Genomic DNA, 572,347 nt, shown 5'->3' with positions numbered 1-572,347 from the left:
ATCGGTTCGAACAGCTTGCGTTAATCAATATAATCGAGATCGACGCCACCTTTTGAAATACTTTCCTAGCGGTACGATCCCGATACCAGGAGCCTTGCCCGTGTGTCTACCCCTCGTTCTTCCCCTTTCACATTCTCTCTCTCTCTCTCTCTCTCTTTCTCTCTCATTCACAAACACATTCACGTGTACATCTATGTACACGTACGTCGTACACATGTAAGTCACGTCGGTAGCGGGTTATCGAACACGCGCTCTGACGTCACAAAGGTACATCGTTCGCATCGTCGAGCAAAGTAAATCATCCCGTTTCGTCACCCGCGCAGCCTGAATACGCTGTGGTGTGTTTCGATAATGAAGAAAAAAAAAGAATATAGCAGTTAACTTCTACGTTTTTCATGCGATGCACGTAAACGAACGAGCGTTGGACAGACGTCGAACTTGTGGGTCCGTCTTGCCCGGGCACGTTTTCCGGGAATTCCGTATGCGGTTTCTTTCGAACCGATCGAAAGGCCGTGTGTTATTATTCGAACGAGTCGTAAAGCATCCATATTTAGCTTTTATACACTCGATCCGTGTGTCCGTGTGTACGTGCACGTTTTTTCTTCCTGTATGAACGTCGGCGTACGTGAAACGCGTTAATCCTATCCTTGCAACGTTCCAACGTACTGGAATAAAGGGTCTATTTTGTCGGTCCCTTCGACTCCAGCCGAGTCGATAAGCGATGATGCATCGTGGATGAATCTAAAGCGATCGTGGTGTCCAATTAATACCAATCGTTCTATCGATTAAACGTTGTTTTCGTAAGAACGAGAATGCATATGGGAAACCTAGCAGACTTTGAAACGACCTTGCCTCACGATGGCCAGTTGATAATCGAACTCGAGGACGACTCGAAACAGGACAGAGCGTGGTTACCAGATGCGATTGCAACTCGAAGAAGTCAAGCCAAGGTCATCGTCACCTTAGTCTCAAGTAAAAACATTGGCATCGGGATTATGCGAGTCCGCGTAGCATTCTTCCCACGTGCGTGACATCAGAGTAAGGCCCCATGAGACGAAGCCCGTGATTTCCAGGATGTTTATCCCAAGGGAGGGAGCAGGACGCATGTTCCAAACATAAGGAAACGTGCGAGGAGAGAGTACAGGTTCGCTTTTCAGAGAGACTGTGGGATTGATACTCTATCGACCACATGGTTCCTTGCGTAACGTGATCAAAAGTACATAGATAAGAAGATAAAGAGGGAATCAAAACGAGAACACCAAATTGAAACAACCGAACACTTCTTGGATAAGATGAATGAAGTTTAGAAATTGGAGAACGTACCTTAATTCCATCGTCCTCTTCATCCTCTTCAGGATTGTAGGCTTCAGCGAAGATGCTCTTCCTTCTTATCGCGAATTTCCCGATCGGCGGCTCTGTAATAGACGAGGCGGATTGTGAACAGAAAATTTGAAAAAAACGACACAATTTCAGTTTTCGTAATCATCGATTGTTAAAAGTGTGTTAAAAAAATCGAAAATAAGATCGATATCGAATAGAAGAAGAAAGGCACGAGTTAAGCGGGAAGAATCGTACCGGTCTCCATTGACGTGCACATAGTACTAAAATTTTTGCGAAAGTCGCCAGGTATCAGTAAAGCGGTGAACCGGTCGGTTTTCAAATACGCACGCAGATATCGAGTTTCGAAATCGATAGAACCACCCTGCAAACACGCGCTCAAAGTGTCCGCGGGCAGGTACGTCGCACGATCACGGGAGGTGGATTCGACGCGATTGGAAGTCGCATCCCGAATGAAAATCACTGGCTTACCTTCATCGACGGACTCGTCCGGCGTAGAAGAGGCGGTCTGCGCAGGGTCTCGAATCAACTGAGTTTGACGACTTTCCCGAAGTTGCGTGAAAAAACCTATGGCATAGTCGATGATATCCACTGGTTGCTCCAACAGATAACTGATCGTGAACTCTAACAGAACGTCCCGTAACTCGTCCGGCACTGTAATCTTGCCCGCGTTACGTTGACAACTCATTTTTTTTCCTCTCTAACACCGAAGGATGTTCGTTACGGGCACACACTTAGAACCGATGTTACGCCGGCGATTGATGACCAGGCGGCAGGAAATCGCGCTAAGCTAATTCTATCGTCAGATCGCGAACGGTCGGGCGGCGAGATCGACGTGTCACTTGTCAGATGCCGAAATTCTCTTATCACGTACCGTAACAAGATCAGGAGAACGCAAGGCCCCACGCGTTCCGCCCACTTTCGCGTTGGCCAACCACACTATCAGCACAGCTCGTACGGCTATCCGGCTATCGTTGAACCGCTTTGCCCCGTCGACACCAACTCTCAACGATTTTTTTCTCTGACACTACATAAAGCTGCGCGGAACATATGACAGGCCAAATTGCGGGATGCGACTCAGTCGCAAAGATGGCGACTATTTCACGGCGCGGGTCTTCGCATCAGCAGACGGATCGCACGGGACATTTAACTGGGAAACAGCGGACAAATTGAGCATCATCGAACGGCTACAATTGTATAGATCGTAGACCGACGGTGAACTCCGATACGTACCGCGTACTGGATTTTCACCGCTTTCGGATATCACTTTCGCACCTACGGAAATCGTCCGGCCAATGAGACACCCTGATGTTTGACGTACCGTTCCGCACGACCCTCTCCTTATTGGCTGCCGAGAAATTTTAAATGTAACTCGGTTAACGCGTGTTGCGTATACGGTTTGACAAATAATTATTACAATTCCTTTTTCCTTAAGTCCGATTCTTATTCGCTGGAACGATGCCCCCTGCAGGCACATGCGTAAGTCATTTTCGACTGGATCGAGGTTGGCAGGCGTTTCTATGTCGAGACGAAGAATTTTTAGCTATGCCTCAAGTGAACCTCAACACGTGTTTCTTATTGAAAAATTTGGATAATGCCGAGTAACATAAAATGAATTACATTTCGTACGTTTAAAGGTCTGTCGTGCACTAATTGTACATGCATGTAAATAAGAAAGACATTTACTCTACTTTACCTGATGATATACACTTTTAGGGGTAGTTATCGTAGATACTTTAGTGGTAAACAAATATTTAAAACAGCCGTGTATAAAGGATGGCGGGGAAAGAGCAGTTCGATGAATTTCTGGGTGGATCCCAGAGATTACCAAATGATATTCACATTATGAAACTTGTTTCTGCGAGAGCTAGCGAAATTGCTGCAATGACGTATTCCATAGGTATGTTAAGCTATACAAACTACGTCGATGAATTAAAGTATTCTCACCTCGTTTACAAAACGAATGGTCAGTCACAAATTACTTGCTGTATTTGCAGAAAATCCTCAGAAAACGAAACTTGTGTTTCAAAAGTTGCCCGTGTACATGCGCAGACGCGTCATGTCCCATAATGTCAAGCGTTTACCGCGCAGATTGCAGGAGGCACATTTGAATCAAATGACCAAATCTGGGTTGCCGTCAAAAATTAAAAGGCCGTCGCGTAAATATCGCAGACGACCGCGTAATCTGTTAGCGGAGTACACTCGAAGGCAAAGAAGCAAAATTTGGTTAGAAACGCATATTTGGCACGCGAAACGTTTTCGCATGATCGAAAAATGGGGCTACAGAATCGCGAGCCACGCGAACGACAAATGCTTCAGAGCGAATTATCGTGCTGTCGCAAAGCACTGTTTGATGCAAGACATTTCGTACTATACTTGCGTCGAGATTAATGGTCCTGAGGAAATTCTGAGAGAAACATTAAAGAGCCATTGCAATCCATCCGAATTAACGTTTGCCGCGAAAATTTTTATAACAGGTACTCGCGAGGGGACCGTAATGTTTTTTAAAAGAAATGGCTATCCCAGATTTCCGATCGGACACGTACATTTTCTTTGGAGACCATGTCAGTCTAATTTAAGAACTATTTGGATCTGGGTGCATCCTTCTTTCCTTGATGATTTTGTAACAGAGATTATATCTAGTTTTGAATTTACATCAAACGAGACACATTCCACTTGTACAAATGGTCGACCCACAGAGTCCTGCTCATATATTAATGAAAAAGATTGCAAATTGAGCATCCATAAGAACAGCTTAAATCGGTTTCGCTTTTATGGACCGTTAACGATAAACGTTCTAACGAGTGCTTTTCATTTACCGAGTATCGACGAGAGATTTCATTCGAAATTGGATGTAACAAAATTTGATGATAGCCAAATGGATTGGGAAGAGGAAAATAAAAATCCAAATAAATCATGGCATGTTGAGTATTACAGTAATCAAGAAAATATCGAATCTTTGAAAATTCAGAAACAGCTATGGCAAGCTTTTAAAACGCTGCAATCACCTAGTCAGTTACCACCAAATATCGTTCTTGGCTTTACAGTCTTAGATCCAAGATTTTATTTGCCTAATAAAAGAACCAAGCCACAGAGGCAGTCGCAAATAATTGAGATAATGTCAATGCCCCCTGCAAATGCAAATTTGAGTCCAATTTGGGAACAGGAAATAAGAGAGAAAGTCAGTAGTATATGTGCAACAACAAGTGCAATTAATAAGCTAAGAAGTCAATGCTTGGTACCTGGTATAAACAATGATAAGTATTTTAATGAACAAGTTATGGCAAAGATACCTATACTATTGCTTCAAAAGTCAGGTGTTGGTACTACAGGTAACCATTAATAATAGTTCTATTATATTTATGAACATATTTAAGTTTAATAAAGACGTTTTTTCTAGGTTTAGATTCTGGGGTAGATATTATTCTACCATCCAACTGGGCCATGCCATTCTGGCTTGCTTGTATATTTCGTTGTGTAAGGGTTGGTGCACTCAGGGAATCGAAATCTATAGCATTTGAATATGGAAATATGCAATCACCGGATATTAATGATCCAGATACACCTGCTTATACAAGAGAAGCGTTAAGCATTAAATTAGAGTTAAAAGAGAAGTATTTCCGTTATCCGCCGAACAGACGCGTAAACTTCGTTAAGCTTGGAATTTCCAGTCCTTTCTTTTGTGAATGGAAACTTTTAATGAAGGAATGGGCGGATACGGAGGAATTTTTCGTGTTAAGGAATCGTAAATTATTACAATTACTGCACAAAAGTTTAACTCAAGAGACTACTATAATGCAAGATGCATTTAACAATAGGAATTGTTTAATTCGCGTTAAAGTATCCATTTTAAAAAAGGGATGTCCTAAACGTTTTGCAGTAATATGTATGCCAACTACAGAAGATATAAAAAAGTTTATGAACAATAAAAAGTGGTCAGGTCCGGTAGAAAAATTAAATATTGATCCAAATGAAACTGTTCGAAAAACGTCACGAAAAAATCACTTAACACTTTTAAAGCAGTTAAAAAGGCAAAGAGTACGACATAAGAAGGCAATAGCTAATAAATTAAGCAAGATATTAAGCAAAGGAGATCTTAAGGAGTTTCATAATTTTAACAATGAAAATAAATCCAAGAATTTATTAGAAATAAGCCGTGAAGCTGTATGTAAGCAGTCTCAAAAGATGTCACAATTATATCTTCCAAATTGTTCCAATGTGCGATACTTCTGTGATAGAGAAACTATGGGATATGTAACAATGGGTGATTTTTCTTTTACAGAGGCAAAAGGTATAGGTTTAGGATATATAACATTAAATTCATTGTTTGAATTAATTGCCAAAGAGCATACCTTTGTTCTTGTCAGAAATATTCAGACAAGACAGTATAGAATTGCACAATTAGAAGTAATAGTGTAGCAAATGAAATTAATTTTGTAGTAAAGTATTACGTAACATTTAATTTTTGATTACACTATGATTGAATATCATGCTATAGATATTCATTTTTTTTTTACAATTTGTATATCTATATTGCGCAATAAACATGTTTACGACGAAAAAATAAAGAATTCAAAAATTGATATCATAAGAACTTCAATTATAATGTCATGTAAGTACACATGAAGATAAGTGTGACTATATATATACATATCTCGTTTACTTCGATGAGTAGGCAGTTCAATCTGAAACAACATTGCGTGTTAAATCTAACCTTGTCGAATTACTAACTTGTACCTTTTATAAAAATTATTGAAATACATTCAACATGACACGAGTAGCTGTTGTAAGTACATTGTGCAATATACTTTACACAATATATTACTTAAATTATTCGTACAGTTGTATACGTTTATTTATATATATCTTACAAATCGAAAATATAGGTAACTGGTGGAAATAAGGGGATTGGATTTGCTATTGTAAAGGGACTTTGCAAACAATTTGATGGAGTCGTATACTTAACAGCCCGTGATGATACCCGCGGAATGAATGCTGTTAAACAACTTGAAGAACAAGGTTTGAAACCAAAGTTTCATCAACTAGATGTTACAGATGAAGCTAGCATTTCTACTTTCCATGACTATTTACAAAAGACATATGGAGGCCTCGATGTATTAGTTAACAATGCTGCCATTGCATTTAAGGTAACTGCAACTTAATTTCTGCATATGGATTCTCCTTTTTTGTAATTTGAAAACGATATATACATATTTTCTGTATTCATATAGACTGCTGCTACGGAACCATTTTCTCTACAAGCTGAAGAGACAATCAGAGTAAATTACTTTGGTTTGAGGAAGGTTTGCACAAAACTTTATCCACTATTGAAACCACATGCACGAGTAGTGCATTTGTCAAGTTCTGCTGGACGCTTATCATTGATCCCCAGCGAATCCTTGAAAAAGAGATTATCAGATTCAAGTCTTACAGAGGAACAATTAGATGATATTATGCGTGAATTTGTTAAGTATGTTAAATTATCGGATTTCATTAGATCATATTTTCTGTTTAATGGATAGATTATAAATTTAAATTAATTTTTTCAGCACTGCAAAAGCAAACACACATTTAGAGAATGGGTGGTCAAACTCTGCCTATGTTGCAAGTAAAGTAGGGGTGTCTGCATTAGCTAGAATTCATCAAAGGATGTTTGATTCAGATTCCAGACAAGATCTTGTAGTAAACTCTGTACATCCTGGCTATGTAGACACTGATATGACTAGTCACAAAGGTCCTCTGACACCTGACCAAGGAGCTGAAGCTCCTATTTTCTGTGCATTACTCCCAGAGAATACAGATATAAAGGGTAAATATATTTGGTATGACAAGTCATTGGTGGAATGGACAAAAGATGCATAAATATATAAGAAAGCAGTTTGATTTTTATAACACATATATTTTTGCACTAAATGAGTTATTATGAATATACTTTAAAAAAATAGTTGCTTTATAATGATTTATGCCAGGCATTCCTTTTCTATATGAAATATAATTCATAAAGAATGATTTCAGAGAATACTCTCTTAATTAGAAACTAACTTTTTAATGTTAAATGTAATCTCACTTTACATTCTTTCAAAGGTGCACAAATTCATAATCCATATGTTTATTGTATAGAATTTATATGTTGATTGTTGATTTCAATAATAAAAAATAGATCGGTGAAATTTTTTTACATCTAATAACATTATAAACTATCTAGCTTGAACAGCTGCCTCTTTCCGTGCAGCATCCTGCAACAACTGAGTATCCACTTCATCTCCTGGCAATTGTACATACCGTACCACTGATCCTCTTATGAAACAATTTTTTACAGACAACTAAAAAATAATGCATATTTATTCGTTGTTAAGATCCTTTTCTAAGAAGTTAACAAATGTTACAAACCATATGAGGATATTTGTCTGGATCGGTGACACTTATGTCGGTTAACTTAATATTCAGGTACTGATCTACCGAATGGAGCGTACCGCAGATGCTAAATATAAAAATGTTATTATTCGATTACTTTACTAAAGTACAAAAGGCATAATTTCATGTAATCAACTTACCTCAAGTCATTTTTTAATTCCACAACTACGTCCTTTCCAATTAAGGACTTGAAAAAGGAATAAAACAACTGCAAATAGTATTAAGAGGTGAAAACACATTACTTTGAAAATAAGAAGTATTAAGGTTAACCCGCCAAATAGAAAATGATAATCTTACCATTTTTTGGTATTAAAAGTATTTAGCTTTTTGTTCGTGTATCGTATTATTTTCTAGACATAGCGAAAAAACTAATTACAAGCTATAGATCATGTTCGACTTGATCGCCGGCAAGAAATCCTTGTTGTGACAAATTGTTTAGAAGTGTCACTCCGACCACGTTGTTAGCTTGGATTTGTTTCGCTGAACGTTAAGTGCGATATTATCTCTCTTGTCAACAATGATGATTCAAAAGCTGTTACACAAACTTGAGTAATCAAGTATCTTGCGTATTTGTTGATAATCTATCTAACAAAAGACAAAAGTCTAAGATAAGATTTAATAATTTTACATTGTATTAAATATTTCAATCATATCCTCCATTTCATTTGTTCGTGTCACTCTTACTGATTGGAGGTTTCTGTTGGGACGCAACCGTAACTGATCGTTCTATGTAGAGCAGTCTTGAAGGAATTCATCAATAAAGTTTTGTCAAAATATGTTTTAGCATACGTCAAAACTTGTGTTTCTTCGTACGATTTAAGTATATAAGTTCCTTTAGTTTGTTGCGATCAATTCGGGACGCGTTACTTATAGAGATAAAAGCATCGTTTTGCGGTTGGTAACAGAAGGGCGTTGACATTTAATCAAAAAGGCAAAACGTGAAGATGCGTCTGTGACATTAATTCGCCAGTAGCAACTCGGATCGGATTTGTTGTTACGGTTGATCTATTTTTTTTCTTCATGAACTGAACGTGAAAGATGTCAATTAATTTAACAAAAAATAAAGACGCTTTGGTGGCTGCCTGGCAGAGCGTAGTCGACGATAAATCGTCTACTAACTGGTAGGCTGCATCTCTTTCTTTTATGTTTAAATTTTATCGTCCCGGCTACGTATTGATATGTATTTAACAAAAAACCGTTGAATGATGAATTAAACCCTAAAAAGTCGGCAAAATAAATTGCTCTCATGTACTTAGTATTTCTTCTTTTTACCTTTATCGATCGTCATAAATAGTGCAAGGTATATAATTAGCGTTAACAGTGGTAAAATAAAATCGTTGGCATCATTCCACGTACGTAAAGCAGAGAATGAGTGTTATTTACGCAAAATGAAAATTGTATGATATTATAGAATTTTAATATTTACTGAAAAATACTGTTCTATGTTAATAAAAACAGAAAAAGAAAATAAAAACTAAAGACACAAAGAATATTTTCATCAAAATGTTGTTACTTATAGGGCCGTATTTGGATATGAGGGGCAAACTAACAACTTAAAAGTAGTTGGTACTGGTGATGGTGGTCTGGAAGAAATGATTGACCGTTTAGATAGTAGTCATATCATGTATGCCTTTTGTCGTGTAATTGACACTAAAACAAGTCTACCAAAATGTCTCTTAATAAATTGGGTAAGCGCTTATGCTTAAGATGGCAATGCTTGCAAAGTATATACAAAATAAACTGAATGGTATTTTAGCAAGGAGAAGGAGCGCCTATTGTTAGGAAGGGTACTTGTGCGAATCATATTAGGGATGTAGAAAAATTATTAAAAGGTGCTCATATAACAGTAACTGCTCGTAACGAGGATGACGTTGAAGTGGATTCAATTATGGAAAAGCTAGCGAGAGCAACAGCCTCGGCATACAAATTTAATGAGCCACGCGGTGAAAATGAGGGCAATACAGGCCCAGTGGGTACCACATATCGCAGGTGCATATTTTTATTACATTAATTGTAAGGCTATTATAAGGATCTCCAACTTAAAAATGATATACATTGTAGAGTAATTCCTGAACAAGAAATAAATGCAAGCGAACGTGATCAGTTTTGGCAGAAGGAAGAAATGGAAGAGAAAAAGCGATTGGAGCAAGAACGTATTAAAAGTGAGAAAGAAAGACAACGACTTGAAGAAGAAATAAGAGCAAGGGAGGAAAAGGAAGCATTGCTCAGAGAACAACAAGTAAATAGATTACGCGACGAGTAGATTTCCCGCTTAATATCCAAGTGCAAACATTGTTATCTAAATTTTTTTTAAACATTTGTAGGTCACTGCCAAGGAGAATTCAATAGCGCGACAAAAATTGGCGGAGCAACGGGCTGAGGCAGCGAACAATTTACGTAATCAGCTAGCTGCGAGTCAACACTATAACAACGACGTTGACGACGATCATAGATCGCGAAGCGAAGAACTGCGGCGTCAACGAAGCAAAGAAACGCAGCAGCTAATAGCTCAAAGAACGATAAATGCAAGAGCAGTCTTTGAACAAAATTCAGCAGCTGGTCAGATGAAGTCTTCTCCTGTGCAACAACAATATGTTCCGAAAAATAGTCATGTCGAGGCAGCTAAGAAAGCACTTGAGGAAAGTCAGCAGAAGGAAACCGTTCCCGATAAGGTTCAAGAAGAAGTGAAGGCGGAAGTGAATAAGACACATAATGTGGATATAGCCAGTAATGTCGCCACGAATTCAGCATCGAATGAAAACAAAGCTCAAGAACCGAACCCAGCGGAACCGGAAGAAGAACCGGAGCAATCGTCGGCAACGAAAGAAGTGATTACTGAAAATGAGTTATACAGTCAAATGGACGGACAGTACTTATACTTTGATCCAAATAATGAAGGGATGAAAGCAAGAGCCTTGTATGATTATCAAGCAGCTGATGATACCGAAATAACTTTTGATCCTGGAGATATTATTACGCATATAGACGCTATCGATGAGGGATGGTGGCAGGGTCTTGGTCCTGACGGTACTTATGGACTTTTTCCTGCTAATTATGTTGAAGTTATTGATTACAACACGACATGATAAGAAAGAAATACTTGGGCGAACAAAAGATCTCTTTTTTCCGATTAAAAGGAAACGACACTTGCTTTTATTGCATATAAAAAGTGATATTCAGTATTTTCATGATTCTGATGACTTTGCACTTTCCTTTCAATAACAGTTTAACAGTGTTTAGGTACAGCATATTCCGGAAGATGAAAGAAAAATAATACACATTTATAATAAGAAGGATAACCTATGTTTTTAGTATTAATGCACATCTAATAATGAAGGAATTCAATATTTCTGATAATAATCACGAGAAGAAGAAATACTGTTAATATTTTAGCGGACGATTAAACAATTTAATAGTCTTATAATGCCACTTCATATACAAATGGCGAAGTACGTCTTCCCATGTTCAACGTCACAAACTAAATAAATTAGCGGTAAACAAATATATCTTTTTATAACAGTCTACGTCGAAAATGAATGCGCTCATAGAAGTAGCGTATATTTAATAATTTAGCAGATACCCTTTAAATACATTTACAAAGTGTAATAACAACCTTTAGGAGTATGTTTAATTCTTTAAATAATAAATTAAATTTGTTATAGTATGTGGTTGATGCGGTGTTTTAACCTGGAAAATCTTCTACTGCAAATGGTTTTCGTCGTATGGAATAATACCTTTCGTTTTACAAACAATTTCTTTATTTTATACAGAGGAATCGACATCGTTTATTAAAAATTAATATGAAATGAGTTCTGTATTAAACGTATTTTACTATATGATATAGAAATTTTTACAGACAAGTAATTTTATTAAATTAAGGTAAATCACAATGTTGATCTTACACAAATGAAATAAGCGAAATCATCTGCGATAATTTTGGTTTTGAGAACCGCTTCCACTACCACCAGCATGGCTCAGAAATGCTAAATGACCTTTCGGACATTTGTTGGCGTAATGACCTTTAGTTCCGCATTTGTAACAAGTGACTTCTTCGAGTGGTTTTTGCGGCCCTCTTGGAGGAGGTCCGTTATGCATATTCATATGGTGCGTAGAGTGAGAATTCCCTTCTATCTCTTGTCTAACTTGTGCTTCGCGTACATCAGGTGGCATTTTATTGCAATAAATTGCTTTGTGACCACCTTCTCCACAGAAATGACAAGTGATCATTACTTTTTTCCCTTCTTTAGGTTGCATATCTTGTACTGCTGGTAATTCAAATCTTGGACTAGAAAATATTAAAGATTATAATATTACATGTATTCGTCTTGGAGAATATTGTTACACTATAATAGTTGTAGAAAACTTACTGCATAAATTTACAGTTTGGTCCTTCAGGGCAGAATCCAGCTAAGTATGCCATACATAAAACACGTCTTACATGCCGATGTCTACATAATGGTCCATGCCTACAAAATCCACGATCATACCAAGGACAATCTCTGACTTTGGTTTCTGGGTCAATATGCAGAAATGGGCATTCCTTATTGTGACAAGCATCTAATAATTGATAACTGATTTTAACACACCTGTACTGGAGAAACTTCATATCACAAAGAACAGGATATTAAAAAGATAAGAAAAGAATATTTTATAGTTAATCGTACACATTTTTTGAAAATGGTAATAATGGTACATTATTGCTTATTATATATACTTACTAAATCTAGAGTAAAAATAACATTCTGGCATTTTTGTCATATCATATTCGTGTAAAAATTCACATTGATCACCCTTTTTACAAAGGCCTCTCAACCAATGTTTACACACAATCGTACGATCTCCTCTTACATGTCTAAATGGACAAGAGGCTCCTTTAACGCACGTGCCTCTTGGATAAAATTGACAAACCGCAGCAGTGGATTCTAAATTAACAAATTTGCATCTCGGTGAGCATCTTTCATACGATACAATGTTTTTTATTCAAAGAATACAAAACAGCAGCGTTGATTAGTTTACAGGTTGATTCACTCATGCTTTTACATTTGTATAAGATAACCTAGTCAAAGTGATTATACAAAAACGATCACGTACTGTCCATCCCAGTGAAAGGTAAAGGAAGTGCTCCATACTGCTCGTCAAGAGCTACTTCAATATCAAATCGCATATTATCCACGTTCGCCACTATGCACTCCATTATTGTTTCAAATCTCTCAACAAAACACAAATTTATCCGCGCCTTTCGGATACACGACCATTAACTTCACTTGTAAAGAAGTTAGAATTTTTACGCTAGATTGTACACTTCTGAATACTGATGCATGTTTTTAGCGATACTTTCGTTAATTCATCATCGTAAAATTTTCGAAATTTACAATGTTTATTGATCGAAAAGAAAATTGTAAGAGCTTCGACCTTTTGTACACGGCATCATTCTCCACGTGTGTTGATAACATCGCGAGCGTTATTTCACATCGACGTCCTTAACCTATTCTGATCTATTGTTATCGACAGGGCACTCTCTGTAACAACATGCAGCGTCATCTGTTCGGAGGGAGCGTGCAAACAGTTCGCTGTTATCGCTGGTAGAGAACGTTCTCCCGCCATCAAGAACGAAATTGTAAAATTATTAAGGTACGTACTTTGTGTAATTTTTTGAATATTTTAATATAAACGATGGAGTTTATCTGTTTATTGTTTATTCGTCAATTTAACATTATATTAACCTGAATGTAGCTTTCTAAATTGAGAAAACATAAGGTAAAATCACAATATATTCGTAAATCGGTAGTATACAAGCACATTGCATTTGAAAATACTAAGTTTACGCTGTTTTTGTAGGACGTTCGGCATAACCTTTAGTGCGTGGGCGATTACCAAGAGGAAACGTTCGCCTACGCGATCTTCCATACATATCGAAAGACCACGGAGTGTTCCACCAGTGCGTTATAGGCTATCCTTTGGAGCGATCACGGTGATGAAGCTGAGGACGTTTCGTAAGAGTGATTTCGTACCACAACGAGTGGAACAGCTATTAATTAGGATAAATGTACAACCTAAGCATGTGATACGTATCAACGCAAGCATTGAGAAACTACAATACGACGCTTCACGAAACGAGACGTAAACAACTGTGAAAGGATAGGACGAAATGGGTACGGTTGGGTAAGTGAAGAACGTTGTTACGCTTTCTTATTAGTTCATTTTAGTTCAGTAGTCTGGCTGATCATTTTTTGAGTATTATTTTTTACTTCTGTACTCGCGTGCATGTTGAATCCTCTCTCTTTCCCATTGTAAGCGTTAATTCTGTTGTTGTACGCTCATTACGTCGAAAGATATAGGGGACAATGGAGTGTTGTACCGCGGAAGCTTGGAGCAAGGCAAATATATTTCCATCTGCACTCGCGCGCTCGCTTGTTCACCAAGCACGGAAGTTCTTCGTTGCCATTGTACAGGAAGTTGGTATCAAAGTCGGATGACTTTGGTAACTCGATGTCGAGGGTCGTCTTAAGAACGCCTGGGACACCTTCGGTACTCAGTATTTACTTTGCGATTTCGAAAGTAGCGACGAAAGAGTGGGAAGAGACTGGTAGTCGGTCCACTTAATAAAGCTCGGTGGAGATAGCGATTCGAGCATTCCGGGGTTACCCCGGCCACTTTATGGTAATTAAAATCTTACTGCGAGATAATTGTCCCGGATTACCGTAATGCTCGGACAGTTGAGCGCTTCACGCGAGAAAGAAAATTTATTCGGGGCTGCGATAAGGAAGATACGATCGCTCCTTTTTTATACGCTCCTCCACTGCTTCCAACCGTGTTTTATCAAGTTCCATTTTCCCTTGAATATTTACCATCCCTCTCGAGGATTTGCAGAATCGTGTTGTTCCGCGTTTTTCTGATTCTCACTCGGTCTATTTAGGGGAAGATTGTTCAAGCTGCCTCGCGAGAGCTTGTCCACAAAGTTTTATTCCGTCAGAACGGCTGTTGATCCTCGCGAAATATGTACGAATCGTTTGCCGAAGTTGTTTTATGTAAAATAGAAGAGTACGACAGTGCGGAGAACGCAGTCCACGGGTGATATTATTTTAGGAGCGTTTTTAATAATTCGAGAGCACCGATTAGCAAGTTCGAGAGCGGAGATCCGCGAAGGAATGGCTACGATTTAATTTCAGAAGCTGCTGGAAATAGCAGCCGCGCGCACAGAGAATATTAAATTACCGTGAGAATGGATTAAGCGCGAACCCCAGCGCGGTATGATGCATCAGCCATTACATCGTTCCGATTTAATTCATCGCTAAAATAAATTCCCTGAAATTTCTCAAGGTTTTTGCTAGAAAAATCCGAGATACCTCGAACAAATCGCGAGCCGCGTCTGGTTCCGATCCGGATGGACGAGAAGTTGGCTTAACGCTTCGAGTAAAATTCATAAACGGAATAAAAATAGCGGACTCACGAGACGGACCGCTCGACTACGATTATCCACTTCGTTAATGTACCTAATATGAAGGGAACACGAGATCCGCGGGGGATGCTAAACAAGATAATGGCGAAAATTTCGGTTTAACTCGGCTCGATGAGAATCGCTCACGCGCGAAACATCTGCGCCTCGTGTTTTGCCCGTTCCTCTTCAACCTGCGCGGCTGCACATACGTCTCGACCAAAGTGGTTTCATCGTGAACATTGTGTAGCGAAATCGTCTCGTTATCACGCGTTTCCCTCGTTTTAACGTGATTTATCGAGCGACAGATTTATCGTCGCGGCTGTTTGCTCGACGAAATGCCCGGGAACGTTTCGAGAATTTCGCGGGAACGTAAAGATCTCACGGTCAGAGGGGTGAATAGTTTCAGAGTACGAACCGTATTATATCTTCGTTGTCAGGGTTTTCCGACGGCCCTTCGTGCGTCGAGAAAAATTCCATCACCAATTCATCTCGAGTCGATTAATTGGTACGTGTACGTTTGCTCGTATTAATTATAATCGGCTTACGTTATCGCAGATTTTTTCGACAGCCTGCCGTAATCCTGCCTCTGTCCTCGAGTTTCTATCGCACTCTAAAGTCATTTTTCTTTTCGATTCTTTTTTCGATATATGTTCGAATCAAATTTTTCCAAAAACATTCATGACGACTCGATCGGTTTTCCCATCGTATCTCGATTCGTGTAAAAACTGTTCGACGTCGAAATTGAGATGGTGGGTTACCAGACTATCGGTGTTCCCACGAAACACTAATAATTCGCAACAAGCCACGCGGAAACTTTCCAAGCACTTCCCAAGCGGAATTTCGTCGGGTTCCTTGGACGTTGGCTAAGATTCCTCATATTCGAAGTTCCTGGAGTAGCATAGGTAATGCCAATGGAAACCCGTACCAGGCGACACGTGCGCTTTACGGATTATTGCGTATACGGGGTGGTCTCTTGGAAACATCGCGACGCGACGCTCCCATTAAAACGTTCAACTAGCCGTGAATAAAATTCGCGCCGCGAAACTTTCGTTCAATTTATTAATACGGGCCGGAAAGTGGGCCACGGAAGTTGGAATTTCGCGCGCCATACTATCGCGAGAGGGTCGGTTGAATTACGATCGAACTGGAGAAATTTAAGCGAGCCTGTCCGCGATACAGCTGTTCCATGATGAAGATCGAACTTCCTTTTTACTCGACGGAATTTCCAAGAATAGTGGAGAATTTTTGTGAATTTTCCTTTATAATCTTTGATACGACTACGCATTCTCTTCTCATACAAGTACGATGACGTCTGTTTGCTAATGCCTCGCTCAACGGCTGCATTCGTTCGGTGCATCGACGTACGCTAGTTGTGCATTCAGGTTTCAGCAAGATCCTGTTAAACGCGAACCATAATCCTCGAGCGAATAGACAGATATTTCAACCGAATATCGATTGCATCTGACGCACTTTGGTTCCTTTCACTCCTACGAATCGAGAACTTCAGCTGTTTGACTATTTCTAGTCGCGACGGGGGTTTGAAGAAGGATAGAGATGGAAGATCGAGAGAGGCTGGTTCAATTAACGCGGTTTCGTTTCATTTAATCGTCGGATAAAGTCTCCCGACTAATCCCCCTCCGAGAATGTCGCAGCCTGGCGGAGATAAAGGGAGAAAACCGCGTTCGTAGATTTTCCCGCAGAGGGACGATAATATCGATCTAATCCGGGCGGGTTACGGACTGGGGAGGAAAAAAGGTATCGCCGTGGCGCGGCGGGCCGAATCCGCGGAAGCAAAAAGTCTGAAAACCGAGTACGATTACTCGGCACGTGGCATAATGCCCGTGAATCGTAATGCGGCCATTAAGCGTGCAAAATGCTCCCGTTAACGTCGATATCGGCCCGGAACACGCTCCGCAGCGCTGTTCCAGTAAGCTGATTATACAAAATGTACGCGGTGGATCGAGCAACACGGCCCGGGTACTTTTCAGGAACACCGTTCGTTAGCCATCGTTGCCCAATTAATCGAGTTAATTGCGCAGAGTTTAGAGGTCGTTTTGCTCTTCAGTTTTTTCAACGAAGTGGTGTCATCGAACGTTTTCACTTGGCTCGAGATGCATTCAGACTGCAAGCGGATACCAGACCACGATAGGGGGTCGGTCACTGAATTTCTGAGACTCTGTTTCAGTACGAGAAAGCATTCCTGAGTTTCTCTTTTTTTAAAATGCGCAGAGGATTTTGCAGAAGGCGAATTCGAGAGTTTCTAACTTTCTCAGGGGACGGAAACCACTGAGAATGCTCTGCAGCCACTGTCATGAATCTTACATCAAGTTTAAAAATGCGCTTTGTACGAGATTCCTCTTTTCCACGATCTTTTCGAATCAGTCAAGGCGACGTAGCGAATTTTTAAGCCCCTTGCAACATTCCGCCGCGGACACGCGTGCATATATCTCAGCGTTCCATGGTGGCGCGCATGTAAGCACGGTTGCATCCACGTGGGCGCGCTTACATAGGGGTAAGGATACTGTGAACGAAGGTCGCACGTGTGCAAGGTGCAACATGGCGAGTCCGATTATACACGGCCACGTTACCATGATGCATAGCATTATGTTACTACCATAATGATGCATAATACGTAGATGATCGCGAGGACCCAGGAAAATCACGTTTAGCGAGGTTGTAAAGTATTTTTTAAAATTCAGACATTTTTTCTAGGTACCGCAGCTACTTTTTGTAGGTTTTTATTTCTGACATTTTTAAAATGTATGGTAACTATGCTCGAGGAATATTTGTAGAATTATAACCGGAAAACGTGTGTCTGTCGTTCGTTATGCGACTAGATACTGTGGTATCAGTAGTACTGGTCAATGATTTAGTCTTTTAGGGTAAATCTTTTATCGCGAATATCTTAATAGATACTTACGTTAGATGTATCGTGCCCTAATACTTATTTACTCAGTTTTTAATGCTCTTTAAATATCCATCAAGAAATATAGGGTGTTTTATTAAACTTCATAGTTTCGCAAGTGGCACACTTATGATGCTATTGATCGAACCCCGTCTCTTGTTAATCCATCGCGTCGAAACGTTCCATTTATTCTACGATCAATAACATTTCTCTCGCGAGCAATAATTTTAGGCCTCCCGCGACTGATATCATTTTGAGCCATTTAACCAGCCTCGAGTAGAGTTTCCATTGGCGTTTTCCACCGATTCCTCCCGCTGGCCAGGATTTTTTTGGTCAGCCGGATAAACGAAACGGGACTTCTGTTTAGCTGTTGCACATTTTTTTCCCCGGCTCGTTTCAGCCGGCGTCAGACGCGAAGTCGCGCGCATCGAGCCGCTCCAGTTACACGATACAGAATCCAGGAACACGAAACGAGTTCCTGTTGCAAGTGCTATCGCGGAGAGCTTGGTAAACACCGAAGCCGCGGGCATATTGCGCTGGTGCGCTCGTCCGCGAACGGTACACCTGCGGGCTGAACTCGCGTAGCTACGAGTTTTCGCGGTGAAATTCAGTTAAAATTGCAGGTTTCCCACGGTCCGCGTACGTGTGTGCGCGCGCCAGTATATTTCACAATGGAAAAGATATTTTAAAGAATCCCCTCCGGTAGGATTATTAAAAAAGCAGAAAAATCTCTATTTTCAAGCTTTATGGAATTTTCCAAACTACAGAGGGGAGATTTTAAATTGTTGACTTTAGAATACGAGGACTGGTTATTTGTTAATATTATTATTTAAGGATTCGAGAGATCGAGGCTCGTCGAAATTGGCCTCAGGATGTAACGAATGGGACGGTGTCTATCGAAAAAGAGGATTTCTGTTTTTTATTCGCAATCGGATAAAACGTATCGCTCGAATTATTCGTCGTTTACTCGGCTATGCAATTGTGTCTGGCGGGCACTATTTACTTTAATGCTCATAAGTCGGGAAATTTATCGCTGGCCATTAGCGCGGAAACGCGTATCCCACGATGGTAAATCAAGAAAGTAATTTGAAAAACGACGCGGTTGCAACAACTTTTTCCGTTCCGAGATAGTCGCAACGGGCCGAAGAAATCGAGTGCAATAGCAGACAGGGTGTTCTGCTTTCTTTCCAGATGAAATTAACCACCTTAATAATTAATTACCGTCAACTGTAATTGCGACAGCGATTCATTCTTTTGGATCCTCTGAAACTTGAAAAAGTTCGTTTCAATTCGTCTTCTTTAATTCTTCCTCAAACATTGTTCCATTGTTAAACAACTTTCTCTCCCCATTAACTTTATCCGGGAATATCGTTTTTCCATCGCTTATTCCAAGTTCCATTCTCCCCGAACAGTTACTTTTCCCCCGACCAACCAGATTGTTCATCACAATCGCTCATTTCGATGGCCCTTTTCCCTCCCCAAAGCATCCGGTGTCTCCGCAACTTAATCAGCAACCGGAATATTTCGAATAAATCGATCAAACCGAATCACCTTGTAGCCGGCGCGCCCCTGCAAGAATATAATTCCGAACAAGGGAACAACACGGGTAAAACAAGAAAATTCCGACCCACCCTTTCGACCGTGGCCGGTTCAACAACCCCGCGCGCGCTGCGAAGGGAGAAGTCGTTTTTCATGGTTGTCTGGCGACTTGAATTTTCAAACACCCCCTCTCCAGTGGAGAGTGCTCGCGGAGAGCATCCAGTTTGTTGGCACGTACCACTTAAAGAGATAAATTTCGCGGCAGTCGACGCCGTGAATCGGAAGAAAAAGACACCAGGGGAGACAGAGTGCGCGCGCGAGAAGAAGAGGGACGATGGACGATTTTTAAAATCCGTGGCACGTGCGACCCTTCGAGGTCCTTGGGATCCGTTTCGCAACGGACAATCGAGAAAAAGAAAGGATCGATCGAAACTCGCCTCCGCCGACAGACTATGTCCCACCCCCCCTGTAAGGACGTATGAAATCGCGATCAAGAAAGGAATCGAAGGGGTGTGTACTTTAAGATCCTCGCGAATAACTCGCTCTCTTGCCGTCAAGAAAATAGCGCGATCGATCTGACTCGGTTCTCGTTGCTGGGAATATTTATCAAGGGGTGGAATTTATTCAATCGGGAGAGTCGTTCCCCAGGGAAGAAATATCTGTTCGAGGGTAATTCAATGTAATTAAATCGTGGGATATCTAACGGACGCGGCTCAAGGAAGACAGGTTTAGCAAATTTTTCGGTTCCTCTCGGTACATCGACGGGGGTTAATACTTTATTTCTTGGCGAACGGATGGTGGGTTTAATTTTACGATTAAGGAACGAGATTTGCATGGGGAGATCGGCTGTCGAAGTCGGTTGAAAAATCTGCGAGGGTTTTGCTGGACTATTTGATACTTCTGGCACGTAGTCGTAGTTTTCAGGGATGTCTGGTCGTATATGGTCAGACAAATCGTATCCAGGGTAAGAGGTGGATTTGTCGAGTGCATCGGGGTAGGGACGAGCAGTGCAGTATCCGACAGGAATGAATACATTATACGTTTCTCTTGTTTTATACATACAGACTCGCGTTTTAGACTTTTAAATACCGGAAGGAATACATTATTCAATGCTGGACCCGTTAATAAGAGGAAAAAATCATATAGCGCGAGGGCGTTTTAAAAAAATGAAATTATTTATTCATATATACGACTAGGATATTTATTCGTAACAATTGGGTATCTTGAATATTTCCTGTTCGTTATGCGTTATATTTTCGCGAGATTTCAAATAACGAAAAGGTTGCCGCGATCCGCTGGTACGCCACGCGTGATTTACAATTGAGATGTCGCGCGAAAACTTTTTCCTTGACCAGCAGTCGAAAGTTATCCGTTGGAAAAGTCGTCAGATATTTCTATATCATACTCGACGTTCCAGTTTCACGTTCCTCGCCGCAGCTGAAATCACTTTGCCCTATAAACCGTCGCGTAAATTGAGCTCCGCGAATTTCTTTAACGCCGCGGCGATAAACAATATCACCGGATAACTTAATAGCGACTCGTCGTTCCCTGCTCCGCGTTTCGTTCTTACGTCCTCAATTATCCACTTAAAAGTAGTTTCACGACACTACAAACCGGTGAAGTTTCTCTGCTTCGCGATAATTGGAGCTTAATAACTTGAGCGCGGAACGCGAGCGAGCTCAGTCGACTTCCCGATATTTTTAAACGAGCTCTGCGACGCATCGATTTCAAATTATCTCCGTCTCGGAACAAGATTAATTCGCGTTGCGTGATCTCTCGTGTTATCGCGAACGAAAAAAAAGAGGAGAAGAGAAAGAAACAAATAGTCCGCCGGTTTTAAGCGAATAAAACGAAGTTTCGCCTTGAACTTGGGTTGATTAACGATCGGAGGACCGGTAGGAAAGGGCCAGGAGTTTGGCGTCTTCGCGGACGACACGCGAAAACGCGTTCCACGTCGAGAGGAGAGTCGCAATTATCGAGAGAGACTGGGACCAGATTAAAAAGTTTTCTGTTTTATTGAAATCGACTGGGGAGGAAAGTTAGAAGGTGTCCGCGTTCTTAAGCGATTCCCTTAAGGGACGGAGGTGAAACGAACGATTAGAATTCGTTGCTCGAGTTCTCGGGGATGCCAATGGATCGATGCGAGAAACGGAACGTCAGTTTCGGCACTTTCTCGTTAAGAATTCTCGTAATCACTTTGGAGATCTTCGCAGCGTTTCAAAGAGCGATAAGAATGTTCTGTTATCGACGAAACGCAATTTTTGCGAATAGCGAAGCGACGTTTGTACATGGAAAATCGCGTCGCGAGTAATGTCTCTTGTTAGCCAACGGTTCGAGGCTGTTTGGAGCTCAATTTCGTTACGAAGTCACGCGATTTCCGAAGGGAGAATCACCGCAATTACTGGACCAGGCTAGAGTGGATCTAAGTCTTCCGGGATCGTGTTCCATGGACCGGAAAATGACGTCGAAAGGGTAGAAAGATATATACGTATATCGATGCAGCTTTTTGCTCGAGCATGCTCTTAACGTTTTCGACCGAGGGAAAAAAGGGAGGAGACGCTGTTGGATGGATCCTCTGGATGTTTCTCTTTTTCGCTCGTTCGAATTGAACAGAGGCTACGGGGTAGCATCGAGGGTCTCCAAGTTGAGCCGCAAGAAATGTCCTGCGTCCTTTTCCGCTCTTCAACGGTCTGGCTTTGGGAACCGATGCGCTGATTCTCGTCCGCCAGCGCTGGTAAACAGCTCTAAAGAACAGCAATCGAGGACTTTTCTGTTCCGTGGCATCGTGGAAACACAGAATCCCCGCGATCGATAACAGGCGAGGTGGTCCCGTCCGCGAGGAATCGTATTAAAATATATTATAGGGAAATCTCTTGCTCTCAGCTCGAGACTGAGACACTTATTCATTTCAGAACGCTTGCATCGCGTAAAATTCTCTAAATCTACCGTAGAAAATAGTTGGACCGTGCCTTTCTGCAGCCGCTGCATTTAACTGGAGTCAAACGCGCGGTGTTATTTCTCTCGTGAAAAGAAGAGCACGGAATAAGACGGCGTGATGTTCTACAAGATAGATGCCTCGATGTCGCGAGCAATTATTGGAAACTGTCGGTTTCAAGCCGGCTTGAACATCCTCCAAGATATTAATATCGATTTCGTAACGAGGAGAGTATTGTGGACAAGTTCTGACACAAACACACCGCTCTCCTTATTAAGTTGACTCGTCTGGACTGTTAAATTATCGTAATCGCATGTGTCGCAGCTTTGACGCTAACTAAAGGCCCAAGTTCAGAATAACCTGTCGAATTTAGAAAATCAAAATTGAAGCAAACATTCCATCGATACAGAGAATCATAGAAGACATAATCTCATTACACGGTTCTCTTTGCTAGAACGATGCGATTGATTGGAGAGAATCGAAAGCAAAACGAACGGTATAAATTAGAATTTGATTGAAAACGCTTCGATCGGTTGGTAATTGACACAGTTCACTATCCGCTCAATTTTGTTGAATCAACCACGCTGATGGATCAAAGTAAACCGCGTAATTTCGCCTTAACAAGCGCCATTCAATTGTTCCGTCGAAATTCACGAGCTGTTATAGTAGATCGCTGTACGCGTATAACGAAACACGTAGGAACGCGTTAAGTAAATCGTAAAGACCGCGAAGATATCGAAAGGAATGAAATACGATCCGAATTAACCCGGTGGCACGAGGGGTTGACCTCGTACACCCCAGGAGAAATCGCCTTCGCGCGAATGGGATGATCCTCGGAGCCGTGGGCGGTTTCAGGGTGGCGTGTGCGAGTCTTTCGATTGTTTTCCGATATCACCATGAATCGACTTCGAATATCGAGCCTCTGGCCAAAGGGAAAAATAACAAACGGCCAATTAACGTAGCTTCGTACCAGCGCTCGTTTCCGTAGCGATGACACTGGGCGGCGCAGGAGATCCTCGATCTAAACCACCCCTCCGCGAGGTCGATAACGTTTTCCTAATTATCGGTCGAGTCGATTCCGCTCGCGTATCCACGAAATCGTCGGGGCATTTTCCATCGTAATCGAATTTCCATCTGGAACCCCTTTCGCTGTTTGACGAAATAACGCCGAGGCTCGACTTTTCGAACCCCGTTCGCTTCCTTCGCGACCCCCTCGTCAGAAGGGGAGACGGAAATGTGCTGTCGTTCCTTCGCGGCGTTTACATAAATTCCCGATCGCGAGCGCGGTATTTTAATACGAACGGTGATATAAAATCCAGAAATGATTCTCTCACGGCGAGGATCGTTCGAGCTGGTTCCGCGTATAAAAATTTCCTTGACGACGCTGAAACTCGAAGGGACACGGGAGCCACCGTGCCGGGAACGGGATGATGTATGCGGGCAAGGTATCCCCGCGAGTGTGTAGACATCGTAATTTCCGGGGCTCAGGAAGGATTCGGTCCTGTAATAACACGACCTTTCCGACCATCCACTGGCAACGTTCGCCGCAGCTTTATCATGCTCGATTTTCCACCACCGTTTGCGGTATCTTCGCCAGTAATAGATTACGCCTCCCGCTCTCGTCAATCCCCGTAGCTATTATTCATTTTAGAAACATTTTAATTACCTCGAGCCGCGGTGGAGCTGGCTGAGAGTTTGAGCCGTTCGTAATTGGACTTCGTTTACACGCGAGGGCAAACCGATCGGGGAAATAAGGAACCGATGATTGCATCTGATCAGTTCGATGTGGGGCCAAGAAGCCTCGTTGATGCCTCGAGATAGAAAAGCGAAGCGCAGGGAAATGCACGAGAAATTTATTGCAAGAGGAGGAGTGAATTTATGGAAAGAATTTCAAGCCAAACCTCCGGGAGTGGAAGTTTCCTCGACGAGCTGTACGGAGACCGTATCGTTCAGTTTTATGCTGTTAAGTTAACCTGACTGGTCCGTTGATCTCGTAAACGTCGGCGTATCCATTCGAATTTGCATTTCAAGTCTCGCAAGCTCTCCTTATCCCGGCCACCAGGCCGCAAACTTGATGAAATAAACCGGCGGCTCGGTTTTCCGCGTACCGCTTTCTCGCGTCTTCCAATTCGTTGTACACCGGGTGCCCGTTGCGAGTTTTCCCATCTTCACTGAGTCGACGGTACTTCATTTTTAATTCCCTGGAAATTGAATTTAAATCTCGATGCTCCGATCTACCGAGTCGTCGGCAAATAGAATAGGCTACAATGATCAGACAATTACGCTCTTTCCCTAGGACGGCACAGTACATCCATTAACCACTATTGTTTTGAGGATTTTTGTCAGGATTGTTTTAAATTACCGTGGTTTCTCGTGGACAATGTATTCATTAATGCTCGAAAGAATATCATAGTACTCGCGGAGCGAGATTGAATTGGAAATTGTCCCGTTCCTAACGACTAAGGGTATCAACTTTAAGGAAGGTCGAGACGTTATCGTAGCCCAGATTTTCCACCGTTCGGTTAAATTCTCTGACCGTACACGCGACTAAATTTATGATCGTTTCATTCGGAGTTATTGGTAGCCATCGCGTATCAAGCGGGTTCGATAAATTCACAGTATTATCGAGTTTCTAAATATCGAGAACAGGAAGGGTATTCAAACGGATCTTCTAACTGAATCGCTCCTTGTAACTGATGGCCACCTGTTGCGCAAAAATGTGCGTGTATTGTGCATTTGCATGGCTCCTTTGTCTCGTTTCCCACCCCTCTGACATCCGTCCTTTTTTCCTTTCTCTGGTGAGCAAAGCGCGAATTCGTCGAGTCGTTTTAGAAACTTCTGAGAGGGTCCGCTTCAAGCGGAGGATCGCGCACCCTTGAAAATTCCAGTCCAAGATGTTACCAGCCAACCGCGATACTGTCGCGCAATTCTTCATTGTTTCAGAAACCATATTTTTCCCTACCGATTCGTTAGCCCTGTTTACTCTGTAAATTCCTTTAATTACCCTCAGACGCTGTCCAAGGTAAACCGGTTCTCCTTTATCGCGGACTATAAATCATGTTCCCGGCAGTTTACGATCTCGCCTGGACGAGATCTTTGAAGCTTTCATAGCCGAGCTTCTTACAGTTAATACCGCCCAAGGTTTCCTGCTTTTGAGAGCGGGGCGCTTTTGAGAGACCGTTCTGACATTTTGCCAGCAGTGCAGCTTCATCGCTAGTCCCTGAACCACCGGGAGACACGCCAATACTTTTCCTCGTCGTCTTAATCATAATATCGTCGGAATAACGTGACGCGAAACGAGGAATAAATTTGATATTTCATTAAACGGAAGAGCACCTCTCGCGGGAAAGGAAATTTCGTATTTAGATAAATCTGAAGGATCGATCAGACGAACGATTCGTCGCGAAGGAAGCGAGGGTGCCCCTTGGACCCTTCCTCGAGGATCTCTGGCAATTTTTTTCGGTTGACTCGAAGGGATGGAAGACAAATATTGTGGATCGTTTCAGATATGCTTTCTGTACGATTGGCAGCTCCTTTCGCCGCGAGAAACAGGGTCCTGAGGCAAGAACTCGACGCGTTGTTACTCTCCACGGGGCTCGACGTTCGTAACACGCTCGAACGGCGACGTATATTGCCTCGTTCCACCGTTGCTCGAACGTATCGACCCCCGCGCGAGAAACGCGGAAATTTATAATTCCACAGGGATGCCATGTATCCAGACCCGCGCGACGTTTATTAAATCCTTTATCGAGAGAGTTATTCCCTTACCGCGACGATGTTCCAGCAAATTTTATTTAATATACCCGCGGACTGTACCGAGTATTTCTTACGCGACAGACGCGAAAGTCTCGTCGCGTTTAGAACGAAGTCGCGTCCCAGAGAACTTGCAGCGAATTTATTAATTTTCCGCGGGTGTTCGGCAGCGAGAGTTCCACCGGGTGGTACCTAATTGATTTCCGACGTATATCACGGATCAGAGAACTTTCCACTGACCACGGCCCTCCACGAGCAGCTGATCGAGCACGGTAGCGAATTAATGAATCGATCAACGGAACAGGAACTCGTTAAGCGATCACCGTGGCGAAACACTCACGCTTAATTAACTAACTTAATGGATCGACGTGAAATTATTATCCCGGCCGGAGCGCAAACAAACGGGAGAAGCTGACGTTCCCTGGTTATCGACCACGCGTGTCGCTGACTTTCGTTCCCTTTAAATTATTGCCCGCCAATTATACCCGCCTTGTCTCCCCTGCATCCCAGTTTTATTCACCCGCCGTCTTCGACGCCGCGACTAGATAACCCCGCAATTTGAATCGTCCGACGAGATCTAGAGATTCCTCGAACGTCGCAACACTCGCGTAAAAGTAGGTCGAGGCTGACGATCGCCTAATTGCTCGCGTGGTGGCCTCCGGTTCATCTTCGAGAGCACCGAAATTCAACAAGCATCCAACCCCCGGCTATTAGGATTCCGCCTCCAGCCTCGGCATAATTTGCTCCCGTCAATTTATCGTGCGGCTCGCGATGTGTATTAAACGTTAAGTCGAGGCTAAGTTTCGAACCGTATCGAGGAATCAAAGGAACGAACGGTCTCGGTAGTTGCCGGCGGAATTTCGGAGCCCACGATTCGTCGAGCGAAGGGGAGGAGCGAGAAGAATTGTCTCTGTTAATCTACCGATTTTTCGAGGACGACCGGACACAATGAGGGATTAAATTAAAAGAGGGGTGGGGAAGGTAGCCCAAGCTTGAATCTTTCTTCTCGCGATTTAAGCTGAAACGAGTCGCCGGGTATCGATCGATCGGCGCGGCGTTCCCTTTTTGATAGGTTTCTTCAATTTATAGCCATTCCGGGCACAAAAGCATCGTCGAATTATCTCCGCTGCTGGGAACAGCTAGCTCGATCCATATATCCGTTCCAGTTGCACCTATAGATAGACCCGGTTCCTGTTACTCCGATACGATCTCGCGAGAAGGATCCGTCGAGCGTACGAATCCGTCGATGAGCGCTTTCGTGTAACGGAAAGCTTCTCGATTCCTGCTCCGATGAATTTTTCTGCGAGCGTATTACCATCGATTCCGGGCGATCGATCTCTTAATTGTGCGTTGAAACGAGCCAAGCTCCGAGCTCGATCTCGTCGTAGATTTCCCACGTTCTCTATCGACGACGATTCGGGTTTAGTTGATCGGAAACGTTGCCTAATCCACTGGATTCTCGTCGAAAGTCGCAACCGCGAACGGTAACATGCTCGCGATTCATACCATTGACTCATCTTGAGTGATTCACCCGTTCAATTAGGATCATTCCTCTCTTAAGTGCTTGTGTTTGCATCTATCGCCGCTGGTATGCCACCCCTGTGCACGACAAATGGTTTATCTGTTCTGGTTGATCCGCTTCCGACGCTCCATTCTTCTCCCTCCGCAATCCATAATTCTGCCCCTGGCTGTCTCCCTTCTCGCGGTAACGGGCTACAGCTCGGAGCCAGGGCGCCATCCAGTCTAGCCAAATAAAAGTTCGGTGCCGTCGTCTGGTCTCGAGCGGACCCCGAATCCCGGTGGCGTCTGCCGCGGGAAGAGGATTCGGGATGGGCTGGCTTTGGAAAGGATACGCGAATTCATGACGCGAATATTTTATCCCCACCCTCTCCCTCGTAGTTATCGCTTGGATAGATGGGATTCTTGTGTCTTCATTGTCTTTGAGGCACTTGGCAATCTTGTTGCGATCGGTGGAAGTCTCGCTGAAGTTCGTTCGTTTCTATGGAATATTAAATATGAGAAGAGCTTCTTACTTGGCATCCTATTACCTCCATTATCAGTTTTACCTACGACGTCGATGTTGTTTATTATTAATATTGATGATTACACACTCACATAGGAAGAAGGAGCTTACAGACAGCAGAAGCTCGCCTGGTTCCCCTGCTCGTCCTAGTTTTCCGTTTAACTTTCATGGAAAGTTACGGGCCCTTCCGAGCCCTTCATTGGATTTCCATTTCAAGGATCATTTGCAGGATCCGTCAGCAAGAATTACTCCAGCTGATGCAGTCCTTCCTCCCGGTATTTGTTCTCGAACTCGTTTCTCGCGTCGTTTCGCGATACTCGTCGATTTCGTTGAAAGTCGCCGCTGTTATTGATCCGTTTCACTGAATTCAGCGTTAACAAGTTTTTCCACGCGTAACGGCTTGAAGTTTCACTAAGGAAACCTTATCGGTGTGCTCGGTTAACAATTAGAAAGCACCTCGAACGTCAGGATTCTCCTTCGTATCAGAGGGACATTTATTTCCCACTGGCCTCTGTAAATTACATCCAGAGGAGGACCGTTTGTCGCCGTCCCTTTAACCCCGCCTTTCGCTCCGCGCTCCCAGCTCGTTTATTTCAACATTTCGTCCCCGATTTTCGTCGCTCCGCGACTCTCCGGTTACTCCGTCCTCTCCATCCGCAGAAAGAGGAACTTATCTTCCGCGAGCAGAACGAAATCAACGGCGCGATCCTGAAATTCGTCGTGGCCCTCGATCGCGGCGGTTAAGGGGCGGTAATAAAGGGGGTCGCCGCGAGAAAACCCGGCAGAAAGGGAGGCGAGGATTCGCACGAAACTTCCCGGAGCGGCTGTGATTTACTTGGCCGCGATAAGCTTATCGATGGGCCATCTTATCGCGGGTCGAAACGGTGAGAAGCTCCTGGATCACGGCCGATTGATTTCACCGAGAGTTTCGTTAGATATACGTCCGCTTCTTGGGGGAAACGAAGTGCTAAGCAGATTACGATGCGAGATGTAATTAAGTTCCATTTTACTTCGATTACAGTTCAACTAGAGCGCGTTATAAAGCGCTCCATATCCTCTCCAATAAATAGTGAACCTTCGCGAGCAAAAATGGACCAGAGCACCCAACGAATATTCCTCCATCTTCTCTCTACGCTGTTATCTCTCGCGAAGAAACGATCGATCATCGAGAGGAACTCCTTCGATCCCGCTGAATCCTCGCGAAACCGAAACGACGGTATCGGAAGCGGCATTAGCCCGGTTCGGCCCTCGCGGTATCGTGATCGTGTCATTGTCTGCGGTCAGATCGGGCCGGCAGGAAGGAAAGAAACGGGCGAGCGGTGTGAGGTGGGAAAACGGGTGCGATAGGGGTGGACGAGGCGGTTGGGAAGGCGAAGTCTGGCAGGGGCGCAAACTCGTTTTGAGGAGAGGGCTAGCTCGGGTTGGCCAAGAGGGGGCGAAGACGGCAGGGGTTGGAAACGGCGCTCAGATGCGCCGCGGGTGGGGGTGTGTCGGGTTTGGCTTTCCGCGAGCGTGAAACTCAGTAGTACGCTACCACCCACGCACGTAGTACGCACGTTCGCTCCACGTGTGCTCCGCAAGGGGAACGATTCCCGATTCGACGCGAGCTTGCGAGGATCGGCTGGCGTCCGGATCGCCCTGGTGCCAGGGCGCGGACCGTTTCGAACGACGGAACCGTAATCGTCGCCAGGAGGTGGAAGGGAGTCCGGAGAGGTTCGTCGATCGTTTCAAGAGATGGCGAGGATCGTTGGTCGGGAGGAAGCGAGGGAAAGATCGTTGGTTAAGTCGGAGGAAGTCCTGTTTTGTAATTGAGGTGAGATCGTGAGGGGATCGGGTGGGATCCTGTTGGATGATCCCCGGCAGCGAGCAGCGTGGCCAGTTCTTCTTATCGAAGATCGAGAATATTTGCATTTCCATCGAGGAAACGGTGGATGTCGGGAAGTTTGGAGGAGGAACGCCTGGCACCAGGAGGACTCGGTCGAGCCGCGGAACAATAGGACGCTGGGGGTCCCTGTTCGATGAAGATCGAGCTTGCGCGCACCCGGAGGAATGGATCGAGATGTTGCCCGATTATTCAGCTGGTCGACGCGTCAACGTTCCTTACGCGGCGGAAATATAAAATGAAAATCTGCTCGACGGGACAAGAAGACTCCTCGAGTCGCGCGTTGACGACGCTGCCTCTGCGAACCGCAGCTGCGAATCCTGATCGCTGGCACATTTAAGGGCCCGTACTGGGGATCGAGAATCAGCCATCGTCTTTCGCAAACTCGTAAGTTTTTCATTTAGTTATTTGTCGAACGTTTGCATGTATTTACGTAGATATATGTCATTTCTGAAATACTTGTGCTACCTCGAACATATCCAAAAATATAGAAACGGGAAACATTTGTTTCCTGCGAGCTCGTCACGTATGAATGCCTGGAAAAATGGGGTAGTATTTTGCAGATTGATAGGTCAGAGTATTGGTAGCGTTTTCCAGGTATCGATTTTTCCTGACCAGGATCGTTGATAGCGGTGAAACCATTGATACTCAACAAGAATTAGCCCAATTTATTCGCGGATATTCGGGACCGGTTGAAAGAGGAGTATTGTGAAATTAACTCACTGTTAAATTGAATCATTCACTTTGTTCGTTCAAATAGCAATTTCGCATACAATGTTGGAGCGCTATAATTGTAGAGCAATTATCGTCTCGTACAGTATTCAAAGTCGCTCGGATCCTCGACAGCGGAATAATTGATCCGCAAATATGTTCTTTAAATTTTGGTTTTATTTTCACCTCGAATTCTGCACGATGCTCACCGCGCTTGAAATATTTCCCCTGAACGCGATTCATTGAGCAATTTTTGGCAAGCTCCAGATACGAAAAGTGTCGTTAACGTAACGGGCGTTGCTTAATGTACCGAGTTTAACGCGTCTGAAGCTATTCCGTACGTCGAAAAGGAGTCTGGCCGTTATTTTTTGCACGATCGAAAGTTATGGCAATGTCTTTCGACCCTTTTTCCATGCCGTCACCCACCGATTCGATTTCGCTACGCTTTTACCAGCTTCCAATTTACCTTCGCGGAGTTTAGCTGATAATTCTGATCGCGATGTCGAAACTGCATTTTCGTTTTCCACAGCTGGCTCTTATCTATTAAGCAAGAGCAACACGACTTCCCGCGCACCTCCAGTTAATCTCGTTATTGTGTTCGAAACACAGAGCCAACAAGCACAGACGCGTAATCTTTGGGTAACGAGCCAAACGTACGAACGTTCGCGTGTATATCCAGCCAGTTTCGTCGATTAATTAATTCGTTACCGCTGATATAGCGCGCTGAGATTACTCTATGATGCTGATTTCTGAGATCTGGTTTTCCGCGCGTCGGCCAAGGGGTAGAGCAGCAGAAAGAAGCCGTGTAATGAATTAATTACTTAAAATTTCCTTCAAAGAGAACCAAGAAAGTATGCTCCAGTAAAGAGAAATAAAAGACGTGTCCCATTTTTTTCTTCGTTGCAAAACATCTAACAAAACTCCATCCTCAAACAAAGGAGATAAAAGAGACAGCGAGAACTCGCGTAAACAACATGAATTATTTCTCAATTCCCCTGAAGAGACGCAAAAAAAGAGAGCAGCAGTCCGAAAGACTTCTCATTTTTCCTCCTCTGTAGAGAGTCTCAAAGAATTCTTGTCCTCGAGGAAAAGAGGATAAACGAGGGGCGCAAAAATTGGCACAAACAATGGAGAGTCGTCGATTTCCGTGGCGGCGAAGGAAACATTGTCAAAGGACGTCGCAACGCGCCCTGTCACCTTCGGTTTCTACCCGCGTGAAATTACGTAACCACCCCCGCGGTACGAATATCGGGGGCGTCACACTTTTCAGGAATGTAATCAAACGGAATGACGAGAACGTCAGAAGCAGGAGATAATATCCGAGGCGACGACGCGACGAGTCGACTCGCGCCGATTTTTCTTCCGCACGACGGTTCCATCGAGCTCGTCGATCACGCGGCCGAAAATTAAAAGGACGCGTGGCCCGAAGAACCGTGTGGATATTAGGATTTTCAATCCGCGGTAGTCGAAGAAAAATGAGTCTTGACGATAAATCTTCCTTAGATGGCCGAGCTTTATGACACGGCCGAGGGCGTGGAAGCGAGACGGGTTCTATCTTTCGTTTCTTTAACTCTGTTTTCCTTTAATCGAGTTACGACTCCGAGCTATCTCGAATCACGGTCCAGCTGACTGTAGCTCGCAACGAACCTCACCATCTGGCGAGCTTCTTTTAAGTAAGAAGTTGAAGTTAGGGAACACTGCTTGCGCGAGAACTCGATACTTTTTCACTGAAACTGGAAAGCCCGTCAGCGATAATTTGAGTTTCCAGGAATGAACACCACCCTGTGTTTCACGTGTGCCTACCCTCGCGTTACTTTTAACAGCGTTAAGAAAATCTGAGATTTCAAAAGATCTTCTCTTCGACTCTGCACAGCAGAAGCTATCAAATCCAGCCGAGTCGTTTGCTGTCTAAAAATTGTATCGTGGCTTCGATGCGGTCATCGCAGAGTCACCTTCGAGAATAGCTCGAGCAAACTCACGTTTCCTTTTCTATACTCGTTGAAAGGCCTAACTCTTCGCGTGAAAAGAAAGTGGTTTCCCATAATGGTCGAAGGGTCGGAGCAAGGCACGTTTAAAGTGACGACGAAAAAAAAAACCGTTTTTCTTTCGCGATGGTGGACTCTGAATACCGAGAGCAAAAAAAAAAAGGAACGTCGAACGCAGGTTGAAAGGTCGCGCGACAGTATGTGGGTTGCATTATAAAATGGTGAACGTAGATACGGGGAACGGATATTGCGGGCTATTTGAGGGATGTGTCCTTTTACGAGCTGGGTCAAATGTATCGGACGTCCTTTTTTTCCCCCTGCTCTCTGTCCTAGCTGTTCGAGTTGCCAACGCATTCGACAATATATCTCGGACACCTCTATCCTTTCTCCTCGAACGATCGGGATGGACTGCTCTTCGTTTCACGTTTCTCTGACGCGCTGAAATAAATCTATACTACTTGTTCGACTTCTACCACCGCGCCTCCCATCCTCGCGTGAAACGGCGTCGATTTTCTGCAGCCTAGCACTATTTTTTGAAGTTCTGATACCCGACAATTCGTGGCACCTCGACGGGGAGCGTTGGGACGAATTTGAAATTGATTTCTTAAAAAGTTCCGCGCGCCAGCGTCGTTAAGATTGTTCGACAGAGTTCGACGTGGGAAACTGGAAGCACGGGGATCGGTACGAACTTGGAATTCGTTTCCTCAGCGCAGGAGAATGACTTCTCTTCTTTTTTCTCCCATTTCGTGTCAGGCTACTTCTCAACTTTCTAGACGCTTGATGAAGGCGAGAACGAAGCTTCTCCCGCGGATCCGACACCTTTTCGAGTGATCGACGTCGTCAAGATGCTCGTGATTGCGATGGCAAAGAATCGAAAGAAGGATCTGTTCCTTTATTTTTATTTCGCGAGCCTTTTATACGATTTGAAGAAGACGGATTCTTTTGGACGAGAGTTTCTTCGAATTCAGTTGAAAGTAGTCGAAGAGAGGACAGACGCTCGAGCCTCGTCCAGGGGTTGAGACGCGCGTGGAACGACCGTGTAAAGGCGGATCGTCGTTAAGGCTCGGATTAAAGAAATATAGAGGATCGGTCGCGCGAAAGTTATGGCCCTCGCGGGTGGCTCGATCTCGTAAAATTTTTCCCCCGTCGTTTCTTGCAGCGCGACACCGTTAAGCTCGGCATCTACGAGCATGTAAGACAACGCCGTGCTATATTTTACGAGCAACAGAATCGATAGCGTCCGGGGAACTTAGCATCGAGGCTCTGTTTCCTTGGAGATTGAAACATTTTCAAATTACAATCTACGAGGCGTCGAGGAAATACCGTCCCTCTATAAATCTCCCCCCTCGCTACTTATTTCGCTGTCAGCCTCGCGTTCCTTAACGAACGCGCGCGTGAAATATCCGCCCCGCTTTAATTTCGCGTCAAAGAATGACCGACCGATCGGCGTGTCTTTGATTAACCGCTGGTTACAGATCTGGAAATTGAAATCGCGGGGCCGAGAGCGCCGACACAGAAACGTCAGAGCGCGAATTCACGAGGGCAGTAGGCACGAAATAAAAAACAAATAAGCCCCGGGAGGTGTCGTTTGTTTGCGCTCCTTTTCCCGCGGCCGATGCAAATTCCCGGCGATATTCGCGCGAAAATAGGCTGCCAGGAAGCGTACCCCGGTCCACGTGTCACGATGTCCACGCATGACCGATCAGCCTGGACCCGTGAAATAAATATGAAAAGTTGCAGCCTGATTTATGACCGTCGAACGGACCGCGTTGATTTATGATGCCGCGTCGGGGACGCGTCCGCTTTATTTTCTATCTGCAGTGACGGTGTCCTCCTCTTCGATGAAATCGTCAGTCACTAACCGTAACGGGGACAGCTTTCGTGACTCTTTCTCATCCGCGACTTTACGTTGCGCCTCGACAGACGCCTGTAATCGGGCAATTAAGTTGGCTCGAGTTTCGATCATTGTTCCGTTTAAAAGGTAGAAACGTACGAATCGATATGAACGTGGCTTCTCTCGGTAGCGATTCGTGGCAGGTAAATCTAGAGTTCGATCGTCTCATCCACGAGCAGGCAGTAATTCGAGGCGAGTAAACAGCGGTGATTGCTTCTTCCGAGAGCAAGTAGTAATACGGTTAATATCTCCGACATGAGGGGAACGAGGATCCACTTCAGTTCCCCTTGCTAGCTCCCCATCGGCGATGCTTCGAAGTTTATTTGCGCTACGAGCAGCACCCAACGTTCCGGACGGTGCTGTGCTAGCCATTGTCAAGAGCGTGGATCAAGCTTTTCGACGATGTCTCGTCGAATGGTAATTGGACTACTTGACATCGTCCAAGAGGGCGCGACACTGGCCGAGGCATCGATGGATACTTGTTTCCAAAGATAGTCTGATAAATCATTAACTCTTCTACTATTGTTAACCAGATCTCTTTCCTCAAACATTTCTTAATAACTAATTTACGTCTTACTCCACAAGACATCGCCGCCAATTAAGTCGAAAATTCGTCGGTCATCGATGGTTGAACGGGTCGATGCAGGATTTCACCGGGTCCCACGTTAATGGCATCCATTGTAGGAGCGTGCATATGGCCTTGGTTCTCTGCAAGGATTTGCAGGATCTGCCGCTACAACGGCGACGAGGCTCTGTGCACCTATCGCGAGGTTGGATTCTCGGGTCGGATTTGTGTTCGCGGCGGTCGGGAAAAGCCGAGTGAAAAAGGACGGGGTAGAATGGAGGCGAGCGATAAGATCGAGGTACCGTCGCTACGGCTAAGGGAATGCGTTCTATGTGCCTAATCGGATGTAAATCGCGGCTGCTGGCACGCCGTTAGTCGAACGCGGACGTCGATGCCCCGGATCGATACGGTCCGTTCGACGATATAAACGGGTAAACATGTCCGGGGAGAATGGGCTGGATAACGGAGGTACGCGAATTTACATGTAAATGCCTGGAACGTCTTGATCCGGCTGGAACATCCGCGCAATTTTCGTGAAAAATGTAGCCCGGCGAAACGCGAACTCGTTGGGTTAAATGGATCGACAAGTTTGCCCTCTTTCTTTCACGACGAATGGAAGATTATCTTCGCCGCTAGTATATTTCATTTCAACGGACTGGCTATCTCGCGTGGAAGCTGCGATATAATGTAAACTCGGAGGAATTTAATCTTCCGCTTAGAGGAGAGGTATCTTTGAAGAATTTAACGTAAGGAAAAGCAACGGGATGTTGCGAGGGCGGTCTCGCGTGTATTCCGCGGAACAAAGAGGTCCTGCGGAGGTCCGAGGAGGACGATCTATAAATTCGTAACGCTCCACGCTTTTCCATCGACCCGCGAATGCGTCGGTTACCCTCGACGAGCGTAGAACCGACACGACCTGACGAGTGTAACATCCGACAAACGAATTTTGCGCGCTAATGAGCGCGTAAATCTAGCCACGTGTCATTAATATCCATTTGAACAGTGATACGTATGCAACGCGAGGGTTACGACTCTGGTGGGGGTGTTCGACGGATAGCGAGGCAGGTTCGGGTCTAATTACGCGTGGAATGGATAATTGAAGTAGGTTAAAATGCACGTGCAGCCTGATCGATTATTTAAACGCCGGGGTAGCGCGTGGCTAGGAAGACACGGTAACAATCGAGTAGGACGTGTGGGCTTTAATATCGAAATTAAAGGATCCGAATACGTAGGGTCCGAGATTGCTCGCGGGAGTGACAGGCTTCTTGTTTATTCGTGTATTCCTTTTTTGCACGGTCTCTCGATTAAGATAATCGAATCGAGGGAACGACGTGTCGCGTCCGTCGTAACGTTCAACAGGTATTGCGTGCGCCTTTTGATTAATGATTTACGATCCTCGTGGCTCCGCTTCTCGGACGGGTCAGCGAGATGTGCTCTCCGTAATCGTGTCGCTCGTGCCATTATTTTTCAGATTACTTTATTGGTCAATGGTCACGTTGCTTAAAAACCTGTGCAGTCGTAACATCAGGTTCCACTGAATCGCGGACGATATCTCAGCTGCTCATTATTTCTGTACAACGTAGATAACGACGTCTCGTAAAAATCGCCCGAGCGGAGTGTCAAGCGTGGCGTCGAGATTAATCTCTCAAACGCAGGAAGTCTGGCCTGTCGACGTCGACGACAGGCAGGACCCGGTCGAGATGGGACGTGGAAGAAGAGAGTAAAAGCACCGTGGGGACGTCGAAGCCGTTCCCAACCCCTCGTTGTTTCGAGATTTCGCCGGCGAGATACGACAATTATCAGACAACGTGATTCGGGAACGTCTTTTGGGAGTCCGTGAACCCTCCGCGCGTGTCCCGCTAGCCGTCGCGTGCGTTCCTGCGGTTGGCATTTATTGGTCGCTTTGGCGGTACTTCCAACCCGCTCGATCGGGTATATTTCCCCACCGATTCCCGCCGATCCATTACACAAATGGACGAAATTACGTTTCGAAGTACAAAGCGCCCGTGAAATCGTACGACTACAAAGCGTTGACTCGAACGGTTTAAGAGGTAGAGAGGGTGCGATCGATACACGATCTCGAGGGAAGTACTTCTGCACGGATTTCAAGTAACGCCCGAGAGTCTAATGGACTCCGAGTTCTCGCTAGGCGATATAATTCGCATAATCTTCGCGCGATCTATCTTTGGATTCGACTAATTCGAGCGTTTAGCCGGGGCGCCAGCCGCTGGTTCGACTCTGAGTTTGTAATTCCAACGCGTCCAGGACTTTGTCCAGGAATTCTTCTGTCAATTAATCTACCCGCATTATTGATAAATTCCTTCGCTCTAATCCTGCCAATCAAAATGCCTGCCGCCCGCAAGATACCTCATCAAACAATAAACCAACTTTAATCCCATTAATTATGCACGCGTCTTTCTCGATAATTGATTTATAGTGTCAATAAATTCGTCGAACGAGCGCATCCAGCGAGACAACGGCTCTATCGAACACCGCAAATAGGCTGTCTTTACACGTATCTGGTTTTCCCCAATTTTTCTCGCGGTTTGGACTGTTTCGACGAGGAAACGCGAGGCAACCGGCGGATTCGATTAATTTGCAGCGGCGCGGTTACTCTGGGAACCGGCGAGCCATCATCGCGAGGCTGAATCGGGGCGGAATCGCGGGGCAGAATCGAGCCAGCCGTCCGTTCACGATCGACGATGGATTTCCCGTGGCATCGATGCTCCCCTTCGGCTGCTAAAGCAGTCCGATCGATCGATCGCCCCCGTAAACGCGATACGAAGTTTCGTCGGGAGCGCCTCTAATCCGGGGACCGGTTTCCCGCGGCGGGACACTGATAATCCAACTTCGACCGGTTGACAATCGCGCCGATGACACACGGCGTTCCTCGACGTTCGATGGAACGTAGCAGAGCCATCCGTTGCGTCAACACCGTCCGCGGATTTCCCGAAGCTGACGCGGAGGAATTAATGCCGGATCGCGCTTCGAACGAGAACAGACAGTTTTCCCCGGCCCTCGACGTTTTTATTTCGTCCACGTTCCACGCGTACGAGAGGGATCCTCGGTTGTAGACGAAGCTTAGCTGCGAATGTTATCGGGCCAGGCATTAACGAAAGATTTAATCCCTCGCGGCGCGTGACGGTATTGTAGTTCGTATCAATTATGGTCGCCGAGGATTTTTATAGCTTTTGGTAGCTTAACATTTTACGGAATTCACAGTGCCACGGTTTAATTAATGCCTAGAGGATTGTACGCTGTTCGACGAGCAGAATGCGGCGGATTATTCGCCGCGGACGTGCATCTCGACTGCTTGGCGAAGTAGTTATTAGCGAAGGTTTAATCTCTTAAGACGCGTAATGGAATCGAAGGTTCTTTCAAGCAGGTTTGTTGCTTCTTTCCTTTGAGAACGGTCAGCGGTAGGATTTAATTAAAAGTAGGGAACTGTAAACAGTTCGGTTAATTGATTGTATGAAGGTACATCGAGTCTGGATGTTAGCCGGTCTGATCAAAGTGTCTGACTCTACTAGCGCGGTTCTACTCGCACTGTCTCGTACAATGGATGACAATATGTGGCACAGAGTAAGCACAGCCACCGTCTCCTTACGGTCAACGGAATGTGCCGATTCGATTCAGCTGTGGCTACAAAGGACATCAAACGCGAGTTTCTTCTTTTCGAATCCGCGTCTAGGCTTAAGAAATTTGGGCGTATCGTTGCTTCCACGCGAGCTGTGGATCCAGGTCGTTGAATATTAAGTTCCCTTTATCATTGAAATTTCCAGGGCCACGGTAATTCGGTTTTTTTCATCTCTCATTGGCAATTTCTATCCGTGGTTCCAAGGAATTATTAGAATTCGATATTCCGAATGGTCCCGCGAAATTTACATTTCCCCACCGCGCAGGCCCTCGTCCAAGGAAGGTGTTACAGCGTAATCGAACTTGAATAACGATCACCATAATGCGGGGAACGGTAACGATCGATTTAATTTCATTTAACGTTTTACTTTTATAGCTCGACCGTGACAAGCTTTTATGGTTAAAGTTTTCAGTCACGCGTTACCCTGTTCCCAGTCATTGAGGCACTCGCGGGCTCTGAATCGGCGTTAATTACTCGTCAATGTAATTGACCCGTGAAACCGCGTGCCTCGACGCGACGTTGCATGCCGATGAGCTGCTTACGATGCTGATTAGCCTCATTGTGTCTACGCCGGATGCACCAAGAGGCAAAGTTTCGCCATCCGCATCCACGGAATTTCGAACGGCAGCCAACGATCGTGACGCGCCTGTCTGCCGTTGAAAATATCAAAGGAACCCGTGCGTGTCTCGCCTCGAAAATCGTTGTACACTTTCACGCGTACCAGAGAGACAGGCGTGGATGAATAATGGAAAGCGTCGAGCGAGCCAGGACTTTCCAAAAGTTCGTTCTTTAATCCGAGCAATTTTGTCGGCCATTTGTCTGGAATTCTGCCTCCTCTGCCTCGTGCAGATTTTCTTCGGAAGCTAATGAAACGACGTGTCAAGTTTGACGCCAGATAGAAGATGTATATTCCAGCTCGCGAAAGTATGGCGAACGATGCTCGCGAAATCATTGTCACCGTCGAAGAATCGATTATCAGACCTTATGTAGGTCAGGACGATTCTTATTCGATGAGGTACATGTGGGTCAGATTCGTCTTGCCCCAGAGGTTTACGATGCAGGCGGACGACGGGCTGTTTGGAGCAGCCGCTCGAGAAGCGAAAGATCTCCATCTGGGATTCCTGCTGCTCTCATCGTGATTCTTGTACCGATGCGCTTCTTTTTGAAAAAGGGAAAGCACGGAATCTCGAATGCACCAGCTTGCACGCGATCTATTCTAAAACTTTCTACTCTCGAACATTTTTTCGCCCACTTCATTAACGCACTAATGCTTAATAGCGGGAAGTTGCATTATTCTATAATTCCTTCCTCGAAATACCGTGGAAAAGTCGATTTACCAAGAATCCATGATGCCACTTTCGAAACGAATTAATTAGAAAATGAATAAATTCAAGTAGGACTTGAAATTCGAACGCGAAAGAATAGCGAGGCTGATTCGATGTTCGTTCTCGGCCACCAGCCGGAATGGAAAAATCGTGTATCCGTCTGGACAGCGTTGGACAAAAGGGGTACGCGAATATGGCGCGTATTTAAAACGGAAGTGTTCGAGAGAGGCGCGGAGTGCTTTTGTCGGGGCCGCGGGGGCGGATTCCGGCACATCGATCCCCCGGCTGCAGTCTGGTAAGGCCGACCCTCGTGGAAGGGTGCACACGCCGATGAGATAGCAGGAAATTGAATAGTGCTCTCGCCTGATAGTGAACCGAAGTGGCACTGTCACCATGCGCGAACCGTTCGTTTGCTCGAACAAGCTCCAACGATTCCGCGTATCGTTCGGCCCTTTTTCTTCCCGTTCGACGCCACGTGACAGACCTGTAACATTTTGTGCGACAGAACACGGATCGCTTTCGCAACGTCGCCTGTTATCCGCTGGAGATATTAACTTTATTCGCCTCCCTTTCAAATTGGAGACCTTTAGAGGGGAATAATCGCCGTACGAAAAGAGAGATACGTTCCTCGCGGGACGATTGAATATGCCACGCGTACAATTACGAGTTGCATGGCGCTGGTACTGATTGATGCAGGACATTCAGAGTCGCGCACAATACTCCAACTGCTCCAATAGTTCGTCCGTTGATACCAGAGATAATGCTGCATCATTTGTAATGGTTAGTGTGCATCATGCGTGCCGGTTACGTGAAAAGGAAAGAGATTCGAGGAAAAATATAATAGAATCGCTACGAGTGATGGTCGCGTGTATTCTTGGGATTCGATGGGGACAGTGGAATCAATTTAGTAGTCGAAAGTGGATAATAATCTCTGTGCAAGCGATCGGTAGTAGGTGTGCATGTAATGTAGCGTAATTGACCGATCCCGATGGGGCGCGTGTCCAATCGACGGTGTTGCTAGTTATATTTTATCGGTTGATTTCCGCGAGTGTCCGCGCTCGATCGATTCGCCAGGACTCGCGCTCAATTTCCGTTCGCGTTCTCGTTCACTGATATCGGATCTTTTCTCGTTGATTACAGCGCTTAAAATGTCCGGAACGGAGGCACATGGCGGCGATACGAGTCCCACGCGTCAACCCAGGTAATTAAAAAGTAATCCCTCTTGATTTAGTTGGTGTCGAGGACTCTTAGGAAGTCGATTCAACCGGCGATCTTTACCCTCTCCGTTTTTTCATCACTTCTCCGCGTCTAATAGGATAACTTCCGGAACTTTAATTGCTCTTAATCCGTTTGCTTCGCGTGTTAAGCTGTCACTCTTTTAAGCACGAAACCCCGTCTTTCCTTCACTTTTTAATTCAGAATTCAGTGCAAACGCGGCGGGATATTTAATTTCACCGTTTCCTCCCCTTTTATAACATTTCAGCCGTTAATTACGAAAACGAGTTCCAATGGGGAGGGAAAAAAGGAAACGTCGCGGCAGATAAATTTCAAGCCCATCATTCTTTTTTTTCTCGCGTCCAGCGTAAGCTCGGTTGCCAGAATTTCCTGAAAATATTAACGTTGCTAATAAAATTTTTACCTCTAAATACACTAATCACTTCGAACGATAAGCGTCCTCCTTACCAACGCGCTCGATACGTTTTCTGTATTTTGCGTTTCGAGACGGCCCCGTTACACTATCCTCGACCTCCGTCCTCGATATTAATTGAGGGTTTAATTAGCCGGGACTTAAGTCTCTGTAACTCCACCTCCATAGATGGATTTCGCATGGACGATATTTGCAAGGGAAACGTCTCGTTAAAAGGGTATTCGCTGCACCGATCTATCTAATTAGCCAATCTGATCGGTCAAAGGCGCGAGGCTATCGGGCGATTGATATCCTTGCACGAAACACGGACGCTCTCTGCCCTCGATAAAAGATTTTGCTCGTTCGTTCCGTCTTCGCGCGGTAATATTTTCTTGTACAATTTCAGACAGAGTAGAATCCACAGCGTCGGGTTACCGATTCGAACGTCCCTGCTTCCGGAGCCCCCGCCCGCCGGAAGTGCCGCCCCACCGCCAATACCGCGCCGCCATTCCGCCACACCTGCGGTAAGCGAAGCTTGAATTGTTTCTCTATTTCGATTGACACCAGATTTTCGCTCCATCGACGGCATTCCCGTTCGAGTGAAAAGTACGCGGATACCTTTGCCACGAATTTTGCATCGTAAATTGCTAGACTTTCTTTCGTATTTCTTTCCCCGTAGCTATTTCAATGGTTCTCCTAACTACCTAGAATTTTTGGAGCACCAGTTTCAGTGAACTGTGTCTAGCGATAGATAACTAGACTTTAAATTTAGTACATCATCGCTGCACGTTTACCGCACAGAACAGATCTCCTTTCACTCAACTACAAGCACACGCAGTACTTTTAACAAGCAGTAAACTAAATAGAACGATCGTATCGCCCCTAACATATCCTTTCTTCGAGTTACGCCGGTGTTTATAGTAAATCAAGCACTTTTTTCTCCGCACGGCCAAGAGGCAACAGTTAGCGGCCGCGGCAGCACGTCGTGGAATTAACAAAAGCAGAGCGAGAAGTGGCAGCGTAATCTCAGGCGGTCGGCTCTAAGCGGTCGCAGTAAATCGGGCTGAAGCAACGAGGAACGAACCGTTCTCTGGCGGGTCCTCGTGGAGAACTCGTTCGCTCGTTACTTGAACCGGTCCACGTAATTAACGGACAAACGAGGGTTTAATGGATCAAGCTTGAATTCATCGGTTCTTTCCGCAGAGAAATCTGACCGTGGGAACAATCGACACAGCACGCACACGCACACTCAACCATCCACACACAGCACACACGGACACACAGGGGCTGATGGTGGTAGCCTAGCCGCAAGTATCTTTGCCACAACCTTTTCAACTTTTCGTTACCGCTTCCGCGTTAGATTTTGTAGCAATAGAACAACGTCCGACTAAATTCGTCAGTCGTAAGAGATATTGTACGATACGTGAGCTTCTAGTTTTTATTCGTCGCTGAATGCATCGTCGAGGGTGTACCAGCTCGCTCGAGTAGAAGAAAGGGTGCACCGAGGGGAACTCTATCGAGGAACTTGTTGATCCTGCAGGTAGCTCCACCACCGATACCGCTGCGGCCGCCGGCGATCCCTAAACGGAGCAAAAACGAGAAACCGATCCCAATACCGCTCTCGATGCGGCAGGAGGGTCAGGCGAGCAGACGGAAAGCCAGCGACCCGACACCCCCGTCCTCCTCGGTGCTGTCCTCTTCCTGGACCCGCGACTCGACCAACGAGAAGCTAATCGACCTGGGCCCGTTCCGAAGCCAGACGGAGCTGGCGAACCAGGAGTATTCGTTGAGCTTCGCGAGGAAAGAGGGACGGGAAAGGGGCGAGGGGAGCAACGACTTCGTCGCGGACTTCGACAAGGCGAACTTCGAGGGGGGTTGCAAGATCAGCCAGAAGTCGAGCTTCGAGGAGCTGCAGAAGGCGTCGCGGGATTTAGAGAAGAGGCTTCACGAGAGGATTGTGAAGAGCGCCGAGTCGAAGTTCAAAGATCACCAAACAGCCAGGGATGGAAGACAGAGACAGGGGGCGAGCGTGCAGAATAATAGGTGAGCGAAGTTGATGCAATTTACGAGCGAGTGTAATAAAGTCAGCCTGGGAGTAGTTGGTTACATACGTTGGTTCGTTACACAACTTCGCGATCGCTGGGTTCAGGATAATTGAACCTTTGTACCGTAATAGATCGTGGAACCTGTGCTTTTTACGATCAGCTAGAATTAACTTTAACCTCGATGAACATTAGTTACACGGCGGATAGTCACAATTGAGGTCGTTTTCTTTGGGAGTTGTGTAGTTGGCTGGGTCGAACCACGCGGAAACTTTTGGCGCAACGAGATTCCCTTGGTTTCGCGTCGATTCACCCTAAGTTACATCACCGTACCGCCCCAAAGAAATCACGCTAGGAGACCTGGTCGCATGCGTGTAACAGCGTAGAAAAGGGGAGGCAGGTTCAGCGATGCCGCAATTAGCAACGCGAGCGTTCGAAGCGGAGAGGCGCGCGCGGTCGTGGGTACCAAGTATAGCGCAGAGTGTTTCCGGCACACGAATTATCGGCGAGACGCCACGGCCGATTACGCTCGCGTCGGGCCAAACGAAGCGTGAGCTGCGACTCTATCTCGACAGTTCGGGCAGACGTTTCGTCGGAACGGGTTGCCGTCCTCGTAACCGGCCTTAATTCTCCTCTCGCTCGCCACGTGCGATTTAGTGCACGGGAGGAACGATGAAAGCGTACCGCGTCCCGAGGGAACCCCGCCCGGTTCTTTACAATTGAGCGAGCCTCCACTGTTTTGTACATTTAGAGCTGGACGAGATAGATATTGTAGTTTGACGAGTGGAGTGGAAATATTTACTCCGCTGCTTTAGCATTAACCGCATTATCATTTATACCTCTCCTATTGCGTGGTTCGTATCAGGAAAATATTATTGTGCGATTTCTATTTCGATCCACAATGGATCGTTTTAGGGACAGTTATATCGCTATTGTAAAAATAAGGAGCGCGGAAAGCGACTTTTAGTATTTCGCGCAATGTTCAAGAGCTGGCGGAACGGAGCACAGTCGCGGTCGCCGCCTTAATTTAGAATTCTTTCCATTCTTCCTGCAACCGTTTAATAGAAATCCTATTTCAAGGGAACACCTACGCCGCTATTTCGTTATTACAAAGTTCGCCTTAGAACTTCTCGCGCCCCGTGTACTTGACGCGAAACAAAGGAGGTCGGTTGGTTAAAACGCCGCGGGGACATCAAAGGGGTTGGCGAAAGAAACATACATCACCGTCGTGGAATTTCGTAATTCCACACCCCGTAGACGTTCTTGGAGCACTTTTTTAATAAATCAAACGACGGAGAAAATTGCCAGGCTAATGGAATCGACGATATATACCCACCCCTTCTATTACGCGTTCCGTGACCGCCAACTTTTTCATCCCCTTTCGCTCACGAGACACTTGCTCGTCCGCTTGCTCGACAGGCTTCAATCGTCGAAGATGGGGAAGGAGGGCGACGCGGAGGGTTGCGAGGAAACTGCGGACGGGAAGTCTCGGGAGAAAATAACCCCGACCCAGAGGGAGGCCCTACAGGAGGACGAGACGAAGTTTGCCGCGCTGGTGAGATCGCGTCGCGAGGCGGAGAAGAGATGCAAGTTCGAGGAGCTCCAGGCTGCCTCGAAGAAGCTCGAGAGACGACTGCACGAGGAGGACGATCAGTTGAGAACGAGCAAGGAGAGGCCTGCGAGCAGGTACGTCTTTTAAGACTTTGATCATTCGTTCGTGGAAATCGCAAAATTGCACAGCGTTCCCAATCACTGTTCACCATTCGCGATACTTTCTACGTTCCATGAAAAATTCTTACTCGTCGCGTTTCACCGAATTTCTAGCTTTTGTACGGATGGCATAAAAATTTGTGTACCGATCGTTTTATTTCCTCGAAATTAGGTACGAGGAATTGCAGAGAGCGTCGCAAGACCTCGAGAGACGGTTGAATTCCGAGCAGAAACCCGGGGATGCGCCGCCGCGTGGAAAATACGAGATGGAGATGGACAGGGCGAGGAATATTTTGCAGCACAATCTCAGGAAAGAAAGGAACTGCGAGAAATTGGAGAAGTTACCGAAGGCGACGCAGACGAACCTTCCGCCGCCCCTTAGCGCGATCTCGCAGAGCTCTGTGCCGAAGCCTATGAGCGTGCGACAGGACAGCAACGTTTCGTCGGATAGTTTCAGTCAGACCAGCTCGCCTAGCTACACCAGCAAAACCATGGAAGCCCCGCTTTTACCCCATAAATACGGCAAAGTTCCAGGCAAGCGTTCAATTGGATAGTAATAATTGCAGCCGCGAACTATGGTCGGTGACGGACCGTGGTTTGTAAGCGATAGGCGATAGTACGCGTACCGGTTTTCTTCCACGCTTCGAATCGCTTAGTTTCTGTTATTACACGGATCTGCATAATTCTCCAATCAAAGGCGTCCACGTATATAGCCGCGCGTATCCGTTGTTCAGAAACTGTTATAACGAACAACCGTAGGGGAAAATATTTTTTTTAAACGTCGAGCAACACACTTCACCGTTGCATTCCTCTCTTCGTTTAAACATTTTCCAATATTTCGCCGATCGTTCCGTGTCAGCAAATTTTTCCTTAGCTACAGAATCAACGATTCAATTACAACGAGCAAAAACGAAACAATCTATCGCTCCCTTGAAAAATCGATCACAATTAATCATCCCCGTGCCGGCGTCATTCCACCCCCGCCGCTCGGCTGGCTGCATTCCATCGCACCGGCTCGTTTATTACAAAAGCGAGTCGTCGCGAGGCTTCTACGTGACTCGAATGCGCCCTCCCATTTACTGAATACTAACGCTCGCATTTTCCAACGCTCCCCGTCAACTTACGTAACGATATACCGATACATCCCGAGTGAATTCTCATAGTCGTATTACATTAGTTATTTCCTTTATCGATGCGGCCGTCGCACGAAGTATTTCTTATTATCATTCCCCGCTGCTCCGCGAGCTCCTAACTCGCCGCTGTACGCGCGCAATGCTGATGAGATTCCTGGGGAAATTTTCAGACAGAGCAATGGTGTCAGAGCCGGACAGCACGTCCGGTCGCACGATCACCAAGTCGACCAGCACCCCCGCCAGTCTGCAGACGATCGTCAGAGTTCACGGCGGCAACAACGGCTCCCTGCATCACAAGGTAAGCGGCTCGGCGACCTCCCTTATTTTCATCCGCGCCCTGAAACGGGCTAGCGTTACGTAACACCGGAAACGGGACGATTAATTCTTTCGCGCTCCCCGTTTATCGATTCCGTTCGTTTCCCACGCCGTTGTTACGTAACCTGGAAAGGACGGAGGCTCGTTTGAACGAACCAGAGGGCAGAGATATGCGCGGGAGTTAAGGGTCGTCAGAGCGTTTCTCGAGGCGATGCTCGAATTTTGCCGGGCAATCTCGGGCTGCGTAGCAAGCTCGTCGACACGTTGCGGATAGCTGGAAACGTTTGAAGTTGATTCGATTTAATTGGTCGCCCGGAAACTCGACCGCCTCACCGATTGGCCGAGATTTGGTTTAGATTGCCGGGATGTCAAAGGGGATAGAAGTTTCTTGTGTACGGCTCTCGTAGCGGAGCGAAACGAAAAGAACTACAGCTCTAACATAACGAATAGATATTAACGTTCGAAACAGACTATCCAGCAGTAATTCTACCTTGCAACGATCACGCACAATGTTTGCATAAAAATGCGGATCTGCGAACGTTACGATTCCCAAATCGCACGCTGTTGAACGATGCTAAATATTCCGGTACGCGATAGAATAAAAAGTATCTCGAAGTTGCGAAGCTGGGGGTGGATAAAATCAAATTGGGGGTGGGAAAATTCGCGGCGTGCAGAGCCGTACGATACTTTCGATAATCGCCGTGGTGGGCGAGGAGCAACGAAACAGGGCGGCTCGTTTGGTGGCCGGCATAAATATACACGCGGGATCGCCCGTTTCCATGGGGATGGATAACTCGCGTTATTTATTCCTTTTGTCCGGGATCGGTGAAACGGTCGTGTTACGTTCCCGTTTCGTAACGTTCTTCCCGCGCTCGTCGCGCGCTCGATAGGGATGGAAATACATCGGGAGCCCGTATCGCGAGCCCCGGAGCGATATCATTTAGTATCGAACCGCACGGCGCGTTATTAACGCCGAAAATAGAACGCCGCGCGATAATAAACGCGGAACAGCCGGGGCAGGTGCGAGTCGATACAACGTTTATGAAACGGCGCGCCGTCCCTTTTCGACCGCCGCGTTGCGTTCTTTCTCCGTTCGCCGTTCGTTCTGGTGATCACGGCCATTCAGATCCGACTGTTTCCGGCCAATTTTCTTAATCATCCGACGTATCGATAGCGATGTTACGAAACGTTGAAAGGTTAGAGGTGAATGAGTGACGTCTGACCAGCCGCGGCTTCAACTTTCCGCTCCCTGCTGTTCGTTGTCGCTGATCGAGGAGAATGCAGAAACAATGTTCGCGATCGGATGCTTCAACTTTTCATACTTTCGAAACGAGCAGGGATTGAAATGAACCCCTACTCGTCGACGATTAACTTTCATCCCTTTCCCTTTCGACCGTTCAAACTTTCCTCAATTTCCACCCCTAAAACCGCTCTTCCCGCGTGAATTGCCGGGAACAAAAAAAACTTTCGAATACCGCGCGAAGAAGTGCTCGCGGTAATTATCTCCGCGTTCATGGGTTGCTTTTTCCGCGAGCGGGACTGGAAATTGTATGTAAACGGAGGCGGGGGTGAAGCCTAACAGCGGCAGGAAATTTAGCGAGTGGTTTCTCGCGAGGGGAGAGACGGTAATTTGTCCTTTGGTAGCGCGATACGACCGCGAGGAAATTATAATCGATATTGGCTGGCAGAGGGACGAGAAACGGTGACCAACGCGTAGTCAGGGTGCGTTGACTGCTCAAACAGGGGATCTGTTGCGAGCTGCCGCGCGCCGACAGTCATCGGGCACTAATATTTGCCTCAATTCGTGCTCCCGTTATACTGTCGGAGAGTTATATGAACGATGAGGTTGCTCTCTTTCTCTTTGATCGAATCTGTCAAAGCTGTTCCCTTCCCTTTTCCAACGCAAATGTTTATTCGAGCATAGAAAAATAACAGAAAAACGAACAACTAGTTTAAGCGCGGATTAAAATCAGTTTGATGATTGCTTGCAGATCATCAGAGACATGACCAGCAGTCACTACGTGACCACCGGAAGGCTTCGATTCAGGTTCGTGCAGGTGCTCTTCAATGCTGTCGCGCTGTTAATCATCGCTGGAGGCCTCGCTATCTACTTCAAGTGTAAGTAGACACAACGTACGCTCTGCTACTCGCGGCAGACATCGCGTGTCCATTTATCTATAACGTATACAGCTTCACACGGTTTGGTAGTGATGTATCGTCAAGAGTAGGTGTCAGGGAAACGTTATTACGCGATCGTCGGTGACAAACGTAAATGTTGGTGACGTTAGGCTGGTGTAATGCACGAGCACGTAGCACGAGAAGCTTTGTGGTAGCGGAAGATCAATAGAGCTCCCGGATTCCGCGTGCTACTTGCTTTCAAACATCAACACAGATTTCGGCTGCAACTTTGTTCGACGCCACCCTCACCCGCGATCGACGCACAGTCGGCTGTTTCTTCGAATCGACGATTATGTTCACGATAATCGGCAATAATTCTTAATTGGATAGAGTGGCGCATACGCCTCTTTCTCATAAGAAAGGGGATGAAGGCACAATTGGACGTAAAATTCAGTTAATTTAAAGCGGAGAGTTCGTTTCTCTTTCTCGCGGGAAATGTCGCTGGAGGAAATTGCACGTTCCTCTTGGGTTTCTGAAAGGGTGTCGCGTAATGCGTCACGTGTACCGGGGCGCAATGACAAAGTGCGCTCGAGCGTATGAAAACCGTGTCGTACAATACTTTTCTTGCAGTGTCCATTAGACGTGCATTGGTCAAAGGGACCTGGATGAAATATCGTAGTAATTTTCGCTGTCCTAAGAGCGCCCAGAATGCTGTACACTACAGTCATCTATACGTATCTAGGAGATACCGATCGTATCTCTTCACTGATAATTGTATCGTAACATTTTGTAAATCTTTTTTATCTTCGTATACAGCGAATCCAGAGACAGTTATACGATTGGAGAACAAAACGATCTATACAAACATGGTGGCGTTCACGGAACGGTCGATCGAGGAGAAGAATCCGGCGCCTGGTGTGTGTCTACCCATAATAGCGTCGTTCTGTCAATACCACAAGGTAAGCCTTCCACGTTCGACTGTCGTTCACGTGCCGTGCGTGATTTCCTCGGTAATAATTCCCGATAACCTCCCGCGAGGAATCCGTCCCACGGGATTCCCGGGTCTCGTCCAATCGAATTAAAACAATGCCCGTCGCGCGTGTCGTCCGACAGCTAGTTCGCGTTTCGGATATTTACCCTCCGGCTTTTATTTTTATTCTGCAAATATTTGAACATCCACTTCGGTATGGAACGAGTCTCTCTGGTTTGATTTTCATTCCATTCAACCGGATGTTCTCCGAGATATCAATATTAACTCTTTTACATCACGCGCGGAGTGATCCGGTTCACGGTCTGAGAACATTGCCAGGCCAAATCGATGGATCGATTCGCGTCGGCTCTGAAACGGAAATGTTACTGTTTAAAATAGACTTTTAAATGTTCATTTGCTGTAACAGCCAACATTTGCTATTTAATTCTGCTGGAATCGTATTATTTTAGTACAATCATTTTAACCAGGATATTCTAAAAAAAAAAAGTAACACGGCGGACATAAAATAAATACTCTGTCGAGAGTTACTAGCAGAGCAGGATGTTAAGTATCCATTTAAATAATTCAATTAAAAGGACCTCATCTAGTCTCTAAATTTACTCAGTCCGTTGAAAAAGCTCCATAGCGAGGAGGAGCGAGGGGTAATTATTTCCCCCGCGAGTTACGACGCGCGAAGGGCAGCGGAACGTCGAGTCATGGACGTTCTAATTAAAAGGGAGTAAGCTAGACGCGTTTACGTGTGCCATTTTGCTGTCGATCCCACCGTAGGTCCCGTATAATTTCACCGTCTTCCCGAATTACTTCGGCCATTATGGACAGCACGACGCCCAGCAGGACCTCGAGCTCTACGGGTCCGTGATCGACGTCAGGTGCTACGAATTGGCCGCCCTCTTTTTGTGCAGCGTTTTTCTGCCAAAATGTGGCTCCCATGGCCACCCGGTGCAACCCTGCCGCAGCCTCTGTTTCCGTGAGTAATTCAATCGTAGCTGTTTCTCGAGGCGAACTCGAGGCCTTCTCGAGGAGAACTGTCTGACCAATGACGGACACGTTCTACTTGATTCTCTACTGATTGGTAGACAGTTTCACGAGAAATCTCGATCTATTCTCAGAAACCAAAAGGCGATGCGGATTCTTCCTGGACGTGTTCGGTTTGACTCTGCCCGACTATTTAGAATGCAATTTATTCCCCGAGATTTCGAACCCAGACAAGTGCGTGGGTCACCAAGAAGTGCTGGAAGCAGCTCGTAGAGCGGAGAAACCGGGTAAGTCGTACCACTATATCCTTTGCTTTACCTCGACTACGCACGAGTAAGGACGCATCCCATTCAGGACCAATCTATTTTCGTATTCTCCGAGCTTTCCACCGTTCTCGCCAGTATTTTTCAAAGTTCATCGAGGTTCTCGAGCTGTAAAATTGCGCGTCATCGAAAAACTCGACGGCTGGATAACAAAATAGCGAAGGAGGCGGTTCGGGACTCGAGCAGACTCTCATTGTTCGTTGGTCGCGGGTTGTTCGTCATTTTTGGCAGCCATTTATTCGGCTCCTTCGGCGGGGATAAGCCCGGAGGATAAAGTCCCGAGCATTTGATAAAGAGGTGGATAATCGTGGGATTAAAATAATCTCGTCAGGACAGCCGGACGACGGGAATATACGCTTAGATAAAACTCTTGAAAGACGCGAACGTTCCCCTCTCCCGAGCGCTCCATAAAACCCTCCCTCGGTTCGAATTAAGAAAGCTCTGCGCTCGCGATCTGCAAACTTCGCAGAAATTAAGCACGTTCAAAATGGTAGAGTTTGTTCTCCGCACCTTTATATTCATTCGTTCGTTTAACGTCTCCAAACATTGTTCGATCACGCTTCTTACATATTCAGTAGTCAGTATCAATGCTTAATGCCATCTTTCGATGCAGCGAATGCTGCTCGGCAAGAATCAACAAACCTATTTCGCGCAATTAAAAAAATCCACGACAATTCCGTTGCGTGAAATAGCAGAAGAATCTCGAAAGCGTTAAATGCAGAACAATAAATCGATCGCTATAAACACTCGGAGCGACAAAACCGTGCATCCTCCAACCTCATCCGCCGACGCTTCGTCGTTACGGGGGACAATGAGGATCGGAAATATTTACGCGACTTCGTCGCTCGTCTTTTGTTTAAGCGATTCCCGGTGCGAAACGAGATCGCGGCGTGCGAGACTAATTGTCGGCTAACCCGGTGAACCTATGCGGCTCATTGTTCGCGTGCTCGTCTCGCGCGCGCGACTCTTTTGTCCGCTGCGAAATGGCGTCCCATTGTTGACCATTATCCCCGCAGCAGGAAGTCGCGTTCACCAGGCGATCCTCTCGATCCAATCCCGTTTTCTTAATCGCCCCGTTTAATTGCGCTCTCTGTGATTCTTAGCCACGTGTCCCGAGAGGCGAGCGGTGCATCCTGCCCGACCCGGGACCCAGTGAAATTACGTGCCACTGGTCAGACGTAATTCGATTCGACCGACGGGTTTCGTCCACCGTCGTTCCGCGTGGTATCGTTTCGACAAAAGGGGCGATTGAATTATGTGTCTTTTCAGAAGACACCGTGTGTTTTTTTTAAGCTTTTTTAGGGGGTAGAAGGAAAGCTGGAGCTGTTTAATTAGGGGCTAATGGTTTAAATTGGAGGGTAATTGGGTTTAGCAAACTAGCGTTGTGTTCTGCGAGGGTGGAGAGTTGCAAATTAAATATAGAGCGTTTGAAGACGCTAATATGAGTATAGAGAGGGGTATTTCTTTAGTCTCTGGAACAGCGAGCTATAAAAATAGGTGTAATAATAGAGGAGAGATATATCTTTCGTTCCCTTGCGGTTTTCCAATAAATTTTATTATCTACAAACCGCGAAGGGGCAATATCTCCCTTTCATAATCCACGAGATCCCTCTCTCAGCGAGGCTCGAACAAACGAGAGAACGACTCGGTACCGGGTGCCTTTCGGTTCAGTGGTAGAAGTTGATTTTGGTCGGGCGCCCGGACCGACAGCCGGGAGATTAAACGATCGCCGCTCTAGGGTACACGGCGCAATTACCGAATCGCGGCTGGGTCGAGCGAAAGAGCCAGGAAAGTTTCTGATTATCGATCGCCGGTGGTTTTCGGTCGTGGGCGCGATCGATTCATTTGCGTTCGCGGTTAATTAAGATTAAATTGCGCTCTGATTACAGGGGGTCACTCGATTCGTCGAGCGATTTGCTCCTCGTGTTCTTGACGCCTCGAAACCGTCCCTTCGAAGACGACTCTCTCGAACGTCCCCCTCGGCTCCGCGCTGTTTATCCCCGGCTGAAAATCTCCGGGAAATTCAGAGACCATTTCGAGCGGTTCTCTTTAACGAGAACTTGTCAATCGACGGGTTTTTGTCCCTTAACGATCGCTTCAACGGGACCGTTCGCTTTTCGAGCGGGACTTAACAAGCTTTCCTTCATAAAAGTCACCGTTAGTACGGTTTTGTATTTCAGATCGTCATGGAATTCCGATTTTCAGGAGCTTCGATCCGTTGGGAAGGGAGGAGGGCTGTAAACTGTAGAGACGAGCCTTGTCACCGATTTTATATTCGAAAATGGACCGCGCGTATTAATATCCGATTGATATCGGCGTGTATCAGTTACGAGGCGGGTTCGCATGCATGCACGCGACTGCTAATGGAGTTTTAATTGCAAAATCTATATTATACGATCGCGCAACTGGCGATCCTCGATACACGCCTCGCTTTATGCAGTTCGCTTTCCAGAGTGTATATCTTACGCGGACGTCACGTGAGACTTGGGGCGAACAAGCATTTATCAAAAACCCGTGAACGCGACAACTTTTTCGATTTGAAAGGGGGAACTGCGACGTTTAAACGGCGCCGAGGAGATTTATCGTCGCGTTAAAGCGAACTGATAAATAAATTTTAGTACCCAAACGGGAATTTTGATATCAATTTCCATGGAACCGCAGCTTCCTCTGTGTACAGAATTAATTCTAATTTAAATTTAAGTTATTGCCCACATTCTAGGCAATGGTTTACGGGTTTCTCTATATTTAATTTGGTAACATCAGTAGAATTTAATAACACACAACCCATTTAAACTACAATTAACTTTACTAACTCCCGGTGCTACCTCTCTGCGTCTCGCGCGTACCCAGAATTCAAGACCCGCAATGCCTCGCAATACCGCAGCTTCAGAACGAACAGCTTCGATATCAGAAGCCACTCGTTCTCATCGACGTGCATATTCCTATCCTCTTCGTTCGTTTCCATCCGCTTCAACCCAAAAGAGTAACCGATTTTTTTTGGCGAACGCGTCGCGCAGTGTGCACCAGCGGGTTCCAATGCGATGGGACCAGATGCATCCCCGTCGACTGGCGATGCGACGGCCATTTGGATTGCGAGGACCACAGCGACGAGACCGAATGCGGCGAGTGCACCGCCTCGTCCTCGACCTCCTCGCCAGCCGTCCCTGCCTTCCACTCGAAGATCGTGAAGAAGCCGATCCTCGCGAAGAACACCATACTGAAATGGCCGTTGCACTGCGGCGAGAGGAGATGCATGTCGCAGAGCCACATCTGCGACGGGGTGATGGACTGTCCGTGGGGCCAGGACGAACGATATTGCCGTGAGTGGAGCAATTTAGTCGTAGATTAGTATTAGAGGGTTAGACGGGACCATTAAGGGGCGAGAGGATTAGCGAGAACGAAGAATTGTGGAGTTAAACGCGGAGAGAAGGGATTATGGTATTACTGTTTAATGGTTTTGGATGGACTAATGAGAAGCGATTCGGTTGATTCCGTTCTCTAACCATTTTTTTCTGGATGTCGCCGACAGTGAAGCTGAGTCAGAGTAACGGGGACGTGGGTGAAGGGAGACTGGAGGTGTACCATCCGGAGATGGGCAAATTCATGCCGGCTTGCATCCCCTACTGGGATCAAAATTCCGCGGAGACCATCTGCTCTATGCTTGGATACACGTAAGAGCGTTTTTCGTGGATGTTTGTGACTTTATCGCAACGAGGAACAGAGTCTGTGAGAGAATTCTGTCCTCAGGGTGGCGAACTCGTCCAAGTTGACGGACCAAGACGCGAACGTCACTCAAAGGGAGCCTGGGAGTAAGAAAACGAACCTCTTAAAGGAATTTCAAGAATGCATCACGGATCAAGAACCTTATCCCACGGCTGAGCTCACGTGTTCCGAGTATGGTGAGTTATGGTCAATGATCTTTCGCATTTTATAATTTCTCTACAATTTTACTGTTAATCGTTGATCGCGCGTAGCTTGCGGTCGAAGGAAGGCGGTTTATGGGAACTCGAAAGTGAGAACGAGGATTGTAGGCGGTGTGGAGTCAGCTCCTGGTGATTGGCCGTTTCTGGCAGCCATTCTCGGTGGTCCTGAACAGATTTTCTACTGTGCAGGTGTCTTGATCGCTGATCAGTGGGTTCTGACTGCGTCTCACTGTGTGGGAAAGTAAGTTGCAAGTGTTTTCATTAAAAGAATCAATTAGTTGGTTGTTCGTGTTATTAAATATTGTCACAATTTTGTGCCTTCAGTCACAGCGACGTAACCGGATGGACGATTCAGCTTGGAATCACCAGAAGACACTCTCACACTTTCCTTGGTAAGAAGCTGAAGATAAAAAGAGTGGTGCCCCATCCGAATTACAATTTAGGCGTCGCGCACGACAACGACGTGGCTCTTTTCCAGGTAGATGCAAGTTAAATAATAATTCTTTCATTTTTAATTAAATTATTTTTCTCAAAATTCATTTCTCTGTTTACTTTCAGCTCGAGAGACGAGTCCAATTTCACGAGCACTTAAGACCAGTCTGTCTGCCAAAGGCTAACATGCATCTCATACCAGGGACACTGTGCACGGTGATTGGCTGGGGCAAGAAGAACGACACCGACTGTAAGTATCTAACAGCACGAATTTTTAATTATGCCCCATCGAAAACGAGGTAAACGTGATTTATTTCTGCAGCATCTGAATACGAACCGGCCGTGAACGAAGTCCAGGTTCCGGTTTTGAACAGAGAGGTCTGCAATCTGTGGCTAGCGTACAAAGAGCTGAACGTGACGGATGGAATGATATGTGCTGGATACTCGGATGGGGGAAAAGATGCGTGTCAAGTAAGTTCAGCGGAGTCTAAGAGAGAGGTTCGAGAATATTTATTTCTTCAATATTCGATTAAATATCTTTGTCTCTTTTGTTTTTATCGACAGGGCGATTCAGGTGGTCCTCTTCTGTGTCAAGACGAGGAAGACAAAGAGAAATGGTACGTAGGAGGCATAGTTAGCTGGGGTATAAAGTGCGCCCACCCAAAGTTACCAGGTGTATACGCTTACGTGCCAAAGTACGTGACCTGGATCCGCAACGAGATGGCCAAGTATTCCGACTAGGTAGGGGATGATCGGAGAATATATAAGAATCAGTGGAGATGGTATCCAGGTATTAAATGAAGACAATAATTCGAACGACAATAAGTCTAGTTTGGGTGAGGGTAGAAACTTAACCACGAGATGGTCGCAAAGAGCGTTAGCAACTATCGTAGCCGTTTTCGTTGATCAAATAGCTTAAGGGAATTCTACTTTGTTACCAGGAGAAAGAGTAATCGTATTCACTTGATGCCAAGTTCCCTTTTGAATAGCGCATTTTGAAACGTTGTACACCGACACTTTAGAGAGTACCTTTCTCTATAAAGACAATATATCGATCTCAATTAAGACGGACGCCTAGAGGTCTCCGTATTCCGCTTAGCCAGCGGCAGCCCACGCGAAACTTTCTCCTTTCAACGAGCATTTTAACTTCTCGCAGCGACGATCAATCTTTGACGACGATAATCGAGGCCAGGCGCCCGCTTCCGCGCGAAGCACTTTCGGATAACCGGGGCCGAACCGCGTCTCCGATTCTGAACTCCACCCCTATAATTTACGAGATAAGGAACTTAGGTAAGGACGCGACAAATAAAGGTGAAATAAACGGAAACATATTACGGAGGGGGGAAGCTCTGGCCGGCAGTTTCTAAAACGTTCAACGTTTGCTTCTGCTCTGGAGAATCCAACTAAGATAATCGATGTTAGCTACGAGCGAGGCGACACGGTCAAAATTTCGCATCAGATGCGATGAAATAGTGGTAATAAAAAAAAAATGGAAAAATGATAAAAAACAAAAAAAAAATACAATTTTCTATCACCGCCGGTTTTTTGAGGAGCCGCGTACGTGCCACCAAGTGGTCGATAATCAGTTTCAATGGGTGTGCGTTTCCTGTTCGTCGATATTAGACGCCTCTAAGTGTCCCTGATCAACTAAGGGTCTGGGAATTTTGACAATAAAGATAAACGAATGAACGATTACTTCTTGAAGAAAATTAAAAGGCAGACAGCGTCGAGGTGAATTCTTTTTCCTTTCGAAAAATGCTACGGATACTTTTGTACGAGTTTTACAAACGCACACTCAGTTTAAATAGATGAGATGTTGCGCACACACCGCATCAGATGCGTTTGTGCATTTATAATAAACGTTTCAGATAATCGTAAGGGTTCGTAGAGTATTATATGGTTAATCTAAGATACATGTTTGTTAACGTAAGTATGTAAACTAGAGTATATACGTGTCATAGCGTTGCGTGTATTAACTGCATACCGTATAATGCGAAGCAGGTTTATAACTATAGACGGAGAAACATATATAAATACGTATGCGAAGATAGAGTACGTCAGTGTTAGGATCGGAGCTGAGATTCTCTCGAATATTTAATGCTCGTCGATCATTTTCAAATCAATCTTTACGTACAATAATTCCAATGAAATCATAGTAACCATTAAATAATCTTTTTGATATTTGTGTTCGATTACAAAATTCGTTCTCCAGCACTTCTATTTTAATTACAGAATGTTTATTTTTCCAACGTTTACGATATTTAATAATTAATTCTCTCAGCTCCCCGTTTAAAGCTTAACAAATATACGTATTAACATGCTAATCCTCGAAGCTCCTGCTTCGAATGCGGTTTATTCAGAATAGAGGTATTCGAAGCACGAGAGAAAATGTATTAAAAAATGAAAAAAAAAAGAGAGAAACCACCGAGCGTAACTCGGTGTACCGCTTGTAGTATATTATTAGCGCACTGATTAGCTTAGATGTTAGAGTAACAAATGTTGACTGAATTCTAGGGACAATACTCTGCACCAGCACTTTTTTGATCCGCACCCAGACGAGATAAAGAGAACAAAGTGAACATAGTTTTTAAAACGAGTATACTTTGTACTTGATATGTATATTGTTTATGAGGGGGACAAAAAAAATACTAGGAGCCTTACTAATTGACTTAGACTTTTTCTAAGCGATAAGAATAGCGGTATTGTTGGTCAGGACAATAATCGACCTCGTTTTTCGTCGTTTCGTTATCGTTCCTTGTCTTTTTTTCTCTTACGCGACATAGAATTTCGTACGAAACGATTTCTGATAGAAAAATCTCAGTTGAACCAGGGATAAATTATGCTTCCTCTTCTTCTGCCCGTTGCAAACCGTTTCCGGAAGTCCGACCGCGAAGACATCCGAGTAAATCAATCGTCAATCGTTGTAACCATCAGCAGCATCGAGCAAATCCTGATTTAAGTTGAACGAAAAGTTCATCGAAAGTGTTAGGATCTATTTCATCCCCGTGGTTCGAGGCTCGTCCTCGCTTCCCGAAGACACTCAAACGGTTGTTTCTCGAAACGAAAATGCTCACTCTTCATCCCCGTGGCGCGTTAGTGGATAAAAGTCTTCCTTAGTATCCAGACAACAGGTAGTCGTAAGCGAGGAATAATGTAAAATTAATAAATAACCGACAATACTGTGTGAGCAGACAATAAATAATGTTAGGAAATGTTCCAAGACGGACAATAAAACTAGCTCGTAAGCGTTAGGCTAATCTAATCTAGGCGGTTAAGGCGAGCTGTATGCATGTGATCGTTGAATAGTCCTCTCGCGTACCGTATTTCAACGCTACAGTTGTCGCGTAGGATAATTATTTAATTAACGGTGGATTACGAGCGCGATGATCAGTCGGATAGAATTATTTCGTAGCTTCGTCGATTCTCGTAGATGTCGTTTAAAGAAAAAAATCACTTCTCCGTTCTTCTCTGTGTTCCTAAGTTTTTTTTTTTGTATCCAAGCCTTTGAATTCGTTTCCTTTAAACATCTACGGGTGTGATTACGCGTGAGAGAACAAACAGCTAGACGATGGAATGAAAAATGAAATCGGACAATCAGGAATGTCAGGACGTTCTTTCGACGAGGATGCCCTTCTGAATCGAGCGCTAATTTCGCGCGGGCTACACGACCAGCTTTGAACAGAGAAACTCGTGTGATGTAGGCTTGAAAATTGTAGCTTCCGGGTGTTTCATTTTCTACCGTTGCCTACGTTCGACCCGCACCTTGAGAAACAATAGAAACTCGACTGGAAACATTTGTGATCAGGCACCGTCAGGCGAACGATAATTCATAACGACTATGCGTAGAATAAATCTGTAACCAGGTGTCGTTTAAGAGAACCCGTAAATCTATTTTACAGGACACGATCGGTTCAGTTGGCGACTCGTTGCCAAAGGGATCGCGTGTTTCATTCGCGCGACGGATTTTTATATATTTTTTTATCGACGAGGGTGTAGAACGGTGCTAAGGGAGCGATGGATGATCGAGAGAGTGAGAAATTATATAGAAACGCGTAGATCGCGAGGGAGTCCTTGTTTCACTGGATGGTTTTAGTGGTTTTTTACGCGACGAGTCAATAATCGTAGTCAATTTAGGAGTAGACGTATCGTAGACTCGACGGCTGTAAAGTTTGTACTTGTTTAAGTACCGTGAAACCTCGAGTAAACCGTATCCCCTTCTTCGACGATCCGTCGTTTGTTCCTTGTGCGGAGATCTTAAAAAAAAGAAGCAACATATTCGCGTCCGTAGAGTCTCTTCAGTTTCTCTTTCGCACTTCTTTCCGAGTACAATTTCCCAACCGTACGATTCCACTCGAGGTTGCCACGAACCGCTGCGCACAAAACACTGTTGTGTCCCTAAGGAAGAAGGTACTCTGTCTGTGGTCTTCGACAGACATCACGAAACTGGTGTAACTACTCCTGTGAAGTCAATGTTAATTAGCGAGAAATAATCCTATAGTAATTACCATGTAAAGTTACAAGAAAAAAAAAAGAACTACCCCTAACGATGATAAAATTAGCCTGTAAGCTGTCTAAGCAGAATAGTATACACACGCAACTAACCGTACGTAAAAGTATATTTGTATTCGAGCCCCGAACGATTGGTTCGAGGGGATTACAAAACGATAAGAGAATCTAGTTTAAATAAGAACGAGGCGTGGTTGATCGCGAAACGACGAGGAGGAACGGTTAATATAATATCTGAGAGGTTTATGTGTAAGAAAACGTTGCCAGAGCACCTATACAATCGTCACTTGAGCTTGAAGATTGATATACGCCACTGTATAATTACTTGTCGAGTTCGACGATCGGCTGAACCCGAGTCGATGACACATTACACGTCAATTCGAAGCTTCAACGGGGGGACGAAGCGGAATAGGGGTATTTTATCGAGGCAGAGGACGCAGTCGAAGGGTAGCGGAGTAGATTAATATATTTCTAAGACTCTACTCGGGTTTAGTGGGTCGGATATTAGAAGAAACGTCTGCTCTGCGTTCTTTCTTGGTAGGGAGATCAAATTATCGAACATTAACTCTTAAAAATAATTTGTCAAACTGTTTGTAAGCTCCATTAGATAATTTCTACCACGAGACAGTATCGATTCGATGACAACTAAAGCGTGAGCCTCTTATGGTTCTATTTTAAACGCTGTTTCTTTGAAACTTAATTAAAAGTTCCAACGTTGATCAGCAAATCGTCGAAATTCTGTCCCTACCTCGAAAGATCGCGAGAGCAGTCGTCGAAACTTCCTCCAAGGTGTTCCAAAGGGAAACCAGTGTTCCCGTTGGAACGCCTCGCGGCTAGAAAAGTAAACGTAAGTAAATTAAATGTGACACACGCCTAATTAGTCGCGTGCTAACGACGCATTTATACGCTACGTGTTTCGCCCCGCGTTCTGTTCGATCGGGTTGATAGAACGGCTGACAGCGACGAGGCGAGAACAATCGTAGTCGAGGTAATTAACCGAGGGTAGAAACATTTTTATTTAGAGTTAGCTGTCCGTAGTTAAAATCGAACGATGGCGAAAATGAAGAGGGAAACACGAATAGAACGCGGGGACGTTTAAATGTGATTGCTTGTTGTGCCCGGCACAAATCCTAATCGTACAATCAGTGGTCGATATACTATCTACATATATAATTAATAAAAAAAAAAACAAATATATATATATATATATTAAAAGAAGGGAAGAGAAAAAGAGAAAAATGGAATCGCTAATGTTTGATCAATTAAAAATAGGAAACGTGGCCAGAGGGATGCTCCATTTGGCTCGTTCACACGATTAATTATAATTAACGATATAAGCGATGTTTGTATGTTGTATATGTTACACGTAGATGTATTTACATACAATACAGATATATATATATATACACAGACACGTATATTTATAACGTACGCATGTACGTGCATAGATTACGTTGGCTCTAAAAACGTAGGTAAACGTTCCACACGTTCTGTGTCGCTGTGATTGGTACATATAGACTTTTAGGCCGGTGTCGTGCCGTTAGATATCTAATTAGAATTAACGATGAACGGGGACAGTCATTGCTATCGATCGCTCGAATCGCCTGATCACTCTAGGATTATTACGCGTACGCTTCTGCGCTTCGATAGCGAAATAACGTTCAACCGTATCCTTCGAGGAGGACCGCTCCACTTGGCTCGACGAATCTGTTTCGCGATCTTTTCCACTCCGATCGAGCACGTTCGACGCTTCGTGATCGTCGTTTCGATCGACGAACGATCGCGTGCGGATCGTCGAGGGATCTTCGCGAACGTTTCACCGATCGCCATCGACTTCCATTCGCATTCTCAGCGGGGTTAGGCATTGTCTCGGAGAGAAAGAGAGAGCGTGGCTGTTGTTCGAGCAAAATCGGCAGCGAGTCGGAAGGTAACGCAGTAGATTCGATGCTTGCACTGCCTTTCATCGTTAAAAATGACTGTCCGCCCTTTCACGCGTGGAAAAAAGAAGGGATCGAGGGGTTGCGAACGTGATTGTCGCGTGTACAACCGTGTATATCGCTTCGTCGAGCTGTTGCAGGAGTAAACGATGAAACGGAGGGATGAAGATGAAAATTTGTATAAGTATGGCATGTATCTTATGTATAGCGGTAGAGATCTACGCGGAGGAAAATAACGCGAAACGAACTCTTGCTGGCCAAGAGTTGTAGCGTGTTGATTAGCATTTAGAGATGTCTGAAATATACGAAGACGCATCTACCTGCAACTTTGTCGCGTTTTAACCGCGAGAAACGAACGAGAAGCGTTGAATAAGGGTTGGCTGCGAAGGAGAGCGGGGAAGATGTGGGAGATTTATGGTGTCGGGATTTCTGCGCGATAGATCGTTTGTAACAGAAGCTGATTGGTCTTCATTTTGTAGAGTTCTCACTTTAGAAACGATCGAAGAACACTTCCGTTTGAAATGAAATAATCGCGATTGTTATTTGAGAATTTAAAGGTTCGAAGGGAAGATTCATTTTACAGCCACTTCGCATCGTGTCTGATTAATTCTTATTTTCATACACGCGTAACACAACCCCTGTAATAGAATCCCATGGAGTTAAGAAGCGTAGAAGATTCGTTGGAGAAGCGCAACGATAAAGAAATATATTTTTGCAGATTGATTGCTAGGGGAAATCGATAAATCGCAAAGTACAAAAGTGTGTCGAGCGTGTGGCAATAAAAATCGGGAATTTCCACGAGACATATCCGGACATATCGCGTATAGAAACAGAAGATAGAGAGATAGAGAGATAGAGAGAGAGAGAACGAGAGTGTGAAAACGAGATAGATCGGATCCTTTGGATTATTGTAGCTTATTCCGGATGCTGATTCGCAATCTGCAAGAATAGATTTTGCTACGAGTTCGTGAGTATCAATTGGGCCGGTACAAAGAATTATATTTAACAAACGTGAAGAATAATTATTAAAAACTAAGAGAGATAAGAAAATAAAGATGTATGTGTTGTGAGAGGATATTATTATATGCAAGCAAAAACTATATATATGATGAATATTGATATATGATATATTTATGGAAAATACGTGTTGAAAAATAAATTATGTATTAACAACACTTTGTTAATATCCCTTCTCCGGCTCCATTACCACTTTCCTCTGGCTCTTATTCAGTGTTTTATAGATTTCCTGATTCATATGGCAGTTTCTACTATTGGCAGTGCAGTTCCGGTACCAAATGGGTTCTCAAGACTTATATTTTTTAGTAATTAACTTGTAAATGTATTACTATTACTTGTACATTATTAATGAGTTACAATAAACGCTCTGTAACTGTTAATTAAGTGTTTGATCATTCGATGACCAGTCTGGCAATCCTAGAAAGACCAATCCTGATCCTTAAACGAGAGAAATCTCGTAAAACATAGCCCTGCACATGTTAAACTAGTTCTAAGTTCGAAATTTGCTGGAGTTCTTGGGAAATGACGTCACTTCCGGTAACAGGCAAAATTCCTGAAATTCTCTATGACGTCATTTCCAAGAAGTGGCACTTTCGGATACCTCCTCGTATGTCATGTTCTCCTGATACAAAGTCGGATTTTCAAGATTTTCGATCGAAAAGTTGGGAATTCTACCATATGATGACGTCATAGAAAATATCGGCGATTCCTGGAATTCTCTATGACGTCATTTCCAAGAAGTGGCACTTTCGGATACCTCCTCGTATGTCATGTTCTCCTGATACAAAGTCGGATTTTCAAGATTTTCGATCGAAAAGTTGGGAATTCTACCATATGATGACGTCATAGAAAATATCGGCGATTCCTGGAATTCTCGATGACGTCATTTCCAAGAAGTGGCACTATTCGGATACCTCCTATGACGTCATGTTCTCCTGATACATTGCCGATTTTTCGACCAAAATCTTGAAAATCCGACTTTGTATCAGGAGAACATAAGTAGTGAGGAGGTATACGCGCCACTTCCAGGAAAATGACGTCACTTCCAAGAATCCCCGAAATTCCTGGAATTCTCGATGACGTCATTTCCAAGAAGTGGCACTATTCGGATACCTCCTCATATGTTATGTTCTCCTGATACAAAGTCGGATTTTCAAGATTTCGTTCGAAAAATCGGCAATGTATCAGGAGAACATGACGTCATAGGAGGTATCCGAATAGTGCCACTTCTTGGAAATGACGTCATCGAGAATTCCAGGAATTTCGGGGATTCTTGGAAGTGACGTCATTTTCCTGGAAGTGGCGCGTATACCTCCTCACTACTTATGTTCTCCTGATACATTGCCGATTTTTCGAACGAAATCTTGAAAATCCGACTTTGTATCAGGAGAACATAACATATGAGGAGGTATCCGAATAGTGCCACTTCTTGGAAATGACGTCATCGAGAATTCCAGGAATTTCGGCGATTCTTGGAAGTGACGTCATTTTCCTAGAAGTGGCGCGCATACCTCCTATGACGTCATGTTCTCCTGATACAAAGTCGGATTTTCAAGATTTTGGTCGAAAAATCGGCAATGTATCAGGAGAACATGACGTCATAGGAGGTATCCGAATAGTGCCATTTCCAGGAAAATGACGTCATCGAGAATTCCAGGAATTTCGGCGATTCCTGGAAGTGACGTCAGATTCTTGGAATTTTATTTTCGCAGTTATCTTACTCTAATTTATGAAAGTGATAGGAAAATAGGACCGGAGAGGGCTAGAGTTAAGGGATAAATCATCTAACACATTGTTTCTTTTATAAATAATCAATTTATTTTGTTAAAGTAATAGAATATACAATAAACTATAATAAAACTAAGGAAATATACAATAAACTATAATAGAACTATTTAAATATACAATAAATTACAATGAAACTTAAGTTTTATATAATATAAATAGTTATAATATAACAGTTCTTCTACCTATCGATGTAATTAAATAATCTAAGGTATATCTACATAAAAAATATAACAATTACCCTAAAAATAATAATACCGATACAAAATTAATATATATTACATATCTATTCTCTTCTTGATTTCGTTTTCGCTTCTATTTCCTTCTCTCTACTTCTCTCTCTCACCTTAATTACAGAATTCTAGAGTATTGCTGATTAAATGAAGAAATTCCTTAATTTTCATTGAATAGAAAGAGTGAGATAAATTATATCTCCCGCTTTAGAGGTAAGAGAGAGAAAGATATATTATAAAGCTATAAGAAAGAGTGAGGCAGATGGTATCGACCCTACTCAGGGACCCCTGGCGCCATCTCTATGAAAAGTGCTCAAACTGTTCGCTCAGCATTATCGACAGCGAAGTGAACTACTAAAGAACTACTATCGCCATCTCTGTAAAGAATAGTGAAACTACTGGCCGAACAGTTTCAGCGCTTCTCAAAGAGATGGCGCTAGTAGTTCTTTAGTAGTTTACTTCGCTGTCGATAACGCTGTGCGACCAGTTTGAGCGATCTTCGAAGAGATTGGGCCACTGGTAATTAAATAAAAAAATTTAATCATACAAAAGGAACAATCATCTTAATCAACTTAGTAATCTTCATAATTTAACGTTCTTAAACTCGTTGCATTAATATATAAAAAGTACGAAAGGAATTCTATGCTTTACATTCAGTTACTCGTCGATAACAGTGCATAGTAGTTATTTTCAATTAAAAATAAATGTATCCTAGAAATTTAATCGCAGCAGTCGTTTCAGCATCTCTCAAGTCGATCTCCTTTCACACGATCCTTCTAAGTCCGCAAGATCCTTCTCGATCCCGCGAGCAGATCTCGATTCAAGGGACTCGTAGCAAAGCGTATCAGCGTCGCACTGTATCGGTGTAATCCGCGAGAAAAGGGCGCAGGGATACGTGCAGCGTGTCATTCTTCGAGGGAACGGTATCACTCAGAAATTCGACGACGATGATCGCACACCGTGTCGCTCCTCGCATCCGACGGTGACACGGTGTTACTGGTCCAGGATCCTGGTGTACGAAGGGTTCCTTTGATCGTGCGGCAGCGTGGTGTCCTCCTGGATAATGGCCCGGGAATCCAGAGCGAGCGATGCGCGAGATAGGATTTGCTACGATTTGAAATCTATCCGCGTGAAATCCGTGCTCCTGAAACAGCCAAGCGGAAGTGAGCACAGGGACAAGATAATTTCCTTTTTTTTACATTCAAGATCGTTGTTTCAAAAATCATTACCTTGCGAGTCTTCTACTGCGTTTCGATCTTATATGAAATATGGAATTAGTCAGCAATTCTGAGCGGACAATTAATCACGCTACGAGTAAAAAAATTCTATGTACAAGCAGAGTACTTAGAGAGTGTAACGAAGAAACGAAAATCGAGAAGAGGCATAAGTAAGTTCTCTGTAAAAGTAAAACTGGCGAGGAGGAGGAACGGAATCGAGCAGTGGGAGGACGAAGAGGAGAGTCGAAAGGAACGATCGCTTCCCTCGAAGCGAGAATCGGTGGTTGATTTACCGCGCTGTCCAAAGGCGCCACGGAAAACGCGTCTAAACCGCGGAGAAATAAATGTTCCTTAAGTAGCGTGCCAATAAATAACGGTTTATTAACGTACTAATGCCTCGCGTGAAATTAACGGGAGTGGTGGCCGCGTGGTGGCCGAGGGGGTGGCCCCGCGAACTTCCAGTCTTAAATGAACGCAGCCGCACGCTGCGGCTCTAATTAAAACAAACACGATTAGAAGTTTCGCCTCGAATTTATAATCGCCTCCGCTGCGACAGCGCCGTGCTTCCGCCCCTTCAACCCCTTCGACGCTGCGTTACTCTTTTAACGAGTTTTTGCCAGGACAAATCTTCTCGTTCCGAACGATCTCGAAGAAAGAACGTTCTCCAAAGACAATTAGCGAAGTCTTCTTAATGATCTTTAGTCTTTTCTGCCGTGAAATTTCCATTTTCCATTACAATTTCCATCGTAGTTAACCATATTGTACATAGCCAACCATTTATCCGCTTCATCCATTTGGTTCTTCCAAAATTGGTTCCTCCGTGAACTCCTGCGACTCTTTGCAGTGGACGCATTTAAAGGACTTCGAATTTTCGCAAGGATATTTCAGAGGAATCCATTGCTTCCTCGTTCTCGTTCGGTTGCATAAAAAACGAGGCGTACTTTATGGGGAGCTAGCGCGAGAAATACAGACGTTAGAAGCAATGAAACCGCGGTTGCATTATCCTTTACCCGATAGGGAACGCGGACGGTAATTGACTCGTCGCGGCGTTTATCGCGTGCGGATAAATATCCGGTTTAATTGGCGGGCCTACGCGGCAGGAGTTTTCTACCCCCCTTCCGGGCCACTGCGAGAGTTCGCTTTTAATTGATCGCTCGTACGAGTCAGTTTACGCGTGTGTACTTCGTTAAGCTGATTTTTATCATCACGATCGGTACACTTTTCGTTCTGCAACCCCGCTGCCTCCGTTTTCACGCAGCAGTTTCTGGCTACGATGCATAGGACGAGCCTCGATCGGCCGCCTCGAGGAATTAGAATACTTCGAGAAGGTCTAACGAAGGGGGGACGCGAACCAGATATCAGCGAGGCTGCTACCGGGATCAGAGACGATCCAACCGATTGTGTCGATGTTTAGACGCCCGCTGGGTGATCCGTCTAATCCGGATTGAAACTCGCGCGCACGGAGGGTGCCCCCGGTCGGTGCACCTCCGTGCATCCGCGCGCGTATCTTCCCCCTCGATCGCGTGTCCCGACGAATCTCGAACGAGCCCTCGATGCGAATACCCTCGCGAGATGTCCAATTGAAAATTACTCCAACGGTTAACAAGAATAATTAAAGCGCGGTAATTATAAAACTCTCGGTTCCTTTTCAAACGCGAATACGTGGAGACAAAAAAAAAAAGGGAGCAGCAGCAGCAGCAGTTTTCGTTTAAGCGACGAGCATAGAAATCGTACAAAGTAATTTTAATTCGCGAATAAATCGCGACGAGGCCGGCCCCGCGGCCTCTTCTCTCGTCCCACGGCATTTCGTTACGTTCGCGTGATAAAGGCGGCTGCGTTTTAATTACAAACTTATTGCCGCGAAACGAACTCGCCCCTGGGTGCGCGCCAGCGGGACAGCCGCTGCCAGCAAACGGTAACACGGTTTATTAATTTATCGTCGGAAAGGAGAGGGGCAGCGCCTTTTTTAATCATTCGTTAATTAAAAATCGGCCGCTCGCGGACCGGCTCCCAGGCTACGCGGGGACTCGAGCCGTCTCTTTCGCCTCTTTTCCCGTTCCTCGCCCCTCTGCCAGAGGCGGCCTATTCCCCCGCTTCCGGCCACTTCGTTTCGCACCACGCGAGTTCCGCTAATCGGGTTAACAGCCTCTTCTCCAGGGATAAACCGAATTAAGGTGTCGAAGGCTCGAGCGTCTGCTGCCTCGCCTTCCCAGCGTTCTGATAACGATCTCGTAGGTTCGAAAGGGTGGGTGGCTGCTAAGAGGAGGATAATACCAGCCGAGAGAAGTATTAGAGGCGTGGAAGAATGTGCCACGGGATCTAATTTGCGTCGAAGATCTGTTTAACCCTTGCGATTCGAGCACAGGATATAGACAGCGTTCGTAGACTTGAGATGATTCATTTGACGATCAATTTTACTCCATTGGTGTAGCAAAGCTTTCTATTTCAGTGAGATATACCTGTTTAGCATTCTGTGCTAAAGTTTAAACAGTAACTCGAGACTCAAGTAATTTCTCAGTACTTTCCAATTTCAGGGAGAATTGAATCAACCCCTGGTCATCTACTAGCCACAGCCTCTAACCTTATCGATCATTAATCGTATGATCGTCATCGACAACGTCCTCGACAATATCCAATTAGTCCCACGAACGTTTTTCTAACCCCGATGGGGAAGGGTTGTGCAAAGGCGACGCGGTTAGATAGCATCGAGCCGTCAATTAGCCGACGGGACCGCGGTCGTTGCGATTCGATTTCACTTTAATACGGTTAATTATATCGACCTCGAGTGCTCGACGAGCAATGCGTTTTCGTCACAATACGGCTAATTCCGGGGATCGAGATAAGCCAGTTATCGCAGCTCGGGGGTACACTCGATTACCGGCCGATTGACGATGGATCCCGCGTCCTGCGTTCGAACGGGGGATGATTTCGCCTGCGGAACGAGGGGCTACGAAGAAGGCCCGCATCGCGCCGCAATTTAACGAGAGAGTACTGTCTGTTTTGGAAACAGAATTACGAGAAGCTGGTTATGAATTATTCATTGTTTCGTTCTTTTCACCGATGGCAATAACAACGCTGCACCTAGTCGATGCGAGAGGGTGGGAAAGGGTTTCGAGTGTGCCACAGGTGGCGCGGTGCTTGCGCGAGTTGCAACCACGATCGATAAAAACGCTGCAGAGGAGATGATCGCGGAGTACGCGATACTGGGAATTCGAGGAGGAGGAGTAATTTACGAAACGGGACGAGAGAACTCGAGAGCCACGATCGATTCCCTCGAGGAGCAATCACGGACGCGGCGGAGAAGGAAATCTTGGTGGAAATGACGGGACGATCAGACGTCTGTCGAGTTAACGAGTTTGTTTTGCATGGCTGAGGAGCCTCGCCGTGGGACCGGCGGTTTCCTCGGGCTCGACTGATTGCCGTGAGAAGCGTGGGTCCTCCGCGTGGTGGAAAAACAATGGGGGCTAACGAGGCGAAACGGCGTCCACCAGTTTCGCCGCGCGGCACGGTCGAGCGGAACGCGAGGCGGAAAATTGCCACGGCGAGAGGAATCACGGTGATTCCACGGTGAAGCCGCGGGGCGGGGACTTTGGTTAACTAGCCGAGGAAATCGCGGACGCCTGTTCCCGGTTGGTTGCGTCATCGTTGGGCTTGAGGGATCGCCTGCGAGGCTACCGTCATTCGCGATGAATCGAGCGGGATTGCTTCTCGTTTCGTCATCCATTGGCGACGTTAAATGTCCTTGGAGAATCTTCGAACTTGCATCTTTATCCAAGTCGCAACTGGAATTTTGTTCGTCGATATGTGAGACACGCGAGCACGATTTCGATCGACAACAGTTTCGATTCGAGAGCAAGAAATCTTGTTCAGCGATCGTTACGAAAATGGTACCGATAGTATAATCGATAGAAAGAAACGACACGATGGTAGATGATTAAAGTGAGATCTCCACTTGGAACGGTTCCAATTTCGAGTTAACAGATCCGACTCGAGGAGGGCAGAAGCGATAAATTAAGAGCATATCGATGCACGGTTAGCGAAGGCAGAGGGTAGCCGTAAAAACAAACGTGTAATTTACCAGTGGCTAACCCGGTTTACCCGGGGCCAACCTCCGTAACTATAATACCTCTCGGAGGGTAATGGGTCGAGAACGAAGGAGCCCCCGAGGATTATGATGGGTTATACTTTGGTAGGCGGAGAGGACTCCCGTTTAAGCAGTAATTAAGCCTCGCCACGCCCTCGGTCACGCTTCTCCTCTGACCCGCGAAACTGGCCCAGGAGCCTCCTTCGACCCGTAAATTATCAGGAACGGACCGAAACTGCGACTCGTGGATACCATTGATAATCATCTTCTCGTTCTGTCTACGAACCACTGTTTAAGTTAACTCGCAGACAAGTTTAGACAATTTCTCTCGACCAATCGTCTCGTCTGAAACCAGCAGAAATTGCAAGGCACCCTCAAGATACTCTCGAGAGGCGAACGATTCCTCGAAACCGTATCGTCGATAACAAATTTATAATTCATTCGGCGCGCAGACCAACAAATTACACGCGTCAACACACGGTGAGCGCCGCGTAGACCTTCGAGGCGAGGAGAGACGAGGAGGAAGTTGGAGCATCGGGTGCGGCGGGGGTGGCCGAGGGTGGTTCGATCGTATAAATCTCACGTATTCGGCGGCGTGGCACGCCGTGACGGCCTCTAACGATATATTCTGATATAATTAAAACAATAAATAAGATGGCGTCCCACCGCGAGCACCGGGGGTCGAACTCTAGCTCGCGTTTCCTCTCTGCCTCCCACCAGCGATCCTCCATCTCTCTCTCTCTCTCTCTATCTATCCATCGTTCTTTCGCCCGCTTCGTTCCGGGAATCTCGCTCGTGCTTTCCAGAAATTACTTTTACCGTCCCTCAACCCTGTTACGGACGAGAATTGGAGCATGTTGGGATCCACGGAGACGAACGGAACCCGTTGGTAGCCGCGGGGTTCGGTTACGGTTCGTCGAGTCGATGCGAGATGGGTTTAGCGTTCCTGGTGTAACGGGGAAGTTGTTTCGCGGTGGATTCGCGTCGATTTTCTTACCACGTTTCTCTCGATTTCCCTCCAGTTTCGTGAATGATTTTACCATTGATCTTTCGCGTCTATGATTGAAGATTGGATTAAATATTGCGAAGATCCCGTACACAGTATTTTGGTACGCGCGCAATGGATAACGTTAAGAAGCACCCCCCATACAGGGATAAGAGAAAGAAACGAAAGCAGGCAAAACGAACGCGGATGTGTACGCTACAGAACTCGTGTAGGAGCAACACGGAGCCGCGCGTTCATTGAGCGTTCAACCCCTTCAGAGAGCGGCTGGTCCTTTTTTTCCATCCACCCGGCTCCCATTATTTTTCCAGGAGAACCAGGCGGCGTCTGGGCGCGCGTCCGATGGTATGTCTGGCATTTCTGCCGGCCATCGTCCGCCGCGGCGAAACAGTTGTCCCTTCACCAGGCTCCTTTCTCCTCCGCGCCATACTGGAACCGTCCACTCCTCGAGATTTCCATCCACGAAATTTTCCGGTTTAATAACAGCACCGATTTCAGGCGAGGATTCAAGGCGAGGGGGAGGAAGAATCGATAAATTCGTAGCGGGCCGTGATTGGAGGAGGACTGGACGATACTTTGTCCGTTCGGTACACGCGACCATGGAGATTCCTATCTCGCCTTGATAAATTGCTGTCCCTACACGGACACCCCTTTCCCTCCTCGCGTTTGGTAGTTCTCTTGATCCGAGAGTTCCCTCGTGCACGGCGCCCTCGAGCACCCGGTTTCACCTTAATATTAATTTGCCCCTCCATTGTCCACTTTTATTACTCACATATCTTACCCGGTTTCTTCCTTTTTCTGGCTTCGTTCGGGCCACCTCTCGCAACCCGCTCGCTTCTTCGATCGTTCTCCCTCGCCTCGGACCTTCCTTCCCTTTTGCCGTGAAATCTCGCGTTTCGTACGACGAACACGAGTCACGATACAAATTTTATTCGGTTTAAAAAACGTAACTGCAAACACTCCATAATAATTTCGATCAAAGTTGTTCCAGGAAATCGTTTACTTCGTTGATTTTCTAAAGACCTGCGATCTTCCCATTTTCCTCCATCTAGCAACTCGTTCTCCACCCTCGTCGCACAACAATACTCCCACAAAGTATTCCCAAAATCATTTTCGATTTCTTCGCTTACCGCAGGCGTGTCCAGCACGCCTGACAGTCGCGACGAAAGGGTTAATTACGCGAAGCCGCGATGACTTTACGAAATCGATCGCTTTTACGAGTCCCACGAGATGTCCCGCGTGAAAGGGAACGCCGTTCCGTCCAAGATTTGTCCGTTTCGTAGGCCGTTTCGCGGGCGTGGCCACGAAACTCGAGGGAACGCCGTCGCGGACGTTCGTTATACTCGAGAGACTCTCGGCTCGCAAATTGCGTCGATTGTTCGTGGACGGAAAAATTTGTCATCGAGCCTGTTCTTGGCGTGGGCGTGGCCGACCCGTGGTCTTCCTCCTTCGCCGTTTCCCTCGTTTTGCATCCCGATGAAAAATAGCGACTCACCCGGGGATTCAGCAACAGGTAGCCCGACTGTCGATGCTTCTCTCCTCCGAGCCTATGAATCCGCTGATTTATGGGATCAGAAGGACGCAGAATTCCCTTTTGGCCTCTTCATTTTTCAGGCTGGACTTCGAGAAACCCTCGAGTTTTATAATTAATCGTGCAGCCATCGATCTCAGGCGGACGCGGAATCAGATAATCTTTGAATTAATCTCGAAACGTTGGAACGGACAAAGGAGATTCCACGAATCCACCCTTTTAAGCGTATTAACCACCGTGCATCTAATATCGTGCATTCTCCGACTCGCGCGTAGCTTATTAAGCGCGAGGACGCCTTAATGAACCGCGCGCTCGCGCGAGATCCGGACGGAAGCGGGTAAAAAGCGTGGCTGGAAGGTCCGTTGGATCTCTTTGAACCGCGTGCGTCGCCGACAAAAGCTAATACGCAATTATTAGGCGACCCATTCGTCTGTTTTGCGCCCTGTAAGCCGGCGAACGGCACAAAGGGACAGGGAAACCGTGGATAGGGGATGGAGAGGGGTTGAGTTCCGCGGCAGAGGTGTCCCATGGTGTGTGTCCTCGAAGGGTTTTCAGCGGGCCAGGGACCACGCCTTGACAAGTATATCGTGGAATTTAATATACCCGGCTCCGGTGCAACGGAAGGCATACGCTGACAAAAGCTGCCGATCGATTCTTGCCTCGCATGCAGAGGCGAGGGGGCAAATGTTGACGTATCCCTGTTTTGACCACCGAACCGTAGAATCTGTGGAACGTCACGAATCCAGCAGTGGAATTTCTAATAGAATTTCCAGTTTACGTTACGTCCTATCGTGCTTCACCCTCGATCGTCGCTGTCCGTTTTATTGCGATTAATGTTATATCCCTAAAACAGCCGCGTGACATTTAAATTTTTAATGTCCGCCCATTATCATACCGTTCGAACTACACTGTACAATTGTAAACAGTGTTTCTCAGCAGGGAATTCTTCTAACTCCTTGGTTCTCTAGTTATTTTGACAAATTTGTATTATAATACGCGTACAGGAAAGACACTCGACGCTCGACTTCACAATACCCTCGAATTCGCAGCTTGACGAAACCGTGAACGGCGAAGTCAATCGAGCAACTCGCGCGAGAGGCATAATAAAAGAGGGCTACCGAAGAACTAAATACTCGAGGGCAGAGGGGTGAGAGCACGTGCGCAGAAGTACGTTGGAGAGCCGAAAACAGTCGTTGAGATCTCGAAGAGCGGCGAAGAAATTCCCTCGAACCGATGGAAAGAAAAGAAGGAAGAAGGAACCGATGCGACGAGCTGCTCTCCAACGAGAACGCTCTCGTTCTTCCAACAGTGGGTCGCGACAGAGGGGCGTACCATCCCCGCGTGACTCCGTGGAAGTCGCGCGGTGCCCCCGTTTCGCGGCCCTTAAAAGCCCTCTCACGATTGTTCCTCGTGACGGAACAAAGACGACAGGCACCTGCTGCCGGCGTCGTATTACTCCCTGTTCCCCGTGGCGGGCCGAAAAGTCGAACACCTGAGAAACGCGCGTTCGCTGGGGGCCATTGTCGCGCGCCACGGGCACTGCCTGAGAACGGAAGTGCAAATTATAGGGCACGCCGCGCGCGGGCTACATTTTTCTCACGATCGGATCGCGGCGACCAGCGGCGAGCGCCGTACCCTGCGATTCTTCCTCGCGATCCAGAGACGGAGGACGGTGGAACCGGAGAAACGCGTGCCCGCCGTTGAATAGAACCACGGACGATCGTTAGCGTCGACGACGGTTGACGCGGAGGACCGTTGGAGAACGCGGGGATCCCATTTAGCCGCTAGACGATTCGTTGGACGCGAGTGAACGGAGTCAAAGGATCATTGGGGAGGCTTTTCATTCGAGACGCGACGCTGAAAGCGTTTTATGCTACGTTACGTGTCAATTAAGTCTAAGTAGGTACATGTATTCCTCTGCAGCGATTTTTTATGTAAGATTCTTCCGGTTTGATGAACTTGCAACGCGGTTCAGCGAGTTTCTTATGAGAAGCACGACGGAAGACAGTTTTGAATCGACTGGGATTTGGATTTTAGATGAACGTCAGGAGTTACAGGCTTTTCACCTGCAAATGCCGATTTGACAAGCAGTCCCACAGTTTCCGGGATACCGTTCGACTTTCGATAGGACTGTCAGAAGGAACAATTATCCGAATTGGAGTATTTACCCGGGGAGGGTGATTCAAACAAAGAACGCTTCGTTTCTTCGAGTTCCATTGTCCTAGATCCTGCCAGAGCAATCTCTATTGAAACTCGCCAATGCAGCTGCTCCTTGCGAGCTCCTCTCCCCCTCGACGCCGCCTTTTCGATCATGCTCTAATGACCGTGCTCTGATTGGCAATATTTGCGCTCGATAATCCTCGACACTTTTATTCTACATCTTCGAATCATCGATACTGCGAAGAAACGTCTAGAGCAAATATTCCAAAGAACTTCGTCTCTACTCTAACTAATCGAATCATAAGATCGTTTAAAACGTTCGTTGGTATTCAGAAAATTAGAGAAGGATGAGAAGAAAAGTCGTGACGATGGTTTTCAAAGCGAGGAAAATGACGAGAGGAGGAAAGTGGACAGAACGGAGACAGAGGCGACGATGCTGAAGGATAATCAATGAGAGTGGACGATAATGTCCGGCCGGCTAAGATGGCGTTGAGACAAGAAAACTACTCGGTGTAACGACCGTTAAAGAGGAAAAAAGGAAGCGACTCGGAGCAGCCGGGCTTCCGATTGGCTGGCGCAACGCTGGGCGGGAACTCGACAATCGACTTTTACAGTCTCTTGCTCTTTCACCCGTGGCCCGAGGATCACTGCAACGATCGGCTAACTGGATCTCCCGTTCCAGAGAGATTCCGCGTCAACGGGGACCTTGACACTTTTTACCACATTGCTCGCGACGCTCCGTTGACATCCGACAACGAATTCAAGCTTCAGGATCATCGAGAAGACCAACAGATCGACATAACATAGATTCTTACGTTCAATTTCTACTTTTTCAAATACCATTCGAAGTACCTCCGATCTCAGCAAACAAGAAGAGGTCTCAAAAGTTCCGCCAAATAAAAACCATCTCTATCCACACTTTACAGTATCAAAAGTCCATCTATAGTCCTGCAGAAACATTCGAAGCGATAATTTCTACTTCACCGCTGGTCCACCCTGCGTTCCACGCGAATTCGCTACAAAAAAGATGAAAAAGACCCGGAAAGACTCTGAACAGGGTGCGCAACAAAGTTGAGCGAAACACTCTCGCCACGACAAGCGCTGTCAACGCGTACGAGAACGTCCCCGAAGGGGCCGCGTCATCCGACGAGGACCGATTCGACGGTCCACATTCGGCGTCTTTGATACCCGCGGCTGGCCGGGGGTGGCCAGGACGGATCGATCGTTGGCTCGCGTGTGCGCGATCATTGCGTGATTGCGGGTACCGACAATGACAACACGCGCCACGGGAGGCGTGACTGGCCACGGCGAGGACGCGGCCGCCTCCCTTTAATGCGGACCCGCCGACAGGCCCAGAATGAAACGAAACGGGACGTACGCGAGGCGACGCGACGCTGGAAACGCTCGCGCGTTGACAGAGCGTTGCGTAACGGGTCGTTGGCATCGTTACGCGTCCTGGATCCGAGATGGATCGATAATGGGACGGGGTGGAATTTTTGGTTCTCACCTTGAGAGGTCGAAAGGTCTTTCGATGAAGAGCGGAGGTGCGAAGGTCGTTCTGGGATGAATTCAGGGGTTGAACGCGTCGATTTTAGAGGAGGCTGAAACTCTTCGATCGTGGCGAACGTTAAGAGCCAGGATTTTATCCCAGCATCCCGCTAATCGCGGCGATATTAGCGAGAGATTTACAACGCTAGCCCCCTTTTGCGCTACATCCGCAAAAAGCAGCGCAGAATTTACGGCCGGCTTTATTGCCACCCAGCCGCGTTTCTTCGTCGAGAGACGAGAGGCGTTCGTGTGGGAGGACAGGGAGCAAACCTGTAAATTACCATCGATCCTGGAGCAACTACCTCTCCTACGACGGTAACGTACGACGTGATAAATAAAAAATTGCCAGGCGTAGAGCTGATAAACAATATTTCCCAGCGAACACCCCTTCGTTTCCTCTTTTCACGAGGGATAAGGTAGAAGAACGCAATCTACAACGGCAGAATCGTGGCACGATACTACTTCCATCGTTCGATTGGGCGGCGCGTTTGTGGTGCTCATTAGCCGGCGGGGACCGGCCCAATACACACGCGAAACATTCCTACGCGGCGGTGACGGGGTGAAAAAAGGACCAGTCGCGGGTGGAAGGAGCGTATCAATTGTATCGGCGCATTGTTGCTCGCCGGACGAGCAGATGAGTTTCGCTCGAAGATGCTTTTAGTCATCGTGGTCCCGGTCGGCCGTGGTCGGGGCCACGAAATGGGCCGAGGTCCCTGATCGATTCCTCGGCTAGAGACGCCCGTTGCACCAGCCTCGAGGATCGTTCCCCCTTTCGAGCGGCACCGCTCATCGATCGATTCGATAGAAAAATGCATCACGGTTTAATGGATGGGAACGTGATGGGGGAGAAATCGTTTCTGTGGCCACGTAACAGTTCGAGAAACCTGGTGAAATGAAATAGGAAGAAAGGACAGGATCGACACGATTGTTCGTCTAGATTTCTCGATTTCAAACTTTGAAGTTGCATTGAAACGCGAGGGAAATGAAGGACGACGAAGCGCAAGGTACGATCAGAGTTGACTACTCTGACTGGTAAGGGACGAAGGGGTTGAAATTCGCGCGATTTGCGTGACCTTTTAGCTAGCAGGGATCTTCGAAAGGTTTCGCACAAGCGTTGAACGCCCGAAGAAAGCTGGTGCACGTTCGTCGTGGCACGAGAGCGAGTGTCAGCGTTGTCGACGGAGCTTTCCTCGAGGCTGTGCACGCGCTGGCCCGCGCGTGCAGCACGCGCGCGTCGTAGAGTGCCAAGCACTCGGAAGGAAACATCTGGCCTCGATGCTCGAGCCGGAGTCGAGTGGAACTCGAGGCGAAGTGGCACTCGACGCGGCCGAGCCGTCGAAATATAAAGCGTTTCCGCGCTTTTGAGCTTCCGCGCGAAGCTGACGACGCGGAAGATCGAGAGAGGGTGGCGCGTCGCTCGATCTCGCCTCCCTTTCGTTTCGTTTCTCCTCGAGATGCCTAATAAACGTTCCTCGCTGCTTCGAGGCGCTATTCAACGGCGATTCTTGCGTCCGTAAACAATTTACGACCAAGCTGTTGCTTATTGCGCTGCTGTGGTAATTAGTCGTTAATTAACTGGTAGCTGGTGACCAGCACCTATTGAGAAACTTGTACAATGGACGTTACGAAGCAACCAGACTGAAAGATTCACATCATCGATCGTTCTAATCGAGAAACAGATATCGCGAACTGCAAACGGAAGTGCACTGAGTACAGAACGAAATTACAGCTTGCAAACCGCAACAGTGGTTGTTTTTCAGTAGCGCAAGAGTAAAACTGCGACTACCCCGGTAGTCGAACGGGATTCGACACGGTCGAGGAGTCATTGGACTCGGTGGAAAAAAAAGGCCGCAGGAACACGTCGCGTCCGAGAAACAAACGCAGCTTGCGGCTCGGCCGAATGGTTTATCGCATGCGACGTTTTTCGGGGTGGCACGCGTGTCGTGGTCGGGTCTGAAGTCGAGTTTCGCACGTATGCGTGTGCCAATGCCAAGTGAATCCTGGTGGCGTACAGAAGAGACCCCCCGCGAATAGGCGTTCATTGTCGCGGTTGCTTACGGGGGTTCGCGTCGTTGAATGCGCGTCTCTATTCTCTTGTAATTTCGCCGGCGATCTGGAAAAGGGTGCTCGGGAGGAATTCGTCTGGTTTCGAGTCCGCAGCGTTCTCTGTAAATTCACGGAACGCTTCCAGGTGGTTCTTAAATCGAACGTGACGCGACTCCTCGTCGACGCGCGACAGTTTTCCGCGTTTCCTTGCCGATCTGGTCGCTGATAGAGCGTTTAAGGAGAGGATGGACGGGAACAGACGCGAATTCGAGTTGATAGAACGCAAAAATCCATCGAGGAACGAGCGCGTCGATCAAATGACCAGTAGCAGAGAGAGAGACCCCCCGCGAACGGGGTACACGGTGGCCGTGGAGGAGGTAGGGGGCTCGTGGCGGGTGCCATTGTCGCGGTTCCTCGCGGGGGTTCCTCGCGATTGAATGGCCCGTCGCCCTGGGAGGCACCGCGACGCCCGTTTTCGCTCTATAATTTTAACAGCCCAGTCGACGATTTCGTCTCTCCGTGAACACGCTCGTTCGCTCTCCCGTGTTTTTTTTTCTTCTCTTTTCCCTTCTTTACCCCCCGCCCATCCCTCCCTTTTTTTCTCTTTACGCTTTTGCAATCCGGGCACGGTTGCACGCAAACAACTGCCAACAGGCCACCTGGTTGTTCTAACCCGATCGAACAGAAAATCGTACGGTTGCTACGCCTTGGTCGCCACCCAGAGTAGCCGAGCGTCGACGAATTTCACTATTCGGTGCCCTTCTCCGCGCCATTACGGATGCGACTCGATAGGATTGCGATTAGTTTGGTTTCCACGAGGAACCAAGTATCGTTTACCCAAAGGAACCATCGTCCGCGACGTGAAGCTCCTCGTAAACGGTCCCACCGACAAAATGGCGGCCGCTCTCTCTCGTTCGCCCTCGTCAGCTCCACCCTCGCGCGACCGTCGATTAATTAGGGGTTCGCTCGGTTGTACACGCGGCAGCATTGGCCAAGAGAGAACCGTGTCTACCGAGGCCGCGTCAGGGCGCTAGCCGTGGCAGGGCTGACTCCGTCAGGGAGGTTTCGTTTAGCGATCATTACGCTTTTAGCACTCGTGTTCCCGCCCAGAGTACCGGGCGCCCCCTAGCGCGGACGGAATAAAGTAAGGGAGCCAAAGGACCCCCCATCTCGCCTTTATCCACTATGGAGAACCAATGGGGGCACCCGGTGTCGGGGCACTGTGCAATGGGACGCACAGAGAGAACGAGTGTATGTGGGACACGGTGTTCTCCGTATGTCGACCGGTCTACCCCCCACGTGCACGATTCCGTAACTTACCCCCCCGTGCCCGATTCCGTGCCCACTACTCCCCCTCGACGGCCGCCACGGCGAAGTCGTCTAAGCGAAAATAAGTAGCTATCGCGTGCCGGCGATCGAGAGGGAAATAAAGCGAGTCGAGGCTGCGGAGTGCTGCACTTGGACGCGGTGCACGCTGGCTTTATGCTTGCTGGGGTTGCTCGGGGTGGCTCGAGCCGCGAGCCAGATATATGTTGTGTTTTATGGCGTTTAGACGTCTCTCGCTGGATTCCCATTAAGAGTTATATGTTCGAGGGAACTAGGAATTGAATTTCTGAGAGGGTCTCGCTGTCGACGGAATCGCAGTCAAGGTGTTAAGGGTTCTGAGAATTTTTTTCCGCAGAAATTACAGACTCTCGATTTAGCCAAGGGCGTTCACAGTCGAAAAGTTCGAAATTGTGATCTGAACACGGCGGAGACGGGGATTCGAGACGGAAAAGGGGAGCGAAAGAGCGGGTGGACACGAGGGAGAGGCTGGCCGGGATCATGGTGAGCGGGCGTGTGCGATCTCTTCTGTGAAAGACCACGGGTCACTAACTAAACCAATGAGACCGTGCTGAGATTAAATAATTCATGCTGCGAGTGTAATCCGCAAATTTGTTTGGGATTACGTGTGCGCCGCGTTTGCGCCGCGTGCGGTCAAACAATGGCTATCTTTCACCCCGAACCACTGTGTCCCATCCTTTTTAGAGTCTCTCAATTAAAAGGAGCTCCATTCATCGCCCCGTTCTGCCCTCGTTCCACTAAATTTCTGTTCGAACGACGAAATCATTAATTCCTTAAACGCCCCGCGCTATATTCGACGCTTTTCCCCCGAGGGACTTCAGGAAATGAAATAAATTGCACGAGCGTCAAGAGTTCACGAGGTCTGCGACGGGCTCTCGCGAAGGTAGAAAAAGACGAGGAGGCTGGCTTTCGCCAGGAGACATTTTTCGCCCCCTTTCGGGCGACAGTGTCTCGTACTCGTATCGCCCACGCTTACATCTTGATTCGCGGCTGCTCGCGCTGTAAATAATAACCCCTGTCTCTCTCTTTCTCTCTCCCTTTTCGCAGAATTTTATGATCGACCCGCGTATTATGTGGGGCGACAATTTAATGGCTAGGCACCGTGTACGTCCTCCGCGAGTAATGGTTCGCCCCTCGCTAAAAAAGAACGACATCGAGTAACGCTGGAAACACCGACGAGCAACCTCGAAATCATTCAAACAACGGGGACAGTTCGAGTTCGGTGTTTCGAGATTTTTCAAAGTAAAAGATTCCTACGAGGATTTTTCAAAGGGAAAAGAGTAAAAAGTGATCAATGACGGTGCTCGAGCGGCGCAGGCTGTCCGCTTTAAAACGCAAGCCACACCTCTACGATCCCCGATCCTGGCAGGAAATAAAAAGCGCGGGTTCACGGGCGCCGTGGAGACACGAGGGCTCGAGAGTTATCAATGAACGAGATAAGGATCGTCGATGAGCCCTCGGAGGGACGCACGAGGTATACGAGCGGTGCATCCTCACCGCGCTGCGCGCCCTCCGCGCGCCTCATCCCCGCCATCGTCTAGACATTCTAAATTTGAATAATATTTTTATGAATGAGTGGACGCGCCATAAATCGCCCCGTGAATACTGTGGGACCGGATCCGGCCGGGATCGGGACCAGGCGAGAGAAGGAGAGGGCCACGGATACCGTTTATTAATGCCCCGGGGATTAAATCCTCCCGGATCGAGCGTGTAACGGAATGACAAACAATGGAACGATAATCGAATGGATGGAATTCGTGAAACGGAATTGGTGAACACCTCGGACCGCGTTGTTAATCAGGGACTCCTCTTAGGGGTGAATGGGTTGCTCGTTTAATTGGTTTGCGAGAAGAATATTTCATACGAGAGGAACCTGAAGAACGATAGAGATTATTTGTCGAATAATTGCATGCGTCTTCACTTCCTCTATGCGTCGAATCTATTTTCCAAAGTGGTTCCAGTTTCTTCCAAGCTGAGGGTAAACCGTGACCTCCGATTTCGGGAGCCTAAGCGTTAAAAATCGATCAAAACCACGTCAGTGGTGTCCACGGAAAAGATTCATTCGTGGTGATGCAAAGAACACGCGTCATAAATATACCCGGAGCACAATGATAGATTCAAAGCAGACGCACGTGCTCTATGTTCACCCCACAAAAGGTGGATCCCCGCGACCCCGTGACTAATAGGCTTATTATTTTATATCGCCTCGCATTTGTTACCGATACGCTTGTAGAACGGGTCCTCGCGCGTCTCACGCGTTCCATCCGCCTAATACGGGTGTTTACTTAATCGCGCGGAGAATGGGATTAGATATCTCTCGGCGATCGCTGCATCCCCCTGGCCCCTCGAGCAGCTTCCTTGTTTCCTTCGCTCGCATGCCACACCCTACCGTTTCTTCCATTCAAATCGATTTTATCCCCCTGTCGACTCGTCGCTGTTACGCGGCGATCTCGATGCTCGTCTCGAACGGAAGATTCGTGGTGGTTTGAAGATCAGATTTCGAGGAAGAACCTCCGGGACCGCGGGGGATGATTCGCTCGACCTTGGCCGCGCTGTGCGCCGCCAACGTGTTGCTGAGGATGGTTCGTCAGGGGCGGTTTTTAGCGAGAGAAGCGCAACCCGAGACAAAACGGTTCCAATTCGATTTTCCTTTTCCCACGTGTTCGCCATTGTCTGCGATTGTTCTCCGACAGCCGGAACGGAAGAGCGCCAGCCGCCATAGAACTCGTGCCAGCCAAATGTTCCTCGCACGCTCGCTTTCTCCAGGTGCCCACTAATTTCAGATCCCAAGGACTCGACGTCCTTTTTACGGCAACTTCTCGTCCGGGTTCAACCCTCGAGATTTGCACACCATATACCACTCGTTGTTACCACGCGTGGGTTAATCTAACTCGATCGAATACCTTGATCTATTTACGAAAATCGTTAGGAACAATCCAAAAGTGCACAGCACACGATTTCATCGGTACCATTCGCTCTCCGGCTTCCCAAAAGACGCTCGAAACGAGACTCGAGCGATTCCTCCGGATGCAGCGCGGAGAACGGGCTCGCCCGGCTCGAGCGGAAGAAAGAAACCGAGCCGCGTACCAGAAGAGAGCGAGAGGAGTGGAACACATGTCGTTCGCTGTACCCCGCGGTGCCACGGGGCTTCGATGCGTGGGATTCATATATTAGCCGCGAGGCACCGGCCGAAACCCAGGCGATGCGGCGAGCCGGATAAGAAAGAAAGGGGCAGCGGAGGACGACGCGAGACGAGGACGGTGGCGGCCAGGAGGAGCCATCGGATCGGCAAGGAGGACGGCTGCGAAGCGAACCAGAGACAGATGAACTAATGCTCGAAACCGCGGGGGGCGCGTGCTTTCGAGCGTCTAATGATTTAGCCGGTGCAACGACGCGCCGCCGCCGGTGCTGGCACCGTTGATACGCGCGAGCGCGACCGTTCTCCGTGCGTTGATGCCTGCTGGATTTCTACTCCAACAGCCGACGATCGCGGACTCGATTTTCATCGGGCCCGTAATTCGTCTCGCCTAGACGACCGGCTAAGTGCCGCTTGATCGCTCTGGCCATCTCTGGGATCGCTCCGTTCGAATACCCTTCGTTCGCGAGCTTCTCCAGCCGTCTCTGAAGAAGCTACTTGTCGTCGCAAGAAATTCAATTCCCACCCGTTCCGTGCTTTACTGCTCGTGATAATTCCGGAGCAACTCGAGCTGTTGCCACCGGGGATAATAGAAAATTTGATCGAAGGTGTAGTTTTGTTTGAGATCGAGCGGAGATATGTCCTTGCGGTTGGTTCTGTCGATCGATTGAAGGTCGATCGATCGAACGCGATCGTCCGGTGATCCTCGAATCCGTGGACGAGATACGATCGCGGTTGGAACCGAGCAGGGTCACCAATCACCCCCTACGGAAGGTCCCGGTGCTTTATGACCGCATTCGCGACGACCACGCGGCCATAGAACCCTGTTACGTGCATGTAAACGCGCTTTTCAATCTCGTGAGAGGACGTCATATCGGCGTTTTCAGCTCGATGCCGCGTAAATTCCCTCGCGCTATTCGCGAGTGGTAAAAATCGAGGGTTCTCGAGCTGTCTGGCTATTGCCGGTTCAATCTCCGCCAGTTCCACGCTTCGATATTCCGCGCGAGTGTCGGTAAATTAAAAATGAAACGCTCGGGAAATGTACGGTGGTTGGTCGTCGAGGGTCGCGAGAATTTTCGTGGAAAAACCTCGCGGTTATCTAGATCGGTCGCGTGAGAATAACTCCTCCTGCGATATCGAACGCAGAAACTCGCGATCGCGATCGCGTGTGTTCTCCAACGACGGCGAAATGCGATTGAAGGGATCAGAAACGCTGATAGCGGGTTTCTGACCCCGCGCGGTTCTCCAACCCCTTACAAATTCTAACGATCCCACGATGGCGTGACTCTGGAGAGGCGCGATCGAAAAGAGCATCGGGTAACAGGCGAAGCCTGCGAAGGTGTTTAAACGAAAATCGATTTCAGCCCACGGCTAACGATCCCACGATGACGAGGACGGAAACGGGTAACCCGATGTTTATGGAGCAACCGTGAAATCGAAATTTTTAGCAGTTTTTAATCGTCAGGCGAGGCGATTCTAGCCAGGCTTCTATTTCTGCTCGAGAGCATCGATGAAAAAGCCGATTTATTACCGGGTCGCTGTTCAAGTAGAGGAGAGAGAACGATAATAGCCGCGGAATCGCGAAAAAAGAGACCGGCCAGTGTCCGGTTGAGTGTACGTGACTCACGTCAATGCATCACACCGGGAAATAATTGTACATGTGGACGCAGGCACGCACGTTCGACGTAAATTCTTCACGTGCACAACACTCGCCGTAAATCGCCAGCAACACGCGGCGAGACCCCCTTTCTTTTCTTCTCCTTTCCTTTTTTTTTTTCATCCATCGAGGGACGTAAATTTCTTCCTTATCGGGGAGTAATTTACGTCCGACCTGCCGAAAAAATGACGCGATTCTGCTAGCTCCGCTTTTCCATCTTTTCCCTCGTCCCTTTCTACCTTTATTCTCTTTCGAGGAGAGAAAACTGTACGTTTTTTAAGGAAAACCTTCGTTTTACGTTTTTTTTAAAGAGACCCTGGATTTTTTCAAAGGAAGAGTTGCATCAAAGGAGTCCCCTTTCTCGCATTGATCGTACTAAGGTAATATCTCTGACTCTTAATTAATAATACCTTCAGAATCTTCCATGTTCTTTGAATGCTTAAATAAATACCAGTTCCATTGTCGGCTGGAAAAATCAAAGTTTACGAGAAGAAAGATCTTCGAAGGCCACCGTCGGGAGAGGAGAAAAATATGGAAGAGGATAGGTCGGCCACCACGTGACACAGATCTCGACGGTCTCGGAAGGCCGTCGTAAATCACTGGCTCGTAATAAGTCGTATATCACGATTTTCCCTTTTTCCGGACGTTTTCCAGCTCGTCCAGCGGAATCGCTCGCCGGACAATGCGCACGACCAATATTGTTGAAACACTGATCGAACGCTGCCTCCTCCAAAAGTCGAACCGCCGATGCCCTTGCCCTCCGCAAAAGCCGAGTTTCACTTCCTGCCGTGGACGGTGCGCGCGGCTGAAGGCCAAACACCATAAACTTTTATAGCCGGTAGTGGTTTCGTTCGGATTTCCCTTCGCGATGATTTATGATCTCGCGTCAGTTCATTTAGGGCTCGATGAAAATTCTGCTCCGCGAAAGTGTCCTTCCTCGACGAGAACGTCTCCTCTTCTTTTTTCATTCTTTTTTTCAACCCCTTTTCTCCCGCGTTCGGCTCTGTTTCTTAACTCGCTGGTTTCGTCCAGATCGTGTCCTCGAAGCCTTTGACTTTTACACTCCAGTTCGAAAGTGTAGACTGTTTTTGCGTGGAGCTTTACGAGGGTAAGATTTAGGGGTGGTTTGTGGAAAGCGTACGTATTTATGGGCTCGTAGCCACGGATCTTGGGGGAATGGAATGAGCAGCTCGTCGCGCGGCTTGCTGGGACTACTGGTTGTTACACAACGCCGGTTGTTAGCCGGTAATTAAGTGGAAATTCACGCTGCGATTTAATGGCATTATTCCGAGGCACGCTACTCGCACGATCTAGCTCGAGTTCATTACATCGATAAGCGTCTACCAGTCGATATTTTATCCCCTATTAAGTACGTAGGCAGGCGTGCATCACGTTCAACGAGCGTAGAACAAGAGAAATATCTCTTCTCATAATCCGACCAGCTCGGACGCAACAACTATTCGCCCTCGAACGTCTTTCCAGGGAACGTCTAAATCACGAGGCGAGCAGGCCACAATCCCATCGGACCATTATGCGGCTGTTAGAACGAGAAATTGAGCAGCTTTCGGCGCAATTTTCTGGAACCCCCAGTGTGGTCCCAAACACGTGGACGAACTCGAAAGATCGTCGAGTAGATGGGCCGTACGATGTACGTGCAGAGAAAAGCCCACGAAAACAGACTCGAGATCGGCAAAGGGAATAGAAGGAGGAAGAGGAGGAGGAGGAGGAAGAAGCTGCGAGGGTGGAAGAGGGGTGAAAAAAGGTGGAAAGCCAAAGGGAAAACACGGCGTCGTGCGTCGCTGGTGAAAAGAGGCGCAACCAGGTAAGAATCGGTTGGAAAACGGGGGTGAAAAAGGCGCGGTGGGATCATTGTCCCGGCGAGAACTTCGTCCGGCCCTCCGCGATCGAATGAAACGAAGCCACCCAGGATGCTGGCCAACAATGATCTCCACCGAGTCATTCGACACCGGCCGTGGAATCAACGTTAATGGCCCGTGCAACGAACCAGGCTTTTGTCAACCGTATTGCGAACAGTTCTTCCTCGTTTCCTCTCCTTCCGTCAGGAGACACCTTGCTCTTCGTGGCGATGCGCCGTGAGACCTGGCCTCCCTTTGCGAGCGGAGGAACGATTCTGCCGTGGAATCTTCCGGGATTGGTCAAGCTGCAGTTTTCAGGGAACGCGAGGAATGTAAGTCTGAGGGTTGACGTCTGTGTTCAGGGGTGAGTTCGAGGCTTTGGTGAAGGTTTCGTGAGACGATTGAGACGCGACGATGGCGGACGACGGAATTGAAGGTTCCACGAGCAATATATCGAAGATACTTTACAGGAACATCCGGAGATGTTTCTCGAGAAAGAAAATTCGCTATTTGTTGGAGATCGAGGAAGAGAGAAAATAAGTGGAACTGTTATTCAGGTTGGTTATTTTCACCGCGGGTAAACGCGAAGGAGCGAGGTTGATTTTCGAATCGGAATGGTCCGCGTCGGCTGGCACAGCCAGGTATACAGAGGTGTAGAGAAAGAGAAAGAGAGGAAACCGAAAGAAACTGACGCAATGGGTGGCTTGATTATAATAGAGGTATCATTCCGCTGAACGATACGCTTCCTCTTCCCTTCGGATAATTGCAAATGGCGTCCCTTTATGCCGGAGGGGCGGCTGATCAAAGCCGCGGATAAATAAAAGATAATCATCTAATTATTCCATTCAAACGGTCGGCTGCTGCCCCCCCTCCAACCCGGCATCCTCCAGCTACGATTGCGTTCACCGGTCATTAAGATCTCCGTTGATCGTGTTTCTCGATCTTTTTCCACCTACCCCGGGCACCGGCGGATCATTGTGACCAAGGCCGCGGGTGTGTTGCGCGATACAATGGGCCCGGCTTGTTTCGAGTTAATTGTAATCGAATCTGAATGCTCTCGTGGTAATTACGCGGCGATCTCGTTTGATTCCGCGCGACAATGGCGGGAACGATCGTTTATTTCGCGTGCGCCTCCGACTGGTTCCACTTTCTCTCTCTCTCGTTTCGTGTTACAGTGACGCCAGGATCGTTCTCTCGATGGCCACGGATTGACGGACCGTTGAAGCGACTATAACGGAGAATAAATTAAAATTGACGGATATCGAGGGGAATCTATCAAAAGCGACTTGATCGACGGCTCTATAACAAACGAGGCTTTATTATCAGCGCGCGATCGTTTGGAAATCTGTGGAGGCGATCGCTCGAAGGCGACGGGGGTGTCGCGAGGCTCGAGCTCGAATAAAATATGTAAAGTTCAAATTCCAATTTCGTATCCCCCTGATATTAATCTAGGAATATAGGATTTTCGCGCATTATCCCCGAGAGGGAACGGCCAGATCGGATGGATATCCATGGATCCCGGGTAGGTGTGACCGAGAATAGGGCACGGGTGAGACGGCGTGTCTCCTCGATTCCCGATAAGAATCTGTCACCGGTGACTGGCTGGTATACTAACGCCAAACGACAAGATACTTACCGGATAAGATGCCGGCAAGTTCGACCAGTCATTCCTGATGCTGCGACAACTTTCATCCCTCGACACCTGCGAGCATCTTCCTTGAATTTCGCTGAGGGATGCTGGCTCCCGTAAGACGAGCCAACAGGGGAGGATTAACTCGTAATGCCTTCCGAAGCGATTTAAAATAGGCCTTAAATACTCCGTCCGTTGGAAAACAGAAATTCTCTCTTCGTTAAAAGACAATTTACCCCCGTCTTCTCTATTCGAAATGTCTCGACCGATCTTCGCCATCTGGAAGAAGCCACCCATGAAGCGTCCAAGGTAATTAAGAATTAAACAAGGGGGCCACCGAACAAATCCCCAAGCGAGGCAGGACTAGTGTTCGCGAATAAGAAATCGTACGTCAATCCGTCCTCCCGGTTCCAGCGGCCGGATTTCGACGGACGCGTCTATATCGAGGTGGGTCCCGCGCGGCTGAGTGGGTGACTGACTCTGGCATTGTCGTACGGCAAGATATACGACTGTCTGTTCCCAGAAACAGTTTATATTCCGAGCCGTGGGCCCCGGAGATCGTTATATGCCTACCTGACCCGAGAGATCCTGCTCGCCCGTTCGGAAGCGCTCATTTTTCGGATTCTGCATCCGAGGCACTCGGTCAGGGCCGCTTCCACGGATGCCACCGCGATCAATTTCGAGAACTTACACCTTTCGGACGCGCATAACTTCGGCCAGCCCGGAATTTATAGCGCCTCACCGGGTACCTACGCCTCGCGGATCGTTATTCTTCGAAACGCCTTCGAATACCAGGGTATATCCTATCGAACAACTGTCTAGAGACAAACGCTTCTTTCTATAGCGTTTGAATCGAAGATACCATAGTCATTAATTTCTGTACTCGATCTATTATACAACATAACGAGAGATCCGTGGTTGGACGGATAGAAAAGCAATGTTACCTTAAACAAACGAAAGCAGAAGTTCCACTGCTCAACATAGAATCTCCCGTTGATGAATACAATCGACGATCGACAGAAGGCGCATTCTCTGTGCGATTCTCAATGCGATTCTCTCTTGTTCGCCGATTCAATGTCTCGAGAAGGAGCCACCGATCGAACGCGAATCACCATGGACCAGCACGCGCCTGTTCTTCGATCGGAATCGATCGGATCCCATCGGTTCCAGCGTAATCGCTCGAGCAATTATCCCAGCGTAACCCGTCGCGGGCTCGAGATAAAGGCGGTCGTTTTATCTGGTGGATCTGGACGAGAGCGTCCGGGAGGGTGACACAGCGACGCGCCACCCGCCGCGCATTTTCTCGCGCGTAGGCGCGAACAATGTTAACGAGAGGACGCGCGGCGAAAGAATTTACGCGGCGATCCAACGCTCGCCGCTGGCAAATTCGCCGCGCGAGCGAGGATTGTCCCGTGAAAAGGAGGCTTTGGATGCTTGTCGACAAGTTTCTGAATCGCGTCGTTAAACTGATACAGTGTCACTGTAGTAAGCGACAAGTCATCGATGGTTCGTCGAGTTCACTGTTAATTCCATACGCACAGTGTTTTTCATTATACCGAAATCGAATCGTAATGGAATATGAACGATGACTTCGTGCGACGAGAGAGAGAAGATCGAGCGTACGAATCATTAACCAACCGGTGCCATCAATAATCGAACCACACCCTTTTCGCTCGCCTTCCCACCAAATTAAATTAGAAAGAGCTCAGCCTCCAGAAACAGTTGCCACATCCTAATCCTTTCATCGACCCATCGAGCGGACGAGCCCGTGCCGGTTCGAATCTTCGGCATATTCGGCATCGAAACGACTGGGAGCGCGACCATTGACGGGATTCGTCACGGCGAGTGCCGTCCATGGACTCCGTGTTTCGGCAAAACGGCGTGGCAATCGTGGTTTCGCGACTCGACGGACAGAGACGCGACAGAGAGGCCACGAGAGCGGGGAAAAGAGCGTGCAGAAGGAAGAGAGAGAGAGGGAGTAGTTCTTTTGAGAGCATTCGGGCCCTCTTGGCCATAAATAATGCCGAATGTTGGGCCCCTATAAGTCAGGTAGACCTGGTCCCCGCACGAACGTTCTATACTCCTGGTCTCTGTGTATTCCTCTCGACGAGAGAAGTCTCCGCGCGTCCTCCGCTCGGTCTCTCGCTCGACCATGGCGAAAGGGCCTGTTTGGGTACCGGTGGTTTTCACAGTCACGCCCTGGACCGAGGCGCGGAGCGCGAGGGCGTATGGGAAAACGCGTACAGGTGCGATTATGCGCGTTTAGCTCGCGGACGTCTTCATAATCTCCGTTTAACCCCCGATGGAAAATAAGAGCTCCCCTCTAGGAGGGCACACCTGCCCTCGACTTTCGAACCTTTCCATCGGGATCAAGGGAAATATAAACAGATCGTAGATCATTCGTGGACAGGGTTCAACAGGGTTGTACGAGTGGGTTGAATAAGTTCTAGGGTTGAATGAAAGTAGAATTGGTGGGGGTTGGTAGATTTTTTATGTCCCGTCGGACGTGGATTACCCATTTTCCTTAGTTTATGCACGCGCGCGTGTTTGTCCACGGCAATTTGTCCGCGTTCCTGATTGTCGAACGTCGTCGAGGCATCGCGGATATATTTTTCTCGAATTTCTTATTTCCATCCGAGCTCCGTGGAAACGAACGCCCGCCCCGGGTAATAATGTACCGAGCTGATGAGCCACTCGATTTTCAGGCTGCCCCTTTTGTGCGCGAGCGCAACGAAAGCGCCACGGGCGCCTTGTTCGTTTCTGTAATTTATGCGGCTAATTTATTTGTATATCAAACAGCCCAATCGAGGAAGTCGCGTCTTGGATCTCACGGTATCTCCTCCGTGGAATTGCCACGGGGAAATCGTTAACTTTTCGTCGATAAAATCCATCGTTTCCACCGGGGAACCCTTCGATGCCGGTTAATCGAGTTTCTCGATCGGAGATCGTTCTTGACGGGGAACAAGTACGCCGCGCGAGCTTCTGAAATATTTTCCGTGTCGCCGCAGTTGGAGCCCATCCGAGTTCAGATCTCGCGGAAGCGATTTTCCGTGCCCACGTATTATCGATAATGCTAGGCTAACGCTGTTCGCCTGTTCGCCCCCCCGACGTTGATACCGATCCTTATAGCGGTTATTACTATCGGGAGGGGTGTATCGGTGAATTTACTCGCGTTAATGGGCGCGAACGCGGCGAGAAACGCCGCTGGGGCAACGACGCGGTCGATTTTCTGCGCGTACTCAAGGCGAGCCATATAATGTAGCCATTCTACGTGCTCGTACGCGGTACGAACCAGGTTGAATTCAATGTATAATACCAAAGTATAATACCGTCTCAATATTTATCAGCCGATGAGATTTTCAGTTTTTCGACGGAATAATTTCGGTCAGATTCGGCCGATCGCTGAAAAGAATCGGGTCCCCCGGGTGTTTTTCTCGATGCCGGCGGACGTATCATCGCCAGGGGATCTAGCGATCATAATCCCATACCTTTCCGCGCAAACTGGTATCCGGCTCTCTCGGGGAACGCGCGGAAAAAAGCCGCGTCGCCTCGCGTCGGCCTTAACGATTTTGGCGAGCGGCTCGCGTGGATTTTTTACCGCACGGAACCGGCCGTTTCAGGCTCCGTAGCCGGGGGATCCAGTTTTTCGGCGCGGCAACGAGGCATCGTCTCCGCCGGTTCCGTACGATTGTCGTCTCGCGTCGATGCGCCGGCTCGCGTGCGAAGAACCGCCGGTGAACTTCCTCGAACTCATTGAATAACGGCTGACTTATGTCCCCGTGCGGACCGCGTCGAACCTACGCCCGTCTTCCTCGCGGGCAAGAACTGAGTCCGTCGTCCTCCGGCTCGGCGTACCGACTTCACCTACGCGATCGATCGCGAGAGATCGACCAGTTTCACCGACTGTCGATGAAAGTTTCCGAACGAAAACGAACCTCGAGCGGGTAGCGTTTTGGCGAGAGAAAGCTGTGAAGTGGATCGCGACGCGATGCTTTCTTTCTTTGCCTTTGGCTCAGCTGCGCGTTGCCTCCTCGAGGAAATTCAGATCGAGACGATCGCGTCGCGATGCTTTCTTTCTCTGCCTTTGACTCGACTGCGCGTTGCCTCCTCGAGGATCTCGATGCGTCGCATCGAATCAAATCCTAATTACGCGTTCTAACGAGCGATCGAAATTCAGATCGAGACGATCGCGTCCCGATGCTGGTCGTGGCGAAAAACGCGGCCGCCCCGCGGATAAATGAAGAGATACCACCGTGCGCGAGTTTCCAAAAGGGCAAAAAGACGGGGCACCCTGGCCGGGTCTTTGATTTACGAACGTAATCGACCGGGCTCGATTAATAAATCCTGCGTTTCTTCTCCGTCCGTCGGCTATTAATCGTGATTAATTACCGAACGCGGGGACGGGTAATTGAGTACGTTATGGTGTACGCACCTGCTAGCGGTTGCTCTACGCGGGCCCATCGCTCACGCGGCGAATGTGAGGCACGTAGAACGCGGGGACAGTGGTCGTCGTAAGAAAGAAACGGGCGAAGAAAAGCGCCGCGAGGACTCGCTGGAATTTGTAAAAGCGCAGCTGACCGCTTCGTTAAACGAGCGCTGGCGAGTGTACTCGAGTTCGAGGAATCATAGCGGACGAGGGATCGCCGCGCAGCTTCCGGTGGTCGTTGATAGATACGCGTTCGATCGTTGGGACTCGATGGCAGAGGTAATTGTATTTATCGCGACTGGACCAGGCATCTTCGCGGCGTTCAATGGAAAGATATATTGCCTATGAAGTTGTCGATGACTGTTATTTCTGTAAAAATCGACGGTTTAATTGAAACTTCTGTTAGTTACGCGGCAGTTGAATATCAAGTATCTGCTGTCGGTTTTTAATGAATGGATAAGTTCAGTAATGAAATAAATTGTACGCGCTGTCAATAAAACATGTTATTGCGAGAGAAGGCTCGTGGGACCTACTGACGATCTACCAAGAAGATAGGATCGTAGCTGTAGCGACTCCCAACGACGATCCTATCGCGTTTCTCTCACGGAATTCAGATCGACCCAATCTGTTGAAACCAATTGACTCGCAATAAATATCATCGAAGAATAACGTACACACCGCGATCTCTCCCATCGCGACGCGTTCCCCTCCCCAAAGGCGAACCTAACCACAAAAGATCGAGCCTCATTCAACGATCGCCAAAGTGGTGCCAACAATTCCAAGGCTCTGCGAACCTACGGATTCAATGTACATAATATCCAACCCTCTGGCGACGATCGGAAAAATCGAGCCAGGGGGGCTGGCTCCGATGGAAGGTTAAAGGGAAGAAAGCACGAGTCGATCCCGGGAACCAGGCGACGGTGCTCCAAGTCGCGCGTGACGTCTCAACTTTCGTCGAACCGGAACCCACGGCGGTATTTGTTTGCCATTTACGCCCCATTTAGAGCGGAACCCAGGGCGCGCGCCAACGGGGCACCCCCCTTGGCTCACGGCCTCGATAACGACGAGAAACGTCTCTTTAGGGAAGCGTCGCTCTCGCGGGCGATGCCCACCAGACGTTCACTACCGCCGTCGTGCCGAGTTTCCCTGAATTTCCACGGGCCCCACCAACGGGGCCGGCGCATTCATTCTTGAACGCGAACGGTGGTACAGCCGGGACCCCCCTGCAGCTTTTCACGGATTCGTTTAGGTCGACAGGAATTCGCTACGCTTTTTCGACACGGCCTCTTATTCCACGGCTCCTATACCTTCGAGTCTCTGCTATCTCGAGAACAACGGCTGGCCCTCTTTCTTCCTATCGTTCCGAACGGAGGACGACTCGTCTCGCTTCCTGTGCTGTTCACGGAGGCGAGGGTGGACAGATGCCTCGGAATCTATTGGTGCGGTTGATGGAAGAGTTATAAATTAGGGGAGAAGCATTGTCGAGCGAGGTAAACGTGTCAGTTTTTGGGGACTAGGCACTATTTCGAATAGTTTTTGATCGTCGAGAGAGGATCGATCAAGGAAGTTGGAAACGGTGGCTGTTTAAGATATCGAACGGAGGGTAAAAATGAACGTACAGATTTCTCAGAGGAAGACGCGTTTTTTTATCTCCTCTTTTCTCGTTCTCCACAACGTCCGCTCACAAATGTTTCAGCGTCTACCGAATTTCGATCCGAGCGTAGAGTTACAGGTCGCGTAGACTGTTTTTTTACGTGCCACAGTGGAGAAGCGTCGTCGCGCGTGGGGTAGGTCGCGTTCATTGTCGCCCGCTTCCGCCATGTGCCCAACACACGCTCGACGCTAAATGGGAAAGCGATTTTTCACGAGCTGCGTAAACAGAGGTCGTGAAATCCGTGACAGTCGCACAGGATTCCGCAAACGGCACTTTCAGGAAACTATTCGGCCGGTTCGTGCGCAGTCAGCGGCAAGATTTATGTCGACGCCTCGAGGACGAACCTTCGAGTCGTTTAAACGGTCGCTCATATTGCTCCGAATTTTAACTTTCCCTTTTCCACGACGATTCGAGAAACGCTGCTGGCGCGACGTTTCGGATAAAATGCGTCGCGTTCGATACGATTTACGACGATGAACATTTCTCGAACATTCGGAGAGGCTTGAAAATGAAAGTGCGCTTGATTCACTTTGGAGCGGCGATGCAGTCGCGCGACAAAATCGAAAATGCGAACCGACGCGTGATTTATCACGCGCGCGCGATTTATCATCTATCGAGTGGACCGTTAAGTCGAAGTGACCAGCGCACTTTCTCCTTCGCCTCGAGTAATTGAAATCATTGAACTGTGCCAGCGCTAATCGCACGCTGGAATTTCATTCGAATCCTGTTCGAATGAAACACCACTCGTGGACGAGTGCCATGAATCCACAGACGCGTCGATTTTAAGGGGGTGTCAATGTCTGGTGTCCGTGGGGGGAAACAAGGATATTATTCGCGGTCTGGCAAACTTCGAACGGGGGTTCACCCCCTCTGGGCTCTATAAAACGTGCGAACGGCAGTCGTTACATCGTGTTTGTAAAGTTTATAGGAGATCGTGTGAGCTAGGGTGTTGGACACACCCACGCCACTCCCACTCGACGTGAGTCCGGGCCTTCCTTCCACGGATCCACCGTTCCGCTCGCAACCCTTCCGTATCTCTCGATCCTGCGTGCTCCGTGGCGCGGTTCAGGGGTTGATCGCGATACCGCAATACCGTATCGGTGTACCAATTCAATTCTCGTACCTAGTTCCACGATTTCTTAAGCCAACTGTCCAAATTTCATCCAGAAAATTTAATTTGAATCGCTTAAGAAAGATGCTATTCTCGCGCAAGAGTCTGTTAAAAGGTATCCTCGTTACGAGATGAAAAAATTAATTGATCTCACGCGAGATTCATCCCGTTAACCCAGAGCGGGATCCAGCGTATTATACTTTCTTCGTTTCGGTCAAGGGTGTGACCGCCATTAACGCAACCAGTATTTATGGCCGTTCGTATAAAGACGTGCTGCTGCGGAGACAAACCACGGTCGTATTCAAATTAACGCCGTAAACGCGACGAGCTCCCCCGCGTACGCGATCCATTCTACGCGAAGCTAGTAGTTTAAAGAGCGTATAAAATATTGATCACTACCAATTAACTTCCAGGCAGAAGCCAAGGGCAGAGGGGGAAGAGAGGAGGGGGCGGCCGTGGAACCGTAGAGACACTCAGGCATTCTGACTTTCCTTTGTCCTCGCCCATAAACTTTTGGAAAGTATACACCTGGAATTCACTTTCGACCATTTAGCTTACGATCCCCTCGTAAACGCTGTCGAAACTGATGTCCCGAGATCCCGAGGCTCGCTCTTCGAGCCGTACGATTATTTACGACGTCCCCACCCGTCCGGTATTTTTATTATTTGCTCAAGAATATATTATCATCGGCAATAAATTGCTGGTGAGATGATAATGCGCCGCGAGATTCAGCGGATGCGTCTCTCTCGTTTGATCGAGTTTGGACGGACGCGGAAAATGGAGTCGAGGAAACGCTCGCGCTTCTGTAAACGACAGCATCGCCTAGCGGATATCGCGAGCAGAAGATTCAGAGTTATTGGAGTTGGTCGAAAACTGTTTCGTCGGAACGTCATTGTATCCTTTGAGGCTATAAAAGTTTATTTCTGGGGGAAATGATACCCAAGTTTTTAGTTCCGTGGAATCCTCAGCTCGAGGACGTAAACGATTTTTATACCATCCGATTAGAATCAAGGGAACCGTGTACAATGCTACCAGAAGCTTGATAATTTAATGTTCGTTAATCAATCACGAGCAGCGGCTAATCAGAAGTGGTATCGTTTCGAAGGATGTACACTGGAACGGTACCTGCGCTCCTCAGCAATGCGCCGAGCCACCGAATTTACGATCAAACAAAAAGCTCGCGGCAATAAAGGTGACAAAATATTTCCATCGGGAAATATTTACGACTCGCCATATATTTCGAGGTAGCCGTGCTGCAGCTCGATTCACTCCTGCCAAAGATTTCTGCGAGGAAAGCGGCCGGGCATTGTTCAACGACTCGCCGAATCGACTATTTTATTGGTATTCGTGAGGCTGAAGTACGTAAATCTTGCGGACGAGCTGCCGCGAAGAGACGGGGGCACCCTCGAACCTCGTAATTTGTTTCGCAACGGTTTTACCGCCGCGATCGCGCGTTAGGTGCATGCTCGAAACGCGAACAATCGACCAAGAAAAATAGACCACGCCATTTCGCGATCGTAAACTTTCATTACCTCCAAACATATCTGTTCTCGATATCCAACTTGACCTAGACAAGATGTTAAATAAAAACTTCCAACAAAGAATACCGTACAATATAAAAAGACAAGAAAAGCAAAAAATCTCTATAAACACAAATAGCCAATAATTCCATAACAACCCCTTCCTCCAACCTCGCAGGATAGCTCTAAAACGAGAAGAATAAACGAACGCGGTGTGTACCCAGTAACAGGTAATTCTGGAAGAATAGTGGCGATGTCGCGCGCAAGAAACTATGGAGACGTCTAGCACGTTATGCGCCGGCTGCACTCGTAAAGGGTTGATTTTACTATCGCGCCGCGTCCACCCTTCGCCGTGGAATGCCCGGTGGATTCGAGCGCAGTCGAGGTAACACCGCGGAATTCAGGATTAGAACGGACGGGCGGCGCGTAATTCTTTAATTGCGCCGGCTAATTGGGCCTGAGTGGCGCCACGGTGCCACGGGGCACCGGCGACGACAATTATTCCGCGAGCGGAGCGAAACCCGCCGGTAAATTGCCGCGGGCATTTTTATCGTTCGCTTAATCGGCCGTTTCCCCGGTTCCCCGGGCCGTGGCCGCCGTTTCTTGCCCGGCCCGTGAAACGCGTGTGACGATCAACGGGGACCGCTCTAACGACGTGTAATTTATTATTCTGCCGGACGGGACGAATTTGCTAATTGAGATTAAGCCGGGCCCCGCGTGCCTCGATGGCTTTCGCTGGATTACGATCGATGGCTTCTTTGTCGCCGACCGAATCCGAGAGATCCTCGAAGATTCTGCACCCGGGGGTTAATTTGATTACTCGCAGAGGAGTATCGCGGTCTTCTCTGCTCGTTTCAGACTTCGTTGCGTTCGTACGAACATAAAAGCGGGATTTAACTGTGAACCCAGTGGTGGAAAGTGTTTCCAGTACTTTTATGCTCCCTCGTTAGTGCACACTTTTTTATTAACGTAACATGAATAGATTCGATCGTTGGGGGAGCCAGTGACGGTCAGTCCTCGAGCTTTCCTCGACGCCTGACAGAAGACGAGCTCGATGGAATAAGCATAATGACAAACCGTCCGGGTCTCCCGCGAGCGATCGGTTCAGGGCCGTGGCCAATGTTATAAATGCATCGAGAGGAGCGAGAGAGGAGCGGGAGGGGCTCGAGGGATCTATCGATAGCCGATATCCTCTGGCTGGCGGTTCGTAGACGCGACCGCCTCGGCAAGATCGATTTGTGTCGAGGCAGTCCGAGAACGCGAGATGAATGGGCCAGAGCACGAAATCTATTAGTCATCACCCACACGATATCGACCGTCCTCTCTTTTCTATTTGCCTCGTCTCCTCTCGAGGCCCTCTCGATGGTGCGGACAGGTACTGAGTCCGATCGGCGTTCGTTACGGCTGACCAATCGTTGCGACGATGGTCCCCGTGCACCGTGGAACGTTAATGCGTTCACGGATAAACTATCTCGAGACGTTACCACGGAATTATGACGAAGGAGGGAATCTTCTTCGAAGAAGACGCTCGATGACGAGATTTTCTTTTTTAAAAATATTCAAGTTCCATCACGGATAGGAGAAAGATTTCAGAACCGATTCAAGGGTCGAAACGATCCGAGTGCTCGTTGCAACGAGAGTTCATACGTCACACGGATCAGCGGTGGAGAAGAAATCGGTCGAAACGAGCCAGTTAGCCAGCTAGATTGCGTCGGATGTCCCGGAAGGAGCGAGTACGCAGGGAGGAGGCGCGCGAGAGGGGCAGGCCTCTCTCGTCGGAGTTGCTCACTTCCCGCCACTCGGGAGCACTTCAAGTCCATTCACTCAATTCATTTTCATCTCCGTATTCGCCGTCCACCCTTCCCTCGCTCCTCTGTTCTCTCATTACCAGCCTTTCCGGTGGCCCCGAGCCTCCGTTCGCGATGAGAGCCATCCTAAGAAAATTAGCCCTCGTTGCCGTCCCCCCGCGCCAACCGCACGAGCAAGGGAATCGCGAGAATTCGATTGTCCCTTAATGGACGCTCGAAACAAACGCGAAGATCGATCCAGATTTCGAACGCGGGTCTTCGACGAAGCGAAACGGAAGTTGATCAGCGTGGACCAAAGGGATAATGGCGCGGGGGTGGTAAATTATTTGCTGGAAGGGGTTAATAGACGAGTTGTTGCGTAAACGAGGAAAGATCGTGGCCAATTCGCATTGTCGCTGTATTGGCGCGTCCACCGCGCGATGGGACGCAGGCTTAATGCTTCTAAGCTGATTGAGTGCACTCTTCTTTGTTGTAACTAATCGACTCAATATCTGGTGTTCTTGATTCGCCAGACACAAAGGAACGACAATGATACGGGACGGCGACGGGCGACTGGACGTTTTATTAAAAATCATCCAGCTATTGTCCGCGCGTCGGTCGAGAAAATCGTCGCGATCGTGCTTAATAGTGCCGGAGATGGAGCTACGAACTTCGAACGCATAGTATCGCGAGCAATTTTTACGTTATACGTACACGAGCGAGATATTAATTGGCACCGCATGATCGTACGACATACCCTCGCGACACGTGTGCGATAAAAAACAAAAAATTAATGTCCCTCGATAGAGATAATGGGAACGACTTTTTCTAATGGCCTGAAGGCTCCTCGAGCCTGAAGAGAAATACCGTGAGCGACGAAATAAACGTCGCCAGGTGTAATTAACTCAATTACGGACGTGGACACCGGTTCGAGTAGGTCGTGGTAAAAGGAACAGGGCCGAAGGAGCCGCGGCTCCTATCTCGCATCTTCGAACGTAATGAGCGTTCGGTTACAAGATCAGCGCCGTTGTCTCCGCGAGAGATCTCGGTGACGGAGGAACCGGCGACGACAGGGGCGTGCACGAGCTGGATCTACGTGACCAAGATGTCGAAAATGAGCCGTGGGGCGTGGCGAACGCCCGATGAGTTACGACGCACCCTTTGTCTTAGCCTGTTCTCCCGACCACGGATCCTGGTAATTACGATCATTTCCATTTTTTTCTCTCTCCGTCCTCTCTCGTGCGTCTCGGTGGTTCTGGCGAGACCACGAGCCCCTCGACGGGGTGCTTCGCCTCGTGCTCCACCCCTCTGGGACATTCGACTGCCGTCGAGTGCTTCTTCACGGTTCTCTGAAGCCGCGCGCGCGTATGCAAACGAAGAATCTGTTTCGACGGGACGTTAAATCGATGCGTTAAGAAAAAAAAAAAGAAGGGAGACAGAGAGAAAAAGAGGAGAATCGATGCGTTTAACACGCGTTATTATTTAACGCGTTCTCCGTAGTTCCGTGAAACGCGCTATTGTGGTGCTCTCGTAGGGGTGAACTAATCGGAAGATCTTCCAGAGGATCGTCCAATAATGGCACGGGCGCGTCTCCGGCGAGCGGAAAAGAGGGGGGACCCGGGTAGAATGAGAAAAACAAAATATGACAAGGGAAAACGTATCCCAGCTCTACACCTACGCGCGGTCCACGCTCGAGGGTCAAGGGATAGCCGAGGGAAGTTGCATCTGCTGCTCACTGGGGGGTGCGCGATCATTTTTTAGGGGTAAGACCGCTATCGCGGGGGTAAATCGGCTAACGAATCGTTTTTGTTCGCGGCTCGGGACAAACATCGAATAAAACTAAAACGGGCAACAGACGCCGACGCGTCCCTCCCCCACCCCGTTTCGCATTTACCCCGTATTGTACGCGGGACTATTTTTATCGACGGCACCGTAGTTACTAATGTATTTATTAATCGATCCATCGACGGACTAATAGGAATTTATTGCCGTTCGTGCGTCTGCCAATTATCCGGTTGTCCTTCGTTGTCTTCTGCTCGTTCGTTAAGGGTTGCGTCGCGTCAATTTTTCTACGAGGAGAAATTGGAAAATTATTGATGGCGGGGGTGGCGATGACGGATGCGTGGACGCTTTTGTTCATGACACTATCCAGGTTCTGCTTCTTCTTTATCCGCCGGGTTCGTCCTCTTGTATATTCCATCGAGAACAGCGCGAACGATCGGGACTTCTTTCCGATACGTAGTAAAACCTGGACGAGCAATGACAGCGCGCGAAATAGAAGAACGAAAGGAGGGAATCGCGCGCGCGAAATAGCGTAGCTGTAAATTCCCTCGTAAAATTATACCGCGCGACGCGGCCAACTATAAATATTAATGCTTCCCAAAAACGGTTTTCCTCTTCGCCTTCGTTCCTCGTTTTTTCCCCTCCCACCGCCGCCACTCCGGCTCTTTCTCTCTTCGTCGTATCCCGACGTTCTTGGGGACGCGAGTCGTAAATCAACTGGCTAGAAGGAGGTTGTCAGCGAAAAATACGGCGGATAAAGGCGGCTGGGGGTAAGAGTTTGTTTTAGATGCCAGAACCCCTTTCGCCTCACGAGAAACATTGCTCTCGCCAACGACAACATCCTTCGAACGTTCTCCGATAGGAAATCCTCGTCGTCTTCCCTCCTCCTTGGATGGAGAAATCGTAACGATTTTCCAACCAAGAAAAACCATTCATTATCTGGCGTATTGTTTTCCATAAAGGGTGAAACGAGGGTGCGAACACCAAAAATTGGCCCTCGAAACACGAGGGTGACGTTCGTCTCCGCGAACGCCAACAAATGTTCCAACCGCAAACCAATTTCTCTTCTGCGTTCCTGGAAAATGAGAGGAGATATTTCATTGTTCCTGGCGTTGGACGCTCGCAGACTGGCCGCTCGGTTTCTCTTCGTCTTCACGGCTATTCAACCCGGGAATGACCAAAGCGTTCCACGAGGGGTGGAAACCGGGGACGAGAGGAGAAGAGGAAACAACAAATTTTATTATCATATTCCGGGGATTTTTCATTTCCGTGGGGACTCAGTGAACAGTTCGAGCGGTGACCAGCGCGTTCCCCAACATTTTTGTCGGCGATCCTCCTCACAGATACCTATCGATCCTTATCCTGGCTTGCATCGCTCGTAGAAGTCTTATCTCTTAGCCACCTCGAGCCGCCCGCTACTCTGTCATCCCTTGCGCCGGGTTTCGCTTTGATCCTTGCTACCACGTCGTTCTGGACACAACATCCAGCCACGTATTTATCATAATTGCGCGTCTTTCTTTTCCTTCTTGCCATTTCGTGGAACCACTGGTTCTTACAGAACTTGTTAGATGTCCTGTGATTGTATTGGAGCAACGAGAGTTGCAATAAAACAGAATTAAAAATGGCAATGACTCTGTAACTTTCATTCGAGTTATGCGAGGGGCCACGTAGAACGTGTGGTAATGAATTTTGCTGATGAGCAGCAGAATATACAGGTAGACTCGTAACACAATAGTAAAATAGATGGGTAATTGTTCGAGTTACAGGTAGCTCCATCGAGGGGATTTAAAACAGCAATTGAGGCTGATTTAAGTTCCAGTAAAACAAAGAGCTTGACAATGCTTTGTGTGTCTTACAGCCCCCATATATTCTTTATTACTTTTCTTTATTCGATTCATTGTTAGACGCGCAGGGGCCACTCCGTGCTGCTCTCAATTCCCTTCCACTTTGTCCTTCCATTCATAAGCATAACTCGAAGGCAGACACTTTGGAATTCCCGTGGTCTCGAAATAATTTCTCGTTTCGTCTACAAAGAGAGTCGTGCGCGTTTGCACTTGTAACGGTGTGCAGGTAACCTCCTGAGAGCCTCGAAGAAGTTGCCACGTTCAAGTGGAATCAGTCGGTCTCAATAGCCCGACCGGACAGAGATCGTCGTGCCTCTAATGACTTCGAGACAAGATCTAGGATTCGGATCGTTCTACTCTCCTCCACGTCCTTCCATCTAACCGCGGCATCTACAAACTTTTGCGTGTCGGTTTCTTTGGTATCTGAAAAACGAAGGAACGCTCTGTTCCTCGTCGTGACAAGACTTCAGTGGTCCCGAAATCCCGTCGACATTTCCAATTACGTGGGTTTTCTCGCAGGAACCCGTCGGTTACTCGTGTTTTCGTGTGTCCGCGCATTAAGGCACAGATAAGACCTTGTTTTACGAGCATTTCACAGGGAATTTTGGGTCATGTAGTTTCAATAAAATATCGAAATGTTGAGGACATTTCTTTTATATCGTTTCCTTAATTCTTTCCATTTTCTTTTTCTTTACCTGTGCTGCTCTATGTGACTTTCTATTCCCAGGCTTTAATCAGTAAAGCAAAATTTCATTATCAACTCGTTACCCACCATAAAAATTTCTGGCTGTAGAAATATTCATCGTATTGTCTGTAGAATGGAATAATCTATTTTAAAACAGGACAATAAAGGCATTATATGCTCTAAAACCTAATTTCGTACCTTTGCTAGAATCTGCAGTAAAACGGAATGTCGGGTCAATATTAGTTAGAAAATGGTTCCAGTGGAATGTGGAAGTTTCTCGAACGCAAAGTAGGAAACGATCGACGCGAGTCTCGATCAGCATCGACCACGAATTCGAACGAGACACAGCCGTCCACCGGGGATCCAGTAATTAACCATTAATTAAACGTGATGACTGCGCCGCGAGCGTGGCTGACAAACGAACGAAACAATGTCTGGCCTTGTTGATGGCCCCCACGGATGAACGAACGGTCGAGTGGCGTTCCGCGACCCTGCAACCGTATTCCCGTGATGAAAGTTTTATCGTGGACCAGCAGATTGATGGTCCGCTCGCGAAAGTACTTGCCAGTGCGGATCGTTGAGTTGCGTCCGCGTGGGATCGTTAATAATTCCGCCAGGAGCCCTTTGGGTCCTCGAAAGTTTGTAGAAATCCGTCGACCTCTCGTTCCCATCATTGTCTTCCATACTTTTACACACTTTATGCCGTCCATTGAACGTGGAAACGGAGAGACGAGCCTGCTCGAGCGATGCTCGTGGTAATTTCGAGATGGCGAACGAAAAGGGCCTCAGCGTCCGATGATAAAACGAACGGACGTCATCCAGCCGGAATGACAGGTTGCATCAGCGACGCAGCTTAAAAATGGTCCCTAATTTCAGGTCGAAAATGCGCGCGATGCAACCGGTGTTCGTGTTGCGGCGCCGATCGCGGTGGGACACGGCGGATCCGTGGTGTGTGCGCCGGTGAAACGGGTCGTGCTGTTAGTAAGCGACAGAAGGTGGATGGAAAGCATCATTCAGTCGTACCTCCTAAGTGCGCGGAGGAGCCACGAGTCCGGGTTTATGATAGTTATTAATATGAAATAGTCAGCCACCGTGCCCATTACGGACATAATGGGACGCAATTTTTTCCAGCGACAATGAGGCACCCCGTTAAACACTCGATGTGTTTGCATTATTCACGCGGATGATTAAGTTTCGTTAATATATCCAATGGCGGCGAGCCACGGAACAAGACGGTGCACGCGTACGTACGACCGTACGAAACGGAGGCGATCCACGTCGAATAAAAAAACGCTGGGAACAGCGGCGATTAAAATATTACGATGCATAATGCGCGATTCTAACTGTATTAGAGTCGCTGCGATCGACTGTGTCCCTCGTCGACGATCTCCTGCTGGTTAATTGTTATTTGGGCTAAGTTCGCGGGAGCTATTGCCAACGAAACGGGACTGCGATGGGCGGTCTTGGTGCCGTTTCGACAGTTCGTTTCCGCAAACCGCTTCCAAGCTCGACCACATTCATTTTCATTAGAGGTGGCCGGATTTTATTTGTTAGTCAAGAGATTATTAGCCCCCGCGAGGAGCTTCGTTCGGTAAATAACCTGTCGGTTCAGGTAAACGAGTGGCACGCCATGGCAAGCGGGTAACGTGGCCGTCAATGGCGACGGTAATCCTGTCTACATTGTTCCAGGGACAATGCTGCAAAACAGCGGTGTAGTAATCGTGACGAGGTTGAACGCGAACGCTGTCTATCACAGAAAATGTGATTACCAAGAAACGAGGTGCTATCCACGCGTTCAATTAAATTCACGGACACCTCGTTCGCCGCAATGCAATCCACCCTTTGGACGTTCGAAGGAGGAATGAACGGTTTCAGGTTTGTAGGTCTCGTGGTCAAGGAACAAGTTCTCGAACATGTTCCGCGTAGGTAAGCACAGTCAGCTGATTATCGCGCTTCCAATTGACTAAATTTGTCACTGCTTGTAATAACCTCCAGGCTAACAGTATTAAGAGATAATCACGGTGGTGTGCTCGCAGTTTTCCTCGCGACTCGTATCGATCTGTCCTCGTTTCCCTATTGTCTAATCAAGAGAGAGCACTGGGTCAAGGTCTCCCGTGGCGCGAGCCATTTGTCCGAGTGATTAGATGAAACCGAGCTTCGGGAAAAACCGGCTTTCCCTAAAGGGTTTCCTCGTGCCCTGTGGCCTCTGCGAGGCCACTTGTTTATTGGCCTACAATGGGTGAACGCGACCGCTCGGTTGTCAGGATTAGGACTATTAATATTCGTTATTCGCAAAAGCCCCTAATCAGGTCCTCAGAATGGAAACGAAGTCGGCGGTAACTCGGATATTTACCTGCCGGTGGTACCAACCTCTGCGCGGGCGTCTTATCCCCTGAAGCCAACAGGTGCACATTTCAAACTGTTTGCGAACGATTTCCCGCGATCGCGATTATTTTCCCATCGAACGTTGGAGACTGAAAACGCTGTGAAATTAATCAATTTCCTCCGATACCCGTCGGTTATTTTGTTCAAGAGGAGAGATTAAAAATGTCGACGAGAGAACGCGGTAACCAGCTGCGAGAATTTCGATGTGGCAATCGCGCGAACGTTTCCCATGGAACGTGGCGAGAAACGGTTTATCAAACTCGGCCGGTGTCGATTTGTCCGCGAAAATTGCCGGATAGGGTGAACGCGTCGGAGGAAATCGGCGAAGGAGCGTGGAAACTGACCGCGAGTGTTTCGACGGTGAAATATAGAGGCGTTTAATTCACCCGGTGCACGCGAGATTCTTCCGCGTTTAGCCGCGTTCGCCAGCGACGATTCTGCGTGGCACCCGGAAGCGCGTGGAAAAGCAAGCGCCGGCGCATCTGGCGTAATTAATCGCGTCTGGATGTAAACTTGGTTAATTGGATAAATGGGCGAAGTGGGGGAGGGAAGGTGTGCGTTAGAACGGTCGCGTGATTACGCGCGTACCCGGTATCAGGGGGAGAGGAGGGGTTGGACGTCAACCGAGAGGATTTCCACCTCGTTTTGCTCCGTGGTGATTTATAAACGAGAGGATCGCGTGACTCGCGCCGCCTTTCCGACCGGCTTCATATTTTTCCGTTAATCGCGGGTAAATGCAAAGTCGCGTTGCACGAACGGCATAACTCGCTTCCTATTGGTATAAAAAGGGGAGAAGGGGTTGGGGGATATTTAGGTGGGACGGTGTTGCGACAACGCGCGTTAAATATTGTGATAAGTGTTAATGAATCGTTAAATGGATCAGCTTAGAAACGGAGCAACAGGATTGGAGTTAATCCCTGCAAGGTGGCTCGTCGAGGGGCGCCCTCGTTTCGCGTTCGCACTAGTTTTGTCACTTAAACTGGGGCTTAAGGATAATTGTCTTAGGATAATAGTAATCGATGCGTGTATAAATGCATATTATGTACACAAGATTCAAATATTTGGTTGCTTCGAATTCCAAAGAAAGCTTGTACCTATACCATATACAATTTAAAAGTTGCAAATAAGGGTAGTTTTATTGGCTACCAAGAAACTACCAAATTTTTGAGCAATAACATTCCATGTACACTCAAATGACTTAGACGATCCACCATCCGAGAGATACAAAATTCACACAATTCTCGACTCTATCGCGACCCTCGAGAACCACCCTCTCGAAATGAATCACGTGTGCACGTCCACGCGGACCGATCAATTTACCCCGAAATTTCTAGATCCCTTCAAACCTAGAGCGATCCGAAAACACTCGAAAAATACAGAAAGCTGGTCCACGAGGAGGACCATCGGATGCGGACGTCGCGACGCCCCCGGTGCCATCCTCCCACGATAGGCGTGGATGAAAAGGTGGAGTCGCGTCATGCGCCGTGGTCTCCGTTCCGCCCATGGAAACCGAGGAGATTGGTGAGAGGCCAGATCTGGTAACGGGCCTCCAATTGGCAGTGGTGCCATCGTCGCCAATGGAACGCTGGTACCCGCCAGGGAACGTCCGCCAGTGGTGGAGTCAGAGCCTGTGGCGACGATGCAACGAGTGGTCCCCAGTGGGGGTAAGGGGTGTATCCAGCAGGCAGGCGACCGAGTGCGCACGAGTTCGACCGAGCAGAGTCGTTCGAAGCAGCTGAAGAGAGACGGCAGAGGCGAGAGAGACGGATGGTTGCCGTGGTCTGGTCGCGAGAAAAAGACGAACGGATCGACGGGACAAAGAGAGAGGGCAGGTTCGTAAACGCCGAAATCGGCCGAGTTGCTCCGCGGCGGGAGCCCAACGCTGACTCTCAGTCCCGCTGTGAACGCAGCAAGGAACGCCACGGATGTTTCACCCTCCCTGTTCGCCGCGTTGGAGACGTTGACGCGAGTCGCGCTCGTCACCGTCGCCGTGTCTCGGTTCACCTTATCCGTGGTTATTTAAAAACCACGCGCGAGGATCGTCGGTGTAGTTAATTGCGCGCGGACGGGTAGACTGTCAGACGGGCGAAATCGTTTGTTCTCGACGAGACGCGGGGAAAAGGAGCGTATCGAGGGAGAGCATTGTTGGCATTGTTCCGTACGGGAAGAGACTGTGCACGCGCGATCGCGATTTCGGAGCGTGGAAAGAATCGTCCGTGGAGCGACGACGAGGAGAGACGCCGAAAGAACAGACATGGACGGTGCGAGCAACGAAACAGTGTGAACTCGAGTGCAGTTGCGTCTAGACAGTGTACATTCTAGTGATACCGATCCAAGTGCAAAACCCTTACACACCATCCAAACCAGAGTCCTCGCAGGCGCGACCAACCACGAGACATGATCTCTTTCGCCAACTGATCAGCCAACAGTCGCGTCCCACTCTCGTCTATCACGATGATGAACGCTTTCCTGGATGGCGTGTCTTCGCACCCTCACCACCTGGCCAATCTCGGCATCAAGCTGTCTCCAGGCGGTGGCGGTGCCACGGGTGGGTCCACGGATGCCGGTACAGGTGTGCAACCGGCACCAGGCGAGGCTCCGTCCCAGCAACACCATCACTTTCACCCCCAAGGCTATCCTCCTCATCATCCCCATCCAGCGTCGCACATGGCGCCGCACATGGGCCACCACATGAGCCACCATCCAGGTTACGCGGCTCGCGACTTCCTACTTCGCCGCGAGCACGAGTTCAACGCGACCGCGAATCCAACCACCCCTGAGAGCGGCCTGGGCCTATTCACCCCGTTGCATCACGATGGAACAGCCGCGACGATGCAGCAATTCCCTCATCATCCGAGCCAACATCCCCTGGCGGCCAGCCATTACCCTGGACATTATCCCCAGGACTCGAGGCTACCGCCCCATCACCAGTACTTGGGCGCTCCTCATCTGACGCCCGCCTCGATCCATCACCAACAACATCCAGCCGTGAGCCATCCGAGCCATCACCCGCACGGCGCCTTCCTCAGGTACATGAGGAGCAACGGAAGCGGCGGCGGTGGTGCTGGCGGCGTAGCCGGCGGGCAACGGCAGGAGATGTCCTGCATGTGGGTAGACCAGGACGCGCCAGGACCCGGAAGAAAGCTGTGCGGCAAACTCTTCAACTCCCTCCACGATATCGTGACGCACCTCACGGTGGAGCACGTGGGCGGACCCGAGTGCACCACGCACGCGTGCTTCTGGCAGGGATGCTCGCGTAACGGCAGGGCCTTCAAGGCCAAGTACAAGCTCGTCAATCACATAAGGGTGCACACCGGCGAGAAGCCCTTCCCCTGCCCGTTCCCCGGCTGCGGGAAAGTCTTCGCCCGGTCGGAGAATCTCAAGATTCACAAGAGGACGCACACTGGTGAGTGATTTTTATCGTTCCACTTCTACGACTGCTACGATCGTTCCTCTCCGTGTATGGTACGTCGCAGACTCGTAGTTTCACACGCGTTACCAGCTTCCAACTTCTGCGGAGGGCGTCGACGAGGTTCTTCCTTTTTTTCTTCTCGTTCCGCGTTACGACGGGCCGATGGAATGTTTGGCATTCCTCGTAGAAGCTCGCCGACGCGAACTGATCGGAATCAGTCGCGACCAGTCGTTTCCACGAACCTGCAGTCGTCGACTAAACTCGAGACAGCGGAAAGACGTAATTATTCCGTGGTAAATCGCGGCGAATCCCGGGCCATGAATCAGGAGCGTGGAGCGGGTCGTTGGGACGAGGGTGGGTTCGCTCGATTAATTCGAGAACGGTCAAATACACCGCGCAACGGAGAAAACGAGACGGATAAATGGACACAAAGAACGGCAATAATCTCGAGGGGAATCGGCCGATTTCCAGCGACAGAAGAAGGGTTGACGTTAGAGATGCGTAAATAAACTGCCGGGGCAGTAACTATCGCCGTTTTCCTTCCCCCGTTCCCTGCTCGCCTCTCCTAACAAGCTCTCCGTTTCGGCCCTGCCTTCGCTTCGTCCACGAAACGCCCCTGGCGCCTCGAGCTGCTTCAATATAATCAATCGGCTGTTTACGATGACAAGAATTTTTCGGGGCGCAATTAAGAAATTACCAGGCCATATATCGTGTCGTTTTATGTCCACGTTCCCGGACAATGTATCCTACATGGTTGCGCGCACACAGGCGAGAGCGAGACGGGGCCAGGAGCTCTCGTCCCATTGGCTCAGGACCCGACGGATAGACGCCAGTCGCCCGGCGAACCATCGAGGATCTTTCTCTTTCCCTCGCGACCGGCTGCTGTTACGAGATTCCTTTCTGGACAGTCACTACTAATTTCACCTTGTAGTTTTATTGTCCGTCCGTGGCCACGGGGACCTTCGCGTGCGTCCGTCCGTCCGTACCGGCGCGTTCTTTCGGTTTTTCAATCCTCGCGTCGCGGCCGCAGCAGCGACTTGGTACCGGTCTTGCGATTTCGAGACCGCGGGGACGCGTAAATCCATTAGCGCGTGCATCTGTCGTCCTCGCGTTTGGCTCTCCACCGGTTGTTGGTTGCCATGGCGTGGGTAATCGAGGGGTGATTTCAGTTTTCGTCCGCGGCTCTCGTCCCGTCTCCTTGTTCGTTTTCAATCGGTTGCCACGGGACGAGAGACATCGAGACGAGCGCGAGGAAATTATAGTCGCCAAGTGTTTTACAGTCCGAGGCGTGGGGGTACTTTAATGATCGCCGCGAGCGAGAATTCAATTAAGGGTCCCGGGAACGCAATATTCTATCGCCGGTGATCGCATATTGCAGCGCGGCTACGGTTCCCCGGTATTTCCGTTCGCACGGATTTCATGCCTGCATCGTTTAACCGCCCTTCGCGTCGGGGACCACACGTCTCGCGATGAACTTCTATCTCTGCCTCGAATCGATCGCGATCTCGCAGTCAAGCGCCAACCTCGATCGTGTCTGACTACCGCGGTCTGCATCCACTTCGCCAATAACCACCCTGACGTTTATGTTTCGATCGAGATTTAATCACTTCCTAGTAATCTCGCGTACGTTCGAACGTCGACGCGAACGACGACGCTTTATTTACGAGACTAGCTGCACTTTTCCGCAAGTGCATCGTCGAGCTTCGCGTCGATGCAGGACAGCCTGGAGGTGGGTCAATAGCGAAGAAATCAATTAAAATTCATTTAGTCGGCGCGTCGATGAGCGAGCGGGGCCCTCTTGCGACCCCTTTCGAACTAAATTGGCATTTTCAAAAAACGCTCCACGCACCGCTTCATGCATTGTTTCCAGGCGTTCCCCGTTTCACGCGCGTGTACGCTCACGATGCCCCTTTATTGCCCTCGCCCTCCACCCTCCTTTCATCGGGCCCCGCCGACGAGGCCCCGCACAATAGCGATCCGACGCCGGGATTCTTTGTTTTTTATCGCGGAAACGTACAAAGCGGACAAATATTTTGGCTCGCGCGAATTCACCGGTGTTACGTAACAACATCCGTTAACGGCCACGTCGTTCGATCCACTCGACTTCGTACAGATCACAATTTAATAGAAAAATAATAAAAGTTTGTGTTCTTAGAATATCTTATGGGGGAAGCTTTCGAAGTTTGTTAAAATCGAAGTGAAAAAAGTTCAACGACGGTCACAGAGAATTTCTAGCAGGTTGCTCCGCAGTAAAACTAGAAAGCCTTTGAAACGTTCCTCAAGAAGTTCTCCGTTCGACAAAGTATCCGAGACTAAAAGTTCAGCGGAAACTTTGGATGGAGAGCAACTGTTTTCAAAGCCTTTCTCCTCTATCCCATATTTTTCTTAACTTTTCGCTAACAAGTTTAGACGTCCAATTACCACCAATGTCTGTCTAAAAGTGCAATAACGTTCGTACGATACCTCGACTGTTAGCTGTCCCATAAATTTGTCGGAAAACCGTGTCGCAGCACCGATAATCGATAAATTCTGCTCAGCTCGGTGGACAATGATCGCGTGCGCGCGGGCGTGCGTTAAAAACCATACGGGGATAAGGAGCGCGTCTATTTAATCCGCAGATGCGACCCGTTTGGAACGGTGTCAGCCATTAGGCATAAATTGATATGCATTATAAAGAGGCTACCCTCGCGAACAAAGAAGGGATGAGTCGCGAGGGGCGGAGGGAGGCGAGGGACGTGAAAAAAATAGAGGGAAAGTAGATAGAAGAATAGCGTTCTAACGCGTCGATTCTCGCATGTGCGTTCCGGTGCGAGCCGCGACGATTGGTCGGATCGACAATGGTTCCGTTCGTGCTGGGCCCGCCATTGGTCAGGATTTTCGGAGGGTTCGAGACGCGTGGAATAAGGGGATGATACGGGATGAGTCGTCGGCCGGGGTTGTTGTGGAATAAGCGTTAAGTAGGGGCGAGCGTGTCGCTGGGTGCAAGAAGGGGGACGTCGAGCGAGTAAATGGCTTCTCTGCTGACGAAACTGAACGATCCGAAATTTTCCTCCGTCGACGAGTGTGTACGAAGAAACGACGCTCGTTTGCGTACGATGAAACCTGGTTACATATTCTACTATGACCTTCTGCTCTTGCTAAACTGATAAAGAATAGGTTGAGAGAGATAAAGTTGGGGGTTCGCGAGAAAAAATGAAGTAGGAGGTATAAATACGGAGAAACGTAAGAGAGAGGAAGAGAAGAGAAGGACCTCGCGCGGTACAAGATAGGAGGAGGTGGACAGGAAACGGAAGGGTTCACGAAGAAAAACGAGGAAACGATGCCAGGAAGCGTGTGGACGATATTTGCGCCGGGTGACCAACGCGCGCAGGAAATCGACGACGATCGACGACGCCGTAAAGCACCGTTCCAAGGGGAACATTGTAAGTCTGCCGGTAACTAATGGCGGCGGACGCCGAGATCGGAATCGGAGATGCATGATCGGATTTATGCGAGGCCAATATGGAAAGCTCGTGGTCCCCGGCTATTGTGATAAGGCGGCGTGACGTCGACAGGAACACGCCAAACGGACGTTCCGCGCGATTAGAATCGGTATTCCAGAGGTGCATACAAATTATTTTATCGATACCGATATATTCGCGGGGCACACGTGACGCGTCTCTACCGCGTCGCGACAAAACCGAATTATCAGCGTTAATCTTCCCCGGTTTTATTTACGACGCGAGTCGACGATTAATTACGATCAAGCGATTCGATGAATGGGACGAGAGGGAATTACTCGACGATATCGCGGGTCTTCGAGTTTCTCTCGCATTGAAATTGAAATTTCAGAAATGAAGCAGGGATCCGCGATGGGTGAGAAATTTTGGTAGCGCGATTTTTCAGACGCGCTCAGATAGGAGTATATTTATCGTTGCTCATGGGCCCTGTTACACATCGGAGGAACGGTTTCTCGAACGATGACAGGGCGCGATCTGCCGGGGCGAGACGCGGAAAGCGCATCGGCCGCGCGAGATTATCGTAACGACGACTCATCGAAATCTTTCCGCGCGGAAGATCGATCGGATGAGTGCGCTGGTACGCCTCGATCGGGGCGTACGGAGATGAAACGCGCCTCGAGGGCCCGACGGGCCACGCGAGGAATAATCTTCGCGCTGGCGAGCGACGACGGTGATCGATAATCGGCCCCGTTTAACGTCGTCCGGCGTTAACTGCTACGATTTCGAAACAGCCTGTCGGCGTTCGTTCCCGATCCTTTCAATTATTCGTTTCGTAAATCAGTGTCGTAAATGGGGGGATCTAAATCGAAATCGAAATGCTGGATTTATCTCGGCTCGACGATCTTATAAATGGACAGTCTCTGATTCTCGATCGTGGAACAGGGATTTTGATATTATAAACGTTACAGTTAGCACCTTTGCTGATGAAAATTTTGGCCCAAACATGAATATAACGAGCCAGGCTCGTGAATAGATCGTCGGGCCGAACATAAACATCACGAGTCGAGGTCGTGTACAGATAGTCGGATCGTGCAAAAGTGTCTATATCAGAGGCATTTAAATTTCGGTTGTATCAGTCTGATCGGTTTACCACGCATCGACGCGTAACCGTTGGGCCCGAATTTCGTCGAGTTAAATGGCACGGCAAGGGATTAACGATAATAACGAGAAATCGAAGTAGTCTTGACGCTACGTGGACGCGTAACGTCAAGATGGTTCACGGAGGAGTTAGAGGACGAACCTGCTGATCGATAAGAACGGAACGGTGGTCCGCGCCTGCACCGCTCTAAAAACGAGCCAGCGATAAAGAATCCGCGTCGGGTACCCGTTTCTACCAGCGAGCATTTCGTTGTTCGACCGCCTACGCGTTCATCGATCGGGCCCTCTACACCGGCCGTTCGCTCATCTTTGACAGCGCGGAACGCGAGATACAGCCTGCCGGAAACAAGCTCCGCCGGTCCTGTTGTTCCTGCGAAAACGTGTTGTATCTTTAGAAACGCGCGACGGCGCCGCGGCGTTCTCGCGGTGCCGTTGATACAGCCGCGCGATAACGATTCCGGTCTTCTTACCCGGTTTGATTCGTTCGCGCGCCGCTTATGAAAGGAAGAATTATGCGCTGTTCGAAATAATTAGAGGCCCGTTCACCGAGATGACTTTATCGTCGGTTATCTAGGAATTCGATAGTGTCGGACGCGGTATTCGAAGCGTGGTTTCCTTCGCAGCCAGGCGTACCGCGATATCTCTCGCGTTGTATAGCGAATTTCCGCGAGGAGCAGCGGATAATTTCTCAAATAGTGGACTCCTCGCTGTCTTTTATCGATTCGACGAACACGGAAGTGCTTCAGAAATTATTCTGAATAGCGGAGGAATTTTTCTAAAACCGCGAACACCGTTCGAGGGACCCATTCTGGTAACAACGAGCGCCTTACGCGAAGCCATCTCTATCCGTCGATGGAGAATGAAGAGATCGAGGCTGACGTGGAGGCTCGCGAAGCTTATTGTACGGTAGCCGGGCGGTGGTAGTTTCGAGGGTCATTAAAAGAGGATTCATGCATCGAGATCTGGTGGCCCGCAACGTGGACCCTCGAGGCTATGGGCCGTGTCTGCGTTATTTGAAATTGATTCGGAGCGTAAGATTTGTTGCAAACGCGAGCGGCGAGAGTGGGCAGAGCTGGTATAGCCGCTGGCGCCCTTTCGGAGCGTCGTAACCATCCGCAGTCCTCGCGCCATTCCCATACGCGAAAGGTACGTTACACGCCTTCAACCTGTCGATGATCCCGTCCACGATCGCGGTTTAAACCTGGACGACGACTCTATTCCGAGGCGGGCAGCTAGGGAAGGCCTCGATGGGCTCGTGAAAAGGTGAAAATTGTTTCGAGGCTTCCTAGGAACCTTGAGAAACCTGTGAACTGTGTGAAACGTGGAATCCACTCTGGCTGTTCAATTGACATACGTGGAAGCGTGTACGATGATTACACTTCTTTCTATAGCTTCCCAGTCTGTCTATAAAATATTTTCTTCTTCCTTCTCGGTTACTCTCGCATCGATCCAGGTTCCAGTGTCCACAAAAATGAAAATTTCCTACAATTTGCCACGGTGGCTGGGGTGATTTAAAGACTGCGCGTAGCACGTCCAAACGATCGTATCAGTCACTGTCCCTAACACGAGTATCGAGAGTAAGAAGCTGTGCGTCGATGTACCGGTGCGCTCGAGCGCAGTTTAATCACCGTTCGAAGGCGTACGAAAAGGGAACACGAGGATACCAGCTCTGGCCCGTTCCATTCGCGTTAATGAACACCAGCTACAAGGGAATACGGTTCACGAAGGCGGAAGCGGCTGTTGATACAGTTAATGGCGCGCGTCGGGGCTTGATGGACAAGCAATGGCGATCGAGAACGAAGACGGAAGCGTCGCCGTGCTCGCGCCCCTCAGGCGTGCGCGCGCGCGCGTACCCGCGACGCGAAACCCACGACGATGGATAGATACAAACGGTGGCACGGTTGATTGGCTTCTAGAAAAACAGAACCGGTTAATTATTGCCGTCGATCGCACCCTTTCGCTCTCGCGCCACTCTCCCGATCCGGTCAGCTGAAAAAATAACGAGGCCACGCGCGCGGCTCCGCTTCTCTCTTCCGCACGTACGCACGCACGCACGCACGCACGCCAGGCTTATCGATTCGCCGGGGAATTTCTTTCTCGCCGTTTCACGGGTATTTATGTACTTCCACGCAGAAAAGCCGCGCTGCATTTGTATTTTTAACTCACCCCTCGCAGCGAGGCCACTGTCAATGTAGATTTCGATGGCTGCGGTTCCCTCGCCCAGGTAACGAGCACGATCGATCAGCACCTCGAGGTGTATTTAGCTTCTATGTACTTCTCGATTCAACTTCTGAAATTAGCACGATACGATGGAGATTACGTAACCCTTCAATGATCGATACGAGTTAAAGGGTTGAATCGTATATATAAGTTCCATTTTTGTTATTAACGATATCGAAGGAATATGAGTTTTAATTGATCGACGGAATTCTTGGGCAAATAGCTTGAAAAAGCGTAACTGTTTGAGCTTTCACGTTTACAGCGTGGAAAGTAATAGATCCGGATCGGCGGTTAAATAGCAAAAAGGCGGATAAAAGCGGCGCGCATCGTTTTCCATTAAATTACCCCCGGGTGTCCCGGTTCACCCGAGGATCCCCGTCCTGGTAGCCGCGTGTCGCGTTAGTTCACAATTAGCGTCGCGCGGTTTCGAAGGCTTCTCGTCAAGCTGCAGCGTTAATGAGAAACCTGTTTGTCACGTCCACCGCGAGCCGTTCATTCAGCCCGCTCCGCAGACCCAACCGATCTCTCAGCCCTCCTCGTCCTTTATTCTCGCTCGAACGGTCATCCTTTCGAATGTTAAAAATTGTTCACCACCGCTAGCGTCGTCGTCGTATCTTCCGTTAGTTACCTCGCGTCTCGCGAATCGAATTGTCTCGTTCCACCTCGTAATTTCTTATTACAATTTCGAGTAATCGTCAATACCTCGCCAGCGTCGATTCACGCTTTAGAAGACTCGACGAAGATACAGAGAAACGCGAGCGATCGGTTAATTTCTGTTCGAGCACGGGTTACATAAAACATGGTCCACGACCGGGACTCGACGTCTGCGAGCGTAACACCGGAAACGGAGTATTATTGGAGCCAGTGCTCGAGCAGGAAAATGGATCGAATCCAGGCAAGAGCCAGGCGATCCGTGATAATCGTCCGAGTTTTCTGCTGACGCAAATGCGTAGGTGCAACGTATCGTTCGCGGTAACAACGGGAGGGGAAAAAGAAATCAAACATTTCTGGTTATCCTCCGTCCGATGGGGCCGTTCGACAAGAAAATAACTCGAGGATCCCCGTCTCGCCGCGGAGATGAAACTCTTTTTCCTTCTCGCCTCCCCTGCGAGCCGCAGTCAGAGCGGATTACGATCGAACCGCTGGGAAAATAGCGGCGTGAAAATTAAACGGTGCTAAGTGACCGTCTGTTATTCTGTTTGCAACCACGACCGAGTGGGTTATGCTCGAAAAAGTATGCTTAACGATCGCCCGACCGGCCGTTTCCGTTAGTTAACAAGCGGTATTTTTCTACCGGTGTTTAAGCGGCCAGGAATCCGTCTGCGCCGGAGAATCGTGAACCAGAAGCGTAGCTACGGATCCAGACGAGCGATCGCCTCTAAATATTTCCATCGCCTCGTTCTTCTTGCATGAGAATGAAACTCGTTCGTAGAAACATCCACTGGCACGAGGACTTCGATTCGATCAACGACGGAGAGATTTCATTCCAAATTTCAACCGCTCGAGAACGGAAACTGTGGTTCTCCAAAATGAACGCGATCGTACATTTAATTTCTCCCATCCTCCGCGGCGAGTCTCCCTCTTCACCCTTTCCATCGAGGAATCCGTTCGTCCGCCGCGCAGCAGCCTTCGCCAGGGCCTTTCCTAGCCTTTCACCATCGAAGAGGTTGACCCTCTTCCCAGCCAGCTCTTCCTACGTGCGAGCAACAATGAGAGAGGGAGCGGGTAACCGAAGACGGGGTAAATCACTCGACGGTGGACGGTAGCGGCCGCGCGCGGAATAATGCGGTTGCCAGCGGGCGCTAAACACGCCCGCGGCACAATGACGATCATCGAGAAAATATCGAGTGTCCGTAACATTATACTTTTCGCCCGTTTAAATGGCAGCGCGCGGGGATCGAGAGTTGACACCGGGGTTACACACCGGCGACTCCTGCGCGGCTGGTCCCAACAACTCTCGCCTGGCGTCCCCACTTCTGGGGCCCGTTGCGAGCGAGAACTCGCGCGGCTCGTTCCGCGCGTTCCTCTGCGGTTTCTTGCCACGGGACACCAGGTATCCGGATCATCCGGACACGCCTCGTGCGAGGTACGTTCCAATACGTACAACTGGAGAATAGGCGTATCGTTTGCGAGGTTAGGGGTGGGACGCGGTGTCCTCGCGATGGTTTTTTTTTCCTACAGGGTTTTCTTCGCGACGATAACGTTCAGTGGGGGCACCCTTGGGTGCATTCTTTTTTCTCAAGATACTGTGAAATTCGAGTGTCTATTGGAGGACTGTTTTTCGACGGGTTTTTAGCTGGGAGGGACGAACGTTCCGGCACTTGTTTGATATCAAACTAATCGAGTCCGGAGATCAGATTCATCTTCGCCGCGTGGAACCTTTCACGGAGCATCGTCAGGTTTATCGCTCGAAACTGTCGGTTCATCCTGCTCGGTATCGGACGGCCATATGTGGCGTCTCGATCGAGTCGAAGGTTCGCTCGAACCGTGTCAACGGGTCTCGTCACTCCGCCTCGTTCTATTCGAGCAGCGCGCATTTTCCCACAGTCAAATCCCTTCGTCAAACTGCGTCGAGCAACCACGCACCAGCAACTGTAGAAGAAGAAGAAGAAGACGACGACGAAGGAGAAGAAGAAGGGTCGAGCGGTTGTCTCCGTGGTCTGGTAGGAAAGGTCGAAAAAAGGGGGAGAAATAAACGGGGGAAAGGGAGAAGAAAAAAAGGAACGAAACGGAGAAAATAGAAAAGGAGAGGCAGCGTACGTAGGAGAGGGGAAAAAGAAGGGACGAGGAGAGAGGAGCGGAGAAAACAAAACGGAATTGCGGCCTAGCTGCGGTGGATGATTTAGGGGGCGAGGGTCGCGGGTCGAGACCGGGCTCTGGAATGCTGGACCCTCTTCCTCTCCTCTCTCCTTTTCCATCCTCTCGCTCCCTCTTTCCCTCTTTTCCTCCGCTCGGCTGGAATCGTTGGCGGAGGAGGATAAAATGATAAGGGACAAGGATAACAGATAGAACATTTACATAGGTCGTTAGTGCGGCCGCGCGCGGGTCACCCTGTCTCTCTCTCTCTCTTTCTCTCTCGCGCGCGGCCAACTTTTCGCACTGGCACCCATTTTGACGATCGTGGGACCTCGCGTGCGTACGCGTGATCCGCCGTCTCGAATGGAGCAGGATGCTCGCGTACGCTCGATATATCAGTGCTCCAATATTGCTCCAGAGGGGGAGGGACGCGGAGAGTAATTCCCAGGGAGCATGGCGGGAATATACCGGGAATATCGAAGGCAGGCGTCCCAAGAATGCCACGAATCTAGTCCGTAAAAAGCGCAGGCTTATCTAGATCGCAGGTCGGCGACAAAATATAGCCAGCGGCAGGGACAATTATGTAAGTGGCCGACGGTGGACATAATTTGTCGTCGAGCGAATTAAAAGTTTAATTAATTTCTCTTATTCTCGAGCAATGCGACGATTCGAATTCCTTTGGGTATCGCGATCTTTTTTATTCTTTTTCTTTTTTTTCTTTTCGTCCAAGAAAGAGTCTTCTATCCCAGCTTTATCCCAGGGGATCTCGAAGGATTGACCTGGAGGACCCGTCGAAAACCATAAGAGCGGGCCTCCTCGACGAGCTACATCGTATTATAATTTAATTTCGTAACCCGACGCCGCGTGCCTTCCGATGGGGAAACTATCGGGGGCCGTGGTTGCACGTTGTAATTTTCTCGTACCCGATCTCTGACGCGTTTCTTGACGGTCCAAGGATCGAGGCATTGAACGCGTTGCGTAACTTCCGAACCCTTCGTCCGAAGGAGATCCTCCTTTGCTATCCGATTAACTTTCGATTAAAATCGTTGATACGGCCGCGATAGAGCGTGCGAGCTTCGTTAGAACGGCTGGCTTTGTTATCGCGTTGAAAATTATGCGGGTGGACCGTTCGCTCGTGAACGAGAAGCGAGTTCTCTTCTGGAAAACGCGGCTGATAACGATCGAGCGAGTTCGTACATGTGTTAAAATCGCGGCGCGGGTTACCGGTTACCCGATTACGTGGATTTATCGCCCGTTGCTGCGCAGCCGGGTAGAATGGGTTGTTAGGCAAAAGCTTAAGAATCAGTCGGTGCCGCGTATAGATGACGCAGATTGCGTATTGTTCGCGGCTAATTAGGATGCGAATGGCGAGGAGAACGGTAAAACAGGCGCGAACCACGGGCTGGAAACGGTTGATCGTCGATCAGCCCGACCTGGCTCCTCGCGTGAAATTCGCGGAGGAACTGCGCCTCTCTGGCATTCGCCAACGAGATCCTCGATGCTTTCCAATAAGGTAGCTAATAGTGTACGATAATTTTCATCGAAATTTCGTGTTACCCAAGTACTCGCATTGTTTTTTTCCTGTACGCGAGCAGTTTATTTCCGTTATCTCGTATCCAGCACAATAGACGTCGACGTCGGATCTAACGCGGGCTGGATTTTGAAACGCGAGGCATTAATCAGCGTGCGCAAAAACGCTTCGGGAGAACGTGCAGGCGTCGGACAGCGAAAAGTCTCGATAAATAAAATTCCAGCGTGAAACGACACGCGAGCACGCCAACGGAGTATCAACGATAAAAAGACACGAGGCGTTCGACTCTCTCGCCGGTAAATGGAGGCCTGCGGCGAGATTAGAATCCAGCTTCCGCGTACGAAATATCCCCTTCCACTGGCAAACGAGCGCGGTATTTTTATTCGACCGTCATTCGTCAATCACTCGCCGGACAGCGGCGTACGTTTCGCGATCTTTCGAACGGCGGATGAATTCGAGAATTGACGTCCGCCATAGTGGAAACGGACCTCTGCGTATTCCCTGCGAAACGCGGAGGCGAGTCTGCGAGGAGGAACGGAGGAACCAGACACCGATCCTCGTTTACGACCAGTCTCACCAGAGCACGACATTCCTGCAGCCCGTTAATCATCGCGTGGAATAATTAACAATCAATTAGGCTAGTCTCGAAGATGAACTGAACAGGTTCCAGGCTTCGAACCCACCTTTCTTTCGAATTGGAATTCCTTCGAGAAAATCTATCGCGCTGAAAACATTCTCAACGCGTACGTACTCACCCGTTCCTGATCTATTTCCTCTCGTTTCACGATTAGAACGGATCGCGTCTAGGACCTGAACGTAACTCGGCGTTAATTTACAGCTACATTGTTCCATGGTTTCCCGCCGCTGCCATTGTCCCGCGCGATAAAGTCGTTAATAACAGCAACAATAAATGCATAAAGAAAGAAGGAAGGAAGGAAGGAAGGAAGGAAAGAAATGAGGAACGGAGGAAAGAAAACGGTCGTCCGCGTTATATTTACGAACAGTCCCGGGGTCTAATGGTTTCGATGCGGTTGGACGCGCCGCGTACCTGTCCGCCGGTGCGTGTGCAACGCGTGCACAGCTATCCTTCATGCGGGGGTCTCGCGTGTTCCGTCGTGTCGATGCACGGCGCGCACACAACCACCCGGCGCCGCTATCACTGGCGAACGTAGGAGGGTGGCGAGGTCCAGGCCACGCACGGGCCCTGCGCACGGGCGTGAATTATGCCCCGCGCGAGATGTCAAATTGCTCGCCATATCGTAAAATATACAACTCCTCGCGCTGTGGGAAACATTATGTTCTCTCCCACTCCGTAGAGATCCGGCGATCCCCATCGGACCGATCATCCTTTCCCCTTCGTTCGCCGATTGGCCCCCTTTACCCCCCCACCTACCCGTCTCTGCCCGAAAAACAACGTTCCCGCGGCCCTCTCACCCCTATCTGTGGGACGAACCTTGGCTCGCGTTCGCGCGGGGGTTACCTTTGGCTCCGAGAGTCCGTTCGCCAGCTTCGAATCGAAATTATTTTGGGTTTCGAGGGTGTCTACTACTCTGAAGCACTGTTGGGTGTTCCAGTTCGTCGTGTTTGTTTGTCACGAAGCGCACAGCTCGATGGTTCGAGCAGGTGGTAGCGAGTTTGGTGTAATGAACACGAAGGGGGTGGTTACCAGAAGGGGTTGAAATTCGGTGGGCAAAAGGGCGCCGAGGCGTTCGTTCAATGACCAGAGGATAATGCAATCGCGGCTCTGGAACGCGATCTGATTTAGCAATCTTTCTACCACGCCCTGTGTCTAATCGGCAGAGCCTCGGACCGGGGCGCTGTCCATTAATAAGCCTAAAACTGGCCCACACACGTGAACGAGAGCCGCCACCGCTCGTCAACATCGAAAGAGGCTCGAACGCGCGAGCGAAACGCGGATCGAGAGGGAAAAAACGAACGGACGGAGAGAGGAATGGTAAAGGGGACCAAGAGGGAGACGGGGATGGGGACCGCAGAAACATCCGTCGACGATCTAAGCCGCGAGGAAACCGTCGAATCATCGACAGTCAATAAATACCGATCGATCTTCCGCCAGCATCTATTAATGACTAAACGTCGGCTAACCAAATTAACCGTGACTAAAACGCGTTTAACTCGCCCGGTTCCGCGATCGCCCGACATTGTTCCTGATAACAAAGTTTCCCAGACCCCAGGCTGTATCCGTGTCTGTAATCCCGTAATTCCTGTGTTCTCGAATTAACATCCGTGAACGGGTCCATTGTGTCGCGACGGAATCCACCGTATCCTCGAGTTTTCGTCCGTCTCTCTTTTTTTCTCTTCACCCCCACCCGTAAGGACTGGTAAGAATGATTTAAGCGGATCCCCTAAGTTATTGCCCGGCGCGATCTCACTAATCTCTCGCGCGGGCTTACACCGAAGACTGACGTACTTATATGCACCGCGTTCCCGCGTCAATGTTTCCCGCTTTCCTCTGAACATGATTTAATCCTTCCCAGGCGGATCGAATAAAAGCGAGACGCTGGTGAATTTACATCGTCTCGTGGCACCGCGCGCCTCGTTCCAATGTATTCGATGAGGCATCGCCTTTGGACGCGGGTACTTCTTCGGTTACCAGCCAACTTCCACGGTGTACACCTCCACCTCTGGCCCCTTGCTCTCGTTAGTTTCTCACTGGTAGCGTGTTCGTCTCGCGCCTTTATGCTCCCTCGGAGTATCCGTCGCGCGGGGGTTTTCCCGCTTAATCCTGCCCGCGTGTAAATCACCAACTTCCTTCTCGACGCCTCCGAGGGTACTCGCAGCGTGGCCGTCCCCAACTACTGGGGAGGATTCAGACTTTTCCCGTGGAGATTCGTCCTCGAGGATCGGGGAGTTTATCGCGTTCGTTGTTGGGTTACTTTGGTATTAGGTTTTTCAGGCGCACAGAGATTCGCTTGCGAAGGCTGCGATGCGAAACGATACGCGAGAGGTTCCAGGCGACAGAAGGGACGGGTGAAACGGGGAGGCCTGTCGGGGGTTAAGAGCGACAGAAGTGGATCTAAGTAGCCGTGTACGCGCCACGGCGGTGCTCGAAACACAATTCGTTCCGGTTCTCGAAAACCTGAAATGCTAATCTGCCGGCGTTTTCTTTTCACCGATTACTCCCTCTCGTTCCCACCTAGGCCCTCGAAAATATTCGCATCTCTGTCCCCCTCCGTGACCCGCCGTTAAGCGGAAACTTCTCGATCGGCGTGCAAGCTTTCCGCCGACACGGATCGTGGACGAAAAGTTCCTTTCGGGAAAAATCCTGACAATAGGCCCTCTAACAAGCATTCTCGCTGTCTCCCTTTCTCCCGTCCACGGTTGGATTTCGCTTCTTCATCGTTGCCTCTTCTGCCGTTTAGCACCGGTGCACAAAGATGCAACAAAGCGGTTCGAAGCTCCGTGGCGGTAGCAGCAACAGCAGCAGCAGCAGCCCTCTTTCGTTTCCATTTAAGAAGAGGCGAGAGAGGAAGGGCGAGCCACGGTCGGAAATCTGTTTGCTGTTTTCTCCGTAGCCCGTGCAAAAGTTGACGAGACTTTCAGTGGCCGTTGAATGGGGGATAAGGGCGCGCACCTACTTTCGCCTCTGAATGCCGTCCGTCGAGGGCCCTCGAGCGTGCGTTGCCGCCGCCGCCGCCGCTGTTTGTGTACCTGTGTACTCGAGGGGGCACACGCTTCGATATTGCTCGTCGAGCCGTTCGGGAGACCGTTTACCATCGGATCTACGGTCAGATGAGCCCACACGATACCCCTGGTCGCATGCTCCTACTCGACCAGGTTACCCACCGACGCCGCCGTCGTCTTCGTGCACGCGACGGTTCTAACCTCTTCAGCAGCGATCCTCGAGAATTGTCATCGACGCGTCTACTCCTGGACAGGGTGGGAAGATGATCCTCTCAGGTAGTTCGTTTGCTCAGCGCGCGGAGAACAACGGAGCCCGCGACGTACTCCTCCCTGGCAGCGAAGATATTCAATTATGGTAGATCGGTGCAAAGATACGCGGCGCCGTGACAACTATATACGCGCGGGTCAGTGTCCAAAAAAATGCCACCTTCCACGAATAAATAACGCGCGCTTTGCATACGGGGAGGGCCCTGCGGGTCCAGGGCCGTACCAGTGGCGAACAGAAAAAGTTGTACAGCGAACGAGCGAGCTTCTCGTCCAGATATTAGGAATCGTCGTTCCAACCAACGTCCGATTCAAGCGGATGTCCGTTGAAATTCCGATCGACGTATCAATTACCGCAGAACGAAAACGGTTCTGGTGGTCGAAACGGAGAGGCCAAGTCTCGTCGGTTGACATTCTGTTTTTCGCGAGGCTGAACCCGCGATGATCCGGTGGTACCGACCCTGGTAACTCTAGATGGGCAGCGGCATACCGTGCCCATGGCGCCCCTATCTTTTATGCCGGCAGTTTCTGAAAATCTCCCGGCTTGATCTGACTCCCAACCTAGAGGCGAGACGAGAGGTAACCAGGACCTCGTGGACGGGAGCAGGGTAACGGACGGAGAGGGAAGAAACGCGGGGAAGGGAAGATTAGTTGCCAGCGACAGCGAGCAACCGCGGCAGCAACACGTGTGCACCGTGGCCGGAGTTTACATAAACACGTATAAACGTCGTGTAAACCGGCGCGACGTTGGGAAGAGAGAAAGAGAGAGAGAGAGAGAGAGAGAGAGAGAGTGGTCGCGCGCGTGTACACGCGCGAGTGTGCGAGTGCAACGGTAGCATCCCGACTCAGATAACGGGCAAGGATATACGACTCTAAACTGCACCTACGTGCAGGACACCGGGCTACCGAATTTTCGAGAAATCAAGATTCCCTCGGCGATTTTTAGGAATGGCGACACGACCAAGCCCGAGGAACTGGATTTTCGCGAGAAAGCGGTTGCCTCTCTCGTCGAGGAGTTCATCTCTGGTAGACGCACACCGTTTTCTACTAACACTGGCGTCCTTAGCTGCATGGAATCTCCTATTCGACGATTCTACGCATTCTACTGTGTCTCTTTTAAAACGCAAACACATGCACTAATCAGCTGCTTGTTCGCGGAAGACAATCGAAGAGACGATTCCCATTATGGAAGCGTCGAACGTGTACACAAAATGCAGGGGTCGCGTGGAAGCGTCCCATCCGCGGGGATTTCTGGGAGCATCCACGTGAACCTGCCTGGAAAAGGGCGAAGAATCAAGGATGCTCGAGAGGGTCCGCGAGGCTGCTTCCGCCGTTGTGAATCGGCGAACGAGGAAGGAAACAGGAGAGAAAAGTCGAGGGGGGAGAGGGGGCGAGAAAAAAAAGAACCGCAAATCCGTGGGTAAACGTAACTACCGGTTGATGCGCCGATCATTCCGCCATGTTGCCTTCGAAAGGGAGAGCGCCATCGGCAGATGTTTCACCGCGTAGGTAATTCGAGTGTTTGTCCGTTCAGATCCCTCCTCTCTCCTCTTGGGATACGTCGCTGTTGTACGTCAACGTTGCGCGCGTATCCGAAGCGCAGCTTTCGTCGTGATGCATCGGTCCAGGAGTCTCGATCGGATAGCACCGAAACACCAGCTACGGATCTTGTCGAGATAAGATAAAGGAGCGACCCTTGAGTGATGTCTTACCGAAGCCTGGCTATCGCTGCGGCCGATCGGCCTCGAAAGGGGTTGGAAAATCGCGGTAGGATCTCGGTATTTCTTATCGCCACGAGATAAAGAGATGTTTCCTGGTGTAAGAACATCGCGGACGCGGTGATCATTTTCGGCTGCCACGACGTCGATTTTTCGAGACACCTGGATGTCGCTTCCACGTCGCACGAGCGATATTTATGGCTCGCAGCATCGACCTCGCGATTCGAGAATGATATTTACGGCGTAAGCGACATCGTAGATGTAACGATAATTCGCAACGCTTAGATCATCGCTTCGCGGCGGGACATTCCACGGGCGGTCTATAAAGTTAGCCGGGAATCGGAATTTGCGTCATTCTAATTCCACGCGTGATGGAAACCGCGCGAAGGGTCGCGTCACGGCACGTTGATAGCGACGTCTGCGAAAAGCGACGTCGATGGAACGATCGGAACGCCGGTGGAAAGTTGCGACACGTGCCATTCCGCGGCGCACCGTGGAAACCCGGTGGAGAACGCGCGGTTCAGGTGAACACCGAGGCTCGTCGCCTCGTGGAACGCAAAGGGAGTCGTGACGCAATGAATTGCGCGTACCCAGACACTTCCATTTTCGGATCCTGGCGATGATTATCCGATCACGATCTACGGGGCTGACCGTCCGACCGATTCTAATTCCAGCCAGCAAGAGAGAGAGAGAGAGAGAGAGAGAGGGTTTCGTGCGGCTTTCATTAAATCGCGACGTTCACGTTTCGATCCCGCTTTTATATCCCGCCACGGAAAGCTCATCGATCATAACGGCGCGCGAGTGCTCGCGCCCGCGGGCCCACCGATCCTCTCTTCCCAGTCCACCATTTTTCCCTCTCCCCTATCTGGCCGTCTCGATCTCCAGACTTTTGCCACGGGGACAGAAATCACGTTGCAGCCGGAAGATGGTGGCGGAGAGGAGGCACCGAACGATATACGAGTGTGGCGGACGGCGGGACGAGCGGACGAAAGAAAGAAAGAAGAGAGACGAGGGGCCGGCGCAATCAATTTACAAAACGCGAGCCCTCCCCGGGCCTTTATCTAGATCCAATATCTCATCGTCCTAATCCGTGGCGAAGATCGATCCCTGCCGCGATCTCCTCGACTTTTCGGGGGATCTTATCTGCTCGGTCGAAACAACCGATCCGTGTTGCGTACACACACACACACGCGCAGAGGGATGATTTCTCGGTTTTCACTAATGTCGAACGTATAACAAGAAAATTATCCAGACGAGAACCTCCCGATAATAGAGAGGGGATGAGTCGATCGGCAGAGGGTCGTCCGGCGATGGTATTCGAAACGAGAAGAGGGGTGTAGGGGGTTGGTTTTCTGGTACGGTTCGCAACAATGTCCGCTGGCCTAGGACCTGGTGTCCTAGTCGGGCATAATGGTCGCGAAAAATCATCCATTATCCTTCGATACCGGCGGGGAAGCGAGAGGGATGAAAGGAGAGTCTGAAAACCGGCACAATGGCGGTACGCCTATATATCACTCGGGAGATTTTCCGAAAACTGCAGTTCAATGAGTCTCCTACTAAGAAGCATTCAAGGAAAGATGGAATTCTAGATTGCCTTTATACAGGCCTCTTCAAGGTGCGAACCACGCCGACGAAAGAGAGAGAGACGGCCTCCTCCTCTGTTGGCCGAGTCCACGCCGTGACGGAAGTGTATCGGCAATAAATCTTCCGGAGCTGTATATTATGCCGAAACCAGCGACCCACGGATCTCTTTTAAACGCGAGTATCATCCGCCGCTTGCGTTTTCCCAATTGCCCCTCGGATGGAACGATGAAAACATCTTTTCGAAATCGCTCGAAGCAGCGACCGCATACGCGAGACTCTTCGACTAGTTGAAATTAATCGAGTGTAATTGCAATTGGATATGTATTACTCTTTTTTTGTGGACGCTCGAGGATTTCTTTCGATGATACGATCTTCTTAACGACATATAAATTGTGTCTTTCAGGCTGTACGATTATTGGAGAATCAGTGTCGCGGTAATGAGAATATTTCTTCTCGAAGGAAGAACCCTTCGACTCGTGCGAGAATTTTTACGTTCCGTCGAGTGTCGAGAATTTCCATCCGAGACGACGAGGTCCGCGGACAGAATGGGATCGAGCTCGTTCCAGGTCAAGCTCCGATTGGCATCGGTATCTCTCTGATCCGGTCATTTCTGCGTCCGCGATGCTCTATTTGGGAGCTATCCGGATTCGGGACGTGGGTGCGTCGTGAATCTCGAAATTCGCGTCGCCTCGGCTGGTACACGAATCGAAACGCACACAGCGGTGCAACTGCGTCTCCGTTGCACTCACGGCTGGCTCTCGGCTCGGTTCGATCCCTGCCGTAGCCAAAACGATTATAATAACTATTTTATCCGGCGCGGATCTGGGCCATTGTGCCTCCCCATTCTGAAAGTCATAACACGGTGCCTACACTGCCCTTCGGGAACTGCTCTTCGTGGCTCCCTTTCGCCTGCGCCACGATACACGCTGTACACAACCCGCTGCACCATGAATCTCCACTTTATGTGTACGCGTATGCGTGTCCCCTGTGCGCGCTTACTCCACGCTTCCCTCTCGCCGAATGCGCGTCTCGTGAACGTGCCTCGGTTGGTCTACTTCGTCGGATCGTTCCCAGTCCCCGTGTTCTATCGAGTATTACTTACGGAGTGAGCGATCAAATTCTGATCGTTCGCGCGACTTTACGTCTCGAGGAGACAATAGCGCGATCCGAGCAGTCGATAGCAGCGCGTACACGTACACGTACAAGCAAGCTTCATTGACTGGAAATCGAATTCACAATCCTCTAAACGTCTCTCGTCAATGGCGTCTCGTTCGATCATTAATCCATTCCAATCATCGACGTTCGCCTCCACGAGAGATAGGATAAACGTTGGATTTTTCAAACGCACCCGACAAACTTCCCCCCAAAGGGGTCGCCTCTCCCTTAAGTCTGGAATCCAAGCGTCTCCTCTGACGCAGGTAGGAATAAAGACTCTCAGCGACGGGATCGGGTGAGTATCGAGGCCTCTTCCCATTGGGACGAGGCACGCACACGCGTGCAGAGCACCGCACACGAGCAACCGGGGCAATATTTCACGGCATATTGTTGCCATCTGCACACGCAACCCCGCGCGCGCACGACAGAATGCACGACGTAGGAGAGACGCGAGCTTTTATTTATCTGCTATTTATTTGCCAACGCGCTCGCTACCGAAGCGGCCCCGGCGGGCTCACGACCCTGCCTCGGACAGATTTGAAAAGTTATTAATCGTCCCGTTTTTGGAAGGAGCGCGCGCACGCACGGGGACGCATAGCGGCCTTTAGAAGCGTACGAGCGGAGGGATAACCAGGCGTCGTTGGCACCTCGCTCGAAACCCTCGTCTTTCGATCCGAGCGAGAGAGGGTTCCTCGAGGAGGTGCGAATCGGTGGGTGGGTCGCTTCTTCTATCCTCGAAATCGAGGGTCGCTGATATCTCCATACACTTTTGATATTTAAAAGCTGTATCACGCTCAGGATCCTTTCTATAGAGGGGTCGCGAGTATTTCCTCTGATATAATTCCGCGATTACGCGGCGGTTACTTTCGTACTTGCTGTAAATTGCGAACAACGCTGAAATCCCAGCCGCGGTTGGTTCGGGTATAGTTATGCGAAACGTCAGATAAGGCGGCGACACAGGGCGCGCGCGCACGGCCCGCTATCTTTCCAGCTTCATAAATATTTAAGACGCCTTCTTATGACGCCGGTGCCATAAGTACCCGCACTCCACGTCCCAACGATTTAAATATAATCTGTGTCGCGGCGATACGTCACTGGAACATGGCAATGTTATCGCGCTTTTCACACGTGAGATGAATAACGACGCTGACTCGCGCGTACGCGAAAACCTGCCACGCTTCTTTGTAGCGCGCTCGCGCCGACGTGTCGCGGGGACTTTCCCCGCGATACAACCGCGGCGGAATGAATTTCGCCGATTCGCTATCGGCCAACGAGCACGTGAATTATTTAAAGAAAAAACGAACCTACAAACGGGAGAGTGAATCGCCAGGCATTCCAGGAGCTCCGATTTTTAAGATTCACCCTCTTTGCGAATCTACGTTGATCCATCCTGGCGCGTGTTTCTCGATTTTTTGGTATCGAGAGGGCCAATTATAATAATATTTCTGAACAACTCGAAGGCGATGGAAAGATATAACCCTCGCTTTTATATCTCGCCAGCGGGGATCTCGAGATCCAACCCGCACGCTCCCTTTTTTTCCCTACTTTCCCCCTAGCGAGGAAGGGGTGAAGTTGGCCACCATTTTCCCCATAAAAAAATCCGCCAAGTTTGCGCTTCCTGTTCTCGCGGGTCTCCGCACTTCTCCTCGGAGGAGAGAACGGCAGGAGAAGGAAGTCCCGGAAAAAGGGAGTCTACGACGCGGAGCCAGAGGAGGGTGGCGGAGGAGGTGGCGTGGGTGTGGGGGTGTGAGCCGGCGGTAAAATATATTCCAGTCAACTTCCGGTGGAAATAAATAAGAGTCACGCCACACGGTCTCGTTGCGCCCCGACGACGGCGGCCATTCGTGTGCAGGGGAGCTTATCTCTCGATATCGTTGCGCCTCTCTCACCCTCTCTCTTCCTCTCTATCAGCCCCCGAGGCGAAGACGAGAATGTGTTCCACCGTTGCTCATCAAGATATCCACGAAATCATGATGAAACGCTCCGCGATACGACGTAATCGCGTTCGTGCCGCCTATTGTGGCACCCGACGAGAGAGCCCGCGGAGCTTTTCCTCCGTGCCCGGGAGAAAATATTTTTCCTGCACGACGTTTCCGTGTTCCGCTACACCCCATCGTTACTGGAACATCCTGTTCAGCCTCTGGATAATTGTAATCGCTAATGGCCGGGGTCTGTTTCGGTTGGAAATGCGGCTGTTTTTCCCCTGAAACCCGCTCAAGATGGCGCGCAACGATAGCATTTGCATTCTCTCCGGGGATATTTCGTGAATTACATTTCATGTTCGCTGCACTTTTCCCTGCCGCGTTCTAGAAAAAAAAAAAACGCGTTCGAGGAGATTCGATTAATTCTCGCTCGCGAAACGTGCGACCGAAAAACGTCGACTGAAGTGAACGTCCAACCGATGGACGCGTTAAATTCGAGATTAAGCTGTGTAGGCAGAAAAGAAAAATGACCCGAGGTGGTCGCGCGTCTATTCAATTACCTTGCTGGCGACGCGGTTGGGCAAAGTGCACAGGTTCAATTACAAAGTCATTAATTTCCCTTTCCTTTTTTCCAGGCGAGAAACCGTTCAAGTGCGAGTACTCCGGCTGCGAGAGGCGGTTCGCGAACAGCAGCGACCGCAAGAAGCACAGTCACGTCCACACGTCCGACAAGCCTTACAATTGTCGGGTTTCCGGCTGCGACAAGTCCTACACCCATCCGAGCTCGTTGCGCAAGCATATGAAGGTACGTATTCACGATCGCGTGGCGTTCGATTATCATTCATCATTCCCTCGCCGGTTCGATTCCCATCCGCGGCTCTAATTATCTTCCCTCGCGCGGCCCGACGATCGCACGGGTAGATACAATTAAAACAACCTCGCTACGCCACGGAAATATTGGAACCGCGCCTCCGAGACAGCGTACAATTACATAGTACATCCGTAATCGTTACTATTCCCCCCGAGTAGAACGAGGTATGCATGCCGTGCGACGTTAATTGCTTCTTTCGCGCGATCCCTCGTGTTTCCTCGCGTTTGAACACGAATCGCCTCCGCGTATCGCCGCCCAGGCGTCCGCGCGTACGTATCGAGGAGGTGTGTGTACAAGAGAAGAAAAGAAAAAAAGGAAAAGAAAAACGACCAGGTCGTGTTTGCCATTTCGTTTCACGCTAGGAAACGCTAGTAGACACCTCGAATCGGGCGAAAAGGGAACGGAGGAGAAAAAGACACGGAGGAGTAACGTAGTCGGTTGTGGGCAGAGAGGCACAGGGCCAGGGTATCCGGGCGCAAACGGTTCATGCACGAACGGCCACGGAATCTTAATAGGAAATTATCTGTGGCACACAGACGCGCGCGCACACGTACGCACGGGGGACGAAAAGAGGCGCAGAACCGTCCAAAAGGTAACTCCCGAGATACGTGCGCGATAGGTTCGTCGGATAGGAACACGAGCGTCTTTCGCTTCTCCACGCTTTTCGCCGTGGCCGTGATTCGCGGAAGGCAGTCGTCGAGATTTGCTCACTGAATTATGAACGAAGGACCGAAGGGCGGGCGCGAGAGGGAGACGGGAAACCTTGATCCTCGTCTCCCTGATCCCGGTTTCTTCGGTTCCAGCCAACGCGCGCGCTCCTTCCTTTTGCTCGTGATAATATTCCCCTCATCTCCGAGGCGATAACTCACGGCGATCAAACCGCGACTAGCCGCGATTTCTTTTGGCCTACACACCTTGACCTTACGCCGGTGTATCCCATTGACTCGCGAGTGAAACAATCCACAAAAATTCCAGCAGAAAACCGAGTGCTCCGTGCCACAGATCCCACACAGTTCCCACCGTCGACGATGAGACTAAACACTCTACCCTATACACAGCTAAACACACTTGCACAGCCCCTGGTTACGTTATTTCCACCCCTTGGGAGGGCGACTAGTAGCAAAGGCCTACTCTAGCAGAAATTTCCCTCGGGCATCTAACGCTGAAGCCACGCCTCTTTGATTCCAGGTGCACGGCGTGACCCTGGGCGAGGGCAAGATAGGAGGGGGCTACGAGAGCGAGGGTGAAGAGAGCAGCAGCAGCGGGGGTAGCTTGTCCGTGACCGGGCACACGGAGTCACCTCAGCCGCCTCCGGTCGTCCCGACGACGACCACGGCCAACCCACCGTCGAGTCATCCTTCGACCAGAGGCCCGGAATTGACGGAGTGGTACGTCTGTCAGCCGCCAACGGTCGGTCCCCAGCACAGCCCGCTGCCGGGACCACCGCCGCCCCATCACCTCGGACCGCACCACTTCAACCCGTTGATGCATCACCAAGCGACTGCCTACTAGTTTCAGCCGATGGGACGTGGCGGAGTACCCGGTACGAAGGACGTGATCGACGAAGTCGGTTAAGAGGAACAGCGTCAGTCCACCGTTGGACGGGATAGCGCGGGAGGAGGAGGATCGTGCGTTCGTCGAGAGGGAACGGAGCGGTGTGCTTCGAATGAACGAAGATGCAGAACTCTCGACTGGTGTAATTGTCGCGGGAGGCTGAGGAAGAAGAGCAGAGGATGACAGAGGGAGAGGGATTCCTTGGAGACATTGATTCGTTTCGCGTTGGAGGTTCCAATATCGGGCGACGAAGCAACACTCGCGAGACCAAAGTTAGAACGAGATCGACCGTCTCGAATTCGAGTGTCGTTAGTATTTATTTTGTATGGCTGTTCGTGGCGGAGGAGAGGAGCTTGTACGATCGATCGTAGAAATCGAAGCGGAGGAGCTGTGTAAATTAATCGTCGTAGATTCAGGCTGCGACGACACCAAAAAGAAAGTTACCTCTATCTAGATGGCGAGGTGCGACCCACTGTAAATACGATTAGCCCTAAATCAAGTGTGCTACGGACGATGCAGCAGCCGCGGACTCTAATGGAAAGGAAGGAAAACGCCGTGGCTAGAGGAGGTGAGAGAGGGAAAGAGAGAGGGAGAGAGAGAGAAAGAGAGAGAGAGGTGTCACGCGTTCGCGAACACGGAAAATCGTGTCTCGACGATCACGGCGTTGCGAATTAAACGAAGCAATCCCCAACGGCGCCGGTCCACGTAACTCTGGCCAGGTCGTGGCTCGATTTATCAGTCGCGAGGCGAAACAACGGCACGCCGAGTCCGGACTTAATTGTTCCTCGAGCACGACCAATCACACGCGTTACTCGCGGACTCGGGTCTAATTAAGACGTTGATAGCGAACCGGAGCAGCAACGTTTCAGTGCCGCGCGGACGTGATTGGTACGAGCGCCAACAAAGTTTAACGAAGCATACGCATTATTGTGTTGTATATAATATTACTATTATTATTATTATTATTATTATTATTAATATTATTATTATTAATATTTAGTTAGAGTTGTCGAACGGAGGATTAGCGACGAGGGTAACGAAAGAGCGGAGGCGGATGTTCTACCTGTAAAATATTGTACTACTATGAGTTTTCATTACGTGTGATATCTTGTAAATATACGAAGAGAGAAACGAGAGACCGACGGGCGCGACGTGCGATTCTAACATTATTGTAACAATAATTATTATTATTATTTTCGTTGTGTATATGCTTAGGTTGGCGGAGGAAACGGAGCTCCCGATCATCGACCATACCTGTATCATATTATAATATTTGTTTTGCAAAGATCTGAAATATATTGACGATGCGATATATTAGAAGACTGTCTCTGGTTTATTCGTCGGGATCGAATCACCCTAACACCTGCTCCACTCTACGATATTTATCGGTACGATAAAAATAACTCCGGTCTTTATCGAGACTTTAATGCTCGCGTCTTCTTTTTTTTTTTTCGCGATTCACTCGCGATCGTCCCCGATCGCCGGGGAATTCATAAATATGCGATTTTTAACGTCGTATAATTGATTATTGAAAAGCTGCCCGGACGATGACAATGCTGCACGCGGGAGGACCTCCGTGGGCCACGGGACGACCTTTTTCGTATCGCGGAGGCGGTGGATACTTTATACTTGTATTGTAACGAAATTTATGAACGATCGAGATAATAAAATGCTACGAGGTATCCCGAGTGGCTCCAACTTTCGGGTGAATATCGCTCGACTAGGCATCTCCCTTGATCCCGACCCACAGATTACGTCGTATCAATAAATAATAACTTTAACGCGAGGAAATTAACGTTCCTTTTATTGCGCTGCCTATACCTGCCTTTACGGGGGAATTTTACTGCCCCCCGTCAGGACGCTCGACTCGCAAGTTTCTCTTCTGTAACACGGTACAACCGTGGCGACTTTCATCTGGACCAAGAATCTCCGCGTACTAAACAGACCAGCAATCGACGCGCCGCGAATAAATTGAGAACGCAGACTGCCCAGCCACCTGTGGGAATTGCAGATGGTAACTCTAGAAGCCCGAGTAAAATGTAAATCGAGAATACGAAAATCGCCCCTCGAATCGTTCCCGGTCGCGTGAAAATCGACGCGACGAGCACGAGTCGAGCGTCCTGGTTGCTACCAGGCTAACCGCGCGAACGGTACCGCGGTTCGTCGAGAGACCTCGAGACAGCGTGAACGCTGCTGGCGAACGAGACGCGTACACCTATGGTCGCGAGGGCTCCGAGATTCCTAGGCGAGATTATAAAAACAGTTTCCTCGCGGGATTATAAATATCAAGGGTGGAGATGGGAGAGGGAGGAGGGGGGGCACTGCTTATTAAACTGGCCCCCGATTCTCTCGAAGCGCGGTATCGAACGGGTCGGGTGGAAAAAAGTCAAGCTAGAAGGAGGGAAACATCGCGTGTATGGATGTATCGTGCAGGAGAGCGCGTGTGTCTATACGGGAAAGGTTTCGGCGGAGGTTTCGACTGGCATGGCGCCACGACGCGTCTAGGCACCTACGCGAGAGACGTGGATCGTCTCGAGCCGCCGGTTGGGAAGGTGGAGAGGCGAGATAGGATCGGCAGAGGTGGACGGCAGGGGCCATTTTATTACTCGATAAGCAGATGAATTCGTCAGATAATTTCTGGCCCGGATGCAGATGATTTTATTAGCCGAAACGGCGCGGCAACGCGCCGGAATTCCTCGGGCGCGCGATTGAGATGACACACGGCCACGGACGAGAGATTCGAACGAGATAGAGGGACGACGGACTTGTACATCCACTCCCCGTGTCTTTGCATCGCCGCGCCACGTGATCGATGGATTTTCCCTCGTTTTTTGTGCCCAGGGAACGCTCTCCTTTCTGGCACGGCGGTGCCTCGGTCCTTTTGTTCCAGCTCGTGGTCTGGTTTCGTTCAGAAATCTGCCGGGCGATTTATTTTTTTCGCGAGGCGACGGCATAAGGACGAGAAGGAGGACGATCGTTATGGTATCCAGGGCGAATCAAGCGGAGGAGCCGGGGCGGGATTCGCGGTGTATTTCTCGCAAGCGTGACTCGGACGTCGGTGCCTGGGACCGTCCAATCAGTCAACCGGGACCGCAATCAAACTCTCGTCGTTTCACAGAAATCATGGATGGACCGAAAACAGCTGGACCCTCGTCAGAGAACGCCGAATAAATATCATCTCGACGAAACAGAAGGGGCGCGGAGGAATAGAGACGGGAAGGTGCGACGAGGAGGGAGGAAGAGGCTACCACGGTCCGGTGGCCGGACGCGAAGAAATAATTCCGTCCCCGTGAACGTCCTTTTGTCTTTCTGGGATCGTTTCTGTCCCCCGCCACGTCCCGCTTCCTCGCCTCGTCGCTCGTAAACCCGAGATTCGTATTAAAGGGCACGACACATAATTAATGCCGGACAGTCACGAAACACCGCGAGGGAACGAGAGGGAGTGAGGAAGGCGGACGCGAAGGTGATGCCCACGGTTCCCGTGACTTTATAAAGAAACGCGTACGCCACGCGGACCGCACATGCGTCCAGGGCGTGCATTGCACGCTTGCACGCATGTCGCGTGCCACGACCTAACCCCCTTCGCAATAGTTATGCACGTGCGACGTCCAACGCGCTTCGACGCGAAAACCGCCTCAATTAGGGACAATTAGTCACGAGCTGTTGACCACGCGCTTTTCGTCGCTATCCACCAACCGTCCCTATTTCTTGTTCCATCCCTCTTTTTTTTAATTAGTCCGTGCGGAGAGATACACGGACGGTACTCGACGAACCAGTGTCCAGAGTGGAAGAGGCGAGAGCAGCGCGAGAGAGAATCAGCGAGGGAACTTCCGCAGAAGCGACGTAAAACGATGTAAGAGGATTAAAAGGCACGGCCGATTGGCTTCCATTACCGGTCCTGTCCAGCCTGTAAATCCTCCCCAATGCTATCGATAAATCACTTCCACGTAACATTGCGCTCTCGCAGTAACGACTCCACGGAGTCGAACTCGGGTCGCGAAAACCTCGACGAAGCGCATCGTCGAAGATCGCGGGAGGAGGAGCGGTTTCAACGGGAAATCAGGTTGCGTCTAATCGATACCAGGCATATCTTATAAAATTAAGACGGATTAATCGATACGCAGCGGAGCGTTCCCTGAAGGAACGATTTTTTTTTCAAATCGATTAACGAGTACCCATCGCCGTAACGGGGATCCATTAATTTAACGGGCACGCGGTGTTGCCCGGCCGCGTTCTTCCTTTTTTAATATCGATCGATCGGCTATTACCGGTTCCGCGGCGACTGTTAATCCTCCGCGAGCCGATTGATAAATCACGGGGAACATTGTAGGTTCGCGCGACTCGACCGCGGCGGACACCGAGTCCGGATTAAAAAGCGCAGCATTTTTCGCCCGGCCGGCGATAAATCCTGCTCGAGGGACCGCTGTTGAAGAATCGCGCGCGGCTGCGGCTCCCGCGAATAAATTACCCTATTGATAGTTTCATAAATAATACAATTGTGAGGATTCGTGCATCACGATGATTTGTGGGTATTGGTTCGGGTGAGCCGAGGTGCTCGCGTGCCTTCGACGATCGCGGATAATCTCAACCCCTTCGCCCGGTGATTCCGACCCGGTAGTTCCACTGTCGAATTATCGAGCCCAAATGGAAAATTTTCGAGAAAAAGAGAGAATGAGAGAGAGAGCGTTAGCTTTGCTTAATCGAAACGCGAGGAATCGAGAGGAGTGTCAAGCTAAAATATGGATTTTAAGTACGAAGCACGGTTTCGAGGCGAGATGCGAGAGCACCGTAGCCGTGTCTTTGATCATACTCGAGGATCGAATTCTCGAGACAGTTCTCACCGAGCGTCGTGTTCCAGGGAACCTCGTATAAATCTGCCCGAAGCACGAGTTACTATACGGGCTGCAGTCGTTCCGAATGAACTTTTGTCTCCTTTTGCATTTGCGCTTCGCTCGTTTTCTTTGACCGTTGCCACGGCTTTTTGCCACTCGGTCGCGCACTCGCGCCGTTGTTCATCGCCGATTGTATTTCCAGGGGCCTTTGTAAAATGTTAATTCACCCTTTTGTATCTTCATTTCGAGCCTCGACCTCGCTACGAGTCTCGGCAACCTGAGACGGATCGAGAACGATATTCGTCAGCCAGTAGTTCGAGTCGAAAAACACCGCGTAAACTGTGCAATGATCTACGAGGATCTAGCCTCGAACCGACGTCCACTCGAGACGCGATAAAGATTAGTACGACACGACGCAGCGAACGCGGTCGAAAACGGAAACCGGGTAAACCAAGGAGCGAGCAATCCTTCGCCGCTTCGATTAATATCCATGCATCACTTACAACCCCCCGGATCGCGGCGATCCGCGCGATTATGCAAGCAATCCTCACCGTTAACGAGTCCGCAGCCACCGGTTCGCTCGGCTCGCGAACACCGCTCGAACCGATCGATCGCTCGTCCCTTCTCGTCTCGGCTCGATAAACCATCCGGAGACGATCGAGCGGACCGGTGTTAAGGGGTTAAGGGCTGCTCCCGCCAAGTGAAACTGTGTCGTGCGTTTCGAAGCCGGATCGTGGCGCTCCTCCATTCAATGAATAATACCGGTGGTGGTGTACGTGGCCGCGCGCTGGCGCTCCGTTGCATCCGAGGGAGAGAGGCTACTCGCCAAGGAGAGTGGTGTGCGTGCGCTGGTATGATCTACGGGGGTTATTACAACGGCAGCAAGCCACGACGAGGCGAGTGCTTACCGAGAATACCCGAGCCTCCTCTACTCTTTGGCCCCTGCCACGATATAATATCCTTCGTCCCGGCGTTCTACCAGAAATCGGCTCGGGTACGACGCTGGCCCGACCGTGCGCCGCGTATTTCTTCGCGGATGCTCGGGTTCTGCTCGAAATTAGGCTAGCCCAGCCGGAATCGACCGCCTCGCGATTCCTCGCGGAGGGGGTTAATTTACGAGCCCGAGAATTTACACCTCCGACGAGCAGCTCTGGAGCCGCAGTTCTCAATGAGATCGGATTCGGGAATCTCGGTGGTGGGGTTTCGACGACTATATTTGGAACGATCGTTTATATCGACTCGGTTTCGTTTGTACGTCTGACGCGGCAACAAATGGCGAATCCTCGATCTGAATACTTTAGCGCGTTACCGCACGCTGGACGTATCCGCGATCCGTCACGCGGATGAATCGCGAATTTTTCGTAAAAATTGGACGGAGTCAGGTTCAATTCCACGCGTTCCCGTAGATAAAGGATGGAAAAGGGGTAAGGGAGCGGGGTGCACGCGAACTGAAAGTTCGGTGGATGGCCTGGCACCGGGTCTCGGATATTGCGATGGTCCTTACCAATAACCAGAATTGCACCGACCCGCTGTGAGTAGTTTTCGTTATTCGAGCGTGAAGTATTATCACGAAGGAGGATAAATGGAGGTAGGCCCGCGTGGAAGAGGAATAAAAGAGGTGGGCCAGACGAGCATTTACCCGTCTGCTCCGATCCGGCGAATGGGAGGAACAGAGCCAGAGGGAGAGAGAAACGAGAGTCGAATGAGAATGAGAGCCGGAAAGTGCAATTTGTAGTCGCTCTCATTTGTCACTGTATCTCCCTCCGCCTCTTCCACCCTTGCTACCCCACCACTTTTCATCGTTCCACCTTCAGCCTCTTTCTCTGTCTCTCTCTCTCTCTCTCTCTCTCTCACGGTCAACTATTTTTTTTCCCTTCTTCTCTGGTTCCCTTGGTCCCAGTCGCGAGTCCTCTTTCAGCCTTCTGCTTGTACGCATTCGCGTACAGATACTCCCACTTTCTTCTCCCCTTCTCGGTCACAGCGTTCGTGGTCGTTTTTCGGCCGCCGCCACGTTTCTCGTATCGTCCGAGTCCAGCTCGCCTCGACCCGCGCCCCCAGCGTCCACGCGGGGAGAATCTTGCGAGATAATAAGCTGATAAGGGATTTATAAATCCACTCTATGCAAAATACACGCGCATCTGCCAGCCAGCAGGAACGATCTCCGTGATTAGCCCGGCTGCGTACGTGTACCGGTGTTGCGATCTTCTTTTCTCCTTCCTCTTCTCTGGGACGGGGCGCGTGTAATAAAGGGGGAAAAAAAGCTACGCCCGCTCTACGTTTACGCTCGTAGGACGATCTTTCCCCTCGAACGGAGAGAGGAGACACGAAATAACCGTTCACCTTTTGCTCGGCGGTGGGGCGACGTCCAGGACTCTCCGTGATGTGCGTGCGGGTCTACGAGAGGCGTCCAGTCCCATCGCCGCGCGTGATAGAGGAACGAAATTAAATAACGACACACGACTCTCGCGGGCCCTTATTTCTCGGGTGCGTCGAAGATTTGCACTTTCACGGAGATCGTAATGACTTCATAAAAAGACGAGGACTCGTCGGAGAGCCGGGTTCACGATTTCCGAGGAGGCAGTCGAATCCTCCGGGGCCCATTAAGGGGCCTAGGGCACGGCGAGAGGCTAGGTGGAAACGGTCGAAAGGCGTATTCCAGTATATTAACACGTAACACATCAAAAGCACGTCACACGGGCACACCTGCGCGACGCTATCGCCCCGGCGCACACGCTTATACGTTATTTATGCCCTGTAAAGCCTGTGTTTTCGACTCACGGGCCCCGGCTATGGAAACCGAAACGCGCGTCTCATTCACGTGGCCCGGTTATAAACGTCCGCGTAAATTCGAGGCTGGTTAGAGATCGTAAAGTACCTGGATACGCCCGATATGGCCACTGGGGTTGCCACAGAAAATCATAAAGTCCGGCGGGCGTTACACTCGTCCCGTATGGAAACGAGCCACCGACGGGATCGCGGCCCTATCGCTGATCCGACCGATCATCTCGAAACGTCGATTTCGAGAATCAGTCATCTCCCTCAGGGTAGAGAAGTCTCTTCGATTACGTGGAGCACAGTCGCGTTCCCAGTCTCGCGTTCCCAGAGGCGAGGTCCTGAAAAAATACAAAACGATTCGAGATGACAAAATGTTGCCTTTTCCCCATTCAATTCGCTGTAAAGGGCAATCAGTCATGGGAGAAGGGTTCGCGAGCGTGGCGGCGAGGAATCCGCTGGACGTAGGACGAAACGGTAGCGAGGCAGAAAATAGGCCAATCCCCGAACACCGTCGGTTTTTGTCCCGTGACAAGAAAAGGAGCAACGAACCGCAGATATCTCGATTAGATTTACCGCGGCGACTTGCGGGGCGAAGGTGGGACACCCCTCTGCCACCCCTCGGGCCTGACGTACCAATGCGCGGCTGCCACAACAGCCCGTCTGCTCTTATTATTATAAATTATTTATTTGCATTTCCAAATGATCCTTGAAGAATCACGGTATTATGCTAATGCGGAGATTAACATATAGGGAGGCCCGGCGCGATATTTCAACTCGCCTCACCATTTAGACTGTGGGAGTCTAGCCCAACGGTGTTTGATCTCCACGCACGACTCGAAAAGAAAGGCGCGGGCCGGGGATATTTTATCATTTCTCCTCTCCCTCGCACACCTCGGTCTCTCTCCCGCGACGAGGAGATTCGTACGGCCTGCCAAGGGAATTCCTGCGGCCTCGACCAGGAGAGAACAATGCTTTCCACGCGGGGATCCTTCGGCAGTCGATCGGGCCCGGAGAAATACAGACACTTGGGGCTATCTCCTAATTAGAGGTCCCGTTCTCGTAATGGGATTTTGCTGGACGCCTCGCGAGCGTGGACCATAATTTCGCGCGGAACCGAGCGCGTCGTATCGAGCAAAAAGAGGAACGACGGTATCGGATGAAGACATTTTCGATATCTCCGTAGAACAGACGGGAGACGAGGAGACGTTTCGCGCGGGCCGCCTCGGCTAACTCGCGGCGGACGCAAACAAATTCGAGGGCCCAATCGAGTTTAGGCGGCAGTTCGTCCCAGCGACCATACACGTCAAGACGGCGAACATTGTAATCCTTCGCTAATATATTACGGCGTGGCTGGCGGGCAGTAATTTTCGCGTAGCGCTCGGGACCCGGTGCGTTAGGTCCCACGGAGGAGAGGGTGGCGTGCGAAAGAGAGGGCGAACGAAGGGGAGAGAGAGCTCCTTAAACGACTTAACCAAACGTAATTAACGTTGGCCTATCATTATGTGGTAGCGGGGCCACACCCTCGTCACATTATATGTTTATAAATCAGGCCGGAACGGCTTGTAAAAAACACGACGACGAAAATCGGGCGAGTCAGGGGGCGCCTCGGGGTCCAACCACCGGGGAAGAAAGAAGGTGGAACGGGCCGCGTCTACCCGGTCCCGGTATGTCCGTCGCGAGCAGGTAGAGGAATTCTTATGCTAATGATTTTATGATCGTGGAAATGAATGCTCGTCATATTTTTTTAATCGCCTGGGTTTCCACGTAGCCGCGAGTCACGCAGCCTGGCCAGAAACAGTCGGGCACGTACTTCTCTCTCTCTCTCTCTCTTTCTCTCTGTCTCTCATTCTCCATTGGGATCGTGCCACAATTCGGTTCCCTATCTTCCACTGTCTACTTTATGCCCATCCGTTTTTTATCCCCGTTGTTACAGTCTCAACCACGGGCCGCGGTGCGTGCCCGCGTCTTATGCGCAGCCTCATAATCGTAAAGTACCCGGGACGAGGACGACTTTCAGCGTTTTCGAGGGCTTTCGACGCGAACCGAGCGCCGCTTTTTCAACCTTCTAATTGAATATCGACCGTGTTCCGATGACGCTGACAATTATATATTGATCGGACACGGTTCAAGCCGACCTAGGGATCCCCGATGGAAGCACGCAGGTCTCGATCCTCGTTGAAAGCCAACGGAAGTAGAACGACCGTGCGAGGATCGGAACAACCCGGGAAAGCAAGTGTACGCGTCAAGTAGCGTGTAATTAATAGTAATCTAGATCGCGTACGTTGATTCGAGGCGCAACGAGCCCGGTTCTGCAAGAATTCCGATTCATTTTCATATCAATCGCATCTGAGCTCTCTACGCTCCCCTCTGGGTTGCCGCGCTGCGTGTATGACGCTACGAGAAGCCTCTTTTAATAAGCTAAACGTTCAACCACGATTCCGTTGACGTTACACTTTGTTCAGTTTCTCTATTCCTATTTCCCCTCGCCGCTGTTCCCCGTTCGAGAGGGAACGTTTAAAGGAATCGTCGAGGTCGTGACTACGGGCGAGAGTGAGACGTCAGGGGGAACGCGATGCACCGAGTCGCGCCACGGAACACGCATTATGAGGTAACAATTACATTGTGTTCGCGCGAACCGCGTATGTAAATGCAACCGGGGCCGACGTGGACAGTGCATATAAAGGTGCTCGCGCAACCAGCGACTCTCACACTGGCTGCCCGACGGGCAGGTGTACCAACAGCTGAGTCGAGCCACCCACACACGCGCGCAGCTAGACCAACCCCGACACCTTGATGGATACCACCGTGTCCCTGTTTCGCGTTGCGTTGCGCAAGGTGCGCCGTGGCTCTTTTCCTCCGCTTAACGAGCACGGATAACGTAATCCACCAAAGTCGATTGTGATCCAGCCGTGGAGGGAAAGCAAATATCGCGCGGAATCTTTCTAATCGATGCCTTCGTACCGTTTCCATTTTCTTTTTTCTTCAACAGGTAGCTTATCGATCTTGTTCAACGTGCGAGCAGGATGGTAGCAGCGTAGCGCTCGTTTCGCAAGTAGTACGAGCGCTCGAAAAGCTCGACGACGAAATTAAAGAGCGAGATTAAGCATGCAAATAGTCGAATCGGACGGTGTTTGTATTTGCTCGAAGAGGAGTCCACCAGTTTCGTACGAAGAAGACAGATAAGAATGGAATCGCCGGGGAACGAGCGAGCTGATAAATGGAACAGCCGTAAACTGTGTGAAATACAACTTCCTTTCGGGAAGTGGCACTCGGTCGGTGCTCGCGGCATTTTTAACGCTGGTATCACCGCGTATTACCCTTCCGGATTTCGGTTCTGCACGCGGATCGGCGTTACTGACGTAACGGATATAGCCGCGATAAGGGCACGAAATCCTTGAGCAGGTGGCTTCCGACAGGTCAGGTACGTGGAAACGCCTATAAGACGATTGTATTGCACATGCTCGTCCAACATTTTTACCCGGTAATATAGGTCGAAATTAGCATCCCCCGTCGTTAATTGCGCGCGGAACACCCGCCTTTCCTTCTTCGGTGGGTTAACACGTGTACGCACGACGAGGTGGTTACGCTCGGCGCACCTTGGACGAACGCTCGTAGCGTCGAAAGGTGTTGGCGCGAGCAAATGCGGGTCAAGAGGTCCGAGACGTGCTCGTCAAGATTCCCGATTGATTTAACGCCGCGCGTACCCCGCTCGCGTCGATCGCGAGGGAATTACGCGGAACGATGGATCGTATCGTGCGAACGAAGAAGCCGCGAGCCGAGCCTGCGTGGAACAGAAACGATGGCGGATACGGGGGCGAAAGGGGACGCCCGATTGGGCGGAACACCGTGGCGAGGTGTGCATTTCGTAGGTTCGATGGAAAAAACGAGCGAGACGAGGCTAGCCGCCCGGATGAAACAACAATCTAATCGCGGACGCCATTTTGTTTCTGCCTACCGGAGCAGTAGTTGATATATGATCCCATTGGCTACCAAGCTGTTTGGTTCCCAGCTCTGTACTGGACAGCAGGCTCGACCTCAACCTTATGGTGGTTGCTATATAGCCATAAGCCGGACGCTGTTCGGTTGCCCTGGCAATTAAAATTCTTTTCCTCCCGCCATGACTGCTCCTGCGTCTTCTTCTTCTTCTTCTTCTTCTTCTTCTTCTTCTTCTTCATCTGCGTGGTCCTCGTATCCTCGATGCTTGGTCTACCTTCACCTTCCCCGTTTCTTTCCTCATCTTCCTCCTGTCTTCCCTTCCCTGTGCGTTCCCCAACGTGTTCCACGTTCTTCCTTCCTCTATTTCTTCTTCTTCTTGTTCAGCGCCTCCTTTCCCATCATCTCTCGGTGCGCCCAGGAAGATACGCGTAGCAATTAAAACTGCCCGCTCGGGCCCGGACGTTTACACGATCCTTAACTGCTGGTAGCGCTAGGGGTTAAGGGAACTGACGTGGCCAGCTTAAGTAGCTGGTCAAGGGAAACGGGTAATTATACGAAATGTCGGCGTTTTCAAGGCACCAGCCGCGCGGGACTATCATCGAGCGACGTCGTAGCACCTCGACGATTGCGGGCTTCGTTAAGGACGAGTCGCGCGATCGTCTCGGGAAAATATACACGATAAATCGGATTAAGATAACGGCGCCATTACGTCCCATTAAAAACCCCAAATTTCCCGCAGGATGAAGCTCAATTCAGTCTACGTCTCCTCGGTTTTGTCTTCGTACAATGGCGGACGCTACTTTTTCCTTTAATCCCGCTTTTAATTAGCGCCTGGGTTAACAAAACCGTGCATTTACGGGATCGACCGAGCGTAATTTCGAATCAGACCGTGGAGCCAGTTCCGGAAGGGACATTAATTGAACGGCCGCGTAGCAATTAAACGGGGAAGAGTCGTATCGATCGGGCAGGATCGATAGCGTCGTCGATAGGATATTTCTCGTTAACCGGCTGCGAGCCGCGGACACGGGATAAGCCGGATTAACGCGGGCACGATATTAAACGCGTTAGAATCTCCTTTCACTCTCGTCGACGACCGCGGGGACGGTGAAAAATTATCGGCCGAGTCAAAAGTTACCGCGTGCATTACGGCTGCTCGTTACGCGCGCGCGTGAAATTGAGTAAGAAACGAATTTATGGAACGCAACGAATCGAGAAGACGTAGAAAGTTCCCCCCTGGCCCCGGCCGTCTCTACGTTCGAGCCGTTCGAGAGAGACGCGCGGGTCCGCTTACGAGCCCGCGCTACTCCGCTTCTCTCTGCCTCCTCCGACTGATGGAGAGGCGGCATTAAAACTTGTACCTCGTACGGTTTACACCAATTACGGGCTATCGATGCGCCAACAAATTTCGCTGCAACCCGGCTAATTGATAATAAACGAAACTCGTGCGTCCCTAATTGACGCGTTAATTTATAATTACTACACGCACACGCGGGGATACAGGACGGCCGTGGCCTCGAGATCGGAAACGCGCGAGTTTCCCTCCTTCGATTATCGTCGAGACAGATCGCTCTGTCCTCGTGCACGTTCGATGCGTACCAAGATACCCAGCATGGCCGTCGTAAATTCGCGTAAAGTTTCGGCAAATCGGTGTTATCGAGCCGGAACAGGGGCTGGCGTCGAACGCTGCCGTTTATCGGCGATCGTTCAATCGTCCCGAGTGGCACACATTCGAGAGCAGCAGCGGCAGGTGAACCCTCGGCTATGTCCGACTTTAGAATAACTCCCCTTACTTTATCGCTCTCGCATTTTCCTTTTACCAACGGTTGCGCGATAATTCAACGATCTTATTGTATACGGGATCGGCCGATAGCCGTGTTTGATATTCTGATTTCCGCGCGCCGCGAACGCTTTTGAGGATTCAATTTTAACCGAGTGAATAATCGTGACGTTTACTCTCTGCCTGTTTTAATTTTTTTTAATTTATCGAGGGGTCGCGAGGACCGGCGTTTCGGAGCAGGTGGTGGTTTTCAGCGGAGGCTCTTGGCGACGTGACTGGCACCGACTAATTGGCGTGTACCCCGCTACCACGTGGTCCCCGCATTCCCGAAATGCCTGGTCGTGCTGATACGCGACCGATTACAAACGAATAAAATACCCTGGCAATCGTTCCTGGCATTCTCCCGGTCATACCAACCAACAGATGGCTCCTTACCAGAGTCCTGACAAATTGTCCCCTAACCCTTTCCCGTCTTATTCGCGGTTTCAACCCCCCACCTACGGGAATTCAACGCCAACCTACGATTCATCCCGCGTCCCGTAAAAAACAGGATCGAAAGATCGTTACGTGCGATTCGCAACGCGTCGCACGATCGAACCGTATCGCGGCCTTCGCGAAAGGTCGGATTAGGTTCGCTTAAGGGAATCCGCGAGTTATCCGAAAGGTTATCAGCGGATTTAGCATAAAGGCGGATTCAGCTTTGTAGATCGAGCCGGTCTACTCGGCTATTCCGTGGGACACGCGAGCAACAACCGGACAAAGAGGAGTTACTAATTTCGAGCGGATTCTATATTTGGGGTCTCGCGTGTGCGCTTCACCTCTGGCTCCTCCGTTCCTTTTTACTCCTTCTTTTAATATCGTCGCCGGGGCCCCGAGACTCCATAATATGCGAGGTCCGTATATGCGAGGCTGGGGGCCCCGGTGCTTGTCGGCCGGGCACAGGATATAGGTACCGGGCCTTAACCGTCGCTACGGTCGCTAAAGCTAAGCGTGTATGCATGTTCGGTGCATAAATAAGGAGCACAGCTCGGGAGGCATTAAATCACGCGCGAGAGGATCGCGTGTGTGCGCTCGCGCGCCCGCGCGTCCGAGGGTAGGACAGAGACGGTGAAAGGGAGTCGCGCGGTGATGGGAGGAGGAGCGAAAAATCGGGACGAGGAAAGGAAACGGGTGCGTGCGAGAGTGGAGAAGGACCGAGACGAAAGAGAAACGGGGTGAACGAAGAGGAGGAAAGAAGAATCGAAGAACGGAGCAGGGAACGGATAGGGGGAGAGAGAGAGAGAAGGACACGGTTTGAAACGGAGCATCCGTGGAGCAACCGGCTCTCTCGAGCTCACGGCGTTACGTTCGCGGTTGCGTTCGAGTTTGCATCGGGCTGTGCACCCCCGTCGAGCCAATATGCCCCTCGCATCAACGGTTGCCCACCTTCTTGAGTAGTCCCGCGATTATGCTCCGTACACGGGTAAACATATATAGGGGAACGAGCCGGTCCGTCGATCGGCAAACCACCCATCTAACGCGGGAATGGCAATTAAGTCGTTCGATGATGAAACGTCCCTATCGCACCGTGACACCCTGGGTGTCTCTTCCAGCAGAGACGGGGATGCGATTAATTATAAAACCGACGGAGCGGTAGCTAGCGGAGTTTCATTTTTCCTCTTTTTTTTCCCCGGGTGATTAGTAATTACTTAGAAAAGGGATGGGGTAATGCCCCGCGGGACGGGACGTTGGACTCTCGTTTCTATCGTTAAGGAGAAAAGTGAGGGGCGACGGGGGAAATTTCGATTCGGTAACGAGGCAGCGAATACAGAGTGGAAGAAAAGGAACGAGCCGGTAAGGCGGTATACGGCTCCTATCCAAAAACGCCTCGCACAATCTATCACGCGCAAAGAGCGCAGCAAGAAGTGAGGTTAGGAATGTTAATGTGGGCAGCGGGAGCAGGCAGCCAGTGCGCATGCGCCACCCCCCGCGGAGCCAATCACCGCCCGAGAAATGGTAGCTGCGCCCGGAGTCAGCTCGTCGGGCACCATAACCTCGGGAAGATGGAAGAAGAATCCTCGGGGAGGAACTCGACGTTCTCCCTTTTCCTTCTGTTCCTCCGTCCCCACCTCTTTGTTCCACCTCGGACGGTTCACTTTTTTTTTTCCCCCCCGTCTACCCTGTTCTCTGTGTCTTCTCGAAGGAAGACATCGCACGGAACGCAACTTCGAGAAGTCCAGCGAGAAATATGGAAATAAGATACACTTCGTTCTCCGCCCGCGTCCTTCTCCGTCTTGCGCTTCGATTCGTTCGATCCTTGTCTACCCTTTCGATCGTTTCATCTTCATAAATGAAAAGCACGGGATGGGTAGAAAGTTGAAACACCCGAGGACGAAAATATCGCAACCAAGTATATCCCCTGTGCGCCTCGTCGTTTCTTCGCGACTTCGATTCTTGCACCCGGCGCGTTACTCGCGAATCGTTCTTCGTCCATAAAGGACCGAGGGCGAGGGATAGCGGAGAAGGATCGAGCAAGGAGCACCCCCGAGAGGAGGATGCCCACTGGCTGATTGCGTCCGAGCTGTGTAAATCTTGTTGATGGAAATTGTCCGCGGACCTTCAGTTTGTTCGGCGATTACATCCTGCGGAGAACGCGTTCGCCGGTAGCACGAGTCTTTCTTTCTCGTCCTCGCCCCTCGCCGCGTCCCCCTACCCGCGCCGCGCTATCTCTGTCCAAGAATCTTCTTTCTTCGCGTAGCCAGAGATTAATGAGCGCACCGCTCGGTACTTTTAATTTCAAAGACCGAGTGCAAATAAGTACCGCCATCCGTCTTGCCCGCCAATTACCACTAAGCAGTTCTTTCTCCGTCCGCGGTATCATCCCCCACCTCTATCTCTCTCCCTGTCTCGTCCCACGGACGATTTCGCGTACCTCTGGTGGATGCTGCATTTAGCCAGAGATCGGTGCAACCATCGCCAGATACACACGGCTGGGTCAAACTTTGCGGATGTTGATGGATTTGCAAGACGTTTGACAAGCGGTAGACGCGTAATGAAGATGCCAAGTGATTAACTCGTTCCTCCGCTACGAAATACTCGATGTTTTCCGTTCGTTCGATTTCTCCAGGACGAGGTAACGCGAAATAGTCCTGGCACGGTTCGAAAGTTGCTCGCCAATGTGCGTACGTACGTATATATTATCGACAAGTTTGTCAATTCTCGAAAAGGAAACCCTTCGCGAAGGGAAACTCGATTGCCACGAAGCTCGCGCCTTGAATACTAAATCCCCAATTACCAGAGGTAAGAACGGATTTTTGTTGTCGCGCAGCCGTCTTAAAACAACATCGGTGGAAAGTTCAACGACGATCACGGGATACACGGGACGTAAAGTATCCGGCGACCGGTCGGAACGAGCGAGACGCTTAAGCGTTTGATACATAAAAGTACCTGTCCGAAAGTAAAAGTCGCCGGAGTCGATGTAAACGGTCGGTGATGCACGCCAATCATCCCGAGCCCCGGCTCCAAGAACAAATAACACCTTCCACCCACGTACCCGGGGCCCGAAACTGTCTAAAACGCGCTGAGCGAGCGCGAGCGCGCGCGGTCGTTCATGCGACCGGGGATCCCAAATTAGAGGAATGTCTGATTTACATCTCGAGATATCTCGGATGAAGCTATAAATAATTTCGGTGATGGAATGTTAATGTGGCCCTAGGCCTCGAACCAGCCGATGGTCCAGGGACCCCCCGCCAAACGCAGACGTCCAGTCGACCTTTAAAGAGATACTACCTATGCCTTCTCTCCCTCTCTCTCTCTTCTTACGATGAGGATGAATGTTTAAACGAGCAAGCGTTTCCTGTACGCCTCGATTTCCCCGGACATTATTGACGAGATCCTGATTTATAGGCCCTTCGAATCGTTGCTGCGCCAATTAAAATAAAACCGCGCCACGAAATCTTCTAGGTCCCATTTTGAGTTTCGCATCGGGATCCATTGTACCGCGACTGTTAGCTATCCCCCTGCTCGAGCGTGCTTCAATCGGGAGCGGCAGAGACGCGCGTCAGAGCGGGAACAAACGGGAGGACGGGATCGGAATCTCGAAGCAAAACGGAATCGCTTTAGCCAACGGGGGCAACGCGAACCGTCCTCGCGAATAGTCCCATTACTTCCCATTGCTCAAGGTAACAGATCGTGCTCGGTTGAAATAGGTAAAGACAGTGGAAGATATATACCCGTCGACTGAGACAGGAGCAGAGGAATCGGGCGGCGGGGGTGGTTGAAGGGGGTCAGAGGGAGGGTCGGAGCTGTCAGAGGCAGAGACGTTCGGGGGATGGCCCCCATCCTCGTCCTCATTCTCGTCGTCTGTAATCGCGGGGGCGGCAACGTAGTCCTGTCTCCGACAGGATCACATCGCCACCGAACTGCTACTGTACCTACACGTACGTACAACAATGTACGCTTACTCAGCCCGGCCCTATCCTGCCTGCCAGTCGGGGCAACGTGGACTGCCAATCTCATTCTGCCTAACGCAAAATCAAGTCAGAAATTGTCCTATTGTATAACGTATAAAACGTCCGCGTGCTCTTTACTCTACTGGCGGGACACCGACGCGGGACTCGCGTCCAACAGATCGAGATCCGTTGGCCACCGAGGCGCAGCCTGCTCCTCGGAAGACACGCTCGAGGAATGTCGGTTCGGAAATGGGTTTCGCGAACCGTGGAATCGAGACGCACCGTATCGAATCCTCGTTACATACCAACGGATATCATTTCTGGTACGGTGATCATCTTGATTCGCCGTTACTTTTGCTCCTCGATCGTAATTAAGGCGCGGGTAATACAAAATCTCGTGAATATCCGTCGATGCGGGAACGTTTAGGAGGATTGTTCGAAGCGCGATGGAGAGAGGATCGATCGGATCGATGCTCGATTAATTGCGATCGTTTGGCCAGTCCCTGGTAGCAAGCTTTCTTCCCTCGGTGAATGATACATATCTACGTTGTAATTACCGGTCGAAACAGAATACGGGTTATATAGATTCTGACGTTGGAAATATCGTCGAAAGTAACTCGATCCGGGATACGAGATAAATAATAAATCCACCGCGTGGTGGACAGTCAGAGAAATGGCCCGCGTCCTGCGCGGTGGTAATAGCTCCAGTCGATTAACCTTGCCTCTAATACACTGGTACTCCGGTTACGTTTCATCTATCAGGCTAGTTGAATTTAGTAGCCGGATACGAGGTCGTAACTCATCGATACGCAAATGGCGCTACCGTGCCGTATTAGCACCTCTCCGCTGCTAAATCCCGCCGAAACAACGTGACCCCATTCGAAACGCGGCGAAGAACCCTCGAATCGTTCCCAGATGAATTTTTGCTCTGAAATTCCGGTTGGTTCTCGAATCGAGCGAACCGCCGCGCCGGGCCGTATTAAAAGTCCCACTACTTCCTCGAATCCTAATTACTCGGGAGCCTGGTAATTCTCCAGGGTCCCCGCGAGACTCGACCGATGGCAGGCAAAAGCGAGGCAACCGTGGCCACGAAAACACCGCAGAAAAAGACGACAACCGGACGGGAAACACGTACAAATCGAAGTCGCCGGGGCTCCCGTCGCAGTCTCGACGCAGGCCGCCTCTAGCGTAATTTCTACATCGATCATTGGCGAAACGGCAGTGAAAAATCGTCGGCGCTGTAAACGTCCACGCGCAGCCCGGCAAAAAACAGCGGGTCTGGGCAAGCGGCACACCAAGACCACGAAATACTTTATTCATTTGTGGGGAACCGCTACCGGGGCCCGAACGAGCAATGTTTTAGCGGTAGATGTATAGAGATGCCAATAAATATGTCGTCGCCGGTATGCAATATGTATGTCAGCGTCTGCCAATCCGCGGATAAGTCGTGAGGGTCCCAATCCCTCTCGTCGAGCCCCCTCGCCTCTCCGCCCTACCCCTCGCGGTCCCGATCCTTCTTCCCTGTCTTCTTCCCGGTGTTCTTCCGTCTGGTCCCCGGACGAGGGGGCAAAAAATGTCGTGGAGTTGCGCGCGACCGGCCTGCTGGACGTATTGAGACGAAATGCGCGCCGGCACCGACGATGATCGATACCAAGGTTCTCGGAGCGGATCCGGTGGTCGGACATCTAGCAAGGATCACGGCGTTATCTCGCGTCGCTTGACGTATATCGATCGATTTCTGCGATGTCGGCTGGCGTTACACGCGAGCGTTACATCTCGTTCCTCGCTCGTGGCTAATCGAAGGAACGGGGGGGCAGTTTTAACCCTCTCTAATCTTCTCGCTCGACGAAAAAAGTTCGTTCGTTTCGCTACAGTTCGTACAGTCGCATCGCGTGGAGTGTTTCTAAATTAAAAAATTACTTCGATCAGGTTTTTGCACCCTTATGGCGTTTCGCCGAATCCGAGCGGAATCGAGGATAAGAGGCGAAACGCGAAACGAGCGGGAGGTAACGAGGAAGTCGAACGAGAGCCGAGCCGTAGCCCGGAAAGGGAGCCGCGTAAGAAAAGAGAAAGTAACATTTAAATAATCGGGGAGAGACAGTGATCGCTTAGCGACGGACTTAAGTCCTTTTTGCAGCGTGTTGAGGAGACGAGGCGCATCGGGTGGTCGTCGATCGCGACGGATAGACGTCCGAACGGTCGGCAAAACATCCTTCGATCGAGCGTATTAACGATCTCATCAATAAAGCTTTCCTCCGTGTCCCGATGGAACGGCGGAGGGCCGGGAGGACGAGTGGGGGAGGGCCGTGGGGCAAGAAAAATCGCCAATTTGTTAAATGCGCCGGCCATAATTCTGCGAGAAAAACATACGGAAATCTGCATTTCGTATGCGCCATCCCAGAGGACTGAGAGCGCACGGACGTGCAACAACGTCCCCTTTTCGGCAAAGAACCGACGTGTACGCATCGCGTGTGGTACAGCCTCTCGAACGAACGATCGCTGGACGGCCACGCTATTTTCCAGTACCTGTCCCCGAACCGATCGCTTGTACCGCAAATATTTATTGCGTCTCGCGCGCTATTTACGCGCAGCCAGTTCTACGCGATACCTTTCGTAATTGCGCGCGACGAGCCCGTGTAATTACGAAAATCGAACGCGGAGGAGCTGGTAGCACGGGCTCATCCGTCCGAGGGTACGGCGCGGGGAACGCGGACGACCGGTTGCCCAGCTATTACATCGAAGGGGTTTGTAATTAATTTAGTTCGTACGCCGTGGAACGGATCGAATCGTGAACCGGGCTCGGTGCGAGGATCAACCGAGGAGAGAAAAGGCGGACTAGAACTATTTAAGTCCGAGTGAACGAGCACGCAGAGAGCAGCTCCTCCGGCCGGTTGCTTAATTGACGCTAGGCAGATGCATACTTGCTTTTACCGTGTTTGTAACCATATCAATTCGACTCTGGCTGGTTACACAAACAAACCACCACGCATGTATTTCGGGATGTTGACTCAGGGCGAAAAAATACTCGCGGCTGAAACACGCGCGGAACCGTGCGCACCTACGAGTTCCGTTTTCAGGAAGAGCCGCGATACGCTCTCGATATACCCCGCTTTTGCGTATTCTCCGTGAAATCGACGCGTCTCTCACGAGCTCTTAATTCTCTATCGCTTATGCGAGTAAAATATGGATGTGCACTAATATTTTTCATAACCGTTTCACGTCCGACTGTTTACTAGTTAGCGCGTCATCGTTCGATGATAACTCAGATAAACGAAACGATATGTATATCACTGGCAGACCCTAGGCAACGAGCAGGCGTTCTCGTTCCGAATCGCGTCTCGCACGTGCGCGCTACTCGAGCGCAGATTTCCGGCGGATCGTGCGGCAGAAACTATTATAGCTGCGCAATAAACAGCGGGGAAAAAAGGGGCCGTATAAAGAAGAGACGCTTCCACGTGATCGTATATCACGCACGAGTACGTAATAATATCTAGTCGCTTCCGATTGTGCGTACACCGCGATCGTAAACGCTGTGGTATGCGAGCAACCCTGAAACTCTCGACTCTCTTACTCTTTTATTTCCATTTCCGGGATCTGAGATCGCTAGAGGGTCGCGAGAGCCGCGAGTTCGTCTTCGAATCAGCGAAGAAACTTTATCTCTAAAACGATCTCCCGATTCAAAGAGGAAAAAAGATCGATTAGCTCATCCGCGAGGCTGTATAAAGTTGCAAGATCGCGCAGGAAGGAACGAGTTCAAGAAGTACCGCGAGATCGTCCGCAGAGCTGCAGAAAGATGGACAACCCAGTGGTATTCCCGCATCGGTGCACTCAGCGGGCTGCAACTACGCGGAGCCGTACAAGAGAGGGTGAGAAAGGGAGAAACATGATACAGGGAGAGCGTGTGCACGGGGGCTATGATTTACACTGTTACCGGTTGGTTCCTGCGATACCCTTTGTCCTTGGACGGTGAATTCGCGCCTCTGCCTAACGTGCGACTACTCGTGGAAAATAGGGGACGGGGATGCGCCCCGTGATTGTTTCCATTATTTATGAGGATCCGCGTGTCCCGCGACGTCCGATATTATCCTCGATTCGAATTACTCGGTCGCGTTAATAAAACGCGGGGACGGACAGGGGTGGGGGCCGAGCTGGTCCACCCCGTCGACTCGTCGTACGTTTCGCTTCGATCGTTAAACTAGGAACAAATTGTTCATTATTTTACGCGATTCCACCGGTGGTTATTTATCGGCGTGTGGGACGACGGAGGATCGCGAGAACGGTTGATACCCGATACCAGGAGGATTCGCGAGGGCGACGAGCGAGAAATTCCGCGGGCAAGCGGCGGGTAAACGCGAGTTACGAGTAACAGGTATACTACTCCTCTATCCGCGTAGAACCGCGGCCGGGTGCTACCTGGGATATTTTGATGTCGCGCGCGGTTCGATGAAAAGTGGTAAGCTAATGCTCGTTATCGGGCCGGGCATTCTTAAAGCGGGGATTTTATTCGACGAACGCCCGGTTGTTGGTGGAATTGCGCAATTACCGAGGCAGGGCCCCCGTTCACCGAGATTCGCGCGCCGCCGGAATAAAATACGGCGAATCGTAAAATCCCGCCGTTTATATTACTTGCCGATGCACCGCGGCGCTCCGCTGCGCGGGAGGACAATCTACTTTCGAATTAATCCGCGGTCAACGCCTTCCGCGAACAGCCAATAGAAACATTATTGTCCGCCGCGGGGTGCTCGCACGAGGGAACACGAAAGAAGGAATCCCACCCATTTCTTTTTGTCTCTGAAGAACCGAACGAGGCATCTTCGCGCGCCGCCTTTTTCTCTTTTCCTTGCGAGCATTCGATAGCGATCGTAAAATCTGTGGCTCGCGGCTTCACTTTAATTGGGAAGGATATCACACCGCGGCAATTAGCGTCTTTACGTCTGTTTCGCTCGAGAAATCGAGGAGAAATATTATGCAATGTGTGTTTTCCAAGTGAAATCGAAATGCGCATAATCAATTGCACTTCCTCGCGAGCGATCGAGGAGGAAGTGGTGCGCGAAACACGCGACCCATCGTCCGATCGGGCTCTGTATATGTATGTAGGGCGGAGAAATGGGGAATGAACGTGTCAGAAGCAGCCCCCGGGGTCTAATTATGAGTTTGCACAGAGGGTTGGTTAGTCGACTTCGCCTGGCTACGACGAACCCCATTGACTCATTGACCGAAATATCTTCATTGAGTGCCGCGTGTGTATTAATTACATTTCATCGAACATCGCATGATATCCGCAAACTTACGACGAGTTATCCGCGTAACTCCAGCTCGTCTACTTGATCGTCGATCGATTATCATCGGTATTCCGATTGAACGACATTCAATTCCCCGGAGAACGGTCCGCCGGTAGTATAATCGTCGAACGGGACGATTCCATGGGAATCCGAACGTCGTTAAGGTTTCATTGCAGCGGGCAAATAAAAGAGGTGGGCACGAAACGAAAAGAGAGAAAAGGGACGAGGGAGGGGTCACGAGTCGACGTAAAGTTCGGCCGGGCAATATCTCGCGGCGTGGACGGACAAAAAGGGACACAATGCCGAGGGCAGGATCGATTCTCCTCGGTCGAGAGGATCACGGACGAGAGGACGAGGCCGAGGTTACGTGGCGCGGCGAGGTGCGGGCCACATTGTTGCTGAAACGATGCTCACCGACGGGCTTCGGGAAACAACGAGCCACCGGTCGCCTAAGAAGCGTAATTAATCACTTTTTGTTGAGTAAAGAGCGACGGAGGATCCTTCGTTGCCGTGAAACGAGGGTATTCGGTTCCTGCCACGGGGACGCGTACGTAAGTTTCGCGTCGAAAATCGACAAGTACATCAGGCATTAAATTTCTCTCGAGATCGTTCGAAACATCCTGGACGGAAACTAAGAGAAAAAAATATTACCAAATCCATTAACTGTCATTAAAGTTCGAAGCTGCGCGAGTTCATTAACCAAGCTACGGTCGCGAGGTCCTCGACGCGACCAAATTCGATATACGTAGCCCGGCTATAAATCGAGCCGCGCCACCCTTTCGCACGCAGGACGCGCATCAAATCTCGGTCTACCCCGGACGACGCAATCAGCGGTAAGGAGGCAGGACGACGGGGCAAAGAAATCCCGAGGGAGCAGTCGCATTAGCGCGTCCCGCGTTCCCACGACGATGAAAGAGAAGCGAGCGTGCATCGGCGGATCGCGAGCCAAGGCCCTCCTCTACTCTCGTCGGGCACCACGAGCTTTTTCGGCTATGATCCGGTAATTACCGACGAAGCTAGAGGTCGTCGGGGCTGTTAACGTTCGGCGGCTAATGGTATGCACGGCGGACGGAATAAAAATAAAAGGTCGCGGGCCACGGACAGAAATCAAGGGAAAAGAGAATAGCCGGACAACGTGGCGGCTGGTCGGTGGTTCCAGGGAGAGAGCGGGGTGAACGATGAAGGAAGGCCATGCGGTTATGCGCGGCGACTATACACGGGGCTACGGAACAGGGCCCCGAAACGACTTTACGGGAATTACACCCGCGAAATCGGGGAGATATGGAGCCGCGAAATGCGATGTGGCCATCCGTCACTCTCGCGGCCCACATGTCCGCGCCTGCCCTCCAAACCGGCTGCCTGCCTGGTTGCCCGCTCGTTTCGATCCTCTCCTTCGTCCCCGTGCACCCTACTGCAGTCTTCCCTTACTTTCTCCACTGAGCGCACAGGTGATTCTGTATCGCGTCGTCGTTGGTGCGCGACTCTTCGTGTACTGCGCGATGAACAGTCGGAGATAGAATTCTTCGAGAGAGATTCGTTTTCTACGGAAGCGTCAGGTGCGAAGGAGAGAAAGGATCATCGTCTGCGGGGGTATCCGTGACGCGCCCAAGGCGGCCATCGGCCGAGCCGTCCAATTCGATCGAGCCTGTTCGATTAATCGGTGAACGATACGGTGAATCAGGAGAGGAACCGCAAGGAAGACGGGATCGCGCGACGTGGAAGCTCGCGCGATCGCACTTAGCGAGCTTTGATTTATGAAGCGATGACGTTTTAAATGAATGTCCCGGTGTACGGATCGTAACGCGATCTGGCCACACAGCGCGCGTGTTCCCGCGCGGTATCGCGCTCGTAATATCTCTTTTACGCTCGTGTACCTGGGGCCCGAAATGAATATAAAGTGTTTATCGCTCTAAATTTATACGGTGATAATAAAATTAGCGGCGAGCCGGGTCCGCGGCGTCCGCGACGGCGACGGCGGGGCATCTTTCATGCGCCACAAAAGTGCCCACCCCGTAATAAACGTCCGACGCCGCGGCACGCTTTTGCGTTCGCGAAGAAGATCATAGATACGATTCATCGGGGCCCTTTTAACGCGGTGGACGTCGATTCGCGGCGAGCGGCCGCGCGTGCACGATCGCGCGCGCCCCCGGCCATCGGCGAATTTCTGCTGTTTGAGCAAAAACTCATTAACGCAAACCCCCGCGGAGCCGTGAGTCCTAGACAAAACTGACGATCCTGATGATCCTGATCATGGCAGACAAGCTGGAGCCTTCCTCGCCTCAAATTCCTGGAAGAGGCTCGCAGCAACTCCGCCTACCTGGACAGGTGCGCGGTTTCTGGCCTAGGGCAAGAGAGAACAGGGCTCTGGCTTCGGGTGTCAGGAGCGTATCCCTTGAGTTATTGCATTTCTCGAGTTCCAGCCAGTGCTAGACGCCTAATGATTTCTTTCTTTTCTCTTTTTCTTTTTCCTCTCTCCGTCTCCCTCGCTCTCGCCCCCGACGCCCCTTCTGGGAGATCGTCAACGTTTTCTGGGGCTAACCCACGTAAAACGTTTCCAGCTGGATCGCACCGTGCGAACCGTTTCACCTTTGCACCTTCTGTCCTTTGTCAGAGGACCCCACCGACCCAAAACCGATCCTATCGTACGTACACGAGTGTATCTTCGAGTCGATCTACGACTTCCACCAGATAACTTTCTATTATCGTGATCACCGGTTAAAATACGCTGACCCATGAATCACGAACTCGCGCGGCTATCGCCCGCGACGCGTACTTTTCCTCTCCCGGTTTCGTCCGATGGAAAGTGGAACTTTGAAAATTCTTGCTCGCATCGAATCTCGAACGAGATCCAACGACGATGGGGGAGAAGTCCTCCGACGAACGGTGGAATGGAAACTTCTCGAAATCGCCATCGCGTTGGCACGTCGATGAAAAATGTTCGCTGGCCTAATGATAAACGAGCGCGAGCTCATAAACGGCCGAATGATACACTCGAGGGCTCATTGTCCGAGTAAGTTTTCAGGTGGTTCCCGGCTATTGTCGGCGGTGCCGGTTCGCATTGTTGCTGCGCGGCCGCGCAGGATGAAACGCTCGAGAATCTTTCCGTGGGGCCGATGGAAAAGCGAAAAGAATGAGGAGAGAAAGGGGAAGGAGGCTCTCGTCCGGCTGGGACAATGGCGATTTCGTTACACGATCTCGGAAACGGCGGGCCCAGCGAGATTTTCGCCGCCCCGAATGACAATGGACGTTGTTGCCTCTGGACGCGATCCGATTTTTGTCTTTCCGCCAGCTAATTTACCCCGGCTACGGTTCACGCTTTCACGATCGTTTCTCACGGAAGTGGAGGCCACGAGGACGAGATCGAACTGCAGGAATCGTTCGAGGATCGTTAAACGAACGCCTGTCTGACAAGGAAAAATCTACGAACGAGCGTAACGAGGAAGGACGACGACCGCGAATTGATCGTGGCATAGATCACTGTCACAGATACGCGTGAAGAACGAGTCGAAATGAATATACACGCGTTCGAACGATGATCACGACGATCATCGAGCGACCGCAGAATAAACTGGCAACAACTCCGTGGAATATACATGTACACAGAGTGTCCCTATATTCGGAGGAAGTAGAAGGCGCGATGGCACCCCCCGTAAGCCACCCTTCCTTAACGTCCTTCCCTTCGCGCGGTGGCCGTCATTGTTTCATTGTGTTATAAACGCATTGCGTGTGCTTAGTGCGTGAGGGCGAGGGTGTATCGATTGCCCCGCCCCCTGCTGCGTAGCCATGACGACACACCCTATCCTATCTAACCCCTAGCCTAACCTCCAACTTCTACGTTTCACCCCTCGCGCTCACCCCTCTCCGGCGTGGCAACGAGCTTTCTCTTCAACGCGCTCCTTGCTTCGCCCCCGGCGTCCCACGAAAAAGCCCGGACCGCGTCCTCGAGGAGGACGAGGCGACGCTGGCTTGGCCAAGGAAGTCCTTGTCATCGCTCCACGGAACAAGCGACCCATCGCGACCTCCTCGTTTCGTAACCTGTCATCTTTCTTGGGTCACGGAAGGTACTCGTGTATAAGACGCAGCCTAACCGAAGGGGCTCGTCGATAATCGAACAGATACCGCGTGTCCTCCAGTGTAAATACTGTTGGCGAAAGTTGATCGAGCGAAAGGGGGCTGCGAACGGTTCGACGAGGGATCGAACACATTGTTCAATTTGCTGGTATTTTTTTTATTTCAATTCCATCATTTTTGGATGAGTAAGCGTCGAGCTGGGAGATTGGCTTTCGGAAATGATCACGATATGAAGAGGCTTCACGTCGCGCGTTCAGAGATGACAAACTGCGCGGAACACCTCTCAGCGGAAGACAATGGGTCACTCCGCAAGAAGGCTCCCGTTGCCAAGTGACGGAGTAACCTATCTGTCGCAGCGGTATGCTGCACCTTAATCGACTCCGCAGAAACCTGTCTCGCTATTAATTACCAGATGGTATATTTTCCTACAACTGAATCTCTCGCGTGACTCTGGCTTCTACGCAACAGTCTTCTGACTCAGCCTGGAAACCTGACAAGTAGTTGGATGCAGAGTACCCAGGCGAAAGTAGATCGTCGTTGGCCGCGTCGGAAAATCGGCGTTCCGTCGAGGAAACCGCAGTTCCCGGAAAGTCGAGGTAGAGACGCGTTCCTCCGTGGCCAGGCGAAATTTCTCGGAGGCCCACAGAAGGTCTCAGGAGAGCTCGTCTCGGTCCTCGTGGGTCCCTCACCGGCACAATACGTCTCATTATGTTATCCGCGCATCTCTCGACACGGCCATTTATCATTCCTCCGCCCGTATACCGATATATCGATCCTCTCCTTACGTGTGTTAAACTTCTCCCGGGCTCTACGGGCCCTTCGTCCGGCCCGTTCGTCCTTTGGGGCCCTCCCGTCTTTGCTTTGTCTATGCGGGAACCGAGGGCCGCGTCCTCGTCGAAAGGGAGGCAGTCGCTGGGCGCGCGCGCGTGGAAAACAATCGGTCCGGCGATCGTGCGAACGATACAGGATCGCTTATGAATATTGTATCGCGAGAGTCGTTTCTCGCGGGCCGAAATAGCGATCCCTTTAGGGAGAGATCGACGTATGCAAATGGGTGTCGATGGCTGGAGAATTCCTCTGGCTGATCCTCTGACTTTCGACGAATCGACAATCGACCGATTCGCGCCTCGCGTAAGAAGAATGCTACCTCTCTCTCTCTCGTGCGATATTAATTATCGACGAATGAATCGACGCGTGGAGAATAACTCGATGGGTGGTCCGATGAATGCGAGTACACGGAAGTTGGCGCGAGCAAGAGTTCGGTAAAACGGTTTATCGGCAGCGAACAATTAACTCGGCGTGCGCGAGGAAGAAGTTAATGGGAGGAAAACGGATGCGAGTGAAGGGATGGCGGAGATCTCGTTACAGCGTGCCCGTGCACGGGATAACTGGTACAGGGATCAAAACAGTCGGTTCGCGCCACTTATTATTCATGAATCGCGGTCGTGGCTCGCTAATGTGTCTGGCTCGCAGTTCTCCCTGCGAAACGCGTGCGCACACAGCCACGCGGTTACACGCACGTGGGTGGGCGTGTGGGTATGTGCGCAAATGAGAGCCAGTAGAGAGATCGCCGGACGGCCCTATCTCCTCCTGGATGTGTATATGGGAAAGAAAAATCATCCATCACGTTCGAGGCTATCCAGAACTGGCAGTGCCCAGGACGGGCCATGTTTTAGGCATCGGTTCTCTATGGACTCCCGTCATAAAATTGATGAGCGTCTTTGACTAATTTATTACGCCGAAAAAACCGCACGAAATTCATAATGATCCGGCCACGACGCCGAGAGATACGCTATTTTGCTTTTATATATCGGATGCTTTTGGAAATCCTCCCGGGCCCATTGTCAGACGTAGCCCCCTCAAGACCAGCTTGTTTTTCCCGCCGCGCGCGGACTCTCCCGGATGCGCGGACGGGAATTATGCTTAAGCAGGTTTCGCACACATTCAGCACGCTGGGGAACGCGCGTCGTCGCGAACGCTCCAAAGTTTTCGAGTTGACGCATTCCTCGTCGCGCGCGGTCTGTCGACGATTGAAAAATCCCTGATTACCACCGCGCGGTTCGAACAAGAGAGAAAGGTATTTTACGCGTCGAAGCACGTCGCTGAATCTTCGCGCAGATCATCGAATTAAAGGCGTCTCGAGGAGCGACGCCTGGACCTACGTGTGTAATATCCGACAACCCGGAGTGGTGGCTCCGATGCGTGTTTACAACGGAATTCAAAAGGCTCATCCGACTGCAGAGCTTAATTAATAAACTCGCGATCTTATCGGACGCAGCAAGACACACGTTCCTACCTACTGTACCGTCTTGGCCCCGCTTGCTCCCTCCTTGTCTCGCTCCCGGGCCAAGGTGGCGCGCGAATTTTTGAATCGGCCAAGGAACCACGAGCGAGCGTGAAAAATGACGCAATTTTCGCGGCACGCCTCCCATAGCGAGCCTGAATCTCTTGTATAAAGCTGCCTATTAGGAATACCCAGCCGTTTCTGTACCGAACTTGCGCGGATCTAACGGGTGATACGGACCGAAACCCTCTTCGATTATACCTGAAATCGAGTGATTACTTGGTAATCACTTGCGATTTCGTCGTTCCATTCGCGACCTCGCATTTCGATCGCTCGTATCGACCTTCCACGATACTCGTATTATAATTAGAACAGGTGTGCGATAAATCAAAGTGCCCGCGAGTGACAGAAGTGATTTTGCTCGGAAAGATCGAATTCCGCGGCACGAAAGACCGGTCCCGGACGACTTTTTTCTGGCCGCGCGCAATTTTTCATCCTGTCGACGTCTCCTCGTCCTGTACGAAATTCAATTACGCTATCATTGGTGAATGGTGTTCGACAATCACCCCGTATACTCGCGCAGGTATGTAGACGAGGCGAGCGCGGGCCCTTCGCGGTGCAACAGTCGCGCAGGACCTCATGAAAGAGACAGATGGAGGCGAGGGCGCGTTCGAACATCTGCCAGTGATGTACCCCCTTGATGTCGATCAATTACACCGGAGCGCGCGGGACCCGTGTACGCGTGCAACGTTAGACGATTCCGTGCTATCTATTCCTTAATCGTACCCGATGGAACAGGTCCAGGTTACTAAAGAATCCCAGACAGTAACGATAAAAAAGAAAAAAAGGGTGACATCGATCCGAAGGAACTGCGGAATTTTAAAATACATCAAAGTATCGCGCGAAAAGAGCAACGCAAGAAGCGAGGATCGTGACATTTTCCTCGAGTTCGCGGTGTTTCCGAGGCTCGGTTAAAAGCGGCGGGGAAAAGAAAGAAACTGGTCGCGACCGAGCGGAATCAAGGCTCCATAAAAAGGCCCGGGGTTCCTCTCTCGGGGTTTACCTCGAAGACGAGGATCTGTTACCCGGGCGAACGATCGAGGAATCGCGCGGATCTACCGCGAGAGGCTCCACCTAACAGAGGATCGTGCACGCGGGGTAGGATTGTTGCCTCTCCTCCGATTGGTCGACACGTGGCCCGCCATTGTTTCATTCACGCCTGTTGCACGTTTCTCGTTTATCTCGTCCAGAGGCTGCTCCAGCTGGGTTCGGAACCAGCTCGCCTCTACGGGACGCGGTCCCGATCATCGTTTTCTTCGCCGGCTATATAAATGGCAACGCGATCGACGTTGACGGTAATGCCGGTTGTGAATCATTGGCTGCGAACCGCCAGCTCGAATGTAAAGAAGAGGAAACTGCGGGAGAGACAGAAAGCCAGGGTGGGGGGGGACGAAGGGAAAGAACGAAATTTAAATACCACGACGAGTTTTACGAGCGGCTCGTTAACGAAACCGTCGGGTTCTCGCGTGGTCGAACCACTTTTTTCCGAAACCGATGCCCCGGATCGTTCGCTCCGTAACCCACGGTATTTAAGGAATCGTCGAAACGAGAATGCGACCTTAAACGGAGTGAAAAGAGTCAACCGCGTTGCGCATTATCGCCAGGGGCTGGCCGCGATGTTAAACAAGGGTCAGCCAAAGAGAATCGGGCAGGAGGACGTCGATCATCCGGAAGGAGAATTCGAGAAGAACCAGAGAGACGCCGGAGAGAGGGCGGTATGAAAATAAAGAAATCCTTGTAATCCTGGAAAGGTAAGCCGACAAGGAGCAGGATGATCCCGACGGTGGTACGGGAGGGAGGCTCCTTTCGAACCTGAGAACAAACAGCGCGAAGTCAAGCCCCGGAGCACTCGAGCGAACCGAGCACGCGGTACATAAAGGACCAACAATGCAGGACGATACACAGCTGGCTTGTAAAACACAGAGATCCTGTGAAGATACAAGAATACCCTTGGCTACCGCTTACCGCGGGGTGGTCTCGCTGGACCTCGTGTTTTTCACCAAACACCAGAGGATTTCCATGAAGAAAGTACGAAAAACTATGAACAAGATTGTGCGTGTACTATCATCAATGAATTCTAATGATCCGAAGCTCTGATATTCACGAGACGAAAGATGTGTCTGGTGGAAAGTGGAATAATACCAGAATGGGGTTAATTAGGAGAGGTACTCGAAAGTGAAACCAGCGGATTTCCTCGGTTTTTGCATAGGCATGGTCTTGTGAAAAGAAATCTCGAAACGGATGCATCGTCATCGCGATCATCCCGCCGGAAAAGCGGCGAGGACCTTTCCTTTCGCCGTGGCGACAAAGTCGTCTGGTCGCGCATCCAAGGAGCCGAATAACCCAGTAGGGTTGCGCTTAATCCGCAGGAGCAACAAACAACGATCTCGGAGGATATACCAGGAGGACGCGCGGGGTGAAAAGCAGCCCCGTAAAGCTTGGGAAAGAAAACTGGGATGATCGGTTGCTCGGCTCGAAGTGGCTTTTCACGGCTTGCCGGGCTCGAGCTAATCCAGACTGAATAATACGAAATCGGTTGCTGAGACGTCGAATCAAGATGGAACGGTAATGCCAGCCGACGCCACTAATCTTCTTAGAGGGTTTCGCTAAAACTCGTTGCGATCAGTGTTGCTTAAATGCATTCGGTATTAACCGAATGCAATGTTAACTGTAAAGCATCGCGTGAAATTTTTGTAGTTTGTACGAGGACGCTGTTAAGCTACAGGAAATATTTAGACGTAATTATAGGTACGACGATGCGTAATTAGATTTTATAACCGTGTACGAACGTAGCTACATCGATTCTACTCGAGGATTCTGCATTTACATTTTCCACCGTGTTTCGTTTACGACGGGCCAACAGAAACGCAGCAATGTTCGCGCGTGTAATAAAGATAATTGTTGGCGAATAATTGCCGCGTAATGAATTAACGCCGGCGTGGTTCGCGGCCTACGTGGTTACGTTTACACACGCGTTACGTTCCAGACAATTTAATCAGGAACGTTAAGTGGTCGTGGCGAGTTCGCTTAATGTCTCGCAATGAAATGTCGTGAGCTTTTCTTTAAGCGGACTGGCTCGATGAAAGGTACATCATCGAGCGACGAGTAACAAGGCTAGCTGGTTTTTGTAATCGGTTCGCTGGCTGGCCGCGTGTACGTGAAAGCTGGTTCGCCTATGGTAATGACGACGCGATGAAAAATTGCATAAGCCACTCGTAAATCACGTTTTATTCGTCCGAGAGCTATTCACGGGCATCGAGCACCGAAACTGAACGGCCTCTTAAAACCTCGTTTCCATTTCGTGCGAGCTCAGAATTTTCTCGGAAAGGTTTCGTTATACGACCGGAGGAAATGAGGAGAAGAGCGGGGGTGGGGAAACCGTTCGAGAACAAACACCTGTCATCGAGAAAGAAAAGCAGGGCGAGAATGTTCGAAACAACGGAAAGACGAAAAGAGGATCGAAGAGGAGGAAGAAGAAGAAAGAGGGAAAGGAGACGGAGAGAGAATAGCTCCGCGTCTTTCTTCGACCTGACGCCGTCCAAGCATCCCTGCGTCCATTGCAGGACTATAATTTGGTCCTTAGAGGTGCCACGCCCACGCGTATACATCACCCTGCTATCGAGATCGCCTGGCTCCGATAAAACTTGTCACTTTGTCGGTGTATGTATATGCGCGCGTCAGGAAGCGCGGAACAGTGGAGATGAGAGCTGGGATAAGGAGTCTGACCAGGAAAGTAGGAGGATCCTCGGATGATACAGCACCCGAATCTACCCTTTCGACCGTCCAGAGTATTTCCACCCCAAAAATCGAGCCTCCATCGTGCTTCCACGTTCTTGCACGTTAATCGAATTAAATCCACTTTTGATTATTATCGATGATGAATTCTTTGACGATCTGAACATAGTTCTCAACTAACAAACGTTGCACGTTTCAAAGTTCTGAGCCTCATAATTTTCAAGTGCCCAGCGATAACAGTAATTAGTTGTCCAGTTATCGATACAGGTGAGAAACAAGGCGTATCCGTTATTAGTCGCAGGCGCAAGCATCTTACAGGGGTGCAACGGAGCACTGTCATGACAAGGAACCCTGTCGCTCTTGACACGCGTTACAATCGTGTAGCACGGTATCAACCTGTCAAAAGATGTATCTGGGTGTGAAACCCAGTGCGTGTACACGCACACGGGCACCCGGCTACCGCATAATATACCAGGTGACCCTCTTCAAAGCGAACCACGCCTAGTTAGCCACCATTGTACGGGGGTAGACTTTATGAACTGGAAAGCGAACGCATCGCGGCCCTGACAACTTGATCGTTGTAACGGACGGTGGTGGATTCCATCGTTTTCGAGGAAAAAAAATCGACGTCCCCCCCCCGTTCGGACACGCGCGTCGCGCCACTTACATTTAGAAGCGTGAAAAGGACACGGGATATATGGGAACACGGCGGCGCCCGCCCCCGACCAGAGAAATCCGGGTAAACACGCGTAATCCACGGGACCCGTGCTTAGGAAGCACAATTCTTAATCCTGATTTCACGGAATCCTATATCTATACCCATAAATTCAAACGTGAATGCTGCCCGCGTGAATATATACATGAGAACTCGAGTATTTCATTCGGTGGAACCGGTGCAAGGGTTCGTTGCAGATCCAATTTACCACCGACAAGATTCTCTCTCTCAGAATCTAACGCTGACTTATACGATGCGCATCACTTTAAACCTAGTTTTTCTCCCGAGGAAATGATGTAAAAGTCAGGCGACGGTGTTCACCCCATAAGTTAAGGGTTAAAGTATGGTGGGAAGGCTTAAGTAAATCACGCAAAAGTTCCATCGACTCCCGTTGGGGTTAATATCTAATAATCGTAACCCGCAAGTTGAAGATAAGTTTCAATCTCCGTGAAATCTAATATACGATATTCTATCCGATTATACGCGCGGTGTAATCCCGCGTGTCAAGCGGCGTGATTAAGTGCGGAATATTCGGCGTCGACCCGGCGCGCAGATTTTAATTCATCCATCGGGGGCCACGTGCTTCCCGAATTCCCCTCCCTAGTTGGAAAATCAACGCGTTATATCACGTCAGACGATGACTGTTCCGCGTTTTACCACCGAATTCGGACGCCTCGTGTCCCCGAGTCCTAAGCAAATAGAATCGGTAACCGCGGGTAAATATATGTAAAGCCGCGTTGGCCATTTAACGCGGACCGCCATTTGGGAACACGTGCACGGCGGATTAATGACACTATCGGGGTCAATATTTGCCTGAAAGTTGAAATATCTGTTGGAGGAAGCCCCATGAATTTTGAAATTTCATTAAACTTTATGTGCCGCAGGATTGTTGGTTTTTCAACGGTGAGGAATTTCAAGTTAACTCGAAATGATTCAGCGTATACAGCTGTGATCGTGCGAACATTTAACGGGACGTTAAATCATTATTTCATAGCAATGGTTATAATTCGAGTGGTTAGCACGTGCTGGCGATCTCCGACCCGACTGCGGTGCATTAATATCGAAAACATGACCGAGGGTGAACGATAAATGAAGAACAGGGTTGGACACCCATAACATCGAGACGCGTCTCGGTTTTTAATTAAATCAAAAATGATTGAGCACGTTGACTGCGGAAGAGTTACGGTCAGTCGAACGTGCAAAGTACCGCTTATGATTGTACTTGATTTACAAGTTTATATTGTTCATATTTTCCATATCGAATGAAGTATCGACAATGAAATGCGTAAAATTTCTATTAACAAACGATGCAGTGAACCCGTTAATTGCTGAAACGATAAAAGTTATCTCTCGTTTCTTAGGTCACTTCGAGAAGAAGTTGGCAAACAACATCGTTAATTATCCAGGAGCTGTTATCTCGGGTAATTGCTCGTTTTTCGCGACGTTCCACGCGTGCTCGGGCAACGAGAAAAACCACGACGTCTTCCTAATCCTCCTTTTTCCATTCTCTGGAAATGTGGAAATATGCAGCGCCTCGTTTTTCCGGCATGATGAACGATAAAGGTAACGACGAGTTTTCGTGTCCAGGCAATAATGTGATCGCGTCGGAGGCGGAGCAGCGTGAAAGTATCCGCAGGGCACCCCGCCCATTAAACACGAACCTGTCGTGGAAAGAGGTAACGAATCCCGTAGGATCGCAGCGGATCTTTCTACGTAAATCTTCCCCCGTGTATCGGAGAGTCCAATGGCGGAACATAAATTCGTAGTTGGTTTACTTTTATCTAATTATTCCCTCGTAACTCAAACGGTTAACGAGCCTCTGCAGCCTTCTTAATAGATCCTCCATTCAATCGACGAGTTGTGTTTCCCATTTTCTTCGACGTGTAAAACGTCTCCCTGCATCTCTGATTATTTTTCCACCGTTGCCGGACAAATTCGTATAAAGCGGGATCGTTTGTAAAATGTCAAATAACCGACGCTTTGTCACGGAAACGATTTATTCTCTGGACGCGATATTCGACGGTGGGAACACCCTGCGATCGCTGACCCGTTCCTTCGATCAAAATCGTTTGTCCTCCCTGACGCTGGCCATTTGTTAGTATTTGCAACGCGACTTTGAAAATATCCATTCTCGTTTCTCTTCTGGACTCGTTTCACTGCCTATTTAGAATCGCGCTCTGCGAATGCCGCATCGAAAGCACCGGTTACGAAGGGCTGGCGAGAGAGGAGCGCGTCGCCCGTCAAAATCAGAAACAACGTGACCTATTCGCGAAGAAAATGGTACGTAGTCCGGAGCAGATATCGCGTAATTAATCACGGACGCGTACGACGCGCGATAGCGTCCTTAAATAATCCGGCGGCGGGCTGGTCGGGGTGAGGATCGAAGATTGGTCGGGATCAGATGCAAATCAGATTCATTAGCGTTAAGCCAGAGGGTCAGGGGTGGGAAGGCGGAGCCCTGCGCGGAGACCCTTCGACGTAAACACCGCTCTGGGACTGCGTCAACCTCTGCCCCGGCTTCCTGAGGGTTGTTATTGCGCGGTTACGCGGACCCCCTCCGCGTCACATTCGTCTCTTTCGTGAATACGTACACCCTCTCGAGATTCCTCTTTCGCCGTCTCCTATCAAACAGCGACCTGGTATCGAGCAGATGAAAAGAAATATTTCTTCGAACATGTGGTAGCTATTTCGTTGAACCTCGCAAAGTTCAATTTGGATTACTCTTCTAACAATTATGATCAGATAAATGTGTCAGGGAGGTAAAGGTGGTGTTTCTTTATTTATTCGTGTACGTGTGTGTAAAAGGAGGTAAATGAGATGGTATTGTAACGATTTTAATATATCGCAAAGTCCCAATACGAGAAGATCATGGACCTGAAAGAATAGTTGAGATCGTTTATTACTATGGGGAGAATACAAATATCGCAGTGTGTGGGGGCCGCGTTCGACAGTTTGCCTGGGGGTTGCAGCCGCGAAGCAACACTCCTGGGATTATAGAGATTACCCGGAGGTTGAATCACTTTCGACCAACCTATATCGATGTCTAAATGTGTTCCACGCCAAGTTACCCTTCAATAGCTACGTCTTTAAGAGGTCGTTATCGCGCTTCGGCTAATCAGACTATTCGATTCGGAAACTCGCTACAATTCTTAAATGCTCCACATTTTGGAGGCAATGTAGCATCGCTGAATAATCGTTGGCATTAAACGTGTCGCCTTTCCTTGAAAAGATAATAAACTCAGCGGACGGAAGAGCGAGGCTATAAATAAGAGGAATACGAGTGAGAGGTAAACAGTGTACAACTTCCGGCTCGAGGACGGAACGTGCCAGTCGACGGCAGAGTGGCCAAGTTTTTCCCCCGGCGTACGATCGTGTCAATTATGCGAAACAGGCGTAATGAAAGCGGCTCCGTGGAAACCAGTCGAAAACAAACTCTGAAAGGATCCCGGCAGCCCCTAATCAAGTCCCGTTTAATAAAATGCCCTGCCCCCTCCCGCCTCACCAGCCACCCCTACGTGCCGCAGTGTCGTCCCTTCGTGGCTAATCTGACTTTGATTAAAGTTTTAGCGACACCTAAAAGCGTGCCGCCCGATAGAAGCCGGGTGATGCATATACACACGCGTACGGTCGCGCGAAGCGGTGGCTAGAAGGCGAGCCGACTCGTGTAAGTCGATTTTTATTACGTTCCGGCGCATACATTACCGGGCATCGGGTAGAGACACGCGGTAATGGGCTTATCGACGCCACGGGATTACGGTAATAAAGCTACGGAGACGCGAAACCGCGCGTCGCGATGCCTCGATGGACGTGATAGAAAACACGAGGTGTAACCTCTTATTTTCTACCATTCGACATTAATTACTGTCGTGGGACTTAGATTCATAGAGAGGCAGGAAGGTACGAGATAGTTAAATTCGTGATATTACTACGTATTTGGTCCTTCTTATGTTAAATTATGATTGGCAATACTTGTACATACTTTCGTTACTACGCAGTACTGTAGGATACACCAGATACAGAAAAATATCTGTCGTATTTGGAGTTAACGTGTTACGTATGCTCCAAGGTGAAGCATACTAGTCTCAATAATATACTCGTACTGAATAAGCCTCTCGTATTATCTTCGCATTAAGTCGAATGTGTAATAGTAGAGGAATAACGATCCTTAAAAATTGTTAATATACTCGAATAAGTACTTACGTAAGTATATCAAGTGCGCCATTCGATCAAGCGTCCATTGCGTCGAAGCCTTGTCCCAATGTCCTTGCTTGCGTGACTCTTGATATTTGCACTATTCACTAATTAACCGCACACGACACTGCTGTTCGCTATTGTCGTCAAATTATCGTTCCCTGCAATCGTTAATTAGTTAGCACAATCACTGGGTACTATACGGAATAAGTATTATTTATAATGCACGCACTATTCACATAAAACCGCGACGATTTCGCGCGTCGTCCGATCGCTACGACGTTCGCAGCGCCACTCCCTTCGCAGTCGTACACGCGGTGCCCTCTGGCGGCGATACGCGTAAACACGCATGCTCGATTACGCAGCCACTCTACAGATGGCGCGTTACTCATGGCGAAGCACGATCATTTACCGTGGTTTGAAAACGTTTCGATGGCTCGAGAGTAAATCTGTTGAAGATAATATGAAAGTGAAGAGTGCTGTCGCGGATAAATCGAACAAATGAAGGCGGGCGGCTCTCAGCTTTGAATAAGGTAGCTTTATTTTTGTTAAAAATATTACTGACATTATCAATTAACAGCGGAGTAACGATTAATCGGAAAACGATGAGATACTTTCTTTTACACATCGTGATCGTTGAATTCCGGCGGTGTCGTCTCGTACTTTACAAAAAAAACATTCTCGTTTCGCGTTAAAATATACATGTCTATATGCACGTGTGTCCCGTGTATGTATATATATATATAAGTGTGTGCCTTGTGTGTATCGTGAAAGGTGGCTGCGATTGAAATGCGACGAGATCATTGAATCACTTTATTGTCACACGCCATGTCTGGCATCGGGGGTATCTTTTATCAGATATATTATACTGGATACAGTCACTAACGCTTTATATTAATCGTTCCGCGTAGATCCCGCCATGAACTCCTCGAATCGTAGCAGTACCGCACTTCGAACTTATTTACCGACTGGCTGTAGAACCAGCGATAATATATATACAGAACTACGGTTAAAAAGGGCTTCACATCAGAGATCCTGCAGTCGATTCCTGCATCGATCCTAGACATTTCCCCGAGGTCGAAAGAAAAAGAAATCGTCGGAGGAGTTCCCGGCCGAGTTCTTTTTTTTCCCACAGAACGTCGTCTAATCGTACTGTTTTAAATTCTCTTCGCCTCTTTGTAATTCTTTACTTTCTCTCTCTCTCTCTCTCTCTCTCTCTCTCTCTCTCTCTCTCACTCTCGCTCGCTCGCTCGTTCGTTCTTTCTCTCTTTTTAATTTAACGAAAATGATGCACCTGTTTTTGTGTTATCCCACGCTCTCTCCCTTTCTCTCTTCCTCGCTCTCTCGCCCTCGCACTCCTCCGTATTTTCCTTTTTCGAAATAAATCCGGACGTATTCTCGCACAGATAAATTATAATTCGTCTCGAGGGGCGGTTTTGCCGCGTGCGCTACGAACGGAACGAAGTTGCCTCATCGATATCAGTGTCCATGTGATCTTACGGTCGATACGTGAATCGATTCCGCCGCCAGCGACCCGCTCGGTGGAACTACGTGAACCTAAGGTGGCGGTCGGAAGTCAAATGACCGAGGTTTTTGACGATTCGAAACGGTCTGTTTGATCATTTGCCGAGTTTCGTTGAGACGTTCTTTTCGGTGCGGTGTACCCGTTTGTGCGCGGAGCGACGAGATTTAGGCGATTAAAGCGACGACGAATTCGAAACACATGATCGATCGTGGTGCCGTTCGACGCAAGATTACAGGAACACCTACGCTACGTTAGATCTCTACGAAGTTTTTTTAAGGTAAGTAATGAATTTCATTGTAAAGAAATCGTTGACAATGTCCTACCGGTTTGTCTTCTCCTATTAATCTCTGCCTTTCTCTCTTTCTCCCACGTTTTCTCTGTTCTCACACACGTTCTTCCTCGCACACCCTATATCATAATCGTAAACCTAAATTGGCTCCCCAAATTTGACAAAAGTGGTACCCCTTGGCTCTCAAGATTTCTGCATATCCCAACTGTAAATTTCATTGTCTTACTCTTTCTATCTCTTTTCTTCGTTCGATTTGTTTCTTTTTTTTTCTCTTTTTTTTCTTTTTGTTTCGCTATTATATGCCCCCTTCTATCTCGTTTCAGCCATTGTTTTGTTCGACTCGATTATTTTTGTTCGAAAGTATTTTTCTTTTGTCTCCCTTCGCCCCTCATTTTCGTCTTCGTTTTAAGTTAATTATAAGTATATAGGTACAAAGTTGGATATTAATTTGTTCGTTTTCGTTAGTTAATACTATTTTTATGTATATGTGTATATATAATATATATGTGATTCACGATGCGTGTTCGATCCTAAGATTGAGCATGCCTATGTACAAATGGGCATGGCAAGAGTGTGAAAGTTAACGAGGTTCACCTTGGCCCCCTCCGCTTCGTCCCTTACACTTAAACTTTCATTTAGCTTACACTCGAGCGTTTCTTAAAGCCATTAGAAAAAAGTCTCCACTGTATTTTGATCTTTTAAAAAACCCGTTCTAACAAAATAGTCGAAGATCGTTCAAAAAGTACTTAAACAAGAAATAGGAAATGTAGAAATTCGGAACAGCGAAGGAGGTCGAGGTAGAAATTAGATTAGAATCACGATTAAATAAAAGACAGTGATGTGTCTCGTCTACGATTCTTCGCATCCAGCCTGCTGGTTCTCACGTTCCGCGCGTTCGTCGCGCGATTAGTTTGGTTCTCTAAAAAATTTCTAACGAAACTTCCTACGAAAATTTAACGACGTCCTCGTTACAATTCTCCGGATTACCTCATCGATTATACAGTGTAAAAAAGCAAACCCGTCTCACCGCATTTTTGTTCTCTCATTTGGAATTTCTTAAAACCGGCTACTAGTTATGAAAGTCCTACGTTCGTATAGGATATGCGGTATGTTATATCATAAGCGTTAACTGTGCGCAACCATAGGATCTTCGCGAAATGTTTTCACATAATTTGTACCACGTCTACAACATAATCTAATTAGTCAACATTTACAAAGAGCATAATAATTTTAAAGCTATTTCGACCTAAGTCCAATCAATTTCTTTCGATCCCACTTACGTTACGGTATGAATAAAATACAAAAGTATCGAATGAAAACGAAGCATTCTCGACAGAGAATTTCGCGAACGATCCTACAGCCGCAAGTAACCGGCGGATCACAAACTGAACGTGTTACATAATTCGTAGTCTTGTATATTTTTTTTTCCCTTATCGAGTGTTTTATCGACTAGTACAGAGTTTATAGTTTGCTGTGTGGTTAATTACGTAGTCATTGTCCCAAGGGCCTACTAATATAAGTCATGCACTTGCAAAATGTTTTACTTAGAAATCGTCTTACAATAGTAAACTTTTTATTTCTTCGTTCGCGCACTTGATAGAATTATTACATTACACGATCGCTGTGTCGTCCGATGAAGCTCTACGTTTGGTTCGTAATTGTCCGTTCCCTTTTTTCTCCACGTGTAAAAAAGCTTCGTTTTTTATTTTTTTTTCGTTTACTTTATCCCCTTGCCGCACGTTCTGTCCTCTAATTCAAGCATGTTATAGATATGATAAGGTATCGCCTCTTTCTTTTTTTTACACACCCTCCTCGTAATAATGGTCGATCGATCACCTAGTTACCAGATGGTTTGTTCTATCTATAGAATTAGCCGAGAGATAATTTGGTTCTTCACTATTTCGTTCGCCTCGTCCCGGTTCTGTTTTCGAAATTATGTATCGCATCGTTGCTACATTTCATCTGTTCCATTTGACATCTTACTTGGAGTAGATCTATTTGAAATTTTGCGGCGACAGTGTGTTAACATAGCAGAGCGTACAGGTGAGCAGAAAATGAGAGAAACAGTCGCGGAAACTTAAAGGAAAGTAGCGTTACACCGGATTTTATGCCTGTACAATATCTAGAGATGTCGACACTGAAGTCACAGACTTGAAAGAATGAAAAAAAAATGCTAATCTCTTAACGTCTACGATATTCCACTTAGGTGTATAAAAAGAAGGTGTATCGATATAGAAAAAAAAAAAAAAAATAGATTGCGTAGCAAATTTTCAACCCTCGTGCGGTATACAAGTAGTTATTCTGCGGTATCTCCGAGAGAAAAACGGTGACTCTATTTCAGTGGCATCGATCAATATCCAAGGAGTACCTTTTAAAGAGCAACAAACGAGGAGTGTGAAGCGATGTTAGGGATTACAACTAAATACTCGCGATGGAAAAGTACGACCGTAGGCGTGTCCTCTCAACGAATGCTTACGTGCAATCCAAAAGCAGAGCGTATTTGGTACATTGTTCGAGGCAATCGAATCCGCAGGTTCCTTTCAATATTCGACTCAAGTATCCCTCTTTCCAATATTTATTTAACTCAACTTCGAATCAGCTCGTTCCCTCTCCTCTATCTCGTTACGGTTACTCCTATCTTTTATCCGATTCCTCGGTTACGTATCGCAAATAGAATTTACACATGTTGCAAGCACAATCAGCGGAAAAGAAAATCACGTTCGTCAATCAAGTGTTTAATGCTATAGACATTCTTCTACGTACACGTGCATGCTCATCGAAATTGTGTTTTCACAAGTGATCGGACAAACGCACAGACAAAGATCGAACACATAACATGAGAATTAAGAGATATAAAATCGATTGTGAGTTAACGACCGCCCGCCCCTGGTACCGGATGGGCCCACGGGCAGGCGTCGCGTTCGCTTCCGTTCTCCGAAAGGTTCGTCAGCAGTGTCTGTATTCGAACGGGACGCGGTCTCCGCGTCGAGTCTCCCGCGAGACGAAACGAGGCACGTGCAACGCGGAGACGACGCGCGTCCGCTGCAATATGCAAGAATTACGTGGGCGGTTCGTTCAGTAAATATATTCACGTTAAAAAAACGAGCGTTCCATTGAAAGTTCGAGTGCAATTCGATAAAGAGAATAAAAGATTCTAAAAGGTACACGGCTGTCGTCTTACGCGTAACAATCCGTTTTTTTCGTGAGGTTTCGACAATTAAATAAAAACTAACTGAATCACAATATACGACAGTCGATATAGTTAGCACTTTACTTTTCTCTCTCTCTCTCTCTTTCTCTCTCTCTCTCTCTTTCATTCTCGTTCTCTCCCTCTCTCTCATACAAAATAGTTGAAGATGGGCTACTTTAACGTTCAATAACAATTCGCTAGTTCACAATATTTCCTCGCCACCCGTTCGCCTATCGACGCCTCTGGATTCGCGAGTAATTTCGAGAAATCGAACCTGGCCACGTTTCGAAGATCCATCGCCCTAGATCGTGGTAGTAAAAATCAACGCGTCGCGCGGGCGAACGGGACGACGGAAATGCAACGGTCAAGGCAATTGTCCATCAACGTTTTTAAACACCTGCGCGCATACGTATCGCGAATTCATATATATATATATATATATTCATTGTTATCATATTTACAGTAGATAATATACGCTCCGACGATGATATTTCTTGGCTAAAAACTCTGACGAGCCCTCCAAAAGTCGTTTCGTTATCTGTCCCGTTTACTTTGGTTTCGTTTGTGTGTTTGGCGCGACCGCCTTTTCCGGATTGGAAAAAGCGTCTTCTCATCCATCGCTTGCGTCGGCACTTGAAACTGTGTCCTAAGTTATGTACAAATATGTTGTAAACGTCCGTCGCGGGGCACGCGAATAGCATTATAAGTATACTTAAAATTTCGTTAATGGTTCGTGAGACGATCATTCTCGATTAACCACGGTCAACCTAATTTTTTACCACTTCACTGGTTTCTCGTTCTTCGTTTCACTTCAACGTCGAGCATCGGATCACCGTACGGCACACGTTTCTCACAGCACACCACGTTGAAATTCGTGTCGATCTCGCGTCGACGATCTCTGCGTTGCTTTCACTGGAAAAGAAACGAAACGCGCGGATCAGCCAGCCGTTCGTCTTTCGTTAGACGCGTAATATACATATAAAGACATCGTATGTATAAAAGGTAAAATCAGAGATAGATAAATTCTGGAGGTAGCTACGGTTCGTATATGTACAGAATTAAAATATAATAATTCAAACGGGGGCAGGGTGTTACATTTTTTTTGGGGACACCGACTGGTATGTTTGGATCGTTGCTTCCTTTGGTATTTAAAAGAGACACTGAAGAGAACTTGAACAGAGGACTCCGAATACGGCAGACTTACCTTCCTTTCTTTTATTTCGATTAAAAAAAAAAAAGACACATTCATTTGAGTAAAAAATCGAAGATTGCGAGAGAGTGCAATGCTGCGTGGAATGTTAGATTAACAAAGTAACAAGTAGTCAAGCAATGTTCGGGTATTCTATGGAACCTCGTGGCAGCGATAAGAGCAGGGGAAAAATACGGTGATTACGAGGGGTGGCACTTTTGGACAAAGCGAACAGGCAAACGCGTTCGCGGTAAAAGGTTCGAGGATAGACGAAAAACCGGGCAGCAAGGTGTACGATCGGTGTGTAGATGCTCAGAGAAAAAGACGAATAAAGAGACAGAGAAACGGCGACGAAGTTTCGATTACGCATCGATCGATCGGTAGTCTGCTAATCACGCTTTCCAACTCGTACATCGTTACTTCGTTGCCGTCGTGGAAGAGTTCGCCATCAAGACAAAGAATTTAGAAGGCGATAGGATATTTCAGTGTAAAACGAAGATATAAGGGGAATTTTCAACAACACACGTCCACAGATTTCACGTGGATACTCGAAAAATGCTAGGAATATCAAAAATTTGTCAAGTCATTTTCTAACTAACGATAAGTAAAGTAAATGGATTCACTTGAAACGAGCATCCATGTGAAATCGTCGAAATCAATTAGTTTAGGAACGATGCGTTGATCTGAGTGCGTACCTAAAGCTATCTGGCGGTCCGGGAACATGGCTGCTATCTCTACATCTAGTCTACATACAGACTAGCGGCTCATCTGATATGCCGTACATGATATGTGATGTGCTAGTGGTGTTTTCTAGAAAGACATGTCCTCGCGCACAACCTTTCACCCATTTCACCCCATTCTCGCGACTACTCTCGCAAATAAAACACACTTATCACTTGTACAGTACAACCACGCAAACTTTCATCGCTCGCTCTCTCTCCAATTAATATCGTTCCTCTCGTTACCACATCGTGTGAGACTCACTTTTACCGTATTCAGAGCCGACGGTCATCCCCATACATCGTTCTCGACTTTGAGCGTTAAAAGACGAACGTGTTACGGTGGTGGTATAAATGGTACGTAAATGGACCGCGAGTTATTTCCATCGAGATCTCAATTATCTATAATTGAACTTACGAACTACGTTTCACGAACCGCGGTCTATTCATCTTAACGGTCCTCGAATATCTTCGAACAGCTAATTATATAGTGATTCTCTTCAGAAAAAGAACAAAATGAAACGGTACAGATATATATCGATAAACGCGATCAAGAATGGACTGCATATATTTTTTGACTTTTTTTTTTGCCCCCCTCCGTTTTCCATTGGGAGTTACGCTTAAAAGAAGGTCGAACTATAGTCAGATTACACGAAGAGAGAATGTTAGATGGAAGAGTTCTTTAAATCTTAAAGGACTCGAGGGACGTGGCCGAGGATCGACGGGACAAAGCTACGGATGGAGGTCCACTGACCAGGGATATGTTGCCAAACAGCTTATACCACCCGAACACCAACTCATTGAGATTCAGTTCGTCCAACACGATCTGCGCAATGCCCATGAACACTTTTCTCCCTTCAAATCGGCCGTAATCACCCCATACCGTCACCTGGAATCAGAAACAGCCGCCACAGTTTAAACGCTTCCATCAGGACGACGCGAAACTCGAATCGGACCCGTTCGACGTTCAATTCCCAATCAACGTACCTGCAGTATACAACCCCTGCAGTTTTCCCTGAAGGCTAACGACTGCTGGTAGAACGGTTCCAGCGTTTTCCTGCCGGCTGCCGCCGTTTTCGCTTTCGCGATGCACTTCTTCCCGTTCACCAAGTAAACTTTCACGTAGGGAGCTAGATTGAAAGAAAAGAAGGCAATTAATATAAGAGGTTAATTAATTATTCGACATCGTTTCGTTCCAAGAGGGGGTGGTATCGCGAGAAGTATCGGTTCGAGGGTGGACAACGAACCTGGAATCGCTTTAGTGCCCTGTTTCGGCTTAAGGTCTTTGGCACGTATGACCTCCACTTCGAGGTAGCCCTTCTTCTGGGTGAGCGAGAGCTGAATCTCACCAAGGCAGCGAGCACCGAGTGCCTGCCTCCCGACCACTTGTCCGGGCCCAAGATCTTCGATGAAGTCTCTCAGTTGGCCGGTTTCCCCTGTCATTCGTAGACTGGGAGACCAACTGCGGTTGCCAAAATCAAACGTTTAGTTCCCGATGGAAGTTAGTCGGCGATCACAGGGGGCGGAAAAGAAATCGTGAACGAAAAACGGGACAAAATACGAACGTTGGCCGAAGAGAAAGAGTATCGATTCACAGCGTCGTAAATCGACAGACCGACTTCGTTCGTATCGATATTCTCGTTGATCCATTCGAGCAGATCGACTCAGCCGCGGTCCAACGTAAAGAGGAAGGGATGAAATAAAATGATAACCGTTAAGAGATCGTTCCGCAGGAGCGAGGGACGATTCTCGCAAGCCTTCGACGGAAGTGCGGAAAGAGAGAGCACACTTCATTCAGTTTTAGACAAGAAGAACTCACGCTGCTAGTGTAGTGTTGGTGTAGCGAGTAAATATAATATAGTGTACGGAGAAAATCGTAAAGTTGGAGAACGTAGCAGGCTGTCGGTGCATGCAGACCATTCTATGAGCGAGTACCATACCAAGTTATACCCTTCAACAATATTCAGCTCGTTTCGTTACGCCGACGATTTATATCCGGTGTCCGTTCTTTCTCTGATTATTGTTGAATTGTTCGATCTCACTATGTCTATTCATGCTTCATCGATACTTGATCCAGAATACTGTCAAAATATTGTTCTTAACTTACGTCTGGGATTACCTTTCGCTGCTTTATATTTTCTATATAAATCTGCCCCTATTTACTCGTACACTTTATCGTCCTCGTTGCTATATTGGGTGAATAGAACAATTTTAGAATAGGATGAACAGAATTTAACGTTTCGTGTCTCCACCTCTAGGCGTGTTTCGACATCCTGGCAATTTTGTTTTAAAAAGTATATATATATATTATATATGTCATGTACATAATATATATATAGAAAGAGAAAGACAGAGAGAGACACTTAGAATGATTAGCAGGAATAATATATAGTCTAACAATGAAGGATTCGGACAATGATCATTTATCTACTATATTATGTACACTGCGTTGAATTGTCCAGGGTAATAAGGATTCGTAGATATAAGTAGCTGTATAATTACACATTTAAGAGGTCAGTGGGTTGTGGGTAAAAATGCTTTCCGTATGAACGGGGACAATGATTTCGAATGATGGAAACTGTATATATGTACACAGATCTGTGCGCGTGGTTCACATACAATGGTGCTTCGACGATCATTTAGCCAAGCAATAAGCCAAGACGACGATAACATCGACAAAAATGATAACGATATCGAAAAACATTGATCTTACATTGAAATGTAAAGTACCGAAGAAGAGAAACAGAAGGAACTTAAGAGAAGGGAAACTGAAAGAACACAATGTGCTCGCATCCGTGACTTTTCCAGAGCCTCTCCCTTCGGTGAAACAAAACCAAACAAAGTCCGTGTGTTTTCGTAAAAAAAAAAAAGAGGTGAATGGACATGATTGCAAAAAGAAAGGGGGGAGGGGCAAAAAGCATGAATGAGCAAAACACCAATGCTGGGCATACACATCAGCTCAATCACACGTCGAAAGACAAAACGATCCACATTTCACGTTCGCGATTCTCCTGTGCAATTAGATAATAGAGAAAAAAAAAAGAGAGAAAAAAAGAGATTTATCCCAGGGATACGGTGAAGTAGAAACGGAAAGGCAGAGTCAGACAGAAGAGAGAAAACAGAGACCGTTTTTAGCAGGGTTAATCCAACACTTGGAATACAAATTTCTGAACCTACGGAATCGTTCATCTTTTCTCCTTTTAGTACGTCTAAAGCTCACGAATATAACCCTGCTGGGAAACTGGAAGACAGTTCTTTAGATAGGTGTAGAACGAGAGAGAGAGACAGAGACAGAGAGAGAAAGAGAGAAAGAAAGAAGAATAGAGAGAAAGTAGAACAGACAGAAGATAGAAAAAGACAGACAGACAGAGAGTGAGAGAGAGAGAGAGAGAGAGAGAGAGAGAGAGAAGAAGGAAGAGTTGAAAGAGACAGCAAGGAGTTCTCGCAGTTCCGGTTGCAGAATCGGTTCGGTGGAGGCCAACTACTTACGAGCTTCCTTCGGAACTAGAGATCGAGTTGAGACTTCCGGCTGTGTCACTGGCCAACGATCCGGACTGTCTTCCGGGTTCAAAGCGCTGATAGGGTACAATCTCCTCGGAACGTTGTATACTGCTCGGTGTGCTGTTGCGTTTCCGGCTCGATAAACCGGCGCGTGCCTCCGCGACACCGCTTCCGACGAAGATCCCGCCGATACCGCACTCTGCGTTTTAAACCAAACAAGAAACAACCGCTAAAGCTATAATCTTTCATTGTGATTCCCGCACCGCGTCTGCCGCAGCCCTTTTCTCTCTCATCCAGCTCCAGGTGGTCGTCGTGCGTTTCTATTTCGATTTAACCACGACTCTGGCTCTCTTCCTCTCTCTCTCTCATCCTCACACTCTCTCCCTCTCTCCCTCGCACATACACTCTCACGCGCGTCCCATCATGCACTCCCGCGATACGCTCTCGTTCGAATTTTCTCTCGTGACGAAGTCGAAGGTGGGCGATAGAGGAGAGGGACACATATACACCTGGATGAAGTAGTTCTGACAGGGTGGAATGATGGTCGATGAAGGTTGGAAGGTAAAAGAAAACAGTAAGAAAGTGTGCTTTTTCAGATCGGTCAGCTACTAGTAAACAGGAGTAGTAGTAGAGAAAGTATCGGACGGTCTCGTTGCGGTCTGGTTGGGCTTTCAGGGACGACGATAGATCTCGATGGCTAATCCGGGCGGCTCGTGCAAGCCTGCGATTGCTCTGGTTCCCCGACGACGAGCTACACTCTCGTTTGTCTGGAAGAAACAATACGACAGGGCAATGGTTATCAGCCGACGGAAATCCGTGGGTTTCCGTGAGCTACCTGACACTGTTACGGGGCGGTCGCACCTGGAATCAGAAGCACGCGGAAAGCGTCAGAAGCTAAACGTTAAAACGAACCTCCAACAAAACGTCACATCTATGGTTCTGGCTATTGAAAAAAAAAAACTCGCTGCAACTATGAATATATATATGTATATACGGAGTGTGTACTCATACAATTGTCTTTGTCTATGCTGTGTTCATGGAAACAAAGGTGTGTAACGGGGGGTGTCAACCCTTTCGCCATTTGCTCGCGTTTCACCGAACTCTCGAGAAGTACGTAAGAAGTGTCCGCAGGCAGAATGTACGATATAATACTGTGTGCTACATTTAACGAACCTTTGTTCTTGCTTGGATAACTGCAACGAAAAAAATAACGAGAAAAAAAATTATATATATATATATATGTATATCCAGGGATATACGTTATATTCATATGTATACATGTACGTAAAGAAATATGCGCATAAGAACACTGCAACGCTCGAAGACATCAAGAAACGAAAAAGCCGTAGTGGGTGGAGAAACCTCTCACCGCACAAGCACGTATCAACAGCGGCTTCTAAGAAAAATAAATGAACGATACGGAACCAGGTGGTCAACTTACCTACCGTCCGTCGAACTCTCGATCCCTCGATCTCGAGGCTCGCAACAAGTTGACCACGTGTTTCCCCGGAAATGTTCAACAAGCTGTACAAAACAGGCAGACACCGCGACGTACTGCCCAGCATCGGTCTGGTATCGACACGCTATAACTACAGTCACGATTAAAGACAGCCCGCGACGGAAACAAATGTACTTGAACAGCTAATACGTATGATCTGTTGACTCGCAGATGCAGTATTTCCGCTCCCTTCTCGACGGAGCTCGACGAGGCCATCGTCGAGCTCGACATAGCTCAGGAAACTCGTGCAAACGTTCCTCTAAGAGTTGCTTATCGCTACTACGTAGAAACAGTCTCTACGGTCTACGCGGAACAAGCCGCGAGTCGTCCTAGGACTATATCGGAAATCGTGCAACAACCCCGGGAATACTTTCCTCGGCGATCAAGCTCGTCGATCAAGAGGGGTTGGTACGGACGAGCCGAGGAAAGTACCTCACCGGCTCGTAGTCGTGGACGTTTCGCGTTATTCCACCCTCTAAAGCACAAGTTCCTCTAAAAAAAAATTAATGTGCTGCGTGTTTCATGGTTGTTTATCGATATATAAGTGTCATAGGTCGATCGTTCGTTGCTCTCGTTCTTCTCGCTGTGAACTGTCTCTCTGCAACTTGTACTCACATTTCGCCGAAGGCTCGGATCACCTGCGTCATACCTCGGTGTTCCCTCGACAGACTGCTAATCGTCGTTAACGGAGTGAAAAACCCTGAGGAATATTGGTTTCTTTCGGGGGTTGTTCTTTTTTTCCACTTTCTCCGTTCGTTTCGAGGGAATCTGACGCGCGTGATCTTTCGTACGCGTTCGAATCGCGGAATCCGCGCCGGACGACGCCGCGTCGATCGCTCCCGCGTAACGGAAAATAAACCGAGAGGGGAGTTGTTAATGCGAAATCAAACGGGGGATAAATTAATTGAGGGGGTGAATAACTTTTTCAGAGTGTGTTCGGACCTGTCCCCGTCGCCGCTACCCTCGCCGTCGCTGCTGGCGGAGCTCGGTTGCCGTCCGCTCCTTCCGCTGGCCGTGTCCTCCGGCAACACTTCCTCGCTCCTATGAACTGTAAAGGTGGACTTGCCCTTCTTCCCGAATACTAGCCTCCGTTTCCGTCCTTCGTCGCCCACGCATGTACCACCAACAGACGCACGTGGTATGTTATGGTTTTTGCGTGATATGACATAGTTTTTTTGTTGTGGTTGCAGTAGTAGTGGAAGTAGAGTAGAAGTAGAAGTAGTAGAAGTAGAGTGGTTGTAGTAGTAGTGGTGGTGGTAATAGTAGTAGATGTTCACGCAGTAGAAGAGCGGTGGATGTTGCAGTGGTGTCGATTTTGCGTGGTTCACGCGTGGTTTTATTTTGTAACGTGCACGCATGTACGGTATCATCGATACATGCGCATACACGGTGCGTGTGGTGAAGTTTTTTTGCTCGTAGTAAAGGTGTAGTATATTTTGTATCATTTTTGTTTTTCATTTTTTTTTTTTTTTGCATAATAGCAGAGCGATCGTTCCAGCGATCGTTCAGGGTGATCCGCGTCGAGTGTTGTCCCGTGACACGATCGCGCGAGCGACGATATAGCCCGCCACGATGAGAAATCGTGCAGGTGGGTGCAGATCGATGACGTGAATGGTCCCCAGCGTCGAGAGATAGTTGGTTGGTAGAAGTAAAGTGTGAATGTGTTCATGTCGAAGAGAAGGCGGATAGAGATGAGGAGGGATGGCGGAGAAAACAAGAATACGATTAGAATGTACATACTGTCCCGTTTACTGGGTTTTATTTTTGGCTCTTTTTACGGTGCGCTCTTGATATCGTATTTCCCGTACGGCGGATTCCCTCGTGAGAGTCGGGGAAATCCGCTCTTAAATCCGTTGCATCTCGTCCTGATGGGGACGCAACGGGTGCACGTACGAATTTTATCGGTACAATTTCTTCGAGATCGACCAAGCGCATAGCGAGAGCACACCGTAAAATCTACTCGCTAATGGCGCTAAACTAATGGCTACGCTAGTACTCGAGGGACTATCGGTATATTACAAAGAGACAGACTATATAGATTAAGATGCCAAGATAGAAAGAAGTAGACAGAGAAGATAGACTAGTAATCGCGTTAGAATAGGTATGGCGCGTAATCGAATCGCTTTCACGTGACCGCTCTTGAAATGCATCGGTATTTACCGGGCAAAGTAACAATGCATCGCGCGCACGCAACGTTCGAGACGTGGAATCAGCAAAAACGACTAGTGTGACGATGTGTTACCTGTGGCGGACAGCTGGCTGGTGCTGCTACTCTTCTTCCCGAGGCCCGACTGGTACTGCACTGCGCTACCGCCGCCGCTGCTGCTTCCGCTTCCGCTTTTACTGCCGGGCGAGCTCTTGCGACCCCTTCTCGCGGAGTCCTCGACGTTCAAGCCGATCGCCGTGTCGCTCAAACTGCCATCTGACGAACGAGAATTACGTGAACGCGACAACAGTTGGGCGAGAGAAAAAGATAGACTAGAATTGCGACATCGATACACAATTGTAACGCAAACGTCCACTCACCAACTTTGTCGTCCTGTGGCGCGTCGGTGTTGCTGAGACTCCTGGTGAACTGACCCCTCTTATGGTCGTCGTGCTCGTTATCGTCCGGCTGGCTCCTGGACGTCTTTTCGTAGGAGCTCGACTGGCCGGTGTACTCGCTGCTTTCGGGCATGGAGGAGGATCGGCGATCCCGCGCGTCGTCGTCGCGTGGTTCATCGACGGCGGCGGTTTTTTTCCGCGAACGCCGCCGGGTGGACGACGTCGGGGAGGTCGTGGCAACGGCGGTTTCGTCGGCGTAGCCGCGCGGCGACGTTTTCGTGTTTCGTGAGGTTTCGTGGTGATCGACGGCCCGTGGGTGGTAGTTTTTAGCAGTGTCGGAGGTAGCGGTTTGGGAATCAAAGAGACTTGAATTAGCGTTACCGGGGTGGGGTGCTCGGTTACGGGGCCTACGCGGATCGCACGGGCCAAATCCGCAGTTCTCGCTGCACTGGCTCTCGCTCTCCATCGAGTACTCGTAGTACTCGAGGGTGTCGCTGATCGCTACGTTCCTCTTACTACCCTGCTGCTGTTGTTGACTCGGGTGCTGCTGGGCTTGTTGCTGGCGTTGCTGCTGCTGCCTCTTCTCGAGCAGCTCGAGGTCCCTAGCCTCCGGGCAACTGCTGTTTCGCCTACGGTACCTATACTTCGACTCTAACGACGGCCTCCTCTCGTCGCTCTTACGCGAGAACGACCCGGACCTACCTAACTCGGAGGACATCGCTAACTCGCGACACTCGGGACAGCTACTCTTACGCCTACCGCGATACGCCTGCGACGAACGTAACGATCCCGACCTAACCAGTTCGCATGGTTCCGGATAATCACGTGCCTGCGCGTCCTCGTACTCGTACCTTGGCTCCGCGTAACCCTCGCGAATCTGCTCGGTCCCGTAGTAAACGGGTCTACTGCTACCCTCGCTAACCATCGCCGCGTTCTTCTGACGAAAGCAGTCCGCGCACACGACCGTCTCCATCGAGCCGAAATCCTCGTCCGAGTCAAGTATGAAGTTCGTACTTCTCTCTTCGTCTTTTCTTCGCGTCGGGTCATAGTAACGGAGCTCCCTCGCCTCGGGGCAGCTGCTGTTCCGTTTCCGGCGCGACAGCCGTTTAGCCCGTTCCGCTCTATCCGAGGAGCTCAGCTCCTCGTCGGAGCGTAGAATCGGCGTCGACTCTGCTCGATGCAGCATCAATCGTTTGCTTTCGGAGAACGTTGGAACGGTGAGGGTGTTCCTGACGGACGTGAGGGTGTCGCGGTACGGTGGCAGGTTCTCGTAGACGGCCGTACCGACGTCCCTGCTGCCCCTCCTGCTGCTTCTCCTTCGTCTCCTTCGTGGTATCGTGTTGTCCAGGTACACGTCCGCTCGACCACACTCTGGACCACTGTGCGTTTGGTAATCGTACTCCTCCGCGGAACGATAATCGCGGTAACCGTCGGATATGTACTCGCTCTCGACGTACTGCGACGATCTTTTCTTCCGTCTGCCACTCCGACCGGCGCTCTCCCTTCTGTCGTAATAATCCTCGTACATCCTCGCGTCGGCTCTTGGAACGTTTCGATCCTCGTAGTCGTACACCCGTTCATCGTAATCGTCCATTCTTCCTCTGTCGACGAACCCCTCGTCGTACTCGACGTTCCAGTCGTAACCGTCGTCGTAGCCGTTCTCCAAGTAGGAGTCGCTGCTCTTCGTTCGCCTGCGCGAACGACCCGCTATCCTTTGATTGTCGTACTGCTCTAAATCGGACACGGCGCCTCTGTCCCGGGCGTAAGCCTCCGCGGACAGCGCCTCGTCGATGCTGCAGTAAATGTGCTCGTTAGTCGCCTCGCAGATATCGCTGTCGAGGTTCTTCGTTCGTTTCTCCGATATGTCTCTGGCGAACAGAGAGTCGTGCTCCTGAAACGTCGAGTCCCTGTACTTCCGTTTCGTGGGGTCCTCGCGGCCAAGGACGTTCCGCAGGCCGACCTGATCGTCGCTGCTGAAGGAATTCTCCTCGGACAGCTCGTACGAGTGGTAACCCTTGCTCGCTAGGTCCAACGTATCGATGTTCCGTTTATCGAAACGCGGCATATAGATCTCGGTTTCGCCGCAGCTGAACTCGGAATCGTACCCGTAGAACGGCTTGTGATCCTGCTTGATCATGTAGTCGTAATTCTTCTCACGGTCGAGCAGAATCTTGGGCACCTTGTCGTCGCCGTTCGAGTCGAAGTACGATTTACTCTGATCGCCCAACGCCGGTATCTTGTCGCCGTAGCCGGCGTCGTTGATGGCCATGTTCTTCTTCAGCTTTCTACGAGCCGTTCTCAGGCTGTCGTCGCTGAATATGTTGCTGGATATGGTATCGTACTCGAAACTCTTTGCTCTACGGGAGAGCGTGCCCGCGCGTACTCCGATACCGAAACGGTCGGCGTAGTGGTCGTGCAGCACGTCGTAGTCGAAGCTCCTAGCCTTCGTGTATAAAAAAGATCTACGCGGTCGCAAGCTAACGTCTAGGTTCCTAATGATCCCGTGATCGTCCGTAACGTCGTGCAGGCCTCTCGAGAACAAGTGGTGTCTAGATTTCGCGGTTCTGCCGGCACGGTCCTGCCAGCTACGGGACCGTCTACGCGTTAACGGGTCCAGCATGTAGGGCGATGTGTACCTGTCGCGAAACTTCTCGATGAGACGATCGTTGAAGTCGACCTGAAGGCAATCCTCGACGTATATCTCCGGTATACGTTTCTTGGAGCTACCGGTTAGCTCCTCTGGCTTGAGTATGTACCCCTCGGAGACGCTGTACTCGCTGGTCTCCGGGCTGTAATATCTCAGCATGTTCTCGTCGACGGTCTGCGACCTCGTGAACGGCGTACGCATCTTTCTGTACAACGAGCGCACCACTGCGGACTTGCTCCGTACGAGGGGATGCGGGGTGGGATTGTGCTTGCTGGGGTTGTTGCTCCTGGGCTTGGTGGGATTGTTGTTCGGACAGTGACATTCGCTGCAGGGTACCCTAAGTCTGTGCCTGCGCCTATTGCGCCTAGGGGGCAGGGGCATAGGGGATATGACACCGGGTATTAAAACGTTTTTAACTGTCGGTCTGCAAACAATGTTTTTCATATAGAGTTTTAGCGCATCTGCGGTTAGATTAACGATTTCTTTTTAGCCCATTCTTCATATTTATTTTTTTTTTCTTTTCATTAGACATTTATCAAAGAACAAACAAAGACTCTACTCGCACGTTCGCGATCGATCGAACGCGTTTATTTCTCTTCTTCCTTCTATTTCTTCTACGTCTCGTATTCTCGGTATACTTTATACATGGTTTTTGGCCGGTTTCGTTTCTGAGTTTTTTTCTTTCTTTCGTTCACGTTTCTTATTCATTTGCATTTTTTTTTGTAACGAGAGATTAGAAACGGTACAGAGAGAGAATTTTGTTGCATTTGTCACTCGCCGAACAAATATATATACATATATAAATGCAGGTTGGACGTGCGACGATTGATTAGTCTCTTCGTGATTTATACACACACAACGTACATATATGTAATTTGTGACGTGTTTAAACGTAGGTAGACCTAGCCGTTCGACCAACGCCACGCACTAATCCCTGCTTTATTAGAATGGGACAATATTAAATGGACATTGACACGGTGCATAGGAGGTGCAGTCTAGCCAACTAGAACGTAGGTAGAGAGAGAGAGAGAGAGAGAGTTCCTCGAAAGAGAGCGCGGGAGGATGTATGTTTTTGGGGGACCTAACAAGCAGGCGGGGGGGAGATGAGACAGTGCAGCTACGGGGTGTCATTTCATTCGGCAATGTCCATTTAATTCAGGGATTATCGTCGATGAGAAGGTAAGCCATCAAATGTTCCATTCTGCGCGCGGTGTACATGGTCCATCGACGAGCGTAACGACAATTTTTTTACTTGGCAACGAGAGTGGAGGCTCAAGCTAGAGTTGCGTGGATGAACTATGAAATGAGTAGAAAATCGGTGGGAAACGGAGAACAGAAACGTTGGGACGTAGAGGCGCACGGGTGGAGGACACGATTCGCCCGAGTGTCACGTAAAAAATGGTACAATGGATGGCTGTCTCCTCTAAAGGGATACTTTCTTCTCTATGGAACTCGTTTTGCTTTGTACACTGACTTTGAAATGCAAGGTCATCGACTCGAATAGTTAAGAGTAAAGAATGGCATCGAACTATACTCACATTAGTCCCCTGGAGGCACGTGGTCGTTCCGATTGCGTACTGAAGGCACTGCTCGTCACGGAGGCTATACTCTCCATATCGGAGTCACCGAGATCTCCAAGTACGTCTTTGTCGGGACTCAAGTGTCCCCTTCGCGGTCTGTGCATTCGGTAAGTGTGCGGCAAAGATAACGGATCCTGATCTATCGAGGGCAGATCCGAGTCCGACAGCCCGCTGTAGTGTCTTTCCCAACCTGAAAAATGGAAATCGCCTCCTTTGAAGGTGCATCGTCTCTCGAGGTACGTCTCTTTCATCACCGCGAAGAGACGCCACTTCAAAGATTCGCAGAGCAGAACGGTGTACTCCTCGCAATATCGTTCCCTAAATCGTGGCCAATTTTATATGTCCCGCGATACGAAATGTTATATCCGCCCTTTAATAATATCCCATTGCAAAGTTCCGTCGAAAATGTCGGGAACAGGGTCAATTAGGTCGCGCGGATTCCCTCGCGAACTTTCATCACCCGCTCTCATATCGCGCATTCCAAAAGTTTCGAATTAACAATCCAGCCGGTACGTAAAAATAGAAATTAAACCCACCTCCCATGCCGGAACTCGTGTACGTGGAGTGCACCTGCCTAGTGCGGTGTCTCATGAATCTAGCTCGCTCCTCGAGGTCCTGCACGGCCCTTTCCTTGAGAGCCATCGGGATCAGAGGTAGCTGTCTCTTCTTGGGACTACCGGTGGGCGTGGCTGTGGCCGATCTCGAGCTGAACCTGTAACGCAAGCGAACGATCGCGTTCCATGGAAATTCTCGTGGTTCCGTTAGCCGCGCGTAGGCTCGTCGTTCGATGATAATCGTTAAGTAGTTGGTACCTGGGTGGAACGTAGCCGTGCGAGTAGGGCATGGATCTGTGTTCGGGCGGAGACAGAGAGCGATGACCGGTGGGGCTTTGAGACCGTCCACGGTACCGGAGGCTAGGCGAGTCCATGGGCGCTGCGCTGTGCGATCTGTGGCCCATCATCCCGTGAATATCGTCCTGGGGATTAGAGAGGATTTTGAAACTAACGCCGCGCGATGTGGCGTAAAAACTAATCGATGATCCATGCACGCGAACGCGTCCGAATAGTCGTACGAGAATAGACGGTGGAGTCGATTCGACTTGAACACGTACGCGCCTCTGCCGGTGTGCTCGACGGAAGACGCTCCGACAGAGGTGAAATCTATGGCCGAACGATCGTTAAATTCACGGAAAGAAAACACGCCTACCGTGGGCGTAGGATGGAAACCGGTGAAAATGACGCAGCTACTCACCTTGCGATAGGTCTGGTAACCAGAAATAGACGCCGGCTGATCCCGTATCATGAGGGCGGCCCGTTTACGCCCCTGCGGCGACATGTCCCTTCGACTTCGATGCTCCCCGTCGACGCACAGCTCCCTTTCCGGCGGGGGGCTGGAATAGTGGCTGCTCCGGCATGCGTTCATTTTTTTCGCCAATTAGTGATCGTCGTGTCACGCTTGCATAGGTACTTTATTTATAGGCGGAGGGGTAAAGGCGAGTGCTGTGATCTCGCGCTAGATTACAGAGTGCATGCGGCCAGGCTGGTTCTCATTGGCGTTGCTCTACATACACCTATACGCCTGCACGCGTATACGTGTACGTGTATCAAATATGCATTATCTACGCTGCGCGTGTGGCTTCTGGCGGTAACTTCCGACGGTCAGACACAACGAACGTAACGTCGGTTTAAGCGGACAAACCAAAACACAGGATGCGAGTACACTCTACTACGTGGCAGAAACAATAACGGACGGAAGATGGTGTGTCTCCGGATCCGGGATAAAAGCGATCCATCCGGTGATCGATAGTCAAAGTTTCCCAAGGGGAAGACCGCTAGGCGAATCTCGTCCTTCTCAAATATTTACGCGACCACCGGTGCCGCGAGAAACGATGGACACAGCGCGAGAGACCAACTGTTCCCTCTCGTTGCTACTACGATCGCACCCACCCTCCCATTTTTAACGTTCGCATTAGAATCGATCGATCGGACGACGCGTCAAATGCTTGCTTCACCGAATTCACCGCGAACGTAACACCGGAACGAATCACTATCCAAGATGCTAATGCGAGTTACCTCGTCCCATGGACGCGGAGCAGCTCGCGAATCGGTCGATCTGCTGCAACGTGCCACTGCATGTCGTCGCGATCCACGCGCGGGGTAGTTCTCTCTCGCGAGTTACTTGCCAACGAAGCCGGACAGCGGTCGAACCGTCTCCTCCGCGGTGTCCTCCGCGTATGGAAGGACCGCACGGTATCCGTTGCCAAGAAGCTGTTCGCTAAAGAAAGGCTGGCTTGGCTGCTGTAAACAATGGTCCCGCGGCCGATCAGCGGAGCCAAATGCGTATACAGAACCGTGTCCGGGAGATTGATCGCGCGCGAATCGCCACGAGTTACGATGGTACTGACAGTCATCGTTCCGGTTCCTGGCAACGGGCGCCGCCAATAAGCGTCGCGGTACGTCCCCGTTGAACTGGACGTTGCCCAACAAATTTCCACGGTTAGAAAGCTTTCGTGGGAGGCGAGGGAACGGGTAGAACGGAAGGAGCGAGAGGGGCGGAGGAAGGGAACGGAGCCACCCCGGCCGATGCATCGCGTATTGCACTAAGCAAGTAACTAAAAGCCATGTCCTCGCGCAATCTAAAGTCTCGTAAAACGTGGGAGATGCAAGAAGCGATGACATATGATGACGCCTACGTGTGCCTACATGATCGGTGACCTACTGAATCTCAGCGCCAAACTATCGGTCCTTGCGCTCGCCTCGACTCTTTCTACGTTTACTTTATCATCGTTCGCAGTCTAGTCTTTTGTTTTTTTTTTTTTTTTTTTCTCTCTCATCGCGAAAACGCGATGGCGTTCGACGAGAAACGAACCGTAAACGGTTCCTACGCGGGCGAAATAACGGCTCGAGAGGTCTGTGCGATTCTCTCGTTCTTCTGATCCGCACGGTCCACGTGCGAGCAGAGGAACGCGAAGAGGGTGCGCCGGGAGAGGCAGTCTCCGGTACGGACTCCGCGACTAATACGGAAAGTCGAAGCCGTTGCGGTCGCTTTATATGGAAGCTCGACACGCAAGGGAGCAACTCGAATACGTCTGGAAGACGCGTCATTGGTTACGGTAGTTTTAACGAGCCCCACCGTATTCCCACGTGAATTTCCACCGGATAGATAGAGAGGCCCTGGGATGAATATTATTTTAGTACAAGGTTAGTCGACGATAACGAGACGACCTGGCCAAGGATTAAACTCGTCTGATCACGACGCTGAGACGAATCAGAGCCGTGGAACGATCTCTTCAACCCTCCTGTTGTCGATGCACGGTGACGCGTTCCTATGATTTTGCATCGTGGGTGTTCGTTCGCGTCGTTTCTCGTCGATAATGACGCGAAACTCAAGCAAGTCGTTAATCGTCGCCGTGTTCGAGGAAAGGTGGGAATACGTCTGGCGATACGCGCTCTAGCCTCTTTGACACGGCTCATTCTTCTCGCTATTACTATTTCCGTGTTTTCGCAATCGCTCGGGGGATCGCGTCGAAATGCGCCCCTTCGTACTCTCTATGCAAGAACAGGTGCCTACGCTCGGTTACACCCTGCGAGAGGAGCCGATCTACGCGAAGGGGTACGCTGGTCGACGTAACGGTGAGGATGCAAGAGAACGTTGCGTGATCTGCGTGATTCATGTGTGAGAGAGAGAAGAAGTAATAACTTGTAATGCCGTACCGCTTATAATTCGACGGCATATTATGAAACCTAAAAAGCAAAGAACAGAACAAAGGTAAATAACAAGGGAAATCAATCGACCAAATGGGCTGGCTATCGCCAGCCGCGAGGAGTTATCAATCTATCGTTACTTCCGATCAACAGAGCTGGGATCGTCGATCGCGTTTTTAAAGGGCGAGAAACAAGCTTCGCCCCGCGTGGGTGTGTCTTTGATTCGCGAGAGGCAGCGCGAAAGTTGGAGAAGATACACGTGCCCTCGATAAGGGGCTGAAAGAACGTAGCGGTGAAAGAAGAGAGAGTAATCTGATCGTGCGACACGTCGCGGCCGCCGACTCGGTGGATTTATTAATGTAACCACCGGTGAAACCCTTTCGGACAATCCTGTTAGGCGATATTGAAGGTTATTAAATATCTGCACACCGCGCGCCGACCGATTCACCCCGGTGTCGCCCGGATGTTTCAATTATTCGTCCCGCGGCGCGTTTTCCGCGCACGCGATCGCTTTCACCGTCGACCGAACTGGAGCGTGACGATCACGGAAAGAAAAAAAAAAAAAAATTGGTCAGCGACGCATCGAGATTAAGGCCAGTCTGGATTAATGAAGCACGCGCCGTTCCGATTCGTTTCTACAGATTCCTGGCCGACCTCGAGGCGTCGCGGAAACCGATCCCCGTCTGCGCGATGAAAAATTGAACAGTCTGAAAGTTTCGCGAGCCGAGAACTGCTACGAAGACAACTTCCCTAACCAGGATTCCGACGCTGTGCCGTGCAATTTTCAACGAGTCCCCGGGAAACTTCCCCGCTATTATTATTCGAGCACTCTCGAATCGTGGGAGAGGGTTCCAGACAGATAAGGGGATTGATTACAAAACGAAAGCGAGCGAGCGAGCGAGCGAGCGAGCCGAGGTGGTGCGGATCGTGCTTTCCGTACGGCGATCGCATTACTGTCCGCCCGGCGGGTACAGACGCGGACGATCGAGAACGCTCTCGAGGGACGCGGCATTCCGAGCGTCATCCGCGGAATAAATTTACAAAGGTCCGACCAATTAGAGCTGGAAATGGTAACCGAGAGACAGACAGGCGGCGGGACAAAGTGGCGGGTCTCGAGGCGAAACGGATTCCACCCGTCTTCGACATTCCATCGGCACGGCCAAGTGGTAACCTCGTGAATCTTCAATCTTCCGGAGTTCTTTGAGCGGCCTTCGAATTAAGGCCACCGAGCAATCCAAACTGCACCAACGATTCTATAATTACCCGCGCACTGAGCACACTCCATCATTTTCTTTTCCTCTTCCTTCGTACAACACACATACTTTTACCGTGCACCTTGTTTCAGACATTCGTTGTTAGAGAGAAAGAGGAAGAGGGAGAGAGAGAGAGAAATGGTTGACTGGTATATACACTATTTGCGACCGTAAGAACCTGCGATCCTCGAGGATTAAAAAGACAACCGATTAACTCGTCACAGGCCACGACCGATTACCCTCGCGATCCACTGAATTCGAAAGTCGCCGGTGGCCACGAAATTCGAGGAAATTGCACGAATTGCGACCCTCTGCGCAAACGGCAAAAAACTTTATTAAACGACTCGTTCAAAGTGCATTTGTTTAGACATGCCGTTCGCCGCGGTTACCACTGTCCGTAGCCGTAGGCTTCGATTCGTTTCCTCTTTGTTTTTCCGTTCCACCCCTTTCGTTCAACCCCCCGTCACTTTGCCGTAGTCCGTATCTTCGTTCCGTCTATTTTCACCGGCCAACAAGCATCCCCCCCTATTTTTCCCGCCTTGTTTTTCGCCGAGAAAAATAAAGGATCGAAAGGCCCGATGGGTAAGCACTTTGCACTCACAAATAACGATCGGACGTCATCGTTGGAATATTAATATGGATACGAGGCTTAGAGGCTGGCTTCCGCAGCCAGCGGTGGTTGCAGGCCAACTGGCATGTCAATTGGCTTGTTGCCCAGTTTTATAACTTGGCTCTCGGCCTCTCTCCTCTCTCTGTCTCTCTTTCTCTAATTCTCTGTCCCGTTCCCGCCACCCACTCCCTCCTTGCGCCCGTATTCACACCCCCTCGCCGCCACCTGGCATTGTCTCCGTCTATCTTTCGACAGTCGTGATCGACGGCTTTACGTCACGAGGACGCCGTTTCACGCGAGTTACCGAAAAAAACACTCCGCCCCGTAATCATTTTTCTTGAGATCGTCAACTGCGAAGCTTCCACCTGGCTGAAGTCGACCACGACGCGTAACTCGCGAGCGGCTGAGAAGCAGAAGAAGACAGGAGTACGCGAGACGTACGCTGCTGATTGATTTCAATACGTCTGCCGTTGACACGTGTATCGTATTAGTTTATTCGATGACTTTACGGTGTGCACTTTGGAGCAATCGAGGAACGTTCCCTCCTGGAGGGACCGGAAGAAGCGCAACGATGCGGTAAAAGACGCATGACGCGGAACGCTCGAACGGCCGGCTAATCTCGAGCAACGACACCGGCTCGTGTTATTGACGATTAAGTGCGCGTCGCACGCCACCGAGGGAGTAACCATTACGAGGACAGTTACGGCGCCGGTTACGAGACCTGTAAACGGGATCTTAAGGCAGATTAGTTACGCGATTCCCGTTGGCCAAGGACACGAGCACGCCGCTCCCGTTAAGTACCATTAATTCCTGACGAAATGCACCGGTTCAGCGGCGCGGAACCTTGCACGACACAGCTCCAGACCGCTCCTCTCTCGCCGACAAATTATCCGCCGCCCATCGGTGGGACGGCCCCCGCCTGGATCGATTCGCGGGGCCACCGCCGCGCGTTAATCTCGCGGGTGTCCTCCTCGGCTCGCGTCGGACACGCGAGACACGCTATCGAGCACGAGCTCCGAAACCACCCCCACGTCTTTATCCTGTCGTCGTCCTGTTCCTGCCTGCGCATCCCATTCTCCATGGTTCGCGACGAGCACCGTCGTCTTCACTCGCTGAAAACAATCCCCGCTAAAAAGACGACTTCCGTCCGTTCTGACTTCGGAACGAAACGCTCGACAGAGAGCCATACGTAAGCGTGTTCTACGTATAATCTACATGCAAACGTGGTAGCGGTGTCTCTACGTATATATATGTATATACATATACGCGTAGATGCGACTAAACGAGCCCTCTCCTCGGAGAAAGTGAAACGTGTTAGACGAGGCGGTCCCAAACGTGTCCGTCTGCGTCTTACGATATACGAGGTCCATGTGGATCCGCGGTTTCCGGTCCCACGACGTGTCCGTCGGCGATTGGTAAGCGACGGCTCGAGCCTCCGGGGTATTGTCGTTCGTTTAAACGTTTCTCGTCACCGGCTCGACGTTTCCTGGCTCGGTTTCCGCTCGATCGGAACATGGCCGCCGGTTTTTGCGGCCGTGAAACTAGCACGGCTCTTCTCTCCCCTTCCGGTTTCAATAGGGATCGTAATACCGTATCGAGCGCGCGGAGGGGTTGCGTCGTGTCGCCGGTGCGGGAGAGCGGAGCTCACGGGTACGCGCGACCGTAGAGAGATTTTCGATGGATGGCTCTTACCTGGAGGAACTGCCGATACTGCTTATACTGGCACCGTCAGCTGTTCTCCTTTGCTCCCTGGAGACGTCGCAGTCCGTGATATCGCATTCGGAAGTGTCAGAGTCGCTCAGCCGCGACGTCGTCGGCGGTGGACTGAGATGGCAGTCCACCGGTGTTATCACCATGTCATCGGGCTCCTGATAGTATCTGTGCAACGCGAAATTTAGATCTCACGCTACGCTCTTCTCGCTAGCGCTAGGTGAAAAAGAATCAGCCGAACGGATTCGCTGATCGACGCGATACGCGCTTACCTACGTATGTACATATAATGTGCGTGTGCGCGCGCGTGTACGCGTACGCCAATCGGATATCACAGTACGGATTCTTTCGTTTCCCCCTTATTTTTGCTTTCGTTTTGCTATTTACACGCGAACAACCGCCACTACGCGCCCCGTGTCTACGCCCGTATCGTTGGTTAGGCTAACGCACGTGACCGTCGACGGATTCCTTCTCCCCGAGCCTAAGCACTCGGGACAACAACAAGAAAACAAGGGTGGCTGCGCGCCTACAGCAGCCCTAGCCTTTCTCAGAAGCACTAGAAGACTCGGGTACTCGTTGTTTGCATTCAGCGACTAAGAAGCGCAATGAGTATTCGTCAGTCACCAATCTCTAAGGAATCACTCCTAGTCTCTCATTGCAACAAGCGAACGAATGCGTTTTAGCGATTGCGTCTCATCTCAGGAGGCATGAAATAGTGAAACATCCTAAGTGTCTACCGTAGATGATTCCACATACCCAATGTGATGGTATTCCCCGTGGCCTGTCAGCTGGTGCCATTCGGGCTCGTCGTCGAGGCAGGTCGTAGCCAGCTCCAGGACAACCTCGCCGAGGAAATCGTTCGTATCGTACTCCCCGTAATCCCAGACGGTGATCTCCAGCGCCCTTTGCCTCAACTCCGACCTTCTGATCCCGTGATAGACGAACGTCTCGTTCCACCTGGGATCGTTCGTGTTCGCCAATGTCTTCGTGCGTTTTTTCGACTTCTCGCTGCGTGAAGACACATACGTTACGATATCGAACGGAACGCTTGGGAGTATAAGTAGTACTGGTCCATCACAAGCGCGACGCGGATAGCTTTAAAATCGGAACGCGATTCAATCGTGCTCGATTACCGTTTTATATCGCGCGCTGGGGTAAAAATTCCTCCCAGGGATCGCCAGGCACCCTGGTATAAATGGGACGATACCGATCGATCGACGTCGAGCATTAACGAGATGCCACTTAGCGGGAGGGAAATAAAACCGGTGTCGCAGAAGTTTTGCTGGTAACGGAACTGTTTTGGCAGCCCGGCCAAACTCGACGGCTATCTTTTGGCTCGCGAACGGTTCTTTGGAAAATGATTTATCTTACGGGAGGACAGTTTCAGCCTCGACATCATCGCGGCGGTGTCCGAGCTGTCTGTGTGCTGTACAATACTCGATTCCCTTCGCATCGACGCGAGTGTACGAAAAACGGGCGTCTGCCACCCGGTGATTTGGAACGCACACGCCCATAAAAATCTATGCACCCGACTGTTTATCGATTTCAGACTACGCGGATGGGAATCCCGATGAGTCACGTTCTTTATCTGTTATTTCCACGAGAGAACGGGACGCATCCCGAAGTTTACCAACCTTTAAAAACGTTAAGAACGAAACACCCGTTTCTACGCGCAATAACCAATGGCGATCGTGCAGGTTTTCGAAGCAAATTGGACGCTCACTCACCTCTTATCGGGAAGCAGAAAGATCTTGGCGTAGGGATTTCTGGGCTGGCCGTTGCTCCTGGGTGTGAGCTCGGTCGCGCAGATCAACATGACGATCAACCGTAGCGCCATGGGATCGAAGCTCAGCTTCACCTGGAGGCTACCGCCGACGTTCGCGTTACCGGATGTGTGCCGCAGGTGCCTGGCGCGTCCTTGAGCGTGGAGATCCGGCGAGCCGGGCGAGGTCACTAAAACCGAAGGTTTCTCGCGCCTCGCGTCGTATAACTCTGCAAGTGATCGTTCGGTGCAGGCTAGACATTAGACCATCCTCGTACGTAACCGCGCGCTTGGGCACGATCGCACTACACGTGTGGTTCTCTCAAAGGGTTGTACAAAGGTATATTTACATATTTTTAGGTATACGTGTAACACAGAGAAAAGTAAAGGTGCGAGCATTCGCGAAGAAAGGAGGGGCATGGAAAGGAAAAGAACGCATCGCATCGGAGGTTTCCTGGCTCCGATGTTTCGTATCGCGGCGCGGAAAAAGGAGTACGCGAGATCCGCGGACAAAGTCGTAAAACGTCGGGCAGAACGGGGCCGTGGGTTCAACGATCCTTTAGTAGGACGCCGAATCTTGGAATACAGCGGAGGCAGCCGGGAATATTGAGTGACGTTCGAGTTGGGTATGTGCAAGAAATTCGTGGAATTTACTTTGGGAACTGTTGGACAAATTGTTACCACGAGAATCGTTTTACGACCACGAATTTGGATTCAACGGGGGGAACGGGCGCGGATCGTATGGGTCTTGCAGCGATTCGACGATGACCATAGCTGTGCATCCACGTCTACGCGTGTACCAGCTGGCCTAGCTGTGTGGCGCGTTGGAAATTCAATTCCACGGAAATTCTCGCGCCACTTCGAGTTTGCTGGCTAATTTTCGCTGGCAAACCGCGGAACCGTCGAATCGCTGTAAGATTCGTCGAAACCCGTAACTTTCTTTCCATCACCAGCGGTATGCGTCGGAAGGTTCGCGCTGGGAGTACATCGCGCTCGTCTGCTGTCGTCTGCTTTTAAAGTAACTTGCAATAACGATTATTCAAACAAACGATCGTATCGTACACGCGGAGACAGAGAAATGGGTCGAAAAATAGGCGCACATTTATCTATGGTATATATCGCTGTTATCGCTAGCAATGTAACGGATGGTGGTCCATAAATATTCGTATCGTAACGGCGGACGCGATGGTGCAGCTTTCGAAGAGTCTATAATGGGGTAATTCGTAGAATGGTGCATTATACACAACAGGATCCGAATGCATGGTCCCTTGGTGGCTGAACCAGGGGGGAGAAGATAGAAAATATAGGACGCGAAAGAATCACTTGCATCGAGTTGTTGCTCCCATAAAACTATGTATCGTAAGAACGGCGGGGGTGCATTGCCACTACTCTCTACGTTCTACGATAACAACGAACGGTATTACAAAAAGCGGAATAACAATCGTAATGGTTTTCGTTAAGCGTCGATCTCGATGCTGGTGCGCTCGATAATCGTTGCTGCTCTGTGTTCCATTTTACTCGGGAACGGCGAACCCGTTCGTTTACCATTTCCCCTCGTGAATCTTACCAGGATCGTTACGAGAGAATACGATGAGAAAGAAGGGGTGAGATACGGGACGATAGAGAAGACAGAACTATAAATACGGGCAGGGGTAACATCGATTACTTTGGGATCGAGAAATTTAAGAAATTTGAGGCCTACCCCATAGAATACATTTCTTAAGACCTGGAATACGAAAAATCATATAATCTGTGACAATATAGCGTCGCTTTCAATGCGCTTATCGGTACTTATGTCTATCGTGTATGGCTTGGGTAAAGGACTCGTTATGGATCACGATGATTTATCGATTATCCCAAGTTCGCTTAAAATCTCCCCGATCTGAACGTTACGACGAATCATGTCTTGCCAAGTTACCTCTAAAACTGTCTATTCTACGCAACACTACCAAAAGTAAACTTGCTGAGCGATCTTTGCCCTTCGTATCCTTCGATTCTTCTAAATCATCAAATCATTTCGCATCGAAATTGCATATCTCATCGCTCAGCAAGCATCTACACGCGCTCTCTCAAACCACTACTTCGTTCATAACGCATGTCAATTAAGATCGGACAATGATCAAACCCGAGTAACTGACTCTAAACTCGATCTCGAGTATCTACGAGAGACACACGGTCTCGTGCGCTCGGACAAAAGACAAGAAAGGAGACAGGGAAGAAACGAAAGTCGAAGTAGAAGAAGAAGAGAGGATTAGGGAGAATAGTCACCTTTGTGATGCGGCTGCTGCGGGCCGGATATCGTCTCCGGATGCTTCTGCCTCCACTGGGTCTGCGCGGCGATCCTCCTCGACGCCATCGGCGTCGTGGGCGTCGGCCCCGCGGGCATCGTCGCCGGACCCGTCGTTGGCGACAGATTTCGCGAGACTAGCAGCTCCACCTCGGAGTCCTGCCTCGACTCGGCGATGATGTCGTAAACCTCACGGAAGGCCTTGCCCTGGAGGGACCTGCCGTTCCACTTGATCACTTCGTCACCTGAAATCGTCGAACGGTCCGGTCGGTTCTCCTATTGGATCGCCTCCGGTCTCGGGGACAACGGCGGATTTATTTACTTCGGGACGGCGACACCCTCGCCGAGGTACCGCCACCTTAGGGTGGTCGGAATGGGTTAACCGGACGGAATGGCTGGGGAAGGGAGGGGTGCTTTTGTCGTGGAAAAGTCCTGACGCGGTGATTCTCGCTCCAGGTGATGGAACGGTGTTCTGGATTGGATGGATGGGAAAGTTCTTCCTTCCCAGGGTGGTATTGGGGCTTCTGACGCGATGCGTGGTGCAATTAGGTTGCCACTCGCGCTTTGGTTTTTACTGAACACGCGACAGACAGCAGGATTTCTTTTTCGAACGTTTCACATTCGAAATAATCCATCGATAGGGTCTCTTTAATCGTCGATAATCTAATTCGTAGTGAATTCAGTGTTGGTAGACAGCAGGCGTGTTTAAAATGGCGTATCGAACAAGGGTGTCAAAGGGAGTCGACAGGGCAATCGGTTTTAGTTTCCCTGGAAACGGTCGACTAGTCACAGTCTGTGAAATTCGATTCGTTGGAGGATCGTCAAGGGTGGCTTGAACCAGAGGAAGCGATTTCTTCAGGGGCGGAGGGCGGAGGGTAAGGCATACGAAGGCGTTGGATTCTAGGGCAGAGGGGTTAAATTTATCGTCCTTACCGGGTCTCAGTTGACCTTCTATGTCCGCCGTGCTACCCTTCTTGACCTTCTCGATGACTGCGCCCATGGAGCCATCCTCCAACAGTTTCCCGCCGACCACTTTCAGCCCGAGTATGCTACTACTGCTTCCGGTGCCGGTCTGCTTTCGCAACACCATGTGACCAATGATCTTCTGGCCGTCTCTGCTCACTTGCCAGGATAACGGATGCTACGAAGCGCGGAGAATGGGCATTTGTTTTTCTATTTCTTCTATTACTTTCTTTCGTTTCGTCGCGTTTGCGGTTCGCTCGCGATTCTCGTGAAAATGACGGATGGTGGGACGCGTGACACGCGCCGATGGAACTTGGAAATCAATGGACGCGACACGAGACGCAATCCGGAGGGCTGGGACTCGCGGAGCGTAGCGACGTCCGTGGATCGACTTCCAAATTCCGTCCGCGAACCGGACTCGATCGCTATGGAAACAGTCCGCGATCGGATTGCGAGACGTGGATGGTTTCAAGCTGACCTTCCTGCAAGAACATCCTGCGTCTGGTGGATTGTATAGCGTTAATCAAGCGGCGAAGGAGCGCGACGCGCAATCGATCTCGTCATCAGTCGCAGGATATTTCTGTCACAGGGGATACTAATGAAAGAGAAGCTGAAGAGAATGGTAGCCTCCCTGGCGATGCGATGCGCGCGTCGGAGGATACTCGAACGCGGCCTTCGAGGTTCGCTGTACGTGGAACGCGAACTTCGAACAATCGCGCGGCGAATCGCTCGAGAGTACGCTCGTTCGAGTGTCCTCCCCGAAATATGCAACGTGTCTACGGTGAGGTGAATCTACATGTTCAAGGCTGGAGGTAAATGATAGAACGAAACAAGCTTGACAAGAGGGGAAGAACAACGCTATAGTACAGCTAATGACTCGTACAACTACACAGTATGAACAGAGCACTAGGTCCATGCTTTTCGCCACATGCTGTTCCAATACGAGCACACGAGCAGAGAAGCGACAATCAGTCCCTTCGAACGTCCTATGTTCGAGGTCCTCGAGATTTCATGCATGCAACAACGACGTGATCGCAATTGTAAGAAAAGGGGGGGTAAAAAAAATAGATAAAAAAAGGGACAGAACACCGTGGGAGTGAAGTTTCTCTGTCGAAGAGCGACTCGATTCATCTGGTGGATCTACTTTAGGGAGAGGGGTCGCCTCCTTCCGGTCTCCGGTTGATCGTGTCGATCCGAGTGAGTCGTGGCGCTTCGATTCAACGGACAGATCTATAAATCATCCTCGCGGAACACGATCCTTTCTCTGTACAACTCGCCGACCTTAATTACGCCGTTTAATCTCAATTTACTAGGATACTTTGCCTAACCTCGATATAATTGGCTGCTCGAACCAAGTCACGTTTATCTTTCCTCTACCCTTTACCATTTCTCCTCTTATTTTATTCGGCCCAATTAAAAAGAACTTGGAATTATACACTCGACGCCGGTTTTTCCTCCCAGTCTTCATCCCGTGGGCAACGCCGGATGAAATAGTTGCAATTAAATATTTCGCTAACGAAGTTAAACGCGCGTTCGAAAGTTCCACTATGAACGCTCGTTAAATCCGGAAGAGGTCGCTTAAAACCTGTCCGGCTCTCCATCGCGAAACTCAAACGCGAGTTTTAATATGCGATTTTTCCCGCCCGCCCTCCCGCTCCTCGCCTTACTTCCGTCGATCGTTTTCCGTCCTCCGGAGAGACGCGTGAAGCTTAAGAGGCGACAAACGTTCGCGAACCTAGTTTCCGTTTCATCGCGGTTGCGGTCGACGGGCGCAGCCAATTACATCCGTTCCACGGGATGCCCCAAGTCGCGGATTTATCAAAAGACACCGCGAAACCGATCGACGAGAGCTAACGAGGTCGTCGAGACCCGCCACCGCTTCGAATATCCTTTGGCCGTGCTCCAATTCGATTAATTATGAAACAGGTACGCCTCTCTCGACAACCTGGCATCCTTTCGGCCCTTTTAATTGGACGTTTCGAATCGGTTCCGGCCCATGAAAATCGTCCGGATCTCTCGCGGACTGGCAGTAGCCGCGTCAAAAGGTAAACCTCGAGCCGTGTGCCAGAACGTCGTTGTACCAGGAACGCGATCTAAACTACAACCCCTTAGTTCCGACTCGATGAAAATGAGATCGCGCGATGAATGCCGACGACTACGGACACGCGTTGCACGTAGCAAAATCACGAACGAGCCGTGGTATTCGCAAAGTGTAATTTACACTGCGACGCAAGACGCGACGAACGATTAACGATTATCTCTATGAAATTTCCGCGAGCATTGTTCCGCGAACGGTAATCCGGTCTGAATGACGCCTCGTCGACAATGAAACGCGCGCGCCACCGAAAAAGAACGCGCGATTTAATTTCCTGCGATCGCGATGCAATTTTCCATCGGGCCCTCCGCGCTTATCGGGCCAATCGACGGGTGAATTCTCTGTACACAGCGCGGAGAGTGCCGCCGACTTTAATCGACGTGGCCAGCCAATCCCGGGAGAGGGTCGATCTTGATTTAAGAACGAGTGCACGGGACGATCCGCCGACGGATAAATTGCTCGATCGCCGTTCGTTTACTCGGGCCGAATTTAATCTTGCTTATTTACCCCCGCATAATTGGAGCACGGCCCCTGTCCTCGATCCCCGCGCTCTTTCATTTTTATCGAACGATGATCCCCGCGGCTCGAAACGCACGCGACCAACGGACGTAATGCAACCGTTCGTTCCTGTTTGGCAATGGATCGAGCACTGTGCGCGAGATCGAGACGCGATGGTAATCGTTGAAACTAAAGGAGAACGATCGACGAGATATTTTCGCCGCGCGGAAAAGAGGACCTCGGGTAAGTCGGTCAGAACGGCGCGGTGACACGAGCCACGGTTCTCCAAGAATTCTTCAACGACTACCCCCCGACCTGCTGGTCCTGAATCGTCGTTTTTATTGCGTCTCGTACGGGCTGTCCCGGACGGGGCTTTGAGAAACTATAATTTTCCTCGTTCCACCGGGTGAAACTGTGAAACACACCCCCCTCGTCTATTAAAATCGATACGCGACCTAACCCCTTATGTCCTGACGAGAGTGGTTCGTAAAATTGGATGGGGAAATCTTTTTTTCTCTGCTGATCTGTGCGTCAATCTCTTAGTAAGATGGTATCTCGCTGGTTTATTATTATTATTATTTTTAATCTACGCTAGGTCGATCGGGTTCCGCGCGTGATTCAACACCCTCGATCTCGACGCGGTAGGGTTCTGGCTCGAGCTCGCGGAAGCTTTCTATTTGGGAACGAACGATTAATCGTACAGGCTGACGGGAACCGTCGTGGATAACCGCTCTGTTCCGTTCGAGCGAGTACGAACGGCCGCGATTCGAGACGAAGTATTGAAAAGGGATACGAAAGAATGGCTGCGCGGATCGAAATTCGAAGGAATTATTTTCCATTACGGGCTCGTGTAATAACAATAACGAATAATCGAACCGTGGTAGCCCGTAGGCCGCCCCGACGCCGGCTAATTGACAAATACGCCCGGCCAATGGTGGCTATCGGAAAACTGCAACTGCGAACCGACTGTTTCCTGGTCTCTCGATCGACGTTGTCTCTATTCCCTCTTCGGTGATTTTCGGTTCCTCTCCGCTATGTTTTCCATGATTTTTCCTAAATTAAAATCTCTGCACGCGACGATAACCGTGTCGAGGTTCCACCCTTATGGACGCGAGGAACGCTCAAAGGGGGACGCGATAGGAAAGACGGTGCGACGGTATCGTTCGAAAAGTGACGATAATGAGAAAGAAACGAATTTCCAATTAACACCGAGCGTCCCGTTCCGAAATTCGCCCGGCGAAACGACTCGACGAGGAGCGTTGGTTCCGTCAAAACTTGATTAAACGCGGTCGCGCACCCTCTCGCCTCTGGTCCCGCCGGTCGTTTAATAACGCGAAGCGATATATCGTAGCGAGCGTTGGATGTATCGTGTGATGAATGAACAGTGGCGATGTTTGGTGGTGGTTAGGGCTGGATGAGAGAGTCGGTGTATCGCGAATTCGAGGCGGCGTTTCGCACGGATCCTCGTACGGTTCGGTCGTGAAACTGGCGTGGAACGTGACCGATCGATAACGAGGACAGACGTTCCTCGAGATCGTCGAAAAATAGGGGATGAGAATCTTCGTCCGATTTTTCGTGAAGTCGACGGCGATAGGTCGCGTGGTTTGCTCGAGAAGAAGAGTAGAAGATGAGACGATGAGAAAGAGAATGATGTTTCGCGAAGAAAGCATCCTATTCTAAGTAGCTAGAAGTCACGATGGGGGGGGGGGGGGCTGGGGAGGAGTTCCCTCGGTGCAAGGCCCGAGAGCTTGTTTAATGGTGAGATCAGTCCAAGACTCATGCGATATCAGGTGCGATCAACTATGCGTGTCGTTGCCAGGAACGTTGCATTCCCGTCGTGTCTTCGTCGAATGCTCCCGCTCCGTGACACGTTTCCACGGTGACGCTAAAAAAGAGACGCTCGACGAAAGGAGGTCCGAAGGACTTGCACTCGCAACAACACAACCAGACTCAGTATAAATTAGAGACGTATGCGTCATATATATGTATATATGTATGATCATGTATAGAGAGACTGATGCTGGTCGGTAACAATGCCGTAACGAAAAGGACGCGGTTCCAAGCACGAAAGCCTTCAAGCTCGAAGTTTGGGGGTGAATCGAGCAAAAGAGGTTTATTCGTCACACGAAGCTCACAATGTAAGGAATGACAGAGAGAAAGTAAGACAGACAGGGAGAAAGTGTGAAAGTAAGTAAGAAAGAAAGAAAGAAAGAAAGAAAGAAAGAAAGAAATGGAAAGAAAGAAATAGAAAGAAGATACATAGAGAAAGAGAGTTTTTGAAGTGAGACGCGTCAAGGCGCGGCTGCAGGCGGGGATAAACTCCCTCCCTGAAACTTCGGCTCGCATTTGACTTACGTCGCGCAATTTAACCCCTTCGTTACGCATTCGGTTCGATGCGATCGAGTTCACCTTCCATTCGGAAAGTAATCAACGAGCAGAAGCGTCTAAGAAACGTAACATCTACAATGCTAATTGTCTACTGTACGAACAACTATTCGTAACGACGGAAACGCAAAGAGAGCAACGATCCGTGCCTCTCCCTCCATCGTAGGGCACGGGTTCGACGGAGTGCGATACGCGTAACCGTGAACGAAAGGGTTAAGTTCCATACGTAACTAAACTACTACGCTAGTGGTACATGGAACCAATCAAATAATCAGGCACTAAACAGACCACGGATATTCGTATATATAATCATCGTTCTATGTGTCTCTCTCCACTAAAGCTATATGAGAAGCAAGGTACGAGGAAGAGTTAAGAAAAAACCGTATTCCACTTTGGACGACAGAGACCCGCGAGACGAGCTTTCTGTTACGCCTTCGTACGAATCTCGCGCGCGTTTGGGAGGAGAAAAAAAAAAAGTTTTCTATATATACACACATGTATATATCTGTAAGCGTGTCGTTCGTTCATTCTCGACACGAGCGGCTCTCGCGCGACGGAGACCCCTTTTACTCGATCATCCACCGGCTACTTTCGTTCTCCTAGTGTAGTCTAAATCGAAAGCGGCTGCCTGGCCATGTATTGTGCTCGAGAGGTAAATACTCGAACCACTGGCCGAGAGATCGATGGAACTCTAGCCTGTTGTTAGTGTGTTGTATACGATCGACAAGCAAATTTAATTGTTCTCCCCTTGTCCCCCCGATTTAGCGATCGATCGACGTGAGTGTCGAGTAACGGGCCCCGTACCTTGGGCAGGTCGCCCCTGTTGCTGTCCTCACTGCTCGTGAACGTGCTAGAGGTGTCTATCCCGGAGTCTTTGGTCGCGCTGTCTTGGCTACCCTGCCGATCGGCCTCCCAAGACCAATCCTCCTGAGGGCCGCCGACATTGGTCCCACCGTCAAATCGCACTGTCTTTTTCCCCCTCCTCTCCGTGAACCTGATGGACACGCCACATACACAGGAGATACGAGAACGCCGTCTACTCTGTCTGTACTGCGTGTACCGGCTGCGCGTTTTTCACCAGAGTTATTCTCTTTTTTCTTTCTTTCCCCTCGTTCTTTCGTGTGCCCTTCGTGTCTTCTGTACAGTGTACCCGCGGTAAACTATGCTGCTCGTTTCGCGCAGACCACCTACGCTACGCGACCATCTTCTACACCGTGTTCGCCGGGAATTTAGCGTCCAGGTATCGCCGGGGACCCGGCAATCCCGGGACGACCGACGCGAACAGCACGAAAGAAATGAGCAAAATAGAAAAAAGGGTGAGAAAAAAAAAATAGAAAAAAGATACCAGATATACAAAATCGAAGAGGAACAACGTTTCTATTTGAAGAGACGAACGGACGATCGCCAATTTTTCACACGCACCTCCTACTGTCGGCGCGCCACTCGTCGGCACTCCTGCGGAAGCTCCGTCTCACGAGTGTGCTCTCCTCTTTTCGCGGCTCTCGCGGTGGATGATGACCGTTATATTCGATGGTCATCGCGGCCGTGTTGTGGTGCCCGTTCTGGGGTCCGTTCTGCCTACGTCCACCGCCGGACATTGACGTAGGACCTCCCGTATGGTGGTAGTACCCCTTCCCTACAGTAGATCCAAAAAACGTTTCGTTTCCTCTGCTCTCATCTCTTTCCACCGTAATCGAGCTAAGATTAACCGATTAACCGTGACACCCTTACCCTCTTACCCTCTAACTGTTCACCTGCCCCTACCTCCCCCACTCGCATCGACTCTACGATCTTACTTTCCCCCTAAACTTCAACCTCTCCCACACCCCTCGAAGGATAACCGTACACCCCTCGTCGGACTCTCTCGCTCTCTTTCTCTCCCTCTCTTTCTCTCTCTCTCTCTCTCTCTCTCTCTCTCTCTTTCTGTCCTACCGCAACACCGCAGCTGGGAACCTATCGATCCCTAACCGTGTCCACCTTCTCCCATCTACACCGGAAGGTGTGCGGCTTTCGACGTATCGCGTTCGGTATGTACCTGTCGAGAACGGGCCGAAAGATCGGTGCAGGCTTGCCCCGGTGGGGTTGAAAGAGTGTGCGAGGAACAGTGCTCGGGCGGGATGACCGGAAATCGTCCTGGACTCGCTAGAACGCCGCTGTACACGCCACGTGTGTGCAAGGGGGTACTGTGTGTTGTATGTGTGTGTACGTGTGTGTGCGTGCACAATAGCGATGCTATTTCTGGAAAAAAGAAGCGACCACAGAGATTCCCGACTCGGGGCTCGTCGCCTCGAGGTCTACTCGAAACGATCGCGCGTACACTTAGGCTGAGAGAAAAATAATACGCGTACAAGAAAGGAAAAGGAATTCTCTCGGCACTCGCTTCCGGCGAGTCGTCGTCGCCGACGCGATCGTCCGTCTGCGAAGCAGAGACGGGCTCTCTTGTACGAGGTTAAAATCGTTTGACAGACGCGGCCGTGCGAGAATTCGTTAACGTTATCACGGACGCAGGGTGGACTTTCTCGTTTGATCTCTGGTTGCGCTGCGCCGAGGGTGCGCGCGAGAAACCTCCACCGTAGCGCACGCGGCCACGTTCGCGCGCGGATGCACCGGCCACTTCGAGACAGGCGTCGAAGCAATAGAACGTCGAAACTTGTCGGGAGTATCTTGGTGAGCGATACGTGTACGTGGCGTGAGTGAGGTGTAGACGATAGATACTTGTATACCTGTGCACGATTCGTAGCCGTCCAAAGTAGAACAAATAAAATCTGTTACAGCTCTGCCGACCGATCGCACTTGCCTCGCGGAACGTTCGGATGCAATTTTTGCGGGGAATCGATCGGCGCCAGGTAATTTGCCATCTCGAAACGGGGACGGACCGTTCGAAGGAACACGCGGCTCCGCGTGCGCGATCGCGCACGTTTCCCTTTTGCCCAAATCGTTCGCTCGTTTTCAGGCGCCATTAGGCTACCCAGAAAAACTCGGACGTCGAATTGGATTTCGGAAAAACGATGAAATTTTTCTGGCTTGCAAAAACCCGCTCGACTCGACTGGATCGTCCGAGGATTGTAGCGCGATACGTACACGCAATCGGTCGGCAGATGACGTACACACACATGCACACGCATACGCAGAGATATACATATAATATATATACATATATATTCTGGTTGGTACATACATATATATATGCTTGCGTTTGATTCACATATATATATATGATTGTATATATGTATATATATTTATATATAGCGGAAAACGAACTGCCTTAATTGCATTTGAGAAAATAAGTAAGTACCGCGAGGAACTGACGATTCATTCTGTCCCCGGGCTTCTCCCTCGAGCTCCTGGAAGTCACCACCATGGGCGGCGGTTTATCCCCTAAAAGGCGATCTCTCTTTAAGTCACACATGTTGCGTCCGTTGCGTAAACGGGTGCTTCGCTTATCGCTAGACTCGAAAAGAAAAGAAAGAAGAACAGAATCACGGATAAAGAGCGGTCGCGATTATCGTTTATCGAGACCCGCGCGACGATAACCAAGCGTGAAACGGATCAATCGTCTCCCCTCTCCGGGAGAACTCGTTCTGTGTGGATGCATGTAGAATCGGCTTAGGGAACGGTGACGGTCAGAAATCATAGTTTCGCGGGAGTACCAACTACTATTTTGGTGGCTCGCTGGGGTGGTGATGGGTATACGTAATAATTAATCACTGAACAAATAATCTGGGTGTGTCTATACGCTAGATAGAGTCGTATCGATGCAAACAGAGAGGGAAAAAGTATAGAACGAAACAAACATGTTGGTTCACTGCTATTAGAACTGCGCTATGTTTGTAACAATCGAACACTGTTCAACTAATGGTAATCGTAATACATTGCAGGCAGTGTCTGGTGTTTCTCTCGCTACACGCAAGAAGTAAGTCGTCGTTTTCGTTATGATACGGGCCGGCCTCGTGAATTCTATCTGGATCGATTCTGAAAGGAGGATTCAGGAGGGAAGAGTGGCTGGATCGTCTCGTTTGTCGTGCACGCTGCTAATATGGTAAAGTACCACACGCATCATAAAACTGGCAAATTGGCCACGCGATAGCCATACGAAACGCGTTTGGCGCCTCTTCGTAGAGCTCCAAGACGTACTACCCCTTGTACATTTACTCGTCTCGAATTTCTCGATTTTAATCGTGAGATACGAATATGCGCGTGATCAATTACCGATTTGGCAAACGCGTTTGGACCGATTCCACCGCGTCTCGCGAGAAAGAAATGCGACGAGGACGCATGAACGAACAATCGCTCATCAGACGCGCGATGACGCGAGTCTTTATTTATTCTCCGCGTTTTGGACGTTTCATTTTTTAAATGTTCGCGATGTATCTGGTTCGCAATCGCGATAAAAAAGGAATCGTTGAGCTTAGTAGCAGCATCGACCGTAGTTTATTTTCCCGACGAACGAGACCGATGACGGGGGTAGTGAATTATTTCTCGACGCAGAAAACTCAAGATCATTCAGCCACCGATCGCCACAGAGACCTCGACGATAATTGCAGCTTCGCAGCCACGAGCGTCCTTTCATTTGGCAGCCGTTCGCGGCAAAACGTCGCCACATCGTCGTTGCGATGCCTGCAATATCATGGCACATGATGTAACCCGCCCAGTATTAACCCTTCGTAGCATGATTTCATTCAAACTTTACGCTTGAGACGCATCGCGTCTTGGCAGCACGGAACGTAATAAATGCATCCATTGTTATCTCACTGCTCCGCGACTGTAATATTTTACTGCTCGAAAAGAATACAAAAAGGAAAGGCAAATTGTTCAATACCGATTCGATACAGAAGCGAATCACGATGCGACGAAAGGTTAAATACACAGGCGTACATCGAACATCGCGAGAGCTCTCTGCAACGGCGGAATGGGGGATGCGTGGTATCGTCAGGGTGGAGTCACGCGTGGGACGGGAAGGGGAGGGAAGTTTTAATCTACGGGAGCTCTCTCCGGGAACGCAGGTCGCTCCTGAAAACGAATTAAAATCTGTTTAATAGAATTTTAGCCGTGAACGGGACAGGTGGAGGTGGAGAGAGAGGGTGGGCATGGGGGTTGGTAGGGCGCACGTCGAGCCGCGACGGAAGCTGTCAAAGGATAGAGGTGTAATCAAAGGCGGAGCAGGCTCGATGAGAGGCCAAAGCGTGGCCGTGACAATTTATCCTTCGGCTCGCCCTTCTCCTCGTCCCCCTGGGATCCGATGGACGCGCAGGCAGCACTCCGCGGTCCCCTCTACAAATCCTCCGTTAAAGGGGTGACTTGCGAGCTGCGGGAGCGCGTAAACGGACTTACCTCTCGTAAACTTCTACAAACTAATTTCACTAGTCTCTAACTGTATTTGTGTGCATTTTTACGAATGGGAGCAACAACGCCGTCCGACTAACGCCGGTCACTTTTCTCCATTCCCTCTTCGTTTTTTTTCTCTCTCTTTCCTTTTACCTCTCTCTCCCCTGCGTGCGGCACGCAGGGGAGACGCTCGCGGACGAGCACGGGGTGCTAATTCGCGAGCCCGTGGCTCGGTAATTGCCGCGCTGATCCCCCGTCTGTACTCGTTAAAATTCACTTCGACTTCGCGCGGCTCGCCATCGATTTCTTTTTCAGCTCACGCTGCGACCGAGTCGCCTGTGTCGGACTGTGTAATCGACCTGCCGATACTCGTTTCGTTTCCAGTTTAACCCTCCTGTCTAATTCAACTTCCCTCTACTCTTACGCATCTTCGTTTCGCTCGCTCTTTGAACAGAGAAGATGAGAAGGATACCTCCAATAGGAATCGAGATACATCCACGCATCCATTTGTTCCTTCGAAAAGACGCTGGAATCGCAAACGCGGTGCACAGCAGACATCGTCTTTAATAAGACCGATCTCCGCATAGCAGCTGCCCCGGCCATCCGCATCAGCGCGTGTGCACCAAGCGCATAGCTGCACCGTGCACGAGGTCCACGAGTGTTTCGCGCTGTTCCACGCAGCCCCCAGCGAACGCTGGGAGCAGGTGCACTGGCAAGTAGTAGTAACGCAGCTGATTATACCGCCATGGTAGCCCAAAACCGTAGCCTAACTACTGGAACCAACAGGAACGTGTTCCGATAGAACGACTGGACCTCCTCGCGTTTCGTAAAAGTCGCCAGATCGATTTCTGCCAGGGGAATATTTCAATTATAAGGGGACGTCGAGCAAACAGGATTAAGATTCGCTAAGTTCTCCGAGTCTATTCGGTAAACAAAGTAATTTCAATCCAGATGGTTATTTCCGGAGGAGAATAATACCGGGTCACGAACCCGCAGCCTGCTAACTGAAGTCGACTCGAAGTCCCGATCGGTCTGCCGTCAAATTGCAAGCGCTTTCGGATTAAATTTCGATGAAACAGTGCTAGGGGAGACGCGCGCGGAGTCCTCCGGTGTGCTATCGCTCCCCTGTAGCGAGGTATCACGGATGGACGTCTTCAAAGATTCAACGAAAAGGAATCTTCGCTCCCGTTCAAGTAACAACGGAAACGTTGAAGAGATTCCAGGATATTTTCCGTTCACTGGGCGATAATCGTCTGACAAGCTTCGAGCTTCGCGATCGATGCGCCGGTTTCATAAATGTTTGCTCCCGCGAACGTTCTCCCTTTGATGTACGCGCGTACTTCGCCGAAATTAATGCCCCAATAAAACTGGCCGTGCAAGATTTAGGAGGCGCACGGCGGACGATCCTTGAATCCCGACCTCTTCATCATAATTTCATCGTATCCCCGTGATAGTGTCCTGGAGGGAGACGCTCGCGAATCTTTCAGAATGGGACGGGTTTAACATCGCGGCTGAAAATATGGGATCCCACCGTGGGAACCAGATGCGTCCGCCGTCTGATTCTTTACGACGCCGTCGAAAAGATTCAACACCGAACAGACCCGCCTGCCTCTCGCGAGCGAGTCCATTAAAAGATGAACCAATTCGACACGGTAGACGAGAACGGATAAATAAAACCGGTATAAATTTGATTACCCGCGAGCGTGTACCGCATTCGTTGTTCCGCCCCCGATTTTACTGTCGGCAAGATTGCGGAGGAACTAGCTCGCGAGGATCGTAACGAATTCACGGGCCCGTCTACGCCGTTTCCAAAGGAACTGCGGCTCCATATTCATCCGGAGCACGCTTCCGCCCCTGCTCAAATTTTCCACCCCTAGCCTCGGGTAAAATCGATTCGCAGCGGCGAGTGCGGGGAAGGGTAAACACGGCCACCGTCGACGATCTATCGAAGCAAGGATCGCCACTGTGCACGACGTGGTTACGCGTGGCGAGCATTTTTCGCGAGCGTGCGTAGCGCGTTGGAAAAATACTCGTCGCGGAAACGATCGTACGAGCGAAGGGTTGGTCGGATGAATGGACGACGAAGCGGGGTACGCTGGTGTTTTCGGTCGTCGGTACTTGCACGGCTCCACTCTCGGTGCGCGAGGACCAAGCCCAGAAATAGCTACGGGATGGATGTTTGAATTCGCCCACGTGCTGACGTGACGTCATGGTGAACGTGTGGGCGTAGCGAGCGAGAGGAGCGATGGAAACGGGTGGTGGTTGTAGCGAGCCGGCCGGGGGTGGCTGCGAGGAAGAATGCGGAGGAAAGAATGCTGCGCGGAGGGTACGAGTGATGCGCGTATCGCTGGATGAAAGAAAAGGTGGACGACGAAGGGGTGGCTGCGTCGAATATGGAGAAAGTATCGTGGAAATGGAAGAAACGTGATTGAACAGGCTGCGAGGAGCGTAATTTGAAGTGTCGGTAGATCGTGGATCGTAATTTGATCTGCTGTGGACAGCGGGTGAAAATATTCACCGGGAATTTACCAGGAACTGGTCGTCTGCGAATTGTCGGCCGGTCTTTAAACTGAATCTTTAATCCCGGTGGTGTCGACTAAAATTGGCGAACGTCGGAAGGAAAAGTTCGCATAATTATCACCATCGACATTCCCAAGTTAATAAGCATTACTCTCAGAAGTTTCTCCCTACCCCTGCAATTCGAGAGAATACTCTCTAACTAATTTCGCTAGGTGATAGTATAAGGGAAAGAAAGCAGCGGGAAGTTCGGAATTTATCGTGGGATTAAATGTTTCACGGAAGATATTACAGCGAGATCGATACGAGTCCCGGTAACGGGTAAACTATTGCGCGAAACTAACTGAGCAAAGGAGTGCGAGCTAAAAAATAACGTAAACGGTGAAACAAAATGCGAGTTGGGAATAGAGGAATTAAACTAAAATGGCAGACTCTCTGGAGAAGAGGAGCGATAAAGAACGCGGAGGAATGGCGAAGAAAGTAACCGTGGGTTGGTAAAAAAAGGAGCGGAGGTAAAAAGTGTACAAGAAGAAGGGAGGGAAAACTGGGCGAGATATATAAGACAGCCAAGAATCAATGCAACGACGAAACCGAGAGGGTAGAACCCGAGAATTCCCGCAGGATACCGTACGATATGCCGTGATACACGATCGTGGAGATCCGATCAAGGATTTAACGGCTAGGGCGATAGTCCGGATGCCGGTCAGGAGTCCACGTATCCCGGGAAGAGTATTGGAAATATTGGAAGAAAATTCACTGGCAAGAATTCCATCGCTCGATACACTCGCGAAGAGAAAAACGGCCAGCTTAACCCTCGCGTTCCCATGGAAGAAACCATCGCGAGGAATACAGAAGTTACCGACAGGACGATCGGAAACCGATCTAAACCTGACAATATATCAGAATTCTAAGGGACCAGAAGATTCGGTTCCATCGTATCGCCGCGTTACGAAAAACGAAGATTAGACGGTGTAAAAAGGGGGACCATCGTGGAAAAGCGAGAAAAAAAGACGAACGAGGACGCGCCGATACCAGAAGAGAGAGTGTCGCTACCCCACGCGAAGCTTCTCTCTCTTTCTCCCTGGCTGATGCGCACCTCGATGAATCGGTTCACAGTTCACCGATCCCCGTCGCTAATCATCCGTGAACCGCACGTACACGCGTGTTCTCTCTCTCTCTCTCTCTCTCTCTCTCTCTCTCCCCCTCTCTTTCCGCTCGACTCGAATGCGTCGCAATAAAAGCGAGCACCGCGTTAGCGTCGAGTGTTCTCGTGAACACGGGGCGGGGGAAACGCGCGCACTAAAACTCGAGAGCTGAGCCGGGTATCCTCCAGCATCGGTAACCTAAATTTACTCATTAGCCAAGGAGGAACCCGGTTGCGCTCTACCACCTCTCAACCCCCACGCGCGAGAACGCGCGCGAGCCAACCGCCCTCGCGATAATGCGGTATCGCTTTTCATCTGCCACTCCATTCGAGTCGATCCGCCGCTGAGTAGACCTACTTTCCTATTTCAAATACATATCATTCGCCCGAATATCTTTCTCTGTTCCCCGTGCGTGTTCGAACGAGACAACGGAGAACCCGCGAGCATACTGCGGATCATTATTTCTCCCCACTGTTCGAAGCGAAGCCAGATATCTCTCGTCTTCGCAACGTCGTTGGATCGCCACGCTTCCCTCTCGTCTCGTGGGAACCTGGCTCGATGCGTGTCGGCGAAACGATCGACTCCAAGACCTGGTACTCGAGCGGAAACGCTCCTCCTCGGGGCATCGAGCGTTAATCGCTCAGTAAACACGCGTTACGTGTTACGCGGAGGGCTTTTTAGACTGCACGAGCATCGGATCGGTCGATTACACTTTCCTCCGGCGGCGCGGCTGTAAATACCGCGAGTACAGGTGCGCACGTCCTCCGTAAACCAATTATCCGCTGACACGGAAAAGCCTCTGCTCTCCTCGCGCAGCGGGTTTTCAAGGGCGCAGGGCTGACCCTCCGCGAGAACGCCTCGCCGTCGCGGCCGATCCTCCGCGACCGGCCGTTGACGGTTATTCGACGGCGGGGTTGACGTTTAACCGCGTCGCCTGGTGAATTATACGACTGGCGCCGCGGGGATGTGACATTTCGAAAGAGTAACGGGCAATATCGTTGTCAGTGCCGATGAACTTTGTAACGCCAGTTCCAACCGAACCACTCGGCCGCTAACTTTTCGTTCATTAAAGTTCCGTCTGTTACCCCTTCCGGGTGATTACTACCGTTATTTACGAGGAAGAAATACGATTGGTCGTATTTTATTAGGAAATGCCACCTCGTCCGCGCGCGCCGTCGCGCTCGGTCCTCGTTCGAGGCGATCCGTCGTCTACGAACGGCCGATCGAAATTGCGTTTACGTAAAAGAGTACGCTAGACGAAGATAAATCGGGTATTATCCGAGTGCGGTGATTAGACCGCGTTCTTGTTCCGAAGCTACATCGTAGAACCGTAAGAAGGGAAGATAGCGAGCGTCGAGCACGGACTCACCCTTCTCGCATTCGTCAGGCTCGTCGCTAGCACACTCGGGTGTGCTCCGATCCTCCTCGCTGCTGCTGAAGCTTCTCTGTTGCTGAAGACCACCCTGCCCTGCCACCGGTTGCTGAGGGTGCGCGCTCTGCGTCTGGTGCACCGAGTGTTGCTGCGGTGGATGCACTACGCTTCGTGGTGGGCCCGCTTCGACCGTCGGCTGGCCATACGTCATCGCGAGGTCCGTGTTCTGGTCCTGAAAGACGAAAGCAGAAAAAAACCCCGGGTCGCAGAAACGGAAACCGCACTTGGATTGCTGGCTAAACACCGAGGAGCATCCCTCGCAGACCGAGTCAAGTAAAACAGTGACGTGAGATAGCGCAGAAGCAAGATGCGATGAGATGAAATGAGCATGAACAGAGGGGGAGTGAGGAGATGGGATGGCGACCGCTTGGTCCTGGTCCCCTCGTGGTTGCGGCCCGTTTCACCGATCGTCCGTCGGTCGAGCACGGCTAAACGTTCAAGCGGGTACAGCAGGACCAGGATAAAGCAGACATCGGAATTCCCCGGTTCTCGCTCGATAAAGTTCGGGTCGCGCGGGTTCTCCAGCGTGTAGCTGGCTTTTCGAGGGCATCCTCTCGAGCACCGCCTACGTATGAATACCGTTAGCAGCCGGTCCTACGCGCTCGCAGCTCGTACAAGGTGCATAACTTGTTGAATGTTTAATTTCCAAGTCCCTCTCGAGAGCGTCTAACGTCATCGCGCCGTTCGATCCAGGCCGTGGCAATCGAGAGAACTGGGGGGGTAGGTGGTTTCCCACTCACCGGGTAGATCGGTCGTTGTCTCTGGTAGTTCTGCTGTTTCATGAGACCGTCGATCTCGCCTCTGTAGAGGTTCGGGTCATCCTCCGCGTACGCGTCCGGATGCCTCGGCGGTTGCTGCGTCTGATGGTACGCCGCGGCTACGTGAGGCGTCGGCAGGTTTCTCCAGTGTGGCGGGACGGACATGTCCACACCGCTATCGCTCGTGGACAGTCGACGCCCTGGACCCTGTAATCGCCAGCAGAAAAACCGCCATTTTTTTCGTACCGGAATCGGCCCTGCCACGGATTCGTCGCGCGCGTGTGGGTTGCAGTGGTGGATGCAAACAGTGCGATATTTAAACGTTCTCGTTTAGTCATATCAGCATGTGGTGACAATATGCGGCTCCTCGCGGCGTCTTTGGACAATCTCGTCGCCGGATCGTCCGGCGCGGTGTACAAGTTTCGCGAGATCATTCGGAGATTGTTCAAAGACACCGTAGCAGCGAATGATCGGTGACGATGAGCACAGTGAACGGCATGGTGATATATATATGTATATATACCAATAGCATCGCCTTGCTTCGATCGAATTCGCATAGCAACGTGTTTCCTACATCGCATTGTCGTTGCCGTTGTCGTTGTTGTACATCCAGAGCAACAGTGCGTGCACGAGCGCTATTTAAGGGCCGCGGGGAGCTGGCCCCCGCGGCCGAACGTGTAAGTGAATTAAGTAAATCGTACTTGCTCTTGCTGAGAGTACTGTCTTCTGAGCAGACTCCCGCTCCTTAGTAACAATGGCAAATTCTCCTTCTCGGCCGCGCTGCGCGCTCTCTCGAGTTTCGGTCTTTTATCCTGAGTTTGGTCCACGAGTCCCGGAGGACCACCCACCTGCATGTCCTGCATCCCTCGCAGCATCATCGCGTTCTCCCCGGCGCTTAGCCCCGCCTTCGTCATCCATTGTCCGGTCTTCGACAGCAGTTCTTGTTTCTTGCGACAGAGAATGCACACCCATATTACCTGCAATCGAACAACAACCTCTTACCATCGCAGGAATGCTATCCTCGAACGCCGCTCCATCGATCCCCCTATGGGACGTCCGATCGCGAGGGTGACCGAAATAATCCATGGCGTCGCGAACGAGAGACAGCGCGATTGATAGACGCGGAGGGAAAGAGTCCTGGTACCGATCGATCCAGGTCACCGCTTCTACCCGAGGATATTAATAGGAAATAATCTATAGGAAGTCGACCAGCATTCGATGCTAATTGAAACGTGCGAGCGGACGTCGCGAGCTTAAAAACGCTTCGTACGAACAACGAACGGGCTCCGCCCATTCGCGTAGCGGGTGTTCGTCGAAACGTGGACGGGGATCCCGTTAAAAATACACGATACCCAGAGGGGTGAGCGTGGCGCGAGCCACGTCGAGAAACTCCGTCGGCTATCGCCACGGCGAAACTGGAGAACTCGACCATCTTCGCGCGGAATTATTGCGAAATCCCGTTTAGCCGAGTCTCGTCGCCTCGAGCGAGATTCTTATGCAAATTCGAGGGAGCTCCCGAGTAACGTTAAATTAAATCAAGCGAATCCGATGCGGAACCGTGCGCGGCGACCGGCTGAGAATATCTAGATTACTGGGAGGGCTCGCAGGTTCGCGTCGAGATATCGAAACGACTTAACTCCTTCAGCGTTGCCCGACACAAGCCAGTTGCGTACACAATGACGGAAACGTTGCGTCATTTGGATATTCAACGCGTTATCGTTTACACTTCTCATGGAATTAACACAGATCAAATACTATCGTGACAGATTTTTGCTTTCGATCCCGTGGGAGTCGCTATCTCGACCGAAGTAGATCGGACTTGAATCGTTTTATCAATCGTGTCGATACAGGAATTAAACGTACTATATATATATCACGGAGTGGGTGCAATAAGTGTATCTAGTATTGTATTTATATTTATCTCGAACATTATCGCTACGCTATTATCATTGCGCTATCGATTTTTTACCAACGCTATCGATGTTGAACAGTCTATTTGTGGCAACCGTGGGTCGACGCTTAGCCTTTAGATTAAAAAGAGAAAATTCTGATCGATCGGGATTTTTTCACTCCGTTTTGCTTCTCCCACGAGTGGAATCGGGACGGCGTAGCTTTGGTGCCGCGAGACGCGAAAGTGCGCGTCGAGGAGCCCCGCCGTGAGAGGGTGGAGAAAGTAGAATCGAGCATCTTGGAACGGCGAAAAGCGCATTCTTCGACGACGATCATTCACCGCCTGGTACAATGAACGAAAAGGGTAATAATTAGCGGGCTAGCGCGACGCTGGCGCCGGTTGCCGAGCGTTTTGAGGGATGAATAGGCGGCCAGAATACTCCATCAAGATAAAACGTGATGGATGGACCATTTAGGAGCAAACCATAAAACAATGCCCATGCCGGTTCCCATCGATAACACTTTCCATGCCCATTCACGCGTATTATTGTGCCAGGTATAATGGGCGCGAGCAACGCCGCGGCGCAAGGACACCGGGCTGCTCCCTTGAATTACGATCGCGTTCAATGTCGTCAAGTCGACGGGGATTAAAACGTGCTCGAGTTTTCTGCTCGTCGAATTCGTTGCTACCTCGATTACGCTGCGATTACTACCTGTGGATCTACGCATCGATATCACTGTTCCTTATAATTAAAAGGCCGCGGAGGATTCTGATATAGTTTGTTCAGCTTCGAGAAATTTTGTATAAATACCACAGAGAATCGCTTTGTTCGATCGGTGGAAGAGGATTCGAGCAGAAAGAGGGGTATTCCGTCTATTTTTCAAGCACTTTCCTCCCTTCGCTCTGTTTTCAGCGAGCTCGAAAGAATATCAGGGAATTACGCGGAGAACGGTCCAGGGATGGCAGTTAGCATGTGAATATCGCGGATGAATCGATACGCGCTCGGCCACGCAGACCGTTTGCACAATTATTGTTGCCCATTATCGTTATTCGATGAATCCAATCCCGTCCCGCGGGCCCATATTCTCCGCTAATCCGGTGCTCGAGGACACCGCTGGAAATGAAAACGTGTTTGCCTCTGCCTGGCGACTCGAATCATTTTCGGCTGTTTCGTTTGTCGAAAGCCAATCGAGCGATCGTCGGGCATATCCACGGAATAGCCGAAGGGTGTTTGAACTATCGTTTCCGTTATCCACTGCGATATTCAAGTCGCGCGCCGCCAAAGTGGATTACGAATGATTTCCAATTAGGAAAGTTCGTTAAAAACTCGTTGCGAGCTTCTTCAGTGCGCGCGTTAGTTGTCGCGGAATTGCATCACCGAAAACAGCCATCACTCTTTCATCTGTATCTGTCGAAATCGAAACGAAAGATGCTAGTGTCGCGTGGTGCAACATAATTTCACGCCAGCCGCCGTTGCGTTACGTAAAAACGCGTAACGACGATCTTGACGAGATCCTGTTACATAAATGATGCTCCAATATACTTCGAATCGTACTGCAAGGGGTTGACGCTCGAAAATTTGTGTGTTCGCGTGCACAGGGCAAAAGGGAGCGAACTCGTTGGCGCGGTGCATCCAAAAAGAGAGGTGAAAAGTGTTTGTCGGAAAAAGGTCCCGTCTATACAGGGTCGAAGTTCCACAGGATGAAAAGTTAAAGAAGCCTTTTACGAAGGGAACTGAAACGGTGAAGTGGAGATTTGGTGCACGGAACAATTTACTCGATCTCTCCGTGCAACACAGATGATATTTCGTCCACCCTCCGTCCTCCGTCGAGCGCTACCACCTCTCGCATCCCCGAAACCCCTCCGTTCCGCCAACCGTCCCAGTTTTTAAAAGCGAGCCAGTAAACGTGAATTTATTTTTACCTTCTTGCCGGCGCCCGCTTAATAAGTGAACAGTGTCCGATGAAAGGAACGCTCCCTTTGTCGAGGACGCTTTTTCCAGAACCACCACGCTGTGAACGTAATTATTTCATCGTTTCGACGCGATTTTCGGCGCACGACGACGCGCGAGCCAGGACGAGCGACAAAACTAACCGTCTCACTCGCGCACACGAAGAGCACCGTTTCTGCGCCCCATCGAGGGGCTCCATCGTTCAATCGCGAGATTACAGGCGACGAGAATCAGGCACGTCGACGAGGAGCACGCTTGACACGATGCCGCGAACCATCGATGTATAACGCGTTCCCACGCGAATTTACGATTCGACATCCCTCGTACGAGCCACGGACGAGGCGCCCTTCGGCCGCGCGCGAGCGTAGAGATCGAGGGGCGCGTGCATCCGCGAGGAGAGACTTTTTTTTGTCGCGGTGGTTGCAACGCCGACCGTACCTCGGTGCAGACTGGCGGCCCGGCCCAGCCCGTGGAACAGAGAGTGCACCGAACAAGAAAAGAAAGAGAAAGGGTGCACGGGCGCGCGAAAAAAAAAAAAGAAAAAAGAAACGGAAGCAAGAGAGAAAGAGGGTGGCCGAGGGGTTGGAGGGGTGGCGAGTAGAGCGAGAAACGAAGCAGGAAAGATAGGCGGTGGCAGGGGTGGCGGGCTGAAGAGCACTTCGTCGAGTTGCCTAGGTAGCAATATGTCAAGAGCTCAACCCCTTTCCACCACCCGCTCTCGCTCATCCCCGCGCCCAAGCGGGGCACCCTTCTCGCCCACCCACCGAATATTCCGTACGTACTTACGTAGTGCACGTACGTGTGCGCTATTTTCCTCAGCCTAAAAAAGGAGGAAGGAAAAAGAGGAGAAAGAAGAGAAAAATGTTGTCGCCGGTGGTGGTAGGGCTGGTGTAGGGGAATTGGGTGGCCCTCGAGTCTCTTCTCACCCTTCTCTCTCTCTCTCTCTCTCTCTCTTCCTCGGTCGGTACAGCGACCAGAGGCGGCGGCAGCGGTGGTGGTGGTTGTGGACCAAGGGAACGAGAACACGGCGCTGCGTGTACGGCCGTAACGTAAATGATCATTAGTTCGCCGGCTCGAGGCGAGTCGGCCGGTGATTTGCATTAATTAATTAGAGGCCAATTAATTCAGATTACTTTATCACGGGCACTGTGTACGCAGGCAGTGTGTCAACGGTGCCTGGCGACGCCGGCTGAGAGGCCAGACAATGACGACGGCACAGAGACATCGACGTGGACGTTGACGTCCCGTTCGCCTCGAGTACACCAGCTACGGGATCGATACGCTCGTTCAAGCCAATCCGATAACTCGCCGCGCCGCCAATAACGCTCGATACTTGTCCGTAACGCCAGCGACGAATTATCGTTTTGTCGATTGGACGCTCGCTCTGCTCGAGTCGACTTCCGTCTGAGGGCGGAAGTCCGTCGAAATTTTTCGACTACACCAACGGAATTATTGAATCTTTGACCTCGCGCTATACGCTTCCGTGAGAAGGCTGTGGGTCTGTTTCGTTTTTAACGACATGTACCCAACGAACGTCGAGAACAGGAGCCGCGTCTAAAGCGCAAGAATGGCGGCATTTCGAAGGGAGGGAAGAACAAACAACGAAGGAAGTAACATCATGGACGAAAGTTTCAGTTTTCAGATAATAAAGCCTGGTCAGCGAGCGGAATCGGTACTCAGACGACCCTTTAAGTCGACTAGAGACCGCGTCGTCTCACGGACGCGCCACATCGACGCGATCTTTTGGAGTCCAGCCTAAAATCATGCCCAGGCATAATACGTCGACGCGAAACCACCCCAGGGGCGTCTCCGAGATAATTTCGCCGGGCCATGGTAATCCGTGTACGCCTGGAACAAAATTCGTCCTCCCGGCTAACGAAAGCTCGATTTAATTGCGCTACTTATGCAAAACGCCGAACGGAACGGGACGGGGACGTTTCGGAGACGTTTAAGCGACGCTTAAAATCGTCCGATTATATACAAAAGAAGTTCGTGGGCGTTGCACGCCTACGTAAACAGCTAATTACTATGCAAAGGCTTCGTGATCGAGCGAACCCTTCCTCTCTGCCCCGTCTCTATTCAGGGTACGGTTTATGTCTCTCCGAACAACTTCGACCTTTGCCGGGTCTCGATTTTTCGGCGAACTAGGGAGGGGACCGCGGAAGTCCCGTGCATTAGCGTCACGAAGCACGAACTTTGCGAGGCAAACTTTTGCAGCTGTCCTACATACACACGCCGATTGGCTGGCTTGACCGGGAGGAAGAAGCTCGCCGAGGAATGGCAGATGTCTCGGTGAAACCCGCAAGTACGGGAAACTAGCGGAACTTTCAATTACCAGGCGGCTTATTTTACGTGAAACGTAGCGCTGTGAAGGGGGCGGGCTGGTATAAGCAAATCACGCGAGCACGCGTTTAATCACCCTCGGGGTGCCCAGTTTTTTCTTAGCCCAAGTTCGAGCGCGACAAACGCGAGTCACTCCCGCGAGAAAGTTTGGCAATAACTCGAGCGATTTAATTTCGACTGGTACAATCGAGAAGAACGCACGACAGAAATTAATCACGGACGAAATCGCAAGGTGGAGGGTTAATTGTCGAGTGTTCCGTATGTCAGCGAGGCGGGGGTGGTTGGGGGAGTGAAATCGAGATCGACTAAACGATTTTCGATTGGGAACGAGGTGCGAGCGAACGCGAGAGGGGAGGGGAAATAGTTAATTATTGAATTTGCAAGTCTAAAGTCGCGATAAAATTGAAATCGACTAAACGATTTTCGAGCGGAACGGAAGGAGGAACTCGCGTGGGCGGGAATCGATTCCAGGGAGCTCGGGACAGGCTGGAATGCTCTGTTGGAACGAAGGATACTTCCTCGGACAGCGTTCGATTAGAATTACCGTCAGTCCCTGCCGGGTCTGACATAAATACCAGAGATACACGCGTGCACTCGGACGAACACCAGCGCGCGATGGATCGACAGGGAACCTTGGAGCCGGCCGCCACGTTCCACGGACCTTTCCAAGCTATTCACCTCCGCGTGCCTGACCGCCTTCTGGACCTTCAGTAATTTCGGGACAGGCCGGTCATTAATCGAAAGTCTCCATAATTCGATGGACCACGCGAGCTATGCAGCCGCTCCATCGGTGACGCGAGCAATCCTGAAGGGTTTGGGGACACCGCGGTCCGTTGCGCGAATAGAAACCGCAATGATTCGAATTCTAATCTTCGTCTAAGAAAAAAACATTCGCCAATCTTGAACGTTACTCGTACAACATTTGGTCAGAAAGCATCGGGTATCGAAAGTTAACGGATACACGAAACAAACGGTGTATCGTCGATTTTGCATGGTATCAATTAACGAGAGCCTCAACGAAGAACGCTCAACCCGGCCACGGTAATTTCATTAACAGAAATGCAACGGCCCCGGCGCGGCGCGGCGTACGTTCCGTTTCCTCGCGGCGCGGCGGGCACCCTTGGCGCCCACGCGTGCACGACCCCGCTCGAGAGCCACTCCTTCCCCTCGATCGGCGGCCCAGCCACGGCGAACACGGGACGCGGTCGCGTCGAAACGTAGAAACAACGTAAATTTACCGGCCACCTTGTATTCCGTTCTCCCTGGCACCCTCCCAAACCCCTTCGGCGGAACCCACCCCCGACGGTGTCCCCCAGCCGGCCCATCACCGACTGCTAACCCTCCCTACGAAACTTAGATCAATATGTTGCGTCACGTTTCGCTCGGTTCCCCCCTTCGTCTCCCTTCCAGCCGCGCCACCCACACCTTCGTCCACCCAGCGCTTCATTCCTGACCCCTACCCCTGGAACGTGACGTCACGCAGGGACGCGCCCCATTCATAGGCTCTCCCACGCAGAGAGACGAAACCGCGGCCCCGACCAGAGGCGAAAGAAAGAAGGGAAGGCGAGCCGAAAAAATGAGACACCGAGGGACGACGCGTAACCGTGTCGGATCGATCTCGCGTGGCGACACGGCACACGCCGGTGAAACGGGACGCACGGTCCACGAGAACGTCCCCGGGGGGAACGGGGAACGGACGAAGAAGGGGTAGAAAGTGGTTCCCTCGGTTCCTGAGAACCCACGAATCGAAGAACCCCGCCGGTTGGAAAGCCCGGGCTACTGTAATTGAACGAACCTCGCGTATGGCGTGGCTGGCCTCTCTCTAGCTGGCAGCCAGCACGAAGAAACGTACGAGCGTGTACCGTTCGTCGCCGGATCGATGATATCGTAACGCGCGCCCGTGACGTTTATCATCGTACTTGCGTGTGGCCCTGGCGCTCGTGTGGGAGTACGTGCGCGGCTCGCCCCGCGTCTGTTCAAGCTTCCGTTAATCTACGGATGTATTTTCGGGTGTATTAAATCAGAATTTGTTGTTTCGTGAGCGGACGTCGTACGGTATGATACGAAGGGCGAACATTTCGAAATGATCAATGAATCCATTCGAAATTCGAGCGGCTAGGTACTTGAGTATCATCCGAGGGGTGTATCCGTGGCTGTTGCGACTATTCGCGCGACTTTCGCACGTTTCGAAGACTCGAGGATTAGATATTTTGGAGACTGTTGTAAATTATTGTGATACCGTTCCGTTCGCGCAAAATACGTGGTTGGAAAGGCAACGAGGAGAACAGTGGCGAACGCTTTAAGCGACCGTACGGACAACCTCCATTTCTTAAGCCGCGCGAAAGTACGACGAAAACCAATAAACTTACAGGAAGTTGTAAGCCGAAGTTCCGCGCGTCTCCCTCTATTATTCCAGCATCGTTCGTCGAGTAAAACGCGCGAGCGTCCATTCTCCGTACGTGCATCTACACGCGTTACGAACGTACGCGGCTCGAGCATGCCATTTCGATGGTTTTCGAAAATAAAGTTAAATTAGTCCCCTACCCTCTCGAGGCTCGCAGGCGATAGAGAGCTGAAAGGAGCGTCAACCGATCGAATTACCCACTCGTTGATACAACTGCTTCGACGCTAATCGAGTTACCCTCTCCAGCCGCGGGTTTCTTTTCGAATCATTCACTGTCTCCCTCGCGCCACTTCGCCCGAGTTACTTCCACCCCCTCGAGTAAAATTGGAACAGCTAATTATGAAATCCAGCAAACGTCCAATGCAGAACAGCCATTATCCGATTACCCGTTATCCGAACGCTTTGCTATCTGAACGTTTTATTATCCTCACGGCATATTTCCTACTAGAGTACCGTGTACAGATATACGCTGGGTGTCTGTTCCCTCCTCGTACACACGAGGAAATCCGTTTCGAGTCGTAAACGCGTCACGTTGTAACATTTTTAATTTCGACCGGGATACCTGCCGCCATCGATTTCCTTTTATCCTCTACGTCGCGTATAATAAAACGAGGCGCGAGCAAATATTATTTCGATCCCCATTGTTTCGACTAACGGGTGGCCCTGTGTAATCGCGCGAATCGCGCGAAGGGACGCCGTTGTACGAAAAGGTCGCGGGGCTGCCTGTGAAACGCGAGAAGGGCCCGTAGGCGCTATTCCGTTCTCATTGATGGAAATCCTCTCGAAATTGGTGGTACCGGGTCGTGGAAATACCGTCGCATAAATGGAGAACGTATTCGGTGGCTGGCTATTTAGCGATGGCATTACCGCCCACGTACCGCTACAGACGCGCGTTGTCCGCGATAAGGGTTAATTGGTGTAGAGTGGAGAATGGCGGCGGAGGGAGGAAGTTGATATAGCGGGACAGAGAGACCGCTATAGGTCAATTATTTCCACGTATTTCAGGCATGCGCGAGGATACGCGGTTATCGTCTTTTACGATACGGCTGCTCTCGATTGTTTTCCAGGAAGTTGACATTTCCAGCGGCGATCGCGGCTGCACTTTTCGCGCCCGTAACCCTTTGGACGGGGCGCGGGGGCGGCCCGGGCCGGATGGGGCTGGCGTGGCTTGCTGGACGAAGACGTGTCTCGAAATCTCTCCGCTTATAGAATAAATGGACTGCCTTGAAAACGCGATAAATCACCGCGGCGCGGATCCAATTTTCCGCGAACCACCCGGAACTAGAACTGCGTGAAATCGCTGGAATCTTCGATAACGCGCGAACGAGACCTTCTTCCGCCATTAAACGTCGCTCGCGCCGCTATCCCTTTGGTATTGATCTAATTTTTTTCAACGGTTTATTAACTCTTCCTCGACGATCCTCCACCCCCTGCCGTCGATAGGAAAATTTTTCCTCTCTGCTAATTAGAGATTCGTTTCCGTTTGTCCGACTAAATACAACCTCTTTCAGGACATTAGAATATCCCAAAGGTTCTCTGGGGATAGAGCAAGTAAAAAGGCAGACTCGAGATACGTAGCCCCATTTTCTGGAGCGAACCGAATTCACGCCGCGATTCTATTTAGGGTGGCGAGATTGTGCAACGGGCGAATACATGTAGTTCAGCGAAACGTATAGCGACAGCCGCGAGATAATAGTTCGAAGGAGTCGGCAATCGTAGCCTCGTTTCCGTTCCTCCGAGTGCACAGATTCGCGCCCAAGATCCCATTGATCAGAGTTATCAGCGGGGCCGAGGCAGTGACTTCGCTTTTCGGGCCGGTCCTCACGCCATCGTGTCATCGATTCGCGTGCCACCGTGGCGGACCTTCGCGTGTACGATCGACGATCACCCTCCTCGATCTCTGACGCGTTTCCGTCTACGCCCGATCCGAAACGGAATTTTCTCTCCTCGCTTGAACCGGCAGAGTTGAATTAGCGACGATTAAGAAAATGCAAATTCAACCCGTTCCCCGGGTAAACGGGTGAATTTATTTGGATTTTCCAGCGACGCGAAAAGAGCGAGCCTTGAAATGTCACGAGAGGCGAGGGCGTTTCCGGTGCTCGCGTACCGAATGCACCGTCACCGAGGATTTCCTTTGATCCCTTCATTTAGGTAATGAATCTTTTTCGGTCGCGAGCCTGACCGTGCCGTGGCGACAAATGAAACCCGTGATCCCTCAAAGTGTGGATGCGCACTAAATTTAAGTGGGTCCGCGTGATTAAAAGAAAAACAGCTGATTACCCAGCCGTCCTGCCCTTTAAAGCGCCTCGATCTCCGGGAAGTGGTACGAGACGGCAATCGTCGGACAAGCGCGAAGTTTAACGACAGTGGAACGATTGTTAGAACGGAAAGTTAGCCAGTAGCCACCCGTGGCCGTGGCCCCACCCTTGGCTCGTGTTCGAGCGCGAAACAGAGGGAATTAGAGCCACGCTAGAGCCCCGGGAACGGGGCTCGATTCCTTCGAACGATATATCTTCGCCGCTTCTTTCGCGATCTCTCGGCCCACCTACCTTGTTCGACCGTAGAGTGACCTTTCCGCCGCAGCGTGCGCAACACCGGATGCTGCAGTAGTTGCAGATGTGCCCGACGCCGTCCGCGAACTTGGTCTTCAGACATATGTGGCACGTGGCGTGCAGCTCCACTCCCGCCTTCTTGTGTTTCTCCGAGCAGGCCCGTATCCTTTCCTCGAGGATCTTCACCTCGTCCTGCTTCCGTCTGCAAACGATCAAACCGATGACCATTGAGAAAATCGAACGCTCCTCTCTCGCGGGGTAACAGAAGAAGAACGGAATCTACTTAACGTTTCTACTCGCGTTTGACGAGCATCAACGTGCCACAGCGAAGCAATCGCGCGCAAGAACAGCGAACGCTGTATGCAAATTTCCGAGCAAATCGTCGAACGAACGTTACACGGCGAGGAGTCGTCGTCGAGGAAGAACAGCCCCGGGTGAGGACGGTTCAGCAGCTTCGACAAATACGTAGACGCGCGTGTGTGTACGTACGTGCTTGGCTGCGCCCTAACAGAGACCCTCGCTTCGTTTCTCGTCGCAGACCGAGTAGCTTCGAGGACGGGCGAGCTTCGAGTAGGAAAACAAGGAAGAGAAACTAGAAAAACTCCGCTCCTCCGAGCGTGGGTGACTTTAGAAACTCGTCCGAAGTCGTCGTTGGATATCTGAGGATGCCATCCTCAATTTCGAGAATAAGAAACCGAAACGAGATCCAATCTTCTTGGTTACGCCATTAAAATTCCGTTGAGTCTAGATTTCTCTTGTAAACTACACGTCAGTGGTCTCTGCTTTTATCTATGATGCTCTTCAGGAGCTACTAGATTCCTAGCCATCGCTCGTTTAGCCTTCGCTGCGATTCTCCAGGCCCAAGAGACCGAAATGGCCATCAAAAGCCCCAGAATACCGCCTCAGCGGTACCAACGAGAGCTTGGCTTTCGTCGCGCGAAACGCAAGGCAGGAAAGGGCAGAAAACGGAACAGGGTTCGATGCCCAGCGACGCGGAATTGATCAAATCCGCGTGTGAATGCAGTGAAACCTCGTACAACCCCGTCGACTATAGTTCCCCTGTTTTTAGGGACTGTACGAACGGCGGCAGAGTTCCGACTGAGTCGATAAGGGAAGATAACAGGTGGTAGAGAAGGGTTGATGAAAAATGCACCTTCCGACGAGTTTTATATCTCTTCGATTCTTCTATATGAATGGGCCTCCAGTGAATGGTCTGCTAAATGATATTCGATGGTAGATTGCTCCGTTCAGGCAATTCATTTCAATCGTAAGAGAAGACGCGAAGGACGCACCCTTCGCTCAGCGTTTGGCAGATTCGCTAGTGTGGTCACGGACCGATGCACTGTTCAAGCTCTGTCAATTTATCGCCAGGGTAATCGAACTGGAATGGAACGCGACACACGTCCCTCGCAGAAACGTGTAACGCCTCCCTTACACGTGTCCAAAAGGTACGAATTTGCAATCGTCCTGTCCTCCCGTATTCTTCGAGTCGACGTTCAAGTCTGCATCGGTCTATTCGATGATCAAAAGAGAGCTTTCCCGTAAAGGTAGTATTTGTAAAGAACGTTAACCAGCTATAATCACAGGGGATGAAGATGACGAACAGTCGAGGCAGGGAAGATTCGCGAGCCAAGTAGGTTAGTACGAATGCACGAGGAGGGTGCAAGAAGGCTGGGACATTTGGCACGGATCTAGCAACTCCTCGGCCGGAAGTGTTCGGTCTGTAGGTCGCGTGTACGTTACCTCGTGGACCCGTAGGAAAGTTGGAAATCGCGAAGGTTGTTGGCACCGAGGATCGAAATAGAGACGCGAGAACAACGCCGTCGAATTGTTTTATCGATCGTCGCCTACTTTGCGCCCAGCTACTGGGCGCAAACGGAAAGAAAGCCGGCCGTATTAAACGCGGCGGGGCAAAGTCGGCGAAGTTTCGAGCGGAAATTTGCATGGAACAGTCGCTAGCGGGGTAACCTAAATCTCGAGTTTGCCGATCGAGTGAAAGGTCGTGCGGCTGCATGTCACAAAGTAGACACAGTGCACACGAACAGGGGACGCGACGCGATCCGTGCGCGCCCGCCCGCCCACGTTACTCTAATTGCTTTACCAATAATCGCGCGCGACTCGCGAGCACGCAACGCCGATCGCGGTCGCTCGAGCTTGAGCGTGTCGTCGCGTTACGGCCGCGTTTCGCGACGGCCAGACACGGTCAAATCTGTCACGCGAGCAAGAAGGGAAAAAGAAAAATGTATATATTTCACCGTGACAAAAGGGGGAGAGAAGCAGATCAAAGGCGGGAGAGCCGAGCGTGGGGAAATGTAGGTTACTTAACGAGGAACCTCCCCGTGGTACACGCGCGAACTTTTCCGTCCCACAAAATCCGCGCAACGCGACTTTTCACGCGACGCGTCCCGACTACGTTCCACGCTCGAACAAAGAGTTATCCACCCTCTCCCCCGATTCTTCCCTTCGAAACTTCACTGCATTCGAGTCACGGTTTTTCTTTTTTCCTTTCATTCCTTTCGTTTTTTTTTTGTTTCCCTCCTTCGCGCCTCGAAACTTCCCGTCGTCCATTATACTCCGCGATGTCTTACAGGAGGGAAGAAAAAAATCGAAGAGCGGTATCGTTTCGCTAAGGTGAAAGGTGGCTCGAGGAATTAGCGTTCGGTGGGAACGGTGCGGCGACAATTACGCGATCAGACGATTACATTTGGTTGGAACGCGCGTGTGTGCGTAGCCTACACGTAGTCGCGGGCGAGGATCAGTTCAGAAACAGGGGGATGGAAAAGGTTACCGTCTATTTTTGCGCGGATCGGCTTCTCGATGCGCCCCGACGAGGATCCCCGATGCGAGCTCCGACTAAAATAATCGCCGCGATATCAAAGGGTTCGCATCGTTCCGGGCAACCTAACGGGATGCAAAACAGTACCGATGCCTCCACGGCTATCCACGGATCCGCGTTAAAACCTGCCTCCGGATTTCGAGATCCGAGAATTCATCGTGGCAATCCCGGTCTCTTTCACGCTTCATCCACGGGATGCGGCTGCATATCCTATGCATACTCTGTGCAGCTAGAGCAGCTCGTTACCGAGCCACGTCGAGGCTCGCTGCGTTGCATGTTACATGTGTCCCTACACGTACTTGTCATCCACATAACATGATCTCGCATCGGTATGGTGAAGCACGCTTTCCTCATTACTCTCTTTCGCTCCCTCGCTCTCCATCTAGCTCTCCCCGTTGTTCATCCTCCTCTCCGCCGACGCTTTTCTCTCGATTTACCTCCGTTTCACCCTGTCCTCTGTCTCTTTCCGCCTCTTCCCTCCTCTGCGCGGCCGTCTCTGTCCCGCGCTCGACTGCTTTCTCACGTTCCCGTTTTCCATCAGCGACAACCTATCAATAAAACGCCTTCCTCGAAGAACGCCGTCCATTTTCCCCGGCGTCGCCTAGCTGCGACTCTGCCACCGTAATTACATGCGAATGAGGCTGCCGGCGCATCCGTCACCCTCTGCCTCCCGCGCCGGTAGACGCCTCGCTGCCGTTAAAAGTGTCGCTCTTAAACTTAGTTTCCGTTCGCCGTGCGATGAATTGTTTTAGGAGATCGTCTCGAGAACGATCGTAACGCGGAATAATAAAAAAATAAATAAATAAATGAAACTCGCGCGAAGCAGTTTGCCGCGGGAGTAGCGTTTATCGAAGCGTTCGGATAATTTAATTAAACCACCGAGTGGCTGGAACAACGCAGCAGCTGAGCTGTGCACGAGATAATCGAGCAGCTCGACGCGGAGAGAAACAGATTCTCGTTCCTCTGGAAGAATCGATGCCAGGATAATCATACGCGCGACGATGAATACCTAAATAAGGAAGATGCGCGACAGGTATAAAACGGTCAAGGACTGACGAGCAAGCGAGCAAGGAGAAAATAGGCGAAACGCGTCGCCGTTGGGGACGAATCGTTGGTCAAGGAATACGGATACGCGATCGATCGGGCATCGTTCCGTTCAGTAATTATGATCAACGACGCGTGACCGCTCACGATCGTATTTTGCACCCCCTAGCTGGCCACAGTCCGACCATTCAGTCCTCGTTCTACTTGCATACGCGGTTCTCCCGGCTCGCTTGTTTACGACAGATCTCCGTGGACCGACGCGTCCACGCGGGAAGCTGCGATTGGGCCCCATTGACACCGATATAGAGACGAGAATGAAATTTTTCGAACGCAGACGGTCAGAGAAACGTGGAACACGATTGGAAAGGGAGAACGAGCGATACGACATGCAGCGTTCACCATTCCTCGCCATATTTCCCGCGTTCGCAATTGAAGGATTTCGAGCGTTCATCCCCCTTGTCCCTTGTTTCCGCAGTATTGTTCATCCCCTGCACGCGATGCGGAAAATCTTGCGCTCTCTCATTCGTTGCCCCTTTGAAACGGAGCAACGAAATCCATGGACACAAGCGCTACGTGCATCTTCTCGCCGGACATGGAAACGATAATTAAACAGGGATGAGAAAGCGATGAAAGGATTAAACGTTCTTCGGAAATTGTTTTACGTTTGCAATTTTTCAAGCGTCTAGGCGACTCGAAACAGTTCCGTGGCGTCTGTAGCCGTCCGACTTTGCGCATCTCTAAAGAGAATTGCCGCGATGATCGGAGAGATTCGCAGGATGCTAGGGAGAGAAAAAGAAAAAAAAAGCGCAGTACACGAGGCACGGGATTATCGTCCGTGGAGAGAGAAAAAAAAATGAAAGCAGGATGGAAGGCCTCGACGTACCTCATAATCTCATTTTCCTTCTCCTCCTCCTGCTTCTGCCTTATTATAACCTCCTCGATGGTGCTCCTCTCCTCGGGGGTGAGGTGCGACATATCAGGTACAGCCGCCATCACGGACGTAAGATAGGAACGTGCACGGGAAGGTCTAATCGCGAGGAGTTTAGCGCGACGCGCGGGCCGGCGCAGCACCGACGACGCCGCCGATGTGGTACCGCGGCTCGTTCGACGAGGATCGCGCGACGCTTGACAACGCTCCTTCCGAAGGGATATCGCGTCCTTTCTACGACTACGGGAATGCTGCGGCGTGCGGGGGGAGTCATCCGACACCTGGTGATCGGCGCAGCTGGCCGCGACAACACCGGTACGCGTACGCGTTCGACGTGCCTTGATTCCTACGCCGATGTCCTGTCCCCGATGCCTTCGTGTCCTCCACCGATTGCTGCCTCTTCTTCTCTTCCTCTCGTTGGACGCAACAGTACAGACGGATACGGTTGGGGACGATCGGTAAGCAGCCTGGAAGCCCGTCGACGACGACCACGACGACCACGACGACGACGACCAGCAACACGTTCGGTCGAGGTTCGACTGGACAAGCGGAAACCACTGGACACCACCGGACAGCCTTGTTCGTCCGCGCCTTATCCTCCGCGATCGGGCTGGCTCTCATGCGAGCGTCATTGGGACGGCTCGTGCAACCATCGACGTGACGCTCCTGGCTAGACCCGTGATCCTCGTCTCCGTCGGCGTCCTCGTCCTCGTTATCTCGCGTCGTACGATTACCAGCGACCGCATCTGTATGACAAATCATGTTTCACAGGCGGTGTGGAGGCTCTCGCATTCTCTCTACCGTCCCCGGTCCTAGTCCACCGCTCGAAGCCAGCATGGAACGCGGTACTGCGAGGGGTTGTCCCCGGGTGTTCCTCGAGACCGACCTTCGACGCGCTTTCCTCCTCGCCACCTTCGATATGGCGGCTGCGAGGTTAGAATGTGCGCACTGCTATTTCACCCCCGCTCTCTTCTTCGTTGCTCTTGAAACGGATCCGGAGGATCGGCTCTCCTCTGGCCGCGTCGCTTCTGTCCGGATCGTGTCCACCGCACCGTGTCCAACGTAACGCGATCGTTTACAGCTGGACTTGTTTACTCGCGTGTTGACGCGCGTTGGTCGAACACCTCCGGCGAGAGTGTATCGGGGTTTCGAGGGAACGAGCGGCCCAGTTCACGAGTACATCGATTGAAAAGGGAAACGGGTCACGGGTGCCGTTGGTGCGCTCGTTTCTGACGTACACACGAAGCCCGGGTTCTTGAACCTTGCAGGGGGAATACGCGACGATTCTGTGTACACGCAGCGGGCGCAGGTGAACAGCTTCTGTCGAACCGCGCGGGGCGAACGGTACGCGACTCGTTTACGGGATGGCCCCGATCAGTCGTCGTAACCGCGAAGATTATAAAGACGGCTACGTGGTCATGTTTCTGGGCAGCGTGGAACGTTTTCGGAATTTCATCGATTGAGACGAACGGAAACGGGTCACTGGGTATCCGTCCTGGCCTCTGTGTCTCGGGATCTCTCCCCTTCACCCCTTCGCGGTTGTGCACAGAAAGAACACTCTCTTCTATCGCTTTTGCCCGTTTGCCTCAGCGAACCGTGGAGCGTCGTCGCGTCGAAACACAATCAGATTGATCGGGGAAACCTCCGAAAGCGTCGACGGGCGGTCGAAGAAAATTTCACAGGTATCGGTCGAGAAACAGGCTGTCGCACCGCACGGTAGGAAGAAAAGGCGACACAAGTCACTCAGGAAACTCGAGACGAACGGCAACGTGACGCGCGTTGGCTCGAAACCGTGCCACGTATACTGGCTGGTTCGAGGGCTGGTTCCGTACGATATTCAACGCTACAAGTATTCTCCTCGGTGTTCGCGATTCACGTGGCGGCCGAGACGACGATGGCGCTCCTCGACGTCTCTGCAGCGACCGCGACACCCACACAATCAATCGCCCTAGACCGGATTGTTCCACACCCACGAGACCCGTTTTCTCAGCTGACCGGCTGTTCGCGACGTTTTCGAGCCGCGTACCAACGATTTAACGGCTGGCCAGCGTCAGCTGTTCGCCTGCCCCGGCCACCCCGAACCGAACGATCATCCTAGACCGGAAATATGGATTCTCGTTCTCCCGTTGTTACGGTTTTATCGCGAGCGGCACTGCGCTCGATCGAGTTTACCGATTGACGCGCTCTCGCACTGGTTACACACGCGATGGTACACGTCAGTAACAGCCAGCTCGGATCGGTAGAGGTGTACGGCGAATGGCGAGGCGTACGGGTTACCCTCTATCACTTCCGTGTACCAGCGTTTCCCTTCCTCGCGAACGCTCGACGCTGGAACAACACACGAATGAGCTTATTCCACACCCCTAGCGCGCTTATGTCCGCCAACGCTCCGCGATTGGTACTACTCTCACTGACGGCTCGGTCTCTCCTTCTCGCTCCTACCGTCCACCACCACCGTCTCTCTTCTCTCTCTGTCTACCTTCGTCGCCCCTTCTACCTACGATCGCCTACATCTTTCTCCCTCTACTCAACCATTCTCCCATCCCTTCTCTCTATCTCTTGCCTCTCTCTTTATCTACTACCTCTCTCTTCGACAACCCTCGCCCGCAACGCTACGGGCTGAAACGAGAGAACCGGTCTCCGGCGAAGGTGACTAATTTCCGGCCGCGAATCGACTTCCTGTTACGATTCTGCCGTCGAGATCGCGCGTAGCCCACGTACCCTCGGTTCCGCTCACCCTATCGTCCATGAAGAAGAGAAAAGAAAGACGGGAACCGAGAGGAGACCTTTCACCACGGCTCGACCATCCCCCGTTTCGACGACTGCCCGTCGCCTGTGTACGCGACGAGCGCAGTTGCGCGAACCACTCGCCGCCCTTTCCCTTGCTCGTTGTTTGTTCGTTCCCGAGACCACAAGCTCTTTGCTTCCTTGCGTGTGTCAGACCCTGAGACCACCTACGGAGGGGAGAGGGAGGGAAACGCGTCCCGAGAAAGGACGTCCGTCGCTCGCGGGCCGCTTCCACTTTCCGCGTCCGACTCTGCAAACGCGGTCGTGCTTTTCTTTACGATCGGCTGATCGAAACGCGGGTGGACCCCGCGCGCACGTAGCCGATCGCTGGGAAAAAACGTCCATTCATGCGGTCTTAATAAATAATGGGATGCGGCGTATGTCCGAACCAATAAGGGCCACAGGCCGCACTTACGTCATGGAAAACTTGGTATTGATCGCACCCTAGGCCAATGGGGTTCGGAGCCGCAACGGTGCTACTTTTGCCGTTCTGGCGGTGAATTCGAACGCCATCGGACGCGTCTCCGCCTTCACGCTGCCACCCGGGAAACTATGAACTTTCAGCAACGGAACTGCTCGGTTACGATCTCTCTCGCGCAGGTCGCTTACCTGTGGATTACCTGGAAATCTATTCGATCGTATGCTTGTACAATGTTTGTGGCGTGGGATTAAGTATAAGGAATCAATGTTTAATAGATTTTTCATCGAGTACGAGGATGATGAGCGAGATCATTGGGTGGAACAAGAACTTCCGTCCCAGACGCGAGTGTCTGATTTCAGACGCGCTGGTACCACTTGCGCGGTTGACTATCGAAGGCAGCGACTACTTCTTCGAGCGGTGGTAGCCCGCGTCGCGTGTTGTTTCATTCTGAAACTCGGTGGAATGTAAACGCGTATCGAACGGCAAACAATTTTTCAACGTTCTATGTAAATGAGAAAAATAGTTTACTTTAATGTTTTGCAATCGACCGCGTATAAAATGTCGATCAATCAAGAGCGGCATTTTAAAATCAGCTGCCAACAGCCATCACTCTGAAGCAGCAGACCCTGCCAACCGGTCCCGTGTTTTTATACTATGCAATGTTCGGGTACGCATGATTAATGGTGCCTGGAGGAAAGCCAGAGATACCGAATGGTATCTTCCGTGACACGGGAATTAAATTAAAAGTAACATCTAGTTCCGTAATGAATAGCCTCCGGTGTGTACAATCATAAATAATATATACTTTTTATTTTTCTGCACGTGCCCTGAAGTCAATTCAGGCTAAGCTTACAATCAATTGCGTACGATTCGATACAAAAACCGAACTTACAAAATCGTTTTTACATGTATTTTTAATTATCCTACGAACCGTATGATTGTGATTTGTATTTTGATGTGAATTGAAAAATGTGCGATACATGTATTTACAGGCAATACTTTTCTCAGAGTATTATCGCGAGTTGAAATTAACTCCTGAATGAAAAGTTAATTTAAAGTAAATCGTTAGTTATTTGGCACATTAAAATGGTTAAACGTAAACGATAATTAAGGTACAGTCGAGCACCCAGACATCGAAAGCTAAATTAAAACGATAACATTCTATGTATACGTCGTGACAAATATCTTTAGTCGAGTTTCTAGTGGAAAGAGCACTTTTCTCCCCTAACTTCCATTCGAATATCCTTTCGTATTCGTTCGCCAGCGATAGCCTAATTACGTAATAATTAATAATTATACGTTAATATTTCGTTATTTCCGTCTAGCTGCGTACTTATTTACATTATTCCGGCAAGCATAATTTATAGACAGCACAGTTTACGCTGCCGTTATGTACAAACGAGATTATTGTGCAGCTTGTACGTAATAATAATCATTAGAAAGTAACGATCGTGTTCATATTGGTCAAGTAAATTAAGATCGATGCATCGTAACCCGGTCTTATTACAATTTTAATATGTACACACGCGTATCATATAAACGCTCCGTGCATTCTACGATCTCTATCCTCTTTCGTGCATCTTGATTTTGTAAAAGAATTTATTGCACATCGTCGTGAATAATTAAAATCGGTAACTTGTGTATACGACGTAAAAAAAGATTTCCATTGTATCTTATATTCGCTACAACATATGTATCTATACAGTCGGTGATTTTTCATCGTTAAATTCTGTTTCTGTTAATTTTTTTTTAATGTGCATTTCGCTCAATCAATGTGTATATCGATAAAAAAAGGTACGATCAAAAAGTGAGGACAATAAAAAACACTACGACATTTGCTTTACGTGTTGATACCGTTTATAGGAAGTTCAGTTAAAATGTTATCAAAACCATGTAAATTCTATCAAGTGTGGTTTCCTAAATGTCTGTATAATATGACCCTTCATTTCATTATCCCTATATAAATTTAAAACATTTCTGTTTGTCGTGTGGTATTCTCGTTTTAAACAATATCGAGTCAGCTCGATATTGCGTATTTAAGAGAGGCATGTATCCGAAAACCTGTAACGATTAGGGTTTCTATATTTACGGTACGCTCGCTGCAACTAGATTTCACTTTAACAGAATTTACTTGAAAATCTATATCAAAAAAAGTAACAATAGAAATATTAAAGAAAGCAAATGTCACTTACCTGAGAGAAGAAATTAATGCACTTGTGCCTTTCTTGAAAATGCGTGTCATCTTCCGATAGAGAGACTGGACAGCCGGGACACCTGAAAGTCCAACGTGACGTGACCTGAACAAAAAGACATTCAAACATTTCAATTGTAATGATAATTCTACGTGATGCGATATATAATCACCTTGACAGGCGGTTTTCTCGTCAGATGAGAAATCAGGAAATTCATGGCGATATCCTCGCAATTCATATATTCGTCGACCTTGTCTCGTATTGCTTGCGGCAACCAGTGTGTATAAAGATATGTATAATGCTTATGAATGAACGCAGCGCCAGTTAAAACCATTGATAACTCGCAAGAATAATTAGAATTATAGTTCCAAGCGTTGTGATAATTCTGGTCCCATGCGTGGAAGCGACCGGGGAAACCTACCACGCGATCTCTGTGTTCCCTCCACACTCTGAATCCGAACATAATCTCGTCATGTCGCAAATGGGCATCGTCGTCTACCGAAAGAACGGCTTCCGTTTCGATCGCATCGAATGGAAGGAATCTGTTGTTTAAACTATTCCTTGGAGCCTTGATTACCTACAGCAAAAAATCACCTTTCGTTCGGTGTTTCTTCGGTTATGATTCTCAAGCTATTAATTGACGACTTACGTGAATAGGTACTCCGATATCGGGCCACTTTAAATCTTCCACAGGTGGCTTTGGACTATTCCATACAACTAAAACTTTGTTTAAATACGGCAATCCGTATAGCCGAGCCAACGAATTAATGAGGACTTGTTCTCGTTCATAGGTTAACATTACAATGGTAAACTGTTCTCTTGGATAATTGCCGCCTAAAGCTTCGCTGAATTCTTTGCCTGCCCCACCAGCACCTTTGCCGATTGGTCTGAATCCCACTTCTGAACCTATCATTCAAGACGTACAAAGGAAGATATTGATAGTGTAATAAAATATTATGGGAGATTTATAGGGATACTGTATACCGAGAAACTTCGCGTCGCTAGGGAGGACAGTGTCGAACGGTAATTGCGGATACAAATAGAACGGATCGACCCAATCATTCCAGATTTCGTGTCCTTGAAGTAACATTGTCGTATAATTCCTTTTAAATGCAGGAGATGGGTAAGGTGGCTCCAGAGGACCCAGACTTTCTTCAGCCTCCGGTTCAGCGATAATAGTATCTGATTTTAAAGGCTAAAGGAAAGCTAAATCGTTACACTGTTGTACATTATAAAAAACTGAACGGTTGTATGTTGTAACATTTACCACAAAGCTTTCATTGAAGACACTTGGACTGGCAGTCTGCGGCGCTGGCAAGGGCGGAATACCGAGACGATCTCTAATTACAGCTACGATAGTATCTACCGCACCCTGAGCAGTACTTAAATAACGTTCCCATATTAGTCTGCCCTGTCTACGCATACTTAGAAGATCGGTGTCAGGAACCGCGCGTAACAAGAAATGCATTTCCGTTACCCTGGCCTAAAATTAAAGACATGCTCGATAGTTGAAAAGGTCAAGTATCATACAATTATCATTACTAAGAGTTTTTTTAGCGCAAGCCCTATCTCTTGAAACAAGTGTTCCAGTGTTCCAAAGTCCGAAATTTATCACTTATCACGACTTATGCTCGAAATCCTGGACAACGATAACGCGAAAGCCTTAAATGTCTACATAATGTCACGTTTTATAAATATCATGTTTTTACTTTTGGTAAAAAAATTGCTGCCCGACGCCAACTAATAACTTCGCTGTAACTCAATAAAATTTGATCACCGCCTAAAAAGACCGGTATGGATCCTGATCGTAACGCTTCGTACAACCTGGCCTGCATAGACGAAGTGGTTACAAACGAAGCATTACTAGGAGCTAGAATTAATGCGAACGTGGACTCTTTTAATATAGCTTTCCTCGAGGAATCAGTTCCACATAAAGACCAGTCGAGTATTTCCACTACGTTCTTTTCTTCTGAGGCAGGTATACATTCAAATTGGATGAAAAATTTATCCAACGTTAATCCTGTACTCATATCCTTTAGATGTTGAGTGATGAAAGCATCTAAATTGTTCTCATCGACCGTTAGTCTCTCTATATCTATGTCTGCATCATCGATTTGATGCGTCATGGTAGTAACTCTTGAAGATCTCATCTCTCCTTGAAAAGACAGTAAATACTTTCTTCTCGCGGGTAACATTTGCGCACATTCTTGCCACACATCGCCACCCGGAGGTCCCAAAATCGGTGGGACCGTTAAGTCGAAACCTTCGCGAAATTGATTTCGATAGAACGTGGATTGCACTATTATGGCTCTCCCTGTATCTATTCCACTGAAAATATCTCCGGATTCTACCGATAAATCTCTTCGTGCTAAATTTAACAAAATATGGTTTCTGCCGTCACCGCCCCAATAAGGAAGTGTGTGCAATTTTTTTACATCTATCGGTTTACGATACTTTTTGTCCAGTTTCTGTTGCGTAGAGAGAGCTTCACCTATTAGTACTATGTATACACAAGCTTCAGTTGCGTTCGTAGTGAGATGCGGATTGTATCCTGTAACATGAAACAAAATCAATTAGCTTGGAAAGCATCGATAGAAATGATTGTTCGACTCTATATATACCTAGTGTTTGTTTGATAGTAGTCTTCAGAAATCCATCTACATCCCAACCAGGGTTTACTACGGAATACTTATCAGGATCGTACAGATATACTGGAAACCCACTGGTTAATGCACACCGACTGTGATCGAAACAGTTATACATTCTACACGAATGTGGCACGGTGCTTGGTAATACTACAGGAACGGCATCCATTAATATACGTTTAGGCGGTGCTAGTTCTGGCGTATTTCTCTCCACTGCTTCCCTTTGAGCCACTTGAGCTTGTTCAACACTGATTTTCAATCTGTCAAGATCCGTCTGTTGGTGTAACAATTCTTGCTTCAGCTCATCGATTTTCTGTGTTAAGCTGCTAACTTCAACTTGAAGTCTTTGCCTCTTTGCGCTCAAATCCCTGAGCTCGTTATTTACAGAAACTTTGATACGCAGCATCTCTTCTATTCTCATTTTCAACTGAGAAGCTTTCATGGGTGTAAAATTCTCGAAAGCCTCCAGTGTCGAAAATGTACGATAAATATCTTTGTCCGGTGAATCGGATTCCACCTGAAAGTGGTTAAAAATTTGTAATCATCAAAACAATTGAAAGATTTCTCTACAAGAGAGTGATTATACCAAAACGATACCTTGGATAAATAATAATGAGTAAATAATGGTACGATGAATAGAACGGCAGATGTTAACATTATTATTCTAGATAATTTGATATGTGTTATCCAGTGACAAATTTCTCTTCCATTTCCATTTTGATAGTATAATGGAAGTATCTCGAATATACTTCCTCCCATTGTAGTTATAAACGATCATTCATTTTTAATGGAATTTCAAATCGATAAACTTGCCTTGTAATTGTTTGACAAATTCCTGACAACATAGCTAGACATGTATGCGTGGTTACAATGAACATACCGCATAACATCTAAAAGCTTTAAATCCATACAGGATGTAAACATTTCTCATTTAAATAGCAACAAAATAGCACAATACCGTCGCGTGTATAGCTTACCAGAGACATGATAATTGAACATTTTCTATCGACATCATTGATCGATAACCTAATAAGGAGATGTCCCCTCGAATTTTTCTAAATCATATGACATTACGAGAGGTTCAACAAGGACGCTTCATTTCCTATACATTCTGATTAAAAAGAGAACAATAGAATGCTGTCGGAAAAGAGACGCAAGGAGAGTTGTCAAAATCACACGAACAATATTTTCGCTGGAGGGATCACATTGAACCGATATTCACAAAAAACAGTATCAATATCAACGTCGATGCTGTTTCGTTAATGCTTAGTCGTCTGCTCTTTGACGTACATCCTTACAACTTCATGCATGATTATTCATTTGCGTGAACCAGTATTCCTGCTAGTGTTTTGTTGTTAGGACGTATGGAAACTTCCACCGGACGGCGGAGGAGAAGGACATCATTTCGCACCAATGCCACCCGACGTAAAACCGAACACGCTGGATGTTTTCGACGAACCTTTTTCTTTGTTTTTATCTCGTCGTACCGTAAAATGTGCCGTTTAAGCAATTAAATGCGAACCTTTTGAAAAACCCGCGACATTGTTCCCGAGGTTAATTTCTTCGTGCCAACGTCTGGTGGCATTGCTTCCGTACTTTTGTTGGTGTATTTGCATTTCTCAGGACCTTCACAGAACATGCGCACGTCCATGTCAAGTGTAGTGCAAAGGAAATAATATTTTGGCTTTCGGGGGGCCTAAAATTAGCTAAAATGGTGAGCTATTGAGAAATTCTTGAACCGTGTTGACCCTACGCTTTCTGTGACACGATTTTCCTCCGAGTAATCGTAACCCGGGTCCCGCGTACGCGACGACGTATCCGAAATATCGGAATAACCTATCGCGAGTCAACGTTAACGTACCCTTTTCCATCAAATACAAATCAATTTCGTGGCATGGCTTGCGGCTTGACGGCGTTAAACTACCATGTATGAGCTTCTCGATACGCGTCTCAAATGGATCTCATTGACACTTTGGAGTTCCCAAATTTCACTGACTCTTCCAGTGAGATGGTACACAAAGTAGTAACAATAGCTATTGTACACGCATCGAAATCTTTGTTTGTTTATAAGTTTCCTTTGTGATCAACGTCTCTGCTATTTATAAAGAGAAACGAATGAATGAATAAAGATTACATTTACAGAGGAATTTTATTTTTCCTTTTATTTAATGCAATGTGCAGTTTTATATAGCAGGACTGTAATTAATGTACGTATTTCCTCTGTTGCAGCATAAGTTAAAGTTCTCACAAAGAGACAAAGTGAGGAAGTTTATTACGTTCACACACACTGGAGAACAAACAGCGATATACTGTTTAGCGCAAAATGATTGGAAGCTAGACCTGGCTAGTGATAATTATTTTCAAAATCCTGAGGCGTATTGTAAAGAACCAAAAAACACAGTGGACAAAAAGAAGTTGGAAATATTATTCAGTCGATATCAAGGTAATTGTACAGAAGGATAACTAATTGTAGCAATAATGTATAAATAAAATTTGAAATTGTGCTCTCATACGATATTTAAAACAATGATTGAAAATAGATCCAAGCGAACCAGACAAAATCACAGCAGATGGAATAATGAAATTTTTGGATGATTTGGACTTGAGCCCTGAGAGCAAATTAGTATTAATCATCGCGTGGAAATTCAGAGCAGAAACTCAATGCGAATTTACTAAAGATGAGTTCATGAATGGAATGACTGATTTGGGGTAAAGCAAACTTTTTTATCTTTGTGTACAACATTAGAGATTGGTCTTTGTTGGATATATTAATACAACGTATTGAAACTCTTCCAGTGTGGACAGTATAGATAAATTAAAAGCTCGTTTAAGTAGTTTAGAAAATGAATTAAGAGATCCCCAGAAATTTAAAGATTTCTATCAATTCACATTCAATTACGCAAAAAATCCTGGACAAAAAGGTTTGGATCTTGATATGGCAATTGCTTACTGGAACATTGTACTAGACGATAAATTTAAGTTCCTACCATTGTGGTGTCAATTTTTACAGGTAAGTATATATATACATATATGCATAACATATATTGTACACTGCTTACATAATGAAAATATTGATCAAGCCTAAGAAAGCAGGCTTATTAAATATTGCCATAGAGGAATTGTGATACAAGATAGCTAACACTATTTTCTAGGAGCATCATAAGAGGTCAATTCCAAAAGATACATGGAATTTACTGTTAGACTTTGCGCTCATGATCAACCCTGATATGAGTAATTATGATGAAGAGGGAGCCTGGCCAGTACTTATAGATGATTTTGTAGAATGGGCACAGCCTCGTATTCGTCAGTCCCTCTAACATCTTTTTGTTACATCTTTAACTTCACATAAAAAAAGCTTTATTTATTCAATTATAAAATCGTATATTCTTCAAGTGATACTTGATCATATTTTTCTGATAGAGTAACATCATTTTACTTTGTGTACAGAGTATATGGTAATGAAGCAAAAGTATTATAATAATTATTAGGATTGATTACTACAATGTATAATAACTCTGTAATGTAAACAAATTTATATATATAAAAAGAGTATTCATACTCGCGTAAAAGAAATAAGTTGATTTCGCATACAATTAGAGGTCCTATATCGTTCATTATTTTCGAGCTATCTTGCATAACTATATTAATGTTTTGCATAAGAATTGCATTATTATACATCTGTCTGTACAAAGTAATATGATGTATAATCAGTTGGTTTGAAAGAAAGAAATAATAACAGTGAAAAATGTTGCTCAACTACCGACGGTATTTGCAAACAGAAGAAATCGCTGATTGTGTTCCTTTATATGAATTTGGCTTCAAAAAGGGAGAAATCTTAAGAGATTTATTTATATCTTTCTGTAGATAGTAATTTCTAGAAATTACGTTGTTAAAAATTGTTATTAAATAAATTTTACGACACTCTACAAAGAACACTTGTAATATATACACAAAAAAAAAGAAAAAAAACACAGGGAGGAAATCTGTATTTTAAATGTAATGCTATTTCGGCACTGGTATACTTTAACTTTCTAACATTCACCAGTTTGTATGGTGACAGAGAAAGATTTATTTTTTGTTTTATTAGCGAAGAGTAATATTTATATTGTAACTCCGAGGTACAATATATGTTAGGGAAAATAAATTAAGAATTTTTTACAAGTTTGAATTATGAATTTCATTTACGATTATTGCAGATTAAATATATTTTTTTATCTCAGAAAATCACGGTTCTAAATATTTATTGATTTCATTTTTTTGTAAAAAAAAATTCACGTCGAACTAAAGAAATGAACAACTGACAAGAGCAGACTTAATTCTCGAAACTAACTTTTTGTTTGTAGTGCAAAGTGTTGAAAGTTATTCGTAACATTTTACACTTTATGTTTTCCTACTACTTCACGATGCGAATGTGTGATTAATGCTTTTGTAGTTTAGTGTGATACACCAATTTTCAAGACTACTAATTTATATGTTACGCAGAGAGATTAAAGAAACATAATGTAAAGAAATATATATCTGCAATTTTATGGTTAACAGTTAAGTAATCAAAACACTATTATATCTGTTTAAGTATATCAACATTGAAAGGTGCAAAGTAGAGAATTAGCGATATTAAAAAAAAATACATCGTCCAGAAATTTTGGATTATATTTTATAAAAATGTTGAAATAGGTAAAAGAATGACGAAGGTTCCGACGCGTACATTCATTACGAAGAGTCCAGTAAAAATGTTGTCAGAGATATGTTTGCGCAATGCTGAAAAGAAATTCACAAAAAATGTATACATTTTGTTTAAATGATACTAACAAAGATACAATTCTCAGATTTAAGCCACGTTATTTTTTTAATAGTTTAAGCATTGCGTAAGCACTGGAAAATTGTAATAGTTATAGGAAGAAATTGTACATAATGTAAATAAATCTATCAGTCTTAATCTACATAACATATGTCTAATTAAATAAAAAAATTCCATAATCATTACATCGCAATTAATCACATTCAAAAACGAATTGTTTTTAGCCATAACAGTAAAATAAATTTTCGACTTATATTTAAAATTTTACCATTTTTTTTTTCTTAATATATTTGTGTATAGTTTTTAAAATATTTACATATTATGTGTGTGATTTATGCAATGACTGCCACAGTTGCATAAAGAATTGCAGCCACAGCACGGTGACTTGTACGGATATAGAAAAGCTAGCTCGTACTGATTTGATTCTGTATTGTAACATTTATTTAATATGTCCTCTGTATACCACTTGCATAAATGTTCCAACTTGTCTATAGTTGCCTGCATTATTTTTTACTATTATTTCGACATGCATTACTATTGTTTAAAAAGTATAAAACTTTGTAGCACTTCTCAAGTATTCATTTTACTGGATATAATCGTAAGTTCTTACCTGTGCGATAACTAATCCTCGATTTGGATTTTCAGCTGTACTATGACTGTGTGAATCGAAAAAGGTTACCTAAAAAAATAAAAATATTTTGTAAAATACAGGTTTTCTTAGAAATTTTACTATAAACAACACACCATACGAGTTGTTTCTTGAAATATAAATAAGATTGTACGTCCACAGGTAATAAGAAGCATAAATAAATTCTTAGATCTTGGTGCTGAGTACCATTTGTGCAAAAAATGACTTATATTTTGATATAAACAGTTTTCAATTTTTTCATAAAATACTCGAAAGGTCTATAAAATAATTAGTATGTTTAAAATTATTTGTGTTACCAATTATAAGAAATATTATTTAAGTCACAATATCATTGATAGAAAGATGATAAATTGTGTGCCTAATTAATACCCATTCTCTTAAGAGCTTTAAACTTTTGCCTCCAAATTTTAATGCCTCTTCAGTACTAAGATAGGGATGAGAGACTAGACCTTTCTTAATAATACATGCGTGAATGGTATTACCCTTTATCATAGCTTCAGCTATGATAGTAATGATTTCAGGGGATTTTTCGACATCGTACAGCAGTAATCCCGTTTGTGATATTTGTTGGGCAACGAGCAGACAAATAAGAGTACATGCTTTGCTAACTAAAAAAAAAAATAAAATTATATATACAACACTGTAAATAATTAAAATAAATGCATAAGAAATATATATGTACCATTTTGCCCAGGGGGAAATCGACTTTGTGAAAATTCTTGATTATACCAATACACTGTTACGCTTCCTTCGTAACGGTTCTTCGTATATGAAGAGAAATGAGTGTTCAGCAGCGGCGATAAGAACATAATTTTTTATGCAACTTTTAGTTAATGTGTTATTTATTACTTCACGTGTGAAAGCATTTTTCTTTACTTATCTTAACTTAGACTATGTTCCTACAAAAAATTTAACATTCCGGCTATTTAAGAGCCATGAAGCCGACTGAGGGATGAATTTGTTTTGAAATTCACGCAAATCAATTTGCAAAACTCGCATTATATATGTATATCTTCATACCGATGAAACAGAATTAAACGGCCTTAATGTGCTTGTTAATTTTTTCAGAAATAAAATATTGTACATTCTCTTAGTGCAAAACAAATATAATATCTAAAAATACAGAAAATTTAATTAATTTAATAATTCATTTATTATTTCTGCTTTAGTCTTTAATAGTACAATCTCTCGCGACTAGACTGCGTATAAGTGGATCAATGATATTTTAGTCCTCTCAAATTATTGAATTCGTAACAGCATTTACATATAGATATAATGTAAATGCATATGTGTTACATTAATTGTTACGTGAAAAAATATGAATTATTTTTTATATTCATTATTCACTATAAAATTTAAACAGTGCTTTAATTGTTTTTCTTTTCATTATATACATTAGCGCATATAGCACCTATTGCGTAAAGTGAAAAAGAAACATTTATTGTATACGTAACACAATGACAACAAAAACTGAATATATATTGTATATAAATTTGACAGTCACATAAAGTCGTGTATACAGTTATAAATAACAGAATTCAATAGAATAAAGTTATACTGTGGACACAAAGAAAATACCTGTATGTATACATTTATGTGTGTATATATATTATATATTTACATTTAATATATTGTAAAAATGGAAAACCTAAATGATTTTAAATTATATAGATTATGTTAGCTGAAATAAGTGCTCCCAAAGAACACGTTATTACTTAAAAATTTTTATTTCTAAACTGATAACAATTTCCACGATATCCCGGTGTTATTTTTTATTTTTATTTCGACGCGACAAAAGCTCGATAAAAATGCACTATTTAAAACAATGATACCTTTGATGATATTAACATCTTTCTGTGCAAGTACACATACACGTATTGTCACATTTTTTTAAACATTATTCTGGATGTACGAATGAGAAATTAGCAACGTGCACGACTTGTTTAAGACATACTTGGTGCTGCTATTCATAATTGCTGCCTCGAAATTCGTTAAAATCGATCGATCATTTTACGGTTTTCATAAAACAAATCATACGTGTAAATATTAACGTTATTTATTTCTTTTATGTTCAAAAATTAAAATATTTTTTTGGAGTCACTTCTCCCCTTATTTCTTTATGAATAAAATTATATATCTCGCTAAGTGTATAATATACACTTGAATTGCTCGACAGAAATAGATCTGCTAGTATAGAGTTGCATTAGAAACTGCTGCCATGATTAGTTTCCTTTGCCAGAATATCAAATTCATTTTATCGTACCTACAAACCACATTTGTGCACTTCATTGTATTCGATAAATAACTTTAAATTGAAACAAGTATCATTTACCGTTGATCAAAACGATTTATACGATGGAGGATAACGTGACGATATACTCGTGGTAATATGACGTGACAAATGTTCCCATCCTAAGATTTTTGCGATCTCTATACATTTCTCGTCAACTTCTTTTAATGGGTGCTCTTCGTAATAACGTAACAATAATTTCAAGTATCGGCCATAGTGATTGTTAATATGAGCGTGCCATAGTGAAAGAGTAATAACCTGTAAATAATCAAAAAAACGTTTCACTTCTACTTATAGCTCTTTATAAAAGATTTTTACCTTGATATCAGTTGGTTCAGCGAATTTTTGTACTTCTTGCCAATGATGCGTTACACTTTCTAACAAGTGTTCATACGACTGACGATCTGCATCTCCTTTCTTTGCACTGTGCACATACAATCGTGCCAGTGCGCATCCTTTCTTAACTAACGCTTTGATCAAACTCAACTTCTGTTTCTCCATAGCCGTTCTAATCTTCGCCGCGTCATCGCGTTGATCGCTCTTCAAGCCATAATAGGCCAACAGTTTGTCCTGATCTATATTAGTGATCACAGCATCGGCGACGGTTATTATTTGATTTGCCAGAGCAACAGATTCCTCTGATATATCATCATGAGGTACGTGGCGTCTAGCTTCAGGTGAATCCAAGGAAATTAGCATGGCACTATGAACCGGCAAATGATCCGAGAAGAGATTCTTTAATTCTCCGTATAGTAGATTTGCGTATTCTCCAGGTTCTGGCGAGAATAATAGCGAATCAATTATGGGTGTTCTTAATTTCCATTGCGTTAGAAAAATTTGAACATACATTCGTATTACAGACAAAGAACAGGCTCGAAGTAAATCATTGTAATGTATGTATGTAATTGTGTTTGTGTGGCCATCACATTAATAAATATAATATAGACATTATTATTATTCTTATAATCTCTTTTAAACATTGGTCACAAAGGAAGAAACTGGTCAAAGTAACTTGTTTCGTAAACAATCGTGCATTGGAACAACACAGATGATAATCGAAAAAAATCGATAATCATCTAAACAGAGTTATACAACAGGGTTTCAAAACATAAATTTTGAATTAACATTTTATCACACTCTAACAACTTACTCGTAGAAGGCGCTATTTGTAGAATTGAAACCGGAAAGAAAAACATAAGATTTATATGACGAAACTGATACTTTTAATACCGTACATGAAAATCATATGATATTATATATATATATTAAAAAAAAAAGAAAAAAAAGAAACAGAAAATTTGATTACCCAGTTTTGTGAGCCAGCTGCATTTGAAGTCCCTAAGTGCTTCATTATATTCGTCCCATTTCGTAGTCTTTTCTTTGCCTGATGAATTATAAGGGCTGGTGCTGTTACTGTTACTACTAGATTTCTTGGTTGGTTCAGTCAAAATATATTTGAATGTATGCCAATCCACTTTCTTCCCATTTTCATCCTTGCAGAAGGTTAATGTACCCTGCAAGTAACCACCAGTCCCTAGGGTAGCACCTCTGCAAACTCTTCGAAGAGAAACAAATAATTAGCATTCCGTCGGACTCGGGATGAATGGGAAAGGGCTATAAACGGAACTTTAAGTACGAAACGATTTAATCAAACTAGCAAAAAAGGAAGTGTATAGCATTTCTATGTTTAAATAAGCATATGTACAGCATTCTACTTGAGATGTACATACATATAAGACAAAGCTTAAACACTATAAAACACTATATGTTCAAAAGATTTTAATTCCACTAAATTTTTAAACCGTTACATATACTTGTATATTTATATAAAGAAAAGATGCAAACACACATATATTACACATCGATGCCCAAATTGCGAGCAAGACATTTTTTTTAGAGCAATAAAGCGTGAAAATCTGCGTAACTGTAAATGGAGATGCAATTAAGCAATTACATGAGTTGAAGGTATATTTATTCGGAATAATAATTGCTTGAATAAGGTAATATCCATTTCGAGTTAAAAGCATGTAAATGTTTAAAAATGTTTATAAAAACAATGCTATAGACTTACTTGTTCTCAGCGCAGCGATGCGGAATGAAAAGGAAGAAAATATTCTTAGTAATACTTTAGTAACAATGCATTTACATAGAGAAAGAAGAAAAAATATAAAATAATTTTGGAAAATCATTTTATAGTTTTATCGAAAAATATAATTAAAAAATGATTATAAAAATAGTTGATGTACATTAAAGTTAAATAACAAATCCTATCGAGTCCCAATCTAACATCTTTTGAACATTTACATTTCTAAATAATGATGAAATTAACCATGCACCTTATTTGTTCATAATAAGAAAACAATATATGTACCACTACGTGTGCAAAATGAATATAGATATTCTTTGGTAAAAAACGTTGACTACACGTGAACCAACTCTATATTAACTGTATATTTTTTTTAAATAATAACGAATAATATTTTGCAACATGACATACGTAATATGTAAAAGAAGAAAAAAAAGTGATATTTAGTATAAAATACTTACTTGTTTTCATTTGATAAAGGTGCAATATATAACGGAAGAATATGACCAGGTGGAACTGAAGCAGCTATCATTTTTTTGCCGCTAATAATAGCTTGTGCTTGACTTGCATAAACATCTAGAGAAATTGGATTACTTAGCTTATGGCTCAAAAGAAACGGCATTTCCGTCAATTTGTCAAGTAAATCTTTCTTTTCGTGGCGTACGTGTATCTTAAGAGTATAGTCGCCTTTTTCTAATTTTTGATTAGCATACTGTAATTAAAAAGTATAGTACGACTTTATTATGATTTTTTAAAGATTATCGATTTATGGTACCTACCTTCGATGGGTATGCGTCTCCGCAACAAAGAAGCTGTTTATTACAGTCATAAATCATCCACATTTGGCTCTCGTATTCACTTTCGTACAATAAATCGCTAAGCAGTGCTGCATTTGGAGTCACTTCGGTGGCCTTTGCACAGTGGAACGTATATGTTAATTGTAATTCGTAAATTTGTCGTGAAGGAGGGATAATATCTCGTTCTCGCAAGGGAGCAATCTTTGCCTCGGTAGGTCTGTAAAAGTTAGATGATAAATAAATTCGTTTTTATTATGTATACGTATGACAGAAAAAATCTTTCCGTTTTACATACCTTAATATTTGCACAGACGATTTAAGGCAGATATTAGGGACAACTTCTTCGTTTCTGAGAGAACTTCGTACTTCTATGCGATTTATTCCATCCCCAGATTGCATTGTAAGACTTCCATTTATCATGTGAACACCATGAAATTCTATAACATAATCGACTAACATATCGCCTATGTTTGCCCAATATTTTCCGACAACCACTTCTAAAATTAATCCTCCCTAGAAATGAAGTAGATATATTTACAATGTGCATTGAACAGCATTATGCGTGCTTAAAACACCTTTATATAAATCTGTAATACCTGAACAGCAAACGGATGCACTATTTCTGACTGAGAAGTAACGGCAAACAATTTATTAACTTCAAGAGTTTTACAAGACAGACGAGGTTTTAGTTGAACGCAATGAATCACAAATCTTCCAGTTTTATCCTTTTCCGTACTCTTCAATCTAATAACTAAGTGTGAAGTACATTGAAATATTATTTTAACTTCACGTGTTTAAACATTTTCGTAAGTAAATCATATATCGTATAGAATATGTACCCGCCCATGTTGCATCCTCTGGAACAAGAATAAAATGTCGACGCAACGTGTTCGGTTTAAATAAAATATTCGTATACGCTAAGTCTGGAAGAAGCGCAGTTTTTGGCAGTGTTTGCGGTTGCACTACAGTAATTGGTATTTGGAACACTGGTCCCTTTGTAATATCTGTTACGTCATAAGCTCGAACACTATAAACAACCATTAGTATTACATATTGCGTGTTCTCTTAACCCACAAAAGATAACGAATCGCCGTTTTTGAGAAATTTACCTGGTTGTGTGAACACCTTCAGGTAAATTACAAGCATCGACTTTAATAGCAAACGAACGAACCATATTCATTAAATCAAAATGTGTAGGAAAATGCACCCAAGGTGCATCGCATACCAATGTCAATTTTAAATTGAAGGCGATTTTGAGCGCTGGGTCTACAAAGCAGTCAAATATTATAATAAATTAGACCCAATTAAAACGTATTAGTGCTAGATTTACAGCAGACACGTAAAAATTATACCAGTTTTTTCGCTATTAAGGAACACAGGTTCAATGGTAATAGCATAATCTTTTGGTCGATCGATGATACCACCCCTCATGTGAATTCCTTTGGCGTTATTCGGGCCACAGTTAACAGTAAATCTTACGTCCCTTTCGGGTACGTTGCAGTAAGTAACAAGATTGTCGAATGCGCGTTCGACTTGTAATAACCCTGAACCTTGTGCGAACGGGTCTAGATTTTGTATGTAATGCGCTGTGTTTTCAAGTGCCCGTTTTATATTAAACGGAGAGAATGGGTAACCTTTGGCAAGAAGTCCTGATATGAGTATTGCTGTAACATAAATGATACATTAAAATACACTCTTCCCTATTAACTCTATCACTAATTTTTTAAGATTAGAAATATGTTAACAAGTATCGACATACCAATAGCACCGGTTACATGCGGAGCGGCCATACTGGTACCGTTCATAAGCTGACTCTTCCTTAACGTAAAATTAGGGACGCTAGTTATAGCTCCTCCTGGAGCACACACGGTAATTCCAGATCCGCCATCGATCATAGGGCCACGAGATGACCAAGTATATGTCATACCCGGCATTTTTTCTCTTAAAGAATATTCAGCTACCATCATATCAGGGGAAACATAGGCGCCAACGCTAATCACACTGTTGGAACTAATATCCGGTGGTGTTCCTATAAGATTTAAAAAGACGTGGGATATGTTACATGTGAATATTGTGGGTATACGTAATAATATTTAAAACTGTGAAAATTTATCCTAGTATCAACCAACCGATAGTACATAATGCCGGTCCAAGATTACCAGCAGACGCTACCCACGTTACACCATATTTATCGATAACTTCATTCATTAATTCTCCTATTCTTCCCGAGTTAGACCAATGGGCGTGTTCGCCGTAACTCATATTTATTACGTGTATCTTTTGTTTGTGCTTCATTACATGTATCATTGCACGTACTACAGCCGTTCCAGTTTCCATCGTACCGATACGGCCGTCTCCGACGCTTAACGAAATAATTTGAGCACCAGGAGCTACACCATTTAATTCAGGATTATCAGGAAAATACGCCGCGGCAATTGAAGCTACGTGTGTACCGTGACTTGCTGCAACGTAACCACATTAATCAGGCTTAAATTAACGAATAAAATGAAATGAACAAAAACAATGGATTAAACCTTACTAATACTCACAGCATAAACTAACAATTTCTAGCGTATTTCCGTCATCATGAACATTAATACTAACATTTAGTTGATCTTCCGGGATAAGAGGTGCATATTCCCTTGTCGAGCTGTATTCTCCTAGGAAAACACCAGCTTCCAAGTCACCTTCTTCGGAAGTGTCAATACAAGCTCTACAATAGAAGATGCAACAGATTAAATTGAATACCAGCAAATCATCAGAAGATATTTATTTGTCATGCATACTAAAAAATATCCAATGTATGTCTTTACCTCCAAACCTCGCCATCGTGAAAAACGACACAGTCATATGTGGGTCCTACATCAGAATACTTTTTCTCCATGTTATTCAATATCTCAACTCTTGCTTCAAGTTCCTCTTTCTCTAGCCTTTCTTTTAAAGTGGTTAATTGTGAATTCTTTGCCTCAAATTCCTATGTATAACAGTTACATATAAGATATAAAAATCTCATTGTCCTTTATGGAATAAAAATTATATATGTATACGCGAAATATTTGTTTATATTTCAATTAAGTTCATTTTAGTGTTTTCAAACATACTATTGAGAAGAATAAAAAATGTTACACACTATTATGTAATGAATCAATGACTTTACAACAGATCAAACTGCCAATTATAAATATAGCATTAGATACAGATCACTGTGACACATTGTGAAACTGGCCTCATTTGATTGCATGGTACAACATACCCACAACAACCCTATCTTTGGATCATATGAACTAAAAGCCTATTTACAAAGTTGCTCTTAAATATTTGTATTTATGTACAGGTCATGGTTCCTTTACAGATAAACCATATTAACATGTACAAGAAGTGCAGTCAAAATGTAAGATCATCAATTTATTTACTTGCAACTGCCTAGATGCTTCTGCAAGGGCAGATTTATGTGAATTGTCCCATAAACGCTTTTTTCGTTCCTGTAATACTCTTTCTCTTAGTTTTCCTGGATATAATGAATATAAATTCTTTACTCCAATGTGATACTGTCCTGTAGGGTTTTTCCATGTTGATGGAACCTAAAAGGATTATTTTTTACATACATATCATCACAATAACATTGATAATATTAGATCAGGTGTTATGATTGAAATTTACTTTTAATTTACGGCCAGTTATGCCATGTATATATCCATCAGGTGCCTGTACAATTTTACTGACGTCAACATCTCCAGCTCCACTGCAGTCGTACCTCTCAATAATTTTTGGCTTTCCATCTGAAGTTTCCTGCATGGAGTAGATTTATTTGAATGCAAAAGATTTTATTTTTTTCTACTCGTGAAGCAAAAAATTGCCTTGTCATTCTATAAACATCACTGTCCAATAAAAAATGATAAACAGTTTAAGATTCTTAAGAATTAAAAGATATGACTAATGTGTCCCATTTTGGAATTGAACGACTATGTAATTCCATAACAAACAAGTTTGGATATTTATTGCTAATACAAGAAACCCGAGATACACAGTAGCTCAGATTAATCACGATATCGTGCGGCAAGAAGTCAAGTATAATTAAAATTAACGAGATGAGAAAAGTCTGAGAAACCTACATTACACTATGCGAATTTGATTTAATGTCAAATTATTCCAAGTTTCTTACTCTGTGTACCGACGAAACATAAGAAGAAATTTATGAGTGAAACGATCGCGTTCATTTAGCCGAGACATTTAAATGCACACGGACTACAAGAAGAGATAAAGGTATTTAGTTAAAATTGTAGGAAGAAAAAAATTTAAAAGAAAAAGCAGCGATTTGAACAATCGCGAGGCGTGTCTGTATAAAAGCTTACTTACCTGCATACCAGGAGCCCCAGGATCAATCCCTGAATCGAAAATTGCAATGATAACTCCTCGGCCGTCATATTCCGGATATTTGGTAAGAAATTGAGTGACACCAGTTTCTTTTTTAGGTAAAAGGCCCCAAACAGGAAAATTACAATCAATGACCTCTGCCATATTCCAAATGCCACTGCCACCGCGACTCCAGAAAAACTACTTGAGATGTTTCCTTTGTACTGCCACAGCCTTATATATCAATCAAAAAACAGTATCTGCGCCTGCGTGAATGGTCACTGAAAATTTGGAGGTTAAGTTATCGGCCCACGATACGTCAGATCAAACAGACAACAAGAAACAAAATCAGCGAAACGTTTGCGTTTGGGTGCTTAGAGAGCAGCACCCAACCATCGCGTCAATAATTAAATGACACGGTGCTCAGAAACTCGCGAACTCTCCAATAAACGGTGATGTAAGAGGTTATGTCTTTTAATCGTAGAAATCGAAAAATGACATATCTGTCGCGATCGTATCTACTCTTGTTCACCGTACCATATTATGGTCTCAATCTGTGACGAGTCGAGGGGGATAATAACGTTCAACTGGTCGATGATATGTCTAATGTTAAAGTATGGTTGTCACGCCACGAAAGATGAAACAGGTTGCCTTCTCCGTGATTTGTATAATATTAGGTAAGTGTCTCAAACTTATTATCAACCATGCTGCTGTATTGTTTCTTGCTTATTAACACTGTATCGTTGTCATTCATTCCCTATGAATTGCAGTGTTAGGATTTTATAAAACATTAGTCAGTCCAGAAGATGAACAATCTTTCGCTCGACTTCATGTACGGAATCGTAAGCCACATTTAGAAGACATAACTGACCCAGAGACTGTCAATGAGAAGGTTCAAGAGGTTGTCGAAGATGTACACGATGCTGACATCAAAAATATCGAGGAAGCCAAGATACGAATTCGTGAGTTAGAGGGTAAACTACAAAATCTTGAGGCTAAGGTTGAGAACAGGGTATCAAAGGATTTTCCAACAGTCAAGTTTCTTAACTATAAGAACCGGAAAAGAATATTGGTGACCGGCGGAGCGGGCTTTGTTGGATCCCATTTAGTCGACCGTTTAATGCTCGCTGGCCATGAAGTGATAGTTGTAGATAACTTTTTTACTGGAAGGAAACGTAATGTTGAACACTGGGTTGGTCACGAGAACTTTGAGCTTGTTCACCATGACATTGTCAGACCCCTTTACTTAGAAGTAGATGAAGTGTATCACTTAGCCAGCCCAGCTAGTCCACCGCATTATATGCTTAACCCAGTTAAAACAATAAAAACAAATACATTAGGTACAATAAACGTCTTAGGTATGTAAATGTAACGGACGTCTAAACCTAAGAAAAGTAATCACTTAAATAATAACGAATACCTAATGATATTAGGTCTTGCAAAGAGGGTAGGAGCAAGAGTGTTAATAGCTAGTACATCTGAAGTTTACGGGGATCCTAATGAACATCCTCAGTCAGAAACTTATTGGGGCCACGTGAATCCTATAGGTATCTAAATTATTATATTCAGTCATTATTATTTCTTATGCTGGTAAAAATAAAACTATGTAAAATGATTTTTATAGGGCCAAGAGCTTGTTACGACGAAGGCAAACGCGTGGCTGAGACGTTGAGCTACGCCTACATGAGACAAGAAGGTATTTCGGTACGCGTTGCTCGAATTTTCAATACGTTTGGACCGAGAATGCACATGAACGACGGTCGTGTAGTCTCGAACTTCATTTTGCAAGCGTTGCAAAATGATTCGATCACAATATACGGCAGTGGGAAGCAAACGCGTTCGTTTCAATACGTATCGGATTTAGTCGATGGATTGGTTGCCTTGATGGCGTCCAATTACACTCAACCAATAAACATCGGAAATCCTGTCGAACACACAATAGAAGGTACGTGTAAACGGTATGGATACGAATTGGATGTCTCTAAGAGGTATATAACAAATTGTAATTGTTATAGAATTCGCACTTATAATAAAGGATCTAGTTGGTACAAAGAGTAAGATAGTTGAGCTTGCAGCGGTCGAGGACGATCCACAAAGAAGAAGACCAGATATTACTAGAGCTAAAAAGTATCTGGACTGGGAACCGAAGGTTCCCCTAGCTGAAGGACTTAAGAAGACGATATTGTACTTCGCCAAGGAATTACAGAGGACAAAGCATTCTCAGAAAAGTAGTTTCCCGCAAGCTTCTTACAAGAACGATCATGACATAATAGAACAACTTTAGAAGACAAAAGACAAACAATATTAAGTACGACTAATTAACCCACTGTTTAAGTGGTTTCGGAAAGTGCCATTACGCTATGGACCACTACGTGCCAAAAGATTCCCCGTCCAAATTGGATTTTGTATAATTTAGAACATCAAACAGGTACACACAATTTTAGTTTAAAAATACAAGAAAAAGATATGAAATACTCGTGGATGTAATCGATATTTCATACTTACGTAATTTTTATATTTATTTTAATGTTATTGAGATGTTAAATTATCGCTCGCTATGTTCCGTAATCTTATTTATTATCTGCGACAACAGTACTCATTCGAGACGGTGATAAGGTATACTACTTATCTTGTGATAAAATGAAAATATTAATTTATCGTATAGTCTACGGAGTTTTCCGTTAAAAAATTAATTATTAATCAATCGACGGTGCTAGTGGAAATTATTAATCTCATTTTCGCTCCGTGAATCATTAGGCTGAACTGTACAAGATTTAAATGATATTAGCTGGTTTTACTTAATATCTGTATGTAACAATCGATTCTTCTCCGCCTGTACATGTCTTCGCCCGTTACTAAATTTCTGTAACGATGTATCATAGGGACATTAATCAGTGTGCACGTGTAATTAGTAATATTTTAACGGATGCCTCTGTCGTCCGAACTTTTTTAACATAGGAAGTCATTGCGTTTCGAACGCTTCTCGTTCCCCTTAAACGGGAAGCTTGGACGTTTGTATCATATTGTGTTGTGTGATATACATGTATGCATACATATACGGTATAAACGTAAGCCGTGAGTCATGTATATGTTTCGTGACTGTATAAACACCAGAAGTAATTTTATATTGTACGAAGATGTATTGTATACAAGTGTTAGCGAGTAAAAGAATTTCGTAAAGAGAACTCTGTTTCGTAATGGTGTTTAATTTGCGCCACTGGATATATTTATCGCGTACGTACTCGCAACGTTCTCGGTAGACAGGGAAAGAATGCATAGCGGATGCACACCTTCGTACCCGTAACATATAATTACGCGTCGACCGATCATGATCAACGACTGCGCCCATCTCATTTGTGTCAAGTGTCCGCTGCGATCGCGTCGCGGGAATACGCATTGTTGCATAACGAGACTGGTGATTCTTCTTGTCCGGTTGCGCTCCAACTAGATAATATTATAATTCCGGCAAGCGTGACCACTTGCTGAAGACGCATTCCACGGCGGGATTGGAGAATCGACCGCGGCCGTTTAAACCGCATTTGAAGGACCGATTGGGTGTCGCGTGGGCCCTGACAGGGCGCACGTGGTCGTCCTGTCTCGAAGGCAGGAAAGAGAGGGACCAGAGCAGATTGGCGAGGGGCGAGGGGCCGGTAAGACTCGGTGATTCTTAACGATAATCATCGCATCCGGGATATGCCGTAGCTTTTGTCGTCGCGGATGAAAACGCCGCAAGGGTGAAGATGACCTAATCGTCGAGGAGACAGGCTGCGGAGGAAATACGCCGGGCAGAGTGGCATTCTCCTCCTTTGGGCCATGCCTTCGCGCGACGTGGTTGCCGCGTCGCTTTTAATCAAGATGCACGGTTTAATTTTACGCGGGCATCCGTTTGTATAAATAGCCAGATACGCCACGAACATACGTATGGGTAACGTTCGTCCATGCGGACAAGATTTTCAGCGAGAGCAGTGGGAACGGCTGTTACAGTGCGCGTTGAACCCGGTTCAGACGGGCCTCCTTCTCATGCCGCGTTGCACGCGATTTTGTATGCGATGACGGCATGTCTCGATGCGCATAAAACATGCAACCTGCACTCTTCTATTAATCCGTGTTTAGTAGAAAACATTCGGCTCTACTTGTGTGTCGCCCAGCGTACGATTTTGAATCGCGGTTCCTCCTTCTTATTACCTCTGCTTACCCTTGCTTACGAGCCCATAACTAGGCTAGACTGATTAATGTAGGGTTTTCGAGATTCAAGTATCCACCATCAAGACGTTCCTATGCAAATACAAACCCCATTGACCCCCATTCCTACACAATGTTCCTATTTCCATGGAACGTGTTGCTCTCTACCCGCACACATTGTCCCACGATGGAATCCCCGCGTGCAATGAAGGCAGGGGCTAGGTTTACCCATGCCTGAGATCACGATGACGAAACAGATTGTCGACAATTTCGATAGAATTAACCGAGTCGTTAAAAAACGCGCCTCGGTTGACGCGACTGTTGTGTCATCGCTAATGAACCATTCGGGGGGAGGTAGGGGTGGTTATATCACCGCGTAATCGACGAACTTCAACGACTTCCTGTCTGCGGAGACCGGAGGAACAGGTGACCTAATTCAGCGTAAAGTAACTCTTGCTCTCTATCCGTTGGTGGTCCGCTGGTAATCCGATCTATCTATCGGTAAACGAGACGCGGAGCATTCACCTAACGTGGGCCCAGCACGTGAGCAGCGTGTTACGTGCTTCTTACCTGCGATCGAGGGTAAACGGAGGGGATGTTTCTGTTCCACCGAGTCGTTGTTCAGGGGGGTATAGAACGGAATGGTTAAGAAGCACGTAGCGAAAGAAAGAACGCGATTCGTGCAGTGGAATATCGGTATCGGCTCGGAGCGAGATCAGAAACGAAATGCAACGGTGACGCTCGACGCCGCGACACGAGCATCGTCCGAATAAACGTATTCATCGCAGATCTCGACGATCCATTCTCGCCGTCCGCGGGATGTATTCCATTCTTATTGAAAGAACAGCGGTACGAGCAGCGGGCGAGATGAAGACGCCAGATACCCTCGATGGAGCCGTGCCCGCTCCGCTTGGCGGATGAATACAAAAAGGACGAGAGGCAAACGGGTGGCTAAATTATTGATGGGGGAACAGGAATTCGTCGCGGGGCTACGAGACAGCGATCGGAAGTTTCTACGTGAAATTTGCATTGCGGATTTAACGTGTCCGTTACCGAGGCAGCCGTGCATCTCTGCTTTTCTGCCTGAATTATGTATGACGCGAGCAGCACGCTCCCGCGAGCAGCAGCCCTGTTACGGATTCGAAAGTGTCGCAGACTACTCGACACATATTCCCCTATCTAACCTTCCCCGCCCTTATCTCGCGTGTGCCACCTTTTAACGTACCATCGCTCAACATTCTTCCGTCGTCCTCGTGGTTAATGATAAAAGCAAGAGTCCCAAAGGGAGAGGATATCGAGGTGAGCTCTCCCAATAAACTCGTGGGAACTCGGCCTGTGGAACGGCTCGTGGTAACATGTGGGCGCCGTTTCGTGGAATTTTACGAAATATCAAAAACTGGGGGGAGAAAGTTCGTGTAACGTGGTGCGCGCGGTTTTATTTATTGGACGGGGAGGATCGTTGTAACCTCCGAGTCGAAATGCTCGTGAAATTCTTGGCGACGTTAAGCGTTGGCACAGCCCTTACGGTTGGAGCACCCTCGTTTGATCTTAACGCGCTCATTAATTATCATCTCTTCTTGGAAAATTAATGTTACCCTATATATATCATATATCCTATGAGACGCAATTATAATTTAGACAAATCTCCCCGTATACTCGTCAAACGCGACGACGTCTTCGAATGTTCACCCCCGATCAAAGCGACCGTCCCCGAGCGGTTCGCGCAATTATTCCACGACAAACGCGTCTAAGCATCGTTACTACATACCATCAAGATACGTTTACGCATGATCTACGAGACCTTAATTATGCCCCCCGGGGGGGCCTGAGAGGAATAGACACGATAGACGAAAGCACTCGCGTGAGGAACCGGCTGACAGGTCGCTGTGGTTCGAGCAGAACGGAGTAATTACAAGCCACGCCGGAACTGGTCTTGTAGTTACCCGTTTTCAAGTAACTCGGGGAATAGCATGTGAAAATCACTGTCCGATCGTGTTCGCGCTTTCAGGAACGTTCTAATAATAATTGTGATCGGGTCAGAAGCTCGGTAGAGCCTGTTTGCGTTCAACTTTTCACTGGAGACAGATGAAGACAGGATCAACCGTGATCTTCTGTTCCTGTTAAGACGTAAATGTCGCCTGAAAGCTTCTGCTCGTTCTATAATAATAAGTAGTTGAACGAAGTTGTTTCAACGCCGCGCATTCTAGACAACGAACTTAGAGTTCGGTTCTATATGCGTACACAGATCAGCTAGGGCGAAGTTCATCTCTTCCCGGTAAGCTACGATTCACCTTGCAGCTTTTGTGCATCGAAATTCTACGAATTTCTTGCAACTTCGAAGTCCAATCGAAGATAGAGCAACAGCGGATCGAAGTTCCCGTCTCACATTGTTCCCTCTTCGACTGGCTACGTTTATAGATCGAAGTCCATGAATTTGCCACGGTGCTTCCGGCTGCAACCGAGGCACTTTCGAAATTGCAACAGAGCGCAGAAACGCGAGCGTTCGGTCTCGTGTGTTTTAAGTCGGCCTTTCATCGCCGTATCTCGTCCTCCACCACGTCCACCTGAGGGAGGAAGAGGTCCGAGGCGCGCAGCTTCCACGAAACGCATAAACATTTCACCTGGACCGCCCACGCGCCCCAGTCTTCGCAATATCGCAAATATTCTGGCGCCGTCGAGTTTCGAGCCAGTGTCTAAATAAATAGCCGATCGGCGAGGATTTAGTTATGCACGCGTCTCGCGGTCAAAGCCAGCGCGAAGCCGACTCTCCGGCCGGCTTGGAAGTTTCGAAACTACGACTGGCCGGGCTTGAACAAGTGGTTCTGCCCCCCTCGATGGCCGAGGAGAGCCACGATTTGTATCTCGCGAGAGGACACGCGGACGGACTGCTGGAGGAAGGGTCAAGATGAGTGTGGTGAAAAAAAGGGGAGAATAATTTCAGCGACGTCGAGTGGCCGAGGGGGTGGCGGCTGACTCTCGAGTGCTTCGACCACTTGACGGGTTTTGATTATCGTCGACGTTCAACTTTAATTGCCGTAGCTTTCCCCCATCGTCCTTCGTAGGAACCTTGGAATTCGAGTTCCACTGGAATATTCTCGAAAGAACCGAAAACAGATTCCGTAGGAAGGAGAGAAATTAACGTTACCTAGAAACCGGTATATCCGCATCGAAGATAGCGCTTGGGTTAATATTTGCCGCTTTCTACCGAGCAATCGTCGGCAGTACCCAAACGAGTCCGCGATACGTCGGTCTAAGTCGTGGTTAAAGACGTCCGATAAGCTTAGGTTGCCACGCATACGGTATGCTTCTCCTCTGAGGTTCGCGTTATCAGACACAGGCCGGGGTTGTTCGTTGCAAACAGCACCACCGTCATCGGTCGTTCAACGACCTAGAGCGAAGCTCTCCTCCTCGGATTTGGCCCAATAAACGTGGGTAGCCATGGCAGCCAGGGCGCTCGACAACGATACGCTGCTCGTAATAACCCTGGACTTAACGCGGCACAGCTCCAGGTGCCGGTTTACAGCGGCTGGCGAGGTAAATGACGGGGTAAACGCGGTAAAGGCACATTAGCACTCCGGTAATAAAAGGCTGGTACGGTTACACCGTCGCGTTGCACTTCGAACGCGTACACACGACCAGGATTTACCGAATCGTTCCATCGGTTCCGATCCCCCGATCGTTCTCCGGCTACGCGTGCATATATCTCAACGAGGATGATCTTTACGGCTGCTACGGTCCGTGGAATCGTGACACGCGTTGTCCATTCTTCCTCCCTTCTAGCCGCGGACATTTTACGAGGCGATCGGCGAACGCCGTCGCGTCAATAGGTGTTCCTCGTTCTAAATTTGCATCCCCTTCTGGCGCACTCGCGTGCAGCCGAGTTGCAGTCCACCCGTGTGAACGACCCCGAGGCTCGTACGAAATGTAAATATTTACACGCGAGAGCAGCTGTCAGCGAAGGGGAGTATTCGCTTTTTCAGGTAATGGCCCCGATACTTTTCGAGGCGTCGGCCCCGGTACGGCCGCCTATACGTCACCCTGCCATCGGCAGACGTTTGTCTGGCTCCTTTTCTGCGAATTTTCCATCCGTGGCTCAGACGGGAGTGGGACCGTGTATCTGAATCGAGCGGGTTGTTTAATTAGTTGCGCGCTGTCGAGCGAGTGCATCGCGGGGTTGAACTGGCTAACGGGGCTAAATTTAGAACGTTGCCACTGACAATCGAGGAAGAGAATCGGGCAATTGAAGTATCGTGGACACAATAGACGATGAATTCTTCTCTAGCTTTCTCGATTCACCCTTAAACGGAGGCCACGCCATCACCCTGCTCTCCAATTCTCAATCATCCAAAAATCCCAGGTGAAGCCATAGAACCAACTCTGTACCGGTATTATTTACCTCACAAATGAATGTCTACCGGTCGAATAAACGTAAGCAGCCACCGGAGGAACCTCTGAACGATCCATGATCGTAGCTCGAATCTTCTCGTGGGGAAGATCCCGGTATGGGAAGATCTCGTACCGTGCCACCAGCCTCGATAGGCAATAGTGGTCGGACAACAGGCAGACCCAGCGGTCCCAATAGGGTGGAACGTGATTTTTCTGCGTCGTGCCCCTACCACGGTCGATCAGCACATGCAGAAGATGCACTTGGCACGGCTTACCGGTCCGGCAGGCGACGGAGTAGTTTTCTGGCGCTGGCCGGCGGAGCAGCTGTTTCCAGGCTGGAGCGGCGGCCTGACTGGCTCTGGAAGTTCAGTCTCGTTGCGACCGTCGGCGAGGTCGTGTCGTAGCCGTGCGTTTTTGCGGCACGCTCTCCCTTGCCCGCCACGTGCGCTCTCATTCCTCTCGCCTCCTCTTCGTCGTCGTCGTCGTCCCGTTTCGTCTCCTCACGACCGGCTACGCGCCTCGAAACCGGCTAGGCCATCCGTGGCGAACCACGCGACGTGCACGTCGCCCCTGGGAACGAAGGGACGCTACCACGCAGCGAGAGGAACCGGGGAGGATTCAACTTCTTCGAGACGACAGTGAGTAGCGAAATTATATAACAGTTTTACTCTTTTTTTTTTCGTCTTATTCGTACGTGGAAGTGGATGAGAAATTCTTTTGGAGTAATTGTGCGAAAATTACGGTTCGGAGATCGTGGGATCGACTTTGAAGTGAATTCGGTGCGAGTTAGTTTGTTCCTCGGTTCGTTTAACGATCTAGGATATTACGCCAGATTCCACTGAATCGATTAAAGAAATAAACATCGTAATTTCCTTCGTTCTTCGCCGATCGAATTGGTTAAATCTACGATCTAATGGTTTTTCCCGACGCTTCGTCGATAATACTTCGAACAGACGTGTTTATGTTTTCCGTTTGACAAATGAATCCATCGATTTCCCCTTTGTTTTTTACGCATTAGTTCTCGCTGTTTCTCCTGGAAAATTTTGAAATCGTCGCGCGCTTCGTTTCGCTTCGGAAGCCTTCGAAGGTGGATGATTTCGCGACCCTCCCCGGGCGGTGACATCAAGCGATGCAGGCTTGTTTTTTACTCGATCCGCTGGTCAACTTCGAGGAATCGTAAAAAAATGGTAAATGCATGTGTCCCTGGGTCCGATATGCAATCTTGGACAAACATAGGCTGGCCTGCGCGCCTCAGGAGGGACTTTCGAATATTTTGCGGGACATGCATTTTATTTCGCACGGACGGGAGGAATTCGACGCGTTCCAGAATAATTTTACAGCGGAAGGTCGATTCCTTCTTGGGAAATCTTCATTGGGACGAAGTCGTCCCGAGGTCTCGTTTTATGGTACGCGACAGTGAAATACGGTGAATCTAGCAAAATGGCGTTGATACCAATTGCAGTATGCAGAAATTAGCTGCGTTCAATTTAGGATAGGATAATCGTGTCACGCGTATATATCGGGTAGCGTGCTCGTGGTTCAATGAAAGAGTATATCGTTAGAGATTTGAGGATATGATGAAATTATTAAATTTTAATGGATATTCGTTGAACAAAAGCGAGAATGATTAAACGCGATTAGCTATTATCAAAGTTCTCTGTACTGTGCTCGCTAAAAGTTCTTTACACCGTTCCTCCCGTTAGATGATACAACGACGTTAACCGTGTTATTGCACGGAAATCCGATCGCTTTGAATCAGCAATGTTAAATGGAAGTTGGTCGAAACAGTGCACGGTAGCTTAGAAAATATATTCGTAAACGCTCGAACGTTTATACGTTCGCGTTTCCAAACGACCAGACTTCGACGCGTAAACTTTGCGCACCTGAACACCCACTTTTTAAATTCTCGAACGTTCCGCAAAACTCTCTACCATGCTCGTTCGAAAAACCGCCACCGCGACGGTGGAAAAGAAATATCCTCGGTTACCAGGTAATTTACATCGAATATTCGACCATTAATCAATCCTTATCGCCGGTTCCTCACCAGTCGTCGTGCCCCAATCGTCGTATTCGATCGATTTTCCAGCGCGAGTTGCGAAAGTGGCAACACGCCGGAGAGGTCGACCGCGTATGAATTGATATAGCGTGGAACGATCCACAATCGTAGAGACACCTGTGTTCCCGGCCCAATCGGATGATTAACGACTCATTGTACGCTACGTTCGTAAAAGGAGCGGCCACTTCCTAGACCAGATCGCTCCTCTTTCCCTCTTTCGTTCCACCGAGGTAGATCGCAGCTCGCGAACGCTTGCAGTAACTCGACCCACCGACCGGTGTAATTGTTTCACCTCTGACACATGTTTTATGCTAAATTAGCTCCCAATAAGGGACAGCATCCCACCGTGGTGTGACTCACTGTCAGACATTGCTCGAAGTCGTTACTTAGGTGTCGCCGTGCCTTAATAAGAACCATTAGCCGTCCGAGTAAGTGCTCGTTTGTACTTCACAAATCCTGACGTGTAAGGAACCTGGGATGGTTCTCCGATGACCTGACCAAAAGAGCTTTCTGTCGAGTGATTAAAAAGGAGAACGGAGCATCGACTGAGTCGATCGTCGACATCTGGCGCGAGCCACAACCCTCGCGAAGGGGTGAACGAAGAAGCTCCCTAATTCGAGTCGAAAAAACGCAGGTTCAGCGTTCTCGGAACGATTCGCTTGGAACGAATCGCGGTATATTCAGCCAGCTCGATCCGTAGGAACGCAGTGCTAACGCGAAACGGGGCCAGTCACGGTGTGGGCGAAGATGAACGTTTGTTATCGACGCAATTTGCTGGCGGTGCGGTGAATCGAGGGCGTCAGGTAACGCGGGATTCAGGTAGAGGAGCAGTCACCCTCGCAAAACCTACCTACGTGAAATCATCGAGTTATTGATTGAGATAGTCCGACGGTGGCTTTACGATCGTGCCATGTTGTCGGAAATGACCAAGCGTTTCGTTTCTGCTAGGAAGTTGATCAGCGGAAGGAGCTGGCCAAATTTCGGGTCTGAGTCAGCTCGAAAATGACTAATTTACGGTACGCGTGCGACTCTTTCCCTGTGAATATTCGCAACGAGTTTCAACTTCTACGAAAGCTGACGGAAAACGCCGCGAAACTTGCGCGATTATTAATTGGCAGAGTTTTAATCGGACGTTACGTTGCCTCGGGGATTTTGATCGCTCCAATGATTTCAACGTTAATCGCAGCGATGACGTAAACGAGTGAGTGTCGTATTTTTATTCGTAATAGACAGTTTATTGATAGTTTGTTGACAATGGCAGTGTTAAAACGAGGACTGTGAATATTGATTGGGACAGGAGTGGAATCGAGTAAGTGGAAGCCTTGATAATGAAGTTATTTTAAGAGCGGTATGCTTCTACTTTGTTCATCGATTTTTTTCAACATTAACCTACCTACAAATGCGACGCATTTCGCGCTGCAAGGTAGCACGCAATCGAACAGCGAATTGTTTATTTTGACGCGCCGCTGAAAAGGGAACGCGCGTGGGTGGCTACTTTTTTCAGAATTTTTGTTTGCCGTTCGGTAATTTACAAGACGCCGGGGTCATATTTACGAAGAATCGTTCGTTGAAGGTTCTTCGAAGAAAAAAAGAGAAACGACAAACGAAAGGCGTATGGTGAGAAAAAAAGGCGTCGATGAAACGCAACGATCGAGCCTCGCGGTGAAAAATTGAAGAAAAACCAAGACATTCGAGAGAAATCGAAGAAAAAGGCAATCGTCGAAACGAGCAGCGCTCAATGAAATTCCCCGTAGTCGAGAGCGGGAGTCTCGATCAATGTTTGAAATAAGCGCGCCGCGCGGAAGCGTTCCGATCGGAAGAAAAAAAGAAAAGAGCAACAACCACTTCACCGACCTGTTCATTAACTGCTGCTTTTTTCCACTTACGTAAGCGTCGAACGCGCGGAACATTTTTTCCCACGTCTGCTGACGCGTTATTGGACTAAACGTGTCAAAAAACCAATTGCTCGCACCGGGACAAAGATTAATTAACCGAGCGATTTTAAATGCCAGCTGCGCGTTTCACGAATATTAAATTCCGCATAAAGAAACGAGAAACGCTCGAGCTCTGCCCTGAGGAAGAAAACATGTACGGGTTCGATAGAAACTCGTCGCGCGATGACTTTTCGAAACTCATCGAACTCGTCCTCGAAAGATCTCTGAAACGGAATGGCGTTGCCAAACGGAAGTTGATACCAGCCAAGAGTTATCCGATGGTTGGAAAAACTTGTCGACGAATTTCGCGGAAGTATCCGTAGCTCTTGCTTTCGATAATACCGATCTTATTTGGCCGACGATAAAAGTTTCGCTGTTTCTTCTGCGCCGGTTCCTCGACGTCCAGAAATACCGAACAGCTCGTCGTTTGCGAGTTCCATTTCCAAATCTTCGAGATTCTCTTCGATTTTCTTAGCAACTCGAGGAGCAAGGATAGGAAACGGTAGAGGACTAATTGATCGCGCTCGAAATGGTAACTCATTGCTCCCAGGTAACTCGTTACGAGCGTTCGCACGGTTCGATATTTCCTCAAAGTTCCACGGAACGTAAGCATTCTCCTTTGGTAGAAAATTACGAAGATTTCTCTCTATTATCGTCGGAGTAACAATGTCCATTCGAAAGAAAAGGAAATCCTGCGACGCATGAAAAGGTCCCCGTTGCGCGATGCACTTTCATTCCAATTATCCATTAGCAAAAATAACTGGACATTTTTCTCGAGACGGTCTATAATAAGATTACCTTTGAAGAATCCCACGTACCGGTTGCAATAAATTAACGACCGGCGTGCCTCCTTGAGGCCCGATCCGCGGATACGCCGGGTATCGTAAATTCACCGGGAGAGCACCGTGAATCGAATCTCTTTAATCCACTGGCAAGAGTCGGGTCTTGCGTCTCGATGCACCGTGAAATACTATATAGCTAAACGTTTAATCGTTTCTAAATTGGATTTGCCTGCTCTTCCTATTAATACCGATCCGCGTGACGCGGCGAGAGGCCGATAAGGGTTAACCGGCATTTATTTGCAGAACGATTCTTAACTATCCAGATATCGTACGCGTGTTCGGTGTTTATCGTCGAATAAGTTCCTCCGGGGTACATTAACGACGGGGCACGGACGATTTTATCGTGTCGTTTCAGATAGAACGATCGCTACCTACCTCTACGATGACGGTCGATGGACAAGTATTGGACAACGCGTTCGTGTGTGCGCGGCGTACGTGCTCGCTCGTTTATACGGGTTTTTATGCCATCGCGACCGTGGAAACACGGAACGGCAATTTTGTGTCACGCGTACGCCCTGTTCGATGCCGCCTTTATTAAACGTTCGTCGAAATAGAAGGTCGCACCGATCGTCGAAGCGTATCCGTCGAGGCGATCTCAGGTGAGGAACGGGAGGCTGCGAGGATCGGACATTTGTTTGTCCCTCCGCGGAGGGAAGGTTTTGTCACGCGAAACAGACCCTCTTAAGCTACTCTAAATTTCACCCTCACGAGACGCTAAGTGGCCGTAAAAATAGGCACTTCTAAGTACGTGCAAACGCACTCAGCCACGCTAAAGCACGCACTCTCTCGAGTACCGAGTTTTCATACGTTGCAGTCCACGTTTTGCCCCCCTCGAAGGAAGAAAGCTTGCCACGTCGTGGACGGATCGTGGATCCGAGCGCAACAACGCAGAGGGAGAACAACGTTTCGCCATTTTCTTTTTGGCAACTCGTCAATCGCGGTCGTCGATGAGTCCGCGAGCCGTGGAATGTGGAATATCGTTCGAAAACATCGTTCGACGATTCCCTGTCGAGCAATCGGCATATTTCCACTCCAGTCGGTACGTCGTGGTCTTTCAGGATCTTAAGTCGAGACGAGAACTCGCGTACGTCGCGTTATATCGCTGCTTGCCGTCCATTTTGTCGCGCCTGAGACATGGACGCGGCTCGTTCGATTCCTCGCGTTTCTTCGGAATAAGAGCCAACGATCATTTCTATGCTCAAGGCCAATCGACGAGAGGCTGGCGATCTTTCGTCGCGAGAAACGATCGCGGTTAAGTCTCGTTGAATGGTGAAACGCTGGCGTTATTTCGCGGTACCACCGCGTTCTTATCGATTCTATTACACGGCCAGATATTTTGAGCGGCGCGATATTGCGCGATCGATATCGACAAAACGACTGCTCCCCGGGTCATTATTGAACCGATGGATCTATTTATAGGCGAGAGCAGGTATCTTGATCTTTGGCCAAGTCGTCGGGCAAACCGATCGTCAGACCTCGTGTTTGCTCATCTTCTTCAGCCACTGCGCTTTAGCGGGCCGAGGAGGGTCCTCCGGGCTGATTGCATCGTATCGCCTCGGGATCGTTATATTGTCGTAACGAACCACGCCGACGGTGGACGTCTTTATCGTCCCAGCCGATTGAAAAGCCGGATTGGAGGCCACTTCGATATGGCGGCTGGTTCGTGAGTTCGTTTTGCGATCTAGGGTATTATTTATTTTCGCTGTGACTTTACGAGAAGAGGAAGACTCCTCGACAACCGAGGGGAAATAAACTCGACAAAGATCAACGACGAGATTCTCATAATTCCTTTCGTGGAAATTACAATCGGCGCTCTTTAGACCGGCTAGAAGCCTGTTTCGTACCAGAAGCGCACGCGATGAAGCGGGAGATCCGTAACCGTGACACTGCGGGACGTGGTAGCTTTCAGCGTTAATCAAATATACAATTTCGTCCAGCGCGGCAATTTTCTGGGAAACGGCGAGCTTATTTTTACACCGGTGAGGAACTGCGACGCGCGGCCGGCTACGTCCACGAATTAACCGCGGACGCGGATTATAAACCTTAAGAGCCAGAGGGTGGCCACCACCACGGTTCCTCTTAATCCGTTCGCCGCGCTTCAATTCGAAATTCGATATTTTATGCAGATTTGCGGGCTGCCGGGCCCCGGTTAAAACCGTATTACGGCACGGTAGGTGTTAGATTCCATTTGACGGTTCCCATGCTCGTAACTCACCCGTGGACCGCCCATGGTGACCCATTGTGGTCGCCGTCACCCCGATATCCCGACCTTTTGCTCGCGTTTTCTTTCTGTCGCTCGTTACCGTGGCGTTTCGCGCGAAACCGAATTACCAGCCTTCGCAGCACGGTTACCAGCGTCTCCTATTTCGCGGGACAGGATCGCTCATCGCGCCGTTCGTCGACCGGCAGTAATATTTAGGGGCTCGTTCCCGAGCAGCCAAGAGAGAGGAGGCGGTCTTGATGGGAGGGTGAATTACCTCGCCAGGTGGAATCGTAAAACAAGATATCAAGAGGCTTCATCCGCGGTTGGGAATTGCGAGCGAGGCGGATTCTAAACGACCGGCAATTAGAATGTCCAGCGCCGATCCAGCGGCCACGGACCCATCGATCACCGGGCGCGTTCAATAATTCACGGTTATCAAATCGGCAGGAACGCGTGTCGCCAGTTCGTACCGATTAATCACGCGAGCCTACGGATCCATCCGCGTAACGTATTCCCGCCGCGTACCCGCGATTCATCTTCCTGGTCGCCGGCCGTTCCGTGCGCGCATTCCTCTCACGAATTACCGCGCGTCCTCGAGCATCGCGTAGTCGCTGACCAAGGTCCTGGGTCTCCCAGCCGCGTCGTCCTGGATCTGTGCTCCCCTCGAGTAATTGCTGGCGTAATTTCGCTCAGGACCACGTGGCAACGAACCATCGTCGATCGTTGACCCGCGTGCGAACCGAAAAGAGGCTCTTTTCAGTTCGAAAAATCCAGTTGCTCGCCGATTCGAGCGGAAACGGAGGAACGAGCGGCGAAGGCGGTCGTTAGGTCTCGCACCTCGCGCTCGTTTCGTTGGTAAGATCGCTAAGTACCTGCAGTCGGGGCTCGAGCACTCGAGGTTGCTTCATTTTGGCACCCGGGACCAGCGACCGCACCCTCTGCCCTTTCGTACCCGACACGGAGCTACCTTCAAGTGGCACCGCGACCATCTCGCCCGTCCAAATGGCTTTCATCGGGCTTCCGAGGGGGGCTGTCGCTGCTTTTCGTCTGGGAACGCCAACACCCTGCCCGCATTTAACGGGTCTGCGAGCTATCGCGCATCTGCTCCGTTTTTCCACACCGTACACCACGACGATGTTTCGTTATCTGGTCTCTCCTGGTCCCGCGTCTCGCGTAAGGGCGGAGCAGAGTGGAGCAGGACCCAGCAACGAATTCAGCCTCCCCTGAGACGGATTTCATTTTTCCCCCGTGGCCATTGTACGTCGCTGCTCCTTCTCCACCGCGTCCATTCGGTTCGTTTTCGCACCTGCTCCTCGAGTCACCCCACGGCCAATTGCTCGGCCGCCCATCGGGAAGCGCGTTCGTTTCTTCCACCACTTGGAGCTTGCGCGCGGTTTCTTGTCGCGTCTGTTCGCGGACGACGATCGCATCGAAGAAACGGGTCGGAGATTCCGCCGTTTTTGGTTTATTACCGGTGCTGTCGGGGTATTCGAGGTCGACGGATCGGTCGAAATCGACCGAGGCGGCAGGGTTTTCCAGGTAAACGAAATTCCACGTGGAACATTGCTCGTGGAATTCGACGGAGACCTGGCCGCGAACAAAAGGCAGATTTCCTTTGAGGCTTGTCGTACGACGCGTCTATCCGGCGTCTGACACGGTCGCCCTTGTTCAGGTAGCATACCGATCGTGGTCGTAAAGCGTAGAAATGGAAAATCGGATCGAGGTACGATCGCTGGGCCAAGAGAAACTTCGAGGCGAGAGAGGCATTCCTTTAAGGGGCGACGCCGTAGCTGCCCTCTAATTAAATTGTAGATCAGACGAATCGTTTATCGCGCTGGGAACTTTAAAACAGCAATAACGAAGCGGAATGGCGTAGTTTGCGCTTGGCGAGTGTAGGGACCGTCAACGTGTTTTCACCGGCGGAGCCAAGAGTTATGGTCCATTGTCTGCGGGCGTTGCTCGTAATGAATCCTTTTCCGTGTAGAACCGCTTTTCTTTCAGCCTTTCAGGGATCTCCGGCTGTCCCGTGTTGACACTTGTTTATTTGTCACGGACATTACACGCGGACAGTAATGGATACGAGGTGTCCGTCCAGCGCGGAATAATAATAGGACCGGCAAACGATTCGTGTCTCGACTCGAGCCGTGACTAATTCGTAACCGGCCTTGTAATTCATTTTTCTCTGACCGTTGTTCACCCCTGGCAGCCACCCCCGTGATCGTAATTTCACGGTTTAAGCTCGCTCGTCAAAGTAGGCGCGCGGTTTCAACGGGAAATTGAATACTTTCTCTGGGACGAGGCCACGTCGGTGGACCAGGTCCGACGGCTAGGTGGTCCGAGGTTAATACAACGCTCGGTTAATAACTCTCGTCTATAGGCAGACTAGAAGATTTCGTAGCAAGGCCGCTCCCTCTGTCTATGAATCACTCCCACTTTTATGGCACTGCCACGTGCAGTGGCTGTTACGGATACCACGGCCATAAATATGGATGGGGCTCGGTATTCTTATTGCTATTGGCTGTCCGTGTGTTTAATGAGACATGACTCAAGTATCCGTGATACCGATAAGAGGCATTCCACTGACGTATTGTCTATTCAGACTTAATTAATAGGCGGTTAGTCGACAATGTGGATAGCGTGAAACAGGCTCCGGGGGAAAGACAAACGATCTCACGCGCGAACCTGTTTTACCAACGTCCCCTTTGCCGTGGCCACGAAACCAGGATCTCCTATTCGAAGCCAGCGATGATCGCCGCGGCAAACGGCGGCTGCTGTCCGAGTGTGGGCAGAGTTTCCCGCTAAACGATCCGGCGAGACGCGGCCAGCCCGACAGACTGTACGCGTAACAAGGTAAAGGAACTGGCTACTTTCGACGGAAGAAACTCTCTCGCCTCCTCCCACGCGTCCCAGCTCCTTTTTCTAATTTCCCTCGTCAGCTTGGTGGAATTGAGACGAATCGCCGTCGAGATTAAATAGAAAAGCAGTCGGTGGCGCGGCGCGTGGGCAGGGCCACGTATCCGTGGAGATTTATAAGTTAATCGAGCGTAATGGGTCCGAAGCAGCGCCCCAACGCGGATAGCTGCATCTGTTCGTGGTCGCATATTTCTTCGTGCAAGGGCCGGCCCTCGCGGGGCCGGACGCCGATACAGTTGGACACACAAAAGTCTGAGTCACGAGCTTTTGTACCGTTTACCCCAACCTAGATCGAGATCGCTTTACGCTCGTGTCGCGATAATATCTTTAATGATACGTCTTTCCGGACGGGGGCCTCTCTCCTTCGACCGAGGCGCAATCTTCCCCTGATACCCGCTCGCTCGTTCCCGGGGTGGAGGAGATAAAGAAACGGCCGAAGAAACACCGCCCCTAGACGTCTGGTGACGATCACCAGAGGCCGTGGTAATTAAGATCGAGGGAAGGAATGGGAGTGACGGAGAGTAGGAGAGACTGTTACGGGTTTGAGTGCTCTTTCGAGTGCAGGCTCCGCGTTATCGCTCGTAGCTCGTTACTAAATTGAAACGTAAGGGGAGGAGGACGCGATCGCGTTCGAAGCCCGTCGTCTATTCTCGGAGCGCGGGAGATTTCGAAAAATTGGTGGATACTCTTCATCTGGAATAGAGGTCAATCGCGCGCGATCGTCAGGTTGGTCGCACTGTTTACTGCAACCTCAAGAGTTGGCTATGAAAGTCCGGTAGCCGGCAGAAATAGAGCGTAGTGGCGCCAGTCTGTGATCGCGGGACAGCGACGAGGGATGAAACGGAACCTCCCTCGTAAACTCATTACAAGCGGTAGACCGAGTAAACGCATCGTTACGTAAATGAGATCCGTTTTCCGCGGACTCGTTAGACCGCTACCGTCGCCGCTTATCGGGGGCCATTAAAGTAATCCTCGCTACGTATTAATTGCATCCGCTTCGCGACGCCTCGATCGTTGATACCGCGCGATAATCGTCCCGGCGCGACGTTGTCTTATCTGTCGAGGTGCATCATTCGGAATCCTCGTTCCCGTCGCGCAGGTACGATCGATTGATCGGCGTTAAAAAAAAAGGGTTACCAGTGAGAGTCGCATAATTCGAGCGGTAGAATCGCGTGCACCGTATCGGCCAGGTGTGTCGCGTCCGCTCGGTTGCCTAGCACGGAACGCGTGCCACACAAGAGAGCTCGGCCCCGATCGAAATCGTTCCGTAAGTATGCACACGCATAGACGAACAGCCAGCCCCGCTTCTCATCGGTTCGACCGATCCGCTTCCACTCGAATCGCGCGCGACAAATTCAATCGCGCAACCGATTCGGTTCGCCTACGAATCGTTGGAGGGGCAGGCCACGATTACGCGGACGGACGTTTTTCCCAGCGACATGAAAACGTATCGTGTTCCCGTAGGTGAACAGGCGTCGACGCGGCTGGATTCGCCAAACCGCGACACGGCCAGCGAAGGAGACGAACGCCGAGGTATGCGAGCGATCGGTCGCGTATAAAAACCGTCTTAACGATCGATGCGGTGCGCTCTGTCGATGGTTTTTTTCGCGGAAGCGCATTAGCGCGGGGATAAATATACGCGTAACTCATTTAAGTCCGAGCTGAATGTTAACACCGCCGTGTGCCGAGGAGGAGCGATACGGGAAACACTGTCGCCGGGCAATCGTCCAATTCTCGTGCCTCCGCCGCAGAACTACATCGCGACCGTGAAGCTTAAAAGTGTTAAGGCTAATGGTCGCGGCGCTATAAACGTTTCACCGATGCCTAAGCCGTACGGTCATTAACTTGCGGCTCGACCCGGGTGAACGCCGCGACTCTCTTCCTCCTGGGACCTCAGCGTTATCGTCCTCATCGCTCGACAAATTGACCGTTCCTCGCTCGATTTCGGTCGAGATGGACGCGTATCTGCTCGTGTCCTTTTATCGCGCGTCCCACGGAACTCATAAATTCCCAGCATCGAGCACGACGAAACATCTGGCTTGAAAACGACGGAACTAGGCGATTGTACGGATAGAGCGGAACGTTCCAACCCCAGATAAATAGTAGATAGGGCAGACAAGATGACGAAGCGGTCTGTCGGGGAAAAAGAGGTACAAATTGGTGAAAACTACTTTCCCAAACGACGAGTATCACGTTTCGGAGCACGTGAAGCTTGTAAGCTTGTAATTGTACAGCATGTTCGGAGGAGGTTCGAGTTCGATCGCGGTCGCCTTTATGAATCCTCCGATCCGCTTATCGCGAACGAATCACGGATCTCGTAAATTCATTATTCATGGGATCAAACGCGTAGCGGGTCGCTGCAAGACCGATCTGTAATTGAGATCGACCCGCATCGGAACGAGTTAATCAACGCGAGCCGTGGAAGCTCGTCGAAGCGTAGCCAGTCGAGAGCCACGATCGGAGCTACCGGTCCCGAGTGCGCGACCGTTTCTGATTTCGTTTGCAGGCCTCGGCGCCGATGCCCCTCGTACGCTTTCGTGTAAACGTGCAAACAGCCTCTTATCGCTTATTAACTCGAAAGGAGAACCTTGAACAGCCTTGAGTCACGCGTCGACGAACTTTACTTAAGAGCAGCTATCTGACGCTGATAAAAACCGTGCTAGTTGCTGGAAAACAAACGGCAGTTTATCTGCTCGCGATTAACAGAGGGAAGTGTAGAGAGAGCCGCGATACATCCTTCGAGCACTACGAACACGCGCGCGAGTCTGGGAAAGCCGTTCATCGTGCGCTACGAGTGCACTTAATGTGCATTCGCGGACGCGGATGTTAGCGTCGATTCTCCTGCTTAAAATAGCGCGCAGACCGCGTTCGCATCGACACACCGGTGTAAATATCCGGTGACTTTCCTCGGGTGAATCTGGAAACTGTCGTATCGCGGTGCGGTCAGCTTGTAAACTAGCCGCGGCCACGGATGCACGGCCGTGTTACAAATGTATAACGACGGAACACTGTAAACCGACTAGGAGATAGAGAGAGAGAAGCGGCGACGATAACGTAATTTCGCGCGGTTCTCTCCGCGACGCGCGCCACCGCGTGTTAACGCGGGGCGCGTACGCGCGTATCTGCGCCAAGATAGAACGAATAAATAGCGACGATAAGAGAAGTGTACGGGCGCGATAAGTCGAGTAGTAACCGTTGATTAATCGGAGAACGGTCTGCTTTGTAAACGGACGCAATTAAGATCCATTGTCGGGGGCGAAAGCGGCCAGCCGATAAAGATGGTACCACGATCAATGAGGTAATTGTGTAACCTCTGACGAGAACGAGGAGAAAAAACGAGTCATCCCGCTTGGTGGTGATTTCAGTTTAAAGATAGCGTCGCGCGTAAATAGGGTTTCCGTTGTTTCACGCCGGGCGGGCGAGTCCGAAAACGTGGAATACGTAACAGGAAACTGGCTGGCGTGTATAATTTTACAGCGAAACGCAATATGTCCGCCTAAGCACGACCGGTTCAACGAGCTGACACGGAGAAGTATCGTTTTTCGCGGTAGAAAAAACGTGTCCCCTCGATCGAATTTGGCGCTGCGAGTTGCGGCCAGATTTTCGGTACTTCCCCTTTCCTGGCACCCCCGATGGTATCGCGTTCGCCAGGGCAACGTTCCTCGATGAACTCCAGACAGGCGTTCGTACGAGAAGATTAAACTAGCCCTGTGTTCCGCTCGGACTTCATTAGTAGGGTATTTATAATGGCTCTGGTCAACAGTGAAACCAGCGTGGCCACTGTGCGAAGGGTCAGACCCGAATTCCTCCGCTCTATCAAACCATCAAACCACACGCAACCCCCTTTACAACACCAAAACTAAATCCCCACGCTCGAACAAAGGAGTCCCTCGTAAAACCAACTTATCATTTAGAACGTAGTCGCTTCTTTCACGAAATAAACATGCACGCGATATTCGGACTACCCTCGATAAACATCGGAATTACACACGGCCCGTTCACCGGGAATTAACATAATTTACGGGCAAGAAAAAGGAGTTCGTAGGCCCGGTCGTAAAAGTTTGCCTTTCAGGCCAAGTTTTCCTACGAGCGAACGTCTTCCTGGCTAATTCCCCCTCGCTGTCTCGTCGTATTGTGCTCCTAGCCGAGGGGTTCGCCAGGAAAATCGTTGGAGGGAGGACGATGATGTCCAGCGTTCGGTAAAGTCGGTGGAAATATTGTACGGCCATATGTTGCCGAAACGTGGTCAGCTGTTTATGACGCCGGGTCGTAAACGCGACCAGTCCCCTGGTCGGGAGCACCGATTGTCCATTTATCAATCGCCGGTTATCGGCTCTCGATCCACGGGCTGGACGACGAAGGGAAATGAAACGCGGGTCGGAGGGCCGTGAAAAGGGAGCGATTCGGTCGTTCCTGGGGGACGATATCTGTCGCGATTCAAAGCGATAAAGCCTGGCCCTGTACCCACGGTCGATGGTCCCTTTCTTTCTGGACGAGCACGCCGGTGATTCCGCTTCGGAACTTTTCGTTCGTGGACGGAGGCAATTTCGGAATTTCCGTGGAGTCGCGTAGGGATGCAGAGGGATGCAGTTACCAGTGGTCGAAGTTGGCATCGGCGCAGTTTCGATTCACGTTTTCTCGTTTGAATTCATTTACATCTCTTTGGTATAAACGCGCGTTGATACGGCGTCGAATTGCCTCGCGGGATAATTCATTCGACGTCCATTAGAGATTGCGCGCGGACCGTTTTTCTTGCTCTCGCGACGTATGAAAAAAGAAGGAGCGAGGCAAGAGCGGAAATCAATCACGCGGCCGGCGCGGGGCGAAAAAAGCAGCGTCCACGGTGCAAAGATCGCACGGCGGCGTCGAGTCAAGTGGCTAAGCGTATATTCTCAATGGCTCATTTGAAAATTACACGCCATTCTCACGTCAACCCGGCTACTTGGACGTGCTCGAAGACGCGTTGCGTGACCTCTCGCCTGGCCTCGCCGTCGCTTACACCAGTTTCCATCAGTCCACATCAGTTTACCTGACTCACGGCTACGTTCCAAGTCGGTTGCCAGCGCCGATCAACGCGTCCTTCTTTTTCCTACCCTCCTCTCTTCACCCCCTCGCTTTCCTCTACGTAGCGTTCTCTGATTCAGCGTTCTCCGTGCACGAGGCGCGGCTTTTTTCTCCGCGAGGTTTAATCCCGCGTCTCGCGCGTACGAATACGTTGTCGAGGGGGTAGTCGAGGGGCCGCGACAAATCGATGGGCCGGGACGTCAAGGTGGTCGTAAGGGGCTCGTAAATCGTCGCGAGCAAACAGTCGGACGGATATCCCGCGTCGAGAGGGAACCGATCGATTAATTCTTCGTTTCGTCGCGGACAAACGACGGACGCTCGTCGATCTCGACGAAAAATATTCCTTCGAGTGGACAAGAGGGTGGGTACGGGGTTGTTTTATCGGCGACGTGACAGCGCGGCTGACGAACGTCAACGACGAGGCGAAAATCCGCCGAGTGACGAGAGACGGGGCTGCGTTTGAAGGAAGCGAGGGAAAAAAAGTGTGTGGAACGGACGGAACCGTCGTCGACAATCGCGCAGGGGGATAATTTCAAGTATTTTTTTTCCCTCGAAGAGAAGGGGAGAGTTTCAATCGTTGGAAGAAAACCTTGGGTATTTTTTTCTTTACGCGTTACGTTGTATTTCCTTCCACTGAAAAAAGTACAATATTTATTGCATAATCGCGCGGAGGTGGCAAGTTGGAAGAAATCTATTAGTTCTCTTTGCAAGTAGCAAAGGCGGGTAAACGTCGCTCACTTTTCTACTCGATACGGCATTGTAGTCGGTAAAAGAATGTTAATTGGTCGAGGTTTAGGCAGCTAGCGTCAGAAGCGGAGTGCAGCGGCGATAAATCAGCGGTTTAGAGACATGTATCAACACCTGATTAAAAGGGAGTCGGGCTAAACAGTCTGGTAAAGAATTATGTAGCCCTGGTCGCGCTATTTTTGGTGTTCGATCCACTAAAATTATACGCGCGGTTCGGGCAACAGCTGGTCGTGCTCGATCACGCGAGCGCATCGGAGCGAATGTGAATTTATGATCTTGTTCGCGTCCGTTGTACTCGATATCCGGCTTTAATGAAAACTCCATTAGCGTTCGTGGCGAGGTTCGAAAAAAAAGGAAAAAAAAGCAGCGAAGTTCGTTGTCGATGGGCGAAACGAGGTGTAGAAGAAAAGAAAATCCCATTAGCGCGCTCCGATTTTGTACCAGCACTCGTAGCGAATTCTGGAACGAGCCTTGAAAACTGAAAGCAACTAGCGAATGTCATTAAACCGATTAGTGGCTGCTTTCTCGATAAATAGACTGAGACTACACCTTGTGAAACGCCGGTGAAACGATACCCGGGGACACTGCAGTTTCATGTAAGCGCGGTAGCGATTCTGCATCGATTTTGCATTAGCAGCCGAAGCGTTTCTTCGAGCAGGGTGCTTCGAAGCAAGAAGACAGTCTGATTAACAACCGGTTAACAGCTCGGTGGAGAGATCGTGGTCCCCAGTCTCGCGATGGGATTGATGCATCTCGTAACGCGAGAGGAAGTCCAGAAAGTCGCGAGTCCTTTCGCAAAGCGACTTCAAAGGGAAGCCATTTCTAGATGAGACGAGGCGAGGCGATCTCTCAGATGATCGTGGGACCCGCGGCGTACGTCGCAGCTCGCGTCGTCGCTGGCGATCCTGATCTCGTCCGATAAAAGTCTAGCGGCTTTTCACCGCGGCAGCGAGCCGGAAAAATGGTTTCTCGAAAAGTTAATCCCGTCGGGGCACCGCGTGTACAAAGGACAAGGAAGAGGGGGGCGCGGGATACCGGTAAAGAGCGACGAAATCGTTTTCATCTGGTCGATCGATCATCGGCGTTGCCCAGCGGGCAGGGAGTACCCCGCTGGGCCCGGTGCATAATGTATGCGACTAATTGCCGGCCGTTTCATTCGCTGTAATTTCACTTCGTATACCGCGCGCCGTCTTGTTTCTTAATGGCTCGTCAGCTAACGCAGCCACCCACGCGAACGATCCCACGATTTATTTGTCTCCACCGATCGAACTTTATCTTCATGCAAATACGGGGACCGAGGAGAAGGAGGAGCACTCACGGCCGAGTTTCTCTTGCCACGGTCCCCGATTCCGGGGCCTCGCGTGTCTGGCTAATTAAATGGATTTTTGCGATACGTACGATCGCACTCTCGCCTGCACGGGGCCTTTGAATTTAAATTGGTTCGTGGAAAACGTGAATGAAAGCACGTGACGTCGAACGGTTCGATCGCTTGGCTTGCTAAATCCGACGCGAATGTTTTCGATTTCCCTCGCGCCGATAAATAACGACGGGTGGTGTCATAACCTGGTAACACCTCTGAGCGAATGTGTAGTCACTGATAGGCGAGTTGCAAGGGGGAAAAAAGGAAAGAAACGGCGAGAGCGAAGTAGGTGCGGCGAGGGGCGAGAGGAAGAAGGAAACACCCGCAACGATCGTGTCAGGGCGGGTCCAGAGGCACGGTGGCTCTCCTTCGAGCGTAGTCGTTGATCGGACAAACGAGACTGCTGGGTGACAGAAAAACGAGCCTGTCGCCGTCACGTGATCTCGTAATACGTATCTACCGACAATACCCGATAACTGAATGCGTTTGCGTAGCCCGGTCGCGTTGCGACCATTGTTCGCAAAGGTCACGCGCCAAACCGATAGGGCATTTAAATACAATCGCCGGTAGGTACGCGTCTTCGGCTAATTGCGATTCCTCGAACAGCTTGTTACAACGATCTCGCATCGTGTATTTCGCACGGTGCGGGTTAAACGATTGATGGACGCAGGGCTGGTCAAAATGGGACGAGGTCGCGGCAGTAATTAAATATCGCGGAAAGTGGCTCGAGGGGTAGTCCAAGGTTCCCGTATAGCTCGCGTTCGGTAGCGAGTTCGATGGTTTTCGCCGCGTTTAAAGCCTCGTCCTGGCTGACGCGAGCGGAGGAATCGTAAACGTAGGTGTACGAAAAATTATGAACCGATCCGTTTCGGTTTTAGTAGCTCCGGCATTTAATTCGATGGCTTCGCCCACCGATTCAGCGGCGAACGAAATCAATATCGGCCGGGGCGGGTCGTAACGGAGTCCGTAAAAATGAATTCCGCTGGGCAAAAGGTTTCGCGGCGCTGCGTTATTCGCGCGCCTCTCCGTTATGGGCCGTAAAAGGCTCCGTTTGATTTACGCCCGCCTGCCTCGCCGTGGTACGCGCGAACGACTATATCTGCTCGAACGTTTCGCGAGTCCGCGTTTCTCGACGGAAAACAACCGGGAGAGAACGGGCTCCGCGCAATTAGTCGACGGCGAAACGGGACCGTAGGAACCGGCGCGGAGGGTTTCCGCGCGGAGGAGGGCAAGCGTGGGCGGTAGATGAAGGGCGCGATAATCCGCGTAAGGCAAATCCGCGCGGAACAATGCCACGGTGGCGAGCTGTCCCCGGGGCCCGTGCCAACTACATTAAATCGCACTTAACTCTCCTTGCCCGCTTATCGGCGGCTATTACTCTTTCGCACCGCGTTTTATTGTCCTCCCGCGATAGTTCTAATTGGCTTATTCCGCTCCACGAGCTGGCAGAAAGCGAGACGTCGCGGAGACTCGCGAGTCGGTCAGATAGATCCTCTCGTGGAGGTTTTAAAAGTGCGTAGCATCTGAATTTGTTACGCGCCCCGTTGGATCGATCGATCGAAACCAGAGGGAATCGACTATTAGTAATTCGATCGTTTAGAGAATGAAGGGGTTGGATCGCGAGCGATGTCTCGAGCGAATTCAGCTTAAGATTAATCCGTCTGCATTCAACACCACTGCTCTTGCACTCTTCGTTCGCCATGGATTGCTTTGCTCGCATCGTATCGTACACGATAGAGCGTAAACCCTTCAATGAACGTTAGGGCGAATTACTAGGGACTGTACGACGGTACGCTGATTTGCATACGATAAGAGAAAAATAGAGAGCTATGAAAACAGCGAACCATCGGGATGGAGGCTCGGAAATTGCGTACGGAGATGCGATCGCGATGAAACGTTTCACACGGCGGAACGATAGGAACAAGTTAATCATCCGCGGACGGCGGCAGGCGAACCTTTGGCTGTTATTAGAGAAATCACTGGCGAGCCGTCCGCTTTCCTACTGTTAACGGTTCGCGGCGCCGTTTCCTTGCGGTGTCCGCGAGAAATCGCGAAAGACCGACTGACGGCCGGAGTGGCTGTAAATCAACGTCAGCCGCGGGTTTCGACTGTGACACGCGATAACACGCGATGCCTTCGAGGTATGGATTCGTCGCGACGCGGACACGGTGCCCATACTGCACAACTCACCGCGGGCATCCGACATTTCGGTTCGACGCCGTCGAAGGAAGGCCTGTAAGCTCGCGGCCGTCGACAAATTGAAACTCCTCGTGCGACTCGCCGCATACCGACGTTTGCGCGTCTCCGAGGCGAAACATTCGAGCGGGGCTCGCGTGTCCCGTGCGTGCACAGAGGAAGCAATTTAGCATTTCCCACATATTAAGTCGCACCCACTCTCGAGCCAGTCAAAAGGATACGCACAGTGGTCCGTATTATCTCTAATTGCCCCGGCAACTCGTTCGACGCTGAAATGATTTACGAACGACCGCTGTCGCTAGAGTAAACCGTTGAGAGATAAAGGGCAATTATTTGCCCGTGGCAGGCGTCGCGGCGTCGCGTCGCGGACTAATAACCGAGCCTATTCCTAATTGGGGTGAACTCCTCTGGCTGATGCCGTTATCGCGATCCGTGGACGGTGCAATGGACGACGTCTGTCTAAGATCGATCGGAAATAACCGAGGCAACGAGAACGATCGCGATACGATTCTCTCCGTTCGACTCTCTCGCTGTTTCTGGTGAGAGAGGCTGCGTGCGTTTGAGCGGACGGGTGCATTATCACGCACCGTGGAGTCGATACTCGAGGTCCGAACGAGCGATGTCGTAAACATCGCGGTGCTTATTTATGCATTGGAAACGGGCGCGAGACGCTGGCACGCGGTTATTAGACAAATGTTAAACGATACGCGTTTCCCTGACTAATGCCTCTCCCGCTCGGTTGTGCTAGGTGGCGCCAAGGAATCTTAATTGGATTTCCATAGGTCGCACCTCTTTTCTTCGCACCCTCGAATCGCGCGGCTCAACAGAAGTTCGACGATTTCCATCGCGTCTCTTTCGATCGCCTTGACATCGTTCCATCCCAAGTATTCGTTCCACGACACGTAATCGCTGTTTGTTTCTGTAGTAGCTGGTTGCTCGCCAATCCCGCTATTATCCGCAGTGGCTTTCCTGCTCCCGAGAGAGTATTAGGGAGGGCGGATAATTGAATTCTCTCTCGTTGCGGGACAGCGGCGTTCCCACGAGAGCACCCAGACGCGAACGTTACTCGACGTCTGGATCCACGGAATTCGCAAGAAATCGCGGCGCACCGCGAGCGAAGGAGCCCGGGTGCATTCCGCTGCGTTATCCGGCCTGTCATTGCATCCCCGTTCCTCGAGTACCGTCGGACGCTATTCCCACGATCCGCACGACTCGGGCGATCTCGATATTTATGTCCCTCCTCGACTCTCTCTTGAACGCTCGTCCGTGGTAGACAGAGAACGTTGCATAAGGAATCTCTGAATCCAAGCCAGCATTCCTTCATCATCGTCTACCTAACAAGTACCAAATGGCTGGGCGAAAAAGTTGGCGCCACGTGGGTCGTCGCATTGTGGCACGTCTCGCGACGCCTCATTCTCTACGATCTCGGAAGCGTTCTTCTTTCGGTACGCGGTACCAAATGCCCGGCGCCGCAGGAATTAATCTTCCACCGCGTCGGTCAATTCCCAGCGCGGCGATGGGAGTCGAGCGAGCGTTCCTCCAAGTGGCGCGTATATCGACTCTGAGAATGCCGGACGAAGTGCGTTGGCGCCGGTCAGATGTTAATCTATGGCACCTGTCGACCACTCGACACCCTCTTCTCGACTTGTCCTCCGATTCCATGCTTTTTATCCAATCTCGTTACCAGGCATCGAAACGCTGCACGGAGTAGCAATCGCTTTCGTTCTGCTCCCGTCTCTCTCTCTCTCTCTCTCTCTCTTTCTCTTTCTCTATCTCTCGGAGGAGGAAGGTCTCCTACGATCTTCTCGCATCGAACGGCGGAACATCTCGTTCGCAATAGCGTGCGACAAACTCGAGTGGTGCGACCGAACGCGTTACTTAATTTAATCAACGCGTCTCGTTCGTCATACCATTCGAGTTGGCGCGGATCGCAATAATATTACTCCTAACAGGCGAGAAGCAACGAATTGCTTGTAATGCACGGTCGCAGATAGCCGCAGGGTCGTTGCACTGTGAAACGTTTCCAATTCGCGCGTATCACCGGCACACCCGCTCCTCTGGTACCACGGCGAAAGCGGTCTGGACGTCGCTTCAAAGGTAAAAGCTTTTCGATTAGGATAACTTGGAGGGTGCCTAGGTAGGAGAAGACGCGGTGTGGCCGTTCGTATTTACATCCACATAGGTACCCGTTCGAATCGTTCGAACAGGGAATCAGGTTCCCGGTTGCGGTCTCTGGCTTCTTCGTTCATTTTCGAATCGGCTAATGAGATCGGATGTAACGTGCTCCTTTCGCAATTCTAACTGCACGGCCAGACAGAAATATCGACTTAGGCGGCGTTTCAGATTATGAAACCCCTCGGATCGCCTCGCAGCTTCTGGATTCGATGCCTGTCCGACTTCTATATCTCGTCGATTTTTCAACGATTCCAGCTACGATTGGAAACTGGAATGTTGATACAAATTACTCGGCCATTACCTTATGGAAACTAGAAAACCGTATTATATGTACGCGTATTCCAGTTGCCTTTCGACGTTTGTCAGATTTAAGTCAAACGTAAGCTGTTCGCCTCGGTTGAAACGTCTGATCCGAGATACCTGTTCTTATTATATACTTAACGCGACGATTGGTTAACTCGTCGAATCCACGAGACGTCCAGCATAATCGTACGGCCAAGTCCCGTCCCACGTAACCCGTGATCCATTATCATCGAGAGAAACTAGCGTCCAACTCGTCCAGCCGTTAACTTAACCGCGCGGCGAGACAAATGAATACCGGTGCGCCATCGGCGCAGGGTTCGTAACGTACCTGACGGGAGTTAGTGAATTATTTCGCGTAATCGATTCCGACGGGTACAGTTTCACGTGTTGCAGCCAGCTCGCCGCGAAACCGGTCTTAATTGACACGCAGCTTCCGCGGTCGGCTAATTGAAAACGCTAACGCGTCGAACACGGCGTTGTTGTTTCCTACCGGGCCTGTTATCGATTCGTCGCCACCGGATGATAAAGTGCGCGGAACACGGTTAGGTGTCTTCCGCGCTCGATCTACGCTTCGCCGCGGACGTCCGCGATGATTGATGAGTTCAACTGCTGTTCCATGGTTTATCGCTCCATTCTGGCGGCCGCGCGCCGCCAGGAAACGCGATAGACCGAATTGACGCGCCGCGAATAGCTGAATTTACCAGGAAACCCTGTCCACGCACTCCGCTTCTGCGAACCAACATTTTTACCGTCCACCGTAATTCGTATCAGTCTTCGATTCCAGCACTGCACTCAGACTCGTACCCTCGTTCTTGCATCCTCGATTTCTTCGACCGATTACGAGCGAACGGTAACTCCCACGGAATGTCACCGCATTCCGCCCTTAATCCTCGACGACGCGGGAGACCGCCGCTACCAGAGAAAGGGGTATCATTAACGAGGTCGGTGCATCGATCGTCGTTTCTTGGTTCATCAGCGAACCGCGTGTCCCGTGTCACGAGCGATTCTCCACCGCGTCGCGAGGCATTAGCGATGGCTTCTGAAGATCCCATTCATCCAGGTGCTCAAACGTGTTCGCGATGAATACCATTAAGGCACACATTTATCGCCATTCTCTATGTCTCGTCCCCTCTCTTCCATTCGCTGTGTCAGACGTTTCTCCCTGGCAATCGCAGGTGAGAGCGGGTCTTAGTGGACCGGTCGCCCTGGCCGATGGCACGCTTTGCTTCGGACGATCGTCTCTTTCGCTGGCTTCCGTAAATGCACCCTCCAGCGAGCGTCCACCGCCTACAAACCGCGCCGCAGGTATCCCTGAGATAACAGACGAGCCAGCGGAATGCAGGGCCCGCCGAACTCGAGCAAAGGAGAGACGGTCGTTCTATCTTCACGGCTGACCGGTTCGTAGCACCCGTAAGTGGCTTAGTCCGCCTGTTTAAGAGACTTAGGGCCGCGTCCTTACGCGAGAAAACAGGCGACAGAATATCGCGTTAACCCGCCGACAGGCTCGTTCCTCGATCGGAGCCACGTCGCGACCGGGTGTCATTAAGCGGAGAGAGTCGCGTTGGATCTGACTGCGTCTTAATGACACTTGATGCGAATATAATGATTAAAAAGGAATCGCGTTGAACTCGAACGACGCGATCGTCGAGCGATCAGGCGCACGGATAACGGAATCGGAGGTACAGGTGGCAAAACTGGAGTGGTCTTCGTTAACGCGGATACGGATCGGCTGGCACGTTCCCGCTGGCCAGTTCTGACGAAACCATCGAGCGTCGAAAAGAAGTTCAAGCCCAACCACGAGCCGCGATTAACGCGATTCGGGTCACGGTTAGAACCGGCTCGCGACCGCGTGATTCCCGGATTGGGAGGAGGAAAGATTACGAGACAAAAGAGGATGGTTGCGAAGGGACGTTGAAATGTTCGCTAGTGAGCCACCCTTTTGGACTGGTCAATCGTCGCACGTAAACGTTCCACTTCGTATCGAGCAATATAACAGATGCGTTCTTCTTTCTTCGTAGCAAAGGATTTTCTCGGAGTCATGTTCCTGTTCAGGGCAGATAATTCTTGACTGATCGAACGGATCTTCTTAGAGCCAGTCACTGTCGCGTTTAGGAGATCCTAAGCCGGACTTATTCCCATCGTAAGCTTAGGATCCTCTTTTCCAAGCTCAGATTGTAGACCACCAAGCTCGGAGGTATCGTAAATAGTAGACGAAGAACTTGCCCAGGCTCTGGTTACGCAACTCTAATCTCGCGAGCTTGGTAGATCCATTCCGCATCGGCTCGATCTCCAATTAATCACGCGTACGCGCGATTTCATCGATAACGTACCGTCCGCAACGACGCTACGAGGCGGTCGACGAATAATTACCAGTGATTACACTGTCGTTTAACCCTTTGCACTCGAGGCCTTTTTCGCTCGCGCGAACCAGCAACTCGAGGCGATTTCGGCCAAACTGGGCGAACACATTACAAGTAATTGAAAAACATTTATAAGCAAACAAACGTATATAAATAATAAAATTTCACTAGTCTATTCATTTATATGTCGAAAACATGAAATTTTAGTAAGTATTACAAAATTTTAATGAATATTACACTCTGTAATTAGTTTTGGTGTGATATTTTGTGAAACAATATCCAAGATGCATCCTAGGTTTGTCAGGACACGTATCACAGTAATACGGAGTTTCCCGCCTACCTCCAGGCGTGTTGCGGTCAGAAAAAACCTTACAGTCCCTTTTTGGCTCTTTTAGTATTACGTGGAGCTTCCCGTTTAATCAGATTTCATCGAAATGCGACGTAGACGCTTGCTCTCGTTGCTGGCGATACGACCCTCTTAGTTGTTCGGCAAGTGTTTTCAAAAATCGTAGATGGCTCAGTGGCTTTTCCCCTTTTTTGTTTTTTTCTAGTTTATACAAAATATATGAATTCCGTCGTCTTACACCTCTTACTGTATCACTATCTTCACCACTGGATTCTTTCGCTTCGCGGCGTAATCCGCCGGAAGTCGATGTAAGTTCACCATCCCAAGCGGCAAAATCGAATTCGTCCGAACTCGAGTTGATCTGATCATCCTCCATATTTTTAGGGTTCAAATACTTTTTAGATACTATATTTATTGCCAAGACTGTTTCAAACGAATGCTACGCTGAGACTAACTAAATTGAGCTAAGATTAGGCTACAATGTAAGCAGAGCCTAGTCCACGAAAGTACTTCCGAGAAAACCATCTTATCGCATATTGTAAATAAGGAAATCCAGTTACAAAAGACCATAGCGTCGTAGCACCGTAGTCCGATTTAAAGTTTAAAAAACACTCGGGCGCCGCAGCAGCGTGGCTCGAGTTTTCACTTCGAATCGGCCGGGCGCCGTATCGGCGCCGCTCGAGTTGCCACCTCGAAACGGCCGGGCGCCGTATCGGCGCCGCTCGAGTGCAAAGGGTTAATATTGCAACGAACGCTGTCCGTCGACCGCGCGTCTCGGACGTTATTACCGTTTAACAAGTACGGGCATCGATTAACGTTGCCAGGGAGGCGAGTCGTCTACGTGCACGAGCTGTTTCGCCGTGCGCGACGTTCCTCAAGGGATAATGACGAACCACCGCGAAGTAATTTCACGGCGGAAAGATTTAGAGCCGCGCATTAGTCGGAGCCTATCGCTAGACGATTCAGAGGAAGCGATAGGGCGATCCTCGAGCATCGGCTCGCTGTCTCTCCTTTTTCTTCGTGCTCGTGGAGAAAGCCTCGGACAGTTTTTACTCGTCGACGAAGCTCTACTCGAGGTGTAGGGGGGTGGTGAAGAGACGCGTCCAAGTTCCGAGCCGAGATCGAACGGTGCCGCGTGCGTATAGGTTTTCTTCCCTGAGTTCTCCCTGGAAGTACGGCTTTCGACGTGTACTTATTCGCGACCTATCGTTTCCAGCGTCTGAGCCTTTCGAGGCGACGCCAAACCCCCACGGGACGGTCTGGGAATGCGAGCACCTGTTAGGCGTATGCGCTCTTTCTTCTCCGTCCCCGTCGTTCTTTTTTAAACGTCCTTCCACTTTTTGGCGAACGCTTACCACGCGTGGCTTGATCCGCGGAAATTTCGTGGAACGGATACATGTGGATTTCGTTGAAAAATTGAGAGCGAGAGAGAGGGTAAAAAGAGAAATCAGCATACCCTTTTACTTCTGAAACGTTCCTGCCGGTTGATCAAAAGGGGCTTCCTCGACGGCCATCGAGACGGAACGATTATTAAAATTCAGGCACCAGGATTCGTCGAAAAGAGAGAAAAGACCACCGCGGCCTATTAATATTGATGAGTTTTGACTTTATTAAAGCGGGCAATTATTCATTCGGAACGGTACGCGTTAATCGATTGCCTTGGACGCGGGTAGACAGAGAGAAGTTTGGGCCAGATTCTCAATCAAATGGACTTTCGACGGCCCGATTATGCGTAAGATATTTTTAGCCGTTTGCGCAATACATACTCGGAAGTGTCGTGGCATCGCGTAACGCAATTCAAGCCACCACGGATACAACGGGAACGAAAAAGAAAAAGAGGGATTTCAACGTTCGGTTCGATTTCCGTGCGATAATTAAATGATAATTACACGTCAACGTGGGATTAAATATGGCTGAGCAAATGTCTTATTTATTACTCTCAGCGAATGTTGGAATACAAGGTAACGAGATATGATAAACGGAATCGTTGGTAATTTTACGATGGACCATAAAAACCGTACGTGTCGGAACATTGATCGCGATTAACAGGACAGTTGACGAAAAAATTCACCGTATGCGACGTAAAATCGCCTTCGTTCCGTACCGCGAGCCCGTAATTTCAGCTTAATGAATTTAATTGGCTGACCAGGTAGCTGAAAACCGGCTAAACATTACGATCGATCGTGCAACCTGTTATTACACGCATTTTTTTCGCCGTTTTCTCTTTTTTTTTCCAAAAAGGAGAACCGAAAAAGAACCAGCGCGCGCGCTCCGGCAACTTCCTAGCTCACGAGTAAATCATTTAAAACCATTACCCGCGGGGAAATGTTTGCCACTTATCAATTTCGTAGATTTTCGTCGTGAATTATTTAATATCCGACAGGAGAACGATGGCGATAAATTCTCGACTCATGAAATCAATGTTAATTTACTACGGTGGTATCCAGGTAGGATCTTGACCGTAACGTGTACAATTTTCAAGTGTCTCAATTCCTTTCTCGGGCCTCCGCGAAGGAACGGGGCTGGTATAACTAATCATACCAAAGCGACGCACTTCGATGCAATAACTGTCAACGTAAAAAAGGAAACGACCGGTCCCGAGGAATTTTTCCGCTCCACCGCTACTTAGCCGAGCCCCATTCGCGCTGATATTCGTTCCGTTTCTCTCTCGCGGCACGAACACGAGGCTAAACGTCCTCGTTCCGTGCAGATGGCTCTCCATATTCCTGGCTCTACGTGTCTTCGCGTTACCCCCTGAGAAATTGCAACCGCAGACCGCTGCATTAGCTAAAGTGCACCTTCGAAGACGTCGCAGCGTCGGTAGAGACGCGTCGAATTCACCGAAGGTGTACACGCCATTTCGCTGCTCGACGTTCCGTTTCCCATTCTTTCGCATCGCCTCGTTCTTCATCAACGCCAACAGCGACGCCATCGATTGGCCTCGACTGGTCCCGCCTGGCCTGGCCCGGGCTCTCTCGAAGAGAATACTCGATCGAGCTATTAATCCACCTTGCGGGTTGGTTCAAGGATGCGGCGGTTGCAACAGGCACGCAGGGCTCGCTCGGATTGCTCAACGGCGTCGATTGCATCCGTTTGGTGCGCGGCGAGCTTTTTCTTCACGACCCGTCGAAAGAAGCGAATCGAGGCTCCGGTTGCGCAACCGAGGGCTTTGCCAGAGCCTTTTCCTCCTGTCGCTTCGCGGAATGAAACGCGGGACGAAAATAAATACGGCTCGCATGCGGCTGTCCCTCGTAAACGTCGATGGCTGAGGTCCTGGCATTTTCCTTGATGTATGCGACGTTTCGCTGCATCATTAATAACGTTGAATAGAAGCGGAGGCCCGTGGACGTTTCACCCGCGGAGGCAACAGAATTCGTACGTGTTCAGGTTGAATCGCGCGCAACGGGTTCACAGCCGGTTCTTCGATTATCTCGAGCCCACGCGTTCCTCCAGAAACGAGCAACTATTCCCAATTAATGATCGAATTATTAAATTATTCCGCGTCGCTTCCGCGAGGCCAACGCAGAGTCGCGCAGAGGGGTTGCAACCCTTTTTTTTTCTTCTCCATCGGCAACTCGCCCGTGGCGTTCACCGCGCCCCGTAAAGGCGACAGAGGCTGGGGATTTTTGCGATACACGGCGCGCAGGTGTAGCAATTAAACGGGGCGGATTGACTCCCGGTGAAATATTAATAAAAACGTCTGTTCCGCGTCGTGTTAATTACTGGAACGGACTCGAGGCGATCGGAGCAGTAGGAGGAGAACGGGTCCAGCTCGTAAGAATTAATATCTCGCGGCAGCCACGTGTTACGCGTTATCATCGCGATGTCTCGGGCATATTAATCGAGCGCGAGTAAGAAAAAAGGCCGGACTCGATCCGGGATAAACGAGTCGATGCGTCAGTTCCGATCGAGCAACAAAAATCCGCGAAATTTACGGCGTTTATTATACGCCACGCGCGACTTACATCCCTCGAATTACGGCCTTTGAAACAGAAGTACCGATAACGGTGGGAAGTGTAATTGCACGTGTTGCGTGATAAATGAAGTCACCCTGTTCGTGTTTTACGTACCAGACCAGACAAATCCTCATTAACAGGTCTGCGTAAATACTAGAATTAACCGCAGGTATATACCTTCGATTTTACTGAGCTATTTTCTAAGTTTATCCACCCCTCGAGACATCTCTCGAATACTTCTTCCTCGACCCTGTCACACAAGTCGCACCCCTCGTAAAGAATGATATCATCGTCACGAAATCTTTCTCGTTAGAAATCGTGCGGGTTCGTTAAGCGAACACTGGTGGACGAAAGAGAAATGCGAGCGTTCGCCGGGGCGATGGCAGGAAACGTCAGAGGATACGAAACGGCCGCGATATTCTCGCGTTAGAAGTTAAAACGCAGGAACTGGTATACCGCGTGGGTTGATAAAACAGTCGCCAAGCAGTCTAGCAATTCTCCCCAGCTGGCATGGTCCTCGTCTTGCCGCGGATCGTTCTCTCCACGCGCCCTTCGACTCGTCTGCCTTCCCACGGCCGTCTGTCAACTTTGTCTCTCGCTGTTTCACCCCGCCGGGCCGGGCTTCAACCCCTTCGCGCGCTCCGGGACGTGCACGCGCGCCAGTAAACAGCCGCGCGCCGACCGCCGCCCTTTTCGCCCCTGTTAATTACGCGTCGCTAATTGTGCGTTATCCACTGCATCGAACCGCGACCTTTTCAGTTCTCGCCTACCACTTTCACCCCCCTACTACCATCCTGCACCCGCTCTCTCCGTCGCTGATTACGATCGCGAATGTTGCCTCGAACGCGAGGTAATTGAAGCGAGCGACGGTCGAGATACGACTTCTTTAGAAAGTCCTCCTTCGCGCGTCTGGCTAATGTTGTTTATTAACACGTCGAGCCATGTAACAGGAGGTTCGAGCATTGTAGAAAACATTTCTGAGGTCTATCCGCTGGATAATCTGCACGGTGGACGTTTGAATGGAGAAGGAACGAGCACTCCCGGAAATTACAGCTGACGATAAAGCGGACCAGTGATGGGCAACCTGCGGCTCATCGACGTCCTCTCGAGGAAGCTAAACAATTATCGAGGGTGGAAAAGTTATATTTTAACTCCACTCATCCCTTGAATTCGTATGCGTCGTCATACGTGACATCAGAACGAACCTATCGATACTGTACGAGCAACAAAACAGAGACGAGTAGTAGTGGCAATAGCAAGGAAAAGGTTGCTCGTCGCTGAAGTAGTAAAAGGATCCACGCTTCCCCTTTCGCTCGCCTAAAGAAAAAAAAAGCAAGGATCCGTCTGATTTATTCCGCCACGATGTTTAGCCTGGAGAAAGCCGACGGTTTTTATCTCGCCCCAACGCGAGAACTGTACAGCTTTCATTCAAACATCGTGCTCGTCCTTCGCGCTTCCGCGGCGAGCGCGCGCGGTGCCCAGGCGATACGATCTCGATCTCGTCGCGCTCGAGGAACCGTGTGCCCCTTCTGGAGATCTTTCCCTCGAAATCTCTGCCCTCGCCCCGTCCCGAGAACAATGACTGCCCGTACGAGGTGGCGTCGCGGGTGCCTGCCATCCTCGTTTCTCATTTTCACGCTCCTCGAACTGGCTCCCACATCGCCACGGCTCCACCCTCCGTTTAGTTTTCGACGGGGTTGCGCGTGCACACCCCCGTGCCAGTATCTGGTGTCACGGATCCCTTCTTGGAAAAAGCCCCGATGGCTGGCAAAATTGTAATTGTTACACGCCCTTTTAACTACTTCCGGCGGTGCTGAATGAATTTTGTATTCAAGCTGGTTGATATTCATAGAAGTCGGGAATGTAAATGAGTGGAACGGGAACGGGGGCGGGTAAATGTAGAGTGTAAAGAAACGGACGGGGAATGTGAATAAATGAAACGACAATGTAGATGAAGAAACGATACGCGTTTCAATTTTCTTCAAGCTGTATGAGTGCGCGATACGTGGGACGTCGATCGATAAAAGTCGTGATTGCGGTGGCGTTGGATCAGCTTCATGATTGATCGCGAATTTCTCTACGAAGATGTAGCTCGAGACCATCGAAAACGGACGAACCAAATAAATTCGTGAAAGTAATAAAATTACGATCATCGAGTCGCGATCGCACCCTCCTGCAACCCCTCTCGTCGCGTCGCTCGGTTTTCATACCATTATTGGATTAATAAACGCCAACAGCAGAACGTCTGAGAGCGGCGAGTGGCAACCGGCAAATTGTTACCAGGCTCGGCGCTGCCAATTAAATCACGCGACAGCGCGATAAACAATCGGGCGGGGCGCGGACGCATCTAAATGCCGGCTGGAATCAGAACGAGCTGTTACGTTAATTGTTTTAACGGGCCTTCGCGTTGGATCGACGCGACGACTCGTCGGCCGCGGAGTGTGTGTTTCGCCGTTACGATCGAGCAGTTTAGTTAATTAGCCGAGGAATCCGCGCGATTTCCAAGCGGATGCAGGAAACGGCCATCACCGGGGCCTCGTGTGCGTGTCGCGCGGCGCATAGGTGTGCGATGTGGGACAGGAAGTTTCCCTTCTGGTTCGAATTCGTCGAACTCGACGCTGGTCGCCGTTGATACTCTCGCGGACGCAATTTTTTTTCTTTTCTTTCGCTATGCGGTTTTACGGGAAAGTCACGGTACGATGTGTGCGTAAGTAGGTATCGAGGGAAGGGGACTTTCTCTTAAAAGTGTCGTTTCGACGATTAGCGTTACGCAGTGGTCATAAATTCTCGTTTTAAAGCAACGTGTAATCAATTTCGCGTTGGTACATCGTGCCCTCTGATTTCTGATGCGCGAACGGTATCGATTAGGGGGATGATGGTAATTCGAGAAAGTAGCGATGTCAGGATGACAGTAATTTCCTTTCGCAGCAAGTAGAGGCCTAGATGCTGGTTATCAATATTTCATGGGATACTCTGGCAATGGCGCGTTTAAATTTCCAAGTCGGTGGATAGTTTCTTTCACGGTGACAGCTGAAATACGTCTTTCCAGCTTCCCATAAAACGTGGTCGAAGATTCGTTTGAGCATGGGGGCACATGTGGCGGCCAGATCCACGGAAGTACGAGCGTATGCGAAGAGTTTGACACGCATTCGAATGTGCTTTCTACTGTACGAGTTCAGCCGTACGCTAACTAAAAACATACCTCTGCCTCGATAAAGGGGAAGTCGCGTTCGATTCGATTTGTAAAACAGGGACGACCTTAACGTCTCCTTAACCCCTCCGTAGCAGACGTTAAAGTGTTTTACGAGCCACGGAATCATTCTAAAAGTAGAGAAACCGTTCCACCGTTTCAACTCTATCCCAGCTGACGTATAATACGTCCCTCGCGATTATATTTTCTCCTCGTACGTGCCGTTCGTTACTTCCCTCTTTCGTACGGTTTTCTTTCCCGTCGAGCTCCCGTTCATCTTTACAACGCTCGTTCGAAATCTCCGATGGATACCTCGTCCAAGTATCCGTTACAAGGGACGTTGATATATTCGTAGAGAGCGGTGTTCGCGCACGGGATCAGGCGTGCAACAAGATCGGACGTATCCATGCGAGCCAGCCAGAACGGATGGTACGACTCAATAAACCGCGCTCGGGACGAACCGTCTAATATCTCAGAGAAGCTGCTCGACGCGAAGTAAACAGAAATACCGTGGATAATCGGCAATTTTCCGATTCCCTCTCTCGTATATACACCCTGGAGGATAACCCTGCCAGTGGAAATCCTCGATTTTTGCCAACCGCTGTACCGTTAACGCTTTATCCAGCTGCGAGGCAATTTCTGCGCGAGCCGATCGCTGGACTCGGACGGGTCATCATCGCGGTGCGCTGAGCAGAACCTCGCGTGGAGAACAGAGGGTCGACGTCCACGGGGACGCACGCTCCGCGTTGCGTAAAGTCGAAACGCGCGATTGCTCGCCGCTGTCGCATTATCTGATTGCGCTGAATTCAGACCGCGTTCGTGTCCAGGAAGTGACGTCAGAGATCGAATACCAGCCGCGACGCTCGATCGGAATCGATGCTAGATCTCGTCTACTACAGAGACAGGATTTGCACGCGAGATTCGAGAAACAGTTTGAAAAAAAATCGCGAGAATTAGAGATCGCGCCACGAGGGGTTGTAATCGCTTCTTCTTTCGTCGATTGGGGTTCGCCTGGGTGTTATTACGATTCCCGCTGTTAGGATCGCAGCCGTGGCGGACGAGATGTATCTCGACGCCTGCGAGTCCCAATTGACAGGGTTTGATGATAGGCTGGAAGGAGCGTCGGCCCTCGAAACGTCGAGACGCGGATTAGACCATCTGCGGCCTGCAATTGGCCGCGGCTCGTCGAGCAAATAACAAGACGGTGAATAGCCGCGATTATTGCGCGTACGGAACACGTGTGCACGCGAACAAGTATCTCGTTTTAGCTGCTCGGTGCCATGTGCGATTCCATTCGCGCGGAATCACGACTCCAACCGACCCGCCTCGCGTTCCCGAAGAAGCGAGACGAATTCTCATATTCTTCCAGGCGAGATCCAGGAATTCCAATTTCACGGATCGGCCAGCGAGTGGCGAATTCTGCCCCACCGCGGGGCGGTTTCATTCATCGAAACGGGTTGCACACACGCTCGACGGATTCTCGTGGCGGGCACGAGGTCGCGTTTCAGCGTGGCTCCCCGCGTGGCATCCGGGCGGGCGCGTACGCCGCGCGGATACGTGATTCTCGCTCGCATCCCTCCGCGGAGCGAGCTGCGCGCGTGTACCGCGGCCCCGTTGATCGTTATCGTGATCAACGGCACGATCGTTTAGTTGCCCGTAAATTTCGCGGCGCTTCCCACGCGCGCGCGCCCCATACCGACCGCCACGAATGAATATTCCAGCCCCGGTCCACGGACGAACCCCGACCTACAGAGAGAAAGAGAAACAGAGAGAGGGAGAGAGCGAGTGAGTCGACCTACACTATGGGAGGCGCGGGTCGTCGTTCGTACGTGTCGCGTCGCAGGTTTACACGCGAGCCGCGAATACGTAACATCCGTTTTACCTGCGACCCACTCCGTGGCACCGTATATAGCGTACATCTGTCGATAGCCTCCGCTGCTTCTCTCGGCCCACCCACGCCACACCTTTCAACGGGCTCTCCCGTCTGCTGCGTAAATTACGTTGGCGATGGGGATCGTCCCCCCCAACCCCTTCACCCCCTGGATTTCCACGAGGATTGAACCGCGATAGTGGAGCCAGCGAGCGAAACGTTCCAAGGCGAAGAATTATCCCGGCGTGGCGATTACAGAGGTATACGGAACACCCTGTATGCGCACGCGAGGAATAGAAACGCACGAGACTGTACACGGTACGCGAGCGGAATATAAATGAGCCAGCATCCCGCGTGCACGACTCGTCAGAACCGCACGGCGTACGCGAACGTGCGCGTTATTTACGATCGAGCCTGGGCTAGGTCCGGATTAGATGACGGAGCTTCGTCGAGGAGATCGAGCGGGGCGCTAATTGATTCCGATCGATACCATCTCCGATCGCTGAGGTCCGCGCAGGCTGAACGACCGTCGTTGGAAACCCGCGGGCCGCTTCCTGCTACCGAAGAACGCGGCACACTGAGCACCGCGACTTTATGCCCTGCCGTTGCAGTTACTCGATTGCTGCGGTTGCGAAACGAACGGAGGGATTATTGTTTTACTATTCTTAGAGTTGCTCTGTCGGTCTGAACTCGACGAGACAGCGGAGGACACGCGGGGTTCAATGCACTCCGACGTTCGACGCGTTCGCGTCCCGTCGTCGGGAAACCAATGGAATCGCTTCGTAGATAGGAGATAGCGGTGGAATTTGGGCCGGTGAATCGAGAGCTCGCTCGATAGTGGAACTCGCGAGCCAAAGGACATCTTTATTGGAAACTCTGACGTAGCTTTCTCCTCCTCCCTTTCCATCTTCGTCGAGCAGGTCCCTTTAGGTCTCGTGAAAGCTTCCGTAAATTAATCGACGTCCGCGTGGCCAATTACTGGGTGATAAATTACGTAACGTGTCGCGGTGGGATCCTTTTGGCGGCTCCCGCGAGGAACATCGCCGGGGAAGCTCTGCAGTGGAGATACGGAGGTTGTTTCTTGGCCGTCGGAGGAACCTTCCAACCGGCATGTCTTGCTCTTGTTTGCCTGCATGCTCCACCAGAGAGGAGCGACGTGATTATCAATTAGCGGTAATTAATGCTGGATTCGAGCCACCGAATTGGTCGTGACATCGGCTTTCTGACATCTTCCCGACTCCGTTCAGAGACGCGTTAACTCAAGGCTTCGAGCAGAGAGTGCTGGCTCACTAATTGGCGATCCATAACGTTGTCGCCTGTTGGCGAACACCGCGAAAGGCACTCGGCTTTCGAACGCGAGGGACAGCAAAGGCCAAGTGTGAAGTACAATTCAGGGAAATGGCGTTCCCCCTGTGTCCTTTTAATTTTATCATCGCCACTTCTATTCTCGGAGCTGTTATTCGCGGCGAAATATCGCCGGGCAGAGATGAAATCTCACTTTCGCTGATCCGTCTAATCCCGCGCGCGTAGCCAACGTGAACTTTGTTCGAATTTATTCAACGGCGTTAGTCACGCGCAAGGCATGACCAAGCGAAACTCGGTGGATATTGGATTGAGATATTGTTCGTTAATCTCGCCGATAGTTGCGCAAGTCCCGCGTCGAAACGGGACAACGAGCCGCACGGGGAACGTTTCCCATTCGAGTCGCGTGCCGGTGACATCGAGAACAGAGTGGCACGTATCGAGAAATTTAATAAAAGCCAGTATTTTCCCCGGAAATAGGTCGGGTATAGAGGAATAGATCGCGACGCGAATACCACACGATCGTCGCGAAAAGGTCTTTCCTAAGCGTTTCCATCGAGCCCGTGGGAACCCGTTCGAACCGCATCGTAAATTCGCTCGCCGCTCGGTTATCCCCGTCCATATTCCTCCGCTTCCTGCCCTAAAACGACGGCCTTCCATTCTTCCGTGGCGCTCGATCGGAATCGCGCGCGCTTTTAAAGCGAGCCTGCAATACCTTCCGCCACCGGAGTTCGTCGTGGTTTACGCTCGAAAAACGAGTAAAACGAGTGGACAAACTGAATTCACTGCTGCGACTCTCAGCTAAAGCAGCAACTCTCCCGCTAAAGACGACACCGCGTTACAAACTATCCAATCGGGTAGGCGATCGTCTCGCTACAAAATTGCCAACGACCGCAGGTGTTCAACGTTCCTACGATATAATTCAATATCCGGTTGATTTTGCGTACGCGCAACGGATAACATCCATCATTCGAGGCTGCGGGTACCTCCCGTAATACGGAGGAACGAACGCACACTGTCCCTTCGTCCGGTAGACGCGGGAGGCGCAGAAGAAGCGAACGCTGATTTAAGCGTCCGGCACAATCGAGCGAACGAGACGCGGATAATTCAGGTGCTAACGACTATTTACGAGGCGGTCGATCGTTCGCGAGATGTCTGGCCACGAGGAGGAATGCGACGCGAGGGTTTGCCATAAAACCCCAACTATCCGATTATGGTTGCGCTCCGCTCGCTGCCCGTAGCCCGGTTAGGTCGCCTCCATTCTTTTTTACGTCTTTCATCTTTCGTTCCCGGGGCCGTGGCGGGAGACCAGCCCCGGCTCCTCTACTGGCGGCGGCTTCCATCGTTCGGTTACGAGTATCACGTCCGGTTCCCTTCGACTATTCGACAGAGTTATGCGGTGGCCGCAGTCGCGGCGACCACCGCGTCAGCCAACCGCCGTTCCTCCTGCCTCGTTTCGCGTGGTGCACGAACGGACTCGCGAAATTATTCGCGATAATTAGCGGCTACGTAATTCGCTACTCGTACCCGTGGCATTAAGCTGTTACGCAATCCGTTTCGCGCAGGAATTCCAGGGAGAACGATCCGGTTGTCGATCGTGCAATCTTCATGTGTGGCGCGGCTGGCCGCTGCTGGAACTTATTTCTCGTTTCGCCCACTTCTTTTGCATACCGCTTCTGGTGCTGTTATTTCGGGGGATCGTTAGGGATGATCGCTAGAGGAGAGCTTGGTTAAGCGCAGTTCGAACGCGATCTTCCTAGCAATTGATTTTCGAGGAATAAAGTATTGAGACGGTTTTCAGGGAAATTGTAAATCGCTGGCTGAAGCGATCATTGTACGTACATAGTCGATGTTACTTGACCGAAAGAATTAATTGAGAGGAGGAGAATGAAGTAGGGTTGCGTCGTGGCGCGATAGCAACGTCGTGCCGAGGCTTCGAGTTCGGGCACTCGACTGCACAAAAGACTTATCGACTTTTCCGTCCAATCAACGTCACAGGCAAAACTGTTCATTAACGTAAGACACGCCTCGCTTGTTACAGCAACGGACCACGCCATGATATGACACTCGATTGAGAGGAAGAGCGTGCAACCGAGCAGCAGCCACCATGAGGAAGTTACTGCAGTTTTTGGCGGTGCTATTGTTGGGTGTCAATGCCAGACGAACGGACGCGAACGCCCCTGCGGACGACGTTTACGGCGGTCAACGTCGCGGAGCCCTTCACAAGTCTAATTACAACAACGGGAACAACAATTACAATTCTCAATCGAACTCCCCCTATCTGCCGTATCAGCAGCCGAGGGAGAGGAAGCCGAACATCGTCCTGATTCTGACGGACGATCAGGATGTGGAACTCGGTTGGTCACCGCTTCGTTATTATACCGTTTTCTACCTTTACTCTAATCCTCGAAAAGTTCGTCTCGACGCAACAGCTGTACGAAAACAGGGCGTAGAATCGTATCAGGGACGGGAACGAGTCGCGGGAATAAAATTGAATCGAGCCGTTCTACGAAACACGCGATCCTCTCCTTCCCAAGAAAGGGAAGATCCCCCCCACCCTATCTATCTTTCAATCCGGAGCCCCGAGTGCTCTTTTTCGTAGGCTCCTTTCTGATCGTGTGTTGCGGTTGGTCCAATCCCTCAGGTTCGCTGAACTTCATGCCACGGACCCTAAGGCGAATAAGGGACGAGGGAGCCGAGCTGAGACACGCATACGTGACCACACCTATGTGTTGTCCGAGCAGGAGCTCCTTGCTAACCGGCCGTTACGTTCACAATCACGAGGTCTTCACGAACAACGACAACTGCAGCAGCCCTCAGTGGCAACGAGATCACGAGCCGCACTCGTTCGCCGCTTACCTGAGCAACGCGGGATATCGTACCGGTGAGTAGTACCACTCGAGCAACCTTTTGCTCCTCTGGTGTACGCGCCACCGTCTCCTCGGACGACGGCTAGAAAAAAGGGTCACGCGACCGGCTTCAGCTGTCGTACGCGTTTCTTCGGCTCGGGGGATGGCCCGATACGGTCTCGTTTTATCGAGCTCGTGGATAATTCAGACGATTTGTAGCTGTCCGCGGACGTTTAGTCGATAGAGATAACGGAAGTGTAATTTATCATCCGGGATACTCTCTCTGTAATAACGTCCAGACTATAGAAGTTTAATGCGCGTCGAGAATAGCCGTACGGCTATTCCTGAGCCGCGCCGGCGTGCAATTGCTGCGCGGTTGACTCCTGACATCGCGGAATCGGAGAATCTGGCCGGTTTCAATTGAAACGCGACTTCTACTCGCGAGTGTCGCTCGCGCGCAATTGGAGTCAAGTATGCTCGACGCGATGGAACCTCGTTGCATAAGCAATTACCGTGAGCAATTACCGCGGCGGAGGCGAAACTGCCGGCTCGGTACATCTGGGACTCCCTTCAATTGCGACGCGAGATCGAAAATCGTTTCGCGCGTTCTCGCTGCGAGAACGCGCGGAAAGCAACAGGCGACTCGTAATTGTGAAATCTCGACGAGCGTCACGCTGGATTATTTCTTGCTCCACGAGCGTAATTACTATCTTTTCCTGGAAGCACGAATAGAAACAGAGAGAGAGAGAGAGAGATGAAAACTATCTCTCTCTCTCCCTTGCTCTGTACACTCGAAAACATTTCGTTGCACGTTCGTCGAGACCGTCGAGGCCGACGTGGATCGCATCGAGAGCGGTGAATCGATCATCGGAGAACAATAATTCACGAACCGAGGACGGATTGAATGCAGATGAATCGGAATGGCGCATCGATTGTTTGCATTGTCCGCCGGTTACTGCGCCCGGATGTGCGCGTGGGCTCTCATTGACGGGCGTCGCGATGCTGCATCTCCGACCAACGAAAGGGGAGCCTCGATACAATTACCAATACGATCGAGAGCCAGGGCCAGAGAGTGGGCGGATTGGACTTTCGTCTGGATTTTTTTAAAAGCCACGCTCGATGATCGAGAACGACCGATTAGTAATTGCCAATTACCGAGCGAATCGACCCCGTCCGACGTTGCATCGTTGGCACCAGCTGACGATCCACCGCTCGATTCGAGCCAGAAAACGGGCCCTGCTGCGGAGGGAGCGTTCGCGAGACGTAGAGAGAGGTTCTGGTTGCTCTTTTTGCCGGATTTCACTGAAGGCGGTCAGGAGTTATCTGGCTCGAATCGCCGGTAAGGCTTCGGCGCCGCTTCTCCCGGCTCGAGGAGAGGGAGGAGGCTTCTCATCGGGTGCAGCTGTTTACGGACAACCCTTTTTGCACCGCTGAAAGCGATCCTCCGCGTGCTCGGGTGTCTCGAGATGAATCGATTTCGCGGCAACAATGAGATCTCAGGCGTCCGGCGACCAACCAGATAGATCGAACCGTGGAATTCGTGGCTGCGAGGCGTTCGCCCTTCATCTGTTTGTTACCATCTCCGACACCTGCTGGGGGACGCTATTCGGTTCGATGGAATCGGGTAAATCCTAATTGTAAAACAGTGGTGCGCGGGGATCGCGGTCGTTCGCGTGAAAACGAACATCTAGAATAGTCGACTGTGAATGCAGTTGAATCGGAGATAAATCGGAGAAACCGCAGCGGAGGTAGTGCGCCTGCGATTCGAAGAAAAAGTACCTTCCGCTGCTTTTAACCTCGACGCCGGCGGATTAAACTTTTACCTGGGTGGCTTATTTAAACGAGCGCTTATCTGAGAATCTAGAGGACTTGTGCATCTCGAGATTACACCAGGAATTAGTTCGCCCCTGCCTTTCCTGGACTCATTAGAAGAAATAATTACGACCGGCGTGTACTCGTTTTACGCAGTTGATGCTCGATTTAATAACCAATCTGTACAGATACCGTGGCGAGCGAAAGGCACGTGATAAGAGAGTGCCCCGGCTCCGAGAAACCACCGCCGTACCTGTTTCACCCGCTCGCCGTTTATTCGTCTCGCTCGTGTTTCTGAAACGATCCCGGCAATTCCTATTTTGAGAGACATGCAAATCACCTGGAACGTTTCACCCATTAAGATTGGAATACGTACGCCTTCCAAGCTTGTCGAACGTTAAGGAAACACTTTCCTTGTTTATTGCATCTACGTCGCGACGTACCTGGAGGTATACGCACGATGTTAATCCCGTGTAATTAATTGAGTCTTTTTATCGCTACTTTTTCCTTTCAACGAGAGTTCTCCGGCACCCTCGAGCAGCCCACGGGGAATCGGTATCGGAAACACGCGTCTTATAAAGGCAAGCGCGTATCGTGACCAGAGCCAACAGGATCTTATAATTTAGACCGAACGTTGGTTCGGTATCCGAGCCAACAGCGTGCATACGTCTCAGCGGAGGATTGTACCACGGAAAGCGAGCGATTCGAATTCCAATCGCGACCGGCTACGTCGTCGATCACCGCTGTGGTACACAAGAAAAGAGATCACGACCGGTAAAGGAACGCGGTAAGGGCGACAAAAATCTTCTCACGATCGTGACAGTTCGACCCTTCGACGGGTAGACAGGCTCCCGTTGGGAGAGCCCTTCGAGCTCGCCTTCCCTTTAACCACGATGAAAACGAGGACGTCTCCTCACTGCGCCCGTCCGCGTCTCCCCGTTGTTCCGTCGTTCGTGCCGTCTCTACACCAGCTACGCTTCTACGTACGACCATATTCGAGGAGGCAGGACGTTGCTCCCTGAAAGCGGCCAGGTTTCTTAGCCTTTAAGCCTCGTCCACATCCGGCACGGGGTTTGGCCTGGCTCCAAAAATTTCGCCACGCGTCAGAGTCGCCGCGGTGTCCACTTCCGTGTGCCGCGGTTTCGTCTCTTTTCGAACGGAGCCCCCGGTGCACGGTGCGTCGCGCATAGTACGCGTGCCCTCGCGACGAACACGCGCGTCAATTATTGCCAGCCTCCTTCGCCAAAGCTCGCTTCTTGCTACTTACGACTATATACACGGGACAATGGACGCGCTGTTCTCCGACGAAAGGCAAAAAGATGCCCTCCTCTTCCGCGGTATCTCGAGCGGTTTCGAGAAAAACGGTGATAATTAATCAATTTGCCCGTAGCAGAGAGCCGCGATACCCCCTTTACCCACCCAGACAGCCATCCATCTCCGACGGAATGAGTTCAAATTACACAGGCATCAAACAAACCTCGGCGCGCGCGATCCGGTTTGCTCTCGTGACTGGCCGGCTTCTGGGCTCGCTTTTTCCACCGCTCCTCTCGAAAATCGAGAACCTGTTATATTCGCATTATGCATTTTCGCGACTCGCGTCGCCTTTTTGCCCTGCGTCCGCCGTGACCAACGAAAAGGGGAGGAGCAGCGGTCTATAGATCTTCCAGGCGGGGGATAAAGGCTTCCTCTACGGAGGGTAGGAGATGATGGTTGCTCTCGCGAATAATTACGAGTCGCGGACCGCGACGGGCGAACCGATCGCCGTCGCAGGACGGCCGCCGCCAAGAGAAAGAGAACTGGTTTCGTTATCGTGCTCTGTTGTACGCGGTGAGCGTCCCTGACCAGAATACCGGGGCTGCCTGGCCGGGGCGACAAATTTTCTACGCTATCTTCGCAAGAGGATCTTGTCACGCGCGCATACGTTAGCCTGCGCCCTCACCTTTAGGCCGCGCTCGCGACCCCGTCGTGTCGTCTGACGGCCGTGAAACTAGACCAGAATTTGCCGATGCTAATTAGGTACGAGAAACTAGTACGCGATCGTTCCTCGGGTTGCTCACGAGCCAGACCAAGGCGTGCATCTTACCTGGCGATAATACGAGGGACAGGGTGTCCGCAGTTGGGACCGAGGGGTGCGCGTGGACCGTGAAAAGTGGGTGTATCGAGGGTCCGCGCCTCTGAGGTCGGATTTCGCGAGAGCATCGCGATCGTGAAACCCGCGCGACGACCTTCTCGCGTTGTTCCCTTCGCGCAATCGATTCCGCGTCTTTATTAAAGGCATTCCTGGTGACAGGAAGCGAGTCGTGCGGTAGGTGCAACAGCGTTGCCTCGACTTCGATGCTTACCACGCGAGAGTAAAAAACCGCGACAGCAATGCCGCGGATCGTATCGATCTCGCCGATCGAACGATAAACTCGATGCACGCGTCGATGCTTATAGCGCGGTCTATTTTTTTTAAAGAGCGGATGCAACCGCGACGCGTGGGTGGATTGAGAGAGGTTTAAGATCCCGCGAGGTAATCTGTCTCTTAAGACGGACGGTTGCAGCCGGGTTGTTAGATGAGTTAGGGTAAAGTATGGAGATAGAAGATGCGCCGTCGAGATTGCTTGGCTCGTCGGCTCGCGATCTCCGATGGCCTTGGCTGTCCTTGCGGCAGGGTGCAACGAACTTCATCTGAAAAGTGGCTTTCACCCCGCGCGGTAAAAAACCGCGGCATTCCATTTGAAGAAACGAAGCTGACCCTGAGATCTCCTCTTAATGCCTCCGCGTACAGAGCAATCCCCGTACGCGACATTCTTCTCCGAATTCGCGGACGTTCGGAGCGTCGAGGCCCCGGGCAAAACATGCCCCAGGTATTTTTAAACCGTCCCCAGAAGTAAATCAAACGTCAGAAGAGACGACGGGGCATTTCGAATACCGTTCGCCGAGCAATAAGATCGCTTGGTCGTCTTTTTCGAAACGAATCGTTATACCGTCGTCGGTCGAGAGCAACGTGAATGGTTTCGACAGCCTCTTTACCGCGGTGTTTTTTCACTTTACGACGCCCTTTGCAGCTCGTCGGGTATAATGATAAGGCCACACACGCGCCCAGAGCCGCGCCAGGTATAGAATAGATTCACCGTTGGATAACCAAAGGTCTCGAATCGGCGGCTCCAAGTGTCGAGAGTGAGAACGAGCGAGGGAAACATTCGGCGGTGCACCTTGCGCGAACCTGTTCACCGAACAATACCAGCCGGACGAAGCTGGACGGTGATCAAACAAACTGCATCCAGCGAAGACAGCCTGGGCGCGTTTCTCAACGCGCATCGCTAAAGTTGCTGTTCGAGGATCCTTCCGCGTGCGTACAGCACCGCGATCGAACACACTGCGGCGAAACGCATTTCAAAGCGAATCGAAAAATATACGAGCGACACGAAAAAAAAAAAAAATGACACGTCTGAGTATCGATAACGGAGACACGATAAGGCGTCAGGTTCTCCAACTAAAGACATAAGAAAAATTCTAAAACGCGTAATAAAAAACGCGTATTATGGAAAAAGTACAAAGTCAGCTTCCGAAGCGAACTGGTATTTTACCGGTAAACTCAACGAGTGTAATTTATGCTTCGCTCGGTAGTTGATATCTTAATAGAATATCGGATAGATCTTAATGGATCGCGCGGATACCAGTTCCACGGTGATCGACGTTCCGCAGATTTCTCAGCGCTCGCCAGGCAGATCTGCCTATGCAAATCGAACACGAAGCTACGACGGCCGTGTTATACTTATTAGCCGTCCGCGGGTACCTGGATCCCGCTCACGGATTCTCGGAAAGGATATCACGCGACCGTGCCGTGTGCTCTAGCCAGACTCTCTCGTTTGGCGTGCAATGAAACGCTCTCGCGGTACGCGAAAAAACTTGGTTTAACCGCGTCTAAACATACGGTTCGGGAAGTAACCTTTTAAAAAGAGTTTCATCAGCCGTCACGAGACGAGATGCAACAGCCTCGACAAATCGTATGGTTATTAAGTTTTTCCCGATGCCACGTCCCGCCCCCCGGTTAGAAACGATTTCCATCGCGTTTTTGCCCCCCACCAACGAATTTCTCTTCGCCAGAAGGGTGTATTTTCTAGCCGCGGAAACACTCTCGATAATTAGCGGTTCGCTCGCGGATCTCGCGTTTTACCACCGCGTGTTACTTGAGATCACGCGCGCTGCAGGTTCGAAAAACCGGTGAACCGTGAGCGGCTCGCTTTGCGGTATGCATAGAATGATTATTCGATAGTTTCGATGGCCTTTATCGCAATACGAATGCAGGCAAATGTTCTCTTCTATCGATAGGTACTTACAGAACGGAGAGAAGTTTGTGCTACGGTTAGAGAAAACGTATCCGCAAAGTCATGTAAATCGTACAACCGGTACGTCTTTTAAAGACCTCATAATTTATGAGAGATACGAGCGTATATTGTCCGCAGAATTTGTCGAAAATTTTTCCTGTCGCTTCTAAGAGTGCGTATCAGATTTTCGCGGAAAGTGGAACGAACCTCTTTTCGTGGCTGCTCTCAAGGATTTACTCGAGCGAGGGAATCGCGTGGGCCGTGCACGGGGGCGGACGCACCCCTTATCTGAAAGCCGTTTTCTACCGTATAATTTACGCGGGCTCGCATAGGTGTGCTTAAAACCCAATTTACCGATATCAGATTTTCGCACGGGAACGGGTGTGCAACGTGCGCTGGCAGGAAATGGCTACGCGAGAAATCCCTTCCGTTCAACGGAGATCTCTCGATGCGGTTCGAGAACGGTTATTACGAAACGTCGGGTAGATCGGCGGGGGCTTTCGCGAAATTAACGGGATGAGAGCGTAACGTTTCAGGTCGCAACACTCGGGGGGAACTAAAACCATTAAAGAAGCTGTACGTATCCGGGACAACGCCTCGTCTAATTTGCAAGCGAAACGGATATAGAAAGCTCGCGCGTGTTCAATTTTTCGTACAAGATTGCGCGTTGAAAATGCAGGATCCAGTCTGCGTAAGAAAATTCCTTGGTAAACGAAACGACGTTGCATACCCGCGTTCCAGAGGCGTGCTCGATTGGCCAGTGGTCGTATTTTCGAATCGACGTGCTCGAGGAACTCCTGGTCGACCCACCTACCCCCTTACGCGTCCAGGCCTAGACGGCGATAAAACAAATCCCCTTGTACGCTTGTAAGTTCGCACGGTTCCGGGATGTCGTATATGGGAATCGAATATGTTATTCCATGAATCTCGGATACGAGGCTCCATGAAACGCACGGACGGGGGGAGAAGCAGAGGAGGCATGGAGCCGCGATGACTTGAAGAGATGCTGGTAAACGATATATCGCGTTGTTCGACTCGCGTTCTCCGTCCGCTGTCTCATAATTCGCTGGTACCGTACACGTTCTCTAAGCGTGTTCGAATATTTCTAGAAGTCTGCGAGTATCGTTGCCTCGTAAACATCGCGTCCTCCCCTCGATCCCCGACGCTAATTCCAAATTGGACAGTTTCGACGTGACTATTTCAATTTGCGTCGAAAGTAACACGATCGCGCGACGGACAGGGTATCCCACGAAGGGTGTCCCGAGGGTCGAGGCGAAAGCACCGTGTTTAGACAACGATATCTCCGGCGCTATTCAATCCGTGCGCCCATGAACACGATCGTACGATCCTGGAGGGTAGATACAAGTGAAGATTCGCGCGGCGCAGCGCGAAAGTCGACTGGACCGTTCGCGAGGTACGCGTGAGCGAACAGTGCGCCGTTATCAGCCTGACCAGGTTGCTGTTCGTCGTTGACGCAGTCATTATTCTGCACGTTTGCCGGGATATCTCGCAGGATCGCGTCTGCATAGGCATGCATGCGATATAGCGTCGAAGAGGAAGAGGAGCATCAAGGGTGGATCGAGGGTGCCATAGATTACAGAGTATATTAGCGAATACAGGTGCGGATGGCAGTTGACTTGTAATATTATTAGACGAATATATGCCTCGAGTTCGCGAGGGAGCTTCTCGGATAGCCGTTCATTGAAATGCTAAACCGAGCCTCGTGCAGTGTAACTTCTCTAATCGTAGGAAGAGCTCATTCGCCGTAACTAATCCCTCGAATCGCGTGTCCCTGGTTGAAAGCAAGCAGGTGCCAATAAAGAGGGAGATTTATAGTCGAGAAGATTTCGTGGCAATGGAAACGCGCGATGGAATTCGCGGGAGTTTCCGCGCGAGGAATCAGGAACAACCCCTTCGTGGCCGATGGTTCCAACGGTGGAAGGTGGGTAGCTCAGGTTCGCGAAAGTGAGATTATCTAAATTTGAATCGCGTCATGCGGCAGAGCAGAGGAGGAGCATTGTTTCTGGCTGCGTGTTGCGTAGCTCGAGAGGACGCGCCGCCAGTTTTTCGAGTGCTCGTGTGGAACACGAAGGAAAGAGGAGCGAGGCTGAAGAGCGAAACGGAAGTGAGTGGGTACGAGAAAGCGAAAGAGAGAGGAGAGAAGGTCGAAGACGAGCCGGACTGACGCGGTGCACCCACACGCGCGCTGCGAGATACACGAGGGTCGCGCACACCGCGTGCACAAAAGGGCCCCCACGATGCAGGTGCAGCTCAGCGGATCGGTGCATTCATTGGGCTTTTGCGACCCTCTCTGCGCCGTCGTCAAAAGGCGAGCGACGCTGTCTACGATTGGGTGAAAACGAACGACACCTTAAGCCGCTGAAACGACCGCAGCCCGTTCGAACAAAAGATGCGCTTTCCTTCGCGCCTTCCACTTCTCTGGATTATACCAGAGATGAGGCGTAAAACCGTCGAGGAGGGCGAGACTATTTATACAGGAGGTTGAACTGGTCGATACTAAATTTAATAGAAATCGAGCGCGATTCTATGCAAAGTACCCATTTAGGTTCCAGGAAATATCAGAGAGAGAGAGAGAGAAAGAGAGACACGTAGGAGTCGTCGCGAGGAGATAATCGCCCTCGCGATGCAGGTGCAGCTTCGCCGCGGAGGCGTTCTTACCCTCGATAGCAGGACTTGTTAACGTTTGTTTGTGAATTGCGTTACGGATTTTTCAAGCCTCGACTTGCAACACTACGCACTCGTCTCGTTAAGAAGCGAACAATCAAGAACGGTCGAGGAAGACACGACGGGACGGGGATGTTTGCGATCCAACGGACGCACCCGCTGGTAATAAGATAAATCGGTCTCTATTATCTGCATAATCATGATAACTGCGTAATGACGGTATCAGCGCGACACGCAGATGTCATAAATGTTGTCGGAAACGTTTTTCTATGATTAATGCCTGACGTGAGCGGTGAGTATTAAGAACGACGTTCCACGTAGGAAAAGTGACGCGCGTGATGAATTAAGGGTGCCTAATTGTAGGTTAATGGGGTGATTTTCAATCGCGAGGAAGTTATTCCAGCGCAAGGATCAAAGTGGTTTTGAATTCTTCGAAGAACCCTCGATGATAATTCTGCAGATGCACCGATGGCGCTCGTATTTGTCGAAGGTCTGTACATGAAATCGAAGAGCAAATAGCCGCAGGGAGGAACATCCTGGCGGGTTTCAGGCTTCCTAGAATCACCGACGTAATGAATTTCAAGACTGGTTACTCGTATATACATTTATAGCGGGTACCATTTATAAACATGCGAACACTCCAGTCGATTTTTAGCAATCGTCGGAACCGAAGTGACTGTATTCCCGAGTGCGATAAACGAGAAAGAACGATTGAAATATTCAATAACTCACTCCTAAGAAATCACTATGATACACACGAAGATGTAAATCCTCCTGGCTCGTTTTATCTGTAATTTCATTATGAAATACGACCACCCCTGAAACAATGCAAGTACCAATTCCTTTTTACAGGCTCGTTAAAACGTTGGCTCGCACGAGGTGCATGCGATGCGCGTTTAAATCGTCCGTGTGACGTTTCGGAATCGTAGAAACGGCACGCGGGTCGACACGCGAACGATCGACGAGCCACCCCGCGCCGAAAAGGGGTTAATACCCGGGGTGCACGATACCAGGCGGCCGAAATAATTGTGAGAAGACCCATTAGCGATTTGGTTCATCGCGATGTACCCGAGTATAGCCAGCGTGGCGGCTTCGCCTTGCTAATTTCGTTGGTACCGTTCGTTAATTCGGCCACCCCGGACACGTACTGGGGCCGCCTTTCGTGACGGGAATCGGAAACGGTGACGACAATCTGGGCGCCGTGCAACGTACCCCGCGAGCTTCTTCCTATACGTACACACACCTGGATACTGTCACGGTGCAGCTTTAACCCGCTTCTATCAGATTTATGAACTGCGTCGCTTGCAACTAATCGGATTTTAACTGGAACGCTGAGGAACGCCAGCTTTTGTACAGTTTCATTGAGGATAGACGGGCGGTTCTTGTTCGTTGAACCCTTTCACCGACATTCGTGTCACCATTATTACTCGATCATGCTATCGAACCTCGAAGAAGTGCTGCTAAGTACCCAGGGTTTTGCAACTAACTCATCCGACGATGGCACGACTTCTAAGCGGCCTAGATAACAGCTGGCACGACCTACTTAGGCAATTCCCACGTTCGTCAAATAACTCGAGTAGCGATAGCACGACCTCGACGAACTCTCGCGATCTTCGAAAGACCGTGAGGATGAGCAATGACAAATTCGTACATCGTCATTTGACGCGATGGCCTTCGAATAGAGAGGAAGGTGACGCAAAAAAGTGGGTCGATTCGAGCACACTCCCGATGGCCTGCCATATTACCTGTTGCTTCTGAAACGCAGCCGCGCGTCGCGGTCAAAGAAAAAGCGTGCGCGGGTGGAAATGGAAAAATAATAGCGGACAGCCCTCGATCGGTGCCCGATCGTAAAAAGCCGGGGCGCAGTCGATCGGATAGGTCCGTCCGACAAAGCGGGACAAAAGGAGGAACCTGACGTGATATCCTGGCGCCAGTCGAGGCCTCGAGCTCTCGTCTCTGCCGACGAGCAAAACGACGTGGAAACGGTCTGCAGCGGTCGATGCAGCGGACACGCGGGATCCTGCTGGCAGGGATATGGGCCAGACGGAGCGACGAATTCGTGAAAAGGATATAATCGAGCCAGCGAAGCAGATCGAATCGGGAACGACGTCGAAGCTTGTTCGCTTTCGAGGGACGAAAGCTCGAGACAACGACGTTGACGTGTTTCGAGACGGGACGTCGTGACGAGAGACGATCGAGCCTGTGGGTTTTCAGAACGTTCTCTCCTTTACGCGAAAGGAGAAAGGAGCGGTTCGTAAATATAAAAGATCGGAGGACGAAGAGGGATACGATTGCGCATTGTCGAGGTACGATTGCATATTTTAGTAAGTCGTGGTCGATACGGCGACAGTGATTAAGTGGTATGACGGGGCAGCAATTAGACTCGTTACCAGCTGGCCGATCATTATTGGAGCAGAGGGTAGGGTGGCGCGCGGCGTTCCTCGTATGCACCGCATCGCGCGATAAGAATCTAATTGATATTTACGGCTGCCCCAGTGCTACCTGGTATTTTTAGGCTGGCGCTAAGTCAGCGCCATGTAAAGTGCACTCGAAGCGGAGCGTAGCAACGACCTCGCCGATGCACGTATCCTATCGAGCAACATACGAGAACTGGAAAAATCGACACGGCGAGATGGATATAAATACATCTGGTCAGTAAATCATCGCGCGGAGGCGCGCAATAAGTTCGGTTTAATTATAGCTGGTAAACGAAATCGCGATTCCTGATTGTTTGTACCATAGAGAACCTAAAATTATATACCGTCTTAACATGTTACTCGACGTCGGATTCAATCAGAATCGCGATCGAACGTTACGCGTGTCCAGTGACGTATGGGATGGGAGTGTAGCCCGTGTATAATTTAGCCATTAATCTTGAATTAAAGGCCATTATCGATCAATTACACAGCCATCATTTCCGGTCGGGCAAGAAACTTTTACATACACCATTACTGCGGCAAGATGATAGGTTGGCAACGAATGATTAATTCGATTATCGAAGAGGTAAGTATAGATGTCATCGTTCCTTAATGTATTCACCGCACGGTGCCTATTCGTCTCGAATTATCGATAATTAAAGCGCAATCCTCGAAGCAACCGACCAACACCAGCCTCTCTGTCCAGCGACATTTATGCAAATTCCACGGTCACGGATCGGCATGATTCTTTAAACCTGTTCCGTGAGAAACGTGCCTGGCTTTTAAAAAATGACGCGACAGTATCCTACCCGCGTCGGTCCAGTAAACTTTTTCAAACTACGCCGCTAATTAATCCGTGGCTACCTTTTTTTTTTTTCTGTCTACTCTCTACCTTCCGTCCGTGGCTGCTGGCTCGCGTCGAAGAAGAAACCAGGTCGAACATCCGCTGCGCGCTCCTTTTTCCACGGACGGACCGTCAGGAAACGTCAGCTCGCGTGATCTGCGGTCGACTCGCTTTTAAAACCACCTCTGTCACTTACGATCAGATTCATTCCTCCCCATCCGTCTACGCTGGTAGACTTTCGAACAAATTCTCTACGCGCTCGTCTCTTTCCTCGACTAATATCCAAGTCGTTACGTAGAGGATTGAAGCGGAGCGATCCAGCGGCACCAGTGAAAGGAATTAAATTTCACAAGCTTGCTAAACAGCCCCACAGCGTTAATCAAAGATCCTGATAAAACCCAGACAGAGCGAAGATCGCGGCGCGATGTCAGTGACCGTCTAGCGTTCGTCTGTTCGGCTCGAATCGTCGTCGAGACGGTAACCCGAGGTCGTCGTGTAGGACGCGCACGGAATTTTCGCTCCAAGCTACGTGCCCACCACCACCCGTGCCTGCCGGTTCCTGCAAGATTTACTGTTCTTTATATTTAGCGGACAAGGCGGTCCTTTATTGAGATGTCATCGGTTAACGCAAAACGAGAGTAATGCGATTGGTCCGGCTCGGTGGTCCCTGGACCCTGGCAAAAAAATTGTCCCGTACCCTAACCCCCTCCGGGTACAACTGTTATAAATAAGCCTCGGTTCTCCAGGCTGTTCGATAGCGGACGCGGCGTACAGGTATGTAAACGCCGCCGCGGCTACTACGAAAGGGACGGCGTTGCTACTTTTGAATTAATTATTGTGATGCTGCCCCGTATGAATAATTCAACGCTGCCCCCGAGATGAATCTAGACCGACGTGACTGTACACCAGGCGGGGGGTTAGCCGACGGAAAATGGGATTGCTTTGTGATTTATCGCCGACCAGCGAAAGGAAAAGCTTTGGAATTTTTACTAGCCACGTGCTTGAGCGTACACGCTTTTAGCCTGGGGACCGTGTCCGTGGGAAAAGTGAAAATTTCATTATCCCAGGGGTTTCGTTGTTCGAAGCGTTTCAACGGCGAGCAACCCCGCGCGAGGATCGCTCCAACTGGACGAAGAGCGCTCGTTCTTTTCGCCACTCGCGTTCCTTCCTCTTTCGAGCGTGTAATAGAAAGTTGTACGAAACGAGAAAGTTACATACGCTCGTAATCGATCGGTGGTGTGGTACCCTTGCTGCTAATCGTGCTTCCCGAAACGAGCGCCTGGGTGGAATAAAAGCAAAACAGTCCGGGGCAGGGGTAATCGATCTGTTACATGAGTCAGTTCTTACGACGAACCGAGCGTGTCCATAGCGCATTAATTATTATTGCGCTGGCTGGGGTTAGAGATCTTTCTATCATTAAGCCTGGCTGAAACGAGCCGGCCACGCCTCGCGGTCATTACTCACTCCGCGGCTGCATTATGATTCGTACGTTTTGCCAAACGCGCGCTAAATCCTCGAAAAAAAAAAACGAGCGGTGTACTGATTCGGTATTCGTTATCGCCTGGGTTAACAATCGTTAAATCGGACCGTGTTGGGTACGCGCAAACTTCTCTAGAGTTCAATCGCGCGAGTAACGAGTAGCTCGCACGGCCAAACTTACTCCCCGCGTGGGTTGTCGAGCAATTACTCGGTAGATGAATTAGCCTAATGTCCGATTGAAATTGGACTGCTCATTTGTACGTGTTTCTCCGCTGAGAGCGCTACTTGACTCTCTATCTGTCGGATTGAAAGTTCGCCGACTGTAGCTCCTGTTGGTAGCTGGTGGTTTCGCAACTGGGGGCTGAAAGTGGCCGAGCTATGGAAATGAGCAAACGTTGGTGGGGCGTGGAGTTTAATTCGTGTTATCTAAAATTCGTGTCTCACGTTTCAGGGTACTTCGGCAAGTATCTAAACAAATACAACGGCTCGTACATACCGCCCGGCTGGCGGGAGTGGGGCGGGCTCATAATGAATTCACGGTACTACAACTACAGCGTGAACATGAACGGGAAGAAGATAAAGCACGGCTTCGAGTACAACAAAGACTATTACCCGGACCTGATAGCGAACGACAGCGTGGCTTTTCTACGGCACAGCAAACACAATTTCGCCCGGAAGCCGGTTATGCTGGTCGCGAGCTTCCCGGCGCCGCACGGACCGGAGGATTCAGCGCCGCAGTTCTCGCATCTGTTCTTCAACGTCACCACTCACCAGTAAGTACTTGCCCTGTCCGCGAGCGTGTACGACCGCGTCGAACTTTATCATCGTTGTTTGCCTTCGTTACGGAAACCGACTCGGCTAGATCTGGGTCAGTTCGTTAGTTCTGGATCGGTTATTTGTTTGCCAATTACGAGGACTCCGTCGGTTCTCTTGATCAATTAACGGGGACGCCGACTTCCCCGTTTCTGTTCGTTACAGGATAGCGAGGAGCCGAGCAGCAGCTGGTATTATTTTCCCGCGCGTACATCGCGGGGTATCGCGACGGCGTATTCAGATCCCGCGTTCGTTTCGCGTCTCATTTCTCGAGAGACGAGACGAGTCTCCTCGCTTTACCTGGCCTTCTTGCGAAATGGGTCTCCGAGTAGGACCGCGAGGGGCACGTAAGATCGAGTGCAATTCCAGCCAACTTTGCTCTGTTATTATTTGCACACGTAGCCGCTTTACGCCGGCTTTCCACGAGGATTCACCCAAGACCGCAATTTACCTTCTTTTTCCCGTTGGTATCGCCGTGGCTCTGTCGTCGCGCTGGGCCCGCGAGATATACGATAACGGTAATCCTTTCGACACGTTAAATTGTGCTGCTCGCGAGATACGTGTAGGAGGGCGAGCCGCAGTTTTCTGCATAGAGATCTCAAGAATACGCGAGACGGGTCTTACCGGATTACGGGATGACAAGTTGGACTATTAGAGAGTGGATGGTATAAAGTCTTACAATGAACAGACGGATCCTACGACACTCTGTACAGTGAAATCCCGAATGAATCGTACAAATTCCAAGCGAAACGGTTCAGCAATAAGCCGTCGAGCGAATGAATATCGGCGATAAAATGAGAAACGATTCCCATTGAACGTGCCAGGGATATTCGACTTCGATAGTCGCACTTGCCCCGTCCAATTCCCTCGGCGTGACGCGTTTCATTTTCATTCCCGGTGACGTACGGTGCCATAGACGTCGACGCCATCGTACACGCGCTTCCTGACAATAAAGGCTGTTTCTACGAACGAGCGAGGCGCGTGCACGCGAGCACCGGTCGTTCGACGTCCGGTGTCGAAGTTTCCTCGAGCTGCCGGCCATTCAGCCGATCGTACGCGAGGGCGATATTCGAGGTGGTGACAACGACGTCGCGAAACGTGTAGACGAAAACTAAGGAAAGCGAGAAACAAAGAGGGGGGCCAGGCTGAATTCGCGAATAGACCGTCGGACGATTTAACGGCACGTAGACGAGGAGAAAAGGGGCGAACCGTGGGGTGAAGACGAAGAACGAGAGACGGAGGAGTACTCTAAACTAGACAACCGGATAGATAACTGCAGCCACCGTGTCATCGTCGCGTGATGGAGTGCCCTAGACGGGGGTGCAGTGTGCGCGATGAAAAGCACTAAAAACCTGCACCCCTCTTGGTGCTCTCGTCTCTCGCCACCCCCTCTGGACAACGCCCGTCATTGTACCTCCACGACGCAGGTATTATATTCACCTGTCTCTGTTCAGCGAATAAAAAAAACACACGCTCTGTCTCTATTCTTGCCTCTTGCCTCTCCTCTATTTTTTTTTCAAACTCTTCTCTCTTCTCCCTTCTCGTTGTTGGCTGGACGCGAACCGTACCTGCGCGGACTCGTACACGATTCAGACGACGACCGAGAGACGGAGGACGAGGAGGAGGAGGAGGAGGAAAGAAACGCGTGACGTTTTCGCGAGGGACCTTTTGTGAACGGGGGACTACAGATTGCCTCATTGTACGCAGTATTTTTGTCAGATCGGAGTGTTCCCGTCGGAATCGATTCCGAAAGGGATCTTCCTCCAGTTTTGCTCGACTCTTCTGCAGCGTACCAACAGCGCTGGTAAACTTCTCGAGTGGATACCGTTTCTTATTCATCGCTCTCCCATTTTTTACCTTATCCAATTGTTCCTGTCGCGGGTACAAGTGTATCTCGATCGATGTTATTAAGGCCAGCGAAGAAAATACCGAGCTCGTAAACTTTTGTCTCCGCAGTGGCTCAAGCTGTCCGGTTTTTGCCTCGTTTTATGCGCGCAGCTCGTTACCTAGCCCGATGCGGTTGTCTCGTGCCGTTTAGATATCTTTTCTACCCCCCCAGGGGGTAAAAAGAGCAACAATGCTGCCAGGGAACGATTCACTGTCGGAGTCCCATACGCAATACGCGAGAGCAGGAATAGCCGATACCACTCCAGTCTCGTTGCTCGCCTGTTGGAGCAATTAGAGCGCCCAAAAGAACGGACGTTTGTGACGATCGTTTACAGGGTTAAATACGGTTGATCGGAACGAGGCGTATGCATTCGTGCACGTGGACAATTTGCCTGGGTTTAAATTAAGTCTCGCGGACTCGTGTCGCCGGACGAGTTCCATCGTCGCAATCGATCGTCGTTTCACGTCGTTCCCTCTTCCGCGTTGCACATGTCCCGCGGAATATTGTAACGGAGTTAAATCTATCCCATTCGACGCGACCGTAAAGCTAGTGAATTATAATTGAACGCGATCCATAATGCAGCCGGACATCGGAGCCGTTCGAAGATGTCGCAGAGGGGGTAGAGGCCGAAGCTGGTCGTTTAATTCCATAACAAGGGTTTTAATTCCACGCTCGTGCATCACGCCATTCTCTTGTCGCGGCGTTCAAAAGCCAATCGGGAGTGAGGGAGGGAAAAGAGGGAATTAAATTAATGCGTGCGCCGCAGCACGCGCAATTACGTGCTTTCACGACGCTTTTAACTCGATGGTCGCCCTTAAGCAGCCGTTGACCGAGCACGTTTCACTTCGGCGAATTAATATTTCTCCGCCATCCTTCTTCCCTTTTCACCGCCGTTCGTTTCATCCGTCGAAAAGCGTTCGAGCGACAACCAGCACGAAATCGGTTTTACCACCCCGGGTGATTTCCCGATCCAGCGGGGGTGCTCTCTTTTCCGCTCGCTCCGAGCGACCGGACGCGATGTTTTAAACCGTGGCCCAAATTGTACGTTCGATCTTCCTCTTCGTTTTGTTCCACGCCACGAGGCGTAGCAGGAATTCCGCAACGTTACTCGTATCGGCCGGTCGATACTTTCGCGCTGTTAAAGAAGAACATTTTTCTCTCGTTTCGAGTCGTTGCAAGGGGAACCGTTGCGTAACCGAAATTTTATTCGCTCGCGGTTTTTTAACAGCGCAAAAAAATGTAGCACGTACGGTGGTAGGTAGCGTAAAGCTCGTTAATAACACACGTTGACCGGCACGCGTGCCACCATTGTGGTGGCAGGTGTAGGAATGTACAATCACCGGCGTGTTCCGCGAACCGATCGCTCGTAATTCAGTTTTACGAGCTCCGCGGGATTCTTATCTATTTTATGCAACATCTGATAAGCGGTCGGTTTACTGGGGCACACAAAGTCTGCATCGATCGGGCCGCGATCGAAATCGAGAGCACCGCCGGTTTTTACTGGTTCACGGAGAAAAAGGCGGAGAATGCAATTTACTCGACGAGGGACAAGGCATCTCCTCTATCGCGTCACCGTCGAGCAGAGCCCGTGGAAATTGGGTCTCTGGAGGACTTGATTAAATCGCGGGGTAGAATCGACAGAATTGAAACGTAACGAGCGTATCGGGAGAAGAATCTGGCTGGGATTTAACGCGTGTTAGAAGTGATTTTTCTTATTAAAATCGTGCAACCATCGAACGACACGCGAGTCCATTAACAAAGAGAGAGAACGTCGATGACCCGGAGAGAAAGCAGTTCTAATCGTTCGTAATATCTATTCGTTCCAAGCGAATCAATCTTCCCAAGTTCCGTCGTGACAATCAGGTAAAGATAAACGCAACGGTGCCTGGCATGACGCGTGCACTTTTCGATGGAGTCGCGCCTAACGAATGCGATCGAAATCCAAAGCTAACAAGAGCAAAGCACCTTAGACGCGGGCTCGAGGCCCTTTATCGAAAGGAAACGCGTTCTAATTTCGAGTTCCCGGGTCGAAAGGAGCTTAACAGGACCGGTACTCGAGTCCAGTCACCTCGGTGACCAATCGAGGGCCGAGAGAAAGAACTCGAGAGGTCGAACGATAAGCTTCGTCAGCGGGAGGACCCGCGAACGAATCAACTGGTGGTTTGTCTTCGTTTCCACGCGGTCCGTGACGTTCACCAGCGATTAATACGCTCGCAATCCACCTTTAAGCCGGTCGCTATGCTCGTCCGTGAATGGACCTCGCGCGTCGTTTTTTTTTTACTGCTCTCTTGGTCCGTGTACGTACACATCGAGAGCGAAGCGTTATCACGCGGTTACGGGCTCGTTTATATTTTGACAGCACCCTTTCACCGTGACTAATCCGAGGGCAATGGCGCGGGAGCGGAATTTATCAGAGATTTAGCGTGTATTAAGTGGTGGCTGTATCGCGATACGTAGAGGACCGTGTTTCGCCGCGGGCGCTGTTTTAATTCCAACGAAACGCGGCTAGGGCCCCGTTAATATCGCCGCCGATCAGATAATCGGGATTTATCGTCCCGGTAATTAGCGGGTGAAATTTATGCGGCGATTACCCCCCGAGGACGATCGTGCCTCCGTTTCTAGGGGGTAAGGAGGTAGAAATTGTACAGTGTAAAATAAGATCTGGATTACGAGAGATCCGAGAGAGGAGCTATCATTTCTTTCGCCGCGCGTATTGTTTTTTTTCAGACAACTCTAGATCGTGATCTATCGACCATTCGCATACCCGTGTAGACGTCGCGATTGCAAGAGCCAACGGTGGTGGAATTGATTAACGAGGCGTGGGTAAACACGGTACGACACGACGTACGCGTATCGATTCAATCGCGATCGAAGAAAGAGTGAGGGAGAGAGAGAGGGAAAAAGAGAGAGAAAGAGAGAAGAGGTTGTTGCAACGAGTCGCTCGACTGCGTCGAGTTCCACGGAGACGCAACGTACAAAGGAGAAAACGGAAGAATCGAACGGACAGAGACAGATGGCTCCGATAGGATGGCGTCTTGGATCGTTAATAGTTCACCAGCGTGAAATATGTCGATCGAAACGATGGCTGGTAGATCGAGCGCGGTTGGGTTATTTGTACGAGTCAATTCAAGGCGCGTGCACTCCGCAACGCCTCGACAATCGATCCGTTGTGATTCCACGCGTGCTACGTTACTCGTATAGAATTCCTCCTTTTTTTTTTTCTTCAAAGTTGTCGACGAACGATATTACCAGCGAACAATTATTTCTCTCTGCTTCGCGTGGCCTCGTTTCCGACTCACGCTGCACTCAGGGATGCACGACAGGTACTAGGAGTCGTTCAAGCATCGATTACCATCGATACTCCCGATATCCTTGCGTTCATCCACCTTCGAGGGACGGGAATGTCTCTGCAATATTGCCTGTCGCCATTGATCCTTCGCGAGAGAAATGAAGGAACACTTTACGAGATGTCCGAGGGAAATATTTAAATTCACCGTAATTGGTATCGTGAGTAACGACGGATTACTGCAGAGTTATGTCCCGCCAAGGACGAGAAAGGAACAAAGAATATTCATATCGCTTTTGAAAGTGAAACCTCGTAATGAACCGAATAGGTTCGCAACAGAGCGATGATCCGAGCTCCATTGTAGTGTCTCTGAATAACGATACGTAGCACCTATTCAGCGGTCCGCACGGTGAAAGCGACGATTCATGAAACATTGGGGGCTACTGGATGACTGTACGTACAGCTGATATCGCGACCACTTTCTCTATTATCTCATTTTGAAAGAAACCCAGCTTTCACGATCGTGCGAGTTACAGCTCTAAACCTCGCGGTGCGTTAACCAAGCGAACTTAAATTAATGGTCGACAGCTCGGACTCGAAGACTGAAAGACGACAAGAATCCATACGCGTCAAGCACCCAGATAAAGGGTGAAAATCGCAAGGAGTCGCGGAGATACGCGAGAAAGAGTCGATTGTTCGCGCGTTTACGCGGCTTATAATTAACCGTGGATACGGTCGATTAGCGTTCCATCGCGTGCAACGGCAGCACGGTTTTCGAATGGTATGCGCGCGAGGGATGCACCCGTGGAGACAAACGGGGACGCGGGGATTTTCACGGATTGGATGGAAACGCGACGGGAAGGTGGTGCGGGGGCACGTGTCTGGGTGCAAATATAATCGTCGAGTGTCTCGCGGGAAAGTTAAGTGGCCGTGGCGAGCCGTGGTGCACGCAGAATAGACCGCAATTAAGGAGTCCAGACGAAATATACACGGGGCGTAGACCGTGGTAGGGGTTCTGCTCCAGGACGGACGACGGTATTCTTCGTTCGGAGGCCACCGTCAGATTGCGTGCTTTATTTTAAATTCCCGTAAAGTGCCCGCCTTTGCTTTTACCATTCCCAACCGGCGCAGCCAGCAGTCGCGCTGTCGAAAAGGTTATCCGACGAAATTAACGCGAGCCGTGTTCCTCTTCAGGATTCAGCCGCTGTTAGATTCGCCTGTCTCGCTTCGAGGCACCGGCTCCTCTCCGTCTACCGGGAAATTGTAGATTCGTTGTCCGAAAGGAACGATCTCGGCGGTTTCCTTCGGATTTCCTTAGATTTCGTCCAAAGGCGGTTGCTTCTATTCGAATTAATCGTAGCTGTCGGTGAATTCCGCTGGGTACGTTAATTCAATGGACGGGAGTACGCTGGTATTTCAATGATCGCGTTAAGATCGCGCTCCCGACTCGTTCGTTTTTCGCGAAAATCCAATACGGTCGCGCCGGAAGCGGGGCAAGATTCCTCCGGGTCTCGCATTATATTTACCGGGTAGCCGGGCGCACGCGAAACGCTCGTTTTCATGCACCATCGACATACATCTCCCCCTCTGGGTGAAATCTCAATTTCATTTCACGGGAATTAATTTGGAATTAGGAGGGAGGGGCCGTGGGATCCGATTAAACGTTTTTCCTTTTAACAACTCGCCGAGGGACGTCCAACCGTTCGTAATAAGCGCGTCGATACGAGAGTAAAGTTACGATGTATCGAATTTTCTCGTTATCCACGCAGTCCTCTATGAAATTCCGAACGAGAGTACCGGTAAACCTGTTCCTCCGTCCCGTACGGAGGTCCACCAATAAGACAAAGATCCAGCACGTCCGAGGCGGCCGCTCCTGAAGGACGCGCATGAAGGTGAAGGGCCAATTACCCATAATTTCGTGTCTCGCGTAATTGGTGGAGAGTCAGTAGGTGGAAAGAGGAAGCGAGAGGAAGAGAGGAGGACAGGGTGTCCCAAGGGTCCGGCGTAGTTTCAGCTACTCGCTCGCGTCGAGGACCCACGACTCGCTGCATGCTCGAGACTAATTCAATTTCATCTGGTCCACTCAAATTCTGTTAGAGAACTATGCGTGCGCGCATAAATCCTAGTTGCAGGGCCAACTTGGAGCCGTTTAATCGAGTAGCCGAGATTCCTCGAGAACTCTGGCCGAATTCAGGAATTCAGCGATTAGCTACCGGATGGGGGCCATATAACACCATCGCGCTAAGATTGTTCGCGTTTCTGTTTCAGCACGCCGGCTTACGACTACGCGCCGAACCCCGACAAGCAGTGGATCCTACAAGTGACGCAAAAGATGCAACCGATCCATAAACAGTTCACCGATCTCCTGATGACTAAGAGGCTCCAAACGTTGCAGAGCGTCGACGATGCAGTGGACAGGGTACGGAGTGATTCACGCGTTTAGCCACCGTTTCCGCAGGCACATATTAATTTGAACCTTTTGCCACGAATGTGTCAGCGGAACCATCGCCGTTTCGCTGGAACGGTCGTTTATTTTTACACGTCCGCCCGTTAACAGATTTACCAGGAACTGAAGGATCTCGGCGAGCTGGACAACACGTACATCATCTACACGTCCGACCACGGCTACCATTTGGGACAGTTTGGCCTGATCAAAGGGAAGAGTTTCCCGTTCGAATTCGACGTCAGGGTACCGTTCCTGATCAGGGGGCCTGGCATCGAACCGGGCACCATGTAAGCATCATTAACGTTATTATTATTTCGTTTCCGCGTAGGCCAACCCGCGGATCCACTTCTCGGAGTCCGACGTGCCGGGAAGTGTATCTTCGTAGGTAGTTACAAGTAGGACAAATAAACGAGCCATCACGAGTCGGTTGGCCGACGCGAGGAGGCGTGAAGTTGTAAATCACGCCAGTTGGATGGAGAGGCTGGTGGTTACATTTGGATAAATTGATTCGCCAGTGTAGAGGAGGAATATTTACAGCGGGACTTTTGCGCATCTCCGTCTTCCGGTTCTATTCTGTTTCGTATCGAGCTACTCCAAGTGAAACATTCGATCCGGGTCTAGCTGATAATTAAGAGCGTACGTGTACGGCCTCTCGAACGGCCCCATCATCTCGTAAATTGGCCCTCGTAAAAGGAGCAACAAACCGTCGGGCGATAATTTCGGTGGACCAGCTAAGCGATTGCGTGTTGTTGCATTCGAGGCAAAACGATGCGGTTAAGCGTTACATCGAACGTACGATCCTGCTCGCTTCGCTTTAAATCCTCGTGTCGCGGCGAGATCTCGCCCACGATGAATAGAGCACTGATATTCTCGTATAAGTGGCCGTTGTCTGGGCGTCTTCTGGAATTACGATCGCACGCACCGGTCTCGAAGATCGATAAATTAACCACCGTGAACTTAGCGGGTAGAAAGCGGGGAGAAAAGCGTCCGCTAACTGACAAGACTGTTCAACGTTTCGAGTTGCCAAACTACCGTGCGAACCCGACCCCCTGCTCGTTAAATTAATGCCACAGCATGCCGCGAGTCCGCTTCCGCGTGTAATCCCTTCCGGATTTAATAAACGGCGCCTCACGTCTGCCTTACGGGTCGAGGGAGCCAGTAGTTTGCTCGAAAAATGCAATGTTTTCCTTGCAATTTACCGCTCCCCTTGCTAAATTACAAGCTCCTTTGCTTAGACCAACGGAGGGTAACAGATAATGCCATTTGTTCAAAAAAAGTGCCAGATAATGAAACTGTTTGATTCGACAGAGCAAACATTTCAACCGTCAGATAACACCTCTCGAGACCGTCATTGCAGTTTTTTATCAGCTGTTTACTTGCGCTACGTTACGACTGGTCTCGAGTGGCCATCAGTAGATCGCGGTTGCCATCAAACGATCTCGAGCGCAGAAACGTTTCAGTAAAAAGAGTTGTTGAGATATTACTGCAGTCTCTCCCTCTCTCGGCTTTACTTAAACAGATCAAAGATCTGTATAACGCGATGAAACGGGATGAAAGGGAGGGCGTATTCGAGGGACGAAATATCGGAGTATCCGCAGCAACCTTCCTCGTCCCTGGTATTCAGACCAAAGGGCGAGCTGCAATATTGGATTACAATAAAGCATCTATATGACGTTGCAGTGTAGACGACATAGTTTTGAACATCGACTTGGCGCCGACGTTCCTGGACATAGCCGGCGTCGAGACGCCACCGCAGATGGACGGTCGTTCTTTCAAGAAACTTTTTCAGAAGTGAGTACATTGCCAATTTCTCGTTGTGTACACGCGCCAAATTCTATCTACCGAGCGATAATCGTCACTGATTTTCCCTTAAGCGAAGGTCCACGATGAGACCTTATTTTCGCCTCGAAGTTCGATTTTCCAAGGGAATCGTATGTTACAGTAAACATGGACGAAGATCGAAGTTCAAGTGGCCGGATACGTTCCTGATCGAATCTTCCGGTCGTCGAGAAACACCCGAGTCGATCGCGGAATCGAAGGCGCGAGAAGCCAGGAAGCAGAATCAAACGTTGATCAAACAGCATTCGAACGCGACACCGGAGGAGGAAGAGGAGAACGTTGCTGATCCAGACGCTGAACACGAGTCGGAGCATCGATTACTCGAGAACGACACGGGTAGCGATCAGGATATATCCGAGGACGACGACTTCGAAGATTCGGTCATCGACGAATCGAGTAAGACCCCGCGTCCTTTCATTGCGACTCATTAAATCATATTTCTTGCACTTTACACCGTCTTTCCCTATCTGGGACGCGGTTTCCCCTGCAGGGAGGTGTAACACTTCGCGCTGACCTTTTCGCGGCAATAAAATTGCTCTTCGCTTGGAGAGCCGCAATCTCCCATTATGATCCAAACCGTCAATGAATAAATTACTCGATTGCGCAGATTTGTACGGAGTTGACAACGAGATCGAGTGGAGTCGATCGTTCGTCGAGCTAGTCCCAGCGAAAAGTTCCGAGGGCAAAAATCGAACGGAAATATCTGCATACGTTTCGATCGACTTAATCAAGTTCTCGACCGAGCAAATTACTTTGGTGATTAAGATCGATGTCCCTCGAAACTTGATAGGTTCCAGCGTTCTCTCCTGTACCTCGAAGCGTAAAGTTTTAATTAGTTTCGACAGCCGTTGTATCCCGCGACAAGGAAAGAAACATGGAAGAAACTTCTTCTCGAATCTTGTTCAGAAATTCGACGAGCGTAATTGAAGATCGTGGCTAACTTAAATGAATTCTTATTCATCCAGCCGGGATTATCCGCGTTAAAAACGGACCGAATCTCCCGAGATTCGACCATAAATCTCGCCGGGTTTTCGCTAGCCGGGATTTACGCAACGATCACGCTGTAATCCCATTTTATCGCGCCGTGCCGTACATAAAATCTCTCGTCGCCTTTCGTTCCCGCGTAACAGGATTTCCAGTCGTAACTATAAAAACGGGACGACCCGCGAAGTGAATATTCCCAGCGAAACACGCGGGCCAAAAGAAAATAGCGACGGATAACCGTAAAACGATGATCCCCTTGCTTTCAGACACCGATCCGCACCTGGATAACAGAGTTCATCCCGTTCACTCGACCTTTTACACCAAGTACGCGAGGCTGGCCATCGAGTGTCTGCGACCAGAAGCTCTGACGAACTGTATCCCGGGTCAGAAATGGCGTTGCGAGTGGGATGGTCACCGTTGGAGGAGGCACAAGTGCAAATACGCGGCGCCTCCGCCGAGGATATCCAAGAAATGCGCCTGTTTCACACCGAACGGAGTAGTTTACACAAGATTGGAGTCAAGCGATTACGATGGACATCGCTACTCCTTTGGCAGGGATAGACGGCCTGCAGATGTGTACACGGATATGGCCAAATACTTCGCTAGACGAGGTACGTTTCCAGCGTCGAGGATCTCTGCTTAATTTCATTTGATCCCCAGCCGCAGAGGAACGATCATCGTTCGCGATTTTTTTTTTTTTGCAGGCAAACGAGACGTGTCGGATGCGACTGAAGAAGATGCTGCGCGAGATAGCAACGTGGACGATGACTATAACGACGGGAACCGAGATCGGCGAGCCATCGACGAAGAAGACGACGAGGACTTCTTCGACGAGCTGAACAGCCTTGCGGACGACGTGAAGAGGGAGTACGTAAACTTGATCTCGAGGTACGAAAGTTTTAGAAAGCCGTCGATGCTAGGTTGGATAAGCCGCAGGTGTTCCATAGTGATGAATGCGCCTTTCAGGTATAGGTTTGATAACCGTACGTCAGAGGATGAGACAGTGGAGTTCGATAATTTAAACGAATCGGAATACTCGATCCAGGACTTCGATCCTAGCTTGGATAAAGTGGTGAAAGGTCGACTGAACGTTCAGGATGTGGTGATGAGGCACAGGAGGATACGAAGGAGCGTCGCGAAGAAAGACACTGTCGAACACGTGACCAAGATCATGGAGAGTATCGAGGAGGAATTGGATGACTTGAAGGTATCTTTAATTACAAAAATTCCGATGGGCATCATTCACGAAAGGACGAAGATGTAGCTTTTATTTTTGCAACCCAGGCAACTCAGGCTCGTCACTCGCAGCTGCGAAAAATGTTACCGCCGAAATGTTCCGTGTTACCGCAAGGTGGTGTGAATTGTTCTGAAACGGTCTACCAAGATCCGAACGAATGGCGAATTTCAAGGCGTGAAATTGAGCAACAGATCAGAGAAATGAGGACGCAATTGGAAACGTTAAAGGTGAGTATCGATGGTAATTGGTTTCGTATATTACGAAGGGTATCCTGGTACTCTTTGCAGGATATTCGCCGCCACCTGATGACCAAGCGACCTCAAGTTATGCGAGAACCGGAGGATGCAACCAAGAACCCCGAGGAACCTCACAAATTGCATCATCACGCTTCGAAGAGCCACGTAAATCGACATCACAAGAAGCACGATCACATTAGCACTGCTAATCCTACCGTGACGACAATTCGTTCCACTGTGAAACAGAACCAACCCACAGAGGATACCACTGTATCCACCGATTCCACGGAGAAACCTAGGTTTAACGTTACCCTCGCGGAAAGTACCGCTACTGATGCGATCACCACGACTGAGACAACTGTGACCACGTTGTCGACAACTTCCAAACCAAAGAAGGCCGCTCGTCGTCAGAAGATCAAGGAACCAGTAAGCAACAGGACGGAGGTGGAGGACGATAAGCCTCAGAAACGTAGGAAGACGTACCATCATCGAAGGAACAATACGTTGTTCACGAACAGTGTTCACGATGAGACACTAACGAACGTTAGCGATACAACAGAGACGACTGTGACTGCGCAAGGCACGACCTCGAGTCAGACTTCTCAATATCACCAAACTAGGTACACGACCCTCCCTACCACAACGACGAGAGAAACTACGATCCAAAAGGAGACTACTAGTAGTATAGGAACTACAAATGACTTTACCAAAGAAACTACAATGGGAACAGACGCACAAACGATAACGACGACAGGGTCAGAGACATCTAGTCTCAGTGAATCAACAAAGCCACAAAAGACGACCCCTACGTTCTCCAGGACGACTACTGAGGCTCGCTCCAGGACTACGTTCCTACCTACGACCGTGGCCACGACTCCTATGACCACGTCGATTACAGTCTCTCCTCCTAGAAGGTTCCCCAAAGTGCAAAAGAATAGGACAACGGGAAACCTTGGACTTTCGAGGATCGACGTTACCATTTTGGAGTCTCCGGAGAGGAGAAATAGACAAGGTTGGTGATTGCATAGATAGTATTCCGTTCTAACATGTATCTGATCGAACGTGTCTTCTTACGATAGATGTAATGGATATGGCCAATAATAATCGCCGTCTACCACCGATACTGAACAGCCCCCTAGAACCGCCTCACAAGTGCTACTGCGAGCCCGATTCCCATCCGAAGAAGGACGAAAAGGAAATAGCTCGCGAAGAGAGGAGGAGACTGAAGGAGGAACGTTTGAAGAAGAAGGAGAGGAAGCTGAGGAAAAAGGCCAAGCTCGAGAAGGAATGTTTGACCGAGAAAATGAACTGCTTCGAGCACGACAACGACCACTGGCGCACTGCTCCTTTGTGGAGTGCAGGACCATTTTGTTTCTGCATGAACGCCAACAATAACACGTATTCCTGCATTCGTACCATTAACGCGACACACAATTTCCTTTACTGCGAGTTCACTACCGGTTTGGTCACTTATTATAATCTGAGAATCGGTGAGTACGTTATTTGCCGTCATAAAATGGTCATTCCAAGGGAAATTGGTTTCTGTTATTGGAGTTGCGTTTTTTTTCTGTTCAGATCCGTTCGAACAGTGGAACAGGGTATCATCTTTAACGTCCATGGAACGTTCTTATCTTCACGATCAATTGGAACATTTAAAGGGTTGCAGAGGGACGAGGGATTGTACGGTGGGAAGTGCAAGGGACGCGCTACCCCAACCCCAGCAACAGAGGTTCATTTCGAAGAGGAAATATACCCATCCTTTTGGTATGTTCAACTGATAATGCAAAAAAAAAAAGAAAAACCAGAAATACTTATCTATTTGGTTCTTGTTATAGAGGATATATTCGTACCATCGACGTTACAAATTAAACGTGAAAGCGAGCTCAGCAGTTCGTCGAATAAGAGACGAAAAAAAATGCAAAAGTAAGTATGCTTCATTTATTGGTACAGCAACGGAGAAGGATAAATTTGCGCATTGTCTGGGTGTATATACTTATCGTTTTCTTTTTTTGTTATGGAGTATTTGGAACAGACGGAGCAGAAGCTGGCAAAGTAGCTGGAGGCATCATCAAGACGCGATTAATTATCGTCGACATAAACATCAATACTGATAATCATGGTTCGATCGTTTCTTTCCGAACAAATCGTCGAAGGATGTGTGACAGCATTGCCTTAGATGTATATTAATTTCGCGATGCATTTAATATAACGTAATTTATTTAGTGATATTTAATTGAGAACGGTTACGTGATATTTAATTGAGAACGTTCCGATTCCATTGATTAGACTCGCGACTGTTCGAACGACTACGTCATGTATATTTTTAATGTTATACCTTCTAAAAACGGCAAAATTGTTTCGATTTATCGGGCACGTATCGCGTGTTTTATATATCGCGCGTGTAACAATCGGAAACGATCTAAACGATCTACTTTTTTTTTACTTAATAGTCGATATTTTTTATAATAATTTATTTACTCTCGTCTCTTTAAGTCTCTTCATATACAAGAAATGAATAACGCGAATGAAACGATACTTGCCTAACGAGATTTAGAGCAATTTTAAAAACTTCGATTATCCGGAACTTGTAACGCGATATTTCATCGCAAAGTGAAATAACCAGTAGCTTTTTAGACAATAATAGATTGTCTAAGCGGAGGGAAGGATCTGAGAGGGTTCGTCTATCGCGTTTAAGGGTGGTTCAAACTCGAATTCGTGATTGCGGGCTGAAACGCACAACGAAAGAACAGAACACAATAGAAAAGTCATCCTGCCAAAAGTCTTTTATCTTTTCGTGTGGAGATCTCCACACGTTGATATGTTCACACGTACACGCATACGCCAATGTGAGTTTCAATGCAAAAACTGCCATTCGTTTAATTTCTTTTTAACTGTCTATAAACAATAAAAATGCAGAATAAATTGCCACTGCCATAAAATATCTTACAATCATCCTAGCCAATCGTTACTAAGATGTTCGAGGGTACGCAATGCTAAGACTGTCCAAGTTTTAATGGAACTAAAATGAAACATCTATTGGCATTATTTATTCTGCGCCACTTCCTGTCTTACTAGAAGCAGTATGGAAACTTTGGTGATTGCTATGCCTAACAATCTCTGTTATAAAGAAAGAAAAAAATTAAATGCTGATGGAAGCACACACTGCTATAAATGTATGAATAAGAGTGGAATATTCACTTATATTATACACCTACACTTGCTTCGACAAGTATAAAAAGGTTTTTAGACAATACTTGTTCTTTTACAATGTGAATTATATACGTATAGTTTAAATACTAAATACAGTATGTCACTATACAATAGTTAGATAATTGTCTCCATTAGCATTTTATTTTTTTACAAACATATGTCTGTGTTATGTACTAGATTCTCAGTTAGCCTCCTGAGAATATCTGCAGCATTTTGAAACTGAAGCAATGTATTTAAATCATGTGAAACAAATAAATGAATACTATCCAAATTTTGACTCATATCCCATTCGCTCAAATAGAAAATTTAAACAAAAATTAAATAATGTAATATTAAATAATACAATGTGAAATATATATGTGTATGTGTGTAATTCTCTTTGTGTGAAGAATAATGAAATTTATAAAAAAAGAAATACATATAAACTTTTTGTAGCTTTAAATTAAAAAATAGAAAAACTTAAGCATTGATCATAAAATTGTATGAAAGAAACACAGTATGCAAAGCTTAAAAATCAACATTAATGTCAAAATCTTCATCGTCGTCAAAAATACTTTTTGAACATTTAGATTCAACAATATTTTTGCTATGGAAATCATTGTTCTCGCTAGTATCATAACTACATAACTTGTTATCCTTCACTTCTGATACAACATTGTTATATTCCTCCTCATTATCGGAATCAAATTTTTTGTCCAGATCATTTTCATACAACGGATCACTACTCACATTCATATGTTCACTCTGAGAATACTCAGATGTAGTACTATCATCATCAAGATACACTGTATCATGCGGTTTTTCAAAACTATCATTCTGATTGTTACAAGTTTCGAAAGTATTAGATTCACTCTCCTCCGATGTATCTAAATACTTTGCCCACTTATTTTTGGTCACATTCGACTTTAATTCCTCGGGAAAAGTATTCACACAATCGTTATTCAAGTTATCGCATGTGTCAAATGACACATTTTCCTGAACCTCATTCTCTTTCATAAGATTTAATTTTTGAACAAATATACGACAATCTTTTCCCGAGCCTTGAAAGTAAACCTACAAATTGCAATTATCTATCGCTAACATATGCATTTATGGCTAAAGTACAAGAGTATCTTGCAATTTAAGCAAATACTATCATTAATACCGTGCATGTGTTTTAACATACACTGAAGATAAAATTTTTGGTTATAAGAAGAATTGACTAACCTCTTTGAACAGCTGCTGGAAATTGCATATTTTACATCGCCACTTCTTTGCCTTCTTGACAATGTGAACCTTTAATCAGTACAGAAATTCATTTAGAATGTTATGCTGGAAAAACAACCTGTCATTACAGTAGATTTTGACACTTACCTGATACGCTTTGCACGAAGAGCAATGCATGACATTCATTTGTTGTGACATAATGTTACAATTTGCATAAATCGATGCCGAACAGCACTTTTTTTAACACTAAAATTGTTAAACTTAGAACATTTACACTTTGAAACTTATTTCAAACTTCGAATCACTCACTTTGTCCTTTACGACGCAGTCTGACCAACATGGCGGAAACGAAACTTTGGCGGGAATTTCAGCTACTTCTGCGCACAATTCAATTTCCGGTACGTCCGATAAATTGAATATGTACGATTTGATCTGTGCGGTCGTAATTTTTTATTTTTCGTTGTCATATTTTGTGACAAGTGCGTCGAAAAGAATTATGAAGTTGCTACAACATGCCAAATATACGATAAGGTAAAAATTCTCTTAAGATATATCATTTCGTCATAAGTACGCAAAAAAGTTTGTTGTCATGTGCGTATGCGTGTGTTGATGGCGACCAATTGTTATTATGTTAAAAGAGTTCGACATGGATTGGTATCTACAATTTATTTATTTTATTACTGTATATGTTAAAAAAAACATTCCTCAAGCACTCCTGTTATTATAATTATGTCACTAAAGTATAAAGCATTCATTCAATGTCAATTTTGCAACTGGGTAAAGCTTCTGTAAGTTCCTTCTGAACGATATTATTATCCACAGCTGGCAGTCCTTTAATTTTTAATGTTTCCAAATTTCTGAAACATATCAAGATTTTACTACTCTTATTCAATTCTGTTTGCATGTAAAATACATACTTTAGTACTTTCAATTTAAATAAACCATCGTCGTCTACACTTTTACAGTTTATGATTTCTAGATTAGTCAATGAGTCTTGAAGAAGTGATAAGTAACGCAAAGCATTGTTATCAATATATTTACAATTTTCAAGCTTTACTTTCTTTATGTATTTACATCCCTCTAAAATTGGTAATCATAATTAATAATTAGAATCCAATTTAATTTATGTATTTTATACCATTAAATCAACTATAATACTGACCAAAATGTCGAAAGCCCACATCACAAATTCCAGCATTATTTGCTTCGACAGCCTCTATCAAATAATTTCCACCGCCTGGTATTGCATTATAATCAGTCAACTGTTCAGAAAATCCTTTCCATCTGACAGATGCTCCATTCCTTAATAACCATTCTGCGCATGCACGATCTGGACCAATTTCCTTTAAGCGGTCTTCATCAACTCTTGAACAATAAACTTTCTGCATTAAATATATCTTATTTTCAACAATAAAATTAAAGCATCATTGTATTGTAATACCTGTTGAATACGACGGTAAGCCAATAAAACAATGGTCTGTTTTGACTTTTTATATTTTGAAAAACAGCAGAATTTATTGATCTGCTTAAGGTCTGAAATTAAAGAATTCATCATACTATTTTACTAAAAACAAAACAATGCAGAGTTTTTGTAATCATACATGTATCGCCATCAGTTTTTGATTCTAAAAAATATCCTATACAAATACTATTAAAGGCTTCAAATTATAATAACAGATTTACGTTGCAGTGACAATAGAAGATGCAATTGTCCAATTAATTTCTAATTGCACAATAACTGAATGCATTTCTGCATGATGCAAACTGTCAATTATAGAATTGTGAATACCCCAATAGATGGCGATAATATCCAGTTTCGAAATTGATAAAATCGTAATTTCGCATTGATATTGGTGGAATAATGATTAGTCAGATCGAAGGAATAATTTTTATAAATCATATTATATTTTAAGATGTTATTTGCATTAATTAAAAAAGTTGATCGTAATACAGTAGACATTGTTTAATACAGATGTCAGTGATTAATTGCATTTTTGTCGATGCTGTTCTATGTTATCTGTAGTCTCTGGACTTCCTAATTGTATGTACCGCCGGTTTGAAGAGTCAAAACAAACCTGTGTGATTACGCACAGCAGTGATTACGTTTGCCAGGGAATCTATTTCATACGGACAGCATGAGTCGGAGGAAAAGGACAAAGGTTTGTTTTACTGTATCTCTTTATTGTACTTAACATTACTTGTCATCAAAGATATTTTTCAAGAAGGTTTTTGTTATGATGTGTGGTTAGTGCATGTATATTTTTAATATTTAATATAATGCGAATTAAGAGTACGTCTTTCTGTATTTATTAATACAATGATACAAAGCAATTCGTGTTCTTGTGTGAAAGATGAATAGGACATGTTCATATTAAGTGATTCTGTGCTGCAGATAACTAGAATAGGTTATATTTAGGTTAGATGTATTATTTGTTGTTTATCTTAGCTTGTCAACGATCATAAGTTTTTAGAATCCTAATTATAATCGAGTGTGTCATGTGTAAATGAAAATGAGTATATGTTATGCAAGTTTTAATTCATAAATAACTATGGAAACTTTTAACCTGTATCGTCAAGGTACATTCCCATATACTCTGTGATGTTTCACTTATAAAATAATTCACAGTTGAATATTATTCGTTTGACATTCACTTTAGAACATACCCATGTGATTGTGTACAGGTGGAGTACAGGGAAATGGAAGAGAAGTATAATCAGTTGGAAGATGAAAATGCTTCGGATACATCGGAAAAATCCAAACCTGGACTTGTTACACCTGAGAAGAAGGTTGTGCCTGAAGTGAAAAAAGATACTGATGCTAGTATACCACAATCTGTTCCTACATCATCAGCTCCGAAGATTGAAGTGAAGGAAGAAGATGATCAAGATAGTGATCACGAAGATCCGCATGGTAAGAGTACATCTTTATAATAAATATCAATTTTGTTCTTCTAATGAGTTAAATGATAACTTGTGTTAAATTGATTGATTATAGTGAAAGAATTGCTTAATGGATTGGAAGGGGCAGCATTTCAAAGTCGTCTTCCATTCGATAAGCTAACCTCTACTGAAGCAGCTTGCTTCCCGGATGTTTCTAGTGGTCCAGCACAGACTCAGAAAGTTTTCCTTCATATTAGAAATAGACTTGTACGGCACTTAATTTTAACGAACTATAAACTATCATATTTCCTTTATTCCTTACTCCTGAATGTCTTGTTTTAGTTACAACTGTGGCTTGAAAATCCTAAGCAACAGTTAATAATTGAAAATGCTTTGCCAGCGATAGAGCCGCCTTATAATAGCGACACAGTATTGACACGACGAATTCACGCATTTTTGGAGAGGCACGGCTTTATAAATTTTGGAGCATTTAAGCGTCTTAAGGTAATTTGTATTTTTATACTAATCTCGTTTATTCGTTTTTTTAATTTTTTTTATTTTTTAGTACGTAAGATATAATATTTCGATCTCCCTTATTTCAGCCATTACCTACTAAAAAGTTAGGCAAAGTAATCGTAATCGGTGCAGGTATTGCTGGTTTAGCTGCTGCTCAGCAAATGCAACAGTTTGGTTTAGAAGTAATTGTACTTGAAGCACGGGTAATTACATTGTTTCGAGTTTATCCGAACGGTTAAACAATGAACAACATTTACATGTATTTCCGATTGTATAGGATCGCGTTGGTGGACGTATTGCGACATTTCGTAAATCTTCGTACATTGCCGATCTCGGTGCTATGGTAGTTACGGGTTTGGGCGGAAATCCTGTAACAACTCTGAGTAAACAGATTGATATGGAACTCCATAAAATTCGACAAAAGTGTCCTTTGTACGAAAGCGACGGCCAAACGGTTAATAGAAATATATCTCAAACCCAAATATTGTAATAACTGAATATTTAAGAAAATATTATTTACAAAGTTTCAATGTTTTCATCGTGGATAGGTGCCGAAAGATAAAGACGAAATGGTAGAGAGAGAGTTTAACCGGTTACTGGAAGCAACGTCGTATCTTTCGCATCAGTTAGATTTTAATTACGTGGGTAGCGCTGGATCAGGACAAGGTGGTAATACGCGACCGGTTTCGTTGGGTCAGGCCTTGGAATGGGTGATACGTCTACAGGAACAGGGCGTCAAACAGCGTCAAGTAGCTCATTTGCGTTCCGTTTTATCGCTCCAAGGTCGACTCATCACTAATCAACACAGAGTGAGTAACCTCTTCTCTTTCTTTATTATTTATATACGAAACGTTCCGAAAATAACACTATCCCTTTTACAGATGATATCGATCATGGATCGCTTAGTCGAATTGAACAAACAATACAAGGAAATGACCGAAAGTAAATTGCAAACACGCGATATAACACAGGAATTTGTATTGCGCTCAAAATTACGTGACCTCCACAATGCATGCAAGGTATGATTTATCGAAATGTGATCATGTTTTTGACTAGAAACTTTATATGACATTTTTTATTAGGAGTGGGATCAACTTTCCGAACAGCAAAAAGAAATCGAAGCAAAGCTACAAGAGTTAGAAGCATCCCCTCCTAGGTAAGATTCGCACATCGTACGTTCCGTTCTATTTATCGCGGATTAAATCTTTATAATTTGTTCTTGTTGTTGACAGTGACGTGTACCTCTCCTCGAAGGATCGTCAAATATTGGATTGGCACTTCGCGAATTTAGAATTCGCCAACGCAACGTCGCTGTCGAATCTGAGCTTGAAACACTGGGACCAGGACGACGACTTCGAGTTCACCGGCAGTCATCTAACAGGTAAGTCCTGGAACCGCTAATGCTGCATAAAGTAGCGATTTGCTATATTAAATCAACCGTTGCTTACTTTCACCGCACCGGTACTGTTCGAATTTATTTAAACCGCCGTTTAAATCGATGGTAATTACCATCGACCGTACACACGTTGCTCATTGAGACGCGTTGAACACGCGAAAACATTCTAATTTCGTGAGACGTGCGTGATTCGTTCGTTGTATGCCTCGTGTGTAACGGCGTAACGCGTATACAAGGCATTATATCGACGTTCTCGAGAAATTGCTTAACCAGCCAGTAGATGGTATAGATAACGGGTGAATTATTCGCGGGTTGCATCTCCTTTACTGGCGTCGGATAGTCTCGCGCGCTCGTGGTCCGTGCGGTTGACTTTATCAACCTTATTGAAAGTCGATAGCATGAGATTCCGTGTAGATAGTACGCTATATCCCTTAACCGATCGGTTACCAGAGTTCTCATTATGTGAAATTATACTATGATCATAGCGTGTATTCGCTGTACGCCGAGCGTACTAATGCGTTAACAAAAACGAAAACGGTGAGAAATATGACTATAGATAATCAAGCGGTTTCGTATTTTACACCGTCCAGTGGATCCCCTCTGTTCCTAACCCTGAACAAGTCCCAGTAACGGTCTTACCTTGCCCGGTTCCCTAATCATTTATCCCAGGTATTTACATTAAACTACCGCCGAACCTCCCTGTGGAAATAATTTCGATGTTGCCTTGGCATCGCTGTATTCAATTTTTCTACTGAAAAGTGTAGGAAAAGTTGTTGAGTGTAATTTCGCAAGCGTCCTTCATACGGTACTATTCTATTCATCAAGATCGAGCTCGCGACAGTCTCAAGCGGCAGTTTCAACGGGAACACGTCTTCGGGAGAGTCTTCTAAGAGCCGTAATGACGTTACTTGTAATTCAAGCGGCACGATTCTCACCCGGAAGCCTCTGTCCATCGTTTAAATCGCGCGAAGCTCCAAGCATGAACGGTTAGCGTGGATCTCGTGCGAAATATCGTCCCCAGTAAACGAACGGTAAACGGAGCGTTAATAGATATCCCTGGTGGACGTTGCTGGATGCTGCGTATCAGTGGACCGTAACCGTCAGCGGAATAACGTGGTCGCGTGTGTCGCTACCGCGAAGCACATTCGACTGACAGTGAACGAACGAACCGGTCGAGTCCGGCTCGAGTTCCAATATTGCTTCCACCCGTGTCGTTCTACCCGACCACGCACTCGACTGCATCTAGCGCGGGAAAGAGCGAACTCGAGAGAGAGTGAGAGAGAGTGACTGTGAGAGGGGGGAAGAGGGAGAGAGAGATAGTATGAAACAAGAGACGAGCACGATGAGGAGATGGTGCGCGCCCCTGCGTTCTTATGGGGGCCACGGCGGTACGCGGCCATGGTGGTCAATTCGAAATTAAAGCGATGCCCACAAGTCCATGACTGACGTGCATCGATGATCATGACGGTCTGCCCGCAGGTTCCTTCTCGGCGATTAATGAGATGTAAACAATTTAACGGTAAATTAAGCACAACAATAGGCACTCTCTCGTGAGTATATCCCCCTGGTCGAAAGTTCCGAGAGCCAACGTCGGATCCCCCGATATAATCGGTTCTCCTTTCCGTGTCTTGAACTCCGTTCGCGGTACCACCGGCTCCGTTTTACGGACCATCGGTTCCTTCTCGGTTTCAAACGAATCCCGGCTGCAGGGTTAATAGCCACTGACCGAAAAACCGTTTAGGCTGAAATATTCATTCGAGATACTTTTTCGCTTTTAATGTCGCCGACCATCCCCGTCCGTGCCCGTCGTCCGCTTTTTATTCCTCCTGTATCAGTCGAATCCGTGTCGCGTCTCGTTAGCGTCCTACGATCCACGCGAATACCAGTTATTTAACAAAGATCCCAGCGTCTCGACGTTTTTTATTAGGACACGAGGAGAATACATTCCCGCCGGTACACTGTGTTTTTCGTCTGGTCGCGCGATCTGCCCGTGGAAACGATTTGGTAGTAAAATTCAGGAATGTACAACCGTGACCGTGGTCATCAGCGTCGCGACGATCCCCTTGTTTCCTCTACCGATCGCTCGTATAATAGAGAGTTATCGAGCTTTTGTTCGCGATACGTAGACCGGTCGTGTCTCGTCGCGGTGTTTTCGGTCGTTCGTTGTCAGTCTCCGGCGCATTGGTAGGACGAAAACGTAGCCACAGCCAGGATATTATGCGTGTACATACATATATATATGTATATATACGCGTATGTACGTACACCTACCGTCGTCGAAGATGGAGAGGTGGATACGAGGCCCGTGAAGGGGCCAGGGATGGGCCCCGTTTACGACGTATCGAAGTCTTCTACACCGTTCGTTCACTTCGATCGTCGCATTCCACGCCGTCCCTGTGTCGCTACCAAAATTATACTGTCGTAAAGTTAACTTCGCGCGCACCTCGCCGATCCTTTTGCCCCTCGAAACGCGCGACAGTCTTATGGGAGGGTCACAGGGCCAGCGTTTCATGCGTTCATTCATGAACGCCTCCGTCGCGTCGTGTGCATTCGCTGATGTTTTTCAAACAAACTTCCTCCATCGTCGTCCCTTTTCCTCTCCGTTCCTTTATGCACTCCTCGAGTATACAGTCGCGTCAACGCGCGAATGCTTTCCCTCTATGTACGTATGTAACACCTAGAATCGTGAAAATTCATTCGAATCTCCGCAACCCGTCCGAAGATGGATCGTCGATCGTTAAATATCGTTTGCAACGCGCACACACACGCGCGCACGCACAGACGCAAACGCATAGATCGTCGATTGAACGTCGACTCTAGAAACGATGTAGATATTTACGGCCGAGGTAAGAATCCGGAGTATCTAGGCTCGAGTTATTCCCCTCGGTCCCGTAGATCGAAATCAGAGGATCGAGTTAAGGATCGGCGGTCGTCGCGACGACCTGCGGCCAAGGACCAACCCGCGTTTCGTATTTCCCATAATAACGTGTTCCGGTCGGTTCTCCGTGAAATTTACGAACCAAACGGAATATCGTCGGTAATATAGGGGAGTCCGAACGGCGCGCGGTTTAATGAGCTTTCGCTTTCGATCTCCGATCGATTTCGTGGTCCCCGGGATGTTTACCGATCCGTTTGGAAATAAACTCGGCGAGGGTACCTAAGGGGGGGATGCGAGGGCCCCCGATCCGTGGCTCATTTGCCGAAACAAGCACCGTCGAGAAAAAAGTGTGAAATAGACCCGAGCGCTCGGGGGACGAATGGAAACGGCGTTCGGTGTGTTTCCTCGACGCGGGACGAAAACGTAGGCACAGCTTTGAACATTAGTTGAGTCGAGAGCTGGATGGCAGAGAGGGACCCCTCTTGGTAATTTACGAGGTATCGAAGACCTTGTACACTCCTACCCGCCAACGAGCCGGCCTCGCCCCGCGGAATCCAGTCTTGGCCTTAACGCACCGATACCTTTCCCATGGCCACTTTCGGCCTATCTGTGCACACCGCGCTTGGGCCTGTACACACGTACAACACAGCCCAGCGACGACTTGGGCTCTCTACCTATCTCCTTCTTTCTTTCTCTCTTTCTCTCTCTCTCTCTCTCTCTTACTTCTGGTCGACTTGATGTTTCTGCCTTTACCATTTACAGTGCTCGTCGTGTCGACGACGCGGTAGGGTACCTTGTCGATATAGTCTATCCGAGGTCCCTCGCGTACCGTGGCCCCGCGCCCTGATCCCCGTGATTTCTCTTCTTAACGTCACCTATCGCCCGTGAAGTGTCAACGAGGCGATTTCTTAGCGCCGGCCACGTTCCTCAGCCACCACGAACAAATGGTTCGCCGACACGCGTCCCGGATTAAGTCCTCTCCCCGACCCAACCGCGTCCGATACCTTCCCTACGCGCTTCCTGTCCTCGCCTCCTTTTCTTTTCTTCCTCCTTCCTTCTTTCTTTATCCGGTACGACTGCGTAGCTTTCTCCGTTAGGAGGGATCACCTCTTCGATCCATCTCGACGATTCTTCCTTCGAGTTCGTCGACCGTTGTGTTTCCCGTACACTTTTTTCCCACCTCCGCGGGGCTCATTTCCATGTTCGAAGAGCGAACTAATGGCTCCGATCGGATATCGCACGGTAGCCTTGTGGGATGATAAGTGGACTCGGTCGGAGCATTACGCGTCGACGTGAAATGTGCTGGCTCGCGGTCCAACCGTAATTAGGTCGCCTATGAGCCATTAGATCACGATACACCCTGGTCTCTGGAGGTTCTCAGGATCGATCGACAACGCCAGCCGTGTGCACCGTTGGAAAATATCGATTAATTATTGCTCGTTGGAAAATCGTTGGAGAATATAACCGATCGATTGTCTCGATTCTGCCCGCCCGCGAATGTTACGCTCTACTTGAACGGTCTCCTTCGGTCTGGCGAGAGGCGCGAGGCGTTAAGTGGCGCGCAACGAGCGAGTATCTTCGTTTTCCCGGCACGTGGGTTAATCAACTTCCGAGCCGCGTCGACGCGGCTGATTTACGCGTGGAAGTCCTCGGATGTATTCGCGGCGATAACAAAGCTATGCGCGAGTACGCACGCGAGGAATGACGCGTTTAAATTTCCAACGCAAGCTGGCCGAGGCTGGATTTCCTTGACGCGCGGCGTTAAGTCCCAGATAGACGTACCGGTAACGTACTGCCGCGGTGTGTAACTAAGGGGTCGTGAAGTTGTCGAGACGACGAATTATTTCCCCGTGGGGTTTGTATAACCGGCGGTTGTCAATCTGTCATCGGTTATACCCGCTGCTACAGCGCTCCTGCTAGTCGCGTATACCTGCTCGCTGGATTCGTCGAGCTCTCTAGCAAGGTACCACAGTGCGGTATCTCGGTGTTCGTCGGTTATTTCGTGTCGAATTTCGTTCTCGATTAGTCAGACCGGTTCATCGATCATTCTCTCGGTCCGATCACCTCGTGGACGAGATTATCGATGGCAGCTGTACACGCGTAACCCTTTCTCGTTTCTGGGGGAACGTTGATGAACGCAACCGGGGATGTAACGGAAAATCTTGTTGTTGCGCCCGTCTAAACAGAGAGTCGAAAGGGTGTCGATTGATCTTGGAACGCTGTCGGTTCGAACACGTCTCCTCGTAACGGACGATTTCCAACGTGGAACGTGTACATTCTTAAGTAGAACCCATAGCCTCTCGACAGATTGGAGTTCTAAATCAGGGCACCGACACCCCAAGCACGAGAGACGGAGAACACATTTTCGACCCTGTGATCTATGGAAGGACGGTGGAATATTCTTTCCTCGTTCGAGCGAGCCAAGGGTTCTTCTCCTCGCGCGGTGTCTTCCTCTGCCCGTGCCATTCGTTTCCCCCGTTTTAATTAGCCTCGTTTCCACGATCTTAATTAGAAGTTCGAACGGAGGGTCGGTGGTTGGTTTAGTTACGCTTATTGACCAGCGGAACTCGCGTCTCGGCGAAGGGGCGTAACGACCGGTTTAAGTTATCCGGATAATTCGAGTGTCAGGGTCGGGGCTTCCGTCGATGGCGGTGCTCGCGTGCGAAATTAGGAAACGGGCACGTCGAACTGCCGGCTGAACGATATCGTATATGGTCGAAGTCGGTTTCCGGACGTTAAGCAGTCATGGTATAAATTCCAAGCGCGATAGTTAGCATCGACGCAGGCGAAAGAGGGTGCGCAAGCTTGGAGAACGCGATGGTGCGCTCGGTGCATCTCGTTAAACCGTTTTCACGCTGCGTATCTTTTACCTGTGCAATTTTCCGAAACGCTGCGCTGCGTTTACTTTACGAAGCATTAAGCCTTAATAAAATATCCGTTAATTAATAATAAATTTGATAACTTTATCGGAGAACACTTTGAGGGAAGAAGCTCGGGTTCCAAGCTATAGAAACCGATAACTAATTTCGAATCTGTATATTCGCACGGAGTATCCGGTGTTTTGTCAAAGTAATGAACACCCCTGAGACTCGCAAGGGAAGTTCTGAATGCAAAGCGGTACACGCGGCGCGGGACGTCTTAATAAGCCCGCGCGTCTCACCCTCGGTGACCGTGACGCAACATTTTTCAAATTAATGCGCGGTGATCTTGGCTGACAATCGTTTCAAAGGGGGATTACGTGACGGGGTGACCGAGAATGATTAAACGGGCCTCGGCTACGTGACGGTGAGAAGAATGGCGGTGACCATTATATGTTAATGCCCGGCCACACGCCATACGACGATTACGCGGCGTTTCAGCATCTTTCCTCGGTGCATTTGCGTCGGCTAAAAACTAGTATCCATCCGTCCGCGGAGAATTTTCGCGGGATATTTATCTTTTCACTTAACCACCACGATGATGTCTGTTTCGCGCGTCCAGCCTGCTAGGATGTATCGTTGGTATAAGCTTAAGTATGTCCTCCCCATTTTGTCATCTTCGAAGACCCCGCATCAACGTGGAAGAAGAGCTTTTCTTTTCTTTGTCGTTAAAGCGTAATTATAGCAAAGGGTTTCAATGAGGGTGGTCGTTAAGAATCGTCGTACACGTGGGGTCGCTCGCGAGAAGTAGGTCTCGGTTAAAATTTCGAGCAACCCCGATAGGATGGACTGATTTAGCAGATGGCACGGATTGGTGTCGACTAGGAGGCAGCACCTGGTCACCAGCCGCTTCCAATCTGCCACCCCAACGGTGCTCGTAAAACTTAGCTGGCCGTTCTAACGACGGTCATTAAAAGCGGCGATAGAAAAGTTTTGGGACGCGCATCGTTGCCGATAATTAACGATCGTCCGAGTGTATCCACGTGAACGTGAAACATTATCCGCTGAAAAACCGATGTTTATCTCGATGATGAATTCGATGCGCCGAACATCGCCTTGAAAGGGCTATTAAACCGGAAGCTGAAGACGCAGAGGGCGCACTCTTAATATCGTTAATGGGGCTCAAATTTACCGGCGGGGAATTACTTTCTTAAACGATAAATTCGCGGCGAACAACATCGAAATTTATTACTGGGAAACTTGCGAACGGCTATTAATCTTTCCCTCGTTCACCGAGTATATCGTTTCGGTAGCGATTCCACCGGAACGCAACAGTTTTCGCCGTCTATCGACACCAGTTCCTCCGCGGGCTATTTGTATTTGCTTGGAAATGCTAAGCAGAGATAGAGAAAAAGAGAGAGAGAGAGAGAAAGAGAGAGAATTCGATCCGCCTGGTGTTCATGTTTTATTTAACAGTTTCTCGAAAACGACCGCGAAACCTGGAAACACCACTTCTATGTGGATTCCTCGCGCGTTGGATTTTACTTTGGTCCCCATGGCTCGGCTGGTGCTGTTCGACGTATAACGATAAATATCAACGGTTAATGTCAACCGAGTGCCAAGAGGCAGCTTGTTCCAGGTGAAACTCTATCTGTCGATAGGTTAACTGCTGGCCATGGGATACGCGACGGAGCCATTTTCGCGTAGCTGAAGCGCGCCAACTGTGCCCGCTTCCTGGCTCGTACGATTCGATTCTTATTAGGTGCGATTCTCGCGGATTCTCTCTTTCGCCGGTGCAACCGCGAACACGGATCTACAATTCTGTGACCCGTTCCTGGTTAAATAGACCAGGGACTCCTCGCCGTTCACAGCCACCTGGTCCCGATTTTTCTTCGCACTCGATTCGCTGATTCTTTTCTACGAGAACTTGGAATTAAGTGTAAATTGGCGTGCTGATAGGTTTCACAAGTATATACGCGAGTTCAAAGTTTCCAGCAACGACGACAGCGACTAGATAAATCAATTGGCGACAACGATTCGAGAAACGCGAAAGTTCCACCAATGGTCGTAAAGCTTTGCGAGTCCCCGTCGCATGTGGATACAACTGCAGAACTTTACGGTGGGTTATGTCGAAAAAGGTACGAGGCATTTGGTAAACGCGCGCTCGTTGTCCACGTGGCGTTTACAATCTTTCCATCGTCGCTTTTCTTTTTCCCCGCCTACCCCTCCTCTCGCGATGGCATAATTTACAAGTAAAAAATCGCGCGATTAATCGCGCCGTTAATCGAGATTACGCTCGCGATGCAAGCGTATCGTTTGCACTCTCGTACAACCCGTTTCTTACGAGCCAGGGACGACCTCCGCCGGCAGTCGCTCTCTTCCGTGGCGAAAACGCGCGTACAAGGCGAGCGGTTTTAGACGCGAGCTGATAAACCGTCCTTGGGGACCGAGTTCCGATCGCTTTCTCGCGTCGTCTAGGTTTACGGGAATGGAGATCGAGTAACTACGACGCCTCCGCCTCCCCCTGCCTTCTCTCCTCCTTCCTTTTTCTTCAATTTTCCTCCGCTTCGAGGCGCCTGGCTTTCTTCTCTCGCGAGATTTTCGCCTGAAACTGTGCTCTCGTCGGTCCTCCGAGAGATCGGCTCGAATGATCTATCAGTATATCCTGCTTAGTCAGGAATATCGAAGGATCCTCGAGGGGAATGGTTCCCGGAAAAGTTATACAAGGGTGGTTTGGAAAGTTCGCGGCCAAACTGTGAGATACTGTTGCCGGATTTGTTTCTAATTTTGCGTATAACGATATACAAAGTTTCGAGACTCCAAGATCAGCGCATAGGGATATTGTACTTAAACTAGGAACTTTTCAATCCACCCCCCGTACTTTGAACGAAAGTTCTGTTCGTGCGACACTCCCGTTCAAGTTGGTTGCTCGCGTTCCAACGAGATCTTTTCGAAATGGCCCTTTAATTAACACCTCCGTCCGGGTTTTTAAACGAGAAATTTACGCGTCCAGTCCCAGCCAGTCCACCGTAAAGACCCTTTAAACTATACGGTAAACACCCCGGCATTCTTTCACCCGCGTCCCCTAATCTGTACAAGATAGACAAACGAGACTTTAACGAGTGGCTCGTGGTAGCCATCCGGCGAGCGCCCTCGGATAACGCTCGCTGCGTTAAATCGTTTAAATCATCGTAATTCCTTTGTTACACGTCCGAGGAATTCCAGCGCCGCGAGGAACTGGCATCGAGACAAAAGTGGAAAGTTCCCTCGGCCCTCTTGTATACACCTATACCAGCCGGAGAAACGAGTCCTTGCGGGTCCTTACGAGCGTCGTCCCGCGATTCCTCGCGTCGCGATCGTTTAACGCGCTGCCACGTTGACGTTCTGCTCGTGCGAACGGATTCTTATTACCCCTGCCGTTCCCGTCGTCCACCTCGTTCCCACAATGAAAATATGCGCCCCAGCGAATAGTCCGGTTGGCCTGTCGATAGTAAACAACCGAACGGTGTCGCCGAGCCAGGAGTAACCCTGATCGCTTTGTCGTCCCGCGTAGGTTTACGGGACCGGGGATCGAGTAACTTCAACACCTCTCCACCCTTTCGTTCCTCCCCCTCGTACACTCGCCCCTCTTTCACCCCGCTGTGGACCATCTCTTGCTTTTTTTTTCTGCTGGCCACCTTCTTCGTGGTGCGGGCCACCGATCGCACGGTACTGTCCTTCGAGGATAGGCTGACGAAGACGACGACGAAGACGACGACGACGACGCCGAAGAGGGACGGAAACGGGAATGAAGAGGAGCGAAAGGGAGAAGGTGAGGCCTCGTAGCCGGCCAGATCGGCTGAGATGTAACTGGAGAGCACATTACCTGGTATTAAGTCACCGAGATAACTACCTGTGTGTGGGAGGTTCCGGGCACCAGACCTCCTGTAAAATACGACTACGCGACCGTGTTCCTTGCTCTCCGTTTTACGAAATATTCCGATTTTTCTTCGCCTTTTTGTTTTCCTCCCCCTGCCTTCCTCCCTGTTCCAACGGTGTCAACGAGCCCCTCCAGGAAGCGCGTACACGCACACTCGGCGAACGGTTCAGAGGAGGCGAAACCGCCGCGAGGAAATATACGCGGCGGTGTCCCTTTCCGATTTATATGAAGCATCGTTGATGTACCGATCACCGTTTCGAGCCGTGTAACGCGTATCTCTTCGGGTTAGGATTTTTTTTCGTGCCTCCTTTTCCGTCCCCGCTGCTCTCGGTGGTTGTTCCTTGGCGGGTACCACCGGCTGGTAATGTTCTCGACTCGGCGCATCAAAATGCGCGGCGATGGACGCACGCGGTCGCGCAATGGAACGCGTGACGAGGCGTGAAAACACGATTCCCGGTGTCTGGTTAGCGTTCGCGTGTAACGCTCGCCGTTGGTATTCCCTCGATTCGAAGTAATCGTTGGACGATAAACGGACCCCCGGTGGACGCCGCGGCTCGGAAGATTATCCCCCTGGAATCGGCTCCGCCATTCATGGTTTTTCATCCGCGATCATTCCTCGTACGTGGGTAGGTCTTCATCGCGGTTAGAAACGGCGGGTAATCGCGAGTTAAGGGAAACGAGCGCTCACGGGTGGTGTACCGGAATTTGCACGTTTATTGTCGCATTAATAATTCATGGTGTTGCGCAATTTTTAATCAGCCGCCGTCTGCCATTGATTGATGCTACCCTGCGCCCCCATGGGGCTCGAATTTACATACAGAACGAAAAGGAAAAGTATTGACACGTGATACGTTCCTACCAAACAAGCAGCAAAGTCCAATCGCACGTCATAATGGCGCCGTTCTCCGTCTCCGTTTCACTCGCGTTCATTCTTCCCTCGATCCGAACGGTTCTTTCCCTCTTTCTCTCTCTCTCTCTCTCTCTCTCTCTCTCTCTCTCTCTGTCTCTCCCTTTTTCACCAGCAGCTCGTGGCTCTTCCTCGCTCACCACCTTTCTCCGTTTCATTCTTCCCGGTGGTGTCCTCCTTCACCATCCCGCCCTTTCCCGATACCTCCGTCTCCCTTCGACCGACTCGAAGGGATCCCACAAAGAAGCTAACAAATCGGCCGCGGTGCAGGTGAGGCTTTTTATTAAAAAATTTTTATTGCACCCCGCGCGCGCAGCAAAAGCATACGTCGTCGTCCGTTCGGGGCTACGCTCGAAAAACCTGTTTGCTCTGCCCGCCACCATCACCACCACCACCGTCACCACCACCACCGTCACCATCACCACCACCATCGCTTCCTTTCACGAGAGATATTGCTTTACAATACTATATTATATTGCGCGGGGTACGTCGAATTTCGCCTGTTTGGATTTAACGAGAGACTCGCCGGAGGATCGCGCCGACCGCGTGTCCTTCTTCCTTCTTTTCTCACCGACGCGACTCCCTCCGCCTCCTCCACCCCCGGGTGCACATACGCGAAACGCGCTGGGTACGCCGTTTCGAGAACACCGTCGAGGTATGCCGTTACTCATCGCGGCGTACAACCGCGCCAATGATACCCGCCGACTTTTTATTCCTGCCATTTACGCCGCTGTGAAATTCGCGTATCCTCGCGTTAAACTCTGATTACACCCGGGATAATATCGAACGATCCTGTAATGGGACACTTCGCAGCTTTTATCTTCAACTCTGTTTCGATACTTTTATTTCTAATTACCGGTCGCGCGTCGGTGTGAACACGTTGCCAACGCGAATATTTACGCGAGGAACGGGAAAAAAAGAGAGGGAAAGGGAACGTGGCATTGGCGTTCCTTCGTCGCGCTGTTCCGACGCTCGACGAATTTCGATCGCTCGATTAGTCGTCCTGAATAATTCACTACGCGAGCCCATAATTGTTTCGACGAGCGTGTCTCTCCTAATTTTGACATAATCCACGCGAATCGTAGCCGAGCCGCGCTAAACCCGTGCAACGAGTTCGGGTTTCGAGCGACGCGCCTACAAAGTACGTGGCGAGATGGTCGCTCGCGTACATTGTCCACCCCGGGACCACGGTTCACCGTGGCAAAAACCGAGCGGAATTCTGCAGGGGATTGGCAACTTTTTTCCAATATCTCCGTGGCCCCGCGACCGAATGACCGTTAAACCAAATGCTAGGTCCTTAAGTTGCCGTGGTATAAACCGAGCAACGCATGTAGAGACAAGCTTTATGGCTCCATAAATTGTTGTTTCGGCTCTTTCTATTGTATATCTTTATCGAGCAACGCGCGCGCGTCCCGCACCGGTTAACCAGGAATGCCATTAATAACGGAAATGGATATTCGATTAGCCGTGTACGGAATAAAAACGTTCGCGGTGGCAAAAACTGGTCCGATCTATTTAATAACGAAAGCGCGATGAACATTTGCCGCGAACTAGACGCGCGACAGACCGGAGCAACCTGTAGGGGAGGGCCGCTGGTAAAAACGTCTGGGATTCGTTGAATGCCGCGTTGTACTCCTCGACTAAACGAATTACTCGACCGTGCTACCGATTCGCCCAGTCCCCTTTCGCGATCCCGCGAAACCGATAAGGAATTCCTCCAAAGGACAGGGAAAGCTTTGGTACCTGAAAAATTTCCGTTTGCGGCCCAGTCGACTCCTTTTCTCGTTCTCCTTTTTTTCTTTTCTTTCTTTCCACCGCGAGATCGGTTCGGCATTCAGAAAATTCCTTCACCCCAGCTGCTGTCTCGTTCCTCGAAGCACCCCTTCGACCATCGTGTAGTTCATTCTCTCCGATACGATCGCTCCTCGAACGGCTTAGATTTTCGAAGCAATCCAACGTTGGCGGTTATCCAAAATCAGCCGCGGTTCGAAGGAACGTCGTACAGCATCCGAGCTCGACCCGACTCGAACGTTTCACGACTTGTAGCGTGACAGAGGGTACGCGGTACCCGTGATTTCGGGCGTTCCAACCGGGTCTAGCGACGGAGGAAATCGCTACGTGTCCGGCGGGTATCGGGGGCGGACAGGTAGAGGGTTCCGTGCCATTCCCTTGGATTATTTGTACGTAATCTGTAAGCGGTGCCGCGGGTCAAGGCGCGCGACAGAGCTAGGGGTGCGAGTTCGAGCGAGACGGGCAACGGAGAAACAATCTTCCGGGCGGTGCGTCGAGTTGGAGCGTATATGGGGAACGGTTCGAGGTAGGGTGAAACGTCGAGGAAGGAACCACCGTGGTGTGCACATGGTATCCGTCGAGAGGAGCGAACGGCCGCGCTCTTTCTCTCCTCCCATCGTGCGTTTCGCTCAAAGCTCCGGGCGCGCGGGTTCTCAGAAGCTACCGGTGCTGGAGGAATCCGCGCGGAGCTGGATTATACTGCCAAAGGGTATATTTATCGGGCGAGAATGTATGCAGAAGCGCGGACATCGGCCACAAAGGGGCCGCCCTCCGCGGATTTAGCCTTGACGTAACTTCCAGAGTGGACTTCACGGATTTGATGCTGGCCGCGCGCACCAGCTCGGAGACCAGACTCCCTCGCGTTCTCTCTCTCTCTCTCTCTCTCTCTCTCTCTCTCTCTTTCCTTCTCTCGGTCATCCCCGGGTAATGGATTGGCCAACTTTCCTCTTCTTACGGTTACGTTTCTTCTTACGAACGCCGGAGTCGAGAGGTGCCCCACCCTCGGTCCCTGGTACTCGCGTGCGTGCCCTCCGTCCACGACTATGAATCGTTTTTATTGATACGTTTTATTGAACCACTTCATCAGACCGGCGCGACTCTCTTTCTGCCTCCCTCTATGTCTGTCCTCGCCTCTTTCGCCCCGTTCGTTCTTTACGCGTACATACGATATATATACACAACTACATACCACCTCGTCGAGTAAGTACGGTACGTCGTACGTACCAGCCAGCATGCAACACACCCTGGAGATGCTCGGTCGTCAGGCTTTCCGGGGAGAATCCCGAGGAGCAGATAAAGCGATCACAGTTAGAAACGAACGGTCGCTTACTTAGCGATATCCCGCGATTATGAGCCCTGTTTACGGCCCGAGGTATCCCCGTCGCGCTCTGTTCTATCTATTATTTTCACACCGCTAAGGGGATCCCAGCATCCACCCAGATTTACACGGTTGAATCTCGCTCGTAAAACGCTCAATGGCACACGGAGTCGTTCCTTCTTTCGTGCCCGGGTAATTGCTCGTCAGCTCCCGGTCCAGTCTGATCCGCCATCGACTCTGCATTCCTTTTGGCTCGCGATACGGTTTCGTTTTCTCTTCTCTCCGCAACCATGGCGATTCGCCATGGGAAACGTTCGCGACGTCGCACGCGAAAATTTACAGGACTCGCGGAGACAGTTTGTCGCGGCCTCGATTGTAAGCCGTTCCGGTAGGACTTAACGTTCGCGTAAACCGTGATTGGTGACGTATAAAATTCTCGTTCGAGCCCGGCGATTATCGGCCGTCCCTCTGCCCGGGACGTTTTTAGCGACTCGATCAATTACCACGGGTGCCCGGTGAATTTACGTATTCATTTAGATTTCTGGAATATCCGGGCCGTAAAGTAGCCGGACGGGGTAGCAGCAGATAGAGTCCTCGCGACGATGCGTCTTGTCGACGCGTAACGCGGTAATCAGCTATCTTTATGGGCCGAGTTTTTAGCGGGCAGGCCTATTATTTGCGCGTCGAGGACGGTCCTCCGCGGGCCCTCAACGACGCGGTTTATCGACGCGTTTTCCATTTCGCTCGCAGTGGGTTCCAATTCGCTCTTTTTTTTTTTTTCTTCTTCTTTATAAACCTTCGCACCCGTGCCACGAGCATAAAAAGACTCGAGGAAGTTAAAAATCATCGCGCGCAAAAAAAAAAACTCGCTGGAACCTCAAAGAAAAGTTTGTGGAACCGTCGAGCAAAATCCCCGGCATATCCACCTAATGGACCGCCGAACTTCTGGCTCGTTTCCCTTTTCGTGCATGGTCGTTCATGCTCCACGGACCCTTCCCCATGCCCTGGCCATGGTGTATATCCAGTCTCGTCCGCAGGAAGAGCCGGATCCCAAAAGAGAGAGGAACGAAACGAAAAGAGGCGGAAAAAACAAGACAAGTCCCGCGTCTTTAAACCGAAACCGTATCCATGCTTTGACGCGAGTTTCGTGGGTGCAGTCGCGGTTTCCATGGCCGACGTCTAGCGAGAGTCGGTGGTAAGCCCGGCTAATGGATTGCCCAACTTTTTCTCTGTCCTCTTATTCAGCCGTACTCTCATTCATCCTTTCGCGGGCCGCGGCGGCGCACGGCGCGGCCCCGTCTGCCGGTGGATCGCGCGCTTTGTTCGTCTTCGAATCGAGCGTGGCGGGAAATATGACCGGCATCAAAGGGATAATCGATGGACGAAACGATAAGAGGCACGCTCGTTTCGTTGCTCCACGGTGGACTTTGCACGAGATAAGGGATCGATCCTCGCGTTCTCGTCCCCGAATGGGACGAATTTGTCGTCAGACGCGGAAGGGTTGCGGCGTTGGAGGGGGATGGTAGCCGATCCTCTTGGTCCCCGCGGATTTATTCGCGTCGCGAGCCTCGCGCCCGGTGGATTTCACGGTTTCGAAGGCCAGCGTGGCCCGCACGACCAGTTCGGGTAATGGATTGCCCAACTTTCCTTCTTCCGCGGCCGCCGCGCCGTCCTTGTCCGTCGCCAGCGGGAACGGGCGAGGTTTCGAGCCGAACGAAAGTCCGGTTCGGCGTGTTTTTATTAGAATTCGGCATCGGGCAGGGAAACCGCGCCTCCTATGCCGGCGTCGATAAGATAAAACAATCTTTCGATTAATTAGCACCCCGTTATAGTACAGCTTCCTGCTTTTAATTAAAGAAGTGTTCGCGGCGGATTCGTGAGATAGGCGGAATTTATTACGACGCGTCTTGTAATAAATTTCATTCACCTCGGCAGTCGACGCGTACCTTCCTTTTACCCCCTTTTCCTTGGACCGCTCGCGGAGCGTCCTCTCGCGCGCACGCCTCTAACGTAATTATTATACCCGGCTGGATTTTTCACAGACGAATACATTACCGTCCGCCATCCAACCCCCTCATCCTTTATTATCCTATTGTGTTTTACGGATTTCAAGGGACAATCGTCCCGCGTCGCGAATCAAGGATTTTTATTCAAACGCGGCTCGTTGAAGTCACCACTGGCCGTGGAATATGCTGGTTCTCGGAAGACCAGCGGGTAGGACGCTTGTCAACGTTGACTACTATCGTTAAGCATCGATCGCCTATACCGTCGGCTAATTTTAACCGCGTTCTTCGTAGAACCATAAACTTTCGCACAGCCCCGCGGCGCGAAAGAAATTCTCCCGTCGAAGATGTTCCGCGCGGAATCCGACGGCTCTCCCGCCTCGACGGTACGGTATTTCGCGTGGACACGCGGAAACAGAGAAACAGAGAGAAAGAGAGGGAGAAAAATTCCGGAAAGCGAGGCGACCGGAAAAGGGTCGAGGGGGCTGCCCTCAGCAGCGGGGGCTAAGGAGATTACGCGTCGAACCGTATCGGTCGTTTTCGCTTTAACAGTCAACCCTTTTAGCAGTCAAACCGAATATACCTCCCTCTCTACCAGTCGTAGTGGCAGCCGGTTTCGATTTGGAGCGCGCGCGAAACCGTGGCGGCGAGGGGCAGAGGGTTTTACAACGATATCCACTCGCGTTGATCCTCGTTTCCCGAAGCCGGCCATTGTTGCGAACGAACGAGGGGCGTAGGTGTGCCGTGAGGATATCTCCGGTGCCGATGGGGATGGCTCGCGGAACGGTAATGCCCTTCCGTCGAAGAGAGGCTGGATCCGCGGTTATTCGTCCGTCGAAAACGCGACTGCCGGATCGAAGTGTTTTAGTATTCCGTGGCCGTTCCATCGGGACGATTTATGGGGTAACAAGAACATGCGGGTCAAGGGGACCACGCATATTAACCGGCGCACTATAAATCCGTTTGGCCCGCGTATATTTCGTGCCTACCTGCGGAGGCTACTTTTGGGTGAAACACGACAGCAGGCCCTCTCTAACCAATCGAAGGGGCCCCGTCAAGTACGACGATATTTTTAACCTCGCCTATATCCACCGTCCGTCCCTGTGAACGCCGCGAGATTTATGCCCGCGTAGCGTCGTAGCATTTATCAGCCCTTCGTGTACGTATGCACGTATATCTACGTATACGCTGGAAATTACCTAGACGCTAATGCCCCCGAATAAAATGCGCGCCGTACGAGATTACTGGCGATTTTTCACGCCGTTCGGTTATTTATACGTCGGTCCTGTCCCGGGACCGAGTCCCCTCGCGTTTTCTCTCTTTTCGTCCACGCGCCGGGCTTGCCAGGGTGTTCAAAGAGCGATTATCCCGGCCGAAATAGAAGACGTGAAATCGCGAAGAAATTTATCGAGAGAAAATTCTGATTTGGTTACACCTGTTCTCACATAGATCCCTGCTTTCTACTGTCGCTAATCGAGAGTACAGTTCTCGAAGCGTCGACCAAAAAAATCACCCAGACCGATTTATCTCGGATATTACGAACCCATTGGCGTGTCAGCTAGAATCGACTGCAGAAAGTAACGCGACCAGTCGCGATGGAAGTCCCTCGATCGAGGGAGCGCGGCCTCGAAGCCGCGGGGGAACGAATTTCCCCGTCGGACCCGCAGGATTTACTGCGACACCGGCGATCCGCGTACAAATCTCCCGTCCCTCGTTCGCAATACGTTCCCGTCGAGCTCGAAAAATCTTCGCGGCTCTACGCTCCCCCATCGGAATGGATGGCGCGTGTACGCGGCGAAGGCGAGGCTCTCGCGGAATCGAGAAACACGCGCGGCGAACCGTCGCGGACCCCTGTTCCCCTGGACCGATCGCGAAGGAAGAGAATAAAGGGTGGCGAGGCGTGAGTCCGCGGGAGGATCGAAAGCGAGAGAAAGGACCACGCTCGGAATCGAGACTGAGAGAAATCTGATCGCTTTAACCCTGCCGTACTCTTTAAAACGGGGTGCAATTTACCGTACTCTGGTTCGCTGTTTCGAGTTTCGAAGCTTTCACTGCGCGACATTAGACGGTTATCGGTATCGATGCTCGGTGAGTGTACCCAGTGTCCTTATGGAAGAATTGTGCCAAAGTTTCGCAAGCGTTGCAGTCACTTTCGTCAGAGGCTCGAACGACTCTATTGTTCGAAAGTATAGCCTGGCGTATCGATCCTGGTACGATCTCTGCGGTCTACTTTTCTTATCGCGCAACTATGTACAGTGCACCGTGATACGCGGAACGAGGGAATGCAAATTTGAGATACAATATTTCGCGGTCTGGTTCCTTTTTATAAATCGTCCAACGGCTACTAGAGGAGTCGAGGCAACGATGAGGCGTCGAGACCCACGGTCTTCCAATCGATTCTTTTCGCGTGAAAGGAAAAGCGGAGGCAAAGCGAGTCGATTGGTCGACGATTACGACGATACCAAATACCACGGACTGCACTCAGAGCGGTGGAGAGTCGCGATGTTCGCGGCTGGCCGCGGTCCTGCGAGCAACACCGTCGTCGCCTGCATCGGTCTATTAAATTCACCGAGCAAAATCGTATTGTCTTTCCAGTCGACTCGCCGGCTGTTGCGATGCGCTCAGAAGCACTTCATTACCATATAATTTCCAGTTCCCTCGCGGATTACCGAGCAAAAGGGATCAGAGGCGTGCGGTATGCCCCGGCTAGAGCCTCGCTCTCGCCGTACACCTACGGAGGAGGCCGTGTCTCCATCCAGGCCGCGTGTGCCCTCTTGTTCTATTCGTCTTCTACTCTTGTTCGTCCCGTCTCTACCTACGTCTGGTTGCATCGCGTTCGCCATCCGCCTTCATCCGCGCCGGTGTAGAAGTTCGAGCCGCGTCTGGTTAATGTATTCAGAGGCCTCTGGAGTCCCGAGACATCGCTCGGGGCATTAGAACGAGACTTAGGTCGCGAGGATTGTCTTTCGTAGACAACCGGCGCGTTGAGTTAACTTTGTTTATAACCCGGGCGGACGGGAGCGAGAGGGAGAAGTACACGCAGAGGGAAGGGTTTCCGTCTCTCCGATCTGGCATTTCGATGCGAACGTTCTTAAGCGACGAACGATGGGCGGGGATCCACTCCGCCAGTGACATCGAACGTACAACCGAGAAGGGTGTTTTCGGTACCCGCGCGCAAAGTAATTGAGACGATGTCTGTTGCATTGTACGGGCCGCGCGCGGGCCCAGCGTGCTCACCGTTCCCTCCACGAAATAACAGTCATGCCTGTTTATTCTCCTTCGAGATATATTATGAATTCGAATTCGTTGACCCACGTTGGTCCCCGCGGCGGCTGGCGGATGATTGATCGAGGACCGCGGACAATGGGGTATCTCGTACTCCCACGTGATGAACGCGGTACCGCAGCGACAGCCGCGTCGCGAAACAGGGGAAAAGGGAACAACGCTGTTGCGACCGGTCCAGTGTCCACCGACTTTGATTTAATTACCGGCCCGTTTGCGAAACCTCGCCTCTTGACACGTTCCAGCGTCGTAAGCCGCGGTTTTTGAACGCCGCGCGCACCTTTATCCATCATCCGGCGCGAGTTTTCCTGTGCAAGGTGGTTATTAAAAATCCATCCATCGATTAGAGGGATCGATCGAGAGCGAAGTCGCGGCTCGAACGGTTACGCGCCACCTAGCCAGCCGCAGATAGCGATCTTCGAATCGAGCGTGACAACTATAACCGTCGAACCGCAAATATTTATTCGCCAGCTTGGTCTGATTTATCGCGGTGACAACAAATTGCTCGGCGCACTGGTTTCCACTGGGTATTCGAGTATCGCGAGCTCTGAGCAACGCGCGACGAGTCGATTTTCGTAATCAACCCCTCGGCGGTTGGCGAACGCGAGCCCCCGTTGCGACAACCTTTTCAACTGACAATCGCTGGTCGGTTGCGTCAACTGCCGTGAAATAAATCTTTCATAACCGCGAACGGTGCGCGGTCCTTCTTTTTCACCACCGTCCGGTTACACGGTGACACGAGGGGGTGAAAAATAAAACGGAGCAACGCCGTATTGTCCTTAGTTGAAAGCAATTCCGCCGGTTATTGGGTTGCGCAAAGTGTTCGCTGTTGTGGCTCTCGCGGTACGCGACGAACAGCCTTGTCGATCAAAGCATTCACGGTTTTGAATTAATGTTTGCGAGCCTTTGAATTCCGTCCGCGTGCAGTTCGGGTCTCCCAGGTTACATCGGGTCTGAAAGGGGCGCTTTTAGCGACTCCTGTTTCGGGGAGAAATAGTTTACCGTGGCAAATTGTTCGGGGGCTGGTGCCGGGTGCTGTTGGGAGGTTATATTCGCGTTCTATGGCGACGTCGAACGCGAAACGCTCGTTGGAAAGAGAACGACAACCTTTCGTTTGACAATTAACGATTGATACGATGGATGGGACTTTTGTCATCCGTGCAAACTTTTATCCCCTCAATTTTCTCGTTATTCCTCGCGCCGAGAAATCCATCGGGATCAGATCGCGGGAATAACAGCCAGTTCCGAGCTACTTACGGTCCACCTTGTACTTATCGCGCGATATCGATGTGTCGAACACGCTAGAGAGAGAGAGTTATAAATCAACGGATAGCCCGTACGAACGCGTCGGATAAGTATCTGGTAATTGAATTAAGAAAATAAATATTTGCCCGAGCGGCCTGGCTGATTTATTACGCGAACGAGGAATTGTAGCGGGGCTTACGGTTCAACGCGTATAACTTGCGGCGTGTAAACGAGAGGATTGACGCGAGACCGGTCATTTTCGTAATCTACCCTTTGGCACGTTGCTCGTGACTACAATTTTGTGACTGCTGAACGATCGTCGGACGCGGCACCGTGATATTTCGTTTTGTCCACCTTGCCGCCCCCTCTCGTTGCTTCGTGACGGAATTTCGAAACGACGAGGACGAGCAGGATCAGCCAGTGGCGAACGGAAAATTCAAAAGCGTCCCGTTCGCCTCGCTCGGTTCGCGTTGGCCGTCGTGTAATTAACTGGAAAGTCGAGGAACACGAACGGCACCGTCGGTGGTATTGGCTCGAGATCGGTCTTATCGGCTACTCGATTATCCAATTAACCGGTTGGCAAATGCACGAGCACCGGTATATTGATTGAACGGTGGTAATGACCGATTAATACAATGTATCTTACGCTTGTAGTAGTGGTATTGTAGTTCACGTGTCGCGGAGCGGTGTAACAGTAGTAACGCTGAGGATATTTACGAGCTAGGCATTCCATAAATTTATTAGCCGCGCGATAGGTCGACTTGGGTGCCAGCGACGCGATCGGATCGACGACTTCCAGCGGGATCATTCTTGACAAATATCAACGCTGTACTTTTTGGAGATTATTGGATCCAGCGAATTTATACGCGTATTCATCGATTCGCAACGGTAACAGCGATATTAATAAATTGCCGTTATCGTATTAGTCCGTCGAGCCCGATGACGGACTACGACAGGCACAACAATGGTACTTTAATAGCTAACGGTTCCAAATTCTGAACAGTACCCATGCAAATTACTAACGGCGATCAATAATGAGGAACAATACGGGGCCGCGAATCGCGACGTGCTTCACGTCAAAACGGCAAATCGTCTGACACCTCGATCTAATTACCAACAGCGCGGCCATTGTTCCGCGGTACAGATTCGAAATCCATCGAAAAGCAAATACCACGCGTTTCGCCACGCCTGCCCATCAGAGATTCCCCGTTTCAGGCGGCGATAAAATTGCGCGAACGATCGTCGAGCTTCCCTCGATCGCGGGGCTCACCTGTGATTTTCGCGATCCCTAGCCCAGGGCACGGACCGTTGTCGGCTACAATTTTGTGACTGTGCCGATCGCCGCGCGTACTTTCGATTCCACCGTGACCGATTCAGCGTCTGCAAAGCACACATCGCGTCGTACGTGGACACGGGTACCACGTAATAGATAATTCATAAGCATTTCCTGTACAAGTATGCGAGCACGGACGACGAGCACGGATTAAGTGGGCTGGCGAAGGCACTCGGTCGAGGCACTGGTCCACGGACGGGACCGGAACGTGGTGGTTTTCGTCGTGCACACCGAGGCATTGTTAACGATTACGGAGTCTTCTCTTTTCATCGCGTTCGAGCCAGCGGTGCGACGAGTTCTCGCGTGTCCACGTTTGTACCGCGCTTTTGAAACCGTTGATACGCGATAGAAAAATTCAGTTTGTGCGTGCGCACCAGCATCTCCGAGTACTCGGTTTTCCGTGGCCATTTTTTGCCCCCTGGCACATTCGCGACGCTGTTGCGTGCCCGCTTTAAATATTGGTCAGGTTAGAAACCACCGAGCCTCTGACGTTGTGCGATGCGACCCTGCTGATGGTTAGAGTATTGAGTTCTTTTGTCAGTTGTAGGAAGGATTTTATTCTTGCATTGTCAAAGCGAATTCGACTTGGAAATATTTCTCACGATTCTCGACTGGAATTATTAGTGTTCCAATAAAACAGTTACGCGAATAATGGCGGAACAAGTAATCTCTCGAGTTAATCGAACATTCGAGTCGCGAGGTGGTAGTATTGGTTTCCGAAATGATATTAGAGAAGTCAAGGGTCGAACGCTCCTCCAATTATCCTGTAATCGACTTGGCCGCTCGAGTCGGTTACGACAGCCGTTATCCTCGCTGAATTTCGATTCGTCCGATGCCAGGACCGTTGCTCCTCTTTCTCTCGTTCCTCTCTCGTTCTCGCGTTTCTTTCTATCCTCCCTTTCTCTCTCTCTCTCGCCCTCTTCCCTCCGTTCTCCCCTTTTTTCTTCCCTTTATTTTCATTCGTTGCCGCTGGAAAATTGTGCTCTCGGCTAAGCGCGTTGCGTGCAGGATAATTGGACCCTTTTCAAGTCCCGCGCCCGTGGCTTACAAGACGCGTCCTCTTTCCCCGATCGTGACGAGTTCGACACAAAAGTGACTAGACTTTGTTCGACCTCCGTCTGCCTGAATAATTTCGCTCATGAACATCGAAATTACCCCCAAACGTGCTCTCCATTTTCGTATTTTCCTTTTTCTCTTTTTTTTTCATTTCTTTCTTTAAAACCAGAAACCATCGGAACATCTTTCTCCCGTACCCGCTCTAATATCGATAATAACGGCAACGCACTAAACGATGTCCTATATCGTTTTCAAGAGGTTTTAATGACCAGGTAATCTCGTTCTTCCCCGGCGATTCCCCACCGCGCGGAGACAAAAAACCTACAACTCCTGTCTCGCGACAATTTACAGCAATCAGAACGCTCCTCTTTTTCCCAATCGAGTTAATTGATTTTTCAATTCTCCCCGCGCAAAAGGCGGCCGCTCGTTACGGTGGCCCTGAAGAGGCTCTGCCCAGTGCGCGCGGATATCGGAATCATCGCGCGGATTGATACAAATAAGTATGCACCCGGATCTCGAACGCAGAGAGAGAGAGAGTCCTTTATTTGCACGCGAGCTACGTAATGGAGGGACGAAGCGATCGGCAGAGGAGTGCGACGTAGAAGAAGCGGAGGCTCAATCGAGACATTCCGATCCGCGTTTCCTTATTGCCGTTCGATCGGCGAACAGATCCGTCGGTCATTATGATAATAATTTTCCGGTCGGACGGTTGTACGCGATACGAAGGGACGTTTCTTTAAATATCTCGGATAGCTTTCATTCCGCGGCCCGTTTTTACCCGCGACTGGCGGAGCCGCGCTTTATTCCCTGGGCCCAGTTACCTTCGACGAGCGTATCTAAAGTTGGTTAAAAATGAGCCAGAAACGGGTCCGTAATTATCTCTCGGCTCGCATCTCCTATCGAAAGTTCCAGTTCCTCCGGGGCGACCTCGTCGCGAAATGTCGTTGAACCCCGTTCCTCCCATTCCCGCCTCCGCGAGATCGAAAGTGTAACGCGTCGACGTGGCGCAGCTCGATAATGCACCGCGGAATCACCGGTCGGGCAGCTCGATAAAGGCGCGGGGCCGCACGAAAACGTTCCCCTCTCGTGTTCGAGGGCGAGGAAGTACGCGCAACAGTTGCTTATAAATCCGATAGCCGCGCGGTGTTAATCGCCGATGGAGAGACCAGCCGAGCCAGCCAGCCAGCCAGCCCCAGCTCTCGTTTCGCTCGCTCGACATTACCGGAATCCTCGTCTCTCGCGCGCGCCGACGATCCTCGCGGTGCGCCTCGCTTCCAACGACTTCGTACAGCCGAGCGAGCGAGCGGTTTCGGTCCCCTCGTAAATCATAATTATCATCGTGTACGGTTTTATTCGAATGGAAATTCATTAGGCTCGCTCGGCGCATTGTAAACAACGCGACCGCGGGGGTGATCGGAGGGGAGGGCAGCGAACGAGTAAAGGGAAGAGAGGCGGCGAGAGGAGACGGTGGATGGGATAGAGAGTGGATCTAGCGGTGGCGCGGAGGCAGGCCCGCGAGGGGCAGGAGGGTAATTTACAAGGAGAGCTGGAGCCTCTCGAGCGGATCGTGAGCTCGGGCGCACGGAAAGGTGAGTTCGGCCGACGGGCGTGCGGTATCGATATTACCAATAATTGTCGGCCTGAAAGGTTATCTCAAGAAAGCGTGCATAGCAAACTCCCCACCGACGTGCTCGATAAGTTATGAAGGCCCCTCGCCTTCGTCCTTTGCCTCCCCCTCTATCTCTCCCTCTGACTCTCTCAACCCTTCCCGTTTCGCTCGGCCACCCACCCACCCCCTTCAGGACGTAATCGTTCCGAGTGGTTCCGTGTGTACCATCGACACGGTGTTGTACTCCGCGATGCGCCGTCCGCGTACACGTGTACGGTACACGGACGGCTGCGACTGACATTTTCAACGACGCTGCAGGACGACGTCGCGATACAGGATACGACGCGATGCGCGGTGGCGAACGTAACGCGAACCATCGAAAGGTGCCGCGTACGACGTAGCTAGCGTTCACCGTTGGGGTGAGTCGAACGGTAGGACGATCAGGGGGTTGCGCATCGATGCGCGCACGGTGGAAGTCGCTGGTCTTTCGTTGGGAAGCTCGCGTGGTCGCCTAATAACGATTATTATCGGCGTGGCTTCGAAAGGCCGTCGATCTTCGAGGTACGTCGACGGTTTCGTTTTCGCGTGGTTTTCACCGCACAACCTCTCGCGAGAGCGAGCGGATCGGCTATCTTTCCCCCTTTTAAACGCGCCGCGTTCCCGACGTCATGCCGGGCACGGTGTCACGCCGCTGAAACGCCGGATGAACACCGATATGAAGTGAATAGGACGCGCGTGGGACATTCCGCTCGCCGTTTCTTTTCTCTTCTTCTTCCATCGCCCGTCTCGCTCGGTTCTTCGCGGCCGTTTGGAATTCCGAGCGGACGGATCCTGATTACGGTACAATTCGCGCTCGAGCTCCGCTTCGGAGCGGACGTTGAAACCGGCCGTCTATCCGTCTTTGAGAAAGCGGACCTTCCGTCGAAAGAAATGCAGAAGAGCGGCGTGTGCGTGTTCGTAGTAGGTGAAAGGGAACGCGAGGAACATCGCACGTCTGGATCCGTGCGTCCTTCACCTGCGACCTCGCGCGAGCCTCTATCTTGTCTAGTTCTTGGAAACCGACGTAGAATTCGCACAGAAACTCTGTCTCTGCTCTTGAAATTTCGATCTAGAATCACTTCTCGTCTCCGGATGCCCGCAAGAGTTCTTCGAAGGACGCTGCAACGATATTCTGCGATAAAGACGTATTACGATACGCAAGAATCGCGACGTAAGTGCAAGTGCACCTGATACGACCATTCTAAGGTTCAGAATGCCTGGCCAAGGCATCCACGGGCGAGCGTCATCGCTCACAAGTATCGAACCGACGACAGGTTATCCGTCGCGCGTTGGAAAGTCGGGAAAAGGTTAAAGGATTAACAGTAACTCACAATTACGATGCCAATAGTCAATGGCGGCTCGCGCATCCGTCCATCACCGCGACGTTAATGCCTGCTCGAATATAAATAGACGGGTAAACCGCGTGGGCCAGATGTATTAATTATCGTCGAGGCGATTAAGGGTGATCGCTCGAGCCTGGCTACGGACTCGACTCCGACAGTTTGGAGAAATTTCTCGCTAGCTAGATTCCTCGAAACGGAAGCGGCACCGACGCCGCTTTCCCATGAGCAGCGACTCCTCTAGCCAGTTCTCTCCGAGCGGTGTCTCGAACGAGATCGTTTCCCGTAAAATATAACGGGACCAACGGTGGACAGGCGGCATTGTGGCGCGCGGAGGCGAAAACGGGGCGGCCACTCGCGCGTATTAAGACCTCTAAAGATGCGGATCTAGTCACGAGCCGTTCGATCGACCGCGGCGGCTTAAACCGCGCGTATCCCAGCACGATCCAGGGATACTCTCCGACCCTCCTCGTTCTTACCGCGCCACGGCCATGAAATATCGAAGTCGCGTCTGCGAATGTTTATTTGTCGCTCGCGATAATACCGCGCTTATTATTCACGACGCGTGGTAACCGCCGAGAAGGGACAAATTTCTTCGGTGGCCGCGCGCGACGCGAGCGCGCGACCGCGCGAGCAATCGCGCGGCCAGGGTTAAATGATATCCGCGTGGCGTCCCACCTTTTGGAATGCCATAAACAAGAATTCACTCGATAATGTATTTGAAAGCTCGTACGTTTATTTCAAAAACCCTCGACGATCCCCTTTTTTCTCTCTCCGTTGGCGAAAAAGGTGGTGCGCGATGCGAGGAAGCGCCGGGGCCTCGAGGGGAGTGACGGTTACCATGTGCGCGCGTCTGTCTGTCCTTTTTCTCTCTCCTCCCGGATTGTATAACCGCGAAGGAAAAAATGTATGCGCAAATATATTTCGACGGTCGTGGCTCGCCTTTATACGGTGCTCGCCTGCCACGCTGGATATGAATTTTCGTGCAGCATTGGTGTGCACGTGTATTCCCACCATCGGGCGCCCATATTCTCCGCGAGTTCGCGCGCAGTGGTGCTCACTTTTCGTCGATCATTTCGCCTCGCCTCTGATTTTTAACGAGTCGACAAACGGACGGAGCCAATCCTGGCACCTTGCAGAAGCTTCGCGTTCTCGTTAGAAAAATCCTAGCCACCGGTGAGAGATTAAAATCTCCAGCCAGGCAACGAACCGATCAACAGCCTATTTCCAACCATAAAGTCGGATTCCAGAGTTACGATCCAGACGTGGATCGCAGATCGATTAAACCGACGCGGATTTAGCATTGCTTCCTCGAAATAGTAACACGGCGCGAGCAACAGAAACGGGTGGAAGCAGCTGGTCGGCTGGACTTTCGCATCAAGCTGCCACGTTATCTCGGCGCAATCCAGGAAGACAGGTTGCTGGATTTGTTTGCACGTCGCGTTGTTAGAGACCCGTGCCGTTCTCCGTGGTCGGCCATTGCGCGTGCACCGTGCCTCGCTATCGCCTTGAATTACCGCGCGCGCGTTTTTATTCGCGCGCTAAGTGTATTCCCGGATAACGGCTCCGATTGATTTAGGCGGTTCCATCGTCGTTTTCTATTCGATACCACTGGTCGACGGGGGCCCCCCTCTCGAAAATCGCGTTCTCACGCCTCCTTGGGCTGGCTCGTCGAACGACTTCCTTTTGAGTGGTTCTCGCGTGGTAGCGCTCGCCAGATATCCCATTGCGAGGATTAGGGGGAGCGCGGGGATTAAAAATTGCGAATCACTGGCCGCGCAGATGCGCACGTAACGCGAGAGTCGCGAGGAAGGAACCTTGATCCTCGGGTTCGAGGAAGGACAGCTCGATACCAGCCGCGGTACCAACGCCGCGTGAATCGTTGACACTCGCATAATGCACATTTCGTTTGCGTAATTAACGCGCTGATGTATAGTTACACGGGCTGGTGAACGGAAACTCATTCATAATCCGACCACTCGCCACTCCGCGATTACTCATAAACGAGATACGTATCGCGTGAGGCTTTTCTGGAGGAGAAGAGGCGCGTCGGAGGTTGGGTTTTTGGCCTTCGTTACCGTAGAGGGAGGAGGAGCGTACCCCGGGTACGCGCGTGTTCTTAACCGTGAAATGTTACGCGACACTCGGACTCCCGTTTGCTATTCCCTTATCTGTCGCCGTCGTCGTCCCGTTTTTCGTTTCTTCTCATTACGCTCGGTCGGGCCAGCTGCCCGTATAAAGAATCCCAGGATCGGGTTGGTAAATAATTCAGAGTTCCCCGGCAAGGTCTATTCGTCTCTAGCTCCGCGGCGAGGATAGAATCGCAATTACGTACACGTGTACGGGTGGTGTTGGCGTACCTCCGCGTGGTATAAAAATGGCAACAACCAGCGGAAGCAGTTTTCCCGGGGCTTGTGCGCCGACGAGACGACGAAACACGCATCGTAACCGTTGTTGAAGCACGATTTACGAGCAACCGCGTACGGCCGTGAACTAAGGTTACATCGACTCCGGAGGTAATTAATCGAGATCGAACAGCCACGGCAACGAGCCGCTGATAACGTCATCGACGAAGCGCTGTCAGCGTCCCGCGGGATTATCACGGTCCCAATATCCGATAATCGAACGATCGAGTTTGCTCGCGAGAAACTCGAACGACGCCTGAGAAAGAGGGTAGAGGTCTTATTGGGAGGTGAACGCGTCTTATTAGCGGGTTCGAAGTTAATCTAGCGTACCCGCGCCGACAAGCCCGGCGTTCCGTAACGCGGCAGGAGCGCGATGGTATGCGACTGGAGCGTGACTTTTTCCTCTCGTCTCTGAAAATGCCACGGCTAACGTAAAGCGGAGCGAGGGTTACGTAAAGAACGGTAGAAAGGGTGCGAAGCGCGGTCACAAAGGGAGACGAGACGATCTGAACGTACGCGAGGCTCGGAAGCGAGTAGATCGTAGTCGATAGTAAAGAAAATCGTGCTCGCACCGTGCATCGTTAGCTTGTTAAATCGCACGCAACACCTCTGTCTCGAGACACCGCGATACGCGTTACATCTTACCCTTCGCGTAGTCCACCTTTCGATTCAGCTCTGTCTCGCAGCGAGGACCGTTTCCTCGCGATCTTTTCGCGTATTCAAGGAACTCGAGGAGCAAAATGCACGCGCCGGATCTCTCTCGATACGAGGCGGGTCCCCTCGCTCCACGCTCGGGGCGATCTCGCGTTTCGATTTCTTTTACAGCCACCAGCATCGCGTCCCTTCCTCTCTCTCCCCCCTTCCGTTTCTTTGGATCGTCTTCTTCAGCACGGCGGGCTTCTTCCGCGAAGAGAACTCTCGGTGAGATGGGGGTTTTTCCTCGGCTGGCTCGCCTCGCTCGGGAAGCTGTGTCCTTGTCGGCCAGGCTGCGGGGCGAGCTGCTCGCGGGAGCGTGCTCCGGTTGGAATACTTTTTCTCGATATTGCCCGGCGAATGGTATTAGCCCGGAGACAGCCTGTTGGGGAAAGAAAAGTTCAACCGACGGGGGGGAGTAGGCAGGGCAGATGTATACAGGGCCGCGTTGAATTATTCCTTTACATCGGTGGATATCGAGGCTCGATTCGAGCTACCCGCGAGTGTACTCCGCGTTGCCTTTACCCGGCGAAAGAAATGCAAGTCAGGGAATTGCATTATGCACGTATCGTCGCTGGGCCGGATTGATTCGTTTCTTCGTGTTATTAAGAAGTTCCTGCGCGCCTTTGAAATCCGCACCGCTCCTCCACTTCTGTATTATTCACACCAGCGACGGTGTACGCGATTCTTTGTTGCGTGCCACGGTTGTTCGATTTCTGGCGTTCTCCAGTGTTGCGGCAATTCACCTCGATTCCAATCTCGAACGCATCGCCCTCGCTGGTAACATGAAAAATAACAGTGGTATCGAAACGAGATTACCCCCTGCCCCGTTGTTTCGTCGAATTTAATCGTGCCTCGCTGAGAGCAGCTGTGGGGATCGAGCGTTGATTGACCAGAAGAAACCGTCGCGATCGTGGAAAAGATGGCGGTCGCGTGGACGCTCGTAGCCATAGGTGGATAGGTGGGCTCGTTTAATTACCGCGACGCGGGTTACGCGGCTTGTAAACCGGCCTTAAAGGGCGCCAGCCTCGATTCGACCCGACTCGACTCTCGAGCCCGAGCAGGCCCGAGCCGATTCTCCGCCAGCCGGGTTTCCGCGGCCACCGCGAGCCCTCGGGAGGACAACGTTCCTGAGCGGGACGAAAACTCGAGGGCAGAGAAGAGAGAACGGAGAGAGAGAGAGAGAGAGAGAGAGAGAGAAAGAGAGAAAGAGGCCACGAAGTTTCTTGTCATAGCCCGTCGGACGGAAGGTGGACGGGCGCTAACCGTCCCCACCCAACCCTCCTCGGTGCCCGGAGGAACCGTGGCATGCGAGCATGCAACCGGACGAATACCTGTATACCTACAAAGTGAACCAGAGTGTTCCTCTGTCGAACCGCTTGCCAGCGGATGCTACCGGGCTCCGCTCGATCGGCTCGATCGGCATTCGACGTCCTAGCTCGATGACATATATGGCGTAAACGGGGTGGCGAACGAGGGGGCAGCGGGGGCTGGGACAAGCGGCCCAGCGACAAGGGGAAAGAAAGATCGGAGGAACGATAGGTTAATAGATAAAGCATCGGTTCGAAAACGGATGCCCACCGGATCCCCGGCCGTTTTCGGTCGGATCGTCGGGAATGCGGCGGCGATAGTTCGAGACCCGAACGCTTAATTGCTAATTGAAAATTCTTCGTGGCAACGAGATACGCCGCTGACGGCCTAGAATATACCAAGCATAAGTAGCGGTAATGAGTGGTCATTTTTGCGCTGCCTTCCTTCGAGGGAGTCGGAGTAAAGTCGGTCGAGAAAGTTGTCTGCGTTTCTAATAATTGTAACAGTATTCGTTCGATAAAATCTATCGTTTTCGACTGGTTTTACTGGTGTTCTACTTACGCGGAAGAAAGAGCTTAAGTGTTGTCTATAAATTTCGGTGACAAACGATAGCGAAGTTTTCCATAACGGTCCGGTCGGTCAGCAGAAACGGCGACGCGTGAAGTTCCATTTCTGGTCCCTCGATTATTCACAGCTGCACGCATTTTCTTCGCCAGCAGATGGTTCCAATATCGCGCCTCGACTCGCGTGTCTACGCGTTTTCGTGTCCCACTGTCTCCGACCCTTCGTATCGCCCACTATTTCTTCGCGCGATGGCGCTGGCCACTCGAGGGGCACCCCTTTGTCTTTGAGCGCGTCGGATGGCCCATTCGGGTGAGGGACGCTTTCCCGTCCGTGGAACACGTTTTAACCCTTTGTGGGTCAATTTAGTTTCTCGGTTTCCAGGGCGGGCCGATTTATGGAACTTTCGGACAGATATATTGCCGATCATAAATTCGGGACCACTCCTTCGTGGACCGAAAAAAAGCGGGCTGTTTTATGGCTTTTTACGAGGCTGGACGTTCTAAACAGCCCTATCAGGGAACGTGAAGTATCGCTTATTTCATTAGGATGGCTGATTTATTCTAATTGAAGTAATTAATTCGATTTCGGGAACGAATGCCTCGTTGGGGCCTCCAGGCGTTATATTTTACTTTCCATTCCCAATTCTCCTCCCAATCGCGTCGCGTGTACCAGAATGTTAATATTTCGATGTACAAAATGTGGTCTACTACTCAGAGATTATAATCGATCAGGGATTATCGAATTATATCGTAGTCGATGATCGTTTTCGAGTATCTCTAGCGGTGTCAGATCGTGGCACGCTACGATGCAACGGCAACAGTACGGTGATAAGCGATCAATGTATAAAACTCGTGAAATACGCGCGTAGGTATACGTAAAGTTCGCCGTAACGCGAACCGTGCGGAGGGTTGAATTCCATTCTCAGAGTATCAAGATCGGGGCCTCATTCCGACGGAGGCTAATTCGCCGGCAATGAGGAAGCGGTAGCAATAAAAGCTCGCTCCCGTTGCCGGCTAATTACGCATAAGTAATCGACGCAACAATAATAAAGTTTCGCGAAGAAACGGCGCCCCGTAATTTCGTCTGATTAATTTAAAATGCGGATGCGCCCGATGGTACGAGGCTCATTACCGACCCAGTACGTTGATAAGCGTGCTTAACGATCGCAATGGGATCCGGTGTAAAAGAAAAAAAAAAAAAGAAAAACAAAAACAGAAGAAAAATGAGAATGAAAGAAGAAGAATGAAAAGCGTTCAACCCCGTTGGCCAGCTTTAAGCAGAGACGAGGCGTGTCAACGGGGTCCCGTGCTATTATTGTTATCCGAACGAAGTCTCCGATGCGCCAGCACTCGCAGCCCTCAGACCCCGAGACGAGGATAGTCGAATGGGGTGGAAAATGAAGGAGATAGAAGGATCGTCGAGTCGACACGCCCCGCGACTCGTTCACCAGGAGAACTTGCTGCTCGCAAAGAGTTGATTAAAGTCACCGGTTCTACCTATCCGTCCTCCATCCCCCGTCCCCCGTGCAACTTGTACTTTCGACCTCTCGAACTTCGCGCCGGTCTGCATCCGATTCGATGTCCCGCGAAACTGCTTTGTAATCGATCGAGGGACGGGGGCGCATCACCGCGAGATACGTTCCCTTCCGGTCGTGTCAGTCGTACGGCGACAGGCCGGATCCACCTCCTCCCGGTCCGTGTATAATAATGTTTGCCCGACACGCCGGGACGATGCTCCCTTAATAAATCGAATTATCGAACATTTATCTCGGTTCGTTAAAAGTCGATTTAGTCCCCGTCCTGGTACAATGTATCACGTAGGTACCTCGCGAGCCGGCTCGGTTCGTGCGATCGCAGGATCCTGTTTCTCGTACTGGCTTCGATCGAGCGATCCTCTAGCCGCGCGAGATCGAGTTGGACGAGCTCGACGAAATCGAAAGTCGAAGGTAAATGGAACAGCTGGAGAAATTTTATTTACGACACCGGATTTCGTTGCTTCAACTTGTTGCTCGATCGAGCGGACAATCGGAGCGGGGCGAAACCGGGCGTCTTCGCCCTCGGCTTGTTCCCGTTGATCCATCCGCTCGAGCAAGAAGGGAGGACGAGTAGCTGGTCGGTCTTCTCGAACGAAATCGCTCGCAGCGGTCCGTTTTCTCGGAACAACCTTCTTTGTTCTCCCTGAAGTTCGCGCGCGACTTTCTACCTTTCCCGGTCACGGTTTTAATACTGTTCAAACACTGGTCCCCTCGTTGCGCCGTGGAAAAAGATCCCGTGGTTACATCTGGTTTCTGTAGCCGCGGCTGTTTCTCAGCGCCCTTCTCGGCGTCCTGGGCACCCGTGTAACGTTCCGAGGGGGGGCGTAATTAATACTACGCGGACGATCGTTGCGACGTAGCCCGGATTAACGTCCCCCGTTTCAGCCGCGACTCGAACTCCCTTACAAAGGCTGAAAATGATTTCCGCGAGTTATTATGATGTTACCCGTTGCGGCATCGCGGGCACGATGTGTATGCAGAAAGGCAGGGGGGGTGGGGATACCGCGGTGGTATAACCGAGCGTATACCCCGGGCTCGCATAATCAGCGGCCGCGGCTTGTACACGCCGCGGCAGCGCGGCGGATAGCGCACGTGTGAAATATGCATTCGCTCCGCGAGACAATGCGAGCCGGACACTAAATTCTCAATCGCGATAACTAAACTACGCGGCAACAGTCGCGTACACGCAATCGTACACGCGAATATAAAGTTCACGTGCCGATGTCGCTTGTAATTGAGGGCGACGCGATCCCTTCGCGATGAGACGGTCGTAGCGAGACGAATCGGAAGGCGGTGCCCTCTTTTCCTGAATATCCAGCGGGAATTCTCGTGCGAACGAACCGTACACGACGGAAACGGAGCAAGGGCGGAAGGTTGCGTGTGGGGGTTGCGTTGAACCGGCCCATATGTGCGGCCATCGCCTCGCTTAAAACGTGTCTCCTGGGTCTCTCTAATCGGGCGCTCCGTTTTACAAAAGACCGCACGAATCCTCGTGTTCGCCATGGTGAAAAGGGGCGAGCGGCTATCTCGCGGATGCATCGATGCACCGGGGGAGCGATTTCGACTAACGATGCCTTCCTCTCATTGGTCTTAATCTGAGCCACGAATCACAATCGGCCTCCTCTTCCTAACATGGCCTCGGCCACGAACCGTAGAGAAGCGCGAAGCTCGTCTCCTCTTTTTCCCTCTCTCTCTCTCTCTCTCTCTCTCTCTCTCTTTCTCGTTCGCTCTCTCGCGTGTGCCGTTGCCGGCCAAGATAGTGCAAACAGAAATTCCGTTATACTGCATAAAGCATCGGGCCACTCTAAGCCCCGCGAACGGGGGAGGGAGCGAAGGTTGGCAGGCATGCGAGCGGCTGCATTCCCCCGGCTGCTTAACTCGCGGCTAGCGAGCGAGTTAGCGAGCTGCTAAACGAACGAGCTGGCTCTGCTCGACGAAAGAAATATTCGAGGAATAAGCGGCTACCTTTTCCATCCCCCATCCCTATTCCCCGCCCCACGACCCCTCTTCTTTCTTCGCCGATCCCTTCTACATCCTCGCTATTTTATCGTCCCTAATTCATTGTTTTCTACGCCACGATCTTTTAACTTTATGCCCCGCCATTATGGTTTATCCACGGGGCTCGCCAACGCTCGAACCGCGGATATCCTTACGCGCTCGCTCTCTCCTCCTCTCGTCCGCGTACCGTGTTCGTTAGTTTTTTTTTTCTTTTCTTTCTTTTCTCACCGAGGGCGAACCTGCGAGGCGCAGGCTTTACGACCGCTGCCTACCCTCTCTCGGTTTTCCCTTTCTCTCGCGTCTCTCGCCTTCGTCTTCCTGTCGCCTAATCGGTACCCTCGCTCTGGGTATCCCCGAAAACGTACGCGCACCGTTCGCCTGACCCATACGACCGTCGTTTCTGGCAGACTTTCAAAGTTTCTCAATTTTTCCGATGGTCCCCACTGTGGACCAGTTCAATATTGCAAATAGCATTCTGGCGACTGTTTTTTCTCCCATGTCAAAGCGGTACCGCGAATGAATCGACGGATTGAATGACCGAGCGCGCTACCACCGACGAGAGATCTTTCCTCGGCCTCGATTCGCGGATTTACGCTCTCTCTCTCTCTCTCTCTCTCTCTTTGAATCTAATATTCGAAATGGGTATCCTCTCGCGAATGTAACCAATCGAATAGCATGCATCCGAACGGGACGCGTCCCAGCCGCGATTCCCGTCGTGGCATTCGGCCTGCGAACAGCGGCCACGGCAACCGGTGTACACAGCGGCGGGACTTGGTCTAAAAACCGCTGGTCACCTTTTCCCTCCCCTCCTGGCTGCGTTCGCCGGTGCTCGAGTATGCAGCGAAATGTCAATCGCACCCCTTTCGCCTCTGCTCCGCCCTTTTCCTTCCGCCGTGCATGTTCTTAATCGTGTTTCTCCTGCTCGCGACCGTTCGTTCCTTCTTTTTTTCTTTTTCTTTTTCCCTCCCCTTCTTCCCTCGTTCGCCGAGCCAGAGATCGATCAGTTGTACACGATCGTGAGCTGCCCGGCTGTCTACTAAACGAAATGGGTGCAAGCGGTCCGGATACGCTCGCATAATTCTCCGGATTCGCTCTCGCGCACGGTAGTCGCAACAGGTTACCGCGATATCGCGGCACTTTTTCCACGCCCCGTGAAATTACAGCGTAGACGCGGCCGGGTCGTGGCGAAGCTTTCAGCGTGGAAGCTGCAGCCAACGTTGCTACGCTGCCCCGTGATATGTTGTTAAGGGCTTGTTAATTACAAAAGTGGCAGAACAGGATTGGTAGACAGCGGCGAGGGACGACGGCGGCGGAGAGGATTTGCTTGTCGTCGAACGATACGCGCGCGTGCATGGTGTATGCAAGCGGCCCCGGACCTTGGCAGAGAGAAGGATATATGACCGCGAGAGCCGTTTCCCATCTAGACGACTATAAATGCTTAATAATAGCCCGATAAGATTGGTAATTGAATCGAGAGAACACATTCTAACGATCAGACGGTGCATATACGCTCGATCATTCTCGGCCGAGTTTATATTCCGGATTTGCAATTCATATTTTAATAGCTGTCTCGCGTTGCGCGTGTGGATGCCTCGCAGTTCACCGTACAGCGGGATCCTTTTACCAGAAAGACGAAACTGTTACTCGGTTGTTGCGCTACCACTTGCGCGTATATTGGTATTAGTTCTAGCACAGCGTCGAGTCGATCGTTATTAGCGCGTAATGTGAATTGCGATGAACGCGAAACGGAACCGCAGAACGCGCGCAGCGCATTCCCATAATTCGCGTAATCGCCGATTGCATGGCGTGACACATATTCGCGTTGCTCATAATACCGCGGGTGGGTTCGCGGGTCACGTCTGTCGAGCATCGATGGGATCGCCGCCCGATTCGCGCGCCTCGATTACACGCCGATTACTCGCGATCGTAACTGCAGCCGCTACTCCTTCGCGCGGTTTGCATATCCACGCGAATTGCATTCCGCGCGAGCTGGTATCGCATCCTGGCCGCTGACATTTCGACCGTTCCATCGATCGTCTCCTGGTCGATCCTTTCAGGACTGTTCCCCGTGATCTTTCGACTGGTAGCGGGGCTTGCGGTGTTTACAATTTACGGCTTTTATCTCGATGTCTACGCGGTTTGTTAATTTATGTTTTCTCTATTCGTTGACGATGGTTTCCCGTAATTACGATAAATTGGTACCGTGGAAAAAAGTAACCGATTATTATAGCAGCTGTTTATCTGGAACGCACGGACGCTTTTTCCAGTCTCCGTGCGTCGACGTTAAAATATTTAACGCGAAAGCGTCCATTGTCTGCTGTCGCTCGGCTAGCGCAAACGTAGCAATTGCTGAGAGGAATCAATTATGCCATTGAAGCGCACCGATTCCGCCTTCCATATTCAGTTCCTGTTCGCTTTTGCAACGAGGACGATCAAAGGCGCTGGAACGGAGCAACGGTCTTTTTCCAATCTGATTTCTATTACAATGAGGCGGGCATTACTTATTCCGTTGATGTAACGGTAACGAAACGTGATGACAATGTAAACAGACGTGACTCGATTAGCATAAGGTATTCTCTCTCGTAGAGAAAATTCCCTCTCTTTCGCCGTCTAAACGCCGTCCAGGCCGGAAGTTTGGCCATTTTCAACAGAACCGCCAAAGAGTCTCCGTTCCTCCGCGGCGAGAGCAAATAAATCCGATGAAAGTTCTCGATCAGGGATTGGGACGGCAAGAACAACAAAGTAGAAGGTGTTAAAAACATAAAAATAGAGCATTTTATTGTTCAGTCACAGGTTTTTATTCTAATAATATCTTTCACGTTGTCGAGAGAGAAAGAGAGAGAGAGAGGGAGAGAGAGAGAGAGAGAAGTAGAAAAAGTAGTTCGCATAAAGTAGTTTCGAAGAGCGAAATTGAGACACAAAGTGGAGTCGCTTGCGAGGAAATCTACAGAACAGGGGTTGTTTCTCACATTTGTACATCGTGTCTCAATTCTATTCGGGACTGCGGTTCACTTTCCATTCTCGACGCGCGCATCTCGAATCCGAAATTAACAATCGATCGCTCTCGGAGCTGATCGACGAAACGAAGGGAACGGGTAGAAAAAAAGTTGGTGAAGAAAAAGAGAAGAAGCAGATCCGTCGAATCGAAGCAGAGGCCTCGCGTGGCGCGCCGATTTCCGCGTGATCAGCCACGCGAACCCTCTGTCCCCGACGTTTCCGAGGACGAAATAAATAAGAGACGTGTAGGGATCGCACGCGTTAATACTTTACAAAGGAGAAGGAATTTAGAAAAAAAAAAAAAAAAAAAGAAAATACAGAACGAGAAAGTAGAGGGACGCAAGCTTTCGCGTAGCTACAGGATAAAGTTCGCCGGTCTAAGTACAATTTAAATATACACTGGATTAGCGGTACGATTGGAAGCGCGGTATCACTTGTGTCAGCTCGGCGAATCGCTTCACGGTGAATGGGGGCCGTGGATCGGGAACGGAACTCGAACGACGCGGAACGACGAGGCTCGATCGGTCCGTCGCCGGTTTTACGAACGGCCGCCGGTACGCTCGAGGAATTCTCGCGGTCGCGTTCCCTCGATCGGCTCGAGATCGTTTTCGTACGGTTCACGGTCGGTAATTTACAAGCGTGAAACGCCTCGCGGACTGCTAGTCGCCCGTCGCTATTTTCACGGCCGTTCGGTTCCGCGAATGCTCTCCGCGAGCCACCGGCCAATTTCTTTTCGCCCTCGTTTTTCCGTCGATTTTCTCGCTCTCCTCGCGTCCATGCAGTTCGCGGCGTTGAGCGTAGCTAAAACGGTTAAAATTCACATGGCAGACCGCGAGCTCATCTAGCCGCGGTGCAGTCGCGATTAAACGCCGCGCGAGAATATCTCTTTCCCGTCCGACGAGATCGTTCACGCACTGTTAACCCTAAACTAACCGTGCGAGCTTGATCGATCGCGGGTGAGAAAAAGAAGACGAAGCGCGTCGCGGTTCTGGACGCAGAGAAACGGGTACGGGAACGTATTTACAACGACTTTTCGTAATTTCCCTTCATTTTTCTTTCTTTCTTCTCTCCTTTAAGCTATCTAGCAAACTCACTGACTCGCTGCAATGTACAGAACACCGGTGGACGCTAAGTCTCGTATAATCCTCACGATCACTACGGAGGGAAGCACCTTAAATATTATCTCTATCGTGTTTTCTCTCTATTTACAAGAACAGCATCAGCAACAACAACAACGAACACGTACACTTGGTCCCTTCTTCCTCTTCCCGGATAGATCGCGCGCGCGCACAAACTCTTTTTGAACATTTACACGAATCCACGATATACATCCGTCGGGTATTTACACTCTTATCACGCGTACATCCTACGTCGTCGTATTGCACCTAAGGGGGAACGCACTGTGCCGAAGTCACGAACCCGCTCGACGATCTCTCTCTTTCTCGCGTCGCGTCCCGTTCGAATTCGCGGCGACGCCCACTACTCCCACAGTCCACCGGAAGAGAGGCGCACACGAGCGCGCCTATGCGTCGTCGTATCCTATCGAGACGACACCCCGCGTGCACACACACCTTCGACACGTACACATACGCAAAGAGAGAGAGAAAGAGAGAGAGAGTGAGAGATATACAATATATATATATATATAAAATAAATGGTTCATATGTGAACGGAGACGGTACGCGATCCGTTGGACGTCCTGTTGTTGTGCTGCCGTCGGACAGGCGGCGGCTGCCTCGTCCTCTGCGTAGTCCTCTGGTTGTTGGGCACGTCCGGTAACGCGAACCGCAGCTTCTCCCAGAACAGCTTGTCGCCCCATTGCAAGTACGTGTTCGTCTTCAGATAGAGCCTGATGTCCGGGTCGAGGTCCCGCTGGTGAACGTCTCCCACCAGCACCAGGATCAGTCGCCGTCTACGGTCGCGCAACACCTGATGGTGAGCCGACTTGAAGTCGAAACGGCACCACTCGGACTTGATGAAGTTCTCCGACAGCACCATTATGGTCCTCCGCGAGGATTCGACCGCCTGCACTATGGTGTCCGCTATGAAGCTACCGACAGGGAAGTCCCGATAGTGCAGGCACAGTTTGTACGAGGGGTTGCCCATCTCGAGGACAGGCGCCAGCTCCTCGGCGACGAACGCCTCGTCCTTCGAGCTGTAGCTGACGAACGCGTCGAACAGTTTGTCCCGATCGTCCCTGTCCACCTCGTGGTTCCTGTAGAATATTCGCACGCCGAAACGCGAGTGGAACCATACGCGTAGCTCTTGACGGAACACGAAACCCAGCATGCACAGGAGTACCACCAGCAGAGAGCCGACCAGGGTTGTGACCAACAACGGGAGATAGTCCTGCAACACTTGTTTCTCGATGATAGTCTTGGTGTAGTTGCGATGCACGTCGTTGTCGATGGTGGCCGCACCGGTGCACACGCTGTCGTTGCTCCTCTCGCGGTCGTTGCTCGTCATCGAGAACCCGAACTCGTTGTCACCGAACACCTCGTCGCCGAACGCGTCGAACTCCGTCACGTTGTACACGCATCGCAACGAGGACGCGTCGGTCACGCGAACGTTCGGCTCGCGAATCCACTCCCGGTAACTTTGCAGGTAATCGCACTCGCAGGACCACGGGTTCCCGGACAAACTGATCTCGATCGAGCCGGGTAACGTCCACACGGCCAACGTCGTCAGACGATTGTGCTCGAGTCGAAGCACGCGCAACGAGCGCAGCGACGAGAACGTGTCGTTGCCGATCGAGACGATCCGATTCCGATGTAGGTAGAGCAGCTTCAACGCGTCCAGGCCCTCGAACTCGTGCCCCCGTAGCTCTCGTATCTTGTTGTCCTGCAGGTGGAGGTCCTCCAAGTCTCGCAGCCCGTTGAACGATCGGTTCTGCACGATATCGATGTTCGACGAGTTCAGGAACAATATTTTCAGCTTCTTCCGACCGATGAAAGCGTGACTGGACACCACGCGGAGGTCGTTCCCGTCCAAATAGAGCCGGGTCGCGTCCATGGGTATCTGCTCGGGTAGCTTGTTCACGTGGCCGCCGTTCGAGCAGTCGACCACGTTCGCGGACCACGATTGATCGTGGTAACACGTGCAGTTCAACGGGCACGTCATCTCGCAGTCGCAGGCGTCGAAGTCGCAACAGTGGCAGAGGGCGAAGCAGTGGGTGTCGTACTTGCAGAGGAACTGCGAGTGAGAGGCCTCGACCAGCGGGACGAACGCGTGCTCCCTGTCGTAGAGCAGCTTGCAGTAGATGCTTTCCAAGTCCATGACGCGCGGCTGCACTCTGCTTTGATTCTGTCTGTTGACACGTTGCAACCATTCCATGGTGCAGTCGCAGAGGTACTGATTGTCCCCGATGTAGAACTCTGGCAGTGGTTTGTCCGCCGGCACGGCGGTAATACGCAACGCGTACGGTTCCAGGTTTCGTATCTGGTTCCCCTTGAGCTCGACCGTGGTCAGGTTCGGTTTCTTGAAGAACGCGTAGCTCTGCACCTTGGAGATCTGGTTGTCGTTCAGGTAGAGCCTCTCGACGCTCATCGGTATCGCGTTCCCCGTGATCTCCGTCAGCTTGTTCTCGCTGGCGTCGAAGGTGCTCAACTGCAGCTGGCTCTCGATCTCGAGGTAGTTGGCCAGCTCGCGTATCTCGTTCGAGTGGATGTCGAGCCATTGGAGACCGGTGGGGATCATCGCGTAGTCGAACCATTGGAGTTTGTTGTCGCTGACGTTCAACCAGACGAGGTTAGGCAGGTTGGTGAAGAGGCCAGCGATGTCCGTCAGTTGGTTGCCGTCAAGACGGATCGCCTGGAGATTGAGGTTCTCGTCGAAGGTGCCCGGTTCGATGTACTGTATGCGGTTCATCGCGAGATTTAATATCTTGAGCTCCTTGATACGATCGAATACGCCCTTGGTGAGATTCCCGATATGATTTTCGGTTAATCGAAGCCCGTATAGTTGCGCCACGTGGTCGAACGTGCCGGTCGGTATCTCCGAAATGAGATTCTCGCCGAGGTCGAGGGTCCGCAGAAGGGGTGTGGCTTTCAACGCGTCCGGAACCGATTTCAGCTGGTTGCGGTTCAGGTGGAACTCCTGCAAGGACGAGGCGTTCCGCAGCGAGCTGGGATGTATCGTGTGCAGCCGGTTGTTGTCCAACGAGAGCAGATTCAGCACGTAGAGACCGCTGAGCGTGGTCGCGTCGATAACGGTCAACAGGTTGTCGCTGAGCAGCAACGTGTGAAGATTGTAGAGAGCGGCGAACGTGTTCTCCGCGAGCGTCTCGATCAGGTTCTCTTGCAGCCGTAGGATCTGCAGGCTGTAGAGATCGCGGAAGACCGTCGGATCGAGCCGGGCGATACGATTGTTCGAGAGATCGAGCACCACTAAACGTACCAAACCGCTGAACGTGGCCGCGTTCACCCACTCGGCGGTCAACTCGTTGTGCGAGAGATCGAGCACCAACAACTGAGTCAGTTCACTGAACAAACCGGGCGGTAGCACGTTCAACGTGTTATTCCTCAGATGGATCTCCTGGATGTTCCTCGCGTCGCTGAACAATTCGGGCGGGAGGCTCGCCAGGCGATTGTCCGCGAGCCTCAAGATGGCCAACGACGAGAGGCTCTCGAACGCCCTGTCCGCCATGAAGCTGATGGCGTTGCATCGTAGATCGAGGCTGTGCAGCCTGGTCAAGCCGGCGAACGCGGCGGTCGGCAACGACTCGATGCTGTTGTTGCTCAGATCCAACTCCTTCAGGTTCGAGAGGCATCGCGAGACGCCGTTGAATCGGAAGCTGGTCACCTCGCGCAGTCGGTTCCTCGTCAGGTTTAAAATCTCGAGATTCACCAGAGGGCAGAGGGCACCCTCTGGTATGCTCCACATGTTGTTCTCGCCCAGATCCAGTTTCTCCAATTGGCGTAGCTCGTCGGTGAACGCGCCGGCCGACACGTCCAACGCCATCGCCGACCAGTCGGTGTTGTGCGTCCTCACGGTCAGGTTACGCAGGTCCTTCAACCCTTTGAACGCGTCGTCCGACAGGTTACCGATCTTGCAGTACTCGATCACGAGCTCGCGCAGCTCGACCAACGGCCTGAAGCTGCCGGCGCTCAGGGAGCTTTGGTAGAACAACGCGTCGCTGCATTCCAGCCGCAGGCGGACCGTGTGCTGCGGCTGTATCACGCTGAAATTGGTGTTCTCCAGCTCGCTGTTGATCGTCCGCAGACGGCAGACGAGGGACACGTCGTCCTCGGTGTCGCCGGTCGCTACCCACTTGCACTCGTCCGGCGCTTTGTAACGGAGCGCCTTGCTCAGAGACGCGCCGAGGACACCGAATATCGTGCCCAGTAATATGGCGAAGAACGCAGGACTGCCCCGCATCATTCCGCCCGTTCTTCTCAATCTTCCATCAAATCCACCGGAGAGTAAGGTTGGACCGCCCCACGGGGAGAGAAAGAGAGAGAATGAGAGCGAGTGGCCCCACGGCGACCTATCTGTCGCGAAACCGGCCGCGATCCATTTAAGTCACGGACCCACCGATCTCTACCTCGCATCATCCATGTCACTTTTATCCCCCCCTCCTTCTCTCCGATCGCTCGCACGATACCGGACGTACGGCTGGCTCGTGTGTGTACTCTGCTGCCAAGATTCGTTTCGTTCGCGAGGTATACGCGAGGTTTCCAATGGCCGTTCTCCTCTGCGAACAACGTTCAGCCAGTCGTCGTTCAGAGGTAGGCTAGTCGGGAGGATATGGTCGAGCTTTATAATCCTGGAGATTTCATCCTCGAGGCGTTATCCTTTGTATCGTGCACGATCTCGACACTGAGAAACGTAACGCGTAGCGCGCGCGCGCGCGCACGGGCTTCTTCGAGAGTTCACCGACCTTAACGCGATTATCGATACTACTCGCGAATGGCGAAGGAAAATCCGCGAGGCGACGAACGAAAAGAGAGTCACGGACGTTCGATACACGTATATACGGCTCCGGTAAGACCCACGGTTCTCCGAGGACTGGTTGGCAAGTTGTAAGGCCCGAACAGGCACCGCTACCCTTCTCGCCCCTCCGCCCACCCTTGCCCACCTTCTCCTCGCCTCCCTACCCTTGCCGCCCGTCCTTCCTTCCCCCACCTTTACACCTTCTCTCTTCCTCGTCGTCGTTCTTCTCCTTCTCCTTCACCTTCTCGTCGTCGTCGTCGTCCTCTTCTTCGTCGTCGTCGTCGTCGTCGTCCTCGTCCTCGTCCTCGTCGTCGTCTTCGTCGTCTTCTTCGTCGTCGTCGCCGTCGTCGTAGTAGTCGTCGTCCGTAGCCGAGGCCCGACGTTCTGGCAAGCCTATAAAAACAAGACAGGTACACTCTCCGGGCCCTTACAGTGGCTCCTCGGCATCTGCAGCCTCCATCCAGCACGTACCTCGTCTCCTCGTCCCACTCTCTCCGGAGTTCTGCCGCGGCTCGATCCTCGTCCCTCTCCGTCGTCTCTCCTTCCCTCTCTCTCTCTCTCTCTATCGTGCTTTGCCGTATTGCCGTTCGATTCGTCCGTGAAACCTTGCCTCACCGTCATCTGTTCTCACATCGTTTCTACGATCTGTCACGAAGAATGAAACCTCGAAAAAGAATGTTCGCTCAATGCCTTTGTGCGAATCTCGTGTTCCCATTCGCATTCCAGTTGTCGCGAGTCCCCGGCTAGTATTTTGCAACTAGCCGTTCGTCTCTTACGCCTGTTTTCGCCTCCCCCTCTCACCACGGCGATTCTCGCACCCTCCTCCGCCGGCAGCGTCGATTTATAATCTACGCGAGTGCCCAGCCGTCGTGTACCCGATGTGTTACACACGAGGGGGGCCGCATTGTTCTTTTGTAAAGGATCGCGCGGATTTTCGCGGAATCGAAAATTCCCCGCCGACAGGCGGGAGAGGGTTAATCTCGAGCGTATCGGCCGCGCGAGCGCCTGTTCACGTCTTCGCGGACCAACGGATCGGCGTTCGTTACGGGGGATCTCTCGTAAAATCGTCAATAATCGAGGATGCGGCGACGGATAACAGGCGGCGAAAGAGAGAGTAAACAGAGGGGTAGAACGGGGGTCCACGCGGTGGTGGACGAGGTACGAGAACAGGGGAAGGAAGGGTGCTGCACCGACGGTTGTATCGGGTTGAATAGGGTGCGTGTCGCTCTTTTTGTAAAAGTACCAAGTGAAATACTTTCCTTTCACGCGCGTTTTCCGCTGCGTCATTATTAGCTTTATGGTCTGTTTGGGATTCGCGCATTCCCGGTCCCATTCAGTGTAAAACGATCGGGCGCATTGTGTCAGGAATCGTGTGTTAGGGACACGTCAAGTGGTTCCCTACAGCGAGGAAGAGACGGAGAGAGGGAGAGAGAAAGAGAGAGAGTCCGGCTCCTTTCAGAAAACAGTGCTCGGTAGCTTCCATCTCCCGTCGTTGAAAAGTGATTTGTTACCTTTACCTGGGTCCGAACCAAGGGGCCCCCCTTCGAATACCTCGTTGTTCCGCCGTTTGATTTACTCATCGAAATTCAAATGGGAGGATACATCATTTTCATCGGCCCAATAAAAGTATCATTAGTAAAATGAATGCCGTTGACCGGGCACGATTCGTTTCGGCGTCAGCCAGCAGCCACCCCTTTTTTTACTTCCCCGCTGAAATCGTTAGAAAACGGTCGCGAGGTGCCACCTTGACGAGCGCGTCTCGCGCCATTAAAGTAGCCGCGGTATTCCGTGGAGGAAACGAAGACGGACGAACGATCGGTAATTACGACTGGCACGGGGCGCAGCAACGAAATAACGGATAGTGCTCATTGTCGTTAATAGCGACGGGGGAAATGAATCGCGCGGTGGAAGTGAATCTCGCGGCCGGGTGTATTTTATCGTCCGGCTTCATTGATCCTTATTACAAGATCTTTACCAAGGCCGCGGGCTTAAATCGGTATAATATTTCACCTTTCCGCAGCGGTCGCCACTCGCCACGGTAGTATCTTCGATGGGCCGCGTTTTAGTCATCGGGTATCCGGTGTTTCGCGAATTAATCGGGTATCACACGTATCCAACTCGGCGAAAGCGCGATCTCGCGATCGGCTCTCATTTACATGGGAATCTCTCGGATCTTCTACGAACGAGTAGCCCGTTTCCACGTAAACCGCTATACGTGTCTCCTCTCTCTACCTGCTCCCTCGATAGAGTCACTGCTCATCGATCCTCGACAGAAGAAATAAAAGGAACGAGGATCGAAATTCCTTCTCCGTTCCCGAATTTCTACGCGATGAATCCCGAGAAACACGTTTCGAATTCAAAACGCATCGAGTAATTACGTCCGTCATAGGCGTGCGATCGTGCCGCTTAGATTGTCGAAGGTATTCGCAAAAATCGCAGTCCGGATGGCGAGCGATAATTGTTTGGAATCCTCTAGGCAGAGGGGCGTTGCGCAACCACGAGCCAGTTTCAGTCACGAAAAGAATGGATTCCCATGATTTCTCCGGGAACCGGCGATCCACGCCAGTTTTTTTCCCCCCTCCGTCGGTTGTCGGGTTTGATTAGCGAAGCGATGTGAATGAGCCTTAAGAAGGAGGATGCCCCGATGGCTGCGCCGCTGAAAGGTGGCTAGCCGGCGGCTGGGATCGGCGAAAGCGGTCAGTGATCGCTGGGGCCTCATGCTCGGGCCCCTCGTTGCTCACGATCCTCTCCCACTCCTTTCGCCCTCTCTCTCTTTCTTTTTCTCCCCTTCTCTGGTTCTTGCCCTTCCAGCCGCTTCTTGCCTTCCTCCTCACTTTCCCACCTTGAATTCTCCTCCTACCTCCTCCACCGAACGCCCCGCCAGCCCGCCCCTGGGCCTAGTCTCCTTTCAACGGTGCAGGTGACGGGGCATTCTTTTAAATCTAATCAACTACCGAACCCCGGGCCTCCCGATGTATACAGGGTGTTACCGAACTGGCTGGCCTGACAGCATCCTTAAAAATAGGATACCGGTCGAGTCCTGACAAGGTGTCCACTTATCGAGCCGGCCAAGGTGGCCGCTCGTGTAATTCGTGGGTTCCTCCGGGAGAGCCGTGGCAGGAGACGCGCCGCGTTCTCCCCCTTCGTTCTTTCTTTCCTCGTTCCGTTTTTCGATTTCCCCCGTCACGACTCACGACTTCGTACCGTTCCAGTCCCGGTGCCGGGGCGAGCTCCAGTTACGAAATCCGTCGGCGAAGAAATCGACGCCCGAGATCGATCGTGCCTCTCGCCGGGAGAGGTTAAACGGTCGACGAGGCGAAACGATCTCGCGCCGGGCCTTTTCAACGAGCCTTTATCGCGCCGGGATGCTCGACGAGACCCGGTGGTTTTATGGGGTTTCTTCAGCCAGCAGGGTGAGAGACGCGAGGCAATCGCCGCGCGGCGAGAAAATTGCCCCGCGATACGCGCCGCGCGTTCTCCACGAGGAAACCCGACGGGGCTGGCGCTGCCCCGTTGCCGTGACCGCGCGATACGCGAGAGGAAACGCGCGGGACCACCTCGTAGTATCAATCCCATCTGCTCGCACGCGATGACAGGACGCGAGCTGTTTACGCTTCCTGGAGTTCCCCGGCGGCACGCCGCCGCTCGAGTATCGCGCGCGTTTTCTCGAGACGCGAGCGAGACGCGCCGCTCGTTAGCCGGCCATCCGAGGATTAATCAAATGGGGATGCGCGGACGCACCGTTAAACTACCGGATTCCGATCCTCCGGCTCACCGTGCTCTGATAAAGACTGATGCGCGTCGATCATTCACCGGGACCTATCGCAGAGTCTGTGATTTATTAACAGCAACGATCTTAACGAACGCGCGTGGACGGGGCGGTTACCTAATTCGCGTAGGATCGCGTAGAATCGCGCGTAGGATTAGCGACAGTGCGACTCGACGCTGTCGTTTTGTCAGGTTAATCGTCGATTCGAGATTAACATCGACGCACGCGGAGTGGAATCATCTGTCCATCGACTCTCGCGAATACTCGAACGTCCTCAGGATCGGTCCATCGTGCGAAGTTCAATCAGTTGTGGCGACACGCTGGGATACACCGGTATTCGTTCGTTGGGGACGTTTATGGGTGGTTCTGACGCGAATTGACAGGAAAAAATCCGGCACTCGGTGATTGCCTCGCTTGGAGGAAATGATTTTGTAGGTAAATTTAGACGCGCCCGTAACTCTTCGTTTTCTGCGTAACTTGGAGAGACGCCGCGGCGTGGTCGAGTGTGATTAGGCGTCTCGAACGAAATGACTCCGCAAATGGAGCCACTTTGACGGTGGTCTCCGTTCGAGCCGCGCCAAGACCGATGGTCGCCTGGGAAAAAGAGTAAAAAAAGAAACGAAAGGGATAATTGCACCGCTTACGATCTATCCGTTTCGATGAAAGTTTTCTTCCCATCGGTCGTGAGATATTCATGTAACCAGGGATGGAAATTCAGCCTTCCTTTTCGCAACGTTTACCCAGCTATCTAATCATTTCGTCTCGACTGGCATCCTACGATTAAGCGTTCCCAACCAGCTTCTAATCGCCTCGACAACCGAGCATTTCCGAATCTCGGCTGAAACCATCCATCCTGGAGTCGCGGATAGCTGGGATGCTCGTTCGGTTGCACTTTCACCACCGTGCAATTTTTCCTCGCTGGTCCCGCTGCAGTGGATACGTCTACGTGGTTTATTGTCCCGAGACGGGCACGAAATCACGAATCCTAGCGACGCGATCACCTGCTAGCTTCGTCCTACATTCTTATCGTCCGCGATACCGTTCTCCTCTCTCTCTCTCTGCCTCGACCCGTGCTTTTTACCAGTCACTTTATTGCCGTGTCGCGGCCAACAATGGGTCGTAACGATAGCGCGGTGCGCCAGATCCGTCGAATAATTTTAATTTAGACCGCGTGAGAAAGAACGAGAAGGCGATCGGACGCGAGCTGCAGGAGCAGCAACCTGTTTCGCGAGCCACTGGTAGAGTTCGAGGGGTGGTGGATTCACGAGGGTGTCGCCTCGTCATTAGCCTTCGCACGATCAATAGAACGGATGGAGACGAATAACTTTCGCGACTTGCGTTCCCTTTCTGTTCGTTATTCCGCTGGCGAGTTCAGGGTGTTTTGACGCGCCGTTGTCCATCGTCCAGTCTGTACGCGCTCGCACGAGTTACGTTTTACGTGGCGAACAGTCCATAAAGGGAGTCCTCGTGAACCAGACCGTAGCCTTCAATTTCGCTCGAGCTGCGCGTTTAACTCGAACGTTCGAATTAAACAAATAAGCAAGTCCCAAAGGCGACTCGATGGATTAAAACGAATTCGAACGGAAGAGCAAATCTGGCGAAAGTAGAAAAGTTCGTTAAATCGTATGAACGATCGGTCGCGTATCTCTGTATCGGATTATTCGCGTACGCGAGTCGATCGAGAAGCAACGATGTTGCGAATGCAATCCGGACGGTAATTCATGAAATTTTGTCGGTGCAACAAGCCGCGCGAGCATAATCGTCGGTTATTTATCATCGATTAACTCGATTCTACGGGCCAGCAGCGGTGGCTGGCTCGAGTTTATATTCAATTGGCCATGAAAAGACGATCGCGAGAACCGGGGTAAGCAGGCATCGGCGTCGATTAAATCAAATCGCGAGCGCATACGTGCACGGACGGGCTCGAAAGTGTGGCTAGCCGCGGTGGTAACGGTACCGTTCGAATAAATATAAATTCCCGCCGCGGTGGAGCGGACGAGCGATCCCGTATTCCGGTCATTTAAATAATCCCGGTATCCGCAATAACCGCGAGGCGCGCCTGTTGCGCGCCGCGGATCGAGGGAATGCCTCCAGTTCCACGCCTTTTTCCGTTCGCCCCTTTTCGACGGCTACCCTCGTCAACCGTAGTTACCAGAAAGTTTATCATCGCGGCGTATCCACGGGGATAATCACCGCGTATCGATGATCGCCGTGGAAAATTTATCACCGCCGATGCAGCGATCCTTGGAAGTCGTTTTCCGCGTGTAAAACCGGCGCCGCTCTTGGCTGCTCGACGCGTAGAGGGGAAAGAGTTTACTCGCGGGGATTAGAATCGAACATCTGAGAGATAAAGAGAGATAAAGAGATAGAGAGAGAGAGAGAGAGAGAGAGAGAGAGAGAGAGAGAGAGAGAGAGAGAGAGAGAGAGAGAGAGAGAGAGGCGACGAACGTGGAATCGAGCAGGTGAGAAGAGAGGCAGGTAGATGAAAGCTTGGCGAGGAAGGGTGAAAGGGTGCCGGGGGGGTCGCAGACGCGCGATGCAGAGGGACGAGGCGGGACCCGGGCGATCGTCTATAATCGAGTTGACCGTGAAATTTTCATTACACCTTTTCTGAGTTATGCATATAAATAAGGAAGGGAGCGGGTCGGTGCGCCGGGAGCGAAGAACGTGGCAATGCCTTTGTTAGCGGAAGGTTAATGGTAAGGGACCCCCGGCTATCTTACCACGCTGACAGCAGTCTCGTTAACGATTACGATAACTCCACGCACGGCCTCCTCCGGGGATGCGTAGCCTGGGCTGCGAGGGATCGGACAAGCGAACGCCAAGGTAGTCCAGAATTCACGGCCCAGCTTCTTTTTCTCTCTCCCTTTCCCTCTCTCTCTCTCTCTCTCTCTCTCTCGACTGGTGTCGAACCTTATGACGTGGCCTCAGCGTTGGGAAAAGTCTCTCTGGCCTGCGAACGAATTTCTCGCGTCGACCTCGTTCCTCAAATCCATCGATCGGTCCAGCCGTGACCTAGATCGCCAATGGAGAACGTAGACGTGGAAAAGTTTCGTCTTTAGAGCTAAACGAGAACCGCTTCGACTCGTGAAAGTTCGCCGGGGGTGGTCGAGTAACGAGACGAAATTCCGTAGGTAGCGCGCGAACACGATCTCGCGGAGGTGGATCATCCAAGGCTGGCTGAGACATTCGGGCGTGCTGTTCCCGGGGAACGCGAAACGTGACCGCTCGTCGATGACCGCACCGTGAAAATTAGCAGGTTCCTCGGTGATCCACCGAGGAGGTGGATGAGTTGTGGCGCGGTCGTGATTCGAACGTGAGTCACGAGCGATCGCGGAAAGCGGCGGTCGTTGCATAAGTTGCGCCGCGGAACGTCTTAATTGCCCGTAATAGCGTCCAGTCTGCTCGATAACTCGTAGGAGATAGTTGCGCCCGCTTGGGGTCACTCCTTTTTTATCGCTCCGCTTTCCCCTTCTTTTTCTCTTCCCCGGCTGAGTTTCCTGCCGCGATAATTCAGCACGCGGATCGTTTAATAGCGCGTGAAACTTTGACATCTTGACTGCTTTTAATAAGCACCTTCGACGAGCCGGGAGGGACGAGGAGCGACCCGGCTGGAAAATAATGTTTATAGCCGCCAGTTGAAAAGCTCGTACCGTGAACGAGGCATTTCCGTTTTTCCACCGCCGCCGGAGCGAGGATAGATCGGTCCGCGACGCCGCTGGAAAGGAAACCGGCCCCGTACCCCGGGCTTCCTCCTCGTGAGAAAGGCTATCGTTCGCTCGTCAGACGCGTTAATCGATTACGCGCGTCCATTTTTTCGATCGTTAATGTTTCGTGGCTCAAAGCAAACATAATGAAATAACACTGGGCGTGAGGGGAGGCGCTCCTCCCGGATCGCAGCTTTCGACGTTTTTCTCGGACCACTCGTTAACGCCGTGGTGTGGTCTAGCATTATCTGTTTTATCGCGCGGTCTTGGTATTTAACCGTGAAGCCTCGACCGTTTAAACGGCCTAATTGCTCGCGTCATTTCCTTTTCAGCCTAATGCCGCGCGCTTGCGCGTCCACTTCTTTCCGCGGCTCGAGTTAGAAAAGGTTTACGCGCGTCGAAGCATTCTTTCCGTCTGGGTTTTACTACAATCTTACCTCGATGCGCATCTTATATCGCATCGCGGTAGCGATAAAGCAATTTCCTTAACGTATGCAGGTATTTACCGTTCTCAATCATTTTCGCTCGAAAAGCTTCGACCGTGAACGGAAGAAAGGAGGGTACGGGTCGATGCGGAGGGTCGAGAATTCGAGAGAAAGAGAGAGAGAGAGAGAGAGGGATGCATTCTCACGTTCTCGCGGATCTAGCGTACCTTCGAAATGCAACGGGGAGCAGGCCAAGGTAGCCGAAGGTAATCTCGGGTTCAAAGACTCGTCGGTGGGCGAGAGACGTATCCCACCGGCGGCCACCTGAAAATTAACGACCTCGCGAACCGGCTAAGACTCGGTAAACGAAAACTGGCCAATTTCTTTCAGGCTCTCGCTCGTTAATGCCCCGTACACACGCTCCGATGCGAACACGTGCGCGCGTCCACCGCGCGCGTAGAAACGGAGAAACATCGCGGCGTCGGTGCTCGCATAAATTGTTTACGGGCATTCAATATTCGCCATTAACGCGTGAATATATCAATCGTAATATCGAGGTGGCTCGAAATAACGTCAGGGACGAAAGACTCGATCGAAGGTGTTAAACTCGGCTCCTCGACGACGAATCGCCGTCGTAAAAATCCCTGGGCAATTAAACACACAATATTTCTTCGATTCGCTGCTCGATCCACGGGCCGACACACGATATCCCCTAATTACTCCGATACACCCAAAAGGTAGAAGAAAACTGGAATATCCGAACGGCGGGATGTTTCCTTTTTCTTCTTCCTCCTCCTCCTCCTCCTCCTCCTCCTCTTCCTCTTCTTCTTCTTCTTCCTCTTTTCATTCGAGAGGAGGAAACGCCGCGCACGCGAAAGCGGACGGGCGCGTACGCGGGGCCAAGACTCGCCGCTCGCATAATTATCCCCAGCGATGGCGAAACAGGGGAACGCGGACGGCGGCGGACAGCATGATTAATAAATTTATAGTTTTATTTCGCCACGCCGGTTCTCTCGGCCAGGGCCGATCAGATACGCGGGGCCGGGGTATCGTTACGCGCTATTGTGCCGCTAGATTAATTCGCGGCAATAAATTCTTCATACACCCGGCCCCGGTTAAGTGATACAAATGAGTTCGATATTCAGTTAAATATCCGCTAACCGTTTCGGCGAGCCCGTAGTCCGCCCCTGCGATCCCGACCGCAGTTGGCTTACAGATCGCCCTGAAGAATGAGCCCGTCGTTACCCGCCGCGTATTTAATGGAATTAAACCGTGCAAACGCGTGCACGGACGGGGTGGCGACGCGGTCGCGTTTCCGTCTGCCTCCTGGCTGCGATACGTCGCTCGTATCGACCACCGCCGAGCAAGCCTTCGCCTCTTATCCCCATTCTCACCGGTGGAACTCGAGTTACCGTTGCAACGCTGAATCGCGTTTCGCGACCTGCTCGTTCCTTCCGAGAATCCTTCATCGAGCCTAGCGATCGTTCAAATTTCGCGAATGTTACGACGATTCTTTTACTCTTCGTCTCGTGTATCGTGTACAGTCGTCGCAGAGCGAAAAAGAGACGCTCGATCGCACAGGCGTTTCCGCGAAACTGATTTCGCGTTCGGTCGAAACCGTGGCCGGGAGGATCGAAGCCTGGGACGCCGCCTTCCTGTTGGTTTAACGCGATCAACCGCCACCGCGATATCCACGGTATTGCTCAGCAGGCCGGGATCACGGGCGAGCGCTATGCATGCGTGGGGGCAGGCTCATTTATTTACCGAGGATCAGTATTGGCAGGTTGTAATTTACAAATGCTGGGACCCGTTGGATTTATCGGCGCTCCGCTACCCTCTCATTACAACCCTCTGCCCTCCGTCATCTTCCTCTCTCTCGCCCTTCATCCTTGCCAGCCGAGCACCCCCTCTCTGCCCCGCCGCGCCTCGCGATACCCCACGGAACTGGTCTCCTTGGGCTCGTTACATTTTCACCCTCCAATCGGTCGGCCTTGGGTATAACTCCGCTCGTGATTATCGTCAATTGACCTACACTCGATTGAAATACGTAATAAAAGAAGGTAGAAGCGGCCGCGGCTCGAGAGAGAGAGAGAGAGAGAGAGAGAGAGAGAGAGAGAGAGAGAGAGAGAGAGAAGGGGCGAAGATCCGATCGCCTGTTCGCCGGCTCCTCGAGATCCAACGTCGAGAGCAGCCACCAGCTACGCTCCCAGCCGTAACATCCACCATCGCTCTCGCTCTTTTCTCGTTTCCATTATTTTTATCGCTCGCGGCCCTGCGCTTAGCGCGATACCCCGCTACGGAACACGTCGAATTACACTTGGAACACGTATCACGCTTACTCGCGCGAGCGAGCGTCCAACGAAATGTTCGGATCGGTTCGAGCGCGGGGCTCTAGACGCTTGAAAGTGTTCGACGAGATCGAAACTTTGTACGCGGTATTTACGTCGCCACTGAGTGGACATTCGCGTAACATTGATAATACTTATCGTGGCCACTGTCGAAGTCGACGGTGGGGACCCGTCGAAACGGGAGAACCGGAAATTCCGGAATATCAACGGCGGCGGAAAGTCTGGGGGCCGCGGTAATTGCAGGTTGCGACGTCGCGACGGGACGTCGCGAGAACTATCCGTGGCGAGCGTTCCAACGGAGGTCTCGATCGGTCTGTCACGAACGCCGGTCCCAGAGAGCGAGCCAGCATTTCGAGAAATTAACCGTGGCTATTATAATCGACCGCGGAAAGAATCCCCTTGCGAACAGCCGGATGATTATAATTATTCCCGGAGCCTCTTACCTCGGCTGGAAAAATTGCCCCTGGGATAATTTCCTCTCGATAAATGAATCGCTGACCCTGCCTCGATGCTTAAGGGCGATCCACGAGGGTAGAGTATAGCCAGCGTTCACCACGAAATCCTCTCCTCGTTCTTTCCGCAACATTTTTATCCATCAAGCTCTCCCAACAAAAAAAAAAAAAAGAAAAAACATAGAAAAGACGGGAGAGTCAATGCAGGCAATAAAAGTCGAAGTTGCCGATGGCGGAGGAAGGATGAGAAGGCGATCGAATGGAACATGTAACGATGAGAATGGAATCGTTCAAGAATTAACGATCCGACTGGTTCGTTCGTGACTGTCGTAAATAGATGGAATATCCTATAAGGGAAGGCTTTGTTAATGAAGGGCCTCGAGAGGCCACGGTATTTCGCGACTCGCGTGCGTTTCCAGCAACATCGGTAAGAAGATGCCACGAGGAGATTCAGCGCATCGCATCGCCGCTGGCTGGGCTCTGGTCTCTGCGCCCCGAGGATACAGCTTCGAGGTGGCCTCGCGGAGGAACGAAACGAGGGGCCTCTCCTCGACTTCCTCGCGTCGGATCCGGTCGCGCGGCGCGGGTTCTCTTTAAATTCCGAACCGTACGGAATCCCGCGGGAGAACGATGCCCGACATTACGCGGACCGAGCGTTCGCAAGTGGACGCGGCTACTCTCCTCCACCAGTTTCGATTCGCATCGACTCGATAAAGTCCGACGAGGCGGACGGCGGAGTGCTGCATTTCGATCGATCATTTTCCAATCTTTTAGAACGTACTTTCCTAACGGCGAGGCTATCGGAAGTATCCCGCTCTATCGAAAGTAATAACGCAGCTAGCCGCGAAAAGAAATCGCGTTATTCAATCCAGTTTCCCGCGTCTATCGATTGGAAAGGTTAAAAATGCGTCCACGGTTTCTCACAGTGCCAGTCGCGCGGCTTCCGGAACGGGCGTAATAACAGTGATACAGCGACACCGCTTAGGATCGAGGCTGGCGATATACTTCACGGGAAATTGCGCCACGTACGCATATTGCGTCTAATACTTTACACGGTAATCTCGCGGTGCCCGCGAATCACTTCGCCCCGCGGGTATTAACGAGGAACACGTCGTCCGGTAGTGCTCGATAACTCGAGGACTTCACGGTCTCTCGCGATTTCCGTTCGATCCCTTTAAAAACGCCTCCTAAACCAATACGATACTGAAACGAGTCCGATACACCGCGACATCCGGGAAAAGAGTAGACCACGCAGCTGCCGCTGTATCTCGATCGCGTGTTCCGTGTTCACGAATTCGAACGCGCACCACCCACGAGCTTTGCGGAATCGCGTATGAATCGATAGAGGAACCGCGAGGATAGCTGGTAGGAGAGGTTGACCGTGGGCAGGAGGAAGCTTGTTGTCGGATGGCGCTCACGGTCGAATAGCTGAAACGACTGGACGGTGTTAAAGCTCTGCACGTTACGCGGACGGTTCGATCGCGGAGGGAAGGAATGATGTAGCCAAGGGAGGAGGAAGAAGAGGAGATAGGACTTGAACGTAGTTGGCAGTGGCGTAAATAGGCGAGGTAATCGGGCGCGTTCGATTCGGGACGGGACTCCTCTCGGTACGTAACGAAGGGCTGGTTCGGAACGGAGTTTGGCCCGTTTAACCCTGTAACCGCATGCCCATGGCGGAGCCAAAGAACGAGTCCCTCCGTCTACTTCTTTCTCCGTCTTTTCGTCCCTTTCTTCTCTTTTCAACCTCCCCTACCCCGCCCGTGTCTTCCCTCAGCGGCGCTGGAGTTCTCTTCTGGGGCCCTCGGTCCCTCTCCACCTCCTTCTCCTCCTTTTCTCTCTCTCTCTCTGTTTCTTCTCCTCTTACGTTCGCGCTCTACCCTCCCCGTTCGCCGTTCGGTATCACATGGCGCACATGCATGCATGCATGCATGCATGCATGCATTTCGAAGCGAGGATGGCTCAACTCGGTTCAGGCCGGGGTCTCGGCTTTCCTTCTCTTCGCGGAGAAGAGAACCGCAGCTCGTTAAAAAGTTGCCCGACCGGTTGGGCGCTCGGAGAGGCTGACTCTGCTGTGGTCTACGACCCGACACCCAACACACTCTCTCCACGGCCCTCGGCTCTCTCCTGCACACCCCGTCTTCTCCCCTGTACGCATGCAGTCCGGCCAAAGGCTGGAACTCGCTGGGCCGCGCGCGCGCGCGCGAGTGCGACCCTGTATTCTCGCCACACGGACGAACAGAGCCGGATATCCACTACACGCGGATGAACATCATTGAAGGCTCTCCTCCGCGCCTCTCTCTCTCTCTCTCTTTCTCTCTCTCTGTCTTTTTGTCTCTCTTACCGTACCGCGTACCCTATCCTCCGATACTACTCGCGTGCTTTACTTCTACGCGCGTTTCGACTATCGCCACCGCGAGCTGGATATCTTATCTTACTATTCGACTTTCGGCTCTCGTACGCGACGTTGTGTACGAGCACGATCGTCTCATTCTCGAAACTGTTCTCGTCTGTTCGTTGCTCCTCATCGTTCTTTCCTTAAACCCGGTACACTTTTCTGATGCCCACTCGGCCGTGCCGTTCGTTCGCGCAGTTATTCGCATCCCCCTTGACCCTCCGCCATCTTTCTTCCTCGACCATCGCGCTCCCCTTCGTTGTCTCATTTCGCGAAACGAGTTTCCTTCCGTCGCCTTTCCGTCTCCGCCACCCCCACTCCGGGTCTTTCTCCTCGTTGTTCTTCATCTTCTGACCCGGTTGTTTTTGGTCCCCCTTCCCTTCCTCTTCTTTTGCTCTCGTCCTCCGCAACCCTTCCTCGACTCTCTCGGCTCTTTTTCTATCTCCGTCCAACCCCTGTTCGTTCGCGGCAACCTTCCTCGCTTATCCTACCGAGAGATACCGATGATCGTACGTTGGAAATTCCACGCGGACGAGCATCCTCCGGAGATTCTTTTATGCTTCTTGCAGCTCGTCGCTTCTTGCCACGCGCTTATTATATTGTTTGATTTGTTCCGCCCGTTTCGAACCACCGATCGTGGCTCGCTCTCTCGATCGACTCGCGTCAACCGATCGTTCACCGTTTCGTTCGATCGTCTAGCGGTGGACTTGCAACAGGGATCGAGGATCCTCCCTGTCTCTCGTCACGAACGATTAACGAAGTCACCGGTGGACGAGTGACGCGAGTGGGAGGGTCGTTCGAAAGTCGTCGGGACGAAATTATTCAGGCATTAGCCGGAGATTATCGCGGAGAGTGTTTACCTAATTAGGCGGGGATTCATTAGAGGCCGGTCGCGTTAAGTATTTCGGTTATTCCGTCTATTTATTCTACCGTTCGCTCGGCTGACGTCGCAGCTTTTTGTGCGGCTAAGCCTTTAATGCCCGCTAAGCGACTCTCGCCTGTAATCAGTCAAACGGACGAGCGGAATAGAACAGAGGCGGAGGAGGTCCAGTCACATTTACCGTTCGTCCCTTCTGCTTTTGTCGCTACACCGCTTTCCAATCTTTTCATTTCCACAACGGCGTTAGGCAACCCGCTCGTACCGTTAACCGGTCACCACCCTGTGCACGCGCGTACGCTCGAACCTCTCGCGGTTCCACGCGACCCGTATCCCTAATTAATTGCCCCCATCGTCGAAAGAAATCTCGACGCGGCGGTCGAAACGGCCGCCTCCTCTTCCTTTCTTCCACGACGCGGACGAAATTCGGCTACGAGATCCTCGATTTAAATCTCCCCATCGATTCTATCGGCAATCGTTCGCCTCGCCACGGGATATCGGGTTAAAATGTCCGGGGGAGATCTCAGCCACCGAGCGGACAAGTGAAAGCAGCTTGTCGCCGTGTGGTCGTGGAAGTTAGTTAGCGAGGATTTTCCGCGGCGAGTCGAGGCGAGTTTTTGCGACGCGGCCGCGGACCGTCCAACAAATCAATTCGAGGGGGCCCCCGGCTTCCAGCGGCGGAACAACGATCGGCCACGATAAGTACAAACATCGATGAACGGCCGCGCGCAGTGAAAAGAGAAAGAGAGAGAGAGAGAGAGAGAGACGAAGTGGAACCCGGTGACTTTTTACCGCGCCGCTTCGTTCCCGACATTTTTCTTTCCCTCGTACGAACCTCCCGTTTCCTTATTCACCGGCTGCCTCCACGGCTGCTTCCCCCGTCGCTTCGTCTCTCTGCTCTCTGCTCTTCTCGCAGCTTGGGCAAGAACCGTGCCGAGGCAAAAACCGTTCCATGGAACTATGAAGCTATTCCTGCGTGTTCGACAAGACGACGTTCGTTAAGGCGACGATCCGACCGTTTTAAGTAGCGCCAATCGCGGCCTCGTCGCGCTTTTTTGCCAGCGTCTCGTAACGCCGCCGGTGTAAATTTATAAGATGTCACGGGGACGTCGACGGGCAGCGGAAACCCGGGAGGCCGACCGCGTCGAACAACCCGCGGATCGGCCGTTTTTCGCGTTCCCCGCGGCCGCAATTTGCCTTCCGCCGTTTCCGCGGCTCGCGTCGCGCTACTTTTTGAATTAACCGGCAATTTTTTTTCTGTTTCAGGTACGTAATCGAGTAGGCGGGACGTTTTTCTCTAGGCCGCGTATAGCCGCGGAAGCAGCATTCCGGTCGACGATGGTGCGGCACAGGGTGTCCGTGAAGTAGGCATCGTTACGGGTGGAAACAAGTGGAGGGGAAAAAAAAACGAGAGAGACAGAGAAAAAAAAAATAACGAACCGGTCGGAAAAAGAGGAGCGCGTTCGAAAGCGGCGCTTAACGTCTGACGCGGGATCGCGGCGGATAAATAGACTTCATCGCGGCCACGCAAATCGGGCGAAATCCGATTATCGTGGAATAGAATGCGACGCGGCGTATCAATTCGATTCACGGTTTAACCGAACGTGGGAGAGACAGAGGGCCTCGATCGAGATGAGAAAGCAGGAAGAAACCGAGAAAGAAAAGAAAAAGGGAGAGGAGAGATGGCAGGCGTCAGCGTCTTTCCGGTGGTTTGACAGTAACGAGGAAGACGTCCCGGCGCCGTAAGCGCCCGCTGGAACTAATCCTCGGTAGAGCCAGTTAAGGTATTTGTATTTTAATTAGCTGCTCCTTTCCGATAGCCGTTTGTTCTGCCCACACTGGCTGCGCCACGTTCGCGCGATGGCCAGCCTCCACGGATGGTTTCCCCCTTCGGTTCTTTCACCCCCTCGCCGTGTCCCCCCCCCCTCTTTCCTCCGATCTACGGTCTGCCCTTCGAATCGTTTAATCATAATCTAATAACCGGCTGACACAAAAAACTAACTCGATAAGTGCACGCCGTTAGCTTAGCGCGAAGAAGGGTTCCTCTCCCGCGTCTCTGAATACAGGTTCGCGTTCCCCTGTTCACCGTCCCGCGTCCGTGGTGCGGTGGTTTCGTTCGAGGATGATGTGTGCGTGGAAACGCGCGCGTGCACCACGACGTAGCCGTGTACACGCGGTAACCGGGACGCGGTGGAAGCCGAGAGGTGGAGAGAAGCCGAACGTCTCTCTAGATATTATCTATTGCAGTCTGTCTGTCAGACGGGGCCGAAAGTCGGGCTGGCCGGCCGCGCCGCCACGGGATGAAGTGTCTTCTGCATAGTCAGCCTCTTTTTATGCCGATGCCTCGGTTCGACCATCTCGCTAATTCCGTCGTAGCACGCCAGGCACGCCAAACCGAAGCTTTCCGTGCGACTCCCGATGGCTGCCTTTATTTCTCTCTTTTCACCCTCTGCCACTTCTCCTTCGTCTCCTTCTCGTTCTTCTTCTTCTTCCTCCTCTTCTTCTCCGGCGTCTCTCGCGTCCTCGTCCACCTCCTCTTCCTCTCGATCCTTGCCCCTTTTTTCTCCTCTGTTATCTTTACTTTGTAGTCCTGCTGCTGCCTCTCATTCTGGCGATAATGTATCTGGCTCCATCGACGTGGACGACAACTTTTTTTTCCCTCCGCTGCTTCTCTCTCTTCCTCTCTTTTTTCGTTTTCTTTTTTTCTTTTCTTTCTTTTTAATAAAAGAAACCTCTCTTGGCGAACACAAGGTTGATTCGCGGAAACCACGAGGGACCAGTGCACGCTTGTGCGCAGGTATTGCCTACACGTATATACACCATCAGGCGTGCGCGCGTAGGTACGTCCGGAGAACGACGAAACTCGCAGTGGAAACGATGTTAACGGACATCTCGTCGCGGCTGGCCGCGTTCTATCGATCATCGCGGTTTTATCGGACGATATCACGGCTTCATCAGCACCGGGTATACGGGGGCCTAATACCCGAAGGACGCGCAGCCCAGACGTTCATTGTCGATGGAACAAAGCCGTGCGTACGGTGGCCCGTAGCCCCAGCCGCTGCTATATTGGTCCAGCTCGGTCTCGGCTTCTTTGCTTGCCATTCTTTCTCATAAAACTTCATACCCGGCCGCGTTGTGCCCCTTCATATTACACCGGCGCGTTGGCCACGGTGTACCCGTACGTGTGTACGCGCGCCCCCGTCGGACGAGGACAGGAGACGAGACAGAAGAGTCATCTACCATTCCGTGAGCGGTGCACGGGGGTGCACCAACACCAAGACGCCTGTAAATCTTTCCGCCTCTAACGAGGTGTCGTAAAACGCGATCTTATTAGCAAGCGTGGCTCTGCCTTTAAAATATGTCGACTTCCCGGCCCGTGTGTATCGGTACGCGTCACGTGGGAGGCTTTGACAGCTCCTCCTCTTCTTTCGGCCCCGCTCGAGGCCCGTTCGCCAGAACGAGACGAGGATCCCCGAGAGGTCCCTCTCCTACCTCCGCCACGTTGAACGCCGCGTTTTTCACGCACCGCCCCATCTTCGTTTCGCGTCTCTCCTCTTCTTCGAGTACATTCCTCGCCGCGCACTCGGTTAGGTTTACGCTCTCCGACTACTGGTAACTGGATTACCTTTCATTTGGGAGGAAAATAGCTTCGAGACGGGGACGAGAGGACGTTGGAGGAGCAGATCTCGCGGAGCGCGTCGAACGACCTTCGCGATCGTTGATCGAACGATCACCCGGCGCGATTATTCAAATTTTTTCCCGCGGGCACCGCGTCGAATCGGTCCGGCTCGCGTACCACGCGTCGGTCTAGGGCCACCGGTTTCACGCCCCGTATCGCTCGATTACGATACGCGTTAGCCTTTATTATCGGGACACGCGACAGCAATCGGGATCGCTCGTTGGCCCCGGCTACTTGCGATGCAGCGTGCACACGCTCGGGTACGAGTGGCCACTTTGGCTGAACGGCGAGCCGGGGGAAAAAAAGGAGCAGAGGGAGAAACGTACGGGGAATAATCAGCGCGCGGACAGCGCTGACGAATGGGACTCCGGCTCCGAAGACATTGTAAGATCGATAGATGGAATCGGTGTGTGTAATGTAAATTGACTCGCAGCCGGGCCGCGAACGGATCGACGGGACGAAATGATTGTTGACAGAAACCTGGCCGCCTTCTGCTTCGCAACGTTTCTCTTCCTCTACTCCCGTCCTCCTTCTCCTCCGACCTTTCTCCGATAGAGAAGCTGTTTTAGGGAAGTTGTTCCAAGAGTTTAGGTAGACTGTACCGCGGCACGGCAAAGTTTAATCGTCGCTAAATTCACTGGAAAATACGTGTCTCCTTTTGTCGAGAAACACAAGCACAATTTTCGATGTATGATAATGTCCATGGGAAAGGAACGTTCGCGAGATACTGGTTATTTTTCGAGCTCGCGAAACGAGGGTGCACCCTCGAAGGCGCGCTCCGATTCGAATTCACTCGTCCTCGTTAGCGAGCCATCGATCCGCTCGATTTCACCCCCTACGGTTTACCCGGCACAATTATTCGTCCGCATTCTTCCGCGGTGTTCACCGCGATAACGTCGCTCGTGGCCGCACGAAAATGGTCCCCTTGCACACGGGGTGGCTGCAAAAACAATGGCTGATAAACGACTTTATGAATGTTATCGTCGAATTAGCTCGAGCGAGCCTGGTCCACGGTACGCTCGCCGCCGTCGCTTTCCGCTCCCCCTACAAAGGAATACATTTGCCAAGGATGCAGAAGCGGGCGCTGGCCAAGACCGAATAGGGTTTAACGTGGGATCATATTGACTCGATCGCTCCACATTGGCAGTCACGGGATTCTCAATATGCATCGGATAACATCGGATACTGGCAGGAAACGGCACGGTGCGCCCGTCCTAATATGGCCCGAGTCCACATTACTCGAGACCTCCGAGCGGCGGCCACACGCTCAGAGACTGCAGGCTACTATATGCCCGCTTCGAACGTTCTCCTCGCCCGCCACGAGTGCGGCCAGGATCGTCACTATTGCTCGATCACCACCACCACCATCGTCACCATTAACGCTGGCAACTAACCAACGCCGTCGTCACTGTTGCAGTCACCAGTGCGCTCCTATCGCTTCGCTCTTCGCTACCTTACGACCCGGTGCTCGAAGCAACCAATGCGTGCCCCTAACCATCCTCCACTCTGCCTTCCTCTCCCTTCCTCCCTTCTTTCGCTCGTTTTCCTACCACAATCATTCCATCCATATTCCCTTCTACCCTTTCCGACGAGTAGCGTCCTTATTTCGCTACCGTCCTTTACTCGCATGGCGAACACCAGCGTGGAACACGGTTGCAAGACCCGTCCGCGCGCGGCGATTTACCGACTACGATGGCCGCTTAACGTCAACGGTTTCGCGGTATCTGTAATCTACGGCGAATGGGCCGTTTTAATTACGGATAGTTGATAGCAGGCTGAAATTCAAGGCCCATCGACTATCTCTGATCGCGCGCGGGGTTGTTTGCGACCCACCGGATGCTCGGCTCTTTCGTCTCTCGTAAACCCGTGGCAACTGACGGCTCCGTTTCGTGGCTGTAAATCGAGCAACCGAGCGAAAAGGGACGTTTCAAAGTGGAGAGTTTCGCTGGGAACGTTGAAGCGTGTCGGTGATTCACATTTTCGAGTCCCTCCGCGGTGATCCGCCGTCGATCTCTCTTAATAACTCCGCGCCTGGAGAGGAGTTGAATCGAAATATACTCTCTCTCTCTCGTTAACGATCCTGCGATCGCCGTCGATCACGCATTTCCGCTGGCTCCTCTTACTTCAGAACGTTTAATTACACCCGGCTCGTCGGATCGTTCGCCAATAGTCGATAGGCGAAAAAGAAGTTGGCGCGCGGCGCAGGATAACGGGGGTTTCGAAACGGCGCGCGGTTGCGCCAGATACGCAGTAGTCGTAGTCAATAATTAGAGGCTCGCGAGGATCGACGCGCGTGGCTTCAGGCGGTGCCAGTCGCGACCGTTTCCTTTTTCCACCTGGTCAATCGCTAAATGAGGGACAACGGTGCGTCGAGTTTTACCTTTTTTCTAAATCAACCGCGCTCGTTAATTGAGCTAACGGAACGACGCTCGATGCATCGTCGATCGCAACAGGAAGCGATGGTAGGGACGAGCTCGAGGAATTCCAGCGATACCTCGAACGATCCAGTTGCTCTTTCTAACGCGATTTATAATTCAATTCGTGTATCGACCACGCGATCTGAACGGGGTGAGTCGTCGATCGAACGCTTCCGAGATTTCTCTTAACGCGAGGATCTTTATAGACGACGATAAATTCGAAGGATCGGTCCACTTTAGCACGAAGGAGAGTTGGAATTTTCGTAAGAGACACGTATTCCACGGGAGGATCACGACGAGGGGTTCGTTTTCTATCGCTGAATAACGAGTCGGTCGCCACGAGACCTCTGCTCGTTACCAGGCTCCGCGGATGGGCTAACGAATCCTGCGACGCGCCGGGAGTGGCAATAATTTCGGCAGTTCGAGGGCCTAAATCCGGCGCTCGCAGCGTTTCCGCCGCGGCGCAATGCCGCAATACCGTATTATCGTTAAGTCGGGCAGCGGCGCGGCTGCATTTACATATAAACGCGGAACGGGACGGGGAGCGAACGAATTTACGGCTGCTCGACGCCGGTTCCCGGCGACGCTACACCCGGCGGAGGGCCGGTGACATTTTTCTCGAGATAATCTCGTCCCAGTCTCGCCGCGGAACGATATTGAAATACCTCGGATCCGAACCGCCCAGTTCGTTTACCGCGAACGCGTGTCTCCCACGGGACGAAAAAATCTCATGCGAGAACGAAAGTCCCGTCGCGAGGCTCGCGAGGCGGTGTGAGGCCTTGCGGTGAAAGCGTGAAGGATACGAGCCGGTCGGATCGATAATCTCGACGATTTATCGCGTTCATTCACCGAACACGAGCCGTTCGTTTCCGGAAAAATGTCCGATCCAACGGGTGGAAATTCTGTTCGGGTTAGAGGGGAGGCGTACGCGTACGAGCGAGATACGAGAGGGGTCCTAGGGTCGTCTATCAGCTCGCGCAATAGATATACGGGGCTGAGAAAACGGAATGAATGGGCCGAGCAGCGCGCGCTGGATGTCATACATATGTATATGAGTTGTATCCGATTAATCAACGTAATAGAGCGAGTTGTAATCGCGGCGGACACTCCATTATGATCGCTCGCGTGTACGGGTCTCATGCCCGCTAATCTGAAATTAATCAGCCGCTTAATCATTACCGTTCCACGATGAACTCTTCGCTCGAGGTGGCACACGTTACCTGGGTTACGTTCCACCTTCTCCCCACTCTCTCTCTCTCTCTTACTTTTCGTTTTTACCCCTCGACGGACGAACGTCTTCCTCTCTTTCATCTCCGTTTCTGCGTTTCATCCTCCGATCCTTCGAGTACCACCGGACGACGACGACCAGCCATCTCCTCGTCCTCCTCTCGCCCACGTGCGTATAACCTCGCGTTTCTCTTCTTGTCTCCATCGATCTTTCCTTTCGAATCTCTTCGTCTCACCTCCCTCCAGCCCTCTCCACGAACCCTCCACCTCGCCTTTCCTCGTCTCTTTTCGCCTCTCGATCGAGGCGAACCACGATCTATTGAAGGATTTATGCCCAACGACGGAATGCGCGATGAACTACATTAATTTTGCGTTTTCGGCGACGCTGATGTATCGTCCGGAGCTCATTATCGCTCGCGTCCCGTACAGAATTTATAGTGTGACTTAATCTATGATGTAATCTCCGCGTTTGTTCTCCGCGTTGGCTCGCCTCGCTCGGGGCCCCTGCGAGAGACGTATATACACCAGCGGCGCCTCTTAATCTTGGAATTTCTTCGTTATAACGCGCGCGGTTACCGATCGGTGATCTATAGACGGTACGGGGGATGGCGGGAAGGGTGGCTGCGGGGCGACGCGCGGAATATATTAACCGGCCGGCTCGTCTATGCCCAATTGGTCGTAAAACCGTGGTTAATTACGATATTTTCCATCAACGCGAGCTTCCACGACCGTTCGAATAAGGAACGAGGGGCGGTGGGGGAGGGAGATCCGTGTTTGACTCCTCGTGGATCGAGGCCGGAGATTATCTAACGGACCACACGGTAGAGGCCCGATAATTGTCCGTACCACTTGTTTCCAGGGGATCGAATTAGTGACGGTGTATAAATATCGTTTCTAACAGCCGACGAAGCGTTTCAAAACTGCACCCGCCCGAGGTTCTTAATTAAAAACTCGCCGGCTTCAGCCTTTCGGGCCGATGAAAACATTTCGGAAGGCAGCAGCCACCGTGTCGATCGATGCGGAATGAATATTTGCCCGAGGACGTGCCCACCGTACAAACGTCACCGCTTATAAAGGCTGCGCAGGCAGAAGCGGGGTTAGAAGGTGATTCGAAGGCTGCCAGGGAGTTTCCGTAGGGTGCACGTAGCCGAGGGTTACGTGGAACTCGCGGGGCTATGAATAATTCAATGATTACGGATCCTTCGTCGGTGCTACTTATATCCAGCAGGGGGAGAAAAAAAAGGAACGACGCTTGAAAATATCTAATCCCGCACACGGATTACACCCTTCGAGTTGGTCCCTTTCGAAGGATCCCCTCTCACCCTTTGGCGCGCGATTCATAGAGGCCGCGCACCTATTCTCCGTCGAAAGAAACGCGCGGTTGAAAGGTGTCTAGGCACCCAATGGCGTCGAACAAGTCGCGAGTGAGACTTTTCCAGCGGAGCAGAGACGCGGCGCGTGATTAATCGAAATGAATCAGCACCGGGGGACCACGGTCGATCCGAGGAAGACGGCCTTCCGATCGGGGTGGGCGTAAACTATTACGCGCATCGGCAGGAGATGTTAGCCGGGGCGAGTGTTGTTATTAATTAAGTGTCTGACTGATAGGCATCAACCGGCGCGCCAAATTCTCTCCTGGCACTCCCCCTCCAACTCTTCCCTATTAGACATCATTTGTCTCTGCTATCGACGATCCCTTTTTATCGCGCCTCGCCTCGCCCTCTTCTTTACTCCTGCGATCTCCCGTGGAGAGGAGCGCCGCTTTGTCGCCAGTGTCTCCTCGCTGCGCGATCGTTCGCCGTCCTATCAGTCTTGCTGTCCAATTAAAAATCTCGCGAGAAGCGAGAAACTTTTGATCTCGCTTCGTTAATCTCGAGCGATCGCTGGCGAAACAGCTCGCGGTAATGTATGCCGTGTGGACGATCGGGACACGTGTCGAGAGGCGACCAAGGATCATCGCCTATTCCTCGATGCCCAAAACGGCATCGAGGTGATCCCCAAGGTCGATGATCGATCGCCCGGACGTTTCATTGATCCACGGCCATTAGTACCGCTCTGACACCGCAATTTCAATAAACAATAGCGCGAGCACATCCACGGCCCTTGGCCCAAAGCGAATCGGTCCCATTTTTTATTCCCTCCAGCCGATGAAACATTTATTATCGCGGTCATCGCGAGCACGCTAGCGCGCGCGCGCGCGCGCTCGCGCACCGACACGGAAAAAAGAGAGGAACGCGCGTATGAATATGTATAGCCGTGGCGACGTTAAAAGCGCGAGAGCAACCGCTCCGGCGCTCGGAACAGAGCCGGCCGGCCCAGCCTCTTTCGCCGTAATACATCACCGTGGCTACAATGCCGGGGATAAGTAAATGAATTAATCAAAATCCGTCTTGTTTGATAGCGAGTCGCTTTGTCCGCTCGCGAGCGTAATTACCGTCGAGCCAAATATGTCGCACGCACCTGTGTATCTAAATAACAGCCGATCCGACACCGATTCAACGTCCGCGCGGCGATCCACGGGGATGACGATCGCGCTTTGCTAACTCGTTCCCGGTCCCCGTCTAATCCGCGACGCGGCTCTACGCGAGTCCTCTTCGTCTATCCGGTCTGGTTCGTGTTCCACGAGCGTTCTCCAGCCGTTCTCCGCTTGGTTATTCAAAGTTTCGTGGACGGTGAACGGGCGCGCTGAGGCGGCATCGTTCCGAGCCCGCGTCGTTTCTCATCAACGCGGTGAAAAATCTCTCTAGGTATCGATCGGGCAACTATCGTATCGTTACGTCCCGACAGATACATACGGCTTATTAATATTAATGAATGGCCTCTCATAAGTTCTCGTTGATTTATGTCTCCGAGTCCTACGCCAATGTAAGCTTGTTGCCCTGCCGTAAATCTTGCCGGCGTAGCGGGACAAAAGTAATTTCTGTGCGTTATTTGTATTTTTAACAGGGGGTTCGTCCCCCCGCCCTCGCCGTTCGGTTGGACACTCCTCGAGAGTCCTCGTTTCGTCGTTCGTCCTCGAGCAATTTTCCCTCGCGCTCTCGGGGCTGCTCGCCGCTTAGCGCTTAGCTCGCAACCGATCGAATTCGCCTACCAACCGAACGGCCATTACGTCTAAGCCGTGTTCGTCTCTCTCTCTCTCTCTCTCTCTCTCTCTCTCTCTCTCTCTCTCTTTCCGTCTTCCGTTCCGTCGTACCCCCACGGTCCTGGTATTTCGCGCCCCGCGGCTACGCCGAGAAGTTCGTGTGCTTCGAGATCCGCTCCTCTCGTCCGTGTGTCTACCCTAGACCGCCTCAACCGTGGATCCTGATTTACTCGCGCCACGTCGAAGCCACGCTGCTAGCGATGATTAAGGATAGGCTGGCTGCCTCGACCGCCTCGCTGTTTGATCAAGCGTTCCGTGTGCGAGGCCGCGCCAAGATACGTCCACAGATTCGCGTCCCCTCGTTCGTGTGACCGTAGACTCCCGTCGGGCTGAAACGGGCCGCGCGGCCCGCGGTTCGATCGCGTCTGGAATTTTCCCGGCATTTCGAGGTTCCCCGCGATACGGATGCTACAAGTGTATCTGATCACGATTCCGAGCACGGCGAGCACCGCGCGGAGAGTCGCAGGCGCCCTATTGATAAACGATCCGTCGACGTTATTAGATGTATCACGGTCGGGACGAACGTATGGCCCCGATCATCTGGTGAACGATACGTTACGCCGCGATCGGATCGCTCGATTCGAATGTCCTCTATTTTTAACCAGAGTATCGAGTTCGAGAATCCGGAAGAGGCGCCTCTTTAGCTCGCGTCCTGGTTGCGTTTACGGCGCGCTACGCTTTGGTTCGACAGTTTTCGCGAACGGTTAACCGATCCCAGGATAAGAGAGCCGCGAACGGACCGCGAACATCGGCGGCTCGTAATTCACAGCTAATAGAAACCAAATAGATTCGAGGACTGGCGACCACCTACCGTAAACTCGTACGGCTGAGGCACGTTTCCGGGCAGATATTCGCATGAAGTCTTGGCGAACTCGCAAGTGGTCAAGCCGGTCGCGTCATTACGGCCGAACGGCGTTCCCAGTGTCAGCTCCGCGGAGGACTCAACGAATCACAATCCTCTCCCGGCTTTGGAATAGGAAGCCTGGACCGGTTGCCTAGACAAGGTCGGCGAGGAAGGTTACCACGGTTTCCCGACGATCTAAGAGGATTAGATCGCTCTCTATAAAGCGATCAACCGCTACGCGTATCCTACGATTTCCACTGCGATCACTTTATTCGTTTAATTATTAATCATCCGGATGACAACTCGCGGACAACGGAATTATTCGACGCTGTACGGATGGTAGCGAGGTCTGGTTACCGTAAGGACGCGTCTCGTGCTTTACTTTTCCAGCTTACGCAGTTACGGTTGGTCATGGAACTGCGGCTAGTCGTCGATCGTCGATGTACGGCAACGGTTTATTATGAAACAGATGGACTCGTTACGGGAAACTCCAGTGAAAAACCGGTCGCGAGGCGGATACATTTGTCAACCGGGCGTAAATACTGGCTACGGGACTCTCGAAAATAGCATTTGGAATTTCCAGTTTCCTCGCCACCCTTCGGGAAACTACCCTCCGCGGGAGGAGGCGCTCGTGCAGGCGCTGTCGAATAATTTCCCCGACAACGGGCGGTCTAACGAGAGCTTCTCTGTCGGCGACTAATTTGATTAAAGTCGAAGCACCAGAGGCGGTGGCTTATCGGGCGCGGGTGCTGCTCGTGGGCGCCCGGGTGCCGCGGCGGTTCCACGGAAAACCAGGCTGGAGGGATAAGTTTCTGGCGAGCGTGGACAGTGAATTATAGGCGTTATTGTCCGCCCGCGAACAACAGGCCGCCTCATTACATGTGGGAATTATTGACGGCGGACCGCCTCGGTGGCTCTCTAAGTGCGCTACGTGAGAGCCATCTTCCAAGCTCGAGCGTCGCCTCCGCTTTACCTCGTGCCCTCCTCGCCTCCTGCCTTCTGGCTGGGCTTCGTGGCGTGCCTTCGACCCGCTCGTGCACGAGCGACCGCGCGCGAGCATCCACACACAGACACACAAGATTCTTTTTTACTTTTTCTTTCCTTTGCGGCATTTTTTTAAGGTGAGACTCTCTCGAACGTTTCGCGCGTCCTTACTCCGTTGATCGCCGTCGTTCGTTACCCCCGCGCGCTTCTCTAGGTGGTTCTATAGCGCGGACCTCATTGTTGGAGAGAATATAGCCAATTCCAGGTTATTGACGATGGCTTCGGGAGAATGGGATAAGGAGGATAAGGGTTGTTTAACGCGGGGACTACGGTTGAGAAAGATTCGGTTCTGCGTGTAGGGTGCTCGATCGTTATCTCCTCTTTCAGGGGATGAAACGAAGATGGACGGTTGAGTGGATGCAAGTTGCATTGAATTTTTCTCCAATTTCAATACTTCAACATTGAACATTCTCGAGGAACGCGAACGATCTTCGCGGAATCAAGACAACACTTGACGTGTCGTTGGTCTCAAGATTTGAAACGCCTAGGTATGGAAAGAGTAGCGAGTAAATAGTAAATCCGGTCTAGGAATGTGGTCGTAGAAAAAGCTGACGATTTCAATACCGCGAGACGAGAGAAGTTCAAGGATTCGTCTAGAGTCGTCGACAGGTCGGAGCAGATAATTTTTGGAGCCTTCGCACGGGGATGAAACTGGGCCCGATATCGGTGCGAATCGAGCCGAGAAAAGGTCGTTTTATTCTCGCACACCGCGGAGAGGCTCATCTCGCGGTGCCCTGGTCGACTCGGTGGACTTTCTAAACGAGCCAACCAGAACAAAGACCGACACGGACTTGAAACGGGAAACGGCGAGAGAAAGAGAAAAATGAGGGGCACAGGGGGGGAGGCGGGGGTGGAAGGTAGAGAGAGAGAAGAGGTAGATCGTTCTCGCGCGGAATCCGCTCTCGTGCGGATTTGTGCATTTCGTGAGAATTGCGCAGACCTTTTAAAGAGGCTGACACTAATTAATTCTCGAACGAGATACGATCGTGCTCACAATAAACAGGAGAAAGTCGCCATTAGCTGACAGAAAAATCCGGCCGCTTGTTAAGAGTTGCGCTCCACGGAGGCCCGGTGTATCGTTATAAAGCCCGATCGAAGATAACCTGATATATTAACGTATAGTGTAACCCCTTTTTATCCGTGGAAACGCTCGGCCGTTACGCGGAGGGCCTCCTCTCCCCTTCGTCCTTCTCTGCTCTGACTAACGGTTTATTAAAGAATCGCCGTTGTCGTTGTCGTTGTCGGCCGCGTTCACCGCGGCCGTCGTAATTCGCGAGCACGCGGCCGCGTGCTCGCGTGCACGTAACGCACGCGAGCGAGCGATCGCGGCCCGTTGGAGAGAGAATTCCGCGAGCGCTTGTAACGGCCGATACCTTACAAGCTCCCGGTGACAGGGTACACCGGTGCCCGTCAAACTGCGCCTCGAACTCCGCTGCTCCCTCTGACTCCGTTACGCCCGCGGTTAAGTCCTCGCCGGCACGATCGCCGCCGCGTGCCGATTCCACCGCGTGCGTTTCCCTTCAAATTTCGCGAGTACCACGAATACTTTGTACGAGCAACGCGTTTCGCGCGTCTCGCCTATCGCGCGGATCTACACGACGCTCGGATGTCGCCCCGCGCGCCCTTTAAACACCGTCGGGGCGCTTCCACGCGACGACGACGAGGACGACGGCGCGCATTGTAAAGCGTTATCTCGGGTGGATCTCGCAACGATTCCGGGAACGAGCTCGAGTGGGTGGAAGATTTATAAAGTCGGTATGGCCCGAAGTCATAAACGTAAGAGCACAGTTTGTATCCTAATATCAATAACCGTTCCCCGTTGCGCCGGTCGGGGAACGTGCGTCCGCGTTCACGGCAAACGGACGTTAATCCCTCGCGAAAGTACAGTGATAGAGGTGAAACGAGACCGCCTATCCGCGCGCCCACACTATTATCAACGGAGACGTAATCACGTTATCGCGCGGTATCGCTCGGAACGATTTCCGCGCGAATCATCCCCGGATGGTTTGCTCGGTCCCCGGCCGTTTTACCTCGGTCGGTGAGCAGAGGTGATCCAAGGCGTTTCAATTGTTTTCGCGGCGCGGCGTGTTATTCGATTCAATGCGCTGGACAAACACGCGAATCGATCGAGGGGGGGTTTGGGGGCTGGAAGGGGCCGAATCGCCTCGACCGTTGTTCGGGAAAGTGCACGTTTGCGTTGAAAAATCGTTGGAACAACGCGCCATTACCACCGACCACGATCATTTGCGACGGTTTAAAGCCGTGCATTACCACCGACGATCTCAATCGGGCCCGATAAAACCGCGAATTCATCGGCCCAACGAGACCCTATAAATTTCCGATCCCATAACGATCGCCTCCCCCCCCCCCCCCCCCCCCCCCCCCCCCCCCCCACATCCACGATCTTATCGAGGTTTCTCCGTATTTACGTAGCAACGATACGCATCTACCTTTTCGCGGCCATCGAGCGTTCCACGTGAAACGCCACGTTCGGTTTCGCGAGCGACGGGATCCGTCATTCTTCGAAAATGTTCCGTTCTCCATCCCGGAGAGCCGAGGTCGGTAACATTTCGGGTCACGAGTAGAGATAATCGTGCTTTTCCGTTGCGAAGCAATCGTATTTAACGACCGCGACAACTTAATGTTTTTACCAGCCAGCAATTTAGCAAATAACGCACCCTCCGGCTGATCCGCGACCTTGCTACACTCTCCAGCCTATGATTAATGGAACGCCCGCAGATTTAGCTATACGCGAGTTTCCATCTCGCGCAACCGCTAAGCGATAGAGTGGAATAGTTTCGAGGCTTCCTTGGCCATTTAGCGCCTCGATATTCCAAACAGTTCGAGTGCTTCCCCACGAACCTTGAAAGCGAAGCGTGTTCGCGCGTTCAAAATCGAGGCGATATTCGACTCGGTTATCCAACAGTTTATCGAACGCGCTCGCCTCCCGCGACGCGGACACTCCTCGAGGATGGCTGGCCCGCGAGGCGCATCGAGAAAGAGAGAGGCGAGCGTGGGCCATGGCGTAATAAATTTCAGCCGGTAAAAACGGCACGCTGGCTTACGAGAGATTGATGGAGCGACGCGCGAGGTGAGAGCGCGCTGGGCCTCGTAAGCGGCCTTTTGCCCACTGACAGCGATCGTCGAACCAGAAAAAGTTGCCACCCGGAAAGTTCGGCCCGGCGGACCGCCCTCGATTCGCTCGCTACCGCTGTAACGACCGCGAGAAAATCATTTTGACTCAATTACGGCTTCGCTAGCCGCTCGTCGGCCCGTACGACGAACGTGACACCCCTTCTTGGGCGCGAGTACATACCTACGCGAACTCGATCCGCTCCTCGTCGTCGCTCGTTACGCGACTCGCCTGACTCGCCTCGCTTTGTTTAAGGATCGACCAAACCCAGGTTTCGACGCCCTGTCCCCGTCCTCCGTCCGCGCTTAATGGCCTCCGCGAGAGGGAACAACGGTGGCCCGTTATCGCAATGCACCGTTCCTCCGCTTTTTACCCTTTTTTCCCTCTCCGTGTCTCGTTGGCCGGGACCAGGCGAAACGCCGCGGCGATTCGAGCTGTGACGTTGTTTGACGGGTAATTGGGGACACGTGTGCCACGAGGTGAAGTCGGCCCTCCCTTTCGCCCTGCACCGATACATACGTCTGGGTCCAGCCTCCTGATCGATTGGTTATTTAACGCTGCCCGCGCCCCGAACTATTTGTCTAGCGAACTGTTTGCGATTCCAGTTAAACGTTTGTCACCTCGAGCCCACCCCCCCGAGTCACGCGCCATTTCCGACCGTTTCGATCTTCCCTCGATTTCCGGTCCCCGCGACTCTTTCGCTATTTGATAGCTTCCTGAAGTTCGTTTTCCAGTTTGATGCCGATTTTAGGGGACGCGAATGGCCGCGGGGGTGAGATTGCCCGCGGAACGGGTCGCGAGGATTCGTTTCGCGAAGCGGACCGCGTACGCGGAGCGTGGGACGGTAAATGGAAGAGGCCTGCCGCGGTCTTACGAGCGTCGAGCGTGTCAAAGAGGCGGTGGAATCAGAAACGAGCCAGTATTTTTCGAGAGCAGAGTTTAAACGCGAACCAAGGGGGCCCTTGCACCTTCGCGCGTACCGCATTCTTTCCTCGACGCCTGCTGAGTTGCCTACCGCCAGGGGTTGTAGGAAGGTAGAGAGAGAAAGTTCAGGACGCTCTTCCATCCTCTGAGAGCGAATCCCATATCGGCGTTGGAACGTTTTACATCCATCGCCGGTCGAATCGTATATAACGCGAACCATCAAAACGCGCTTAAACCAGACCGAGTTATTACTATGGCAAATACGCGATACGGTTCAAGGGGCGCGATGCCACGCTGTAAATCAACCGGATATACTCACTCTCTCCCTCTGGTACGCACGCGTGACCGCTCGCGCCTTTCATCCTTTCTCACCCCATTAATATTAACATTACCCCCTGCCAATGTGATCCAAGGTCCAGTCACGCGTTCGACCGTATCGTTCGATGAATATCGAAACCACCTCCTCGAAAGTCGTCCGATCGCTTCGCGTGAAGCGAAATCCTTCGAGAACTCCTTCGAACACGCATGAGACACCGAAATGTACAGTGAAACGGTGGAAATGTGCAACGATATCTTCACTCGAGGTTCCGTTTTCCGCGCGATATTTATTTTTGCACGCACCGCGAACCTTTTGTCTGTGTTTGGCACACGTTTTAAGAGGAGCAGCGCAACGGTGGTGGTGTTGCCGGTCGAACGGATCGGGGTGGTGTACCCGAGGGATTCTGACGGATTATATTGACTCGTGAACGGGATGAATAAGCAACCGTTGGAAGTGTATCGGGGCCGGTAAGATGACTTGATGCTTTACGATCGAAGATAACGCGCTGAAGACTATACGCCAATTTCAGACCGCCAGTTCTTCCCCCCGGAGGGATTAATCGGGGCTCGTTTAAAACGTTCGCCGCAGCCCGCCGCCCGTTCTTCCATTTTTTAAATCATCCCATGGCCGTCCCCGTACTCCCCGTTCGCGGTGGTTCCCCCGCGCGCACACGTACACGCGTACGCCACCGTGAGCGTGCGCGTACAACCGACCGCTGTTATTGCCACCACCGTCCTCGCGTGCACGTATAGGTATAAGCACTCTAATTATCAAGATCTCACGTAAAACGAGTATGTAAACATAAATCGACAATCTTGTCGAGCGGAGCGGCGCGCGATCGCTTAACTGCCGGCCGGCGAACGAATTTTTCTTCCGGTAACCCGGTGCGTAGACCGTGTCCTTGATGTCTTATTACGCCGATTAAAAGCCGCAACCCTCTTCCTCCCTTCGGGTCTACCCCACTTTCATCCTCCAGCCTGCCTCTCTTTTTTTCCTCTCCTCTCATTACTCCCTACTTTTCGTCCCTGCCTCGTCTTTTTTCTTCTCTTCCTCTTCTTCGAGAAGATATCGTCTACTCCTCCTCCTCTTCTTCTTCTTCTTATTCTCCTTCTTCTGCTTTTTTTTAGTTTCTTTTCATTTTTAGGACGAGATCATTCTTTCGCCGCTTATCACGACTTTTTTCACTTTGCTGCGTTCACCGCTGAAGGCGGTAGGTAGACCGCAGAAAATTCCGCACTGCGATCCTCCGCGATATCTTATTTCTTTTCTCCCTTGTTATGAAAACGGTGGTTCGTCCTGGTTTCCCTCCATTTTTTCCCGTCCCTCGCGTACACGAGGCTTCCTCGATTAACTAATTTTCTTGGGTTTTGTTCTCGTGGAATAAAATGAACGGGAAGCGTCAGGAGTCGAGGAACGTAATAATGACACGCAGATGTTTGTATTAGTTGGCGATTACTGTATCGCTATATCATTACTTTATATGTTTTCAGTTCGCGCGGTCGCTCGAGGCAGCGCGCGTTTCTGCCTAGCCGTTCCGCGCGGCAGAAATTGATGAAACTCGCGAGATTGTTAAGGGATTTGCATATCGCTGAATCACATCGAGAAAAGGAACGCGTGCTTTCCTGCTTGCAACTATCAAACAGGTTGAGGCACATATCATTATCACTGCCGCGTCTCGGAGCAGTTGACCCGGTTTATGACTCACGTCGACTCGCGGTTGCGAAACTTTTGGGCCGCCACTCGAATTCCGCTTCGCGTCCCGGCGAGCGTGCCTCGAACCGCGCTCATCGCGAAACGAACCTTCCTTTTTCCAACGCGCGAGGTTATTTCGAAGTCGCCTCTCGATACGAGGAACGTTCAAACAACCGATCTTACCGTAATTCATACGTCGGACGTACCAGCGAATTAACTTCGAGCGAGGAAAAAAACAGCCACGATACCAAAGTTTCTTTGTAACGATCCCTTTCAGGGAATCCAGTGCCTGCCCCCGCCCTCCTGCGCGATTCGTAATCGTTCCACGGGAAAGCAATTTCTCGGCCGAAAGGACGACCGTTTTCCTGGCCCGAGGCGTGCGCGGTTCCCTCTGGCACGCACGCTGGAACGGGATTGAAACGGAGAAAAATACACGGAGGAGACGCGGCCTCGACTGTCGCGGGTCGTTCGAAAATTGCCCAGCATTCACCATCGCTCAACTATATTGTTATTACCACTCTAATATAATTCTAATAAGACAACTACTCGCGAAAGAAGTTATTATCGCAGAGACGCTCCTTGCCTACGAGTCCAAGTAAATAAGGGATGAAAGGAGAGGAGGAATACCACTCCAATCGAAGGGTCCCCATGCGAACTCGATGTTTTTCTGGTTATCGAACATTCGCGTCGTAAGCTCGATTATTGCTCGATCGAGCTACCATTCTCGCGACTCCTCGTAAATCCACCCTTTCCGAAGTATGTTCGGAGGCGTTCACGAGGAGGAGGAGGTGGTGGTGGTAACCGCGGTAGCCAACTGAGCTGTCGCAGGCCTCGATTACCGCGCTTGTAATTACATCGATAATAAACTGCGGGGCTTTTTCGAAGAATCCCGCGGACGTGTAGCCGGATATAATAGCCGGGGAATCGTCGATGGGTCGAAGGCGACCGTGGCGAACGCGGTTTGGAAAAGGAGCTGGGGACGTGGAGAGAGAGGTATGGCACCGGGGTGTAGGATAGAGCGTCGCGTAGGGCGCTGAGAGAAGGAAAGACGAAAAGGGGGGGGAGGGGGGGAACTGGGCCCCGACGGGAAACGGAATGGTGAGCGCACGCGAAAAAGGGCCCTACGTAAATTGAAAGGGGGCACGGCTGTCTTGTTGTGTTTAAAAAGGCAATTTGCGGGCCTGAGATACGGCCTATATATTACGGCGCAACTGGTACGGGTGGTGGTGGGAGATAGCTCGCTCGATAGCGCCCCTTTGCGAAGACGCTGGACCAGGAGGGAGAGAACGGGAACTTTCCGTGGGCCTTACCGGCTCTCTCCGTGATCCTCGTATCCAACGACGGCCTTAACGCGCCGTCTCTTGTTCGCTGTCCTCGAGCCTGCTGAGCTCTCTCCGCCGAATATTCTAATTTCGTTCCTTTCTCGATCGTTACTCGTCACATCGTTGCTGGCGATGCTTCTCTCGATTGAAAACAATGTTACTTCTCTCGCGGTTCGATCGCAACGGAATGCCTCCGCCATTTCCCGAGGTACTTACGCGCGTAATAAACGTTTGCTTGTTAAAAAAATCGTATCGTTTGGTAAATTGAACGGCCAGAGGGCTCGAGAGTGCCTTCCTACGGTAGCTCGAGAACGAGATTCGGGTCCTCGAAACGCGAGTAGGGCTCCATTAGAAGAAAATTACCGGAGAAACCCACCGGGCATTCGAATGCCCATCGCTAGCCCCTTTCGGCGCGCGTCCTGGTGCCTTTGGTCCCGCGAGGAGGGGGCCTGCACTCTCCCCACCGTCGACATCCGGCAAATGCATTTCTTGTGTAGCACGCTGCTCGTTTGCGGACGATACGATTTACTCCCGGTATATAGTCGTATTCAAATATCTTCTTGCTGCTCGCAGGGCCCGTACGCCGTTCCTCTTCCTTCCTTTCCTCCGTCCACCCCGTACGCTCCCCTCTTCCTCTTCTTCTTCTTCTTCTTCTGCTGCTGCTTCGGCTGGGCCCTTCCGTCGGTTTCGCGCGCGTATTCCGCCTCGCAATTGCTACGGGCGAACGAACGACCGGCTAATTCCCCGCGAGTATCGAGCGAATCGAAAGGCCTGGGCTCGTTCGTTCCAGGGGGGTTTAATTATTACCGGGCAGGACGAAGTTGCGAGCAGCCTCGTTTGCGGTTGGACTTGCTCTCTCCCCCTCCTCGAGCGGAATCGATCGCAACGCGAGCGCGCGGTGTTATGGTTTCTGGAAAATTTGGAACTCGCGGCCGCGTCCGCGGCCGGATGCCTCGCGTTTATCCACCGCCGCAACGCGTTCGCCCAGCTTCCGTTAGTTGCGTTAAATCGGTTGCGCGGATCGCTTACAACGGGTACCGCGCGAGGGTGGAAAGTTTCGTCGAGTTACGGGGAATTCTGTATTACCGGGTTCGAGGAGTGTTTCATCTCCTCAATGGAAGCAGCTTCGAGTACAAACGATGTTAATACGGCCAATTAGAGACGAATTAATGTACCAGCACTCCGGGGTTTACGCTCGAAACGTACGATGCGAAGCACGTTGCTGGCTTTTGTGGGTCGCGCGAATTAAACTACTACCCGAGCTTTGTAATTAAAGTCAGAATCCCGTTCGATGCTCTACCAGCGATCTGGATATCAATTCTATCTCGAGTCCAACTGTTTTTGCGCACAGTTTCTACTTTCGTATTTCGCGCCCTACTTTCAGATCCATCGATCTACCTGTTTTACCAACAGTCTCGACGCGGTTCAGCAGTTCCTCCACAGATGTCGCAGCTAGGATCTCCCGTATGACACGCTAACGAGGCTCGCGATTCTCAATTATTGCCGCCGATTACCGCCATCCGAGCGTCTCAGAGGCGAACTCCGCGTCGATCCTCGGATCCTTCGCCGCGTTCGTAAACTATCCCCGTCCACGGTTACTTAATCTCCCCCGAGAGCAAAAACTGATTAATTCTCTCTCTCTCTCTCTCTCTTTCTCTCCAGGTAGGCGGTGAATTTCCTCGATCCGCGTGGAGGCAGATGGTTTAAAGCGCATCGGCTGTACAAGCTCATTTGCACAGAATGTGTGACAATCGTAATAAATCGGTCCAGCGATATCGATCTCGCCTCTACGCCGGTGCGCGTTACTTACTAGCGCGATCTAGGAATCTCGCATGCCGCCGGTACGCGGACGGTCGCCCCGGTGTTCTTTGGGCCCAGCCGATCATAAATTCCGCGCCAGCCTCCAATTAACTTTATCGCAATCTGAACAAATTATACGGAACGCTGCCGATGCTAAATTCACCGATGCGACCGATGGGACAAGGGAAGATAACTGGCGCAACGGAAAACGAGAACGGCGAAACGACCCGCCGGAGATAACGTTTATTTTTCGCGGCCCGGCCGAACGTCCTCCTCGCGATCCGTTTCCAGACCGGGTAGGGATCGAGGACCCCTCCGTCCCTTCCTCTTTTGTTTTCGCGCAAACCCTTTCCCGCGGTCCTTGAATCGCTTTCTCGAGCTATCTTGCAGCCAGCCGTTTGTTTCCTCCCTCGTTTCTATCTTTTCTCGGTAGATCGTTTCATTTCCGGTGAACCACCTCTCCTTTGTCGGGACGCTGTAAATGGTTTTCACCGTTTTTCCAGCGATTCCGTTTGCGAGAATACAACTAACGTAGGATCGCGATCCTTTATTTTTTTAAATAGCGATCGATCGAGAAAGATGAAGCGGGTTCTCATCGCCCCGAGAACCGTTCGACTATCATTCTCTGCCAGCTGGCTGTCGGTTTATCGCCAATTTATCCGCGTTTCGTCTGTCTAACCGACGACACGGGGCGTTACGCCGCTTAATCTAAACTACACGGCCGCGAAATAAGACGGTATTTGTCTTGACGCATTTTCGATTGCCACGCGGTTCGGGAACGTGGCAGGCCTTCGTTAACCGCACCGAGGCGGCGTAACGAGCGGCTTCTGGCGCAATTGCGCGACGCCCTGCCACGCCCGCGTATACTAATTTCCACGGCGTTCAACGACAGCCCTCCGTGTCGCTTGACAAACACGCGAATATTTAATCCTTCGCTGGTAGGGCGTCTTGTAGAGATCTTGTTACTCGCCTGCTGACGTTTCAACAGGTACCTCGTTCTAAACGAGCGATTCTAATGCGACTTTTTTTTTTGATCAGAAAAGAATTTAGATTCGAGAGGAATTTCTAGCGATGGCAAGCGAAACTCCTCGAAGCTGTTGCACCACTTTGCCGCTCGAAAGACACCCAGAGAGAGCGATTCCCTCTGGTCCCGTGCGGACAAACCCCGATCGATGTCGCGCAAACTTACCTAAGGGCGATCCGACCGTACAAAGATACATCGTCGGAAGTAAATCAGTCTCCTTCCGCGTCGGTCTGACGCGTGTATGGCGCGGGCCAACATCCGGGCTATTTTTTCTATTAAATATTTGCTCGCGCCCGGGCGAACTTCCTCGAAGGGTTGAAGTTCACCTGGAAGACCCCCGCGTTTGGCTCTCGGTCCCGCCGATTTCCGAAAATCAATGTTTACACGACCAGGCAAATGAGAGTTACTCTCCGTCGCGTGTACGCTTCGGGGACCCGCCGCGCGGAATGTTGACGCAACGGATGGCTGCGCAAGAAAAGCATCCCTCTGTATTCCGACCGCCATCGTCCGCAATTTGCGGGGTGGAATGCAAAATACCAGCGCAGAGTTCCCCTTTTTACCACCACCGACGAACCGCCCGCCGCTGCTGCTGCTCTCCCATCTCTCTGTTTTCCTTTTTCACGTTAATACCGTCGCACGTGTAATTCATATAATTTCTCTTTGGATAAATTCACGGAGTTTGGCGGGGTGGCCCGCGGCCCTTCATTACCATCTCATTAGCATACGTTTCGGTTGATTGTTGCTTTAGATCGTATCGTTGTTCCCGTCGGAAGACCGTGTAACGTTTGTTAACAGCTCGCTCGGTGTTTAATTATCTCCCGTCGCGATTGATAGAACTTCGATCGAATTTATCACGCGTGGAACACCTTTCGCGAGATCAGATAATCGAATCCTTTTTTTAAACGATGCCTGGCATCCACCGTCGGTCAGATCGACGTAACGTTTCGCGTAATAAACCGTGGAGGGATATGCGTTTCGTCTACGATACATTGGAAAAGGCAGATACGCGGAAACAGTGTTTTTACGGCCGCTGTGCATCATCGACGAAACGGGAACAAAAACGAATCCTCTTTCCTCGGCATCCCTCGCGCACTTTTCTCCCCATTTACCTCGAATTTTCGCAAATCTGCTTACAAGCGACTCGAGCCCGTGGCACGCTCGATTTCGAGGGAAATCGACGGGACGCGAACAGCCGTGTATCGGTTCCACCCGGAACGAGGGCTCGTGAAGGCACGTTTCCTAACCAGAGTCGCTACCCTCTCCGCGATTTCGCGTGTTCCGCTATGCCAGTAGTGCATGCGTTTACGTGGCGCGGTTAAAGGAGAAAAAAAGTGAGCGAAAAAAAAAAAAGAAAAACGAAAGAAAGAAGAAAAGAAAGGAAAAAAAGAACCGCGAAGCACGTTGGTCCTTTTTCTCCTTTTACGCGTCCGAGGTGCGTTGAACTCTCGCATCGCACACATCAACCAGCTTTCTCTCCCTTTCTCCCTTGGCCGTTTCGGTATTTGACTGTTCGACCAGGAGCACGGTTTTCGTCTCTCCTCCACCGGGTGCGCGTACACACCCCCCCTCTCTCCTTTCCACGCCTTTCTCCGTTCTACCAGCGTTACGTGGTGTGGTCCCTTCCGGTCTCTTTCGCTCCTCGCGTCTCTGTTACAGTGGTGCGCGCGCGCGCGCCCTCGCTGTTGCGCTCCCGGCTGCACTTCGACTCCTGTCGAGACGACAGAACGCCATAAGCAACCAATTTAAATGTAAATTGAAAAGCAGCGCGGCATACAAATTGTTCGACTCGCCCCGTCAAAAAATACTGCGAGCAAAGATCAAACGGAAGACAAGACGCGAGAGGGTAGCAAACCCGGCGCGGAGTGTACGCGCCGGGGTCCTCGATGCGCCCGTGCGAGAACGAGAACACCGTCTCCTCGCTCTTATTCCACGCCCAACCTCTCCTTTCTACGGGTCGTTTCGCGCCACGTCGCAGGCGGCCCCCGGACGCGCTGATAAATTCTTCGTTAAATATTTGCGTTCGCCGACACACCGGATGGTTCCGGTTGGTACCCGCCCGGATCTTCCGTCGGAGAACCGTCGATCCATCGGGACCAACTGGTCCAGCCTCGCATCTCGCGATTCACTGGATTCTTAATAAACCTAATTACGCGTCGAGCACGGAGCGTTTCTCTCGCGAGACGAGCGCAGGATATCAACTGAACGATCGAACGTTCCGTAGAAACGATTCGATCGAGATCGCGCGTTCCATTCGTCGTTTTAACTCCGTTCTCGCGTGCGATCGTGCCTTTCGCGGGAATCGAAGGCTCGTTTCCCGAGCAGACGTTCCAGGCAAAGCGGAAATGCAGCGAACGAATTTTTCATCCGCGGTGAGTGGAGCCGGGCCACGCGCAGACCGTTGAAAAATTCAACCGGTTTGTTCGCGGACCGAGAGCCGGAAAAACAGCAATGGGACCGGGGCTGAATGCGCTTCCGGCTTGTTTTCCGTTTGCCAGATTTTTCAGAGATGATTCTCCCTGATGGAAGACAGCGGCCGCTACCACCGCCCAGGGAAACGCTTGTTCCGCCCGAAAAGCAAACATCCGAACCGGGGCTATTCGGTGTTACGGCGGCCAACAATAACGAACGTACACGCGCTCCCTCGAACTGGATGCTCGTTTCGAGAGGCTTTCGAGGGAACGAGCCACCGCGTCGGCCAATGATACACTCCGCTCTCGTTCCACGGTGATTAATAATTCCCGTGGTTTCTTTCGACATCGATCCTCGATGCGCGCAGGCGGAGGTAGAAAATTCCACGGATAAAATCGGCGTCGATCAAACGTTTCCGCAGACTGGCGAATGATCGTCGATGGGGAACGAACAAGAGACACTGCGGCTGGATAGAGGAGAAATGTAAGAGAAAAGGAAGATCGAGCGCGCAACGATATAATTAAAAACGAGCAGGGCTGAAAACCGGATCACAGACTCTGCGGACGATTTTCATCGGCCTCGAAACCGACCGGCCCCGTTGCGAGGAATTAATTTCCCATTCGAACCGGATGGCATGGTGGAAACGGGACAGTGGGGAAACGGAGAACGAGAAAGAGATGCGGGGGAACGAAACAGAGAGCGAGATCGGTTAGGCGGGATCGACTTACCATAATTTTGGTAGCACCGGATCGTTCCCCTTCGACTGGCTGTTGAATATTCCCTCGCTTATTAGAAAGGGTCGTCTCTGTAATCGACGCCAGACACGAGCGTGGCAGCCGGTGTAGCCGCCAGTCAAATGGATTCCAATTAAAGTAATAACGAATCCGGACTCTGTACGGGCGTTTTCGTCGTCGAGAAACGCGGACGCGTCCCTCGCCCGTTCGATTCCCGCCGCGGTTCGATCGTCCCCCCTCGCGGGGACCCGGCCCAGGATCGGCGAACGGGCCCCGTGAATGGGCCCGCGTCGAATTTAAATCGGCCGAATTAACGAAACGACGAGGCGGCTGTCGTTCGACGCGACGATAAATTTCTAGGTGAGAACAGGTCGAGCCAGCTTTCATGCGACCCGGGGAAAATAACAGAGGGTGCGGTACAAAGTTTCGCGGGAGTTCAACGTTCCTCCTTTTTCGTTTAATCCGTTGATAATCGCCTGGGCACGAGGGTTTTGAATTTAAATCGCTATTGAGTAAGTACGACTCTCAGTTGCTCGACGATATGGTCTTTTAGCCAGGCTACCAGCGTGTTTATCTTGATTTCCGGCATCGTTGGAGTTTCGTTCGACGAGGAGATACGCGTATTTCCTTCGCCACGGGGTAAGGGGATGGGAACAACGGGGTGGTTTCGACCGATGTGGCGGACGGTGAATCAAAAACAGCAGAGGAGGCGTATCGAGGGGCGCGCAAGTGTCGCGTAAATTTAAATTTCTCCCGGAATGGCGATAGAGGAGAGAGGGTGGCGCTTGTTAGCACGCTGCCGGCCATCAACATAATTAACCCCCCTAAGTGGAGACGCCTGTGTATCATTATTAGTACATGCACAGTCGATGTTATGGGGTTCGAATGTGCTTACGAGAATTTAGGGCCGCGTCAGGTGTCCTGATTTGGCCGCGCTAATGCGAAATATCCAATTAAACGGTAATGGAGCCTTTATCGCATCCGGTGACATCGGCGGCCCGCGGAATTTCGACCCCGCCGCGAGGGCCAGGGGGGGGGGGCCGCCTTTGCGCGAACCAACGCGCGATTCGGGCGCATCGACTAAAAATACGCGGTGTCCGCTCGTTTCGTAATCCGTTTCGATAATCGGGAGTTTCGTGATCCCCGGTATCGGGGCCGCGGTGCCTCGTTCGTTCGGCTCCCGCCAGTTTCAGGTGGGCTGCATCGTTCAAAGTAATTGGAGAACCTTGTACCCGGTGAACCGAGAGCAGTTCTCGCCTCCGATAGAACGGTCCATCCATTTTTACGTTTTTCAACGAGATACACGCGACAACTCGGAATTCGAACGCTCGATTCTCTGCAGGCAACCTCGAGACTTCTGTTACCAACCCCTTATCGGGCGCGTCGCGAAAAGAAGAATACCAATCCAGTAAAACGTAACTTTGAGGATTCGCAGCCTTGACATCGCGGAGGATCGATATGTATTACGCTTCGATACGTCGCACGTGTCCACGTTATTACTAGAACACACTGTACACGGTGACTAATAACCCAGGAACCGAGGAAACACCCCGTTCTCCATCATGTTCCCCCATTACCAACCCGATCGCAAGTCCTTCGAGCATTACCCGCGCCACCCTCCCGATCTCGCTCAGTCTCCATTACAACTTCAACCCCAAGCAATCGTGATCGTCACTGTGCATTCACACCATTGTCTCGCTCGTATATTTTTCAGTTCGCAACGGCTACTCGTGCGTACCTGTTGCTCTGTCGAAGGACCTGGACATCCGGTTGAACACAGCCGCGAGGGCGGTCCGGTACGGGGTGAACGGCGTCGAGGTGTGGGCAGCACCCTCGCGCAGCCCTCACACGAATCACACGGTGTACAAAGCGGACGCGGTGCTGGTCACGCTCCCGTTGGGCGTCCTGAAGACGTCCGCGCCGCCGTCCGCGGTCGCCTTCAATCCGCCGCTTCCGGATTGGAAGTCGCAGGCCATTCAGAGGCTCGGATTCGGGAATTTGAATAAGGTAAGCGTAAGGTGGACTCCAGTCCCGCGGTCAAGCGTCTGATTTATGCGGCTGGCGTGGACCACGCTCTCGAACTTGTCCTCGAACGAGATATATTATGATCCGCGGCGGCCACGGGTGACGTGGCTCGTGTCGCTTCTTACGCCCAGGACACGTTCCTTTTACGGCCTCGCGGACTCGGTTTACGAGCGACGCGGACCAAGCGGCCAGGCCGGCCGCGCTCGTTCCCCGTTGAAATTAAAGGCTCATCGCGCGACGAAACGGACCACGTCTGTCGGGATCTCTCGACCGATAGCTCGTCCGCGGGAATAAATTCGAGCCAATTTACGTTTTGGGTAATTTACGGTGCTCGTGGACCAGAGGCAGAGAGAAAGAGGGAAGGTGATTTCTGGGAGGAAACGTGGCTCGGTTGGCTGGAGAGTTTCGGTGGGTCCCCTGAGGAATCGCGTGCTCGGTTCAGTCGGAAATTCGGAGTGTTCCGTCGCAGTGGAATGCTGTAGTTTACAATTTTCTTCAGCAGAGTCTGTAAAGAGAATGATTCACGCGAGATAGCCAACCGTGTTGAGAGTTTACGTGAGCAACTCTTGAACCGGAGGATTTAGCGGGACCAACGAGTACATAATATTTTCTCCGAGCAAACACACAAACATTTAGACACGTACCTTTCCACTTGCCACATTGCACGAGAGGGAGACGACGTACGGTACTGCGCGACGTGCAGTACCGGTCTTTGGATTATCTTCCAAGAAAATGTCCTTTTTTTCATCCGCAAACGATCGGATGGTGACCAGAATTTAAAGCCTCTCGAATTAGAACTCGTAAAAAGTTGCTCCATAATCCGCGAAGTGTTCCAACTAACCCTCGAAGCGTCTCGAGCGTTCTGAAATCGTAATATCGCACGGAAACTCGTCCTGTTCCCTGGTTTTATCCCCAATCATTCACCCGGGAACTTGAACCATACGAAAGTCGTCGGCGAAACGAGTTCACGGTAGTCGAATCCTCTGTCTGGCCGAGAACAGTCGTTAGAGGAGTACTGCTATAGAGCGAGGGAATAACAGCCGGATATCCGTCACGTCAGGTGGTGCTGTGCTTCGAACGGATCTTCTGGGACCCGACCGCCAATTTGTTCGGCCACGTGGGCAGCACGACCGCGTCGCGTGGCGAGCTCTTCCTCTTCTGGAACCTCTACAAGGCGCCGGTACTTTTGGCCCTGGTGGCTGGCGAGGCGGCCTGCGTGATGGAGAACGTCAGCGACGACGTGATCGTTGGTCGTTGCATCGCAGTTCTGAAGGTAAATCAAGCAACAGGAATTTTTTTTCTAATCACTTTTGTTATCTCTTTTATCGTAAAAGAGGAGACTTGATTTTTCGATCGATGTATTTTGAAGGGTATCTTCGGGAACCAAGTGGTCCCGCAGCCACGCGAGAGCGTGGTGACGAGATGGAGAGCGGATCCATGGGCGAGAGGCTCGTACAGCTTCGTCGCGGTCGGCAGTTCCGGTAGCGATTACGATCTCTTGGCTGCGCCCGTCACACCACCCGCCACCCCCGACGCGCCGTCACCGCAGCCAAGAGTCTTCTTCGCAGGTAAATATTTAGCCTCCGCGATATTTTCACCGGCTATCTCATCTCTTTTATTTTCTCTTTTCTTCTCTCCACCTTTTTTTTTTCTTCTTTCCATCTCCGAGAGGGAATGAAGTGGACTTTGGCGTCTGCTGGCTCGCGGAGAGTGCACAATTTCCGTGGACGCGACGTGAATGGTATCTTTCTGAAAGGGCCGTGTTGTACTTTTCTTAGCGCGCCTTTCACGTGGCTTAGGTTTGGACAGTCTTTTCAAAGGAGAACTTAATGGCTCCCGCGATAGGTCTAAAAGAAGTTATTTTCGATAAGAAATCATTATATTACCACGTGCACGTTACTCCGGCGAACAAACACGCGCGACGTGCCCGCTTATCCGCGGATAAGCGCGCACTTGAATTTAGAGGGCCTAGTAACACGGAAACCTACATAATTTCCAGTTTCGAGACAGATAAGCCATCTTGCCTTCCCTAAAAACCGTCAGCCCCACCGACTAACTGGAGAATTCTCCGTTGAACGAGCTCCTCCGACGAAATTGCAATTTTCCCCCCTCCTCCTATCCCTGGTGTCCTCGAGCGGTTACTCGGTCCCCTAAATCGACCAAGGTGATCGTCTCCGATGGCGAGAGTAAGAGAGCAAAAAAAGCCAAGCCACGGAGGTAACGAGAGAGAAACGAGGAGCACGTATCGGCCCAGGGCGACGTTCACCCGTCGCACCGCCACGTACCACAAACTCCTCTCCATTCATCCGGTTCCCCGTCTAACGCGGTCGCGGACCGATCTGCTGCTTTCAGGCGAGCATACCATACGAAATTACCCGGCGACCGTGCACGGCGCGTTTCTCAGCGGCCTACGCGAGGGCGGACGGATCGCCGACCAGCTCTGCGGGAGCCCGTACGCGCCTCCAACGATGCCCGCTTCCGGTCCACCGACCACGGCCATGCCGTCCGCAACGACCGGCTCCACCACCACGCCTTAGCGTCCCACCGTGGAGACCGCGGCCTTCGATCGATAACGATCGTCGCTAATATAATTAACGCGTTCACGGCTACCATTGTTCCCGCTCTTGGATCGGACAAGGGGAGTCGATCGGGAACGGTGGCTGGAACGTTCCGTTCAAGCGTCCCATGGTTTCTCGTTTACTCCTTTTTCAGAGACTCCAGAGAGACGGTTCCCGCCCCGTTCAGCTCAGTAATTAATCCGCGTTCCATCGATACGACGTTCCGTTTGCAATTTTTTTTTTTTTTCCTGTCCGTCAACGTATACCTCTGCGGTGTCCAATCCTCTGTGTCCAGCAGGAATTAGGTGTAAGGTCATTGAGAGTTTTCGAAAAAATTGCAAATGAAGTGCTGCGTTGAGAGAACGTTGGGTCCTTATTAATTAAGGTCTGTTTAAGGGTATCAGCGATGTATCCGTCCAGCGATCATCCGAGCGGATGATGGTGTCGTCCCTGACTTTGATGCGACTTCGCGGACCCGAACGGATACCTCGCTGACGCGCGTCGCGAGAGAGAGTAGATCCTCGTCGTGGCTCGTGATCGTAGCCGTAGTCGTGGTTCGAAGCCAGGGACACGTGTTACGAGCACGGAGCCGCGATCTTACAGTTAGTTAGGGAAATCTGTCAGCCGGTGACCACCCCATTATCGCTAGTTCGACTGTCGTCGATTGATTGTCCTGCTACGATCCTCGATTAATCGCTGCTATTCTCTTAATTGGCCCGCTGGTGGCGGTCGAGATGTAATTGGGTCTCGAGGATTATAGCGGGGTTAACGTGAACGATTCTCACGATTCCTAATTTTCGTCGGTTCATCCTTGGACTCTTCGATCGAATTGTGCAATTATTTATTTTTCAACCGTCGAACAAGGATGAGACCCGAGGATCGTGACTGGGATCAGGCACGCCTGCATCGCGTGCTGCCGCGGTCCTCGATTTTAGAATTCCGTTCTTCGGCTCACTCGTGTCCCTTTCGCAAAAATCGTCGAGATCGGTTGACCGCGAGAGGATCGTAGCAATTTTAGAGATACATCGATTCATGATGAGAGAGATTCGTGCCTTTGCTAATACGTTCCATCACAGTTATACTCCTGACACGTTTAGTATGTATCATATCGTACTGTTGCTGTACTCTATAGTACCAGTTATTCTTCTTTTTTTATTCTCATTCGCTTTGGTCAACTCCTTCCCCCCCCCTGCCTAGGTATCATGCTTCCTCGAGATTTGATCGATCCTTGCCACCCCTTCCAGCACCACTTCTTCGACCTCCTTCAATTATTATTAGTTACTTTTAATCCCACCTTTGTAAACGAAGACACGCATTTTTATAAAAAAAAAGAAGAAAAAAAATGTTCAATGTTTACGGTGTATTAAATGTTTGCGAACTGTCCGCGACTAACTACCGGACGAACTCGTCTCTGCTGTGTTAATCGGAGCGATCCACCGGCTCGATCTCGTTGATCGATTCACCGCTCGCGCATTAACCGACGTGGATGCCTTTCTAATAGAGTAATGACGCGACCAGGTGACTTCGTTAAAGCGCGATTTCATCCTCGATCACACGGGCCATTGATCAGCGGTAGAACGGAATTCGAGCGACGCCCGTCGTCGTTTCAATCGGTTCGAATCGACCTGGCCCGCGAAATAAATCGCGTCGAGCGCACACGTATCCGTTAAGACTCCTCTCCATGGATATCCTCTACGAGCGATCGTTAGACTCTGTGTAAAAATCGATGTCACCCCAACCAACAACAAATACTGTAAATCACACCAGTCGTAAGCGACTGTATCGACGTCTGATCGCGATACCATAAGTTTAAGCTCGATCCTGTGAAAAGCAAGAAAGGAACGCGGCCGTCCATCGGCACTAAAGGCGGAGAAAGTCGCTGCGACATCGTGGAGAACCATTCGTGCCTCGCTCGTCATCGATCACGACACCACCCCCGAGGTACGGAACGGCCTACTAGGCTTTGCAACGAACGATCACCGTCTCAATCATCGATGGAGCGTAGTCGCGGCTCGTTTCGACCCATTTCCAGCCGAAGATCTTCGGGCTTTGTGAACGTCTCCTCCAGCCGGCTTGTTTCTTTCACCCTCGAGCGGTTCTCCCCGTTGTCCGAGATACACTTGCGGGGGTTACGCTAAGCTCTGCGCAATAAGAAATGTCAATGTCTCAAGAGAGGATTCCTGGCCGACTGTTCCGTCGATGGAACTAGGCGGTTTCGCCCGGTTTCCTCGTCTCCAGCCGCTTTCGTCGGGTGCAAAACGCTTTCGGGGTGCGGCTTCGCGGCCCTCGAGCGCGACACGTAACGCTGCGAACGCGGCTTTTCAACGCCGCGAGCCTGTTGGCTTGAAGAAGACCTCGTGCACACCCGGCAAGGCTCGCTGGGCTCGGAAGTAGGTCGCGTGTTTCTGTTCGATTCGTAGGCGAGCGATAGACGCGACGACGCTGCTAGAAGGGGGTGAAACGAACGTTTCGATGGTGGATTTTCCCTGGAGATGATTGCCGCTACCTGTCGAGGTTGTTTCAGCTGGTACACTCCACCTTTTCTCCGTGCGGCTTGGTGGTCGCTCGGATTTTTCCTACGCTTCGGCAGCCACAAACTCGAGAGAAACTTTCACGATTAGGATGCCCTCGCGAGAAGGATCTTACCAAGCTTTTCGCGTAACCTGGATCATCGAAATATTCTTTTCGAAATAACCAGCTACCTTCGCTTCCTCCAACTTTTTCCACCCGGAGTCCATGAATCAGCTGAAACGTTTCCAATGGCTCGAGCTTCCCGATAATTCAAAGTTTATTCGCAACCCGCGAGAACTTGCCGGAAGTCGATAAAAACTCGGGACGGGAAATGAACGCCCGTGGCCAATTAAAACGAGGTTACGAGGCGAGTTTCTTCTGTTCGCTCCGTTGAACCTGGGCTATATTCTCATTGGACCGATCATATGCATGGGGCCTGCAATTCTTGCGAGAGCCCCACACTACCAAAAATTCAACGCACAAATACCCACGTTAGGAGTACTTACAGGCGTCAGCTCGTGGCCTCGTGCCTGGGGGAACCACCTCGTTGATCATGGTATCCCCTGCGACAGGTTAGTATGGTGCGGACCGATTTCCGGCCGGCTGATTAGCCCTCGCCTGCCCGTACTCACTTTCGAGAGACCGCGGCCAAATCACACTCCATCCATCGGTGATCGCGCGGTACTATTCGCGATAATTGAACGACGAAAATCGATCGCGGTCGTTCGAGCGTGGCCGCGAAGTAGGCCGGGGCCGAATCGCGTTCACCATTGTCGCGAGTTGAAAGGATTATTCGTCGAGCTGTTGCCACCGTGCGCAGAGCGTGCAGCGTCTCGGATCGAGCGGAGTATAAATGTTATTCTTGTATGGTGCGAGAGAGTTATTGCGGAGAGACGCGTTCCGCGTGCGAGTCGTCCCAACTCGAGAGAACTCGCGACGATTCGACGATTTTTTCGGAGCGACTCACGCGCGATTCAAATCTGTACAGCGAGTTGCAATAAAACACGATAATTGAACCTGGAAAACGGCATTTCCATCGCCCCTGGAAAAAGAAATCCTGGCTCGCGCTCGAATATGATCGCGGGTTGAGCAAACTCGGACGAGTTCGCGAGCGGACAAACGAGAGGACGGGATATGATTTCCGTGACACGTGTTCCCGCGCGACACGTTTCCGCGGATGTCATCGAGCAACGGCGTGTAATTCTCGGCCCGACACGTGGCAGAGCCCGTCCCTGCAGTCTGGCTGCGAAATTTCCTGCCGAAATCGGGGATATTGTGAGCTTGATTACTTCGATATAGATATTGCGTTACAGCCATGCCCGGGGGCGTGTAATCGAACTACGCGGAGTCCCGTAAACTCGATGAACTTGAAAGACGAGCCGCCGCCGCCGCCTGGGCGAAGCCCTCAAGTTCTGACGGCGCGCAATGTTAGCACTTTGCCGTCGAGTTCGCGTTTCCCCAGCAAACCGCTTCGCCCGCCACCCCATCAGACCATTCTCTCGATTGCGCCCGTTGCTCTTGTCCCGCGATCCAACGATTTCCCCGAGTAATTACTCCGCCGCGTGTTTTCGTCGTCATCGATTAGAAAGCAAGAGTGTCTCCGAGCCAATGGCGGTACCATTCGCGCGACGAAGTGAAATCCAACGTGGAACGAGAGAACAGCGAACATCTAGATCGAGAGGAGGCAAAAAAGTGAAATATTTGCCAGAACCGCGGGAGAAAAACGATCGACGCTATTGGGAGTCCATCAGTTCCCAGCAATGATCCAATTACGCCTGCAGAGACGGCCCTTTCAAACAGCCAGTCCGCCGTCTGGGAGGCGCGTTCACGTGCACCAGTCACGTTCCAGAGCATTGAGCAACATCGAAGTGTACCTAGCCAGCAAATCAACCCTCGCCACCCCGCCTCCGGGCTCAAATATTAATTCAATAGCGCCGGGGATCGTCATAGTAACCGTAAACACCGGTCAACTCGTCGTCGATCCGTCGAAGATCACCGCGTTGAACGGCCATTCAGACGTTTCTAACCCTCGAGCAGCTTGAGCATGAGTTTCTTCGCGTTGGACGAGCCGCGTTGCGGTCCTCTGAGGCCGAGGCGGCGTCCGCAGGATGTGATCGGCACTCCGAACGTTCCTCTCGGATACAGGATAAAGGAGCGGACCAGTTGCAAGCTGGTGAAGGTTCCTGAGTCGTTCGAGCACTTGGACGACGAGAGGAGGCGGGAGTACGAGCATTTGATCAAGATCTCGGACTTCGAGCGGCAGACGAACAGGAGGATCAAGAAGAGGGAAGTCAGACAGCGTATTCAACAAGGTATTGATGAGGAAGCGTTAGGTGGTCGCTCAGGTGGACTCGCGTCGAAGTAAGAGGTGTGTGTAACGATTAGATTTCGGGTATCCCTTTTTTTATTTTTGAAAAGAGCGATGAGATAGAAAGATTTCAAACACTGCGTGTAGTTCGCGCGCGAGTAGAATCTCGCAGGCTTTTCGCTGCGTAGATCCTTCTCTCGTGCAGCGTTTACAAAAGTATTAGAACGTCCGGGAAATATTGAGATTCACCGGCGCGCCTCTTTCCCGGGCGAATAGAGCCGGCGATACAAATTCTCCGCTACCATCCGCGAACGATATTTCCTCAGGATTAGCAGCTTACGAGGACGCGGTGAACGCCCGCCGGGAAAAGCTTCGCGAAATACTGGTGAAAGAGGAGACGGGTCTGATGCACGAGGTGATAGACCAGGCTCAGCACGGGGACGACGCGAGGATGGACGAGATCCGTCGCAGAACGGAGGAGATACGCAGGGAGCAGGAGGAGCAACGGCTGGCGATAGTGGCTGCGAAGAGGATGCAGCGTTACCTAGCCCAGTGTCCAGAGGTACGGGGCAAACTGTCGAAGAAGTCGACCGTCGAGGCGAAACTGGGCAATTTGGCCCAAATGGCGGACAACGAGGCCAAGAAAGAAGCGGTGAGGGAATTGGATCAATTGTGGCACCAGCTGATGTTGAAGGAAGTGGAGGCGAAGAAGGAGAGGGAGGTGGAGGAGGCGAAACGACGTTGTCTCTTGGAGCAGGGCGCTGTAGCCGTGCTGGCGAAACAAGTGGCGGGGAAGCTGGCCCTCGAGGAGCAGAAGAAGCTGGTACAGGAGGAGGACAAGGAACATTTGGAGCGTCTGTGGGAGAAACTTCGCGAGGAGGAGCGTCTGAAGCTGGAGAAGGAACGGCAGAGCAGGGAGAAGCTGAAGAAAGAGCTGCAAGAACAAATTTTGATCGCGAACAGGAAGCTCGCGGAGCAAGCTCGTCACGAAGCGGAAATGGATCGTATGAGGCAAATCATTGCCGCGGAGGAGTTGGCCAAAGAGCGGACCAGCATTAAGGAGTCGAGTGCCGCTCTTCGCAAAGAACTGCTGGCATATTTGCAATATTTAGAAGATCTCAGGAAAGAGGAGGCCAAGAGAGAAGCGGAAGTGGACAGGATAGTGGAGGAGTCGTTGAAGGATGTCGCCGCCAGGCGCGATCTTGCCGTGAAAAAGTTCCGCGAGACCAAAGAAAGAATTCTACGGGACGTTCTGCGAGGTCGCGAGGAACAGATGAGGATTAAGTGCGAGAAGGAGAAAGAGGAGCTCAGGCAACGTCAGCTGGAGAAGGAGATGGTGGAAAAGCAGATCGAATCGGAGGCGAAGTTGGCTGCTTGTGCTAAGAAGGAGGAGAAGGATAGGATGTTACGTTACAAGAAGGAGTTGGAGGAGCAATGGAAGTGGTCGGAGAATGCGCGTCGTAGGGAAGCTGAGGAGGACGAGAGGATTCGTTTGGAGGAGCTCAAGCGACAGGAAGAGTATAAGAATCTAACCGAAGAGTTGTTGAACGCTTCTGAAAATATCACTCCGCATCCGTTTAAGATTTTGTTAAAAGAATGCCAGGCTCGATACGCTGCGGAGAAGGAGGGACAGTGTTACTGTCCGCCTCCTCCATCCGAGGAATAATTCATAGCGTACGTATCAATTTTAACAGTCGTAGGTTCTCGTATTTTTATTATAAAATAACAAAACTGCTGTTTAATCGAGATTTGAATTTTGTACTTCCCGCTCTGGAAGGATCCATGATCCACGCGACGATCCATGGCTCCGTTCGAGCTCTTCGCTCCATCTGTGCCACTGCGTCGGAACTTTCGACTCCTCGATCGCGCGTGTCGCTAAAATAGAACCCTGCCTCGTTATCGATCGTTCGCTTTTTTCCCCGTTTTTCATCGGCGCGCAACTTCGCGGCGCGACATTCAAAAAAGTCGGCGCAGGTTAAAAGTAGACTCAGCCGAGAGAACTAAACCCCGCCGCCTTTCTCGTCGACCCTTTCGTAACGCGTCGTGTGAAAATAAACCCGCGGAATAAACCAGCCGATCGATGAGCGGAAAATGCGACGCCGCTTAACCAACCGGCAATAATGTCATAATAAGCGCGTCGATTCACGCCGGACGGGAGCTGCTGTAAACTCTATTGAATTATAACAACGAGCCGGCAAAAGTGGCAGAAAAGCAACCAGCGGCGCCGAAACTCGCGCGTAAATAATCTGGTCATCGACGTGCATTATTTTCACCAGCGGCGTGACCGCGGCTCGCATTAAAATAATTACGCGCCCCGGGTTGAAATATTGTTTTTTCGCTTTCCTTCGCCGGCGAGATTTATATTTCGCTGAAAAACCAATTCGTTCTCGCGTTTCAAGCTTCGAGCCACTACTTTTTACCCCGGTCCCCGTAGCTTTTTTCCCGCGCCGCCATTCTCTTTCTTTTTTCCTCTCCTCATTTTTTCTCTTTCTTTTTTTTTTTTGCTTTTTTAATACATATTTACAGCCGCACTCGCTGAAACTCGGGTTTCTTGCGCCAGCTCCGGGCGATCGCTTTGAAATTCACGGTGCAACCAGTCTGGCGTGCAAATCGGCACTACGATCGGATTAAATAACATAACTCGTCAGCCCTGGGCCCCGGACGCTTGTAAATTGCCCGACGTCCCGTTCGATTATCGGAAAACACGCGACGCGTTCAAAAGGAGAACGAATTTAATGAGCGCGCGCGTTCAAAAGTAAAACGTGAATTAATCGTCCCGGGCTCGTACGCTCGCTGTTAATTCGATAAACACTTCGCGAGCACCGTCGCCTCGTTCTCCTCTCTCGTGGATTGTGTTTTGCGGAAGAGTTGCGATCTAACGAGCTCTTTTTTCGACGTACGGCTCGTAAAAACCTTGATACGCTTCTCGTTTGACCTTCGGCCATGAATAGGATCGCGAAAGCAATGCTTTTTCGGCGCTCCCCGCTTAAGCATTTCTTTATATCCCCGGAAGCGGCGATGGTATTCAAGTCATTCGTGATAAATGATACGAGTTATGCCTCGCATTATACCCCGGCAACATCCGAAAGAGGGTTGGACCTCCTCGTCCTGCCGAGCTACTGAAATAATATACATTTTCATATTTCTTCTGCTCGAATCAGTACGCGCCAGCATCAGAGAGCGCTCGTTTATCGTGCAAACCTCCAGTCTCATTTGCAAATAGAAGCAACGCGCGATTGTTCGTGCCGCGATACGGTCGTCGTTCGATTCGTCGATACAAATAAACCGAACACACGCCTCAGCCGCGTGGCCCAACAGTTTTCGCGTGATAAATTCACGCGGCTATCTCTCGACAGAACTCATAAAAGTCCCTTCTGCAACCCTTCCAGGACATGGTCCTTCGAAAGCTGGAACGGCCGGCGGAACGTCCCATGTATATTAAAACGCATCCCCGTGGCTATATTAAAATATTTCCGTTCGGTCGGCTAGCGCGTCCCATAATTCCTGCGGGTGACGTCGCGTAGCTGCGAAAGTGCTCGCCGGGGTGGAAAGCGGCGGAAGTCGACTTGGCGCGAACAGAGGGATGGGGGCGGACAAGCCTCGAAGTTGGTGCCGTTTAACATGGAATTTCAAGCACGAATACGGATCGACGTAGCTTACGCTCGTTCCTTCCGCGTTGTTTTCGACGTCGCGACGTCTTCGCGCGGCGTTCCGCGATTACAACCGTTCGTTTCGCGCCGCGTGGCTATCTTTAGAAGCAGCGAGAAAAACCCCGCGTCGCACCGTCCTCACCCTTCGACTTTCGCTGGAGAGGCGATCCCTTTTATCGACCCTAACCGGTCCCCGCCACTGGCTCTTTTTCTTCTTATTATACTCCTCGTTTTTTCTTGCGAGACTTCACCCTTTGCGTGCTCCTTCTCCTTGCACGCGCGAGGACTAGCGGAGCGACTAATTGATTAGCAGCGCGGCGCAGAAAGGGTGGCTCTTTCGAAGAGTTGCGGAGGAAATAGGCTGCGGCGGTTTTTCAAATATTTATCGCCAGGCGAAGTTACAGGGACGATACGCGGTTGGATTATTCTTGGTAACAGTGCGACACTTTGCTGAGGGAATGGTTTAGGTCTCGATGAAAAATTCAGGACGGACCCGCCAAGCTTTCGTTCCGAAATAATTACATACCCGTCGCAGGAAGCTATTGACTGGTTCATTAGGTCGCATGGTTTGTTAACAAACTTCCGAGAACTCGCCAAGAAGTCTATTAAGAAATTCATTAGAGCATTCCATCCGAGAAACTTGTCTACCCTGAGCGACTACGTGAATCCGCTACGCGTGCTCTATAATATTCATCGAACTTGCCGCTACTTCTCGCGAGTCTTGTTCAGCGATCATTTGTCCGCATTATCCGGCAAAGAATTAGAGCAGCTTCAGCTCTACCTTTCATAGCGCTCCAGAAATCGTGATCATCCGCATTACAAACAATTTCAGATATGAACGTACCTTAAGAAATTATAAAAAAAATCTACTCGCAGCCTGTATCGTTCAGGCAGGAATAGCAGTCGAATCCAGCGGTCCATCGCCCCGCGGTTCGATCATCGTGATCACCCTCGATCGTGAAAGTTTCGCCCCTAACGAGGCCGGGGGTGAAAACTGGCCGGCGGTTCGATTCGAGGGCCGACGTGCGGCGAACGCGTGCATTCGTCGACGCGTGTGATTGATCGAGCGGCGTGCAGGCCATTGCGGTTTGTCTCGGGGCCGACGAGGTTCGCCTGGGAGGTTAGGGGTTGCAGCAGTTGCGTCGCGGCTGGCGAACGCTTTGAAACCGCGGCGCGCCGCCCCGCGAGCTGATGCCGCGCGGAGAACTTTTCTCCGCCGCTTTGGAACCGTCTCGCCACGCGGAACTGGGGGACGCGTGTGCGTGCGTTCATCTGGGACGAGCGTGGCGAGACGACGCGGGTCAAAGGGGCGCGCAGTTGCGACGCTGATGGCGAGGAGCGTCGAGGGTTGAGGAGAAACGGAGCTGCGAGGCGGGATGGGGGTATAAGAAGATTTCTCGCGGAGAGGAGATCGAGAAGGTGGTAGGGGCGAGGACAGTGGTGGAATGAAAGAAGGGTGGATACTTAATAGGGGATTTGCATTGATGGAAGAGATGCCGGGCGAGAAGAAAGGGGTGAGCGTTGGGAGGAGGGTGGAAGATGCGAGTTGAGATAAGCAAGGGCTAATTAGGGAGATGTTTGAAGAGACGAGGCGTAGAATCGTGAAGAAGGTACTGTGGGAGGGAAGAGAGATAAATATTGGAAGGAGGGTGAACGATAGCGGTTCAAATAAGCAAAGGTTAATTAGGAAAGGATTAGAAAGTGGAGTGATAGCTTAGAGTTCCCGTCGCAGGAACAGTCTAGTAGCTACCTTTGGTAGATTCCTGCTCGCATCTGTAAGAATATAACAAACTAATTAAAGTGCGCCCTCTCTCGTAGTTCCGTATTCATCCCCAAACTCATCATCAGCCCCAAAGAAAAACAGCGTAAGAAAGGAGCAACGCGTCGGAAGAATAATAGAAAGTATAACCAAAAAAGGCTTCCGCGGGAGCGAAGAAGAGGAGAGCCTTTACCCGAGGAACGGGCTAACGAAGGGGGTGACGAAGAAACGAGCGTCGCGCGCAGACGAGAGGAAGAAACCAGAAGCGCGGAACGGTGGGAAAGGGCGCGCAGCGGTTCCAGCGAGAACGGAAGAAGGCAGAAGGGAAAGAAGAGGCAGAAGAAAATGAAGACGAAGGACAGAGCGGGGAGGGGACAGAACCAGGGATTGCGGACTCGCAGGAGCGAATGGACTTCGCCTCTGGGGATGTTCTTTTGACAGTCATGTCGCTGTCGTCTCCTAAGGTCCCCCGGCGGCGTTGCATTAATCTTCTTCTTCCGACCCCGCCTTATTGAAAATTCTACAGAGCGCTTCACAGTTTTTGCGACCAGTCCAGGCCTTTGCACCCCCGCCCGTTCACCCCCTGGGACGTTACCAACGAGTTCACCTGCGAACTTGATCATCGCGGCCTCCGTCCCCGTCTCGTTTCCTTTCGTTCCACCGGGCGAGCCGCCGTGGCGGCGGATCCGTCTAAACGACGACCGGCAATTGCACGAGTGGATAATTTACAGCGGACAATTTTGAACCGATTCGCCTGGCAGACGCGTTCGGAAGCTGGCCTCCAGGAAGGGGTTGAAACTCGCCCGTTCGAGAAGGGGCCAGGAGGATTTACTGGTCCGGCATGTGTTTGGTAACGCGCAGTTATGTGCACTCCCTGTGTCGCCTATCAACCGAACCCACTGTTCATTAATTATCCGTGTCACGAGGAAATTCAAATTATACCGTCTTATCGAAAGCTTCGTGAAATATTTCCTTCGTATTTTACGAGTGTGTATACTAAACGGAAAGACGAAACAGGGATCGTTACTTCGAGGTATATCATCTCGAGATTTTATTCACGAAGCTTTTCTTTCCAGGTTTAAATGATAGAACGAACCGAGAATCCACAAACTACGCCTCTCTTCCTATGAATCCCACATTTTTCAACGAAAGTCGATCCACGAGATTTAACTTCCATTTTATCAAGAAGGGCAAATACAGTAGCGAGGAGAATGAGCGTTAATACGATGTTTAATTGAGAAACGCCGCTATTATCATCGAATTTCACCGTAATCGGAAGTGGCAGACTTCATCGCCAGAGGAGATGAACCGATCCATCAAGTTTCACGAACGTTACCAACCATGAGGATTGTTAGTCGCGGTTCCGGCCAGAATCGCGTCCGACTTAGGGCTCCGCCATACCGATTTCACGCCTGCGGAACCATCTCGAGTAGCCAACCCTCGCGCTGTTGCACCCTCGAGCACGCTTTTCGAGCTGAACGATGCGCAGGTAAGCGGCTTTCATTTAAACGATGATTCTCCGCGTAAATATTTGCCTCGAATAATTTTCTACCTTTCGCGGAATATTTCGTGGGTTTTTCCAGAACTCGCGAGTATCTCTCGCTTGAGTTTCGGGATTTTAATAAAGTTCCTTTCGCCTTTTGGCAATCGACGAATAATCTCGCGTGAAGTTCCGTAACGCAAACCCCGCGATCTATACACGATTCTCGTGGAGTTACAAAATTATCGGGCAAGAAGTTGGAATTAACAAGAAAAACAGTGCGATCCTCCCGGTGTATTAACTATGCGATCGTCGAGGCGCGGGGCGCAGTCCCGGAATGAAATTTGGATCCAGGGTAAATGGGTTCGGGGCAAAGTTCGCGTACCCGAGCTACGATGTTTGAACGGCAAGATCGGGAGCACCGACGAAGTTCCGCAACAAATATTTCGATTGTTAACTTTGCCAGCGATCCCACTCGTCAAAACGTTGCGTAAGCGTCGCTGGTGGAACACAATCCACCCTCCACCCCGTTCTCCTGAGTCTCTCTCTCTCTCATTAGATGTTACGAAGTTGAGGCGCGCCCGGATTTTCAAGGTGCACCGCCCTCGCCGTGTATTATCCGCGCGGGGAATCGAAATTCGGCGAGAAAACGCCAGGATAATTATCCTCGCCGGCAACTTTCCTGACAATTCCGCTCGTTAAAACGCACCGCCCACCGCCACCCTCTTCTCATTAGGATCGAAAATAATTGAACCGCTATCAAATATCCAAGATTCGAACGAAAGATTCATCATTAGTTGTTCGTTCGCACGCGTCAGATTCGTTATATATTATATTACACGCGAACACGTAAAGTTCCACCAGGAGGGGGTTATCTTAATTCAAACTTGGCAAATTTCGCGGGACCATCCGATTCCACCCTCGACGCTCGACGTCCACGCCCAAGACACCCGACTCGCTCTCGGGAAAATCAAATTCCCGTCTACCCGCCCGTAGCGTCGTTCATTAGAATCCGTGGAGACGGGAAAGAGGTCGAGGGAGGCTCGATCCACGGGGCGCGTTATCAATCAGCCTTATCGATAAAGGGGCCCGGTGGTCTGGTACACCAGTCGCGTCCCTCGACGTCGTCGTCTACGTCGTCTCGCGATGCCCGATAAGAGAGCGTCGCGACGCGACGTCGTCACTCGCGGGGTCTCGTCCGTGGGCGGAGTTAATCCAGCGTTAATGCGCCGGGAAATTGGTTACGTTGTACCCCCGGCGACGTGGTCCACGAATGGCCGCGCTCCTCTTTCCGCGAGACGTTATTCATCATAAAATATATAGACGACAAAGAGGGGGTAGTCGTTGGCGTCGAGGACATTGCCTATCGAGGACAGAGGACGATTAATTCTGGGAATAGGGAGTATCGTGGCGTCTACCCCTCGGCTCGATTGGGGTGGGAAATGGAAAAAGCGACGTAGATATTATGGTGGTACTTAGGTTAAGTAAATGTCGTTTGATATTCTGCTTGTGGTCGTTTCTAGGAGCGATATTGATGACTCGACGCGTCAGTCGTGCACCCTTGACGATGATCCCTTCAGCAGTTCTTCCGCGTCGCGTCTTCCTCGGCTGTTCTTCCTTCTTCTCGTCCTATTTTGTCTCGATGTACCAGCGTCCGTATTTTAAGTTCGACGGGCCGCGGAAAAGCTGGATATAGGAGTTGTTGCATGGAAATCGGATATATTAACCCCTTTTGTGCGCGGCACGGTAAATCATCTCTTGTCGACGACCAGGTGGCGATGTGCCTCGCCTTTCCTTCTTTTTTTACCCCCCGCCTCCCGTTCGTCCGCCCTTTAAATAAGAACGATGAAGTTGAACGATCGAGTATCGCGTGAAAAGAGGTTCTCACCGACGGAAAAAGAGCGAGACGCCCCCATTCTTTCCCACCCTTCGACGGCGACTTTTATCGCGAAGACGAGGAAGAATACCGCCGTAATTATTCTCCGGTGGAAAAAAATACAACACGGCTAAATGTTTTACTTCCCTCTTACAACCACGGTCGTCTCGTTGTTTCGCGGCGTTAAGCCGCTCCCGCCGTTGTTTTAACACCGCCACCGCCGCGTTTTGCGCGGTAAAAAACTGAATATCGAATAGTTGTCGCATGGAGATTGGACGCGCTAACCTCCTCTGCAAACAGTCCACGTTTTGCGACTTATCGCGAGCCAACGTCCGGCTCGAGACGATCGAACGAGATGGCGGAGCGGCGAAAATACGAATGGAAAAAAGGGGTGAAAGAACGGAGGAGACTTTCATTGATACATTATCGATGAGACTTTTATCACGAGAGCAGAAGACGAATGGCGTTGTAATTATTCTCTTCCGAGTCGCTCGTGGTCTCGTCAAGTGTTTTAAATCTCCGCCTTCCGGGTTCTTTTTCCACCCCCTCTCCCCTGTGTTCCTTCCTTTTTTCCCCCGGTTCGCCAGTTTAATACATCATGTATTTTACATCGACCCGATCGCTTTGGGTAGCGGGGTGAGGGACGCGGTCAGATCACGTGGAAATGGGATGTATTTACCCTTTTGTGCGTGTTAGAACCAATCAATCTTCGTACAGTCGCGATGCCTTGTTTTTTCCTCGCGAGTAAGAACGCGGCGTCGCCCTATTGACCAAATATTGCGCGAAAAGACTCCGCGGGGGTGGTGGCTACGTCGACACGAAAGGAACGACGCGAAGAGCTCGAATTTTCTGCCATTTCACTCTGCAAATCGTCCGCGTCGCCATCCACCGTGTGCGAAGAAATTTCGAGGACGAGAATCGAGAACGTGTATCGACGACGCGTTTAATTAGTGACCAGCGTGCCGCACGCGTCATTCGTTAAACAAAGCCCAACCACGCGCGTTCCGACGCCATTAACGTAGCCATCGTGACTGTTCGCGCCTAATTATACGTCTTACCGAGTCTCCTCGACCATTGTCCATCGGGTCGGACATTTCTTGCGCGCTTTCGCCCCTGTCGACTGCCAATCAAAGCGACCCATTATCCCGGACGATCGACGTCCCCGTCCTGTCACGTCGCCGTACGAATCTTGACGAGCTGGACGGGTGACTCGGTGAAAAAAATGAAACAAAACTATAATACGTTGGACCCGCTGTACCATTAACGTCATCGTATCATTATACGATCTTACCTCGTAGATTAGCGTTTCATCGACCCTGGCGAAATTTCTTGAATCTCATTCGCGACGATCTTTCGGAATTTCCATTAGTCACGCGGCAGTCGATCGATTAGGCGTCGTTCGAATTCGATTTCTCGAAAACGCGACGGCTTCGCAACAGCGTTTGCGACGCGGATCTTGCGAGGATCTCTCGATCGTCGCGTTAATTCCTGCGTATCACGGGTATCGAGATTAAGGCGATCCGAAGCCGCGCTTAATTTGAGAACCCTCGTTTACCGTCACGTGTAAACACACCGCCCCTGCAGACAGATTTCCCATTAGATTAGAGAAATCAAAGGCTTACGCGTCTTGCCAGCTACGCGGTACCCGGAGGCACCCCTCCCGGGGGTGTATCACCCTTTTCGTCGTGGAATTTTCTGTTTAGCGCCCACCGCTTGAACGCGTGCCCGGCGGAATCTACGGGCGCACGCCCTCGTCGACTCTGATCAATGGAGCAATTCTACAGCTTCCAATGTTTCTCTTTCCCATTTTCTTTTAACCCCTTATCGCGCCATGTGTCTCCCGGAAAGTTACGTGCGACGGTATTTTATTTTCTTATTGCCCGTAGCGCCGCGTCGACGCTGTTCGAGAACTACGGAACCGAGAGATTTTTATTCTTCGATTAATATATTTGTCATTTTTTCTCTTCGTGCACCTCGCGAGCTGCGTTGCCTCGAGCCGTGGAGAGACTGAAAAATAGCTATCGATTGGAGGCAGCGGTTGTTAATCGTCGACGAAGAGAGCGATACGTTCGCAGGGTGAAATCGAGCGTCGCGCTTATCACTGATCGTTTCGTCGTTACAGCCATCCTCGTCTTCAGTTTCACCCTTGCGACCAGTCCTCGACCACGCGTCGAGCCGTTCGCAACCCCAAGATTCGTATGATTAATAACGTTTTCCCGAAAAAAAAAGCCACCGCGGCGCGCGACAGCTGAAACGCTCGTCGCGAGTCTCCCGAGCGAAAGGGCGCGGAGCGGTTACATCCTCGTCCCTGTCAGTCCGGCTACTTGGCACATTTCGCGCTCCACTGGCTGCCTCTGCTCCTCACGCACCTTTTTTCCTGCTTACGTCGCGAGGATCCCCGCCGTTTGATACGCGCACGGGGTGCGGCGGTCGAGGGCTCGGGGGCTTTGGATTGTCTGCCTCGCGGAAGAGGGTTTACGGAGCGGCGGGTTCAAGTGGAGGAGTCGAGTTTCAGGAATGAAGTATAAAGTTTGCGGATTGGTTCCTGCCCCGGCGAAGCTCTTATTTAGAATACCATTCGCATTCTCGTGTTTGTCCACCCCTTGACACACTGTTTCGCTACACCGTCTCGTTTGCGAACATTTTTTAACGAGCGAATCGTCGAGATTTCTAAAACAATATGCGCGTGGAATTATTACTTGCGCGTAGGTCTCGTCTCGCAAATGATATAAAAAATGTTTCTCCTCTACAAAGCGTCGGTGCAAGTACAGATTTTATGGTCGTTTTGCGATCGAAGCGGAGGGCGCAATTTCGTATTCGAATATTCGTTGCCGCCCCCGCGGACAGAGGCGGGGGTGGGTAGTCATCGAAGGAAAAATCGCGCGAGATCTCATTACTCTCTGGGCGGGCTCGTGTTCGCCGGGGATCTCCATAGAAAACGGGAAAACATCCAGCACGGTTACACCGTCGAAACATTAATCCACGTCGGCGGCTACGTGATGCCGCCTGGCCCCGCCATTACCGGCGTTCCCACGACTCTTCGGCGGGGTAAGAGAAAAAAATGCCGCGTTATGAACGTAATACCGGCACGTGGAAACACGTTTAACCCCCGCAGCACGCGCTGAACTTTCGCGGGGTTCTTTTTTGCCGGTGCCGAGCGGCTCGAGTTTCCGCCGGGGCCGAGCCTCGACGATGAACGAAAGCTTCGAGTAAATATTAATTTCACGGAATAAAGGCGGATCGAGATGGGTGTGTGTGTGCGCGCGCGCGCGCGTGTGTATGCCCGGTATTGTGCTAAACTGTAGCCTTTCCGCTCGCTAAAAAGTCCTATTGTCAGCCTTTGTCACGTATCAGGGATTTGCTCGAAAGGAATCTTGCCCGCCGGATTTCGCAAGAAGGCCAGCGCGAGTGTGCTTTAAATTTCGTGGCTTGGGTGTACGAAAGTAGAGGATTACTTGATCCTGTAATTGAATTTCTCTGTATCAAGGAAAATAAGAATTTATACTTAATTACCAGAGAGGTTCGGTGTCGACGTGATACGAGGAGTATAATTTTTAAGTTACACGCGGTTGCGACGTACCTTCGCATCGCGAATCGATCGATCAACGAGCAGAAAACCAGCAGACCGATTCTTTCTGTGTTTCCTGTATTTTATGGAGGCAAAAGGGAAGTAAAAAGCGAACGAAACGAACAACAATGACGGTGCTAACAATGACTCTGAAATGACGAACAAGAAGGGAAAGAAATATCGGGTGCATCCGGCGCAGGGGCACGCGAATCGAGGCATCGCCGCAGTTGCCAGGAATCGCGACGGCTCGATAATGTTATCGATCCGCGATTCGGGCTGTGACGCGCGCTTGCGTGCGCCGGGATGCGTGCATGCGGAAGTGCACGCATCGCTGCGCAATTGCACGCATATGCCGCGGCGACTTGATGGCTCGAGCCGTTGGAACAAGGTAAATGGTAATTTGTGGTCTAGCCGCAGACAGTCGCCGACGCGTCCTCGCTGGCCGATTGAAAAAAGAGGGACGCGAAACGAAAGCGAGAGGGTCGCTTGGACGATCCTCGACGCGCTCACGAGCTCTTTCTCTCTCTCTCTCTCTGTGCATCTTTCGAAAAAAAAGGATGAAATCAAAGGAACCGCGTCGCACGTCCCCGTGGCTGAACGAGCGTGCAACAATAAAAGCCAGGGGGTTGTTCTCGCGGAGAGGGTCGAAACGCCACCCCACGGTGTTTAATGTTTTATGCCCGTATATATCCGCGTCCAACTTCAGACGGAGGGAACTCCATCCAGCCGCTGTTATATTTATCACTCTGTTCGCCCGCTACTTCCACCCTGTTATCGGTTAAATGGTTATTAAATGAATCGCTTTGAAACGACCGCGTACTTTCGCTGCACCCCTTGGCTACTCTTCTTTTCACGTATCTCCGACTTGTCGCAGAAGTCCCCTTCGGTGTCCAATAGAGATATGCTTGTATTCTGTGTTTTGTTTTTTTTCTTTTATAATTAACGATTATCGTTTGATTCTATTAGGGTTTTTTTTCGTTTTTTGTTTTTCACGATCGATTCGAGTCGCTGGCTGGCGAAGGCGTTCCAGAATTTGTAGGAATATGATTAAGGCTGGTCAGGGATATTAGGATTGGAACGTGGCGTAAGTCAAGAACGAAGAGGCGCGGAATTTGCATGCATATCATGGTCGAAGGAGAACGCTTTGATCAGCGATCAAGAAATAAAGGGGAAATTCGAGCGGACCCTAAGTCGAAATTGATTTTACCATTTTGCCGCGTTCTCATTACCGTGCGACGGCGGTGCCTTCAGCAAATCGTCGATCCGGCCTCGTCCTTAATGCAAAACCGATTACCGAAAGTGGTCCTGGAAGAGGAGGCGCGTAATTCCTTCCACTGTCGAAACATTAGATTATCTCTCTTTAAAACTGCTACTCTTTTCACGCTTCGCGGTGCGCCGAGCTAGAAAGTGGGAAACGAAAATGGGGGTAGATATCTCCTCGTAAAAGACAGGAAAAAATGTCAAATTTCGCTGTCCAGAATCACGCGCGAATTCATTCACTTTTATTTCTTTTCCCCAATATCTGTCTCTCATAGCGCCATACACCGACAAAGAAGCACGGCAACGAGCACTTAACCCCCCTCTCTCTACCCCACGTGCTTTACGACCACTAAAAAGTCGCCAAGAATTTCATCTATATTACACATAACGTCGTCCCCGACCACCGGGAACTATAGCTCACGTCTTTCAACTATCCGACCTCATAGATTCTCGCAATAAAACTTCCAGATACAATTTCGTTTTAACATCAGCCCCCGCCTCAGACCACCCTCTCGGCTCTTCACCTGCCGTTTATTCACGGTCGAATTGAGGGATGGGAACGCACAGCGTTCGCTGTTATCAATTCGCGACGAGTCCGTCGCGTTCACCGTCGAGTGTTCAATAATTATCGGGACGTCGTTAGAGTCGTCGCGAGAATTCGTTGCCGGAGGAATCGATTCAGCCTCGTGGGCGGTTGCCGTCCGAAATAAATTCGCGGTTAACGTTTGTGCCGTTGCCTCAGACGAGGGTTGCCGCCCCTGTCAACCGGAGAATCGGGGGGTGCTGTCGTTGGCTCGACATCCTATTTACTTTGGAGACGGCGATATTAGGTATGCAATCGATGGCGACCCCCGTGTCTTGGCGATCGCCCCACCGTTTCGACCGCCACCGCCACCCCTCGCTGTTTTTCCATGTTTATTTATTCCCGCTTAACCCGTTCCTGGGATTTAAGCTCGTGTTTTTCCTGCGGATCTCAGGGTCATTGGTTAACCGACCGTCGATCAGGTTCTTCCTCTGTCTCTTCTTTCAACCGTTTCCCTCCTTCCGCTTAAACCAGTACCTGGCGCGTGGCGCTTCGATTTACAGCTGACCCCACTGCTAGCCGTAAAATCAGGATATGAATTATTGCTAATTTTTAATCTCTTAGAGATCCAGAGAATTTTCATCCTCCGCGCCGTTCCATCCGTCAGTATCAGAGCAGAGGCTTCTCCATCTTCCTTCATTTCGCAGCTAACCGCTCATCAATCAAAGCCGCGTGCCTCTAACCGCGACTACCGCCGCCACCGAGCAATCATTATCCCCTTTTCCATCCCTTGCCCCGACGCTTGATCTCTCCTCGCTATTTTTCCCGCCCACCGTCAGGGGAATAAAAGAAATCCCACCACCTCCGCGAGAACGAAACCGTTCGTCGTCGTCGTCGTCGTCTCAGTCACGTCGCGGTTCTCGAAATTCGGACCGGTTACGCGGGGGGGTGAGATCGAAGTTTCCGGTCTGGCTGTTCGCGGGAACGCGTCGACGGATCGTCAAACGGCAGAGACTGCACCGACCAGCCGGCAGAGGGTGGTTCCACCGACCCCGTGAACTTTCATCGTCGTACCAAGGAAACGATCCCTGTCTCCTCCTTTCTTTCTGCCGCGTGAGTTATAGGAATGGTTTTGCGGTATCGCTCCCGTCGTTCCAGCCCGCCGTTGCATAGACCGTTCCCCCCATATATTCGGCTGGTATTGCCCCGATATTGCGGCCCTGCCCCCGCCGCCACTAACCCCATCGACCCTCTTATACAACGTTACGTGTCTTTCCTACCGTCGCTTCCGTCTTCCCTTCCGGCTTGATGACTTCCACGTACGCGGCGAGCAGCATCGCCACCTGGATGGAAATTCACCCGGCATCTCTCGGTTAGCTACCCTAAACAGATGCGTCTCGGCGCATCGGAATCGTCCGCTTGATCTACGACGCCGTTGACACTGGCGTCGTTCCACGCTGGATCGGCGAGGTTCTGCTGGGTTAAACAGAGAGACGGGTACACGCTCGTGCTGCTGGATTTTTCACGATCCGCCATTGTTCAAACTTTAGTTCGCTCCTCTGCCCGCGCAATTGTTGCGTTTTTCATTACGGTTGGGAATAAATGTTTTTCCGCTGGCGCTGCGGAAGTGTGGATAAAAATATTCCTTGTTTTTCGACCATCTCGTTTGAACAAAATGATTCGCGATTTTGTTTGCGCGCACGATCTTTAACAAGCCAACAATCGTTCATACTTTCGCGGTGGAATTTTGAAATGCAATGGAATCGCGGAGCTACGAGCGATCCACCGATTCACCTCGGTTTCTGCGATTTTTTCCATGTCAGCGATCTACTGTACGCAGTAGATCAAGTAGTATTGGTCAGACAGTAGCTCGCTCGACCGAACGTACGACTAAATCGCGTTCTACTCTACTGGTATCCACGAAATCTTGATCTGAAGGAATACTCGACTACGTGTTCGCATAAAAAACTGCTAAAATTATTATCGATCAATTTATAATCACAGAGAGAACCATGCACACCGTCGAACTACACTCAATGGTACCTTCGTCGCAAGAACCATCATTGAAACGACGAATCGATCGAGCACCAGCTCGAAATCCTCCTCGCGATCCACGCGTCCCTTCTCGCTCCCCTGGCCCTTCTTGCGGCTTCTTGGGCATTCCATCGAGTCGACGAAAACGCATAACGATAATTGCCCCGATTAAGCCTTTAATTAAGCCTGGAACGCATTCCGGGAGTTCCATCTTTCCGTTTCGCCCCGGGGCGGATTCCACGGCGGCCCCAAGCCGAACAACCTCGATTAAGATATCCTCGAGGAGCAACGCGGAAAGAACTTCATTCGTCGATCGTCGAAGCGTCGCGCGAGTCGATCGACGACGTCGAGAAAACGCGCGTACAGACGAGGGGAAATCCGCTCGATCCAACGAGGACGCCTTAATTACGGTCCGAGCCGGCGATCCGAGTTATCTTATCCAGGATGAGCCCGTATCGACGGGCCGATGTTCGCCTCGCAGACGTTATTAGCATAACACAAGACGGGCCTCGAGCGAGCTGCGTGGGCGGCGCGAAGACCCTCGCGACGACAACCAGAGGAGGGATCCAGTCGAACGGGCCGCTCGTCGGGGTTCTCGTGGATCAGTACGATATCGTGTTGGCGTTCATCCTGATTGGAGTCGTTACGACGATGGCTCGAGTGGATGGTTGCGTCTGGAAATTTCGCCTGCGCTTGGGGGATTGTTGTCGGTTGGACGGAGACGACTGTTTCAGCCAGGTTTTAGGATTCGAGGCGTTACGATAAGATAGATAGAGGGAGAGTTACACTCGCAGGACCTACCCCTCTGAGTCTCTTCTTAAATCGAGTTCTAAATAATTTCCTAATACTATTCTGACTGAGAAGTTAAAGTTACCTGGAAATGGAGAAATTGTTGTACGAAAATAGAACGAAATGTCGCGTTAAATCGAATCCATCGTCTATTTTTCTGGTCCCGCGGATCTGCCAGCGACGCGGGGGCGAAAAATCTGTAAAAACAGATAAACTGATCGCGGGTGGGAGTGGAAAAAAAGAGTCTAGTGGCAGCCGGGGTGATGGCGGAGGAAATCCCCGCAGACAAAGGGAAAGGTCCGTCCCAGTGTGCTCGTCGCGCGAAATAGCGTTGCCCGGACGTCGAACAAAAGCTTCGATCCGCGGCCCCCTTTGAACGGTCGCGATTCCCCGGACGTAATTGGCGAACCGTGTATTCTTGCCCCGTTCGGCATTCTGCTCGGCTTGCATTTCGCGCTTATCGTCCCTCGCAGGATCGAACCGAGTTTGCTTCTTATCTGCTCGACCGCGCAGACACGGTCCAAGAAAAACTGACGTACCGGCTCACCCCGGCCCCCTCTCCCCCTTTGTCACGGGTCCTTTATCTGGGCTGGGTCCCGACTTGTTCGCGGTCCAAGTCGCAGCTTCGTGGTCATGGTTGATGCTCGAGCAGATCGAAGATTCCCTGTGTATACCTATACAGTCGCTTGGAGGTACAATGGCTCCGTTGGAAAATTATTTCGTCCCACCCTCGCTCTCTCTCTCCCTGCGCGACGATACAACGCGAGCTCGCTCGCGTTTTAGGGGACGCTATTGTTCGCCTCGGAGGTAGACGGAGACGGTTGACCCACCACGGTCGGAGGTCGCGCCGGTCTTTTCTTCGACGATCGAAAGGGAAGTCGCGGATTCGAACGGCCCGTTCGCCTGCGCCGGTTTCAAGGGTGGAGGGGGTTGGTCGCGGCGGCGACTTCTCCCGCGAGCTTGTTTCCCTCGACGGGGAAAGAAATGGCGTTGGTCTGTTCTAAAGTTGGAACAGAGCGTCAGCGTTAACGCGCGACTATTAATCACCGTTGCATCTACGGTATCTCCTCTTTAATCTTCCGAAGCCATCAAGCGGCGACCAAAGAGAAGGTCAACGATCCGGAGCCGGTGCAGCGTCCCGAGCGTTTCTTCAGCGACGACCGGCTGCGCTCGGGGAACGATCGAAACGGAGCGAAAAACCGCGACAACGAGTGCAGTCGGCGACGTGGCGTGGCGTGGCAGGCCACGGGACCCATATACGCACCGATCCTCGTCGTTACCGGTCGCTTGAATAATGCATGCCGCATATATTGAAGGGGCGAGTCAGGATTAAAGCGACATCGAGAGGAGCCGGTCCCAGGTTCCACGCGTGGAATCGTATCGAAACACGGGGCCCGCGGTATCGCTCGCGCTCCGGGCCCTGGCCGTGGCTGCGAGCGGAATAAGGAAAGAGGCACGTATAGAGGACGAGAGGGAGAGAAAAAGAGGTGTTCGAGAGCGGCCACGGCCCCGGCTGGAACTCGTTTTATCGGGGCGAGGCTCTCTCCGCCAAAGGACCGAAAGGTTGATTTTATTAAAAGAATATATAGCTCTATTGTGTTCTTGCTGGCCGAATAAGAGCATCGGGAACGGCGTTTTAATTAAGCCAGATAGCGGTGAACCGGGGACAAGCTGCATGGGAACACAGCCGGCCCAAGGGGTTGGAACACCGTGGATAAAATTGTTTTTTCGTGCGGGGGAATTCGGTGGGGGAGCACGGTAGGCGGGTACCGCCGTTGATAAGTGGTTTTTAGGGTTCGAATGTCGCTTTGTTGGCGGTCGAGCTGGCGAACGTCACGTCCGGTTGTTCTTTACCGTCGCGGGAGTGAAGAGAGTGGGCGGTTTTCGGGTATAAAAATGAAATGATATTGGCTGCGGGTCCTTTGCGTGACGGTCAGTCGGTTTATTGATATCCGCGGCTGCAAAGCTTGCCCCTTTTCCCGTACGCTTCTTCGGCTGTTCGTTTTCCCCGGGGCGCACCGAGGAATTCCACGTGGACTGCTAAATTTCGGATAATATCGATATATACGCGCCATCGTTGTAGTGAAAAAAAGTTCGAGAGCCTTGAAATTGTTCGAGCAAGTCGAGGGAGCGAAATTTTCTCGGCCGCTCGTCGGCCAAGATCGAAATTCCATCCGTTTCATACCCCGAATCGCCCTTCTACACAAAATTGAAAAGAAAAAAGGGCGCGCGAAGCGGCGATCCGGTTCGTCGGAACGAATTGGAAAACGATGATCGCGTTCGTTTCGAGTTGAACCGTGGAAACGGCGACCGTCTCGTCCAAAGGACCTCGCTCGGGGCCCGGCTGGTTTACATAACGTCGCTTTCATCGAAATCGCCGCTCGCTCCGCCCGTTTTGCAATTTTCTTCGCGGCGGAAAATCACGCTCGATCTCGTTCACCGGCTCGATGACCCAAATAACTGCGATGGAAATTAAAATATCAAAAGGCCGCCCCGTTTGTGAACAGCTCGCCGCGCGGGAAACGAGCGTACGCTCGAAAAATCTTGCATCGCCGTTGCCCGCGAGCGTATCAGTGCTGTGAAATCAATTCCTCGAGCGCGATCACCTCCATCTTTGACTGTGCGCCTCTCGAATCACGAACACTCGAACAAACGCTCTCCACTCGATTCCACCAGACATACGTACAGACGAATTAAGCAGTCGTAATCGTTTGGAATCGTGTCGCATTCACCGTGTCGCGATCCATCAAAAATCGCTCTCACCTGTACGAGCAGGACTCTCCCCAAAGTAACGTTACGTCGCGGTCCCTCGCGACGCGACGAGGGATCCCTCGAGTCCGTGGTGCTTATCGTCCTTCGGGAACGGAGAAAATGAAAAGGACGAAGCTTATCGCGGAACGTGAGCGACAATATTCGCTCGTTGAAGAACGGGAAAAAGGAGGACCGCGGCGGGGCTCGACTCGCGCCGGTGTCTCGTACAGAACCGATGATAACATCCGACAACTGCCGCCGGCTCGGTTGAGCGTCGCGTTAATTTTATTCGAGATAAGCCGAGCGGAAAGGCGCGACACCAAGGGGCCCGCGTAGCCCCGAAATTTATTTCACGCTATCCCAGTGATCTGGGAACGAGCGATCTCTAACCGCGATGTCGCGTCAACTCCGCCGATCATTATGATCCATCACGTCCGACCGGGAAGACGGTGCCGCTATATCGCGTCCAATTCGTTTACGATTATCATCCGTCAACCGGGTCGAAAAAACACGGGACTGGGAGGACGGAATTGGCCCCGGCAGGACGGCGTTGGATCGTGAACAGGGCTGAGACAGTTTCTTTTGTGCGATCCGGTGTTGTCCGTTATATTTGGATCGGTTTAATTATCTCGACGGTGTTTGATGGAGAAGGCGGCTGCTCGACACGTCGCAGGATTGTACAGTTTTCTGCTCGAGAAGCTGGCGACGTGCGATTTACGCCGCTACACGCGCAGTCCGTCGTATCTGGGTTCGTCTCTCGGTCGAGATCGGTTGGACAGGTGTGTCTCGAGCTGTCGTAAGCACTTCCCTTCGATTGCAGACCACGAAATGTATCAGTGAGATTTATAAAAACGTTTACGCTTGAAAATTGTCGATCGAATATATATACCCCCCGCTGTTGTTTCAATCTCTCCTCCCTACCCCAGCGCATCTATATATTAGAGGCTCGTCCTCGCGACTTTTACGACCGCTCATTCTTTCCCCGCAAATGTAGCGATACTAACTGCTCTCGTCATTCCTTTTTCCACAGTCCCCCCCCTACCACGTCGGACCCGCTCTCCATGACTTTTATGCCAGAGTTTAAATATATGGCCCGATTATTCTTCCCCGTGGCGTGGAAACTTTTTCGAAAAGGGGATCCCATTAAAGCGCGGCGGCCTGGCTCAGCCGCGTGTACCTCGGACGTATATCGAGCGAAACGCTTCGATCTATCAGCCCTTATCATCCGCGCGGGTGTACGGTGGCCTCGATGGGCCTCGAGTACGCGTCTTGGAACGGAATAAATTCGGACGGCTATATACGGGGGTAAACGCCCCTGGTAGGCCAGCCGCCCCGTGCAGATCCTGTTTAAAAGTTCGAACGCCGCGCAGAGTCGCCGGGAACAGGAGGAACTTTCGCTCGTTCCGAACTCCTTCCATCGATTCTCGTTAAAGGGGTTCCGCGAGACGAGATTCGAAGGAGCGCGTTCCTCTATTTTTTTTTTTTTTTTTTCTTCCGGTTTCAACCCCTCTCGACCGCTTCCCGAGGACCGAGTTCAACTTTAAATCGAACCCGCGTTAATAGCGTGGGAATGTCGAGTCTGCGTATCTTTCGTCAACTCGTGCTCGTCAGATTCAGAAGCTTTTCCTTTATTATTCCATTCGATTTCTTCACTGTTTCAGCGATAATTAACACGGTTGCGAAACGGAAATGAAATCAATTCGATCGTGGTTTTCCATGAGTGTACGATTCAGCTTCGAATCCCTGAATTTCTCGTAAGTACCGCGACAATCGAATCGCGGTCCACGAGATCGCGAACGAGAGGAATAACGCGCGCGGGATACGAGGGGAAACGAACGCGTTGTTACGTGAAATATTAAACGCCCAGCCAGGAGGCAGAGGTGATGGCGCACTATGCGTTATTATTAGCGAAATTAGACGTGTATTATTCATTCTTACCGGACGCGAACAATTATACGCGGAACGGCGACGGCCGCCCTATACCGGTCGACCGTATCTCGCGTTTTTTAAATGAGAATTTCTGCCAACAAACAACCGTACGTAGCAGCGCTGAGCTACATTAATTATACGCGGCCGTGGCGCGCGAGCGCGCCCCTTTCACGCTCGCCCCTATCGCGGCAAAGGGCGGAACGCAGGGGGTGGAAAGCCGGGCCCGTGAAAATAATTTTCATATTACGCCTGAACTCGAACGTATTGCGCGAGGCTATTAAATAAACGCGAAATTATACTTTCGACTGAATAATTGCGCACGAAACACTGGATGAATACGCGGCGTAACAATCAGTTTCATTTAACCGGCGCTTGGACGGGTTACGGTTTTCATGCAGCGCGAGAAATCGGAGGAGAGGCTCGAGCGATGGGTCAGAGGGTTGTCCATCCGCGATCCGTGAATCTTGCGAGTGGCATAACTCCTGGGAATTACGTTGCAACCTATCAGGCAGAGTCGACAGAGTTCGAGCTTCCGGTCGACGGTTCGGATGCTGGCGGTGGCGCCCGTCCCGTCGACGATTTCCGGTACATCGAATAAAGAGAATCGAATGTAGAATCCACGAGCCCCACGGATTCTTTTATTTACCCCGGGACTAGCTTCACAGCCGCGTTTGTTCCCCAGCTCGCCGCGAAATGGAGATTGACATTATGGGATCCAGGGATTTCAGTTTCACCGACTGTCATCGGTTTTCCTTCAAATAGACGCTCTGTCTCTATGCGTCTCTGCCTACGAGCATAGACGTTCTAACGTTCCACCCTGGTGAAATAACGCGCACCCGAGGTGCGGCCGTACGTTCCAGGGCCGATGGTTTTCTATTTCAGAGTGCGTTATTTAAAATGGAATATCCTGGCAAGAAAGTTTCTCGATTTAACGCGCTGAGATGCAGTAATCTGTCAGGTGCGCGGCGATTCTCGGGCGAAATGACTTTCGAATGAAATTATCCTCGCGTTTCATTCGCTCCATGAAGTCGTTTAACCTTTATTTCAACTACTCTCGCCACTCGTTTCTCTCTCTCTCTCTCTATCTACTTCTCTGTCTCTCTCTCTTTCTTCTCGCTCCCCCGATAGAACACCCGTTAAGTACCGTTTCACCTGTTAAAGCAGGCGAGAGCCCGAGATTTGACCTGATTCGAGGCAATTTGTCTTGTCCTTAGTCAATTTACGTTTTTATCGGCCGACTTTGAAAACGCCCGCTATCAACTTTTCCCTCGCTCGCAACTCCCCTTATTCCTCGTAATGTGTTTTATGAGAGTCAGAATCTCGTCCCGGCTTTCTTCTGCCCGCGCCACCAGGTGAGCCCTTTTTGCCGTCGCCCCGCGACCAATCTCGGCCCCGTTTCTTATTTCCGTTTCGAGAAATTAACCACCGGGACGGATCCGTGGCCTTCGTCCGAGTAGTTCGCGCGAGTGCCGTTTAATATCGCCCGAAGCTGATTAAAATTCTAATTACAAAAAGTAACGACCAACGCCTCTTCTCTGTTCCGTTCTTCGGTTGGGCGAAAAAGAAATTGCCTTCGAATCTGTACCTCTACATCGCTGCCGTATCGTACCAGGGACATTTATAAACGGCTCGAATCGAAACGAAACAGACGAACGATTGTACAAAAATAACGTCTAATTTTTTCATATACGTTCTACTCATTTTCGTCGATCCTAGCACATCAATTTCCGTTTCTTTTTCCACGCGACTCGGTTATCAGGGGTGGTTTCACCAACCAAGGTATCCGTCCACCTATTCTCCCGCAAGATCGATACACCGCACCCCGTGTCTCCGACGCTATCACCCTTATCACGTGAAAATTTCAACTATTCCCGACCGCCACCGCTCGTTTCCGTATTCCTTCATCCCACGCCGAGTCTGCGACCGGATAAGACGGCTTAAGCCCGCAAATTCTGTCCGCGTCCCCCGTGAAACCCGAAACTTCTCGTGCGCGTCGACGCTGCTACCCTGAGCGCGTCTCTTCCTTTCTCGAATTCAAGTTTCTCGAAACCGCGCGAGCAAAACGAGAAGACTCGGCTGGGAAACAGCGAGGCGAGGAAAGGTTGCCACGCGGGGGAGATCGAAAAAGGGGCGCAGAAAGGGGTGGGAAATTCGAGACCCGACACGGGCGTCCTTCGCGTTTTTCCGCCGGAGAAAGTGAAGACGCGTACGCAGAGGTACGCGCACGTGCTCGTCGGAACACGCGCGACGGACGGGGCGCTTCGCTTAGCGCGCGGTGCCCGCACGTACGCGTTTCGCGATGGCGAATGCATAATACATGATCGCGGCGCGCTGCAGGCGGTCATGTTTAAGGATGTGTACGGAATATAACGTCCGGGGCTTCCTTTTTCAGGAAAATGAGATTAGAGATTGGCGGGCGGACGCGCGTACGCGGACGCTCTCGTGTTTCAGCGCGAGGCCGCGCGCGTACGGGGCCCCCCAGCAATTTTCCTGCGGAAAACGAGCCGCGTCCTTTCTTCGACACCACCCTCCATTCGTCGCTTCTCTCATGGGCATTCGTTGGTCCTCGCGTTTCCGTCTACGTTTACGATCCTCGCGAGTCTCGTACCAGCGTGACCGCGACACGACTGCTCGTAAAAAGAATGTCGTCGATTATCTCGTATGTCCTGCGATAACCAAACGTTTCATGAGAAGTCTCCTCGTGGAAGTTGGACTTTTGCTCGTTACACGGTTCACGATTTTAACAGCTTTTCGTATCCTTCGCGGAAGATTAGTATTTCAATGGTTGAGAGCAACCAGTTGTTGAAGCCACCTGCACGCAACCAGCCTTTCAAGGATTTAACGGTGCCAATATCGTTCATCCTTGGTGACCCAATTCGGTTTTTCTGCTGGCAATGTTTCGCGTCTGTCGCACATCCCATTTTCACGCCGTTTCCAAGCGATTCCTCGAGCATTCTCGTTCGCAAATAGATTCCCGCACCGGGTTCCTTTCTGCGCCGATAGTATTTCCCTGGAGCGTACCGTGACTACGTTATTTAGGAAGTTAGAGTCGTCGGAGGGGTGCGTGCATCACCGTGCGATCGCGCGAGGTCCTCGGGGAGGATCGAGGCTGAAAAACGAAACTGTTGATCAACGTTGTAGATCATTATCCACCTCCGTACTTTACGAGCAATTAAATTCAATCCAAATCTCCGCGCTAGCTTCTAACGAGCGATTTAATCACTCCGAGCGCGCACAAACGCACGCCTCATTACACCATCATAGGATAATTAGCCGGCGCGCAGCTCGAGTAATATGTTTATCGTCATAACCGCGCGAGTGCTGGGAGCGATGAATAATTTGGTGGGCCGCGATAGTCGCCCCTCGAAAGAAGAGCGCGAGCTGCCGTGGCCGTGCGGGACGTTTCGAGGGAACCGCTGAAGACAGAGATTAGGTTCCCGTGCTTCGTTGGACCCGTTGAATTGCAAATCCGGCGTACACTCGCCGCGATATTAATACAGTCCCCAAGCGGCGCAACGACGCGCGGCAATTCCGTGGCTTCGTGAAACGTTCGCGAGGAAATTAGCCCGTCGCTCGATATCGATGTAAAACCGCCGCTGGAAAACTTAACCCACAGCCGCACGGCTTTCGTTCGTTCCGCGAGATCTCTCGAGGAAGTTCGAGCTTCGTCGCAGTTCGATCCGGGCCAACGATAAGTTAACCCCTTTAATAGTCACGTCGTAACTCGTGAGTGGATTATGCCGGTAATCCGGCGGTTTTTATGGCTGGATTCGCTGGCGCGGTTAAGGTGAGGGTTCAACGACGGAGGAGGTGGTCCAAGTTGTCGGAACTGGGATACGTTCGAGTTCGAGGAGATATCGCTTTAATTAGAAGCGATCGTTTCACTCGTGTTCTCGAGCGATGAATTTTTTTGTTCTATTTAATAACTACAGACAGCTGTAGATAGCTGGGAAATACTATCAGAAAATTCCACCCCCGATTTGCAGTCCCTCGCGAGCGATTAAGGCATGAGGGACAAAGTTGACTCAGCCTGTAATAAGCGTTTTCAGGAAGTCACGAGGCGCTATCGGAACCTCTCCCGTCAGTCTCGAATTCCAATTTCTCGGGAAGAAAGGCCGCCTCGTGAAAGAAGTGGCTCGCGGTGGTTCCGCAATCGAGGCTGAGAGTAAATTGAACCGCAAAGCGCGGCCATTACGCGCGTCCCAAAGTCCCGGAAGAACCGCGAGCGGGAGACATTGTCGAAAATAGTTAGGCAATAACTGCAGCCGGATCGGACCGCGAAAGGGTTAACAGCGGCTGCCTGGCGTGCCTGGCTACCCGAGGAACCGCAACGGAGGGCTGGACGCGCGCGCGGACCCGCGTCTATGTTCGATCCCCCGCGACATTCTCATTTCCTCTGGCTCGCAGCCGTCGTTCCGCTCGCGCGCGTTCCCGCGGGACGCCGGTTACGTTTCCGCGTCGCCTCGTAAATCCGTCGAACGGCCGTTGCGCGAAGTGGTGCGAGCGTTCAACGCAGAACACGCGGAAGGGTAGTCACGTTTGATCGTGAAGACTAAATTGCTTTCTCGATTCTCTGCGCACATATTATTTGCGAGAGTTTCTTCAGTGGATAAGTCGTTCTATTTAGGAAATTTTTCAACGTCGACATCCCCCGAAAGCAACCCCTCGAAGTACCGAACTAAATGGTTCGATGTCCAAGACCCTCCGAAACTGGCCACGAGTCGAGTGTCTCGCGACGTTGGACGCACTGAAAGGGCGAGACGTCCGACCTCGAAAAGAGGAGGGAAAAAATGGGAGCTGGAGACGCGTGGCTCGCCCTCGACGCGGTTGAGAGCACCCTGGGGTGCGCATCAAAAGTTCCGAGCGAAAAGTACAAATGCGCTTAAGGAACTTTCCGGGGCAACCCCCTCGTTCCACTGTCGCCTGTACCCACCCCTTGCTCGTCCGCGGGACGCTCCCGAACGGAATCCTAAGAATCTCGTTACGATATTCCCGGCCTTTTGTCGTCGAACGTGTTAATCCACTCGCGAATTCGAGTTACGCGCCGCGACGGGGGCGTTAATTAAATTTCTTCGAGCCGCCGTCTTACGGCGGCGCTCGTCGTTTCCTCGTTCGTGGATCTCTGTTTGACGTGGACCCGGCATTTTTGGGTAAATAGCGACGGGGGTTAATTCTCTTCCACGATGCCTCCTCTCCGATCTCTCAGGAGACTCCTCTCCCCCTGGAGGCTTCAGGCGTGTGTGCGACGAGGGGAGCATCGCGACGTCTTCCGACGGAGGATTTGTTCCGTCGAATGAACGAGGGTTGGAATTTCGGTCGGAATGTCTTTAAAGGTTTATACGAAAGTAATCTCTGCGTAAAAAGAGATGCGATAACCATACGGAGGATGTAGAAAAACTATACGCGCGAGAGGAAGCAGAAAATTTATGGGCCGCACGTTCTAAAGAGGGGAGAGGGTAATAAAAAAAATGGAGAATTACGTTGGAATAACTCAATCAGATCCTACCCCAACCGCAGAAGATGCAGACGGAACTTCGGCTTCCTTTAACGGGGCAGCCAGGATCGAGAATGATTTCGCATCAGGCCAGGGTCCCGGGTCGCGCGTGCCACCCCATCAATCGCGACCATTTACCGGCTGGCTCTCTCTCTCTCTCCTCTCATTACCCGTGGGTCCCGTTCGACGGGAATCACGGCTGTAAATCATCCTCGCGTGCCGTCTTTTTAATAACTCGATTCCGTAACGAACCGCGCCGCTCTATTTATAAAGCGGGCGCGCGAGAGGCCGGTTTTAAATTAAATTCGATCTCGCACCGCGTGGTCATCGCGTGGCAACGCGCCACGGGGTGTGACTCCGCGAGAGCGCGATGAACACGAAGAAAATCAAACAACGAACAAGGAGAGGAGGATGACGCGAGCGGACGAGAGAAAGGGAGAGGTGGAAACATTTACCGAACGGATTATTCCACCCTAAATCGTGTTCTCGGCTGGAACATTGGCATTCGTCGCCGTAAGCCGACGCAGCCACACAGAGGGAGGGACACCTGCGTGGGCCGCGGGGTTCCGGTTCCCCTAGCGCCATTCGACGCTCGATATTTGTTTTTTTCCCTAATGTTCCCGGCGGCGGCTCTGCCAAAGCGGACAAAGAGACGCTATTCGACATCGACTGGAAAACGCCTGGAAACTTTTTCTACCCCTCCCGCCCGCCTCCTACCTTCAACTCGGTTCTCCAAAGCAGCGCTCTTTCCTACCCTCTCACTCTCTCTCTCTCTTTCTCCCTCCTCTTCGTCCCGTCTCCTTCTCCTCCTTTCGCTAACGAGTTTCGTAATTTTGCTCTTGTTAACGAGTTTTTAATTTTCTCCCTTAAATCTATGAGCACCGACTGGTGGCCCCTCTGCCCGCCACGGGAGAGGATACCGACCTCGATACTAATATATTTTTCAGCCGAGCCCGGATCCTTCCTTCGGTTAATTACAAATTTCTTTCTAGCCGCGGGTTCCTCTTCTTCTTCCGCGCTTTTACTTCGCCCGCGTCGCTTCCGTTCTTCTTGTTTCTTCTCTGGACCTGGCTGGTAATTCGTTTATTCCTTTCGTTCTTTCGCCCCGTGGAATCTGCGAAAAGAAATTACATTCAGTGTTCATGCTTCTGATACTGCGCTTATAAGAGATATGAATTCAGGTGAATACCGCGATCGCAGTCCAGCGATTAGAGGAGGGACGTTAAATCGGGGGCGAACGTTGGATCGGAGTTTGAGGGTAGTTCATGTTTTTTTATCCGAACACGCTCGTTACCGGGAGTAGCCGACAGGTGTATCTAGCCGTGATTTCGAACGAATTAATAGCGCACGTCCGAGCGGGGCTGCAGAAAGCGATTTCGTTTTTTTTTTTTTTCTGTATTTTTACACGTTTGTCGGGTGACGAATGAATTCTGCGAAGGGTAAATAAAACCCCGATTCGGTCGCCTGTGTTCCAACGCTTCGAACACGGGACGCGCTTGGTGTACCAGAAAAATCTTTTTCCTTCAATTTTTTTCTCTACCGGCGTTCCTGCAACGCGCGAACGCGGAACACCGATCCGAAAGCGATTTCGCGATCCCGTACAAGAATTCGACGTCGGATATTCCTTCGTGCCCGCTTGGAAACAGCGTCGACGAGAGAGAAGGCGGGCGAGGTTTATCGGATTAAAACGATCCGGCGATCGGGACGAATGAAATTTTCAGAAAACATCCATCGAACACCTTCCTCCGATGTATCGAACGACACGGGGTCTTTCCACGGTGGATCGGCTCGTTTCCCTCTACATGGAATCGTTCTCGCGGCCGCCCATATACGACCGAATAAATCCGTGAATGGATCGTAAAATCGTCCCACCGCAAATTCCGTGGTTTAAAGCGAGCTCAAGTGGACACTAGCGGGACGGATCGTAAAAGTCCGGCACCTTTCCAAATTTCTCAAGTTATTTCGGCCGGCCACGGTGTAACAGAGATCGGTCGCTTGATAATTGCCGGTGGTTTACTACGTAATTTTCTTGTACACCGCCACGAGCTTCGGTCGCCTCCCGATAATCTCGAATAAATCGATTCGTAATGGCACCGTCGGGACCTGTAGAGGCGTGTAAAAATTTGTGAGCCTTCGTGTTCCACGGCTCGGTGAATGACTCCGTAAAATTGAAACGGATCGATCGGTTACACCTTCAAATTCTTACTGTCTCGTTTAATTATCGCCTTGAGAGATTACGCGAAATTTACCTCGGAAGTTTAACATCTACAATGTGCATCCTGCGATCGAAATATCTTTAATTTCTATGAATTGTATATGACGCACCAGGTTCGCAATCATCAAAATTGTACACTTCCGGTTCGTAGACGATTCCTCGAGGACCGATCGAGCTCGCGTCCCGCGAGATCTCGGTGCTCGCTCGAGGCGTATAATTTCGGACGAGCGGATACTCTTCCGCGCGCGATCCCCGCGATTTTCGAAGCGGACCTCGCGCGATTCGCCACGCGTCGACGATTCCAGGCGAATCGTCGCTAGAATTATCGCCGCGTGGAAGTATAACGAGCGCATTCATCGCGGGCCGCGTGAAATTTCTATCGAGCACCGGCTGAACGCGCCGTCACCCAGTTGCGAAAGTTCGCCGCTGGCCTCTCGTTAATAATTTTCGAATGCGTCGCGTCGCGTCGCTCGATCGTCCGCCAGCATCGTCCGCGCGATATCGCGGCGACCGCGGCTTCGCAGTTTCGCTCGCGAGGCGCGAACTTTCTAAAAAGCCACTCGACGCGGCGCAAAAAGCGCTCCGCTTCCGCCGCCGTGCTCTCTCGTTCAACTTTTAATAACCGGCCCGGAAATCACGCGTGAAACCAACCCTTGCTGCTATCGAGCGTTACATGCATCCCCCAAAGAGTGACCGACTTCTCTTCGACGCTTGAAACGATTAGACTTTTTCCTTTCCCTCGTGCAACGCGATTCTCCTTTTATTTAAACGATCCTTATCTTCTATCGAGCTCTCGATCGAGTCACGAACGGTATCGTCAACGACGTTACTCGATGGACGTCCATGAAAGAGAAGTCATCCATTATCTATCCCTTGCTTATCGTCATGGATCAAAAATCGAGGCTAATCTCGACGATCGACCACGCACCCCTACGTGGCACTACCCCTCGCGGTTTTTCCACGACCAGCCGGCGAACTTTCCACCGCCCATTGTGTGCGTGTATGGTGGAGCGATAATTTATGGACAGACCGATACTCTCAGACTTTGCGGATCGAAGAGGCTCGAGAATAACAGGGAACGAGTAAGAGAGAGAGAAAGAGAGAGAGAAGGGGGTACAGGGTGTAAGTGGATCGAGAGGGTAGGCAGCGTTGCCTCGCAGCACGTATCGTAAACTGCTTGAACTTCGCCGAGACTTTGGAAGTAGCTCGCAGATATTATTGAAGCCCTTCAAGATTCCGGATAGACGTGTTCCAACGCTGAATATTGTGCTTTATATGTACAGGGTGTCGCTCAAGTTCGCGGCCCTATCCGGTTGCTGTTTCATTCTCGCGGCAAGAATGACGGCTGCTGTCGCGCGATAAATCATCGCGACCCCCGCTCGACGAGCTGGGAAATTAGCGAGGCCTACCCTCGCGACTTTATTCCACCGACTCAGTCGTCGATTTTCCATTATAACCTCGTATCGAGTATTGATACTTAACCCCTAGTCGGATGTTGCGTCGAGTTGTTAAACGTATCCGTCGAACAAAACCCGTACAGTTCCCTGTTACGACGTCCCACTGGGATAAAATTCGCGTACTGGTGCCAAAGTGAATCTAGAGCATCGGATGACGTTCTTTGTGAATTTGGAATAGCTCGTCAGAAATGGTACTTTTTTAACGACCCAAAAGATTCTGTGAAAAGCTGTAATTCCGACTCGTTACTTTTCGTAGGACATTTTTGGGGGCACCGCGACGCACCCCAGGGAGTCGACAATTATCGCGACGGTAACGCGAAACTGCTGGCTAATAATAAGCAACGATTCGCAAAAGCTCTCGCACAGGAGCAGACAATGTCCACAGAGGGGAACGACTTCTGAGCACACCGTGTATGACAACGCGGCTCGTGCTGCGCGGCGCTTAATTAATTTTCTTTGCAACTTAACTACGCGCCGCCGCGAAAACGGGCGAAAATTATGCAACGGCCCATCGAAACTTTCCCTGCTCTCTCATCATTACTTTCGACACGCTTCCACCCCTCTTCCCACTCCATTTTTTCCCTCTCCCTTCTTTTTCTTTCTAATTTCTTTTCCCTCGCTACCGGTTCACGCTTCTGGTTTTCACACGTGAGAACTTGCGACTCCATCGCGAACGTTACACGCGCACCTTACGAGAGGATGTCGTTGAACGAAAGTTTCGCGAGATTAGCGTCAGAGTTTCCAATGGCACTGGTAGCTACTGTGCATTAGGCGACACGACTAATTTCTTGGGGGACGCTCAGGGGAGGGAACGATGCTCATTGCATCGCAATACGATGTTGCATTTAGAAGTTACCGTTGCGAGCTCGAACGGTTCCCTGTTCACGATCTTGACTTAGGAAACTCGCCGGACCATTAAATATCGGTCTATCTTACGAAAGAATCTCCGGGACGACTTCATCGTAACCGAAAACACGAAATACCAAAGGGGGATGTCGAAATAGGTGTGGCTGGGAGTGCTCGTAACGTTTCGACACCTGTGGAAACTAAACAAAAGAACAAAGCCGGTGTTGTATCCGTACCGCGGATCGTTTTCGTGGAACAGATCGTTCCGAGAGCCAGATATCCACGAACGTAACGTTTCCTCCCCAAGATCATTGCCACCTTTCACTCCAGCGGCTAGCAGCTGCTCGACCATCCAACCGGAACGCCGTTCCCCGTGACTAACGACGTCTTTTTTTTCCTGGCTCGGCACCAGGGGCCCCAGAGCGTACGTGTTTCCGAAAACAGTCGGAAAGTGGGACGCGTTCACAGATCGGTATCTCGCGCGCCAATTAATTCACCCCGCCGTGTCGCGGCCCCGTGTTTCCACCGGTTTTTTCCGCGTTCCTCCATCCGTAGACGGTGGATACATCTGACAGAGTAAAGGCGGGGCGAGCACGCGTTCTCTCGCTGCTTGCGTGCACATATCCCTTGCGTACCCAACAGGAACGATTTATCCGGTCGGAAACACGAGCCAGTCACCGCTAACGACCGATTCGACGGTACAAAACGACCGACGAATATCTATTAGCCCACGGGAGACAACGACCGCGCCGCTAATTACCAGGCAGCTGGTGACGCCGCGATCAATTATCGAGCGTCTTCGTGAGTCTCCCTTTCGGCTAATAAGAGGGGTGGCGCGCGGTCGCGAGCAGAGACTCGTCGACGATCCCAGTTTCCGGCGACGAAAACAGGATCGACGCTGTTACGCGTGTCTCAGGCCCATGTGTCGGCCATCCCGTTCGCCGCCGTTTCGACCGTCTCTCGAGCGACCCCACTTAATTACCGGCACGGCGACAGATATCCTGACCTGGAGGAATATTTTTCACGGGAGCGAGTTTTCTACGAAGAGGAAACGGGAGATCGGTTTCCCCCCGCGGGACCGTTTCTCGTTCGCGCCCGGTTACGACCGAGAGAGGACCGTTTTCTCTCCTCGAACGTGCCGCTCGTCTGGGCCAGATCTCTGGGCAATTCATTCCACGGACTGTTAACGAACGGAACGTTCGAGGGCGGCTCGTTAAACGTCGTGTTCGGTTCACGGTTGATTTTTTGTTCGATACAGCCGCGAGAACGATGGCTTTATTACGAGGATAAGGGAATTAAGTGGGACAGGAGATACTCGCGGCAGCTCGTTGAACGTAACCGTTGCACGGTGATTTCGGCGGGCACGTAATAGGCTTTGCAAGGCCGGGCCAGCGAGTAATAATAGCAGGTATAGCGCGAATTAAAGGATGAATGTAATTGTTATCGTTTCCGGGCCGTGTTTCCGTCCGTTCCCGTTTTTGTGAAATTGCGCGGGACTTTTTAATTTATAAAGCCCCGGTGCCGCGCGGCACCGGGTCCATTAGTATGGATATTAAAGTTTACCAATGGCCCGCGTTATTAAATGCATACGTTCGCCCGGGCGGGGCTTACCGCGTTGTAACGCGTTCCGTTTATTGTTCATCGGGCAATAAAGAGAAACGAGGGACAGCTTCTTTAAATATTACGCAGCAATTAAATCGTACGGACGAGCGGGGACCGAACACAGCCGGTCGGAACGCGTTCGTCGATTGCCTTCAGCAGGCTGGATTTTGACGTCGCAACGTTCATTGTACTCGCGCGAGTGAAAAGGATTTCAATAATATCGAGGAAATATATGCGTACGCGGCGTGGAGCGTGAAAAACCGAGCGGGGGATATTTATTCGTTTCGAATTGACACTTTTGGACCGTACATTCCCCCCGATTAAGCAGAATTTTCGTCGGCGCGCGGAAACGCACGGAACATTTTGTTTACGGAACTTTTAAAAGCCAGTGGCCTAAAATGCGCGAAACGGCGGAACGGCCGTTCCCCGAAATTCGTACCAGGCAAATCGAGCGTTAAACGGTGAAAATCAATAGCTGCAGAGACATCAAGCATGCTTCACCGTTCCGCCCTTTACATTGCACGGATCCTTTGGAAAACGTACCGCCGCGGAAATATAGGGGAAACATTTGGCCGGGCAGCCGGTTGGAAACGTGTTAAAACCGAGCGTTCGACGCGGCAAATCGAGGAGTAACGATGGAAATCACGGGTGGTATTAATCGAGCGAGGCTCGCGGGGCCAGTGGTCATCGCCGCGAGAGTTATCGCTAATCGAGCAATAAATTCCGCGGGACGGTGCCAGTGAAAAACGGATTTCCCCGGCACTTACGCCGGAAATTCAATAAACCGTCTGCGAACCGGCGAAAGAAATCTCCGCCTCGCGATCCTTGAGAGCCCGGAGGTCGGCCAGCAGCTCCTTCCACTTCCTCGTTCCTCTCTGTACACGGGCTGGCTCGACGTCTAATTAATTTTCTTTGTAACTCGATTCTACCCGCAATCGTCAAGGTGGCGCAAAGGTGTTCCCGGACGTCTCACCCTTTCGCTGCGCGGGGACGCGGACGGGAGGAGGGTCAGAGAGGGATAGAGAGATAGAGGAGAAGCGGAGGAGACAGAAGTAGAGGGAACTTTCGCCACTGTCGTATTGCGGATTTAATAAAGAGCCGCTCGGCGAAGTTCCGTCCTCCCTACGAAAAACCGGCTGAAAGTAACCGGCCACGGCTGCAAGGGGGTGGCGGAAAGAATTTCCTTTTTCGAAGTAATCAGCCCCGTTTCTCTGTCGCGAACTTCCGCGTCGGAGTTGCCGTTCGAACGCGTCGAAACGGAGAGGGATTCCGTAGGAGCACGAGTCTGCGGTCTATAGTTGCGGACACGGTGCACCTCCAGTGTTGATGCTTGGTCTTCCTTTACGTGAAATTACCAGAGACGAGGAGACTCTCTGGTGGGTATATATTTGTACACGGCGGGGCTTGATTCATAGATCGACGTTTTAAGCTTCACCCGCTTACGAACGAATATAGAGGCGTTTCTCGAGGACGGTCGCTCGAGTCGCTCGTTCTTCCAGCACGATCAATCGAGACGCGTAGAAACGGAACGGAATTTCCTCCCCGTGCAGGGGGTACAAAGAAAAAACCGGAGGGTGCACGGAGGGAGACGAGCGGCAGCTGCAACCGGGGGCCGATGGGAGGGCTAGCGCCGTTTTGGAACAATGTCACCCTGCTAGAGTGTTGGGTAACCTCGCCCCAGGAAGTCGCGCGGCCGTTTCCCTCGCCGTTCGTCTCGATTCTCCGTCTCCCTCGAACCTGTCACTTCCTTGACGTGTCGTGCACGCCCCGAAGCTGGACCCCCCCAGCCGTCCCGCTGGCACCCTCTAATGAAATGTGCATCGGTGGGCGTAGTTCGGGCCCAGGCACTTAAAGACAGCGTTCTACGTCCCGGGGATTCCCCCGGAGACACAGGCCTGCTTGATAAATTTCCATTCCGCGCTGTCGTTCGAGATTTTCTGGCTTTCCTGATCCGAACTGTCGCTCGTCCTCCACCCCTGTCACGACGTCTTGGCTGTTCCTTTATTTTTTTTTTTTCTGAGGGAGTCGAGAAGCATAATAGGTTCTATTTTATCGTTTAATGGCTCACTTCAGGCTCCCGGATATAAATTATAGCCAGTTTATTTGGAGAAATACGAGTCCCCGTTCCGTGCGCTGGTTATTGCTCCGCGGACCATCGGGAAGAGCACTAGAATCCAGCTTGTTATTCGTATTTCCGTTGTTTTACGATGGTCCGCGCTGCAATTGAATGTCAGAAATTTATCTGAAAAAAACCCGTCGAACAAGCGGCGTTACTTTCGTCCGGTCCGCTGCCGCAATTCCGAGCGCAGCGTCTCTCCACTGTAACGAAGCGACCGCCTTCACCGCAGAATTCCTGCGGAACGGTTATCCTTCTCCAAAAACCAGCGACACGGTCCGAGTGTACAACAGTGTTGCCTGTCGTTTGACAAAAACCGACCGACAACCCGATACCACGGCTTCCCGAGGCGTTCGCAGCCCAGACCTGGTAGCGTAGCCGGTTTTTCCGAATCTAATGGAGTTCCTTCGCCGCGCCGTCATAACGTAACGGACTTCGAGCAACAGCAGCAGCAGGGAGCAAGAATTGTCTTCGCGGACGGGGAATTCCGCGGGAAGAAACGCCCCTAATCAATTTCAATTCACGGAGCCCACCACCCCGGCCGAGAGAGCCCCTTGATCAATTGGCTTAATTGCGCGGCCAGTGTTTGCGAAATTCGCGTGGTCACAGACTGCGAAGAATTCCTAATGGGATCTTTGCAAGTTTCCCCCGGCGTGCGCGCCGCTAAATTTCTCGGATTTATCCGTCCAATCGAATTACCCGATCGTCTGCCGTTGGTCGCCGTTCGTCTTCCCTCTCTCTCTCTCTCTCTCTTGAGATACACTCTTCGTGGACTTATTTCAGTTTCCAGTGGATTCTGCGCGAACCACAACGTTCTACAATTCCGCGAAGCTTCTCGAGAAACGCGCGAAGGGACGTAGGCCGAGCGACATACGTCCTCCACGAGGCACGATCTTAATCGCGGTCTTAATAACCGGTTAAGGGCGTCGCGACTGCTGTCGGGAGTTAAATTGATGACGCAGCGATCAAAACAACCGGGCAGATCGCGTTCTCCAGTAATTTAAGACAGAATAGGGGACTGGGCTAGGATGAGGGTTGAAATCGGTCACCGCGATGATGTTTCTTCCTGGAAATAGTTACGATCGCGGTCGAACGATCGAAAGTGGCACGTGTGAGCGGGGTAATTTAAAAATCGACGAATCCCCACGAAATCTAGCGATTCTCCTGCAGTGTTATCAATTTCTACCGTCTATCAGAGGGGCGATGGGTTCCGGTCCGCCCTCCGGGACGACCCCCGCGCGCTCTGGATTCCGTGGTCGTGTGTACCGATAAATCTTCATAAATTCCGATTCACGCCGCGAAGCTGGGGCCGGCTCACGGGCATTGTGTGTTCGAAAGCCACTCTCTGTTTAAAATAAGGGCTCGGTCGAGGCGATCCTCGACTTAAGCCGCCGTTCGGGGCCGGAGTTTACATCGAAGTCGCATAAGCTCCACCTAAAAACGACCCTAGCCCATCGCGCGATCCCCTTTTAAACGCGTTTTCGCCTCCTTCGCCCCGGTTTCGGGAGGAGTGGCGCGCGTGCACGAGGAAAGAATCGAACGGGGAGACCGCGATGCGGCACCTGGCAAGTGATTTACATTCTGGTTTAAGGTCGGCATACTCAACGCCGCCGCGAAGTCTCGCGTTTAATTGTACTTGATACGAAGCGGTAATCCCAGATCTCTGCGACTGGTTTTGTCTTGGGGTTAATTTCGATTTAAGTCGGGCATATTTAATAGTAGACCGTGTTCAGTCGCGCTTAATATCAATTCATCCGGGCTCCTAGATTCGGTTAAGGTTAATCGGGATTAACTCGGATGTACGAGGAGATTTCGTTGGTGCACGCGTGACGAATTACGAGTGCACGGGGGATCGCGCGTGGTAATCTTGCTCTAACTTCTGGCTTAATCCGAGCCCGGTTTAAAACGTATCTGATCTAGTTTTCTTCGATCCAGAGGTCGAACTTTATTTCGCAGTTTGTTGGTAACTCAAGTATTCTGACCCGTGGAATACTTGAAACGCGACTTAAGTCCGCGTTATTGCCAATATCCAGCAAGAATCTGGCCGAACTCCGCCCAATACCCACGTAAGCCCAACAATGTGGCACGAGCGTAGCCCCGGTCCATTCGATCTGCCTCGATCCCAAACTAACCTTAAGTCTAGAACAATTCGGCACAGTCCGCGTCGCGCCTAGCCCAGTCCAATCTACACTTAACCCAACGTAACCCGGATCTAACCCAGATTTTCGACTATTCCAACAACCCGGCTACTCCACCCTCGAGTACGATTCCCCCCTGTTCTTTCAATCTCGCATCCGCGATCCGTCACCCGACGCTCTTCGCCCGAGAGTCCTACTTCCGGGTTGGTTTTTGCTCGCGAGGACGCGCCCCGACGTTCCGCCTTGGAGACAAGTTTTTCGGGGCTACGCGTACCGATAAATCTTCATAAAATCCAATCCACACGGCCGGCTGAGTCGAGTGTCGTTGCGCTGGTCTCGCCTAAAGGACTTAATGAGAACTCCCCGCGAGCCTGACGGATAATTCGACGCTGAAAAAACTGGCAGACTTAACGACACGTCCGTTCGTTCTGCCGTTCTCTCCACACTCTTGAAGCTACCCGCGAGAATTGTTAATAAAGGACAAGATACTTCGAGATCGTACGAGAGAAGAAGGCGAAGGATTTTTCAAACTTCCTTTCAACGATTCGCTTCTTTTTTAGGGGGTGAGAATCGTAGAAGGTTAAGCATTTCGCAGGAATTCGCGCGACACTATTCGCGAGCGTTGATCATCCAACAATTTGTTCCATTCCCAAGCGACGAAGAAGCGAGTTCTTCACGGCAGCGTCTCTCGATGTCGTCCGAAGGAACACTCGAGAGGGATGGAGCGTGTCCAGGGACTTCCTCGTCGATAAATCTTCATGAGCGCCGGTGGTTCGCGGCGGCGGTTTCCGTAGACCTCCCCTTCGCCTTTGTTTTCGCATAGGAATCCCCGAATACGCTTCCATCTTCAGCGACCTCGTAGAGAACACTGGCCATGGTAAAACGAACGCGACACCAGCGAAGTTACTTAATCTCGATCGCTTTCAATATTTCTGAACGTTCGAACACCAACGATCTTTTTATCCTCGTACTGTAGGTATCCAGCGGGTGAAGGGTTAACCGTGTTCGCATTTAAACGAGGCAGCAACCATGGGTATTCCAGCAAACAGACACAAAAGGATTCCATCGACTGTTTTCTATTAATAACCGGGGATGGCTCGCGCGCCGCGCGCGCTTCTCCGTTGGAATGGCGCGAATTAAAAATGAAGCGTCTGCTCCCACGTCGCCGCGATATATGACGCTCGAAACGCTGCCACGGCTTTCCTGCGGGCCGATAAATATTTATATATCGCTTTTTTAGGCCGGCCGTTTATTACGCAATCACGAGTACGCGCGAATTTATACGGGCTAATGGAGGCACCGGGGAAAGCTGCTGCGCGTACACCGATAGCTCTGCGCGCAAATGAATGAAATGATGCGCGTCCACGAATATCGAGATACACGGCCGATGTACTGGCTCCCGCTGTTGCGCTTATCCTCTTCCACGCTCTTTCGTCCCTTCGTACCTGTCCACTCTTTCCGTCCAATCTGGTGTAGATGAAAAAATTCTCGACGCTCGCTGCTACAAATTTTCTTCAAGTTTCTGTAGATGTACGAACGATCTTGGAGCAGTCGCTCGCTACTCGTTCCTTCAAGAAATTTTGCCCCCAATTTCGAGATCTGAACTGCTCGCGGTTACAACCGAATCGCCAAGCAAGCGCTGTTAAGGACACGAACAAGGGCGAGCAATCTTCCGCGGGATATTGTAAAGGCAACGACCGAGCCACGTAAGAAGAATGCATCGTTCGAGCCTGGAAAACGATTCTGGCGAAACAATTTCGCGTTTCCTCGCGGACCGATTAGAGTGATCGACGACGTGTCGCGTCCACCGTCGCATCCTCCCTGGCTGAAATGCATTTTTCATGAATCCCAGAGTGGCGGCGGCGAGCCCTCCACACCACCGCTGTTTGCTTACCATTATTATACAGTTTGCCGGCCGACAGACGGCCAGAAGCTGACATAACATTCACGAAACTGTGTCCTCCTTTGAGCGCGTCTAAAACAACATTGTCGGGACATTGGCTGAGCGGATCCTCGCCTACGACCGGGCCCTCCGCCTCTTCTTTTCACGTCTCGTTTCTCGCCGCGTGTCTTCTCTTTCACTCACGCCGGTCCCCCGCGTGCGCGCAGGAAACGCGGGCTGGCGGCTCTAATCCCTAACACGATGGAAATTAACGACATCAACAACTTCGTGCCACCGTGTCGCTGTTTATGCGCCGTTCTGTGCCTCGCGTTATTGAATTTCTGCTTTGTGAACGAGCCACCGTCGCGGTGGTGGCCCATCAACGCTGCTTTTCGGCAAAATTTCGCCTGCAAATTTGCTTCCTTTCTTTTTTACTTTTTACTTGTAAGCGCTCTCGTTGCGCCTCGAACGAGAAAATAACTCGACGATCGCAAGCGAACAAAAATTTCGTTTATTAGTCGCGAATCCTGAGAAGGGAACGATAACGAAGAACGTTTCCTTACACCGTCGACGAGATGTACCCAGGCGCATTCGAAACTTCCCACGACTCACCCCCTACGAAACCGACAACTTTTTTACCCTCTCGACGCGATAACTCTTTCCACGGAATATAAAGCCGCAGTTCTCCGTTTCGTATCGCGGTTGGCGGTGAGGGTGGAAAAAGTAAAGCAGGACCGCCGATACTGCCTTCAAATACAATTTTCCACGACGGTACCGCTGTCGGAAGGGGCGGTATTGAGGTAGCGGCGGTGCAATCAACGGAAAGGTATTCGCACGTGTACGGAATACTCAACCGCCTTGTCCCAATTCCGCGGCTCCATTTTGCGGAAAAATTCGAGCGTTCCGGGACCGTCTTAATAACGACGGCCCGGATTGAAACGTTACCTCGCCGCGTAGACTCTCCCCTGCGAGGGATATCGTTGACCAGAAATTTATACGAGATACGTGTACCCTTCTGGCGGTCCTCCTCTCTTTCCTCGCATTTCTTCTTCTTCAAACTAAAGCTAATTACTGGACGCGAAGCAATTCCTATTTTAATAGTTCTTCTTTTCTTCTTGGTTCACGGGGTACTTAAGATGATAATCCTCGAACCATCCCTGTAATATAATTATTAATAGATTGATGAAATTGAAATTTTCACCACTGGAAATGTCGACGAAGGGACTCGTCCGCCGTCGAGCCAGGAAGGGTGGCGGCGCGTTAAAGTTGATTAACAAAAGTGACTCTCCGAATTCCGATAATTATTCGGTCGCACGTTTTGGTAATGATCTCTCCAAGGACAGGACCGGCAGTCATTAGCCGCGTAACGCCGGCCGTGCAGGTATTATCGTCTCGATGAACAGTAGAATGCACGGGTTATTAACTCGCGCACATAAGAGCCGCAAATTAATATTGTAATTTGATCACCATTACAGTAGCCTAATTACGGCCACCCTTCGTGTCTTCCTCTCTCTCTCTTTCACTCTCTCTCTACCATTCTCTTCCTCTCCCTTTACAAAATATTCCGCTATGATGATGGGAATCACCTTTCTCACCGGATGCGCGGCCCCTTCTCCCTCTCTCCTTTAATGAGCACATCGAAGAAGACACTTTCCTCATTTTTATCATCGCGCCAGCTTCCCGCTGAAAAGTTCCCGCGGTTGCAGATTTTCGCAGCCCTTTGAGACCGCAATTCGGAAACTGTTTTATGGTAACGATCGTTCGAATTGAACGCGGCACATTTCGCGATCCAGCGCACCTGCTCGCACCCGGTGAAACCAGCGCGCGGGTACGGGATTCTCTCTAAACGTTCCGCTTGATAATGTCACGCGCAGAGTTTACAGGACCGGTCCCAGCGATATTCCCAGTTCGCCAGCGGATTTTTGCCACGGATCGGCCGACGGGAAGCCTCGAAATCGGCCCCGTTCGAACGGAGCCGATACAGAATCGCGGTTCCGGGGGGCTGCTTCCGAAATAGCGGCGGTGGATTTTTTTTCGCGAGCGGACGTTTCGCGGCGGACAGTAAAATTGCGGTGGTGGCCGGGGACGTTGACGCGCGCGCGGACCGCAGCTTCTAACCGAGCGGAACGAAAATATTGGCGTGGCCGTCGAAGCGCGCGGCCAATTAAATATGGCGGGCGACGCCAGGGTCCCACGTTCGCGTCCGTCCGGGAAAAGAATAATATTTTAATAAGCGCGTCGTTCTTCCCGCCACTTGGAACGCGGCGAACTGGAAATGTCCACGTCCTTTCCGCTTGGTACCGCGAGTTCACCCCCTACCCTCGCGGGTAATTATCGATTCCAGGACGAACGGTTCCTTCGTCCTCGGTTAAAACTACCTGCAGCGGATTCGTTCGCGGTTGTTTGTGCTACGAAATTAACTCCTCCGCTCCACGGTGGCGAAACTACGGAGTTTTGTTTCCGTACGGTTTTTTTTAGTACAGCGAAAGGAGTAATCTTCCCCTCTGGGCAGGGCTAAAATAATTCCGCGCGAAGATGTGGGGACTTTGCTGGTTTAATTTCTTCCCGCGGAACCGTATCTTATTCTTCTCCGCAGGCTTGCTTTTCTATCCTACGAGCCGACGCGGATAATTAGCCCGTTTCGTTATTTTCATGGATTCCCTTAACGGGCCCGTTATCCGGGGGCGTAATGCAATTCTAAATTTCCACTTCACGCTCGCGGTGGAACGGCGCGGGGGTTACCGAATTTTTCTCCCGGCCGCTGTATTTGCTTGGCCCCGATTTTAAAATTCCGAATTAAACAGTACCTTCGGAATTACCCTATGAAAAGCTGAGGAGGCCAAGGTATCAGCGGATTCGCGGCACGGAAAAGATCGTCCTTTGTTGCGAACACAGCGCAAACTAGCGGGGAAATTAATTTACGCGAAAGCACGGGCGAACGCGGAGCGGCAGGAAAGTTCCCGGGCGGACAGGTATAAATTCCACGTGGAAAATTAACCGGAAACTTGGCGGGGCTACATTGTCGCGAAGCCCTAACCGTTTCGTTTCGCCGGAGCGTGGCTGCGTAACCGGAAGCTCGTTTAACGCCCGACTCGAGCCCGTGCACGGCGCGCACCGACGTTCAAGCAGTCGTATTAATCGAAAATAAAGTTCGTCGAACTGAAACAGCCGCGAGGATGCCGGGTGGTGGTCAGGAGAGCGACCTTTTTGCGAGAGCGCGGCGAGACCGCGTTGGTTCCGCGGAGAACGGAAACGGAAACACACTGGCGAGGGGTGGCGGTCGATGAGAGCGCAATTAGCGGCGAGGAAAGAAGATTTCCCCGATTCCGTCGGTGTAATTGTCCCAGGCACGCGATTCACTGGGACACTGGCGATAATTCATTTTATTCGAGCCACGCTAAGCCCCGCGCGGCGACCGGCCACGTTTTGCTGCCGGAACGTAGAAATTGTTCTCCAGCTGAATCCTGCCGGGAGAATTATGCTTCTACACTCTGGAGGAAGGTCGTGTGTAATCGTGAATCGTTGAGGGATGATTCATATTTTCCTGGAATACGTCGTGCCTGAAGGGAATCTTGGAACAGAGATTAACTTGCGGAGGTATCACTGGTACGCTGCTGGTACTTGAGATATACTGATCTCGCGAGGTTATCTTAATCTTTCGATGGCGCAACTTAAACTGCGTGTCACGGATTGGGTTAGGAATTGGTTCGCCAAATATTTATCGTTTCATTCGTTTCGTCGTGCGCGTCGCGTAACGTTGCCAGGGCGAAGCTCGTTGGAACGAAATTAACCCTTTGCGCTCGATGACTTTTTCGATCGGGCGGCGAGACAACTCGAGACAATTTCGCGCGTAAATGAATGTATAGAAGAATTAACATACGGAAGTGTTATATATTGATATATTATCTGTGCTTACATTTTGAAAAAGATAATTATCGAAGTTCAATGGCGTTTGGTGTAATATTTATACAGAACACTTACCAGAACATTCCGAGTTGCCAGGATCTCGTGGGTCATCACTGCTACTTTCGGATTCACTGTCTATTACACTAATTTTTCTATTTCTCACACCCGATACGTCATTACTGTTTACACTTGCTCGAAATTAAAGACGAGTGGTGAAAAATTTCGCGATACGTGTGCTCGCTACGACCGTCGAAACCGTACTAACGCTAGACACGTCGTATTCAGAACTACAGTCGTAGAGGAATTTTACGTCACAATGTCACTTCCCAACCGAAGACATAAACAGCCCGAGGGGCTTATTCACGAACCAATACTTCGCATCTATCAACAGGAGATAACGAAATTCAGCATAAATACAGCCGCTCGAGTTGCCACGCGAAACATCGTGGCGAGTGAGAGTCGCCATTCGAGCGCAAGGGGTTAATATCTGAAATTCGGAATTATTTTAATAACTCGTTATTAACGAATCCCCGAAAATGATAGAGCGAACGAAAAGTTAAATTCACTTGGAAATTCACGACGAGATATTGTTTGATTCGTTCCCTCTTCTCCTGCTTCAGGATGATCGCGCGTAGACGAAGTTAACTGGAGCAACTGGTTTTAATTCGATGGTATTCCAAATTGGGGCACAACTGAGTACACACGTGAAACGCGGTATCAGTTTCGTCTGATAGGGAAAATCGGTGCCAGCTGAAAGTCGAGAACGTTTGTTTGATCTCTAAACAGCCGCAACAATTGCGCGCGATCGCCGCTCCGTTCGATCGTTCACGATAGAGTAGACGGCACAAAATATTGATACATTATGCGACGGTCAACTACGAAAATGGAAAATATTGATTTTCCCGGATGCCAAACGCTCGTTTCCTCTTCACTCGGCCACTCTAATAACAGCGACGCGTGTTACGCGCCGGTCCCACCCGTCCCAATAATATGCCGTGGAAATTCAATTAAACTTGGCCAACTTCATAATTGCGCCGCGCTTTCTTCGCCACCCCTTTTATCTTTGTTTCGACCGCGGAACTTCTCGACGACAGCCGCAGGATTGAAACAATTTCCAACACCGTGATTATTTTCACTCCGTGTTACGTTTCTTCTTGGCTCGACCTCATTTCCTTCTCTCAAATATTTTCCCCACTTTTTAGGGCCACCTTTGGTTCTGACGGAGGTCTCGCGTTTTGCATTTCGCGCGCTACATTCGTCTATTTCATTTACCCCTTTTTCCTCGAGCCACTTTTTGTATTTCTCGCGAGGTATTACGTACTTTGCACACGGAGGATCGTTAACGCGGAAACCAATCACGATCTGCTGTGCCAGTTTTTTTTTCTCAGAGGGTAGCGTGTGGTCTTCGACGTCTGTAGACAATCCGTTTAAAGCGGGTCGAGTCATACACAGGAACTCCAAGATACATGGAAGAAATTGTCGACGAAAGTACGCCCCCAGCGATATTCCGGGCTGCTTTACGAAAGGGTGGAAACAGGGCGGAAAAACGCCGATAAGCAGAGGGATGAGGAACAAGTATACCCGTTAAACCGTGTAATTGATCGTTATATGAAACACCGTGGGGAGTACTAATTGAAATTCAAAGCTACTCGTATAATTCCGAAAGTTGTCTAACAACGACAGTGATAAAGTGTAACGCGTGTTAACCACCTTGCGTATATCCTGCAAGCGAACGACAAAGCGTTCTTCGCTGCACCGTAAAGCGTCATATTTTTTTTTACTACAAACTCGTAGCCAACAATGTGCGTGTTGGTTCTGCGAAAAAGAAAAAGGAAAAAAAGTATCCCAGCCACGAATAACGGTGAACGCAAGTTCTTGAATGGCCCCCTTTCGGGACAAACTACAATGTATCGCGGAACGCGGAGTCCATCATACAAATCCGAACAATAAAAGGTACATCGTCTATTTCAACTGACCCTGTACCATCGAAAATGTGCACAGTCTACGAGTTTCGAATGCGAGCTCCGTGAATTTCCCGCAGACAACTCGGCTCCGTTCTAACGGAAGCCAGCCCGTATCCCCCCCCCCTCCTTCGTTCCTCTGGAAACAAAAATCCCAGACCGTCAATGAACCATCACGGTCGGCTGCGATCCCGCGGCTCGCAGACGAGCGCTCGGCTCGAGCGAGCCGCGTCAAAGAGACGTTGGCCAAGAACCGTTTTCCCGTTGCGCGTGCAAAGAGCAACGAACCCGTTCGCGGTTCGTCGCGAGCGCGGATCGCAAGGTGCACAAAACACGCGCCGCGCATGGCTGGCTGCATCCAGATAAAGATCGCCCTTTTCACCCTCGTCGCGGGCACACGCGCGCGGATCTATCTACGCGCCACGAGCGAAAAGAGCGAAACGTTTTAACGTCCGCTCGAGCGTGGCTCTGTTCCGCGGATGCAACGCCGCTCCGTAGAAAGCGGAGATGAAGCGGAGAGTAGCGTGCAGGGGATGGGGGTGGAAAAAAGAAGTCTCTCTCTCTCTCTCCCTCTCGACGCGTTGTATGCAAATATCCCGCGGTCCCGACGGGATTGTTTTTAATTATTGTTTATTATCGGGACGATGTTATGGTCAACCCTGCTTTGCTGCGTATTGTTCCCACGGGGGTGGCCAGGCGAAAGGGGTTAATACGCCAAGTGCGTGGCTCGACGCGACGAAAAGCCGTCGGCTAACCGCCGCTATCCGCCAGCCTATTGTTTTTAACCGAGAACCCATCGCGCGATTCTTTCCGCCTCCCATGCACCCTTCTCGCACCACCTTCGTTTCGACCGCTTCGCCGACCGCCATCGTTTCCGCGCGTTGAATATTAAACGGAGGAATTCAGGTGGGAGAGGCGGGGTTGGCCTCGACGTGGACCAGCTTCCTTTTCGCCTACGAAAATGAGGGTGTAGACGAGAGAGGGTTGAACGCGCGAGGGCGGAAATTAACGAATGGCGAACACCGCGGGTGGGTAGATCGCGATTAGATTTCCCTTCGCGTCGGGCCGCACCGAATTCATCGAGAGTTTTCCCTTGTTTGAAAAATAAAACGGGTGGAATGATTAAAATGTGGTTCAAGGTTGCGTTCGTTTTTTCCCCTTGGTTTTTTCCAGGCTCTCAGGGAGATAGGGATCGACCAGCCGGAAACCAGAGTCTGAAAAGGAGCGCAATTTCACGGGGAACTCGATGAAATCGGTATTTGACCGTTCACCGTGCTCCGCTCTCGCTCCCTCCATGTATAACCGTTCGTAAAGGTGGAACCGCCTCGCGTTAAATCTTTATTATTGCTCCGAAGTGTTATTACCGTTAGTAGGTGCGATGTGTGGGGTCGCATGCGTGGCCCTGACACGTGCACCACCCGTCCACCCGTATATTATCTATACGAATATTACGCTTTTTACGAGAACTTCAATTTCCACTGGAATTAACGCGTATTTTCGAACCGTTCTCCCTCCTGGAATTCCAGGTTTTTATACGCGACACGTGCTTCGGCAACCGTGAAGAATATTAGGGGCGGCGTCCATACCCGATGGGGTCGAGAAATTATGAAAGACAGCCGAAACCAGGGCATTTTCATTAAAAAAGTTCTACGATCATGGACAGTGTTAAAGCTCGCGGGGAAAAAAAAAGGAAAAGAAGAGCGCTAGGAGCATTCCACCCTCGGTTCTATTTCGCTCCTTTCTTTCCGTTCCACTCGTTTTATTCCCGACTCAAAATATACGAGAGACTTTCAATCGAAAGAATAAAAGCCAAGTATCCACTGGAAGTTTATTGGAACGTTCAAGGGCGCTCGATAGTGCGTCATTCAAATTTTCTCTTCGCCCTTCGCCGCGCGAGAGCCTCGTTCGTGAACTCGAGCGCGCCTTTCCACCCCCGTCGAACGAGGCTTCGTTTAATGCTAAAAATCGCCCTTACGGAAATGGCTCGCGTATAACGTCGTGGAGAATTCGGAAACGCTAAAAAGATCGACGTACGCGGGTAACGCCTCGGGATCCATTCGAAGGCGATGCACGGCTCCGCGTGGCAAGAAATCGTTCCGCGTTTATAGGAAACTCCGGAGCCGTAAAGCTCGAGCCGTGTTCGGATTGTTTTGACGGTGAATCAAAGAGGGTTTTTCGCCACCCCCTCCAGCGCGAGGGGTAGCCGTCGGGGGCGTGTTTTGCACCGTCTCGCGATATTTTATCGGCGACAGTCGGATCGTCTCGCTGTCGTTCGCGCCGCTTCTCAACGACGCCGCTCATCCCCTGGCCGCATCCGTTTCCCCTTCGCGGCTTGACAACTTTTTCGACCGTTCTTCGCGGAATTCCACGCGACCCGCCACCCCTCGCCGCTTGCTACAACTTTCCCCGAAGCGATCCTCTCGTGCCCGCACGCACGTCTGAATCGAAATCTCCCTCTTTGCGATTGAATATCGTTCGTTGCGGAAGATTCCTTCTCACGGAGGAACGTAACGATCCTATCTTCCACGCGAAGTCAAGAAACGTTCTCTTGTTAAATTTCTGGTACAAGATGTATATTTGTAGCGGTTACAGATTTCTACGTTCTACGTCACGTTCGCAGTAATTTTTGGTGGTCGACGATGGTTGAGAAGAAAACGCCAGGGTGCTCGGTTTTGCAAGGTGTACGGTAAATTCGAAAGAAAATCCAGCCGGACGGGAAACAATTTACGGGAGTGGAAATATTGCAAAAGTAATCGAAGGCTACCGGGAAAATTAAAGGCACTTCCTGGTGACGGTGAGGGAGCCCGGTTGCAACCCCGCGCGGAGGAGTATTTTTCACTTGTTTACGCGACTCCCGCGAAGCCAGAAATTTGTCGGTCGCCGCGAGAGCCGAGCCTTAAAGCCACCCAAGCTATAACTCGTCGACGATAATAGTCGCTCGACTTGGCGCACTTGGCGAAAAAGTCGGACTACAGGTGCGGAGGGTGACGCAAAAGGAGAAAAGGGAAAAAAAGTGTGGAGGAGGGGGGTTGAAAAGACGATGGTTCAACGTTAGACGGCGGAAAAGTCTCGTGGCTTCATTATTATTAAAGTCGCCTAGATGAAAATGAACCACGAAATTGGCCCCTGAACGGCAGTAGTCGAGGGGAGGCCAATAACTGTACAGGGGCCAATAACTATATAACCCACCCTCCATCCTACTTGCTTGATAACGACACCTAGATCGATATGGAACTAGCTACCCCCGAACGAGAACCGGCTCTCCTTCCCGTTACAGCCGCCCTTCTTCTTGCTGCCTTTTCGAATCGACTCGTCCCACCCTGCAGTACGCCCACCCCTTCTCTGATTTCCTTTCCCGGACCAGTAGAAGCTCACGGAGACTCGCGACGGCTTCTCTCCGCCGCCACTGTTTCAGGCGGAACCGTACCGCGGCGTGGCGTCGGGTAATTTCATCTTGACGCGGCGCGTTGCTCCTTTCAACGGAAATACCGGTGGATGTAAAGTAGGCAGGGAGAAAACAAAATAGCGGAGCAAGTAAAGGGGAAAAAAGTTGGGCTCCGCGACCCTCGAAACGGTAGACTGGCCCGGAGTCAGGACGGATCGGCGAGTATTTTTAATTGCGGCCAGAAGGAAGTTCGAGGGCCTGCTCGAGACAGCCGCCTCTCGCGGTTCCTTTATTAGAACGCGAGCGCGTCTTCGTTACGCTGGAAGATTTGTTTAACGCAACTTGTCCGGAGGAGCAACTTCAATGGGGGTGCCTTTTCGCCTTTCACGTTCCTCGCGACTGCGACGGCCAGTCCGATTGAGACCAGATTGAAAACGAACCTATTTTGCCCTCCCCTCTTCCGCCTCTTTTCCCAAGATTTATCCCTTTTTTTTAGCGAACGAAGTTGCGTCGATGAATGACGAAGAGAAAGAGTTGCACTCGCGAGAAGAAGGTACGGCGGCATCCCCTATCGGATGCCACGGAGGACCCGTCTGATTACGGTTCGCCTCTTCGGAGACGACGATCCCCTCGTCCCCTTCCTCTCGAGCACGAGTGCTGGGATAACTCGGGCGAACGAACTCCGTGACTCCACAAGTCTTCGAACGAAGGCTACGGTTTTCCACGCGATATACACTCGTTGAGGCGGCGCTGATAAATAGCGGACACTTTTTCAGGATCGATCCGCAGCGTCCGGAACAACAGGAGGAGTTCATTAATCCGATAATCCGATTTGCCGGCTAAATATTGAAATATCGCGTTCGTCAACACGATATAGGAATAAAGTAGAATCAATCGGCGTCGCGCGGCTCTTAACATCTTAAACGATCCCTTTGTTTTCCAGATTAAAGACGAGATGTTTGGACAGAGCTCCGTAGAAACGCGTTACTCCACGAATATACCTCGTTCTCTCTCCCTCGTTCATTTTTTTCAAATATTACAGTATTTGCGTTGGCGAACAAAAAAGAATTCACTCGACGGTAAGCCAACTTTTTCTCCACGTCGTTGGTCGTGCTAGTTCTCTAGCAATTAGCAACTTTCCAAGTCACGGAATCGCGGCGAGCAACGGCTGCGATGGTACGAGCTAATCCTGGAGTCGTGCTCCCCTCAGGAACCCGAGTTCTTCGTGGCACGCAACGTTGAGCAAAGAAGTACGAGCAAAGGTTTCGCGATGCCACCTGAGGGGCGACTTAAAGAATCACGGCAATCTGGGGACGCGATTCCGATCGAGCGATGGGTTAGTTGGAAGCATGACGCTCGATTTTCATAAACGTGGATCTTCGAAATCCTTGAACCGATTCCTTGTAATCACAAAGCTACGTGAACTGGATTTTTTGTTAGGAACGATCGAGAAACGTCCAACAAGTGGCGTGCCACGGTTAATTGCCATTTGTGGCGCTCTTTAAGGGTAGTTTCTTCCAAGCCGATCAGTTTTATATCGCTTCTTTCTTTTTCAATCAATACGATACCTCGCTCGAGGTTTCAATGGCCCAGCGTTCGGGACTGGCAATATCAATATTGTGTTAGGTGATAGCGTCATAAAGTATACCGAACGATATCGAGGGATCAAGAAGCGTCAATAGGGGCTGAAGGGGATGAAACGTGGTGGCTAGGTGATCCACGGTGACTCGACAGTCTTGATTTTCATTTTCAATGAAAGGAACGCGCGAGCAGCTTCGAATCCTCTGGAAGTCGTCGCCTGGCGTCTTCGAAGGCGTCTTCTAAGATCTGAGGCGTCGGAAAAAGCCCAGAATCCACCCTCGCGAAGATTCCGAAGAATGAAGCGCAAACGAGGCATCGAAGACTAAACAGCTGACAGCTTCCACCTCGGATCGTCTTCGTTCTTCTTCTCGTCAGTCGCTTCAGCCGCATATCTATACATATACGCGGGGTGTTTTCAGGAGTCGAATTCTCATCGCAGAGAGAAAGAGAGAGAGAGAGAGAAGCGTGCACACGCAGTCAGAACGACAGCGGACCGCCGTTATGTCGCGGCCGGCGTGAAGTTCGATTCTCGCGTTGCCTGCGGTTTCTCGAACTTTGCCTGATCTGTCACGTCCAGGATCGAGGCAAACTCCACGTCGCGGCCGGATCCTGGCAGAGGGTTAAATCGACCGTCCCCGATGGAATGGAAACGTTTTATGTACTACGGGGGCCCATCGAACTTCGGAACGGTCGCCCTTCACCCCCTACCGTCGCTAATATGCGACGCTCGTGAATCGAAACTTTGACTACGTTTCGGCTGCAATTTCGAGTCGACCCACCGGCGTTCCTGGTCCCGTTTCCTGGACGAGAGTTTAATCGATCGAAAGAGGCGGCTCGATTCGTTGATCGATGGCGGCCGACTTCGGCGGTATTCGCGGCGGAGCCGCAGCAGGATTCGAGGGTTCGCAGCGTTCGCGAATTTTCCGCGAGAAAGTTAAAAAAGGATTTGAGATATCCCGTGATAAAAAAAGATCCCGCTCGGAGCGGAGAATTTGACGGATCATTTTGCGCCGAAGGAACATCTATCGAATAAAATATGGGCTCGAAATTAAAACCTGGTGTCACGATGATTGATCGCCGTGCCTCCACGTTTTCTATTTCGAGAGGACTGTTCTATTCATAATTTATTCGATTCGAATATTAAACGCGGATTATACAGAAGACCCGGAGATCCATTTTTCATTCGTGGCAAAAGAAAATCGTCGATATACACCTAAGAATAGAGAGGAGATTCGATAGCAATCACCGCTCGCTCCCCCTTGTTTCCAGGGGTCAGTCCGCTCGTTAAACGCTTCCTGAACACGTCATAAGTGCATATCAACCGCAGAGACGGCCGTGGCTCCTTCCACCAGGAGAGACAACGTTGTTCCACACGGATGTTGGGTCGGGGAAACAGCCGGAATCGCAACGCATTCACCCCCGAAATTCGTCATCGTATACAGTCGAGCTGTGCGCGTCTTCTATCACATTTCACGTGTCTGGGGAGAACACACCGTTTGACCATGTCAATTATGTCCCTGGTCAATCCCCTGGCCGTCGGCCCGTGCATCTGCCGAGTTTCACGAGCCGGTGTTCAACCCCTTCTGTATATACCACGAGCAAACGCGAGAACGTTGCCTCCTGGCCTGCCGCGTCGTTGTCGATGTACAATCGGTTCACCGTTCATAGGTCCGCAGCCACGATCTCCGACAATTATCGAGCTCGAAACGAGAGGGGCGCGCAGGATAGCATGTCCTGTTCGTACGCGAGGCTGCGCAGGGCTAAACGCTAAATTAAATTCCTCCGGCGGCGAACTTTCCCTCGAAGAATCGACTTTCCCTCGCCTGTTGCCTCCGCGAGGGCTGGTTTTTCGGCACGATCGAGATTAACAGGAATTAGATATCCAACGAACGACGCGGAAGGGGTTGCGCGAGGGTGACGCGTGGTAATTGGAACAGTTGCGCTTTGATTTCCCGTAATATATCGGCGGTACGTGTTCCGCGATGAACGTGAGTCACGAGAGATCGTTGCGTCGGTGTTTCGAAACGAAGGCACAGTCGATGGAAGAGATACGGGGGGACCGTAAATTGAATGAGACTTCGAAAGGGCCGCGCGTGCACCGGCGGACGGATCGAAAACCGGAAGCACGATCCCGCAAACAAGACCAGACTTTATGTCATACCGTGTACCGTGATTCATAGCTCGCGAAATTTATAGCGCCGTTCAGAGGAACTCTTTCGTATCCTTTCGCTGGACTATTCTACGATTCAGATTTAATTCAATTCTCGTCTAATCCCGCCGTGTATGGATCAGTGGAAACGGTGGTGGGACAAGCCGCGGACACGTTCTCAGCAAAGCGTAAAACCAATTCGTCGGATGCCTCTTCGATCGAGAGGCGACTGGAAGCGATCCAGAGAGAGACGATCGCGTTTCAGGTCTCGGAGGCGAATAATTACAAGCATCGACAGGCGTTAACAGGATTATAAATCCCAGAGTGGCGCGTAACAGCCGTCTCGACGGGCCAGATCGGCGAAGTGGCGCGCTCGCCGGTCGAGTTTACGGCACCGCGATATTAGCCGCCACCCCGGGATAATTCAAGTCTAAGATTGTCCGTGGTCTAACCACGGCTCTGCAATCACATTCACCCCTGCTCATCCGCCTCTACGGATCCCCTCGCTAAGTAATCGTTACGGTTTCGACGCTGATTACGAGCGACACGCAGCAGCCTCGGTAGCCGAGCCTGCGGGGCAAGCCGTAAAAAAATATTGCCGCTACACCCCCTCGAACGGCTTATACGATGTGTCTTTCATTAAACGGGACCGTCCTCGTGGGTGTCGTAGACGAACGACGCGTCGTAGACACCGCAGACTAATTTGGGACGGGAGGCGTGAAATCGAGGGAACCGAAGTTCGCGCATCTGCCTCCGTTTTAGATCGACCCGCCATCTTGTCGACCCTGGATCATGAGCCATTCCCTTTGAGGCGTGCACGTCGCCGCGCAGCGTGTTTTGAATACGGGAAATTGCGCAAAGAGATGCGAGGCGATTGCGAAATCGCTTATTCAGAACGGTGCGCCTCTTTTTCTCTCGGTTTTTCTTTGCGTGGTTGTTGTACACGGGTTTGGAAATTCACGTAGGGGTTTTGATTGAATTCTAACCGTACCGATAACATGTTTTGGCTGTTATAAATATTTGCGTACGTTCGTATTGAATTATTTCAACTTTATGGATTTTTGGTACGTACGCGTACAACGCGCGCCCATAATCCTTGAATTCTCTGCATATTTCAAATATCAATAATTCCCTGTATCCCCTATCAATATTTCAACCTTTCGTTGTGGTTCGCATTAACGTGTAAGTACGATTTAATTTTCGGCGAACGTAATAAATCTGGGGCACGAGAGAGCAAAGGGTTGAAATTCATCCCCTAAAGTTTAACTCTCCTTCTTGCAACAAGTTTCTCAGACAAAAAACATTCCACAGTGTGATTCTGACACGCGTCACAATCGAAAAGTAATCCGCAATCGTTTCGAACGCGGACCAACCCTTACCCCAGCACCCCGTCGCGTGAATCACGCGACGCGTAACTACGTTAACGGAATTCACGGGGCGTGAGCTGACGTATCGGCGTAATTTCCACGGCGAGAGATTTGTAGCGTCCACGGTGGACATCTCGCGCGGTCGTCCAGATATTTTTCGATCGCTGGGGCGAGCCCGCGGGGCAAAATGGTCGCTGATATAGCAAGCGTTAATGCCCGCCGGACCAGATATAATTCGGCCGCGAAATTCCAGACGCGAGCTGGCTGGTCGCGTGTAACGCGTTGCCCGTGCCGGACCGGACCTAAATTACGCGTGCGTTACTGTATTAAATTCCGGGCCCGGGACGTACGAGCAGACATACGGATCGTTACGAACACGTGGCACATTAAATTCCCCCGGGGAAGTTCTCGTGACGGTGGCGCGGCGTTCGATCGCCCACCCGTTCGTCTCGAAATCTACCCCCTCGAACGGCCATTGCGTCGTCACCTGCTTCTTCCATCGTGGTTCGCGACGAACGAATTCGTCTCGACTTCCAGGACCACGGACAGACCGTATTCGAGGTAACATCGGGGATGTTGTAAAAGCGATGAATCATCGGGGGTGAGATTTTTCGGAGATTCGAAGTCGTACGCTTTGAATTCAGAGCGTTCTTGAGGGCACGTATCGCGGGGATATTGCGCAACGCGCGATGAAAAGAGCGAGGAAGGATTTTAAGGGGGAAAGGTAGACGATGGACGATGAGTTACCGCGTATCCGCAAATCTATGCAACAACAATGCGGGGAATTTATTTTCGAGAGCCAACTACGCGCGAACTGCGATCCAGAGTGACGTGTTGATTTACAACGGCAAATACAGCGTGGCTGCAAAACGATTCTGCATAAGTCGAGGATTTCCCACAGGGACGCGTGCACCATGCTTCGTTCCGCTTTTAATCCCTGTTAATAGCATTTTAAATAGAGACGAGCCGTCTTTCTTCGTCCTCATTGATATCAATAAAGTTCGCGGGTGGCCGTTTTTCGATTGGGCCGCGAATAAAACGCGATACGATACGGTGCTCCTGAAATAGTACCGCGGGAAAGGGCTGACGTGTCCGCGGGATCCACGACCAGCTCCTCCCGCAAACGTTAATTCGTAACTCGACTAACGACGCCCGTTTCTCGCGGAGACTCCTCAGTCAGCGTTTCGCCGGCTTTTACAGAGGAAACACAGGGAAATTCGAAGCGAAAGCCACCGTGAACCTTGCCCACGTCCCTAGTTCTCCGCCGTGGAACCGAAAGAAAAAGCATCGGCGGCGATCCTTAATTTCCCCGGCACTTTTACCCCGAGACTCTGTCGGCTGGGCGGAATTTCGGGTTTCAACGGAATTAGAGAGGGTCCCCGTGAGAGGCGCCGTTGAGACGGCCAGGAAAAACAGCTCTGTCCCACGTGGAGCGGCCACGTAAGCCGCGAAATGAAATTCTCGAGATAAACTTGAACGGGGAAGATGGATCGCGCAACGTGCCTCCATTTCCCGTGCACTCTGCCCCGGCGAGAGAGCGAGGGACCGCGCTCTCTCCTTCAGACGTCCGTGGTCCCCCTCGTTGCATAAGAATATCAGCGCTGGGCCAGTGTCTGCGATCACGAAGTCGATCGCGAAACCAGTTCAGTCGAGGCTAATACCAACGCGGGGGCCGTGTAAATCGTGGTGTCGCGGATCGAGCCGTGCTGAACCACGCCTAAACGTTGCGACACTTTCGCTCTCCTCCAGAACGATCGTGGACTTTCAGACAATTACTTTGAGCGCTCTCGATACGATCCAGCAGAGATGAATAATTAGAAATAATATCGTAAGACGTTCTTCGTGTCGTGGCGCAAGATACATTTCTTTGAAGAATAACGCGAGACGAATCGAATATCGAAGAATCGATCGATTACGCGAGCGAAAGTACGCGAAACGCTTGGAATCGGTAATAAATCGCAGGAGAATAAGACGTAACAAGGTGAACCGTGGAAGTGTTGCTCGGGGGTGGTTCGATAACTCGATTAATCACCGGTGCGGGACAAGTTCACGCGGCAAGAAATCCCGCGGATCCACCAGGGGGGGGGGGGGGGGGGTCGAAGCGGCTCGTGTAACGAATTTCTAACGCGCGTTTAATTATTACCGATCATTATATCCAGATCACCGGGAGATTAGAGCGATATTAGAGAGAGAGAGAGAGAGAGGATCCGGCCGTTGCGGGCGTCGAGCTGACGGGTCCGCTATCGGAAAACGATTACAACATAATTCACAGTATCGATAAAATTTAATTGCACTTTATATAATGTAACGCGCTGCGAGAGGAGAGGGAGGATGGCGGTGGGATCCCGAAAACCGGCCACCACGGATTTATACCGTGTCACTTCCGCGAGGCCGCGCTCGAAATATGTATCCGAGCACGCAACAAGGCGATTTCCGAGCCGAGTAATATAATTCGTTATCGTCCCGCGCCGCCCGCTTTTATCATTACCGCGGATCGGCCTACGTTCTGTATCTTCCCGGCAATCCTCGAAACCTGACGTTTTCCCGATAACCGACGCATAAATCTGCTCGCGCGATATCGCGCGCGGCCGCAACCGAACCGTGGCACTTACGCGGAAAAATCGCGCGGCAAATTTCGGATCGCCACGGGCGGATCGTCGATCGATGACGCGGGAGTCGTCGGACCGCTCGAGGAGACTTCGAGAACGGGTTAGAAGCCATTAATTTCCCGTTGGCGAAGAAAATTCACCGACGTCTCTATCGGCTGCCAATCTCTGTCCCATAACAATCGATCCCCCGAAGAACAATGACTCGGCCGCTTCGCCATTAACGCTCGGAGCCCCAGTTTCGGGGTTGGTTACCAACGCGAGATCCGCGTGGAACGGTTAACGAGGCCGTTCGCAACAAAGCGAGCCGCCGCCCGGGGGCGGAGAGCATAGGTTGCGGGCGAATTAAATTTTATCGACTCGCGAAACGCCGGGGTTGGAGACGGGAGAGGACGGTTGATACTGGGGTTGGAGAGCCGTGTGCGTGTACAACAACAACGGGAAAGAGTATCAGCGGTAGTCAGACGTTACTGATAGCGGTGAATTGCCGGCGGAACGTCTTCGAAGCGTTCCGCGGAGATGCAGCCGCGGGGGGACACGCGCATAACAATTCGCGTGCTTTATGCCGGCCCGCGGAGCTAACTGAATCCTGGCGAAAAAGATACGCGATGGAACTCGAAGAGAGAGAGAGAGGGAAAGAGGGAGAAAAGGAGACATAAGCTGGGTTTCCCTCGTTCTCGTATCAGATATTTCTCATCCCCAGCAGTCGCATTTTTCTCGAGGCTGCGGGAACGTTTTCTGAATGCCTCCGAGAGCCGGGATACTGCGCCGCTGAGCCACTCGCCCGCAGCCAGCCAGCATCCTGCCGGCGGTTGTTCTTTTCCGACGTTTGATAAACGATCGAGCACCAACGCGTACGCTACGAACGATAGATCTGGCTCAGGTGTGTACGAGTTGGAATTTTTTTGATTCCCATCATACTCGACTCAGAGGGTGGATTGTATTAAACTTGGGCTCGGAGGTGCTTGTAAATGGATTCGATCCGCTTGTTCGGATAAATCGAGCATCGGGAGTTGAACAGGGGCGCCAGCGGCCGGTTTATTGAATCGTAATAGATGCGTTGCCTTAATTTCGGTTCGAACGGATTTGGTTCGGTTAAAATTGCGTACAATTCGATGCTGCTTGACTGCTCGATAACCTCGAATCAAATAATGACGGTCAATTATCGTACCTACCGTTAACGCTAATTGCGATTGCCACCGATGAGACGAGTTGTTCGCTCGAGAACCTCGCGGCCGGCTAATTAACGCAAAATCGAGCCAGATTAGGTAGATTTAGATCCGCACTTTACGCCGCGTGATCGGCGACATTCGCACGTCGGGGAACAAGTCGAGTTAAACTTTCGTCGGCAGTCCAGAGGACGTTTCCAACGGGCGAAACAGGAGTAAATGTATTCCACGGAGGATTTCCGCGTACGTTCGCAAGGATCTCGTGCAGTACCGTCGTATACCGTATCCATGGAACTAACTCCGTAGCCGCGATATCGAATATCCTGCCTCCTAGACGAACATTTTTATATTCCACCCCTGCGAGCCAGACTCGTATTCTTCCGTCGACCTCCGCTGTATCGGCGACCAAAGTGGCCTTTGAATTACAATTGCACTCACCGGAAACGTCCTTCGTTACGATCTTCATTCGAACGATGGATATGGATTATAACGATGGATTCTTAAGCTTTTCGAGGTAATTGTTTGTTCGCAGATTCCAGTCACTGGGCTCAGTTATCACTGTTCAGGATTAATCGTGGAATAATTAGTCCAGCGTTTCGCAAGCATCGCAGCCAGCTTCATCAGGAGCAGAACGACCCGCGAACGAAGGTAGCTCGCGAAACGTTGGAATAATTCTGCCAAAAACCAACCGGTGATAAACCTGGATGGAGTCGATACAGCGTACGTTTAATTACGCCTAAACGAGCAGCTCTGAGAGATACCAAAAACGTAGCGACGGAAGCCTCCGAGGTACGTTTCAGTTGGCCGCGATCTAAGGCGACACCGTCGAACTCTTTCACGAGCGATAACGCAGGAAAAGCATCCGGGAATCAGCGCGATAGCACGATGGCGCGACGGCGAGGAAAACGCCGAAGATAACTGGAAATTGCCAGCGAGGGATCCCAAGTATTCCGGCAACACATTCGGGCGCATACCTCGACGCGGCGGCGGCGTCGCTGGCGTCTGCGTTATAACCGTCCTCCCTCGCAGAAGGGAAGCTGCACCGGCAGACATAATACCGTGAAAATGTAGAACGGCTTTAAGAGCACTTCTGGGGCCTGCGAGGCCGCGCCGCCACTTCCGCTACCCGACAAATTGACAAACTTTCCGCGTTCCGGCGGCCGCTTCCCTTAATATCGCGAGCATTTTTCGCCAGCGTTCACGGACTTTCGACTTTCTTAACGAATAGATTACCCGCAGGAGCATCTGCCTTTCCGCTCCCGTTTTCTCATTCCCGCCCGTCCACCCTTTTTCTTGTCTTACCCAGCCTCTTCGCCACGCGAGAACCACGGGAGAAGGGCCAGACCTGGCTCCCGCTCTTTTTTTTTTTTTTCTCTCCTCTAAACAGCCTCGCGGTACGATTGTGCCACGAGGGCCACGCGAGGATAACGCGAAACAGCCTCCGGAAGACGAGTGGTTGTAGCAAAGAAACGCGCTGCGCTCGAATTCGAGTGGCGCGATCGCGAGACTCTTAACCCGGCACAGTTGGCGAGAAATTCGGGAAAAAGGAGGACGCTCCTCGCGGCAGCCTCGAGTTCTTCGCTGAGTCCATCCTCGATGCGGAGGATTCGCTCGCGGGGGATGTTTATTTCGAGACACGTAGCGGCTTTTTACACGCTCCTCCGGCACTTCTCGCCCCCGATAACCCGGGCCGAGTTCTAAAAATCGTTCCGCATCGCTGGAATTCTCGGCCTGTAGACCTTCGGGGCTCTATGATTCATCTCGCGCGGCGGAATTTTCTGTATCGCGTTGTTTCCGGTTCCAGGGGCCCGATAGGTTCGTCATTGGTAAACTCGTCACGAATTTTCACGCTAATGAACCGTCGGAATCAGCCAGAAATTCGCTCCACATTATCCCCTGCCCTCTGCACCCATCCGCCATACCGATGAGCATGAATTTTCGCGTCAAACTTTTAGCCTCTGCCATTGCACCGTTAACCTCGAAGAGAGTAATCAAGAGGGGAATCCTGAGGAATACCAAGCGGGGCGGAGAATTTTTCGGCGATCCAATTCGTATTGGTTCTGAGTGGTCGCAGGCAAAATAAAAAAAAGAACCAAAGAAATAATCATAAGTAGAATTCTCGAGGAGGATACACCTTCGAGATCCATTTAGCTGACGCCACGGAAAGACGACCAAGGAACACACCTCGAGAGTCACCGAATAAAAGCTAGAATTCTCGTGGAGCCAGTTTACACTGGTCGCAACTGGTTCCTTTACACCCATATACAATATTAATGAGGCGGAATTCCAGCGCGAAATTTTTGGCGAACCTACGTATCCCCAGCGCTCGCGAAAGAGACGAGAGACCAAGGAACAAAGTTGGCGTGCCTGGGTGCGAGACAGAATTTTCGAGCATCCAGGTAACACGTCGGTTACAAGGGAAGTAACACCGACGCGAGAGCAAGTCTAGGCGATAGCCGGGTATTTTTCTCGTCGAAACGAGCGAGCAAACTTTCGGAATTCCGGCAGCTCCTTGATACCAGCCGCGCGCACGGGGCGAGGCGAAACTCCTCGGTTCGTCGCTTTTTCTCGGACGCGGTCGCTTTTATGGCGGCGGTAGCCTGATGGCGGGTATAACAAACTGGAGGAGCGAGGCCGTTCGGCTCAATTATTTTCGACATTTCTCAACGCGCCGCGGCCAGCCTCGCGTGTTGCTCGCGTGCACCTTTTTCTGCCGGCACCTTTCCGCGAAACGATCGCGAGCCGTTTAAAAAAGCATTTCTTGCGCGGGGATTCGCGCGAACGCTGCGATCGTAATGGGTCGCGGGGATTGTAACGCGTCGTTCCGCGAGCAGACCCTCCCGTTGATCGACCGATCGCGTTCTTAACGGGACCATTTTTCTGCTGCCTCGCAAATCATCGAAGCAATAACCCTGTGCCGTTCGAGGAAACGAGGTTTAGCAAAATACTCGAATTCTTGCATCGAATTATACTTTAATTAGAATCGTAATTAGCGATCTTTGGTCGAGCGAGGAGGACGACGAGCTCGTGGAATGTCCGACCAGATGTTCAACCGCAATGATAACTGTCTTTCTCGATTCGTTCCAGTTCCGCATTCCTCTAATTGTTTCGCTCGCAACAATGAGAGCGGCACAAATGTGAAATCTCCGATCTGGCAGACATCAGTATATCGACGTGAAACCCCCTTGGAAGTGAAATCTTGGAAATGTACGAACGCGGGTAACACTAATCGAGTTAAACTCGAGGTAAATCATTCAGGGGAAGAAGTTCCCCTTTTTTCTCCGCCCGACACGAGGCGCCTGAGATCCTTTTAATCGATCGTTGAGAAACTTAGAACTCTCGCTTGACATTCTTCCCGTCGATCGGCCAGCTTCGACTAAATATTACGACGGACTTTCAGCAGTCAATTTTCGCGTCGACTACGCGAAGGAAACTGCCCAAGTTTCAGCGTTCGCTGCTCGACGACGTTCAAAGTTCGCCAATTTTTTTCCTCCAACCCCCCTAGCGGTGGCTGCAGCGAAAATCGCCGGGTGAAATTCCACGCGGTAACGCTTTGTCCGTGTTCCACTATGTACAAATTTCGAACATCCTCTCTGGCAGATATCCTCTACGTTCTATTATGTCTCCGCGCAGTAAAACAACGGCTAGTTATCCCTGTTGTTAAAAACTTACCCCCTTATGAATTATTACATATAAATTCACCGTAAAACACGACGTTAAGGAAGTTCCGGAATACGCAAATGTTAGCTGATTAAACTCGCGGGCTAATGAACCACGTTAGTACGTTTCAGCGTACGGTTGAAATAAATTTAATATGATAGAACGTACCGTATTGTTCGATACGAAGCAAGAAGTAATTTTTTTCCTATGAAAGACCAACAATTTCGCTCGAAACTAATTCCCAGCTCCCTCTATTAATATCTCTATTCACTGCTAGAATATCCCGCTAATGACTCGCGAAATCTCCCGATTCACGTTGTAGGGGTTGAAAAAAAACGTGGGACCAGGAAACAGACGCGATCCACCGCAGAAAACGCGGTGGCGTTTGGGCGCAGCGGGTTCGAGCGAGTGCAATTACCTTAATTAATACAGAAAATGAGCTAGCTGCTGTAGCGACAAATAAGGTCGCGGGTGTAGCTCGTTTCCAGCAGCGACAGCCGGTTGAACGTCACGCGAGAGCGCGGACAGACTGGCCGAGGAGCGAGCGGAAACCGCGTCGAGCCTCGCGAGTGTCGCGCTCGTTAAACTTGTCCTGGACGCGCGCGTACGAACGAGCTCGCGACTTCGTTGAAAAAAGAAGAGAAAGAAGAAACGACCACGCGACCGCTTTCGTCGATTTTCACGCGACACTTTCAGCGCCAAAACTCATCGAGACTCAAAGCGTCCCCTGTATCGTAGACACGGCGAGCAGAACTAGAAATAACAAGCTTCATCGAATTTCAAGCTCCATCCCTTTTTAACAAGGAACCCTTGCTACATCCAATAAAATATCTGCTGCTCCATAAAAGATCGCGGAGTGGTACGTCATTAGCGTATCATGCGGTACGATACCGAGTCTCGACTCGAAGAAATAAATCAGCATTCGTACTGGCGCCTTGGAAATAAGAAAAAATGACCACCTTGTTATCCGCGTCTCGCACGGGGGTGGATGGGGCGCGAATAGACTGCGGTCAGACCTTGACGGAGGGAAAAAATGCGGATAGAGAAGGGAAGATACATCGAGTTATCGCGGGGTCCATTCGTTGCGGCGCGTACACCTACCTATGGGACAAATAACCGTATAAATTCCCCCTCGCGATGCGTTCCCTTATATTACATGAGAAACGCATAGGGGTGAAAACTCGCGGAACGACCGTACTGACTTCCAGCTGATCTCGTCGACTCTTTTTCCTATCGATTCGAGAGATCGTCTCGTTGAGAATGTGTGCCTTGTCGGTTTCTTTGCGACAGAATTGGATATTTAAACGCATATCATTTCTAACAATCTTTGGGACGATAGCACTTGTCGACTCTGTTATCGAAACGAATCATTCTATTATTTTATCAGCAGGGAACGATGTTCACTGAATATTCGATACTCGCATCAGCGACTTTTGTACTCGATTATTGCATAAGCAATGAGAAGGATTAAGCGCAGCCGGTTCCGAGATCGTAGATAGCGAGTCTTCAGGGACTTAACGGTTGCCACCGCGCGTGTAACAGAGCCCCGCTATTCGGATAATGAAGATATCAGCTCGGTACGGTTAATACGGATATATCCGAGATATTTGGATAATACGAGTGCCATTCTGATTCGGATATGCGCCGTTACTCGAATATTTTCTTCCATACTAACATCGACGAGTGTGCTCTACGCGGAACTCGGCTACGGAGCAGTTGTGCAACAGGAGAGGAAGCTGCAGATTATTGTCCGATTCTCGAGTGCCCGCTCGCGCATCCCTGTTAACTAGCCTTCTATAGAACGATTGCTCTTCGCTATTCGACGCGTTACGTTCGGCTCGTGCCGCGATCGAAATTTATAATCCCAGGATCGTAGTCGTACGATGAAATCGCCGCCTTTCGAGAGGAACGACTTTCGCGAGGAGTCAATTAAACTTCGATGCTCTATGCGCGAGGATACTCGCGCGTGGTCCCACTTGTCGATCGATGACTAATTTTCTATCGTCCACGTGTCGACCCTAATTACCAAAAGACGCGGTAACGGGATGGCTACTGCGGGGGTCGCGCGTCAAAGCTCCCAGCCAAAAGGCAACGATCGATGCTTTCGAAACGCTGACCGTGCTTTCGAGGACCTTTGACTTTATTGGCGGAAATAAGAGCGGGCCCGCGAGTGGTCGCGCAGTCGGGGGTAGTAAACGGAGAGAGAGGGAGAGAGAGAGGCGTCGAATTTGGCCTGCAATCGGATACTAGGAGGGTTGCGATCCGCACTTGCAGCCGGAGGGGGATGCTGCCGGAGGGGCTGGCAAGGATTCATTCATATCGCGGGGCCGTGTCTCATTGTCGGGCCGCCATGGCGGACAAAGCGGGCGTTGGGGATGTGAAGTGCTGTCAGGAGCAGCGCACTCCATTGCGCGACACAAATGGCAACCAAAAGTGGAGCTGACGGAAAACGAGTGCCGCCCGGAAAGGGGACAAATTATATCCCCGCGGCGTCCTCGGGGATTTTCGAATTTTTCGGAGCGAACGATTTTCCTGGTCGAGGGTGCTACCGCGAGTTCGATCGCTTTCCACTTTTTTTCTCTCCTTCCTGATCAGCTAACCTTACGTAAAACTCGAAGATATCGAGATAAAAATATCGCGTAACCGTGATACCACAGATAATACTTGACGAGAAAGAGAATTTCATCGAGAGATCGCGAGGCGAATGGTCGCGTAATTACGAGCGCAGTTCGGTCGTTAGGGTCGTTGTTAGGGTCGTTAGAAGGGTGGAGGGCCATCGTCGGTGACCGGGACTTGACGTGGACGAAGAATTAATCGTAACAAGGTTCCATCGGTTGATACACGTAGGCGATACACTCGTCGTAGTCCTCGTCGTTCCCCAGCTAGCGCGTCCACGGGAGTAATTAGAAAAGTGGGAGCACCGTCGCGGACGTGCGAGCACTTTTCATCGCGGCCAGCGTAATTGGTGCTCTAAGAACTAGGCTTTACGACGCGCGGCAGGGAGGAGAGATAGCCCGATTCAACCAGACTCGAGGCGATCTATTAACCTATATCTAGCATTGTTTGCGCTGCGCGAGAGATCGCCTCGCCCCCCCTCTCGTGATAAAGGGGATGCTTTTTGCATGTAACGAGGGGGCTGTTAGAAACGATCCGGGTCGTTTGGGTTGCTGTTCGCAAATAACTTACTTTACCGTAGAGTCGACGGTGTCTGGTTTGTGGGTGGTAGATTCGTGGAACTCAATTTTCCCTCGGGAATATCGCGGACGAAAAGCGGTATCCACCATTTAGACGTACCTTTGTTTCGAGTTGAACAACGGCCGGGAAATATCGATTTTATTAAACCCCACCACCTCGAAGAAATACTGCCAAGTGTTTGCGGAACTTTGTGAACTTTCGTTATTATGAAATACACCGTTTCCTTTATTCATTAGGGAAACTTTCCTCCTCGATTATTGCGCAAACCGAGAGGCGGTGGGGAACAACAGCCGGCAAAAGCGAGCCGGTTGAATAAATGTTTTCACGTTTTGTCGCTTTCGAAGCATCGACTCGATAATTGCTTTCAAATCGACCGAGAGAATCGGCGAGTAATTATTTTTCCCCGTGGAGAAATCACGTTAATGCCCAGCAGCAGCGCGGTGTGGGGTGTTAGGGGCGGCTGAGGGGGTGGGTCCGGAAGGCCTGAAAAATACCAGCGGAAACACCGCTCTGACGCGTACGCGTGACTCGAATTTCATTTGCCAATCGGTAATACGCACTTGTTGCCCGATATTTCTCAATCAAGTTAATGTAATGGACGTGGCCTGTACGTGGCCGGGGCCATTCCTCCCCCGCGGGTCTCCGTGGGAATTAATAATCCTGCCGGAAATTTGAAACAAACAAATAGTTCGGACGTGTCTCCGCTGGCGTTGTTCTACGGTACGCGTACCGCTGGGATAGCTTCGAAATTCCCACGGGCTCGTTTCAATCGGTCCTCGTCTCGCTAAGAAATTTTGGCGCGACGACAGATTTTTCTGATTACGAGTAATAGGTGTCATTTGTACACCCGGATAGCGTTAAGTTAAAGAGAACCTCCATCGTCCGGTTCGCTCGCGTGCAAGGATACGATCTCGTTAAGAGGAAAGAAAGTACGGGGTGGACGGGCGATTTGTCCGTGGAAATGAATTGCATCATTGAAGAAACCGATCTTGATGGTAATGATATTAAATGGTTTCGTTAACGGGTCGGTTAACGAGTCTCCATAATACATACCGGTTGATAGAATTTTAGATCCCCTTGACCTGGTGTGTGCGTGGTTGATTGCCGATCTGATTAACTCGTTGGCCCGGAGGTGGATCGATCCACGTGGACACGGTGGGTCCTGGTGCTGGCTGGGTCGGAAGGTATCGTTCTCCGTGTTGTGATTAAAATATATATAAATAACTTTATTGTTTATAATAAAATGCCCTATCTATATTACAAATATACAAAACTCTCGCTATTTACAATTAAATCTCTCCGTGTTCGACGAGAAACAAGAGAACGCTCATCGAGGATCGGAGGACACACCTCGTTTTATATACTTATATTTATATCCATATTTATATATATATATATATAATCTCTCGCATTCTTAATAATCGATCATTGGATTAATTAAACTAGTCGAGTTCGAGTAGAAAGAGAAAAAACTTCGTTGCAATTACGAGTTAATAAAGGGTAGTATGGTTGTTTCGTGTACGTGTACGTATATGTGTATGTGTGTGTTCTTATTACGCTTCTTCCGTGTTCTTCGTCAACGTCTTCGTCTTGATCGTTCCACCGTATCTTTCCCCTCCAGTTAATTCAATTCTATACGCCGTCTCGTTATCCCCCCCTTTACATCTCTGTCTGTTTCTTGTAGTTTCGTTATTTTTTTTTTTGTTTTTTCTTTTTACTTTTTACTTACTTATTTATTTATTTTTTTTTTTCATTCGCCCTAATTTACATTTGCACACTACGAAGCTATCACGATCCTCAAAAATACGAATAAACCGTTTACTTTACGTGTGGACACCGTGTTACGGGGTACAATTGCGATAGTAAGAAATACTTCTTGATAATAAGTAGAGAGAAAGGTCGCCGCAGCCTGGGTAAACCTGGAACAGAGAAGAAAAAGAACGGCGAACGCCCGATTAGAAGGCATCGCGTGCGCCGCGGCGACTACTTCCGCCTTCCTTCACCCTTTCGCCCGTTCGCTCGCGTTTGGCCAACCTCGAGAGGGAACCGAGCCACGAACGATTCTCGCGATTCTCGTCGTCTTCGACAGCGTTCGACCCTTCTATCCGCCTCGAATCTTCTCGAAAGCTGGACCACGAGGGCGACACGGGCGAACCAAACGCGGTTCTTTAATAAAACCGACGACAGATCCGCGAAACTCCGCGGATCTGCGGTCCGTTTCACGGTTGGAACGAAGCCGGAAGCGGTTACTCACCTTGCCCACTGCGATTTCCAATTACTTCATACGTAATGCGAATCGATAATACTTCTGGCAACAGTTCACATCTGAAACAGAAAAAAGAGAGGGAACGCGAGGCGTCCAGGTTACACCGTCTATAAATCACGTCGACGTCGACGACGCGCTCGACGCCGAGACAAATTCCCCGGCGAGCGTATTTTCGAGGGAATAAAACGCGGGGGACGCCGGTGGTCACCGGGAGACACGACAATTTGTACGTGTACCACCAGGTTGGACCGGGTCGCCTCTCTGTGCGCGCTCGATTGTTTCTTGGACCGCGTTCCTGGAGCCGGGAGCATACGTGCTCGTTCGAAAAAGGAATCACGTGGCAGCGGGCGAAAATTTCTCCTTCCCATCAACCGGTTTTCACAGAACGCGACTACGATCTCGTGAATTTTCTCGTCATCGGATTTATCGCGGAAGTGGTCGTTGCATCTTCGATGGACGAGCACTCGATGAGCCACCTGCAGCGCGACGACGCGTTCGAATATTCTCATTCGCGTTGAATGATTATATTAATTTCAGACGACAACAACTGTCGGGTCGATAGATTCTGCAGATTCGATAAAACCCGTTGTTATCGCGCGCGATAGGTAAACGAATCGCATATTTTAAGGCTCGTTGTTTCGATTTCCATGTCGCGCGTTCGTCGCCAGACTTTCAATGGCCGGGATTAAATGACCAGTCCTGTTATTTCGGTTCGCGTAACAGTCTTTTGAAACTGTACACTGTAAATGATGAAAATCGCAAATGACTCGCCGCCACGCGCCCGGGAAATAATGTTCGACGGACGATCGCGTTCGCTGGTACACGATTCGGTATTAACACGCGATAATTAAGATAAAACGAGGGTAATCTTCCGCAGCTGTACGAACGGTTTAAGGACCGTTTGTCTCCTCTTTATTCGAGCGCATTGTCGTTAGTATAATACCAATAATTCGACCGATAGTATTAAGTAAACCCTGAACAATGGAACTATCGCAGCGAGTGTCAAAAGGTGGATGAAAAGGACGGGGTGGCGAAGATACTCGTGGAGTAAAAAGGGAGAGGTGGTGGAACGGGTCGCGGTGGAAAGTCAGAAGGGGTGCTACGGTCCCCACCGCGACGGGGAGACGGGGATTTAATTGAACCGGCTGGGAAAATTAATAATGGCCCTGGCAGAGCTCGCGCCCCTTTTGTTTCTCGCGTCCGCGTGGAAGAAGCGGCCGTTTGTAAAATTATTCCAATAAACGGGGATCAATGGGATTTTCGCGAGGTACGGGTGCGAGGCGCAATTACATTCGCGCGAGGAACCGACGCGAAAGTAATTCAAAGGCGTCGCGCGAATAATGGTCGAATTAAATGTGAAAAAAGGAAGTGAGAAGGAAAATAAACGCGGCTTGTTCGCGCGCGCGCGCGCGCGACGATCGACAGATCCTGTCGACGAGTTACGAGCTGCTCGATGAAAATGACGAAACTTTCCGCGGGGCCTGATATAAATCTAATCGAGACGCGACGCTCGTCGATCATTAATTCCGGCCGCGGGTTGCGCGCGTACACGGCGATTTCACAATGGCCCGATACAGAATTTCGGCGATGACGACCCGTCAACTTGTCCGCGTTATGAATGTCCGCGGGACCAAGTGTCCGCGATTGCCCGCCTATTATATTATCAATTAGACACAATCGCGCGGGCACAGTGATTAATTGCGCGCGGCTTGGTGGACGCGCGCGAATAAGAGCGGATCGATCGCCGAAGGGAACCGCAGCGGGCCTCTCCGCTAATCGAGCGCAACCGTTGAAGAAACGTTCGACCGCGCGCTATAATTTTCTCCCATTGATTCGTCCAGAGTCCCGTTCCCATTTGTCACGCGTATTCCGGATCGACGATTCATCAACCGCGGGTACAGACGTTTCTAATAGATCGTAGATCATTGTCGGATTTCATTCCGCTTTAATGGTACACGGGTACTCGTAAACCGGACGCCATTGCTCGCTCCACGAATTCCCACGGTATTCCAGTATTCCAATTTCTTTCCCGATTCTAGCGCGAATCATTGTTTGACAGCGACAAACATCGCGATCGATAATTCAACGCGGGGCCCCGCTGGCATTATATCCGCCGACTAATTAACTGAAACGCGGCGGACGAAGTAATGCAATCGCGGATGAATTCGATTTACCGACGAAAACAAGCAGAGCCCGCACCGCCCGTCGAAATTCCATTTCGTCGATGATCCTGCGTTTTAACCTGGACGAACTTTCGCCGCGACTTCGCGCACTGGGTCACGTAACCCTCGCGCGAGTCGATGCCGCGGCAGGAACCAGTTTAAAGGAGACGCTGCCGGAAGTGACGCGGTACCACGACACGCGATGTGGCAGAAAACAGTGGCGACTGTCGCAGATTTCTAGCTGGGACCAACGCGGTACCACGCGAGACGAGGGTCACGCAATCCTCGCGTGCGCGTTCGCCATCGAATAGACGTATCAATAAAGCAAATACATGACAAAAGTAACAAGAGTGGACGCAACGTGGGCAAAAGTAATCTGCGCGATCGAATTAATCTCTTCCGCGTGGCGTTTTCGGTGCCGCGACGGTTGAAATTCAGGCCAAGAAAGCGAGCGGACGCGGCGGCGGAAAGAAAGTAATAGATATCATTCAAAAGCACCGGAAGTTATTCCCCGATGCGAAAGTTTCTCCATTTTACATTACGGGGAACGGTCCGCGGGAGATGTTAGTCGCGGTGGAAACTTCATCTCCGCGATAACTTTTCCAATTATTATCAGATGGCAAATGGACAGTCTTTGTGTTTTCCCGCGGCCAGCCTCCGGCCGCGGCGGCCGGAAGTTCGAGAAGTCTTCGAGGACGGAACTCGAGCGCACGGCCGCGCAATATACAGCCGCGATGGTGACAAAGTGCCGGTGGAGAGAATCCATTTTTGATCGAATGATTTCCGCACCGGCTTCTCGAGAGTTCTCGCGGATAAAGACTTTCGCTGGGCGAAACGGCGGGGGAGTGTCTCTAACGGAAGTGAACCGCCAGCTGCGAACTTCGTCGATTCGAATGTCGGCCTTAATTCCCGGTCCCCGATTCTATCTACGTCACCCAGAAATATTAATCGCTTTAATATCGAATTCGCGTGGTGGCCACTGTTTCGTGGCAGTAATTACAAGTTCTGGACATCTGATAGGGGCGTAATGAGTTTCTGTATGGGAAGAGATTTTATCGGCACGTTGCCTACGGTCGAGGAGAGAAAGGATCGATCTCTTTCGTTATTAATTATCCCAGGACGCAGTAGGCGAACGGTTTTGCCCGCGACGTTTACTTTCCAGCAAGCTGCTTCGAATGCGAACGGAACAGGAACGAGAAGTTGTACGCGGTCGGAAAAAAGAACGGATCATCAACGTATCAGGTCATATTTATCTCTCGTTAATCACGTCGTTCCGTAAATGTAGCGAGGGAAAAGGAGAAGGTAGGTTTATAAACGGCGAGGTGGCTAAATAAACGCCAGAAGGCAACATTAATTACATTCGCGGCGTGCTCGTAATCGCGCCGCTCTGGTGAATTAAAAGTAGATTAAGATATCAAGACAGAGAGAGAGAAAGAGGGAGAGAGACAGAGGAAAGGCCCGGGTAAAGCGTAGACAGTGAACGAACGGCCGGGAACATAGACCACTGTCACCGTGGAAATAATGAAACGTGTCTCTGAAACGATCTCGAAATTCCATCCGGCCTCTCTCTCTCCCTCTCTCTCTCTTTCTCTCTCTTCTCTATAGAAATAGAAGTCCTTCCGTGTTTACAAACAAGTGGAACTGGTTCTGAAGGGAGAGAGCCTCTGCACGAGTGGACACGCCCTGCCCTATGGCTCTCGAGCGTGTGAAAGAGCCTTTTCCACCGACGAGATGAACAAAGAGCCACTGTCCTTTGTCTGAACCGTTCACGACAGGGTGAATATAACGCGAGCGTGTTAATTAAAGCCGATAGCCACCGAGCCTACCACCACCATCGCCCGCCGCTTACTCCACTCCGTGGATAATCGCGCGTGGAGGAGGATCGAGGGGGAAAAAAAAGATAGGAGGAATATAAAAGAACGTGTCGCAAAGAAAGGAGTGGCTGAGAAGAGAAAATAACGCGAAAAAACGAGGAAAAAGACGAGCAAGGGAGGAAGGAGGGGAGCAAAAAAAGTGGTGAGGAGCGGAAAGGGTGAAAGGGAGATCGCGGTGTCCAGCGCTTCGAGGGGTGAGCGCCTCTAATAACGCGCCGCGCGCGCGCCGTTAATTAATATTCCCGTATAATAACGACGTTCCGATTGCATTCCGATTTGTATTACTTTTATTACCGCAGTGACCGGCAATTAAGACATCCGCGGGCCACTGCCAACCATTATTAACCGCCATTAGCCCTGCGTCGCTTCGCGATCGTAGTTAACGCGGTGTGAAATTGAAATCCCCCATTGTTCCGTGTCTATTAACATTCCGCGCGACCTAACGCGGCGGGCCACCCTCGTCGCGCGTCGAAGGGTGGTTGCGCGGCTCGTTTTAAACGGCGAGGACGAGGACAACGTCCCTCCCGATTTCACCGATTCCGCTCACCCCCGTCGCGTCTCGAGCGCCGCGCGTCCCGCCGGCTAATAAGAGACCCGGTCTCTCGATAGTTCCCGATGCATTATTCCTCTTCTGTTCCTCCCGCGTGGCCCCGCTCTGTCTGCGTATATACGTACGTATCCAATGAAACTTCGCGTCCAATATTCAGAGTGCAGCTGAAATTTTCTTCTCCCCGGGCCGAGGATTTCAAGGAACCGTGAGACACGGACGGGAGGGGGCAGAGCGAGAAAGAGGATGGAAAGGAGGCGGAGAGGAGCATCGAGCGAAACTTTCCTCGGCCGAACACGCTCTCTCCATCCTCCGCCCTCGCTCCCTCGCCCGCCTTTTCTATCTGTACTTGGTGCTCGGTTCATTAAAATTGAAGGTTCCTCGTCGTTGCCGTTGCCAAGTCGAAAGTCTGCAGAGACTTCCTCGCCGATGTATCTCTCTACTTCCCTTCTTTCCTTCCTACCTTCCTTCCTTCCACTTCTTTCGCTCCACCTCGTTACTACCGTCGTCTCTCTGCCCATCCTGAAACTCTACCCTTTCCCGTACGGACCATCAACGGCGACGCTAACAAAACGTGACGCGGTCCCCGGTATTTCGTAACGCGCATCCGAGTTGACGGAGAGAACGATGTCGCGGTGCCGTGGAAAGCGAATTGCCCTCCACGGTTGGCACTGGCGGTGTCCCTTCCGCCCCGCGGCGCGGAAAATACCAAGCTTGCGCGTGTACGCGCGGCCTGACGCCAGCCGGCCACCCCTTCGAACTTTCCGCCCGAGGGGGTCGCTGCGTGGCTCTGTTCCTCTCGATATTTGGGAAACATGTAAATTCACCGTGTTTCTTCCACCCTGAACTACCTCGACCCCGACACCGCCTGTCCCTTTCCTCTCTTTTTCCACCCTCTCCTCTTCTTTTTCTTTTTTTTTTTCTTTTTGCTACGCTCGAAAGGTCTCTCGCAACTGCTGGAAGCGCTGGCGTCCACCGCACTGGCGGCCATGGACCTTTTGGCGAAACTTTCGAGGGAACATGGATCCTGGGCGGACCGTTAAGAAAACGATCGGGGTAGGTTGTGTCGAGCTATCGGAAACGATGGGACTGGATAATGTCCACGAGGGGCGGGGAATTTTTGAAACCGGCCAGAACGAATCCGCTCCCTGATCGGGAAGTTTTCTTTTACAGGCGCGAACGCAGTTTTTACCGAGCCAGTTCCGAGTGATAGACCTTGGGAGTAGGAGAAACCTATCGGCAGTTTAGATAGCTCGAGCGGTTAAAGCAATCGCGATAAAGGTAAGACCTTCGAATCTAGATCCGGCTCGGCTGGGTTCTGATACCCATTCGCCGTTATTAGACTCGAGCAGAGGAGGTCCACGAATGGACCGGACCGAGTTCAATTAGTTAGAGCAATCCAGGCAAACGAAAGATTCGTGCCTCGAGATCCGACGATCACCTATCGAACGAGCACCCCCTCTCGAGCGCTCCTCTTGTCTCTACGCTCTTTTCCATGTAATTTTCTGAAACCGTTTCGCTGATCAATTTGAATTAATTTCCACTTGACATTTTTATATGGACACTCTCCGTTGCCAACGTACAACCATACGTACAACCCTGGAAAACCCAGGCAGAAAATTGAAGATAGGAATAAAGATCGACATGGATCGTCAATCGAATCCGTTTCTCGAACAGAGTACGAATTCTCGCGGCAAGGGACGCGAGAATCGTTAACGATCGACAATGCCCGATCGATCGTCGACGAGAGACGGCGGAATCATCGGGGACAGGCTGTGAACGGGCGGTTTTTAGCGGCGTTAAAAGAATCAGCCACGAGCGGTGGCGCTCGACAGAGAGGCGGGCAAAAATCTCGTTTCGCGTTGCGGACGATCGGAATCGAATGAGGGAACGAGGAAGGACGGTCGAGAGGCGGACGGCGGGGGATGTTGCGGAGGCGATCGGGAAAAGCGTCATTCAAATTTCGGCTCGTTGCACGCGCGGCGCGGCCTCTGAAGCGGAATGACACGACGGAATGACGACACCGCAATGGTCTGGGTTTTTTTTTTGTATCCTTTTTTCCCTTTTTTTTCGTCCGTTTCCAGCTGGCTCTGTGAATGCGAATCGAATCTATCCGGTCGAAAGGCGGCCAGCCACGTTCGATAACGAGCCACGGGGCTCGAAAAATGCCGACCTGCTGGTAGAGCCGACCGCGCCTCTTCGCGTCGAACACTTCGTACTCGCGTACGTCGAGGCGTTAATTTCTAATTCGGGTCTGGGATTCGAGTGAACCTTCTTCCAGATGCGCGACAGAGCTTTCCGGGAAGAGAAGAGCCATTAAACAGTGTTGGTTGCTAAACGGTCGATGCATCGATAATTAAACGACTCGAGCGAATTATTTAATCCTTCGATTGGTCGGTTGGTTTTGCAAAAAGTCACTGAACAGTCCACTCACGCTTGTCGAGAGATCAAAAGATCGACTGATACATCGTGTATTTTGCGAGAAGCGTTCGGTTAACAAGATGGACTGTTTAAATAGTTAACAGTCGACGGTAATAGGAAACGTAGGATCGGATGCGGCCTCAACTTTCGACCCCAACTTTAATTCTAGAGAGCTAAAATACTATCGCCGGCGTGGTCGGAGTAAATCTCCAGACTACAAAGCGCGGGGCAGCACGTGAACTGGGAAACAAAAGTGCATACCTCGGGAACCGAAACGGAAGAATCGACCGGTTACACGGTTATTTTCGTGCTGTTCCACGAGAGCACGTTGCACTCGACGCGACGCGTTAATTCCACGTTCTGCAGCGACGAGGGCTCGATTTTCTTTCCGCCAGACGGACGAGGGCAAAAAGAGAGAGAGAGAGAGAGAGAGAGAGAGAGACGAAAAAGGAACGAGACAAGGGGGCAAACGAATATCGTATATCCGCGAAACGGACGGGATCGCGATGTAACGAGCGAGAGCGTAGGGAAGATTTCTCTTTCACCACTTCGACGAAACGGACGAAACAAAACACGGCCGTAGAATTATTCGAAATCGATGGTCGTGGCAGCGAATCGTCCAGGGGTTCAGTTTAATACAGTCACGTATCGCCGCACTACCACCTTCAAATTTCTATTTGTAATTGCGCGAAAACGCGAAAAAGTCGAAGCGTTTCGTAACGAGAGAGAGAGAGAGAGAGAAAGAGGGCGAAAGGGAAACGAGAAAATAGAGGGGGAAAAAAATAGATGGAACGGGTGGACGCACGTACGTATACGTCGGGGCATGGAAATTTCGCTTGGAACTCCGAGCCAAGTGAAATGACGCATAGGAATGACGACCTGCAACCCTCGTTCGCTCTGTCGTTCCGATTCGGCCATTTACGACGATCCGCGGACCAGTCTCTCTCTCCATTCGACCGAACACAATGTAAGAGCACTTTTCATGCTAACAAATGCGACCTTCCGATTCGTCGTCCGGTTATCCTCCCCTATGATTTTTCGTTTTTCGTCTGGGACGTGTCTCTCTTTTTTCTCTCCCTTTCTTTCTCTCTCTTCTTCTTTCGTTACCATCGTTAATCCGGAACGTCGAAAAACGAAGAGGGAATCGGAGGGCTCGGGGGCAAATCCCAAGGCGTTCTTGTTATTCTCACCCTGCGCCGGTCGTTACGCTCTTGGAACGCATCAACGTCAGAATTTTCGGTCGCATTTCGAACGCCAGCGCCGGTAACGATTACGCGTGCGTAATTAGCGCGCCAGGCGTACCGTGTGCACCTTGTTTCGACGTCGTACCGAAGGGATATTGTAACTGGAACAGCGCTATGACGGCTGCGAGTTTCTTCTAATGTTGCTGCTGGCACTAATTGCCGCAGTAATTCCGTAGTAACTTCCTATTCCCTTTAATAACTGTAATAAGTTCCCCCGCTATCTGCTAATGTAGATTCCGAATCAGAGTACGGGATGTTTTAGTACCGTTGTAATCAGAATGGCGCCGGCTAATTAACAAGAACGCTCTTGAATCGCGATGGCCCACATTTCTCCGGTTCGTCTCTCTTCCTTTTTTTTCTTTTAATCGATCCGCGTACCGCTCACCATTCGAAGATACGAGAAACAATGAGATCGATATTCCGTTCAAAACAGAGCGCGAGAAATTTTTAAATACGAAAACCTTTTTCATTCGAGCTGCTGGAATACGGGAACCCATTTTCATACACCCTCGGACAGAAAGGGGACACGATTTTTCCCATTGGACGCACGGAACAGCGCAGCGTCGATAACGATCGGCCAATATCGGTAAATTCGTGCAAAATTTTTCTTATCGCTACCGGCCATCTGCGCGGACCTTTGCGCGGCAATTTCGACTACGAGCACAACGGTTGGAGGGTGAGGAGGGGAGAAAAAAAGCGAGATCCTTTCCACGCGAAACGTTTGTTGCCTGGGAGCCGAGGTTCGCCAGGCCACGATCCTCGTATCCTTCCCGAAAACCGGAGCCGGGTATGAATTTCGCATACGGTGCCGCGCGGACGACCGTGCGGAGCTGACGTTCCCGCGCGCGCCGACATAAAAGTAGCGATATAAAGTCGGTCCTTTCGTCGATTCCGGACTCCAGTGTCCTCTAACGCCGCGGGAATGGCTCCGCCGCCGGAGGACTTCGAACAGTTGGCCGAACAACCGTGCATCCGCGTGTAATTGCGCCCCGGCTGGTAGCTACGTGGCCTAGAAATACCCGGGGATAGTAAAAGATACCCGCTTGGGACGAGCCTGCGCTGTTCTCTTCATTATGTAGCTTGGTAACGTATCAAGAGGCGCTCTTTGATGTTCGTATCGTAGAAAAAATTAATGAACGGGAACAATCTATTACTCGTTAACATAGATATCGAGCGATCGGCCACGCTACGTCCCATTCTCGTTCTCCCCGTCTGCTTTTTCCGGCTGTTCGAGTTTCATTTCGCTCTATACCCGGCGAAGCTCTCGTGCGGGGATAGTTAATTATTAGCTTAGTTATTGCTTTTATACCCGGGACCAGTTTCCCGTGTCGGGCTTTAAAGTTCAGAAGACGCTGTCAACGACTTAGAGGATAGTTGGTCAAAGTACTCGTCCCCTGCACACGGCTAAAGCCACGGGAGTTACGTCCGAGGTAAGTGTAGACCAGGGTTACGGGTTAGGCTATGATAAACTGGATTAAATCCGGCGCGGAGCTTGTATTCCGCTGAATTATGCCCGCGCTAAGTCCAGCCCGCCATTACCCGGTGGCATTCCGGATCCGAGCGAGACGCTTTCGTAAGACAGAACTGCATCAACTCCTCCGATATCTGACTTAAATCTGATCGTTCAAACCCCACCCCCTCAGACCTCGATCTATAACCGAGACGCTCCACGGGCGTCGGTGCAGGGAACGGAAATACGATTCGAAAGACCGTCGGTATATTAATCTAGCTCCGGAGAGGGCTCAGTCCAGCCGATCCTTTCCCGAAGGCTTTTGAAAAATAAACGTCCATCGATCCCGTCGACTTTACGACGCCCTTTTTACGCGGCCCGTGGTGCACACGGAACCGGAACGCGCCAGTGAATCGACCGGACGTGAACGTATGACGGGGAGGAAAAAAGGGAATCGAGATGGGGAAGGGTGCGCGCGATACCTCTTCGCAGCGTTGTCCCTGAAAATTTCCGTTTACCCTCACGATCGGATCGAGTTCGTACGTGGTTCGTCGTGTTCCTTCTGGCGTCGTTGGTCCCGATTCGACGTTGATCCTGATACGAATCGAGCTATCCGTTTCGACGCAACGTAAGAGTCCGTTGGTCGCGCGAACCAGCCACGGATTTATCGTTGGGACTCGCAGCGACGCGGGTAATACGGTGGGGTCCCGATATGGGCGCAGCGCGATAGACGGATGTCCTGCCTCTATATTTTCGCGGCTGGTCGTTCGTCGACGAACACGAGCTCCCTTCTCGTCGCTCGTTCCGCGTTTCAGCTCGGGCTTTACGAGTTTAAGTGGCTGTAAAGCGACGCGGTGCCGCGACGAGGGCGGAGAGGAAAGTTATCGGGGGAGTTCTTGTAAAAGTGCAATCCCGAGATTGAATGCGCGCGTTTCTCGTTTAAAAACGAGCGCCGCGTAATTGTCGGCCGGGTCAGTGGACATAATAGAATAATATCTTGGACGATCGAGCGAGAAGAATTTGCAATTAACGCGCGATCACCGTGCGCGAGATTGGAATTCAGTAGTACGAGTAAAGCACTGGGTAGCCGAACGAATGAAACTAGGATTCCCAGGGGATAATGGGTGGAGCGAGCGCAGGGGGATGATAGGGCGAAGCTATCCAAGAGCCTATAATACCAATCAGGGTGACGTTATTGAAATTTACGCCTAGGAGAAGAGAAACGGCCATCTTTGAGCCCGCGATCGAACCGCCCCCGAAAAGAGGAGCCGTCGATGGAACACGGTCACGTACAATTTATCTAACGTCGAACCGACATAATTCAGCAACCGTCGCGTAACTTCCTCTTGGACGAGCGAGCACGGGGCTGAATTTATCGCTCGACCAATGACGCGACCGCGCCTCCGCGTATGAGCATCGTCGCCGGAAGTGGAATGGATGGACAAGCCCTTTCACATTTCGCCTGACTAGCGGCAGCTACGCGGGATGAAAGTAACTGGTCTGCCACCGAAACACTGCGAAATTACGCAGCCGTGAAACAACCCACGATACTTTCCGTGGTACGTTACGTTAACTGGCTGCCTTTGTACATACGCGTTACCTTTCTAATTCTCCACGCGTCCTTTTCACACGAATTACGCGAAACAGTCGCGTCGTCTCATTATATATCAAGCTTGCTCTTTTTCGAGAGAATACAAAATTCACTGGCAAGAATTTCGTCGACAACTCGTCGACTTCGAGAGACGAATGAGATCGTAACGAACCGATCGGTACGATCGAAGGTGTACATACAAGAGTTACGTTAGGAGAAAGAGGAGGAAGGAACGCGGCGGTATAATCCGTTGATTTGTTCCCCCGACTTTACACTCCCCGGTCTGATTATGATTAAACGCGACCAATGGACTTGGCAATCGCTCGCGACGACTCCACCCGGAGGAAATTGTTCGATTGTCGAGCGAACGATAAGTATGTTTGCTCATCCTTTTCCACCCCCGGCGTTTACCATCGGCGTAGCGGGCGATTCGGAATCCAAGGGAGACTGTTTTGAAACGGCGCCGTCAGACTGTTTTAAAACCTGCCGGGAGTTAAGTGCAGCGCTCGATAAATTTTTTCGAGCACTCTTTACCTTCCGCCATCCCATTCGTTGCACAGCTTTGTACTTCCTCGTCACCTACCCTCCGCCTCGCCTTTCGACCCTCGTCGAACCCCTGAAAACTGCTACCGGATTTTCCGGCTCACCTGACGCGCCTCTCTTTCCCTCCTTCGGTCATTTTTTCTTTTATTTTTTCACCTCCCCTGTCCTTCGCACCCTCAGCCACTCGCCTCGTCGCGAATCTCCTTCTCTGTCGGCTGTTCTTTTCTCCCTTTGACACTCCAACGGGCTCCCTACTTTACTGTTTTCTCGCCACGTCCCTCCACACCCTTTCTTCCGCACTCTTCGCCACTTTACCATACCGTGTGCCTTTCCCCTTTCCGTCGTTTACGCTTATACACTTCTCTCGTCCTACCCCTAACATCCAGCCTCTTATTCTTCCGTCATCGGTACGCTGCTGATGAGTTTCCTTCCTCTCAACCCCCAACTTCGCTGTTTTCCTCCAACTCGAGTAGTACCACCGTCTCTCTCGCTGTCAAATTAACATAGTTCCCGGCAGTCGAATTTAAATAGCGATCCGACTAACCAGGAAGCGCGGCGAACGTTCTCCAGCGGAAGTTCCGTGTTTGGGTAAACCCGCAATGAATTCAATCGCGGAGAGGGCGCGCGCGGAAAATACGGATCGTACTTTTTGCCACGGTTCAGCCTGGTAATTGGAACAACCGAGACTCGCGACGAGTCGCAAAAACGATCTTCGAGACGGTTAATTCTCCTGTCTGATAGGCGAGCTTCGCGGATCCGACAGCGTCGATTCTGACGGAGATCAATCGGGAGACCGGCTGGATCGGGAAACGGTTTTAAAAGGGAACGATGTAATTCGCGATGGGCGAACTTGAATTGAGGCTTACGAAGCGATCGGAAACTTCGAGGTTGTTCAGGGAGAGACGCTCGGTTTTTGCCGATCGTCGATCTTCCCGACGACGCGAGCCGCGTGGATTTCACTCGGACCAGTCGAAGACGATGTATCTGCGACGACGAGAGACGAATCAGGCAGATCGAAGAGATTTTATGACACACGGTTGAATCTTTCAGAAATTTCTCAGACACTGTTACGAGAAAACCAAATGCGAACCAGAGTAAAGCAATCCGCAGCGAACGGTCGAAACAGCGGTACAATGGTAGCCAGTTGCGGTCACTTTGTAAACTGAACACGATAACCTTCCCTTAATCCGACCCACTTGGGATTTCGAATCTACCAAATTAGCGAACACGCTCGATTATTAGCCCGTGCTCGTGTAAACACTGGGAAATCTGTGAAAATAGCCAGCGAGATCCGAAACGAGCGCGTAATACATTCGAAGGGGTAAAGACAAACGTGTAATAAGGATAGCTGCGATTAACTCGCGAGGTGATACACGAAAATTTTAATTAAGCGAGGTTCGCGAGGCGTCCCGGGACCGCGTATTATCGAGAACAGCCCGGGTACCGAATCGACCGCGATTCTGGGCTACTTCCAGTTACGTACGTAGAGCGTAAGGGCGGTCGATCGGTGCGGATTCGATAAGTAGAATTCGAGACGAGCCCAGGGAAAATGGCGTATGTCACGATTTCCGTTATCGCGGCCACATTCTCCCGGCTAGCGCTAGTCGCATTTCGCCAACTACTTTGGAAGTGCACTCAACCGATCCTCCCGCGCCCGGTTCCTCGCCCACGTCTACGTGTGTGTACGTGTCGTCGAAGGCGTATCCGACCGGTCACACTTTTCGAGCGCTGGTATTACGCGCAACTTCCGCCCCGTAACTTTGCCCTCCCAAATAACGTAAGAAAAGTTCCGCCGTTCGCCTCATCGAGCCGAGGCAAATAATTACTACTGTCCCGACTGAGCCTGTCGCTCGTCCATGTTACCAAACTTTTCGAAAACATGCTCGTTCCCTGGCATAGGGGATGACGAGGAGGGTTGCGCGGATGATTCGACCGCGCGACGATCGGCTCGATCGAAAGACTGGCGAAGTTCGTCGAGACGAAATGTTTAACGCGCCGGAAGCACGATTAGAAGGGTTAATTGGGTCGAAGCGGAGGTCGAGGGTGGGTTTCAACGGGTAATGGAGAAGTGATGGAAATGATACTTATAGTGGCATACTTGGGGGGTCGAAGTCGGTTTCTGTAGACCGCTTTCTATTCGAAAAGTATTCTCGAGGCAAGTCTCGGTGATTAAAAGGACACGGAATGGGGGTTGGTTTAATTCCAGTTCCCCTTATTCGTCGAACGGTGACCCGAAACTTGTACAATCGGCATATCGACGTGTCCAGCGCAGGACAGGCGCCGAACTATCGTCTAGGATATAAAACACGGGCGCGCAGACGCGCGTGCACAGTGGACAAAACAAAAGGGAACAGAATAAAAAACGCGGGGATTACAGGCCCGCGTTCCTCGAGCAATTTTTCACCGGTATCGTTCGGCAGCCGAGCAGAAATTCCCGTCCATCATACGCAGTCGCGTCAAAGCTTTCGCGCGACTCTTCGAATAAATCTCGCGACCGCGAAAAATCTAGCGGTACCGAAACGAGGGGCCAGAAAAAATCGAATGAAAAAAAGAGGAAAAAAGGCAGGGTAGAAGCGGGGGAAAAGCGGGGCAGCCACCCGCGCCACCACAATAAACGCCTGACCAGGTCGCGCGCGGCTGATAGCGGGCGCGGATCGAGGGGGCGGCGGACAGGATCGACAGATAACAGCGAACGACAAACTGAAATGACAGAGGCTACCCGTTGGTTTATCCCTTTCTGCTCGCGGTCCGCGATACGCCGCGTCCTCATCCGTGATATTTTATCGCGTCACGTTGGGGGTTCGAACTGTGCCCATCGGAATCGAGTGTTTCGCCGGGGTTCATTCGCTCGGAAAGGCCAGCAGCAGATGTCGTCGGCTTTGGAAATGGGTTAAGATGATTTCAGTCTCGCGAGTCGAGCCTCGAAACGGCGATCGAACTCGACTGCTTTCAGAAATGGGATTCGAGTCGACCAACGGGTCCAACGGCGGCCCCTCTTTCATCCCCCTCGCGTTCAAAAGCGTCGAGTCCGTCGAGCGAGGTTGCCCGGGAACACGGGCGAAGTGGAGGAAGTTTGGATCGCGTTTCGTGGACAGCGCAAACGTTCGATCGAGGACAAGCAGAGCGAAGGAAACGTTGGTAGCAATCCGGGAAGAGCTGGAGGGGTTGTTCGAAGGCTGAACGGATAGCAGCAGGAATAAGTACCGCTTGGGAAGCCTCTCGATTCGATACGGGAATTGGATGTTCAAGGCGGGAGGGATAGAGAATCGACGCAGCTCTCAAACAATTCTTCACCGTGTATTGACCGTGGGTAAATCAATCAGAGACAGTCGTTTTGACCTTTACGATCGGATTCCGCTCGGTTGCGTCGCTGGAGGAGCCGTGAGAGGAGCGGACGGAGAACGGACAAGGTGGAACCGGATGAACCAGCTTTCCCTCGAGGAAGAACCGAATGAAGAGGAATGGAGGGCACGGCCAGGGAATACTGCTGCGACGACATTGTTTATCCGCGAGCAATTACACCGATCCAGGCCTCGGTTTCGATCGAGCTGCTCCGTGAAAATCTTTTACGGACAATTTAAGTCGCCGTTGGCTGCAGCCCGGCGAAAAAGGAGCTCCCCCGTGAGACAAGCAGCGCGGGTTGAATTCTTCCGTACGCAATTCGAGGAGCGCGCGAAGGAGTGAGCCGGTGTTACGCCCCTGTATAAATGGCAAATTCGCCGTTCGATGTACGCAAGGAATATATCGAGTCGATGCTGGTGGGGATTGGAAATTTATCGGAGCCACCTCTCTTACCGCCCCTCCCCACGTTCCACGCCCTACGTGCAGATGTTTTATCGAGCTCTTTTTATTGGCCCCACCAGTTGTTCGAATTTATTCCGTGCTCCGCGTAACTTTTAGCGCGCGAACGATCATTTCCTCCCTTCCTCCTTTCCACCACCCCTCTCCGTGCTTTTTTCTACGCCGAATCATTTCGAGTGGAACGAACTTGGCGAATTAACTTTTTCGCCGGGGCTGCTCGATTTTTGCTCAGTTTCTTGCTTTATTTAATGAACTCGGAAAGAGGGAGAGAAGAGAAAAAAAGGGGGAAAAGAGACGCGGGGGACTTTATTACTTTATCCTGTCCCCGTTTAATGCCTCGATGGGAAAAAATTAATCGGGTAGTCGTACCGTGCTCGCGATGCCGTAGGCACCACGAGTCGTGCCGGGACACGCAGCTTTCCGCGTCGAATCGCGCTTTGTCCGTCGAATTCTTTCCTGTCCTCCTTCCTCTTAATTATGCTCGATGAGACGCGAACGTGTCTCGAAGCGGGGACAAAGTCCTGCCGCTGTTCCTTCGTCCTACTTTCCTCCGCGTCGAACTACCCCGAAAGAGTATCTCCGCGAGCGTCCAACGAAGCTTTCACCACCGTCGTGGCCATTGCCTTTATCTCGGTTCGTCGACTTTCCGCGCGAATTCCGTGTAACTTTCGCGAACGGAATATCCCAGGTCGCGTTACCAAGAAACTCCCTCGGGTCCACGGTAGGCAGCCCTGAAATTATTAGCTCCCGCGCGGGCGCACGCCCCGAGGCTCTCCCTGGTCCGCGGTAAAAAGCACATAACCGATGCAAGGTGCGACCAATCATTTTCGGGGCGAGAGAAGGCGAAAGAAATTGCCGGGCAGGCTCTGCGCGCGTGTGTGTGCGCTCTCGTTTCTATGTGTTGGCCTTGAAGCACCTGCTCCTGCCGCTACTCCGTTATACGGGAACACCCAACCCCCTTCGCTCCTTTCGCACCAACGTCTCACCCACCGCTCGCCCGTTTTTGCTCCCTTTCCCCCGCCATTCCGCTTAAATACTTATTTCGAAGAAACCAGTGACCCGGTCGGAACTTCGCAGCCAAACGGCAAGCAACTTTCCGTGTAGCCGAAAGTTACGAGTGAAATTCACCGGTTCCCCACTCGTTCTCCGCCTCCAGTCCCTCGCGTCCACCCCTGGCGTCTACCACCCGTATTTGTACGTATTTATGAGAAGATAAAAGACGCTGGCCAGATGGCGGTCGCGTTAAAAAAAAAACTTTCGCGATCATGATTTTCCAATTTCAATGCCCGTCGGGCACGTGGCGCGCGATCGTGATCGTCGCTGGGTCAGACGACCCCGTCGGTTCACGTCTCTTTGAGGCGGATTACCGCGTAATTCGCACGTGGCGGCCACTTCCCGTCCGTGCGAATCGCTGGGTGCACCCCCTGTGCTCGTTAATGCGAAAGCAGGCTGCCGCAGCAACGAAAACATCGACGGCTGTACAGTGGCCTGTTATGAATCGAATTATCGGCAGACACGCAGGCGAGCATCGAGTCGAGCCAGTCGGGGGCGGGGGTGAATTTTGAAAAATGAGAATGATCGATATTCGACGGGCCGCCTTTTGTGCTCGGGTTTTTCCATCCCCTCGACGGCCCACGGGGGCGTGCGAACCGCGATTATCGGTCGTACGATCGATCGACAAGCGTCGTTGTGACGTTTCCGGCGGCGACGACACGATTTTTCTATTATCCTCAACCCCTCCCGTCGCGGCCGGCGATTTATTCTCCGGTCACGGTGAACACGCGTTTCATTAGCGGGTAATCGTCGATCGAATTGTACGCGGCGAGAACGGAGAGGGGGTGGAAAATATTGCTGGAATTTAGCTGGCGCGTCGCGACGATTGCAAACTGAAAACGAGCGCGCAATGATCGCGGTCTCGGTTCGTTACAATTATCGCCGTTCGGCCTGTGGCGGGATGTTTAATCAAATGTAATTCGCGATTAATTAAAGCGTAGAATAAACGGCAAATAATATAGGGCCACTCTTATTAGCGGCGCGCGTAGTTCGCGGTAACACACTGGTCTGATTCTCGAAATTATGCGCCCTGCGGAGAGGGTGGCCGCTGGAAGGGTTGTATTTTTTGCGTCACGCAATTACGGCAGGCGGCGTGTGTGCACGCCCTCGAAACGGCGCGATATAAATTCTGCAAATGGAAATAGTTGCCGTAACCCGAAATTAAATCGACCGGCGACATTTCGAACTATTTAAGTAGAATGGGACACGGATCGCAATTCCGAGCGACAGGCACGCGGCGGTTAGCCAGATAAATGCCGCGCTGCACAGTTTCCAGCGCGGCGACGCGACACGCTTCCCCTCTCTCTGCGAGATACCTTGAAATTCCGCCCGAATTGCGCCGACGATCTATCGCGTTCTCTTTTATTTTTTTCTGTTCTTGTTTCCTCTTTCCTTTTTCGGATTCCTCGTTTTTTTTCGTTTTTTTTTTATTTCATCTCCATACGATTAAAATTACGAGGCTCCCTGTGAATCGCGGAGCATCCCCGCGAGTTTTCAACGAATCAGGTCAGAGCGCGGATATCTCGCCCAGTGTGGCATAATAGAAATTATTAATAAAAATCTCCAGGCATACATTTGCGCGCGAAATATTACCACGGAAGTGAAACATTGATGCGAGGATTCTAATTAAGCTGGGAAATGATACTCCGCTGCCAAAAATTCGCTGGCAATTTCGGTCAAAAAACTCGTTAACTGCGTCCCTACGTGGTTATCGATAATTTGATTGGAACCACCCTGGCGGTGGGATTTTCAAAATTAATATACGCTTCGCTTTAGGTCGTCTCGAAAAGTGAGCAACCGCGGCACACGATCGAATAATCTCGCAATTCCACGTTGCTTTGTTAATTTTCATCTCGTGCGATGTGGACGTGGTACGAGCGGTGAAAACTCAAAGAACTGCGCGTGGCCCCCAATGATAGTAATAGCGGTAGTAATACGTAGAACGTAGATTTCAATTCCTCTAACCTATTTTACGAAGATGAAACTTTGTACGAATATTCCAAGAATTTTCAGAAAATTCCCAGGCATTTTCTGCGGAATAATCCGCCGGGCACAATGTGTACCGTCCCAGAAAATTTCACCGCGGTTTCCCTCGGTAAATGAAACTCTTACGTTTCTCATTACCCCCACCAGGCGATCGAGGAGAGTAATATTTCCAATCGAAGAAAACTTCTTCCGTCCCTGCCTTTAAGGAGAATCGGTACATCAAAGTACGACTTCCATCAGAGAAGTACCGGGAGAGTCCTCGTTGCGCTGGTACTTCCACTCTCGACGCGAACGCTCCTCGATACGGGGCTGAAAAAAGCTAAACGACCGGGCACAGTCGAGGGCCGCTCAAAGAAGGGAACGCGTAAAGACAGACGCGCGCCTATCAAACGACAGGGATGACTTACAAGCCTCGCGGCAGCTTCGATTCCACGCTCACGGTTTTACGAGCGAGAATTCCAGCAGGGGTAACCCGTCGACCGCGAGGGGACTCGCGAGCTAGGGAGGCAAGGAGCGGGAGCACGCGTATACGGTAATAACGATAAATAATCGTAAAAATCCACTATCATTCACGGTTGGTTAACCCCGCCTCTTCCCGTCGACGGAGGGCAAGAACAGCCTCCTAAGAATTCAATGCGCGCGACTGCTAATAAATATTTCTTTAGCAGGGCGACACGTACCCACATTCGTGCTATACAAAGTACACGCGGTCTAGGGTTCCATCATATAAAAGAAGATATACTCGGAACGGGGAAAAGATGAAGTTATAACCACCGATCCTTTGTAGAACATACGGTGCACCAGCGCCCCTATTCAGTAGCATTACAATAGTTGCCCGTTTCCTACGAATCTTTATCGTACCATGGAAATTATATCGTTACATTTGTATTTATATTGAAATTTCCAAGCGAACACCTTGAGTCTTAAACGAAGATATGCACAAAAGAAGGTCCTCGAGATTTCGACACCCCTGTACCTCGTTATCTCGGTCACGTCTCGTCCACGGAAAAGAGATACTCGAATATTTGTTGGTCAGTTTGGTAATCCACAACCCTGGAATCTACGTAGGCGCGGTGCACGCGCCGTCTACGTGCCGTGATACCAGCAGACGCGTTCTACCTGGCCAGTTCTAAATTAGCCGTAATTCCGTTCGAAAATTCCGCCGCCAACCCCCTGGGCCAACAGCAGCCTCGCACGCCGCGTCGCGTTACGTTCTCTCGCCGTTGACACGGGTCTCCGCCGCGTATCTTCGCACCCCCCGCTGATATTATCATCCGGCTCGCGTTCGTTCGTTAAAATTCATGGTGTTTCCCGTGCAGGAAGCTCCTCGCGAAGAGATACGACCGTCTCTGCTGTCTGGCTGCTGTTGGGCGCTACCAGAGGAGAGGGTGAAAGAACCGCGGGACGAAGCTGCCGTTCGAGGTTTTTCAGCTGCGTTTTTCCTCGGTTCACGAGCTTCTGTCGCGAACCGTCCACCAAGAGGACTGCGCGAAGAATATTAATGGGGTGTACTGCGCGTAGCTAGATGGACAACTATGGACGTCCACGGTTGGACTCTGTTTCGTTAAAATTCTTGGACTTGTGCGACAAGAGACTCGCACTGTTGGGGCTTGGTTGCGTAAAATCCTTTCCACGGATCGACTCCGTGGAGTGTTCGGTGGAATTTTAATCACGAATGAGGAGATAACCCAATAAACGTCGAATCGCTCGGTTCCGCGTAATCGTGTCGCCTGGATATTATTCGATTCCCTTCGTTTCCGTGAGGGGCGGACTCTCTGAATAAACGTTTGTCCGGCGATCGACGGAAATATTAAGAAGATACTCCGGGAAGATGAATCGTCCGTTAGCAGACGCTTTTATATCGCACAGGCCTGACCCGTCCGAAGGGGACCGATATAAAGGATTTAATTGATTTCTTCTCTCTTGGCCCTTGCCTGCTGCGAGCCGCGTACGATCAATCTTAACGCGCTACGCCCGTGAACGTATCTGTTATCTTACGAGCCAGATAATCGGCGGTTGCGTAAAATGATTAAGCGGTCCCCATTACTCATCGAATCGCTCCCCGCTACCGCGCACGCAGCTTGAACCCATAAACGTCGACGAACTTTCACCGAGCTTCAACCCCTCGTTTCGACGCCTTCGCGTCTCGAACGACTGACTACTGCTTCCCCTCCTCTCTCTCTCTCTCTCTCCTCCTTTCAATATTCCTACTTATCTCTCTGTCTCTACGGCTCGATTAAGATCGCGCGCTTTTAACGGATCGTTCAGCCGGTCGAAAAAAAAACAAGAATCCTAAGAGACGCATCGCCAGAGGGTGCTCGCCGATGAAAGCCGTCGCTCGCGTAACTCCTGCACGCCTGTCGTTACAACGGTGGAAAGGCTGAATCACTCCGCTGATGGAATAAGTAGCACGGCAATTTGTGAAAGCCCCGCGACGCGACGTGGAACGAGATAGCCGTACGGAAAAACGCAAAGCTCCCGGGCTCTCCGGCGGAGATGGGTACGCAAAGACAGGCTGACGGAGAAAGGCGACCGGGACGAAAGGATCTTATAATGGAATCATCTTTCTGGCCCGACCTCACCTAAGGAAGCAACCGACGCGCCCCTCCGTCGCTCATAGAAAACTAGTTCCCTGTAATTCCTCCTTTGATGGGAAAGCGACTACGGTATATCCATCCGCCGCGATTTACTCAGCCTCCCATTCCCCCCTCTCCGCAGAGGGGGAGACCCTTGCGCGTCTACCGGTACAACGCTGGATACGTCCAATGGAATACCGCTCGACCGTAAACTTGACACAATTGTACCTCCAGACGTAACTCGGGATTAGCACAATGGCGCTGCCTCTCCCTCGCACCCTATTTCTTCGCCCTTCCGCCCAGACATTGTACCAGACGGGCGAGAGAGACAGAGAGAGAGGCGGAGACACAACGGACAGGAAATACTGAGAACACGCGTGTCTCCAGAGAGTGATCTAAGAGCTCGACGAAGGAGTGGACCGGAGGCTGGAGTCGGAGGTACGCGCCCAAGGGAGGAAGGTTCCGCACGCCAGAGGGTCTCGCCTGTTATTTGCAGTTTTCGATTTCGCCAAGCGTGCTCGGACGGCAACGCGGGAAATGGAGGAACGATGTAGCATTCCTGCTTTCTAATAAAAATCGCGTCGGGAGACGGACGAGGACGTACGAAGGAGGCACTGTCGTGGTCAAACGAATCGATACTCTCGACGAGGAAACCAGACCAGAAACGGACTCCTCTCGAGAGAAACAAACGACGGTGGGGCCCAAAATTGTCGAAACTGGGCCGCGATGGTCGATCTCGCGACAGAAAAGAATTCCTAGAACAGGGCTCACAATAAGATGCCGGAAAAGATACACGCGAAGGCCACAGCGGGCGGGTAGAACAGGGTAGATAGATGCGCGGATAAAGAAAGATGGACACCGATACGAGGGGCAGGATAAAGCGCTGGAGTGGCAAGAACGGGGACGACGGATGCGCGGCGAGATAAATGGAGGTAAAAGTGGCATGACAAAGAAGACACGTTCGATGCTACTCTCCCCGTGGAGGCGAGCCGAGGGAAGAAAGGTGGGACCGTATTGAATCGGTTCGTAGGTTTACAGGCGACCACCATTATTTTCGTCTCGCATTCTGGACCCATTGTATCGGGGCGTGAGGCTGCAGAGTGAGCATCTGCCTCCCTCTGGCTCGTAACGTGTGCACACGCACGTAGAGGAGGCGCGCGCGCGCGCGAGCCAGCGAATTATCGGGCGCCAGCGGCTCCGTTCCTCGTCGAAAAAAGGGAGGACCGTAGGGGGTGTCCGTGCTTTTCCAAGTTTTCCACGAGTAAACGTAAACAGCCGGAATCCGGCGACGACGGTTCCAGGTCGTGCAGCGATCGATTTTCCCTCGATGCACCGACGAAAAATCCAGGAGAAGCCGCCCTCCTGCTACGGGAATTAATCTCTCCCTGGGATCCGATGGATGCTGACTCGAGGCAAATATTTATCGCCAGCGACGCGCCGGCAGACTCTTCGGGGCCGACTGACACTGTAAGCCCTCCTTCCTCGCGGTTTTCGTCCGCGGAAAAATTGTTTGTCGATAGACAGCAGAGGATGAGGCGAGAGTCGGTTGACGATGGCTACTCGAGTTCGTTTCAGTCGTTCGCTCGGTTTGTTCTACGTAACACTGCTCGAGACACTTCAGCCCATATACATGATAACCCTCGAAGAAGGAAATCCTACGCGTATCGCGGTCGATGGTGGAAAAAAAAACCGTTCTCTCAACTAGAAAAAGCGCTAACGACGATCGAAGAGATACAAATAACGAATAGAAAAATAAATAAGATCGAGGCAGTATTCTGGGCTGTTCCCCATAAAAATCAGTCGTTCGTGAAGGGTCAAGTTTACCATCAACAACTGGCTGTCGTCGCGATAAAGACGGAAAAGGGTCGGTTTCCCTCCTCGTCGGGGCGGTTTCCGTTTTCCGTGCGGCCACCGCGCGATCACGAGTGTGTCCGGGAAAAAGCGTCAGTCCCGAGTTCGAGTTACGTTTTTGTCGACGCCCCGGGAAATTAACTCTTGACCCGGGCCAGGGGAATTTTATGAAACCGATAAATCTTCGGCTGTACGTATTTACCCCGGAACACGCGCTAATGGAGAACGTTTTTATCTTGTCCTTCGTGGCCAGTCGTTCGCGATGAATCACGTCGCCGGACACACGTCGCGTCGCTTACCGCGCGAACCGCGCTCCTTTTACGCTCGCACGGTTAATTAAACGATCGATTAAAACCGTATAAACGACGGGGGTAGGGGGAGGCGCGACGGTTTTACGATCGCCACCGTCGACGGTTTTACGCCGTTTTTAATCGCGTCACGCTTTAAACGCCGCTTAACCGCGTCCCCATCCTTTACGAGCCATCGAAAGATTTGTAGGTTTCAGAAATTTTCGGCCACGTTCACGGACCGTGGGTACGTATTCTGTATACCATGTACCCCGTACAAAATGGTGTCGAAATTACGGTCGAAATTGGGTTGGACGGACGGTACCATTTTGACGGGGCGAAAGGGTGCAATCAGGCTTCTTAAACGCTGCCTGATGCATGCTTTTTAAATAATAGCCCGCGAAACGTGCCGTAAAGTGGTTCAATGTAACGTCGATTAATACCGCGACCCCGTGATTATTTAAATGATCCCCTAACTCGATACTGCTACAAATTACAGGGAGTCAACTTTGGAGGGGGCAGCATCTGTCGACAATTTTCATCTTCCGCGAGGAGTCGCGTTATTAATCGCGGTGGACATCGCGGTCGACGAACGCGCAGGATCGACGAGGGTCGCGCGGCGGTTGTCTCCGTTGATAAATCGAAGATAAGGGTACAGCCTTATGAAAAAAAAAACAAGGAGAGAAATGAAATATGATAGAAAATTTGTGGAGAAACTGCAACATTGTTAGCTCGTTCGGTGAACGAGTCGATTCGGCGATCAGTTACGCGCCGGCTGTCGCTGTAATTAATACAACGACCGGTAATTACGGCGTGGCCGGAATCACGGAGGATCGCGGGATGATTTGTCGCGAATAAAATCGCGGCTGCCAACGCAACAAGTAAACGAGGAACGCGAAAACGAACAGAAGAGACGGCGGTGGCAAACGATCCTGGCCTCTGTTCGAATTTCCTGCGGGACACCGGCTGACGGAACGACGCGACGCGTCGCGTCGTGCTCGCGAAATTGCTTCCCTTTGTCCTCGAACGCCGCGACGCTGTCCGCGTCCGAAGGGACCCCGGACAGACCAGGAAAAATCGCCATTGTTCCCAGTCCGCGCTGCTCTGGTACCGTCGAGAGAACGAGCCGCATGGATCCTGTTACGCGATACTTAACGCGATCATCGTGGTACGAGGCCTCGCCTGCTTTATTGTAAAGACGGTAATTGACATGCTCCGGTACAACGCTGTTACGATGTTACACGCGTGTGTTAACCGGAATTAACGGTGTGGATCGAACAGCCGATAAATAGGCCAGCCACCTGGTACGGGGAAACGAGTACCTTGCGTGCTGACGGTGTGGCGAACCGTGAATAAATACGAATCGTGAAATCCTAGAATGTATCGCGGAAGAACGGTACACGATCCGTCTCGGTCAAGAGTCTGACGAACTCGGCTGGAGAAAAATCGCCAATTTTCCGCGATAATCTATTTCCCCCGCGTCTCTTAACGAAACGTTCCTTGCTCGCAATCGGCCATTGGATTGTCTCGATTTTTTGTCGCTCTGACACATGAATCGAAGAGAAGCACGAGATAAGTCGATAGCGGAGCTCGTTTCACCGATCAAGACTCGTTTAACCGAGTTTCCTTATTATACACATGGTTAAGCAGCACGGTGATTCGATCGGCCGGTCGATCACTGAAAAATTGGAAGTAGTCGCTGGAAGACGTTTCGAGCGATCGTCGGATACTCTTAATTTTCCAATCGCCAAATTGGAACGAACCGTTCCACCGGGAAACGACGTCGATAATTTCGCTCTAACGAGCGATTTTATTTGCCCGATTCGTTAAATATTTGCACCGATTTATACACGAAATTATCGAGCCACCTTCCGTTGATGAACGGAGCGCACACAGACGAAGCGAAGAACCGGGAGCAGAGACCCGGCCCGTGTTTCGCCCCGCCGAACGTATTTCCGCTTATTAATTAAAACGCCGCCGCCGAATAGTTTCTCCGTTTCATTCACGAGTCGCGTAAACAAAGGGAAACGAAGGAAGAGGGAAGTTCTGGTTCCCGAGACGCCGTCGCGCCAGCCATCCGCGATCTCGTTTTCATTTCGTGCTTTTCACCCCCCTCTGAATCACCCGTGCACCCTCCTCGCCACCAGCACCCCCTGCGTTATCGAGGAAAGAGACGAAGAGAGCAGAGAATTTCAGATCGCGAGGGAACTACGAATTCGCCAGGAAAAATCGATCGAAAGTTTCGCGCGGAGTTGCTTTCACGCCCCCTCGTCGCCCTGCGGCCACCCTCTGCCCTCTCTGTTAATGAAGCCTTTTTAAATTTTTACTTAGCAATTCCCTCTCGCGAACGTGTCGAAACTATCGGGGCGAGCGTATAATCGATTCGAACGGGTCGCGTGATATTCTCACCTCGCTTGGCCGGCTTCGACGCGCGCCCAAAGGAAATCGTTGCTCGGTTTCCGCGCTCGTGAAAAGCTATTTCAACCCATTGTCGGTGCTACCAAAGAGTCGGAGCGCCGCGTAGACGATTGCGTAATGAATCGAACCGTGAACCGTGACCAAGTCCACGGGGAACGATGATCGAGGATTCGTCTATCCGGCTCGAGACGGGACCGACGGAGGTTATCCCTTTAATGACCCACGTCCCACGGATCAACCATCGGCCACGGCTAAAAACAATTAACACGAACCCGTGACGAATTGCGGCCGTAAATTATCGATTTCTCGCGGAGGTTGATTTAGGCTCTTTCCATTGAATTACAGCCGGCTACGTTCTTCCCCCTGCTGGCTCCATCCGATCGAACTCTTCCTCGTCGTGTCCGCGCGTGTGCGTACGTGTGTTTGCTGAATAAATTAACGGAGCACCGGGAAGGATAGAGACGAAAGAACGTAGAAGGCGAAGATTGTCGCGAAGATTCGACGAAACGTCTCTTTCGATTGAACAGGGGTACGAACAAACACTCGAATATCACCAGTGGACTAGAAACGTGCCGGAAGAGCAGGAAATATTTCTCGCTCCAATTAACGAGGAATAACGATCGCGTGTACCGATTCTTGACTAATAATCCGGTGCAATTTTTCGAAACGGCGGGCAGGTATCCACGAGAAAGGGAACCAGAAGTAAATAGAGTAACGAGAAAGTAGAAGAGAAACGGGGGCCATCTAATGGGACAGAGACACGCGTGCGTCCGTCCGTGGAACAGGAACGATCGGAACGAAAATTACACGGTAGATTTAATAAAGCGAGGATCATACAGGGGGATCCACGCGTAATTTCGTGCGCTGCCTCAAAGTCTCTAATGACGGCCGCCAGTGGTGCCGGCGGCGGTAAGCGTCTCGTTCGGATTTTTCACCTCCGCCTTCGGCGTCGTTCCCGTTCACGGTACCGCCCCATGGAACCCTTTTCCGCCGCGTTAATTCGCGCCGTCGAACGTCCACTACGATTCCGCGCGCTATCTCCTCTCCCTTTTCTTATTCGATTACGCGTACCCGCAAATTATCGAATGCCCCGTTGTACCGTTTCCCCGTGCGCGAGCAGCTCCCATTGTGCGCCAGACCGTGGAGATAAAAGCCGGGGATATCGATAAGGTACGTGTAGGACGTCGGACAGAAAGTTTTACGACGCGTGTACAATGGCCTGGAGTTAATATCAAGCTCGGAGAAAATAATAATAGCCGCGACACCGTATTAATTAAGCATCGCGCACGGTCCGATTGTTGGTCTCCAACGATCACGCTCGACGTTCCCCGCGATCCTCCGACCTTTTTACACGCGATCCCATAACTTCCCCGCCGTTCCAATTATTTTTAATCCAAGACGGAGGAGGCGGGACCCGACTCTCGTCGAGCGTGCGTCTTCTTTTTTAATACCGTTTACACAACTGGTACACAGCAGTTTAGTTTAATTTAACGAAGGAATCGCACCGTCTGCAGTGGACACCGTTCTGATTGCCCGATTCTGTCTGGCATTATTAAACGCACGGGCAACGTAACACGGCAGTCCCCGGAACAAAGCTCGCCCGACGAAGCTTTTGTACCCTGGCTAATGATTATACACACTCGCGCCCATTGTTGAACGTTAATGCATTTAACGTTTGGAAGCCATCGTAAGGAAACAAACGCAAGCTGCAGTGGAAGTTCCCCGTTTCCTCGCCAACCGACGCCGCCCTTCGCCCCCGTTTGAAATTACCGGCGAAATTCCGATTGCGCGCGGGCGTCGTTTAATAGAATCGTTCGAGGTAAAATTCTCGTGATCCCCCGTGGCGCGCGGTGGATTGCAAAAATTACGACTGCCGAGGGTGTTAATACCGTGGACGATACCGAGAGGAACATAATTGCCAGTGAAATTCGCAGGATCTAATAAAAGTATAAATCTAGCTGGACGCGTTCACGCGCTCTTCCTCTTCGAATTACAAGTTCTCTGGTCTAAAGCGTTCGCTGAAATCCCGATCCGAACAATCTGTATACAAGCTCTGAAAAGGAAGAGAGAATTCAGGAACATCTTCGATTCCTGTTCAAGCCAGTTGTCCCTTGGACTCTACCGCATTCGATATTCCCGTCGCACGTCTCGTTACGCCGACATTGTTACCGTGAAAACGAGGATGTTATGATAGGCCAGCGCCGTATCCGTTTTGCGGATTCTCCCGTTAGAAAGGGGACCCGGGGAAACGAAGAAGGCGGAGCGGAGAATGGAAGAAAGGACGACAGGGCGGCGAAGAAAGGACGAGGACGAGCTCTTGCCCCGCTGACTGCATTCGACCCTCTCACGGTTATCATCCCTTGAATGGACAGCGCGGGGTGGGCAGAGAATTCCGCCGTGGCGTTTTGCTCTTTTGAGAACGGGCCGAGCGAGGGCTGACACTTCGATGACAGGTAGAGTGCCGGCAATTGAAATAACAAGAGAACGTTAAGGAGGAAGCCGTGCCTGAAAACGGCGATGCTGGAGGGAAAACGCCGGCTGACTGGTCTGGCTGCCGCGATCCCGAAAAGTTTGTTTGAAAAGGAATCCGCCGCGATGCACCGTCGCATTCGTCTTCCGTCCTAGATCCGACGAATTGCAAAGCGCCCTGAAAAATTGTCCTTTTCAAACTCGTCGCCGGGCGTGACAATGGCGGACCGCGGTACCCGTTGCCGCGCGATCTCGTCCTCCCTCGCGGATATTATCGTTCCTTCCGTATGAATTAAATGGCCGAGGCTTCGCGAAAACTCGTAAATAATTCACGACCGCGCCGCGGTTTAAAGTCGATACTCGCAGCTTTCTTCGACGGACTCCGCTGGAAAGAACGGGTACAACTGTGGCAGTTTTTTCGAGATACAAATCCAATTGTTACTTTCTCCTCTACGCTTTTCCAAAGTCCAGAGATTTTGTCAGAATGTACAAACGAAAAGAAAAGAGCGACTACTTTTTTTTACCGTGTTCCTTTAAATCCCATCAACAGGAGATGATATTGCTTGGGAGACGAATGAAAAATGAAAGAGTAACGCTATAGTCCAGACGGTTTAATGGACACAGAATTTCGCGGCGAAAAAAATTACCATCCGCTTCGCGGAGCCCTACCCTCTGGGTTCGCAACGGGCCTGTCAATCTCGCGGACGCCGGTTGCACGCGAGCATTTACCGCGTCCATTAATCAGGCACAAAGGAAAAATCGGTGAACGGGGGCCGGTCAAAAAACGAGAAAGTAATTAACGCCAAGGGGTTGGTCCGGTCCCGGGGTGAACTGGCAAAATCATCGAGTGGCAGCGTCGAGAGAGGGTCTGGCGGTCTGAAACCCCGGAAAAGCTTGTACAAAAGCCGCACTGGTCGCGGAGAGGGATAAAGAGAGACCTGAACGGACCGACTGTCGAAAAATTTCTGCCCCCATTGAACGTATTCATCGACGCGTCTCCCCCCCGCCGTTCTCGCGCGTTCGGTTACAATGTAACGCCCGTGACGAATTCGACCGCTGGTACCGCTGATAATTGGCTTCTATCCTCTCCTATACACGACATCTCCCCCTTTTCCTCGATCACTTTCTCTTAACAGCAGCGTTTTCAACAGAGGGGGGTGGCTTTCCGTCGCGATGGAAAATATCCCGGGTAAACGCATAATCTCTGACCGCCACGACCGGTCATGGATCCAGTTTCCTAGCTGACATCGTTAAATCGGCCATATGCTTAAGTCCAGTCACGTTCCTCCCTGATAAATTGATCGCGTTTCGGAATTCGCCACGCTGTCGCAGCTGTTAACGGGTGCTGGCCTAATTTCCGAGGGTGAGCCAGAGGGGGGCGAGCGTATCGCGGTGGCCGGATTTTGCGCGAGAAAGTCGTATTTGAAGTAGGATTAACCATCACGGTTAATCCGGATGCGGCTTAATTTCGATGACCAAGGGTGGAACCAATTTTCTTTTCACTTTCCGGGTTACCGGCAACGAATATTAATAGCGAACAGTGGAGGCAAGCCCGCGCATATCGAGAGAGCACCCTCGGTTCGTCCATTATCACGTAGTTCCCAAGGATTAGCTTGGCCCGTCGAGTCGAATCTGACGAACACTTTCGAATTTCCGCGAAACTAATCCCCCGTTTTATTAACGTCAACGGCGGTGTATAGAGGCGGCTCTCTTCTTCGCCAGCGGCTCGACACGAATTTCAATGGAAATTACATCGGCGTATTCGTCGACGGATTCGTTAAGCAAGCAGCTGGCTGGAATGGGAACGTAATAACGTTCCGCGAGCCGGGAGGGCGGCTAGGCAACGATAACTTTCCGTATCAACCGAAACGCAGCCGGACGCGGCTAATTCGAAACGGCGGCGATGGCGGTGCAGGGGCGCGGGAAAATTATTCCGCGGCGGTGGCCAGCGGGAATGTTTTCGTTTCATAAATAAAACGGAGCGCCGGGTTGTATCTGGCCGGTGGGGCCGGACGATAGTGCGCCTCGAGTTTACACTCATAACATCTGAAAGTTTGCGCCAGTGGCCGCGTTAAGGTCAGTCTGTTATTTCCGCTGGCCGCGTTGCTCATTCGCGCGCTTCCGTTCCCCGCCGTTTTCTACGTGGTTCTCCTTTCATTTTTTCCGCTCCTCGTTCCTCCCCGTTCCTCCCCTCTGTACCTCGGACCGTACAAATAAACCTGTGCCCCTCGTACGTTCGTCGACGTTTCGCAACAGCAACCGGTGAGTGTAACCAGAGGCGGAACCAAGTTCGATGTGTACTCACGAATCCGACTCGATTCCGGTACGAAAGTTTCGCCTCGACGGATGCCAGTGTGCGCCACTCGCGAGAGGCGCTGTTCAATTATGGATTAGACGAGCTGATTTCGAACTCCTGGACGGATCCGATTTTTGGGGATTCCTTTTTCGAAGCGACCCGGATCCGGCGAAAGTAACGCTCGAGCTGCGAGTGGCTGGCAATCAATTCTGCATTTAGCGTGCTACGAAAATCAACCAAGCCTGATCGACCCGCTATTCTGCTATTCAAGCTCGAATCTACTTGTTCGAGATTCGATTACACGTGAAATCGAATCCGCTGGATGGGAGTCTACTTAAAAAAGGTTGGCTCTCGTTCCTCGATGCTCTTCGTTCGGATTTCAACTGGCTCGCGATACGCCACTGCTGTAAGTGTAACATCGCCGTGATGTTTTTCCGAAAGTTCTGCGGGACCGATTTCGAGGAACCGACTGATAGAAGGATATGAAATTAATCGATCTTGCGTCTGCTCGAGACTACTTTAACGCGGAACGAATCGATTCTCGCACGCTGCCGTGAATCCACTGGAAGTTCCTAGTCCCTTTCCGGTGAGTCATGTCCGATGGTTTGCATCAACGGAAAGAACGCGCGAGGGGGAACAGCGCGATGAAACGAGAACTCGTCGAGGGGATGGTCCGTAAGGACGACGAAGACGAGAACGGTGGAGGGATGAGCGAAGAAAAAAAAATGTAATCAACGTAACCATATTTTACGGAAGCTGTGTGTGTACGAGGCGGCGTATTACACTGGCCGTGATAAAAATACAACGTGGACGACGGGCGCGGGCCGTGAAAAATTTCGCGGAGAAAAGGTCTAATGTAATATATTTTCCTGGGGCGTGGAGGAGCGACCTTGTAGCTTCCGCGTGGCGTTACCACTTGGACGATTAAAGCAGCTCTGAACGAAGGAGGAGGCAGTACGAATAGGCAGGAAGCAACGAATCGAAATAGGAGCGATCGTCGCGAGGGGAAGCAGCTGAAAAAAATCTGACAGGCGGTGAAGTCTCGAGAACGATCTCGTCGAGATAATCAGAGGACAGGGCGAATCGCTTTTATGGCTCGTTCGATAAGATACCGGAGATTTAAAACGATCGAACGTGTCGAGTAATTACTCGTTACGGCGAGAGGAATGCTGTCTGTATAAAGAAGCGACGATTAGATTAAACACGGTGATCCGGTCCAGCTTTCCGGGCGAGACGCAACATCGGGCGCGACCGAGCGAAGCTAACGACAAGCTTTCTCGCGATTACTTTCGTATTTTATGGGACGAGAAAAGGGACGTAATCGCGCTCTAGGCTTTCGAGAGCGACGCGCTCTAACCTCGTTCCGTCCGTTAGTTGAAAACGATGCGCGGACAAGGGCCTCCCGGTGCACAAAGACGGGACGCGGAAAAGGACGGTAGCTGGAACTAATAGAAAAAGCGTGGGGGCCGCGGAAAGAAGCTCGATAAGATAAAAAGGAGCGAGGAGCGCGTATTAAAAGTGGAAGTAGCTCTTAAGTAAGACGCAAGGAGCACTCTGATGACGAAGTTAGCCGGTGTATAAACCGGGAGGGGGAGATCCACGACAGGAATCGTCGAGCGTTAAAGTGGAGGAGACGGCTTCTTCAAATTGACCAAACACGCCACCGAGATAAGTCTGTTAACGACTTCGCCAACGGGAGGAGGCGGTGAAGGGAGCCTGTGTACTTGCGTGGAACTCGAAAAAAAACCACGGGACTCTAAAAGCGCCATAAAAATTCTCGCTGCTCAAACACCGCTCGCGGATGCAGGTGCTTTACGGACGCAACACCGTGTCCGATAAGATTAGTAGAACTTCTAAGAATGCGGGTAGCGCAATTGTGAAACAACGTGTTCTATGCAGGAGAAGATTGCACGTTACGTAGCCTCGATCGAAGATGAATACTCTCCACAGTTCTGTGGATACGTTGACCTTTACGTTAATTGAGAGCGCTCGCAACGGGGGTGGATAATGAGCGCGAGGGCAGGCCAAATATTGACGCTCGCGCGATTTTCGTGTTTATTTTTTAATAAAGCCTGAGCGACTGGCTCGCAGACAGCCCTTGACCACTTGTTTGCTCGATGTGATTTCAATTATGTCACTCGCCGTGTTAAATTTGTTCGTACATTACGAGGGGGTAGTTCGATTTTGCGTGAAACAGCTGCGAGTGGATCGACATACACGGAGGGACCAGTTAACCCTTGAGTATCACCGAGAGTTACTTTCACCTACTCCGTTTAAACGATACGACTGTATTCGAAAAATGTCTCTTTTCTTGAAACGTCTTAAGTGTACCGTGCGCGTTTTATGACATTCTTATCTAGGCGTATTTTTTCCAACTGTCTGACACGTTGATTAAGAAGCAAACATTTGAAAATCGGTACGCGGTAGCTTCTGGAGTGCAACGCGGAGCGAACTTCGACGCGATGTCAAAAACATTCTCCTAATTGGAGCGATGCTTGGCTCTAGTCGAATCCAAAGTGACACCCCCATTTCCCGATTGTTCACCTCAAATTCCATAACGATCGTCAGCCCCGTCGCGCAGACACCCATTCATCGCGTCCCATCGACTCCACGTTTAACTATCCGGGCTGAATCGCGCACCGGATTGTCGCTCGTTATTCGCTCATTCATTCGAGGCGACGCGATTCATTTCGCGGCGCAACGCGGCGCTAGCCTGGCACGGGGGTGGCGCGAGACGCCGTCGAAAAGGAAGCGGATATCTGTGCACGTTTTCCCGATCTGCCGCTCGGTTGGAGCGTCGAGGAGCGCGGCTCGAACAGGTTCACGCCTGTGTAAAGAGGTAGGAAAGAGAGGCGGGAACAAAAGCGAGGGAGAGCCGAAAGGGTAGGCGGAGGGTGGTGAGAGAGGCGGTGAACGTGAAATGGATTTCGAAGGAACGAGGAACACCGGCGGCTTATTTCACTCGTTTCGTTCGCGGTATACCACGAGTTACATTTATGCTCGCGGAGAGAGCGGCTTTGAGAGGGATTCGCGGCGAAGGAGGGCAAAACGCGGAGAGCGGAGACCGGAGGGCGGAAACGCGGGCCGCGGCGAGCTCGCGAAGGGATGACGGGGGCCTGGTGGCCTCGTAAAACAGCGAACCGACAATAAAAGGGCATCGAGGATCGAGCGGAGTCCCGCACGGCGCACGGAAGTGCATTTCGCTCGAGGACAACGGACAACAGCAGCGGGGCGAGGGCTGATACGCCAATCTGAGAATGCAATAGCGGGGCTGTCGATACGCGGATACGTCGGACCGACCCGTCTTTCCTGTCCGCGCGATCCCTGACGTGGAAACGGCCGAACGAACGGGAATAACGCGACGGAACAGTTGGTTATTTCCAGCGAACAGAGGCGAGAAGCCGCGTCGTTTCCTCCGTCGTCCTCGATCGATGACGTACGGACGGCGGGGTTGTATTTTCTCTTTCTCCTCTATTTCGTTCGATATTTTTACGATCGGAAACGTACGTACGCGCGGATACGGTTTTTATCGACGCGGACGGATACACGGGACGCGATAGGATATCCTCTCTTTGTTATGTAAATGCGTCGCGAGTTAATAGATTTATTGAAATTTATGAGGGGCTTAAGCGTGATCTACAGCGGCTCCGGACCGATGAGCGTGGAAGCGGGATAATGGTACTTCTCGTTCGTTTATTTTCCGTCTTTCACTCCCCTTTTATTTCCCGCCTTCGGGAGGACACTTCTTTTTTTACACTTCCGGACAGCGTGTCTGGAGCCAGGCCGTTTTTGAGGTAATGACGCCGGCCTTCCGGTGTGCGTGTAATTAAAGCCAAGCCCGTGGCGCGGGCGCGCGAGGTCCCCCGGATCCAAGTACCCACCACGGATCGTAAAGTTTATCGCGCAATTTGCGTAATGTGCGTAGAAAACGTCTAACGAGTAAGAAGCGTACACCCGGGCTTGCGGTTTCTTTCAATTAATTCTGGAGCGGGTCTGACGGTCGCCGACTAAATAAATAATCGAGCAGCACTAAATGCAGTCCCCGCCTAGAGAGGGAAAAGAAAGAGAGCGTAATGGAGGAGATATCCTAGAGAGAGGTCCACAGGAGAAACGAGATCCGGTCGGGAATTAATTAAAAGAGAAACAACCGTTTTTCTTTTTTTATTTCTTTTTTTTTCTTCCTTCGCAACTTCTTCGTTTATTGCATTCACAGTCTCCACGCAGTCTTTAACTTATCCGTTTCGCTGTCCGTTCGACTCTTCTTAAATTAAACATACAGAGTACGCCTTCCCGACGAGGCGGGTCCGAGAAAGTTCGATTATTTACAAACGCAACGATTAAAAATTGCTACAGTCTATCAACCTCCGCTCGTTTGTTCGCAAAACGTGACACGAGCACGCAGAAGCGACGATCCTCGTTTCCCTATCGTTTCGAGAATGTGAGCGACGCAACGAAACGACCACCCACCGGCTCGGCGAGGGTGCGCGGGAAAACGAACGTAACCGCCGTTACAAATCCTCTTTTAATTTCTAACATCCCTTCGGGGCCAGGGAAAACGCAAGGTCGGCGGTAGTCCCATTTGTCTTCCAGTTTCGGTCCAGCCGTTGTCAGGTACAAATGTAAAGGGCGACGACGAACAGGTACCACCGCGATTGTAGATCTCTACCTGTTCTTCGATGGGCGGACGGCTCGAGACAGTCGGCCCCCGTGCGAGCGCTCACTTTTCCTTTTTCCGTTCGAGCACCGCTATTCCCCGTCTGTCTGTCGGGGGGATTACTGGGCAGATTTTCGTTCCCCCGGTGAAAGTTTGCTACGCGAACGAAAACGGCCGCCGGGCGTTCGCGCAATTAGGAGGCAGGACACGTATTTCGAGAGCCGGACGATCGACGGCGAAAGACCACTTATCACCGGCGATCCCGCGCGGTGGCAATTTTTATCCGCGCACTTTATGCGCCCTCTGTTCCCCTCTCCCTCTCTCCCTTTCTCTCTCTCTCTCTATATATATATATATATCTCTCTTTCCCTCTCTCACACTCCCTTTCCGTCCCACCCTCTGGCCTCTGGCTGGAAAACACATAAATACAAGGGAATTATGGGACTAAATTACGCGGTACATTTGAGAGAGAGTGGTCGCGGGGGTGTACACGCGCACTCGCGCGCCATGAAGTAGCTTACGACAGGCCAATCGATGGAAACCCATTTTTTCCTGACTCGTACATCATAGCCGAAATCGAAACTGACAACAAAACCCCCGCGCCGCTACGCGTATGGCGTGCAATAAATCACGGTAAAAAGAGCGCGCGGATCCTTTTTTCCCCTGGCCGAGAGCCTGACGAAACCCTAGCTTCTCCGTTACCGTCTGCCTTTTTCGAGCTGATCTTACAAAGCGTCTTCATCTCTCTCCCTCTCTCTCTCTCTCTTTCGTTCTCTTTCCACTCGAGAAGAGACTGTAGAGGTCGTGAATTACCCTCTTTCCCTCTTTCTCTCTGCTTACAGTTAAATCGCCCGCCCCTCAGATATACGGGACACAAAAATAGGACCATCCACGTTCTTCGACACTAAAATCTTCACGGGAAAACCGTTTCCACCTAGGCTGCGAACGAATTTACAAGCATTTGTCTACCCGTATCAGTGGCTGGGAACGCGTGATGGAACCGATAAGATGGGCTATATTTTCGCGAATCCCTCCGTGGTGGTTACGATAACAACATTTTCCCCCGAAATCGAAAATGACAAGATACGAGAATGGCGAGCGGTCCCCGTTCGCGCATTGTTCGCCTCTGTATACATATAAGCGTGCTCCTTGCATAATACCGTAAGGCGACTAGATCAAGGGGGGATGGGGTTTCAGAGAGAAAAGCCGGCCCCCCGTATCGGTGCGGCTTATCAACGGATCAGCCGTTAATGGAAGCGTCCGCAGCGCAGTCCGTGAATGCGCCGGATAAAAAGGGTCCGTGAACGGCACAGCCTCCCTTCCGATCCATCGGATCACCCGCGCAACCAACGGCCGCTGACCGACCGGCTACGTAGCCGGAGCCGAACGGCTGAAAGTGAAGCGTGTCACGGAAAGTTAACGCGGTCTGGCTGGTTCTCGTGAACGCGAACGGCCACCTGACACGAATAAAAGGGACGAAGTCTCTCGCGCGCGCGCGCGGGAGGGTGCGTTTGGCCATTGTCGCCGCACAACTCCCGGCGAGGGGTTCGAACGGCCGATCAATCGGCTTTCCTAATTTCCTTCCACCATCGTAGCTAGAACTGTAGCTGACTGCGATGCGTGATTCGAACGAGCGTTCGCGATTTACCACCCCTCGTTCACACCGCCCCCAAGGAATTACTTTAGCCCATGCGCAGTGTCCTTCCAACGGCCGGACCATGCTGGTACATTTGGCACCCTTCCACGTTGGGAATTAAGAAAAATTGTGAGCTCGTCGTATCTTGTCATTTGTAAATTCAATATCGCGAAGACAGCGAGGCGAACAGAGGGGCGCGTATAGGTTGTCGTGCATCCGCGCGACGAGGCTCGGTATCGAATTAAGTACGTTAACGACGACGCCTCTGGTGATCGATAAAAGGTAATGCCGGTACACGGGACGAGCGCGGGTGATGTAATTTTGACTATGTTCCTTTACACGCTGGCAGGGAGCCATCCGATAAAGGCGACTTAATTGACGAGTGGGTGAGAATTGTTGCGGAGCCGTGCCGTGCACGGGGCAGGGGCGAGATCGATCAATAGAGTTTTCTAATTGAACTCGACGACAACTGGCCTGGCTACGGCGACAAATTTCACGCGTAATACCGGCTCGTACACTTTCGAACCGGTCCATATGTTCCCGCAAAACCCGCCCGTCCGAAGATGACCCCATTCATGGCCGGTTCACAATGGCGCGAAATCTGCCGGCGTTAAATCGGGCCACAGGTCGAGGCCCGCGTTCAATGGTACGGCTACACAGACTCGTTAGTTTGTCATTTGGGAATGATATATAATTTCAGAGCATTGCCGTCAGGGAGCGAAAGAGAGAGAGAGAGAGAGAGAGAGACGGTCGCGTTGGTACGAACGTGTTTCAGATTTTACGAACGGATTCGATTGGTTTAAGTGCAGCCCATAAATCGGATCGAACCGCGAACTACCGGGATCTTAACAAGCTAGACGGAACGCGGGACGCGATGAACGGTGCAATAAAAATCTAGCACGAGTGACTGAGCTGATGAACAGCGAAATTACTTCTTGCCCCTGGATTTATTCGCTCGAGAGGGAACGGAAACGTTTAAACTCGACGTCGACGTAGGATGGAATCAACAAATTCTGTTCGTTTACAGAGTAACCACGGGACAAAAGTGAGGCAAACGTTTTATGTAAATAGGCGGTCTCGGTTCAAGTTTCGAGTCTACCTCGGCATAATTCTACACCCCGTCGCAGTTTGTCTCGACTATTCTTTATTCCCGGCTGTGTCCATCGTGCTCCATCGAACGAGCAGAAACGAGAAGGGGAAGAAAAACCGGAAGCATCCATCGGTAGCGAAGCGTAAGAGGATTAAATAAAGTCTCTTACCTAAATAATGGCAATTCTACGTCCATTGATACTGCGCCGGGGGCGGTGGTGGCGGCGGCAATGGCAGTGGTCTCTCCAAAACAGAAACAGGGGACACGTCTGGCATGGCGAACCTTAGCTTCTGCCAAAACAACTTGTCCTCCCACACCAGCACGGTGTGCGACGAGATTCTCTTTTTGAGATCAGCGTCGAGATCACGCGGACACACGCCGCCTATCAGCAGCAGGATCACCGAGCGGCCCTTCCCTTTCAGAGCGTCCCTTAGAGCCGCTTTAAACTCGAACCTGGCCCACTCGCCGTGCAGAAAGTTCTTCGACAATACCAGAATGGTTCGCCTGGAGGAATCGGCCGCTTCCGCCACCGCGTCCGCCACGTTGCTGCCGGCTCCGAGGTCCCGATAATGCAAACACAACCGGTAGGAGACATCCAGGGCAGGTACCAGAATCGTCGAGACGAACGCCTCGTCCACAGCCGAGTAGGAGATGTAGGCGTCGAACGGTTTCTCCTGATCCTCGAACGCGGCCGTCTTGTAACACGCTCTGAGGCCGCATCTGCTCGCCGCCCAGGTCCTCAGCGTGCGTCGATGCCTGAACGCGCCGCACACCAACGCGACCATCGTGAAGATCAACGCGACAGTGGCGAGCAGTAGCGGCAGATAAGTCTCGAGTGGTCGCGTCTCGATGACCGAGGTGGTGCCGGTCAACGCCGCGCAATTAATGACCGACTCGTTCGCCGGAAGTGTGATAGGCACGCCCAGGGAACAGGTGACGGTCCTCCAGTCGCTGATCTTCGCTCTGTTGTAGGACATCCACTCGCGCACCCGATCCAGGTAAGAGCACTCGCAGCTCCACGGGTTGCTGGAGAGGCCGATCTCGACCAGATACGGATTCTGGCCGAGCTGCCAGACGGCGAAAGTACCGAGCCGATTGTTCTCCAGCCGCAACACTTCCAGCTGACGTAGCGGAAGGAACGTCCCGTTATCGATGTACGTCAGAAGATTGTTCTGCAGGTAGAGCTCCTTCAGGTTCTCCAACGGCATCAGCTCCACGCCGTTTAGCACGCTTATCTGGTTGTTCTCCAGATGAAGGACCAGCAAACGCTTCAGCCCGCTGAAAGTGTGATTCCGTATCGCGATGATGTTGCTGTCGTTCGCGTATAGTATCTGGAGGTTCTTCCGGCCGATGAACGAGTGGGAATTCAATTCCCCGAAATTGTTCCCGTCGAGGTAGACCTCGGTGGCGTCCATCGGTAAACGGCCCGGGAGGGTTTTGTACCCGGAGTTGGAACAGTCCACCACGTTCGCCGACCAGGATTGATCGTGGTAGCATGTGCAGTTGGCCGGGCAGGTCATTTCGCAGTCGCAGGCGTCGAAGTCGCAGCAATGGCAGAGCGCGAAACAGTGGGCTTTGTACATGCAAAGGAACTGGGAGGGTTTCGCCTCGAGCAACGGTATGAAAGATTTGTGACGGTCGTACGGTAGCTTGCAGTAGACCGACTCGAGATCCATCACCCTCGGGTGTTGCCTCAGCGACAACGAGTTGATACGTTGCAGCCACTCGGTGGTGCAGTCGCATATGAACGGGTTGCCGCCTATGTAAAACTCCGGTAATTGCCGATAGGCTGGCACCTGCGTCAATTGGAACGCGGACAGGTTCATCTTGACGATCTGATTCGCGTAGAGATCGACCCTGGTCAGATTCCTCTTGTCGAGGAACGTTTGCGGCTCGACCGTTTGTATCAGATTATCGTTGACGAACAGAAGCTCGATGGAATCCGGTATCGACTTGGAGTGTATCCTCGTTAGCCGGTTGAACGACACGTCGAGCGTCTGTAATCTCATGCCCTGTGGCGCGATCCCGAGATCCATAATAAGATTTTTATGCAGATCCATCCACTGTAATTTCTCCGGCAGGTAACCGTAATCGAACTGCGCGATCATGTTGTCGGACATGTTCAGCCAAAGAAGGCCTGGCGCGCTCGCGAACATGCTCGACATGTCCTGCAACAAATTCGAGTCCAACCGTATCGCCTGTAACGCGGGGTTCGCGGAAAACACACCGTCCTCGACGACCTCGATCTTGTTCCTGGCCAGGTTCAGGATCTGAAGGGCGGGCAGCTCCGCGAAATCTTCCATCGTCACGTTCGTGATCTCGTTCCCGATCATCCGCAGCCCGTACAGGCTGGACATACCGCGGAACCCGGGTTTGTTCAGGCTTCTGATCTGATTCTCGCCGAGGTCCAGCGTACGCAGCATTCTCATGTCCTTCAACGCGAACGGTATGCCCTCCAAACTGTTCCCGGATAGATTCAGGTCCTGCATACTGGAACAATTCCGAAAGGCGTCCGGGTGGATACCTTCGAGTTGATTAGAATCGAGCGAGAGGAGGGAAAGCGCGAACAGACCGTTCAGAGAGTATGCGTCCAGGTAAGCTAATCGATTGAACGCCAAATCTAGCGTGTGCAGATTACTCATCGGGGCGAACGTTTCCGCCGGGATCGTCTCGATCTCGTTGTACTGGAGATTCAATATCTGCAGGGTGTAAAGGTCTTTGAACAGGGCCGGGTCCAGCCGAGTGATTCGATTATGGGAGAGATTCAGGAGGACCAGCCGAATCAGACCGGAAAACGTGCCGGAATTTAACCAGGAGCTGGTCAACGCGTTCCTCGACAGGTCCAACGCGACCAGCTGATTCATGTCCGCGACCAGCCCGGGCGAGAGCACGCTGATGGAATTGTTCTGCAGACGTAATTCCTTCAGCGACTTGGCCGCGTCCCGGAACATTTCCGTCGGCAACGCGACGATTCGATTCCCGGAAAGGTCGAACGTCTCGAGGGATCTCAGCCCGTGAAGCGCCTCGTCCGCTACCATCGCGATCGCGTTGCTCGATAGGTTCAACACCCGCAGCCTCTTCAGCGAGGAAAATCCGTAGGCGGGCAGCACCGAAATTTGATTGCTCGACAGGTCCAACGACTGCACGTCGAGGGAACACGGGAACGGCGACGGGGTCGACTCCTGCTGACGCCTCGGATGCTTCTCCGCGATATCCCTGAAACCCAGCTCGGTGATGTCCTTCAGCATATTCCAGGAGATGTTCAACGTCAACAGGTTCGACAACGGGCAGAACAAGTGTTCCGGTATCTGCCAGATGTTGTTCCACGATAGATCGATCTTCTCGATCTGCGCGACCGAGTCGAACGCCCCGCTCTCCAGCTCCAAGCTGTACTTGCTCTTACGCCCGTTCAAGCTTCTGATCGTCAAATTACGAAGATCCCGCAGACCGCTCAGAACTTTCGCCGGCCAGTGCACCAGCTTGCATCCGGTCAGCCTTAACGATCGCAATCTCCACAACTGAACGAACCCGTCCACGTTCAGTATACCATTCTCGAGCGAGTCCGCGTCCTCGCAGACGACGTTCATCGAGGTCACGTACTCGCTGGTCGCCTGCAAAAAGTTCGTCCTGAGGGAGTCGTTGCCCGCGTAACGGTGGATGCAAGTCAGCGCGCCATCCTGCTTCGAGTCCCACGAACAATGCTCCGGTAGATCAAGCCTAGGCGGTAGCTCGCTGGTCACGGCGAGCACGTGGTACACCGGGATCAAAAGGTACCAGCAGTAGGCCAGTGACATCGCGACCGATCTCCCCAGCCCTTCCGGCCCGACCAGCCCACGCATCTTTAGCGAACTCGTTGCCTTCCCTTGTTTCCGTTCCTCTGTCTACTTCCGGTCATCACACGCCGGGCCTGCACCGCTCCCGGAACGCTTCCTTTTTTATTATCGCACGTTGTCGTCGCTCGTGTACGCCCTCCAATATTTACTCCTAGTGACTGGCATGTGTGGCTCCACCGAGGCGAATCGATATCGAACTTCTTTCGCGTCGCTCGTACAATGTCCCAGGATCGTTCCAACGATCGCGACGATTCCAAGTTTCGTTAATGGAGATTACTACGATTGCGAGGACGACGACGACGACGACGAGGAGGAGGTGGTGAACGACGGGTTACAAGTTAACCTGTCACGTGAACGAATCGTTCGCCAACGCGGCTAAGTGGATGGTACCGCGCGTTATCGCGTTTCACTGAGCGCTTCCAAGTAGTTTACACTTAAAAAAGAATCACACTTCACTCGAGCTCGGCGAATCGTTCAATCGAGCGCGCGCGCGCGCGCGCGGCTACCCTTCATGCTCGGCTCGTAAGCGTTACACGCGTTTCGTCCGACGAGACGACACTCGACCGGCTTGACTGAGAGGAGAATCCTCGACGACCGAGTACTCGAGACTGAGTAATTCTCCGGATAATTACGCACGCGTGGCGATGCCTGATTTCAGTTCGCGCATCCCGCAAACTTCCGCGTTCACCCGCCACCCCCTATCAAAATGGTAATTGTTCGCAGCGCTGACTCACCGACGAATTAACGTCGTTCCCCGCGACGATGTTCATACTCGTGCTCAGACAGACCGGTCGACGACACTGCGCCCGCTCACGTTCCGCCAAAACGCCGGGGGCTGCGTAAAACTTTCCTCCCTCCGAATGTCCGATTAACGTACCATCGAGCCGCGTACCAAACGCGACCGACACTGTCCGGAAATTACGATCCGTCCTCACCGAAATCCCATCGGGGTCCCGTTGACGAAGAGCGAAACTTCCGCGAGTTCCCTGTCAGCCGCGATAATACCAAGGGGGGATGAAACTACCCGACAGAGCACGACAGCCAAAACCGTAACACTCGGTACGGCGACCACCGCGCAACTGACGGTTCAGATCTCCACAGCATCTAACTCGACGCAGCGTTCACCAATCGTTCCTTCCCCCACCACTGGGCGGCAGCACTAACACAGAGACCGGCGCGCAGTGAGCGCGCGCCTCTCTAGTCTCTCCGCGGTGGTAGAACGAAGATGGCTGTACGTATCCTTGCCACGTTCGCGTTCGTCTTTTTCCAACGTGCACGGTGAAACCGCGGCTGCATCCGTTCCACCAACGTCGATGCGTCTCGTAGTGCACGCGCGATGCAACGGACACGGTGGTGTGACGCGTAGAAAGGGACGGACGATGCTGCGACCTGCCGTCTCTATCTTCTCGCCATTTGTGCGGTCGAAAGTGTTTTGTGTTCAAACTCGCGCGCGAGTTGCGCTCCCTCTGCGCCTCCACCTCTGCCTGCTGCCATCGCGGAGGATCCTCACCGCGATCGGGACAGCTTACACCTCGATGTCCACCCTCGACCGGCTCCATGGGATCTTACTCGCAGTTGGACGACCACCCTGCACTGCAGATCGCGAAAGGGTGAGCGAAGAAGCATATGTACGATTGTAAAATGGCGCACAATTTTCACGATGTCATAACGAAGTCGTTCTTGCTGGCTTCGTACGGTACTCGCGTGTACCGCGATGCGCGCGTTCTATTCTAGAAGCTACGATTAGGTTGCGATGTTTATTTCGTTTTGCGTTCCTTGGCCTCGGGAATATTTTGCTTCCGTTCGCAAGGCCACATTCTTCACGCGAGTGTGTTTGGAAAACAGCGCCACTGCGCGGTCACGTTGACTTTTCGCGCGCGACTGAATTCCAATCGTTGTCTCGCTGTTATTCTACTAGATCCAATTAAATAAATTGCACAGTTTGTTGTGCTTGTGTACAATCGATTTGTTCGTAAGAGACACGTTTCCGGGGGCGATTTAAGTATCGCGAAGCTATGTATCAATAATATCTGCGATCTATTGCAACGGGGGGTGAATAGACTTCGCGGTAACGAGGAACGATCGTGCACCCGGTCGTCTTTTGTCTTCCTTTTCGCCGCATTCGTTTCTCTATCGCGATTCCACCGATATTCAGAGCGCTCCTGGTCCCAGGACCGGTCGTAAAAAGGTTTCGATCAATTTTTAAGTGGTCAGCCGGTCGACGCGCGTTTCTGTTTCTTTCTAAGCGGTTGGCGAAGCTCGAGGGTGGGTTATATACGTATTTCTACGCGGGTCCGCGTTCCTCGCGGCCCGTCTAGATGCTCGATTTGTAGTGTAATTCACAACGAACTGACTCCGCAGGATCGGTTCCTCGATATGCCCTGAATAAGCCTCGCTGATTCATTCCTGTCCACCCGTCGAGAGACTTTCGACTTGATCGATGATGATCCCGGATGATTTGTATTATGTCGGCTGTCGCGGTGAATTGAATTTCGGGGAGAAGGTACGCCTCGCGGGCGAACGCGAACCCGCCTCGATAAGCGGCGTCGAAAGGAGCGGAAGATTAGGTCGCGTTAGACCCGCGCGGTTCGATTAGAAATCTCGTCCGGAGCGCATTGAAACTCCTACGCGCACTTACAGCCGGTTCGAGCGGCGGAGTTTCTTGCTGGAATGATTGATCACCATTTTAATTGACACGCACCGAGGGGAAAGAGATCTTCGACTGTATCACCTGTTACGAGGAATTATCGGCCCGTAAATATACGCCACGGTTAGCTCTGGTACGTGTGCCATCCGCTCGTGACGTACGCGACATGCTCGTTGGTTGAATTTGCGTTTATTATAGGCTGGGAGCGTATCGTTTACCCGCACCACTGTCCGTATAAAAATTAAATATTTTTATATTCTCGCAGAAATAATAATTATTATTCCCGGTATTATTCTGGTAATTAGTGTTTTCGTTGAAAAAATATAATGAGCACATGTTTCGCTAGCGATATTATACAAGCCGAGCGCGAGCTGAAATACGAAATGCGAGGTCGTCCTCGTTATTCGCCGGATTCGTATTTAATTATTACTCCGTTCTACGCGCGTTGGGGCACCCCCGCCCGAGCGACCGACAAATGTTGATATTAATCGCCAAAGCAGAAGTTCTGGGATATTTGTTTCAATCGTAGGAAATTTTATATTACCTCGACTTAATGTTTCATCGCCAGAGTGCCAGGGACATTATTATTCGACGATAATTAACAGCGACCCCGGTGGCTCCGCTCGACGATCATCGTACTATTACGTAAGCGGAATAAGGCGGATAAAAGTCCGCGAAAACCGAACGGATATCGAAGGATTTCGTGAAATGTAATTAATACTTCTTAGCTTGGCGGGATGGATCACGTCCCGTGAACGGTCGTAATTAAAACCGTTAGAAAGGAGGGAATCACGGATCGTTATAACTTCTCGATGAGAGGTTGCGCGGGTGGTTGAAGAAAGTTTCCTTTCCTCGAGCGAGAAACACAGCCGGGGCAAAGTCAACTGCGGGAGGCCCTAAACTCCGGCGTTCGCCAGAAAATAGGTCTCTGTCGGTGAGCAATGCGCGCGTACAATATATACACGTCGCTTCGACGGACAGGTGGCTCTCTGCCGTAAGAAAGGACCAGAAACACTTGTTCGCGCTAGATAACTTTCCCTCCGTTTCCCTGCCTCCGTTTCGCCTCTGTTTATCTTATTTACATTGCGTGTTTTACCGTTTACCCTGTACGAACTTGCTCAAACGAAGCTTCCTCGTTCTCTCACTCTCTTTATCTTCATCTTCGTTTCCGTGGACAGTCGTGGGTGGTACCACCGACCGATAAATCGAGGCTGACCTCGCGTTCCTCCGCTTTCGAGCGACCCCCTCGCGACCGTTTTCGCGACGAACTTTTCCTTCTTTCGAATCGAAAATCAATTAGCGACAGATTCAGTTCCCGTGTAAAGGAGAACGAAACGCGTCGGTATAACGCGCGAGACCGAGAATGACGGGCGAGAAAGAAGTTTTAATTAAGGCTAGAATAAGAGTTTAATCGAGCAAAAGGGATTAATTGCCCGAGGGGGGGTTAAAACGAGCGAGGGGTCAAAAGGGAGGCCGAGAGCAGCCACCCTCTTTCGTTGACTCCAGCTCGATGATTCCTCCGTGGCTTTCCTCGAGTGCCGTGGACAAGAGAGAGCCGCCCCATAAATACTTGGCGTCGAAACGCTGCTGCCCCGCTGAAAGCCCTTTTTCGTACGCAAACAAAACCGACCGCCTCGATACTCGTCGCAATGGGAACCGATGTTATTAAAAGCTACGAGCTTTTCTGGTAACGTCACCAGTCGTCACCGTCCCAGGGTTCGTCGAGCACTTCGCCAACAAGTCTTTTCGTTACCATCGTATCGATTCTACCGGCACACGTTGCGTACACACGGGGTGGCTCGGTTCCCGTTGTCATCCAGATTGCCCCCGGGAATTTTTACGCTGCACAAAGGGTTGTTTTTCGAATCTCCATCCGGGTTGTATATTTTCTATCGAGTGGAGGAAAATATTCGACGAGTTTTCAAACGGGTCTCGTTGAACGTCGCGACGTTAAATATTCGCCGGTTATTAGAGCATTATTAAACCACCGGATACACCACCGTGCGCGAGTGTCCGCGCGATTTTCCAGAATCATTGCCGATCGTAAGAAAGTTCCGAGCACCCTTTCGCGTAACCGTTTGTGACTTTACGCCGGTCGTAAAAGCGATTTTAACCGCGATGTTAACGCGATGCATAACCGGGGCACGTGATACCTCGAGTTCGAACAACTTCTGACAAGGAGCCACTTTTATCGTTCAATTCGATCGGCGTGTCTATTTAATTATTTACTCGTTAATTTCATTATTGAAGCCCGGCAAACCATATGATATTACGCGTAATCGACATCATCGCCCACAAATTGATACTAACTCGAATTTAATTATAGACGACCGTTTCGCGGAATATTACGCGAGCAGCGTGGCATTCATAGAATAATCGTCAATTCGACGAGGGTCCCGATCGATTCGCGTTCGCGAAAAAAAAAAAACAGCGTACATCACCTTTACACGATGCTGCCGATTTGACGGCCCTTAAAGCGTACATAAACCAGCCTGGTGTTACTCCGCTGTTCGTTAAAAATAACGAATGTACAGTTAAAAGTACGGGGGAACACGAATCATCGATTCGTGCGGGGCGGTTTTCGAACAAAAACAAAAAAAAACGACCTGTAGTGTACGAGAAATACCCAACGCGTCGTATCGACGCGCGGAGGCCGATCGCTGGTGCTCTTCGGATCGCTTTTAGCGGACCGTATAGCGGCGTCGATCTATGACGCGGAGAAATATCTGGCCGGAGCGTTGTCGTGGCGCGCGCCGTTGTAATGTGTCGGACAACGGCGTGCTTTACGACGATTTGATTTACATTGGATTTTTCCGCGCTGCCAGCGGTATTTCAGCCGTGGCGTATCGAGAATCTACGGCTGCGCGCAGTCCTCTCGCCAGTTGCTCTTTTGTCAACGGAGTTTGCCAACGTGATCGCGCCACGAAGGAAAGTGCACGTGAAACGAATCCACTGTCGACGCCACGGACACCTGTCGTGTCTTCCGTTTCACGCAAGCTGCGGAAACATTCTAATCCTGCATTCGAGCGTTCACCAAATCGAGCATAATTCTTTATTATCCTACTTCTTTATTATTCCACAATTACTCCTCGCATCCCCCTCGCGTGTTTCGTCTCGCGTGCGACGAGCAAAATGAATAACGAAAATAGAAGACGCCACTGGGAAAGGGATCCGAAAGTAATTGGCAATCAGTTGACGACTGTCTTTCAATATTGAAACGCTCGGCGGTATTTACAATTTATCGAAAGATCGAGACGGTCTGCAGACGACGAGCGCAAAGGGTTGACTCGGCTGTAGGGGTGGGAAGGAAGATTGAAAGCTCGCAGGGACGAGCGACGTATCGGTGTTCGAGGGAGAAACGATCGCGTGGTAGCTTGCTCGATGATCGCGAAGCGTCGAGTCGCCTCGAAATTTCCTGGCGCAATTTCGTCGACCATGCTGGACGCAAACGTACGCGTCCGTTTCTTTCGGGATTACGCGACGAGCGGCGAGGAATGGGAGAGAATTAATGGTTATCATAGCCCGGGTGGTTCGCGAGGCGCAATTGTTTTTACGCTGGTACGCGAAGGGTGGAGAAAGAAAAAGGAGAGAGGCGCGGTGGTAAAATTTTACCGTGCATAACAGCGCGCCGTACGTATCCGGGGATACACGAGCGAGAACTTGTCGAGAATAAAAGGAGCCGTTGGCGTAGCTCGCCGGCGCTGTTCAAGGGGCAACACTTCGAAACAACCGCGTTTCGACGGTACTTTCCGCGGTACACGGGGCGAAACGAACTGCCGGATGCCGCAAATGAGACAAGCACTTCCACCGCGGAGCTGTTCTGTTTAAGAAGATTGACCATCAGCGGGAACGCCCGGTAACACCGATGTATTCTCGATCGCCTCCAGTTGGATGCACCGAAAAACGTCCCACCACGGACTTAATGCAGCCGCGTCCTCTTTATTCGAAGCTAATCGATTTCTTTTCATCGCGTCAGCTGCGCGTCCCGGGACGGGGCAATTTTGATGGCCGCGAGACGTTGATAGAAAATTTATCGTGCTATTTCGTGAAACGTCATCGTCCGTCTGAAGGCGTACCGGCTCGTTAAGTCGTCCCGCAGCGACGAGGAACAAAACCTACCACCCGGGATAGGCAGGGTGGATCGATTCGCGTGCGTGCAATTTTTTTTCTACCACCGCCCGGTCCCGATTGATGCAAGTCAGATCGATTCGAGGAACGAGTCCCCTTTTTGTTAGAACCGCTCGTCTCTGCTCCGGATTCCGAAGGTCTACTACGGTCCGGACCCCGGCTCTACGTCCGCTCGATTCAAATCGATTTCTCGCTGCGATGGACTCCGCTCGAATTTCGTTCCTTTCCGCTTTTTTCTTCCCTTCCCATCCTCTCCTTTCACGATAAATTGCAGCCGAGCGAGGAAACGCGCGTGCCGCATTAATTGAAAGCCTGGCAAATCGTTTCCAACGAGCGTTGCGAACACCGATTGCGAGGGGGTGGCTCGAAAATATGTACAGCCCCGTTCGCAAACGACGCGCGACTAGATTTTCAGTTGTCGAAAGCTAGACGAAAGAGGAATCGTTCGATCGAAACGCGGGCTGGTTTTTCGCTTGGCCTTTTTTTTTTTTGCTGGCCATTCTAGATTGTTAATTTGTCGCGTAAAACGGCCGTCGAATGCAACTATACGGTCGCGCATGATCTGGTTTCAATGGGACGGTCTACCCCCTTTTCAAGCTGCACCGGCACTACTTGAACGACGTTTAACCGGAAACTTGATATCGGTGGACATTCACCGCTGCGAGCTCTTTCAATTGATCGTGCTCCACAACGACAATGAGGATCAACAACGTCGAAGAACGTGGTAGTAAGCAGAGCGCTGCCTCGAACAAACGGACCAGTACCAGCACTCGGCAAACTCTTTTGTACGCCATTGGGTTAGGGATTCGATAGATGGAAACGTTTCTGAAAGAGTTCTTACGTCGCTAACGATTCTCGATACGCATTACGCGAGGATCTGTTATGATATTGTTGAAGTATCGACGACAGAACCGGACATCCGTCGCTATTTGTCCGAGCACAATCAGTTGGTTACTCTCGAACCGTTTCGATGGACTTCGCGGGCGGACGAGACGTGTGTGCACGTTCTTTAGGAATTCTGTGTCAAGAATCGGTGACAAGTTGCGTTGCTCTCGAAAAGTTACGCGTTGAAAGGCACTTGATACAGCAACGCTTCGAAACCACTTAAGAGTGTCTCTCTGTATACGTGACCCTCCGCCTCTCTAAATAATCCCGCATTCTACCCTGACACTTGTCCCTATGCATTTTACCCCTCGCTACTGCTGTAAACGCGGTAACACGATTGAAAGTTTGTATTTACACGAATCTTAAATAAATTGTCAGATTAGTAATGTCTGCGAGGGTGTATATCTGTCGAAGTTGGTTCACAGGAGGTTCGAATAACCTCACTAATTATTATCAACCCCCTTGGTCGATCGCGATATTTAAATCATCAATGTTTCCTTACGAAACAACTTGTTAATATGCAATCGAAAATATTAACATCTACTCGACGGCGGTATCGTTAACAGCATCCCCGACGAATTTAATGGAAGATTATCGAAACCGCCAGGCGATGCATGGCAGAGGATTCTTTTTTTTTTTATTTCAGCTCGTTCCATCGTTTCCCTCCCGATCGACGCGGATCGAAACAACAACGTTCACGCGTCGGCCAGGAAATGTTAAATCACTTTGAATATTCAGAGCGCGTTTCGGTACGCGCGATCCGTAATTCTACGTATCCGCCTCGCGCCGGCTCGCAGTCCGCCCAATCGATAGGTTTTCATTATTATTTACTTGGACAGATTGCTCCGCGGCTGAATTTTTCCCTCTTACCAGGCTAACCGTTCAACCGTCAACCGTTCCTGGTAAATATCGCGAACAAAATTTCCCTTCAATTTTTCTCTTCCACCTCGCCCTGACGGTCGCCACTCCCCCTCGTCGCCTAACCGGTTGCGCGATACCGACACGGCGCTTCGTATTTGCTTATTGCAGCTCGACGGATCGCGTGAGCAAACATTTAAACGGATCGAAAACAAGGGATGCGCGCGATGAAAGATTGTTTACGATCCCGGAGCACGTACGCCGGGGATACATCTCGAATACGCCGGCGAACGAGACGCCACGAGGCGTGTAGCTTTATTGGAAGGAATCGCTCCGGGTGGGGTGAGAACGTGCAACAATTTGGCAGCCACGAACCAACCCGCCGGATGTAATGGCGTTCGATGCTGAAACGCGAGAAACGCATTCAATTCCTGGACGTTTGATAAAATTCCTGGTGCCGAGCGCCGCGTCGATGATGGGCGTGTCCGCATAGGTCATTCTAACTGTACCATTACGGAACATCGCCGCGGTCATAACCGACCGCTCTGGAACCTTTCGACGACGGTATTGTCAGAGTTTATACGTCTTACAAGAATATTGGTACGCGCGTATATACGCGTCACCGTATAAACGGTACTATAAACGCGGCCTTTCAATGGAACACTTTGCCCGGCGAAACGGCCGTGTCCTAAAATTCCCGGCGAATCGCGTCTCGCTTTAAATCGAAACGACTGTCCCACCCGAACGAGACTGATAAAGTTCAACGGAATCTGAAGAGACCGCTCTTAACCGCGGCCAGCGCTCCTCATCCCCGCTGGCGAGACGAGAGTTCTACTTTCGCGTACCGGCTAGAGACCGTCCGTTCTAATGGAATACAGTCGAATGAATTTCAAAGAGGCCTGGATCTTCACAATACCGAGAGAAAAAATCTCGAATTAACCGCTGGGAGAGAGATTCCTCTACTTTTTCGCCATGGCTGCTCGTCGACGAGGCTCGTTGGTACTCCCGAATGGCGCGTTGGCGGGGGTGCGAAGCCACCCTTGAATACTTCGATGTCGAGTGGCGGTCGTACGCGCGCTAACCGTAAGAGAGATCGTCGTCGATGCAAACATTTTTTAACGTGACCACCTGTGGTAAAGCGTCCTGTATACGCGCGAGAGGCGGTGGTCGCGCGTTGCTGCGATTCTCTGCTGGCGGGTAAGTCCGACAAAAGCGCGGCGACAACGGAAACAGTCGCGGCGATCGATTTTCTCCGGCTGTACGAGCTGGTCCACGCCGGTGCACGACATCCAGCCGGCTAATTTCGAGACAATGGCCCATCGGTAGCTTTTATTTCGAGCGCAAGCCAAAAAGACGACAGGGAAAAAAAAACGCGGCGGTGGGCAACAGCGCGTGGGTGGTGGCGCGATAGAGGGAGAGGTCTGGGAACCGAGGGAGAAAGAGGCTGGCGACGCGTTCGGTCCCTAATCAGCGCCGCTACGTCGTAATTCCGAGGCGCGGATAACGCAGGACCGACTAATCCAATATCGAAGCGAAATTACGCATAAGGGATGCAAATCCACCCTTGCACCCTCGTTCCTCATCCGGCAGCGTGCGATCGCGCGCGCGTCCTAATAAACTCCTTTCATTAGAGCCACCCTTTACCACCCTCCGCGCGATGTAGCGGTGGTAGAGCCGCGCGGAGAATGAACAAACTGTGCAGTCGTAACACACAGGGCTGGCAACAGCTGCGGAACGAACCCTGGCGCGCCGTTCCTCGCGGTTTTCTCTGCTCGTTCGTTCTCCCTCTCGAATGGAGAACGTCGTCTCGTTTCAGATCCAATTCGTTCTGCAACATCGCAACGAGGACGCGCGCCGATACGAGGCGCGTGACGAACGGAATTCTTTGACGGCGAACCGCGAAAGATCGTCCAGTAGGCCGCGAGGAAAAAAGTCGCGACAGCTCCCAGAGAAACGAAACTCGAGCGGGTCGCGTCCCAATTGTTTTTAACCGCGGCATCAATTCACGAACGAACACTGTTCCGATGTAAATGCACCCCGCGTGAAAGCAGGCCACACAGATGCGTGCCGACCCGCTCTCTGTTCTCAGAGGGGGTGGGCACCGCGTCGTGTGGGTGCGCGCGATTGCATAAGGGTGCATTGTCGCGCGGTTACGTACGAGCACGAACGAACACCGTTTCGGCCGCGGAGCGACGTTCAACCCTCTTACTCGCGCGGACCCGAGCGCGCAAGCTGGGCATTTTAAGCAGGGGCTACGAGGAACGGTGACGAATGCTGGCTCGTTTCTAACCGCGAACAAATATCAAGCAAATGGAGTGGCTGCCGCGAAACCTCGACGTTTTAATTACTTATATTTAGCGGCGACGCCCGTGGGAGCCGCGGCTGTTCGACTATTTTCTCGAGCGTTCTTTCCCGGTGATTTTCATAGGGAAAACGATTCAGTAATAATGAGCATGAGCCGCGGCGCGGCTCGTCAACTCGTTTAAACGTTCGACTCGTCGGGAGTTGCAATTTACCGGTGGAAACCGACGGAGGGAACTGATTCTCGAAACGGACATTCCCATTTCGACCGCGTAATAAGACCGTCGGGAACGGTGTACATTCAGAGCTCACCGGGACGTCTGTTTTTCGCGGTAACACTGATTTACTAATCTGAAAAACCTAAATTGAATCTGCCAGCGTGGAAAGAGTTCCATTAACCGTGGACAAGCGGCGGGGCGACGGGTGCTGCGGGGGGCGGTTGATCGAGGGATACTCCCCGTTGGACGACCCCTGGATAGAAACGGATCAAAAGAATGGGACGCGGAATTCACACTTTGCCGAGTTAAACACGCGTTCCTACTTAGGTCAATGCTGGATTAACTTGTTGCGACGCTGTGAACTGGGAAAATCGAAGTTTCGCTATAAATCAGGGCTGGTACCAGGAGCGGGCGACCGATGTAACTGAACCTCGCCGCCTCGGCGAGGAATAAGATATCCTGGGAGCTGTAAGTGACACGGTGGAAAAAGTCATGCATAAATTAACAGTTCGTCGGAGATTACCCGACGGAAACGATCGAAAGGCGAGGAAGGGGGACGGGATTCGATAAACGACCGAGATATCGATCGCTCCTCGAACGACGGGCTTGACGGGCTGAACGTCAACGTAGGTTCCGCGAGTTTATCGGGAAAGGAGTGGAAAAAAAAAGGGGGGCGGTAAAGAAGCGACGAGGCGCAGGGGTGGAACGCTGAAACGATGGGAGTCAATTTTTAACGGGGCCTCGGGTTGCGTTTCGGTTGATTGGCGCGAGAACCCGGTTCAGGGAGTGAAATATTCAAAGGCGAGCTGTACATCTCACGTCAGCTTATGATACGCGCACGCGAGCCGCGGCTACCTGGCCGCGATATGGATATCATTAACCGGGCGTATTACGAGTGTCACGGACTTTAACGACCGGTATCTCGTTACCAGATAGGAATTAATTATTTCAGGGTAATGAAGTGTCAAGGGAGGGGACACGTTGTTCGAAGTTATTCGACGGAAGATATATATCCTCCTTCGCGAACGGACGGCGGAGGTGAAGCTGTTGGAACCGAGCGAAGGGGGATCGGTACACGACGGGTCGAGAGTTATTTCTAATTATGGTAGCCGCGTGATACGCGGGCCAGATTACTCGGATCGGAGCCATCCGAAGATTAAGGGAAAATTATGGGGCATGGACGGCCGTGTCATGCGTGACATCGGTCATTTTAATTATACGCTGGGGCCAGGTGTTTCTGATCTGTGTCCCTACGCTTGGTACGTACGTACACTCGCCCATAGAATCGACTGGAATAGCGTAACGAGACGCACACGGCGTTCGAGGAATAGCTCACCCGATCATCTAAAGTTAATGAGACCCTAAACTACGCCTTATTTATGACACTTATATCCTGAATAACGCTCGATGAACAGAGAGAATGCGGCAGAGAATTTAGAGCAAAACGGCAGGGACGCTGGAGAATGTTACAACCTAGTCAGTTTGATGGGCTAGGAAGGCGCGACGAGGCATTTAGAGCGAGCGGTAACAGTCGTCGGCGCGGCTTAAAATGCCTCAGCTGCTGGTCGAATTACGCTCGTGGTACACACCGTGCGCGTTTCCGTGTTTCTTTCTTAAAACGGACCCCGGCCTGGTTCCTGCTTCGAGAACGATCCGAAAAACGGCCGGTAGGTCGTTCCGTGAAATATAGGAAGCTACTTATCCTACCAACACTTCGCGAGGGTTCATTATCCGGCCGCATAATGATACGGCACTTAGGCGCGTACCGTGAGGCAGCTTGCCTCCTACTTGCCCGTCTACCGAGGCGTTTTCAATAGCCGCGAGAACCGCTTTGGATGGATACGAGGTCCTTAGCCGCGGCTGCTGGCAGGGCCAGCTGAGGCGGAGGGACAGGGAAAGTTTTTACCCCTTTTGTCCTTTAACATCTTTGCGAGCGCGGCGACATGTCAAACGGTCCCGTCCCCGTTGCCTGTCCTGGGAATATAAACAAAGGCCCGGCGACAGAGCTGCAGAAGCATGTATAATGTCCCTTCTGACCCCTTGCTTCTGTTCGTACCACCACCGTCTTCTCGATTCTACCCCCTCCGGCAGTTTCGGTCCAGCCCGTTCCTTATTCCTCTCCTCTCCCTCTTTCTCTCTCTCTCTTGATCTTTTTCTCTACTCACCCCCTGTCCTTTCGCTCGAGACCCTTCCAATCTTCCCTCTCTCCTTTTCCGTTTCGCGTTCGTCCGCGTTGGTCCGCGTCCCTCCAGCTCCAGCCACGATCCATCTTATTCCGATCCGCGCTCGCTCGCTCCGTCGGAGGTTCTTTGCATTGTCGGGACAAGAGCCTCCGCGAGATCTTAATTCCTCTTTGCCAGCTCCATTCCCGGAGTTCTCGAGCGTGAAATCGGCGCCGTTCGTACACCCCGGCCCACCCCAACGGGCCCACCCCGCGACAATTCGTAAAGAATAAGACCGTGTCCCATTATCGGATCAAGATATTATCATAATTGCCCGGAGACCCCCGTCGGCTGGCAGACTGGCTGGCCTCGCTAGGCGGAGGGAGTGTAGCTGCTGGGCCAGGGATGGCTGCACGGTTGAAATTAAAATTAAAGCAAATACGAAATTAAGCCTGGACTCCGGCGAGTCGTGCGAACCCGGTATTATCTTCGCCTGATAACCGTTTTCACGGTGATCTCGAGACGATAGTCGGGGTAGATACGGCACGACGTCGCGCCGGTCATGCGAGCAACGCTGCGTGGTCACAATTTCCAACCCTCGCGTATTTCACTCCCTCTTAACCGCGGTCGAAATATTCTAATTTATAGGGCAATTTTTCTCAGATATTTATGAAACGTTAGGATAATTAAACCAAGGAGGGAGGACAAGGTAGTACTGTAGGCGATTTTTGCGAGTGCTGGTACACCCCGCTACAGCCGACCGGAAATTATGCGGTCGAGAAATTTATGCGAAAATTCGAGCAACGTTTCCCGAAGCATTAAATTATTTAACGATAATGGCTTCGTTTTCGCGTTTCACTCTGTTACCCCGTTTCGACGAACGATTTCGAATATTCCATAGAAATTTATACGGCTGCCATTTCGGCGCGAGTTTACGGCTCTGGATATTGAAATTTTCAATGAAAAAGGACAGCGTCACCCTCGATATACTCGGTCAGTCGTTTCGAAACGTCGCGCATACCATCGAAACAGTGTATTCCCCGAATTTAAAAGATTTCTATAACAGGGAGAGAGAGAGAGAGAAAGAGAGTGGGAGGGTTGTGAAGAGGGTGTCTGCAGACGTAGATATATCTACATCTCTCTATATACACATATAACTTACCTCCCTTTCACGTTCTCTTGCGGCTATCCTTGACTCGTGCTGGGATGAGGGAATCGCCAGCACGAACGTGCAGGAAGTTTAGCGTGATCTATTGGCTGAGTTTTCGTACGGGGCTGCGAAAGCGCCGTTGGAATTTAACGAGCCACTCAAAACGAATATTTCGTTCTTGGGACCGTCGCGACTGCCTTAGATACGAAATACGTGGCCGGGTAATTAAAGTTTTCTAATTCCCATCGGTAAATCAAGTGATTCACGATTGCAAAGGGGTTTCGAGGTGAGAATCGCGATTTAGGATCGCACGTCCGCCAACTTTTCGATCTCACGTACGCGTTTCCAATTTTCGAAAACCCTTTACGAACCAGAATTGCTCCTATCTTCGAACCGAGCAACTTCTCTTTTTCTTGCCGTTACATTTTCCTCTTTCTTCCCTTTTTTTTTCTCTCGATTCTTTACTTCTCCTGACTACCTCCCTCTCCCTCTCTCTCTCTCTCTCTCTCTCTCTCTCATCGCCAATTCCGGATCGTGGTCGAAAAGCTTTCAAAGAAATTCAGCGAGAGAAAATATTTTCTTTCCGTCTACCTGGAGCGGGTGTATCAAATTTTTTTTTCCATCGCACCGCTCGACCGTCTAGCGCCATCCAATATACCGCAATGTGTCTGAAAGAGTGAAGCCCTTGAAAAAACGAATCGGACGGAAACCACCGGATAATACCCGGAACCTATACGGGATAATCCTCGGAGCACCGATATTATCAGTACGTACGCGCAATAAAAACCACCGACGCAATTCTGGCCCGTCATGGACGCCATAAATATCATAATATCGTTCCCCCCTATACGTTCCGGTTTTTCCATGGATTTAATCAACACGATTCTTCTCCCTTAATATCGAGTTTATTTCGAACCGTTGCAAAAATACCCCGAACCCGTGGAATTTTCGCGTGCGTCCGCGCTGATTAAAAGAGGAAAAAATGTATCCATCGCGCGATGGGATTGCCCGACCAAAAGAAGCGCACGCATCGTTCGATGTGACTCGGTTAAACAATGGGATAATTTCTTTCGAGGCAACTTGATCCTAAGTAAACCACCCGATTGCTCGCAACAAGTTTTAATTGAAGAGCGACCTGTATACTTTTTCCCGCTGAGGCAACGCGAGAGACCTCACGGAACGAGGATTACTCAAAATTAAGGGCCCAGCTCCGTTGGAACACAGCCGCGCGGCTTCTTTATTTATTTAGATTCTCATTCATCCGGGTCTCTCAAGATTACAAATTTTTTAATACGCTAAAGAACGCGGTGCTCGGAGGATTGAAGACACGAGCGAAGTAGACGAAGAAACTACCCGGGTGTAGTAAATCTATCCTCGTGTTCCCCTTCGCGCGAGATTTCGGCGAGAAATTTTGGCGAGAATTTAATTATTTATTTTTCGTGGAAAATCGGCGAATTCCAGCGCTGGCGGTCGGTCTCTCGAGGCGAGTCCGATCTAGGTGGGGATCTTGTTGTTTAATGAATTACCCTTCTCGACGTGGCATTAGATTAAATCTGAAGCAAAGTCGGTGGGCGTGAGGGTAGCTCCGGTAAATTGATACAAACGACACACTGCCCACCCTCCTCTGTCTCCTCTCCCTCCTCTTTGTCTCTCGTCTATCGTTTTTTTTTCTCTCCTCCCTCGCTTTTCCTCCCTCTCGCCACCCTCTTACACCGTCGGCCTTCGTTCTCTTCCGAGGGTGGGCTGGTTTGCACGCCCTGCGCGATCGCAGGAAGTGGAAGGCGTTCGAAGTTATTTCGCCGTCGTATCCCGCCGATCAAAATGCCGAGAGGCGCGGGAATTAATCTCGGAAGTACTTCTATTCCGTCAAACGTCAGCTCGAGACACGCCCTGATAAGTGTACGTTCGCGCAAATTGAAATTGAAGATCGCCCCGGCTGTATTGGCTCACCTTTTTGCCCCGTGTAGGCGCGGTCTCACCGAAATAATGTCTCGCAGGTTGGTCTGCGAGGTGCGTGGATATCGCCAACCAACCTTTTCTTGATTACAACGTTGCCACGAGATACAATCGACACGCGATCTCATCACACGTTGTACGGATGAAACGTCGATGTTGTACCGCTATAGATTAGTAGGTAAATACATTTAGATTCAACCTACATACGATGTAAATATATATATCAATATTGGTTCGATGCCGTTCACGTCCAGATGATGTTAAATACGCGACAGCCCTTGACGTCATACCGAAATACACACTTCGTTGTTTAACACAATATCATCCTGTGGACCAGACAAGCGGTTAAATATACAATGTCCACGTATTCATGCGATTGGCCAAAGTTTTTCGATTGAGTGGTGGAAAAATAGGACATTTCAGGTCGCTAACCAACGAGGAGCGAGAGTTCCATCTTCGTCGTTACTTTTATTGCGCGTCGCAGCCACTCGACGCGAATAATGCATTTCCGGTGGTGCGAGGGACACGCGGAAGTCCATGGCAAGTGCCTGCTATCATCTGGAACGCACGAATCCTTCGATTAATTTTTTTTCTCACCCATTTCCACCCCGACAAAACGCGTTTCCGACCGATCTAATGTAAACTTGCGATGATTTACGCCCCGCAGCGGGTGGTATCGGGTTGTTTTTCGACCCGCTGTTTATTGGCCGTCGAGCGGAATGTCGCGTAAACTGGGAACATTTTTCTCGCGGTTTTTCGCGCAGTTTCGGGCATCGTAACGACGTTCCATCGATACAGCCCGTCGACCGGGACTTATTTATTCGCTTCGCGGCTCGTTGAGCCTCGTCTCTCTCTTTCTGTCGCTCTCGCGGCGATCTCTTTCCGTTCCGCGGTGGCAGCCACCAAAATTAATTTTAGACAGCGGGGACGACGGGCTACGAGGATGGGGTGGGACCAACAAATTCCTTCCGACACACAGTCAATGAGATGCGGCAAGTTGGCTGTAGACAGAGGGTGGCCGAGGGGCGATGTGCTGCGCCGGGGGTGGAGGGTGGCGCCAAGCTCTCCACTGTACCTAGGAGAGATTATCCTAAGAAAACTTTGCTGGGAGTTCCGCCCCTGTATCCGGGGCGTTACTGCAGTTAAACAATCTACAAAATTGAAATAATATGCAGATGTAATTTCGAGTAACTTTATATCACGCGGCGCCGTTGCCATCGTCGCGCGGAGACACCCCCCAAGTGTCCCAGGGCGGCTGAACTTCGTGACGAACCTCGATACTTCCAGCCCGTCGCGAGCGAAACGCTACTCCCCGGGCGGGCATCACCCGGGGCTAAACGAGCGGATATTTTTTTCGAAAAGCCATTCGCGCGCCCTTTGGCCCATCCCCCGGCTTTTCGTCGCGCTTGTTCTTTTCGCCTGGTACGCCGCCGCGTCGTCGAGGTTCCTGCGTCTCGAGGAGAATTAACTCCTTTCACGACACGGACCGACCGTACCTCCGCCGTTGGGAATAATATTTACGCTTATTAAAAGTTCCATCGTTGCACGGCTACTTTAATTCCTAACTGCCCGCCGGATGGTACTTGTTACGCAGCTGCCGCGATCGATATGACGGGGTGATTAAGCGACGGGGTGAATTAACGCATTGCGGGGCTGGCTACGCTGGAGACGCTTTCTTCTGGTTCTTTTCGATCGACCAATGACGACGAACGATAGAGTTAATATTTTAGCAAAAAATTTTAATTGAATAGTTCGCGTTCTCCATGCGCGTTGCGACGCGATATCTGAAGGGGAAATAGCGTGCGCGAAAGAAAGCGTAGTACACGTCCATCCGGTTGGAACAAGCGATAGGACGTTGTTGCGTGCTCGCGGTGGCATTCGGTGCAACCGAGCGTTCACCACGAAAGGGGACGAGGATCGAGCGGTTGGCGTACACGTACGGCTCGGCTCGAAATTATATAACTCATTACCCGGGATTTCTTGCGCGAAGGAATTCCATTCCCGCGACAATTATCCTTGGCTAAGAAAATGGTGCTTATCCGGCTCTCCGGTGTCCCGTCACCTAAACGAACACGAACGAGACGGACGCGGTATTACGAATTCTTGTCCGACGTCTACCGTCCATAAGGCTCGTCGTAATAACGGAGGCCGCGGGATCGCGAAACGCGGCTCTGCTTATGGTCTGTACGTGTGTCCAGCGTCGAAAATGTCCGGTATGCGAGCTCGTATATCGTCAGCGGAGTCCGTCGCGGCTTCCGGAATGCCGTGGATACTCGGTGTCGCGTAGATACTCGCCGGAAAGAAGAAGTAATATCGATCCGGCGTCATCCATCATGGCTCACTCTATTAAAGCAACGTAGCCCATTTTCCCTCTGACCCCCTTTTCGCAATCACTTTAGCCGTCCCATCCCGTCGCACCCTTCTTGCTCTCGTCTTATCCCCATCCCTTCGCCACCCCAAACGCGACGCACCCCTTCGATCTCTCGACATATCCCACGCTCGGTCTCGTTTCGCCCACCACTCCTCTCTCGCTCTCTTTCCATTCCTTTTTCTCTTTTCCCGACTCCGTGATCGCGGTTTTTTCCTCCCCCAAAAGCGTCGCCCGTCGTTCCCGACTTGATACCCTCTCCCTGGGAATCTCTCCGACCTACGAACGGTTTCACCAAGCCCTCGAAAGTCGTCCCCGTTCGCGAGCGATCCGTGATTCTCCCAGGGCCTGGCCGTGGTGCCAGCGAACGATAAGGACAGCCCTCTCCGACGGATGCTAGACGAATGCCTCGGGCGGGATTTACACCGGGACTAATTACGATCCTCCGGTTGCTCGCGACGAGAAAAGGGCGTCGAGATCTCGAGGCGAACTCGCCCCAGGCAACGGGGCTGGTTTATTCGCAGGATTCGGGCGCACTGGGTCACCGGGTTGACTCGACGCCGTGGATTCCCGCGATCGTCGGAAAGTTTCGCGCGGTAATGGGCTCGGAGATAAATCGCCGGATTTGTTCCATCGATCCCGCCACTCCCCCCGCGACGAGATTTTGAGGAACGGCGTCCATTACCGGAGCCCCTTATCGGAGTTATTGAAATGCTAATTCCGTGGAGCGCCACCGGTGGTGCCCTAGATACAGGTGTCCCGACGTTAAGTACTGTTTCACCGGTAATCTCGGGGCAACGATCGCAGCCACTATTGAATGTGATTAAATTATTGTTAGCTTAGGTAACTCCGCGTCCGCCAGCCAGCGTTCCGCCGCTGGAGAACGCCGGACTTTATCTAACTTCTGTCGTGTACCGAACGGACTAGTAAAGATTAATCCCTTAAGCCCGTTTAGCTGTATCCACCCAGCCCCGTTTACATTGTCTTCGGAAAACTGGTGATCTATCCCTCCCCAGTCGTTGTTATCTGATCGTTCGAAAATTCGCCCGTAAAATTCGCTTCGTTAGCGCGCGCTTCTCGCTGGTTCCGATCGCGAACGCGTGACACTGCAGCATTTTTGCTCGGTCAGCTCAAAGGGTAGAGTTGGGAGGCGTGGGTGGAGGGCCTCGAGACGAGGAGAGGGCGAGGCCTAAGAAATTAATCGACTACGATATCGAGACGAGGAAAAATAGATCGAGGGTGTGACGCCGCTGCTTTTGTCCGCGATTCAGCTCGGTCATTATGGGGCTCGTGTTGCGTTATATTGGTATTAATGATGCCTATGGACCCTGGCGCGTTGTTCGTTACGGAGGAAATTGCAAAGGGAACACACGGCCCGGGTAAGGTAATCGGCTTTCAGGCTTGCATTTTATCTTCGCTCTCTTTGATTGCAGAAGCGAAGGCGACGCGCTCGTGACCGAGATAAATCCGCGCGATATGAATCCCCCTGCCAGCTTTGAATTTACGGCGTCTCCGACAGTTTATGAAAAAAGAGCGCCGAATTTTTTTCACGATCAACTATCCTGTCCATTTCGCTGGCATCGAAAAAGTGCGAACTGCGAGGAAGCTGATCGAACCGTTTCCTTGGAATAAAGAATCGGCTTATGCCACTATGCGATATGCCGATGGAACATTTAGGGGATGATTTTATAGGAGAGCAATAAAAGATAGTATTTAAATTGATCGTTTTGAAAAATACAGCCTGGCGCGTGCAATTTCGTTGCCGCTCATTTGCGTGCTGTATTGGGCCCCGGAATCATCCCTTAAATTTCGTCCGCCAACGAGCGTCGGAACTATCCCGCGCGCGAAGCACCGAATTCCTCCTCTCTCGTAAATATATCATTGCCCACGGTTATTGCTTATCGTCGAAATTATCGTAACGGTCCGCGGGACGATTTATCGTATCGAATCGACGGCAATCGTCGCCGGCGCGCATAAAAGATTTCATAACTGGGGGCTGCGCAGAGGGGGTGTTTACCGTGACACAAGGCTCGGACACGTGCGCGAGCGAGAGCCCCTCTTTCGCGTGCTCCTCCTCGCGAAACAAAAACCGATTACAGAACGGGGGCGTGTGACTTTGCGGAAAATATTATTCTTCGTGGAAACAGCGGGCCGGCTATTGTGTGGCGGCGCATAGAAATGGAAAGAGGGAAAACCGGACCACCCCCTCCAGCCACCCTCCGTTCACGGTCGTTTGTAATAGTTGGGTTTGCTCGTGAACGCGAACAAAGAGGTAGATACGGGGAAGACGGAGAGCGAATCCGGGGGTTGACCAGACGTTAGATGGGGGGTTGGAGGTGGTGGTAAATCGATTTCCTATTATCAAGCCATTCTTCCTTATAAAAGAGCCGAGTAGATAGATTATCCATAGCATTATCAAACGATTCTTTTTTATGGACCGGCTTAATGGGTCGCCGGGACTGACGACACGCTCCATTCTTGGACCCCCGCCGCGAGATGACTCGGCACTATCTTGGAAGCGTATAATAGGAGGGTAGACGGGGATACATCAGCGGGCGTACGCGTAAACACCGCTGGCAGCTGGTGACAAAGTTCGCGGAGCCGATTTTATTGGGTCGTTCTGACTCCAATTTGGCATAGGAGGTGGTGGTACTCCCGGGTGTTTCAGAAGCTCGAGTGGTATCGGCGTAAGGGGTCGTTCCGGTTCGAGCGAGCGAGTGCACTCGCGAATCGGTTACACGGAACAGCCATTCGTACATTAGCGGAGGCAAAGAAATATTTTTAGTCCGCGGAACAAAACCATTCAGCGATCGTGATTGTTGTCTGAACGAACTAGCTGCGCGCAAACGAAGTGAACTACATAAAAAGTCTTGTTGACCCATTTCCGGGATAAAAGAGGAAATTCATCAACGGGAGAACAGCGTACGAGGGAAACGCGAAATTTATAGAAGCCTCAATCGATGGTTCATGACGGGCGGAGGGGTGAATTTATATGCGTAATTCGGTTTTCCGCTCGGTGAAAAGAGCGTTCGTTTCAGGCTTCGTCCAGGAATAAAATACGGTGCGTGCAACGGGAGATGGGAATTAAAATCGTGCCGATTCGACGAAAGACGTGGGAAATCGTTCGCGGTCGATTTGTCAGCGTTCAACCGGATCACAAAATCCCGCGACTAATCTGTTCAATTTAATGCCTGTTAAATTAATCCCTCATTGACAGATTTCGCGTTATGCGACAAGATTTCGTGGAAAAATAATATCGTTTTAAATTATGTCCACGTTTCGGCCATTGGCGGTCATTAAATGTCTCTCTTTAAACGGGTGGCTGACGTGAACGACGCGGTCGATGTTTCATCGAAATTCATTCGGTGAAAGCGGCTTGAGTGACGCGGCAGCACGTTATACCACGTTTCACATCGAATCATAAACACGGTTAGTTAGTCAAATTCTACATAACAAAGGGTTCCGTCGCTCGCCAGCCAACACGGGGGGCAACGGTTTTCGTTTCTTTTAATGATTATTTTGGAAAAAAGAAAATTGCCCGTTAATGAGAACGATCGCGAGCGAGAATATTAATTAAACGAGCCAGCCCGTTTGTTAGTTCATTACAATTTAAGGCGGGTATTTTATGAAACACGACACGGTCCATGTTATCTTTGGCCACCTTTGTTATCCTGCCATGCGAATTAGTATCGTGAATTTCTTTCCCGCTTCTGTAAACGGTTCGCAAAAACAGAGGAAAGCTAGCGAACTAACGGGACGCGAGGGAGAAAAAGAAGACAAGGAACGGAAACATTAAACAAGAGACGTGGCCGTTCTGTAAACGTTCCCTATTTTTCCATGGCAACTGGCGCGTTACCAATTTTTATTCCAATTTTTATTCCTCCGTCGAGATCGTTAATACGTACACACCGATCATATTTCGATCGTTCCTGCCCTAAACCGTTGTTACGCCACGTAATGACTACTCGTTCGATCAATTACGATAATTAGCGGCATTAAAAGCATAGCTGGTTTTCCAGCAGACAGGGTTCGTCGACCGTCGCGTTCGCAAAAACCACCAGCGTTGCGACGAGAAGTTACAATGTTGAGTCTTTTCTAAATATTTAACCGACCTCCGGCTGTACACTCAAACAATTCTTCCTTCCGTTCTTCCTGCCCGTTCAAAGAAATCCTAGCCGCTCGCCGGCGCCACTTTGCTAGAAAATTGTTCTCCTTCCTCCGTGGGGGCAGCAAAAGAGAGAAGCCGAGTCATTGTTGAAGCTATATACATCTAACGGCGCGTTTCGCCGTTGCCACATTTTTCTTCGAAACTTGCGGGTATTCCCAGGGCGTCTGGCCGAGTCAGTGACACCGTCAGGACCGATCTTCGCACTTTGCTGGTCGAGCAACCACAATGGCGCGGCCAGGTTGTTCTGCCGGGAAAATGGTACCGTTTCAGGCGTTGTCCAACCCGTTGAACCATGCGCGAACGCGTCTCCTGGGCGTCGATTTTCGGCATTGATACTTTTCCTTTCTATACGTGGAAGAAAGGAGCTGGCGAAAGATTGCGATAAATTTGACTACCATGCGCCACAGTGGTTTCTCTCTGAAAACGTTCAATCTTTAGCGATCGTTTGAAACACAACTGGACACATGTGTCGTTAAATAATACGATATTCGGTTCTTTTCGTTCTAAAGAGTCTTCAGCCCCTGCCTCTCTTTCGCCAACAGAATTTTTCACTCGATCGAAAAAAGAGAAGCGTTCCACTGTTCGATTCACCCTCCGTGAACAGCCAACCGTGTTACCGCATCTATCCAAGGGACAAAGATGTTGGAAATGAACTTTTTCTCCCATCTACGCGTCCTCGAGTCGTTCGACTCGTGACAGGGCTCGATGCGACGTGTTTCCAGCCGGATGCGTTTCGGCGGAGCGTCGAACCGATCGCGCATTATTTCATCGTTCCAACGCGGGTTTATTGATATACGAACTGAACGTGATCCGGTGCCAAACTGCTGGCTGATCGAATGTTAATTACTGTTGACACTTTTGAACGACATCCTCGTCGTTTTCGCAGCTCGTTTCGAATACTTTCACGCGTTGCGTTTTCACGCTTTGGAGGATCCTTGAACAGGACGGTCGAGATCATGGCGGATCGTTGCGTCGATCGATCAACGAGCCGTAGGGGTTGCCAATCGGGTATCTTTCTACCTACGAAGTGTCTCTCTCTCTCTCTCTCTCTCTCTCTCCCTTTTCACGACGCTCGTTGCGCGATAATTAAACGCGCGGGGTCTCGTTTCGTAGCTGCATTTACATATTTTGCTGGTGCGCATCCGTAATTTTCGTCGGGGTCGCGCGGCACGTCGGACGTCGCGCGCGGAACCGTGTTGGTGGGTCGCGGGGCCGCGCGTTCCTCGTTGCGGGGGCTTCAATTCATTCAAAATTATCTGCTTCCTTCCTGACCCTTTCTCTGCTGTCGCGAGACAGAGGCAACTTGTGCGCGCCACATTTTGAGAGAATTATGCGCGTTCATGTACGCGCGGGTTAATGCAGAGCGGCCACCGAGGCGGCAAAGCGAAATATGGAAGCATATTTTTCGCTCCGCCACTTTCAACGGAAAATTATAGTGCCTGGTAATTAGAGTTTGTTCAAATTCCTTTCACCCGTGTCCCGGTGTGTCGTTACCTCGGGTTCCCTCTTTCTCTCGTTTTATTTTTTCCACCGTGTCGTCTGTCGCTCCGAAAACCGGCCGTTTTCGCTTCAAAAAGCGCCCGTAATAACAGCAAACGTTCGAAATTTACGTGCTGAGCTTGCCACCGTACTCTATTTGCGATACTAAGGCAGACTCACTGCAAACGACTCGTTCCACGATTTCTCTGACGTCGCGGGCAATAAATGGCACCCGTTTCGGCCACTAACGAGCTAGCAATTTGAACGATCTTACCCTTGCATTCTTTGCCCCTGCAAATCTCTTCTGTTTTTAAAAATCCTCTCGCTGGATATCCAAAACGTTGGCGTCGTTCGAATTAATAATCGAAACGGAAGTACCGAAATACCATCGCGCGGTCGGATAATCGGGATCCTGGTAATCCAGAAAGTGGCCCCGGATAACCGTTAACCAGGCGCGTAAAAAACGACGAACGGCTCGACGCAATTACCCGTCGGTCGCCTAACAGTCCGCGAGAGGCCCCGACCGCAACAGGTGATCGGTAGGAGATATCGATATTACGATTCGCGAAGCTCCGTTAGAGAGGAAGATTTATGTTGCGGCGCACGTTCCGTCCCGCGCTACGAGTGGGTTCGAGCCTCGCGAGCCGGACACGACCGGGACCGATCGATACTCTAAATCCCGGCCGTTGTTCGAACCTGCCCCACTGACAGCGTGTCTTTTGGAACTGTCTCCGGCAACGACTCCGCAAGTTAACTAGACACAACCACTTGTTGGCCCTGCCTCGGCTACGGCCACGACTAATTCGAGCGTTCGAGCGTCAGCCAGCGCCTGCCCGCGATGCGGGGGAATCGTTTCCGTCGCCGCGCTTCCGGCGTTCTCCAAAAACTTCGTCCGCTCCGCTGAACGATGGAAGCGAGTCAGAAATGGCGTGTACTTTGGGAGAAAGATGAAAAGTGCGCGCGACGAGAGATGTTAATTCTTGCTTCAAGAAGTGGATTGATTTTTCGTGAATAGAAATAACGTGAGATTAGAGGGGGACGTTGAAGTAAAGGGTTCGTGAAATTGGTTCCACGCGAGCTTTCTTATTCTGTTATGGTTTATCGTCATAACGGTGTATGGATATTAAATCTGATCGACTGGAAATCGCCTGACGGCGATTCACAGACCGCCGATTGCATTATTCGAGTAAGCTGTTTTTCAGGACTCGAGGTCGCGTCGTTGAAAGTATCTGGAGCAGGAGAGGCATTTCCATCAGCGGAAACGGGGGCGTGCGCCACGGTCCAACCTCTCGCGTCGCGACGCTTGTTTAAATTTCAAATTCTCGTTTAATTTATAATGTCGTTTCCTTCCCGCTATAACGTCTCCTTACCGAAACGGTGCAAACGCTCGGCCTGTTTCTCTCCATCTCGCCAAGCGACCGCTCTTTCTCTCTCTCTCTCTCTCTCGCGCGCGCGCGCCATTGTATGCATATCGTTGTTTATTCATTTCCATATTTCCGAGGTGTACCCGTGGCGAAGAAAGAGGCACGCGCGACGCCGAGCGTGCACGCGTAAAACATGTTTACCTTTTTAAGTGTAATACACATTTCATTTTATTTGCCACCTCATGTAAATTCCTCGCGTGTACACGCGGTAACACGATTTTTCCATCGTCCCCCGGGCGACAACAGCACGCGATACCAACGCGGGGAGAAATATCCCCGGCAACAAGCTGCTTTTTCAACGCTCTCCTCCGGTGTTCCGCGGTGCACCTGAGTGCGCCTGGTTATTTAGAGCGACGCTTCGATCATGCTACCATGCGGGCACCGTGAACAATCCGCGCAGACCAAGCACGCGTATCCAGGAAAGAAGAATCTTCATCCCTTGGACCAGCCTTCGTATTCGTGTTCCAAGTCCGGGAGGAAATTAGTTTTCCGTTATTTCGCTTGAAAAACGAATATACCAGGCTGGGCTTTTGATGTCGAGGATTCGATGATGGCTATCGGTCCGCGTTCTCTCTCTCTCTCTCTCTCTCTCTCTCGAATATACATTAACTTCCCATTTCCGTGGGAACGGTTGGAAATCAAAGAATCGCTGTTTAAACAGGAAGGGAATCTTTATCCTTTGAAATCTGTTTTATTTTCACCGTTCCAGGCGAAATTACTTCTCGCTGTAACACGCGAAACGCTCACAGGTTGATCAACGGTTTTCAGGGTTGGAATTTAATTGAAAAGATTCGGTCGGCGATAGCCGTTGCCTAAGCGTTCCTACGAATGCCCGTTATTAATCCCTAATTATCGCGGCGGTGGTTGAAACCGAAGGATCGCTCGTTTGAACGGGAAAAATTGGTTTTAATCCCGCTCGAAATTATATATTCACCGTGATCAGCCACTTGAAATTTTAATAACTGATCGGGAACTGTCTCGAACTCTCGTCTGGAGAGTTATTTATTTCCCAAATACCAATCGCGGGACCTGTTGCTGCCAGGCTTGGGGGAAATAATCGGAGTCCCGCGGTGCTCACGGGTCCGACGTTACACGCCCGAGTTCAAGAAATTGTTTTCCGTACCGCTTGTGATAACAGTGGAAAATGATGTTATTTGTTATTTATCGTTCCGCAAACACAGCCGCCGTCGCATCGTTTCATTCCACCCCGGGGATACGGGGCCGTACCAACCAGAGTCTCGTTTGAATTATCTCTACGATGTTTACCTGGAAATGTTTTAACATTAAAGCTTCAATATTCAAATTCTCATCGGGAATGTCCCCCAACAACGTGGTTCGTAATGGGTGGCAAGAGTGAAATTCTCTGGGGAACGAGAAAGGGATCTATTTTTAAAATCGTACACGCTGCGAATATTTCACCGATGAATCGACCCGAATGGTGGCAAAAAAAAAAAAAAAAAAAAAAACGGGAGAAAAAGAGGAATCACGCGTCGCATACGAGACATATTTTACCAGACCGGGCAAAATTCGTGTAAACGGACTTGTTGCGAAATTCTCCCGGATCCGAGCGTACACACGCGCAAACAACGCTCCGAAAATCAATCTTCCCGCTCGTGGAATTTTCATTTCGCTTTTTTTTCAAAAAGTATTACCATTCGTACCGTGGGCCGACAGACGCGCGGTCCGTACGCGCGCGTACCGATGTTACGATGTTAATTTGCGACCCGCGCGCGGGAGGGGCCGTTCGATTTCGTCCCTTTGACTCGATTTACCGCAAACTTTTATTAAAATTATCGATTACCGATACCACTGAAAAGCCAGCCAAAATAAAAAAAAAAAAAACTGGAAAGAGTGAGAGGAAAAGGGAAAAAGGTAGCAAAGGTTGAGACAGAACCAGGTATACATACGTACTTACATATATACGTATCGCTAGAAGCAACGCACGGCCGTGATCGTATTTTTCCCTTAGTGGCTGCATCACACGTTCGCTCCTTCCTTTCGTCGCCTCTTTTTCGCCTCTTTCTCGCCCCCTTTTCAACGAAGATCGCGCGGTAACAATGGTACGAACCAATAATAAAAATTCCAGAAAGGCAACGTCGGTATTTCAGAATGCGCTTTCGTCTTTTTTCCCCTTCCTTCTTTCTTTTCTTTTTTTTTTTTTTCGTACCGTCTCATGCTCCCCGGCGGTGGCGGAAAGTGTAGCAGGTCAGAAACTCTTTCTGTCTTCGTTTCCTCGTTTTTTCGCCCCGCTCTTCCTGTGGCCGTGATCCCAGAGGTAGTAAAACGCTCAGCGGCGTTGAAATATCAGCGACGCTTTAAAAATCTCGCCTTTACACGATCGTTCTGTCGTACGGAGAACGGACGTCCGAATGGAAGAGTTTTGCCGGTTAACACCGGCGTTGTACACCCGACTTTCCGTATTCAGGGCTCTTCCCCACGTTTCCACCGTGCGAGCAACGGCTTTATCAAAATATATTTCTAATCGTTACGAAATCCCCGGATTTTATAGGAATAAGCGAATCGAGAATTGAAACGTACACGCCGAACGGTATCGTCAAACAAACCGACCAACAGGGCGAAACAAAAAATATATACGTACCTCGAAACAGATATAAAAACAAATAACGTCAGAAAAATGTAAAAACAGACCAAAAAAAAAAAAAAAATACCAACGGATATGCGCTTCTAGCATATGAAATAAATGCACCGGTGAGTGCCACTGAGAACGCGCAGATTTCGAATGGAAACTAGATGGAACATGTTAATAAGGACGTCCATTTGATGCGCCGTTAATACGCGGTGCCATTCCGTCGCGAACACGCGGGATAAAATTTCGAACGACCTCCAGCTCATCGGGGTGATAACGGGCGACGCGAAACTATTGGTACCAGAGATATCGCAGAGCAGCGGCTTTATCTAGGAAATAGGTCCCTCCTCGACGTGAACGACGCCATGGATGGGCCGCAAAAAAGCCGCGTGGTCCCGCAGAAAACGGTCCGTTCGTCGCGTGCAACGATCCGCTACTAATTGCGATTAAATGTCCAGATCGGAGCGACGAGATCGGCGAAACATCCAGGCAATATATCAAGAATTACTTTTGGCTTCGCTCTGGCGATAATAAACGCACCGAAGCTCGTCCAATATTGGCAATTCTCGTGGCGCGCAGGTACCACGGATCCTCGTCGCCCGCGTACGTACGTGCACGGATACGCGTGTGCAGAGAGGTCTCGTGACCGATATGGAGCCAGCGGAGAAAGAGAGGACATTTTTCCCGTGTACGTACACGGTTATATCGGCCGATATTACCAAGGGGCGAGCAACTCGAAAGGACCCCTCCATCGTCCGAAGCCCCGACCCGTGTTTGATCAGTTAGTCACTGCTACGACTCCGTGGATATTGTTACCGCGATGGCCTCGGTTAATATTCTCGGATTACCCCGTCGTGTGCCGGATGCGCGGTTTTTCGAAAATATCTGCCTTCCATCCGGGGGGATGGAACGGTTAATGAGAACGCGAGGGTTCGACGGAGTACTTGTAATTGATGCGCTCACGCGGTTCGTATTCGCGACCCACCCCCCAACATTATCGCTTCGAAATGGACGGGGGTGAACTCGCGACTCTTCGCTTGGTTTCTTTCCGTTAACAAAGTTCGCTGAACGGGCACGTTTCCCGGGTGTTTTCGTTGAATCGAGACGCGACAGTCGCCGGCGAAGAGCGCCAGGGGAGAATAATAAATTTAACGTGGGCAAAGGGGTCTCGAAGCACGATGCTTTATGAGTTTAGAAGAGCTTAATCTCCCGGCAACCCAATATTTTTCTTCCTCTTTCTCTCTTTCCCGCTGGTTATTACCACTTCTTGCCTGGCGTCGAGCGTGCTCCATTTTTCTCATTTCGCCGGCTCGAGCGGCTCGCGCGATCGACAGTCCGGGATGGTGGTCAGGCCGGCTCGTCTTCTCGAAATCCAGCCGATGGGAACCAAGGATTTTACGTTCGTCCCCTCGCCTTTTCTCTCGTGCGTCCAACAGTGACGTTTGCGTTCTGAAAGAACGCGTCGAAACACGTGTCGCTACACACGGATACAGCTGTTTGGACGGCGTGACTGACTCCGAATCTATCGCGACAGAGATCTCGCGACGCACGGTGTACCCCTCGAGGGGTAGCGCGCACAGATTCTCGCGGCTGCATCGGGCCGCCCCACTTCCGCAAAGGGGGGTTCTGCTAATTGAACGCGTAATTGATGAGGCTGCAGTCTGTACTTACACAACGCTCCAATTGTGCTCAGCCAAGCGCCGGCAGTGTGTGCCAATATTAGCGATGCACTCGACGTCCCTATGACGGACCCCTCCACGCACAAATAATGCCCCAAGTACCATAAATACTCGACGGCATCCGCAATATGCCCGGGCCGTCGCAGCCGTGGCCCGGCTTTCAAAGGCGCCGAGGGTCCTCCAAGGATCCGAGACGCGAATACCGAAAGATGTCGCGTACCACCCGCCCCCTCCTGATTACATATGCCGCGTTAATGATTTTTCGAGGGGGCCCAAAAGGTGTTGTCACGAGCCCACAGTCTGCCACCGTCCCTCGAATCCGCGTACCTCGCGCCGTATCCGTCCTCCAAGGTTGGTCGCTGTGTTCGTCCGCAGGCGATGCAGGACGCGGCGGGGATCGATCGATCGCGTATTTGTTGGATGCTTTATTCGAATATTCCGACGGGGATACGAGGTACTGTATTTCGATGAGCTTGAACAGCAATCAGCCTCCGAGCTCGTTCAATACCAGCTCAATGGCCCTTTCATTTCGATCTCCATCTGAGAGGATGTAATCGCTTGGTCTCGAGTGTTTAACTTGTTTCCATTAATCTCGGCTATTGTTTTAACGTTCCGCGTCGTTTTCACGATCGCGCAAAGCATCGAAGATTTCGGGACAGCAGATGCTCAGATCGCACGAGCATTTTACATGCATCCCTTCGAGCATTAAACAACTCTGTTATTCGAACGAACAACCCCCAATTCGGCCCACTGACACGAACCGGTCGCAGTTATCTCTCGAGTCGGACTTTATTAACCAATTAATCGATCTCGACCCGTGCATCCTATAAATCGACCATGTATATACTGCCTCTGTATCACTGGCTCGCAGTTCTTTACCAGTCGGTGTATAAATCCAAGTGACAGCAATCGCAGCACTCTTTCACGGCCGAGTAATGCTCCGAGCGACTGTCCGCGTCGTACGTCCCGCTGTCGGTTCCTCGTCCCACGGACAGGCCTCAGAAGAGAGGCGGAAAGACGCGGCTCGAAGAGCTCCGAGACACGAATATCAAGATCCACGGCGAGAAATTATTTTCACGTAACTGGAGGGTGTGCCCTCGGATATTCGTGGACGAATCGCGGGGACGAGCGTGATGGCGCATACCGTATACTTCGTCCAGGAAATTATGCGGCCGGAAGCCACCGTGCCGGTCGTTTCACCGAGCTGCTACTTATCTGCGTTAATATATCTCCCTCGATCGTGTAAATCGCAGCCGCTCGTTACCCCAGCAGCCGAGCTACTACTCTCCGTGATTGTATTTCCAACGAGGGTCGCACTTTGTTTTTTTTTTTTCTCCCTCTTTTTGACCGTAGCCATCCGGAATTCCGTGGTTGTACCTTCGCGTATCCGGCACCCGTTCCGTTTCGTCTCGCGAACGGTCCGCAACGAACCTCGTCTCCTCGGAAATCTCGCCGTTTCGCGGAAAGCCTCGGCTGGGTAACGGGAATCCGCGCTATTATTTATTAAACGATCGACTCGGGTAACTCGGTTATTCTCGGTGTTCCTCGAGACGAGGCGAAAGTCAGTGCGCGCCTGGGAGCGAGGGAACCGGGGTTGGATAAATAAATGAAAGACGCTGGCGTGGTGGCTCGCGGTGGAGACCGCTCTATACGCGGTTGCGAAGAAAGCCGCGTTCTGATGCGCGCAAAAAATACCCCGAATCCTCGAACGTACTTAACCCCGTGTACGTACCAGCGGCGACGACGTCTCCGCGCGGCCCTGTTGAAAGTTGCAGCCGCGTACACAAACCGTGAATGCAAAAAAGTCGGAGTTTACGAGCCGCCGTCGCGTGTGTGTGTAGGTGCGTGTAAAAACACGTGCGAACTACGAGAGGCAGGGAAATTGTAAAAGGACATTGAAAAAGGGGAGAGAAAGAGAGGGATGGCGGTGGGGCGTGGGGCGCGCGCAGGGGTAAGTTTGCTCGGAGGAGAACTTTTATAATACGCACAGGGCGGGGCCATAGATTTGAATTAATTCGGCGGCGAAGTTTTCCCCGGCAAATAAAAATAAGTCACTGTATCAATTTAATACCGCTTTATAGTCTATCCCGTCTTCCGCTTCTTCCACCGTTCTCGTGGCCACCCTGGCTACCCCCACGCGAAGCCGGAGGAAACGGCCGGTCTTTTCTGCCGTTATATTACTTTGTCCGTTGTTCAAGAATTGGTCAAACATCGTGACTCAAATTACCCTTGGCTCTCCCCCTTCCTCTGCCCCTCTGCTTCTCCCACGGGAGAGAGAAAGGCAGAGAGAGAGAGAGAGAGAGAGAGGGGAGAAAAAAGAATTTCAAGTACCCACCGATGAAATCGTCCACCGGTGCTCTCGTCGGCAAACAAAAAGTTATTAAAGCCGCCTTTATTGCCGGACCCCGCGTTCAGCCTGGTATCACATGTTTTACGCGAATTTGGCCGTAACGTCAACCAAAATGAACGAGACCCGCCGAGCGGACCGCCCTTTTTATGCCGGCGCTGCCAGTGAAGATTCACGCCGCAACGAACTCCCGTTCTATCGTAAAGAGGAATTATTCGACACGTAAAGAGTAATGTCCTCGTTGCTTCCGGGGGTAATCAGCCGTTTTTATCCGACCAACTGAATCGAAGCTTTGAAACGGGGTGAGGCGGGGGGGTAAGGAAAAAAGAAACGGATCAAAGGAAGCATCAAATGTAAACACGGTTCATCCCGTACTCGAGCGTCCCTCGTATCGCTTTTTAAAGAGGCATCAGTCAAAAAGATGCGTCCCCGCAGAAACGAAGCAGGCGACGGTCCCATTGTCTTGTCCAGGGCAAAGGACGGAACCGCCCTGTACTTGTCATAGGCAAAGGCAA

At 50.3% G+C, this 572,347-nt stretch overlaps 21 protein-coding genes and 1 non-coding gene across 41 annotated transcripts in view; 10 read left to right on the top strand and 12 right to left on the bottom strand.

The window, feature by feature from the left end:
- Pka-r2 (cAMP-dependent protein kinase type II regulatory subunit) overlaps positions 1-2,075 on the bottom strand; it is a 15,338-nt gene extending 13,263 nt beyond the window's left edge. For both annotated transcript variants that reach the window (XM_076897301.1, XM_076897302.1), the window contains exons 1-2: positions 1,810-2,075; positions 1,324-1,415 (exon numbers count right to left, since the gene is read on the bottom strand). In XM_076897301.1, the coding sequence (XP_076753416.1) occupies positions 1,324-1,415; positions 1,810-2,026 (309 nt within the window). In that variant the 5' untranslated portion in view covers positions 2,027-2,075. The remainder of the gene's footprint in view (positions 1-1,323; positions 1,416-1,809) is intronic.
- A 54-nt stretch (positions 2,076-2,129) lies between these two features.
- Pop1 (POP1 ribonuclease P/MRP subunit) lies at positions 2,130-5,757 on the top strand. The gene is made up of 4 exons (XM_076897288.1): positions 2,130-2,975; positions 3,055-3,238; positions 3,336-4,670; positions 4,739-5,757. The coding sequence occupies exons 2-4, from the start codon at positions 3,115-3,117 to the stop codon at positions 5,755-5,757; spliced, it is 2,478 nt and encodes an 825-aa protein (XP_076753403.1). The 5' UTR covers positions 2,130-2,975; positions 3,055-3,114.
- A 258-nt stretch (positions 5,758-6,015) lies between these two features.
- LOC143424915 (carbonyl reductase [NADPH] 1) lies at positions 6,016-7,215 on the top strand. The gene is made up of 4 exons (XM_076897306.1): positions 6,016-6,124; positions 6,225-6,485; positions 6,570-6,808; positions 6,888-7,215. Exons 1-4 carry the CDS (start codon positions 6,107-6,109, stop codon positions 7,198-7,200), a joined length of 831 nt encoding a protein of 276 aa, XP_076753421.1. The 5' UTR covers positions 6,016-6,106; the 3' UTR covers positions 7,201-7,215.
- A 216-nt stretch (positions 7,216-7,431) lies between these two features.
- Positions 7,432-8,328, bottom strand: LOC143424917 (U6 snRNA-associated Sm-like protein LSm2). Its single transcript, XM_076897308.1, has 4 exons — positions 8,050-8,328; positions 7,893-7,960; positions 7,729-7,819; positions 7,432-7,661 (listed from the first exon to the last, which is right to left on the bottom strand). Exons 1-4 carry the CDS (start codon positions 8,050-8,052, stop codon positions 7,536-7,538), a joined length of 288 nt encoding a protein of 95 aa, XP_076753423.1. The 5' UTR covers positions 8,053-8,328; the 3' UTR covers positions 7,432-7,535.
- Positions 8,329-8,401: 73 nt separating this feature from the next.
- Positions 8,402-10,893, top strand: Abp1 (Actin binding protein 1). 2 transcript variants are annotated; one of them, XM_076897299.1, is made up of 5 exons: positions 8,402-8,873; positions 9,272-9,440; positions 9,509-9,741; positions 9,814-9,991; positions 10,077-10,893. In XM_076897299.1, the coding sequence occupies exons 1-5, from the start codon at positions 8,791-8,793 to the stop codon at positions 10,836-10,838; spliced, it is 1,425 nt and encodes a 474-aa protein (XP_076753414.1). In that variant the 5' UTR covers positions 8,402-8,790; the 3' UTR covers positions 10,839-10,893. The 2 variants fall into 2 exon arrangements, with proteins under 2 accessions (XP_076753414.1, XP_076753415.1); XM_076897300.1 differs by lacking the exon at positions 8,402-8,873 and adding an exon at positions 8,922-9,052.
- A 647-nt stretch (positions 10,894-11,540) lies between these two features.
- On the bottom strand, positions 11,541-13,189 carry Clp (cleavage and polyadenylation specificity factor subunit 4). Its single transcript, XM_076897304.1, has 4 exons — positions 12,844-13,189; positions 12,471-12,674; positions 12,120-12,309; positions 11,541-12,037 (listed from the first exon to the last, which is right to left on the bottom strand). Exons 1-4 carry the CDS (start codon positions 12,944-12,946, stop codon positions 11,674-11,676), a joined length of 861 nt encoding a protein of 286 aa, XP_076753419.1. The 5' UTR covers positions 12,947-13,189; the 3' UTR covers positions 11,541-11,673.
- Positions 13,190-29,751: 16,562 nt separating this feature from the next.
- Positions 29,752-56,705, top strand: LOC143424905 (uncharacterized). The gene is made up of 19 exons (XM_076897286.1): positions 29,752-30,614; positions 41,485-41,545; positions 42,378-42,495; positions 43,512-44,014; positions 45,433-45,699; positions 45,896-46,257; positions 47,027-47,154; positions 49,163-49,289; positions 50,106-50,248; positions 51,049-51,247; positions 51,390-51,542; positions 54,596-54,898; positions 55,108-55,249; positions 55,326-55,477; positions 55,553-55,742; positions 55,826-55,979; positions 56,060-56,183; positions 56,256-56,404; positions 56,498-56,705. The coding sequence occupies exons 2-19, from the start codon at positions 41,493-41,495 to the stop codon at positions 56,672-56,674; spliced, it is 3,444 nt and encodes a 1,147-aa protein (XP_076753401.1). The 5' UTR covers positions 29,752-30,614; positions 41,485-41,492; the 3' UTR covers positions 56,675-56,705.
- Positions 56,706-108,211: 51,506 nt separating this feature from the next.
- Positions 108,212-133,065, top strand: LOC143424910 (uncharacterized). Its single transcript, XM_076897298.1, has 3 exons — positions 108,212-109,223; positions 131,295-131,464; positions 132,719-133,065. The coding sequence occupies exons 1-3, from the start codon at positions 108,272-108,274 to the stop codon at positions 133,040-133,042; spliced, it is 1,446 nt and encodes a 481-aa protein (XP_076753413.1). The 5' UTR covers positions 108,212-108,271; the 3' UTR covers positions 133,043-133,065.
- Positions 133,066-174,017: 40,952 nt separating this feature from the next.
- Positions 174,018-234,660, bottom strand: Rim (Rab3 interacting molecule). Of its 14 annotated transcripts, XM_076897269.1 has the most exons (25): positions 234,203-234,660; positions 229,437-229,641; positions 219,000-219,275; positions 218,281-218,505; positions 217,478-217,712; positions 208,544-208,757; positions 207,926-208,115; positions 202,114-202,321; positions 201,162-201,425; positions 200,596-200,619; positions 198,859-199,123; positions 197,888-198,139; positions 197,114-197,299; positions 193,568-193,597; positions 191,106-191,256; positions 190,667-190,830; positions 190,391-190,566; positions 189,813-190,044; positions 185,610-188,698; positions 185,326-185,505; positions 181,574-181,784; positions 179,332-179,546; positions 179,072-179,214; positions 178,839-178,973; positions 174,018-177,088 (listed from the first exon to the last, which is right to left on the bottom strand). In XM_076897269.1, the coding sequence occupies exons 1-25, from the start codon at positions 234,310-234,312 to the stop codon at positions 177,086-177,088; spliced, it is 7,383 nt and encodes a 2,460-aa protein (XP_076753384.1). In that variant the 5' UTR covers positions 234,313-234,660; the 3' UTR covers positions 174,018-177,085. The 14 variants fall into 14 exon arrangements, with proteins under 14 accessions (XP_076753384.1, XP_076753381.1, XP_076753378.1 ...); XM_076897263.1 differs by lacking the exon at positions 174,018-177,088 and having other exon boundaries at positions 178,515-178,973; XM_076897272.1 differs by lacking the exon at positions 174,018-177,088 and having other exon boundaries at positions 178,515-178,973; positions 185,610-188,479.
- Positions 234,661-239,289: 4,629 nt separating this feature from the next.
- Positions 239,290-243,365, bottom strand: LOC143424309 (exostosin-3-like). Of its 2 annotated transcripts, none has more exons than XM_076896298.1 (10): positions 243,270-243,365; positions 242,890-243,139; positions 242,269-242,809; positions 241,357-242,198; positions 240,915-241,130; positions 240,632-240,842; positions 240,297-240,553; positions 239,820-240,224; positions 239,648-239,752; positions 239,290-239,516 (listed from the first exon to the last, which is right to left on the bottom strand). In XM_076896298.1, the coding sequence occupies exons 2-10, from the start codon at positions 243,049-243,051 to the stop codon at positions 239,412-239,414; spliced, it is 2,844 nt and encodes a 947-aa protein (XP_076752413.1). In that variant the 5' UTR covers positions 243,052-243,139; positions 243,270-243,365; the 3' UTR covers positions 239,290-239,411. The 2 variants fall into 2 exon arrangements, with proteins under 2 accessions (XP_076752413.1, XP_076752414.1); XM_076896299.1 differs by having other exon boundaries at positions 242,890-243,127; positions 243,270-243,354.
- Positions 243,366-243,871: 506 nt separating this feature from the next.
- On the top strand, positions 243,872-246,453 carry Sccro (defective in cullin neddylation 1 domain containing SCCRO). Its single transcript, XM_076896124.1, has 5 exons — positions 243,872-244,006; positions 244,522-244,735; positions 244,833-245,001; positions 245,089-245,302; positions 245,445-246,453. Exons 1-5 carry the CDS (start codon positions 244,004-244,006, stop codon positions 245,607-245,609), a joined length of 765 nt encoding a protein of 254 aa, XP_076752239.1. The 5' UTR covers positions 243,872-244,003; the 3' UTR covers positions 245,610-246,453.
- Positions 246,454-246,921: 468 nt separating this feature from the next.
- Positions 246,922-249,127, bottom strand: LOC143424206 (uncharacterized). Its single transcript, XM_076896123.1, has 5 exons — positions 248,422-249,127; positions 248,109-248,347; positions 247,835-247,996; positions 247,701-247,769; positions 246,922-247,588 (listed from the first exon to the last, which is right to left on the bottom strand). Exons 1-5 carry the CDS (start codon positions 248,546-248,548, stop codon positions 247,403-247,405), a joined length of 783 nt encoding a protein of 260 aa, XP_076752238.1. The 5' UTR covers positions 248,549-249,127; the 3' UTR covers positions 246,922-247,402.
- Positions 249,128-249,779: 652 nt separating this feature from the next.
- On the bottom strand, positions 249,780-257,551 carry LOC143424204 (tripeptidyl-peptidase 2-like). 2 transcript variants are annotated; one of them, XM_076896120.1, is made up of 19 exons: positions 257,269-257,551; positions 256,573-256,701; positions 256,326-256,493; positions 255,726-255,886; positions 255,462-255,625; positions 255,042-255,374; positions 254,672-254,941; positions 254,265-254,576; positions 254,022-254,178; positions 253,752-253,939; positions 253,509-253,663; positions 253,208-253,425; positions 252,895-253,129; positions 252,577-252,827; positions 251,336-251,586; positions 251,180-251,191; positions 250,348-250,805; positions 250,072-250,287; positions 249,780-250,002 (listed from the first exon to the last, which is right to left on the bottom strand). In XM_076896120.1, exons 1-18 carry the CDS (start codon positions 257,428-257,430, stop codon positions 250,078-250,080), a joined length of 3,834 nt encoding a protein of 1,277 aa, XP_076752235.1. In that variant the 5' UTR covers positions 257,431-257,551; the 3' UTR covers positions 249,780-250,002; positions 250,072-250,077. The 2 variants fall into 2 exon arrangements, with proteins under 2 accessions (XP_076752235.1, XP_076752236.1); XM_076896121.1 differs by lacking the exon at positions 251,180-251,191 and having other exon boundaries at positions 257,269-257,544.
- Positions 257,552-257,678: 127 nt separating this feature from the next.
- Uxs (UDP-xylose synthase) lies at positions 257,679-260,450 on the top strand. The gene is made up of 5 exons (XM_076896122.1): positions 257,679-257,942; positions 258,036-258,623; positions 258,699-258,812; positions 258,890-259,210; positions 259,281-260,450. The coding sequence occupies exons 1-5, from the start codon at positions 257,882-257,884 to the stop codon at positions 259,547-259,549; spliced, it is 1,353 nt and encodes a 450-aa protein (XP_076752237.1). The 5' UTR covers positions 257,679-257,881; the 3' UTR covers positions 259,550-260,450.
- A 5,675-nt stretch (positions 260,451-266,125) lies between these two features.
- Positions 266,126-333,262, top strand: Sulf1 (Extracellular sulfatase Sulf1). Of its 2 annotated transcripts, none has more exons than XM_076896118.1 (17): positions 266,126-266,471; positions 302,692-303,007; positions 303,295-303,534; positions 317,501-317,822; positions 325,305-325,455; positions 325,594-325,769; positions 327,163-327,273; positions 327,425-327,717; positions 328,572-328,916; positions 329,010-329,193; positions 329,272-329,512; positions 329,590-329,769; positions 329,830-330,790; positions 330,858-331,268; positions 331,354-331,542; positions 331,614-331,701; positions 331,799-333,262. In XM_076896118.1, exons 2-17 carry the CDS (start codon positions 302,758-302,760, stop codon positions 331,887-331,889), a joined length of 4,233 nt encoding a protein of 1,410 aa, XP_076752233.1. In that variant the 5' UTR covers positions 266,126-266,471; positions 302,692-302,757; the 3' UTR covers positions 331,890-333,262. The 2 variants fall into 2 exon arrangements, with proteins under 2 accessions (XP_076752233.1, XP_076752232.1); XM_076896117.1 differs by lacking the exon at positions 266,126-266,471 and adding an exon at positions 276,927-277,048.
- Positions 333,263-333,494: 232 nt separating this feature from the next.
- Positions 333,495-334,407, bottom strand: LOC143424208 (uncharacterized). The gene is made up of 3 exons (XM_076896125.1): positions 334,342-334,407; positions 334,195-334,263; positions 333,495-334,041 (listed from the first exon to the last, which is right to left on the bottom strand). Exons 1-3 carry the CDS (start codon positions 334,390-334,392, stop codon positions 333,496-333,498), a joined length of 666 nt encoding a protein of 221 aa, XP_076752240.1. The 5' UTR covers positions 334,393-334,407; the 3' UTR covers position 333,495.
- Positions 334,408-334,600: 193 nt separating this feature from the next.
- Su(var)3-3 (lysine-specific histone demethylase Su(var)3-3) lies at positions 334,601-426,386 on the top strand. The gene is made up of 15 exons (XM_076896109.1): positions 334,601-334,725; positions 336,218-336,353; positions 336,877-337,105; positions 337,190-337,341; positions 337,417-337,578; positions 337,677-337,793; positions 337,868-338,044; positions 338,139-338,399; positions 338,472-338,609; positions 338,673-338,746; positions 338,823-338,971; positions 423,392-423,684; positions 424,763-424,975; positions 425,072-425,270; positions 426,055-426,386. Exons 2-15 carry the CDS (start codon positions 336,330-336,332, stop codon positions 426,237-426,239), a joined length of 2,373 nt encoding a protein of 790 aa, XP_076752224.1. The 5' UTR covers positions 334,601-334,725; positions 336,218-336,329; the 3' UTR covers positions 426,240-426,386.
- LOC143424200 (ATP synthase subunit s, mitochondrial) lies at positions 334,873-335,982 on the bottom strand. Its single transcript, XM_076896116.1, has 5 exons — positions 335,796-335,982; positions 335,636-335,727; positions 335,357-335,559; positions 335,112-335,274; positions 334,873-335,051 (listed from the first exon to the last, which is right to left on the bottom strand). Exons 1-5 carry the CDS (start codon positions 335,805-335,807, stop codon positions 334,946-334,948), a joined length of 576 nt encoding a protein of 191 aa, XP_076752231.1. The 5' UTR covers positions 335,808-335,982; the 3' UTR covers positions 334,873-334,945.
- On the bottom strand, positions 377,726-381,442 carry Tollo (Toll-like receptor Tollo). The gene has a single exon (XM_076896102.1). It carries the CDS (start codon positions 381,440-381,442, stop codon positions 377,726-377,728), a length of 3,717 nt encoding a protein of 1,238 aa, XP_076752217.1.
- Positions 426,387-429,199: 2,813 nt separating the features above from the next.
- Positions 429,200-429,351, bottom strand: LOC143424987 (U1 spliceosomal RNA). Its single transcript, XR_013101993.1, has one exon. It is a non-coding gene; the product is annotated as a U1 spliceosomal RNA (small nuclear RNA).
- Positions 429,352-431,408: 2,057 nt separating this feature from the next.
- Positions 431,409-432,745, top strand: LOC143424891 (uncharacterized). The gene has a single exon (XM_076897252.1). It carries the CDS (start codon positions 431,486-431,488, stop codon positions 432,743-432,745), a length of 1,260 nt encoding a protein of 419 aa, XP_076753367.1. The 5' UTR covers positions 431,409-431,485.
- A 64,429-nt stretch (positions 432,746-497,174) lies between these two features.
- Toll-6 (Toll-like receptor 6) lies at positions 497,175-539,750 on the bottom strand. Of its 2 annotated transcripts, XR_013101903.1 has the most exons (3): positions 535,812-539,750; positions 497,682-497,752; positions 497,175-497,346 (listed from the first exon to the last, which is right to left on the bottom strand). XR_013101903.1 is itself a non-coding variant. In XM_076896108.1 (2 exons), exon 1 carries the CDS (start codon positions 539,479-539,481, stop codon positions 535,828-535,830), a length of 3,654 nt encoding a protein of 1,217 aa, XP_076752223.1. In that variant the 5' UTR covers positions 539,482-539,750; the 3' UTR covers positions 533,216-533,326; positions 535,812-535,827. The 2 variants fall into 2 exon arrangements, 1 of the variants encoding a protein (XP_076752223.1); XM_076896108.1 differs by lacking the exons at positions 497,175-497,346; positions 497,682-497,752 and adding an exon at positions 533,216-533,326.
- Between the last annotated feature and the right edge of the window lie 32,597 nt (positions 539,751-572,347).

Source organism: Xylocopa sonorina, chromosome 6 (assembly GCF_050948175.1).
Source record: "Xylocopa sonorina isolate GNS202 chromosome 6, iyXylSono1_principal, whole genome shotgun sequence".
NCBI classification, from domain to species: Eukaryota; Metazoa; Arthropoda; class Insecta; order Hymenoptera; family Apidae; genus Xylocopa; species Xylocopa sonorina.
The sequence above is the reverse complement of the archived record's forward strand: the minus strand, read 5'-3'. Positions and strand labels throughout refer to the sequence as shown.

What these genes read in the sequence shown, in the direction of transcription:
- LOC143424206 (XM_076896123.1), bottom strand. Translation starts at nt 248,548, where the DNA reads ATGTTCTTATCGCCGCTGCTGAACACTCATTTCTCTTCATATACGAAG. An exon ending in TAAAGCTCTTAAGAGAATGG is followed by an intron (nt 247,997 to 248,108) that starts GTATTAATTAGG and finishes ATTATTTTATAG; the next exon opens with ACCTTTCGAGTATTTTATGA. An exon ending in TTCAAGAAACAACTCGTATG is followed by an intron (nt 247,770 to 247,834) that starts GTGTGTTGTTTA and finishes TTATTTTTTTAG; the next exon opens with GTAACCTTTTTCGATTCACA.
- LOC143424910 (XM_076897298.1), top strand. Translation starts at nt 108,272, where the DNA reads ATGATGAACGCTTTCCTGGATGGCGTGTCTTCGCACCCTCACCACCTG. An exon ending in TCACAAGAGGACGCACACTG is followed by an intron (nt 109,224 to 131,294) that starts GTGAGTGATTTT and finishes CCTTTTTTCCAG; the next exon opens with GCGAGAAACCGTTCAAGTGC. An exon ending in CGTTGCGCAAGCATATGAAG is followed by an intron (nt 131,465 to 132,718) that starts GTACGTATTCAC and finishes CTTTGATTCCAG; the next exon opens with GTGCACGGCGTGACCCTGGG.
- Pop1 (XM_076897288.1), top strand. Translation starts at nt 3,115, where the DNA reads ATGGCGGGGAAAGAGCAGTTCGATGAATTTCTGGGTGGATCCCAGAGA. An exon ending in TGCAATGACGTATTCCATAG is followed by an intron (nt 3,239 to 3,335) that starts GTATGTTAAGCT and finishes CTGTATTTGCAG; the next exon opens with AAAATCCTCAGAAAACGAAA. An exon ending in GTCAGGTGTTGGTACTACAG is followed by an intron (nt 4,671 to 4,738) that starts GTAACCATTAAT and finishes CGTTTTTTCTAG; the next exon opens with GTTTAGATTCTGGGGTAGAT.
- Toll-6 (XM_076896108.1), bottom strand. Translation starts at nt 539,481, where the DNA reads ATGCGTGGGCTGGTCGGGCCGGAAGGGCTGGGGAGATCGGTCGCGATG.
- LOC143424891 (XM_076897252.1), top strand. Translation starts at nt 431,486, where the DNA reads ATGCACGAGGTGATAGACCAGGCTCAGCACGGGGACGACGCGAGGATG.
- LOC143424200 (XM_076896116.1), bottom strand. An exon ending in TGTGGGCTTTCGACATTTTG is followed by an intron (nt 335,275 to 335,356) that starts GTCAGTATTATA and finishes TACCAATTTTAG; the next exon opens with AGGGATGTAAATACATAAAG. An exon ending in TTTAAATTGAAAGTACTAAA is followed by an intron (nt 335,052 to 335,111) that starts GTATGTATTTTA and finishes GATATGTTTCAG; the next exon opens with AAATTTGGAAACATTAAAAA.
- LOC143424204 (XM_076896120.1), bottom strand. Translation starts at nt 257,430, where the DNA reads ATGGCAGAGGTCATTGATTGTAATTTTCCTGTTTGGGGCCTTTTACCT. An exon ending in ACCGGCATTATGTACTATCG is followed by an intron (nt 254,942 to 255,041) that starts GTTGGTTGATAC and finishes TAAATCTTATAG; the next exon opens with GAACACCACCGGATATTAGT. An exon ending in GAAGGTGTTCACACAACCAG is followed by an intron (nt 253,940 to 254,021) that starts GTAAATTTCTCA and finishes GGTTGTTTATAG; the next exon opens with TGTTCGAGCTTATGACGTAA.
- Uxs (XM_076896122.1), top strand. Translation starts at nt 257,882, where the DNA reads ATGGTTGTCACGCCACGAAAGATGAAACAGGTTGCCTTCTCCGTGATT. An exon ending in AGGTACAATAAACGTCTTAG is followed by an intron (nt 258,624 to 258,698) that starts GTATGTAAATGT and finishes TAATGATATTAG; the next exon opens with GTCTTGCAAAGAGGGTAGGA. An exon ending in GGGCCACGTGAATCCTATAG is followed by an intron (nt 258,813 to 258,889) that starts GTATCTAAATTA and finishes TGATTTTTATAG; the next exon opens with GGCCAAGAGCTTGTTACGAC.
- LOC143424915 (XM_076897306.1), top strand. An exon ending in ATGCTGCCATTGCATTTAAG is followed by an intron (nt 6,486 to 6,569) that starts GTAACTGCAACT and finishes GTATTCATATAG; the next exon opens with ACTGCTGCTACGGAACCATT. An exon ending in ATTATGCGTGAATTTGTTAA is followed by an intron (nt 6,809 to 6,887) that starts GTATGTTAAATT and finishes TAATTTTTTCAG; the next exon opens with CACTGCAAAAGCAAACACAC.
- LOC143424905 (XM_076897286.1), top strand. Translation starts at nt 41,493, where the DNA reads ATGTCCGGAACGGAGGCACATGGCGGCGATACGAGTCCCACGCGTCAA. An exon ending in CCAGGACGAACGATATTGCC is followed by an intron (nt 54,899 to 55,107) that starts GTGAGTGGAGCA and finishes TGTCGCCGACAG; the next exon opens with TGAAGCTGAGTCAGAGTAAC. An exon ending in TGCTCTATGCTTGGATACAC is followed by an intron (nt 55,250 to 55,325) that starts GTAAGAGCGTTT and finishes TTCTGTCCTCAG; the next exon opens with GGTGGCGAACTCGTCCAAGT.
- LOC143424208 (XM_076896125.1), bottom strand. Translation starts at nt 334,392, where the DNA reads ATGTCACAACAAATGAATGTCATGCATTGCTCTTCGTGCAAAGCGTAT. An exon ending in CTTCGTGCAAAGCGTATCAG is followed by an intron (nt 334,264 to 334,341) that starts GTAAGTGTCAAA and finishes TACTGATTAAAG; the next exon opens with GTTCACATTGTCAAGAAGGC. An exon ending in TCCAGCAGCTGTTCAAAGAG is followed by an intron (nt 334,042 to 334,194) that starts GTTAGTCAATTC and finishes TGCAATTTGTAG; the next exon opens with GTTTACTTTCAAGGCTCGGG.
- Sulf1 (XM_076896118.1), top strand. Translation starts at nt 302,758, where the DNA reads ATGAGGAAGTTACTGCAGTTTTTGGCGGTGCTATTGTTGGGTGTCAAT. An exon ending in TTCGGTCATCGACGAATCGA is followed by an intron (nt 327,718 to 328,571) that starts GTAAGACCCCGC and finishes CCTTGCTTTCAG; the next exon opens with ACACCGATCCGCACCTGGAT. An exon ending in AGACGAAAAAAAATGCAAAA is followed by an intron (nt 331,702 to 331,798) that starts GTAAGTATGCTT and finishes TTTGTTATGGAG; the next exon opens with TATTTGGAACAGACGGAGCA.
- Tollo (XM_076896102.1), bottom strand. Translation starts at nt 381,442, where the DNA reads ATGCGGGGCAGTCCTGCGTTCTTCGCCATATTACTGGGCACGATATTC.
- LOC143424917 (XM_076897308.1), bottom strand. An exon ending in GAATTAAAAAATGACTTGAG is followed by an intron (nt 7,820 to 7,892) that starts GTAAGTTGATTA and finishes TTTTATATTTAG; the next exon opens with CATCTGCGGTACGCTCCATT. An exon ending in CAGACAAATATCCTCATATG is followed by an intron (nt 7,662 to 7,728) that starts GTTTGTAACATT and finishes ATTATTTTTTAG; the next exon opens with TTGTCTGTAAAAAATTGTTT.
- LOC143424309 (XM_076896298.1), bottom strand. Translation starts at nt 243,051, where the DNA reads ATGGGAGGAAGTATATTCGAGATACTTCCATTATACTATCAAAATGGA. An exon ending in CTCATTATTATTTATCCAAG is followed by an intron (nt 242,810 to 242,889) that starts GTATCGTTTTGG and finishes AACCACTTTCAG; the next exon opens with GTGGAATCCGATTCACCGGA. An exon ending in TACTATCAAACAAACACTAG is followed by an intron (nt 242,199 to 242,268) that starts GTATATATAGAG and finishes TTCATGTTACAG; the next exon opens with GATACAATCCGCATCTCACT.
- Clp (XM_076897304.1), bottom strand. Translation starts at nt 12,946, where the DNA reads ATGGAGTGCATAGTGGCGAACGTGGATAATATGCGATTTGATATTGAA. An exon ending in TTATTTTTACTCTAGATTTA is followed by an intron (nt 12,310 to 12,470) that starts GTAAGTATATAT and finishes ATCAATTATTAG; the next exon opens with ATGCTTGTCACAATAAGGAA. An exon ending in CCAAACTGTAAATTTATGCA is followed by an intron (nt 12,038 to 12,119) that starts GTAAGTTTTCTA and finishes AATATTTTCTAG; the next exon opens with TCCAAGATTTGAATTACCAG.
- Sccro (XM_076896124.1), top strand. An exon ending in AATGGAATGACTGATTTGGG is followed by an intron (nt 245,002 to 245,088) that starts GTAAAGCAAACT and finishes AAACTCTTCCAG; the next exon opens with TGTGGACAGTATAGATAAAT. An exon ending in TGTGGTGTCAATTTTTACAG is followed by an intron (nt 245,303 to 245,444) that starts GTAAGTATATAT and finishes ACTATTTTCTAG; the next exon opens with GAGCATCATAAGAGGTCAAT.
- Rim (XM_076897263.1), bottom strand. Translation starts at nt 234,312, where the DNA reads ATGGCGGCTGTACCTGATATGTCGCACCTCACCCCCGAGGAGAGGAGC. An exon ending in AAGGAAAATGAGATTATGAG is followed by an intron (nt 229,642 to 234,202) that starts GTACGTCGAGGC and finishes GATCGTTTGCAG; the next exon opens with ACGGAAGCAGGACGAGGTGA. An exon ending in AGTACTCTCAGCAAGAGCAA is followed by an intron (nt 218,506 to 218,999) that starts GTACGATTTACT and finishes TGGCGATTACAG; the next exon opens with GGTCCAGGGCGTCGACTGTC.
- Abp1 (XM_076897299.1), top strand. Translation starts at nt 8,791, where the DNA reads ATGTCAATTAATTTAACAAAAAATAAAGACGCTTTGGTGGCTGCCTGG. An exon ending in GATAAATCGTCTACTAACTG is followed by an intron (nt 8,874 to 9,271) that starts GTAGGCTGCATC and finishes TGTTACTTATAG; the next exon opens with GGCCGTATTTGGATATGAGG. An exon ending in CATTGCTCAGAGAACAACAA is followed by an intron (nt 9,992 to 10,076) that starts GTAAATAGATTA and finishes AAACATTTGTAG; the next exon opens with GTCACTGCCAAGGAGAATTC.